The sequence below is a fragment of the Fundulus heteroclitus genome, chromosome 1, assembly GCF_011125445.2.
Source record: "Fundulus heteroclitus isolate FHET01 chromosome 1, MU-UCD_Fhet_4.1, whole genome shotgun sequence".
NCBI classification, from domain to species: Eukaryota; Metazoa; Chordata; class Actinopteri; order Cyprinodontiformes; family Fundulidae; genus Fundulus; species Fundulus heteroclitus.
The window spans coordinates 273,561-850,276 of NC_046361.1; the positions used below are offsets into that span (position 1 = coordinate 273,561).

The 576,716-nt window shown below is 40.8% G+C and overlaps 2 protein-coding genes and 9 long non-coding RNA genes across 32 annotated transcripts; 9 read left to right on the forward strand and 2 right to left on the reverse strand.

Annotated features, from left to right (window-relative positions):
- Positions 1–1,884: 1,884 nt before the first annotated feature.
- LOC118564105 lies at positions 1,885–2,552 on the forward strand. Its single transcript, XR_004931641.1, has 2 exons — positions 1,885–1,936; positions 2,431–2,552. It is a non-coding gene; the product is annotated as an uncharacterized LOC118564105 (long non-coding RNA).
- An 8,142-nt stretch (positions 2,553–10,694) lies between these two features.
- plch2a (phospholipase C, eta 2a) lies at positions 10,695–356,305 on the forward strand. Of its 18 annotated transcripts, XR_004931565.1 has the most exons (26): positions 234,739–235,054; positions 261,051–261,197; positions 267,635–267,878; positions 268,047–268,176; positions 279,194–279,364; positions 279,995–280,088; positions 282,381–282,584; positions 288,515–288,635; positions 291,078–291,249; positions 299,332–299,439; positions 299,674–299,679; positions 322,870–323,037; positions 323,779–323,877; positions 324,693–324,790; positions 325,168–325,265; positions 325,683–325,865; positions 326,036–326,143; positions 326,285–326,409; positions 327,313–327,397; positions 327,912–328,058; positions 329,362–329,441; positions 343,700–344,936; positions 345,271–345,282; positions 349,727–349,750; positions 351,022–351,084; positions 353,601–353,615. XR_004931565.1 is itself a non-coding variant. In XM_036140566.1 (25 exons), exons 1-24 carry the CDS (start codon positions 234,784–234,786, stop codon positions 349,738–349,740), a joined length of 4,122 nt encoding a protein of 1,373 aa, XP_035996459.1. In that variant the 5' UTR covers positions 234,739–234,783; the 3' UTR covers positions 349,741–349,750; positions 353,601–353,688. The 18 variants fall into 18 exon arrangements, 15 of the variants coding, with proteins under 15 accessions (XP_035996321.1, XP_035996408.1, XP_035996375.1 ...); XM_036140566.1 differs by lacking the exon at positions 351,022–351,084 and having other exon boundaries at positions 353,601–353,688; XM_036140660.1 differs by lacking the exon at positions 351,022–351,084 and having other exon boundaries at positions 349,722–349,750; positions 353,601–353,664.
- Positions 356,306–359,706: 3,401 nt separating this feature from the next.
- Positions 359,707–398,023, forward strand: si:ch211-251b21.1 (uncharacterized protein LOC571720 homolog). 3 transcript variants are annotated; one of them, XM_012856757.3, is made up of 10 exons: positions 359,707–359,808; positions 359,908–359,980; positions 369,213–369,244; positions 377,250–377,429; positions 378,171–378,394; positions 380,855–380,952; positions 382,162–382,379; positions 382,473–382,692; positions 397,247–397,497; positions 397,585–398,023. In XM_012856757.3, the coding sequence occupies exons 2-10, from the start codon at positions 359,920–359,922 to the stop codon at positions 397,681–397,683; spliced, it is 1,383 nt and encodes a 460-aa protein (XP_012712211.1). In that variant the 5' UTR covers positions 359,707–359,808; positions 359,908–359,919; the 3' UTR covers positions 397,684–398,023. The 3 variants fall into 3 exon arrangements, with proteins under 3 accessions (XP_012712211.1, XP_021168765.1, XP_021168766.1); XM_021313090.2 differs by having other exon boundaries at positions 359,713–359,808; positions 359,882–359,980; XM_021313091.2 differs by having other exon boundaries at positions 359,718–359,808; positions 359,895–359,980.
- A 6,457-nt stretch (positions 398,024–404,480) lies between these two features.
- LOC118564132 lies at positions 404,481–414,800 on the forward strand. Its single transcript, XR_004931662.1, has 3 exons — positions 404,481–405,778; positions 413,986–414,081; positions 414,218–414,800. It is a non-coding gene; the product is annotated as an uncharacterized LOC118564132 (long non-coding RNA).
- Positions 414,801–451,910: 37,110 nt separating this feature from the next.
- Positions 451,911–452,486, forward strand: LOC118564153. The gene is made up of 3 exons (XR_004931679.1): positions 451,911–452,134; positions 452,209–452,374; positions 452,467–452,486. It is a non-coding gene; the product is annotated as an uncharacterized LOC118564153 (long non-coding RNA).
- Positions 452,487–452,501: 15 nt separating this feature from the next.
- Positions 452,502–455,680, forward strand: LOC118564156. Its single transcript, XR_004931682.1, has 2 exons — positions 452,502–452,591; positions 452,921–455,680. It is a non-coding gene; the product is annotated as an uncharacterized LOC118564156 (long non-coding RNA).
- A 20,266-nt stretch (positions 455,681–475,946) lies between these two features.
- Positions 475,947–476,852, forward strand: LOC118562665. Of its 2 annotated transcripts, XR_004930746.1 has the most exons (3): positions 475,947–475,986; positions 476,482–476,575; positions 476,781–476,852. It is a non-coding gene; the product is annotated as an uncharacterized LOC118562665 (long non-coding RNA). The 2 variants fall into 2 exon arrangements; XR_004930737.1 differs by lacking the exon at positions 475,947–475,986 and having other exon boundaries at positions 476,396–476,575.
- Positions 476,853–477,873: 1,021 nt separating this feature from the next.
- LOC118562689 lies at positions 477,874–478,670 on the reverse strand. Its single transcript, XR_004930763.1, has 2 exons — positions 478,543–478,670; positions 477,874–477,995 (listed from the first exon to the last, which is right to left on the reverse strand). It is a non-coding gene; the product is annotated as an uncharacterized LOC118562689 (long non-coding RNA).
- A 27,007-nt stretch (positions 478,671–505,677) lies between these two features.
- On the forward strand, positions 505,678–506,065 carry LOC118562699. Its single transcript, XR_004930770.1, has 3 exons — positions 505,678–505,730; positions 505,882–505,964; positions 506,030–506,065. It is a non-coding gene; the product is annotated as an uncharacterized LOC118562699 (long non-coding RNA).
- Positions 506,066–506,505: 440 nt separating this feature from the next.
- Positions 506,506–515,212, forward strand: LOC110368385. Its single transcript, XR_004930785.1, has 5 exons — positions 506,506–506,592; positions 511,760–511,857; positions 512,115–512,259; positions 512,951–513,071; positions 514,589–515,212. It is a non-coding gene; the product is annotated as an uncharacterized LOC110368385 (long non-coding RNA).
- An 8,066-nt stretch (positions 515,213–523,278) lies between these two features.
- Positions 523,279–527,784, reverse strand: LOC118564163. 2 transcript variants are annotated; one of them, XR_004931692.1, is made up of 7 exons: positions 527,651–527,784; positions 526,487–527,545; positions 526,280–526,390; positions 525,138–525,414; positions 524,872–525,055; positions 523,547–523,599; positions 523,279–523,448 (listed from the first exon to the last, which is right to left on the reverse strand). It is a non-coding gene; the product is annotated as an uncharacterized LOC118564163 (long non-coding RNA). The 2 variants fall into 2 exon arrangements; XR_004931691.1 differs by having other exon boundaries at positions 525,138–526,390.
- Positions 527,785–576,716: the final 48,932 nt, after the last annotated feature.

The window sequence follows — 576,716 nt, forward strand, 5'->3', positions numbered from 1 at the left end:
CTGTAATTAACCCGTGCTGGACCTGGCATATCAGCACCTTGATGGGACTGAACGTTATAGCCGATCACAGGTAGTCCCCTTGCCGTGACCGGGGTGCATTTCCCGACGGTTTGGTCCTCTTCAGGCATCCCACAGCACGGTGTCCGTTTTCCCCACAAGCGAAGCAGTGGTTGCAGTCAGGACGGCTATTAGCGACACAACTGGGGCAGCCACGGGGTCTCTCTGTCCTCAGTGGTCTACTCTGCCTATTGGGGCAGCTACAGTTACACTGTGGCTGAAGCTCGGAGGTTGCTGGCTTCACTGCTGAGGCACTGGACTGAAGGGTGCTCACTACCTGGGTCAGGGCCTGTACTTGAGCACTCAACTCATGAATCTGCTCGTCCTTGTGGTCAGCGGTACACTTCCCTGCACTCTCGTCCCTGCTGCTGGCTTCAGTACTTTGAGCATGAGCGGTTCTTGGATGGGTGCTGCGCCCCAAGCGTCGCTTTCTCTCACTCTCCTCACTTGTTGTTTTAGTGACCTGCCTCAAGATTGTCTCATCAGTGACTACAGGGTCAGAGAGGAGGAGTTTTAACTCACGACGGACGTAGTCATGCTTTTCGCTTAAGCCCTGATAGATGGTGTGGAGGAACACATTCTGTGCTGTTAGTGCCTCGTACTTGATGTCTGCTCCCGCCCACTTGGATGTGAATATCACTCTCTGTTTCAGCCCCATCATCCTGTACAGGAACTGCTGCGGTGTTTCATGCTCGTGCTGCTTGGCCGTCATGAGTTCCTGGAAGAGCTCAGTGCTGCTTTTCTCTCCTAGGTGTGACTGAAGGAAGCTCTTAAGTTCACCTACCGTCAGGTCCTCTTTACTAGCAAGCATGTCTTTGAAGTTGCCAGGCTTTATGACACGTAGCACAGCGCGGGTGATCTCACCTTCAGTGTGATTTTCTCTGAGGCCTTCATCAATCTGCCTAGTGATGTTGTTGTAACTGATCTCTGAAGTGTTATCGCCAATTTGCCCACCATGTATCTTGAACTCTTTCCTTTGTAGGAGGGGAAGGTCTTTAAGGGCAATCATGCTTTCTGTGCTATAGGTGGTGTGTGAGGTGTTTGAGTGCAGTTGCAGTGTGTCATGTGGGGTGCGAAACTGGCTACTGTCACGAGCAGTGGGTGGATTGTCTACCATGTGCGTGGTGGGTGGAGCACTACTCTGTTTTAGCTTGAGTTCATTGTACACATCGAACAATTTACTAATCTGTGTTTCAAGATCTTTGGTCTGAGAAGCTAAATCTGTTGTCGCAGTGTGTATACTGGTACCCTGGGTGTTCATGCGTGCAACCTCAGATGTCACCGGTGATACTTTCACATCAGATACCACCTTCATATCAGACACATTAGAATCTCCACTACCCCCACGACCTACACTCTGACTATGGCTGTTAATCATTTTGTCAACCTGGTCTTTTAGCAGAAGTAACTGCGACATGCCCTCATCCTCCAATTCCAGTAAAGCTACACTGTCCATGTATGAGCACAAATACTCAATACCACTCTCGTCATCATGTTGGTGCAACTTAGCTGGGTCCTGGTCGGGTGTTGGCGTGATGTCAGTTGCAAGCTGGAACAGTTCATCAACAGACAGATGGAACAGTCCCTTCTTGATGGACCACACCAGCTTCTTTCTCTCGTGGCTCATGGTGGACGGTTGTCAGATGTCTGTGGTCCTCGAACTCCCTCGCTCTGGCAGCAGTCAGACGCCCTGGATTCGGACAGACCCTCTTCACTCTGATGACACGTCACCGTCTGGTCCACAGGTTCATGGATCACTGGACTGGCGTCCTCCAACAGCTGTCAGCGGTGGCGCCAATCCCGGACTCGAGCCCCCAAAATTTGTTACAGGTCCCAAATATGGGACTGTAATAACAAATTTAAATATCCTGAAAGACAGGTGAAATGAAAGGAGATTTAGACACAGCAGCTTTCCATGTTTTCTCCCAAATTGGATCTGAGTTATTTATTCAGAATAAACCACAAAACACCTGTGCATCAACTGTCTCGCTCAAGCTCCAGTGTGGTGCACAACACACAAAGCACACAATACACAAATATACAATAGTAAATAGCAATGCATACATAACAATTCATACAAAACCACTTCTAACAAGCAGAGTGTCGGAGCTCAACATGCTATGTTACCTGAAAATGAACCAAGAGACGGCAGTTAACCGACTGCAGTACCGTTATTCCAGTTAAACCGTTATTTCAGTTAAACCGTTATTCTACTGGCTAACGGTTTACAGTAGCCTACCTCAGCTAACTGCCTCGATCAACGGCAAACTTTCTATTTATACTCTTATTGTTAGATTATAAACAACACTACAATCAGTTATCAAACAGACATGTAAAGATGGACAGTTTACCCATTACTGACCTGAAAGACAGGTGAAATGAAAGGAGATTTAGACACAGCAGCTTTCCATGTTTTCTCCCAAATTGGATCTGAGAGCGAGCGGAGGTCCGTTCCCATAGCAACCGGAACGCAACTGCTTGTGCCATTCCTTAAAGCGACAGTGTAAATATATATATATATATATATATATATATATATATATATATATATATATATATATATATATATATATATATATTGTTAATTTAAATCTATGTACTATATATAGTTATATATTGATATATATATATATATATATATATACATAATATATGTATTATGTATGTATGTATGTATATGTATGTATGATAGATCTATTAGATATATAATATATATTAGTATAGATATATATAGTCTATATATGGTCGGATGTATGTATGTAGGTATATATATATTATATATTAGATAATATATATATATATTATATATATATATATATTATACTATATATATATATAGATATATATACTATATATATATGTGTATGTTAAATAGCGATCATATTCATTTACTAATAAACATATGACCAATGTGGTCACCTGTTTTGGGTGCGCCACACATGTCCAGGATGGACTCTGTGTCCCCACCTCTCGCTCAATGAGTGCAGGAGATGCTCAACAGCTCCTCCACGACCCTGTGTTACGTCAAGCCGTGTTTCCCCATCAGATACAGCATGACGTAACACCTGTACGGAAAAGCAGGTATAGAAAACCCATGGATTGGAGGATTACATTTTTAAAAAGTTTAGTAAAATTGCTTAAAGTTTATCAGAAAAAACTTAACTTGCTTTTAAAGATGAACATTTTTCATTAGAAAAATTTTATTAAACTTCTGCGTTAAGTTAAATATTGTTTAAGGTAATCTTGGCTGGTGTAGCTTGTCTGTCTGGCAGGTGTTTTTGGGTTGGAGTAAAAATACTCCATAGATAAGAAAACCTTTGACCACCACTACTTTCATTCATACCATCTGTGGTCAGTTTGAGATGTTCTTCCAAAAGTTAAAAATGATTGAACACCGATAAACCTCAGACTGGCAGATCTCCGCTTTGCAAAGACCTGCCCTACTCTCTTTTTGATTGGCTAATGTCCTGGCTCTGCCAGATTTTATTGGTTGAGGGCAGCTTCTGTTTAAAATCTTGAATAAAAAGTCTACACGGAACATTTTGCGCTCATTATCCAAATGACGGAAATCCGTCGCAGTGACAGAGCACTTTAACCCCTGATAATATTACTTATTCAGATCAGAGGGGGGAGGAATGTATCCCCCCAGGGATAAAACATGAATGACCAGAGGGGGGGACATCACAAACAGAGGGGGGGTAAATCGCACCCAGAGGACAGAAGATCCTAACAGCAGGATCTACTTTGATCCTAACAGCAGGATCTACTTTGCACTGTCCTAACAGTAAGTTAGGACAGTGCAAAGTACTTCCAATGACAATATCTAATGTTTACTGTGGTTATTTGACCTGTAAATGGCTTGATGAGCTCAGCAGATAGAAATTCCATTGTTTACAAACAAGAAGTCTCATCTTAAAGCAACAATATGGAACTTTTGACCATCAGAGGACCTAGAACTGAAAGTTTTAGGTTTAGAGCATTGATCTCTATTTATTCACTGGATTGCACATTGGCAATATATAATACATGTCGCTGTGAAGCCACCAGCCGCCATATTGGTACTCCCTATTTTCCCCCAGTAACTAGGGAATATGTGCGCTACAGCATTGAACAACGAGGATTTTCTCATGTTCAGTGAGGCTTAAGACTTTTATAATGTCAAATGCCATATACTTTTGTTATGTACTAAAACTATCAAGTACTGTGCTGAAATATTTTTATATTTTGCATGTTATTTATATATATATATATATATATATATATATATATATATATATATATATATATATATACAACATGCAAAATATTTCAGCACATAATTTCCTAGTAGTTGATAGTGTTAGTACATCCACTGACTGTAGAGTTACCTGTGAAACGTTTTCACACAGCCAGAAAACTCCTTGTTGTTGCAACCAAATCCTATGGGGTTCTGTGAGAGTAGGGAGTAGCAAGATGGCGGCCAGTGACTTCAGTTTTTCGGGCAAATCAGCAATTCAGTGAATAATAGAGATCAGTGGTTTAGAGCCCCTCCAGACCTCTAGCAAGTGGCAGCTCTCTTGTTTAAGGGTTCACATGACTTTCTGAGTGACGGTCCTTGCCTCTCAAGTTACATAGCCAGGTTTTTGAGAAGGGGAGCCAGCACAGACCGTCAATACATGCTGAGTGCTGTATATTGACATGGAAAATCAAATAATACATCTCAAATTAGGCTAATATGTGTGGTAAAAGTTAAGTTTTGGGGCTTTGATATAAACTTTAGATATGTGTCTCTCTGCTGCACTTTTGGTATAAACAAGTATGTTCTTTATTTAGTGAAGTTAGGATAGAGTAGCCTGAGATTTTACTCAAGAGTAGTGATACTTCTTTATAATATTTACTCAAGTAAAAGTCAGAAGCATAGTGCAGTAAAACTACTCCTAGGAATACATTTTGTTCAAAGAGTTACTCAAGTACATGTAACTGAGTAAATTTAACAAGTTACTAACTACTTCTGCCTGACCAGGGTCAGTTATATTTATTTTCACTGTGAGGCTGTGTTTTTCATTCAGTGCTGTGTTTTTCATTCAGTCGACTCGGCAGAGGAATTTAAGAGATAAGTAATTTGTGCAATGCAATACTAGCTAGTAACATTATCTGAGAAAATGTTAAACTGTGTATAGAAACAAATGAAACAACTTCCAGGGTGCTAACGATCCTAACAGATCTGCTAGCAGCTTTTTCATTGCATCCATAAGAACACTAAGCACCTATTGTCTTGAGCATGAGTGTGTGTCTGTACATGTCTCTTGTTCATTCCTCCACAGCTTACAAAAACACTGAGTGTTCAAACAGGTAGTCACAACAGTCAGCATACAAGCTGTAACACTCTGGAGAGCTCCAAAACTGGCTTAATCTCCTTCAAAACTACTAATTTATTATTCTAAGCTCTGATTGGGCTAATATGCCTATTATCGGCAGGCGGTGCAGTCCTGGCATTGCTATTTCCTTCTCAACTCAAATGAATGTAAAACTGTGCCTTCCCTTGTAGATTTAGTCAGAACTGGTGTTGTGAAACAGAGAAGCTAGACCATGCTTGATCTTGCCTGAAAACTGCTACACAAAAGGGTGTTGACTTCCAGTTTCAGAAGCTCTTTCTTCCATATGACAGCTATTACTCATTCATCACAGCCTTGTTTAACATGTGCCAATAGTGTTAGGCAACATTACAGCATCCTGGTAAACTTTCTGGAAATGCTGCACAGCATCCAAAAAAGGTTCAAAAAACGAAACAACTGGTTCTTGTGGTTGAAAACATTTCACGCTCTACATCTGAAGGGCTTTTTTTTAATTCAACCTCTTGAATAAATTATTATTATTATTCCATTCCTTTATTGGAGAAACTAAACAACCTATTCACAGACAGGAGAGGCAGGTCCTCAGGACAAGAGTCAGCAGAGCGCCTACTCCTAGATATAAGGGACACTATTTGAGGACCAAAATGTTCATACTTTGGAGAGAGAAAATAGGGGTGAAGGAATCCATTTACATCAAATTGACTGGCTTGAAGTTGAGAAAGTGAGCATAGCTCTACAGGCTCCTGGAGAGATTTAGTGGTTTCTGTTTTCAAATGATTTTCAAGTGATTTGAAAAGGAAAAAGAGATTCTGTTATAAAAATGTGTAAAACTGTTTAGGTTCCGTTATAAGTCATCTGAGTTATAAAAAATGTGTCTCTGATTTACCCTAAAAGTCCTTATTAACTTGCAGGTGTTCTACATTCTACAATCTGATTTCAAAGGTATAGGCTAATCTCTCAGACCAAAGTATGCAACCCTGTCTTCAGTTGTGTTTGAAATAAACAGTAATGGCTAGTATGAAAATTTTCATAATTTCTTTACCTACACATAATATGTGGCCAAAATGTAAAAAGGGACACAACTACATTTTATGTTTGAGAATTATAAATATGGAAGTCACAAAAGGCCTGCAGAAAAGACGGCTTCCACAGGTCCTTCCTCCCAGCTGCTTTTAGACTTTATAATCACTGCTGCGCAAAACAAACTGGTTGCACAGGTCCTGATCTGATCACAAATCCTTTAAACTGTCTCTCAGATGCTGATGTCCATTTGCAGACATTTTTGGCCACTTGTGTTGCTTGTACAATCATGCATGTTGCGTATGTTTATCACATCATTCTGTAAATCGGCAGCTGAATACCCTTTGTTTAACTTGAATATAAAATTTTTATCTGAAAATGCCAGTTTATCAACAATTGTGCAATACTTACTCTGGTTTTATTTTTATCTTTTGCTTTCTGAAAAGTACATTCTCTGATGCTATAGCACTAACTTTAGATTAGATTGGTTTGTTTTTATTAATGATTTAGTATATAATCGTGTTTTTGCCACCGTCACGCTGCATTTTCCACATTGTAGGACAATAAAAGTATTTCTTATTTTATTGTAACTAACAACATTAAACATCCCTTTGCATTTTGCATGTGGAAATGCTCTTACTTTCACAATTAAACATAGCCCAGAGTTCTTCTGTTTTTTTCTTCTATTTGATTTCAACAAACATTTAAGTGATCACAGATCACGGTTATTCAGGATTATTTTCCGGACACATTTTTTCCTCAAAGATGATGGGTCCCCACTATCCTTTCAATTTTTAACAATGCATCTGTCATGAACACAAGAAGCAGGACCCAGTAATCAGCCAGACAAGAGGATAAAATTAAAGAAGGTTTATTTAAACAAAAGGTCGGGAGCAGGAACCGGGATTTAACAGACAGAAATGACGGGCAGGGCAAGACAAAGCTCTTGGTTGATAAACAGTCCAGGGTCGTTACACAAGCAGGCAGGTAAAACAGGCAGGGAACAGGCAAGCTCAGAAAATCCAAAAACTGGCTAGGTCTGGTACACAGGTAAACAAGCAGGAACAGGTCAAAGAATGCTGGCAAGTGAACTGAATAAAGGCTAGTGATAGAAGTGATTGGAGCAGACCAGAAGAACTGATAACATAAAACAAAGTACAAAATTCAATTCAATAAAATTTATATAGCACCAATTCATTAAACATGTCATCTCAAGGCACCTTACAAGGTCAAATTCAATCAGATCATACAGATTGGGTCAGATTATACAGATTGGTCAAAAACTTCCTATATAAGGGAACCAGTTGATTGCATCAAAGTCTTGACAAGCAGCATTCACTCCTGGAGAATCGTAGAGCTACAGGGAGAGTCGTCTGCATTGTCCATGGCTTTGCAGCAATCCCTCATACTGAGCAAGCATAAAGCAACAGAGGAAAGAAAAACTCCCCAAAAACGGGAAGGAAAAACCTCCAGCAGAACCAGAACCAGGCTCAGTGTGAACGGTCATCTGCCTCGACTGACTGGGGGTTAGAGAAGACAGAGCAGAGACACAACAAGACCAGTGATCCAGTATTCTGTTCTACATTAGATGGTAATAGCGGATGATCTGTCTTCCCTGGATTATGTCACAGCTAACAGAACACCAGACCAGGTGTACCTACTATGAAGAAAAAGAGAGAGAACAAAAAAAGTTAAAAGCTGAAATGACAACAGTCATTTCAATGTAATGCAATGCAAAACTGGAGAACAGTAGACTGGAGAACAGTAGAACTGAGTAAAGTGAGAAATATAGGCCATGATGGCCTATAGCAGCATAACTATAGAGGTAGCTCAGGGTAAAATCAAACCACAATAGACCAGTTCATGCGTGACGTCATGCGCTACATCCGGGTCCCGCAGGTAGGCAAAAACAGTATTGTTCCCGTCTACTACCATGACAAAACAGGTGAATTAGAGCGTACTTTTAGTTCGTTTATTTTTGGAATCTAAACAATGCCTACGACTTGTTGTGCTCACGGTTGCACACACAGGCAATCCAAGTCTTTGGATGTACGTTTCTTTCGTTTACCGAAAGACGAAAGAAATGGATAATTTCAATGAAACGGATGCAGGCAGACAATCCCAATCGACTGTGGGAGCCATCATACCACGACAGAATTTGCAGTCTACACTTCATCTCCGGTAAAAACTTAATTTTGCACTGGTCATTGTTCTACTTAAATAATTATATAAATAGAAAATTAGGATATATACTTAAGTCAAGATGTAAACGTTTGTTTCGTAATAATATACGTACATGAACATTGTATGCAAACCCTATGGCATGAGTCTGTGAAAAGGACAAAAACACCAAAATAATCCTTAGTGAACAATGTTTTTTTTAACCTACCGGTGGCGGGTCTTCCTCTCTGCTGAGGCGCTGACTGTGTCCGACTCCGCTTTCGTATGTTACACAAACATGTCTGAACATCCATCCATCCATTTTCTGACCCGCTTAATCCCTCATGGGGTCGCGGGGGTTGCTGGTGCCTATGTCCCGATATAAATTGTAGCCGTCCAGTGATTTCATGGCTTTCATGCTCTCTCGTGTGTACTGGCCTGCCGTGTTGATAAAGTAGCTGTATATGTCGGCGTACGGAACACTCAGCCAGCATTTCACAGACTCGCCCCATCCCTTCAGGCTTTTGCTGTGTGGATCTGGCAGTTTGATACCATCAACCATCAACTTACTCTTAAAACGATCTTGTGATACGTTATCTAAAGAACAGAAATACGTTGAGAACTCTTCGTTTCCTTTTTTTGAGTCCGCCATTGTGATCGCCTTTTGCCTACCAGTCCGGCGCGCATGTGCGAAAAACCCAGATCAAAATAATAACAATGAACTGGTCTATAAAACCCAAACTATTCCATAAACCAAAATCCAAATCATGACAGCATCGGACAGTTCGTAACCCAATTTTGGTCGTTTCTGCTATCTTCTGCAAATGTTTTGTCTGCTTGATGCATGCCAATGATTTGACCAGTCTGTTTCAGAGACTGACATCTTTTCCACAACCACTGTATGTGTCGTTCGACATGGTTGTTTAAGAAATGAGAGGCAACTCATTGCACCAGTTAGGGTTAAATAACTTGTTGCCAGCTGAAACATAATCGTCCCTGCAGTAATTATTCAATGTGAGACTCATACCTATTTGCTTAGTTAAATCCAGGTGGTGACTTTCTAGTTTTTTGGAAAGACAGTGGATATGAGTACCCACCCACCATTCCACATTCTCTCCAAAAAATATTGCACCAGTGTTCGAGCTTGTGAAGAAAATTGGAAACTACCAAAGGTGTTCCAAAAAATCTTGTCTTCATCCTCCAATCAAACCCTCTCCATGCACATTGCTTCTCATTATTCTCCTAAATTGTAAAATTCAACTCCAGCACCCATTTATTTGTAATGTTAAGAGCATTGTCTGGTATAGCCATTAATAGGTTTCTGTATATTGATACTAGCATTATAACATTTAACAACAAATTAATAAAGTAAAGATAGTTAATGGTGGCTGTAAGGACCAAACCCTTTCCCTGAATGTTGAGACGATTGCTTTCATGAACATGCTGTATGGCAGAAAACCCAAACAGATCTTGGGTAGAAAACAGAGATACCAGAGATATCTACAGCTGTTATTTGGACACTAACTTGGTGCATTATTAAAAGTATGACATTAAAAATTCACCTCCCAGAGTGCAGTGTGAGGCGGGAATGCCGGCTCACACTTTTAAGTTCACAGTGGAAAATGCATTTTTTTTTAAAAATCACTCTTTGGTTATATGAATCCATCTTTATGAATTAATATAAGATCGATTCAAAAAAACAAAGTGAGGACCAGGAAAATGGCTTCACTTTGCTACAAACATTCCTCACTTTTCTGGTAAAATACAAATAACGGTCATCAGCAGCACGAATAGGACACACACACACACACACACACACACACACACACACACACACACACACACACACACACACACGCACACATGCACGCACGCACGCACGCATGCACGCACACACACACACACACACACACACACACACACACTCCAGAGTGTCCAAGTGGACTGTGCATGTGTGATGGTTTCTAAAGGAAACGTGCCCAGACCTGAATGCTGATGGACAATCTCTGTGAAACAATTCCTAACATGCTCTCCAGTCAACCTTCCGCATCTAGCCAAACCTAGCTGACACCCCCACCATACCTCATTCAGCCACTCCAGCACACACTTTAGTTAGTAGCAAGGTGATAGTGTAGCACCTAGCTGTTTTACAGGAAACTTTCATTGTGAGGGTCAGCTGTATTCTTGAGGATCCATTTTTTTCTTTGTTGGATTCTCCAGAAGGATTATCGCAGGAAGGTTGGTAAACAAAAGGACGTTTATGTGGGAATGTTGAAAGAAGTCGAAGATGTGTGCTCAGTCCAGCTGAATGGAATACCTTTAGATCTTTTCCAGAATACAATGTGCTGTTTCTGTATGTATTTTGTAAATTTTTATCAAATTTTTGTATTGATTATTTCTGGATTCTCAAGCTGGGCCAATTTAACATTCAATGTAATTAGTGCATAGGAGATCCTGGGCTTACTCACTAACTTCAGACTTTCTCTGTGTGTATAAAAAACAACTCATAACAAATTACATATTTTGGATTTGATTATTTAAAAAGTCTGAACAAGTCTAATGTGGTTGCTGCTGTATATGATTTTTGCTGTGTCCCGATTAAAACGATGCTCTTCATAGCACTAGCAAAAGTTGATCACTGGTAATTAAAAATGCCGCATTAGTGACAATGACAAACCTCATCACTCAATCTGCCTTAACCCTCTGTTAACGAGCTTGTAAACAGTTTTAGTTAAAATGCTATGGCAAATGATTTTCCTAAAAAGAAAAGACTACTTACAACTTAGAGCAGGCGTCATGGTGTGCCCTCCATATTTTAGCATTTTGCACAGGGCCAATAATCCAACACAACAACCACAAATTTCAGTGGCATTGGCATGTAACAGCGCATAAAAGCTCTGGCTGCAGTTAATTCCCAGCAGTGTGATTGTCCTAACTACAACCTTTAAGCCTGATGTTCTGGATCTGGCCTGGATAACCGAGAGTCTACACCAGCATCTCAGTACTATCCCAGTAGCTTTGCACAATACAGAAAATTTATTGAAAACGTATTCTTACAGTGAAAAATAATATTTTAAATGGTTGTTTAGCAGTTTTCAGTGTAGAGTGGCAGGAATGGTTGTCTGAGACACATTTATGCATTACAGACTTGATACTTTAGTTTAGGTGATGTCAATATTTAGGGAAAATCTGGAAGCTGCCACTGTGTCAACATGCTCCAGAAATTTGTTCAGTATTCAGGAGGCTTTACTCTTTGAGAAACAGAGACCACAAAACACCAGAGAAATGTCTCCTGTTCCCTGACATTTTTTTTGCAGAATTAGATTGTGTAACAAATGTGTAATATTAAATTCAAAATGTTGTTTGAACCGAAAGAAATGAGTACATCATGTGTCTTGTTTTGTATCTGTTTTTTCTTTAGGAGAAAATAGCTGTGTGACCTGCCTGTTGTGGACCAAGATTACTGACATTGTCTCAAATGATGGCATCTCACAGATGTCCATCAATACTGATCTGAGAGCATTACAATGATTTTTTTTAAAGACAACTCAACATTTTCTGGAAGACATTTGTTCCGAAGACCTTTGTAATTTTTTTTATTCTGCATTTTTTTATTCTGCATTTCCTATCTCAAAACATCTGGCTTGGAACGTATTTGGTAAAGCTCAACCTCGTCCGTCACACCTTCCTCTTTAGAACTTAGGAAACGCTTCCGGGCTTTTTTGCACCTGCATTACAGATTTAAGAGAATATTTATAAAGTAGAGCCACAGCATTTGACTTTTTGACTGGATCACATTCCTCACAGACACTGACAGTTTATTTTGGGTGTGAAGTCAGCTGCCCCACTTACAAAATCTGATAACTGTTATACCCCCGGCATCACAAACCTGTCAGTCATACAGTACATCAACCATTATGGAATCTGTGGTGGCTAGAATGGCCATGGTGACTGACTCTCCCAACCCATCGCTGAAATCCAGGACAACCCTGACAATAGATGATGACTCTTATGTGAGCACCGTCAGCCTTCCCTGCAGTCACTTCCTGTCTGCTAACATCATCACTGTCGGTAAGTGTTTGCCTATGTAACCTGCAGGTGCTTTGAGTGTGATGATAAGTTCCTGTGTCTCTAATTGAGCCAGACAATGTGCCAAAACACTTCCCGCGTGTGTGGACATGTGAAGTTGAGTGTTGTGGCAAGTATTTTGTGGTCTCTGCCGAACTGTTTCATGGGCAGTTGTTTAATGCAAAGTTGGTTTAAATGCGACAAAACACTGTTTAGATTTTTGTTGGATTCAAATGCTGGTTAAGTAACAAACTAACACAACACAGAGACATTTGGAGTTCTGGTGAATGATTTTTCAGATTATGGAGGAGATGTTGAAAACATTAGACTTGCTGATTTTATGGAAGGGAGACTTTCTGGATCAGCACCATCTTGTTTAGATTAAGCTAAAGTTACAGGATTTCTATATGTAAAACGAAAGCTGATGCTTTTTCATTTCAATAAATCATGACTTAATCATGTGGCTCCCAAGCTTTTGTCTGCCTTTGGTCCTTCTACAATTCCAAACAACATGACACATGCAGTAGAAAAAAGTGAGTCGAATATTTTAAACAAAAATGTTGTAAATGAAGGGTCCCACTGAAATAAATCAAGCCATACTCATATTGCACATAACGGTAAGGGGGTTATTTTAAAGACATTAACATTTCTGAATGAAATATTTTGTAATTAGAATACATTTATTTATCTGGAATTCTAAATCTTTATTTGCATAATACAGCTTGCACAACTGTCTGCTAAGATAGAAATAATACCTTTTTAGATTAGAGCCCACATTGCAAATTGTTTCCGAAAACCCACAAACGACCTCAAATGAAAGAAAAATCTATTTTGCAAAACCTCAATATGACTATAACAAAAATTTAGTCAACACTAACTCCAAATCATATTGAATTGGTAAATAAACACAAGTGATTACAAAAAGTAATATGAATGGCATCTTATTTATGGTGAAGTGGCATAAAAACACAGACTATCTGAATTCTGAGAACTTCTTCTGTTAACGCCACTTACAGGTAGATTTAAAGTTTTGAGTCAATGATATTTGGTTTGACCAATCCTGTAGTTTAGGATCACTCAGCAGGTGCAATTGGTTAGTGTGTGGTCCTTCCGTCTTTTAACAGACACCAGTCTGCTAGTATGAATTCAAAATCCTTTTAAAAGCTACTAAGTAGTGTGTTCCCCACTTTAATACAAAATCCAACATGGCTGCCCCATGCACAGACAGCCCTGATACTGATGCAGGTAACCATTTTAATTCTTAATTCTCCATAAAATCAGTATAAATGGTAAATTGGTTGTACTGGTACAGCACTTTTATCAAGTTCAACAACCTCAAACTCCAGTCAGTCATTCTCACACACACACACACACACACACACACACACACACACACACACACACACACACACACACACACACACACACACACACACACACACACACACACACACACAGACAGACAGACAGACAGACAGACAGACAGACAGACAGACACACACTCCCTGATGGTGGTGAGCTATGTTAGTAACCACAGCTGCCCTGAAGCAGACTGACAGAAGCAAGGCTGCCACACATTGGTGCCACCGATGTATGACGATGTATGTTCCCTCTGACCATCACCAGCAAGCAATGCGGCGGAAGTGTCTTGCTCAAGGACACAACAATTGAGATGGTCAGAGCAGGGGATTGAACCCTGACAGGACAAACTCCCTAGCTCTTGCGAGTTAGGGAGAGTCAGAAAACAGGACTCCGAGCAGTAAACAGCAGAATGCAAAAAGGGAGAACAATAGAGTGGTCAGCTCTGCAGGCCGGGACTCAGCTCCGGGGCCATTTCAAATAGATTCAATACGTCTAAGATTGGACTACTGGCGGACTTCAAGGACACAGTGACAGTTTAGGACCTTCCTAGTTCTAAAACATAGTTTATCCTGGCCAAGCACGGAAGAAAAATAACAAAATAAAACAAATGTCGTTCACTTGTTTTGCCAGCTGTTTCTGAGATAAAATTTGGAGACAGTGCATCCACTGGGTCTCAAGGCGATACAGTTTTACTTCAGTTCAGGAGGCAAAAATTATGAAAACCTCAGTTAGTCGACTAAGAATCGAGGGTACCTTTGTCTCATTGAAAATCTGTTTTAGATTGTCTTATTTTTTCTTTTTATTTATTAATTTTGTAACTATTTGAACTTATGACTATAAGGATTTTACGTCATAAATAGACTTAAAATTTAGCTCCTAAATAGAACTCCATTCTATTTAGGAGCTTACCCTTCCAGTAAGGAAAGTTTATCATATAATTATTTTTTTTGTAGGGTGTCAGGACTAGTCTAGATAGATGTACGCTTGCACAGGATAAGTGATGACTCTGTCACTTTAAGAAACTCACACCATGCTGTCAGAGAAGAGCTGGTGTTGATTTTTGCATGTATGTAGTATGCATGCCATTTTATGTTTGAGTTAATAAATGGCAATCTTGATATCATCATATCAGAAATCTTGATATCATCACATATTTTCTGTTCTGTGTCTAGCCAAAACATTGGAGCCTATTTGCAAATAATTGGTAAGGCAAGGCAAATTTATTGATATAGCCCAATTCAGTACAGGGACAATGCAAAGTGCTTTACATGATTAAAATATAGCAAATTAAAACAGAATAAAAGCAAGTAGGAATCAAATGTAGATAGAAAATAGAACAAAAAAGTGGTGATTCAGTTAACTAGAACAGTTGAAAGCAATCCTAAACAAATGTGTTTTTAATCTTGATTTAAAGGAACTCAAGCTTTCCGCACCTTTACAATTTACTGGAAGTTTGTTCCAGATAAGTGGAGCATAGGAACTAAATGCTGCTTCTCCTTGTTTAGTTCTGGTTCTAGGTAAGCAGAGCAGACTGGAGCCAGAAGACCTGAGTGGTCTGGAGGGTTGATACACTGATAACAAGTCTGTGATGTATTTAGGTGCTAAGCCATTCAGGGATTTATAGACTAACAGAAGTATTTTAAAGTCTATTCTCTGAGATACAGGGAGCCAGTGTAATGACTTTAGAACTGGGGTTGGAACTTGGTGGTGAAAATGAGGCAGATCTAGCCCTCCTTTATCTAGAAATTTAGAGATGGAGGAGTCCAGAGATTTAGCCCTGTCCAATGATGGTTTATCTAGGATAATTGAGAATAAGTAATTAATTCTAGGTAAAAGTATAATTTTAATTGAAGCAACCATTCCCATAAGTGAAATTGGTAGAGATTTCCATTTGGCAAGATCATCTTCTATTTTATTTAAAAGAGGTACATGATTACGTTTTGTTAAATCCGTCAGTTTAAAGAACACACTAATAACCATATATTCAATGTTCCTTGGCTGTAGTTGTAAATCTAGGGGGGTTCTGTAAAGAACAGTTATATGGCAGTACTGTAGATTTTGACCAATTTATAGAGTAATCTGAGTAAGATTCTAGTAATCCAGTTACTTGAGAGAGAGAGGTGTTTGAGTGCTAGAGATAAAGTAATACACAAAGACTGATTTTATGCTCTATTTTATGCATTTTATACTTTTAATATCATTAGTTTGTCTAATTGTTGCTGCTAGTGGTTAAATAAACATAGCAAACAGTGAGGGAGAAAACGGGCATTCTTGCCTGGTGCCTCTATGGAGACAAAAACTGGTTATTTCTCTTGACACATGCGGTTGGGAAACTGTATGGAATATTTAACCAATTTATAAACAAAAAGTTCCAAAACCAAATGTATGTAGAGTAGTTACCTCTATCAAATACTTGTTCTGCATCTAAAGATAATATATTGGATTGAATGTTTTTACTATAGGAATAATCTATTGTCACCTTGGCGTTCCGATCCTCGGCTGCAGAAGCTGGCTCTTGGGACGTGGAATGTCACCTCTCTGGTGGGGAAGGAGCCTGAGCTTGTGCGCGAGGTTGAGAGGTTCCGACTAGAGATAGTCGGACTCACCTCGACGCACCGCTCTGGCTCCGGAACCAGTCTCCTTGAGAGGGGCTGGACATTCTTCCACTCTGGAGTTGCCCATGGTGAGAGGCGCCGAGCTGGGGTTGGCATACTTGTTGCCCCCCATCTCGGTGCCTGCACGTTGGGGTTTTCCCCGGTGAACGAGAGGGTGGCCTCCCTCCGCATTCGTGTGGGGGGACGGGTTCTGACTGTTGTTTGCGCTTATGCGCCAAACAGCAGTTCAGATTACCCACCCTTTTTGGAGTCCTTGGAAGGGGTACTGGAGAGTGCCCCTCCTGGGGACTCCCTCGTTTTGCTGGGGGACTTCAATGCTCACGTGGGCAATGACAGTGGGACCTGGAGAGGCGTGGTTGGGAGGAATGGCCCACCTGATCTGAACTCGAGTGGTGTTTTGTTGTTGGACTTCTGTGCTCGTCATGGACTGTCCATCACAAACACCATGTTCAAGCATAAGGGTGTCCATATGTGCTCTTGGCACCAGGACACCCTAGGTCGCAGTTCAATGATCGACTTTGTTGTCGTTTCATCTGACCTGCGGCCGCATGTCTTGGACACTCGGGTGAAGAGAGGGGCGGAGCTCTCCACCGACCATTACCTGGTGGTGAGTTGGCTCCGATGGCGGGGGAGGAAGCCGGTCCGACCGGGCAGGCCCAAACGCACTGTGAGGGTTTGCTGGGAACGTCTGGCGGAGTCCCCTGTGAGGCGGAGCTTTAACTCCCACCTCCGGGAGAACTTTAAACACGTCCCGAGGGAGGCGGGGGACATTGAGTCTGAATGGACCATGTTCCACGCCTCTATTGCTGAGGCGGCTAGTCGGAGCTGTGGCCGCAAGGTTGTCGGTGCATGTCGTGGCGGCAAGCCCTCGAACCCGCTGGTGGACACCAGCGGTGAGGGAAGCCGTCAAGCTGAAGAAGGAGTCCTATCGGGCTTTTTTGGCCTGTGGGACTCCGGAAGCAGCTGATGTGTACCGGCAGTCGAAGCGGCAGGCGGCTCGGCTGGTCGCCGAGGCAAAAACTCGGGCGTGGGAAGAGTTCGGAGAGGCCATGGAGAAAGACTTCCGTACGGCTTCGAAGCGATTCTGGTCCACCATCCGGCGTCTCAGGAGGGGGAAGCAGTGCAGCACCAACACTGTTTACAGTGGGGGTGGTGTGCTGCTGACCTCGACTCGGGACGTCGTGCGTCGGTGGGCGGAATACTTCGAAGACCTCCTTAATCCCACCAACACGTCTTCCATTGAGGAAGCAGAGCCTGAGGACTCTGGGTCGGGTTCTCCCATCTCTGGTGCTGAGGTTGCCGAGGTTGTTAAAAAGCTCCTCGGTGGCAAGGCTCCGGGGGTGGATGAGATTCGCCCTGAGTACCTTAAGGCTCTGGATGTTGTGGGGCTGTGTTGGTTAACGCGGCTCTGCAACATTGCGTGGACATCGGGGGCAGTTCCCCTGGATTGGCAGACTGGGGTGGTGGTCCCCCTATTTAAAAAGGGGGACCGGAGGGTGTGTTCCAACTACAGAGGAATCACACTCTTAAGCCTCCCTGGTAAGGTCTATTCAGGGGTTCTGGAAAGGAGGGTCTGTCGGATAGTCGAATCTCGGATTCAGGAAGAGCAGTGTGGTTTTCGTCCTGGCCGTGGAACACTGGACCAGCTCTATACCCTCAGCAGGATTCTTGAGGGGGCATGGGAGTTTGCCCAACCAGTCTACATGTGTTTTGTGGATCTGGAGAAGGCATTCGACCGTGTCCCCCGGGGGATCCTGTGGGGGGTACTCCGGGAGTATGGAGTACCGGACCCTTTAATAAGGGCTGTCAGGTCTCTGTACGACCGGTGTCAGAGTCTGGTCCGCATTGCCGGCAGTAAGTCGGACTCGTTTCCGGTGAGGGTTGGACTCCGCCAAGGCTGCCCTTTGTCACCGATTCTGTTCATAACTTTTATGGACAGAATTTCTAGGCGCAGCCAAGGTGTTGAGGGGATCCGCTTTGGTTGCCTTAGGATTGCGTCTCTGCTATTCGCGGATGACGTGGTCCTATTGGCTTCATCAGGGCGTGATCTACAGCTCTCACTGGAGCGGTTCGCAGCCGAGTGCGAAGCGGCCGGGATGAAAATCAGTGCCTCCAAATCCGAGACCATGGTCTTGAACCGGAAAAGGGTAGAGTGCCTTCTCCGGGTTGGGGAGGATGTCCTGCCCCTAGTGGAGGAGTTCAAGTATCTTGGGGTCTTGTTCACGAATGAGGGGAAGATGGAGCGGGAGATCGACAGGCGGATTGGTGCAGCGTCTGCTGTGAAGCGGGCGCTGTACCGATCCGTTGTGGTGAAGAGAGAGCTGAGCCAAAAGGCGAAGCTCTCGATTTACCGGTCGATCTACGTTCCTACCCTCATCTATGGTCACGAGCTTTGGGTCGTGACCGAAAGAACGAGATCCCGGATACAAGCGGCTGAAATGAGTTTTCTCCGTAGTTTGTCTGGGCTCTCCCTTAGAGATAGGGTGAGGAGCTCAGTCATCCGGGGAGGACTCAGAGTAGAGCCGCTGCTCCTCCACGTCGAGAGGAGCCAGTTGAGGTGGCTCGGGCATCTGGTCAGGATGCCTCCGGGACGCCTCCCTGGAGAGGTGTTCCGGGCACGTCCCACCGGGAGGAGGCCCAGGGGAAGACCCAGGACACGCTGGAGGGACTATGTCTCCCGGCTGGCCTGGGAACGCCTTGGGGTTCCTCCTGAGGAGCTGGCCCAAGTGGCTGGGGAGAGGGACGTCTGGGCCTCCCTACTGAAGCTGCTAACCCCGCGACCCGACCCCGGATAAGCGGAAGACAACGGACGGACGGTTAATCTATTAAATTAAGTAATCTGCATGCATTTGTGGATGACTGCCTTCCTTTTATGAAACCAGTTTGTTCAGGGTGTATTATGAGAAGAGTGACTTTTTCTAATCATTCTGCAAGGGCTTTAGAGATTATTTTAATATCTACATTAATAAGGGATATGGGGCAATAAGTGGTAGGAAACATAGGATTTTTGCCTGGTTTAAGCAGGAGACTAATGGTAGAAGAATTCATATTAGTGTCATAGTTTGAGTTCCTGCCTCAGTTTTAATTTCTGTTTTTAGGTTCTTGTTTTCTATTTTAGCTTGTGTCCTGTTTCAGTCTTGGTTTGAGTTCCATCTTAGGTTGGGTCTTGTCATTTATTTTGTGTTTCAGATTGGTTCTTGAGCTGTTTTTTAGTTTAACCTGTTTTCACATGTCAGTAGTTCAGTTCCACTTCCCTGATCAGCTCCTCCTAGTCTAATTAGTTTGATTCCATTCACCTGCTCACTCCCCTACTTATGCCTGCCTCTGTTCCTTGCACTCTGCCCGATCATTGTGTGTGTTTTTTCCCTGCCTGGGGTAAGTCAGATCCTGCCAGTTTTTCTGTTTCGCCTGTTCTGCCTGAAACCCTACCTGATTCTGTTAGTTTTTGCCTTAATTATTTGACCTGTTCTGCTCACTTTGTTTTATTAGACCAGCCTGACTTCTGTCCAGCTTATTTTAGGTTGTTGGCTGTGGACTGTTTGAGTTTTTTTTGGTCACTGCCTCCTAGTTTTTTGGCTTGGTGCCCTTTTTGGTTTTCTGCCTGTTTTTGCTCTGTTAATAAATCACCTTCTTCATTACAACCTTTTGATTGTCTGGCTGAATTCAGGGTCCTCTGTTTCTGATTCATGACAATTAGCCATGGATCTGCCGTTTTCCATAGCTTCCTACAATATTCTGTGGAAAGTTGATGCCAGAATATTCCAGAATTCTTTATAAAATTCCACTGGAAATCCATCTGGACTCAAAGCATTTTTATTGGGCATGCTTTTAAGAGCTTCCTGAATTTCAACTGTTCCGGGATCATCATTTGACTATCTGATAATATAGGAAGTTTTATTTTATCCAGAAATTGATCGGCCATTATTTGATTATTTGGTTTAGCTGTGATGTGTATAAGGATTTGTAGTAATCTCAGTAGGTGTTGTTTATACTTCCAGGATCATATAATGTTTTACCAGTTTAATCTGTAATTGCAAATATAGTTGTTTTTTCTTCATTTATGTTAGTTGATTGGCCAAGGTATTTTGTTTTTCAATATATTCGTGGCAGGCTCAGAAAAGGAAGATCCAGTTTACAAGGCAGACAGACAGTTAGTTTTCTGTGAATGTTTATTGATAACAGAAACGGAGCGGGCGGCGTTGGCGTCTTCAGCAGGAACCTCTGGTCTTAATGTCCAGTTCTGATCTAGTGATGGAAGTAGGTTCCAGCTGGCTGGCTGCCAACACGGCACAGCGGTATGTCAAGCTCAGAGAGTCCGAGGCGCTGAGCTATCGGTGGTCGGTGGACAAGCAGAAGGTCAGAACCGTGTAGACGAGTGTGGGCAGGAAGATCCAGAGTGCAAAGCCAGAGCCGATGTCGGAGACGTAGTCAGTGGTCGAATCCAGGAGGTCAGAGAGCCGGTGAGGTGCCGAGGGACAATCCAGGACGAAGTCGGGTCACAGTTCCAGGTTTGGTACACAGTGCAGCTGACAGACTGGACGAGGGCAGGCAAGCTCGGTAGTAGGGAAACGGTTCTGGTCGGTACACGGTCAGACAGAGATCAGGTAGGTAGTCAGGTCGGATGGATGTCTGAAGACAGGTCAGGCAAACAGATCAGGCAGGAACAGGCAGACACTGAGGTCAAGAGGCAGAACGGGTCAAGATCAGGATCAGGAAGTCAGAATAAAGAACGCTGGAATAAGTCTCACAATAAGGGTCGAAATAATCTGTCACTGATGACTGGTCTGAAGCCTGGACTTATTACAGGTCATAAACAATTGGGCCATATATACCGACAATACATAATTTTTCGTTATGAATAGATATGTTTATTATTATAGCACTACCTTTAGGATCTATAATTGTGTCTAATATTGTAAAACTAACGTTTTTGTGGATTAAAATTCCTACTCCTCTTTGTCGAGAGTTATAGCAGACGGAAAACATGTTAAGGAACTCAGGTGAGTTAAGATCCTTTACAGTTGTAGCTGACTTAATTTTTTGCAATAACACAGCATCTGCCTTTAATCTTTAAAACTGGTTAAAATGTTCAACCTTTTCTCTCTGGTGCCAGGTCCATGCACATTCCATGTCACAAACCTTAGCTTTACCATAGGTGTGTGGAAAGCTGAAGTTGGAAAGCGCATGTCCCTACAGAAACAGACATACACAGACCCAGGTGACATCATATAAAGTGATTGTGGTTGTCTGATCCGCAGAAAAGAAGCAGAGGAATACGATGAAGAAAGACAGAGAATTAAGAGGGTACAGAGAATGAGAAGGGGATGAAAGAAAAAGGATTATGACCCATAACACAGAAACCCAGCTGTAACTTAACCCACATACACTGCAAAAATCCTGCTGAGCTGTGCATACATTTAATTTATCACCATGTTCAATTCTATTCTCTTTTAATCAGTGTTACATGCTCTAAATTCACCTGTTATGCTGCTAATAAAGCCATGGAGTTACCCCCCAATCTCTGAACAGCTGTCCATTAATATAAAGCTTATCTACAGCAAGCCCTGGTGCCCTCAGCCATGTATTTCTTCCTGATTGTGAATAATACTGGCCTGCGATCAAGGATTTATTTTTAAAACTGGTTATTGATGCTGAAATTCGTTACTCACAGCTCTCTGCCATAACTCTGCTCCTTTTGCTTTTAATGCTCGAATTTAGCTGCAGCTGGCCAAGGCCGGGTTTTATCTGGCTTCTTACCTCCAAGCCGGTGAACACATTGCAAGGTGATGTTTTTTTTAATTATCTAATCTCCTGGAAGCTTCAGATGCTGCCAAAGGAACCTGGCATCCTAATCGTGCTGCTTTGGGATACCAGCAAAGACAAGGGTATCTCTCATACTTCGGGCCTGAATTAACTCTTGCATCTTCCTATTTTCACCGGACAGCTGAATCATCCCATCGGTAAGCTTCCTGACTTCTTCTCTTAGTGATTAATTCTCGACGGTGACAGAAGGTAGTTGTTCCTGGCTGCATTCCAGCGACTCCCTCAGGGCTTGAAATTCCTTGTGTAGGACCTCTACCAAGGTGAAACGGACATCCAGACTAGTTAGCTTTTTTTAACTATTTAACTATTCCAGAACGTCGCTGTAGCTCCTATCTGTAGATATCAACCTGCCAAGGACAATGATGGTGCACTTCTACCCGTACATCATTGAGTCCATTCTCATCTCCTCCACCAGACTGCAGCATACTGCAGTGTGTCATCCGGTCTGCAAGGTGATTGGCTGCAATCTTCCATTTCTCCAGGACCTGTACGCCTCCAGGACTCTGAGGCGTGCAGGGAAGATTGTGGCTGATCCCTCGCACCACAGTCACAGACTATTTCAGACACTTCCCTCTGGCAGGAGGCTGTGGTCCATCAGGACCAAAACCTCACGTCACAAGAACAGCTTTTTTCCCCATCTGCTACTGGCCTTAATAACAAGGCCAAGAGCCACCTGTGACACTGGACACTGCATCTCTTCCCCATTCAAGACATAGAAGCTTCTGCGTTACATTAACGCACAGGCTACTGTGTGTATATAACTTCTGTATATATAAATCTATTCTATTTTATTTTGTCTGCACCATCAACAGCAAGTCAAATTCCTTGTAAGTGCAAACCTACTTGGCAATAAACTTGATTCTGATTCTGATTTCTGATATCGTGGAAGTGCCGTTGGTCAAGCTTGAACGAGAGCGTTTTGTTTATGGTGTGTTCATGGTTGTGGAACTTTTTGGCTTCCACCATTACAATGCTGCCAAATCACTCACCCAGGTAGCTCTCAAGGCTGGGGTGGATCGGATTTATATTATGTGTATACCACCATTTTTACTTAAGCACAGCTTTCATGAGATCTCAGCCAATCATCTCCTCTCCCAAGCCACAAAAAGTATTCTTTTTTTAGATTTTCTGGCTCACAATCTGCTTTAATTCCCTATCTTTAATCAGTAAAAAGGGGTTGGAAATCAGCTGGTTCCACACTGCTGGATTTCAAAGTTGCATTGAGTTTCATATTCTGGGTTTTGTTTTGTTTTATGTTATTTAATTAGTCAGTTCACTTCCCTGTCTTAGGTTCAATTTCTGTCTTGAGTTCTGTCTTGTTTGGTTTCTATTATAGCTTGTGTATTGTTTTAGTTTACCCCGGCATATTATTAGTTTTAGTCTTAGTGGTTATTTATGTTCCGTATCCTGTCGTAGTGGTAGTTCTGGTTTCCATTATGTGCTTGTGTTCTGTTCAGTCCAGCTTATCTTCTGTTTCCTGCCACTTGTCCTGTCAGCCCTTCAGCCATTTCCTTGATCTCTTCCACCTGTTCAGCTTAATTGGTTTTCACTCTGCTTACCTGTGCCTAAGCCTATTTAAGCCTGCCTCTGCCAACACTTTCCTGCCATCAGTAGGTGGTGGTATGCACCTATAAGTTGTTTGCGATCCGCCAATAAAAGGAAAGAAGAAGAAGAACACTTTCCTGCCAGAACGTCATTTCTCATTCACCTGTCCACTGGTAAGAGCACCCCAGAACTCTTGTTATCTGCCTGTCTAATTTCCTGTCCTGATCCCATTGCCTATTTTTGAGTCTACCCAGTTCCTGTCAGTTTTTGTTTTTTGCGTCGCCTGGATGTCTGCTCTGTACCCCGCTGTGGATTGTTTTTTGTCTGTCTGGCTGACCCATCATCACATCAATAAATCTCTTAAGCATTCAAGTGTCTGGCTGAATACCGGGTTCTCCTCCTGCTAAGATCATCACAGAACGTTCTAGCCATTATGAACCCGTCGCCAACACTTTTTTCCTGATCAGGAAGAGCTATGCTTTGTGAGCCCTGTTTTTCGCCTAGCGTGCCGGCTCACGCCGATCACTCACCCCAAGCCTCAAGTCTGTCTCCCCCAGAGTGTTTCCATTCGGACCCAGACTGGTTTGTCGAGGTTGACAAGGAGGTGGTGCAGGATATCTATCAATCCTTATGTAATTTTGTCTGTGTTGTGTGCACCTGCCTGTTGCTTTAATCCTATAAATTTCCCCATCATGAGATATATAAAGGATTAGCTAATGTTGTCTTAAATAACACTTTTTAATAGGATATATGTACTGGGTTCTTTCAAGGTCTTAATTACATTTTCTGTGTGGGCTCCAGTAACATATGATAGATAATATCTACTTTGAAAGTTAACATGAACTGCTGCTGAAGATGACTGCTCTTATCTACCTGGATGTTCTCTGGAGGATTGAAACGCCTCTGTCAGTGACGTCATTCTGTGGGTCTGGGTCTGTCGGGGCAATGAGAGAAGATTCGTCTCCTCTCCTTTTCTGTCGCCCGATGTTTTCTTGCTCATGGTTTTTCACGTGCTTATATAAAATTGTTGTGTTTCCACTGAATTTAACAGGCTTTTTACAAAACATACAGGTTGACTTCATTTACGGTATTAAAATAGAGCCAAACGGCGCTACTTTCCCTCTTCTTGTTTTTCCGCTGTTGTGGTCTCTCTCCCTCTCTCTCTCCGAGTCTGAGCAGCAGCGCGGTTGTTTGAGTGTTGAGTTTGTGCGAGAGCTGAGTGGGCGTGCCAGGCTGAGCCTGCGTGCTGATTAGCTGGTGCCTCTGAGCCATGTACGAGAGGGGAGGGGGAGCAGCAAAGTGCTGTGATACAGACTGGGAGACTGGTGAAGCTGCCGCAGTCGCGCGCGCCCTGACTGACACTCTGACCATTTTAATGGTCAGTCAGAGTGTCAGTTTTGGGCCCCCCCTCTGTCCTGGGCCCGGGACAACTGACCCTTCCCCCCCCCCCCCCCTTGTCGGCGGGCGTGCCTCTTAATATCATTTGACAAAAAAGAGCAAGACTGAGTCTTACTTAAACAATTCTCCTAGCTTCAGATTTCTCATGATAAAAGGCTGATTTGCTGAGAGATTCATCCCAACCATTTCTCTGCCTTCTCTATTGTTTTCTCTGGATGAAGAGCTTCAGGGTTAATGAGGTTCTTTCCTCAGTGCTTGACCTCCCTGGTGATACAGTATTTCGAGATCTCTTTTATTTATAGTAATGGTTGAAATGGAAACTGGAAATTTTGTTGAGTTGTGCAGAAGATTTAGGTTTGGTTGTGGCGCATAATCTCTATAGACTCAGTTTATGTTCCATAAGGTTTTTGAAAGGGATATTTTAATGAATGAAATTGTACTTTTTTTAAATTTACAATAATGATATGAATGAAATGTTACAAGCATGAGAAAATCCATGCTCCTGATTTTCAGTCAGCTACAGCTCTTAAAATGGGAAGTTACATTTTCATGCTAAACCATGCATTATTATGGAGGACCAAGTCTTCCATATCTAAAAATAAATACAGAAATAAATAAATGCTCAATAAATAAATAAGTATACAATTAATTGCCACCAAATTAATAAATGTAGGTAGAAATTAAATTATACAGTGAGACATAAATGTATATATCTCATTTAATTAGCTTATTTATTTATTTGCCTTTGTAATAATTACCTTATTTATTTATTGTGCGTTATAATCTTCAACTTTATTTATTAATTACTTATATTTTTAAGTATTTATTTATGTGCATGTTATAATATTTTTGTCTGTTTTATTCTTCCTTTGTATTTTTTTACCCTATATATTTCTGTGATGCTATTTATTTCTGCCTGTCCTTTTTACATTTCTGCCTGTCCTTTTCACATTTCTGTATGCATTTCTGCCTCATTATGCAAATGAGGAGGGGCTGTGTCTTAAGGGCTCAACTTCTTCCCATTGGTTGGTTAGCATTTTACTGCATCGGTCAAACCTACATGGCTTTTCCCCGCACTAAAGCATTGTTTAATAATGTCAAACTCAGCAGTCAGACGTTCAGTGTCCGACCTCTTAAGGGAAGCTGCTAATAGACTGGAAGAATTAGAACGCTGTACATTTGGGATCTGAATGTTTTTTTATGGTTTCAGATTCGGTTTTTCCAGATCAGTAACTCATCGGCGGATGATTTCTTCTACAAAACAGACACCTCTCTGCAACCACAGCAAGGCAGACAGTGAGCTACAACCGTAGTTTCCTCAAAACGAGTCTCCCACCGCGCTGGGTGAATTACATTGGACCCTATGCAGAGCTCGCTTGATAAGAAAATACTGTAGTTGATTATAAAAGGCACAATATGAATTATCAGATTCACATCCTGGCAATAAAAAGCACTACAGATTATCATTATTCTATCCATGTTGGTCTAATTTGTGAAGGAGGCGGAGTTTCATCAAGCCGAGCCAACATTTCCCCTCAGCTGCAACACTTGGGGTTCACGCTGCGTCTTTACGCATGATCCAGCACCGCAGTGAAGTTGGTTTGAATTTGGATATTGGACATTACAGCTCCACGGAGTCATCAGGATCTAGCTCATGGTTAATCCGATTGAGGGACTCCGATTTCGGCCAGCGTCTCTCAGCTGCTCCCTCCTCCCACACGCGGTGGTGCATTTAGGGACTGTCAAAAACCTTTTGAACCAAGCTCTCTTGAGAAATAAAAATCAATAAATGTATTATCTTGTGACCAGCTAAGATAAACTAATATAAACTGATGTCAATAGATAAAATCTGTAAGGCACATTTATTTTTATTCATTTTTAAGCTATTTCCAATTTTCAAGACAAAAATTGGGACTTTTCCTTACAGATGTTTTTTAGTGGCTTGATTTTATATTAGTTTTGTCATAGGTGGTCACAAGATACGGAATTTATTGACTTTTGTTTCTCAAGAGTGCTTGGTTCAAATGTTTTTTGACGGTCCCTAAATGCACCACCGCGTGTGGGAGGAGGGAGCAGCTGAGAGACGCTGGCCGAAATCGGAGTCCCTCAACCGGATCAACCATGAGCTAGATCCTGTTGACTCCGTGGAGTCAACGGGACTTTTATAATCAACTACAGTATTTTCTTATCAAGCGAGCTCTGCATAGGGTCCAATGTAATTCACCCAGCGCGATGGGAGACTCGTTTTGAGGAAACTATGGTTGTAGCTCAGTGTCTGCCTTGCTGTGGTTACAGAGAGGTGTCTGTTTTGTAGAATAAATCATCCGCCAATGAGTTATTGACCTGGAAAAGCAGAATCTGAAACCATAAAAAAACATTCAGATCCCAAATGTACAGTGTTCTAACTCTTCCAGTCTATTAGCAGCTTTCCTTAAGAGGTCGGCCACTGAACGTCTGACTGCTGAGTTTGACATTACTTAAGCTTTAGTGCGGGGAAAAGCCATGTAGATTTGACCGATGCAGTAAAATGCTAACCAACCAATGGGAAGAAGTTGAGCCCTTAAGACACAGCCCCTCCTCATTTGCATAATGAGGCAGAAATGCATACAGAAATGTAAAAAGGACAGGCAGAAATGTAAATACGACAGGCAGAAATAAATAGCATCACAGAAATATATAGGGTAAAAAAATACAAAGGAAGAATAAAACAGACAAAAATATTATAACATGCACATAAATAAATACTTAAAAAATATAAGTAATTAATAAATAAAGTTGAAGATTATAACGCACAATAAATAAATAAGGTAATTATTACAAAGGCAAATAAATAAATAAGCTAATTAAAAGAGATATATACATTTATGTCTCACTGTATAATTTAATTTCTACCTACATTTATTAATTTGGTGGCAATTAATTGTATTCTTATTTATTTATTGAGCATTTATTTATTTCTGTATTTATTTTTAGATATGGAAGACTTGGTCCTCCATACATTATAGTTGTAATTTTACTAAAATTGTGGTGGTAGAGAGAGGATGCTATTTTATTGAAAACATAGCACATGCTGAAAGTCAAATACCTTTGTCTGAATGATGTGAAAGAAGTAGTGAAGGCTAGGGGGTGCAAGTGATGTAATGAACATATCATTAAATATTGAATAGCTGTAATGAACTGAGACAGAGGACCCAGCGCAACAGTGTAATTGTAGAGAGATTTTTCTTGGTGGCTGTTATAAACAGACAAACACATCATTTAACAGTGGCTTTTAAAGAGGGAAAAGTTGTGTTAGAGCCATAAATAGAAACTATTTAAGTTATTTGTATGATGGTTTCCTTTGTATTTTTATCATATTCAGTAAGAAGATTTGTTCAGGCCATTTTATTGTAAAGTTTAGTTTTACTTTGAAAGGCTTGCTTCCTGTCGAGCCGTATATTGTATTAGAAAAAACTATGGACGGATTATTTAGACACGGAGCAATAGAGTTTTTGACCGTATAAATCGTGTATGACTTGGAAAAGGAAGAACTTAATTTTTTATAGATACATTTTTTTTTTTGTTAAAATTCCAAGTTTGCACGCGTCCTTTACTTCCAGTGTCTAAGGAATGACACCGAAATTTGGATCTCTTGACATACCAAGTGCCTTTTTAAAATAAAGTATAATAATTAAATTAATAATTATTCTACCATTTTGTAGAATATTCTTGTATTTCCCTTTTACTTGACCCCATGTTCTAGTGGGTCCCGTGGAGGCTCTGATATAAAGAACAAAGTAAATATGACATTATTGAAAAGCAAAAATACATACTGTAGAAAGTGATAGAAACATCTACCTTGGACAGTATTTACGCATTAATTTGTCAGCTACTTTTTGCCAGCCCTCTCTCCTGGCTTTAGCAGACTTTGAGGTGTTACCTGTCATTTTAATTAATGACTGAAATTGGCATAACCTTCCATTAAAAGCTCTTGTTCTGCTTGAGAGAAAAGCTGTGCACGTTCTTTGGCCATGCTGAACAGCCAATAGCAGCGTTGCTGATCATTGATTCTACTACCGAAACATTTCCCCTTTTAAACAAACGCATGAACTCACAGTTATCTCAGATAACTCAATCCAGCGATACTAATCATAAACAACAGGTGTGTTCGAAGAACCCAATTAGCTGGATCATGATTAGCCGGATGAAATCATCTTGGATGTGTCATTTGATCTTGGATGTTTTAAGCGACGTACGAAGAACAGGCCCCAGAAAACAAACCTAAAACAATAACTGCAAAATAAACCTCAAAACAGAGAAAACTAAACCATGGCAGATCGCAAGTAAAACGTATTACATAAACAGAATCAAAGTACAAAACCACACAAATCCCACACTATGGCACAAATCAAACTAAGACAGAACCTAAACTAAAACAGAACTCAAACTATGACAATAGTATGTCAATAAGGGAGGAGGTTATGAAACAGGATTCTAACCCACTAACTATATCAAAGACTGCAACTATTATTTTACCAAGAAAGTTATTGTAATTTGTAAATAAGTGAATGATATATTAATATTTATTCAGCCCATGACAAGTAACATTTAATAGTTCATTGTATGTTGTCATGACAAAATCTTGTGTCAAGATATTATATCACACATTCATAACATATTTGGTTGTGAGTTTGTATAGTCATTATATTTTAGAACAATTCAAAGCTATGTTGTGTAGGGTGTAGTGGAAAGCATCTAAATAGTAAATAACCTGATCCTCCACACCTAACCACAGACTTGTAGTTGCACTGAAAGTCAAATATAGGAAGTACGAGCTGTACAGCCCCTGCTTGGTGTTATTATTTCTGTTTTGTACACATTCAAAACCCAGAGTGGCAAGTTGCAATTTGACTAAAATCATTTAATAATGTTAGATGTCTTGGCTTATGTGAATGTGGTGGGATGGTGTTCTTCCCTCCCCACTCTGTGCACCGGGTGCAGCAAGCGGCACGCAGTTGATTGGTGGGCAGGGCGGATGGCTTTATAGCTGAGCAGGCCGCTGCGAGGTGCGTGTGTCGTTGTTTCCTCTACTACATGTCGGCTGCCTAAGTGGTTGGTGTGCCTGATCTGCTCATCTGAATCGTAAGAGCCATTTGTACCATCTGTGGCTGTGATTGTGGTCGAGTTTTGGTGCTATACCTGCCGTGCATTTCTGCAGCGTTGCTTCGCTGGCGGCCACGGCTGGAGGTTGTTGTGGCTTCCATCTAGTCCTCGCCTGCTGGTCCACTCCGTCCCTGGTGGGGTTGCGACTCCATTCCTGGGTAAGCTACATGTGAGGCTTTTAATATACTGTATCTAAAGCCACAGGTCTTTTAACAAGTTTCCTGATTTAGGATGGTCTTGGAGTTGCAGCGCTTCGGACGCTCTGCTGTCTTGTCTTGTCTTCTTGGTGTTTGTTTGGGCCGCTTGCATTGAGACCGGTTGCTGCTTGGACAGGTTGAGCGAGCGGGGCAAGAGTCCTCTGGCCAATTGAAAGGCATTTGGAATTAGACGCCTTTTGGATCCATCATTTGAAGTGCTTTTGTTTTCTTGTACAGTTTCTTTATTATTGAAACTAATGTGTGTGCTTTCTTTGTTTTTGTCTTACTAATTTGTTTTCTTTTGCAATACATGTTTTGTTCATTTTTTTTTTTGGAACAATTGGAATTGTCTTAATTTTTTTCTGATCCCTTTTAAAAGACCGAGTAGTAGGCCTGAAGTTATGTTTTTTAAAAGGAGAAATTTGTTTAATAAAAAGATTGTGGACTACTGTCTTCTGGTGCGTCTTGTTTAACCTACCCTCCGGTCACATTAAATAGGAAGATTTTTCAACTTCTCATTCTTGCGTGAATATTTTACCAGCAATGAATTAAATTTACATACAAGCTTTAAAATAATGGCAAAGCTAAGAGCTTGAATGTGTTTGCTAGCTTTGTAATCTTTGGCTTTGGAAAGTAAGAACCCAGCCAGAGGTGCATTTCACAAAGCAAGTTTAATGAAAACTCTAAGTTTGTTAATTATGAAATTAGAGTTTTCTATTTCACGAAGAGAGGTCATTCAACCGCTATGTCTTATACCCGAACATTCTCCCTAGAATTAACCCAGTCAGGAGCAGTTTTTCCTCAATGAACTCAGTGTCCTCTGTCTCCGCCCTCCTTAAAGCCACTCATGCCATTTAATTTCCTGTTTCAGTCAGGAGAGTTGTGTTGTAGTTGTGAGCGAACCGTAAAAAAATTCAGTCAGTAAGTGTCAGGATTTGTCTTCAGCGAACTCAGAACCACACACACGGAGCTAAAATTGAGAGTTTATTAAAAGGTAGATGGAGTGGTGGATGATGAAACCAGAGAGGCAGGACTGAACTGGAACAGGGGTGTAGTTGAGAGCAGGAGCTGACGGTCCGGAGAGAGAGTTCTGGCTGGAGCTGAGCGGAGACAGGGACTTGCAAGCGGGACCACCAGCACGGCAGAATGAGTTCTTGCAGGTCAGAGCCACAACGGGATTAGTGGCTTGGCTGGGTAAATACTTGGAGGTTAGAGTCACAACAGGATTAGTAGCTTGGCTGGGTGAATACTTGCAGGCCAGAACCACAGCAGGATTAGCAGCATGGCAGGGTGAATACTTGTAGGCCAGAACCACCTGAAGTTCAGAGGTGAGACAGTAGTGATGTTACGTTATGTGCCGAGGCTTCGAGGCGTGTGTCGAGTAATGGAGGGGGCGTTTCCGTGAAGCGCGTATCGAGGCTTGCTTCATTTAGGGGAGGAGCCGAAAACGATGACGTCCGAAGCCTCGCTGGCCGGCTGTACCACGTGACTGCTTCAGGAAGTGGTTCAGATGTTGGCGCGGCTTCGACAGCTTTTAGAAACCCCACAGGCTCCATTCAAAATGTGGGTTGTTGTAGGCGAGTTGCGGTCAGTTGACAGAGTGGATAGAGTTTTGATAGTTTGGATAGCAGAGTTTGGATAGTGGTTATTTAGTTTGAGACAGTTAGTTTGGTGTTTGGAGAGTTTAGGAGAGAGATAGATAGATAGGAGATCAGTGCTCTCAACTATCACGCATTGACCGTCACCGACTTCACACGGTCACACGCAAACATGGCATTTTTCACGCATAAAAATCCCAACGCCCATCTGGGCAGCGGACGATAAAAACTCCGCCTTCTGCTGAGCTGATCGGCTTCTTTCACAGCTTGTGGCCATCAGTAATTCCTGCTGCAGTTCATGTTAACAGAGCAGCAGGAAGAGCGATCAGAGTTATGAATAATTTTAGTCTTAACCAGCGGTTGAAAGTGTGCCGGTAAGGTCCTGTACCGCGTACGCAGGAGGGGAGGGGGCGGGGGGAGAGAGCTGCTGCCAGATATTGCCTTCATTCAGAACCAGTGATGGCTGCTCTCTGGATCATAAAACAGTTCTGCTCACCAGATGCAGTTTAAAACGCTACGTCTGGTTATAAGTTGTTTTTATTAATTCTGCATTTTTTAACTACATGCACCGTATTTTTGTGCCTCAGCGCTTCGATGCGCTTCTGCCGTGCGCTTTTTTCAGGTGCGCAAAATTACGTTACTTGTAATTTGGGTGCGCGCTTTCATTTTAAAGAACTTGTAACATCAGGAGGCTGATCTCAGACCGGTCAGCTCCTATGATCACTGTATAGGAGCCCTTTACAGTTTTTATTTATGCATTTCCACCCTGTTTATCCCTCGCACGCAGCGCACCATCGGGTAAAATCCTCCCACCTCACCGCCCAGAGCGCACTGAGGAGAGCAATAGAGAGTTGTCTGGTCGACTGAGATGAGAAACCTGTTGCTGTGAAAGGTGATATAGGTTATAAACTGTTACTGTCTAGAATTGCATTGAGCTGAAAAGAGAGGAGACATCAGCAGCTGGATCGTGCGTAAAGACGCAGCGGGAACCTCTGTGTGCTTCAGTGTTGCTGCTGAGGGGAAACTGTGGGACCGTATAGTACTGGGCTAATCATTGGTCACAGTACCCCAATCTGTACATACTTGCACTTATTTATTTATGCACCCCGGCATCATCTGTGCCATGTGAGCGTGTCTTTTCAAAGGTTGGAGAAGTAGTATCAAAAAAGAGAAATCATTTGAAACCAAAAACTGTGGAGAAATTGTTGTTTTTTAATAAAAATGCATGAAATCATCCAAGTTACACAAGCATTAGCCTATTCACTACCCCCTGCCTAGTTCCACAAGCACTTTCATTGTCCTCTGCCTGATTAAGCCCATGCCATTTTTCTAGAGTCACAGAAAAACATTATTACACAACATGCCATATCATGTCACTACTATTTTGGGAATAATTACACACAGAGAATACATTCAAACAATATTTTATTGTACACATGTGTTTGCAAAATTTATGTAGACAAATGATTTCGTCCTACACCTTCTGTGAAGTCATTCCCAAGAGCCATAATAGACAAAAATTATATGCATCACACGTGTTAAGATACAGCTGGCTGTGATTATACAACTTGCCAGTAGGCGGTGCTGTGTGCACATGAACCGTCAAGAAATGAACCTTTTCTCGAACCAGTTGGCTGAGTGGTTCAATGCCTCATGAGGCTTCATCTCGCCATCACTATGAGACAGGTTATATTCAGCAGCAGGCAGAGACTAACAAAGGTAAAGCGAGGCAGGAAACAAACAGTTAGCAGGAGCAAACCAGGTAGACAGGCGAGGAGTGAGTGTAGTCTGATGACGGACCGGCAGAGATATGAAGGCAGAGGGAGGCTTATGTAGGGAGGCTGGCAGGTGGAGTGAGTCTGGCTGATTAATGACGGACAGGTGTGACAAACTGCAGCGGGAGTGAAGGGAGGGCTGAGTGAGAGGGGGAAGAGGAACTGAAAACTAACAATAAATAAACCCAGATCATAACTAAACCCTGACAAGGAGGAAGAACTGAAAAATAGTGAACAAAAGCCAGATCAAAAATTAAACCCTCACAGTAAGTTTGTTAGAAACATTAGGAGTCAAAAACACAAACATGGCATGTCCTTTTCACGAGGATCCAATTGATGAAGAAGAGGCATTAATTTGCAGAGAATTAAATATTAATTGGGAGAAGGTTATCACACTGAGTGTAGATGTTCGTTCATATCCAGATAGTTATCTTTATGAGTGTTACCGTTGTACCTCACAATCCATCATATACATCCGCAACCTTATCCGTCCTTAAATTTGCAGGATTACACATCAGTCATGCTCTCACAACATGGAAGATGCTGAACACCTGAGTAAGGCAACTGTGTGCAGACCAGTAAGAAAGGTGTGTCTGCCCTCGAAACGGCTTTTACTCTGCCTTGTTAATAAACCCATCTGAGCCATCTGTTAGGCCAAAAGAAAAAAAGAGGGATCAAAGGAAAATAAACACTTCTATGCATATGCTAAAAACAAGTAGATACAGACATGGGAAAATGATTGGACCATCCTTGTTTTCTTCTGTGTCATGTCAATGTCTTTGTTTTTGGTTCAGTTAGTAACTCCTGTGTATCATGTGACTAAAACATGACAGAAAATGCTGCTGTTTGAGCAGTATTGTGTCACAGCTATTGATGATCAGTTTTGGTTCTTAACAAGGAAGCCATGGAAAATGGCTAGATATCAGCTCTTAGTTTAAATTTCTATGTAATATGGAGATATGTATGAGTATGAATATTCTTCTTGTGAACTGTTTTTATAACACACATATGCCGATCTTAAAAAAAATTATCACAAAAAACTCTTATGAGCTAATTTTTTGAATCAAATTTGTCCAAACAAATGTACCTTTAAAAATTAGGGATTAAAATGAACAAGAAACTGGGAAACAAAGTAGTCTGATATTTCTTTCCATGACTGTGTATAATCTGAGGCATCCAACATTACTCGTGTCTTAGAAGGTGGGCTCACAGGAATAGCTCCTTTCAGGGATTTCCTTAGCGGCGGGCCTTCCTACATTTTGGCTTAGGGCCAGCTCCTCTGCCTCCATTAGTGGTGGAGGTGGTGGACCACCACCCTTTTTACGGGCGTCTGCCTTCTTTCTGTTGGCTGAGAAAAAAATCTGTGTTAGTTTAATTAAGTTTCATTATTTAACAGAACTTGATATTAGTGAGAACACATTGATATGAGTGATAACAGCATTATAAAAATAACTGCAGTTAATTAGCTACTTAGTATTTAATGTGTAATGTAAAACAGATTCAAAACGAGGAGGTACCCTGTGAGATGATGCACAAGTCTTACCTGTTTGAAAAACGTTTTTATACTTCATCTTCACATGCTGCCATGTGTAGTTCTCTTCCATGAGATTGTACCTAAATAGAATACATTTATACACTACCATTCAAGCAGAAAAGTAGTTTTCCACCACAATGTTATCGTGTTTACAAAGGACTACATATCAACTAACACATTAATTCGAGCAGCAATTCTTCCATGCCATCTCCCTTTCCTTTGCAGCTGTAGCACTGTTGCTCTTTCTTTTAAAAACATGCTCCAACTCATTGTATGCCTGCATTAAAATCTCAAGTTCCCGTGGTGTGAAACAGGCAGACCTCCTCTTGCCTGTTGTCATGGTGAGTCGTCGAATTGGGGCTCCATTAATGATGGCTTTTTATAGTTGTTATGCACGTGCTTGTCTGTAAGTGAAACTACTGAGAGTTGATTAAACTAACTCACACCAGCCATTGTGAAACCGAAATCTCAGAGTTTCCAACCTCAGACTAGATCAATTCAGAGTCAAGAATTTGACTCTGAGTTTGTTGACACTGCTTCGTATAGCAGACCTCAGGACTCACAAGGCAAATTCATCTGAGGTTCTGGCATGAATAGCAGGGTTCAGCAGAGGCAAGGTATCGCCTAGGAGGAACTGGTTTACCATCGGACGTCGACATGTTGTATTATAGGACAATCAGGCCATATGCTGATTGTCCTGACGTAGGTGGGACATGAGCTGTTCGGCAGAGTTGTCGGCCACAAGGATGTCATCCAAATATACAAAGACGAATGGTAACCCATGCAGTACTGAATCCATCAACTGCCGAAAAGTTTAGGCAGTGCCTTTAAGGCCGAACAGCATGTGTAAAAACTCAAACAGGACAAATGGAGTAATTAAAGCAGTTTTATGAACATTCTCAGCTTGAACAGGAACTTCACCCCGCACCAAATCCACTTTAGAAAAAAAATAGAGGTCCCAGGGAGATGGACAGAGAAATCCAGTATGTGGGGGATTGGATAACAGTAATTCTGTGTGAAGTTATTAAGACGACAGAAATCCCCACAAGGGACCCCACACTGGCCGTCTGACTTTTGCACCATATGCATCGGGGAAGCCCAGGGACTATTAGAGCGCTGCACAATGCCTAAGCGCTCCATGTAGGCAAACCTCTCCTGTGCCATAACCAGCTTAGTGAACACCGGAGCCCCTGCTGTGGGGATATAATGTCCTATCCCGTGTTTCATTTCAGTGTTCGAAAAGTTGGGAACAGTCAGTGAAGGAAACCTGGACAATAAACGCTGGAAAACATCCCCAGAAGCTAAAAAATTTGCATGTACTAATGGCCCAGCTCCTCGTGTTATACAAGGCAGTGAAGAAAATGACAGAGTGTCTATCAACCGTTTGTTAGCAATATCAACCAGGAGCCCATGATTACATTACGCCTCTAAAATAAAACCTGTGAAGTTTTAACAGTTAGCTTTTTTTCCTCTTCTCCCATATGTGTGCACAATACTGGTGTTACCTCAACTTGGCACCAGAGGGAGCAGACGTCAGCAAGAATCCTTGAACTTGCGCAACGCACCTTTAAATCAAAAACTAAACTTCTTTCCCAAAGCTGTAAAGGCTATCACCTAGGGCTGGATGATATGGCCAAAACTTATATCACAATATATTTTTAATTCTGGTCAATATGATATAATTATATTATCAACATTGTAGTAACCGAGTGTAAATCCAATGAATCCACACGGAGGCAGGGAACTTGCTTGGTCGTTATTTTACTTAAGAAAAGCTGACCAACACGCAGAACAGTACAACCTGGGAGGTGTCACCATAAAACCTGTCCCCGGAGAGGCAACAACACTTAAACATAGTTCCTTCCCCAACATTTCCCAATATATAACACTTCTCCCCCTTTAACTGTAAACATATTATGGCACACGTTAAAAAAAACAACAACAAAAAAAACAGTTGTACCTCTGTCTAACTTTGGATTAAACTTAAAGTGCCTTGGCTGTTGTCTGACTTAAACACAAACCTTTTTTTATTTTTATTAACATAAGTCGTTACCAGTTCAGTCTGCCTGGAGGCCTATGTGGCCTTGTTGATCTCCTCGGTTCTGGTGCTCCCTCAAGCTGGGTTGGCCTGGGGGCCAACGGCGTGCCCGGGGCTACTGATTGGGCCAATGGTGTGCCCGGTGCATTCTGTTGGGCCAGCGGAGTGTCCGGAGCTGCTGGTTCTTCAGGTGTGACTTGGTCTTCTTCTGGTGCCTAGGGCACTTCAGCTGAGCCTGCGGGGCTGAATGCCCTATTCCTGTGTGCTGCTAGTTGACGCCCCTCCCCTCCTTCATCATAGCGATCACGTAGGTGATCCTGGTGCCTACGCACCTGCCTGCCGTCCAACAAATCCACAACAAAGGACACAGGTCCCGTCTGGTGTTGAATAACTCCTGGCAGCCAGGGCAGACCTGTAGCAAAGTTCTTAACATACACATGGTCACCTGGCTGAAAGAGCCTGTCTTTTGTGTGCTGATCCCGCCTTAGCCTTTGTGTGTCCTGCCCCTGGATCACTCTCTCTGCGATGTCAGGATGAAGGAGATCGAGGTGTTACTTTGGCCTCCTCCCCAAAAGCATCTCTGCTGGAGATACTCTTGTCGAGGTGTGTGGAGTGATCCGGTACTGGAAAAGTAAACGAGATAGCTTGGTTTCTAGAGAATTTCCTGTCATTTTTCTCAATCCATCTTTTAGCGTTTCCACAGCTCACTCAGCTAGTCCATTTGAAGCGGGGTGATAGGGAGCATAGCAGACATGTCTGATCCCATTTTTGTCCATAAACTCCTTGAAAACATCACTGGTGAAAGTGGGACCATTGTCTGTCACCACGGTGTCTGGTAAGCCGTGTATGGCAAAGATGCTTCTGAGCTTGTCAGCGGTGACGGCCGCAGTCATCTTTGACATGATGTGTACATCAAGCCATTTTGAATGTGCATCCACCAGCACCAGGAAGGTCTGGCCCATAAACGGACCTGCAAAATCCAGGTGGAGCCTGGACCAAGCACGGCCAGGCCACTGCCACGGGTGCAGTGGGGCCACCGCTGGCATCTTCTGGTTGCTTTGGCATTGTGAGCATTTCTTGACCCTCTCTTATAAAGCACTGTCCATCCCAGGCCACCACACAAATGACCTGGCCAGGCTTTTCATTCGAGAAACACCCGGGTGGGCATCGTGCAGGGCATCCATCACCTGTGCCTGGCCTGGTAGGGGAACGATCACTCTGGAGCCCAAGAGGATACAGCCATCCAGAACACTCAGTTCTAACTTGCGCTTGGCATATGGCTTGAATCTCTCCTCTCTGACTGCCACTGGCCAGCCCTGCATCACCCACCTCTTTACTTGTGATAACACTGGATCCCTCTCAGTCCATGTTTTGATCTGCTTTGCGGTCACTGGGGTGTTTGCCAGTCTGTCCATCAGAAAAACTGTCTCTGGTGGGAAAACGGTGTGGCCCGGTGTGTCGGGGAGTGGTAAGCGGCTGAAAGCATCTGCATTTTCATTTTCCCTACCTGCTCTATATACCAGGGGTTTTCAAATTCATTGAATGTGAGCCTCCCATTGGAATAGATAAAGATAACCACGCCCCTCCTCCCCCAACCACAAACCTACCACACACAGGTCCCTGCAGTAAATGCATCTTTATTTTGTGTTCCTGGAATGCTGTGTTTCAAAAACAACTGATTGCCCAACAATAAATGTTTTTTTTATATTGTATTCATAAAAAAGGCCTATTCATAAAATATACATCCAAATATTTCCATCTTACATGCTACTTTTACTGAAATATCAAGGACAGAGGGCTTCGTTTTAAAATTGAACTGTCATTAGAGCAAATTCATAAACGATTGTTTTCAACAGCAGACAAACTGAACTAAACAGACGCCAATGTCAAACTGAACTCACATCAACAGGAGACGTCAACTGAAATAATAATAAAAAAGATGAATTTAACAGACGTCAACATATTCCATATTCCAATTTACTTTTTAGGCTAATTATACACAATTTAGACCTATTGCTATTTTAACAAACAAGCATTTTATTAGTTGTTATCTCTTGTCTGATGTATTTCTGATGTTTGGCACTTTGTTTTATTTCGTGTTAAAGTGCTCTTTAAATAATGATGACATTCATGATGATTATGATCAGAATAAACTTTTGCATCACCTCCCAGAAGCTGGAAAGAAAAGAGACAAAAACATTTTTCACACCTCACTTAGTAACTTTAATATTTTAGCCTAAATACTTTATCCTAAATATTTTAGGCTAAAGTATTAAACTTTTTATTTGTTTTTCTTCAATCCCATGGTGATGTTTAGTAATTTCTGCCAAAGGCTGCAGCATTTTGATTTAATTCATCTGAATGCAGTATTTGCAAGCCCTACTCTGATTGGATGGAAGAAAAACTGTCTGTGATTGGCTGAAACAGCCGAGCGAGCGCACAGCTGGTGTTGAGCGTGGAATGAGCAGGTGTGTGCGCGCAAAGTAGCGCGTGAGCCGAGATCAAGCTCACCTTGAGGACAGTGGGTTGAGAAGAGTTTTTCAGAGTAGAGCGCGCGCCAGACCGGTTTTGAGCGTTGAGTGTTGTCTCACTGCACGCTTGGATTGGTTCCTGCACGTTCAAACAGAAGGCACGAATATCGCTACATAGTTTCACAGAGTTGAGCGGCAGCACTGTCTTCTTCTCTGTCTTCTCGCACCTCCCCTGTGACTCTTTGGCGTCCCCCAGGGGAGGCGCGCCTCACCTATTGAAAACCCCTGCTATACACTATGTGATACTGGTATGCTGACAGGGTCAGTGCCCACCGCTGGATTCTTGCAGATGCCATGGGGGGAATGCCTTTTAACTCACTGAGGGCCACAAGGGCTTGTGGTCTGTGAAAATTGCGACCATACAGGTATTGGTGAAACCGTCTCACAGCGAATACTACTGCCAGTCCCTCTTTCTCCAGTTGTGAGTACCCTTTTTCTGCTGTGGTCAGTGTGCGTGATACATAGCTAATAGGCTTTTCAGTTCCATCCTCCAGTTGGAGTGAAAGGACCGCCCCCATGCCATAAGGGGATGCGTCATAAGACAGGACGACCTCCTTAGCAGGGTCAAAGTGCACCAGCAGTCGGTCTGAATGCAACAGTCTCTTTACCTGCTGGAATGCCTCTTCTTGGGCCTGCTGCCATTTCCACGAACTGTCTTTGTGCAGCAGCTTGTAGAGCGGGGCCAGCACCGTGGAGAGATCAGGTAAGAATTTACCATAATAGTTCACTAACCCCAGGAAGGACCTGAGCTCTGCTACATTCTTCAGGCTCGGGGCCTCCTTTATCGCCCGCACCTTCTCTTCCACTGGGGACAGACCTTGAGCCAAAATCTGGTGGCCCAGGTATGTGACACTCTGAGCTTGGAAAACGCACTTACTACGCTTGAGGCGCAGTCCTGCCTCAGTCTCCTCAGTACCTGGTCAAGGTTCCGCACAGGTTCGTCCTCCGTACTTCCTGTGACCAAAATGTCATCCAGGTACACTGCTACATGCGGGAGGTTCTGAAACAGGTTGTCCATCGTGCGTTGGAAAATCCCTGGGCTGGATGCTACACCAAATGCCAGGCGGTTGTACTTGAACAGCCCTTTATGTGTGTTAATGGTCACATATTGCTTTGACTCCTCATCTAGCAGAAACTGTTGGTACGCATGACTCATATCCAGCTTGGTGAATGTTTGGCTGCCCGCTAACATTGCAAACAAATCCTCCACTCTAGGTAGAGGGTATGTGTCGAGTTGGGAGGCCTGGTTAATTGTCAGTTTGTAATCCCCACAGATTCGCACTCCACCATCTTCCTTCATCACCGGTACTATGGGCGCTGGCCCAGTTGGAGAATTCCACCGGCTCGATCACCCCCGCTTGCTGCAGCCGCTCTAACTCCGCCTCCACTTTAACCCTAATGGCGTATGGCACTGGATGTGGTTTGTAAAACCGAGGGAGAGCCTTGGGGTCCACGGACAATTTCACTGTGGTGCCACAAAGGGTGCCCAGCCAATTATGTCTTGCACTGCTGTCATGTGCTTCACTTCTCCCCAGATGTTCCCCCACTGTAAGCAAATTTTCTGTAGGATATCACAACCCAGCAGACTAGGCCCCTCCCCCTGGACCACTAACAGCTTCACTGCCGCTTTCTGTACTTCATAATCAATGTCAACCTCAATTGCTCCAATGATGGAAATGCACTCACCCGTGCATGTTCTCAGTTTTACGTCCGACTTTTTTAAAACAGGTGCTTTTGTTGCTTCCCGAAGTTGGTGATATGTGTTTTCACTCAGCACAGACACTGAAGCCCCAGTGTCCACTTCCATTTTCAGATCAGCACCATTCACCTTCAGTGTAGCGTAGATGGGCTCTCCCCTGGGCTGGCTGATTGCATGAAGATTGAACATGTTATAAGAAGACTCTTCCTCTTCTTGAGGCTCCTCCTCTTCTTGAAGGGGATGTGCAGACGTGTTTTGCTTTCCACCCCATTCGGTCTTTTTTTTGTTTTTGCCCCTGCACACTTTGGCTATGTGACCCCTCTTCTGACAGTTGTGACACACAGAGTCTTTGAAACCACAGTCAATTGCAAAGTGTGGGCCCCCACAACGGTAGCACTCAACGGACTTTTGCTGCTTACCCTTCTTTTCTTTGGTTACGTGATGCACAGCGTCAGATTGTGGTGCTTCACCTCTTGCCTGTTGAATACCTTTGGTGTTATTTGCTGCGGTTTCCATTGCCTGGGCAATCTCCAGCGCTTTTTTGTAAGTGAGCTTGGTTTCACTCAACAACCGACGTTGAATACTGTCGTCATAAATTCCACAGACTAATCTGTCGCGCAACATGTCATTCAGGACATCTCCAAACTCACAGTGCTCTGATAAAGCCCTGAGTTCCGCCACAAATGCAGGCACTGACACTCCCTGCTTGCGTGAATGCGTGTGGAATTTAAAACGCTGCACAATCACTGATGGCTTGGGGTTATGGTGGTCTTGCACTAGCTTAACTATGTCCTGGAAGCTTAACTCTCCCGGTTTCCGTGGTGACGCCAGGTTACGGATCAGTTTGTAGGTCTTGGCACCGCATATACTGGGAGGAACTGACCGTTGTTTTGACTGGTCATTTATGTCATTTGCCACGAAAAAGCAGTGTTGTATAGTAACAAAGTAAAAATACTTCACTACTGTACTTAAGTATATTTTGGGGTACTTTATACTTTTCTCGAGTATACATTTTTTTGCTAACTTTTACTTTTACTTCACAATATTTCCAAACTTAATTGCATACTTTTACTCCGATACATTTTCAATGTTTGGTTTAGTAACTCGTTACAAAAATAGCCAGGCATGGGCGGGCATTTCGGCGGGTGGGGGGTGGTCGTGCCTGCCCGCTGAGCCAGCAGTGCCCGCCCTGGACTGGATGCGGATTTTATTTTTATTTTTTTACCTCAGAATGGCTGTCGTTCTATCTTTGATGTGTCAATCATACAATTCAACCAATCAAATCAACGACTGAAGGCAACATGCTAGCCAATCACAGCTGGAGAGGGGCGGGTCGCTGGTTCAGACTTTCAGCCTTCAGAAAGACACCGTGGCTCGCTGTGGTCACTGTCGGTGTAGGTAGAGCGGGATGGATATTCGGTCTGATTACTAAACAATTACAAGAAATGACAACGAAGCAAAGGAGAGCGAGCTGGAAGCAGCACTATTAATTTCTGTTTGAAATGTCAGCATTGAAGTCAAGACTGGGGTAAACGTTCACGCCAGGAGGGTTAGCTAGACAGCTAGGAGCACAAGGAGCAGAACCAGGCAGTAAAACTGCCAAACTGAAGAAACTCAGGTTCCTTGTAGGCAGAAGGAAACTCTGCTTTGTTCTGATCCTTGTGCTCCTAGCTGCTGTAATTACAGAACCTCTGCTAGTATGAATTTTTACTTCAGTGTTCAGCCTAACACCAGCGCTCATGTCTATCAGCCTGTATGCTTATGCTGGACTTTTTGCAGACACAGCGCTACAGGTTGCTGTATCTCACTGATGGCTTCCAGCCCAAACCAGCATAAAACCTGCCCAACTTAAAAGAAAAAACAAGCCCAAATCTCACACTCTCTAATGTTAAAAGCACAGAATTATTAAACACATGAGAACATGCCATTAGCATGTTCTTACTGTGCTGAAGCAAAAAAAAGAAAAACTTCACGCATAAAGGCTCCGCACAAAATGTACAATCAGGCAACCAAATAACACACAAGATCACTTTAACAATCACGACATATCAACTGGAAAAAAAGAAAACTTTTATCAATAGCTTCCCAACATGAGTTGTAAATCTACCTTAATATAAACTTCTCTTTCACAGCCATGAAATATTTTTAAGTTGATCAGTAGAACTCAACCCCTCTTGGGCGTTTACATTGACCAAACACTTGATTAACCATTATTCTTTTCTTGTTTTATTATAACAATCAATATTATTCATTATAACTATTATTCAATTGATGATGTCAGATTCGACTTATTTAAAAAATAAATTGATCAGTAAAATGAACAGCCCCCACCCCAACATATTTTTTAAAGTGCATAGCACTGACCTTACTTGAAGAAGGAAAACTGAAAGCTTACAAAAAGGTTGTATTTTCTGTCTAAACTTGGTCTAAATTTCTCCTGCACTTGGTTGTTTATATTATTTTAAGTGAATTTGACTTTCAAAGTTTACCAAAATCTAAAAAAATGTAATTCAAACTGTTTTACTTTTACTTTACGCTTTGTTTTACTTTTTACTTATACTTTTCATTACATTACTTTAGTACATCTATTTTTACAGTAATTTTCATACTTAAGTACAAGACATTTCAGATACTTTAAGACTTTTACTCAAGTAACATTTCAGTCAGTGACTTGGACTTTTACCGAAGTCATATTTTGGAGAGGTAACTATACTTTTACTTGACTCCGAGATTTCAATACTTTATACAACACTGTGAAAAAGTTCTGCAGTCTCTCGACATATTCCACCCAATCCCCATCAGCCTCCACATACTCACTGAGCGTCCCGACAGTTGACATGGTTATGGCTTAAAAGTGCGTTGCTCCGTTTTAAAATGCCCGTCTGCTTCACAGCTTTAATCCTCGTCGCCAGTGTAGTAACCGAGTGTCTAGGTGTAAATCCAATAGGGGGTTTTCACTGACGTCACTGGCCAACTTCCGGCCCGCCATATTGGGTGGCACACTTCCTTATCTCTAGTTGTCGTACACGTATTATCGTATCGCGAATGGATAAGTACGCCAGCACGCTAGAGCGACCAGATAAGGACGTATATCATGGTATATACCGTGATCGACCATATGGACCCGTATGCCCTCCACGGTGCCTTGTTTAGCCGTAATCCAGATGATTGGCCAAATGTAGAGCACGGCGACATAGTGCATTACCTGGTGTTCAGTGAAAACCCTCTGCACAGTCTTGAGGAAATGAGAGCTTACAAGGGTCTAGAGGCTCACAACCAGTTCACATCTTGTTATGTACATCAAGGAAATCGCCATCATACGTGGACGGGTGAGTTTTAATAAGATGGTAAAAATGTAAACAATCCGACGCAAATGCGTCGCATGCTTCTGCGGTGGCTTAAATCAAGTTAAAGTGAAATTAATCAAATTAAAACACGGCTGAGAGAGGGAGTACAGTACGCGGTAGTCATAGGCAGTAGAGGCGGCGGAGGCAGTCAACATGGCAGCCGCGGAAAGTAATAAGTCATGACGCCCAAGCCCTATTATTAATATATTCTTCTTACATGTTTTAAATACTTAACAGTTAATTACCTGTGACAAAGTGAGCACCGCAGACTCTGGCGTATTCCAGCTTAACACTGTCCAAATCGGACCTGGATATCCGTGTCAGCCATAGGTGACGGCGTTGTTCAGAGAGCTGTTTTGTTTTTTCACACTGATTCACTATTACGGCTGGTAGGCGATAGAAAGAGCGTTGTTCTCCACCTCCACGGGCCGTGCAACCAACCATTAAACACGTTTTCCCCATTGTTCACTTCCAATACTGCCTAAGGCGTCATACAATGCAGGTCAACGGTGCGAAACGACTGACACCCAATATGGCGGACGCGCTGAATAGTCACGTGAGCCTGACGTCAGCTGAAAACCCCCTATTAATCCACACGGAGGCAGGGAACTTGCTTGGTCGTTATTTTACTTAAGAAAAGCCGACCAACACGCAGAACAGTACAACCTGGGAGGTGTCACCGTAAAACCTGTCCCCGGAGAGGCAACAACACTTAAACATAGTTCCGTCCCCAACATTTCCCAATATATAACAAACATAAATAAAATAAAAGCCTCAGAAACACTACTAGAAATGCCCACAAGAAATGCCTGTACAAACTTATGACAATTAATTTGCCATGTTTATAAAACTCCTCTAATACAACATTTTAGAAATATTTGCTTTGACAATAAAACACCTACAATTACATAAAACCCAGAACTTCAGTCAGTAGCTATGTTTACTTGCACAAAATTTCACGATGGGATCAGAATGTATTCAGATTAAATAATCTGATTGTACTGTTTATATGGGACCAAAATCAATCAAATCATAATGTGCGTGTATATGCGTCTGGCTTTATTCAGGATAGAACCACTCTGACATGCCATTTATGAAATTCCCCTAAAAAACACAGAAGTACTTCCATCTTTGCTAAACTGCTTTGCTGATGTGGTATAAGTGTGTTTTTGCGGTTACAACAAATTTTATTTCCAAAATGGTTTGATATATACCGATGGGATATTAATGTTTGTGTTGTCCGGTCTGCTCATTATGACAAAATAGAACTGAAAAGTCTTGTTAAATTAGTACCAAATGTCTGCTAGCATAGTGCTATTAGCTTCCCAGATAACAGCGCAATTATAATGTTTGTTTTCGTTTCACTCTATCATCATTCAATAGTGCTATGTTATGCCATCATGACGTGACAAACCACAACTCCCAGCAGGCAACACAGTAAGGGTGACCGCCCCGATGAAAACCTTATCTGGTCACCATGGAGATGAGTATAAAAGCGTGTTGCGCTATCATGTCTTCCTTCTTTCTCGGGCAACCGCCTTGTTGAGAAGACGCTCAGCTGATCTCCACGAGCAGATTCGCACATGGTCTGTGATTTGATTCTCGGCCGGCCCGAACTTCGCCACATCACTTTTCCCCTGCACCCAATCAGAGAGGTCTTGACTTAAAAATTAAAGTTAAATAATTTTTGATCCCACTGGAAGCTGTTATCTTCCAGAGATCGCCGGAATCCGCTCGTTTTGTTTTGGCCAAGCAGATCGTCAGAGAAGCGCCCAGAGTACGTGGTGTTTTCTGCTCCTCTCAGTGAGCTGTGCCAAGCCCACCCGAGCCTCCGCCTGGAGCCACGGACACAGGGTCGTGCCACCAATCTCCTCACTGGAGCAATGGCAAGTAAAGGATTTCTTTTTGTTCCTTTTTCCACCCATAAGGTGATATTTTGTGCCTGGGCAGAACCTATTAGGAAATAGTTTTAATGCTCAAATACTCCAAAGGGAGTTTGTTTAATATTTATGATGTGTGCATGCATTATAAGTGATTTTTGCTGTGTTTGGTTTTGTTGATGATAAACTGGCCGCGTCGAACAGCTGCTGGAATTAATCTCTTTTCCATATTTCTTCCTTTTTCTCTCCCTCTCTTTCCCTCCCCTCTTTCAGGCTTCCAGCATTTCTTTTTTGAAGTCCTTTGTCTGAACTGGCACCATCTTATGATCAATGCCTGCCTCCATGCTAGGCTAGCGTGTTAGATGTGATCTCGGAGCTGCTATTTCACGCACAACACGTAATCGGATGTCATACGTCACCAGGACCACCTCCTTACGCACTGCACGCAAGGTCGCAGGTCATGTTATCATAGTCACCATCTTGGGTAGGGGTCTGAGCAGCCTGAAGCAGTTAGCCGTAGGCCATTGTGAAGTAACACTAGTTTAGGTGCCGTTAGCTGAGTGCCACCGGCACTAGAGCGAATTAGAAGCTGACATGCATGAACATTGCAAGTGGCTAGTTGTGCAAGAAGCATTCTCCATATTGGCTTCAGGTCTGTTGCGGTACGCCAGTTTTTCTACCTCAGAGCTATTTAGCCCATGTTCTTTCAATGCTGTTATCTCAGAGTGCTGACATGTTGATTGTTATGGTTAATGTTGATGTCAATAAGATTCCTAACCAACTGTGAATTGCTACCTCCCAATTAATCCATTTTGATTGACGGTATTTTAATTTATTTATTTTTGCATGTTCTATTGAGTAGCGAGTAGTGTTCACTCTCGTCCTATCACTTTGAACGTTCCTCACCTTGCGTGTGTCCAGCTTCAGCTGCTGCTGGTCAGGTGGCAGTCCACACACATGCTCTGTGTTGCTGCCAAACGTACAAAAACAATTTTAGGTCCTCAGCAAGCCAGGCATCACCATTAGTGTGCGCTAGATGCATCTGAGGTCAATCTTATTGAATTTTCCTTCAATCTTTAGCCTATAGTGTTTTTTTTTTGTTTTTTTTTGCAGATTAACGGCATGAACTTTTTGAAAAATGTGTGATTAACCCACACGGTTCCATATTTGTTCGACCATATCTGCCCTGTAGTTTGAACATTATTTAGTTTTTTGTTTCTGTTATGCATTGACAAGGCAGATAACCTGATATCAGTGATGCTTTTGAAAAAGTTTATTAATAAAATAAACCACCTCTGTACATGCAAAATGCTAGTGGCTCAAGGCAGAGGCCCACAGGCAACACTGGGCAGATGTTTTGTGTCAGATCTGGGTAGATGCGCTGTTCCAACGCTGGGTAAGATCAGTGGCATAGTGGCTGACAGATATCTAGGGCTTGGCAATGTTCATTGTTGAAGTGAGTCCAGGTCAATGTTCAGAATAATCAAAAGCCAACTGAAGAAACCAATGAGAGCAAGGCAAGAACAGTGAAATTCAAAAATGAGAACCTGGTTGGATGAACGTTAGACATTTACTTGATAGTTTTCAATAATCTGGTAAAGACTGACTGTGGACGTCCAGTATAAAAAGTCAGGGAACCAGCTAAAATAAATCAGCTTAACTAGGCAGCTAAAGTAGGGGGATCACTGGTGCACCGGATCACAATGATTACTAGCTGCAGGAGGAGAGTGAAGCAGCAGACAGCCAGCCAGAAACATGACAGTTTAAGCTGTTTCTCCTGTTTTTCAAAAAGTCTGGGTGACAGTTCCACTCCATCCTGCCTCTTGTCCACCTCTCCATCTTGGTGTGTTCAGAGCAGCTGTGGGCAGCCCTCAGTAAAGCCTGAGAGGGAGAGAAACTTTCATGCATCTGAATGTTTTCCATTGGGCTGGCAGGCTGTTTTCCACTTCCTGCACTTTTAATTAGTGGAGCAGCTTCACCTGCAGTGAGCCTGACCGCCTATGTGCTTCACATTGGACTCTGCCTATTAAAACCCTCACAGCCAGCCAGTGCAAGATCAATTCAATTCAATTTTATTTATATAGCGCCAAATCATGAAACATGTCATCTCAAGGCACTTTACAAAGTCAAGTTCAATCATATTATACAGATTGGGTCAGATTATACAGATTGGTCAAAAATGTCCTATATAAGGAAACCAGTTGATTGCATCAAAGTCCCGACAAGCAGCATTCACTCCTGGGGAAGCGTAGAGCCACAGGAAGAGTCATCTGCATTGTACATGGCTTTTCTGCAATCCCTCATACTGAGCAAGCATGAAGCGACAGTGGGAAGAAAAACCACCCATTAACGGGAAGGAAAAACCTCCGGCAGAACCGGGCTCAGTATGAACGGTCATCTGCCTCGACCGACTGGGGTTACAGAAGACAGAACAGAGACACAACAAGAGAAACAAAAAAGCACAGAAGCACACATTGATCTAGTAATCTGTTCTACATTAGATGGAAGTAGCGGGTGAGCCGTCTTCTCTGGATGATGTCACAGTTAACAGAACGCCAGACCAGGTGTACCTACTATGAAGAAAAAGAGAGAAAGCAAAAAGTTAAAAGCTGAAATGACGACAGTCATTTCAATGTAATACAATGCAAAACTGGAGAACAGTAGACTGAAGAACAGTAGAAATCAGTAGAGTGAGAAAATTAGACCCTGATGTCCTCCAGCAGCCTAGGCCTATCACAGCACAACTATAGAGATAGCTCAGGGTATGAGCCACTCTAACTATAAGCTTTGTCAAAAAGGAAAGTTTTAACATTAGTCTTAAAAATAGATAGGGTGTCTGCCTCACGGACCAAAACTGGGAGTTGGTTCCACAGGAGAGGAGCCTGATAGCTAAAGGATCTGCCTCCCATTCTACTTTTAGAGACTCTAGGAACCACCAGAAGACCTGCAGTCTGAGAGCGAAGTGCTCTGTTAGGAACATACGGGGTAATCAGAGCTCTGATATATGATGGAGCTTGATTATTAAGGGCTTTATACGTTAGAAGGAGAATTTTAAATTCTATTCTTGATTTAACAGGAAGCCAATGAAGGGAAGCTAAAATTGGAGACATATGATCCCTCTTGTTGATTTTCATCAGAGCTCTTGCCGCAGCATTTTGAATCAGCTGAAGACTTCGAACTGCATTTTGTGGACTTCCTGATAGTAAAGAATTACAATAGTCCAGCCTTGAAGTAACAAATGCATGGACTAGTTTTTCAGCATCACTCCTGGACAGAATGTTTCTAATTTTGGCGATATTCCGGAGGTGAAAAAAAGGAAACTCTGGAAACCTGTTTAATATGGGATTTAAATGACATGTCTTGGTCGAAAACAACACCAAGATTTTTAACTTTATTACCAGAGGCCAAGTTAATGCCATCCAGATTAAGGGATTGATTAAGAACTTTATTTTTTGAAGACTCTGGCCCAAAGATTACAACTTCTGTCTTGTCAGAATTTAAATGCAGGAAATTTAAAGTCATCCAGCTTTTGATGTCATCAAGACATGACTGCAGTCGAAGTAACTGATTGGATTCATCAGGATTTATGGATAAATATAGCTGAGTGTCATCAGCATAACAGTGGAAATTAATCCCATGCTGTCTGATAATTTTGCCTATCGGAAGCATATATATAGTAAATAGAATTGGTCCAAGGACTGAACCCTGTGGTACTCCACAAGTGACCCTAGAGTTTGAGGAAGATTTATTATTAACATGAACAAACTGGAATCTGTCCAACAGATAAGATTTAAACCAGCCTAATGCTTTTCCCTTAATCCCTACAGTATGCTCAAGTCTTTGTAGGAGAATATTGTGATCAACTGTATCAAATGCAGCACTGAGATCTAACAGGACAAGTATAGACACAAGTCCATTATCTGAGGCCAAGCCTCGTCTTCAAGCCTGTGTGTGAGTTGATAAAGGGTTAGCGTTTACGTTGCCTGTTTTAACCCTGTTCTTGTTTCCTGATTCTCCACAGATACCTTTACGGCTTTCTGATTCTGGTCATGACCTGGACAGATTCTGTTCAGCCTGTTACTTGCCTGTTCAGACCATCATCAGTTCTGCCTGTTACCTGCTAACCCTCAGAGGTGACAGGTAACTGAGTACAAATACTTTGTTACCTTATTTTTGGTTATTTATATTTTAGTGGAGTAATCTTTTTAGCCTACTTTTTACTTCTACTACTTAAAATTTCATACAATTATCTGTACTTTCTACTTTTAGCTAATACGCCAGCAGGACGTGATAATCTTTCCTAAACACTTTGTATGCAACCAGAGTGAGCTACTGATGTATAAATAAAAAAAAGTCAACTAACGTGGCTGTGCGCCTTTAGTGCTACACTGCCAGACAGGACACGTACAAAGCAAAAATAAAAACAGCATTCTTCTAATTTTAAAACGCCAACAATAATAATAATAAATCACCTGGTCATTATAGTCACATGCCTGAATTTCAAAGTCTACCAATTCAGTTTAGCTTAATTATTTTAATATTTTATCATAAGAAAGGGAAATGTCAGGTTAACATCCTCCACAAATTCTACTATCTAATTTCAAACTGTTGTTAGATATATTTGCAGAAGATAGCAAATAGATCTGGGGCAAATCTCAATAGTTTCACCACTTCTTTCAAGTTGGTAAAATTTTGTTGGAACTTCTTTTTAAAACATAATCAAAATTTCTGGAAATCATCAGTCAAAGATAACCTGAGTAAACTGCTACCCAGCTTTTATGAAATCACTATGATTCACTTGCTATACACATGCCTAATTACTAGGGGTGTAACATTACACCGATTAACTGATTAACAATCAAATTACATCAATGCAGAATGAAAATATCGATCCTTATCAGAATTGTTTAAGGTACGTCTTTATTTTGAAATTCAGGCGTGAGACTATGGTGAACAAGTGATATATTATTATTATTATTATTTTAAATAAAAAAAAATGCTGTTTATTATTAAATGTCTAAAACCTGAATGAACTTAGAAATAAAATGGTCAAATCATATTATTTATATATATATATCTAACAACAGTTTTATATATCTCATCTAATAATGTTAGATGGGCAGATAATATTGCATCGTATCGACTGCATCAATCGGAAATCGTAACAGACTTTGTAATATTGGCAAATATCGTATTATCCAAAACAAACTGATATAACACCATATCATAAGAAATGTGTTGAATTACACCCCTACTAAAATCTGTAAGGCATGTTAACTAAATAAATGTTTTTGTACAATAATTCTTGACAACATAGCCTATAAAAATCACAATAAATTCTAAATACATTAAAATAGATGAGAAACTAAATCACTTGCCTGGAAAGGGCTACTGAGTTGTTAGTAAAACTTTGTGATGCCAGTGCTAAACATGAGAGCCATTATTTACAGAGAAAACATGGAACAGTGGTGAATCTTCCCAGGTTGGCTGACCAAAGTTAACCCAAGAGCTCATCGCCAAATCTTCCATAAGTAGAATACTGTGAAAAAAAAGGAAAAAAGAAACATAATGCCTTGCATTTAAAGTGTCCCTTTTACTTGTGATATAAATTTTGAACCTTAACAGCAGAAATAACTCTCAGCTGACATGTCGTACTGGGACCTGAGTTGGGTCAAATCTTCTGGCTAGTAATCAAGAGCTCCTTTGAATGTGAACCATTCAGAGCTAGTGATAGCATTTACGATCAATCTGATGATATGTGTTTAATAGGATTAAAACAAAACAATCCTATGTGCATCAGTTTATTTTGTGTTAAATAAGTTCATTAATGGATCAAATTCCCCATAAAATAAATACATGACAAATATTGGGATCGTATAATATAGTACTTTTTGGTTATTTTTTGTTTTGTTGCTTTATAGCTTAATAATTTTTAATCACTTGTACTTTTGATGATGAAAACATAGCTGTTTTGTTTCAAAAGGATTTTGTAATAATTCATCATTAGTAGGATGTTTTACAGACAGCTGGTGAGCATAGCAGGGGCAAACGGATACAAAGACGAGATATAGAGAGAGGCGAGATGAGCACGACTCATAACAGACATGGAAAAAAGATGCAGCGGAAAAATCGGTTAGGACTAACATGAGAGAGAGAGAGAGAGAGAGAGAGAGAGAGAGAGAGAGAGAGAGAGAGAGAGAGAGAGAGAGAGAGAGAGAGATAGTAATAGAGAGAGAGATAGAGATCTCAGAGATAGCATATATGATAGAAGTGATAGCTAGCTAGATCTCATCTCTCTCTCTCTTCTCTCTCTCTCTCATCTCTCTCTAATCTCTCTTCTCTTTCCTCTGCGCGAGTAGTCCTTGCTCTTCATCTCTTTGGTCTCAGTTGCTTTAGCTTCTCGGCAGAAAACGCCACGGAGATGGAGCCTCAGAGGTTCAGTACGTAAGATTTTCCTCTTCCCACCTGATGTTTTCTGCTGCTGATGCTTTTTGCTCTTTATTCATCATCAAAGATGATTTCAGACATTGGCTTGTTATGGAGTGCTTTGTAGATTGTTATTATCATTCCAAAGTTGGGCTTTCAGTGTGATTCATTCCTTAATCAGAGCAGATTTTCTGTTGAAGTTCTCAAATCTCAGCTGATTCAATGTTGGATTTTGCTTAACGTCTTTATTCATCACACCAGAGTTGTATTAACATTAATTCCTCAGGTGAAATATCCAATGTTTCAAGGTCTGTCTTCTTCTAATTGCTTCTATTTTAATTAGCTAGGACTCAGACAAACTTTGGGAAGAAATCTGTTTTGAATATCTGATGAGTAATAAGATCGTATCTCATCAGTCACCCTATGGTTTATTTGTTCATATGGTTGTGAGGCTGAGGTATGTTTTCTGTCTGGTTGGGTGTTTTTTTTTTTTTTTTGGTTTTTCTTTTTTTGTATCTGGTACATAAACTGTTTTAACAAGCACACCTTCTAGGTGCCTCCCCATTTGCTTTTTGCTGCGCTGCAGCCCTCTGCAGAGCTCCAGTGTTCACCTGTCTTTTTTCTGAGCAGGTGGCACTCCAGTAATCAGCATTTATCCTGTAAAGCAGCTTGTTTCTCCACAATTTCTCCAAACAGCTGCAGCCCACTACCAATCTTCAGTTTGGATGACAGTAGCGCTGTGCGGGGAAGGGGTGGGACCAGCGGTACACACTGCTAACAATCAATCAGAGCCAGACATCTATCCGGGCTCTGACTGGTTGTTTCTGACCAGTGGTGGCATATTTCTGCAATGGCAGAAGGACCACTGGGAGGAGCCAGAGGAGCTTGATTTTTTTCACAGGTTACCTGTTTCATCAACTCGCATATAAAAATGACATTTATGCAAAAGTTATTATAAAGAAGCCATACACATACTTTCAGCTGTTTGAAGCTGTTAGAGCGTTCACAACAACTGATAGTCAGTTGCAAACTGCATCTTTAAATTTGTAGTGTAAAGTCTTTTTAAATGTTTTCTTCGTTTTTTGCCAAGCCGTGTATATTGTTGCAAAGATCTATCAACCTTCGTTAGTATAAAAACAAATTACAAGTTCTCCCTGCAGTGCATGCAGTGTCTGCTGTTGGACTGCGCGCAAATGTTCCCACGTGCAAAGAATCTACCCGCATGTTTCCCCTGTCTGCGTTTTTGGTAAATCCCACATAGAGCTGTTGTACTTCAAACGACGATTTCAGAAAAACTCTGGTTCTCAGAAAACCAGAAAAAACAATGAAGGCTGCCTGTCTGGTTGGAGTGGCTCTCTGGTGAAAGTGGTTGTAGTATATCAGCAAAGTACAGTGCAAATACAGAAAAAAGCACAATATATGAGCAGGCATAGTATTGAGGTGGCTAACTTTAATATTATCTTTAAAATTATACCATACCAATACCATACCAGTGTTTTTATATAACACCTTTAAAAGCAACAAGGCCAACCAAAGTGCTGTACATTGAAATGACCAAACAGAGAATCCAGAATAAAATACATAAAACAGCACAGGTAAGAAAAGAAGAGGTCACAATAACTATAATAATAAAACTACAATTAGAATAAGAACAACTCAAACAGGGGCAAAAGCCATGAAATAAAATTGTGTTTTTAAACAAGACTTAAAAACAACGAGAGAGAAAGCCTACCTGACATGTAGGGGTAAGTCATTCCACAAATTTGGGAGAAGGCTCTGTCACCTTGGAGCCAGTACCGCGTGTTGAATCAATAAGAGCATCTTATCAGCTAACCTCAGAGAGCACAGCGGGACATATGACGGAAGCATATCAGAGAGATAATACTGGTCAAAAATATTAAGACATTTAAAAACTTTAAATGTATTCGGTAATAAACAGGAAGCCAGTTAAGGGATGCCAAAACTGGCAAATCAAGCCGCATCCTTTTGCACCAGTTGCAAGCAAAACGGTCTGATTGATTCCATAATAAAGCACACTGCAATAGTTAGATGTTAGAAAGTATGTATTACTTTCTTAAAGTTTCTTGTAGACAGAAGGGGCTTCAATTTAGACAGTTGTCTCATCTTGAAAAAGCAGCATATAACAAATTCATATGACTAAAATAAAATATTAATATTAGTAATACTAGTACGTTTATTTGTTTAGCCCTTTACAGTAACCACTAGGTTAACTAAAGAACTTTACAGTGAGTAAAGTTAAAAACACATAAAACACAAGAAATAAATCAGCGTTAAGTTAAAAAAAATCATTGTCCCTCTATTATGTATTGAAGGGGCCCAGTCATGTATCTTAACCATGAAAATAAAAGACAGAAAATTTATTCATCTTGAAAAAAAACAAAACAATATATGCCAAGAGTTCATCCTGATAGTATTTGCTCTGTCCTTTTTGAGCCAAAAAAAATATTTTTGCAATTGGAGCGATTAGCACACACAAACCAACAGTACTACAGAACTAGTCCTGCAATGCCTTGCAGTAAAGTGACAGCTCTGCATGGTCGAAGACCTACAGGGTTAGTCTTACTTACTCTTTCTTTTTGCACATTCACAGGTGTTGCTGACTTGTTCTCCTCCATTGCTTCACATTCCTGACTCTTTACGCACAAGCGCAATATCGTACTTCTGCTCATGTTGTCTGGTATGGAGGACCAGCTCTACCATATTTAAAAATAAATACATAAATAAATAAATGCTCAATAAATAAATAAGCATACAATTAATTGCCCCCAAAAATACAATAAACAAATGAATGTAGGTAGAAATTAAATTATACAGTGAGACAAATGTATATATCTCTTTTAATTAGCTTCTTTATTTATTCGCCTTTGTAATAATTACCTTATTTATTTTCCGTTATAATCTTCAACTTTATTTATTAATTACTTGTTTTTTAAGCATTTATTTATGTGCATGTTATAATATTTTTGTCTGATTTATTCTTCCTTTGTATTTTTTTTACCCTATTTATTTCTTCGATGCTATTAATTTCTGCCTGTCGTTTTTACATTTTTGTATGTTTATTTATTTATTGAGAATGTATTTATTTATGTATTTATTTTTATATATGGTAGAGTTGGTCCTCCATAGTCTTGTTATGGTAAAACAGAAATGTTTCCATTGAATCTAGATTAAAAATAAAACCTTTTTCTTTCAACAGAAAAAGTAGAAACTCTGTACTCTTGGAGATTTTGGAGATTAAAGAATCCTATTTTAACTGGCTTATCACTATGTATTAAGTATGTAAATCAGAGGGATTTTAAAATAGTTTCTATAGTTTGTTTTCCATAATAATTGTTGTATTGTCATAAACGGAAGATGGACAATAAAAAGAACATGTATAAACCATGTCCTATTCCTTTTCATGGTCAAACATGTTATTTCTGTTCTCTACAATTTTGGTTTTTCAACGGAAGAGAAGAAAATTGCTCTTTTGCAGTAAACATCACAGACATTTGAAATAGAATGAGCACTCACAGGATTTCTTATTATTGAATACCTTACTGTGGAATAAAGGGTGTGCTTAATGGGAAAATGAAAATGATCTTATTAATGTTGGTCTCAAACTGAAATGGAATCCTTTTGTTCTGAAACTGACAAGATCTTCTTGAGACGGTTCTGGTTTCTTTGTTCTGGTAATTTTACAGGAGCGCCTGTGAAAATAGCCTTGTATTTAAAATATAAGATTTTGTTTTAGAAAAATTCTTTTCAGATTCCCAGTTTGATTGTTATGTAAAGTATACTTACAGCAACAATCTCATATTCTAGTGCTTTTATAGATATGATGCCTCATAATCAGAACCCCAGTTTTCTGATATTTTTGTTTCTTATTGTTAGCTCTGGTATTACCTGCATTCCTCAGTTGTAATTCACTTTGGATTAAAGTGTCTGCCAAATACATAAACATAAGTATTAAGTTTGTGTTGGAATTCATTCAGCTTGGTGAGCCAAGTAAGTGTATTTCAATGAAAGATGACTCGCTTGTTTCTGTTGGCTTTTTTCAGAATCACTTTATTTGAAGGGTTGTGCATAAAACTGACATTACACTCTCATAAACATGACATAACTGTCATGAACATAAAGGTGTCTTTATGAATGTTTATGACTATTTTCATTAAGTGTAATCTGGGAACCTATTACTATTTTAATGCAAAGTTGACATTGTTTAAAAAGCATTAAATTTTTTTCTTTCTTAAAGGTGTCAAGGTTCAGTGAAACTGTTGTAATAAATTTACATTAGCTGGGCCCTTATATCCACTTTGAGGGATTGGACATATTGAGCGATATCTAGTAGGAAGGGATTGAACAGTAAATATGATAAAGGTACTCCCATCACAGCTCTCCAATTCCTCTGAGCAAAAGCCTTTTGAACAGTTTTTGAAGTTAATTCAGTATATTCCATGCTCAACCTGAGACCCTGCTTCCTCTGTCATCACTTAGGTCCAACACCACCACGTCTTATGACAGCAATTCTATTCATGCATGTTTAATAAAGATTTAAAAAACTTAATGGTACATTTACGCAGAATGTATTTTCTTTTAAAATGATTTACTTTTAGTAGAAACATAACAAAATTTGATAGATCACATTCTTAAATAATGGAATTATTTCTTTTAATCTTTCCAGTCATGCAATTAATAACATGAACACTATTCTATATGTGAATGAAGAAGGATCGGTTTAGTGGTGAAGGTAAATAGGCAAATGAGGTTATCATGCAGACCTAATAAAACTGCAGTGTCTTTCACAACAGTGCAGTAAAAGCTCTCTTGGATTCCAAACATTCTTAGACAGAAATATTATTTCTTCGTTAAAGGTCAAATCACAGAGCGGAAAATGCAATAATTTGATCTCTCTGGTGCTTTTAATGTCTATATTTTAAATGTTTTTCATAACATGTGCTCTCAAGAAAGAATCCCCTGCGGAGTTTCCTTTGGCATTTGACAGTGACTACTGGGAAATTCTCTATATCATATTGAAGGGACCCATTTTCAGAATGGACCATGAATGCACGGTTGTTCAAAATAAAAAGACTGCAGCATCTGAGAACTCATGGTAGTTGCAAACCGAAGATTTAAACTGTGTATGTACCCCTAATCCATGGCTCAATTACTCTACCCATGCTCTTGGGTGAAAGTATATGGAGGGCCAAATCTGACATGATTAAAAATAAACATAGAAATAAATGCAGAAATAAATACATGTTAAATAAATAAATATGTGTAAAAGAAATAAATAATCTCAATAATTAAATTATACAATGAGACATACATGTAAATATATCTTTTTATTCTTCATTTTAATAATCACCCAATTCATTTGTTTTCTTTAATAACTGTCACTTTTATTAATTTTTCAGTTTTTAAATGTATTTACTGTATTTTTGTGTATGTTTTAATATTTACCTCTTTTTCATTCGTCTATTCTATATTTTTAATTCATCTATTTCTTTAATCCTATTTATTTATGCCCTTTTTTCCATTTCTGTATGCATTACAGCCTCATTATGCAACTGAGGAGAAGGTGGTCCAAAGTAGACAACGGCTGCCTATTGTTTGGTTATGATCAGACTTCCACAGTGGAATCTAAACCCAACTGCCATCAATGGCTGCCGTTACTGGCTGCTGTCACAGTGGCTACCCAGGTTATCAGTGAGCTGAAGCATTTAGCTACTTGATTTGAACGCTGTAATTCCAGACTTTATTATCTGTCTTGTGGATGCTCTGACAGAACATGTTTCAGTAAGTAGACATGGAGGCAGATGTCGCCAAACTAGTTCTCCTGTCAGAAACTACAGCCCCACCAGCTCGGAGCACCCATTGGGCTAGAGCAGTGGATCCAGTCGGTTCCGTCTCAGTCATGAAAATAGAGATGTTGAACTTTTGTTAAAAAGTAACAGAGTTATTACCTCATTGTTCAGTTAGTGGGTCATGAAGTGTCATCTCATCTGTTTAAATTCAATTCAGGTCCATTTGCCACCCTCGTTCATTACACGGAAAGGTTTGAAACTTGTCAAATCTTGTGCTCTCTGTGGTGGGATAAGCTAGTTAGCAGTAAAATGGTAATGGTTGTACTTGTATAGCACTTCATCAGGTCCAATGACCCAACAGCCAATCAGTCACGCACACATTCACAACAAAGCTCACACTGACAGTGGTGAGCTATGTTAGTAGCCACAGCTGCGCTGGGGATGAAGCTAGTGGACGTTGGATTGACATATATAGAATAAAGGAGTGACAACTTCTCAAGTACAAGAATTTATTAACATAAATAAAAGAGTATCTAGAGAACACCTCTACTGAATGCTGTTTATCTGAATTAACACTATATTTCAATCAACAAATCCTCTTTACTAGGCTAGTGAAACTAACAAAAACTACTAAGCAAAATTAAGATAAAAAAGAAACCAAAGTTCATCTTAAAGAATATGGAATGAGGTTAAATTCAGTGTTGTGTAGTAACGAAGTAAAAATACTTCACTACTATGCTTAAGTATATTTTGGAGTACTTTATACTTTTCTCGAGTATACATTATTTTGATAACTTTTACTTTTACTTCACTACATTTCTGAACTTAATTGCATACTTTTACTCCAATACATTTTCAATGTTTGGTTTAGTTGCTCGTTACAAAAAGAGAGAGAGAGACTCACGCACGCAAGTGTTTTGACCCCATCTACTGATTTACTGTGACAAAGTCGGGACTGGGCTTGTTCATCACCAACAGGATAAGAAGCTGGTTCAGTAGTAAAGCAGGTTAAGTTAAACTTGTGGCATAGGTAAAGCATCTAATAGCAGAGAGTCCTAATTTTCTTAACTAAATGATAACCTGCAGGTGTATCTATTAGCAGGTTTACCACTTCCTGTAGGTTAACTAGACCTGGTTTATCACTTAACCATGTTCTTAGTATACACCCCCTTTGCCTACACTTGGCTGTGTATAATTTTAAAGTGCATAGCACTGACCTTACTTGAAGAAGGAAAACTGAAAGCTTACAAAAAGGTTGTATTTTCTGTCTAAACTTGGTCTAAATTTCTCCTGCACTTTGTTGTTTATATTATTTCAAGTGAATTTTACTTTCAAAGTTTGCCAAAATCTAAAAAAATGTCATTCATACTGCATTTGCTTTGTTTTACTTTTTACTTATACTTTTTATTACATTACTTGAGTACATCTATTTTTACAGTAATTTTCATACTTAAGTACAAGACATTTCAGATACTTTAAGACTTTTACTCAAGTAACATTTCAGTCAGTGACTTGGACTTTAACCAAAGTCATATTTTGGAGAGGTAACTATACTTTTACTTGACTCCGAGATTTCAGTACTTTATACAACACTGGTTAAATTAGCTTAAATAATTTAGAACAACCTTGGGTCTGTGTTCAACCCATTGCATAACCCACAATGCAAATGTGAGTTAGGCAAAACATTTTTTGAGGAAATAACATTTAAACATTTGCTAAGTAAAAATCAATCACCTTTGGGGCACTTGATTTCTATTAATGTAATTATTTCCCCAGGAAATAAGACTCAAATCGGTAACTTAGGAAGCTAGAGGGCACTGTAATTGGACGATCGAGCGGAGTGGCGTGCAAAACTGACTGTATTGTCTTCAGTCCCAAGCCACCTTACCATGCTCCTAGTCTTGGCTCCATATCTCCTCCATTCACTTCAGCCATGAGGAACCTAGGAGGAATATTTGACAGTGCCCTTAGGTTTGATAAAATTGTTAACTCAGTAGTCAGAGAAAACTTTTTCCAGTTAAGGATTCTATCAAAAGGAAAACCTTTACTGCCTTGGGCAGAACTTGAAAGAGATGTCAATGCCTCTGTCCCTGCCTTTGTAAGCTCAAGACTTGACTACTGTAATGCCCTGCATATATCAAGTCCCCAGGACAAGAATAAAATAACGGGGGGTGGGGGGGCTTATTCATTTGCTGTTTTTGCCCCCAAGCTCTGGAACTTCTTACCAACCAAGTTACGATCCCTCACTAAGCTGAAAATTTTTAAATCTCAGCTAAAAACACAGATGTTTAGACGAGGATTTGACTCATAGTTATTGTTTAAATGTGGTTGGTGTTTAATCTGCCACTCATCCGGATGTGTTCATTCAAACAATATCTTAATTTAACAATATATATATATATATATATATATATATATATATATATATATATATATATCCATCCATCCATCCATTTTCCAAACTGCTTAATCCCTCATGGGGTCGCGGGGGGTGCTGGTGCCTATCACCAGCGTTCATTGGGCGAGAGGCGGGGTAAACCCTGGACAGGTCGCCAGTCTGTCGCAGGGCAACACAGAGGGACAAACAGGACAAACAACCATTCACGCACACACTCACACCTAAGGACAATTTGGAGAAGCCAATTAACCTGACAGTCATGTTTTTGGACTGTGGGAGGAAGCCGGAGTACCTGGAGAGAACCCACGCATGCATATATATATATATATATATATATATATATATATATATATATATATATATATATATATATATATATATATATATATATATATATACACAGAGGTGTCAAGTAACGAAGTACAAATACTTCAATGTCTACGACTTGTTGTGCTCCCGGATGCACAGAGAGGCATTCCAAATCGTTGGATGTACGTTTCTGTTGTTTACCGAAGGAGGAAGGACGAAGAAAGAAATGGATATTTTCAATGAAAAGAGCGCAGGCAGACACTCCCAATGGACTGGGAGAGGCATCATACTACGACAGAATTTGCAGTCTACACTTCATCTCCGGTAAATACAACTTAATTCTGCTCTAGTCATTGTTCTGCTTAAATAGCGGCGGAGGGGAGGTGGCGATCGCTACATGGGCCGGAGAAGCGGCCCGTGTAGCGATCGCTACAGCAGCTGCCGCTGTCTGAAGCAGCAGACAGCAGCAGCGGCTACAGCAGCCATTACACCCCCGTTCACGGGCGCTAGTACTTCTGTGTTTACGCTGCAATGTCGCCGACACCTCCACCCATTCTAACAAGACAAAAACACCAAAATAATCCGTAGTAAACAATGTTTTTTTTAATCCTACCGGGCGGGTCTTCCTCTGCTGAGACGCGGTCTGTGTCCGACGCCGCTTTCTGCTGTTGCACAAACATGTGAACAACATCCATCCATCCATTTTCTGACCGCTTAATCCCTCATGGCGTCGCGGGCGTTGCTGGAGCCTTTTTCCCGATATAAAATAATTGTAGCCGTCCAGTGGTTGCATGGCTTTCGTGCTCTCTGTCTGTACTGGCCTGCCGTGTTTATAAGGCAGCTGCAATGTCGCGGTACGGAACACTTGGCCAGCATTTCACAGACTCGCTCCATCCCTTCAGGCTTTTGCTGTGTGGATCTGGCAATTTGATACCATCAACTTACTCTTAAAACGATCTTGTAGTACATTATCTAAAGAAGAAAAATACGTGGAGAACTCGTCAGTTTCGCTGTTTGCGTCCGCCATTGTGTTCGTCTTTTGCCAACCAGTCCGGCGCGCATGCGCGAAAAACCCGGATCAAAACAATAACAATGAACTGGTCTATTCTGTTTTTATCTCTCTCTCTCTCTCTCTCTCTCTCTCTCTCTCTCTCTCTCTCTCTCTCTCTCACTCACTCACTCACTCACTCACTCACTCACTCACTCACTCACTCATCTCTCTCACTACACACACACACACACACACACACACACACAACCTAGAATGTTTTTGCACCAAAGGGTATAGTTTACCTTAGGTATTTGATGGGACTCACACATTTATGTTCGGGCAGTTTTGCAGGCTTGAATACTACCGCTGTTTGGAATTGAATTCCAATACATTTTGAGAGAGAACATGCTCCTTGAGTGACTTTGTCTTTGACTAATGGGTTAATGATTATGTTGTGTCTTGGGCCACATGTACAACTAATCAGTGTTTAAATTAAGCTTTCAGTTCATATAGTGGCATTTTTTTAAACGTTACTTTATACTTTTATACTTTAAGTAGTTTTTGGAGCACATACTTTTTCAGTTTTACTTGAGTAAAGAGGTCAAGTTGATACTTCAACTTTTACCAGAGTGTTTTTAAACTGCAGTATCTATACTTCTACTTAAGTAACAAATGTGTGTACTTTTGACACCACTGTGTATATATATATATATATATATATATATATATATATATATATATATATATATATATATATATATATATATATATATATATATATATGGTCGATTATGATGTCCATAATATTGTTTCAGATTTTATCATTATATTGTGTTTAATAGCAGGGGAGAAAACCTTTAAAGTCAATCAAAAACGTTCTCCCCTTCAAAATATCAACCATGTTTGAAACTGAGTCTATAAGATTTCAGCTTGTAGCTTTAATGTAAAATTGGAGCTGGCCTTTCAGCAGCAACCTGACCATGTTTTGTAGTTGTAGTGAGTTTTCCCACAATGTTACTTTAGGTTTAATTAATAATAAATACCTTGTGTAGAGATTAAATATGTATGTGGTCTGTTCTGAGGCTGTTACACTCCTCACATTTTAAACATTTAAGCCCCCAGCAGGTGCCAAGGGAATCTTGATTGAAATAATCATTTGAAACCACCTCATGAACAATTTTTGTGCTCTAGTTTGCTTTCTTTCTTTATTCTCTTTCAAATGTCTGTCTCTTCTGTGATTAGCTTGCTTCTTATTTGCCAGTTAGTCGGTTTGTTTCTTGGTCTGCAGCCTAACAGATATTTTTTTAGTTTTAACAGTAACCAAAAGAAACAAAACCAATATGTTGAAAAATTTTCACCCGAGTGGATTGAAACGGCAGCACTTGTGATTATTGTCTGAAGCACTTTGGAGTGACTCATTTATTGTTTTCTAGAAATATTAGTATATGGAAGTTTAATGAAATCACTTCCACTGTATCATGTTTGAAAAGACTAATAATCAATTTGATACCAAATATTTTGGTTGTCTCTAATAATCAATTTGATACCAAACATTTTGGGTGTCTCTAAAACAATTAACATTTCTGCTTGGTACTTAACCCAGCAAAGAGACACATTACTTTTCAGCAATGTTCCCTAGAAGCTGTGCGCAATCGCACAGTGCATCTGGATTCAGCACACACAGCAAATCTATGCTGCACAGTAAATAAAATCCAAGCTGAACTGTAAAACAAATAAAAAAATAAGTTATTTTGTACCATTTTGTAATTCTGGTGAGATGGTGTTTCACGCTCCGACTCTGCGTGTGCCAGGTGCTGATCGGAGCACACCGCTGAGTGATGGGTGGGGCAGACGCCTTTATAGTTAGGCAGGTTGCAGTGTGCATCTTTGTTCTGGGCCCCGTTTCAATCGATCTACCCTGAGTAGAAAGTTATTTAAGTCAAGAAATGTGCCGTAGCCCTAACGGTGTTTGGGAAAAATATATGAATGGAAAATTAGAGCTGGAAGTCCCAAAATTTGATAATGAATAAATTATTGCTTTCATTCTGTGTAGTTCTTTTATTAATCTTGTTGGTCTCTGCCTATGTAACACCATCAAAGTCGTCTATAGCTGAGTGCAACAGCAACATTCCTGACAGAGTGACATACAGCTGCCTCTGAAAGATTTTCGACGTCTCCTTGAAAATATATTAATCCAAAAATTATTAGACATTTAATCGTGGTCTGATCAGCCTCTTCCGATAGAGATTTCTGTGGAGTATTTGCGCTCCAGCATACAGGCTTGCACCTCCAGAAAAGGACAGGCCTTTCCTGACACATGCTTGAGCAGATCTCAGCTAAAAAGAAGGAAAATCTCAGAGTTTGCCCAAACAACTCTGCTCAGTAGCAGGGTTTGTTTGACAGAGTAACTTGTTGTTATAATTTGACTCAGGGTCAAGGCTTCTGACCTTTCTGAAATGGATATATATATATATATATATATATATATATATATATATATATATATATATATATATATATCTGTATGATATAATATATATATAATATATTTAGTATAGTATAATATATCTTAATGTTGCTCTCTCTACGATATATATATATATATATATATCTCTATGTCCCTCTCTCTAGCCTATATCATACTCATTACTCTATAGTCTCGCTATATATGTATCTATCTTCTATATGTAGTATATGTCTATCTTGTATCTATCTCTATGTGTATCTATCTGTATCTCTCTTCTCTCTATCTCTCTATATTCTATATCGCTCTTGGTCTCTCCTATCTGATCTCTTCTAGTCTCTGTGTATTCTCTCTCCTCTCTCTTTTCTCTCTTATGTCTATATATCTCTTCTTCTGGGTCTCTATCTAGGCATATTCTCTATGATCTCTATTGTATGTGATTCTCTCTTCTCTCATCTCTCTAGTGTCTCTCTCTATCTCTCTCTCTATAGATCTCTCTCTATATCTCTCTCTAGTCTAGAATAGAGAGTGTCTCTTCTCTAAGAGAGATATAATATATATATAGAATAGGTATAGAGTCTCTCTGATAGAGATACCTCTATGATATCTCTCTAATCTAGATATATATATCTCTATATATATCTCTCTCTCTCTATCTCTCTATATGTGTATATGTGTATATCTCTATGTGTCTCTGTGTCTATCTATCTCTATATGTGTATCTATCTATATATGTGTCTGTATATATATATCTCTGTGTATCTATATATCTCTCTCTATCTCTATATGTGTGTATATCTATCTATCTATCTATATATATGTGTCTATCTATATCTGTGTATCTATCTCTATATGTGTATATATATCTATATATATGTGTATATATATATATATGTGTATATATATGTGTATCTGTGTGTCTATGTGTGTATATATGTATCTATATCTCTATCTATCTCTGTGTATCTGTGTCTCTCTCTATGTGTGTGTGTGTCTTTCTATAGCAGAGCATATTTATATGGGGTGTCGGGATTATATATGTATCAGAGTGTTGACAGGGCGTGTGGCATAGGAAGTGCTGGTGGCACGCGTCAGGCCAGGTTGCGAACAGTGCTCTTCCATATGAAAGAAAGGAAAATAGATGTTAAACGTGGAACGGTCAGATCTACTCAGCACAGCGCTTTCCAGTGAACAAGTATAAGTTTTGTTGACCAGAGCGATCCTGGAGGTTCTACTGCTGATACTCTGACAGATGAGCGGAATGCGATGCTAAGCCTGGAGGAGGAGAGACGCCGGTGAGAGCTATGCCTTGTTAATTTGACTGTCACAGCAGATTTTATAATAGGCCTTGTATAATTGGCCCAAACAATTTTGTTTTTTTAACTTTGTTTTGTGTTGGGAACGGACAGAATACGAGGAAGAGTTGTTTTTTGATGCCTTATTTTTGTGTATTTTCAGGGGGCACACAAATTTTGAGAGATTACTTTCATTCAGGGTTTGGACAATGCATAATTGAATTTACCAGGTTGTGCAGAGATTAAAAACATTTGGGCGTAAAGAGCAGACAACTGTCTGTTTTGTTTGCATTAAATATGCCCGGGGTGGCACAGGCGTCAGTTAGGGATGTGTCATTTTTCCCCCTTCTTCCTTTCATCCTCTTAAAGGCCAAACAGTTAATCATAGATAACTAACATAACCAAAATAAGACCCCCTTTGTGCTTTGGTAATATTGACCTTAAAGGTGCTGAATGTTACAAAGTATCACAGGTATAAAGAACCAACACCTTTGATAACATCACTGAAAAATATGCAGTATTGCTTAATACAAAATGTATTTAGTGAATAACATGTCACACCAGCACTTTTCCTAATGAATAACACTGGAACATAGTGTAAAAAGTCATTGTTTATTTTGACACTTAATGGAAGATCATTAATGTGGTCCATTTTTCTAATGGACCACATAGAAATCATCAGTCTTTTCTAACACAGAAATCTATTTTTAATATAAATTTTAACAACAAAACAAAAAACAACCACATTATATTATATATCGATACTGCTGTTGAGGTTTCAGCACAGCAGAATGAACAGCTCCCCAGTGGATGACATCACATCAATTTCAACTGAGCATTGTTACTTCTCAAAAACTGTTGCTTTAACCTCATCCCTCTTTTTGGGTGCATTTCATTCCTTTCACACAGGCATGTCCAAAGTGTGGCCCAGGGGCCATTTGTGGTCCCGCTACTGATGTTGTAACCTGACGCCGCCAGATAGATTTGCTCCGCATATCCATCTGGAAACCTTCCGTTGAAGTAATTTTGGGAAGGGGCGAAAATACTGGTTAGCTGATTGGCCTATGTTGGTGATAGACGGGCAAATGAACCAATCAGATCAACGAAGCATATGACGTACTCGTCAACATGCTTCGTCGTCGCTCGTAACCACAAGCCAAGCTACTCTTGCTGCTGCAGGTAAAGGCTCGTTAGCTCAGCAAAGAAATACTCTGTAATTCCGATAAAACCTGCTCGATAGCCACGCTAACGCTAGTTTCATCGGCTGAAGCCGCCATGTTCTTTAGACTGAACTGTCGCGCTTCTCGTTGCGTCACACCTCAACCCGCCTCAAAGCCAACGCTGATTGGACGTTTGTTTGGTGAACGACTCCAAATTTTCTTTAACGGAGGGTAGCCAGACTGATCTGCGAGTGAAACCTTGAACGCTCGCGAGATCAGGATGGTCTCACGAGGCTACTGATGTTGTGCCCCCTCTCCCCTCCTGGATTTCAAGAAAGATTTGGTCCTCCAGCAAAGGTGGCCGATGCAAATGGAAGATTTTAGTTTTTAATTAGGGCAAAATTATTACAGGAACGTTAAAATCCTACCATTGAAAATGTTAAGTACAACACAAAGTATTTATCTTTTAATAAACCCACTTCTGACATTGATAATAACATCTTTCGCAAATGCAGAGTTTGGTGCATTAAAATATGCTTTGAATTCAATTAATTCATTTGGCTAATTACAGCAAGTGTTTTCAAAGATCAACTGACCCAAACACTGTCCTTATATTGCTAGACCATAAAGAGTTCAGTTTATTATTGTTAAGAGTCAAATTATTCAAAATAATTTACAAACTGGATGAATACAACAAATGAGAAAACCCCTTTTTTCGATCTACAATAGAGCTGCCGAGCTCACAGCTAAACCAAAATAAACATGGCAGCACAGGAGGACACATGCGTAGCTGCTGCTATCACATCTGTTTTGCCAGAATCCATGGTTTCTTCTTTGAAAGAAGAACAGGAAGAAGTGCCCTGACTAATGTAACTTGTTTTGGTTTCTCATGGCGCCTGCAGCTTACATTTTCATTTGATACCGTGATTGATTGGCTAAAACCAACCTTTGGTAGGCAGGCACTAGGTGATGCTTCACTCAATAAGCTCGGAAAGTTCTGTTGAATGTCCCTCCTATCCCCAAACAACTTCGATGGGAGCAGACCTAGATTGATAAAGTGCAGAACGGAGAGTGCTACACATCAATCTGGCTGGTCAGATTAAAGGATCTCTTAGGATATCTAAAACTACATGTATAACTTTTAAAATAATATTGCATGCTACACTAATAGAAATTTAAATTGCTCTTATTTCAAAAACCCAATGATTTATATTTATTGTAAGACAAATTTGAGTTTTAATTTGTATAGCCACGTTATTTGACTTTTTTAATTTATGTCAGTAGTACACTCTGATTGCATACAAGTTTTTATCAAAGATTAACACGTCCTGCTGGTGTATTAGTTGTTATTTTGGTGATTTATGCTTTGTTTTTGCTCAATGTGTTAGTAAATAAAGCCTTTTGTGTTTATTTTTCATAACAACAGAAGTACGTCACTGCGCATGTGCTGCAGGGAATAAAACAAGGAAGCAGCTAATGTGTATTAGCAGCTCCAAGCTAAAGAATGAATAATGGTCCAAGATCCAGTGGAAAAAAAGTGCAAAATAAATATTGGGAAAAGATTAGAATGTTGCAGGGAATACAGTATGTCCATTGGTGTAAACTTCAGTAAATAAGTAAGTAAGTAAACTTTATTTCTAAAGCACCTTTCACCTTTGTGCTTGACAATAAAAACAACCCTAAAACAACACAACATAAAAATACAAAAAGTTTAAAAAAGATAAAATGGCATAAAAGCAACATCATAGCATGAAAGTAGTTAATTACCTGTTAAAAGACAGTTGAAACAAGTGGGTCTTCAACTGCTTCTCAAAAGAATGAACAGAGTCAAGACAGCATAAAGATAAAGGCAACATATTCCACAGTCTGGGAGCCACAGCTTTAAAAGGGTGATCTTCTCTGGTCCTGAAATTAGTTTGTGGAACCATTAACAGCCTTTGGCTGGAGGATCTAAAACTGTGAAAAGGGGAATATGGTTACAAAAGGCTGGTAATATAAGCTGGAGCTTCGCCACTCAGGGCTCTAAAAGTAAAGACGAAAAATTTAAAATGATTCTAAAATGTACCGGCAGCCAATGTAAAGAGATGTCTTGCAGAAGCATTCTGCACTAACTGCAGACAGCCAAGATCTTTCTTATTCAAACATATAAAAAGGCTGTTACAACAGTCAAGATGAGATGAAATAAAAGCATGAATAACTATCTCTAATTCAGCCTTTGACACCAAAGTTCAAAGCTTAGAAATATTTCTTGGCTGAAAGACGCTGTTTTTGATTAATATGTGAGAATGACACTCTAATGACATGGCAGAATCAAAAATTATGGTAAGATTTCTGAGGCTTGGTTTGGCAGAGGAGGCCAAGACACCCAGAAATTTCTTGATTTCCATTATTGGGTTCTCACGGGTAATAAGTGTTTGAGTCTTGTCAGAGTTGACCTGCAAGGAGCCACTGTTTAATATCATTAACACAGTTTATCAAGTAAGACAACTTTAAATATTCAGTAGGCTTAAAAGAACAATAGAGCTGAATGTCATCAGCATACAAATGACAATCATCAGGGAACTGCCTGATTATCTGGAAAAATATATAAAAGAAAAAGAACAGGTCCCAAAACAGAGCCCTGTGTTACCCCACATAGCCGGTATTTTGAGTCGGACATGAACTGGTTTCCAAAAACACTAAAATATAGATAGGATTTAAATCACTCCTTACCAGCCTTACTTGATAGACCAACTACATCGTGAAGCCTATTAATCAAAATACTGTGATCGGCAGTATCAAAGGCAGATGTAAGATCCAGGAGAACCATTACTGTTGATGCTCCAGAGTCTGCAGACATAAAAATGTCACTAGAAAATTCACATAAGGCAGTTTCTGTGGAATGGAGCTTGTGAAATCCAGACTGAAAATTCTCGAAGAGCTCATGTTTTTCTATAAAAGAAAGCTTTTCTGCCAGTACTTTTTCAAGAACATTAGACATAAAAGGAATCTTGGAGATGGGCCTGTAATTATTAAGTTAGGTACGATCCAACATTCACTTTTTCAATTATGGCTTTTTCACTTTAACAATAGCATGCTTGGAAGAACTTGGAACTACACCTGTTGAAAGTGAGGTATTGTAAATTTCTACAATGCAAGGGCGATGACAGGTAAAGCTTTTTTAAACAATATTGCAGGGAGGATGTTGTTTGGGCAGGTAGAAATTTTCAATTTGTCTTTGTCTTGATCTATATAACCTTATTTTGTTGTGATCAAAGGGTTTTTGGTCTTTTTTTTAAGCATATAACTTCATCTAAACTGATTAAAATTTCTATTTTGTTCATATTTTCTGCTGTCTAGCATTGTTAGCATTAGATAATAAAACATGATTAGGTTCAGCCTGTAGAGAGCCTCAAATGTTTCTCCTCTACAGTGCAGCCAGCCTAATTCCATAAACAACATCCACCTTTAGCTGAACCTTTAGGATCTTCTGTCAGTGTTGGAGTTACAAGCTGCATGCTCCACCATTTTTGTTCTCCTCCTTCAGTTTGATGCCTAGCAGCAGGATAGACCATTTTAAATGTTCACTTTTTAACAGTCTGGCAGAGCAGTGAGATAAAAATGTTTACCACCATTCAACATGATTTTCCCCTTTCTCTTTCCAAAACAAAAGAGATTAGGACTTCAAAATGCTTCTATAAAGATGCACATTCTCGGTGTTGTAAAAGAATGCCATTACTCATGTGAGGGAAAAAATGAGAGGTAAGCTTAAGCTGGACTCCTTGCTGTTCCTCCGCGACTGCTCCTGCTCTAATTTGCCTCAGTGTAATGCATTTCATTTTGACAGCAATACTATTCCTACAGAACTGCTCTTTCTGAGACACCTGAGAAAAGTTGGTAAATAAAGATGAAAGTTATGAAAGCCTGCTGTGAGATGGCAAGAAACTGTAAGCTTCTGCAAAAGTCTGTGGTGTCACTGCTGTCAGCAGCTTCTGAAATCTTTGACAGGTGGCATCAGGATCCATACATTCCATCAGATACCCAGACAGGCTGTTCACATGGCTTCTCAAGCATTCAAAAAATCTTTCAGTGAAAAACACATTTGAGAGAGGGAGATGACAACAGAGAGTTATTGTAATGAATAGAAAACAACCACCAAGAGCTTAAGTCCCTGCGTGAGGGAAGCGGCCATTCTTTGGAGGCTGCGTCTGAAGGGATGCCTGCAGGGGTGTTTGCAAAAGCACAGCTTCTGCATGTCTGGGGAATGGTGCAGAGGCACACTTAATGTTCATCAGGGATTCATTTCTACTGCAGAATGTGTGTCTGTGTGTGTGTGTGTTGGGGGGGGGGGGGGGTACAATGAAGAGAGATGACTCCACAGCAGACTATCTACATCAGTTTTGCTCCCTGCAGAAATTTTATGCAAGCAAATGTTGTGCTCCCAGATGTTGTGTGAAAGAGGGCTACTGCTTGGGCACAGGGGTGGTCATCTCCACCCTCATGTGGTCTTCTCTCCCCTCATCTCCCCCCCCCCCCAACCCAACCAAAGAAACTGCTCTACAATTCAATCAGCAGCAACCCAAGAACAACAACGTACACATCACCTCTAGAAATAGAAAACCACAGAGTGGATCAAATGGCCAAAAACAAGATAATTGGAGAGAATAAAGAATTCATAGAAAACAGTTGAATATCTATTCCTCATTCAAACCCTTTGGGTTTAATGTTGTTAAAGTGTGAATCCAAAATGCTTCTCTTTGTAACAACAGCGTGTTTCTGTCACTCCATTTGGGACCAGAAACCATTTCCACACTGTTATTGCTCTGTGAGGTAGCAAGTCTGAGTCCTTGATATGAGCTTACAATCTCAGATGTGTCAGGAAAGCCCTCCTGCATAAAAACTCTGCCAAGTCTGTATGCAAGTTGCATTGACTTTCTGTGCCAACACCTATATTAAGGGAGCACCCGAAAGGACTTACTCACAGCATTTCCAATCATATAATGGCCAATCATGTTAAAGTACATAGCAACAGGAGATCAAGACATGTTTAGGAGGGGTATAACATTCAGAAATCTTCCAATTTCCTAGCATACTTTTTGCAAAAATAAAGACATTACCTAGAGCCTATAGCTCTGTCGATCCATCCATTCCCTCAGCTCTCAGCAGTAATGACATTATGGGATTCTTCATAAATAAAATTTATTCCATTAACAATAAAATCATTGGCATCCTCCCAAATGATGGCCGTTCACACTAAGCCTGGTTTTGCTGGAGGTTTTTCTTCCCGTTAAAGGGGAGCTTTCCTTTCCACTGTCGCTTCATGCATGCTCAGTATGAAGGATTGCTGCAAAGCCATGGACAATGCAGACGACTGTCCACTGTGGCTCTATGCTCTTTCTGGAGGAGTGAATGTTGCTTGTCCAGACTTGATGCAATCTACCGGGTTTCCTTAGATAGGAATTTTCTTTGACCAATCTGTATAATCTGATCGAATTTCTATAATATGATTCAATCTGTATAATTTGAATGAATTTAATTTTGGAAAGTGCGTTGAGATGTATGATTCATGTATCATGAATTGGCGCTATATAAATAAAATTGAAATGAATTGAATTAAAATAGACAGTGATCTTAAACTATATTGCCAAGTTGGAGCAGTGGTCAAGTCCAGTTTTTATCACCTTAGGCAGTTGGCAAAGATAAAGCCGATTCTCTTAAAACAATTTTAGAAACAGTAATTCATGCCTGTAATGCTACCTACCTATTACTCAGCCAGTACCCCTTAAGCGTCTTGAGTTGGTCCAGAATGCTGCTGCTTGTCTTTTAACTGGAATTGGGAAGAGGGAGCACAACACCACTGTCCTGGCTTCCCTTCATTGGCTCCCTGTGCATGTTAGAGCTCATTTTAAGATTCTTTAATATGTTTTTAAAAGTTTACATGGTCTTGGCCCATCTTACCTCTCTAAGCTGCTTCACCCATACTTTCCTGCTCGTTGCCTCAGGTCAGCTGACCAGCTGCTCCTGGAGGTACCAAGAGCTAAACTTAAGCTCAGAGGAGACAGAGCTTTAAATGTTGCCGCTCCTAAGTTACGGAACGCTTTACTGTTCCATATTAGAAGTGCACCTTTAAAGTTGACTTTTAAAACTCGCCTTAAGACACATTTTTATTCCATGTTGAGACTTGTGTTGCTTGCTCTTATTCCTTTTTATATTTCTACTGTAATCTATTGTTTGTTTTTTTCCCATTTTAAATGTTGATTTGATTATTGTCTGTACAGCATTGTCGCAGCTGCTGTTGTTTTAAAGTGCTTTATAAATAAAGTAGTAGTATTAGTAGTAGTAAAAGTAGTGGGGAATGGTGGCTTTGCAAAATTGGTAAGACAGAAGTCCAAAATATTGCTTAGCAATTCCGCAGCACATACTGTGATGTTATTCATCACGGAAAACTGAATGGCTTGAAAAAATTACCCAAAAAATAATATAAAGATATCTTTCCAGTTTCTGGACATACTACATTGAACTTTTCTTCACTCCTAAAGACTCCAAGTACACAACAAAATGTATTTGTGGGCTAATAAAGATGGTTTTGCCTATGCTCCCTTTAAACTTGTATATTCATCACACTAGCCCCAAGTTTCTGTCTGCTATTTGGTAATCTACAATTCTCACATCATGACAGATCATTGTTTAAGAAACCTGGATTTAAATTGGATTTTTACCTGAAAAGCAGCTGACTTGTCTTCTACCAATAGATTTTGCACCTGTTCAGACAATACAATACATATTCATACTGCTGTTGATTATATTTTTCTGTTCTTTCTGCAGCATCAGAAAACATGGACTACCAAATATAGTTCTTGTTGTTGTTGGTATTAAGCTTAATATTTTAGCATTATGTCAAACCTTGGTGACAGATAGTATTCGAGTTTGTGAATATTTATATTTACACAGATTAGTAGAACTGAGTTTATCTATGTTACATTCTGTGGTTGGAAAAAAGATTTGGGCAGATCGTGAGAAAATCTGGACAATGGAAACGTTCTGACTTGTTCTGAATGAGGTGTAGCTGCCCATGGAAAGTTTGGAGTCAACTTTCTCACTCTGTCAATTTCCTCTGATTTTGCTCAATGTTTTGATTAAACTGCATAAGATAACACACTGTGTTTCACCATGTGGCAGCATTGTACACAGCTGTCAGTTTATTCCTAGGCTGCAGGGCTGGATGAGGAGCAAAGCTACTACATATATGAGGTTAATCCAGTGAGTGTTCATTCATCTGTTCCCTCATCCATAATTACTGCAACATTTTCTGCTTCAGGTTTGGTCATGTGTATGTAAGTTGTGTTCTCACAAGGTTCTCCAAGGCTGCCATGCTGTATAGTATTCCTGCTTGGTGTTGACAGAGTTTAGGTGGAAACAACAGCCAACAAACTAGTTGCTTCATGGAAACACAGCTGTCAGCTCTGAAGCAGGGGATTATTTGGAATTATCTTGAAGTTTAGGCCCTGTTTATTACACATTTTCTCATGAAAATGGAAAACGGTTTAGATTGTCCATTTACATGACAATGGTGAATGTTTTCTCCAACATGTTATGAATCTCAGTAGTCGGACCCGGTAATTCACACAACACCAAGAGTATGTTAAAATTAATTTATTAAAAGTAACGTAGTTGAAAAAAACAAGCCTCATGGAACAGGACTGGTTGCACTGAAAAGGAGAGAGACAGGTTAGTGGCTGTGAGCTTGCAGAGGGAAATTACAGCTGCACAAGAAAAGCCACTAACCCTGATTGGATCTGTAAAAGACGTTGAATCCAAAACAGAGTCCTTTCTCCTGAAGGGGGCAGGCGACAGGGGAAATCCAACAGGTCCAGTCCGAGTCCGTTTCCAAGGTCCAAAATCCAGTTTTCAACAGGCAGAGGTACAGAGAGGACTGAGCAGAGAGGCAGGGTCGAGAGGCAGGCAGAGGTCGTTGTTCAGAAACTGAGAACCGGTGAAGAGACCGACAAGGGCAAGGCAACAGGCAGGAATCCAGAGAACACTCAAAGGTCGAACACAGGTGGGCAGGTTTAAGAAATACTGGAAGGTCTACTAACACAAGGTTTTCGAGAATCTGGCACCAGCTTGCTGTGGAAGGCCATCTTAAATAATGCCAATCACAGGTGCCAGTAATCAGGGCAAACAACAGATGCTAGCAATCAGGAAATAGAGCAGCCCCTGTATGGAAGGCTGAGATGGCCAACATGAAAAATAATCAGAGCAAAAGCTGTGATCATTACACAACAATGACATACTTTGAAAATAGGTTGCAGAGTGTAATATTTTTACACCTCAGACGGTGTTATCGCTTAAACAGGAAAAGACGTAATTTTTCTTACAAGGAAACCCTGGCTTATGCACATTATGACAGAAATCAGTAGAAATTAGTGCACACCCATACAACATAATGGCTGCCTACAATTTAAGAAACCACAGAAGAAGAATACATCCCCAATGGCAGATAGCAGAGTACTGTTCGTGCTGCTGACTCTTCTGAATATAACCAAATTTGGTGGTTTTATAATTCGGTTACCTTAAACAACGGTGCCATATCGTCGTCTTTCCATAGGAAAAGTTTATCTGCCATCTCAAACTTCTAACTTCTTTTAATTCAATTCAATTCAATTCAATTTTATTTATATAGCGCCAAATCATGAAACATGTCATCTCAAGGCACTTTACAAAATCAAGTTCAGTCATATTATACAGATTGGGTCAGATTATACAGATTGGTCAAAAATGTCCTATATAAGGAAACCAGTTGATTGCATCAAAGTCCCGACAAGCAGCATTCCCTCCTGGGGAACCGTAGAGCCACAGGGAGAGTCGTCTGCATTGTTCATGGCTTTGCTGCAATCCCTCATACTGAGCAAGCATGAAGCGACAGTGGGAAGAAAAACTCCCCATTAACGGGAAGGAAAACCTCCGGCAGAACCGGGCTCAGTATGAACGGTCATCTGCCTCGACCGACTGGGGTTACAGAAGACAGAGCAGAGACACAACAAGAGAGACAAAAAAGCACAGAAGCACACATTGATATAGTAATCTGTTCTACATTAGATGGTAGTAGTGGGTGAGCCGTCTTCTCTGGATGATGTCACAGTTAACAGAACGCCAGACCAGGTGTACCTACTATGAAGAAAAAGAGAGAGAGCAAAAAGTTAAAAGCTGAAATGACGACAGTCATATGACTTTTTTAGGCAGAAAGTATTTTTATGCATGCACATGTTGAGTTTTTGAAGAACATAGCCCCAACTACTAGCACGACAACGTAATTATACCTCTGGTATGGTATGATAACTAAATGATTTTTTTAACTGACTGACCAGAAACACTGGATTCAAAGCAAAACAACTTACTGTACATTTCAGTTGGCTGATTCCTCTAAAAAATATGCAGTAGTGAGCTTAATAATTCCGGTACAAAACAAAAATCCCAAGGTTGGCCAGTCTTATGTTTTGACAGTACTCTTTCCTTTGCATTCCTAATTGCCAATTTGCAAACTACGACCTGCGGCATGTGCAATGATCCAAACATCAGTGCAAATTGACTGAATTCATGTTGGGCTTGATCTGCACTCTGTGTCACAGCCCTAATTACTAAAGCAAAGGCTGAGAGTGTGCTGCTGGAGATAGCGACCCTAAAAGCATCTCCAACTCCACCTACCCACCCATTTTAATGCCCTACTCTCCCTCCAACCTTCAACTGCCTGGAAAATGTTTCACTAAGGTCTGAAATTAATTCAGGTAGATGTCCGCAGCTCAGAGAGGTTTGTGTCTCTTAAGAGGAAGCCATAATCAGGGAATTGGCCTGCAAATTCAAGACATTTAATGCCGGATCAGTACCAGAAGAAACTCCAGCTGAAAAGTGACCTTCGAGATTTATAAATAGGTATCTGTGAATTAAAGTGGAGACATATGGTTGTATAAGAATATTTTCAAATTGTAATAATTGCATCAGGTTACTTACCAATAAATATGCTTTAGGTGCATCCTTGGTGGATTTCCAATATAATAATGTTATTCTACATGAAAGCAAGGCAGGAAAAGTAAAGATGTGACTTTTCCTAATTGTAAAGTAGTTCCCATCAGTGAGACAAACATAGCAGTTCTGGGTTTTACATCAATATTGAACCACTCTGGCAGTGTTTTAAAGATCAACAACCAATAGGATGTCAGGGATGCCTGAAACATATTAGTTAAGCTGGCCGGAATGTCATGACACCTGTTATAGCATGCATTTAGGTTAGGGTAAATTTTTGCCAGCCTTGTTCAAATTTTTATATATGCTGAGCTTTGCACAAGAAGCACTGTCGTTTCCATCCTCTATGAATTCCACTTTTTGATGTCAACACTTTAAGTGTAATAGATAAGGGATCTGTGGCCAAGGTGAACTGTAATGATGAGATGGAGCATCCCTGACAGGTTCCATTTGATAACTAGATATACTGTGACAGCTTACCATTTGTAATGATGGAGGCTGTGGGTGTGGTGTAAAAGCGTCTAATCCATAAGATAAAATGTGGGCTGTACCTAAATTTATCCAAACATGTAAATAAAAATCCCCATAACACCATATCAAAAACTTTCTCTGCACCCAGTGCTGTAGACCACCTTTAGTACTGCACCAGATATAGGAGACGGAAGAATATTCAGTAGGTGATGCATATTTGTGAAATAATGATGTCCCACAACAAAACCAGTTTGATCCACATCATGCATAGTGGTTTCTGGATGCAAGCTGAGAACTTTTCTAAGATTTTCACATCACTATTTAGATGGAAAATGGAAGAGCCACCTTCTGTGCTATCATTACCCGGTTTTAAAATTAGTGCTTCTGTCAATGGATGTGGAAGTGACCCAATGGGATAGAGAGTAACTTTTTTAAGATATAGAAACACTGAACATAATGCAAGATTTTGGAAACATTATTGGCAAACTTTTTAAAGAACTCTACTTGGTACCCGTTGAGATGTTTTGCTATTTTGCGTTGCCAAAATTGCCATTACAACATTTCACAATGTTGTAATGTTAGTTCAGTCGCAGTCCTATGCATTGTTTTATTAAAGGGGTCTGCAGACTATTAAAAGGGCTCAAAGTTGGTACTGTCACATATTGTTTGTGACTTAAATAAGATAAACATCGTATATATAGAGACCAATTTTGTTGCCATACAGTTTATGAAGAGAAATGCAAAATGAGGAACTTTAAATTGAAACAGAAAACATGGCTCTAAATGGAAAGCTAAAATGTTTAATTGCTGATTCACCTGTCAGACTATTGTGTTGTATTGGCAACACAATAATTTAATTAAATAATGCCCCAACTACACATGCAATACTGTATTAAACACAATTTATGTCTTTGTTTATTTTTATTCAAATGGCTCATCTTCTGTCATCACAGACCCCTTAAATATATATTATATTGAACTATCAAATGAGTAGATTAAACTGAGTTTTTAATAGTTATTCAAGTGATTCCGTTACTATTTTTAGACACATTCTGCTACTACAGAACACTTCAGGATTTCCTAAAGCCTTCTCATCTTCTTTAGCTTCTAATAGTAAGGGTCTGAGCTGTTTCTGCCCTACAGTTGAAGAAGAGGTCAGGATGGTGCCAGTGGTTGTTTCTAGAGAATAGAAACATGACACGAGTACCTCTGGACATTATAAATGTCACAGAGAGGCAGAACACGACAGAGATGCAGGCTAATTCAGCACCCAAACTAAGCAGATTTTGCTTCATACAGAGATGTATCGGATTTACCTGGATTGGATTCATGGTTTTTGCTGAAGTTGTGTCAGAACTGTGTGTTCTTAGTTTTGCTATTTCAGTTCCTTCATCAACAACGTTTATTCCTGCCGTCATTCACAGTCTGATTTGACTGAATGCATGTTTTGTTGAACTTGTTTGCTCTCTTGATAGATTTCACTATGCACATCTATAAATCAAATTTGAATCCTTTCTTACTGTATAAGTGTATAAAATATGTATTCTGATTAAATACTTCATTAAATAAACCTCAGATGTATATTTGGGAGTGTATATCCAGTTGAATAGTCAATAAAGTAAGAATGTTTGTGTTGCCTTCACCTTATGTTCCAGCCTACAGTATTGCAATCTTGCCTTCCCTTTATTACATGCTCATTATCGTTACCTAACCGAGTCCTCACTAAGACTAATTTCCAATGATCAGAGGCAGTCTTGTTTCCCCAAGCTATTAATCTGTCAACCTGCAGGTTTCAACTGTGGGAAGAGAGAAAGCCATGTACCGTGGGAGTGGGGAACGTGAGTTAATTCTTTACATTCCTCAAGGTACTCTATTTAAAAACATAATGAGATTACTATTACTGGATTACTGGATTGTTCTGACATTCTAGTGATGCTTCACGAAGACAACTCAAAAAAAGGCTGACAATACTGAAAGTGCCAGTATATGAAAAATAGCATGTTTCATTTGATTACAGTCATATCAGTTCCAGTGTGCTCCAGTTCAATCAGATTTGTATTCAAAATCCCTATTCTGTGGCTTAACTGATGCAGTCGATCTAATTTAATTAACCTACATAAATAAGTCAGTTTTAATAAATAAGTTGGGAACAAGCAAAATTCTAATTTCTTTATTTACTCAGTTTTTTAAATCATTGTTATATTCTTTCACCTTTTCTAAACTGTACTCAAACAATTTTCCCTTTTGCCAGGTTGTCAGTGTGAAAAAAAATATGACTATTCAGTTTAACTAAATTTGACTCAAATTATCCAAAATGTATTCCCATTCCAAACAAACCTCTATCAAGCCCTTAAGAGTTGACAAAAGAACAGTGTCTTCACTGAAGCTGTAATATACCTCTACTTGATGATGATCATTATATTTAAGACCCAGAAGTATTTCATAAGAACACTGTTACTCTTTATTGCTCTGTGAAAAGATGTTAGCAGTTCATAAGTATCAGAGAATCCTGCTATTTTAGAGTTGAAAAGTTTGCTGTTCCACTTATCCAATGTGATTTAATGGATGTAACATTAACAGTAGCTAAATGTGATTTTAGGACCTTAATGAAGGACAAAATGAGGAAATATATTACCACACCTTAACATGGGAAATTGGGGCATCATCCTGGAGCTGAGACCTGGGTTTCAGTGAAAGTGAAGAATTGTTTTAGTGGTTGAGCCTTGGCTACTCTTTGGAAGTGTAAAAAATTTAAAGCGCAGATTTTCTCAAACTCCAAAGTCAAGCTGCCATGCGAAAAATACAATAAATCATGTTTTAATAACTCATGTGTAAATGAAATTAAATTAAATGTAGTAATAGTGAGGCTAAACAGGGCTAAAAATTCAGCCATTTGAACTTGATAGTAAGAATCTGTAGGACATTAAAACCCCAAATTTGAATAACCTAACACCTAAAACCCTTTTTAGGCTTTAGATTTATTTGTAATTATAAAAAGAATCAATGTTCTTCAGTACAGAAAGATGTTTTATTAGTGGGAGTCAGAGTATTAAAGGAACCTTTACTTTCATTCTCTTGGCTTTAGAGCATATAAATGGATGTTTTTCTTTACTTTCATCCACCAGGGTGAGAAATAATTAGTCCCTTTGCTCTGTGGAGCAAATGGTAGCAGTTTTTTAAACAAACACACTGCAGGGTGCAAACAGACATTTAGCATTTACTTTATGACTACATTTTTGTACACATACAATAAATGCTAAAAGCCTAAATAAATCCTTGGACTATGTAAAACTGTGCTCAATCAGTCTAGGTTCCCCATGGACTTTCTTTCAGAAATACAGTGCTACCCATCTACATACTGGAGGTCTTTTCTACATGGTGGAGTTCATCTATCCTGGGAGTGACTGCAGATCCTTTGATGCCACTATTTTAATAACCAGAGCTAAAAAAATAACCCAGTTAAAGAATTCACATTTATACCAAACACAGGAAAATGCTCCAGATACCAAGGCTGTTTAATCGCTGTGTATCAAAGAGATAACATGTGTCTTTCTCTGTCAAATGACAGGGCACACAGTACCGCACTTGTTTTTTTGTTTGTTTGTTTATTTTTTCAGTGTTTTTGTTAAATATCTTATCAAATATATCATGCACTGTGCAATAAATCTTTCTTTAGTGAAGCCTGAACATTGCACCCAACGAACAATCCTTAACCATTGCAACAATACAAATGTATGTGTTGTGCTATTACACACTTTTTTAAGTTATTTAATGTTTGATAAATAACCCTCGGTCGGTTAGGTATTGTCCAGTGAATATCAGCCCAAGGGCTGATATTGCGATAATAGTTGAAAGGAATGATTCGAGCACTGGCGTTCTTTTAACAGCAAACTATGCACACATGTATAATAAGGGAGTAACAACTTCTCCTTAAGTTCAACAAATTATTAACAGAAATAAAATAAACATCCAGAAAACAGCAATATAGAATGCTGTTTATCTGAATTAACACTATATTTCAATCAACAAATCCTCTCTAATAGGCTAGTGAAAATTAGGATAAAAAAGAAGCTAAGGAACTATGTACACACAAAAGAAACAAAAAGGCAAAATAAAATGATGATGATGGTCTGATGCTGGTTGATCACCATCATCAGAATGATTCAGTGAATCCTGGTTCACTGCAGGTCTAAGTTAAAGAACTAAAGTTAATCTTAAAGAATGTGGAATGAGGTTAAATTAGTTTAACTAATTTAGAACAACCTTATTTCTGTGTTCAGCCCATTCACAATCCAAATCTGAGTTAGGCAAAACATTATTTGAGGAAATAACATTTTAGAGAAAGATTTGCTAAGCAAAAATCAACCCCCTTTAGGACACTTGATTTTCATTAAAGTAATTATTTCTCCAGGAAATAAGACAACATTTTGCATGTGTTTCAACCCATTCACAATGCAAATCCTGGGTAAAACAAAATATTATTTGATAAAATAACATTTTAAAGAATCATTTGCTCATTAAAATCAGTAAACTTTAGGACGCTGCATTTTATTCATGCGATTATTCCTCTTGGAGGCTAGGGGTCGCTGAAGTGATCAGTCGCTAAATGGGTTAATCCTAAAGTTATACAAAACACCATCAAATCGACATTAATGTTCCATATTAGTGCGGTAATAACTATCATAGCACTATCGTACAATGGCAGAGCGAAACAAAAACAAACCTTATGTTTGAAACAAACTGTTTGTTGCATATCTGGGAAGAACAAATGTTATCCGGAAGCTAATAGCGTAATGCTAGCAGGAGCTATGCCTGTTAGCTCAATCAAGATTTAAAAACACAGTGAAAACCCATTAAAGTAAACCATTTTAAAGTTTCCCTGTTTATTTGTCTGCCAAACCTCTCCCGTTGTCTCGATGGGCGTCCGGTTGGCAGTGAATTACTCCAAGGGAAAGCTGGTTATCTCAGCAGCGGCAGGCGGCTATGCAGCTAGCTGAAACGTGGCTGTTAGGAGGCAGCTCCGGGTCCTTCATGTGGTCTAGGCCTGTGAAGGGGGTCGCAGCATGGGGTCTCTGCACTCCTGCTGGATAGTGGCTCGGCTCCCAGGTCAGTTTAAGACTGCCACTGATTTGATTACGATGTTAGTTTCACAGAAAGCAGACTTTACTCAGCTTGGTGGACCCTGCAGATGCTTAAGAGTCTTTGAACCACATGAGGCCCACATTGGTGGCTGGTCTCCCCAGTGTGGGCTCTCTCCTTGAGGGTCCACAGGCAAAGAGGAAGATAAGTCTGGTGGGCAGTTCCTTGGTGCCTGTAAAAGTCTCAAATTTCTTTGCTTGCAATTCAGTCTGATTTTTTCTCATGGCTTGATTGTACAGCATATGGGAAGACAATCATTATATGTCTGTATTTAGAAAACCATGTTGCACGCATACACTACTCTAAAACTGAGATTCGTGAGGGATCCACCAAAAGCATAGCATGCCTAATTTTTTTTCCATTGTCAAACTGCCTAAAAGATCAATAAACCACATTTTAAAAGTTGGAGGAGACTTTGTTTTCCATTGAAGCAGTATCTTCCTATGGGCTAAAAGAGTAGAAAAGGCTATGAAGATTTTATTTTGATTAAAAAAGGAATGCTGTGACACATATCCAAATACAGAGAATATCGCATCATGTTCTAGAAAGCGCTCTAATGTATCATAAATAAATTTAAATATTGATTTCTAATTGTTCCTCAATTTTGGACAAAGCCAAAACATATAAGATGGGTTGGCTCAGTTTCACATCTATCACATTGGAAATCTATGTCTGGTGAAAAAAACATATTGGCCAGTTTAATCGTATACCAATGAAAGCTATGAACCACTTTAAATTTAATCTTAAACAAATTGAAAAAGCGTGAATATTTTTCAGTAACGAATGCCATAGGTTCCTCTTACCACAGTCTTTTCACATGAGCCAGAGGTTTTATGTTACAAGTATTATTACATTGTAGATTTTACCAATGGGTCATTTAGAGCATGGATTCACTTCTAGAACAGTATCAAGAAGCATCTCAAGTGGTAGTGAGACATAGTGAGCAAGCTGAAGGTACCTGAGAACCTGAGATTTGGAATTTGGTTTCCCTTGTTAGAAAAGTTGCATAATTGCCTTTAAAATACATGTCTTTCAATACCCTAAGGCTTTTTATAGACCAAGCAATAAAGGAGCTGTCTGTAAGAAATTATTGAGTGAAAAACTGTCTTATAAATTGTCCCCACATTTTAAACTTTTTAAACGATTGTTTAACTACTGGATTTAGAGAGAAATCACCAACTGAATGTGGTGGTGGGAATGTTGAAAAAAGCAATGTAAGTAGAGAATTAGGTTGGCATAACAAATTCTCAAGAGACAGTCACTTAGAACTGGAAATATGATTTGGACCGAAATAACATAAAACACGTATTGGCTGCCCAACAATAAGATTCAAAGTTAGTTAGTAATAATCCTCCAGGAGCTCAGTGTCGCTGCAGTATACGATTACACATTCCTGCATTTTCCCACTCCATAAAAATGTTGATATAAGCTTGTCTATTAGCAAGAAAAATTAGTTGGTCAAAATACTGAAATACACTACAAGAGATATAAAAGTCGACTCCTAGTAATAGCGATAATGTAATCCATCGTTTAAAAACTTGTTTTTTTAGAATCTATCAGTAGGATAAGATTAGCTTTGCATAGGTGCCTGTAATTATTATGACCCATATAAGGACATAAATTTCTTTGACTAAGTTATAATAGCATGAAGTTAAATGTGATGAGTCTATCTCCGGCATTGGTTGGCATAGGCTCACTTTTTGCATTTTTATTTTATATCCTAACATTTCTCCAAAATTGCCAAGTAATGACAAAATTTGAGGCAGGTTCTCAAGAATATCAGACACATACAATAGGGTCGTCTGGATAAAGGGACACCTTACAGGACTGTCTCAGAAAATTAGAATATTGTGATAAAGTTCTTTATTTTCTGTAATGCAATTAAAAAACATGAAATGTCATACATTCTGGATTCATTACAAAAACTGAACTATCGCAAGCCTTTTATTGTTTTAATATCGCTGATTATGGCTTACAGCTTAAGAAACCCAAATATCCTATCTCATATATCTCATATCTCGATATTAGAATATCGTGAAAAAGTATACTAGTAGGCTATTCAACTTATCACTTGAATCGTCTAATTAACTCGAAACACCTACAAGGGTTTCCTGAGCCTTGAAAAACACTCAGCTTGGTTCAGTAAACTAAATCACAAGTAAGGGGAAGACTGCTGATCTGACTGCTGTCCAGAAGACCATCATTGACACCCTCCATCAGGAGGGTAAGACTCAAAAAGAAATTTCTCAAAGAGCACGCTGTTCACAGTGTGCAGTTTCAAAGCACATTCACAAAAAGTGTGTTGGAAGAGGGAAAGTATGGGGTAAGATAGCTTCCTAAATAGACTTGTACATAAAATGATAGTTGTGTCCATATCAGTCACAAGTTGTGCATAACAAACATTTGTAAACTCATAATAATTTAAATCGTATTCAAAAGATACAACATACAATTTACGTAGTTACAACTTCAATAACTAATAAATACAAAATTCAAGTTTAAATTTGTGCTTTACTCTTTATGAACACAAACAGCAGCGGCTGCTTGAGAATACAGATTTTTTCTTTGAGAATACGAATTCACAACAGTGGTCTGACGTCACATTTTCCAAGGCTGGTATATGGAGCACAGAGTGCGAAGATAGGAGCCGCGCATGCGTTCCTCAGACTGACCGTCTCAGAATGCACCGCGGCCGCAGCTTGATTCCAGACAGCGCAGAGTGACTGATCCATACTCCATTCTGGAAGGTGGCGGTAATGCACCTATAAGTTGTTGTCCAACCGCCATTAAAAAAAAGAGAAGAAGAAGAAGAAGATAGCGCAGAGATCACAGTGGTAAGTTAAACACTCCCTTTTCTGCTGCTGTTGTTCTTCAAAAGTACGTTTTCAGATCGTTTGAGGCAAGAACATTATACTTTTAAGCTTCCCAATTTACAGAGTTGGTGCGTAATTTAAAAAAAAGAGTCTAATTTATTTGTTTTGTGTTTATCAGACTGACGCGTGTTGCTTTATTAACTCACTAATTGCTGGAATAAATTGTAAATGTCTCCCAAGGATGACAGCAGCATATAAAATAGGGCTGGACGATAATTTAATAACAATATATATCAGTCGAAAGACGTGTGGCACAATAAGGGAAAAAAGGGTCGATAAATGTTGGTAAGACAGTTTTCCTTTCTTCCTTTTAACCTAGTTGATGCTACAGTCACTGCTTCCTCTCATCCAATCGTAATCGCGGACCCAGGCACGCCGTCACAAAGCCCCGCCCTCTCAAACCACAACATAGAGCACGTGAATATGTCGCAGCAAGGAGCAGCGGAATTGTCCCAAAACGGGGTTTTACTAGTTCGCCAGCCTGACAGAAATAAACCACAGTGATTTGAAAAACTTGCAAGGAACCGGTAAAAACAAAGTCTGGTAACGTAACCAACTTGTTTCATCACGTAAGCCGCTCAGCCGCTCACTGCCGCTACAGCGCGAGCTGTGTCGGCTCCGCGTCATCTTCTTAGGAATCTTCTGGAAGTTCTTCCAAAACAAAGCAGGTATAGCAGCTAAACTGGGCTCCCTTCTTTGTGATAAAATGACAAAGTGTCCTGGTGGCATAAAGACATCACGCATGCAGTAACGTGCTTCGTAGTGATGGACATGCAAAACCTGGCTTCAAACAATTACTCGCCACTCTTGATCCACAATATAAAGTTCCGGGCTGCAAGTTTTTCTCTAACAGCGCCGGTCACTTTAGTTTATTCTTTGTCAGTAATTAATAACATCACCCAGGTCTCTTAAGTTAAGTTATTTTTCTTTAAAAAAAATCAGTTATGGTTAAAAATGTTGGGTAAATAAGAATTTATTTGGGATTGAGTGTTTGTGTGTGATATATTAAAATTAAGTCATTTAGCAATATTATAAGAGCCAGGTTTTAAATCTTTTTGATAATTATCTATCCATCAATATGCATTTTTTTATCAATATGCTTTTTTCTATATTGTCCGGCCCTAATATAAAATCTATAAATAAATAAATTCTATAAATGTTTTTCCTAAGTGAGTTTCCTCTGAGTGAGGACACGAAGAATTGAGAAGAGAAAGAGGGAAAGAAAACAATAGTAACAATATAGACCAGTTCATTGTTATTGTTTTGATGCGGGTTTTTCGCGCATGCGCGCCGGACTGGTTGGCAAAAGACGAACACAATGGCGAACGCAAACAGCGAAACTGACGAGTTCTCCACGTATTTTTCTTCTTTAGATAACGTATCACAAGATCGTTTTAAGAGTAAGTTGATGGTTGATGGTATCAGATTACCAGATCCACACAACAAAAGCCTGAAGGGACGGAGCGAGTCTGTGAAATGCTGACCAAGTGCTCCATACCACGACATATACAGCTGCCTTATAAACACGGCAGGCCAGTACAGACGAGAGAGCGTGAAAACCCCTGAAACCACTGGACGGCTACAATTATTTTATATCAGGAAAAAGGCTCCAGCAATGCCTGCGACGCCATGAGGGATTAAGCGGTCAGAAAATGGATGGATGGATGGATGTTGTTCACACGTTTGTGCAACAGCACAAAGCGCCGTCGGACACAGGCCGCGTCTCAGCAGAGGAAGACCCGCCCGGTAGGATAAAAAAAACATGGTTTACTATGGATTATTTTGGTGTTTTTGTCTTGTTAAAATGGGTGGGGGTGTCGGCGACATTGCAGCGTAAACACAGAAGTACTAGCGCCCGTGAACCGGGGCGTAATGGAGCAGCAGCAGCTGCTGTCTGAAGCTGCTGCGGCGGCTGCTGTAGCGATCGCTATACGGGCTGCTGCTCCGGCCCGTATAGCGATCGCCACCTCCCCTCCGCCGCTATTTAAGTAGAACAATGACTAGAGCAGAATTAAGTTGTATTTACCGGAGATGAAGTGTAGACTGCAAATTCTCTCGTAGTATGATGCGCCCAGTCCATTGGGAGTGTCTGCCTTCGCTCTTTTCATTGAAAATATCCATTTTTTTCTTTGTCCTTCCTCCTTCGGTAAACGACAGAAACGTACATCCAACGATTTGGAATGCCTCTCTGTGCAACCGGGAGCACAACAAGTCGTAGACATTGCTTAGATTCCAAAAATAAACGAAGTAAAAGTACGTTCTAAATCACCCGTTTTGTCATGTTGTAGACGAGAGCAGCTCTGTTTTTTGCCAACCACAGTGCCCGGATGTAGCGCTGACGTCACGCGTGACGTCACGCATGAACTACCCTATATGAAAAAAAACAGATATTTATTTTAGAAAAATGTTTTAACTTTGGAACAGAATGAAGGTGTAACATATTCAACAAATTAACAGTTACTAACGTGGTTTAAAACAAATAAATAACTTATATTAACATCTTATACAAATAGACAACACCTACAAACATACAATTAAAAATAGTTGGAATGGAAATTAATTCACTGATTATTTTATGTATTTTTACAGGTGGTGAAAAAAATGAAATGAAGCAGCATGTGGACATGACTAGAACTGATCTACGTTAGGTCAGATGTAGTCATGTTCACTTAAACATGCAGCCAGCTGGAGCAGCTCCCTGTCTTCAGCTGCCGGATGGCCATCCTCCTCTGGGTCGACCTTCTCATCTAGCTGGTCACCTGCTGCTATACTAATATTGTGGAGGATGCAGCAGGCGGCGATTACTTTTGGTGAAAACGTCAGGCGGACCTCCAGCGCCCTTAAGAAGATGAAACGCCACCGTGTCCTTAGATCACCAAAGACACGCTCAATGATGTTTCTCGCCTTGGCGTGGTGCCTGTTGTAGCGTGCCTCCACTTGATCTGTACCAAATATAAAATTAACTTGTAATTTAGGTAATATGCTGATATGTCTTAATCTTCTATCCAATTAATATAATCTATGTATCAATTGTGTGTCATTGTTGGCTCTATTTAAGGACAAGAAGGTAAGAGATCTTACTGGCAAGCTGTTTCCCTATAGGATGCACCGCAGGCCAGCCAGCAGAGGGTCACCAGCACCTCTATCTCCTGTGGCCATCCATGGACATTCTGGATGGGCAGCAGCTAAAGGAGGAGGACGATGCTGGCCCTTCTTAGCCTGAAGGCTGGTTTCAGGTCTCCTTCATTAAAAAATATTTGGAGGATTGGCACAGAAGTGTTTATCCTCACATATTTTGTTTCTGTTTCTTCCTGTAAATAAAAAAATGCCAAATGTTACCATAATTGTTTCTTTTCAATTCTCACCTTTTCACACCATAAAACTATATGTGGTTAACATGCAGATTATTATAGTTCTCAAGAAAGAAAGGGTCAAATGTATAGTAGTAAATGTAACAAATGGCTTCCCTTCTCTGGTATTTCTACCATTTCACTGAAAGAATGAACTGAACTAACTGCACATTTTATAGATTAATTTATAGATTAATCACTGTAAAGGTGGGCAGACAGAAATAATTTTTCCTTAATGAACAATGCTGTGAAGGTTAGTAGGTGCAACAAAGTAGCTTAACTCTACTCCCTTTACTGTTACTAATATATAAAAATTATGTTTTCATTGGAATTATTTACAGATAAATAGTCACAATTTCAACGTGATCACATGTTTAATACCATCCTCAATGTTGTTTTTTTTAAAGATAAAAGTAGGAAATAGGCTGTAAATCTTAAAAAACCTACCAGTTGGCACAGACGCTCAATGTCAGACTTTTTATTAAAATTACGCACTAACTCTGTAAACAGGCCACATATGGAAGCTTAAAAGTATAATGTTCTCGCCTCAAACTATCTGAAAACGTACTTTTGAAGAACGGCAGCAGAAAAGGGAATGTTTAACTTACCACTGTGAGCTCTGTTTGCACTGTCTGGAATCAAGCTGCGGCCGCGGTGCATTCTGAGACGGTCAGTCTGAAGAACGCATGCGCGGCTCCTATCTTCGCACTCTGTGCTCCATTAACCAACCAGCCTTGGAAACCGTGACGTCAGACCACTGTTGTGAATTCGTATTCTCAAAGAAAAAATCTGTATTCTCAAGCAGCCGCTGCTGTTTGTGTTCATAAAGAGTAAAGCACAAATTTAAACTTGAAATTTGTATTTATTAGTTATTGAAGTTGTAACTATTTAAACTGTATGTTGTATCTTTTGAATGTGATTTAAATTATTATGAGTTTACAAATGTTTGTTATGCACAACTTCTGACTGATATGGACACAACTATCATTTTATGTACAGGTCTATTTAGGAAGCTATCTTACCCCATAGTATTGTGGCAGGAAACGCTGCACAACCAAGAGAGGTGACCGCAGCCTTAACATCATTGTGAAGAAGAGCCGCTTCCAGAATTTGGGGGAGCTTCAAAGACAGTGGACTGAAGCTGGAGTCCAGGTATCAAAAGCCACTGTTAACAGACGTGTCCGGGAAATGGGCTACAATAGCCGTATTCCCATGGTCAAGCCACTTCTGAACTCAAGACAATGGAAGAAGCGTCTGACTTGGGCTATGGAAAAGAAGCACTGGACAGTTGCAGAGTGGTCCAAAGTCCTCTTTTCAGATGAAAGCAAGTTTTGTATGTCATTTGGTAGTCAAGGCTCCAGAGTCTGGAGAAAGGCTGGAGAGGCGCAAAATCCAAGTTGCTTGAAATCCAGTGTGAAGTTCCCACAGTCAACGATGGTTTGGGGAGCAGTGTCAGCTGCTGGTGTTGGTTTCATCAAGTCCACAGTAAATGCAGCTGTGTACCAAGAGATTTTAGAGCACTACATGCTTCCATCTGCTGAAAAGCTCTATGGAGATGATGATTTCATTTTCCATCATGATCTGGCACCTGCCCACAGTGCCAAAACCACCAGTAACTGGTGTACTGACCATGGCATTACTGTCCTTGATTGGCCTGCCAATTCCCCTGACCTGAACCCCATAGAGAATTTGTGGGGTATTGTGAAGAGAAAGCTGAAAGACACCAGACCCAACAATGCAAATGAGCTAAAGGCCGCTATTGAAGCATCCTGGGCATCCATAACACCTCAGCAACGCCACAGGCTGATTGCCTCCATGCCACGCCGCATTGATGCAGTAATCTGTGCAAAAGGATTCCCAACCAAGTACTAAGTGCATTAACGGACATTTTCAAATGTTTGATTTTGCTTTGCTGTTATAATTTTTTTTTTACTTGGTCTGAGGAAATATTCTAATATTTTGAGATAGGATTTTTGAGTTTTCTTTAGCTGTACGCCATAATCAGCGATATTAAAACAATAAAAGGCTTGTGATATTTCAGTTGATTTGTAATGAAGCCAGAATGTATGACATTTCATGTTTTTTAATTGCATTACAGAAAATAAAGAACTTTATCACAATATTCAAATTTTCTGAGACAGTCCTGTATGTTTGATTTCACCCCTCCATATGCCTTTTACTGTATCATCAGACCATATTGCAACTGATAGAGGCTTAATTATCAGTACAAATAACAAGGGTGATATTGAGCAGCCTTGTCTAGTACCACAACCTAGAGGGAAGAAAAATTATATATATATATATATATATATATATATATATATATATATATATATATATATATATATATAAATAATTTAGATTTATCATCTATATATAGAAATTAATAAAGCCCAGCTGATCATCAGACTTTACTGAAGGTATAATACTTTCCATTTGATGTACTAAAAGTTTGGGAAATATTTTACCATCAACCTTAAATACCAGCTCGGTAAAAGCTGCAGTCTAATTTATTCTTACCCTTTTTAAAAATGAAGGAGATAATTGCTTGTCTCATGGTTTCTGGTAATGATTCAGTGGTGGAGAATTTATAGACAACAAGCAGGATTGGGGAGAGTTCTGAGGAGAATCTTTTGTAAAATGCACTTATGCAACCCTGGCAATTTTCCACTTTGTATGGACGCAATTGTTGACCATCTTTAAACATGGTCTTTCCAAATCAAATGCTGGAGATAGGCACCAGCAACCCCTGCGACCCCATAAAGGACTAAGCGGGTTCGAAAATGGATGGATGGATGGATGGATGGATGGGTCTTTCCAAATCTGATTGCACTTATTTTAAGCATACATGTATAAAGGAAACATCCCTAGAAAGTAAGGGATATAAGAAAGTTCTGCCAGCTTATATGGAAAAGGAAAATAAATTCCGTCCGTCCGTCCGTTGTCTTCCGCTTATCCGGGGTCGGGTCGCGGGGGTAGCAGCTTCAGTAGGGAGGCCCAGACGTCCCTCTCCCCAGCCACTTGGGCCAGCTCCTCAGGAGGAATCCCAAGGCGTTCCCAGGCCAGCCGGGAGACATAGTCCCTCCAGCGTGTCCTGGGTCTTCCCCTGGGTCTCCTCCCGGTGGGACGTGCCCGGAACACCTCTCCAGGGAGGCGTCCAGGAGGCATCCTGACCAGATGCCCGAGCCACCTCAACTGGCTCCTCTCGACGTGGAGGAGCAGCAGCTCTACTCTGAGTCCTCCCCGGATGACTGAGCTCCTCACCCTATCTCTAAGGGAGAGCCCAGACACACTACGGAGAAAACTCATTTCAGCCGCTTGTATCCGGGATCTCGTTCTTTCGGTCACGACCCAAAGCTCGTGACCATAGATGAGGGTAGGAACGTAGATCGACCGGTAAATCGAGAGCTTCGCCTTTTGGCTCAGCTCTCTCTTCACCACAACGGATCTGTACAGCGCCCGCTTCACAGCAGACGCTGCACCAATCCGCCTGTCGATCTCCCGCTCCATCTTCCCCTCATTCGTGAACAAGACCCCAAGATACTTGAACTCCTCCACTAGGGGCAGGACATCCTCCCCAACCCGGAGAAGGCACTCTACCCTTTTCCGGTTCAAGACCATGGTCTCGGATTTGGAGGCACTGATTTTCATCCCGGCCGCTTCGCACTCGGCTGCGAACCGCTCCAGTGAGAGCTGTAGATCACGCCCTGATGAAGCCAATAGGACCACGTCATCCGCGAATAGCAGAGACGCAATCCTAAGGCCACCAAAGCGGATCCCCTCAACACCTTGGCTGCGCCTAGAAATTCTGTCCATAAAAGTTATGAACAGAATCGGTGACAAAGGGCAGCCTTGGCGGAGTCCAACTCTCACCGGAAACGAGTCCGACTTACTGCCGGCAATGCGGACCAGACTCTGACACCGGTCGTACAGAGACCTGACAGCCCTTATTAAAGGGTCCGGTACTCCATACTCCCGGAGTACCCCCCACAGGATCCCCCGGGGGACACGGTCGAATGCCTTCTCCAGATCCACAAAGCACATGTAGACTGGTTGGGCAAACTCCCATGCCCCCTCAAGAATCCTGCTGAGGGTGTAGAGCTGGTCCAGTGTTCCACGGCCAGGACGAAAACCACACTGCTCTTCCTGAATCCGAGATTCGACTATCCGACGGACCCTCCTTTCCAGAACCCCTGAATAGACCTTACCAGGGAGGCTTAAGAGTGTGATTCCTCTGTAGTTGGAACACACCCTCCGGTCCCCCTTTTTAAATAGGGGGACCACCACCCCAGTCTGCCAATCCAGGGGAACTGCCCCCGATGTCCACGCAATGTTGCAGAGCCGCGTTAACCAACACAGCCCCACAACATCCAGAGCCTTAAGGTACTCAGGGCGAATCTCATCCACCCCCGGAGCCTTGCCACCGAGGAGCTTTTTAACAACCTCGGCAACCTCAGCACCAGAGATGGGAGAACCCGACCCAGAGTCCTCAGGCTCTGCTTCCTCAATGGAAGACGTGTTGGTGGGATTAAGGAGGTCTTCGAAGTATTCCGCCCACCGACGCACGACGTCCCGAGTCGAGGTCAGCAGCACACCACCCCCACTGTAAACAGTGTTGGTACTGCACTGCTTCCCCCTCCTGAGACGCCGGATGGTGGACCAGAATCGCTTCGAAGCCGTACGGAAGTCTTTCTCCATGGCCTCTCCGAACTCTTCCCACGCCCGAGTTTTTGCCTCGGCGACCAGCCGAGCCGCCTGCCGCTTCGACTGCCGGTACACATCAGCTGCTTCCGGAGTCCCACAGGCCAAAAAAGCCCGGTAGGACTCCTTCTTCAGCTTGACGGCTTCCCTCACCGCTGGTGTCCACCAGCGGGTTCGAGGGTTGCCGCCACGACATGCACCGACAACCTTGCGGCCACAGCTCCGACTAGCCGCCTCAGCAATAGAGGCGTGGAACATGGTCCATTCAGACTCAATGTCCCCCGCCTCCCTCGGGACGTGTTTAAAGTTCTCCCGGAGGTGGGAGTTAAAGCTCCGCCTCACAGGGGACTCCGCCAGACGTTCCCAGCAAACCCTCACAGTACGTTTGGGCCTGCCCGGTCGGACCGGCTTCCTCCCCCGCCATCGGAGCCAACTCACCACCAGGTAGTGGTCGGTGGAGAGCTCCGCCCCTCTCTTCACCCGAGTGTCCAAGACATGCGGCCGCAGGTCAGATGAAACGACAACAAAGTCGATCATTGAACTGCGACCTAGGGTGTCCTGGTGCCAAGAGCACATATGGACACCCTTATGCTTGAACATGGTGTTTGTGATGGACAATCCATGACGAGCACAGAAGTCCAACAACAAAACACCACTCGGGTTCAGATCAGGTGGGCCATTCCTCCCAACCACGCCCCTCCAGGTCCCACTGTCATTGCCCACGTGAGCGTTGAAGTCCCCCAGCAAAACGAGGGAGTCCCCAGGAGGGGCACTCTCCAGTACCCCTTCCAAGGACTCCAAAAAGGGTGGGTAATCTGAACTGCTGTTTGGCGCATAAGCGCAAACAACAGTCAGAACCCGTCCCCCCACACGGATGCGGAGGGAGGCCACCCTCTCGTTCACCGGGGAAAACCCCAACGTGCAGGCACCGAGATGGGGGGCAACAAGTATGCCAACCCCAGCTCGGCGCCTCTCACCATGGGCAACTCCAGAGTGGAAGAATGTCCAGCCCCTCTCAAGGAGACTGGTTCCGGAGCCAGAGCGGCGCGTCGAGGTGAGTCCGACTATCTCTAGTCGGAACCTCTCAACCTCGCGCACAAGCTCAGGCTCCTTCCCCACCAGAGAGGTGACATTCCACGTCCCAAGAGCCAGCTTCTGCAGCCGAGGATCGGAACGCCAAGGTCCCCGCCCTCCACTGCTACCCGTTACACATTGCACCCGACCCCTTTGGCCCCTCCGACAGGTGGTGAGCCCATCGGAAGGGGGACCCATGTCGCCTCTTCGGGCTGAGCCCGGCCGGGCTCCATGGGCAAAAGCCCGGCCACCAGACGCTCGCCAACGTGCCCCACCTCCAGGCCTGGCTCCAGAGTGGGGCCCCGGTGACCCGCGTCCGGGCGAGGGAACACGAGGTCCAACAATCGTACTCATCATAAGGGGAGTTTTGGGCTGCGCTTTGTCTGGTCCCTCACCTAGGACCTGTCTGCCTTGGGTGACCCTGCTAGGGGCTTAAAGCCCCTGACAGCATAGCTCCTAGGATCACTGGGACACTCAAACCCCTCCACCACGGTAAGGTGGCAGCCCAGGGAGGGGGGAAAATAAATTATAGACCTTAATATGGTTTTCTTTCTGGATACATTGACTTTTATTAATGTACATCACACAACCCAAATTGTCCAGTTTTAACTGCTGTTGTTTATATGAGAACAGATCAAAGCTACTTCTCGCGATTGAGAATTGATATTGGTGTCAAGGTTCAGCTGTACAAGAACTCCACCTCTGTTCAACACTCTGCACATTCGAAGGTGAACACATTATCCCAGCGAAAGAGCAACAATTATTCAGTGTCAACATGTTTTATACAATGTGTAGGGTGAAATAAAATTCCAAAGATGCAATGAAACCTCACTCTGTCTCTTCCTCGGGTTAATTTTGATCCCTGTTGCTGCTCAGAATGTCTTGCAATCGTTATTTAGATTGTAAGGTTCAGAGCCTCTGTCAAAATAAGCGTTTAACAATCTGTCAGAATTCTACCTCAACAATGCAGCTGGCTGCTGTTTTGGCCTCTAAACAAGTATTCTCAAACCACTACAAGAAATCACTAACTCGTTGTTTTGCTTTGTTTCACAATCAGCCTTATTTTTGTCTTTGTTGAAAACCAATGATTGATTTAAATGTCTCCAGGCTTTTTGATAGGCCATGTCAACAGAAAACAGTCTTATGCAGCCAGTTCGTTCTGCAGAGGCGTACTAATTTATATCAGTGCATCTTAGTAGCATCCATAACACTTTGCTATTTCCATCCCTTATTCCATATTTTTTCCCCAATTCTTAAGAGAAAACTTTAACTCCTAGTTCTTAGACCTTTAAGAAGGGGATGTCATAAGACTAGGCATTGCTGTGTCAAAATTCCAATCCAAAAGTAGTTTTTTTTAAGTGTGCTTATTTACTAATGGAAAGAAGCACACTTCTTTCCATTAGTACTAAATGTTCTACATAAAACAATGACTTCACTTTATCTTCAACATGAGGTTAACTATGTAACAAAAAGCTATGCTAATGTTCTGACAACACATCAGAATGAGAATAAGCTTTTTTCGGCAAGTTTGCACACACAAGCAACACATTTGAATTTTCTTCCACTTTTTTTCACTTTTTTATAAATCATTTATTATTAAATGTTTTGGGAATGTGTCCAACTTGAAATCTGAATCCTGTTCTGGAAGAGTTTACCTACCTTGTTCTTCTAATTGAATGTCCTAAAATTTAAGGACTAGTGTTTTACCTACTCTAAGCATCTCTGTTTCTTTACATTTGAAAGCAAGAAGCTGCAAATTGACCAATTGGATATAAAGTTACATACTTCTGTATTGTTTTGTGGAATTGATGGAGACATGTATTTTTGCCATTATTTTGAATTAATTTTGACATCAAAAGTCTAAATTTCCACATGTTGAGTGCAAATCAGTAGGAAACCCTCAAATTAGAATGGAGAAAGTTAGAAAATTCTCCCCAGTATCAAGATCCCGACTTGCAGCCACAGTATAGAAGATAGTGATGCTTGTAGTGAGAAACAGTTGATTTGATTATAGTCTCGGCCAAGTGTCCCACCTGTTAGCCAACATTTTGCCACAGTGTTTCAGTGCATCAAATACAAGTAAATGTCTGCTTGTAATGCAAATAAAAATAATAAGCTTACTACAAAACATTGTAATTAGGAAATAGCTTTCCAACTTGCAAGGATAATTCAGATTGCTCAAAGTGAGAGTTTTATGGTATCATACCTGGGGTATTTATTGATGTCTTTTTGGATAAACAAATTGTTTAACAAGTGTACTTCACATGCTTGAGAGCTAAATGTATCTGGTTTTGAGCAATTCTTAATGATACCATTTAATAGAAACAATAAAAACAAAAAAGTAAAATCTTTAATTTATATTTTAGTTAATAAATATTGGTGATTTTAAATAATATTTCCCCAAGTTAAAAAACATTTGTGCACATCCTTCAAAACATTACGTATTTTTTAATAGAATGTTCACAGTGAAAATATTATATATACAAAAGAAATGTGTTTTTACAGACAGAATGAAGACAAATTATGGAAATACTTGCCATAGTAAATTTTCTGTTAGCTTGTTGTCTGATGCGGTGAATTAACAGTGTGAAATGGTTTGCATTGTGAAATATCACTCATGGCTCTGTGTGTAAACTGTTGCTTATTTAGTAAATTTCTGAATAACTGAATTAGATGAGAGGAGGACAGGAGAAAGCAGTCTCAGTTTAATATGAGATTCTCTATCCAACGGGTTGGCTAATTAAAATTTAATGAGGAACAATTGGGCGGAGCATCAAAGCCACAGTGTTTGTTGTCTGAGTATGGTGACACTATGAACTAGAAAAATTTGCATTTCCTGCGAAAATGCACTGTGAATGCAGATAGCTGAATGATTGAGCAAAAGATGCAGAAGATCTTTGAAGAAGAGAAAAAATAGCTGAAAAGCATTGAAGAAGTTGAAAAAGTTAAAGAATTTGAAAGAGTTGAAGAATTTGAACACGAAAGAACAATAGCTGAATGATTAGAAGAAGAAAAAACTGAGGGAATGGCACCAAACATTTCCTAACTCATTCTAAACACTGAATCGTTTAACAAAGCAGAAGTAGAATTTCAAACTTTAATATACTGTAGCCATATGTGGGCCTGCATTTCTAGGGAGTATAAGGGGTTTCGCCCCCATTGAAAAGCATTGGATGTTTGACACCTCCCAACTTGGAGATGCTTTACGTGATGAGGCCCAAACTTATTGTGGAGCATTCTGTATAAAGGAGGTACAGACTCTGTAAAGCAGAAGTTTGTCCGAGCTTCCTAGAGCTACTTCCAATTAGCAACATGCTAACCGTTAGCCGCTAACATGGTTGTGCTCAGGATCACCGGGTGATTGTACTCTGTCAGTTTGGTCCAAATCCTGTACTGGGAAATGCCTCAAATAGGGGTGCCAATACTTAATGTCACCAAACGTCACCAAAGTTCATGGGTCAGATTGGCCTCCTTTAGCAAGTCAGCCTCACCACATCTGGGCCCAGAACTCAACATTTGACCAAAATGGCGTGTAGCGCCATTTCCCACAGGTGGGTGGTGCTGTATTGGCCAATTGGGTCATGTCTGGGCATCATGCCAGGTCCTGTTGGAAGCAAAGGCCCAATAGGAAAGCATGTAAAATCCAAAATGGGACAGAAAAGTGACACATAGCTGAAAGTCACTTGAAAATTTTAAAATGTCAAGAGGAAGTGACTGTGCGAATTTCAGATTCCTACATTAATCACAGCAACTGCGGTGAGCGTCGAAAGTTGCCATTCTATCTCAATTGATCCTCTCCCTCTGGCCCTCAGAGTTCCATCGTCATGGAAACTCACTGACACACCTGCAGCTGCCAGTCTGCCAAAGTGCAGAGACTTTGCTCACAATAAGTCCCATTGGATTATAATGGAGAACTTTGCCCCGAACAACGCTTCATATCTCCTGATCCCTAAATGGTAGAGACATAATTTTTTCTGCGTTTAGTTCGTAACGGATAGGGGAAGAAGAAAAGCTATCGGTTTTTGCTGGAAAAAGTTTAATAAAGGCGTAAAAAATTATGATCTAAAGGGGTTTTTTAAGGAATTTGCAAAATCCTCTAAAAACAGTCCCGAACAAATCGCTCTAGCTGAAAAAGTATAAGAGATATCAAAACAATTATTTCACTGTGAGTATCAGCAGGCTTTTGAGGACTATGTTGCTCATTTTTATGTTTGTACAAAAATCGGTGTAGGCACAGCAACGATGTAAAAAAGTGGATCATTTGGGGTGATGGAGGTCCAAAGCGTCTTCAGGATTTTGCAAATTCGCTACTCCCGAACAAATTGTTCCTGCGGAAAAACCGTAACAGTTATCCACAAAATTCCTTTTTTGTGAGTGCCAGAAGGGTTGGGACATTCATATGTGAAAGTCTCATGCCTGTACATCAAACGGTTTAGGAGTAGCGACGATGCGAAAACGTGTGATGTTTTGGATTTTCAGATGTCATTTTTCAAAAGCGCTCCATAGGAAATGAATGGGGGAGGTTTCGGGTTTGTGTCGCTCTAAGGTGATTTGCAAAAAATCTATAAATGCCACACCAATGAGGGTTACATTTCCTGAATCCAGACAAAAATTCCTACGTTTTGATGTATAATTTATGTGGATAGGTTGAAAATTGAGCGAGTGAGAAGAAGTTGTTCGGAGATGAAGAATTTGTTGAATTTCTAGAGTGCGCACTCTATAACTGCCTCCTTGACGACCATAGCAACGCATGTTATTTGATGAATTTTTTGAAAAGCCAAAATTATTTTAAGGAGGTACTATATGAAAATGGTAAAAGATATGAAAAAGCTGAAATAGACCATAATAGCTGAAAGATATCACTACATTTTAAAAGTTGAATGGCGTTTCTAGCTGAAAGTAGGCTGAAGCAGTAAGCTGTCAAAAAGCAGCTGAAATGAGCGGAGTTTTTGTGAATTGCATTCATTTCCTATGGGAGAAAAAAAAGCTGAAAATTTGCAGAAAAAGCTGAATATTTTAAAAAGTTGAAAAGTTAAAAGTACAAAAAGATATAGCCATCGAAGAAGCTGAATAGTTTAAAAGTTGAATGGTTGAAATCGGAGAAAAATTGTAGGAGGAGAAGCGAATCAAACTTTAAACAGTAAAAACGCAAAAGAGGATCTCAATAACTGTGAATGCCTACTGCATTCACAGTAATAAAGAATAAAGAGAAACAGGATCTCAAGAACTGTGAATGCCTACTGCATTCACAGTAATAAAGAATAAAGAGAAACAGGATCTCAAGAACTGTGAATACCTACTGCATTCACAGTAATAAAGAGAAACAGGATCTCAAGAACTGTGAATGCCTACTGCATTCACAGTAATAAACTAATGTTTGATACAGAGGAATCTCTCAGTACATTAAGATGAATGCAGAAAGCTGTTTAGCTTGAGATGCTGGCAGAGGGAATGATGAAGAGAAGTGAGTGTGAGAATGAAAAAGTCCCAAAAACAAAACACTAATTTTTCTGACATTCTGAAATTTTTTTTATTCAAGGCATCCATTTGCTTGGTCTGTTTCTCTGCTCTCAAAGAAATGAAAAGGAAAAAGCTAAGTACAGGCAACATCATAAAAACTGAATATTTTATTGTATTTTTGTTTTGACTGTTTAAATTATTCCTGAATGTTTCAAAGACCTCAGTTCCAATCCAGCCTTGGACATAAAACCAAACATCCCTTTCCACTAGTGAATAAATTGGCTGGCACATTTTTTTGCTTTATTTCTTTAAGTAAAACATTAGATGATCTATAGACAGTGTAATGCAGTCTGGTTGGACTGAGTAGTGATCACTTTTGGTTTATATTTCACTGAGTATAGCTTGTTCAGCAGATGAATTAGAACTGAGTAGGGCAGGGTATTTTTTTACATAATATAATAAAAGTGGAAGCAAATGTCACTCACTTATATTTATCCATAAATCCTGATTAACCCATTCAATTACTTCGACTACAGGCATGTCTTGATGATATCAAAACCCGTATTAACTTAAATATTCTGCTTTTAAATTCTGAGAAGATAGAAGGTGTAATTTTTGGACCAGAGTCTTTAAGACATACATTTCTTAATCAATCACCTAATCTGGATGGCATTAAATTGGCCTCTGGTTAAAAAAAAAAAAAAAACACACACCTTTGTGCTATGTTTGACCAGGTCATGTCATTGAAATCCCTTATTAAACAGGTTTCTAGGGTTTCCTTTTGTCACCTCTGGAATATAGCCAAGATTAGAAATATTTTGTCCAGGAATGATGCTCACATGTAAAGCCCTTAATAATCAAGCTCCTTTATATATATTAGAGATCTGCTTAACCCTAATGTTCCTAACAGAGCACTTTGCTTTCAGATTGCAGGTCTACTGGTGGTTCCTAGAGCAGGGGTCATCAACATGGTGCCCGTAGGCACCAGGTAGATCTCAAGGACCATATGTGGTGCCCTCAAACCTGTCCTAAAAATAGCACAACCCTCCAGTGAGCTGCATCTAAAATATTATTTTATTTAGTTGCTCTTTTTTTTTTTTAATCATACTTGAACTTACATAGATTTAAAATGATAAATGTATTAAAAACTTGCTTATATTACAAAAAGTTAAGGTTAACACTGACTTTTCTTGTTCAAAGGTCAGTACAGGTAGCCCTTCGTGTCACACAGTGCCAATGAAGTAGCTTTCAACTTCTAAAAGGTTTGTGATCCCTGTGCTAGAGTCTCTAAGTAGAATAGGAGGCAGATCTGTAATGATTGGTTTAACAGAACCCGATATCCAGATCCAGAGGAACAGAAAAACCTGTGGTTTAAAATGACTGAAAAAATAGGCAGACAGAGCTCCAGCAGCTGACCAGTCCAGAACCGGGAGAATGCAGTCCAATAACAAGAAAGTTCCCCAGAGGCAGTCCAAAGTAACAGGGAGCACCAGGCAGACTCAAAAAACAGAAAGGCAGGGAATCAAAAAAATAAGCAGAGGCTGGAAAGCTCTTAACAAATAGCATGTGTGAAGAGATGAGTAGAGACGTTTTGGCACTGGAGGCTGATCAGAACGGAGTTTAAATGGAGGTGAGAACAGGTGAAACCATTGAGATTTAATTGCAGGTAGGGTGGAGACTGAACAGATGTGCTGAGTAGTAATTAGATGCACTCCAGTGCCAGGAACGTTACAAGATCTTTTAGTTTTCATGCTCCTCTCCTGTGGAACCAACTCCCAGTTTTGTCCATGAGGCAGACACCCTGTCTTCTTTTAAGACTAGGCTTAAAACTTTCCTTTTTGACAAAGCTTATAGGTCGATTGGTTTAGGTTACCCTGAGCTATCTCTATAGTTATGCTGCTATAGGCTTAGGCTGCTGGAGGACAGCAAGATCTATTTTTCTCACTCTGCTGAGTTCTCCTATTGCCCTCCTATTTTGCATTGGTTATTATTTACATTTTTATTTTTTTATTCTTTTTATCTTTTTTCTCTTCAGAGTAGTCTGCCGTTCTGCTAGCTGTGATACCATCCAAGGAGACAGATCAACTACCATTACAACTACACGGATTCCTGGATTACTAGCTGCATTTACATGCACAAAATTTCACGACCGGATTAAAATGTATTCAGATTAAATAGTTGGATTGTACCGTTTATGTGGGCACACAATCAATTAATCCGATCATAATGTGCAGGTATATGCACCTGGCTTTATTCAGACTATAACTACTCAGATATGCGCAGATTTCAAATTGCCCTAAAAAATAATTATTCTGATCGGCCCTTTATTCCAATTACATTTGTCCATGTAAATGTAGCTTCTGTGTGCTTCTGTGTTTTTTGTGTCTCTGCTCTGTCTTCTCTAACCCCCAGTCAGTCGAGGCAGATGACCGTTCACACTGAGTTTAGTTGTGCTGGAGGTTTTTCCTTCCCGTTTAAAGGGAGTTTTCCTCTCCACCGTCGCTTCATGCATGCTCAGTATGAGGGATTGCTGCAAAGCCATCAACAATGCAGACAACTGTCCACTGTGGCTCTACGCTCTTTCATGAGAATTATGCTTGTCAAGACTTGATGCAATCTGCTATTATCAAGTTATGAGTTACTTCGTTACTAGACATTTTCCTTCGGGAGGTGATGCTGTTTGCTGTGTATTCATCATTGCAAATATGTGCATATGAGGTGACAGGGGAGAACGGGAGGGGAAAGGGGGGGTGGGTGGGTGGAGAGTCGTGGCTTGTGTTGTGCAATTCTACACTGTTTAAAGTTATTTAATGTTTCATAAATAACTCTCTGTCTGTTAAGTATTGTCTGGTGATGATCAGCTCTTAATCTGATATCAAGACAATACTTGAAAGGGATGAATTCGAGCACTAGCGATCTTTTAACAGCAAAACCTGCACACACAGAATAAAGGAGTGACAGCTTCTTTTCAAGTTCAAGAATTTAATAACAGAAATAAAATGATCACCCAGAGAACATCACTATGTAATGCTGTTTACCTCAATTAACACAATATTTCGATTAATAAATCCTCTCTACTAGGCTAGTGAAACTTAACTAAACTACTAAGCAAAATGAAGATAAAAAGAAGCTAAGGAACTATTTACATGCAAAACAAACAAAAGTGGTTGATCATAATCAGAATACTTCAGTGAATCCTGGTTCACTGCAGATCTGATTAACAAAAACATGGAATGGAGTTAAAAAAAAAAAAAACATCTGCTATGTATTTCAATCCATTCACAATGCAAACCCCAAGTCAAACAAAACATTATTTGTTGAAATAATATTCTGAGGACCGTTTTTTCCTGTAAAAATCATTTAATTAAGAATTGCTTGCCTTTGTTTATACGATTTTACCTCCGGCTGCTACATCGATCGTCGCTAACCTGGTTAAAATCTATAGTTATCAAAATTATCTTGAAAACCGGCATTAATATACCATATTGATGCGGGAATAAGGCTCATAACACCATCGGAGGATGGCGGGGCAGAACGGTTACGCTTTATGCTTTAAAACAAACTCCTTTTTGAAATGTCCGAGACCGGATGTTAGCAAGGCTAATATCCTGTTAGCTAGCGGACGCTCGGCGTTAACAAATGAAAGCTTTTGCTTTAACTTTAGTCGTATTGAGTGGCTGGATAATATAAACATTAATGTCCCATCAATGTATGAAACCCTTGTGGAGGTAACCTTTCTGGTAAAACTTTAAAACGCACTCGACAGTGACATTGTACCAAATGCTAGCAATGCTATATTGCTAGCCTTTGTTCAAAACGCCAGGTATACACGGTTCACAAGACATTTCCCAATAAACCTTTTTAACTTCACCCTCAGACTGCTGCCCAAACCTCTGTCCTTTGTTTTGTGTCAGTCTTGTCCAGTTTTGGCCATTCACGGGAGGAGCGTTGAAGGAGGGAAGTTGTTGACTAGCGCGCTAGCGCTTGGCTCTTGGCTCTTGGCAGGCTAGCGTTAGCCTTGCAGTAGCATGTGGCTAACGGCGTGGTCTGGGTTGGAGGCCTGGTCCTCCAGGCAGACTCTGACCCCGGTTGCAGTCCAATTTGAGCAGATCTCTCCTCGGCATGGGGACGTTGCTTCTGTGCCGGCTTTTCAGCTCTGCGTTGCCTGGAACCAGCTCCGTCTGTGGTGCTCTGAGAAAGCAGAACAAAGCTGGCATAGACGGATTCCTTCACTTCGGCATCTGTTTTAAGCAGAAGTGAGAGACTTATCTTTGAATCGGCTGGCAGTTTCTCCCTATGCCAGGGAGGAACTGAGTTTCAGAAAGGCTCATTCTGATTTAGCTCGCGGCCTCTTCCAGGCCCCATCGATGGTTCCCGGAGGCCTTCAGTCACATGTCTCCCCCCTCTCCTTGAGTGCTGGTCCTCAGAGGGTTTGGAGGTGTGTGTCTCAGCAGCTTAGAGTCAGGAGAAGAGAGTGAGCAGAAGAGGGGCTGTGGCTTTTGTCTGTAGGGAGGTGGTCACAGCTGACCTCCTGCTGGGAAAAAGGGCCCTCAGGAGGGCCTCTTCCTTACTGTTCAGGATCCAATCTCAGATCACTATCATGGCATAACACTTGTCACACAACTTGTTTTGGCTTACAGACAGCCCACCTCGTGGTGAAATCTCACTTATTGCTCCTTTAAGTAGTGCAGAAAATAGGTGCAAAACACAGTGCTGGTTGCAGCACAGCAGGCAGAGGTAGCCGAATGCACTACGCAAACAGGCACAAATCATGACACATATATTTAGGCACGTTTGTTTAACTTGGCAATGAGCGAATGGGAAGAAATCCACAACAGATTTGCACTGTGTACATTGGTTTAGTAAGAGACCAATGATTAGCAATTATTTCTTCATTTTCAAATGAAGTTAAATGGACTGAATTTATGTAGCATTTTTCTCGCTATATTGACCATTCAAGACTATATACTCAAGCCACATTTACCCAGTTACACTCTCTAATTCATACATCAGTTTGAGCATCAGTAGGCAATTTGGGGTTAAGTGCCATTGACATGTGAAAGGAGAAAACTTAGATCAAACCTGTAATGATCAGAGGCAGGGGGCCCAGAATTCAGCCAGACCAGCAGAGGTTCAGATCAGGTTCTTTATTTACAAAATCAAAGACTGGGGCAAAAAACAAAAAAGACCCCACAACCAAAAGACGGCAAAAAAAAAAAAAAAAAAAGACAAGCAGGGCAGGTAAAAACAGGAACAGACAGGCAGAATGGCTCAGGTTTCTGGAGACCAGGGAGTCAGAAATCCAAAAGCAAACAAAAACAGAATATTGCAGGAGGAGAATCACCCATAAACTCAACAGGACGACCTAGCACTGATGTCTTGTCTCAACAGTTTATATGGAGGTGGAAGCGGGTGAAACCGGTGAGAGGTGATTGCAGCAGGGGTGGAGTTAGGCAGGTGTGCAGAGTAAGTAATTAGACCAGACATCAGTGCTGAGGCTCAAAACAAGAACAGATCAGATACCAAACCTAAAACAATAACTGCAAAAGAAACCTCAAAACCCACACTGACACAAACCAAACTAAGACAGAACCTAAACTAAAAAGCTGACAGGACAAGTAGACATAACAGGATAAACTAAACAGTAAACAAGAATCTAGACAAGACAAAACTCAAAGCAGGAGAGTAAAATAACTTAATCTAATAAACCAGAATATTACAAAACCATCAGTAAGACAACAGACACTGAACCCAAGTTGCCTCAAAGTTGTTGACTTGATTCATTTGTTTCTAGTTTTGTAAGGGAAGGGTTGTTTCTTCCCATGGCTTCAGGACAACTAAAATAAAAACTCAATAAATGAATTAAATGTCATGTTACTGAATTTAAATATAGAATCAAGTAACATGGAGCAGTTAGTCCAATATATATCTCAGATAGTTTACGTCCTGCAGTGAATAGTAACTGAGAGGCTTATCAACAGAGAGAAACATCTAAGAAGTTACCCTGGGCAGTCTGATTATGTTCTTTTTTTGGGAAAATAACAGAGCTTGTACAATAAATGTACAAGCCAGTTTTTCTGCTGGCTTGTACATTAATTCTAGTTCTATAATATAGTATGGTAAATGGCCTTTACTTGTAAAGTGCTAGCTTTATCAAGTCTGAAAACTTTAAACTGATTCACCCAAACATTCACACGCCGATGGTGGTGAGCTACACTGTGGCCACAGCTGCTCTGGTGCTGCCATTCAATCACCACCACCAGGCCATTGGACCACCGACAGCGCACAAGACGGGTTAAATGTCTTGCTCAAGGACACAATGACTGAAACGGTCGGAGCAGGAGTTTCAACCAGCAACCCGTCAGTTAAAGGGTTAGCTCCTGCACTACTGGCATACAGTGGAGGATCTGCTTATAGATCCTCCATATTTTGAAGGAATCCAAACATTTGGCTTGAGAAAAACAGCACTAGCTCTGCTCCAAATTTGAGAGGCAACTGCAACAGTCAATGTTAAATCCATGATGCGCTGAAGCAAGGGACAAAAAGAAAAAGGGGACTAAAAGTATGTAACTCTTTCTTGAAATACGTGTATTTGTCCTTGATTTGAGCAGACAAGTTTAAATGATCTGGCAATGGCATATTTAATCTTTAAATAAGATAATGGAGATGAGTTGTTCCTATTTTCAGTACAGTATATCTAATTATCTTATTTTAGGGGTCAAAATACTCTTATTTGCCTGCTCAAATCAAGGACAAATGCACTCATTTCAAGAAAATTTTATTTACTTTTAGTTCCCTTTTTGCAGTGTAGTGAAATAACTTGACAAAAAAGGAAATGTTTGTGGGAATTAAACTTTTTTTCATTTACAGCTGGGCAGTTTGTCAATCTGAAAACAACCACAGTTCTGATTCAGTTCAATTCAATTTTATTTATATTGCGCCAATTCATGATACATGTCATCTCAAAGCACTTTCCAAAGTCAAATTCAATCAGATTATACAGATGTTGCTTTGCAAAGTGCTGCCTCAGCTGGCAACAAGCCATGCCCCACATTTGAAAACCACACGAGATATAATTTTCCTTTTCATTTCACAAAATGTGTCCACAACTAGTCAGGCAGAACTTCCACATTCAGTAACAACACTTGGTTTTACTGTGTGGACAAAATTACGTAACTCCTATTACTGTGTCGATGAAACAAGTGAATAATATGTTACATACTTCCGCAACAATATTGAGTACTAGTATTTTATTCTACATGTAAATGAAAATGGGTGCAAATGTTAAATTTGTACTGCAGTGAGAGTGCTCAACACTCTCTTCTTGTGTTAAAAATATCCTGAAGCAAAGTGAGAAAGTATTTTTGTCAGTTTGACAACAGATCCTGCAACACAGTTGCACTGTACACAGATAAATAAATACCAACTACAACACACACATCGGGCACTGAAAACTCATCACATGTTGATGTTTGCTATTTTTTCAAAGCACATTTGAAACATTTTACAAAAATGTTCTGAACATGAAGCAACATGAAAAAAAACAACAGTAAAACAAAAGGGAAAAAAATGTACAAAAGATCACACATAAAATCTAAAAGCGATGAAGCAAAAGGGAGACTCTTTAAAATGTTAAAATAATTAAAAACAGTTTAAAGCACAAATAAATAAATTTTTCTTAAAGGTGCATATCAACATATAGCTCACTCTGGTTATATACAACGTTTTTATGAAATATTATCACATCCTGCTGGCATATTCATTGTTATTTTGGTGTTTTATGCTTTGTTTTTGCTCAGTTTGTTAGTAAATAAAGCCTTTCACCTTTATTTACATCATTATTATAATCCATCCATCCATCCATTTTCTGACCCGCTTAATCCCTCATGGGGTCATGGGGGTTGCTGGTGCCTATCTCTAGCTGTCAGTGGACAAGAGGCGGGGTACACCCTGGACAAGTCACCAGTCTATCGCAGGGCAACACAGAGACAGACAGGACAAACAACCATTCATTATTATTATTATTATTATTATTATTATTATTATTATTATTATTATTATTGTTATTATTAAAAAGAACGACCAAAATGCTATCAAGATAGAGGCTTGGTGTATATAACCTTATTTTATCATGATCAAATGTTGTTGTTTTTTATAAGCATATAACGTGGTTATATACCTTTAAAGTATCCATTAAGACTAAGTTCCAAAAAAGTATTTGGATTCTTACAAGGTTTTCAAAACTGTCCTATATCTGAACAGTTTTAATCTACATTAGATATCTGCTTTACAGAATGGAGTGGCTCACTGTAAAGATGTGAACCCCTATGTTTTTGCATTTTGTTCATTGAACATTTAGCGCCCGCTTGTTAACCTTTGCTCCTTTCAAAGACAAGTGAGTACCTCTTACTAATTCCTAAACAAAAAAATCCATCCTGACTGATCCAAGCACTGCAACTCACATTCTATGTAAGTAGCCAAACACAGTGGACAGTCACCAAATCATCATCTATAGATTTTAATACCAACCCCAAACAAGATCTAAGGTCATAATGCCTGACTGCTTCTATTAAAGTATTTAGGTATCAAAGTTCCTTCTCACAAAAAGGAGGAGCCTATTTTGAACCTTGTAAGCAAACAGTAACATCTTGAATCTTTTAAACGAAGAAAAAGAACCAACGCTGGTCTAAAGGGCTCCTGCTTTAACTCTCATCAGCAAGAAAGTGGTTATGACATCCAGAGCCACTGTTTCAGAAGAACAGTCAGTCATCCAATAAAGTTTTGTCAGGTTTAGTAATCTTTGTTATTCTCATACTCGGTTAAACAAAAAGATCACAGTTTTATTTCGTTAAGGAAAATTAAAGGAGCAATTAGTTAGATATTTTCTGCAGAATCAACCTAAATCATTCTAATTTTTCACCTGGGATGGAAGTAACATTCCCTATAATCGGGAATCCCTATAATCAGTCCTCTCCATCAACAATGTCTTGGTCAAGTTTTTCTCCTTTCAAACCTACAGGTACGGTCCAGAGCTACATCGGTTCAGAGTGTAGCCCATGTTTACTTCCTGGTTCCTCGCCAAATCATATGAGCTGTTCATTGTGAGAACAAAGCACCTCCACAAGCCCCACATAACATTGTGAAGTCACAACTTTCTTTGTCTTCTTTTCATTTGAATCGTTAAGCCTGTCTTGGTTTTTCCTCAAGAAAAATCCATCCTCACCGCTGCAGAACAAGTCGCTAAATTTAATTTAATTATTATCCACTGCTTATTCTGAAAACTTTACTTATTCTGTGCTGTATATTCCAGTAGTCTGAAGTAGAGTTCTTGCATCTGACCTTTTCGGTATTAAAGGGCTTTGAGAGTTTCAAATGGACTCTAATATGAACTGATAACTGTCATGATATTTTTCTAGGATGAACCCGGACACAGCAGGCACACACAGAGCTAGTTCTTAGGAATGAGTTTATTGAATAGTGTGGAAGATGGATGATGATGAACCCAGAGTCTTTCAACAGATGGAGGTGTAGGGTGCAGAAGCTGGCCGGCAGGAGGCGTGTGAAGAGACTGACCGGGAGGAACTCTAGCGACCAGGACGGAACATCTGAGCTGAGGACTTGGAGACCAGAACATCAGAGTCGAGGACTTGAGACCAGAACATCTGACCCGCGGACTTGAGACCAGAACGTCTGAGCCGTGGACTTGAGACCAGAACGTCTGAGCCGTGGACTTGAGACCAGAACATCTGAGCCGTGGACTTGAGACCAGAACATCTGAGCCATGGACTTGAGACCAGAACAGCTCACCAGGAGAAAAGAACAGGAGTGGGAACAGAGCTGAGCTGGAGAGTCAAACAAAAAACAGAACACAGGGGAACCAAAAGCCTAGGAGAAACACTGGGGAACCAACGAAACTAGAGAAAACGGGAAACCAAAAGGTCAAGAACACGGAGGACCAAAGGCTAGAGAACACAGGGAACCAAAGGGGCTAGATAACACTAGGGAACCAAAGGGGCTAGAGAACACTAGGGAACCAAAGGGGCTAGAGAACACTAGGGAACCAAAGGGGCTAGAGAACACAGGAAACCAAAGGGGCTAGAAAACACAGGGAACCAAAGGGGCTAGAAAACACAGGGAACCAAAGGGGCTAGAAAACACAGGGAAACCAGGGGTCAAAAGCACGAAGGATCCAAAGAGGCTAGAAAACTCTGGGGAACCGAAAGTCCAGAGAACTCTGGGGAACAGGCGAAAGGAAACACCAGGGAGACAAGACAGGCGTGCACCAACGCCAGGGGGGAAGAACGGGCGTACGGAAACGGCAGAGGGAAGGATGGGCGTACTTAACGCCAAAGGGAAGAAACGGGCGTACTTAACGCCAAAGGGAAGGAACGGGCGTACTTAACGCCAAAGGGAAGGAACAGGCGTACTTAACCCCAAAGGGAAGAACAGGCGTACGACAACGCCGGATGAAAGAACAGGCGTACGACAACGCCGGATGAAAGAACAGGCGTACGACAACGCCAGAGGGAAGAACAGGCGTACGACAACGCCAGAGGGAAGAACAGGCGTACGGAAAACACCAGGGCTCAACAACACACGCTGGAGCACGACTGGCGTACAGAAACGCCAGGGGAAACCCGCGGGGCGTGAGGGAAACGCCGGGGCTTGGGGAAGAGAATGCCGGGGCGTGGGGGAAACGCTGGGGTGCAAGGAAAGAGAACACCGGGGCGCGAGGGAAACGCCGGGGCACGAGGAAGGAGATCGCTGGGGCACAAAGGAAGCAGGAACTTCTAAAACGCCAGGGAACACTAAATCTAAACGGCAGGAATCTAAACACTAGGGAACCAAGAAACCTAAACACCAGGGAACTGGGGACGTTCTAACATGCCGGGGAACCGAGAACAGAGGGCGTCTAAACACGCCGGGGAACCGAGAACAATGTAAACACCAGGAACTAGAGGGGGAGCTAGGCAGCAACAGGCCAGGCGCGCCAGAGGGTACAGACAGCGACTTATAAGCACTGGAGGGCTCTGGCGGCGACCTGCATGCACTGGGCAGCGACAGGCTGGCGCACCAGAGGGCTCAGCCGGTGACTTTGGAACGCCGGAGGGCTCTGGCGGCGCCTAAACACGAAAACAACAAGAACAAAGAGGGCTAGGTGAACAGAACAGAGACACTAGGGGAAGTCAGAACAAAATAAAACTACTGAAGGCTAGAGGGAACTAGACCAACCCAAACAGGGAAAAAAAAACCAAAGAAAACAGGAGAAGTAAAGCGTAGGGACCCCGAAAGCGCAGGGACCTTAAAAAGTGCAGGGACCTTTAAGAGCGCAGGGACCTTTAAGAGCGCTGGAACCCATACAGCGCAGGAACCCATACAACGCAGGAACCCATACAGCGCAGGAACCCAGACGGCGCAGGAACCCAGACACATAGATACTAGGGAATAAACAAACAAAACTAAATAAAAACAAATACGGAACTAAGACTAGAACTACAAAACTTGACAAACTAAAATGTTAATACCGGAACTACAGGGCTAGACAAGATCTACAGGGCTAGACAAGAACTACAGGGCTAGACAAGAACTACAGGGCCAGACAGGGACTACAGTGCTGACGGAACTACAGGGCTGACGGAACTACAGGTCTAAAACTGAAAAATCAAAACAAGACTGGTAAACTAGGAAAGGAACCAAACGCTAAAGTAAAACTATGAAACAAAGCAGAACAGGGAGTCTAAGGTAAAAAACTGGAACTCAAAAACAAAACTCAGAAGACTAAGCTAACCTAAAAAATAGAACCGAGCTGGAAAAACAAAAGCTAAATAAAACTCAAATACTCAAAAGAAAGAAAACCCCAAAATAACCCTAAAACACCCAAAAATCCTAAGTAAACCAAAAACTAAGGTTGAGCCTAAACAAATGAACAGAAGGCAGAAATAATTCTTCTAAAACAAAAAAAATCTACAAAAGCAAGACTAGAAACTAAAGCAGAACTAGAACACATCAAACCAAACCAAAAAAACTCTAAGAAATCAAAGAAACACCGAAATACTCTAAAACTAAGGAATGTTAAGTAACTCAAAACACAAGACCAAAAATTACTTAAAACAAAAACTGAAACTAGAAGGCGCTGGGCAGCAAAGTCTTTCTATGCTGGGTAGCGTCAATAGTTAACGCTGGGCAGCGACGATGAGGATCCTACCAACTTCTGCACCAGGCTCTGTGCGTGCTCGGGTTCATCCCTTGGCCGGTCCATAATGTCATGATATTTTTCTAGGATGAACCCGGACACAGCACGCACACACAGAGCTAGTTCTTAGGAATGAGTTTATTGAATAGTGTGGAAGATGGATGATGATGAACCCAGAGTCTTTGAACAGACGGAGGTGTAGGGTGCAGAAGCTGGCTGGCAGGAGGCGTGTGAAGAGACTGACCGGGAGGAACTCTGGAGCCAAAGACTAGCGACCAGGACGGAACATCTGAGCTGAGGACTTGGAGACCAGAACATCAGAGTCGAGGACTTGAGACCAGAACATCTGAGCCGCGGACTTGAGACCAGAACGTCTGAGCCGCGGACTTGAGACCAGAACGTCTGAGCCGCGGACTTGAGACCAGAACGTCTGAGCCGCGGACTTGAGACCAGAACGTCTGAGCCGCGGACTTGAGACCAGAACGTCTGAGCCGGGGACTTGAGACCAGAACATCCGAGCCGTGGACTTGAGACCAGAACATCCGAGCCGTGGACTTGAGACCAGAACATCTGAGCCATGGACTTGAGACCGGAACAGCTCCCCAGGAGAAGAGAACAGGAGTGGGAACAGAGCTGAGCTGGATCTAGGCTGAGACTGGAACAAAAACAAAGGTGACAGAAAGTCTATTGGCTGACTGTAACAAAAACTGAGCTGACAAGGATTCTGGTAGAGACGGAGCGGGAGTGAACACTATGGACCGGCGAAGAGAACAGAATGAGGTGAGTCTTATAAAGAGGTGAACACAGGTGGCAACAGATCAGGGGTAATTGGAGCCTGACAGGTGACGGGAATGAAAACTAATTAGTGTCCAGAGGTGTGACTAAAGCTGAGCGAGGAAGAGCTAAGTGAACTACAAAATAACAAAGAAGCCAGACAAAACTTAAACCATGACAATAACCAGTAAAGAGATTATACAAAAATTCAGGTTTAGAATTCAGCCATCTTACATTTTACAAGTTTCACATGTTCTCAAGTTTGAGAGCATGTGTGTGTGTAATGAGCATGTGAAAACAATAACAGCAGCAATTCCTATGACTCCAGAGCTGACTCTAAATCAGCAGGTCAACAAGTATGATTAAAGTATGACCAGTTTTGTGTTCTGTTCCTCTGTGTTGTAAAGCCCTAAACAGCAATTTCTTTGGCATGCAGCATTAATTTGCACCTAATAAGCTGCAATCCTGTTATGATCTCAAAAAGTTGTTGAACATAATGTTTTATTGGACATGCACTAAATTGAAACATTTTGTTTCCCTAAGAGAGACATAAAAAATATGTCTGAGAAAATAATTAACAATAATCATAGTTTCTTTCTTAATCACATTTGGTGAATATGACATTTTGTGTTGATGATCATTACATGTCATATCCATCATCAGCAAAGTTTGGGTCAGTAGTATGGCTTGGTGCAGACACAACCAATTAAGTCAAGCCAAGTTTCTTTTGTAAATCATTTAAAATACATTTTTATGAGCCTGACAGGCAGAAGACCCACAATTCAGATCAGATCAGAATCAGAATAAGAAATACTTTAATAATCCCAGAGGGAAATTATTTTATAATAATTTTATAATTCATAATGGAATCTCCATTTTTAGAAGTTTCCAAAAAGATAAAGCGAGCTGGTGACAGTCAGAGATCCTCTGTAAGCAATTCATTCTCACTCCCTACTCGTCATTTAGTAACGCAAAAGGAGCGTCAGGTAGTTCCTGAAAACGAAATAGTCCACTAGGTTCCTCCACATAATGGATATAGGCCATCAGGAGGACATTGCTGTCGGCCCTGGTGGTCTCATCCAGCTGGACACTGAAAGGACAGCCGCGCAACTTTGCACAACTGTTCCCCTGTATCAGTTGACATCTCCCGCATGCGCCGGGTCACACTGTCATTACTGAGCAGGGTGGCCTTGGTGACTGACACGGATGACTCTTGTTATTCCCCTTTATTGTGACAATAACAAAAGACTCCCCTACAGCAATCAGTAGTGATATGGTATAAAATGCCACCAACCCACTCACTGGCTGGTTGACGCTCAGACCGAACATGTGCTCAGTTGTAGGGCGCCTTGAACGATGATCCCTCAGTGACTGGCTGTCTTTTGATGCCTTGTCAGGATGTTTTTGACAAATGTTCCTGTAACTGTAAAGGCTTCATTAACTTGTTAAAGAAAACCTGCTTATATAGCGGGCACATCGGTAGATGTACGTTAGTTGGTGATGGAATGAACCCAGAATTTAATATATATATATATATATATATATATATATATATATATATATATATATATATATATATTAGGGCTGGGCAAGTTAACGCGTTAATTTCGCGTTAACTCATTAGACTGTTAACGCCGATATTTTCTTTAACGCGCATTAACGTATGTTGCTCACATGCTTTTATTTTGTGAAGGTCTGTTGCTGCGGTGTAGGGGTTTGAATCAGAACAGTAGGTGGCGATAATGCGGCAATAACCTCGCTGTCAGCCAAACCTCGGATTCAAAGAGGAAGAAAGGTGCTGGCCGTAAAAAAACAAAGCCGACATGCGGAAGGCGGTGTTTCCCGCAGGAATTTGCTTAGACGAGGCGGTGAGTTGGCGAACGGAACAAGTTTTGTGCGGAGCGGAGCGGGGTCTGCATCGACGCCGTCGTTGAAGTCGCTTCTCGTTTCAAAGTATCCATGTGTTTTTGCCTGTTTTTGCCTGCCATTCACTATATGCACGCGAGAAAGCAACAACAAAAAAACGCATGTTAACGTCAAATAAACGCAAGCAATGCAAGCATATCGAGTTAGCAAGCATTTCAGTTTAAAGTTCTTCCAGCATCAAATATGACAGAAACAAGTTAGTTGTAACCACTGCCAAGTTAAACTTTGGTATTGAACATAAAATGGTAATGCTGCTCCCTGCTGTTACCTCAGAAATTGCCTGTTTTTGGTAGATTTTTTCCTCATAAAGAGAATTCCCTGTCAGTGGCAATAAGCTTTAATTTATTATTATTGCTATTTTTTGTTTTACATGTTTAAGTTGAGCTTTACACTAAATATGTGTTACTGATAAGTGCTACAAATGTTACAACACTTTTGTTCATATGGCAGCAGAACATTAAAATAAAAGTGCTCTTTACACTACTTTTGAATTCATTCTTGGAGTTTGTAAATACAATGCGATTAATCAGGCAAATTATGCGATTAATCGCGATTAAATATTTTAATCGTTGCCCAGCCCTAATATATATATATGTATATAATTTGCATTGTACTCCCTGCATTTCTTCCTGTTATCCGCCATTTTGATTGTAAAGTTGTGTGTATTGTGCTTTTCAATGTTTTCACTGGTTATTTAAATTTTATCCCGCGAACATGAGGTGACTGCTGTCAAAAGTAGCGTTAGTGTTTCCTGGGTTTTACTGCTACTCTGGTGGATTTGTTTGGGCGTAACTATGGAGAAAGAGCAGAGGGGAGTTTACTCTCTTTTACCCAGCAGCTGACTTGGGTTCTTGGTCTCAGACAGCAGCTTTATTTTTAGTTAGGAAACCATGAAAGTTTAAAATGGAGACAACCTTTCCTTTATCAGTTTCGCAGAAGATATTTCAGTACATTCTCAGAAAGACATGAGACAGCTATGGTCGTTGCCATTGCTGACGACGCAGCAAATATACAACACCGAGGCACACCGACTTCCGTGTTCATAAAAAAAACAATATTTAAGGAAAACATCACAGTTCTATGCATTTTGATAATAATAATAATAATAATAATAATAATAATAATAATAATAATAATAATAATAATAATAATAATAATTGAACTTTATTGATCTCACAATGGAGAAATTCACTTCTGCATCTTAACCCATCCCCTTGGGGAGCAGTGGGCTGCTACTGTGCGGCGCCTGGGGAGCAATTGGGGGCGAAGCTCTGCACTCTAACCACCAGGCCACCATCCCCCTTTTGCTAGAGATGATGACATCTCTAGCAAAAAATATAAATAATATATTTACAATCTTCATTCAGGGAAGGTAAACAATATTTCCTTTATTAGTTCTGCCCAAGGTTTCAGTGTCCTTTATCCAGCTTGCTGTAGGAGCAAGCTGGAAACCTAGCAGTGATGAGCACTAGCTTGCTCTCTGTGGAGGTGTCGGGCAGGATAGCTGATGCTTAATCCTGATCCAGGGACAGGCTTGGGTCATGCTGGGATGAACAATGATATAGTCAGACAGATCCTTGGGCTAGGTAAGGCTTTTTTGTCATAGTACATATCCAGGTAGAATTTGTACTATGAATCAACTTAAATCAAGGAATGTGAATGAGGTAATAATCTGGCACTGTCTTGCTGTCTGCGGTAGGCTTATAAAGAACTGGAAACAAGTGTATGCAAGGAGGTTGATTGCAGAGGAGCTGAGCGTAGTGATGCACCAATCCACAGTTTTTCACTTCCGATCCAATTAAGATACCAGAATTTGGGTATCTGCCGATACCGTACTTTTCCGGTACCAGAACTCTTTTTGCTTTAATGTTATTCTCATCATATTGTTAAATTTTTTAACAGGCTGTGATGAACTCCCTTTTGCCAGCAAGTATATGTTTGAATGTAAGCGTGTATGTCCCAAAATACAACTTGTAATAAGTTTAAGCTCACAAAAGAAGTCAGAAAAACTGTAAATCATGTTTACAGGGAAATACCCCTGCTGAAAACAAAATGTTCAATTCAATTCAATTCAATTTTATTTATATAGCGCCAAATCATGAAACATGTCATCTCAAGGCACTTTACAAAGTCAAGTTCAATCATATTATACAGATTGGGTCAGATTATACAGATTGGTCAAAAATGTCCTATATAAGGAAACCAGTTGATTGCATCAAAGTCCCGACAAGCAGCATTCACTCCTGGAGAAGCGTAGAGCCACAGGAAGAGTCATCTGCATTGTACATGGCTTTGCTGCAATCCCTCATACTGAGCAAGCATGAAGCGACAGTGGGAAGAAAAACCACCAATTAACGGGAAGGAAAAACCTCCGGCAGAACCGGGCTCAGTATGAACGGTCATCTGCCTCGACCGACTGGGGTTACAGAAGACAGAACAGAGACACAACAAGAGAAACAAAAAAGCACAGAAGCACACATTGATCTAGTAATCTGTTCTACATTAGATGGTAGTAGCGGGTGAGCCGTCTTCTCTGGATGATGTCACAGTTAACAGAATGCCAGACCAGGTGTACCTACTATGAAGAAAAAGAGAGAGAGCAAAAAGTTAAAAGCTGAAATGACGACAGTCATTTCAATGTAATACAATGCAAAACTGGAGAACAGTAGACTGAAGAACAGTAGAAATCAGTAGAGTGAGAAAATTAGACCCTGATGTCCTCCAGCAGCCTAGGCCTATCACAGCACAGCTATAGAGATAGCTCAGGGTATGAGCCACTCTAACTATAAGCTTTGTCAAAAAGGAAAGTTTTAACATTAGTCTTAAAAATAGATAGGGTGTCTGCCTCACGGACCAAAATGGTGCGGATTTCAAATTGACTTTATTGTATTTATGAATTTCCAGAGAGATATCCATAAAGGGTAAACTCCCCTGCTGTTCAAGGCATTTAAAATAACTTAATTTTAATCTCTTCTGATTACATTATTTTATTCTACTTTAGTTTTTTTTCTTTTTTCCCCTCTTAATTGTAGAAATTCAAGTTGTGCAAATCACATTAGTGATTAGTATTAGTATACTATATTAGTATTATCATCATCCACATCTTGAATATAAGTGTAGCAAATCTGGACTGAATCAACTGAAGCATATTTGTTCCACAAAGGTTTTATTTGGCAGTGAGCCAGGTGGATCTTTGATTCTGGCACAGTTTAACCAAAGGTCACTAAACTGTGCCAAATGTGCATTTCACCTCATAAAAGGTTATCTGGTCAGAAATGTGCTGATTTCCATTGCCGGAATCCTTCTGCAAATGCTTTTGGTCACAAGATTTACACTGTGTATCATCAACATGTGCCATTGTTCTCAGCATAATAGCAATAAAATTAATAGAAAATTAGCTCCTTCTGTCACGGGAAAAAAATTCTCTGCAAAATTAAAACTACCCAATGGAGGAGAATACTCAGTTTTACTAAACATACATAAGGGGAAAAGTCACAGAAGAGAGTCTGCAGCAGCTCTATCAGTCAAGGCTCAAACACTCATATTTATATCATAGTAATGTGTCTTTTCTTGTTACGAAAGGACTTTTGTTAATCATGAGATTACTAGAGCTCGACCTAACAGCTGTGTTTCACACTGTGGACTACTGAATTATATTGAATAGACTTGAAAACATTATTGACATTACAGGAAATATACTCTCATGGCTGAGATTATATCTGTCTGAGAGATCCCAGAAAATTAGTTTTAATATTCATCTCTCTGAGACCTATTCTGTGAGGCATGGGGTCCCTCAAGGGTCTGTGCTGGGTCCATTGCTATGCTCTCTTTATCTGTTGCCCCTTGGTCTTCTTTTACGTTCTTTTGCATTGCATTGCATTGAAATGACTGTTGTCATTTCAGCTTTTAACTTTTTTCTCTTTTTCTTCATAGTAGGTACACCTGGTCTGACATTGTGTTAACTGTGACATCATCCAGGGAAGACAGATCACCCTAACCTGACTCCGCCAGATGGATTTGCTCCGCATATCCATCTGGAAACCTTCTGTTGAAGTAATTTTGGGAAGGGGCGAAAATACTGGTTAGCTGATTGGCCTATGTTGGTGATAGACGGGCCAAATAAACCAATCAGATCAACAAAGCATATGACCTACTAACAGCGACGACGAAAACACAACCACAAGCTCTTTCCGAAACCAGTCGGGAAAAGAGCAAAAACATCTTTTCCTCCAGAGCAGTGTTTTGCTCTTCTTTCAGTGAAGAAATACTCTGTAATTCCGATAAAACTTGCTCGATAGCCATGCTAACGCTAGTTTCATCGGCTGAAGCCACCATGTTCTTTAGACTGAACTGTCACGCTTCTCGTTGCGTCACACCTCAACCTGCCTCAAAGCCAATGCTGATTGGACGTTCGTTTGGTGAACTGCTCCAAATTTTCTTTAACGGAAAGTAGCCAGACTGATCTGCGAGTGAAACCTTGAAAGCTCGCGAGATCAGGATGGTCTCACGAGGCTAAGATCACCCGCTATTACCATATAATGTAGAACAGATTACTGAATCAATGTGTGCTTCTGTGCTTTTTGTCTGTCTTGTTGTGTCTCTGCTCTGTCTTCTGTAACCCCCAGTCGGTCGAGGCAGATGACCGTTAACACTGAGCCCGGTTCTGCTGGACGTTTTCCTTCCCGTTAATGGGGAGTTTTTCTTTCCGCTGTCGCTCCATGCTTGCTCAGTATGAGGGATTGCTGCAAAGCCATGGATAATGCAGACGATACTCCCTGTAGCTCTACACGCTCCAGATATACAAACAATTTTATATATTTTAATTAATTTTAATAATTTTATATATATATATATATACAGATCTAAAATTTAGTGTTTATGACGATGTGCAAAACAGTGCAAAAGAATGAATAAATGCCAAAGATTTTGAGTCAGAATACAGGGGGGGGGGGTCTGAATCTGTGAGGGAGGTGTTGTAGAGGTTGATGACCACAGGCAAGAATGATTTCCTGTGGCGCTCTGTGGTGCATCTGGGTAGGAGGAGTCTTCTGCTGATGGAGCTACTCTGCCGGGCCAGTGTGTCGTAGAGAGGGTGTGAGACATTGTCCAAGATGGACTGGAGCCTGGACAGCAATCCCACAATCCTTGGCGGGACTTGATGTTTAACCACAGCCCCTCATGGAAATCAACAAAAAAGTCTGGAGAGGAGAGAGTACACACTTTGTAGCTCATTTTTGGAAGGCTGTAGGCCTGAATTTGACTCACCTCATCCATATGTGTTTACATCCTGTAATGACATTGTTGTAGTTAAAGGCTGTCCGCAGCAACTTTCTTCCCCACGATAGAGTTCTTACTGTTGACCCATTGAAAGGATACGGAACAGGAGCTAGGAGCAGAAATTAAGAGCCATTATTAAGGGTATTCAGATGGAACCAGACAGATCCAGTGGGCTAGACAAGGTTTGTGATCATGATGCAATCAAGGTCATGGTCCAGAAGACAGAAATTCAGGCAGATATCAGACAAGTATTGATGGGACATCTGAAGCCGGGTTTCGAGACATGTACCAAGTAAAAAAGGGCCGTGTGAAACAAGGCCCCACTACGATCCGTGTGGCGTCTTGCTGAAAACCATGTCACCAATGATAAGGCCTAACATTACATTGAACATGTAACTGCTTCATTTTGCGTGTCGGTTACCAAAATGAAAGCGTGATTAAATGTGTTGCTTTGTGGGTTGTGGTTTGGTCAGGGCATCAGTAGGGATAGAGATTGTATCACCTCAGAACAGTATTTTTCAGCAAGAGTGGCTGAGATACAACCTGTACAAAATAAAAGAAAATTTCCCCCTCTGGGAATTCTTTGATAAGCACTGAAAACATATTTTTTTAAATAGAGAAATGAAAAACAAGTATTAACCCAGAAATACCCAGCCTCCAAACGAGACATCAGAATTATCCTTAAAAGGATGGTTTTAAATTAAAACCTGAGAAGAAAAAAATTAACATATTTTAAAATGTTGTCAATATCTATGTTTACGTTTTATCAATTACAGAGGTCATGTTAAGTTTGGAAAGAAAATTGACACACACAATACCATGTCTGTCTCCACAAACATGCACTCCCAAAACACAACAACACCAAATATATTTATTAACAATTGTGTACATGCCATGAAATAACTCAACCAATGAGAGCCAAGATAAAATCAGGATTACTTTGGGTGCAAATCATCACAGGAACTGAAAAGAGATGGTGGAGTTATATAAAACTTAACAGATGTATGCTTAATGGACATCGGTTTGACAACAACTTTGTGACAGCATTGTACACACTGCTACGTTCTATTGTTTTTTGTTTTTTCAAGTGTTTGCTTGCGTTTTAAGTGACTTGGCTTTCGTAGCATAAATACAGCAGTAGATGTCATGAGAGAGCACTGAATGAAGCAGTGAGTAATGAACCTCTGGGTGAAGTAATGGGCTGGAAGACTTCATTGCTTCATAAAGCTTTATTTGGCCATCACTACCGACAAGCTCTAGGCAAGACGAGAAAATCTGTGGCATGCAGTCATGGTCAAGATGTGGTATCGGGCACGAAAAAATGCTTGACATCTTCCCGCTTGGCTTTCAATAGTCTGGCATTGCCTTGCTGTATGAGGAGAGCTTATAAAAAGCTTGAAACAGGTGAAGAAGATGATCTTAATTGTGGTATGTTGGAGAGACAGTCCCGCAGCTGCAGTGAATAATCCTTAATGACTGCATGGAGCTGCAATGGACTGCCGACCTGTCCAGGGTGTACCCGCCTCCCACCCATTGACAGCTGGAGATAGGCACCAGCACCCCTCATGACCCCAATAGGGATGAGTGTGTTGGAAGTTAGATGGATGGACTGCATGGAGGGGAGGAATGACCCAGGCCAAATCATGACACGGTGACCGCTTTGTCCAAAGGTCTACCAGCCAACAAGTGTTGTCAAAGTACAATACAGAGAGGTCAGCCAGTCTGAGTGCCAGGAGGTGGGGCTGGTTGCAGTCAACGACTGAAGAAAAGCCTAAATAAAACTCCGATGTGTGTGTGTTTTCATGCCCTCTTCATGCCCAACGACAAGATTCAGCAATGTAGCAGTGGCATCCTACACCCCCTTTGTTGCCTTTTAAGCAAAATGAAAGGGGTCAATTTTACTCTGCACTAGTTCCCTCTTCACTAACTGTTCAAGTGATTTCATCTCTTAAGTGCCACTGGATGATAATCATTCAGGGCTTTGGAGATTTAACCTTGGCTACTGGTATACCAATAGATTCCTTCCATATTGCTGGGACTTTTCTGGTGAAAGAGAACACTGAAAGATGATGTAGAGATGCCACACAAGAAATAAACACAATGCTTAATTAAGTGGGCATTAACATTGCTGGATGTAGATGGGTTAAATACCAAGAAAAATATCCTCTCTGTGGGACTATAAAGGAAAATATTTATTTATTTATTTATTTATATGATCAGACTGTGATGATTTGTGTGGAGATGAACCAAGTGTTCAGCCAGACACGGTAGTAAATCCTTTACGGCGTTTATTGAAGGGAAGGTGAGGGAATTAAACAGGCGAACAGACAGGGTCCAGGCTGACAATGGTACGGACAATGAAACTGGACAGGCTAAAAAAAAACAAGAACAGGCTCTTACCAGCAAACGAATGTGAAGTCCCGGCAACAAACAGAAAACTAAGAGAGGTTTAAATAGGCGGTCAGACAAGGTAGCAGGGGGGGACCAATTAACTAAAACCAGGTGGAAATGATCAAGGGAGCACACAGAACAAGTCTAAAGATACAAATAAGCCTAAACAGAACACACAAAACAGGAAAGAGCTAAATTTAACCAAATATTAAACATAAACCAGAACAGAACATTACAGAGCCCCTCCCTCAAGGACGGATTCCAGACGTCCTCTGAAAACAAAACCAAACAGACCAGACCGGGTGGTTGGAGGGGGTTTCAGGACGGAGGGACAGACCTAATACAAAACAAAACAACCCAGACAGGGTGAGCAGAAGAAAATAGTTCCATCAAAAACCAAAACCTAAACAAAAAACAACCCAGACAGGGCGGACTAAAACCATCAAACATGTTCCAAAGAAAAAGGTCTCTAGACTCAAAAGTCTGGTAGACGTCCCGAAAGACGACCCCGGCGCGACAGACGTTCCGGTGGGCGTCCAGGAGGACGGCCCCAGCGAGTCGGGATGTCCGGCGGTCCTCCCGGCGGGCGGCCCAGGCGAGACGGGATCTCCAGCGGACAGCCCCGGTGTGACAGGATCTCCGGCGGAGGGCCCCAGCGTGACAGGTTCTCCGGCGGACGGGCCCGGCGAGTCAGGATGTCCGGCGGGCGACCAGGAGGCCATCGGCGGATCAGGGTGACAGGAGGCCGTCGGCTGGCCAGGAACCTCGGGGGCCGTCGGCGGGCCAGAAACCTCGAAAGCCGGCGGCGCAGCAGGACCCTCAGAGACCGTTGGCGGGGCCTGGAGAGGGAGAAAACAGAACCTGGCGCCGGACTACAGGCTAAGGGAGGCGCTGGACTACAGGCTAAGGGAGGCACCGGACTACAAGCTAAGGGAGGCGCCGGACTACAGGCTAAGGGAGGCGGCGCCTGGTTACTGGCTACAGGCGACTGGTACGGGAGCCTGGCTACAGGCGACTGGTGCGGGAGCCTGGCTTCAGGCGGCTAAAGAAGGAGCCAGGCTACAGTCGACTAAAGAAGGAGCCTGACTACAGGCAACTAAAGAGAGAGCCTGGCTACAGGCGACTAAAGAGGGAGCCTGGCTACAGGCGACTGGAGGGGGAGCCTGGCAAAAGGCTGCTAAAGAGGGAGCCTAGCTACAGGCTGCTAAGGAGGGAGCCTAGCTACAGGCTGCTAAGGAGGGAGCCTGGCTACAGGCTGCTAAGGAGGGAGCCTGGCTACAGGCTGCTGAAGAGGGAGCCTGGCTACAGGCGACTGAAGGGGGAGCCTGGCTACAGGCGACTGAAGGGGGAGCCTGGCTACAGGCGACTGAAGGGGGAGCCTGGCTAAAGGCGACTGGTGCAGGAGCCTGGCTACATGCGACTGGTGCGGAAGCCTGGCTACAGGCGACTGGTGCGGGAGCCTGGCTATAGGCGGCTAAAGAAGGAGCCAGGCGACAGGCGACTGAAGGGGGAGCCTGGCTAAAGGCGACTGGTGCAGGAGCCTGGCTACATGCGACTGGTGCGGGAGCCTGGCTACAGGCGACTGGTGCGGGAGCCTGGCTACAGGCGACTGGTGCGGGAGCCTGGCTATAGGCGGCTAAAGAAGGAGCCAGGCGACAGGCAACTAAAGAAGGAGCCTGGCTACAGGCGACTAAAGAAGGAGCCTGGCTACAGGCGACTAAGAGAGAGCCTGACTATAGGCGACTAAAGAGAGAGCCTGGCTACAGGCGACTAAAGAGGGAGCCTGGCTACAGGCGACTGAAGGGGGAGCCTGGCTAAAGGCTGCTAAAGAGGGAGCCTGGCTAAAGGCTGCTAAAGAGGGAGCCTGGCTACAGGCTGCAAAGGAGGGAGCCTGGCTACAGGCTGCTAAGGAGGGAGCCTGGCTATAGGCTGCTGAAGAGGGAGCCTGGCTACAGGCGACTGAAGGGGGAGCCTGGCTACAGGCTGCTAAGGAGGGAGCCTGGCTACAGGCGACTGAAGGGGGAGCCTGGCTAAAGGCTGCTAAAGAGGGAGCCTGGCTAAAGGGTGCTAAAGAGGGAGCCTGGCTACAGGCTGCTAAGGAGGGAGCCTGGCTACAGGCTGCTAAGGATGGAGCCTGGCTACAGGCTGCTAAGGAGGGAGCCTGGCTACAGGCTGCTAAGGATGGAGCCTGGCTACAGGCTGCTAAGGAGGGAGCCTGGCTACAGGCGGCTAAAGAAGGAGCCAGGCTACAGGCGACTAAAGAAGGAGCCTGACTACAGGCGACTAAGAGAGAGCCTGACTACAGGCGACTAAAGAGAGAGCCTGGCTACAGGTGACTAAAGAGGGAGCCTGGCTACAGGCGACTGGAGGGGGAGCCTGGCTACAGGCGACTGAAGGGGGAGCCTGGCTAAAGGCTGCTAAAGAGGGAGCCTGGCTAAAGGCTGCTAAAGAGGGAGCCTGGCTACAGGCTGCTAAGGAGGGAGCCTGGCTACAGGCTGCTAAGGAGGGAGCCTGGCTACAGGCGACTGAAGGGGGAGCCTGGCTACAGGTGACTGAAGGGGGAGCCTGGCTACAGGTGACTAAAGAGGGAGCCTGGCTACAGGCGACTGAAGAGGGAGCCTGGCTAAAGGCTGCTAAAGAGGGAGCCTGGCTAAAGGCTGCTAAAGAGGGAGCCTGGCTACAGGCTGCTAAGGAGGGAGCCTGGCTACAGGCGACTGAAGGGGGAGCCTGGCTACAGGTGACTAAAGAGGGAGCCTGGCTACAGGCGACTGAAGGGGGAGCCTGGCTACAGGCGACTGAAGATGGAGCCTGACTACAGGCTTCAGGAGGCCCCGGGCTACAGGCTTCAGGAGGCCCCGGGCTACAGGCTTCAGGAGGCCCCGGGCTACAGGCTTCAGGAGGCCCCGGGCTACAGGCTTCAGGAGGCCCCGGGCTACAGGCTTCAAGAGGCCCCGGGCTACAGGCTTCAGGAGGCCCCGGGCTACAGGCTTCAGGAGGCCCCGGGCTACAGGCTTCAGGAGACCCCGGGCTACAGGCTTCAGGAGGCCCCGGGCTACAGGCTTCAGGAGGCCCCGGGCTACAGGCTGCAGAAGGCCTGTCACCTGGTGACATGGTGATGTAGAGCTGTGTGTCATCTGCATAGTTATGGTAGCTAATGTTGTTGTTTTTTATGATCTGAGCAAGGGGGAGCATGTAGATGTTGAATAGGAGGGGACCCAGGATGGACCCTTGGGGAACCCCACATGTGATTTTTGTCATCTCTGATGTAAAGTTACCTACTGACACAAAAAATTCCCTGTCATTTAAGTAGGATTTGAACCAGTTAAAAGCTGTACCAGAGAGGCCGGCCCATTTTTCCAGGCGTTCTAACAGAATGGAGTGATCGACAGTATAAAATGCTGTACTGAGATCCAATAGTACCAGTACGGTGGTTCTTCCACTGTCTGTATTTATATGGACGTCGTTAAACACTTTGATAAGGGTGGTCTCTGTACTGTGGTGAGCACGGAAGCCAGACTGGAAAACATCAAAGTGGCTGGTCGTTGTTAAGAAGGTGTTTAATTGTTGAAACACAGCTTTTTTTCAATAATCTTACTGATAAGGGGGAGGTTTGAGATGGGCCTGTAGTTCTGGAGTAGTAGTTTGTCTAAATGTTCTTTTTAAGCAGTGGTTTGACAATTGCTGTTTTTAGGGACTGGGGGAAAACACCTGACAAAAGGGATGTGTTTATTATCTGAGTCAAATCAGGCGCTATGGCAGGCAAAACTTTCTTAAAGAAAGCTGTGGGGAGAACATCAAGTCAGCATGAGGAGAAACATAGCTGCTGAATGATCTGCTCTAAGCTTTTGTGGTTTATTTGGCTGAATTGGGACATTTGGTCAAGATCAATTCTAGTTGGAGACAACTTTGGTAATGAACTTGGTATGGATGTACAAACTGATCCTCTAATCTTTTGGATTTTCTCAGTAAAGAAGTTAGCAAATTCATTGCAGGCCCTGGTGGAGTGGAGTTCAGAAGCCACGGATACAGGAGGATTTGTTAACCTGTTGACTGTGGCAAATAAGACACGAGCATTATTAATGTTCTTGTTTATGATCTCAGAGAAGAAAGATTCTCTTGCATTTTTCCGTTGTAAGTTATAGTTAGTTATAATAAATTATTTTCCAGGTCAATATACAGCACTTGGCACATATGGATGCTCAGTGCATGCTGCTCTTTTCAAAAACTTGCCTATGTATCTTGAGAGGTGCAGATCTGGCTCTGCAGGTTCATAGTGAACCTGCAGTCTGTTCTTTCTCCACCTGCGTTCAGCTTTCCGACACTCCCTTTTTTCACATCTAACTGCTGGAGCATTTCTCCAAGGAGATTTTTTCTTCCCGGAAAAAAACTTCACTTTAACTGGAGCAATGTAGTCAATGATGTCTGACACTTTAGAATGAAAGTTATCTACTAGTTCATCAGCTGAGATGCAGCCCAAGGTTGATGTAGCAGAGTAAGCCTGAATAAAAGTTTCTGTGGCATTGTCCTTAAAGGTGCGTTTTGTTACAATGTCCCTTTGGCTAAATGAGTCACTGGAAATTATGCTTTCAAAGGTAACAGAAAAGTGATCAGATAGGGCAACATCAGTTACATTGACCTTAGAAATCTTTAGACCTTTAGTGATGATCAAGTATAAAATATGTCTCTGTTTGTGAGTTGGTTGTTTAACATGTTGAGTTAAACCAAAGTTTCTAAGGGTGTCACTAAGTTCTTTTGCACTTTTGTCTTCAGGGTTGACAACGTGAAAGTTGAAGTCTCCCACAATCATCAAACAGTCATAATCAACACATATCACAGACAGCAGGTCACTAAAATCATTAAAAAAGATTGATGTGGACTTAGGAGGCCTGTAAACATTCAAAAACATAGTTCGTACCGGGCTCTTTACCTGGAGAGCCAAATGTTCAAAAGAGTAAAATTTTCCCAAGAACACCTTTTTACACTTTAGTGAATCATTAAACAATGTTGCCACTCCTCCACCTTTCCGTTGCTGTCTGCTCTAACAAAGGAAATTGGACTTGGGAGGAGTCGACTCGATCAGAATGGCTGCTTCATTAAATTCATGTAACCATGTTTCTGTTAAAAACATAACATCAAGATTATGGTCAATAATTAAGTCATTAATTAAAAGGGATTTTCCTGACAGAGATCTAATGTTTAATAAACCCAGTTTATATGACAGGTTGCATCTGACAGTTTATGACTTTTAAGTGTTTGGTCCTGTTTATTACATTCTTGTTTTTCTTATTTCTGCCACGTATCATCACAGATATTCCATATTCTCCGACTAGAGGCCCAGGCTGATCCTGGAAACTGTCATGTCTGATAAACGTGCGGCCAGGGCCCAATCTGTATCACAGTGAAGTAATCTGAAGGTCTTAGGGACAGGCATGTTCCGTGTTACGTGGAGGAGGAGGATCTGGGGCTCTGCAGCCTTTGGAAGATGCTGGTTTAGTCACAGAGCTGTGGCTATGTGGAGAGGATGTCAGCTGTAGACCAATCTTAAAGACTTTGTTCATGTTGTGAGAAAAATCCAGAAAAGGAACATCTGGACTTTGTGGAGAGGAGGGGGAGGTTGTTGCAGTCTGGACCGGTGTTTGTGGGGATGGAGGTTCTTGGTCCTCTCTTTGTCCTGATGAGATCTGGGATGAATGCTTCTGTAGTTCAGACGTCAGCTTTCTGGCCATCTTTATCTTGGCTTGTTCGGGCTGTACTGGGCTTATTTGTTTTGGCACTGGATGAACTTTGTTTTGGGACAAAGCTGATGGCGCATGTTTCACAGAATAGAAGATGTTTGAAATCAGCCATTTTGCACCTGACCTATTTAGATGTAAACCATTGCTGCTGAACAGATGTCTCCTCTCCCAAAAGATGTTAAAGTTGTCTATGAAGGTTACAGTTGTTTGTTCGCATGTTTTTTTCAGCCATTTGTTTAGCATCAGAACTCTGGAAAAAATCTCATCTCCACAATTAACGGGCGCGTGAGGGCCGCTGAGAAACACCTTGACATTAAGGCCATCAACTAAGTTCAACAGACGAATGTAATCCTCTTTCAATACTTCTGATTTTCTTTTCCGGGTGACGTCGCCCAGGGCAGCTTGTATTATGAGTTTTTCCAAGGTCGGGCGTTCTTTTAAGATCCTTGGAAGGATTTCTGATACATCAGACACCAGGGTATTGTTAAAAGGGCTATAAATCAACACCTCTGTGTTTTTCTTGTTACAGAAATGTTTAATCCCATTTACAGAACTATTGCATTGTATCAGGGTCCTTGGCCCTGTGGGGTGTTTTTTTCTCTGATGTCTTAGAACGAAAATCGTTGACATACCTCTGATTGATGTCAAGATCCTCCTGGGTCACATTTTGGAGCGGAGCGAATCTGTTTAGTAATGGAATTCCAGCATTTCCAGCAGGTTTACTCCTATCATTGAGAACAGCCCGTTGTTGTTTCACTTGTCTTGGGACATCTCTCTGTAGTCTCAGCCAGTTTTCTTTGTCCAGGTGCGGGGTTCGTTGATCCTTTGGTCTTGCACCCAGAGTGGTCCAGGGATTCTCGTTTTCCTTGAACTGTTTGTGTGCTAAGTCGCTGGGCTGGTAGTCACCGTTCGGAATCACAGGCAGGGTTGTTTCATTTCCATATTTCCATATTTACGTTTACATCATAATTCACTTCCAGTCGACAGATTTTCATTTCCATAACAGCTATCTTCTGTAGAAGCTTGTCAAAGTCCTCTGTGGTGAAGGTAGGCATGTTTTCAAAATCAAAATCAAAAATAAATAAAAGAAAATATATAAAATAACCAAGTCCAACTTTTTGAAGTTTTGGCTAGGAGATAAAAGGGAGATAAAAAGTAAAAGGCAGGAAAATGCAAGCAAGCAGGGAACAGAGAAAAAGCGTCCGAGCAGGCAGAGAGGCGGAGTATTCTCTCTGGTCCCTTACCTAGGACCTGTCTGCCTTGGGTGACCCTACTAGGGGCATAAAGCCCCTGGCAGCATAGCTCCTAGGATCATTGGGACACTCAAACCCCTCCACCACGGTAAGGTGGCAGCCCAGGGAGGGGACTGGTCTCTGTAACATGTCCAAACATGGAATCTCTAACTAATCAATTTTCAATTGTTGATCTAGATTGTCCATTAGATTTAAACCCAGTATACTGTTTAATTTTATAGTTTAGGTTTATTCCAAATACCAACAAGTTTATGGGTATTCATAAAGTCACCCATTATGGGATTTAAATTCACCAGTGAGCATTTTGATGGATATTTGTTCATGCATTCATCTGGGGTTAAACTGAAATCTCTCACTTCTAGTCGAAGGAAATGATGCAATATTTATAGAAACGGATTCTGACATAATACAAAGAATGTTTTTGAAATGAGACTGGGTAAAGCCATAGCTGCTTCTGTCATGACCCGGTGGAATTTGAGTTTGGTTTTGTGTGATTTTTTTTGATGTTCTTGAGTTTTGTTCCACTGTGCATTTTTTCCAGTCTCCCTGTATCCTCTTGGATTGTTCTCAGACAGTACCTCTGTGCCATCAGTAATTTCCCTCCGCTCCATAATTTTGCCTACTACTCACTACTGCAATGCATTTTTCTCATTAGAATGACCTGATCCCAGCTCAACTAGTCCAGTCTACAGCATTTATCATCTTTTTGTTTCTTTTATTTAGTTGCTCATTTCTCACCAGATTAGTTTATGTTCCAGCTTGTTCTATGGACATTATGCTGCTAAGCCTGTTTCTTGTTGCTCTAGCAGTCTTCTCTTGTATCCCCTCTGCTGTTGCAAGTTTTCTAGACCTTTTTGTAATAAACATGTAATTAATCAGTTTCAGGGTTATGTGCTGTAGTTTAGTCAGTAATGCAGAATTGTTGAAAATACGTTGGTGATTGGTCTGATCCATTCTGCCCAGATTCTCTGACCAAGCAGCCAGCCCCTCCATCTGCACTGTGACTGTTATCTGTGGTGGGAAAAAGGCGTCACTTTGGGTCTATATTGGGGTTATGCTCTCACATAGGACTCAGCAGATTGAGAAGTCATAGAGTTACTTGTAAAAACAAGGCTGCATTCACCCCTCTAGATTATACTCAGCTGCTCATTGAAACGGAGAGGGAGAGGACGAGTCGGAGCTAGGGGGAGAGGGAGGGGGAACTTGAGGAGCTGTGGAAGAGAAGGATGGGGTTAACAACATGCTCAAGCATCTGATTATGAAATGCTTCAGGAACTTCAACAGAGGAGAAGAGCTGACATGCATGTTTGTGAACTATATTTACTTTATTTTGCAATAATAACCATGGCCATGACAAACTGACTTTAGGATGAATAAAGTAGAAGCATGCAAGGTTAGTTCTTGTGTTTAAGGGGAGCTCAGACTCTGGTAAAGTGGTGCTCTAGGTCCCATGACCCATTCAGAGCCAGATCTGCACCTCTCAAGATACATAGGCAAGTTTTTGAAAAGAGCAGCATGCACTGAGCATCCATATGTGCCAAGTGCTGTATATTGACCTGGAAAATAATTTATTATAACTAATAAATTAAACTAGACCAGTTGCCAAATCCAAGGCAGGCGCAGCTTCTTTTTCTCCACCCTATTCAATACCATTCCAAATGACATTTGATGCTGACAACAGCTCTCCATGCTACAAACAAATAGCAGAAGCAAGAGGCTGCACTGGATGTTCAATTGAAAGTGACACATTGACAGTTTAATTTTAGCTTTTTATGATTTGCTATCATACTAACTGAATGCATAATCATTTAATCAGCTTTAAACACTATTGTCATCGGTAAAACCTTTTTTTTCAGTCAGTAGGTGATTAATTAAGCTATGTGGTAATGTTTGCAGATGTCCACACTGTTTCTCTTGTGTGTAGTTTAATTTCTACAAGGTACATTCACTGTCAATAAATTCAAAAGGATTCACACAGCTTTAGAGTTTCCATCAGAAAGCCTTCAAGGTAGAATTCTCATGTGATAAAAGAAAAAAAACACCTCCAGAATGAGTTGCACCGTTTATGACATAAAACCCTCATTTTCTATTGGAACCACATCGATTAAAGCTGTTTAAAAGATTTCTATAGACAATACCAGTGAGCTTTACATGCTGTGCTTTGTGTTTTTTCTGACTTATACACTGATGCCATAGTTGGCAAAATTCCTTATATAAACCACTTTCATATTTCTCTCCTGTGTTTACAAAGGACACCTTGATTGTGTGAAAGAGAATAAAAGACCTCAGGTAAGATTTTCAGAGCACTGAACGTATTCAACCTACGTAAAAGTCAAAAAGGAGACAGGTCTGAATACAACTAAAGATTCTGATTTCTTGAGTCCTTGGTGTGTACCCACATTAATCTCAAACAAATGATCTCTGCCATAAAGACATCAAGACAACATAATAGTGTTCAGTACTTTTTAGCAAGTAAAAGTCTTCAAGGTTTTATTAGATCTTCCTCAGCATTAGTGTTCATCTGAAAATACTGACAAGTTTAGTCTTTCACTCAAGTTTTCAACAAAACAGACCAGTTTATCTTCTACAGTTTTAACAGAAGTGCAACACTACTACAGTTGTGCATTACTATAGACTTGCTCATGATCTGGACTAAAAGGGAAGTTACTCAGGATCCAGGACACATCTAATTTTTAGGGCATACTTAGAACCTTTATTGCTGTATATCCTTAACTATGATCAGTTTAGAAATTTGTTGAAAATCATGTCAGCATTATAAAAGCCACCTAAACCTCAGTTCTTACAGAATCATTAAAAGGAATAATTAACAGGTGCAGGTTACTTTTCTACTCAATTGTTAAAGTTTTAAATGTTAACCCTACAGACAGTGGCACTTTATTGTTGAGTATCTAAAAGTTTTAACTCCGTTGTTTAGATATTACTATGTCTTACTGGAGTCAGAGACACCAGAAAAGTTCTGGAGAATCAGTTTGATTGGGCAGGAAAATAACTTCCCTCCTTCATGGGGTTTTGGTCACTTTCACATCGTGCTCTTCAAACTGGACCAAACAGTGTGGATAAAGTCAAGCAAACAGCTGCACATTTAGGCTTCTCTCACAAGAAGCCTGCCAGTTTAAGCAGCAGGCAAGGCCAAACCTGTCAGCATGTAGCTCTGTAAACGTCAGATGAATTCAGAAGTCCAAAAAAAAGACGAGAGAAGAAGAAACCATGATACTGCTGTTGTTATACAGACGCGGGGCAAAATATTGCCGGATAATATTGCCGGAAAATATTGCTGGATAGTCCATCTGAATTGGTTTATTTGTAAGCAAACCTTGATCTGTGTTCTCAGGTGGACCCGAGCTTGCTTCTTGGTCCACAGTAGACATGCATGAGATTTCTTTCTTACAGTTTATAAATAAAAGAGAACTTCTGAGGAAATAGACTATGCTGTGTTTAAAGCAACCAAAAGGTTCCGGTGTAAAGGTGCTTGATGTTCAGTTTAGTTTGTTTATTGCTGTGTGTAAACAAAGGCCTTTTATGTGTTGAGGAATAAAAAGTAACTAGAACAATTTCTGAAGAAATTTAGCAAGGCGCCTGCCACTTGGTGCGTACCGTACCGTCAGACAAAGCAACAGGAATAACACTGCGAATTTCAGGTTCCTATGGCCTTCACAGCCCTCGCAGCGGCCGTTGAAAGGTGCCATGTTAAGTCAATGGACCTCCTAGGAGCCTCTTGCTAGCAGCGTTGTCATGGAGACTCACTGACAGCTACAGCCCTCTCTGTCTGTAAAGGCAGAAGAACCCTGGCTAAGCAGCAGTTGGTAGGACCTTCCTAAAGCTATTTCCGGTTAGCAACATGCTAACGGTTAGCCGCTAGCATGGCTGTGTTCAGTATCACCGGGTGATGTTACTCTGTTAGTTTGGTTGAAATCCTGTACTGAGAAGTGCCTACAAAGGGAGAAAATCCTAAATTTCACCAAATCTGTCAAGCAGAAGTTTGTACAAGCTTCTTATAGCTACTTCCGGTTAGCAACATGCTAACCGTTAGCCGCTAACATGGTTGTATTTGGTATCACTGGGTGAGTGTACTCTGTTAGTTTGGTCCAAATCCTGTACTGGGATGAGCCTCAAATAGGGAGAAAAAATGTTGTTTGTAACGTTGCCATGGTAACTCAAAATGGCGGGTGGTACAAAAAAATACTTAATGGGATCAGCACACATGTTTTAATATACACAATGTGGGGATTATAACACAAAAATCTAAGTCTCCCACACCGGGAATCGATCCCACGACCTCTTGTATGCTAAGCCTGAGCTTTATGCTATGCCTGCACTCTCCCTCTGAGCTATACTGCAGCGCCATATATGGGCATGCATTATTGGGACCATAAGGGGTTTGGTCTCCCATTGAAAAGCATTGGATGTTTGACACCTCATAGCTTGGAGATGCTTTATGCAACGTAGCCCAAATTCCTTGTGGAGCTTTCTCTCTAAAGGAAGAACAGACTCTGTGAAGCACAAGTTGGTGAGACCTTCCTAGAGCTACTTCCGGTTAGCAACATGCTAACCGTTAGCCGCTAACAACGTTGTGTTCAGTACCACTGGGTGATTGTACCCTGCTAGTTTGGTCCAAATCCTGTACTGGGAAGTGCCTCAAATAGGGGTGCCAATACTTAATGTCACCAAACGTGACCAAAGTTCATGGGTCACATTGGCCTCCTTTAGCAACTCAGCCTCACCACATCTGGGCCCAGAACTCAACATTTGACCAAAATGGTCAGTAGCACCATTTCCCACAGGTGGGTGGTGCTGTATTGGCCAATTGGGTCGTGTCTGGGCATAATGCCAGCTCTTGTTGGAAGCAAAGGCCCAATAGGAAAGCATGTTAAATCCAAAATGGCACAGAAAACTGACACATGGCTGAAAGTCACTTGAAAATTTTAAAATGTGATGAGGAAGTGACTGTGCGAATTTCAGATTTCTACATTAATCACAGCCGCTGCAGTGGGCGTCAAAAGTTGCCATTCTATCTCAATGGAGTGTCTCCCTCTGGCCCTCAGAGTTCCGTCGTCATGACACAGCTGCAGTGGGCCAGTCTACTGAAGTGCAGACACTTTGTGTCAGAGGCTGCTATTGGATTATAATGGAGAACTTTGCCTCGAACAACGCTTCATATCTCCTGATCCATAAATGGTAGAGACGTAATTTTTTCTGTGTTTAGTTCGTAACGGATAGGGGAAGAAGAAAAGCTATCGTTTTTTGCTGGAAAAAGTTTAATAAAGGCGTAAAAAATTATGATATAAAGGCGATTTTTATGGATTTTAAGAAATCCTCTAAAAACGGTCCCGAACAAATCGCTGTAGCTCAAAAAGTAAAAGAGATATCAAAATAATTCTTTCACTGTGAGTATCAGCAGGCTTTTGAGGACTATGGTGCACATTTTTATGTTTGTACAAGAATCGGTGTAGGCACAGCGACGATGTAAAAAAGTGGATGATGTGGGAAAATGCAGCTCCAAAGCGTTTTTAGGAATTTGCACATTCGCTACTCCTGAACAAATTGTTCCTGCGGAAAAACCGACAGTAACAGTTATCCACAAAATTCCTTTTTTGTGAGTGCCAGTAGGGTTGGGACATTCATGTGTGAAAGTCTCATGTCTGTACATAAAACGGTTTAGGAGTAGCCACGATGCGAAAACATGTGATGTTTTTGATTTTTAGACGTCATTTTTCAAAACCGCTCCATAGGAAATGAATGGAGGAGGTTTCGGGTTTGTGTCGGTCTGAGGTGATTTGCGAAAAATCTATAAATGCCACATCAATGAGGGTTACATTTCCCGAATCCTGACAAAAATACCTACGTTTTGATGTATAATTTGTCTACATAGAGGGAAAATTGAGTGAGTAAGGTCAAGTTGTTCGGAGTTTTGAAATTTTTAAAAAAGCTAGAGTGGCCCACTCTAGCGGTTGGAGAATTCCGTCATTGACTTTCATTGTAAACGATGATTTCACTGATTTTCGGACATAAGGCCTCCGCCATGCATTTTCAATGCATAGGCGGGCGCCTAATAAAGAGACGCCTTTAAAGGTGAATAGTAATAGGCCCTGCCCATGCATGTGCATTGGGAGGCAGTGCTGTGCGAAGCACAGCACTGCCTCCTCATTGCACATGCAGGGCAGGCGCCTAATAATATTAATAAAGAGACGCGTTTAGAGGTGAATAGTAATAGGCCCTGCCCATGCATTTGCATTGGGAGGCAGTGCTGTGCTTTGCACAGCACTGCCTCCTCATTGCACATGCAAGGCAGGCGCCTAATTAAGTGATCCAGTAAGCCAAGAGGGTTTTAGACGCTTTCGCAGCCTGAAATTACACACCTTGTAGAAATCAAGCCAAGCTCTACAGCTATAAAGTCTAACATTAGGCTCACACTGAATTATGGTGTAGATATGCTTCTGGCACAGCAAGGAACCCAAATAATTAAAAATCATTGTCTGCACTCACATCAGCCACATCCGTTTGCATGTCTGGTAGTGTGGCACTGCAGAAAATTCCACAAGACTGTTTGACTGTACGCCACAGCGGTTAGTTCTGGTGAATTTCAAAATAAAATCACCCTATCAACCTACACTAACTTGAGTAGTGTAAGAAAAACAGCAACACAGAAACACAAGGAAACAGAATGCCATTTGGGGGATAAAGTAGGATATTTCTGCACATGGATAAAGAGATTTTCCCTACAAAATAAAAACTTTTGTTCTCATGAGTGCCTTTTCTGGAGCAAGAGTTGCAGCTGGCCGCTGTTTTCCCAGGAGCAGTGTGAGTGGGGGTTGGCACATTTGGCTAATTGTGCCAGATGTGTTTTTCATCTATTAAAATGGAATCTGGTCAAGTAAAAGTTTTTATATCAAATGTAGGACCTTCTGCATATGGTATAGCTCAATGGTCTTCAATTCTGGTCCTTGAGGTCCAGTTTCCTGGAACTTTTAGATGTGTCCCTGATCCAATACACCGGAATCAAATGTTTGAATTACCTCCGCAGTATGCAGTCAGGTTCTCTGGATTCCTGATAATGACATGATTACTTGACTCAGGTGTGTTAAAGCAGAGTAACAAATAAAAGTTGACTGACACTGGCCCTCAAAGACCAGATTTGAGTGCCTTTGTTCAATACATTTACCTTGCCATTCATCAAAATGCACCATTGTGCACTGCATAAAATCAATAAAAAGAAGAGGAAATGAGCTGAATAGTGTTTTTTGTCTCCAACAACAGGAATTTTATTGAAAAAGGCTTCAATAAAAACTGAAAGTAACCAAATGTACAAAATAAAATGATCAATGAAACAATGTGCCTTTTGCTTCATGTGTCTTGAGGCAGTCCATAGCCAACAGGCAGGTGGCTGATGCTCTTCTTCTTCTGCTGTACCATTGTCACTGGGGAAACAAAGACACATGTTGAAGTTTAAGTTGAAGTTGAACCTTATTGCGAAGTGTGAAACATGTCACCATTTATTTATTATCAATAAATATTTGTTACAGTAGGGCCGAGCCTTACTATATAAAGTATATAGCACACACTGTTATTTATCATTTCTAAAATCCTAATCAAGCCTTGGGAAGGGAGGGGATTCCTTTACAAAGTTTTTGGACCAAACGACACAAATAAGCATAACCCATGATCACTTTTTTAAATAGTCAATGAGTAATGCAAAGATGCTGGAAATAAAACGTAACTACTCATGAATGGGATCCATATTAAGCAGTTTTTATGTCCCTCCTCTTCGAAATCCACTCCTCTATCTCAGTGTCACCCATCCTTATAACTTCTTCTAGTGTGTCATGGTACAGTTTTGGCCTGGCTGTTTCTCCTTGATATTTTCAGCACTCTCCTCCCAGCAATCAGTCACACCTGTCAGGCTCCGATCAAGTCAGAACTCTCTCCACCCACTCACCCCTCTACAAAAGCCCTCCTCAGTCTTCTCTTCCCCGCTGGATTGTCATCATTCTCCACTCAAACCTCGTCTGCTGTCAGAGATTTTCCCACATCTGCAGCCCCTGCGTTCAAAGAACTCTCTCTGCTTCCCTACGTCTGTCTCTCTGTGTTTTCTACGACAGCCTGCCCATCTGCTGGAACCTCTACTGCTGAGCTGCCAGCAGAACCACTTCCCTGCGCTCCAACTATTCTCTCACCTGAGCTACTGGCTTACCACCCGTTCTAGGTTCTCACTCAGCTGTGCTGCTGGTTCTCCAGATACTACAGCGCTAAAAGTAAGCACGCAGCTGTGCTACCGGCAAACCTGCATCCCCAAGCGCTCCAAGAACTCACATTGTTGTGCTGCTGGCTTACCTGCAATCCCAAGCACTTCAAGTGCTCCATCTGCTGAGCTGCTGGTGCTGCTGCAGCTACAGCACCTCAAGAACTCCACCTGCTGTGCTGTTGATCCTGCTGCTACTTCAGCACTTCAAGAACTCTCTCACTCTCCAGTCCTCCAGCTCCTGCAGTCCTTCACCTTCAGCCATCTACATCCTCTTGCGCCTGCACAGTCAAGAGTCTGGTTCATTCTCTGTCCACAACTCATCTTTACTTCAATAAAACTCTTAGAGACTAAGCTCAGTGTGTGGTTGTGTCCGGGTTCATCAGAACAAATTCTGACAGTGCGGTCAACTTCCTCTTCTGCACCAATATAATGATAGACATTCAAAAAAAACAAACGCTGAAGAGATTTGCAGAAACATCACACTGCAGCTGTGCATAAAACGACACAACAAAGTAGCTGCTTACCTCTGCATATTTCTGGCAGAGTCCACCGTATTGGGTGGATCCTTAAATCTTATCTTGTGTGTAAACAACTGTAAAACATGAAGTATTTGAGAAAATTTTAATTTGACATTATTTGAGCCACTATTAAATATGGTTAGAAATGCGCACATTTCTGCTCAGCCCAATAACAGGCTAGGGGGTTAAGGAAACATTTCTTAGAAGTAGAACTTGCTTTCAGCTTTACACTGAACTGGAGCTGCTCAGACTTAGGCATTAGTTACCATATGTTTTACTCGTAAAGTTTAAACAAATTTTATACTGATGATTTTTTTCATTACTAGTTGTTGTGGACTTTTGACCAAGGAATCAGAATAAGAACTGAAAATATGAGGTTTGAGAACCCCTTCTACATACTATCTGTACCCTTGCTGGTGAATTGGGAATGCCAGTTAACATTATGCTTCAGGATTTCGATGGGTACAGTATGTACAGTGGGTACAGTATGTAACAGAAGGTTTTACATTATAACCATGTTAGTCAACAACTCATGCTAATTCTGGAGGAGAGACTGATGCAAATTCAATCACTCAATGTAATCATTTGTGTTTCTTCAGTTGAAAACCTTTTTGCCAATTGACATTATAAATAGAACTTGACCAGAACATATAATTCAATTCAATTCAATACAATTTTATTTATATAGCGCCAAATCATGAAACATGTCATCTCAAGGCACTTTACAAAGTCAAGTTCAATCAAATTATACAGATTGGGTCAGATTATACAGATTGGTCAAAAATGTCCTATATAAGGAAACCAGTTGATTGCATCAAAGTCCCGACAAGCAGCATTCACTCCTGGGGAAGCGTAGAGCCACAGGAAGAGTCATCTGCATTGTACATGGCTTTGCTGCAATCCCTCATACTGAGCAAGCATGAAGCGACAGTGGGAAGAAAAACCACCCATTAACGGGAAGAAAAAACCTCCGGCAGAACCGGGCTCAGTATGAACGGTCATCTGCCTCGACCGACTGGGGTTACAGAAGACAGAACAGAGACACAACAAGAGAAACAAAAAAGCACAGAAGCACACATTGATCTAGTAATCTGTTCTACATTAGATGGTAGTAGCGGGTGAGCCGTCTTCTCTGGATGATGTCACAGTTAACAGAACGCCAGACCAGGTGTACCTACTATGAAGAAAAAGAGAGAGAGCAAAAAGTTAAAAGCTGAAATGACGACAGTCATTTCAATGTAATACAATGCAAAACTGGAGAACAGTAGACTGAAGAACAGTAGAAATCAGTAGAGTGAGAAAATTAGACCCTGATGTCCTCCAGCAGCCTAGGCCTATCACAGCACAACTATAGAGATAGCTCAGGGTATGAGCCACTCTAACTATAAGCTTTGTCAAAAAGGAAAGTTTTAACATTAGTCTTAAAAATAGATAGGGTGTCTGCCTCACGGACCAAAACTGGGAGTTGGTTCCACAGGAGAGGAGCCTGATAGCTAAAGGATCTGCCTCCCATTCTACTTTTAGAGACTCTAGGAACCACCAGCAGACCTGCAGTCTGAGAGCGAAGTGCTCTGTTAGGAACATACGGGGTAATCAGAGCTCTGATATATGATGGAGCTTGATTATTAAGGGCTTTATACGTTAGAAGGAGAATTTTAAATTCTATTCTTGATTTAACAGGAAGCCAATGAAGGGAAGCTAAAATTGGAGACATATGATTCCTCTTGTTGATTTTCATCAGAACTCTTGCCGCAGCATTTTGAATCAGCTGAAGACTTCGAACTGCATTTTGTGGACTTCCTGATAGTAAAGAATTACAATAGTCCAGCCTTGAAGTAACAAATGCATGGACTAGTTTTTCAGCATCACTCCTGGACAGAATGTTTCTAATTTTCTAATTTTCTAATGTTTCTAATTAACTTGGCCTCTTTACCAGAGGCCAAGTTAATGCCATCCAGATTAAGGGATTGATTAAGAACTTTATTTTTTGAAGACTCTGGCCCAAAGATTACAACTTCTGTCTTGTCAGAATTTAAATGCAGGAAATTTAAAGTCATCCAGCTTTTGATGTCATCAAGACATGACTGCAGTCGAAGTAACTGATTGGATTCATCAGGATTTATGGATAAATATAGCTGAGTGTCATCAGCATAACAGTGGAAATTAATCCCATGCTGTCTGATAATTTTGCCAATGGGAAGCATATATATAGTAAATAGAATTGGTCCAAGGACTGAACCCTGTGGTACTCCACAAGTGACCCTAGAGTTTGAGGAAGATTTATTATTAACATGAACAAACTGGAATCTGTCCGACAGATAAGATTTAAACCAGCCTAATGCTTTTCCCTTAATTCCTACAGTATGCTCAAGTCTTTGTAGGAGAATATTGTGATCAACTGTATCAAATGCAGCACTGAGATCTAACAGGACAAGTATAGACACAAGTCCATTATCTGAGGCCATGAGAATATCATTGGTGACCTTCACCAGAGCTGTTTCAGTGCTATGATGATCTCTGAAGCCTGACTGAATCTCCTCAAGTAGGTCATTACTTTGTAAATGTTCACATAGTTGATTAGCAACTACTTTCTCAAGAATTTTAGATAAGAGAAGAAGATTAGATATAAGTCTGTAATTTACTAACTCATCTTGATCAAGAGATGGTTTCTTAAGTAAAGGTTTAATAGCAGCTACTTTAAAAGCCTGTGGTACATATCCATTTACCAAGGATAGATTAATCATGTCTAAAATAGGACCACTGATCAGAGGGAATACCTCCTTAAACAACTTGGTTGGGATTGGGTCTAACATACAGGTAGAAGGTTTAGATGAAGCTAAAATTTTAGATAGCTCAGAAAGCTCTACTGCTTTTAAACAGTTCAGACACTGCGTAGGTTCTAAGGATTCCTCCAATGCTGCCTCACTTACTGAGGATGAGGTAATGAGGTAAATGTTTGGGAGGATGCCAATTATTTTATTTTTAATGGAATCAATTTTATTTATGAAGAATCCCATAAAATCATTACTGCTAAGAGCTAAGGGAATGGATGGATCAACAGAGCTGTGGCTCTGGGTAAGTTTGGCAACTGTACTGAAGAGAAATCTAGGATTATTCTTATTCTCCTCAATTAATGATGAAAAATATGCTGCTCTAACTCTGCGAAGGGTCTTGTTATACAACAATAGACTGTTCTTCCAGATTAAGTAGGATTCCTCTTGGTGTGTAGAGCGCCATTTTCTCTCCAATTTCCTAACATTGTGCTTCAAGGAACGCAGCTCTGAATTAAACCAAGGAGCCAGCTTCCTGTGAATAATCACCTTCTTTTTCAAGGGAGCTACATTGTCTAATGCAGAACGCAATGACGAAGTCATACCGTTTACAAAGACATCTATTTGTGAATTGGAAGAAACAACATTGCTGCCATCTACAGGGCATTTCTGCAATACGGAGGATATTAAAAAGGGGACAGACTCTTTAAGTTTTGATACAGCATTATTCGATAAAGATCTACTATAATGGAACCCTCTTTTGGGGGTGGAGAACTCAGTTAGATTAAACTCAAATGTTATTAAAAAATGATCAGATAGGACAGGGTTGTGAGGAAATACTGTTAATTCTTCACAATCAATGCCATATGTCAGCACAAGGTCTAAAGTATGGAGCCAAGAGTGCGTCGGTTTATGCACATTTTGAGCAAAACCAATTGAATCTAGGATAGTTTTAAAGGCTACACTAAGGTTATCACATTCTGTGTCAACATGGATGTTAAAATCACCCACTATAATAGCCTTATCAGTATTTAACACCAAATCAGATAAGAAATCTGACAACTCATCCAAAAACTGAGTGTAAGGGCCTGGTGGACGATACAAAACAACAAACAGAAGAGGTTTTATTGCTTTGCAGTTTGGATGAGGGAAACTGAGGGTTAAATGTTCAAAAGAACTGTAGTTATTAATTGACCTGGGACTAATTAATAAATCAGACTGAAAGATGGTTGCCACTCCTCCTCCTCTTCCCACAGATCTGGGAATGTGGAAATTTGAATAATTGGAGGGAGTTGACTCATTTATACTAACGTAGTCCTCTTGTAGCCAGGTTTCTGTGAGACAAAACAAATCAATCTGTTTATCAGAAATCAATTCGTTAACTAACAAAGTCTTTGGAGGGAGAGACCTTATATTTAATAGACCACATTTAATTGTTTTATTTTTAGGTTCAAGGTGAACCGTATTGATTTTTATTAGGTTTTTATGATTTGTTCCTTTTAGATAAGTTTTTGATCTGTTAAGTTTTGGCCGTGGGAAAGACACCGTCTCAATAGGATAATGGATGGGTAACAGTACAGAAGCTGCAGAGAGGTGTGTTAAACTACGGCTCTGCTTCCTGGTCTGGACCCTGGGTTGTCAGCATTTAGGAGGACTAATAAATCCGGTCAGATTTCTAGAAAGAAGAGCTGCACCATCCAAAGTAGGATGGATGCCGTCTCTCCGGATCAGACCAGGTTTTCCCCAGAAAGTTCTCCAGTTATCAATGTAGCCCACGTCGTTTTCAGGACACCACCTAGACAACCAGCGGTTGAATGATGAAATGCGGCTAAACATGTCATCACTGGTCAAATCAGGCAGGGGACCAGAGAAAATTACGGAGTCCGACATTGCTTTAGCAAACTCACACACCGAAGCAACACCAACTTTAGTGACCTCCGATCGGCGTGATCGGGTGTCATTACCGCCAGCGTGAATAACAATCTTACTGTATTTACGCTTATCCTTAGCCAGCAGTTTTAGGTAAGATTCTATGTCGCCCGTTCTGGCCCCTGGCAGGCATTTAACTTTGGTCCCTGGTGTCTCTAGTGCCATGTTTCTGACTATTGAGCTCCCAATAACCAGGATCGGCTTCTCAGCGGGTGTGTCGCTGAGTGGGGAAAATTTGTTTGAAACGCAGACGGGTTGGTGGTGAACTGGGGGCTGAAATCTAGAGCTATGCTTCCTACGAACTGTCACCCAGCCGGCCTGCTTACCCGGCTGCTCGGGTGCTTCTGGAGGACCACTAAGTGAACTAACGCTATGTCTATGTGGCTCCGCGCTAGCAGAGTGGCGGCTATCAGCTGGTCTTTCCATAGCACGGAGCCGGGACTCTAATTCTGACACCCTCGCCTCCAAAGCTACAAAAACACTACATTTATTACAAGTACCATTATCACTAAAGGAGGCAGAGGAATAGCTAAACATCTGACACAGAGAGCAGGAGATAAGGGAAGACTTAGTCAGAGACGGAGAAGCTGAAGTAATAGTAGGAGAGGAAGCCATTGTGGAGCTAAAGCTAGGCTAGGCTAAAGCTAGGCTAGCGCCCTTCTACCACGCCAAGAGAGCAAACCGTGAAACACGAGGAGTTCCCAAGCGTGATGTGCAGCAACAGAAAATGTTTTAAAAGTGCTTATGTGTTAGAAACAGATGTTACAGCAAAGAGATTAAAGATAAAAGCGAGAGAATCTGGAGCAACAAACCGTTGCTCACGCAGTGAAAACAGGAAGTGATACAATACGCCTTACCGCAAACAGGAAGTGACGTCGGCCAAACCAGTTCAGTTCAGTTCAGTTAAGTATGATAAAACTATATAAATCTCTATGACTTGATTAATCTGATTATATATCTCTGTATATGAATCGTTCAGTTTGTCTTAGATGATATTGTGAATTGTTACTTTATAAATAAAGCCTAACTAAATTGATTTGGTAATGTGATCAACTTTTGGTCACTTTAATTAGTTACTTCATAAAGTTAATTTTGAACTTTGATTTAAAATGTGGGCTGCACAGTGTTGCAGTGGGTAGCACTGTTGCCTTGCAGCAAGAAGGTTCTAAGTTGAAATCCAACCCTGGGTATTTCTGCATGGAGTTTGGATGTTCTCCCTCTGCATGTGTTGATTCTCTCCGGGTACTCCGGCTTCCTCCCACAGTCAAAAAACAGACTGTTAGGTTAATTGGCTTCTCTAAATTCTCCTTAGTTGTGAGTGTGTGCGAGAATGGTTGTTTGTCTCTGTGTTGCCCTGTGACAGACTGGCGACCTATCCAGGGTGTACCCTGCCTCTCGCCCAGTGAACGCTGGAGATAGGCACCCGCAACCCCCGCGACCCCATGAGGGATTAAGCAGGTCAGAAAATGGATGGATGGATTTAAAATGTCATCTTCAAAACACAGTTTATCCTCCGGCTCTAAATCGTCTTTTGTTTTTTCTTGAAATCTATGTGACTTGTCGTGTTCTAAAGCATGAACTGAGCCTAGTTTTAGATTGTGATGGCTCTTGCCTATTAAATATACAACATTGCATTTGGTCACATTTTCTACAGCTCATTTTTTCGCTGAGTAACACGGTCCATCTCTGAGCTTTTTGAGTTTATGCAGCAGAGAGCCAATTAATGGAGCCCCTGTGTGGCACCTCCAGTTGGGGGATTACAGTGAAAAAAATTAAAGGTGGTTGGGTTTTTGAAGAAAAAAGGACCATCAATATAAAGAATCCTTTACTGTCCCTTTAGCTGTCACACATGAATCATATTGTTGTTTAGGTACTTGGCCCAGCTGGTATTTTTGAGCATCTTTTAACATAGTGGAGCGCAGGAGAAGGTGGCAAACGTGATTTGTCTGTTCATTAAGATTGGAAACCCTGGGTGAGAGGAAGCAGGTTCACATGATCCCGTTAAAGGCAAATTAAAGTTTAACATGATTCATTCAGATCGCTTCTCTGTGGTACAGGACTCCAACTGTGAATGGCATAAACACAGATTGAAGCAAACTAATTTTAAACCTTAGGAGATTTGCCTTTTTACTCTGAAGCTTAGGACAAATAAAGTATCAATAGGTTTGGATTCTTCAGCCACAGAGGAGCAGAAGCTACAACAAAGAACAACAGCTAGAATGTCAGCTTATGGTTACTAAAATTCACTTTAACCATATGACTGCAGCCTGAAGTTTGGTCCAGTATGTAGGGCTCTGCTCATAAACCAAGGAATAAGTAAAGTGCCTTGAGATGACGTGTTGTGAATTGGCACTACAAAAACAAAATGTTATTTAATTTATTAGACACCTGAGCTGAGACCGGACACCCACCTGAGGCAAGAATTGGGAATGATTTAAACATCTGAAAAAATTAATACAATAATGTATGATGGTGATTATTTTAATTTTGTGAGTACAATCAAGCAAACTGCCCAGAATGAATGAAATGAAAGAGACAGTTGTCTGTTCGAGTAAAGAGTTACTGCGTCTCAGGAGCTGAAGTTCAGAACTTGAACAATTTTGGATCCCTGGAACGCAGCATTACAGTATGTATGCAGTTAAGGCAAACAACTTTTGACATTTTGGAAATTGAATGATTAACATGTCTATTGTCCGTTAGTTTTTTATTTCAGTTGTCTGCAGGCACCTTTGGGACTTATTTTGCCCATGTTTGCTCCATACCATCTGTAGGGCCTCAAGCTGAAAGATAACTGTGATTATTGGTGACTGCGTTTTTATGTCAGTTTACTCTAAAACAAAGTTCATTTCACAAAGGGTTCAAGTTAAATAGGGCATTGCTCAAATGACATCAAATGACTAAATTTAGAACAGCGCAGCCCGATGCTTCGCAACTAGGGCTGGACGATATAGAAAAAAAGCTTATCGATAAAAAAAATTGCATATTGATCGATATCGATAATTATTGAAAATATTTATTTTATAAAGGCCTGACTGGGGACTGGGGTTGCAAATTAGCCTATAGGCTAGAAACCTTTCATGCAACACATCTACACATTTTGTAATGGCTCTGCCTATTACAATTATGAATGTAATAATGTGCGCTGCATTGTCCCTGACAAATAAAACTAATAAAAAAAATTAAAAAAAGACTGCGTGGAGGAGTCTCGTCTCCTGCAGCCAGGCTAGGCAAAGAGGAAAGCTGATCTGAAGTCGCTTCCACAGGTCCTCAAAAGAATCAACTATGCCAGCAAGGCTCTGCGGAGGTCCCCGACAATGTAAAGGCCATGCAAAGAGCCCATGCTGCGACCCCCTGCTCCCACAGCCCGAACGCACTCTCACCCCAGAGCTGTGTAGAGCTTGTCCAGGCCTGGCTTCCCAAATGACGGCTGTTTTCCCCTTTCGAGCTAGGATAACCAGCTTTACCTTGGATTAATTCACTGCAACCAGACGCCCCGTTATCATGAACAGGGACAATGGCAGAGGTTTGGCCTGGACAGTTCCCTGTGGTGCTCCTGTACTGCAGGTCAGCTTATCAGAACCACAGCCCCATGTCCTCACATAGTGAAGTATTCAAGTATTCACCAGGACAGGTGGCCGCTCCAACTTGTTCTTCAGGAGTCCTAGATGGATCATGTTGAGCACACAAGAAATCAAAGAAGATGATCCTCACTTGGCTTCCAGCATTCTCCAGGTGTGCTAGAACTCGGTGGAGCAGGTACATGATGGTATTATCCATCCAGAAGCCAGGCTGGTAGACAAACTGCAGTAGATCCAGTGAAGACCTCACCAGGGGCTCCTTACATGAAACTGAATAATTTCTTGAGTTTATTTAATGTAAGCATTTCTGGACAGTGGGACATAACATAGACACTGGCATGTGCCTCATGGTATAAAAAAATCCATAAGGTCTCAAATAAAGGCAGGTTAGTCAAATCAATTAGTCAGATCAATTATGTATGTATGGTGTAATGACCAGAAACAGAGGACCCAGAATTCAACCAGACAAGATCAGATCGTGTAAAAGACATGAACTGCTGCAGGTCGTTGGTGAATCACCAGTGTCTGGGACAGGAGCCATTGGAAGCAAAGACAACAGTGACTAGAAAGAGGCTTTTAGGGATGTAACAGTCACTGAAACGTCAGTCACTAACCTCCTCACTGTCCAGGAGCAAGCTGGGATGGTGAGTGCAGGCTCCTGTTGGTGGGGTATGAAGCCCTAATGTGATCCGAAGTTCGATCAGGGAAACTTTCAGGGTTTTACACATGGGACTGACAGGAGCCCGGTAGTCGAAAAACAGGCACAGGGCCAGAACCATGCTGGCAGAGTCGGGCAGGATGATCAAGGGGAATAACCAGAGTCCGAAATCTGAGAGCTGATCCAGGGTCAGAGCCGGGTGATCAGAAATCCAGAGATAATCAGAAACAGAATCCGGGGGCAGAATCAGGGCAAAGAAACAGGTCAGGAATCCAGAAAGCACAAACTGTCAGGTCCGACAGCGGTTAGGCAGGCTCAGAGAATCAGGAGGCAGAAACAAGTCAGGTAACAGGGAGGATACAGAAATGCTGGAATAAACTCACTGGTGGCTCGTAATAATCTGGCACTGGATGGATGAATGGATGTATGGATGGATGTATTGATGGATGGATGGAAGGATGACACTAAGACACCCTTTACTCAAACATACATTGTCTTTTAGTTGTGGTCAATAAAAAAGAGAGACATGGAGGTTATTCTGGTTTATTATTTCTTCAAAATATCCAATGTTGACAAATATCTCATTGTGTGGCCTCTGTTTTACCTACCTTTGTCAGATTTTTAGAACTCTTCCACAGTCCATCATATAACCTATGAATCTGGGTGTCTTACAGAACAGTTTGAGACCTGTACCTGAAACAAATCTGACCGTTAGATGGACTGAAGCAAAAACCGTTTCACCCATTCCTGATTTTCCCATGATAAAAATAAATACTTAAATAGGTAAAGCTTGCAGGTAATACATGAATATTTAACAGCATTGTGTAATTTACATAATGTGGCAAAAGATGTCAACAGCAAGGAGAGGGGTATAAAACAAAACAAGAAACTGTGGATGCATTACAAACACCCAGAAAGCACACAAATACCATTCTCTCTGATATTCATGTTATAGCAGCAGAGAGGGTTGGTGTATGATCAGGTTGAAAAAATCTAAGTGCCAACCTATGTGTGTTTTGTTCCCTCTGTAAGATGTTCATGCTTTAACGGCGTCCTTTGTTCTTGGCATTTGAAAAGGCGAGACATGTCGTCAGTGAAGCATCCGGTCGTAATGCTGTGATCCTCATTCTGTCACTTATGATCGTGCTTCAGCCAGCAGCTGATTCAGATAAAGGTTCAAATATTGGTTCACATCAGGTCAGCCTATAAGCAGCAAGGGTGTTATCACATCTAATCATGTTAACATCTCAACGTTTGTATGAAATCCTCTACCCTACTTATAGGGAATCTAACATAAAACATGTTAGGGATGGACAGCTGGAACTGGAAAGGTTTTCTCAGGATATGTCAACTCAACAGCAGCATGCTGCTTTGGTGGAGTTTTGAGCCACTGCATTGGGTGCAGTGGCGTTAAGGTACTCTTTTAACTGCATTGACACCCAATTTTTTGCCACCTTTGAGACAATGGGCAGGATGCTGATTGGCCAATAGTTATCAGGTTTTGTTTTGTCACAAGCCTTAAAAGTATATAGCCACATTATATGCTTATTAAAAAATGGCAAAAACTACCTTTTGATCATGATAAAATAAAGTTATATACACTAAGTATCCACCTTGATTGTGTTTGATAATCCTTTTTGAGGCTAAATAGAATCCAGCACCGGGCGCGATGAGCAGATATAAACAGACGTGGCACCATCAACCAGCAGTATTGCAGAACTATCATAATGCTGGTTTGCTTAATTAATAAATCACTTGTAAATAATGCTGGACCAAGCCTGATCCTCTGCATTGCCTCGTGTGAAGCGGCAGCTTGGCATGATCGAAGACCAACCGTTATTAATTACATACACCGATCTACAGCAACTTTATGAGCCTCATATTTATTCACATCAATCAACACTGTGGTCACATCTGAGCCTCGGCGACAGCTTTAGCTTACACTTCATTGAACACGATCATATTGTATTCCGAGCGCTATTTCAGTATTTTCCCTCTTAGAATCATATATTTGTTGCTTTTTTTCCCCCACTGGACCATGGCAATTCTTCATTGTTTCTTTGGGAGATGCTAATAGCCATTACCCACTTCCTTGTTTTATCCCCTGCTGCGCATCCATAGTGTCGTATTTACATTGTTAAAAATTAGTGTTGCACCGATACCGATACCAGTATCGGACAGGGCCCTGATTCAGCACTAAAATGGTGGTATTGGTATCGGAGAGTACCAACAAATAGGGCACCGATACCATTTTGATGTTTGTATGTTACTTGAACGCAGCCTTCTCTCTCCCAACTAGTATTATAAATGTTATATAAGTTAAAAGTTGCACTATTTTGGCATTTGAGAGCCAAAACTCAGGGTTTAAAAGAGATTATTCAATTATTAATTTAATTTTACTGTCTTACTGTTGCACTACTATTATACATGTTATAATTTCACAGATGTGGCACTATTTTGGCCTTTGAGAGCCAAATGTTTATTCAACTATTGTCACCCATTTCAGGTAGGCAATAAAATGTTCTACTACCCTAAGTAGTATGCAGATCTTCATATATACACACACACATCAATTTCAAACAGATGGTATCGGTATGGGCCAATACTGCACAGCTAGGTATCGGTATCAGGGCCAAAAAATGGCATCGGCGCAACACTATTAAAAATATGTCTGATCAGGTAAGTGTCATTTCTCTTTTGTTTTATTGTTGCGACTTAAAATTCTTAAAATGCTTTCAGCGACGGATCCAACCCTTTCAAGTTACATAGGCGAGTTTTTGAGAAGGGCAGCCCGGACGGAGCATTGATATGCGCCAAGTGCTGTATTTTGACCTGAAGAATCATTTAATAAATCTCAAATTAAGCTAATACTTATACAATGTTGCTTTAATAAAGAAACCTGCTTTGGTCTTACACATTTGGTTAACCGCTTTGTTCCTCATTGAGTGGAATAGCTCATGGTCACTGATATGCCCGATTTTAATAAAATATTTTTTAGAGCCCTGTCTTTCTCTTTTTTTCCATCTCGCTTTCATTCATTTCCAGACATGCTTGCTCAGCCATGATCATGTTTTTTACTCTTTTTTATTTGTACTGTTTCTATAAAAAGGTCAAGTACTTTCCTAGGTTTTAATTCGAACATGCCGCTATGCTCAATTGTAATAGTTGTCAGTACATTGGACCAGTTACAGTAAGTTGTTGAAGAGAATTTTTTACATTTTGTTATGCACGTCTAGGAAATATAAATTAATTAATTAATATTTCCCTTTATAGTCCCACAGAGAGGACTATAAATTTATCTCTGCGTTTACCCATCCCTTCGGGAGCAGTGGGCTGTCTGTGGCAGCCCACTGCTGTGATGTTATAAGGTAAATATGGCCCTATAAAATCACAATCACAGCCTTGGGCTATTTTGTGAAAAAATTACTTTCAAGTAGGTAGGCTTTAACTTGAGAAGTTACAGCATTATTTCCTTTTGGAGGCTCTAAATTACATTTGTGAAAACTCAAACGTTAAATAAATAGACAAAATACTTTATGAATATTTATGAATGAAAAGAGTATTGGAAAAACACTAGTATTAACAAAATTGTTAAAAATGGTAAAAATATCCCACATACTGAGTAATTTTCCTCTGAGAAAGCATCCATTTGTCCTAAATTCTATCAAATCTGATCGGGTGGTGTCAGATTTTAAGATCCTTCCCTAAGACTATATAAGGATTTCAAGAAAAGCAGTAAAAAATACAAAGTTAGCCAAGCTTAGGAGAAAAGTGTATAGGCGCAGTTCCACCAACCCTACTCGGTTTGGCCTGCCCACCTCCACTCTTCTCTGCTCGGTTGATCTTACTGCAGTTTGTGTTTCGACCGGCCTAGAAATCCCTGGAAGAGGGAAATGCCTCCTGTTACTGGCTTTAGTCCCCAGTGTTTCCTTACAAAGCTGGAGTCAGCAGAATGGTCTCTCTGACACTTTAAGGGCAGATTAGATTTAATTAGAGAATCATGGACAAAAACCCTGTTTCACTAAGCTTTATGTCCCTGTTGCTTCTATTTGCCCAATTAGCATTCAGCAGAGAAAAAGGCTTGTGGAAAAGCTACACTTAAAAATCATATGAAATGTTGAAATAAGTACAAAAAAAGGTAGAAGGTAGGTACTTAGCGGTCAAACATACTACACATTTTCTGCCGTATAAAAGACTGAGAAAGACATCTTTTCATGCAGTGCATGTTGTAGAGTTTATGGTTATCTTCCCATGTTTCTGCCCAGTTGTAAAAAGGGTTTTCATGATAAAACAGTAATGATGCAGCCTAAAAGTCAAAAAAGGTAGATAAAGGTAGATAAAAAAAACCAACATGTTCTGCTGGGATTTTTTAAATTTTATAATATCTAATTTTACATACCGAGGCCACTCAGCTCTAAAATGTAAATGTCATCTTCTGTGAGCTGATAGAAGCTCTGAGGGTATTAACCTCGCATGACCCACAAACTCATCTCTAAAGGCTCATGTATAATTATGCCATTAGCTGGGATACTCAGTGTTGGCTGCAGTCAGCAGACACAGTTGCCAAATATATCCAATTGTCTAAAAATACACACAAACAAAAAATCTTAATAATTTGCTGGTCAGATTTGTTCACATTAATCATCACTGATAGTTCAGGACATCAAATGTTTTTCCACTTATGTGCAGCTAGTCTGTAGTAAGTCTTCTTTTTTCTTCGTTAGAATGTGTTACAGACCGCCTTTCTGCAGCAGCTTCTGCTGAAGCTGGAGCAAATAATCAAGTTTCTAAACACAAACTTGTAGACTTATAAGGCAGACATCAGCAAAAATAAACAATGTATTTCCAACTTTAATTTCACTAAAAAACACACATCCTCCATACAACAGCCATACCAAGAACAATACATTTCATGCTTGTATCATAATAGATAAAATACACAAATAAACGTGGATACATATAAAGCAACAAGAATTCAAATTTCGAGTTAATAAATATCAAAAATATATAAAGTCCAATACATAATCATGTCCACATCACAAACTCTCCATCTAATACCTACCCTTAGTTAAGAGCCTTCACTGCTTTGGGTACAAAGAAGTTCTTCAAGATATTTTTGTTTGCTGATATGACCCTATATCTCCTCCCTGACTGTAACAGATCAAACTCATCATGTAAAGGATGAGAGTAGTCATTGATAATGGCTACAGCTTTCTTTCCAAAATGTTCTTCATAAATGCTGTTCAAGTGCCTTTGCAGTTTTCTAATAATCTTTGATGCTGTGCTGACAGTTGTCTACAATTTGTTCTTTGTCTGCATATTCAGATTTCCGTACCATGTTAACATTTTAAAAGTTAAGTCTAATGTTTTTGATTTACTTTATAACCATTTTTTTCATCTTTGTTTTATATTTTTACAATAGTCAATATATGTTCTTTTTGACTATGTGATAGGTAGTTACATCTTCCATTGTGATGTCATGGACCTTTTTATTTCTTGGACAATGGCTAACTTACATGTCGTTTTTTGTCTTTGTTATTTTTTTTTACTCAACCTAACCAGGGGTCCGTTCTTCGTACGTCGCTGACTCAGTTAGCAGGATTTCATTGTTGACGATTTGGCATGATCTTGGATCGTTTGGTTCTTCGAAAGACATCCTGCACTTGTTGTCATAGCAACATGTGCGCCGGCTTAAGCCTGCTCGAGAGCAGGTTTATTTCATGTAAACAGGATTAGATCACGGCTGTATAAGTGGAGGAGATGGGGAAGTCTGCCGTAGCCATGTCCATTTTTACGACAGCAACCTGTTGCGGAAGGTGCAAGAATAATTTGCAGAGTTTTTCGAATTAATCGCGTATTGCGCATTAGACAGGATCCTTTAGCGCAGCGCGACAGTGTAATTGTAGAGAGATTTTTCTTGGTGGCTGTTATAAACAGACAAACACATCATTTAACATTGGCTTTTAAAGAGGAAAAAGTGATGTTGGAGCCATAAATCTAAAATATTTAAGTTATTTGTATGATAGTTTGCTTTTTATTTTTATCATATTCTGTAAGAAGATTTGTTTGGGCCATTTTATTGTGAAGTTTAGTTTACTTTAAAAGGCTTGCTTCCTGTCGAGCCGTATATTGTGTTAGAAAAAACTATGGATGGATTATCTAGCCACGGAGCAATACAGTTTTACCGTGTAAACTGTGGATGACTTGGAAAAGGAAAATTTTAATTTTTTATGGATAAAGATTTTTTTTGTTAAAATTCCCAATTTGCACGTGTCCTTTACTTCCAGGACATGTGCAAATTGGGAATTTGCACGTGTGTAATTTCTAAACACACGTGCAAATTCCCTTTATATGCATTATATAATTTTAATGCATTCTATCATTTTTTTCTTTTTTAGCTAGTGGAGCCGTAACATCGTTTCATTTCCTGTTTAATTGTTCACTGTGGCTTCCATAGGGTGTCGGATCGAGTTGTTAGATCGAAAGTCAACGTTGAAGGCATTCAACTTGTGTCCACTATGACACCGAAATTTGGATCTGTTGACATAACAAGTGCCTTTTTTAAAATATAGTATAATAATTAAAGGCTACCATTTTGTAGAATATTCTTGTATTTCACTTTTACTTGTCCCCATGTTCTAGTGGGTCCCGTGGAGGCTCTGATATAAAAGAACAAAGTAAATATGAGATTATTAAAATGCAAAAATTCATACTGCAGAAAGTGATAGAAACATCTACCATGGACAGTATTTACGCATTAATTTGTCTGCTGCTGTTTGCCAGACATCTCTCCTGGCTTTAGCAGACTTTGAGGTGTTTTAATTAATGATTTGGCATAACCTTCCTTTAAAAGCTCGTGTTCTGCTTGGGAGAAAAACTGTGGGCGTTCTTTGGCCATGCTGAACAGCCAATAGCAGCGCTGCTGATCATTGTTTCTACTATCGATACATTTCCCCTTTTAAACAAACGCATGAACGCGCAGTTGTCTCAGATAACTCAATCCAGCCATACTAATCGTAAACAACAGGTGTGTTCGAAGAACCCAATTAGCCGGATCAGGATTAGCCGGATGAAATCATCTTGGATATGTCATTTGATCTCGGATGTTTTAAGCAACGTACGAAGAACGGACCCCAGGTAAATCAGTTTGTTATTCCTTATATTCAATCTATGAATAATGGAAAAACATTAAACCTTCTGCTCAGACAACATTTTCTGTCATGATTTGGGTTTTTGTTATGATTTATGTTGGTCTTTTTAATTAGTTCACTCTCCTGTCTTAGTATTAGCTCTGGTTTTTATTATTTGCTTATGTTCTGTTTGGTCTTTATGTTGATTTTGGTTCTGGATTAGTCTAGTTTAATTTCTGTTTTGGTTTAGTAATTCTCTTCATGTAATCAATTCTGTCTTAGGTTTAGGTTCTGTATTAGTTTTGGTTAATGGAATAGTTTGAGTTTTAATGTGGTTTGATTTTGTACTTTGTTTTATATTATCAGTTTGTTCTGGCCGTCTCTGATCAATTCTGTCACCAGCCTTTATTCAGTTCACCTGCCAGCATTATTTTGTCCTTCTGTCACTCCCCTTCACAAGTCACCATCCAATCGGCTTCAGTTTACTTCCAGCCATTTTGCCCCCCCTGATCAGCTCCACCCATTCTGGTAATTAGTTTCACTCTGTTCACCTGCTCACTCCCCTACTTATATCTGCCTCTGTCTCCTGCACTCTGCCAGATCATTGTCTTTTGGTGAGTCTAGTCCAGCATTCCCTGTTCTGTTTGTTTGCCTGTTGACCTGACCCAATTTGTGTTTTTGACCTCTGTGCCAGCCTGAGCCTGATCCTGATCCTGTTGTCCTTGCCTGTTTTTTCCTGCCCGCCTGTGTACCGACTTGGAACTGTTATTTGACCACCGAGCCTGCATATTCCCTGACTGAACGTTTTGAGCTTTATTAAAGCCTTCTTATTGTAACCCTCATGTCTGGCTGAATACTGGGTCCTGAATCAGTCTCTCGTTTCATGACATTTTCATTAAAAGCTAAGTAAACATGGAAAAGTTGTACCAAAATAGCTATTTGAAAAAAATAAAACAATGAAAAAAAAGTTTTACTTTTTACTCCTCCATGGTTTCTAAGAAGTAGACATTTAATTTGACCTGGATTGCCTTACAGAATCTTTTCCTACTAAAACCAAACAAAGTGGGCTGCACAGTGGGTAGCGCTTATTGCCGTGCAGCAAGAAGGTCCTGGGTTTGAGTCCTACCCTTGCTCTGGGCCTTTCTGCAGAGAGTTTGCATGTTCTCGCTGTGCATGCATGGGTTCTTACCAGGTACTCTGGGTTCCACCCACAGTTCTCTCCACTGTCACTTCATGCATGCTCAGTATGAGGGATTGCTGCAAAGCCATCAACAATGCAGACGACTGTCCCTGTGGCTCTACGATCTTTCAGGAGGAGTGAACGCTGCTTGTCAATATTTGATGAAACCTGCTGTGCTGTCTTAGATAGAAAACGTTTTTGACCAACCTGTATGATTGATTGAATTTCACTTTGTAAAGTGTCTTGAGATGACATGTATCATGCATTGGCGCTATATAAATAAAATTCAATTGAACTACACTCCACAACTGGGTAAAGGAAAAATCTGTGGAATTACACAGAACAAATTTAAGACCATCTATCTTAGAGAATACATTATGAGAAGTAAAATTCCAAAGTGAGGTAGGAATTTTAAGCATTTTTTTTATCCAGTTTCCTTTGAATATGTTGTTAATTGTAGTAAAGACCTCATTTAACATAGCTATTCATCAAAATAGATTTTTTTATTTAAGAGTTTTGTTTTTCCAAATTAAATTTCATATCTTTACACATCCTTTGGTCAAAATCTAGAGAGATAGCTGCGAAAGTCAGCCTTCATATTCCCTTTGCTTTAATTACTTCAAGTGGAAGAGATACTTCAAAGGAATCCGTTAAGAAAATTGTTATTTCATCAACCAATTGACTGATGATGATCATTTTGTCCAGAATTGACATTCCTTCCTCCTCACTATTCCTAATATGATTAGCTAATAGTTTTGTTGATAACAAAAATAAGTAAGGGGAAATGTGACAACCCTGTTGTATACCACGTTTTAAATCAAATCTTGGGGATGTTCAATTTTTTTTATTTTACTGAGCTATTCTCTTTATTATATAAAGTTTTAATTACACTGCAAAAAAGGTTACCAAAGTAAATAGTTTAAGAGTTTTAAAAATAAATTTGTGTTCAATTGAATCGAATGCTTTGTAAAAGTCCAGGAAAAGAACAAAAGTTTCATTATTAAAATTTAATTGAATTGAATAGTTTAGTCATCAAAATGTAACTAATTGCAGATGCTCTGTTTAAATGTTACCTTTCCCTCTATAAATACGGCGGATGGGTTGAGAATAATTGGAATGCGGCCTGCTTTTAGCAGCCTACATGCAGTAGAATACGTGACATTGAACCCTTCAGCGAAACTAATCAAGGAAATATTGTCTCCCTTCCCTGAACGAAGATTCTAACTATATTATGCATACTTTTCGCTAGAGAAAATACATAGAACTGCAATGTTTTCCTTAAATGTAGTTTTTTATGAACGCAGTAGTCGGCGTCGTTCGCAATGCCAACGAGCATAACAATATAGTCATTTCACGTCTTTCTGAGAATGTACTGAAAAATCCTTGGCAAAACTAGCAAAGGAAAGATTGTCTCCCTTCCCTGAACAAAGATTATAAACATTTCATGCAAATGTTTCGCTCTAGATGTCATCAAAATGCACATATCTGCAGATGTTTTACTTAAAAGTTGTTTGTTGTGGACAAGAATCTCGGAGCAACTTTGTGACAGTGAGGTAGGTAGGAAACGTCATTTCTTTCCATCATTCTGAGACACAACACATCAAAAATATTTGTCTAAACTAATGAATGAAAGATTGTCTACCTTCCCTAACCAAAGATTATTAAAATAATATACATACTTCTCTCTAGAAATGTCTAAAATTTATGTAAACACAGTTGTTTTACTTAAATGTTTTAACATAGGCTGCGTCGCTATAATATTCTATGAGGCCATACAGAATATTTGCACATCAAATAACGATGGGAGAGGGGTACCCGGTGCGTCGACTTGTGATGCTGAAGGAACCTGACCAAGCGGCAATATGTGACGAGTAGGGAGTGTGAATGTGTTGGACTGTTAAGTGAATTTGGGAGAAAGGTGTGAGTTTTATGTAGCCTTGGTATTGTTGAAAATGAACAGAAAATAATCTTTAGCCATTCTATGTGCACACAAGAGTATGGTTAGTCAATTTGATGCTTGGTTGGTCAAGTGCTCCACTGAATAAATTCCGCAGACTGTGGTAGTGCAAATTGCATCAACCTTCCCAAATCATTGAAGTCTGTCAGTTTAGTGTGTGTGTGTGTGTGTGTGTGTGTGTGTGTGTGTGTGTGTGTGTGTGTGTGTGTGTGTGTGTGTGTGTGTGTGTGTGTGTGAGTCCCTTCATTATAACAGTTAATGCGTGACTGCATTAAATATTATTTTTCAATACTTGCAGTTTTTTTTATTAAATAGTTTCACATTTGCTAATAAAACTCAAGTTTATCTGTGGAATTGTAATGGTTATAAATAGAGTGCATGCACCAGCAGCATTGAGTCTTCTCCCAGAAGCTCATTATATGGGAGAAGAGATCCTTTCAAGTGTGAAGAGAAATCTTTCTGCTCTGAACTGTGCTTATTTTCTCTCAAACATTTCAGCTCTATTTTTGTCTAAAACTGATCTGCTATCAGAATTTGCGGTTGACAAATGTGCACAGAATCAACATGCAGGAAGTAATACAAACACTAAGAATATTAAACAGCCTGAGTAACTAACCCCAAATTACAATAAGACATACCAGGAAAATGTAAACTTTCTGAGGTTTGGACAAGTCATTTGTCAAAGTTAACACACAATTTTAGTCCCAATACAAAGCCCAGCAGAACAACTTTTTGATAAATTAAAGCTTACTCTTTTTGAGAGTGTGGTTTTTCTTTCAGGTAAAAAGTTTGGTGAAACTAGCATAAATGACGAATAGAAAATAATGAGAACAGTAACATTACAACACAAAATTCATATTGACCTCTTGATTTCTAGATCTAGCTCTTTTGTTCATGATACATAACTCATGTCCATAAGAGAGAGTCAGAATGTAAACAGTCTGGAACAATGGCTGCAGTGCCGCAGATGAAACCTTAGAATCTGTCTATCCATTACCATCTTCATCCTACCATCATTTGTGAATAAGACACCAAAGTACTTAACCAGAAAAAAGGTGGCCTATTTCCAGGAGGAGGGGTTTGACAACCATGTGATCAGACTTAGAGGAACTGACTGTCATCTCAGCTCCTTCACACTCAGCTCCAAACCATTTCAGTGCGTGCTGAAGCTCATTGCCTGTAGAGGCCAACAGAAAACATCACGTGCAAAGAACAAAGCTGTAACTCAGATTCCCAATCCCGTCACACTCTTCTCCATGACTATACATTGAGATCCTCTTCATGAATACCACAACCATTTCAAGGACAAAGTGCTCTCCTGGTGGAGTGCAATTCACACTGGGAAGGCATTCAACTTGTGCCAAGAATAAAGCGGGCCAAAACCACCTTAAAGGCATCCCTGGCCATTGTACTCCTCCAGCACCTGTCAGAAAGTCCTTCAGGGGAGTCGTAAACTTCCCCCAGATCCAATAAACAATCAAACTCCCTTGACTCCCTTAGCAGTTTTGAGAGATTAAAGATCTGGTCCACTATGTCCTATGCCTAACTGCTCCACTTCTTGAACAGCTAAATTATCAATTGAAATATATAGGTAATTTAGAAGGGTACAGGAGATGGAACCAGACCCCCAACCACACACAGCCAAGTGGTAGATAACGGATGACTGGATAGAAGGGTGCCCTGGTATTCATCTCTTATTTCACACTGTATTTAGTTATTTCATGGTGTTGCGCATTAGACTCATCATGAAATCATTTAAACTGTCATCTGCAAACTCAGTGGGTGGGAGTAGGAACAGCCTGACGCCTGATTGGCTGCTTCACACTGGGCAAGACAAGGCAACTTCTTCCTGGTTGAATATTGACTCGGGTCAATATTTTTGCTGTAAGGTGCAGAAATAACTTTATTAGCGTGTTGCAATTTGTTCACCGCACACTTGTTGAACAACTCCACCCTCTATATCCCAAGTTTGGTCTGAAATATCTCTAACAAGTTTGTAAGAGAACGTTAGCCGGTGATAGTCAGTGGATGGGGCTAATGTTGATCCCGTCTGTCACAGCTTCCCCCATGCTGCACTTTACAGCAAAAATATTGGCCCAGCCAAAACGGCGTTGCTGAGGTGTTGTTCTCAATTTTCACTCCTCCATATCTAAATAAGATATCTTTTATGATCCAAGAATGGCTGTGACTTCTTTTTAAGCAATTCTAGATAACATCGACTGTGCTAGATTGTTTTGCTAAAGCTGCAATCAAGCACAATAAAAGGCTAAAGGTAACTGCTATCATCAAGCTAACTAAACAAGTTTCTTACAGAAATTTGAGGTTACTATCATGATACGATCAGAGCAAGGCGCTAAGAGAATGGAGAAAGTAAAAAACAAGATTATCTACGTGAAGACACGATGACAACTGGTACAGTGAACAACTCTTGGATTTGTTCTCTGGCTGCTCCTGCTACCCCCGCGGTCGCGGGGGTAGCAGCTTCAGTAGGGAGGCCCAGACGTCCCTCTCTCCAGCCACTTGGGCCAGCTCCTCCGGAAGAATCCCAAGGCGTTCCCAGGCCAGCCGGGAGACATAGTCCCTCCCTCGTGTCCTGGGTCTTCCCCTGGGCCTCCTCCCGGTGGGACGTGCCTGGAACACCTCACCAGGGAGCCGTCCAGGAGGCATCCTGACCAGATGCCCGAGCCACCTCAACTGGCTCCTCTCGACGTTGAGGAGCAGCGGCTCTACTCTGAGTCCTCCCCGGATGACTGAGCTCCTCACCCTATCTCTAAGGGAGAGCCCAGACACACTACGGAGAAAACTCATTTCAGCCGCTTGTATCCGGGATCTTGTTCTTTCGGTCACGACCCAAAGCTCGTGACCATAGATGAGGGTAGGAACATAGATCGACCGGTAAATCGAGAGCTTCGCCTTTTGGCTCAGCTCTCTCTTTACCACAACGGACCGGTACAGCGCCCGCTTCACAGCAGACGCTGCACCAATCCGCCTGTCGATCTCCCGCTCCATCTTCCCCTCATTTGTGAACAAGACCCCAAGATACTTGAACTCCTCCACTAGGGGCAGCACATGCTCTCCAACCCAGAGAAGGCACTCTACCCTTTTCCAGTTCAAGACCATGGTCTCGGATTTGGAGGAACTGATTTTCATCCCGGCCGCTTCGCACTCGGCTGTGAACCGCTCCAGTGAGAGCTGTAGATCACGCCCTGATGATGCCAATAGGACCACGTCATCCGGGAATAGCAGAGACACAATCCTAAGGCCACCAAAACTGATCCCCTCAACACCTTGGCTGCGCCTAGAAATTCTGTCCAAAAAAGTTATGAACAGAATCGGTGACAAAGGGCAACCTTGGCGGAGTCCAACTCTCACTGAAAACGAGTCTGACTTACTGCCGGCAATGCGGACCAGACTCGTACAGAGACCTGACAGCCCTTATTAAAGGGTCCGGTACGCCATACTCCCGGAGTACCCCCCACAGGATCCTTCGGGGGACGCGGTCGAATGCCTTCTCCAGATCCACAAAGCACATGTAGACTGGTTGGGCAAACTCCCATGCCCATATATATATATATATATATATATATATATATGTAGAGAGAGAGAGAGAGAGAGTACTTGTTCAGACAACAGAGCACCTCCGCATGCAGTGTTGCATTGGATCCAAATGTTGTTTGCATACCGTCTGATTTCCTGACGTTAGTGGTGGTAGAGCTTGCTCCAGCTGCTGCTGTGCTGTTTGCGGTAGCTAATGCGAACGTGACTGCGTTGGTTACAGAAAAGTAACTTGACATTGTTAGCTGTCGTCTCCCCTTTGCAGCTGATCTGTGGCTGTTCGCAGTGGTGTAGTGGTCCCTGGAGAAGTGGGTATACTCTCAATGTTTGCCCTTTTAGACACAGCTCAGAAAAAATGCTGTTTTAGAAACAATGACATGTAACACTGCTCTATTTAGTTTAGCCAAAAATCTATCACTAGGGTTTACTCATTTTAGCCTAAAATATTTAGATTAAAATATTTCCTTGAGCTACTACGTGAGGTTTGAAAATACTGTTGTCTCTGTTTTTAAAGATTTCATCCAGCTTCTGGCAGGTAATGTAAAATTTTCTTTCGTTTATATTGAAGGAATTCCTACACTACATCCAGAATCAACATTTCATTACTTTACTGTAGGTTTTTCAATATAGACCTAGATGATAAGGCATATGGAAAGTCCTAAATTGTATGAGAAAGAGAATCTATAGAAAGAGATAAAGGTAATGACGAGAACATCAAAACTCAAATCACTTTGTCTTTGCAAATCATGAATTGTCAAATATACCAGTTGAAAAACCCAAAGAACTGTTGATCCTGTTGATTTAGACACCCTGACAATGAATGTTTAGCCCCTCGATTTTAAAATGGACGGTGATTTTAAACTTGACAGTAAAAGAGGTACCTCAGTTAAGTAATTTTTATCATGTAAGGAACAAAGCAAAGGCTAAATATGGAAACACTAATCTAAGCCTTTATTTCTTCATGGCTGGATTAGTGTAATTCTCTTTATCTCTGAATCGGTCAGTCCTCACTCAGATGTCTGCAGCTGGTTCAAATGCTGCTGTACACCTTTTAATGTAAAAACATAAAATAAAGCACATTACCCCATCCTGGCCTCCCTTCACTGGTTGCCTGTTTATCTTAGAGTTCAGTTTAAAGAACATCTGTTTGTTTTTAAGGATTTAAACAGCTTATTATTATTGTTGTTTTTTTTTAAATTGTTGAGTCTTTACCCAAGTCATTTTATTAGATGTTATTTTGTTTTACCACCTGTTAAAGTGCTCTTTAAATAATGATGACAATGATGATGATTATGATCACAAGAAACGTTTGCATCACCTCCCAGAAGCTGAAAAGAAAAGAGACAAAAACATTTTTCACACCTCACTTAATAAATCAATTAATTATTTTAAACTAAATATTTTATTGGTTGTTGTTTTTTCTTCAATCCCTCCGTTATGTTTAGTAATTTCTGCCAAAAGCTGCAGCATTTTCATTCAATCCATCTGAATGCAGTATTTGCAAGCCCTACTCTGATTGGATGGAAAGAAACCTGTCTGTGATTGCAGTGTTCTATCTTGGCACTATCTTGGCGAGAAACTCAAGATAGTGCCAAGATAGCGCCAAACTCACGCTACCGCCTCGCCAGCATTCCAAAAGAAAAACAAAACAAAAACTAACTCGATATGCTTGCATGTTTATTTGACGTTAACACGCATTTTTTTGTTGTTGCTTTCTCGCGTGCATATAGTGAATGGCAGGGAAAAAACAGGCAAAAATACATGGATACTTTGAAGCGAGAAGCAGGTCTACTTCGCCCACCGGCCCCCTCCGCCAGTCATCCGCGCAAAACTTGTTCAGGCCGACAACACCGCCTCGCCTAAGCAAATTCCGGCGGGAAACACTGGATTGGCTGGTCAGGAGGACAGTTTTTATAGTCAGGAGTGCACAGACAGAATCCAGCGAGTGCACAGCTGGTATTGAGCGTGGAAGTAGCAGGTCACGGGCAGACACGGAACCGAGCGTGAGTGAGCGTAGTGTAGGGTGACCATATTTTCATTTGGGAAAATCAGGACACCTTGGAGCGGGGGGGGGGGAGGATTCTCTGTTCTCATGCATAGAGATGTCTGTGGCATGCACTCACTTAACATAGGCCTACGTAATCCTACAATAACATGATATTTACAGTTGGTTTATTAAAAATGCTTTTCAGTAAAAGTCAACAGCAATAACTCCAATAACAAATGATAATTTTATTCAAAATGTATTTATTAAAAAATGCTTAACAATTCCTGTAATGAATGAATAGCACAATAAAGGCCTCCCATTTGTCTCGACCCGGTCTGAAAGCGGGGAAACTCTTTTATAAATCGTCGGTAAACATACATTTGCGCTTCGGCATGTTGTTGGCGTACTGACAGCCACGCTATCTATCTTCTGATTAAGAACAGGGCTGCCCGCACTGACGCGGCTCAGGGATTACGTCACACGCAGCGCTGTGCGCTGTGCGCAGTGCCCTAGTGCCTGTCAATTTAATGGTCCAATGAAGGTAATTTAAAAAACAGGACATTTCCTCACTTTCTAAAAAAAACCCGGGAAGCCCGGGACAGGACGTGAAATACGGACATGTCCCGGGAAATACGGACGTTTGGTCACCCTAGCGTAGTGGATTAAGAAGAGTTTATCAGTTTTGAGCGCGTGGCAAACAGATTTTCAGTGCGCACGTGTGATGTTTAAACGCTGAATACCTGTCTCACTGCGTGCTCAAACAAAAGACACAAATATCGCTCCAGAAGTGGGTATGCGTAATGCTGAATGAAAAATAAGTTGGTATACGCCGTATACCCACGTACACCCTGGACTACACCACTGCCTGTCCGACTTCATGTAAGACCATAAAGCATTGACACCCTTTGTGCGGCTTAATTTTTTTTACAAACACGGCAAAATCCTTCGTCATCCTTACCGTTGACAGGCTGCAGCCATGTCCCGAATTCCTCGTTTTCCATCCACTTTCGTTGAAATTTGAATTTTCCCATTCTCTAAATCTTTCTCCCCCTCGAGCTCCTTTCCCGAACATTGTAAAAACATACGGCTTTACGATCAACTGGAAGCAGTTCAGCGCAAACACGCGGAATCAGTTATATCTGATAATATATCTGACGAAACTGTTTTTATGATCGTATTTTTTTAGAAAGAAATAATGTCACCAATAATCACATTGAATGACGCTAATTAAGGCCTTAATTTTAATAATTTTCATTTAATGACTTTTAATGCCCCGCGGAAACCCTGTTCAATTAGTAGATATATGGATGATAAAAAAACTATTATTAAACATTACACATGGTCTGTCATGATTTTACCAATTTATTTGGCCCACATGCAGAACACACTCATGAGATCTACACACTTTTTAAAACTTTATTTAAGAAGAGATGCCAGTTGCAGGAATCAGGGAATTGGTGCTTGGGCCAGGGCAGCAGAGACTTGGGGAAAGGTGAAGATCTGCCAGGGAGGAATGAGCAGGGTGGTTCCAGGAAGCAGGTGTGTTACAATGGGATGTTGATCTTGAGATGGTGAGCATGGTGGAGGATGAGCAGGGCATGACCTCAGGAGGACTGAAAAGCCTGGAGGCTGCCAGCTAGGACTGAAGAACCAGGGCGTCTTCTGAGAGGTTTGCAGGTGGGTTTGGGTGCTGGGAAATTGAGCCGGGACTGGATCAGGAGTGAGCAAGCGAGGATCCGGAGAGCAAAGCACAAGGATGTCAGAGTCAAAGCTTAGGTATTCACAGCAGGAATTTCAGAGGCTAGAGTTACCACTGTGAGGCAACACTCTGACAAAGAAGTGCTGGCAGCCGGCTCCTCTTATCCTCCTGCTGATGATGTCTGATGGAGAACAGCTGTGCTTCACCCAGCTACCGTGCTCACAGGATGCCATCTAGTAGAGGAAGGGAGAGACTACAATACAGAGGGGAGAAGATCTCCCAAACCCTGACACAGTCTTGCACTTGTTAAAAGCTATCGCAGCCTGTCGGCGGGGAAGCACCCTAAGTGGACCCAGCTCTTTTTACCCTTCAGGCGACCCCCACTTACATATTACTTTGGTCGCAGAACGCATCAAACAGACAAGTATACTTTTAGTTATATTTTATCTACTTTAGACAGAGAAACAGTTACAGACACATCAGCGCTGATGGGCTCTTGATTGGCAAGAAGCCCCGATCGCTCATCATTCAAACATTATAAAGGAGTTTAGGTTAACACCCATAAAAGACTGTACACATCCAAACTGCGTCACCAGTAGAGAAACTGCGGGACGCTATCAACCAGATGAGTCATTTCCTTGTGTCCGGTGTTATCCAAGTGTGGCAGGCAGGTCTGGGATAAACAGTTCGTACCACTTGACCCCGTTGATATCGTAACACACTTTAATGTATCATATAAATCAGGGATTCCCAAAATGTGGCGCGCGCAAGCTGCCACTAGGGGGTGCGCGAGATGAAAAATGTAATGGAGGCCTGACGGTGTTTTTTCCCCACACAATAAAGACGTGTAAATAAACATTTAAAAATTTAAATCAAAACCTGTAAATTCAATCAATAAATAAAAATGTATTGCAATGATCCGTATTAGACTTTATTGCTAAGTGCTGTTGCACACTTACTGTTGGGTGGTTTTGGGGTTATACCGGAAGAAATGTGGCTTCTGAGGGGAGGAGTGGTGGTTCGGGGGACTGGCAGATTAGTCTGTGAAAGCTGTCCTGTTCTGTTCGTCCTAAAATAAAGTGTTAGCAGCAACACCTCGGTCTCGTGCTTGGATGTCATAATGGAACGTTACAGTATTCATACGAAAATGTATTTATTTAGAGGAAGTCTTCTACGCTTCATTTAAGATGAAATATACACGTTGTGCTGTATATGTGCACCTGGCTTGTGGTCTCTGCTTCAATCATTCTCGCAAATATGCTCATGTGGCTGAAACCAGGGAAACTGTCTGGCAGGTGAAACATCTAAGGTCAAAGTTAGTGATGGAGGACAGGAACTAAGAGAGAGAGAGAGAATTGGAGGCAACAGAGGAGAGAATTGCAACAGATCCGGGAGAAGAAAACAAGCGAGAATAAGAAAATGTCTCTTTCTCTCTCCTGACCTTACGTCATTTACGTCAGCAGAGGAAACATTTTATTTGGGCCGAAAGTTTTATTTACGAGACTAAATTGAGTGACTTGGTCTCTCTATTAATCGTGCAACACTTACAAACAGCACTACTGGTCCTGTGAGACGACTGCGCATGACACGCCCACACCACTGCAGCCACCGCTGCTGCTGTGGGGAAATTGGTGGTAGACGCTGTTTCTTGACTCTCACGCACAGAGCTGTAATGCTTTTTATTGTGATTCAGACAGGTGCAGTTTGTTTTAAAGAGGCAGTTTTAGCGCCTATTCAGACAGAAACCGGCGGCGGGGCTGCGGGGAGCTGAGGTGTGCTGCCCTGTGCGTGTTTACCTGCTGAAGGTAACCGCGGTGAAACAATCAGAAAATTTCTCTGATTATTAACATCTTTATGGAGCGTTCTGTTATTGTTACTCTGTGCCGCTTTACCAGTTCTGTCTCTGGCTCGCGCGCTGACTCACTCGTCATCGGACACAAATCAAATTAAACTTCTTCGTGTTTGTATTCTGTGCCGTAAATTGTGCATCAGAGTCAGATTTAGAAGCTGGTACATGAAACAAACAAAGTGAGAACACACACAGGTAGATCATCAGAGTTTAGTCCGTGAAGTCCTGGTGTCTGCTTTATAGACGTTTCAGTTTGTGGAGGTGTGACCGATCTTTCTTTGGGTTCTACTGTGGATGTTGTGTGTAACTGTATTGCAATTTAATCCAAATTATGTTCTAATTTTATTTACATAACCTTTGTTATGACGTTTGAGTTGTAACTGCAACTGCAAAATGTATATTTATTTATTTTTATTATTTTTTGAAGATTGTGGGTGCGTTAACCTGGTTGGGACACGGAAGGGGGTGCGCGGCTAAAAAAGTTTGGGACCCCTGATATAGATTACTGGTTAATATCCGGTTCTTTAGAAGAAAACAACATTACTGCTAATATACTACCAGCACCACTAACAGGTCATAAAACTATATCTCTGACAGTCTTTTTAAGTTCCAATAACACTCGTTCATATAGAAGTTCATATTGGAAACTCAATAACCCCATCCTTGAAAGTGAACTAGGAATCAATAAAGTGAAATGTTTAATAAACCACTTCTGGATCAAGGCCTTAAATGATAGCTGTTTTTCTAAGAACTGGGATATCTTTTGTGAGATCAAGAGGGAAATGGCTGGAGGAAGGAGACAACACACTGCATGCTTCTTCCAATTAGAAAGGACTCGTGCTGAATTAAATTCAGTTCAAAACTTAAAATCAACAATGTTATGATCCCAAAAAGATACCACACCATTGCTTTATGTTTTATAGTGACTTATATGATCTGCCATCAAACATCTTAAACTTAATAAATGTCTAGGGGTTGAAGGCCTGACATCTGAGTTTTATATCTCCTTTGCTGGTAAACTTCTCCCTTTCCTTCATTAGGTGTTCACAGAATGCATTAATAATCAAACTCTTCCTTGTCAAGGCCTGCTGATGTTAATTCCAAAACCTACAAAAGATTGATAATTGACAACTGGCGTCCAATCTGCCTTCTTAACAATGACTATAGAATATTAGCTAAACTTTTTGCAGTGAGAATTAAGAATATTCTTAACCTCATTGAAATAATTAAACGTTTATTCAAATGATTCTATTTAACAAAAATTACAATTTCATTATTTTATGTCATATATATTTAAATATTTAAGTCTACATTTTATAATTTAATGGTACATTTAACTGTTTAATGATGTATTAAATAAATAAATTGTACATTTACTTATTCAATGGAACATTTAACGGTACTTTTTTTTTAATTTTACACTTCATTATCTTTTTTTACATTCCATTATTTCATGGCACATCTATTTATTTAATGGTACATTTATTGATACATTTAATGATTTAATTGGACATTTAATAGTGTATTTATTTATTTCATTCAACATTTCATTATTTCATTTTCCATTTCATTATTTCATGATATATTTATCTATTTAGTATTGTCCTCTTTAATCCCTTGATAACTTCATAATTGGTGTGCATTGTTTTATAGAAAATAATATAAGTCCATCTTTGGATGTACCACCCTTTATTGTTTTAATGAAAAGTCATATTTTTGAGATTCAGATTTTAAATCTGGCCTGTCAACTTTTTTCTGACTGGGAACTGAGCCAAAAAAGACCCTTGCAGGAAGCCTGCTGGTCTGATACTGATATTTGTTACTTATTATTCACCATAATCCATCTATTTTATTGGTTACTGTCTGAATCATACCCCTGAATCAATAGAAAACTCGCCCACTTGCAGAACACATAGTACTGAATGATTGAGCAATCATTCAGAAGAGCTGTCAATAATTACGATGAAGCAAAAGTGTTTTTCATATCAGCTTGAGTCACTGGTTTGAATGTTGAGGATCCAAAACAAGACAATATAGGGAAATGAAATATAGCTTTGGAAGTTAAATGTATTGCCTACGTGAAGCGCTGGATGTTAATGGGCTTGTAAGACTGCGCCAGCTGGGTCTTTGGCCACTTTGCGAACCTGTTTATTAGGCTTTAAAAGGGTCAAACTGGCAACAATAGAGGCCTTGATATAATGGTAGCACAATATCAAGGCTTATTGGCATCTGTTGTTTAGTGATTGATAGATGGGTTGTGTGTAATTTTTAATGGTGGGTCATGTTTCCAAACAAAGACAGCTGCTAAAGTATTTTAACCTGAATGATGTCTAACTGCCTGTACGGGGTAATTCCTGTTGTTTCCTGTTGTCTAATGACTTGTGGCAGAAATTTTTAATAACTTTGGTTTTACATCCCATCTGAAATGTGTACTTTGCAATATGGTTTATTTTTTAGCAAATCCTTCATAAATCCAAAGATAGGATGTGTTATAACTGACTGGGTTTCTGTACTACATGGACTCTGCGGTTGTTACGCCTCTTCACAGCTTCTAAAAGCTGTTTAATGTATTGTCAGAGGGAGCCCTGCAGAACAATGTGTGGTTATGCACCCTCCACTGTCAGTCTTTAAGGTGAAACTTGTGTTTTCCACCCATGCTGTGCTGCATCTGCCACAGTTTACCTACCCTTCTTTCCCACTTTTCAGCAGTGTGCTTTCTCAGCAGCATCCTTAAAATACTTAGGCAGACTTTGTAATATAGATGAGCGTAGAGGCAGCTGACAGCAGCATGTTGGGAGCTTTCATGGTGGAGAGTGGGAGCATGATTGGGTGTGTGGGCAACATGGAAACTGCTCCTGTCCCTTAGAGATTGATTGTAGTCATTTTAATGATGCCATGGTGCTCATTAGCTGCTTTATTTGCTTTCTCAGCTCAGTCAAGGGGAAGAGATTAGCTGATGATGCCATCATGGCCATCAACTTATTATTAGCCACTATAGACATTGTTTCCTGTTTGTGCATCACAGTTATCTCTGGAATTCTTGATAAGTGTGTCAAGAGACAATTAGCGTTTAATGTGTTAATTTATTCACAGAGAGAAAAGAAGATGGCATATATGGTCTTTCCAGCATGCTCTGTGCCTGCTCTGGGGTCTTCTTCCAGTTCCTTTGTTCCTTTCAGTGGAACGTGCCTAGAAAACCACCAGAGGGAAGAATCTAGGAGGCATCTTGTTCAGATTCCCAAACCACCTCAACTGACTCCTGATATGGAGGAGAAGCAGCTTGCCTACAATCTCCCCCCAGTTGATAGAGTTCCAACCTTACTTGTATCCATCATCTTGTTGTTTCAGTCATGAAACAAGATGATCGTCAGTGTCTCAGGGGAAAAGAAAAACAGTTTTTGTCAAACTTCAATTTATGAAGCTGTGGGGGGGGGGGGGGGCATTGTAAATGGGCAATATTAAAACCCATTTGGATTTTCTGTTTGTGCGGCTGGAGTTCGGGCATTATTTGAAAGCAAAATGTCACTTTGACTTTTCTTCTTACTTTTTTGTGTTATACCATTTTTAGAATTTTATGTTCTTACCCAGTGAGCAGTAGATTGTGTGAATGAAAGTGCATTGTTGAGATCAGAGGTCAGGAGACAATGTGCAGACTGGTTTATGATTATAAAAAGACAAGGGTAGGAGGTAGGTATACTAAGTACAGTCTCTGCATGGACAATACATTAAACTATGAAGCAGATGGCAGCAGACGACCACATACAGTGCCAATCCTATCAGCTGAGAACAAAATGATGAGATGTGATTTCAGGTGCAGAACCTAGACGGCAGGATCAGACAACATAAAACAACATAAAAGCATGGATCCATCATAATTTGTGTGGTGTTCTTCTTTCTGAAGAAAAGAGGACAGTGACAACATGCAACTCTAGTTATTAACTGCATCAGCTTGAAATTTATTTTATTTTATGCCCTACAGCCTGAGCAAACACAATTTTTTTTTGCAGATCTTCATTTGAGAGTTACCACATTCCTCACTGCTCTACTTCCATTGCATGACCATTGCACACGTCTGTTTCCCTGGCAACACTCCCTTCTTGTATGTATGTTTTCTTACCCAGAGAGACCAGCTCCTAGGAGCCCCCTCTCTGGCCTCATTCTCTGTAGCAGTAACATTACAGTGCAACTAACTCCTATGTAAAAGCAAAACCCCACTCCCAGGAACATTTTGAAAAATTCCACCAAAGTGGGCGGTGCCAAGAGACACTGAGGGGCATGGCCAGGTGTGGGGATGAGCAGAGAGGTTAATCAGGGTGCGGTCAGGACGAGAGAAAGCGGCAGCTTCATTTGACATATTGAAGCATGGGGAGTGTCCGGAGTGACACTGGTGGTTTCGGCCCGGATCGGTCTATGAGGTGGAGGATTTTTCACTCCCCTTTTCTCACTGGAGGTTGAGGGAGGCTTTGTGGAGGCCTGAGCTTTATCAGTTCATACTGCTGGCTCAAGGTGATGACTCAGCGATGCCCAAAGTGGGAGCGGCAATAGGGATTAGTGAATTTCTCCAATGTGAGATCAATAAAGCCTATCTTATCTTATCTTATCTTATCCTATCTTAATACTTGCAGTTCCAACTCCTGACTAACCACAGGGGCATGTGTCTGAGTTAGATGGTTTTCTACCCAAACGCAGGTCTCAGATGTTCCTTTGCTGTTTTTGCTCCTAAGTGGTGGAACACTTTACCACTACGATGCATTACTGAGCTAGGAGTCTTTAAATCTGTGCAGACAGGCCTTTCACTGCTAGCTGTTCAACAGTGGATAATATTTTATGGTTTTATTTTTCTATATAGCTCCTAAAACTGTTTTGAATTGTGCTGTCATGCAGTTTTTATCTCTTTTTATCCTGATTTTTTCTTATACATTTTTATATTTTATTTATATTTTGTCTCAGCATCTTTTTGTTTGTATTTTAGCTTGTAAAGCACTTTGTGCACCATACGGATTGTGGTAGTAGTTGCTCTGTACATAAACTTTGACTTTGATTGACATTGACCAAGCTGTACTGCTTGTAACCAACAGGAAAAACAACTGCAGGACCCCCACTCCAACCCAAATAGTTCAGCACAAAGACAATTACAGGCTAAATATTGCAGAATAAAGTTTACACAAAAATGTCCAAATTTGCACAGTAACATAAAGATAGCACTCTTGAAGTTGCAGTAGGGGATTTTGAGAAAAGCGTGAACTTAAGTAAACCTTACAGGTCCCTCCCCAGCTCTCTGCTGCGCAACAGCCCTCCATCCACAGCTCCGCCCTCACAGTGATGCCTGCAGTGCTGCTCAAATATCTACCCTCATTTTATTTTGAGCTCATTCTTTCTTTTTAGATCGTTTTTCACCATCGGTCTTCTTCTGTTTCTCTGTCTTTGTGTTCTAAGCAGGTGCCACTCAAGAAATTGTCAGTTACCCTGTGATGTTAGGTAGTTTCTCCACCATTTCTCCTTCTTTTTTTAGCCAGAGGAGCTTTATTTTATTCACAGATTATCTGTCTCATGGTTTACTGTCAGGACATAGTGACTGTTTTAACAAATATGATTTTTTTATTTTATTATTTTACAAAAGTTACCTACTGCAGCTTTAAGGCCCAATTATACAGTGCAAAAACATTTGATTTGAGGTTTAGCTACTTTTTAGTGTCACTTCTTTAACTCCTGAAGAGTTATTTTTCTAAACTTAAGCTATACTTTCAATTATCCCACAGTGTATTTTACATTACCCTGTATATGTGTTTGAGGCTCATGGTGGAAGTATAGTAGTGTTGGGGTATTTTTTGGACACATTTTGGATCCCTTAGTACCATCTGACAATAAATTAAACACCATAGACTACCTGATGATTGTTGCTCACCATCTCCATATTCTGGTGACCACCTTCAACAGCATAAAGCAGCATGTCACAAAGCTTAGATCATCTCACTCTGATTTGTTGAACATGACAATGAGTTCACTGCAGTCCAGCAGCCCCCACAGTCACCAGTTCTCAGTCCAACAGAGAAGCTTTTGTTTGTGGGAACAGGAGAATCACATAATGGATGCATAACCAACATATCGGCTAACACTGTGTGATACTATCATTATAATCAATAAGTATTGAGTCATTTAGAGTTATATATCATGTCATATGTAAGGAAAATGGTTACCACAGGGTTTCACCTAAAGCTATTGGTTGGTATTTGATCGTTTTTATGTAAAATAGTAAAGAAAATAATTCCTGTTTGCTCTGCTGATCATTCATTTTACTGAGACATCTGACAGTTGGCTCAGGACAGGTTTATGGACACTAGAGGGCACTGTGCGATGTTGATGAGGCTCTTCCGTTTGGAAGACTGTCATTCATTTACATCCTTACCCCGTCAGCACCTAAGTGTTAAAAACAATCTAAATCCATAACTGCAAATAATAACATCAATAAACCACTATATTTACAGAACCTTTCTGACTATAAAAGCTTTAAAAGGGTTACTCCCAACTTTTTATGGAATGTGTTAGAGCCTAAAATGCAGACATGATGACACACCATATTAAAAAAGAGTTTCCATGTTAAAACATTACTAAGGGGAAGCTGGAGTTGCACCATTCTCCTCATGTGGATAAATAATGAGCGTTGGACTCAAGACTTCTTTTTAGACAGCTGGTTCTGTTTTATGACTGAACTCAACCCTAACTCCACTCACCTTTGTTTGGGCGACAGTGGCGCAAGAGTTAGGGAGGTCATCCTGCAATTGGTGGATTGTTGGTTTGATCCCCATCTCAGTCGTTGTGTCCTTGGGCAAGACACTTCATCCGAATGGCCTGCTGGCGGTAGTCATAGGGTCCGATGGCACCGATGTATGGCAGCCCCAGGGCAGCTGTGGCGACTAACATAGCTCCTCACCATCAGGGCGTGCATGAATGGGTGAATGACTGACTGCAGAAAAGTGCTTTGATGTCGTCGCATTAGTTAAAGTACTATACAAGTACAAGCCTTTACCATTTGTCTCACAATGTTAACATCTTACATTCAATCTAATCATCTTGGAAACAGAAATACATCTCTGCTACCATTATAAGAGAATATGATCACTATCAAATAATAATATATAGGTTTAATGCTTCTGCTTCAAAACACAGGACCCTCGTAAATGAGACCTGAAAAACGGAATGATTTCTCGGAGTAGAAAGAACTGGATATACAGCACTTTTTCTGTATTTCATAAAGTATAAAAAATATTTAGATGTATCTACATTAAGATAGATTATGTAGCCATCTGAAGGTATTTCTTGTGACATCATAATTTAAGAGTTTCTTAAGTAAAATATGTTAAAAGAAAAGGAAGTTGTGTTCATTGTTATCAGGACCTGGAGACCTTTGTGAGAAATACTTTTCTCTGTTTGATTAGTTTTGCACCTGTTGTGTTTGTGGCTGAAGAGCAAACAACTGCAATCTGATGTACAAGAGATGAAAATTGCTTGCATCTGCTTGAACTTAGGGCCACCTCCATCACATGCTGCAGAAATACTCCCACCAACATTCAGCTCATTATTGCAGCACTGCATCCTGCTGGATATGAGGTCTCTGTCATTGCTTATGTGGCTTCTTATTTCTCACAATCCAATTTAGAATCCATGCCAATATTTCTCCAACAAAAACGTTTGTGTTTGAACTCAGAGACCCTCTGGGAAGATTGAAAAATGGCTTTTCTATTTGCATCTTTAGACGTGCACATCACAAGAACACACACACCAGACATACGTGTAAAATGACAGCCAACGAGGGTGCAGCTGCGCCATCCAGCTAAGGTTATTAACTAACAATCCCTCCTCCATCCACCTCAATAACACACACCAAATAGTTTGTTTAACAAGTGTTCAAGTCTATTTCCTGCATGGATCTCATTTCACAGAGCTAGGTCACCTTCTATCTCTGGATTTTGTCCTGAAAAAATGTGTAGGCCCTGAATCTCTACACCATCTTCAGCATATCACATTTCCTTTGGCAAAGGAAAGGCAAAAGTTTACCTGCCTGAAAAAAGCAGGAGACACATTTCCAGGATTTTCTGGAAAAAAAATACATTTACATTTTTTATAAACATCTGCTTGAATTAAAGTGGATATTTTGTTCTTGAGACAAAAGCAAGATTTGTCACACCAGAACACGGAGAGAACCAGCCAGACAAGATGTTGCGTAATTAAAATATTAATTGAAGATAAGGAACAGAACCTTGGTGCAGGCAAAACTTGCTGGATTTTAGGCCGACGCTCTGGAGCACTGGACAGATGTACTCTACGCAGGTACTCTGGTGTTGTTGGAGACAGATCCCGAGGTTTTGACAAGGTTCCTGGTCGAGGAAAAAGTCCTGCTCGATATCCAACAATCAGAGGCAAAAGGAGAAATCCAACAAGGGCAAGGCGAGGCAAGGGAATCCAAAAATAAGAATGTGGTTGAAAACTTGTCAGGCAAAGAAGCTGGGCATTTATTTACAGAATGTTTTTTAAAAATCTGGTGATAGATGTTTGTGAAGCTCCTGAAAATAAAGGAGTAGCAACAGGTGAATGGAAGAAGGGCAACAGTGCTCACACATATAAGGAGAGGCAGCGTGAGACACAATCAGCGGGCCAGATTCAAAACATGACTTTCTCATGCGAGTAATTAAGTTAATATTTTGTACACTTGTAGTGACTGAAAAAGTGGATGGCAAGAAAAACAGACAACAGTAAACTGGCTTAAAGAGGAGGCAACTTTAAATGAAGTGTGTTTGGCTTAAATCGAAGACTTTCACTTAGTTGTTCTGAAAACATTTCGACATCTCTCCAGGAGTCAATTCTGGTGGCTCGCACTTGAGCAACAAGTTCACTAAAATAGACAAACTTTGTTGCAGCAGAGTCTTTATGATTTCTGAGGCAGTCTTGAGTTTTCTTATCAGTCTTCAAATAGTCAGTCGTGGTGGATATCTGCCATCGCTTGAACATAAGCGGCCTTCCGGCAGACTTATTGATTCCCGATGTTCTTGCCGTCATTTCTCCACAGCTTTTATTTTTATCAATCTTCTGCTTTCACAAGAGCTCAGCAGATAAGCAGCTGCACTGCTCTGAGGAGGCAAAGATCACCTGAAAGAGCCAAAGTGTGCTACTGTGCAGCTTACAGCAAGGGATTGATCAGTTCTTACCTTTCTGTTCCTGCTTTTTTTTTAAGTCAAAGAATAAACATAACTTTTCTGCAGCTCAGAGTGATGCCTATCCCTACATATGCACATATGTTATTCACATTAATACCAATTCAATGTGTTTCATTTTCTTATTGATTTATTTTGTCTTCGCTACAACATAGGGAGTATATGTAGATAACTGGTACAATAATTGTTACAAATATGGAATTCAGGTTGTTCAAAACAGCTTGTTAGTAACATCATTTCTACAGTTAAAAGGAAAACGATAAGTTATATGCCCTGACACCTGCCAGCACCAGTGACTCTCTTCTGCTCAGGCTTCAGGACCCACCAGCAAGAGACAACCTTTTTTTCCCCCCATCAGTCTTTATACAAACATTAATCATAAGACCATGATGTTTTCATGCTAAATAATTTAAATAAAAGCTGTAACTACTTGGGACTATTTTAAAACTGTAGCTTAAGCTGAGCAATGCTCTCACTGTAATATTGTAAATCAACAATCCACAACAGGAAAACCTGTCTGACAAAAATAAATAAGAAAAAGTGCAGTTCCAATTATGACTCTTTTTTTCCCTCTATCTTTCTTTCCATTACTGATCGGTAGATACTGAAAAATATTGTGCTTCAAGAAAACCTCGTAGCAATCAGTTCACCCTTAGGTTTAACATCAGCATCATTGTTTTTTTGTAACTAAGACCCTCAGCTTTAGTGGGATTCAGAGGTCATGCTCAGAGCCCGGTCTGTTTCTGTGGTTTGTCTGCAGCTGAAGAAGAGCTGAGAAGCCACCCTCACACAGATAGGCATTGAAGAATGTTAGGAGGATCTTTAATACTTTTGTGGCAAAGGACGGATAACTGCTCATCCCATAGCTGCACATGAGCTGAGACAAGGTTATGTTTTGTCAGTGAATGCTCCTATTAGCTGAATATCTTAGTTCTGTCTGGCAACTTGACAATTTTTATGTTGATTACAAAGAGGTTGCGTAACCACTCATCCCTTTTCTTTCTCAGTAACTGGTGTCTAATCTAATCATCTGGATTGTGCTTGCATTTAACCATACTAAAATAGCACACAAGTAAGCTTACCTGAGGCATCTTTTTCTTCTCTGTGAAACAGTAGTTGTCAACTTGCATCATAGGGCATTGTTGCCATCTACTGTGAAATGCATGAGTAGAACAGTTTAGAACAGAATAAATGTCACAATTTGGGTTTTTGGTTGTTGGTTTAGTTTTGTACTTCTTTCTAGCTTACCGATTCTGTTTTAGGTTTTGGTTCTGTATTTATTTTGGTTTATGGGATAGATTGAGTTTTTGTTGTGGTTTGAACTTGTTCTTTGTTTTATGTTATCAGTCAGGGTTCTGCAAGCTTTTAGTTCAGTTCGGTTTTCCTGCCAGCCTGCTTACCTGTCTTAGTTTGGTTTGTGCCATAGTGTGGACTCTGGGTTGAGTTTGTATCTGGATTCTGTGTATGTTATCAGTTTTATTTGCTATCTGCCATGGTTTAGTTTTCTCTGTTTTGAGTTCCGTAATAGATTGTGTTTCTTCTACTTTAGTCTTTGTGTTTTGAGTTTCCTTCCAGGTTTTTCTATTATTGTTTAGATTTCTGGCTTTCGGCACTGGTGGCTGGTTTGATTCCTCTCTTTACACACCTGCTCCACTCCACCCCGCCTGCAATAATCTCTTACTGGTTTCACCTGGACCCACCTCCATATAATCCCTGTTTAGTCCAGCCATCAGTGCCAGATCGTCTGTTCCAGTTTATCGGTAAGTCTGATCCAGCATTCAAGTTTGCCTATAGATCCGTATCTGATTGGTTTCCAGCATTCTTAGCCATGCTGTTACCTGTATACTCGACCTGATTCTGTTCCCGGACTAGTTGAGCTCACCTGTTCCTAGTTCATCTGTAAGTCTATTTGTAGCTGATCTCGAATCTGTTCTTTGACGCCGTTTTTTGGATTTTGCTCTGGACATTCTAGTTTATCTGGTTTTCCATTTTTTGACCCTGGACTGTTTTGGATTATGGATTCTTGTTTTCTCCTTTTTGGTTATCTGCCTGCCTCAGTTGTACTGGTTCCTGTCCTGCTGTCTGTCAGAAAATAATCTTTTATCGGCACACTGTTCGTCTGGCTGAATATTGGGTCCACACTCTGAATCGTTACAAAAAAAGCCTGCAATCCACTACAAATGGCTCTAGGACTCACTTTTGGGTTGCAATACATCAGTTAATAATAGCTACTCAATAGTACATTTTAATATTACAGACGTTCTGCTGAATGCTTTCAAAAATGTTATTTAAAAAAGAGCAATAAGAAATGTTATACATACCCCAAAAATGTTACACATACCCCCAAAATCAGTACAACAATTTAATTCCTAAAAATCCTGGTTAGGCAATGCTAAACATTCTGATTAGCAGAAAACCTATTATACAGTGTGTGGAGCTGTCACAAACCAGAGACAGAGGGACCAAGTATTCAACCAGACAAGCAGAGGTTAGGTTAAAGATAATTTATTAACAAAATGCAAAAGCCAAAACGGGGATCAAGACAAAAATGGGAAGACTGCATCCAATAACCAAAAATAACAAAAAGGCAGTCACAGACAAAACTATATGCAAAAACAGGGGACAGGCTAACTCAAATATCCAGAGGCAAACAGGGTCAGAAGAACAGGTAAACAGAGAGCATTGAAAGCAGAACTTGACTCACCAACTGGGCACAGAAAAAACAAACAATGATGTGGCAGATTGCAGGGGGCAGAGGCAGGTATAAGTAAGGGAGTGATCAGGTGAATGGAGTGAAACTAATTAATACTGACATGGGTGGAGCTAATCGGGAACAGGGAAGTGCTTGGGAGTAAACTGAAGCCGATTGAATGGTGACTGGTGAAGGGGAGTGACAGGAAGACAAAAGAATGCTGGCAGGTGAACTGAACTTAGACTGGTGACAGAAATGGTCTGAGCAGGCCGGATAAACTTATAACCTAAAACAAAATCAAACAATAAGACAGAACCTAAAATAGAAACTGAACTTAAGGCAGGAGAGTGAAGTAATTGATCAAATAACAAACAAAAACCATAACCAAACCCAAATCATGACAGGAGCAAGATGCTGCAGATCTTCTATAGACCACTACAGGAGATCCTTCCTTCCTGCAACCATCAGCAACCTCTATGGATTACACTAGCATCTAATTTCCCTTTTGGATTAATAAAGTATCTCTGAATTTGAATTGAATGCAAATGTTTTGTTCTAAATGTTTTGGCTGATTCTTTTGGAGTTAACTGTAACAAGGAAAAGAAAACTGACATCCAGACAGGCTTCAGAACAAGACATGGCATTGCTCGGCATGGCAGGGACCGAAACAGTACTCACCTATGAGGAGTGAACTAAATGGACCAGTAGAAATGTGGCTTGGTGCAGGTGAAAACAAGGAGACTAATTGGCAAACACAGGTGGACTGAATAAATCTGATTAAGGCTAAGGTTTAGACTGAAAAAAAAAACACGAGTGAAGCTGGACCGAGATGCAAAGACTAAATCTAACCAAGAATCTCATGAAATGAACACAAAAATAAACTACAAAACTAAAATGTATTTAATACATTAACATAGAAAAACATCCAATAAAACAAACACAGAGAAGCGAACAAACCCTAATTGCAAAAAACAACAACCCAGACCCATAGAACATAATAAATGACAAGAAATACCTGAATCTAAACCATAACCAAACACCTCAAACTCGTGACACCCACAGTGGGGTAAATAGTTATTTTATCCCCTACTAAGTTTGAAAATGTGTCCACTTCCAAATACCATTTTTATGGTTGATTACTGATTATGGTGATTGACATATCAGTCTAAAATGCATGATAAACACTCAGTATAAAAATAAAAAAAATGTATTCATGGTAGTGAGTGAAATAAGTATTTGATCCCCAACGACTCACCCAGAATCTGGGTTCCAAAGATCTGCTTTTGGCCATGTGACGTATAGCTGTGCACAATCAACTAATAACCAACACTCCAGATCTTAACTCCTCTGTATGAAGCACACTTACTCTATGAATCCGTTTCCTGCATACTAATCCTTTTTTGCACCATGGACAGGCTGTCAAAAGATGTCAGGGACAGGCTTGGGGAGAAGGTGACAACAGGCCCGTCGCTAGAAGGCAAGCAAACCAAGCAATTGCTTGGGGCCCTGAGCTGGCCAGGGGCCCCAAGACAACGACTGGTTAAGAATAAAATGCAACGACAAACTGTGAGCGCCGCTTTGATTCAATTCAATTCAATTCAATTTTATTTATATAGCGCCAAATCATGAAACATGTCATCTCAAGGCACTTTACAAAGTCAAGTTCAATCATATTATACAGATTGGGTCAGATTATACAGATTGGTCAAAAATGTCCTATATAAGGAAACCAGTTGATTGCATCAAAGTCCCGACAAGCAGCAGTCACTCCTGGGGAACCGTAGAGCCACAGGGAGAGTCGTCTGCATTGTACATGGCTTTGCTGCAATCCCTCATACTGAGCAAGCATGAAGCGACAGTGGGAAGAAAAACCACCCATTAACGGGAAGGAAAAACCTCCGGCAGAACCGGGCTCAGTATGAACGGTCATCTGCCTCGACCGACTGGGGTTACAGAAGACAGAACAGAGACACAACAAGACAGACAAACAAGCACAGAAGCACACATTGATCTAGTAATCTGTTCTACATTAGATGGTAGTAGCGGGTGAGCCGTCTTCTCTGGATGATGTCACAGTTAACAGAACGCCAGACCAGGTGTACCTACTATGAAGAAAAAGAGAGAGAGCAAAAAGTTAAAAGCTGAAATGACGACAGTCATTTCAATGTAATACAATGCAAAACTGGAGAACAGTAGACTGAAGAACAGTAGAAATCAGTAGAGTGAGAAAATTAGACCCTGATGTCCTCCAGCAGCCTAGGCCTATCACAGCACAACTATAGAGATAGCTCAGGGTATGAGCCACTCTAACTATAAGCTTTGTCAAAAAGGAAAGTTTTAACATTAGTCTTAAAAATAGATAGCGTGTCTGCCTCACGGACCAAAACTGGGAGTTGGTTCCACAGGAGAGGAGCCTGATAGCTAAAGGATCTGCCTCCCATTCTACTTTTAGAGACTCTAGGAACCAGCAGCAGACCTGCAGTCTGAGAGCGAAGTGCTCTGTTAGGAACATACGGGGTAATCAGAGCTCTGATATATGGTGGAGCTTGATTATTAAGGGCTTTATACGTTAGAAGGAGAATTTTAAATTCTATTCTTGATTTAACAGGAAGCCAATGAAGGGAAGCTAAAATTGGAGAAATATGATCCCTCTTGTTGATTTTCATCAGAACTCTTGCCGCAGCATTTTGAATCAGCTGAAGACTTCGAACTGCATTTTGTGGACTTCCTGATAGTAAAGAATTACAATAGTCCAGCCTTGAAGTAACAAATGCATGGACTAGTTTTTCAGCATCACTCCTGGACAGAATGTTTCTAATTTTGGCGATATTCCGGAGGTGAAAAAAGGAAACTCTGGAAACCTGTTTAATATGGGATTTAAATGACATGTCTTGGTCGAAAACAACACCAAGATTTTTAACTTTATTACCAGAGGCCAAGTTAATGCCATCCAGATTAAGGGATTGATTAAGAACTTTATTTTTTGAAGACTCTGGCCCAAAGATTACAACTTCTGTCTTGTCAGAATTTAAATGCAGGAAATTTAAAGTCATCCAGCTTTTGATGTCATCAAGACATGACTGCAGTCGAAGTAACTGATTGGATTCATCAGGATTTATGGATAAATATAGCTGAGTGTCATCAGCATAACAGTGGAAATTAATCCCATGCTGTCTGATAATTTTGCCAATCGGAAGCATATATATAGTAAATAGAATTGGTCCAAGGACTGAACCCTGTGGTACTCCACAAGTGACCCTAGAGTTTGAGGAAGATTTATTATTAACATGAACAAAGTGGAATCTGTCCGACAGATAAGATTTAAACCAGCCTAATGCTTTTCCCTTAATCCCTACAGTATGCTCAAGTCTTTGTAGGAGAATATTGTGATCAACTGTATCAAATGCAGCACTGAGATCTAACAGGACAAGTATAGACACAAGTCCATTATCTGAGGCCATGAGAATATCATTAGTGACCTTCACCAGAGCTGTTTCAGTGCTATGATGAGCTCTGAAGCCTGACTGAAACTCCTCAAGTAGGTCATTACTTTGTAAATGTTCACATAGTTGATTAGCAACTACTTTCTCAAGAATTTTAGATAAGAAAAGAAGATTAGATATAGGTCTGTAATTTACTAACTCATCTTGATCAAGAGATGGTTTCTTAAGTAAAGGTTTAATAACAGCTACTTTAAAAGCCTGTGGTACATATCCATTTACCAAGGATACATTAATCATGTCTAAAATAGGACCACTGATCAGAGGGAATACCTCCTTAAACAACTTGGTTGGGATTGGGTCTAACATACAGGTAGAAGGTTTAGATGAAGCTAAAATTTTAGATAGCTCAGAAAGCTCTACTGCTTTTAAACAGTTCAGACACTGCGCAGGTTCTAAGGATTCCTCCAATGCTGCCTCACTTACTGAGGATGAGGTAATCATGTTTGGGAGGATGCCAATTATTTTATTTTTAATGGAATCAATTTTATTTATGAAGAATCCCATAAAATCATTACTGCTAAGAGCTAAGGGAATGGAAGGATCAACAGAGCTGTGGCTCTGAGTAAGTTTGGCAACTGTACTGAAGAGAAATCTAGGATTATTCTTATTCTCCTCAATTAATGATGAAAAATATGCTGCTCTAGCTCTGCGAAGGGTCTTGTTATACAACAATAGACTGTTCTTCCAGATTAGGTAGGATTCCTCTTGGTGTGTAGAGCGCCATTTTCTCTCCAATTTCCTAACATTGTGCTTCAAGGAACGCAGCTCTGAATTAAACCAAGGAGCCAGCTTCCTGTGAATAATCACCTTCTTTTTCAAGGGAGCTACATTGTCTAATGCAGAACGCAATGACGAAGTCATACCGTTTACAAAGACATCTATTTGTGAATTGGAAGAAACAACATTGCTGCTATCTGCAGGGCATTTCTGCAATACGGAGGATATTAAAAAGGGGACAGACTCTTTAAGTTTTGATACAGCATTATCCGATAAAGATCTACTATAATGGAACCCTCTTTTGGGGGTGGAGAACTCAGTTAGATTAAACTCAAATGTTATTAAAAAATGATCAGATAGGACAGGGTTGTGAGGAAATACTGTTAATTCTTCACAATCAATGCCATATGTCAGAACAAGGTCTAAAGTATGGAGCCGAGAGTGCGTCGGTTCATGCACATTTTGAGCAAAACCAATTGAATCTAGGATAGTTTTAAAGGCTACACTAAGGTTATCACATTCTGTGTCAACATGGATGTTAAAATCACCCACTATAATAGCCTTATCAGTATTTAACACCAAATCAGATAAGAAATCTGACAACTCATCCAAAAACTGAGTGTAAGGGCCTGGTGGACGATACAAAACAACAAACAGAAGAGGTTTTATTGCTTTGCAGCTTGGATGAGGGAAACTGAGGGTTAAATGTTCAAAAGAACTGTAGTTATTAATTGGCCTGGGACTAATTAATAAATCAGACTGAAAGATAGTTGCCACTCCTCCTCCTCTTCCCACAGATCTGGGAATGTGGAAATTTGAATAATTGGAGGGAGTTGACTCATTTATACTAACGTAGTCCTCTTGTAGCCAGGTTTCTGTGAGACAAAACAAATCAATCTGTTTATCAGAAATCAATTCATTAACTAACAAAGTCTTTGGAGGGAGAGACCTTATATTTAATAGACCACATTTAATTGTTTTATTTTTAGGTTCAATGTGAACCGTATTGATTTTTATTAGGTTTTTATGATTTGTTCCTTTTAGATAAGTTTTTGATCTGTTAAGTTTTGGCCGTGGGAAAGACACCGTCTCAATAGGATAATGGATGGGTAACAGTACAGAAGCTGCAGAGAGGTGTGTTAAACTACGGCTCTGCTTTACTGATAGTCAATGCAGTAAAGTGCAACGACACTGTTACCGGCAATACAGGAATCCCCCTCAAGGGGGCCCCTCTCAGTAGTCGCTGACAGCAGCCAGCCAGCCAGGTTTGTGATCTCTGCTGCGGGAAAATATGAACGCTCTCCAGTCATAATGAAGCGGAGTTATGCGTCCGGAAGTCATAAAAAAGAAAGAAGAGAAAGGAAGAGGATGACAAGAAGAAACAAGATAGTACGTGATAAATTACACTCGATAAAATAGCTCTACTTGTCTTGTACAAATGGTGTAATGTCGCAGCAGGAAGGCTAGCTTAGCAAAAAATGTTTATTATGTTAACTACCTGCCTGACGGCCCATGCTGCTTGTAACAAACTAGCTTGTAACAAGTTAGCGCAACTTTTTTCCAAACGGACGGAATATGGTTACATACTGTAATATGTTTATTATTATCAGAAGCCTCAATGACAGGTTTTCAAGATTGAAAGGTGTTTATGACCTTTATTACTTTATGTTCTCAAAGGAGAACATGAAGCAGACAATAAAGAATGGAAAGCTTCATGAACTATGCAAAAAATTGGAACAAACCCTCCATGACATTGATGCTGATGACTTGGCACTTGAGATGAATTCATCTCTCCACACCTTTCCAGACCATGTAGCTACTTCCCCATTTGACATGCTTAATTACATATACAGTGAGAAGCTACTGGATTTGTACAGTAATTTAAGCATTGCTTTGCGTCTACTCCTGACTCTGCCTGTGTCAGTGGCCTCTGGCGAGAGGAGCTTTTCAGCTTTGAAGCTGATAAAAAATGACATGAGGTCCACTATGGACCAAGAAAGGCTCACAGGACTGGCACTTATCTCAATTGAGCGTGATGGTCGCCTGTCTTTGGACATGGAGGACATTGTGGTTGCCTTTGCTGAAGCCAAGGCTCGCAAACAGCAGTTTTAGATAATTTGCACATGATGGCCTGAAGGTTAATCTCTTGTGTGTGTGTGTGTGTGTGTGTGTGTGTGTGTGTGTGTGTGTGTGTGTGTGTGTGTGTGTGTGTGTGTGTGTGTGTGTGTGTGTGTGTGTACTTGTATTTATGTTGGATTTTTAAATTACTATTACAACCTGCACTTTTTATAGTTTGAGCAATGCATCCTTTTTCTGCATAAGATGGCAGTGTTTTATTTTCTCACTTTGTGAGAACTGAAAAATGTTAATGTGAGTGTGTGTATGTGTTTGTGTGTGTGTGTGTTTAAGTATGTTGTGTTTAGTTATTGTGCACTTTTTAAAATTTATATTGGATTTTATGGTGTTCAAATGTTCAAAATGTTCAATAATGCACAGTATATATATGTAACAGCCCTATTTGCACTGTCAGCATTTTTTATTTATAGAAAGTGTGGGTGAACCTAAACTGTATAGCAATGCTGTGGTTCCTGTAGGCTTTGCATGCCAGGGGTGGGGGGGGCCTCCATGTCCATTTTGCTTGGGGCCTCCAAATTCCTTGAAACGGCCCTGGGTGACAACTATTACTCTCATTATTACAAAGTGGAGGTCACACAAGATTTACATTAACTATTCTTGGTCTGGAGCTCTACGTGAGATCTGTGCTCATGGCGTGAGGATGATGGTGAGAAAGGTGAGGGAGCAGCTTAAAACTACACGGCAGGAGCGTGTTAATGACTTGAAGGCAGATGGGGCCTCAGTCACCAAGAAAACAGCTGGTAACACACTGCGACATACGGGACTGCAGTGTGTGCCTGCAAGGTCCCTCTGCTGAAGAGCAGAGCCCGCCTAAAGTTTGCCAGTGAACATGTAAATGGCTCAGAAAAGGCTTAGGAGAATGTGCTGTGGTCAGATGAAACCAAAGCTGAGTTATTTGGCATAAAGTCGAACCGCCGTGTTTAGAGAAAAATCAAATATGATCAGAAGCACACCATCCCCACAGTGAAGCACAGATTATGTTTTGGGACTGCTTTTCTGCAAAGGGTACAGCTCCACCACACTGAGGGAACTATGAAACTGTAACATCTTAGGTTCCATCTCGCTGAAGATGGACCGTGGGCGGGTCTTCCAGCATGACAATTACCCAAAACATGCTGACATGGCAACAAAGGAGTTGCTCAGCAAGAAGCATATTAAGGTCATGGGGTAGCTTGGTCAGTCTCCTGACCTTAACCCAACAAAAAACCTGTGGAGGGAGCTGAAGGTTCGAGTTTCAAAACGGATGCCAAGAAACATGAAGGATTCAGAGACATTCTGCAAAGAGGAACAGGTGACAATCCCTTCTGAGCCATGTAAAAACCTGGTTATCAACTACAAGAAACCTCTCATCGCTGTGCTTGCCATCAAGGGTTACTCTACCAAGTATTAACCTCTAAACAGTTATTTCACTTAATAAAATACAAAACATTCTATAACTTTTATACTGTGTGTTTTTCATGCTCTTTCAACAAATATTTTGTCTGTGGCTATAATCAGTAATCAACCATAAAAATGGGAGCCCATCAATTTTACGATGAATAGACAAAACTACAAATTCAACAGGGGATCAATAAACGATTTCCCCCACTGAATCTATCTGAAACAAAATAAATTCAAAATATTATATTTTTGTCTTAAAGACATGCATTTAGTTTCTTTTAGATATTATTCCATTTTAGATTTTTTTCCATTTCTTTAAAGACCCTGGGTATGGTTGATTTGAGAGCAGTCACGATTAATGGAACCAAAAGGAGATCATATTTAAAAAAAAAAAAAAAAAAAAGTGTGTTTTATCATTAAATATTCTGCCAGGTTACATAAACCTGAGAGCAAAACTGTATGTTACACAGTTATAGATCCCTGATAAATGTTCTTTAAAAATACAATTAAATTATATTATATTATATTATATATATATATATATATATATATATATATATATATATATATATATATATATATATATATATATATATATATATATATAATTATATATATATAATTATAATTATATATATATTGATATATATTATATCAATTGATTTGAAAAAGAAGTTAAAAAAAACAAGTGCTTTACCAGCAGACAGGATAGAAAAGCACCCTAAATAAAAAGTTCTTTGACTTTAGAACACATAGCATGAATAGCAGCTGGAGTGTTTCAAATCTTTCCCACAAATACATATTAACATTATTGTGTTGCAAACTGTTCACATTCTACACTGAACCAGAACAGCTTGTGAAACCAGCCTTTTCATAAATATTATAAATAAATAAAGTAGCATATTCAACAAAGGCCCACAGAGGCACTGTTATAGATAGTGGGATGCAGACCTCTGTCTGAGATGAGCTGTTAGCTAATTAACATCTCTGCACATGCAGCAGGCCATCAGCATACTCCTCGTGGGCTGCTTCCTGCTGTGTCAGAGAAGGTCTGACCCTGACTCTGTCAAACAGATGCCACACTACATGGAAACGTAGCAAATTCAACACGATTTACTCTTTCATCGGCAACATGTGTTGCGTGCTGATGTACGATGGAGACCTGATTGAACAGATGAAGTTTGACTTTTAGTTAAGACTCAACTTTACAGTCACCTCCTGGTCCCTGAGTTTGGGACTTGAAAAAGGGATGTACAAAAGAGCGAATGCTCGTTGTTCCTGCTTCATAAAACATGTATGAGGTGAGACAGCTCACAGTGTATAATATTCATGCAAGAGTTGCTGAAAATATTTTAAACTGTGCTCTCTGTTTGATGATGATGTATAGTTGATTCAGCTCTTCTCCAGCCAAATTATGAGGTAAATTTAGAGAAGAAGCTTGGCGGTGATAAAAAAGATCATTACAGCTCCTCTTCAGAAAGCATCCAGTCACATTGTAACTAAAACTTATTTGTGTTTAATGACATAAAAGAAGCATTATCTTGGGTCTAAAAAAATAATTTATACCTTCTTTTGAAGAATATTTATATCAAGTTAAGACGTTAAGAGAGCAAATCTGCATAGAAATGCACATAGGAAGATGACGCAGAAAAACATCCAACTCATAATTTTCAGATTTTGTGGCTTGACACATTTTGCTTTAGCTTGACTGGAAGGAAGGCAGAGAAAGAAGGGGAAGACTGCATCAAATGTCTCAGGTCAGGAATCAATCCAAGGACAGTAGCCACCATAGTGATGCACCTGCTCCACCCCTGAGCCACATGGCGCCCCATCGTCAGCCAGTTTTAGTAGCTCAGTGTGCCAATTCACAAGAGACATCATGGCACTTCACAACACAAACAGTCCAGGTCAGATTCAGAATTAAAAGTCCAATACAATCTGATAAGTTTGATACATTCAAATTTGGTTACATACACTTCAATTGGATCCAAATTGTAACACAGTACAGTGAAATTCAGCTCATCGTGCTACTTCATGAAAATTAATTCTAGGAAACTCAGTTGACTCCACTGAGTCATTTTCACCTTTCAGATCAACCTTAAAAAAGCCCCTGCAAAGATTTTGTTATGTACCCCCAGGCACTTTGTGTTATGATTGTGTGTTGATTAATGGTCTTGATGACTCTTGAACAGACTTTTGGTTTGTATGTCTTATAATTTACAACAAAATTTGAAGACAAAAAAGATAGCAGCCTCCATTGAAACAGTCTTAACAAATGGGTTAGGGATAGGGTTGGGGTTCGGAAATCTACTAAACAAATTATTATCTACATTTCCTGAATTAATATTATTGAAATATTATGCATACATTTGCTAGAATTGTAGATCCTGTCATTAAATGTTGCATTTCCCTGTAAAAGTACAGCAGATGGATATAGATTAAATGGAATGCACCCCACTTTTGGTCTAAGAGAACAAGTGAGACTAAACCCTTTGGTGAAACTAATAAATGAAAGATTGTCTACCTCACCTGAACGAAGATTATACTGCTGCTTCCTTGGCAACCGCCTAGCAACGTGACATGACTGCTTTACATCTTTCTGAGACGCAATAAAATCTTCTGCGAAATTAATAAAAGAAATGTTGTCTACCTTCCCTAAATGAAGCTTATGATATATTATTCATACATTTTGCTAGAGATGTCATTAAAATGCATACAACTGCAGATGTATTGCTCAAATATTGTTTTCATATATACTGGAATCTCGGTGACACCCAGTGACGTAGGTAGGAAACGTCCCTTCCTCACGTCTTTCTGAGAAAATCTTTGGCAAAACTAAGAAAGGAAAGGTTATCTACCTTCCCTGAATGAAGATTATGAAAATAATAACTTATCTCTCGCTAGAAATTTAATCAAAATGCATATAAAGGCAGTTGTTTTACTTAAATGTTTACTTTTCAATGGGCAACAGCAGCCATGTTCTTTTTTTCAGTGGGGAAATTTGATAGTCACGTGACCTGGTTGCAAACGAATGTAAATGAACAGGTTAAATAAAAGGTAAGCCTGACAGATATTGAATAGTCAAATTGTGGCTGTAATAGTGGGTTACAGCCAGAGATTGAGCACTAGATAGGATGTTATAACCTGTAATGAAGACAGAAGAAGAGTAAAAGTTGTCTTGTAGTATCCTGATCATTGTATCCTTGAATATACAGAGTATAGAGGAAGAATGCATGGTGTCAGAAGTTAAGAATCCACAACAGACAGAGTCTAGTGGCACAGACAATTAGTTGGAACAGCATACCGGTGAGGAGAGTGACCTATGGAGAAGAGGAAGGAGCGAGTCAACGAACGCTAGTGGCAAGCTAAACACATTCAACATTGACCACATATTCACCATCACACCACCAGGACCGCTCGACTTCGAGCCAATTTCATGGCCCGCAGGGATAAAGAGGTTTGAAGGCTTCCGACTGGATTAAAAGACAAAGACATGTAAGGTGACCTGTACCAGGAGAAATGTCTCGTCTACACGATGGGTGATAGAGAAGATGACATCCTCTCGTCACTGTGGTTGGCAGAAGATCAACAAAATAATTATGATGAAGTGAAACATGCTTTTGTAAGAGTGTACAACGTATTTTTTGAACAACTCAAGTTCAATAAAATATGTCAGGACGTCTGCAGAGAATTTCATCACATCCGTAAACAAGTTAGCTGAACATTGCAACCATGGTGTCCTATGTGAAGAGATAATCCGAGATAGGATTGTGGCTGGCACTGGTGATGCAAAACTCTCTGAAAGACTACATCTCAATCCAAATCTGGATTTAACTACAGCCATACTTCAAATGAGGCAGCATGAGGAGGTGAAAAAGCAACAAGCGGTCCTGCGGTCAGCCAGTTCACTGGGGAACTTGGATGTTATGTTCCATAACAGTAAGAGATCAGTTTATAGGAAGAAGTCTGCTCAACATGTAAGTCATTTTCAGTCTCACTCTACAAAAACCAAGTTAAAACAGTGTGGGAAATGCGGCACAACCCCAAAACATTCATGGGCTGAATGCCCAGTAAAAAATGCTGAATTTAGAAATTGTCAAAAGAAGGAACACTTTTCAGCTGTATGCAGATCAGCTCAAAAATTAGAATCCATTGAAGAAGATAAGGTGACAACTTACCTGGGAACTGTTGACAATCCACAGTCGTCTACATGGACTGAAATACTTACCATAAATGGTGGTCAGATGTGTTTTAAAGTGAACATCAGTGCATCTGTAACTGCTATTCCAGAATAAGTGTACACAATGGATAGGTATGGCAGCCACTCGCAGGGCCCTGCAAGGCCCAGCTAACCAATCATTGGTTGTTAAAGGGCCAGTGCATGGTGTCATTCAGAGAGGGGATAGGAAGATAGAGAAGGTGAGCATTGTGAAGGACCCGGCCACACCTTTATTGGGCCTCCCTGTCATTCGTAGACTGCATATGATCCCCAAGCTCCACAGCATAGACGATGCAGAGTCACTATTCCGTTCAACCCACCCAAATGTTTTTAAAGGGCTAGGTAAACTAACAGTCAAGGAGGAATTAGACCGCATGGAGAAGATGGGGGTCACAGCCCGTATTAAGGAACCAACAGAAAGGTGCGCAGGCATTGTCCCTATAGCAAAACCGTCAGCGAGAATATGGATCTGTTTAGACTTGACCCATCTGGATGAGAGTGTTATCTGTTATCTTCTGGCAGGTACCCCTCCATAAAGCCTCGATGTCTGTTGACCACGTTGATCACACCAGAGGGCCAATACTACTTCAAACAATTGCCCTTTGGTATATCATCAGCTCCCGAACATTTCCAAAAGAGGATTTCTCAGCTGATTGATGGCACAGATGGAGTCCTGCTTCACGCAGATGAGGTTCTGGTTACAGGGAGAGACAGAGTAGAGCACGACAACCTGCAGAAATTCAGTGAGGCTGGGCTCACCCTGAATGAAAAATGCCAGTTTGCTCTGACAGAGATCCACTTTCTGGGCCATGTCATAAACTGTCAAGGCATCAGAGCAAACCCAGATAAAATAAAGCAATCCTCGACATGCCTGAGCCGCAGTACGCGGCCGATGTTTGATGCTTCATGAGCATAGTAAATTTTGTGGGGAAATTCTCGACACACCTGCCTGACCTAACAAAGCCCAACTTCAACAGAAAACATTTCTGGAGACAATAAAAGAAGTGTTGGCCCAGTACAGTCCTAAACTTGAAACTATGCCATATGGGCTGGGAGGTATGTTGACACAAATACAACAGGATGGTGAGTGGAAACCTGTCGTCTTCATTTTCGGAAGCCTGACTGAAGCCTAATCAAGATATGCACCAAAAGAGAAAGAGTCTTTAGCTGTAACCTGACATCACCCAGACACTGGTAAAACCTGTGCCAAGCAGGCTGTGGTAGAGGGTCGCAGCAGACCTTTTCCAGTGGCAGAACAGACACTACTTGGAATATTACTCACGTTACATTGAGTGTGCAGCCTACGGAGAAAGACCTCCACAAAACAGACTATTACAAGGTTTAAAGCTGTATTTGCTAGGTTTGGATGCCCAGAGGTGCTTGTCAGAGATAATGGCCCACAATTCTCCTGTCACAAATTTGCTCAGTTTTCCCGAGAGTACGACTTTGCACACCTGACAAGTAGCCCTCATTAATAAAAGAAGTAGACTTTCACAAAGCCTTGTTGCCCTACAGGGCCACCCCACTGGCACATGGGAGTTCCTCAGCTCAACTTATAATGGGAAGGAGAATTAGAACACCAATCCCAGTGTCTCCCAAGCAACTACGACCATAGTGGTCAGATCTGGGGAGATTCAAGGAAGGAGACACAACATTAAAAACGCAACACAACAACAGACGTTCAACCAGAGACACCGCACTCGAACCCTGACACCTCTTCTGCCTGGTCACAGATGTCTATCAGACCCGCATGCAGTGTGGGGACAGTTGTGGGTCCCGTGACAACACAATGCTCCTATGAGGAGGAGACTGAAGATGGAGGATGGCTGCCATGCAACTGGTCCCACCTCAAGGAAGGGCCATTTCCCTCAATACCACAGGACACGCTGGCTCAAGAGGGAACAATAACTAGATCAAGGAGACTGTCCAAGGCACCTGATAGACAGGACTTATGAACATTTGACAAACACACAGTTCACACCATGGAGCATAAGTAAAATGTTTTGAGAGTTAAGAAAAGGACAATTGAAAAATGATCATTGTCTGTTTAACAGTAAAATGTTATAGTGAAGAGTAAGTTCTTACTTAGTCAGCTGAGTTTAAAAGCTATAAAAGGGCTAGTTAGCTGTAAAATGTTTATTGTTAGTTCTGTGAATATACTCCCTTTGAAGAAGATTCCAAGAAATTCATTAAGTTATGTTATAAATAAAGTAATGAAATTCAGAAGATGCTATATTGTTTAATGCCCTTCATTTTCATAAAAGGTTCCGCTAAACAGATTAACTTTTATCTAAAAGGGGGAGATGTAATTGTGGGTTATAGCTAGAGGTGGCACACTAAATAGGAGGTGATACCCTGTGAAGAAGACAGAAGAAGAATAAAAGTTGTCTGGTAGCATCCTAATCATTGTGTCCTTGGATACAGAGTATAGAACAACAATACGTTTCCCCCTGTTGGCCAACGTAGATATTACATGTTTTTCAGTGAGACTGGGTTCTATTAGAACATGCTGAGAATGGTTTGTAGGAAGTGCCCTTGTATTGAAAGCACTGAATACATTTAGACAGGGTGCATGAGAATGGAGATACAAAGTTCACTCCTGGGAATAATCCCCAGGTGAAGGCTGCAAGTTGTAAGCCACGCCCCTTTCATTCCACAATCGCAGTAATGTGAGCTGAAATCTCACACGGCCGGTGATCTCAGCGGATCTCGTTATCATGAAGGGTTTGTGGTTGGGTGCTTATGCCATGAAACGGGCTAATGACATGACAGCAGCTAATCCTGCTGAGTGAGCATGTTGCGACAGACCCGTCCTGGGTCTATTCTGCCTTTCATTCATTAAGGGCTGCTGGAGCTACAATTAAGCCCAAAATGATTTGGGCAGATTTATAAATGAAATCATTTTAATTCAACCAAGACCCTTGTAACTACTACGAAATTAAACATGTATCTCTGAAAAATATGAATTATGAAAAAATAATATATCATTTTTTTACATTAAAAATATAATATTTTTTTTGCATTTTTTATATTGTGTTTGGAAAGCCTCTGCCTTCTCCCCAATCTGTGGCTCCCTTCACAGATTATCCAGGTCAGGACTGTGTCACTCCCAAATGTTAATATTATATGCAGGCAGATCAACTATGTCCGTAAAATTTAAAACAAAATGTTTCTGCAGTCAGCCAGGAATTACCCAAACAAAAATCCAGATGATGGAATAATGATAAAAAATAATAAATGCTAATGCTACTGATATAAATGAATTGCTGTGGTTATTTTACAGATTTACAGATTCAAATTACACTTACAAGTTTAAAATGCATGTTATCTCACAATTTGTAATGCGGAATTCTTTTTTTTTTTAAATCCAAGAAAATTCTATTGAATAGCATGTCTTTTCACAGTGTGAACAGGGAAAGTGGAGTTAAAATCAATTTAAAGGACTGATTCAGTGCAGATTAACTGAGGTTGTTGTAACTCCATGAAGAATCTGACACACTAATTGTATTGGTGTCAAGAAAGATTGATACAGTCTTTGTCTCTGTTTCTTGATGCCCTGCTGGGACAAACCCATCCCTACCTGCTCGCTCATCTCTGCCAGCAGCTCGCCATTGAATAAAACATGTGAGCCACACGCTGCTGCTCTCTGCTTCTTGCAAATCTCAGCCACCTAGCCTTCCCCTATATCGCTTTCCTTCTCCATGCGATCCTCTCCATTATCTCAGTGGATGCATTTCCTCTCAGCTATCTCCTTCTGCTCCTCCTTCATCCTCAGTTTCCCACCCCTCTTATTTCTTTCTTTGTCTTCCTGTTCCCCCTTCCATTCTCCATCTAATAGTTCTCCCAGGTGATCGGCACAGAGCAGAGTGCCTCCCCCCTCCCACCCCCCTCTTTGGTACTGAATCTGAGTGGTCGACTGCACTCCCAAAGCTCTTCAGGCGACAACTCCTCCCTCTCCTCCCTCCAGTTTGTACAGTAGAGGCAGAAGAAATGTGTAAGATCACACTATTGTCTTTTGATTCCCACCACATTGGCACTTAAGGATGAGCTTACACAAAGACAATAACCAAGTAGAGAAGAAAGGCTGTGTTGAAGAGTAGGAAGAGAAGATAGGAGGCTTCTTCTGGAAGCATTTTCTGTCCCACCTGGAATAATGGCACCCATGGACATGCTTCTGACTGTAGCAGCTCTCCATATGGTAGTCAGGGTGAAGCCAAGCCCTCCGTTTTTGTTATAGCAACACATGGAGTGCTATTCCTTTTGGGAATACATCAATGGACGATTCTGGGAATATTCGCAGCCTGAGCCGGGAGCAAGGTAAGATGAGCAAGGAGCCGGCGTTCTCACTTAACTCGCATGCTGCTTTGAAAAAGTGGGCCAGCTCAGAATGGGGACCTTCTCATCCTCATCACGATTGAAAGAATATGAGGGAGAGTCCAGCTCAGCTTCAATACCATTTCTTAACTTCCCTATGTTTCAGTTTTTATCAGACAAATGTCCATACATTTTTAATCTACATATTTTTGCTCTATACAGGTACTGTATATGTTAAAATCTTCTGCTAGAAGTTCTGGACTCTGAGATTAAATGTCCATTATAAGTCTTCAATATGATAATTATCACCTGCTTCCAAAGACATCCAAAACGTTTTCTTGAAGGTTATCAGCTGCCATGCAGAGAACTACTCGCCTCCTGCTGTTCAGTCTGAGCCAGAACTAACAAAAATAGAACCACAGAGGGAAAGGGAGAACCAGATTAGGAGAAACAACGGGGTTAAATGAAGTTATTTCTCTTCAAGCCTCCCTATCAGGGCTAAGCAACTCATCCTCCCCCTCTCTCCTGTCTTTCCTCTGATTCTTTAAAGCATTCCCTCAAGCCCTGTAACTATAGAGCGAGGTGTTACTGTCGGATCACCTTGGCTCACGGGAGCAGAGCTACTGGTAAAAAGGCTGCAGTGTGCAATAATCAGACATAAAGCCATACATTGGAGCTATAATGCCCCCACTTGAGTCTCCACACTGGGCTGTGCAGGCTTGCAGCATGCTCACTAACTTTTACACATTTACTCAAAATAGCATCACTCACTAGTTTGACACCTTATTGTTTTCACAGGATGTGATTATGGACATTTTATCTAGTGGAAATGTTGACCAAACATTTTTCCATAATTATTACAAGAGCTGAAAAGAAAACTTTTCTAAACCGAAAACCTTTTGTTGTGATGTTCAAAATTACAGGTTTGATTTATTCACTGTTGAGTAAAGTAGATATGTGTCTTGTGGAATAGTAAAAGTTGAGCATATTTTCAGTTTCATACATAAGGAGTTTTCTGTTGTAAGTTTAAGCCATTTTGTGCGTGTTGGCTTGTCTTTGTACATGTGTCTTTGTAGAATGAGTTCTTCCTGGGAGTAAACCTTCCTTCCACTATTAACATCTGTCTATCAGACTAAAGAAGAAGAAACTGTATAGAATAATGATGTGCAATTGGTATTAACTTCCTGTTATTATATATATATATATATATATATATATATATATATATATATATATATATATATATTCAGAATATGATAATGTACGAATACAAGTAAAAGCCCTTTAAAAATGATAAACTGGCATGTAATAGACGACAACAACAAAGAGCATATGTGCTTTGACTTAATATGAGATCAAACTGTTAGTTTTGCTGAGTATATTTTTTACACTGTGTAAAAGTCTTAAAGCAGCCAAACTGAGTGTATTTATGTTTTCTGAATGTCTTTCAAATGATTTCTTTGAAGTCTAGCAGTTTATTTTTAATTCACTCCTGTACTCAACCCATTTCAGGGGAATTATCCATATTTTGCATATAAATCTAGATTGTAAGAGTTCTATCAGAATGAGGCACAAAGATAGAGGCACAGAAAGCAGGGTTGTTTACATTTTCTGAATTTTCATTTTCAATACAGAGCATGAGATAAGTGCACCAGTCAGGGCTACACGTTGTTATGGTAGCGACTCCTTCAGTAGTTGGCGCCCTGGGCAACTGCATCTGTAACCTATGCCAAGAGCTGACCCTTGTGTTGCATAAAATAATAGCAAAAAAATAATAACTCGCCGAGCTCCGATGGCACAGGGATAGAGAGCACAACCCATGTAGGGAAGCCTTAGTCCTCGATGCTGCTGACCCAGGTTCAATTCCTGCCAGTGGTTCTTTACCACATGTCTTCCCTCCTCTCTCAAACCCCCTTTCCTGTCCGCCTTCAATTTATTTTATAAAATAAGAGAAATTACATATTGGCTTAACTAAAATGTGACCTGTTTTTGTGTGTAATCATGCAAATGTTTGTAAGTGCGCGTGTGTGTGTGTGTGTTTACTGCAAATTGCCATTGTAGAAATGTCACATTAGATCTTGGGTCAGAGGGCAGACGTGCCAGAGGGTCATCTCCAAATAGAAACACTGCAGATGTGTATTGACTATTTTTTCCTTTTTATGCCATTTTGCACAGTTTTCATTTAGAAGACTTGATTACACTTCACATAAGGTATGTGAAACATAAGCATCTCTTCATACGCTTCACAACCTAGTTCCTGGAAAATAAAGACTTTAAGTCCTTAATTTTGCTTTGACTCTTAAAATTAGTTCTACTACTAAAGAATGGCTGTCAGGGTGTAAAATTCAAGATCACCTATGGATCTTCAGAAGTGAATTGAAACACTGCATCATGATGGAAGGTATTAAGGTGATCACTACATAAAGGCCAAAGTGCTTCTTATTTTTGTTTTTTTCTATTATTCCTTTAATGATGGTAATGTTTTCTGGAAATGTGTTATTATAATTCAAAGTGCTGTACACGAACAGAACACGGAAAGTACATTCCAGTGGAATAGTATCAGGAGGACAAGATACATTGGCCTACAGATTTAATCTAATTAAGTTTCAGTTAACTACAACAGTTTAAGTTGAACATTAACATTTAAAGGCAACTCTAAACAAATAGGTTTTTAACCTTGATTTAAAGGAACTCAGGGTTTCAGCACTATTACAGTCTTCTGTTAGTTTGTTCCGGATAAGTAGAGCAAAGGAACTAAATGCTGCTTCTCAGTGCCTGGTTCTGGTTCTGGTTCTGGTTCTGGTTCTGTGTATGCAGAGTAGATTTGAGCTAGAAGACCTGAGTGGTTTGGATGGTTGATGCACTGATAACAAGTCTGTAATGTTTTTGTATATTTTTAGAATTCAAACTTTGGGAAGATTTGGTTGGCTAAATAACTTTTCAAACTTTCAGTAACGTGCTGATTTTGGCTGACATGATTTGCTGTGGTTATTGTCATGATCCCCCGGTATTTGTGTTATTATTGACTGACTCTTTTTAATTCCTTGATCATGCCTTTTTTAAGTTACCATCCTTTAGTGTTTGTGTTCTTTGGATGAAGTTAAATGTTTTTTTGTCTCTCAATTCTGAATGTGAAACTCATGTATTATATAGCTCCATAACACAAGCCTTTGTTTCTTTTAATTTTAATCTTAATAGTTTACAGACAATGAAAACCAAAACTTCAGTATACAGAAAATTAAAATGTTATATTTTAAAAAAAACGGTGATCCCACCAAATTGTTTGGAAGACTGGCAATTTGACAGATGTCCAGAAGAAGGCCATTGACACCCACCACAAGGAGGGTAAGATGCTCATTGGTAAGAAACGTCTTTGTTCAAAGTCCTGTATGCAACCATACTCATGGAAAGTTAAGCAGAAGAAAAGGTGTTCCAGCAACAGATGTGGCCCCAGCCTTGAGATGATTGTCAATCAAAATCCATTTAAAAATTTGGGAGTGCTTCACAGGAAATAGACTGAGGCTGGAGTCATTGCATAAAGATCCACTATTCAAAGACAAATCCTCCTTTCAAGCCACACCTGAACCAAAGTTGTCAGAAGTGTCTTACCTGGGCTAAGGAGAAGGAAAACTCCACTGTTGCTCATTGGTCCTGTTTTCAGATGAAAGTAAATTCTGCATTTCATTTGGAAATCCAAGTCCCAGAGTGTGAAGGTAGAGTGGATAAGCACAGAATCCACGTTGCTTGAAGTCCAGTGTGAAGTTTCCACAGTCAATGATGATCTGAGGTGCCATGGCATCTACTGGTTCTGGTCCACTGGGTTTTTGAAGTCCACAGTCAATGCAGCCATCTAGGACACTTTTGGGGAACTTCATGCTTCTCTTTGCTGATGAGCTCTATGGAGATGCAGTTTAAATTTTCCAGCACGACTTGGTTCTGGCTCACACTGCTAAAGGTACCAAGAGCTGGTTCAGTGACGATTATGTTATCATGCTTGAATAGCAGGCATACTGGCCTGACCAGAACCCCATAGATCAGCGTTTCCCAAACCTTTCTAGCCGCGCCACCCTTTTGTGTCTCAACCGGGTTGACGCACTCCCAATCCCCCACACCTTCAAATAAACCAAATGCAACAAGCATTTTATAGCCCTATTAAAGGCGACACGTTTAATCATGCTCAAATGACCAGAACACACATGAGAGAGAGAGAGAGAGAGAGAGAGAGAGAGAGAGAGAGAGAGAGAGAGAGAGAGAGAGAGAGAGAGAGAGAGAGAGAGAGAGAGAGAGAGAGGCAGGCATAGAGTAACAATAACATTGCGGTGGTAAATAAAACTTCCGGGCCAAATTCAGTTTTCCCTCTTCTGACGTAAACAATGTGAAGTGAGGAGAGCTAGAGACATTTCTGATCCTTGTTTTATTTGCATGAATACATTTTTATTTATTTAATACATTTACAGTTTTTGATTTTAATTATTTCAAAGGAAATGTTTATTTACATGTCTTTATCGTGTGGGGAATAAACACTGTAATTGTGTAACTATCAGACCGCCATTACCTAGCGCACCCCCAAGCAGCAGCTCGTGAACCCCTGGGGGTGCGCACACCACACTTTGGGAATCCCTGCCATAGGGAATCTATGGAGTATTGTCAAGAGGAAGATGAGAGATACTATAACCAAGCAGTTAACCTATAAAAGTGACCTAAGCTTGCTGAACACCACAGTAGAACCACAGGTTAATCCTCTCCATGCCACGTCACATTGATTTAGTAATTAAAGCGAAAGATGCTGTCAGGATTTGGGTTTTGTTTTGGCTGTTTGTTAATTTTGATTTATTAGTTAACTCTCCGGCCTTTAAAATCAGTTTTGGTTTTGGGTTCTTTCTTGTTTGGTTTCTATTATAGCTTGTGTTTTGTTTAGTCTTAGGTTTAGGTTCTGTTTTGGTTTATGGAGTAGTTTGTTATTAAGTCACTTGGCCTGCTCAGTTCACTTCTATGTATCCAGCCTTTAATCAGTCACTCAGTTCACCTGCCAGCTCACCTCTTAGTCAACACCCTGTCATTCCTCTTCTCCATTCACCATCCAATCAGTTTCAGTTACTTCCAGTCACTTCCCTGTTCCTGATAGGCTCCACCCATGCCAGTAATTAGTTTTCACTCCATTCACCTGCTCACTCCCCTACTTATACCTGCCTCTTCCTCCTGCAATCGGCCAGATCAATTCAAACCACTTGGTGAGTCTTATCCAGCGTTGTATTACTGATAGCCCTGTTGATACCGACCCGATTGCCTTTTTGACTCTGAGCCAGCCTGATCCCTAAACCTGATTTTCTGAGTTTGCCTTATCCTTGTCGGTACTTCTGCCTATTTTGGACTGCCTTTAGTGTACCGGATTTTGGACTGCCCTTCTGATCATTGAGTCTGCCTGTCCCTGTTTTATTATTAAATCCCGTTTTTTGCTTAAAACCTCTCTTGTCTGGCTGAATACTGGGTCCATCTGTCTCTGGTTTGTGACAGATGCCATAAGTATTGAGTGCAGAAGCTTGCATTTCTGTTAAAAACTTTTTATGGATCTTATTTAATTTCATGTAGACCAATTAGATTAATTAAAATCTAAAAATATAAACCACGATCTAACAGCTTGATTCTAACAGCAATTTTTACTATAACTACTGTTAGAATATCACTTGTTGGTTTAATTTTGGTTACTATTATTGAAGTTATATAATTTTATTTTTTGTTTTTGGGGGTTTTACAATCTCACACACACACACACACACACACACACACACACAGTATACGATACTATAGTATAAAATACTTTCCTCAATTGGTGGCTTGCACTTGAGCAAAGTATTGAGATGAAATGTGAAGTCAGAGACTCTCTTTAATGATGCTGGGATTCTACTGTAAAAGTGAACAAAACACTACCCAAGTCTAGTTACCCCTTTAAAGTGAGAAATACCCATTATGTAGAATATTAGACTTTTTTTACCCCTGAGTTATTATCTGACAGTGGATGTGAGCTAGTTAATTGGCCAGTTTAGCTGTCTTGTGGCTACCCTACAGTGGCTGTTTCTTTTACTGAGACAATATTACTCTTCCGACAGCTTGTTATTTTTTTGAGCAACATTTCTTGCACAACATCATTACCTTTAAAAATGGTCAAACTGGTTGCCAAACTGTGACTGCTTTTCTCATGCTGTTGAACCTTTTTTTTCCAAACAGCTGATTTCTTTTTTTCAATTAGGGAAAAACTTTTGAACCTTTCTTCTCATTTGGCCATGGAGAGAAAGTAATCCCACACTTATCTGGAATTGTGTGTAGTATAAATGTGTTATGAAACAAACATAGTACAAGTGGTGCATTTTTATCACACGATATGTTTGCCACACAATTCCAGTGCATGTAAAGTATCAACATACAATTTCATCAGAAATGCCTTCTTTCTCAAATGTTTCAGGAGATTGCTGTTTATGTCCGTGTCCTTGTGGACATGTCCTGTCAGCTGCTGAATTTGCTGTCATTTTCTAATTGGGGACAATTTTTCAGTATGACTGAAGAATGTAGCTTCTGCACAGAGAGCTCTGGGCCTCATTCACCTATTTTGCAGTTATGGAAGAAAAAGCATCGTACAAGACTTCCTTACACCTGTTCTACTTAATTCCCCCAGATAACATAAAAATGGACACTTACACTTCACACACTTAGGCTCTTTATCTGTTAGTGATTAACACTTCACATGAGGTCAGAGGCTAGTGGATTCCCTCTTCACTCCAACATTAAGGTTTGTCTTACAACAAAAGGTATAGTCTGATGACTGCAATTCATAAAATGATTTTCATTCAGCCAATAAGTTTGTTTCTGCTAGCTGAGCATCTCTTGAAAGATGATAAAATACTGCTAAAGCTGTATAGTTTTAAAACATTAGAATACAATTCATCTGTTTGATAAATACTGCATTAAAGATTTCAGGTATAATTTCCGTCTATCCACCTATTATCTATACCTGGTAAAGTATAGATATACCCGTGGAGATCCCTTCTTAACACTGAAAGGAATGATCTTCAATGATATTACAGCAGTCAAACCCATTTTATAATTGCAGACCAGTGTCTTGCATGGTTCTGCTGGTATTTTGACAGTTTATCTTTGGTGATTTTGGATAGACTGGTGACCTGTCCAGGGTGTACCCCACCTCTCGCCAATTGCCATTGATAGCTGGAGATAGGCACCAGTACCCCTCATGACCCCACAAGGTCAATATCTTACAACAACACATAACTAAGTAGTTGTATTTTGAAATTTCCTGCAAACCTTTAACATTTTTAACAAAAAGATGGTGGGCAGCCTTAGCAGGACCTACCTCTGGGCTTCAAGAAATGTGATTTATTCTGTTTGCCTGTGACTATGACTATGTTGACTTACTTAATTTTCCTTAAAAAAAGTTCAAAAAGATTACTAAATGTATTAAAGTTATGACTTCTGTTTCCAGAATATGAAACAGAATTTAAAAAGATAAACCAACCAAGCATGACACGAATAAAATACAAGTAAATATTTTTAGGAATTTCGGTCTGACAGACACAGACCTTCAGTGATGAATGTTGTTCACATGCACAACCAAACAGAGACTGTTAATTTCCTCTGCGCCACACTCACCATCTGGCATCTTCAGATGGTTCTATAACTCCATACATGGGTCCTGCCCTCACAGAGGGTGTTTGTCTGTCCCAAACCCAAACGTTTAGGATGGGATACTTTTTTCTGTTACACTTATTAAATTTGTGTTTAAAGATACAGCCATTTTCATTTCAAAAGTTAAAACTTAAAAATTGTACATTAAGGTTTTGGAAGATATGCTGATATTTAGGGTCTGGGAATATATCTCAGTCATGAAACGATCTAAACAGCTATCCGGAAATTACTCAGAGGGGATTATCTGCTTTCAGTTTAAATGCTTCAATTTTGGTCATTAATATTGTAAATAAAACAATAGAAGACTGGGTCAGGTTGGTGGCGAAGAGATTACTCTGATGTCTTCGTGTTTTTAATGTTTTTCTTATCTAAAACTACAGGCTTTCTCTGTTCAACTTTGAATTCAATCATACTAATAATAAATTTCAGTGCTATGATTACTTTTGTTAATGGCTAATAAAGATACGAGTAGAAATTATTATTTTGCTTCATTATGTTTAGTATGATCACTGTTGATACGTGTGGGTGTAATGAGGAAGACTCCATTTTGCTCTCACCTTTCATCTAAAACCCATCGACACAAAGGTGAAGGAAAATAAGCTGTCAAAGAATGTTAGCATTACATGGTTGTCAGAAGATGGACAGACCTGAGGTTTCAACAAAAGAACATTTGATCAAAGCACCTAAAACTGGAAAAAGCGACTTATATACTATCCAGGGATTTTGATAATCCCTTTTTATAAAGGCACTTAGAAAAACAAGATTGGTTTCACAGCTTCATTTAAAGCATCTCCCCTTCTGCTTTAACAAGATCAGGTTGAGGGAAACAGATTCAGGGAAACTCCAACATACTTTTTCTAAATGAAGGACTCAATAGATGGGAGGTAAAACTATGACTATACACTAACTAATTGCATGACATTCAAGTCTTGTAGGTGCTGTGTCCTCAGATTGACTGATGTGTTTGACATGTGATTGGTAGGTTTCTGTCCCATTTATTTTCTGCTGTTTACTAATAGTTATCAATAAATTGATTGAAACTCATACCAAACCTTAAATTTACAGGGTTGCTACTTTGTGTTCCTGGAAAAGCATTAAATTCAATCTGATATTTTTTCATATTTTTTTTTCATCTTCACACAATTTGTATGGGGGTTGACTCAGTGTCAACCCCCACGAAGCCTTCTCTCTCTGAATTTGAATTTTGCCTTGTTCCATTCGAAGCCTGCAGCATTACTCACTCTGAACATGTTCTCTAGCTGCTGGATCTCCTCAGTTTCCCCATGTCTATACACTTAAGTTCCATTAAGGCATTTCAAGTGTCTGTGTTGTGACGCACTGTTTTCAGTTATTTAATGTTTAATAGATAATGCTTGGTCTGTCTGGTGAATATCAGCCCAAATAGTGGTTCTCCGAACTCCAGTCGTATCCTCCGCAGAGGAAGACGAGTGTTCTTCCCAATGCTGTAAAGGCAGCAGGCGAAAAGAGAGCAATTGTGGCATGGCCAGGGGCTTTATACAGTGCCACCCCTCCCCCACCCCCTGCTGTGAGAACAGTTACAGGGAGGGGTTAAGCCGGGCGTACACTGTACGAGTTTTTCCCCTTTTCGGGCCGATTCTTCAGTCGTGCGAGCATTTTTTGAATCGGGCCGAATTGCAGCTTGATCGTAGAGGGGGGGAGGAGGGGGGACTGGCTTCTCACGACTACCTCCCGACCAGGAATCGGACGATCGTGAAAATCAAACATGTTTGAAATTCAGTCGGCTGTCGTGAGGTTTTCGTGAGCGCATCCTGCTGTTCAAGCAGAGCTACGAGGGGGCGCCCTCCCCTCCTCTCCGTCCCCGCCAGCGGAGGGAGGGAAGCGGGCGTCCCTGAAGCAACCTCCGGCCGGTGTTGGGGAGGGCGAGCCGTCCGGTCCGCGCAACGCGCTGGCCGCCTGTTTCAGCACTCCTCCGCGGTCCGCAACGCGCTGGCCGCCTGTTTCGGCACTCCTCCGCGGTCCGCAACGCGCTTGCCGCCTGTTTCGGCACTCCTCCGCTTGCTGGGGGGGGGCAGGCGACCTGCCGTGCCGCGCGGCCGCCGATGCGTCCCGTCTCTCCTCTCTCTCCCCTCCGTTCCCCCGACGCCCGGTGCCTCCTGCGGGCCTCGCCAGAGCTGGGCTCGAACCCCTGCTCTGGGTCCCTGTCACCTACCGTCGCTCGCCTGCCTCTGCCACCACAGTGAGCGGTCCCAGAGGGGACACGACGTACAGTGTGAGCAGTCCGGTCTCGTCCGAGCGTCGCGCCGCACAGATCGTGAGCGGTGAACTTTTTAAACCCCGCGGTTCCGTCGCACAGTTTGAGATGTATATAAGTATCACGACTGAAAAACTCGTACAGTGTATGCCCGGCTTTACTGCAACAGTCCCTTACATTCATTGTGGCATTAGATCAGCCTTGGAGTCTGATCTTATGTTATTTTCATCTCATTTTTGAACATTTCTGGTGTAATTGTAATCCTAAATGGGAGTCTACCGAAAGCATATCTTCCAAAAGGCATAATGAGGACAGTTAGTCTGCAGCTAATGAGAAGCAAGAGCAGTAGGAAGCAGTAGAAGTCCTCCTGCTGCATGAATTGTGTGTGGCAATGCATTTTGTTGTAGTACAGTAAAATACTGATGTTTTCCACTAATTTCATTCATTTAAATCCTTGTTTACAACCCCAGGTTTACTGAGTGTAGTGCTGCTTTGTCCTTTGATCACATAAACTGAAAATGAATACTTTTGTCCCTTGTAGACAGTAATGGCCTTAAACAGCTCCGTGCATTCAAGTATTCAAGTCTCTTGAATTTGTATTTCCTGACAGTCAGATGATCATCATCAGTGTTCATGGTAACAGTCCATTTAGCCTGGCTAGCATCTATGCTAACTTCCTCTACAAATTGGAACGGGCAACTTCCCCGTTTTGGTATAACATTTTGATCAAGTGTTATAACATGAAAGGCCCAACGTCCTTTCGTGTTGAACTGTCTGCATGTGCACTTAAATCCTGGACCACATGGTTGGGACCACACCTTCCATATGTCTTCTTCCCTACCAACCCTGGGTTACTTCAACACATTTCTACTCAAGTAAAAGTAAAAAGTAGTAAACCAAGAAATTACTCCAGAGTAAAAAGGTGTTTGATAGGAGGTTTGTAATGAATCAGAGGCAGGGGACCCAGAATTCAGCCAGACCAGCAGAGGTTCAGATCAGGTTCTTTATTAACAAAAATCAAAGACAGGGGCAAAAACCAAAAAGACCTCACAACCAAAAGACGGCACAAAAATAAACAGACTAGCTGGACAGGCAGGGCAGGAACAGACAGAAACAGAATGGCTCAGATCACTGGAGATAAGGGGTCAAAAATCCAAAAGCAAACCAATAAACAGAAACTTGCAGGAGGAGACTCACCCATACTCAAACAGACGACCTGGCACCAGACAAACAACTAAGGTAAACTTAAATAAGAGGACGGAACAGGTGAGCAGGGCGGGACCAATTAACCAAAACAGATGAAAGCAATTAAGGGAACATACAGACTAATAAAGAATAAACCTAGGATAGAAAGCAAGACAAAGACTAACGAACACGAGCTGACATAAAATAATAACAAAGACCAGATAACTTAAAACAGACTGAGCATAAATCCAAAACAATACAAAAACAGAAATAAATCCTTAGACAGAAAAGTTGGCTAACTGAAAAAATAACCTAAACCACAACAGAACGTTACAAGGTTATACTGAGTAACTGATCTCAACATCTGATTTCATATTTAAAAGTTATGCAATCTAACAAATAAGCAGCGGAGAGCTCACTACTTACGTTTTCTATCATGTATGTAGATATTGCTGGTATGCCTCAGTACTTCTGGAAATATTGAGTATAGTAGAACAGTGCAAAGTACTTCCATGGACAATATCCACTGTTTGCTGTTTGCTCACTTGAGCTCCAAATGGCTCAATGAGCTCAGCAGCTAGAAAATAACATTAAAACAACAAAGAAGAAGCCTCACTTTAACAGAAACTGTAGGCGTGTCTCTCTGATGCAGTTTTGCTTAAAACAAGTCTGCTCTTTATTCAATTAAGTTACTCACGATAGGCAGATTAGCCTGAAACTTTACTCAAGTAAGAGTACCGATACTTCTTGTTAATATTACTCAAGTAAAATGTATATTTTATATTACAATAAATCTACTCTTAAAAGTACATTTTGTTGAAAAGGTTACTCAAGTAAATGTAACTAAGTAAATGTAACTAGTTACTACCCAACTCTGCCTACCATGGGCGCTAGAGTCTTTGGTGTTCCTTTCATTTGTTGTTGTTGCTAATGTTAGCAACGAATGACAAACCTGCTGGATAATCTGAGTTATTCCTTTTCCTTTAATGTCTACATCTATTGTATCACAGATGTGATCATTTCTGGTTGCTAGATCAAACAGAGCAATTATATCTGCCTCCACTCCATTATCGGCCAGCTGACTATGCTTATAAAAGCGTGTTCACTTGTTTTTCTCGGCATGAAGTAGTCTCCAAACCTCATAAATATAATCTTTTTATTTTTTTATTTATTTTTGCACCTCCTCTTCAAACCTCTGCTTCCACTTCAGCCAATCAGTTGAGTTGCTGAACTTAAATTCCTCCCATGGATTTAGGTTTGATATGATTGTCTCTTCTTCTCATTGGGGCCACATCTGACCCCATGTAATATTTTCCAACATCTCAGAAAACAATGACCGACCCAGAGCTCTTGCAGAACATTTCTTTTATTTGTTACATCGCAGGCACAACTGAGGAAATTGTACTCGGTTTGTGAGTTCACGTGATTTGAGACTGAATCAACAGCACAGACAACTGACATGCATATGTTTTTTTTTACAGTGATCAAAACTAACAGAATTAAACCTTGAATTTGAGCAGTGTAAATATGAAAAAATATATTTTTTCCATGCATATACACAGGTATAGTCTTAAAACCACTCAAACCCCTTTTTCATCTGGCCTTTAAATTTAAATTTAAATTTAGTTTGTAAAAGAAGAGGGAATTGTTGGACATTTTGCGAGTGTTTTATCTGAGTGTGGAGTAGCATCCAAAAGGAATTACTCCAACTTCCCATTTAAGAACTGACATCAGAAACTGGGGGAGAGTAGAGAACAGAATAAGTGGCGAAGGAGCAATCAAGACCTGTTGTATGTGGTGTTGTTATTGTATGTTTTAAACATACAATAATCACCTTAATATTTGTTAAAAGTCTTTTCATCTGGATTTGTTTTCAAATGTGATGCACATAATCCAGTCTTAATAAGATAAGATAAGCTTTAATACTATTTTACCACATTCCCTCTTGCTATATATAGATCAGAAATAGGCTGTTCTGTTGTTTATCCACTGGCACTGAGGATGAGAAAGAGAAACAGAACCAAGCTTCTCTTACTTCGCTAGTTCTAGTGTGGGCAGCAGAATTGTCCACTTCTGTTTTAGCTTGCTGGCTTATGGTTGTCCTTATCCATGCTGAGGAATTGTGGGTGGGGTGTTCGCACAACAAACAATGCAAGCACATACAAACACTGGTTCCCCGGCCTGATATCTTCAACTTGTTTTGCTCTGGTGTTTTAAAACCCTAACTGGTATTAGGTAGGTGAAAAATACATAATCTACTTACCAGTGGGTAAGGTTTCTTCACTATTCTGAAACTCAGTTAATGTCCTGAATGAAGGCTTCAGGCAGTTAATGAAATGTATTCACATTTCATGTTACTGGATCCTAACCAGGTGGTAAGTTCAAGTCAAGTTAATTTAGTTCAATGTTATTTACAAAGCACCAATTCTTAGCCCATGTCATCTCAAGGCACTTTACAAAGTCAAATTCAATCAAATCATACAGACTGGTCAAAATGTTTCCTATGCAGCGAGTCTTGACAAGCAGCATTCTTCATGAATGAGCGTAGAGCCACAGTGGACAGTCGTCTGCATTGTCGATGGCTTTGCAGCAATCCCTCATACTGAACATGCAACAAGCGGCGGTGGAAAGGAAAATTCCCCTTTAACAGGAAGAAACCTCCAGCAGAACCAGGCATAGTGTGAATGGCCATCGCCCACTGGGGGTTGCATCTTGGAACTCTACTTACAGCCTGTGTGAAATGTGAACACTTGTATCATCTTTTCCGATTTTAAAATGTTGATCAAGAGTGTATACTATTCAAGGTTTCCTGACTGACTTTTGATATCCAATAGTATCTTAGGGGAGATGCATGAGCTCCATACCTTACGTTGTGATGATGAAATTAAAGAGCAATTATGGACAGTACGGGTTTATCACAGCTGATATTGGCATCCTGATATTCAACAATATTGCCACAATTTGATATTTTACTAATACTGTACATTGTGCAGGTTTCAGTAATTGTACAAGGCCCTTTCATCCATCTGTTCCTCTGTCCATCAATCCCAAGGTGTTGCTGGGGCACAATGGACATTCTGTATATTTCCTCCATTAAGTTCTGGATTTTCCCAGGGTCTTGTACCTGATTAACATGAAATCCAAATATCCATTAGGCTTCCCAGACAGATCCCCAAACCACCTCAGATCTCTTTTTTGTATGCAGTGGAGTGGCAGATTTTCAAGCTTTCAAAGTCAGAGCATACAGAAGAAGCTCTATTCAGTTTTGGTTGTCCAAGCATATTTGTTTGTTTATTTTTTGCCTATGATCCATATCTTGTGATGACCATATTTTAGGGTTAGAATGTGAAAGGACCTTTGGCCTTGAGCTCAGCTCTCTCGTCCCTACTCTGAAATGAAATAACTCCTTCATCACTGCAGAAAAAGTCCCAGTCATCTATCCCTCTCATTGAACCTCACACTTTCCCATGAACAGATCACAATTCCCGACTCAGTGTCATAGCTCAACCCCATATGAGATGTTCCCCCTATTTCTGGTTCAGAACCATGATGTCAGAATAGGAGGAGCTGACTCTCAGCCAGACTGCTGGAGACAGCAGGTAACTATGCTAAAAACTGAGGGTTTAGTCCTGCTGGCTGTTAAGCAGCATTTTGGACTCTAGTTTTATTTATTTTTTTACAATTGCTTTTCCGTTGCATTTACAAAGAATGCAAATGAGAAATTTCGAGTGAGTGGATTACATGTTACCTGGATAACATTTGATGTGAACGTACCTTAAAATATGGGTTCCCCAAGAGTGTTAAAATCACACACACCCTCAGCAGCAGGGCCTTTTCTCTTAACTTTAAATAGTTTACAATCTAGGAGGGTTGCTTGTTCTTAGTTGTTTCTCTGTTTAGGGATGGGAAACTGAACTTTTCAGCGGTGTCCTTTCTCGCCTTCTCTCATTTCAAAGCGGGAGACCAGCATCCAATTCAAAATGTGTCACTTCTGCAAGAAATATATATCAGTTATAAGGTGTTATCGCTGTCAGATAAATGCTGTTTATGGTTTTATTGGTACAAATAGCAGGTTTTATTATTGAGGTGAATGTTTCGCTCAGCAACATGCTGGTCAGCTCATTTGGACTCATTTGGACATTTGGACTTTGACCTCCACAATGGAAGCCTCCCCTCCAAAAAAGAGGGGGCCAAGTTTAACTGTTGGAGCATAAAAGCAATCACTGACGATTGGTTATTATTTGCTGAGGTGTAATTTTGAACAAACAGAGGTCAAACTTTGCATTGCTTGTCGTCATTTCAGCTTTTAACTTTTTGCTCTCTCTCTTTTTTCTTCATAGTAGGTACACCTGGTCTGGCGTTCTGTTATCTGAGACATCATCCAGGGAACACAGATCACCCGCTATTACCATCTAATGTTAAACAAATTACTGGATCAATGTGTGCTTCTGTGCTTGTTTGTCTGTCTTGTTGTGTCTCTGCTCTGTCTTCTGTAACCCCCAGTCGATCGAGGCAGATGACCGTTCATACTGAGCCTGGTTCTGGTTCTGCTGGAGGTTTTTCCTTCCCGTTAAAGGGGAGTTTTCCTTTCCACTGTCACTTCATGCTTGCTCAGTTTGAGGGATTGCTGCAAAGCCATGGACAATGCAGACAACTCTCCCTGTAGCTCTACGCTTCTCCAGGAGTGAATGCTGCTTGTCAAGACTTTGATGCAATCAACTGGTTCCTTTATACGGGAATTTTTGACCAATCTGTATAATCTCATTGATTTTGATTTTGTAAAGTGCCTTGAGATGACATGTTTCATGAATTGGTGCTATATAAATGAAATTGAATTGAATTGAATTGAAAACATAAAGAACAGATTAAACTTGTAACTTTCTGAACAACAAACAAAAATATTTTTTTTACAAAGTAAACCTTTAAATGTTGAATTAACATTTTTTAACAATTTTAAATATTTTCATTTAAAGACGTTCAAATACTTAAATCTAATGTAATAGTATTTTAATTCAATCCATAAATAGATAGTAATATTTTCAGTCTGTGGTCTGAGTCAAGCATTTATGGGAGGCCCCAGATAGTCTTGCTGTTGCTCCAGTAAATACCATCTGTCAGCAGGAGGTCACCCAGAGCTCTTTACCTTTGATCCAAGGTCAACTGACCCAAACTATAATGAGAGTTTAAAAAATGGAAATAACCTGTCTGCAGGGCTGACCAGTAGTACAGTTGGTAGCACTGTTGACCATCAGCAAAAAGGTCCTGGGTTTGAATCTTGGCCAGGGCCTTTCTGCATGTAGTTGTCAAGTTCTCCATGTGCACACATGGGTTTTCTCCTGTTACTCCGGCTTCCTCACACAGTCTGAAAATATGCATATGCCTATTGCTCAATATGTTAAAGTAACTGGTCTGCCTAGATAGCCTTTAGAAGAGAGCATGGTTCTCCATCCTGTGTGTCTCTGTGCTACCCTGTAAAGGACTGGTAACCTGTCCAGGTTGTTAACCGCTCCCCAAATCGCTTTTGGAGAAAGACAACTGCTCATGATGATGCAAAAGCAGATCAAATGTGAACTACAGTCACGAAATCTGCTGTGCAGAGAAACCAAGGATTAATGTACCTCATGGAAAGCTTTCAGAAGCATCTGGTCTGAGGAGTATTGCAAAACTCCTCCCCGGACGGTTGTTACTTCTTCCTCCTGTTCCTTCCCTCTGAGGCACATAAAATAAAATTAACCCCCTCATATAAACAAACAGATTAGTATTTTAGCTTGATATGCCAATAATTGGGTCAGCCAGGGCTCTGCTTTTGATGGAAGAACATTTATTTGTTGCATCAATGTGGCCAGCTGCCTAATTTCTGTGTTAGCAATGAAGTCACATATCACACAGCGGAGCTGTTTAGCTGCCAAATCAGAGAGTTTGATACAAACCTCTAACAATGTGCAGCATTTTTTGCTAAAGATTAGAACTGAAATGTGCTGTCTTTTATTGCCCAATCCAATCAACATCATGATTTCACAATGTGGAGGCAGGGAAGTGCCAAATCATCATCTTCATTAAATAATAGCCAATGTAATTTTTTCAGGTTTTCCAGAAAATTTGCAAACTAATACAGCAATAAGTTATTAAGTTGATTTAGGCAAAAATATAATTTTTGGCAATAAAGGACATAGGCCATTATTTTTGGAAGGTGACGTAATGTTGCCTGTCGTATTGACATATTATGAAGTGCTTCCTGCATGTTCATCTAATCTCTGTCTGCTGTTGTCTTCTATTCAATAAGCAGCAATCACGCTAAGTGCACAGGGGCATCATAAACTCCACAGATTGAGCTTGTTCTGGCCTTAATATGTCTGCGCCCATGCAGAGGTAAATGTAATATCCTTTTCTTGTTATTTATAGCTGCAAATAGGGACTTGATTGTTTTCTCTCTCTTGTACCCAGACACACACACACACACACACACACACACACACACACACACACACACACACACACACACATTTATGCTACAAACAAACCTACGGGCAGCTAATTTTCCCCTTCCATATTTCCTTCTGGGCTGTGGGAAGTTATAAGAATGTTTTGGAGGTAAATCTCATCTTGCTGTGCAGCTTTCACCCTGAATCTTAGCACGAAGGTATGAGGTTCTTATAGATCTCCACTCTCATTACATCTAGGACAGTGCTTCCAGGAGTATTTTCATCACAGCCGCTGTCTAATCTGAGTCCCTGCCTCCCTCGTAATGCTGGCAAATCCAAAATTAGATCATGCACCTCCTTATATTCCCTTATTTCTGCAACCTGCCGGTTTTACATCCAACTGTTCTGTTGAGATTTCATTAGTATACATGCTGGAGTCTAAAATCAGACTGTTTTAATTGGGCCATTAAAACAGTTGTGAAAAGAATCTGTATTGAATTACTATTCTTTCATTCACAGTTTATCTGACACCTGAGGCTACATCATGAAACAAATCATACTTTTGTCATCATCTGAAGAAATGATTCTCCTATTGCTCATTTATTTTGCCATTTTAAACTCTGGTTGGGATTTAAAGAATAAAAATAGCATTTTTACAAATAGCAAGTAAATATATCACCTCTGCGTGTTGAACTAAACACATCTCAGCCATTAAGACAAGATGTTCTTCCAAACAGGCTCAGGTAATCAAATCAAACTAGAAAAATTAGCATTTCCTGCGAAAATGCACTGTGAATGCAGATAGCTGAATGATTAAGCAAAAGATGCAGAAGATCTTTGAAGAAGAGAAAAAATAGCTGAAAAGCATTGAAGAAGTTGAAAAAGTTAAAGAATTTGAAAGAGTTGAAGAATTTGAACATGAAAGAACAATAGTTGAATGATTAGAAGAAGAAAAACTGAGGGAAAGGCACCAAACACTGAATCATTTAACAAAGCAGAAGTAGAATTTCAAACTTGAATATACTGTGGCCATATGTGGGCCTGCATTTCTAGGGAGTATAAGGGGTTTCGCCCCCATTGAAAAGCATTGGATGTTTGACACCTCCTAACTTGGAGATGCTTTACGTGACGAGGCCCAAACTTATTGTGGAGCATTCTGTATAAAGGAGGTACAGACTCTGTAAAGCAGAAGTTTGTCCAAGCTTCCTAGAGCTACTTCCAATTAGCAACATGCTAACCATTAGCCGCTAACATGGTTGTGCTCAGGATCACCGGGTGATTGTACTCTGTCAGTTTGGTCCAAATCCTGTACTGGGAAGTGCCTCAAATAGGGGTGCCAATACTTAATGTCGCCAAACGTCACCAAAGTTCATGGGTCAGATTGGCCTCCTTTAGCAACTCAGCCTCACCACATCTGGGCCCAGAACTCAACATTTGACCAAAATGGTGTGAAGCGCCATTTCCCACAGGTGGGTGGTGCTGTATTGGCCAATTGGGTCGTGTCTGGGCATCATGCCAGGTCCTGTTGGAAGCAAAGGCCCAATAGGAAAGCATGTGAAATCCAAAATGGGTCAGAAAAGTGACACATAGCTGAAAGTCACAGGAAAATTTTTAAATGTCAAGAGGAAGTGACTGTGCGAATTTTAGATTCCTACATTAATCACAGCAACTGCGGTGAGCGTCGAAAGTTGCCATACTATCTCAATTGAGCTTCTCCCTCTGGCCCTCAGAGTTCCGTCGTCATGGAAACTCACTGACACACCTGCAGCTGCCCGTCTACAGAAGTGCAGACACTTTGCTCAAAATATGTCCCATTGGGTTATAATAGAGAACTTTGCCTCGCACAACGCTCCATATCTCCTGATCCGTAAATGGTAGAGACATAATCTTTTCTGCGTTTCTTTCTTAACGGATAGGGGAAGAAGACTTGGTATCGGTTTTTGCTGGAAATATTTTAATAAAGGCATAAAAAATTATGATCTAAAGGGGATTTTTAAGGAATTTCCAAAATCCTCTAAAAACGGTCCCGAACAAATCGCTCTAGCTGAAAAAGTCTAAGAGATATCAAATTAATTCTTTCACTGTGGGTATCAGCAGGCTTTTGAGGACTTTGTTGCTCATTTTTATGTTTGTACAAAAATCGGTGCAGGCACAGCGACGATGTAAAAAAGTGGATCATGTGGAAAAATGCAGCTCTAAAGCATTTTCATGATTTTGCACATTCGCTACTCCCGAACAAATTGTTCCTGCGGAAAAACCGTAACAGTTATCCACAAAATTCCTTTTTTGTGAGTGCCAGAAGGGTTGGGACATTCATATGTGAAAGTCTCATGCCTGTACATCAAACGGTTTAGGAGTAGTGACGATGCGAAAACGTTTGATGTTTTGGATTTTCAGACGTCATTTTTCAAAACCGCTCCATAGGAAATGAATGGGGAAGGTTTCGGGTTTGTGTCGCTCTGAGGTGATTTGCGAAAAATCTATAAATGCCACACCAATGAGGGTTACATTTCCTGAATCCAGACAAAAATTCCTACGTTTTGGTGTGTAATTTATGTGGATAGGTTGAAAATTGAGCGAGTGAGAAGAAGTTGTTCGGAGAAGAAGAATTTGTTGAATTTCTAGAGTGTGCACTCTATGACTGCCTCCTTGACGACCATAGCAACGCATGTTATTTGCTGAATTTCTTGAAAAGCCAAAATTATTTTAAGGAGGTACTATATGAAAATGGTAAAAGATATAAAAAAAGCTGAAATATACCATAATAGCTGAAAGATATCACTGCATTTTAAAAGTTGAATGGCATTTCTAGCTGAAAGTAGGCTGAAGCAGTAAGCTGTCAAAAAGCAGCTGAAATGAGCAGAATTTTAGTGAATTGCATTCATTTCCTATGGGAGAAAAAAAAGCTGAAAATTTGCAGAAAAAGCTGAATATTTTAAAAAGTTGAAAAGGTATAAGTACAAAAACATATAGCCATCGATTCCAGAAGAAGCTGAATAGTTTAAAAGTTGAATGGTTGAAATCGGAGTAAAATTGTAGGAGGAGAAGCGAATCAAACTTTAAACAGTAAAAACGCAAAAGAGGATCTCAATAACTGTGAATGCCTACTGCATTCACAGTAATAAAGAATAAAGAGAAACAGGATCTCAAGAACTGTGAATGCCTACTGCATTCACAGTAATTAAATCTGCTTTTGTACTTCTCTGTTATATAATACAAAAAAGCTTACCTCAGGATAAAATATCATTATTTTGATAAATCCACCTTTTCTTTACTTCTATATCAAAAGATAGACCACAAATAATTTATTACTGGAAAACATCAGATCTAAACTTGATAAAGGGTTGTAGTGGGGGCTGTTTTCCTCAATTTTAAAAAAAGTGTTTGATACTGTCAAACATGACATTCTAATCAATAAATTTGATAAGTATAATTTTTCACTAATTGTAATCCTTTGGTTAAAATCATACCTGGAAAATAGGAGGCAGCGTGTTAGGGTCAATAACACTACATCTGACATAATAAATAACTGTATGGGTGTGCTCCAAGGTTCAACCCCCCCCCCCTTCCCCCTTTTATTTACTTGATATATCAACGATTTGCCAGACATCTGCTCATCTGCATCAAATGTATGCAGATGGCACTATTATCTATCTACACTCGAAAACTAAAACTATCATCTGCAATGGCTTCTGTACAAAATTGGTTAAACCATTTCAGCTTGCATTTAAATCTTGATAAAACATTTTTATGTACTTTACCAAGTCCCTAAATAAGGAACCAGACCTGCCTGTTATAGTAGCAGGTTTATTACTAACAATGGTACTGGAATACAAATATTTAGGGATTGTATTTGACTCCAAACTTACATTCAAGTGAAAATGGTAATACATAAAATCAAATTTAATCTAGTTACTTTCAGACACATTTGTAATAATTTAACAATTGAAGCTTCAAAGACAGATCTTAGTATTATGATTCTTTCACACATCCACTACTGTTTTACCAGTTGGACACAAACCTGTAAAACGACATTACAACCAGCTGAGAGACTATACAAAAAAACTCTCTTTCAAAAAAAAAAAAAAAACTACCATTGTTGTCATATTCTTTCAAAAAAAAATTTTTAGTTGGGAGAATATGATTAAGTTTCATGATTTTATACTGGTGTTTAAAATTCTCCATGGACTGGCTCCATCTCCTCTGCAACAATAACACATCTATCCCTTGTGGGGTCATGAGGGGGGCTGGTGCCTATCTGCAGCAGTCAATGGGGGAGAGGAGAGGTACAGCCTGGACAGGTTGGCAGTTAATCGCAGGGCAACACAGAGACAAATGACCATTCTCACACACTCTCACCTAAGGAGAATTTAGAGATGCCAATTAACCTAACAATCGTGTTTTTTGGATTGTGGGAGGAAGCCAGAGCACCTGGAAAGAACCCACGCATGCACAGGGAGAACGTGCAAACTTCATGCAGAAAGACGCAGGGCAAGGGTAGGACTTGAACCCAGGACCTTCTTGCTGCATGGCAACAACACTACCCACTGTTCTACTGTGTAGCCCTCTGCAACATTATAGCCATCCAGAAAACCCCACAGCAGAGGAGACTGTGATGTTCCCTTTAGAAAAAGCAGCTTTGGGCAGTTGGACTTCTATGTGAGAGCGTCACACATCTAGAACAGTGTTCCCACAGAACAAAGGAACAAAGGTAAAAAAAGTGACTCCTGGATAATCAAATATGTACGCGTAATTCATATTAATCTTCTTTACTAACACACTTTATGTATTGTCTTTCCATGCTTCTACAGCAACCTGCCATGGGATTGCAGATGACAATTAGCCTGCATGGCTAATTCTGGCATATTTACATACAGATCCTTGTTGTTAGAAATGTGAATGAATATGCATTGTCACAATTTAAAAAAATAAACTCTAAACATTATCGCGGAATGCACATTTATCAGGGACCTATAAGGGGGGCATTAGAGAGAGAGAGACAAAGCCATTAAATAAACTTTTAATGCAGAAGCTTTACGTCACATTGAAAAATTCAGCCATCTAAAAGCATTTGTCTATTGTCTGTCTACAAATAACTAATTATTTTTAACAAAATCCACAGCCCAACAGAACTAACAATTCCAATAACATATAACATACATGTCACTAAAGCTGCTTTTGAAATATTGGCATACATTTTTAAAATGTTTAGAAACATTTAATTAGTAACTGGATTTCTTTTACCATCCTGCGGAGTGAGCTGGAGACTGAGGTGAAAAGAGTACCAAACTAATGTACTCAAATAAAAGTACGTTGATCAAATTTACAAAATATATTTAAAGTTACAAGTGTACAATGTTACTCAAGTAAAAGTAAAAAGTGCATCATTAAAATTTTACTTCAAGCAAAAATTGCTCAGTTACATTTTTATGAGCAGAAGAAAGTCCTTCCTGTGCATTTCACAAAGGAGATATTGGTCTCAAACAGTTTTTAAGTAAATGAGCCATCTCAGCATCCCTCTCTGTCACACCAAACACTCTGAATTCTTCACTTCATCTCTGAAGCTTCTCTGTGATTTTCATCTTCTTCACAACCAGGCAGTTCTGATCTTCATCCCATTCTTTGTCAAATATTTCTACTACCCCATATCTAATGGTTTTAAATAACTGACACCAAACTAAGCACCTGATCTTCAATTTTTAGCTTTAGCCAATATGAATTATAATTACAAGTATCAAATAAAATTGACCAAATTTACTATAATTGTAAAAATATTATTTAACATGTTTACTTGGTCATAGTCTTAAACTTAAAGTAGATACTGTCCACTTATTGATTTCTGCATGCGATAGTTAGATGCCACCTGGTTAGCTCCAATGATGGTATTTTTAGCTTTAGGTTACGTCTGATGTTCTGTTTGTGTGGCATAACCTGTCAGAAAAGCATACCAGTAGTTGATTTTTATATCTTCGTCCATCTGTTTAGGCTATTTTATGGAAACAGAATATCAATGTTTGAGTAGGAGTATGACGTTTTGATAGTTCTTCAGCTCTCCGTCCTGAGTGCCGTCTGCTTCTGGAGCTCCAGCATGCAGGTTTGTCCCTGTTTGGGAATGCTATCTGTACAACACAATGCAGAGGAATCTGAATCCCTAATGAATGGTCCCCACTGTCTATCAGTTGTAATCACACTCCTATTTCCCCCTTGATTTCACTTTACTGGGCAGCACAACGACTCCACAGACTGCTCTAATTTTCACACTAACAGATAACACATTAAGAAGCAACACTTGTTCCAGGGAAATTGGCCACCTGGGTTTTGGCCCATTTTCCACTGACCTACTTCTACACTTTGGGCATGTAGTCTAATTTGTTGTATCTGGATATGAACCTGTTTCTGCCCTGAGAAAGAAATTTGTAAAACGCAATACACTGTGCTGTAGTTGTTGTTGGGGTCTATTGAAACTTTTTGTAGTCTGAAAATGTTAAACTGAACAAAGGTGGAACTCTTGTCAGCCAATAGCCTTTAGTGGTCTTTATTAGAACAGTAACACTGCATGAAAAGTGTGATTTTCGTCACTATGCGGCACTGTAGATTGTCGTGGAAGTTCAGGTTAACGGCTGTTCACGGTAATTTGCAGGCAACACCGAAAACTGCCGTGAATTGTCAGAAATTGACGTGGGCCTTGCTTGGCGTGGTCCCCCCATGACCCCCCCTCCTCCTAATTCTAGGGGAGGCTTTAACATGTAAATGAAAATGCTGTGAGCTAAACAAATGCAAATCAGGGTTGCAGGGGGAGTTTACCCATGTCTCACATTCAACTCCCCTTCAACTCCTCTTGGACGCGATCTACAACTTTCAGCCAGTCCGCAGACTAACGAGAAGAAACTGCTGATTGCTATCAGTGGACTGTCTCATATGAGTCAGTCGGTACTGAAGCAATGCCAAGAGCGTGGAAATGTTCAAGTCAGAAGTTTTGGTTGGGTCATTCAGGTTAAAGTAAATGAAATGGGGTTTAATGAACTAAAAATAAGTCCCACTTTAATGGAGAGGTATAGTGAGGATTTAACTATATATACAGATGCATCTAAACTAACTGAAAAAAGAATGGGTGTTGCTTATGTCATTCCAAAATTAAACATTAAAGTTGGAAAAAGAATGAGTGATGATTTAGCAGTTTACACAGCGGAATTGATTGCTGTGTGGCTAGCTTTGCTTTGGGTGGAGGTCAATAGGCCAAGGAAGGCAGTAATTGCTTCATATTCCAGCTCAGCTTTAATCAGCATTAAATCATTTCAGTCAAAATCAAGGCAAGACATTGTGTATGATATACTGCAAGCTGCAAATAATCTAATAAAGTCAGGAATTAATATAACTCTGGTATTGTACCAGCTCATATAGGAGTAATAGGAAACGAGTTAGCAGATAAAAGTGCTAAGCAAGCAGCTAGACATTCTAATATAGATGTTGAAGTGCACTACAGCAAAGCAGAAATTAAAAGTATGGTCAAAAACATAGTCAAGGGTAAATGGCAAACATTATGGGACAGTGGGCAGACTGGAAGACAGTTATATAATATTCAGAATAAAGTGGGAAAGAGCAGAAATACAAACAGAAGCAAGGAGGAGGAGGATGTATTTTCTAGAATGAGGTATGGACACACACGTCTAAATAAAACTTTGTTAATAATGAAGAAGCATGCTGATGGCAACTGAATTCTGTGGTAGTCCAGAAACTATAGAGCATGTTATTGTACACTGTAATAAATATCAGGAAGAAAGACAAAGACTAGTCTTACAATTACAAGGAGAACAGATGAGGCTAAACTTAGAAGAAATTCTGCAAAAAAACACAGGGGAAATGAGTGTAAACTATGTAATTGGCTTCCTGAGGAATACAGGACTAATTAAAATAATTTAGTATGATCTTTTTGTTTGTTTTGTTTTGATTGGTTTGTTTCGTTATGTTTGTTTGTGTGTTTGTTTTATTTGTTTGCAACCTATTAGGGAAGGTTAGACTCCAGTACCACACTCCAGTCCAGTTGGTGGCGGTAATGCACCATTAAAGTTAGTTGCCAACCGCCATAAAAACCGAAAGAAGAAGAAGAAGAAGAAGAAGAAGAAGTGGACCGTCTCGTCAGCTAATAGTGCCGATATGAATGAGCGGTTCACTTAACTGCAGAATTCGGTAAACTCCAGGTTGCTGTCCATAGAGGACAAGTTGGCGGCTCTGCAGTCGAACAACTGTGCGGGAGAGACTAACTCCAAGAAGAGAAGACGGGTGCAGAATCCCAAGCTTAGGTAAGAATATGTTCGGTGACTGCTAGCTAAGCTAAAAGTAGCCTAGCCTACAACCAAATCTAAGATTAGCCTAGTAGCCTTGCAAAAGAACAAGCTTTATTAAAGTGTATTTTCATTTACAGGAAGCAGTATGCCGTCTTCACAACTCGGAGACAAATTGCAGGCGCTATGAACCGGAGCGAGGCGGTGACCTCCTATTTGCTCGGAGCAATGTCTGCAATTCCAGATTTACACGATGTTGATAAAGACGACATTGTCTGTAAGTGACTTGTTTTTACTGCTTCTCCTTCCTTGTTTAATGTTATTGTGACTTGCGTTTGATTTTTATTCATACCACTCTCATTTAATTGTTTTCCAGCCTGGCGAAGAAGATGGCGTTGTTGGCGTGGTCTCTGGATGGATTGTACGGCCGCCGCCATTTCGTAGGCCGGTGTTGTGCGCAATTCTGTTTCCCCCGTGTCGGGAGCGCACTTTGCAGCTGTTTTCCCGGCGCTTCTAGTTGATTTCTCGGTAAAACAAATCCTATAATCATGTCTAGGTTGTAACATTCAGTTTAATCGGCAGCTGTTTACAAAATTGTAAAATAAAAATAAATAAACGGTCTTTCAGACATCTCCCGAAAACTTTGGGAAATAGAGAGCAAATGTTTCTAAATTCTCAAAAATGATGTGTGATAGCATGTAGTATACTAGAAATTTCCTTAATCCAGTAAACTGTCATATTTTATATTACAAAGGGATGTACTGGGAAGTCTACACTCTTGTATTATCAGGAAGTCTTAGGCTGTTTCTCAATTCACGAGAACGCGCTCGCATTCTCGTGAATTGAGAAACAGCCATAATGTTTGTGTCCTGCTATCAGCCATCCCATCCTCCTCTTTCAGCAATGTAAAATCATAAATACACAGTAGGTGCTGGAATAGTGTTTTATGGCTTACTTTTATTTGTCAGGTTAAAGTGACAAAAGTTGGAAAAAGACCGTTTATCTTGCCATTTATAATAACACAAAACAGCGTAAGAAGACCTAGTTTATTTATTTTTATTCTACAATTTTGTAAACAACTGCCGATTAAACTGACTGTTACAACCTTGACATGATTATATGAGTTGTTTTACCGAGAAATCAATTAGAAGCGCCGGGAAAACGGCTGCAAAGCGCATTCCCGACACAGGGGAAACAGATTTTCACGGGGGAACAGAATTGCGCACAACACCGGATCTCTCTGAACTCTGTGTGAAGCTGCAGTCCCGGTTAGAGGCGACGCCGAAGTACAGAGCCACGCACAGTAGGCGTCTGCACATCGGACCTGCCTCAGAAAGAACGCTGCCAGCAGTTACCTACAACCCCGAGGAGGAAAACGGACAGTTCACGGGGTTGTAATTTTTGGATCCTCGCGTTGTATATAGGTGTTTGTTTTAATAAAGCTCTTTCTTTGCATAAACATCTTCCTGGCAAATGTTCATTTCCTGTATAAATTCATTCATGTCCTTGATGGTAGCCTAATTATAGTGTAGTAGCCTACATAGGATAACATGAATATACAGCATAATATGAATGAATAAATAAAAAAAAATAAAAATAAATAAATATATATATATATATATATATATATATATATATATATATATATATATATATATATTAAATAAATATATATATATAGATATATATATATATATATATATATATATATATATATTAAATAAATATATATAAATAAATATATATATATGTAAATAAGTTATTGGGGATCTGCCAACCAATCAGGAGTGATTTTACTTGTTTGAAAGAAGTGGTTCCATCCAATACTCAGTAAGAACGTTCAAGCCTGGCCTGGCCACGTGTGGTTTTGCTGCCAATCACGAGTGACTTTACTTCAATTCAATTCAATTCAATTTTATTTATATAGCGCCAAATCATGAAACATGTCATCTCAAGGCACTTTACAAAATCAAGTTCAATCATATTATACAGATTGGTCAAAAATGTCCTATATAAGGAAACCAGTTGATTGCATCAAAGTCCCGACAAGCAGCATTCACTCCTGGGGAACCGTAGAGCCACAGGGAGAGTCGTCTGCATTGTACATGGCTTTGCTGCAATCCCTCATACTGAGCAAGCATGAAGCGACAGTGAGAAGAAAAACTCCCCATTAACGGGAAGGAAAACCTCCGGCCGAACCGGGCTCAGTATGAACGGTCATCTGCCTCGACCGACTGGGGTTACGGAAGACAGAGCAGAGACACAACAAGAGAGACAAAAAAGCACAGAAGCACACATTGATCTAGTAATCTGTTCTACATTAGATGGTAGTAGCGGGTGAGCCGTCTTCTCTGGATGATGTCACAGTTAACAGAACGCCAGACCAGGTGTACCTACTATGAAGAAAAAGAGAGAGAGCAAAAAATTAAAACCTGAAATGACGACAGTCATTTCAGTGTAATACAATGCAAAACTGGAGAACAGTAGACTGAAGAACAGTAGAAATCAGTAGAGTGAGAAAATTAGACCCTGATGTCCTCCAGCAGCCTAGGCCTATCACAGCACAACTATAGAGATAGCTCAGGGTATGAGCCACTCTAACTATAAGCTTTGTCAAAAAGGAAAGTTTTAACATTAGTCTTAAAAATAGATAGGGTGTCTGCCTCACGGACCAAAACTGGGAGTTGGTTCCACAGGAGAGGAGCCTGATAGCTAAAGGATCTGCCTCCCATTCTACTTTTAGAGACTCTAGGAACCACCAGCAGACCTGCAGTCTGAGAGCGAAGTGCTCTGTTAGGAACATACGGGGTAATCAGAGCTCTGATATATGATGGAGCTTGATTATTAGGGGTTTATACGTTAGAAGGAGAATTTTAAATTCTATTCTTGATTTAACAGGAAGCCAATGAAGGGAAGCTAAAATTGGAGAAATATGATCCCCCTTGTTGATTTTCATCAGAACTCTTGCCGCAGCATTTTGAATCAGCTGAAGACTTCGAACTGCATTTTGTGGACTTCCTGATAGTAAAGAATTACAATAGTCCAGCCTTGAAGTAACAAATGCATGGACTAGTTTTTCAGCATCACTCCTGGACAGAATGTTTCTAATTTTGGCGATATTCCGGAGGTGAAAAAAGGAAACTCTGGAAACCTGTTTAATATGGGATTTAAATGACATGTCTTGGTCGAAAACAACACCAAGATTTTTAACTTTATTACCAGAGGCCAAGTTAATGCCATCCAGATTAAGTGATTGATTAAGAACTTTATTTTTTGAAGACTCTGGCCCAAAGATTACAACTTCTGTCTTGTCAGAATTTAAATGCAGGAAATTTAAAGTCATCCAGCTTTTGATGTCATCAAGACATGACTGCAGTCGAAGTAACTGATTGGATTCATCAGGATTTATGGATAAATATAGCTGAGTGTCATCAGCATAACAGTGGAAATTAATCCCGTGCTGTCTGATAATTTTGCCAATCGGAAGCATATATATAGTAAATAGAATTGGTCCAAGGACTGAACTCTGTGGTACTCCACAAGTGACCCTAGAGTTTGAGGAAGATTTATTATTAACATGAACAAACTGGAATCTGTCCGACAGATAAGATTTAAACCAGCCTAATGCTTTTCCCTTAATCCCTACAGTATGCTCAAGGTTTTGTAGGAGAATATTGTGATCAACTGTATCAAATGCAGCACTGAGATCTAACAGGACAAGTATAGACACAAGTCCATTATCTGAGGCCATGGTAATATCATTGGTGACCTTCACCAGAGCTGTTTCAGTGCTATGATGAGCTTTGAAGCCTGACTGAAACTCCTCAAGTAGGTCATTACTTTGTAAATGTTCACATAGTCGATTAGCAACTACTTTCTCAAGAATTTTAGATAAGAAAAGAAGATTAGATATAGGTCTGTAATTTACTAACTCATCTTGATCAAGAAATGGTTTCTTAAGTAAAGGTTTAATAATAGCTACTTTAAAAGCCTGTGGTACATATCCATTTACCAAGGATAGATTAATCATGTCTAAAATAGGACCACTGATCAGAGGGAATACCTCCTTAAACAACTTGGTTGGGATTGGGTCTAACATACAGTAAGAAGGTTTAGATGAAGCTAAAATTTTAGATAGCTCAGAAAGCTTTACTGCTTTTAAACAGTTCAGACACTGCGCAGGTTCTAAGGATTCCTCCAATGCTGCCTCACTTACTGAGGACGAGGTAATCATGTTTGGGAGGATGCCAATTATTTTATTTTTAATGGAATCAATTTTATTTATGAAGAATCCCATAAAATCATTACTGCTAAGAGCTAAGGGAATGGATGGATCAACAGAGCTGTGGCTCTGGGTAAGTTTGGCAACTGTACTGAAGAGAAATCTAGGATTATTCTTATTCTCCTCAATTAATGATGAAAAATATGCTGCTCTAACTCTGCGAAGGGTCTTGTTATACAACAATAGACTGTTCTTCCAGATTAGGTAGGATTCCTCTTGGTGTGTAGAGCGCCATTTTCTCTCCAATTTCCTAACATTGTGCTTCAAGGAACGCAGCTCTGAATTAAACCAAGGAGCCAGCTTCCTGTGAATAATCACCTTCTTTTTCAAGGGAGCTACATTGTCTAATGCAGAACGCAATGACGAAGTCATACCGTTTACAAAGACATCTATTTGTGAATTGGAAGAAACAACATTGCTGCCATCTACAGGGCATTTCTGCAATACGGAGGATATTAAAAAGGAGACAGACTCTTTAAGTTTTGATACAGCATTATCCGATAAAGATCTACTATAATGGAACCCTCTTTTGGGGGTGGAGAACTCAGTTAGATTAAACTCAAATGTTATTAAAAAATGATCAAATAGGACAGGGTTGTGAGGAAATACTGTTAATTCTTCACAATCAATGCCATATGTCAGCACAAGGTCTAAAGTATGGAGCCAAGAGTGCGTCGGTTTATGCACATTTTGAGCAAAACCAATTGAATCTAGGATAGTTTTAAAGGCTACACTAAGGTTATCACATTCTGTGTCAACATGGATGTTAAAATCACCCACTATAATAGCCTTATCAGTATTTAACACCAAATCAGATAAGAAATCTGACAACTCATCCAAAAACTGAGTGTAAGGGCCTGGTGGACGATACAAAACAACAAACAGAAGAGGTTTTATTGCTTTGCAGTTTGGATGAGGGAAACTGAGGGTTAAATGTTCAAAAGAACTGTAGTTATTAATTGGCCTGGGACTAATTAATAAATCAGACTGAAAGCTGGTTGCCACTCCTCCTCCTCTTCCCACAGATCTGGGAATGTGGAAATTTGAATAATTGGAGGGAGTTGACTCATTTATACTAACGTAGTCCTCTTGTAGCCAGGTTTCTGTGAGACAAAACAAATCAATCTGTTTATCAAAAATCAATTTGTTAACTAACAAAGTCTTTGGAGGGAGAGACCTTATATTTAATAGACCACATTTAATTGTTTTATTTTTAGGTTCAAGGTGAACCGTATTGATTTTTATTAGGTTTTTATGATTTGTTCCTTTTAGATAAGTTTTTGATCTGTTAAGTTTTGGCCGTGGGAAAGACACCGTCTCAATAGGATAAGGGATGGGTAACAGTACAGAAGCTGCAGAGAGGTGTGTTAAACTACAGCTCTGCTTCCTGGTCTGGACCCTGGGTTGTCAGCATTTAGGAGGACTAATAAATCCGGCCAGATTTCTAGAAAGAAGAGCTGTACCATCCAAAGTAGGATGGATGCCGTCTCTCCGAATCAGACCAGGTTTTCCCCAGAAAGTTCTCCAGTTATCAATGTAGCCCACGTCGTTTTCAGGACACCACCTAGACAACCAGCGGTTGAATGATGACATGCGGCTAAACATGTCAACACTGGTCAAATCAGGCAGGGGACCAGAGAAAATTACAGAGTCCGACATTGCTTTAGCAAACTCACACACCGAAGCAACACCAACTTTAGTGACCTCCGATCGGCGTGATCGGGTGTCATTACCGCCAGCGTGAATAACAATCTTACTGTATTTACGCTTATCCTTAGCCAGCAGTTTTAGGTAAGATTCTATGTCGCCCGTTCTGGCCCCTGGCAGGCATTTAACTATGGTCCCTGGTGTCTCTAGTGCCACGTTTCTGACTATTGAGCTCCCAATAATCAGGGTCGGCTTCTCAGCGGGTGTGGCCCTGAGTGGGGAAAATTTGTTTGAAACGCAGACGGGTTGGTGGTGAACTGGGGGCTGAAATCTAGAGCTATGCTTCTGTTGAGAATTAAAAATATATCTTAGTTGAGGTTACTGAGGAAAGCAGAGTGGGGTTTGTCCTTTCCTGCTTCAGCGTAAGATAAACATGGAGTTTTATTGTCCTGAGGGGGTGGTCAGCAGGAGAGGGGGTCAGTCATCCTCCCACTGAGCCATGTAGGAGGAGTTTAAAGTTGATAAAAGGAATGTCTTGGTAAAACTTACTTCAGACAGACAGACAGATTTATCCACCGCGGTGAGAACAACATCTTGTAAATGGTATGTACTCTGTCTCCATATTTAATTTCTATGAATTAAATATGTATTTAAATCGTTCTACCTCTGATCAATGATTCCTTATTTTATTGTCAAATCTTAAACCGGGGTAAAAATGGGCCTTTAGTAGCGAAGCAGGATTAGGCCAATAATAAATAAATCACACTTCCTACGAACTGTCACCCAGCCAGCCTGCTTACCCGGCTGCTCGGGTGCTTCTGGAGGACCACTAAGTGAACTAACGCTAGGTCTATGTGGCTCCGCGCTAGCAGAGGGGCGGCTATCAGCTGGTCTTTCCATAGCACGGAGCCGGGACTCTAATTCTGACACCCTCGCCTCCAAAGCTACAAAAACACTACATTTATTACAAGTACCATTATCACTAAAGGAGGCAGAGGAATAGCTAAACATCTGACACAGAGAGCAGGAGATAAGGGGAGACTTAGTCAGAGACGGAGAAGCTGAAGTAATAGTAGGAGAGGAAGCCATTGTGGAGCTAAAGCTAGGCTAGGCTAAAGCTAGGCTAGCGCCCTTCTACCACGCCAAGAGAGCAAACCGTGAAACACGAGGAGTTCCCAAGCGTGATGTGCAGCAACAGAAAATGTTTTAAAAGTGCTTATGTGCTAGAAACAGATGTTACAGCAAAGAGATTAAAGATAAAAGCAAGAGAATTTGGAGCAACAAACCGTTGCTCAAGTTGTTTGAAAGAAGTGATTTCAGCCAATACTGAGTAGGTTATTCAAGCCAGACCTAGCCAGCCGCGCGGGTTCGCTGCATTCATATGCTAATTAGGGCCATTGGTTCAGCTGATCGCTCTCCACATACGTCATAGTCCGGTTCCGACAATTTGTGGTACTGACAAACGGCGACAAGCGCGGGTTGCAAATTGTCGTTAACTGCCGAAAATGAGGGAGATCTGCGGTAGTTTACGGGGATGAAAATCTCACTTTTCATGCAGTGTAATGTGTGGAATCTATATAATGAAATCTATGTTTTATATTTATTTATATATTGCATGATTCATTTTCAATGTGGAAACAGAGTGTGATTGGTCTCCTCTCTGCTCCCTTTGTTTGGACTGCAGATGGGTTTCAGGATGAGGCAGAAGCTGTCTGCCTGTGAGACAGTGCTAAGGGAAGTGGGAAGGGATCACGGCATCATCGTTGCTCCCTCTATACAGTAACTGCAGAACAATTGGTGCTTTTACGTAAATGTGCCAATAATACATAAAAAGTTGCTAAATGTATTGCTAGCTAGTCACTTTTTTGAAGAAAAAAGTCACTGGAGGGGTCTAAACAACAGCACAACAGTGCTCGCTACAGAGGCACAAGATGGAGCTGCTTTTATACCCCACAGTGGCATAGCTACAGACCTCAGTTTCTTCAAATAATGCTGCAAAAACTTTTGTATCACTTGCAATATGGATTCAAAATTCAATGCAAGAACACGGTTTAATCCTTGGAGGGTGCCACAATTGCAATTTGCAAGGATGTTCAAACAAACATTCCCTGAGAAACTGAAGTGAGCAAATGGGTATTGGCATACCTCTCAACTTTTGACGACAGTTGAGAGTGAGATTGTGGTCGTGGGGGGGAGGGGGGTGGGGGGGGGGTGCTGTTGGTCGATTGAAGACAGTCCAACGGGGGGGGGGGGGGGGGGGGGGGGGTGGGGGGGGGTGCTGTTGGTCGATTCAAGACGGTCACTATTTTATACGGACTTTGCTTTCATGTTACAGTTTGTAATAAAACATGACGACTTACCATTTAACTCGCACGCAACACGGACCGTTGAAGTGTTTCACTTTGGATGAGGGAAACTTGTTTGCGCGGCGGCGGTCCTTGCAGCTGTGTTACCTCTACTACTGGACGTGCGGAAACCGTTGTACCGCAAATAGGGGGTTTTCAGCTGACGTCACGCTCACGTGACTACTCAGCGCGTCCGCCATATTGGGTGGCAGTTGTTTCGCACCGTTGACCTGCATTGTATAAGATAAGATAAGATAGTCTTTATTGATCTCACAATGGAGAAATTCACTCGTCACATCGGCTCATACAAGAAGGTGCAGAGTAGGGAAGGTGCATTCAGTTATATACAGTGAATCTTCATATATACAATGGATCAGAAAGAATACCAAAAAATACAAAAAAGGAAATAGGAATGGGCATATGATGTCTCATTTACATTCTTAGTGGTCTATATATATATATATATATATATATATATATATATATATATATATATATATATATATATATAAACATATCTATATACTTAAATATATACATATATCTATGCGCCTACTTACATACGCACCTACGCGTATGTATGTGCATATACATTGTATACATTTGTACATACATACATACATACATACATACATGTGGGCTGACTTATGTTCAGGTGGTGATAGCAGCAGAAGTCACTACATCAGGATTATTGCACGGGTTGTAGGACAGTGTATTAAATAGATTATTGCACCTTGGTTATTGCACATTAATTGTTACAGTTATGGTCACAGTTGCAGTTACAGTGCAGCATTGTAAAATCTTATAGCAGCAGGAATAAATGACCTGCGGTAGCGCTCCTTTTTACAGACAGGATGTCTAAGTCTTGCACTGAAGGAGCTGCTCAGCTCGTCTACAGTCTGGTGCAGGGGGTGGAAGGTGTTGTCCATGATGGATGTGAACTTGGACAACACCCTCCTCTCAGCCACTTCCTCCACAGAGTCCAGAGGGCAGCCCAGGACAGAAGTGGCCTTCCTCACCAGCTTGTTCAGTCTCTTTCTGTCCCGCTCTGTGCTGCCAGGAGCCCAGCAGACGACAGCGTAGAGGAGGGCTGAGGCCACCACAGAGTCATAGAAAGTTTTTAGCAGAGGCCGGCTCACTCCAAAGGACCTCAGCCTCCTCAGGAGGTGGAGCCGGCTCTGGCCCTTCTTATACAGGGCGTCGGTGTTATGTGTCCAGTCCAGCTTATTGTTGACGTGAACACCCAGGTATTTGAAACTCTCCACAGTTTCTATGTCCTGCCCCTGGATGTTCACAGGTGAGTGAGGTGGGGGTCTTCTCCTGAAGTCAATCACCATCTCCTTGGTCTTACTGGTGTTTAAGCACAGATGGTTCAACAGATGGTATGACGCCTTAGGCAGTATTGGAAGTGAACAATGGGGAAAACGTGTTTAATGGTTGGTTGCACGGCCCGTGGAGGTGGAGATCAACGCTCTTTCTATCGCCTACCAGCCATAATAGTGAATCAGTGTGAAAAAACAAAACAGCTCTCTAAACAACGCAGTCACCTATGGCTGACACGGATATCCAGGTCCGATTTGGACGGTGTTAAGCTGGAATACGCCAGAGTCTGCGGTGCTCACTTTGTCACAGGTAATTAACTGTTAAGTATTTAAAACATGTAAGAAGAATATATTAATAATAGGGCTTGGGCGTTATGACTTATTACTTTCCGCGGCTGCCATGTTGACTGCCTCCGCCCCCTCTACTGCCTGTTTCTACCGCGTGCTGTACTCCCTCTCTCAGCCGTGTTTTAATTTGATTAATTTCACCTTAACTTGATTTCAACCATGGTAAACCGTTGCTGTATTGTGGGCTGTAACAGCGCAACACATGATCGCCATGGGAAAAACATAGAAAATGGGTTAACTTTCCACCGCTTTCCTGCCTGGAGGCGCAACCACGGAGAACAACTGTTAGAGATAACAAAGAGTCGTCGGCTCGCTTGGATCGCGGCTGTAAGTCGACCGAACATAACTTTCCACAGTATCCCGATGTCAATGAGAGTGTGTTCTAAACATTTGAAACACATAGCAGCTAGTTAAAAGTACATTACATGCGTGAGTGGTTGTTAGCACTGACGGTTAGCATGCGCCAGAGCCCGTCTGAGCACAGCTTACCTTTGAACGAGTTACTGTGTTCCCACTGTTTGCTGGCTTTATGATCTGCAGCTCCTACCGGCGCCAATACGGTAAATACAACTTAATTTTGCACTGGTCATTGTTCTGCTTAAATAATTAAAGCCGCGAGCGGCGTCGATCGGCCCTGCAGCCAAGCGCCTTCGCGCACCGCCGGCCGTCAGCCACCGCAGAAGCATGCGACACATTTGCGTCGGATTGTTTACATTTTTACCATCTTATTAAAACTCACCCGTCCACGTATGATGGCGATTTCCTTGATGTACATAACCAGATGTGAACTGGTTGTGAGCCTCTAGATCCTTGTAAGCTCTCATTTCCTCAAGAGTGTGCAGAGGGTTTTCACCGAACACCAGGTAATGTACTATGTCGCCGTGCTCTACATTTGGCCAATCATCTGGATTACGGCTAAACAAGGCACCGTGGAGGGCATAGGGGTCCATATGGTCGATCACGGAACATTTCCTCAGATATACGTCCTTATCTGGTCGCTCTAGCGTGCTGGCGTACTTATCCATTCGCGATACGATAATACGTGTACGACAACTAGAGATAAGGAAGTGTACCACCCAATATGGCGGACCGGAAGTTGGCCAGTGACGTCAGTGAAAACCCCCTATTGGTTCCGCCATGACGCGAAGCATCCGGACGCGTGCGTTTCAAGAGTGAGATTTTCATTGTAAGATTGAGATTTTCAAAGTAATGCGTGTGAGCGTGTGCAATTGATGAAATGCGTGTGTCACACGGTCAATGCGTGAGAGTTGAGAGCTATGGGTATTGGAATGTAAGACACAGTGTAAATGATTGTCATTGGATCAAGAACACTGCCTACTAATAGTGTAATCTGTGTGTTCTTATAGTTGCAGCTGAATGAGATTTTTTTTTTTCATTTTACTTGTAAAGTGTTGTCTGTACTAGTACTTTACAAGTAAAATACCAGCAAGCCTCAACATTGCCCCCTCACCCACCAGGCAGGCGTAGGTATGGTCCAGTGAGAAGTGAATCCAATGTTTCTGTCATGTCTTGTTTTGTGGCAAAGAATTAATAAAGACTTCCTGTTGTGTTTTGAAAATAAGTGATGTCATCAGCTGACCAGTTCAACATCTCAAATTGTCATCCATGATCAAACACTAAATTTGGTGAGGATCCGATGATGTATCCGGGAGGAACAGCCTTTTAAATGCCCTAGGGGGCGCCATTGATCCAAATGGAAATACAATCAAATGGACCTATTGGTAGGCTGACAAAGGTCATCCATGTCCAGTTCAGTGATGTCTCTGGCATAATAAATTAGTTGGGGCACAAAAACTCAACACCTATTAGCAGTAGCTATTTTTTTTTTTTTTTTTTTTTTGTGATGCATACAACCTGACTTTGATTAATTTTAAATTAAACAGGTAAATTAGCATAAACCAACAGACTAGAAATGCCATTTTATATAGGCTAAATGTAATATTTTTTATATAAAATTACAAATAAAGGCTCAATAATAATGATATAATGTATTTAACAGAAAAGATTCACATCAACCCTTCAGTTAGCCGTCAAAGCCAACCAACTTTAGATTGTCGCACACTTCCCGGCAGAACATGAACGTAACGTGTGCATTTCCAGTATTTAGATTGGACGATCGGAGCTTGGGGCCATTGGATTTGTGCCCCATGGCTGTCTGAGAGCATGTAGGGCAAGCGCACTGTGCATTATTTAAACTATGCTGGTGGTGTGGTGGAAATATACAAGATGGAAGAAAGGACAGCCTATGTTAACCAAAAAAATGGAACTCTTCTTGGAGCGATGGTTGAAATGGGATCTCTTTGCTCCAGCCAAGTGGCCTAACAGCCCGACCTTATTAATATGACTTTATAATGTAAATGTATCCTATTGTATGAATATGTATGTGACAAACTCCCTGTATGTATATAGTTCTGTTCTAAATGTGTGTTGCTCCCCACTTCCCCTTTCCCTGGAAAAACAATAAAATATAAATAAAAAATTAAAAAAATAAATAAATAAATAAACTATGCTGGTGGGCTGGCCCAATATCAAGGCGCCTCAATAGGATTTAGCCAACTGAGCTTGTCAGTTTTCTGGTAGACTTAGCTATACAGACACAAATGTTTCTAACAGAATTTTATTGGTAAGGGAATGTTTTTTTTTGTTTGTTTTACAATATATAGTCCTCTCTCACTGATTATTGTGAACATTAAGCTCCACAGTGACATCTGGTGGGGCCTGACCCCACTGGCCCAGTCTGAAGCAAATCGATGTTTTTCACAAAAAAGAACAAGAAGAATAATTTAACCTGGACAAGATGCACTACACCATCTGTACTACTGATCTCAGAATATAGATATTCAAAACCAGAGCTATATTGAACATTTCAATTGAACAATAAAAAGAGACAATTGCTCCTTGCTTAGAACAAGTGAAAGAGTAAATAAATTATTTGGCACACAAAGAGCCCGATAAAGACTGGTTAGACATAATCTGTCATTACAATAAATATTTTTATAGCATGACACATCTAACATTAAAAGTTTAGGCCAATTTCAAAGACTGTAATTCCCCACGTTCCATCGTGTTCTTGAAAGCCACACCGGAATGTGCACGTGCGTGTGATTTGTCCTGCAGCGAATGTTTGGTGAAGATTTATCTGGCGAACAGCGAGTTGAGCAGAACTTTCTAAATGAACAATATAGCAGCAAAACCAGGAGCTCCCTCATTTTTAAGGCTGAATTTATTTAATGAGAATAAGATGGGTGTGCCTGAACTGGCGGCTTTCCGTGATTCGGCCCATGTGTGGCACATGAAGGACAGCTCGTCCAAGGTCCACATCTACGCCACAGTCTGCTCCAAGGTGTGTAAACGGGTTCGCGGCAGAGCCATCTTGCTGTTTGAAACCTGCGGCCTGAGATGTGTTCCAGCGCGGAGCGGCGGGAGGCAGCCCAGAGGCCACGGTGAGTCCGACATTGTCAACACCGGCCCCCGTTCCCAATACTCTCACTACAATACTACGCCCCTCTTTGAAGTGTGTACCTGGTGGAAACAGGCCCGTATTAAGACAATACGGGAAACAGCCCCCCCCCCCCCCCCTCCCTTACCCGTGCTGTCCTTTCGGTCAAAAACATCAGACATAATCAAGGGGATTTCTGTAATGTAATTTACTATTTACTAACTTACACAACTACATGTAGGCGTATGAGCAGTGAGCAATATTCAAACATCTCATTTTAAAATGTTGAAATAAAAAAATCTGGATTTATATCATTTATTATTATTGTGACATCAGTGTTCACAAAACAAATAATGCATGGGCTTTCAACAATTTCAAGTAAATAATATAACAATTTATGAAAAATATATTTTTAAAGCATGTGTTATGTGGTGCCCCCCCCCCCCATGGTTGGTGCCCCTGGGCACTGGCCCACAGGCCCTTATGGATAATCCGGCCCTGGGTGGAAATACTCGTGTGGTTTGAGTGCGCAGGTTACAGACGTGCAAAATTAGAGAATTGGGACAATATGGGTAATGGCATCGACTTGCGCCTCCATGTCGTAACTGCAACGTCAAAAATCACAGGACGGGTGCTAAATATGATTAAAGTGCAACAAGCTATCGTTTTGAGGAGAGTAAAGTGCAGAAACCGAAATTTGGGAGGATTGGGAATAGCAGAGCGGGTGTCGCCACAAATGAGAAATAAATTAAAAATTATATTGTTAAAACATATAGGCTACCTAGAATAGACCTAAAATGACTAAGAAAATGTGTGCCTTTAAATAATAGCATTAATAATTGATACCGAAAATAAGTTAAGAAAATAGACTACATTTTTTTTATATTATTTATTGTTTTTCTTACTACTACATAAATAGCTGCTGTGGGGTAAAAGAAAAATCAACAGAGCAGACAGGAAGCTTAACTGGTTGATTCATTTTCAGATAAAACTAACTCAACAAATAAACATGCCAAACATCACTGGCTGCTTTCAGACGTTTTAACTTTGCAAGACATTTTAAAGTGCACATAGCCTTAAAAAAAAAAAAAAATTAAACTGGCTCTTTAATATTTAAGGAACACTTGTTCCTTGGTAAGGTGGGCGATAAGTTTCCTAAACAGATCTAATATTTTATCCCACTGTCCCTGAGAATTGTAACCTGGCCAGCCAGATAGTCTGGTAGGGAGCTGATAGAGCCTCATTTCAAAGGTGGGACTAATCACATCAGCGTCATCAGGTTAGCACTATTCAGATAACTATGGATGTGATGCAAAAAAACTCCGAGCGACCTGCTCTGTTTTTTTCAATTTGTAGTCTGTGAAACATGTCAAGCCATCAAGCAAACTCTCCAGTGAACAATTGTTTTTCCATCTAAAAAAATCACATCAGAAATACTTTAATCCCAGAGAGAAATAATTTTCGTTACACGCTATATATATATATATATGTATGTGTGTATATGTGTGTGTGTATGTGTGTGTGTGTATATATATATATATATATATATATATATATATATATATATATATATATATACACAGATCTAAAAAAAGAACGAAAATATATCAATAATTCTGCGTCAGAATTACAGAGGGGGGGGTGGGGTCTGACTCTCAGAGGGAAGCGTTGTAGAGGTTGATGACCTCAGGCAGGAATGATTTTCTGTGGTGCATCTGGGTAAGAGGAGTCTTCTGCTGAAGGAGCTCCTCTGCTGGGTCAGTGTGTCGTAGAGAGGATGTGAGACATTGTCTAAGATGTACTGGAGCCTGGACAGCATCCTCCTCTCTGCCACGGTCATCTCTCTCATCACCCTTTTTAAATGCAGCCAACTATTGCTGAGTTATCAGAAAAGGAAGGGGGAGAGGACAGTCCCCTGAGGGGCCCCAGTGTTGCTGACCACCCTGTCAGACACACAGTTCTGTAGGCATACATACTGTGGTCTGCCCATCAGGTAATCACAATCCAGGACACCATGGGAGCCTCCACCTGCATCGCAGTCATCTTCTTACCCAGTAGAGCTGGACGGATGGTATTGAAGGCACTGGAGAAATCAAGGGAATGGAACCTTACCAGAGTGATTTACGCTCCCTGTAAGTCAGTCTGGCTGGCCAGGCTAATAATGTGTAGCAGTCTCCGTTCTGCATGTTAGTCATCTGGCTCTGCTCCATTTCAATTAGTTCAGGAAAAGGAGGGACATTCAGCAGAACCTTACAAGTTTGGGCTCTTGATCGAACACGACGCAAAGAACGTGGGAAGAGCGTCCACTGATCATTTCTTAAGCATTATAAAGAAGTCTAGGTACACGCCCATGCAAGGGCAGTACGCTTCCTAACATGTCGTCAGTAAAATGATGTCAGTGTCACCATCGGGGTGCTATCTGATGGCCTTATGTCCCAGCCTGTCTAGGTGAGCATGCCCCTCCCAGGATAACTGACATTCCACTCATTCGTCCCATTTTTACGTTCCACTCATACGTCTCATTTCCAACAATATAACAAGTTACGCTGGTCAAGGCATTTCTTGCTATTCTTCTTTCAAAGGAGAAATTGTGGATTCTTACAAACCAACAGTGATAGCAGCAGCTACACTTGCGTCCTGCTGCGCTGTCATGTGCAGGGTTTGCACACTCATATTCTGCCATTGGTTCAGCTGTGGAATCAGCAGCTCTTGCTTTCGTCACAGCTATATGTTCCGCCTTAAACCATAATGCGGCAACGTGATTGGCCCAAACCGTTTTTTTTGGCACAGGCCCGAACAATTAAGGTGGGAGCAGGACAAGATTCAATTCAATTCAATTCAATTTTATTTATATAGCGCCAAATCATGAAACATGTCATCTCAAGGCACTTTACAAAGTCAAGTTCAATCATATTATACAGATTGGGTCAGATTATACAGATTGGTCAAAAATGTCCTATATAAGGAAACCAGTTGATTGCATCAAAGTCCCGACAAGCAGCATTCACTCCTGGGGAACCGTAGAGCCACAGGAAGAGTCATCTGCATTGTACATGGCTTTGCTGCAATCCCTCATACTGAGCAAGCATGAAGCGACAGTGGGAAGAAAAACCACCCATTAACGGGAAAAAAAACCTCCGGCAGAACCGGGCTCAGTATGAACGGTCATCTGCCTCGACCGACTGGGGTTACAGAAGACAGAACAGACACAACAAGAGAGACAAAAAAGCACAGAAGCACACATTGATCTAGTAATCTGTTCTACATTAGATGGTAGTAGCGGGTGAGCCGTCTTCTCTGGATGATGTCACAGTTAACAGAACGCCAGACCAGGTGTACCTACTATGAAGAGAAAAGAGAGAGAACAGAAAGTTAAAGCAGAAATGACAACACATAATGCATAATTGAAGAACAGTAGAACTCAATATAGTGAGAAAATTAGATCCTGATATACTCCAGTAACCTAAGCCTATAGCAGTAAAACTATAAAGGTGGCTGAGAGTAACATGAGTCACTAGTTATAATTTTTGTCAAAAAGAAAAGTTTTAAGCCTAGTCTTAAAAGTAGACAGGGTGTCTGCCTCACGGACCAAAACTGGGAGTTGGTTCCACAGGAGAGGAGCCTGATAGCTAAAGGATCTGCCTCCCATTCTACTTTTAGAGACTCTAGGAACCACCAGCAGACCTGCGGTCTGAGAGCGAAGTGCTCTGTTAGGAACATACGGGGTAATCAGAGCTCTGATATATGATGGAGTTTGATTATGAAGGGCTTTATACGTTAGAAGAAGAATTTTAAATTCTATTCTTGATTTAACAGGAAGCCAATGAAGGGAAGCTAAAATTGGAGAAATATGATCCCTCTTGTTGATTTTCATCAGAACTCTTGCTGCAGCATTTTGGATCAGCTGAAGGCTTTGAACTGCATTTTGTGGACTTCCTGATAGTAAAGAATTACAATAGTCCAGCCTTGAAGTAACAAATGCATGGACCAGTTTTTCAGCATCACTCCTGGACAGAATGTTTCTAATTTTGGCGATATTCCGGAGGTGAAAAAAGGAAACTCTGGAAACCTGTTTAATATGGGATTTAAATGACATGTCTTGGTCAAAAATAACACCAAGATTTTTTACTTTATTACCAGAGGCCAGTTTAATGCCACCCAGATTAAGTGATTGGTTAAGAAGTTTATTTTTTGAGGACTCTGGCCCAAAGATTAAAACTTCGGTCTTGTCAGAATTTAGATGCAGGAAATTTAAAGTCATCCAGCTTTTGATGTCATCAAGACATGACTGCAGTCGAAGTAATTGATTGGATTCATCAGGATTTATGGATAAATATAGCTGAGTATCATCAGCATAACAGTGGAAATTAATCCCATGCTGTCTGATAATTTTGCCTATCGGAAGCATATATATAGTAAATAGAATTGGTCCAAGGACTGAACCCTGTGGTACTCCACAAGTGACCCTAGAGTTTGAGGAAGATTTATTATTAACATGAACAAATTGGAATCTGTCTGACAGATAAGATTTAAACCAGCCTAATGCTTTCCCCTTAATCCCTACAGTATGTTCAAGTCTTTGTAGGAGAATATTGTGATCAACTGTATCAAACGCAGCACTGAGATCTAACAGGACAAGTATAGACACAAGTCCATTATCTGAGGCCATGAGAATATCATTAGTGACCTTCACCAGAGCTGTTTCAGTGCTATGATGAGCTCTGAAGCCTGACTGAAACTCCTCAAGTAGGTCATTACTTTGTAAATGTTCACAAAGTTGATTAGCAACTACTTTCTCAAGAATTTTAGATAAGAAAAGAAGATTAGATATAGGTCTGTAATTTACTAAGTCATCTTGATCAAGAGAAGGTTTCTTAAGTAAAGGTTTAATAACAGCTACTTTCAAAACCTGTGGTACATATCCATTTACTAAGGATAGATTAATCATGTCTAAAATAGTGCCACTGATCAAAGGGAATATGTCCTTAAACAACTTGGTTGGGATTGGGTCTAACATACAGGTAGAAGGTTTAGATGAAGCTAAAATTTTAGATAGCTCAGAAAGCTCTACTGCTTTTAAACAGTTCAAACACTGCGCAGGTTCTAAGGATTCCTCCAATGCTGCCTCACTTACTGAGGACGAGGTAATCATGTTTGGGAGGATGCCAATTATTTTATTTTTAATGGCATCAATTTTATTTATGAAGAATCCCATAAAATCATTACTACTGAGAGCTAAGGGAATGGATGGATCAACAGAGCTGTGGCTCTGGGTAAGTTTGGCAACTGTACTAAAGAGAAATCTAGGATTATTTTTATTCTCTTCAATTAATGATGAAAAATATGCTGCTCTAACTCTGCAGAGGGTCTTGTTATACAACAATAGTCTGTCCCTCCAGATTAAGTAGGATTCCTCTTGGTGTGTAGAGCGCCATTTTCTCTCCAATTTCCTAACATTGCGCTTCAAGGAACGCAGCTCTGAATTAAACCAAGGAGCCAGCTTCCTGTGAATAATCACCTTCTTTTTCAAGGGAGCTACATTGTCTAATGCAGAACGCAATGAGGAAGTCACATTGTTAGCAAAGGTATCGATTTGTGAATGGGAAGAAACAGCAATGCTGCCATCTACAGGGCATTTCTGCAATACTGAGGATATTAAGAAGGGGACAGACTCTTTAAGTTTTGATACAGCATTATCCGATAAAAATCTACTATAATGGAACCCTCTTTTGGGGGTGGAGAATTCAGTTAGATTAAACTCAAATGTTATTAAAAAATGATCAGACAGGACAGGGTTGTGAGGAAATACTGTTAATTCTTCACAATCAATGCCATATGTCAGCACAAGGTCTAAAGTATGGAGCCGAGAGTGCGTCGGTTCATGCACATTTTGAGCAAAACCAATTGAATCTAGGATAGTTTTAAAGGCTACACTAAGGTTATCGCATTCAGTGTCAACATGGATGTTAAAATCACCCACTATAATAACCTTATCAGTATTTAACACCAAATCAGATAAGAAATCTGACAACTCATCCAAAAACTGAGTGTAAGGGCCTGGTGGACGATACAAAACAACAAACAGAAGAGGTTTTATTGCTTTGCAGTTTGGATGAGGGAAACTGAGGGTTAAATGTTCAAAAGAACTGTAATTATTAGTTGGCCTGGGACTAATTAATAAATCAGACTGAAAGATAGTTGCCACTCCTCCTCCTCTTCCCACAGATCTGGGAATGTGGAAATTTGAATAACTGGAGGGGGTTGACTCATTTATACTAACGTAGTCCTCTTGTAGCCAGGTTTCTGTGAGACAAAACAAATCAATCTGATTATCAGAAATTAATTCATTAACTAACAAAGTCTTTGGAGGGAGAGACCTTATATTTAATAGACCACATTTTATTATTTTATTTTTAGGTTCAAGGTGAACCATATTGATTTTTATTAGGTTTTTATGATTTGTTCCTTTTAGATCAGTTTTTGATCTGTTAAGTTTTGGCCGTGGGAAAGACACCGTCTCAATAGGATAATGGGTGGGTAACAGTACAGAAGCTGCAGAGAGGTGTGTTAAACTACGGCTCTGCTTCCTGGTCTGGACCCTGGGTTGTCAGCGTTTAGGAGAACTAATAAATCCGGCCAGATTCCTAGAAAGAAGAGCTGCACCATCCAAAGTAGGATGGATGCCGTCTCTCCGGATCAGACCAGGTTTTCCCCAGAAAGTTCTCCAGTTATCAATGTAGCCCACGTCGTTTTCTGGACACCACCTAGACAACCAGCGGTTGAATGATGACATGCGGCTAAACATGTCATCACTGGTCAGATCAGGCAGGGGACCAGAGAAAATTACGGAGTCCGACATAGTTTTAGCAAACTCACAAACCGAAGCAACACCAACTTTGGTGACCTCTGATCGGCGTGACCGGGTGTCATTACCGCCAGCGTGAATAACAATTTTGCGGTATTTACGCTTATCCTTAGCCAGTAGTTTTAAGTAGGATTCTATGTCGCCTGTTCTGGCCCCTGGTAGGCATTTAACTATGGTCCCTGGTTTCTTTAGTGCCACATTTCTTATTATGGAGCTGCCAATAATTAAGGTCGGCTCCTCGGCGAGATTGTCGCTCAGAGGGGAAAATTTATTAGAAACGCAGACGGGTTGGTGGTGATCTGGGGTCTGTAATCTAGAGCTATGCTTCCTACGAACTGTCACCCAGCCAGCCTGGTTACCAGGCTGCTCGGGTGCTACTGCTTTAGGTTCGCTACGTGAAGTTACTCTATGCGGCTCCGCGCTAGCAAAAGAGCGGCTATCAGCTGGTTTTTCAACAGCACGGAGCCGGGTCTCCAATTCTGACACCCTCGCCTCCAAAGCTACAAAAACACTACATTTATTACATGTACCATCATCACTAAAGGAGGCAGAGGAATAACTGAACATCTGACACAGAGAGCAGCAGATAGGAGACTTAGTCAGACACGGAGAAGCCATTATGAGGCTAAGGCTTGGCTAGCGCTAGGCTAAAGCTAGGCTAACGCCCTATTATCACGCCAAAGAACAAACTGTGTGAAACACGAGGAGTTCCCAAACGTGATGAGCAGCCACAGACAATGTTTTAAAAGTGCTTATGTTTGGAAACAGATGTTACAGCAAAGAGGTTTAAAGATAAAAAGCGAGAGAGCCTAGAGCAAAGCTCCGTCGTTCACACAGCAACAACAGGAAGTGACAGAATACGCCTTACCGCAAACAGGAAGTCCGTTCTCATTTCCTCCGCTGTGTAGGTGCTGGGTTGTTGTGTTGTGAACGCACAAATATGGTGAGAATTCAGCTTGCAGACAAGGTTATAAATGTCCAGCCAGGCTCTGCGCCTGTCATCGTTCTCATTTTGCCCCCTCTCCATGTTCTCACATCATTCCCTAAGGCCTCTCTTCCTTTTCCCTCCAGTTGCATCCTTTTTATTATTTCGGCGTAAGAGAAATGCATATATATTAAATATTTAAAACGCATTGCTTTATGCTTACTTAGAAGATGTTTAAATTGTTTACAGCTGTTTGGTCAGTTGGCTGAGGCCTACTGTGCGCATTGAACAGATTTTTTTTCAGCAGGTAATTTTCAATTCTAAATTGGCGAAGGTTGTCATTTCATCTGTCCCAGTAAAGGAAAAAAAAGTAAAATTGTTATAAATAAAAATAACTACCATATTTGTTTTAAGAAATGGCAATGTGTGATCAGTCATTTATTAAAGGTGGCGGCTTGATTTCAAATGTAGAGTATAGGTCTCTTTTTACCCTTAAAATTAAAATCTGTTTTTATGACTTGTATACTAGGCATATTTTCATCTTTTTACTCAAACCGTCACAGCAGCAATGAATTGTGGATAATATATTGAGGGATTTGCCAAAGTGTGGATCTAGGGTGGAAAGGAGGCAGGGCAAAAGGCCACTTTGGAGAATCAGGGCACACTACGCTCTCAAACCCTCAGCGGGAACGCACAGCTGTGGCTCACAAGGGTGGAAGTGTGAGTCCTGTGATCGGGCCAAAGACTCCAATCAGCGGAAACTCACCAGACGTGATTTAAAAAGTCCTGCAAATATTTCAGCCGCAGATAAGTTGTAGGAGAGAGAAATATCTACACTGACAAGACAAAAACTATTAAACACTCAAATATATATAAATTATATAACAAAAAAATATTAAATTATTTCCAGTATTAAATATTTTTACCTGAATTGAAACTAAATCTATAATTTATTTTTTGATATTATCAATTTTCACAAAAAGATGTGTTAGCAATCCACAGTGCATGAGCTAAATAAATGAGAGGCTGCGTGTGAATCAGTTAAGGGAAGGGGTCCATTTAAGCGCAGTTTAAAAAATACCATTAGCCATCAGAGATTTATAATCTATTTCCATCCCACGTTGTGATCTAGTGTAAGCTTTGCACATGATTGACTAATTTTCAATGGGAGACAGACTTCCAGCTGAGTTTGCAGCAGCAGCACAGCGACACTGACTGACTGACTGACCGCCTGTCAGTGCTTACAAAGCTGGACGGGCTCACAGCTGATGGTTGGCTGGAGAGACGGTAAACTCAGAGCGATCAGTGCTTTTTCTTGTTGCCAAGGCCTCAAACAACACGGAAAAAATGCTAGATCCACCGCTTTTCACTTTTGAATAAAACAGTCATTAGAGTGATCTGGAAAGTTGCTAAATTGGCAACTGTCAGCATTGATAAAAGTCAGCTATAGCTGTATTAAGTCAAAGTACCAATAGAACTACTACTACCGGTTTTTCTTGGCAATGTGAACCAGATTAACTCCTCCCATTCATTCCTGGCTACTTAACATTTGTTCTGAGGATGAGAGCTACTTGTTTGCAGTGGTGCCACCAGTGGGTGGCCATAACCCCCCCCCCCCCCCCCCCCCCCATGCCATATCCTAGCCACCCCCACTGGCCAGTGTAAATTGTAGGCAGCTCTCTTCCTGAGCCTCTATTGTGCTTTTATTTGTTTCTGCCAGTATCTACTTTCCCCTAGTAACGGTTTTGTTTTCCAATACATGAATGAATGTACACCTTATTCTAAATGTAATTACACAATAAAAAGGAATTGTTCAGCTCAAAATGTTAACTATTGTTATTGGTCTATGCACATTAGATCATTAAAAATCCCCCCAAAAAAAACAAAGATATTGGTAAGTTTACTTAAGTGTGATAGTTTTCTACAGGCAGCTTTACTACAACAGTAGAATAAAATCCTGAAATGATGGAAAGTCTGTGAAATTGTGAAATTATACGACAAAATTATACAACGGAAGATTCACTCAAATGTACATTGTGAGTGTGCAATTGAATGACGTAAAGGTCTGTCTATACACAGTATAAACTTCAAACCAGAAGAGGAAAAACTAATGAACAAAACAAATGACTATTTCCAAAGGTGTTCCATTCCGCCTTGATTTATACATTTTCACTAAGGCCCCATTTACGTGACGTTTTCTTAAAAACAGAACAGCTTGGTTGCGTCTGTACTATTCATTTGCACAACAATGGCCAATGTTTTTTCTCAAAACGGGTTCTAGAAAGTAATGGTTCGAACGCCTTGTTTTCTGTTATCGTGTAATCAGGGAAATACTTCCAAGGAATACCCGGTTCACTTTTAGTATGCCCCCTTCCCATTCCGCCCTGCGGGATTCTTAATCATCCCACAACTCGGCGCATGTTGAGTTTCAAAGAACATAGCAGCACTAATGGCGCGCCGTGGGAATTACAGCGTTTTCAAGTTTCTGCTTCCGCCGTGTAAATGGAGATTGGAATTGCAACGTTGTCACATCAAAATGTCAAGTCTCGTTTTCAGTGAACTGTTTATTAGTTTATTAGAATTAAGTAGGATCTTCAGCTGTTCTCCCATCACCAACCTTTAGGTGAAACTTCAGTGGCCAACTTGTTAGTTGGCCTTAGACTACAAAAGCTGCTCCATCTTATCAGGGCTCTGTCACTTCCTCCTGTACCTTCTGTCTCATTTTCTGTTAATGCGTTTCACTCAACACATTTAGTAAATCTCCCAGATCAGATCAGGATTACTGCTTCAGAGGGATTTAGGATTTCTGGCTGCCCAACACATGTTGATCAGTTACCTTTGTGCATTGTGCTCTCATGCTCCTCCTGCAGAACTGTCTCTTTAACAGGAAGCCAGTAGTTCTCAGATCTACTCATGCCTCGTCCCAAACTGTATATGTTATGAAGACAAGTGGTTGTTTTTAAATGTCAGCGGCTGCATCCTTTTTCTTTTTGAGATGAAAGGAAACTGAGATTGAGGTGCAGTAAGGTTTGCAGGAGCAAGTTCATTGACCAACTGTCGATGCCATTTGGAGTCAAAAGGGATTTTATCTCTGTAGATACTTTTGCTTTTTTTTTTTTTTTTTTATTTTTTTTTTTATAACTAAAGTCTACTTTTAAATCCAGGGGAGAAAAAAACTAGACCGCAAGTCAAACGACAGGAAATTGCCTAAGGAGACATTTTTGTTTTGATCGATCCTGATAAAGTTTCTTTGAACAGAAATCGACTGCCTTGCTGCCGATTTTGGCAGCAATATTCTTAACCCTTTGTTGTACTGCCATGAGCACAGCAAAGAAAATGAGCTTTAGTCCTTTGGGATCAGTATCTTCAGCCCTGATGCGTTCTACAGGAGCAGCTACCGGAGACAAGCCCGGACCTCCTGCTAAAGGGGCTTTCTCCCTCAAAGATGAAGAGCAGAAAGATGGGACTCTTTTTGAGAAGCAGGAAAGGGCCTCTGTTGGCCATGTGTTGGAGGAGTTCTTCTGGATCGGAACCAGCATTGTGGCTTTTTCCAAATGGCGTCTTGGCTACATGGGTAAGCTTAGCCAGAGTCAGAGAAGGGGCCCGTTTTAACTGAATATTAGTATTGAATCCTTTCTCACTTCTATGAAAGCCAACGAAATGTACTTTTTTTTCCACATTTCTACAGTTTAATCTTTTTACTTTGTTTAAAATTCCCTGTTCCCCAGTCAGTCCAGTGTATCGGTCAGGTGTGAGTGCAGAGCAAACAAGTGACGCATGAGAAGGTCTGACACAAACAGAAATATTAAGATATGCATGGCCTCGGTTTTTAAATGTGAATTTTGTGATATTCTTTTATTTTTGCACTTGTTCTTAAAGAAATTACAGGTAAATGCCTCATAAACATACGTGATGTTCTGCTGAACCACTGTTTTGAAACGGATTTGCTCAAATATTTTTCATTCACTCGATAATTATCTACTTTTGGGTTATTAAAAGTGGTTAGAATGGATAAGTGGAATTTTGTAAAAAAATAAATAAAAATTAAAACAACACTAAATTTTAGTTCTTGGACTAGAAGGACAGCAAAAGTCTCTTTGTGGTACAATATATAACCGTAGTTTTCAGACTGTAAGGTGCCCTTAAAATCCTTAAATTTTCTCAATAATCGATGTTGTGCCTTATAATCCGGTGTGCCTTGTATATGATTACCGCTGTGCTTACTAAACGATTTTATGTGGTACAACACGCTCAAGAAAATGTTTAAGTACAACTTTGGTAAGCAACGAAGTCGCTCCGCTCAATGGATATTCGGAGCATTACGGTACACTGACTGATCGGACCCCTGAGCAGTCTAGAAGACTGCCCGACTGTAATGTTGAAGCTAGAAGTGCATTAAGGTAACCCCCCCCCCCCCACACACACACACATACCCGGGTGTACTTCACTCCGCACAGGTCCGCACGTACTTGAGGTGTACTCAAGGCAAACTCTACGCATACATATACGTGGAGAGCTCAATTTTTATGACCGCATACATGGTGTCACACTATAAACTTCTCGGCAGCAAGCAGTCTTTACATCAAACTGTTTAATGTTACCCCAAGCGTGATACCCAGAGCTGCTCCAAGCAGGCGATGACAAGGGCATACAGCATCACAGTTCCTCTCTGTTCTCACTGACAGGTGTACGGTGGGAACCTGCTGGAAAAGAAACGGCTCTAGGTGCTCAGCTAGCTAATCACACATTTCACCATCCGTTCCACCACTTCGTCCCACTGGCAGAAAATGTGGGAATTTTAGGGATTTGCCATAGAAATGTAGGCATTGGTACGCTCAACTATGAAGGGTAAAACGTTCGTGGAGAGTCAGCGTGGAGTCCGCCAAGCTCACAGTATGCACACAGTACGTTTAAATATGTGGGAGCCTTTAGGCAGCCAAGCGGCCGGAGTACGCCCTAGCAACAATAAACCTAGTAATTTAATTCAATATAAAAGTTAGGTTTATTTTGGCCTTATGTTAGAAACGGGGGCGTGTAGAGCAACTAATCTGTCCTCCTGACAGAGACGGATAGCTCTCTCTCAGGAGAAGGCTGTGTACGTGAAGGGGCGCAGTGATATTACACACTTGGGAAGAACATTTAGTGCGCCTTATAATCCGGTGCGTTTATGTTCCGAAAAATACGGTATTAGAAATAGTTTTAATGCATGGTATCTAACATTGTATAGCCCTCTATATTTACGTCCAACACATCTTTTGTAGTTCTGTTACTGCCCTAATATTGTAATTAGGGCTGGACGATATAGAAAAAAAGCTTATCGATTAAAAAAAAATGCATATTGATTGATATCGATATTTTTTGAAAATATTTAAAACCATATTTTATGTGCAGCTCTGCCTGGATATTTTATGACATTGCTAAATGATTTATTTTTAATAAAGAACACAAACACAGAATTCCAATTAAATCTTTATTTAACCAACTTTTTTAACCATAACAGAATTTTTTTTTAAAGAAAAATAACTTGAGACCTGCGTTGTAATTAAATAATGACAAAGAATAAACTAAAGTGACCAGTAAAATGACCAAAATAAATATACCAAATAAATAAAATGGTCTATTTAGGTGGGAATAGTACACTACTTAGTGTACTACTGCACTAATACAAATTGCACTAATTCCCGGCAGTAGTCGCACAATTTAGGGAGCGCTGTAAGAGAAAATCTTGCGTCCCGGAACGTTATATCGCGGATCAAGAGTGGCGAGTAGTTCTTTGAAGCCAGGTTTTTCAGCTGCAGACAACAGCAGCATATCCATCACTATGAAGCATTTTACTGCATGCGTGATGTCCTTACGCCGCTTGGCCGCTTTTTCATTTTATCACAAAAAAGGGAACCCAGTTTAGCTGCTATACCTGCTTTGTTTTGGAAGAACTTTCAGAAGATGACGCGGAGTCGCGCAGGGCTGACACAGCTTGCGCTACTGCGGCTGAGCGGCTTACGTGATGAAACAAGTTGGTTTCGTTACCAGACTGTTTTTTACCGGTTCCCTGCAAGTCTTAAAAATCACTGTGGTTTATTTCTGTCAGACTGGCTAACTAGTAAAACCCCGTGGTTTTAATGGGACCGTTTCCTTCGCCGCTCCTTGCTGCAACATTTTCACATGCTCTGTGTTGTGGTTTGAGAGGGCGGCGCTTTGTGACGCCGTGCCTGGGTCCGCGATTACGATTGGTCGAGAGGAAGTAGTGACTGTAGCATCAACTAATATGATGGGCTGAAAGGAAGGAAGGAAAACTGTCTGTCGAAGTTTTATCGACCCTATTTATTCCTATCGCGTCACACGTCTATCGATCAATATATATTATTGAATTATCGTCCAGCCCTAATTGTGATAACCATGCCACATTATTGGAGTTGCTGGATATTTGAGCTGTTGTCCAGAGCTCCAATAATCACAATTATCACCACTTTCCAGTCTCCTGCTGTTGCAAAGCTTTGACCTGCTCATTCTGAGTTTACCTGATTGAGTTTTCCTTAAGAACTATCACTACCAGTATTTAAAATCAAATTTTTTTAGCCTCCCTGTTTTAGTGATCATTTGATCAACATGCTAGATTTTTCTAAATCTAGCATGTTCCGCAATAGATGTTGAAAGCTCAAGAGAATAAAATTTAGGAACTTTGTTCAAATTTAGCCTTCCCGTTGTCTGCTGAAATATGTCTACTCAATCCATTGTCACTTACTTGTTCCCAAGGTTGATATAATTGATGTTGTTTGGCAGGAGGTTACTTTTTTTGCAGTAGAGTGAAAGTTAAAGTGAGATCAGCGGCAGCTTTGCGCATCATGATTAATTTGTAATGGACACAAAGCATGGTTGATCTCCCCTTTGCTGTGACTGCATGAAGCAGGCAGGTTTCCATACGAGGGAAGGCAGAGAGGGAAGGTCACAGCAACAGCCTCAAAGTTAGTTCTAGATTGGACAGTGGATGTTCTCACTCCACGGCTTCAGCAGTATCTGCTTCTTGTTTGAGCTTATACAGAGAGGCTGATCTGCTGTCTGGCTGTTGTAGCCACGGAGCACGAATATCCAATATACAACTTAAAACTAACTTTACCACGGTCTCGCACCAGTCCCTTTCTGGCTGCCTCAAGACACTTTCACGTAAATCCGCCAATAACACATAAAAAGTTTGTAGATTTCTTTCTAGTTGCTTTTTTAAGACAGAGCGGCAGAGCTACCTACATCAGAATTACATCAGGTCAACCGACAGCAATTTTAATTTGAAATTCAGTGCAAGACCACCGTTTGACCCCAGGAGGGTGCCGCACGGCGATTTTAGGCACAAAAGCAGGATATCAAGAAATGGGCACAAATTTTCAAAATAATGACCAGGATATGTAGACAATTGTGGCGTCTCTGCAAGTGGGGCCAAGCCCCACCAGATATCGCTTTAGAGCGCTGTGTTAGCAATAAACCGTGGGACTTGATCGTTCTTTAGAGTACTATCGTAAAAAAGACAGATTTTCTTTTCCAATAAAATTCTGTTAAACATTTGTGTCTATACACAAGTATGGCAGAAAACTGACAAGCTCAGTAGAATAAATCTTCTTGAGGTGCATTGATACTGAGGCAGGCCAGCCGGCCAACCAACCAACGTTTCTTTAAATAATGAACATCTGAAATCGCAGTACACATGCTCTCAGCACACAGCGGTGGGGCACAAACCCTCTGGCCCCAAGCTCAGATTGTCCAAACTAAATACTTGAATTGCACATGTTATATGTTTACGTTCTGCCGGATAGTGTGCAACCATCTAGGCAAGGTAAATTTATTTGTATAGCACATTTCAGTACAAGGACAATGCAAAGTGCTTTACATGATTAAAATATTGCAAAATAAAAACACAAAAGCAAGTAAACTGTTGGAATCAAATGTATGAAAATTTGAACTAAATAAAACAGATGTAAACTAAAAGCAAGCAGTGTTGGTTGTCCTTGCTAGCTCATTGAAGGATTGATGTGAATCTTTTCTATTCAATAAATTAACATTATGACTATTTTCTAGTGTTGGTTTATGCTAATCTATCTGTTTAGTTTGCATAAGGTTAGCTTAAATTAGCAGCAACTAATTTTTTTTGACGCATACAACCTGACTTTGATCAATGATAAATTAAAAGTGTTGAGCAGGGCAGTCAAAATTTTTTAAAGTAGCAGGCCGCACACTATCAAGTAGGAGGGTGCACTTATGCCGGTGCCCGAGCCCCGGAGGGGAGAATTTTGAAAAATAGATTCTCCCTGATGGATTTTGGAAGCTTTCAAGACAGGTGATTATTTAAACAATAGAGTCAGAGTGCATGTTTCAAATTCAATAAAAGGCAAAAAATGTGAATGATCAATTCTTCAAAAACATTTCTTTTTTATCATTATTCTTAAAACATTATTTTTTCACATGATGTTATCATCATGTTTTAACAAGGTAAGGTAATCTCCATTTGTATAAAAGTTGTTTAATTTGAATTACTAGCACCACATAAAACAGATCAGATTAGGTGAGGTCCATTCATCTTATTATTATTATTCACAGTTCTGTTCTAAAAACGATCGTAACATTTCTTCACGAACAAAGTCGAATTTTTATGATAAAAATACAGGGTTGGAATTTGAAATTGAATTTACATGTTGAATTTATTTCAGTCATATCGCTCTTTTCTAAATCTCTTATCTCAGTTTAATATTACTTGCACTCATCACACACACATGATATCATATCATCGGGGAGGATTCTAGAGACGAACACAAAATGCATCCCCTGAAAAACTTGATAATTTGCTGCTGTAATATTATATTTTATTATATGTAATATTATAGATTTTTCAGAATAAAAAGCTAACAGATGTGCATAATCAAAAAATATCAGAAATACAATTATAGAGCATTCAGTATTGTAAGAAAGCCCACGCTGTTTCTGGATAAATACATTACTGTATGAGTTAAGTTCTATTCCGTTTTATGCCTCTTTCCTTGTAAGTTTGAAATGTCCCATGCTCCTGAATGCACCATAGCTTTCTGACGCTCGTGAATGCATCACACTGGTCTATGAACGCGGTGCTGTGCACGTTTTATCTTCCGCTTAAAAAGCTTTGCAGTTTCAAAACTCACGTCGGCTCTCACGGTTTTATTGCACTTTTCGGCATAACACCGGTCTGTGTTTTGATTGGAAAAGTAGCATCTCGGTTGGAACAAGGAACCCAATCACTCGTTAATGTTGCTCTCAGTGGAGACAGATGCTAAGCTGATTTTTTGGGATGTATAATCGGGGAAAAGTAGGCAGCGGCAGGAGCTGCTATAGACGGCAATTTGCCGCCGTTGACCGGCTACTTTTGACTGCCCTGGTTGAGTTTTTGTGCCCAACTTATCATACCGGAGACGCCACTGGTCGACGGTATAATAAGAAAACCATGTTAACAGTGTATTAGCAAAAAAGTTGATTTGGGGGTTACCCGTTAACTAGTCAGGTAAATTGAACTTTGCCACAAATTTTACCAAAAGGTCAGCTGACATAATAAATTAATAGCAGTTGACTTTCTCAGATGTGTCATGACCAGCACTGGAAAGGGCGTGTACCAGTGGAGCTTTGGAGACTGTGATATTTGCCCTTCTTGTGGAATGTCATGGTTCTGCTTTCAGTACCTCCACCCTCCAATCCTACCACACGTTTCTGATTCAGCATCAGAAAAGTGACCCTGTGCCTAAAAGACTGCAAAAATAATCAACTGGAATGCCTAGGATGTTGTTAACACATTGAAAACCTCTCAACGCATTGTGATTTTAAAAAGAAGTTAAAGCAGTCTGTTCCACAGTTTTAATTGGCACACTGCAGCCGTGTAGGTGTTGAAATCGCAGGATATCCCATGATATTAACCACACTACAGATATTACATCACAGCAGCTCTGTCCTAATCTTATCCATATACTTGTGTGATTGAGATCTTCACAAGGAGTATATTGACAATGGGATCCTCAGACTTAACGTGCATGACAAATAATTTTGCCTGTGTGCCTCTTTTTGTTTGTCACTAAATGGTACCGAGCCTCCAGAATCACTTGTTTGTTTTACATTTGAGGGCAACATATGGCCTGAGACGACAGCCCCCACCCTCCCCCCCCTCGAGCTTAACCTGGTGCCCTGACAGAGGAGGCGAGCTGCTAAATCCACCTACTTGGCACACATTTTTCCAGTGGCAGTAGGTCAGCAAACTTGTGTGCTAGTGAAGAGTTATCTCCCTGACCTCTGCTGTGTTTCTGTGTCACCACCTGCTGTCTGCCTGATTTAACTTCTTTAACAAGTAGGTTGCGGTGGAGTAAACATTGACTTAAACTTTGTTGTGCCATCTGTCCACAATATCACAGAACTAGCAGAAAGCAACATGGGGACAATTGTCACAGCTACTGTAAGAGCCAGTAAACGGTCCTGCACCACCTTGCAGTATAGTGACAGGTGTGGTCGAAATCCATCCCGATCTACAGCGTTAAGGTTACTTAACAGCTTTCTTTTTGCAACCCAACTGGCCGTGGCTGACTCAATTAAATTTTATTTATATAGCGCAAATTCATGATACATGTCATCTCAAGGCACTTTACACAGTCAAATTCAATCAAATCAGATAGGTTGGTCAAAGATTTCCTATCTAAAACCCAGCAGTCTTGACAAGCAGCATTCACTCCTTATGAAAGAACATAGAGCCACAGTGGGCAGTTGTCTGCATTGTCCATGGCTGTCCCTGGCGGGCCAGGCCCCGCAAAGCAGCCACCAGGGGCACCCATCCCCGACACCGAGCACCAATGCATTCACCAATGCAAAAAAAATTAAATGAAGTATACACACTCGCACTTACCACACACATTCTATATTCCCAGGCACTGGCACCCCAAAGGGGTACCCATCCCCTGGACCCGGTTGGTGAACCCTAAAATCAAGATGGGTAGGGGTACCATCACAACCCGACCGACCGGTTCATGCTTCAGTCCTGACCCTCATCCCGTACCCAAACCAGAGGCCCCCCCACAAACCCTGAAGTCCTACCTCCCCCTCCATACCCCCCCCCCCCCCCCCCCCCCCCCCCCCCCCCACTGGGGAGAAGTGTCAGTCCCGGCTAATCACCCGGACCCAACGACTACCGCCAGGCAAGATCCCGGACCAGGTGACCCGCTCCTCCTCCAGGCCCCAGACTGGGGGCCTGGAGGTAATCAGGGCGGTAATCAGGGAACAGAGGTGTTGAGAATAGAGAATACTAACCATAATCTGAATTTGAAATGAATTTGAATATGCAAAGTTGAAATGTGCTTTAAAAAAACAACACCGCCTGCTTCTTCCAGTCTGGCTAGCAGCAGTGGGCCAGCGGCTGACACAGCGAGATGTGCTGTTCTCAGGAGCGAAAGACAACTAGAGAGGACAGTTGCTACTTTTCAGACACCTAGCAATTTTCTTTCAAACAGGACTATCAACAATGAGTTTTAGCAACTTTTTTTGTTGGTGACTTTACCTCAAGAACTAGTCGTTCAGTAAACTTTGCATTTTAATCTACCACATCCGTTTGGATCCATTCCGCCCCCCCTCCTTTACATCTCAAAAAGAAATAAAAGCAGATTTTATTTCAAGCATCTCATCTGGGAGTTGAGTTGAATTTAAAGTTCAACAAGCTGTGAAACATACTTGCAAAACAAGATGGTGGCCCTGTCATTGTGAAAAAATAAAAATATAACATTGTTTGCTGCTAGTGGTATTGCAGAATGGGCTAAGGACAGGTTTCACTTTACTTGCGAACTTCAAACTAACTTTAAAAATAAAAGTTAATTAATAATTTGGTGTCTCGTCTTTTGGTTAAACTTTCCTCTTTACAATATTTTGACAATATTGACAGTATTTTTCGGACTATAAGGTGCACCTTCTTTAAATAGTTTGGTCGATCCTGCGACTTGTATTCAGGTGCGACTTGTATATCATATTTAAATGGTATTTCATATTAACCAGTATGAACGAAGGTCTAAACATTACCGTCTGTAGCCACAAGAAGGCTCGCTAGGCTTGTGAAAACTATCCTGCTCCTTACCACTTAAAAATGAATTTTAACATTAACTTATAGACAACAATGACTGAACACATGTTTGTATGTTTCACTGTTTCAGTCTACATTCATGCAGCAGAGCGTTGCGTGGTGCAACTCAAAGGGCCCAGGACCATGACGAATCAATGATACTGGGTTGTCTTATAGGTCTGTTGTCCGGGCAGATTACAACTTCACTGACTCACGTGAGCTTTGTTGCTCTGAAACATCCGTGTCCTACTATTAGCTTGGCACGTAGTACCGTTACACTCACGGCCTAATTTAGGTGTCGTTTTGACAACTTTCGTGTAACGGGCCATTATGCTGAAATGCTCTAGATAAACCTTGCTGTTGGAGTTGCTAATTTACCCCATCCATCCTCCCAGGTATGATCCATGTCTGGTTGTTGGTGTTGCTGTGTACTTTAATTAGTTGGCTTACCAGATTAAATGTTTGAAATAATGTTTAAAATTATTGCGTGAAATGTTTAAGTGAATGCGTATAGTCTTGTGTGATGTATAGTCCGGTGCGACCTTTTTTTTTTTTCCCTCTTTATAACATTTTTTTTTTTTAATGATCCGACTTATATTCTGGAGCGACTTATAGTCTGAAAAATATGGAATTTACCTTAACATATATTCAGCATTGCATGCTGTTCTCTTTATGGCAGCCCAATGAGTGCATTGGCAAAATAAAATCCTTTTGTTTAAAAATGCTAACTTTTGCATTAATGATACATTATTTCAGTTTATGCATTGTTGCTTGGCTTTTGATGCATAGATGCACAGAGTGAGAACCTAGATGAGACTGGACATTGAATCCATTGGTATGTAATAATGATGAAAAAATATATATATTTGTATAGCGGTTTTCAAAAAACTCAACACAATTTACAGTAAATAAAGATACAGGTAAATATTGGATATTGGCCCAATGGTTTTTACATTGATGCATCACTAATATGTGGAAAAATTTATTTATGGCTTCTTGTTTATATTTACAACTATACAAAAATGAAGTTCATGCTTCCATTGTAGAAACATAAAACTATTAACATCAATATGGAAAAGTTCCCTAAAACTGTAATTACCGTTAATTTCTCTCTAAGCTAAATATGCAAGAAAATGCTTTTACTATCTGACCGTGTCCATTTGACACTGGTGTGAAATTGTGAGGCATGCAGGTGGAGAATCTTCCACCTGCATTCATGAAAATGAGAAGGATGAGGCTCGTACATCCATGTCAGGTGATTCTATGAAACTCTGACCTGAAGACCTGCAGAGTCTGCATGGTCTCTCTGGAGCTAAACTTTCAGCAGCTTACTTTATGGATTGCTGCCCCCTCTCAGGCTGAACAAGTGCAAATCTTTGGCTCTGTTCCACTGTCTGGGTGCATTCAGCAGGCGTTCACTGTGTTACATTTATCCTGCAAGAGCACACTGCAGAACATTAAGGTTTACTTGCTTTTATTTGCTTTTTTTTTTTGTTTTTGCTTTTTTGCCTCTGCTTTTATTTTTGCTTTTTGCCTCACTAAAAGCAAATTACTAAACTGGTGTATTCAAGATTGGATGTTTTGATTTAGTGGAACAGTGTAATTTGGTAGACCTATTTATAATCAGGGCTGAATGCATAAATATCTAAAAATGACCAGCACATGTAATCGGGTTGGACCTTGCAAAATGTGACAGTTGTTGAATATGTTTAATATTGTATAGTGATGTGACTACACATCATTGTTGTTTAATGAGGGCCAGAAACATTCATGATCAATATTGAGAAGTGGGGTGAGTAGATGTGTTTTGTATAGAAATGCTTGTAGCAGTGGGCTTTGATTTTGGATAATGTAACAGCAGTCATCTGCATCTCAACAATGGAGCCAGTGGAACAGCTACCAACCCCCACCATAAAGGTCAGGGAGATGGGGGGGAGGTAATCAAATGTATTTGCTGGCAAAAATTGACTGAAAATACACCTCCAACCTTTAAAGTCAGACAAACCTTCTAGATCATTATATATTCCCAGTTTATATCTATCTGTCCATCTGTATCTATCTGTCTATGGCAGGGGTGTCACACTCATTTTGGTTTAGGGGCCGCATACAGCTTAATCTGATCTCAAGAGGGCCACACGAGTTAACTCATTGCAAGATTAAATAGAACTAATAAATGTGGACTTGTTGTTGATTTTTATATTAAATTAATTTCACTTTTACACAATATATTATGAATAACCTCAGCGTTTTTAAGAAAAGTATGTGCAATTTCAACAATGCTTTTACTCAGTTAAACATTTACTTGTGCATTATGCATAAGAACTGATCACAGTGATTGTACAATGTTGAAAAACATTTATTCAAATTTTTTGGAACTTAAAAACACTGTACTACATGACAAAATACATCAAACAGATAAAAATTAAGAAATTATTTAAATTTTTTCACACCTGAAGCTTAATCTGCTAATTAAAACACAGCGCCCCTCGTGGACAATATAGGAACTGCATATTTTCAATTAAACGAAGTACAGTACATGTTTTTTTCAATAATTGTTTTATCATTCTCTTCTTTTTATCTCCTCTTTCTTTCACCTTTTGTTTTTTTCTTCTTGTTCTTCCTTTCGTCTCCTACTTTCCCATTGTAGTGTCCATATCATATGAGATATTCCCCACATGAATCATAATAAAACTATTCACATTCATAAATCAAGCGGAGCACTATGGCAAAAGCAGTACTGCTCCACTTGTGAAAATCAGATCTGTTGAGCTCTTTTTGGCATTAAGACAACAATTGTTATTGCCACATTACCAGACAAGACACTGGGGGGGGGGATTTTTTTATTTTTTTTTTATAATGATAATGCATTTAGCCACAAATTGTTCGGCGGGCCGGATCCGGCCCGCGGGCCGTATGTTTGACACCCCTGGTCTATGGAGATCAGTGGTTGTCCTCATGTTGCCTTGTGTGAGAGAAATGTCAAACGATGTCTTAATCCATGTGTGAGCATGCTACAGTGTGCACCGATGCTAGAGTAAAATTGCTCACATGAACTAGTTGATGCAAGTAGGATTCTACATAGAACACATATAAATGACCCAGTCCCTGTTGTTTGGATAACACTTCCGTTAATATGGGCCTGTGCAGGAATCCAATGGCAGAGGTCAGGAGTACAGAGCTGGACTACATTAACAATACCCTGGGGGGGAACCATGTGTAGTAAGACCATAGCATGGCCAAATCAATGCTCAGTCAGAACCATGCAGAGCTTTCTATCCATTATGCATTCAGGAGAAATGAGACAGAATAGTGCATCAGTTGATTCTCAAATTTGAGGTTTTTTTCTTTTCTTTTTTTTTTTACTTACTATCATGGCCTTATTGGAATTGTTTAGGTGGGGTTTGATCTAGTTGTGAGTAGCCAGTATCTTCTGTAGATGACAGAGTAATCTCAATTTGGAGAATCTGGGATGAACTATCATGGGGGAGTCGACCTATTAACTGCGCTGGACAGTAACCACCTATAAACAGCTTACAGTTGAAACCTTATTGGCAGTTAAGGTCATTATATTAAATCTTCTTTCACCCTGCAACTTGTGCTTGAGACAATTGTTTAATATGCCACTATTTTCTTAACCTGTATTTGTATTGCCCTGCAAACTAGGGGTGTAATTTATCAACTTTATCATGATACAATGTTATATCGATTTGTTAGGATAATGATACGATGTTTGACAGTCTGTCAGTTAAATTCATTTCACAAGTTTGTGATTGATATGGTGCAATGTCATCTGCCCATCGAACAGTGATTTACATTGATATTAGCTTAAAAAATCCCAAATATGATTTGACCATTTATTTCTAATCTTAGTCATGAGGCATTTAAATAAAAAAAGCATTCTTCTAAATATAAAAAAATAAATGGTAATATAAATTCACAATATCTTGTGAATTTCAAAATGAAGGCGTATCTTAAAAATGGTGATGTAGATCATTGTTTTCATTTTGCATCGATGTAATTGGATGGCTAATTACTGAATTGATATATTGATATAGATCAATGTATTGCACCCCTACTGCTAACTGTCTGCACTGAGTCTTAGATGGATGAGCTGCTGGCAGATAAGTACATACTAACACAGTGGTTCCTAACATGATGACCTCCTCTGTGCACCGCCAATAACATTTGATTCTTCCACCCACCTGTCATCAAGTCTGTGAGCCCATGTAAATGCTTCTCACTGTTCAGATGTCATCAATCGACTGTCTTCTGAGGGTTGACTATCACGGCTCTAACCCACAGATGAACCACAGATATATTTGTCTCATCTGGAAATGGAACCTTGCAGTAATTTTGGTTTAAGCTTATTTATTCTGTGTGTACCTTTCTTCAGGGGGATTGGGCCAGAAAAATGAGACGCATCAGGTTCACAGAATACTTTCAGCTGGCTCCATTCACTGTTACACAACGTACTACCAACTTACCTGTTACCATGCTGTTAAGATATTTTAAACTGTCTGTAGAAGAGGTCTAAAAATGCTAAAAGCACTTGCTGCATCTCCTGGTAGAGTATTGGGTTCAGATTGATTAAATACAGACTCAGATTCTGTACATGTTCCGTGGAACCTGTTCTGAACGGCTTGAAGCTTAAAGGTGCATAGCCACGTTATATGCTTGTAAAAAATGCCAAAAACCGTTTGATCATGATAAAATAAAATTATACACACACCAATCCTCCATCCAGATTATGTTTTGAATGTTACTTTTTTTGGATTATGAAGCCCAGCACCGGGCACGATTTGCAGATATAAACAGACATGCCACCATCTACCAGCAGTATCACAGAACTGTCATAATGTCGGTTTTCTTAATTAATAAAATGGTATTAAATGATGCCAGACTGGGCCTGACCCTCTGAAATGCTTCGCAGTCTTCAGCATGATTGAAGACCAACCGTTATTAAGTAAATAAACCGATCTAACAGCAACTTTAAGAGCCTCACATCAGAACATTCCGTCAGTCAGCTCTGCGGTCACATCTGAGCCTCGGCAGGTTTAGCGTCTGCTTCAGTGAACACCAACATTCAAACTGTATGCCCAGCAGCATTCCAGTCTTTTCCTCTCTTATAATCATATAGTTTTGCCGTGTTTTTTTTTTCTCTCACTGGATCTAGGTTCATTCTGCATTGTTTTGCTGGTTTTGTTTTCCTTGTTTTATCCCCTGCTGCGCATGTGCAGTAAATAAAGCCTGTTGTGTTCATTTTTAATAACTAACAAATTGAGCAAAAACAAAGCGTAAAACGCTAAGATAACTGGTTACATACGAAGTTTTTATGAAAGATTATCACATCCTGCTTTTTATCAGAGTGAGCTACTGGCGTATAAAAGTCAAATAACGTGGCTATGCACCTTTAACACCCTAATGAAAAGATGCCAACTGCTTATGATGACCTCATACAATCTAATTTAAAAACATTAACCATTCCTTTTAATCCATTTTTAGTTGGATTTCTTGTATGTTGGCAGTCTCAGCCTTATTTCTGCATGCTAAGGTGGCCTACTTTCATGCACTTTGCAGGGGAACTCTCTGATGAGAAGTGACAGACACTTGAAAATGGACAATTTGGACACAGTGTGGATAACTGCAGCCCAGGGGCATATGGAGACCTGCAGGAGCTAAATGATCATGCAAACTACTTCCTTCAGACCTCCTGACAGACATTTAGTCCAATCTGTACTTTACACGTTATAATTTTATTGCAGCAAATGATCAGTTTCCTGGATGTCCGCACTGCCGAATTGGCCTAACATCTAAAGAGACTTTATTTCTTTTTTTTGATTAGTCCCGTTTTCTGTCTTTGTCGTGTGGAGGTTTTCTTTCCTATTCCCAAACAGAGTGTTAACAAGCAGATCCAGGGCTTTAGCTCAACAATGTTTTGTCTTCATAGTATTGTAAAATAGCACTTTAGACTGTTTCTATTAGAAGGCAGATGGGATTTAATAGAAATAAAAATACACAAACATAATGCATGCATATTTCTGTCACACCATCAGGTTCCTCCTTAACAAGTTTTCAGCCTTGTTTTAATTTCATCTGCCATGTCCTTTTTCCTGCAGTGGAGAAATGCATGAGCTCAATGCAGCTTGGGACCCAGATGGTAAAGCTCCGTGGCGGCTCCAAGGGACTGGTGCGGTTCTTTTACCTGGACGAACACAAGTCCTGCATCCGTTGGAGACCATCACGCAAGAATGAAAAGGCAAAGAGTGAGTGTTACACATGTATAATAAGTCTTGATCTGAGTTCAATGCATACCCACAGAATTTATATACTGCTCAAAAAAATAAAGGGAACACTAAAATAACACATCCTAGATCTAAATGAATGAAATATTCTTATTAAATACTTAGTTTTTTGCATAGTTGAATGTGCTGACAACAAAATCACACAAATTATCAATGGAAATCAAATTTATTAACCCATGGAGGTCTGGATTTGGAAGTGGAAAAACAGTACAGGCAGATCCAACTTTGTAATGTCCTTAAAACAAGTCAAAATGAGGCTCAGTAGTGTGTGTGGCCTCCATGTGCCTTGCATTGCATAGCATTGCCTTGCATTAGGAGGAACCCAGGGCCAGCCACACCAGCATATGGTCTCACAATGGGTCTGAGGATCTCATCTCTGTACTAGAGGGTGACACGGGAGTGGATTTTCACTCCTGTTCCATCCCACTCCCACAGAAAAAAATTGTGTCCCGTCCCAATCCCGGGCCAGAGTTAAAAAAAAAAAAAAAAAAAAAAAAAGTCCTGTCCTGTTCCACTCCCATCCCGTTCCCATTCCGAATGGCTCCTGCTCCACTCCCATTCTTGTTGTCTTAAGTTTTCTGGCAATACATTAAACCTGAATGTCTATGAAGGGTCAGTTAAGTTCCTGTTTTAGCTGTAGTAAAGGCCAGTTAAAGTAAAAGGCATAATAATAAATGAATAATAAAAGTAACAAACAAGGAAACAGACCATGCCTATCTTAGTTGAACAAACAAAATGTACTATGTTGCTTTCTACTAATTCATTGTTTCACTTGAACAATAAAGTTACTTTTATGTTTCAAATTGCTGAAACTAAAGAATAATGCACCGAGCAAGAGATCTATACTCAATTAAGAAAAAAGTGCATGACGGCATTTTTCACAATTTAGATAATTTACCTCAGTGGTTCAAAAACTCAGTTTTGTAAAAGAAAAAGTTGAATATCATTCAAGCATATTAGTATTTTTCCATTTGCAATAAAATATCCATAAACTAATTAGGGTTTACTATCAGAACCAATACATTCATCAAACATTAAACACATTCTTAGACACCCCTCTCAACTTTTATCAAAAATTGAGAGATAAGATTATGTTAATTTTCGGGGGTGATGCGGAGCTGGAGGCGGAGCTAACTGGACCCAGCAAAGCCGGTCCAGTTAGCTCCATCTCATTTTTATCCGACCAGACATGGAAGTAGACATGTTTTACTTTTGTTAAAAAGTGAAAGAGAAGTGTTAACACGTTGTTCAGTTAGTGGGTTAAAACAGAAAAAAACAAAACTGTTCAAATAATACTAAATAAAATAATAAAGTAGTTTTAAGTTATTGGCTGTATTATTACACTGTTGTACATTGGAAAATGAGTCCAGGAAACACGTTTTACAAGCAGGGTACTGAGTGTTAACACCATGACATTCAACTCTCGTCAAGTTTATTATTTGCAACTTTACAGTCGCTCTGTGAGTTTAATAGATGAGTCCTTACTTCTGACTTTGCTTTGCAAATCCAACTTTTCCAGGTTGAGTTCGCCACTAGCGGTTGATTATGGAGCGCTCCATAATTGATCCCCCCCCCCCCCCCATTTTGTTTTTGAGCGCTGCCGGAAAAAATAGACCGGAAGCACTATTGGCTTCTGGGTCGTGTAGTTCTTTTGACTTGCATTATAGTTTAGGTTTCTTGGGGGTAAAAACTACATAATGGCGGCGGCGAACCTACAGTTTTGATTTTCCACTTTATTTAATTTTTTGGCATCAATCCTAGTTTATTGTATTGTACCTAGTTTACTCCCACTCCCGTCTGCTCCTGTTGATATTTAATCCTGTACCGTCCCAATCACGTGATATTTACTAATGTTGACTCCCATCCCCCGGGATTCCCATGGGAATCACATGACCCGCGGGATTCCCGATAAAATGTCAGCCTCTACTCTGTGCCTAATGGCAGCCAGACTACCTCTGGCGAGCACATGGAGCACTGTGCGCTCCCCAAAGAAATGCCACCCCACACGCCACCATTACTGACCTACTGCCAAACCAGTCATTCTGGAGGATGTTGCAGGCAGCAGAACGTTCTCCACGGCGTCTCGAGACTCTGTCACATCTGTCACATGTGCTCAGTGTGAACCTGCTTTCATCTGTGAAGAGCACAGGTCGCCAGTGGTGAATTTGCAAATCTTGGTGTTCTCTGGCAAATGCCAAACGTCCTGCACGGTGTTGGGCTGTAAGCATAACCCCTGCCTGTGGACGTCGGACCCTCATACCACCATCATGGAGTCTCTTTCTGATCGTTTGAGCAGACACATGCACATCTGTGGCCCGCTGGAGGTCATTCTGCAGGGCTCTGGCAGTGTTCCTCTTGTTCCTCCTTGCACAAAGGCAGAGGTAGCGGTCCTGCTGCAGGGTTATTGCTCTCCTATGGCCTCTCCTCCTCGTCTCCTGATGTACTGGCCCGTCTCTTGGTAGCGCCTCCATGCTTTGGACACTACGCTGACAGACACAGCAAACCTTCTTGCCACAGCTCACATTAATGTGCCATCCTGGATGAGCTGCACTACCTGAAACACTTGCGTGGGTTGTAGACTGCGTCTAATGCTACCATTGGAATGAAAGCACCACCAGCATTCAAAAGTGACCAAAACATTAGCCAGAAAGCAGAGGAACTGAGAAGTAGTCTGTGGTCACCACCTGCAGAACCACTCCTTTATTGGGGGGTGGCGGGCTTGCTAATACACTCAGCTGCTTCAAGCAGACGGTCACAAGGAAAGAAACATTGTTGGAACAAAATGTGTTTGTTTTTTAGTGTTTTTTTTTTAGTTTAGAATCCCATCTGAGTCATGACCCTTTCATTCAGTTGGTTTTCACTGTCAAAATGCTACTTTTGGAACCGCTAGCAATGTTTTAAGTTAAGCTCTTCTGAAAGGTTTTGACTTTATCAGGCCACTGAAGTGAAGATCACTTAAATTGAATCTTCCACTTTTTAAAACATTCAACAGAAAAATAATTTTTGTTAAATAACATGCAACTACTGTGTTTTACTTTAAAGCTGTGTGGAACACAAAATTCTCCCATTTTATGGATTAGAAGTTATATTCTTTAAATAAGAGGTATTCATCAAGTTCAGTTTGATCATCAGGCAAGAGTTTCCCGGAACATTTTTTTTTCAGAGGAAAGGTAAAGTTGGCAGGTGAATGTCAGATCAAAGAAAACATGAGTTTGAGTTTTGATGGGCTGGTAGCTATTCTTTCTGCACAAGACCTGCAAGATCCGAACCGAGACACTTTCCAAGTCCAGTTTTAGAATGAAAGGCTTTGAGAGGTCTCAGTATGGCTGCCAGTCCCATAAGAGCTTAGCAGATCAGTTTCCTGTGGTTCCCCCTACTCTGTAGTCCTGGAAATAAGCTTCTTAAGTCAATTTAATTATTCATTAGCTTTAATCTTCCAAATAGTGTTTTACACACAAGCCACAACATAAAAATAACACACACAAACTTCACTGGTACACCAGGAGAAATGCACATTTCTTTTTAATAGAGGTGCTGAGTGATGGTGGTAGGCCTGTTTCTAACTCATTAAGACTCTTGATGTCCTCTAAATGTGACAGCAAGCAGGCTAGATTGTTGAATCAGAGGATGGTGAATTGAAAAGGCTAAAAAGCAAAGCTAGCTGCTTTATAACTGAGCAAACCAGAATGTTTACTGATTCATTAGAGCCTAGAGAGGATTTGAAAAATGCAGTGTTAACGTTCTGACCTCATTAAGCACTTTAAAACAAAATGCCTGTGTTTCCAGCTCTGAAGGTTTTTTTTTCTGCCCTTCTGCTTTTGAAGGAAGACAAAATAACAAAGAATAAATTAAACAAAATCAGTGTGCTCCTAAACAAGGCCTTGTTTACACGTCTTCTGATGAAAGTGAAAGTTTGGTTGCGTTTGTACTGTTCATTTACACGACAAGGGTACAATGTGAAAACGGGTTCTAGATTTTACCGTTTCAAAAATATCCCTGTCTCCGGTGTAATGTAAACAGGAAAAGCAATTTTTTTCTACATTTAATCCCTGGCTCATGCACAGTAACTTCTACTGATTTCTACAGAAATCTGTAAACGCAAACATACAGACGCTGCCTACAACTTAAAAAAAACACAGAAGAAAATAAAGATGGCAGCTAGCGAAGTACTTTTTTGGCTGCTGATTCTTATAAATACACGCATACTCCTCCATCTCAAACATTTTAGTTGTTGCAGCTTTTGTACAAAGAAACTGACATGACAACCTTCCAATTACATTCTCAATGTGTTAACAAACTGGAAAAAAATCGTGTTTGAATGGATTGTGTACACAGGGCCTAAGAATTCTGAAATTATTCATTCCTGCATTAAAAATGGAACCTGTACAAAGTTTTATCTTATCCAAGGAGACCCCAAAATCAGTCACAGAAAGATTATAATGTATTTTTGGAATTATATATATATATATATATATATATATATATATATTTTTTTTTTAATGATAGTCATATTTAATTTGACTTTATCAAGAAATCAGCAATGAATGTTTTACATTTTTCTGGCAAAAAATTTCACATCACTATCACTTCTAGCATTTCAAAATGGCCAGCAAAGAGCTTCCCAAAAATTCGGTTTGATTTTGGTCAATCAATTCAATTATTTTAGGGTGAAATAACTTGAAAACTTTCAATGTTATCGTAAGAAATATTTCAGTGGAACTTTCCTGATATTTCCTGGTAATTAAAATGGTTTAAATCACTTTGGAACTGTTTTGACCTAGACTGTGGTGTAACATATGTACCATAGCGACAGAAGTGGTCCATGGCAGTAAGGCTGCATACATACTGGAGGGAAATGCGACCCGATCTTTTTGGCCATATATTACCCATATCCATCTTTTTCACGGCAGTGTGAATGGCCCAATTCCGATCTTTTCACTCCCCAAAAAATCCAATTTGTGTCACTTCCATATGTGCTACTAATATGTAAAAGGCCGCACTCTGGTCATGTTGCATTTATCCAGCTTTCATGGCATTCTCTTGTCTCTCACTGCAGGAGAATACTTCTCACGCAAAGTAGCATTTAGCGCTCAATAAAAGACCATTAATAGCTCTGCTGCTTTTTTTTCTTGCCTTATTTAGTCTCACTATAATGTGTTTTTAATATCGCCGGCTCCCATTGCTCAGCAGCTTTCTAATAATAGCAAAGAAATATGGCGGCTGGGACCTTTTTTTTTTTTTTTTTTTTTTTTTTTTAACAAAAATTTATTTAACAGTTCCGCACATGTCGCTTTGCGGTCTTGAATCTGAGGTCTTGACAACTGTCAGTCACAATTAATAGTAGTATGGACGGCCACAAAAAAACTGATTTCAGGAAAAAAATCGGAATTGACCATCAAGACCTGCAGTGTGAAGCCTTAGAGACTCTCCTCAGCATAGGGTTGGTGTGTGGTTGCATTCTGCTCTTAAATCTTACAGGTGTACAGGTTTAAAACAGCTGTATTCGCTTAGTGCATGGGATTGCTGTACTGAAAGGTGTGCACTGGAAATTTCCAGTTACCACCCTTATACCCAGATAAAGATGATGCAGGCATACTTGGAGATGTAAACCATTTGTCTTGGTGTCTTTAGGATGACTGTTTTAAATGGGACAAGAAATGGTGCATTTATTTTTGTGCTTTGAGCTGCACCTGACTAATGGCCATGCTATGTCTCACAGAAATGAAAAATGATGGCAAAACCTACCAATATGGGTTTTCCTGGTTTGAATTAGGTGCTCAGCAGAAAGGTCCCCTTCCTATTGTTGTGGCTCAAATTTTAAAAGTTGCACTCAGTTTATCTTCTTTCTTTAAAAAAAACAAACAAAACCAGTGCAACATTGGTGTACTGAAGTTGTATAGTGTAATCATATTCTACAGCCACAAATGCTGAATTAAAGAGGGATGCATAGTGTTGAGATCAGGGATGTTCAGATGTTTTTAAATCAGGGGTGACTAACATGGTGCCCACCCTGCAGTGAAATGCATCTAAAATGTTATTCAGTTGCTCTTCCTTTTTAATCAGTGTTGTATGTACATAGATTTAAAATGACAAACACATTAAACATGGTTATTTTCCATAAAGTTAAGATGAGATCTAATTCTTCTGGTTCAAAGGTCAGTACTGGTACCCCTTCGTATCACGCAGTACTAATGAAGTGGCTCCCAGTGTCAGAAAGGTTTGTGATCCCTGGTTTAAAGTATTGAGTTTTGTGAAGATTTAACAAGTTGATTGCAACAGATTGAACAAAGAAGTTTGAATTTAGATAGTTGTCAAAGTCGCAGCAATATTTAAACCTTCAAGTCAGTTTTTGTTTTAAAGTTACCTTTTTTAATTAAACTAACTTCTTGTTTTCTCAGTCTCTGTTGACTCCATCCGTGAGGTCTGTGAGGGCAAGCAATCTGAGATATTCCAGCGGTACGCTGATGGCAGCTTTGACCCAAACTGCTGCTTCAGTCTGTATTACGGAGAACACATGGAGTCCTTGGACCTGGTATCTGGCACAGGAGAGGAGGCACGAACCTGGATCACCGGTCTCAAGTACCTGATGGCTGGTATCAGTGATGAGGACAGCTTGGCTAAGAGGCAACGCACCCGTGACCAATATCCTTCACCAAGTCATAAATTAGGGTTGTTGCATCACTGATGAGCCTCTTTCCCACATTATAAACATTGCTGAAACCTACAGTAAATTTGAATTTTGCACTGCTTTTTCTTCAAAGCAACACCTTTCTGTTTTAGCCCGCTTTTCCTTAACCTGAGTTTGCTCACATGGCTGAAGCAGACGTTCACAGAGGCTGATAAGAACGGCGACGGGAGTTTAAGTATCAGTGAGGTTCTTCAGCTTCTGCATAAACTGAACGTCAACCTACCACGACAGAAGGTCAAACAGATGTTCAAGGTACAGATACAATACTATCAAAGCCAGGAAAACCTCATCAGAAACTGATGGAGAAAAATTGTTTCTTTTGGAACAAATGAAAACATTTTTACTTGAACTGTGCTTTTTGTAAATGTTTGTTTTGCTGTGGTTTGTCATTTATGGTACAGGGAGAAATGGCTAGCACTCGATGGTAAATGTTGTTCTTGGTAAGATGAGAGGACGTCATTAGACGTCTTTCTTAATTTTAGGCTTGTATCCTGAAAAGCTGAACCCATTTTTTATATATATATATAATCTCTCTATTATGAGAGAGAGAGAGAGAGAGAGAAAAAAAAAAACAGTCATACACACAGCAATCCAAAGGGCTTTACCCAAAAGCAAATTTAAGCTAAAATCTATCCTTTTACAAATGGGAAGCTGGTGCAGTGATTTAAGAACTTGTGTTAACAGATGTGTTTAGGTTGACAAATCTCATTTTTCAGAGCACTTCTTTTCCATCATCAAGCAGACCAATCCTCAGGTAAACCCCAAGCAGCTGCACCACAGGTTGCTCCCTGAGAAAGCTTTTCATGAAGCCAAGTCCTGGAATATAAAACCAAAGAGGGATTTCACCATTTCCCACAACATGAATGACATTTACAATATCTTGAATGATCATGGAATGAATTTAAAATAATTGGCAATTCTTTTCGCCAACTCATTGCATATCAATGTCTGAAGAAACTGATGTATAACTAATTTATATGACTATATATTTTCTTCAGGTATGAAATAATCAGTCATAGTAACTTGATCATTAATTTTATTTTGTTGTACTGCAAGATATATTCTACAATAATTCATGCAGTTGAGACAGGAAAATGGGAGTTTAATGGACAGAAGCACATCTAGTTTCATTTCTTAAAGGGCGTTGACACAGATGACTAGTACTACTACTACTGAAACGTAGCTGTTAGCCATCTGGGTTTTTGGCGTGAAAATCTTTTTTTGCCAGAAAACATTTTAAAACCCAAACTACCATTTCACCCATAAACCTGGGCCATTTGGGCCAAAAAGCTCCCAAAAACTCCCAAATTAGCATTAGCTCAGTTCTATATGCTATTAATGTTATCACGCTAACATGCGCATTTAGGATTACCAACATAGTAAACTGAATAAATTGCTAGGTTAGCGCTTAATAACAAAAGATTTTGACACTTACCAGGAGTCTGTCAATTGTGGCGGTCTGTACTTGAGCAACCTGTAGTTGGAGCACTGCTGTTTTTAAGCACATGGAGGCCCATTCAATGTAAGGTGCATTTCAAGTCACAAGACCCACCTATCACTTTCCTGGGTTGTTAAAAACCATTGCTTGGTGTGAGTGGAGTGCTTGGTCACCTGAATCCTGATGAGACAAGATTGTGCTGGAGGACTGAGCTGCATGCTTGTTCTGCGGCAAGTTACAAAGTCTCGGAGGTGCACGACCTGACGACGCCAGGGGGCCTGACAATGCCAGAGTGTGTGGGGCTCACGCAAGAGGGTGGGAACGGTATGATTGCATCACTTTTGGCATGCGCGCTCTGTTCACTGTGTCAAGTATTAAGCTAGCTTGAACAGGTTTTGCTGCATTGGACTGCATACGCAACGCTCCTCAGCTGTGTGTTTGTGTGTTCTGTCTTTGGTATGAACCAGTTTTTGTCTGGGTAATGACCCTTTAGCCAAAACAGAAGTGCGTCAGCATTTGCCATGATAAAAGCTGTCTGAATAGTGCTGACAGTAAATAAGATAGGAACAAAGGAGCCTGTATGCTTCCTATTACAGCTTGTTTAGCATGGAGAGCTTTCGGTGTCCCTTTCAGGCACCGAGGAGCTATAAGGAATCCCACAAATATTTGCGTGACATGATTAACGAAAATGTCCGGAGAGAATGGAGTGTGCACTTATAAGTAGCACCATTTACTCTCACATATTGCATAACTTGTTGGTCATCCCTCTGGATAAGAGGCCTTTGGCCATCTCTACCTTTGTCTACAGCAAATAAGACTCGATAGTCTAACAGTGTACATTTTAAATCTAAGGAAGCAATGAAATCGGCTGCTGTGATGTGGTAACATATGTATATATACATATGTTAACCATGAAAATTCAACTCTGATTATTTGCTTATGTTGTGCACATTGTTTATTAAAATAATTTAAAAAATCCTCGCCATTATGTTAACTCTGTTTAAGAAGACGATAACAAGCATTTGGACCAGTTACTTTTAGAACTAGAAAATCTGTATAATGGGCTCGACAGACGGGGAGCGACAGACAACAGCGACTAATGGCTTTCACCGGCCCAACACAAGGGACACAATGACGGCAGTGTTTTAAATCGTACTGTTGAATCGCTTGTTTCCTAGAAACTTATTGGTTGGGAAATAGGACGAGTTTTGATATTTTCAAAGCAGTCTGTGACCGACAATGATAGTCAGAAGATTTTGCCTGAATTGACTATAATCTTTTATGTCTACTCTACAAAAGAAAAATAAACTGGGGTCATCCTATATTACAGACAAGGACACAGCATAGAGAATATAATTTTGAGGGCTCACTTCACGCCTGATTCAGATAAAGGGCTGTAGTGCCAAGCGACGGCAACAAAAGTTGGTACAAGCATGCATGTCCACGTTCACGAAAGTTTGAAATTTCACCAGCACAAATTTTGCCACCCACTTGGCTGGAGGAGGGCAAGCAATTGTCACCTCATCGTATAAGTTTCATAGAAAATGAATGGAGAGGGAGCAACGTCGCTCCCTATGTGTAGAGCCCATAAGGCCCTGTTCACATAGACAAGATTTGGTTTATCCGCTAAGGTATTTTGTCATTTAGGCTGTTCGTTCACATGGATGTGGCATTTTGGGATACTGTAAAATGTCTCCCGAAAATCCAGGTCCCAGAGTGGATAAATTTCAAAACGCTGGTTTAATTTTTTTTCATGTATACATGCCACATTTTCTTTTTTTAAACAATGGAATCACAACTTCGCCTCTGTCCATAACTCACATGTGCCTCGCTCTCACAAATAACAAAGATGGCACCGTCCAGCATGGCGTGTTTTCTTATGGCTGTTTGTGCCATCCTTAGAGTCTTCTAATGAGCTCACTCTACACGTGTGCCCCCGGCAAAGTGCTGTGTACTTTACATGAGCAAAGTTTCTTTGGCAATGTTACAGCCCCACCAATGGGACCAGCATACCTACTACAGCTTTTTAAGTTATGCTCCTTTTGTGTGAACTCACATTTTTTCTTTATTGTTTATTAAATTTTACTGTTCATCTCCGTATAGAAAGTACATTGAAAGTACATTGAAAGTACCCCTCAAAATCCTCGCTCGTGAAATGTGATTGCATAAAACACTTTTGTCACTGCCGGCAATCCAGTCCTTTCGCATTTCTTTTACGAATTTATCCCATTTCTTTCGGACCTTTTGATCCTTCGGCCAAGTATGTAGCGCTACTTTCTGGCTTGCACTAGACCGCAGTGAAGTTGGTTTGACATCGGACATTCAAGCTCTGCGGAGTTTATCATGTGTTTTTTAAATATATACAAACAACAAATCAATTTGTTTCCTCGCCGTGCGGATTAGTTGCTAAAAGACCCACAGCATCTAAACTCATTTAAACCAAAATTGCAATTTTGACTTTTCTCCGCATTAACCACAAGCAACAAAAATGGCCTCTAAATAAAGATGTTTGTAAACAAGGACTATTTATATAAACAAGAACTTTTAATGTTTTCATTGTCAGAATATTATTCAAGAAAACAGTTTTTAATTTAATTGGACATCAATCCTTGTTGAACATAAAGTGCAACCAAAAAGCAAGTCTATGTATTAAACTGATTGACCTGTACTTAATGCCATGTATGATTATACAAACTCTAAAACAAGTAATAAAATGAGATTATCTCACTGCTGCAACTGTCTTCCCTTCCATGTGGAGGCAAACTCACTTCAAACATTTTACACCTAATGGACGTTTCTAATTCCCTAATTGTTACATAGCCAAAAATTGCAGACTTCTGCGATTTGGAAATTGCGGGGTTTTTTTAAATCGCTATTATATTGAAAATGCGATTAATTGTTCAGCCCTAGTTTTCAGGATTTTTTTTTCAGTCCAACAGTTAGACTTTAAGGGTTTGTCTAACTTGCATATTTTGTAGTACGTTTTTGGAAGGCTGTAGGCCCGGATTTGGCACACATCATCCATGTGCGTTTCCAACGCATAATGCACATGCGATTTCGAACCACTTTCCTACCCACGAAAGTTCTTACTGCTGTCCTTATGAAAGGTCAAAGAACAGGAGCTAGGAGCTGTAATTGGAACATTTTGGATGCACTCACTGACTCAGTGCCTGTAGAGGGCTGTGGTTATGCAGTGACATAAATATGAAGTTGTCATCAAATGGTAAGACATGTTGTTGAACCCTACAATTTGAGCTACAATGATTAAGTGAACCAAGAATTGATGCTTGAGTAACCACACAATAGATTTGTTTACCTGGGTTTATACCAAATTGACACAAAGTAGCCCCTGTGTCCCAAATACAATCTGAACAAGTTTAGCACTGTACCGTGTGTTTGTGTATGTATGTATGTATGTATGTATGTATGTATGTATATGTGTTGACCAAGCTTATTAAAGTCTGCTTTCTGTGAAACTGACATCATAATCAAATCAGTGGTGGTCTGTCTAAGCTGTGCAGGAGAGAACTGACCTGGGAGCAACTGGATGCCCCAGAGTGAACCAAACTGACACAGAGCCACCGACAGGTTTGGCAGAGTTGAACAGGGAAAGTTGAATGGTTTACTTAATGCATTTTCACTGTTTTTTTTTTTTTTTAAACGCGTAGAGCTAACAGACATGGCTCCGTTAGCATTTTGAAACCAAACACTGCTGATGTGGATACCTCTCTAGATCAGGGATTCCCAAAGGGGTGAACGAGCTACCACTAGGGGGTACGCAAGATGAAAAATGTAATGGCGGTCTGACGGTGTGTGTCCCCCTGCCCCACCCTAAAGACGTGTAAATGAACGTTTCTTTTCTAAAGATTAAGATCAAAAACTGTAAATTTAATAAATAAAAATATATCATAATGATCCGTATTAGACGTTATTGCTAAGTGCTGTTGCACACTTACTGTTTCTGTCCTGTCAGGTCAGGTCATGGGTTCTGTCCGTAACCCCATGCCGGTGGGTTGTTTTGGGGTCATACCGGAAGAAATGTGGCTTCTGAGGGGAGGAGTGGTGGTTCGGGGGACTGTTCGTCCTAAAATAAAGTGTTTGCAGCTAAACCTCTGTCTGGTGTTTGGGTGTTATAACGGAACGTTACAGTATTCACAGAAAAAAATTGTATTTAGAAGAAATCTTCTACGCTTCATTTTAAGATGAAATATACGCATTGTGCTGTATATGTGCACCTAGTTTGTGGCCTTTACATTAATTCTGGCAAATCTGCTCAATTATCTGGAAACCAGGGAAACTGTCTGGCAGGTGAGACATCTAAGGTCTAAGTTAGTGATGGAGTAGAGGAATGGATCTGGGTGAAGAAAATGAGCGAGAATCTGAAAATGTCTGTCTCTCCCGACCTTACATCATTTACGTCAGCAGAGGATTTTTTTTTTTTATTCGGGCCGAAAGTTTTATTTACAAGATTAAATTGAGTGATTGTCTCTCTATTGATCGCGCAGCACCTACAAACAGCGCTGCTCGTGGTGCTGTGACTCTGAACCATAACAAGCACTGATGCGCACGACACGCCCACAGCGCTGCAGCCACCGCTTCTGTTGGGGGGAAGATTGGTGGTAGACGCTGTTTCTTGACTATGTTCATGCACAGATCTGTAATACTTTTCATTTGCCACATTTACATTACCCTTGTTAAACTGAGCCGAGACCTGTCCGAGCTTGGATCAGTTAACCAAGCCGAGACGACCGTTTACACACCATGCTATCCCTGTTCCTTGGTTGCTCCTCGCCTCCTAGTGACGATCTGCGGTACTGCTGCTCTCTGGGATTGAAGGTGGGACCGAGCAAATCAAAATGGCGGCACCCGTAACATTCAGAATGTTATGGTTAGACAGTCGGCTTTTGGGACGTGGATAAGACCAACGAACGTCTAATAAGGATTTACAGACGCAGAAATAAGGATTTACAGACGCAGAAAACGACTGAAGCTGAGGTTCATCACACTGCTAAGCAGAATCATCTCTGGAAATCGTGTGGCACAGTAAGGAAGCTAGTATCATTATGAATGTCTGAAATTTGTCTGAATGGAGTGTGAATCGGGGAGTGCAGCCAGACACGCCGGAAAAACAGCGGACAGTCAGCTGAGTGTAAGGGCATGACGCGGTCTGCTCATGCGCTCTTCGTTATCAGATAACCGGGATAAAAAAACCAGTCCGAGACCTACTCAGGAATTGGTCTGCAGTTAGCGCGGTCCGGTTATGTCTAGCGCGGTTCAGTTCAGTCTGCTAACCATTTACACTCGAGAGTTATCTTGGTTAGCAAGCTCGGACTGGTCTCAGCTCGGTTAAAGGGTAGTGTAAATGGGCCTATTGTGATTCAGATAGATGCAATTCATTTTAAAGAGGCAGTTTTGCGCATATTCAGACCGGAACAGTGAAACCGGCGGTGGGTCTGTGGGGAGCTAAGGTGTGTTGCTATGGGCGTGTTTACCTGCTGAATGTAACCGCAGTGAAACAATCAGAAAATAACTTATTTCTCTGATTAATAACAGCTTTATGGACTGATCTGATGTTACTCTGTGCTGCTCTACCAAAGGGTCTCTCTCTCTCCCGCTTATCATCGGACACGGAACAAATTAAACTTCATGTTTTTATTTTGTGGCATAAATTGTGAGTCAGATTTAGAAGCTGGTAGATCATCAGAGTTTTGTCCGTGAATCCACTTGGATGATTTCTGCTTCAGAGACGTTTCAGGTTGTCTATGGAGGTGTGACCGATCTGAGTTTTTCTGTCTCTCGCTCCACGCTGAACCACCTATGTACCTGAAAACCCAAAGGATCCTGTTGTGGATGTGTTGACACAATGATTTAAAACAGTATAACTTGTTTAAAACTGAAAAGCAAATACTACCCTTACTGCTGCTAAAATATAATTGATCACAGTAACAGTAATATTCTTCATAACATCTATTCTTATTTTATATGTATGCACCCATCCATCCATTCTGTTATGCTTAACAGGGGTCAGGTCGCGAGGGTAGCAGCTTTCAGTAGGGAGGCCCATACGTCCCTCTCCCCAGTATATGTATGCATATACACAGATATGTGCATACATATACGTAGATGCACATATGTTTGAAAATGTATATGCATGTTTTATATACATGTTAGGACTGTCAGTTTTAACACGTTAACGTTGTTAGACCATAACGCTGACAATTTTTTTTGTCCGCTTATTTTATGCGACTTTGGTCTTTTTTTTTTCTAAAGTTGCTTGTAAATTTCATGAGGTGGGTTGCGGTTTTTTGGGCTTGTTTCTGAGTGTGAAATTGCTTATTTGGGCTCTAAAATAAGTGACTATACAGGAGTTATAGAGACCTGTTTGCACTACAGAGTATAACCAGCTGAAATATCCCTCCGCCTCATTACGCGCTGGAGCTCATCCTGACATAGGACCCGAGGGAGTAAAGGCAGAAGTAGCAACTCTGCCCGTATTTTCTGCAGTTTACAGCTGCAATAACTGTGATAACTGTTGAAAGTATCACTATTTTGAGCAGAGATTGGTTCTGATGAGTTTTTACGCGCTGATAACATTGCAGAAGCCCAACTGATAAACTATACTTTAATGCTTATTAATTTGTTGTCTCTGTATGTGACAAACTATCTGGCAATGTGATTCAGCCTTAAAGTACCCTGGAGTTACACTGTCAGCATGTGCAAGCTGTGCTAAACAGTTATCTTTCAAGGGTATTAAGCTCCTGCCCCAGTTGCAAGTGTAAGAGTCTGGCATGACCTGGAAATTTAAAACCTTTTTCCAGGCTTTAAGAAAAAAACTGTATGAACGTGGATATTAACAGCATGCAAAAATATACAAAGAAATTATTGTTGTTGGTGTGAAAGCTCAGGATTAGATGTGTGTGAGTGAAAAAATGAACAGTAAAACTTGCGACCTTTTTATTAAAATATAAAATGTGTGTATATGAATATGCATAATACGTGTCTCTTTAAGAGGTGAAAAAAATATTTCGGCATGAAAACAGGTATTTTACACATTTGTTTATACATTGTGTAAACATCAGTGTGTTATGATTCACCATTTGGCCATTATTGGCCAGAGTTTAACATTTTATGGCACCAGGATGTTTTCATACAAATTCTGAAAAGTGCTTGAAAAATAAAAAATACTAATAAAAAACATGCTTGTACAAAAATAATTTGTCATATTGTCAAAGTTATTGCAACATTGCATATTAAACTGCCCAAATAAGCTTTTACACTTTCAGAAATAAAATGATAAAATATGTGATTAATTTGCAATTAATCTTGAGTTAACTATTGACATTATGCGATTAATCACAATAAAAAAAATTTAATCGTTAGACAGCCCTAATATACGCACTAATATAATTGCCCACTTTTAGCTTGGTTGCACTAGGGGAGGTTAAACTTTGTAGGTAGGTTGCTGCTGCAGCAGCTCTACTGGATGGTGAGTTGTTGCATCTGCTAATGCTCTAAAACAAGCCCTCTTAGTACTTAAGTTTATGCATAATAAATGAGACCAAAAAGGCGCAGAGGCTTTTTGGGACCCGGTTGTACTTTCACTGCTTCCTCATCTTGATAGTTCTAAGATTTCCTGAGTGACATTAATGGTTTGGAAAGAATAAATATACATGGAAATTTACATGTTTTATTGTTTTATTTCTTTCAGTGCATCTCCCTCATTTTTGCAAATATATCAGAATAGATCAAAATGAGAGTGCAAAATCTTTAGTTAACTCTCGGAAAAATAACTACTAGGACTGTGCCTGTCACTTTGTTATTGCACTGTGACAACGCAGCATCTATGTGCTATGTGCTCCAAGCTGTGCAAAGATCTCAGCTTTACTGTTACTCAGTCTCTCCATTTTAATAAAGAAAATGGGTCTTTTGTTGGAAGCTTTTTATGCATGGGGAAAACCATAAAGGATATTTTGCGTGCAAGTTTCTGTGTTTCTGGAAAAAATAATTACTATTTTATCTATAGTTATTCAAATATAGATTATTTTAGAGGAATGCATAACTAATACTAAGTTATTTAATGTTTAATAAATAACTCTCGGTATGTTAGGTATTAACCAGTGAATATTACACCAAACAGCTGATATTAGGACAATAACTGAAAGGGTGCTTCGATCACTGGCATTCTTATAACAGCAAACTCTGCACACATAAAGGAGTGACAGCTTCTCTTCAAGTTCAAGAATTAACAGAAATAAATTAACATTCAGAGAACGCCACATGTCAGTTTGCCTTCATTGTGTGTAATGTGAACCGGAGTAGCCAAAGAAATTTCGCTGTGGTGACAAAAGGTTCATGACTATAGAATGCTGTTTATCTGAATTAACACCTGATTTTATTAATGTAATTTTTCCAGGAAATGATTGAAACTTGAATTGGTAATTTAGGAAGCTAGACCTAGATGCTGTAGCGGATGACGATTGGAAATGACATGTGGGGGCACTTTCTGTGGTCATTGTTTACATTGGCTTTAGTTTACCCTAAAGTTACACGAAACACCATTAAATCAACATTAATGCTCTCTATTAATGCTGTAATAACACTCATAGCACTCTCGAACGATAGTAGAGGTAAACAAACAAACATGTTTAAAGCAAGCCGTAGTTATGTTTAACTAGGGTATTAGCAGTAAGTGATCCGGGAGGCTAATAGCACTCTGCTAGCAGACATTCGGCTCTAATTAAAAATACTTTTAAACTCTATTTGCTCGTAATGAGAAGACCGGAAAACACCTGGACAACATTAATATCCCATTGGTGTATAAATGCTTCATGGAAATAAAGTTTCCAAGGCCTCAGTCAATCGTTCCCCCGAAATGTTTGTGATGTATGTGATGGGTGGTTGTACTGGAACTGTAATCTCTGGGACTAAAAAAGTATTTCTAATTCTGAAAAACACACCATCAGCAAAGCTTTGCTTCAAGAATGCTAGCGGGCGTCTTAGCACGCTAAGCAGCCTGCTGCACCTGGTCTTTTACTCTGTCAGTCCTTAAATAAAACAGGAAAAAAAACACATTAAAAGTAAACCATTCTAAATTTTCCCATTTTATTTATCTGCCAAACCTCTGCTTTTGTCTGGTTTTGGCGATGGTGCATCCAGTTGGAGTGAATTACTCAAAGGTAGTCTGAGCAGCGAGCAAGCGGCTGGCTCAAAAAATGGAAACTTCTCGTAAATACCGGCCTTGTATGTACTTTACACGGGCTCCAATGGACTGCGCTCAGGCTGTGGACACGGGGACCTCCGCATGGCCTGTGGATGGCGGGGCATTATTTGCCGCGTGGGATCTCTGCATGACCTTTCCAGCGTGGCCGTGTTCATTCTCTGGAGACTGCAGAATACTCGGCTTGATCTGTTCAGCCACCTCAGCTTTCCTGCAATAGCTGAGTAAAAAAATCACAAGACTGGTATTGATATAGGGGCGGATTCCTTACTCTGGCGTCTGATTGCGCAGAATACAGACTGCAGACTTGGCTTTTATCCAGCCTGCATATGTAGCTGGGTCTCTCCAGTGGGGTCTCCTCTCCTCTAAGGTCCACTGGCAAAGAGGAAGATAAATCCTAGGGTGCTTGGTTCATAGCAGTGTTGGCACCCCCCGCTTTGATTGGCAGTCCTCTAGGGGCCTGTAAAAGTCTCACATTTCAGTGGCTTTAAATTTAGTGTGATTTTATCCTTCATGGTTGATTGCAATCTGAGTGTAGAAACCCAGTGGTTGATAGAAACCATAGAAATAATGCTTTAACAGACTAAAACTAGTTTCCTGTATGTTCGCTGTAGGAGGCTGACACAGATGACAACCAAGGAACTTTGGGGTTTGAGGAATTCTGCTCCTTCTACAAGATGATGTCGACCCGTAGAGATCTGTACCTCCTCATGCTCACCTACAGCAATCACAAAGACCACTTGGATACAGATGACTTAGCTCGCTTCCTGGAGACTGAGCAAAAGGTAAACATCCCGACTGCTGGTCTGACCCTGAACAATTGTATAAATTATATGAATATTGATGGATTGATACATATGAGTGCACCAAGCTTTTGCACATAAAGTCTGTGCATGTAATTATGTACAGTGGCTTGCACACAGGTCGACCTCATTTCATTAACTATGAGATGAATTTAAAAATGCCAGTTTACAGTTAATTTTTCAAATTACAGGTTGGATTGTAACAAGGGGGGATATCAAGGGTGTGAATACTTTTCCTAGGCAATTTTCAGGTCAGCTATATTGTTCTGGTGTCTAGGTAAGTGTGTCTGTAAAGTAATTTTCAGGTCAGCTATATTGTTCTGGTGTCTCTCAACTTTCTCTTAACAATGCTCCATAGATTCTCTACGGGGTTCAGCACAGGCCAGTTTGCTAGCAGGCCAATCCTTTTTAATGATTGTCAGAGCCCATTCAGAGCTTTTAACAGCATCTGGCAGGCACCAGGCTCAGTAATGCAGCCGGGATGGATGGAGCAATGACATGTATACGCCTCACCCTCAACTTCATTTAGTCTTTAAAAGTAAATTTGTAGAGTATATTTTTGTTTCTAGTTTGTAAAGGGAGTTTTAGAATTGGCATTTCTTCATTTTGCAGATGTCGAAGGTGAGTAAGGACCACTGCCTGGAGATAATCAACAAGTTTGAGCCGTGTTCTGAAAACCAAAAGCAGGGAGTTTTGGGAATAGATGGTAAGACTACCTTAATTACGCAGTAATTTTTATTATGTCTGAATGTAATAGGAGTTTTTGTAAAAATTATTTTGATCACATCACAATTAAAGTTGACGTTTTATAAACTTGATTAGTGTCAGTTCTTATTGTCTCTGTAGCACAGAGTCTAAAGCTGGTTTTATCTGTTTGTCAACCTTGTCTGGAGCTATGAGATAAACATCCAATGCAAAAAAAAAATGTGAGCACTATGTTTAAAATGTCCAAGGTAGTTTTGCTTTTGTCTGTTTAATTCATACATAGGTTTCATCACTATTAAAAACTTATGAGTATATCCAGAGGCAACCTGTCGTTTATTCTCACTGGTGTTACCCATTAAGTAGCGCCTTACTGTGCTGCGTTTGTGACCTGTTGGAGGGGCTATGTAACATTGTGACCATAACTCATAAACCCTGTTTTTTAAAGCATTATTTAAATACTAGGCTGATGCTGTCAACACATTAAATTCTAATGACCTACAGAAGTTGTACAAACCCAGATGTTTTAGGTGAGATAATGGCTCTCTAGCTGTGGAAACTCAACCTGGCTCTTTACTGTATAGGCAACAGGTGTTGGAAAAGCTTTGTGAGATAAAGTGATTTTGTTTTAAAATTTGTATTTCTTTCTGAATTACACAACTGTCAGGGTTTCCATTACATCCGATTGTGGTGCACAGCTACTACAAAATAAAAGCTGCCACACCTTCAGAATAAAGTTGTTTATTTTTTACTATATGTTAAAACAATGTAAACATACAAGACAAATATATCCCATATTATGTATAGCCTATATGTGTGCATTTAAACTAACTATAATCACAGTTCGGAAGGAATTTAAATATGAAATATTAAAATCGACCTTATTTTGAAAAACCAACAATGCCTGCTCCTTCCTGTCTGGATTTGAAGCCGCTAGCCACTACTGTGTGCTGCTGCTCTTTAGCCTCGTGAGACCATCCTGATCTCGCGAGGTTTCAAGGTTTCACTCGCAGATCAGTCTGGATACTCTCCGTTGAAGAAAATTTGGAGCCGTTCACCAAACGAACGTCCAATCAGCGTTGGCTTTGAGGCGGGTTGAGGTGTGACGCAACGGGAAGCGCGTCAGTTCAGTCTAAACAACATGGCGGCTTCAGCCGATGAAACTAGCGTTAGCGTGGCTATCGAGCAAGTTTTATCGGAATTACAGAGTATTTCTTTGCTGAGCTAACGAGCCTTTACCTGCAGCAGCAAGAGTAGCTTGGCTTGTGGTTGTGTTTTCGTCGTCGCTCTGTTACCAGCGACGACGAATCTGATTGGTTCATTTGGCCCGTCTATCACCAACATAGGCCAATCAGCTAACCAGTATTTTCGCCCCTTCCCAAAATTACTTCAACGGAAGGTTTCCAGATGGATATGCGGAGCAAATCTATCTGGCGGAGTCAGGTAAGCTGCTCTTAGGAGGGAAGGAAAACTAGAGACAATGGTCCAGTGTTGCCCATTTAGCATATTTTTATCTATATTTAGCGTGTTTTTAGACCCCTCTGGTAATTTTCTTTAAAAAAGTGATGAGCATAGTCTAGCAGCTTTTGTTTTAATGGTAATATTACCCAAAGCACCAGTCGTTTTGGAGTCGCTGAGGCAGGAGTGATAGCTGCTACTGCTACTAGAGTTCCCACTTCACTTAGCACTGTCTCACAAACGCACCACAGCTGCTGCTGCTGCCTCGTCACATAAATATAGTTTCTAAAGTAGTCTATTTTGTCTCTGAAACTGTTGCGCTAAAATAATTCCTTGAATCTGATTCACACACTGCTTTAATCACTTATTCACTTTGTGTGGATCAGATCTGTCTTTGGTACAGGTAGTTTTATGTAGTGTGGATTCAGGCAATGTATTAAAATTTATAAATCATTAAAAACAGTGATTCAGTGTGTTTGGAACTAAAAATGTACTTTATAAAAAATGACCTATTTTGTCATGGCAAAAGCGCTCCTACAGGCTGTGTCACAAATGTGTAAACAAATATGCAAAATATATAGTGATGTTACAGTTCCCCCCTCCCCCCCAAAGAAAAAGTATGGTTATTAAAAAAGGTCTTAGAAGAAGCTCTCACTGTGGAATATCTGCAACAGCTTTCTTTTCTGTAAAGTGTTCCTATATTGAAAAGTTCACCTTTCCAAAAAGGTTGCAAAGTGGCTTTAAAATCCATCCTTATAATTTGTCGATTAGCCTGGAGGACTTTACAGCATCTGCATATCACAATGTTTTGCTAAAACTGTTTTTGATTTTGGTGTAGGTTTTACAAATTACATGCGCAGTCCAGCTGGGGATATCTTTAACCCAGAGCACTACAACGTGAACCAGGACATGACCCAGCCGCTGTGCAACTACTTCATCGCCTCATCGCACAACACCTACTTGATGGGAGACCAGCTCATGTCCCAGTCCAGGGTGGACATGTACGCTTGGGTGCTGCAGGCTGGCTGTCGCTGTGTGGAAGGTACTTCATTCTCACAGTATAGGCAGTTTAAAATCATGCTTTTACATTCGACTCATAACTAATTCCATATTTCTGTAGCAAGCAGGAGTACAAATATTATTTTGCTTATTTGTCTGTTTGGCTGCATGATATAGCAGCATTTAGCACTGATGTCTCACAACAACAAGGTCTTTGTTTCAAATATTGTGCAACAATAATCATATTCTCCCTGTGTTTGCATGTGCTAGTTCTTGGAGTTGGGAAATATGCATCCAAGGTTATTACGGTATTCCAGGTTGTCCATGAGCATATGCCTATAGCAGGGCTCTGTTATAGGCATATGCATTTCTTGCCCATTTTCCACTGCAGACAGACATCAGCCTGTCTTGACGCACAGTAGGAAGAAGTAAAGAAAATGGATGGAGGTTTGTAGGGTTGCCCAACGTCTGGAAAATATAATATTGGTTAATTATTTTGAGTATTGCATTGACATTTCTGATTCCAATTAACCAATAATTTCCTTACTCCATCGTCTTTTCTATCAACACAATGTCTCCACACTCTTTCTGATCTTCAGAAGCTGTATGATATTGTACTTATTATTCTAAAATATTTATTGCACTCGTAATTTGATATATTGTGCAGCTCTAGACATTTCTTTGTTTCACATACTAGCATTTTCTGAGCTAAATGTGAAGCTTAAACTGAATTCTACTTGCAGACAAATTATTAACCTGGTATATTTGGTTGCATTATTCTAAATTAACCTATCCAGTAAAATTTCTTAACATTGTATTAAGTTTTAGAAGCTTGTTGTGGAATAAAGATGTGATCCTGTAGCATCAACAAAAGGTAGTCTGTTGTGACTAAAGACTTTTGACTAGGACTAGTGGGGTAGCAAAGTAGATAATCAGTCTGCAAATGTTGTTACTACGATGCTTTTGGTGGTTAGTCAGACAAGAAAACCGCATTCTAAATTCATACCATTTTAGTATTTTTATTCCAGAGATTTTTCCTTTACCCAGTTGTGGAGGGTAACTCAATTGAGTGTTATTTATATGGCGCCAATTCACAACACATGTCATCTCAAGGCATTTTACAAAGTCAAATTAAATCAAATCATACAGATTGGTCAAAGGGTTTCCTAAGAAAACCCAGTAGATTTCATCAAGTCTTGACAAGCAGCATTCACTCCTCCTGAAAGAGCGTAGAGCCACAGTGCATTGTTGATGGCTTTGCTGCAATCCCTCATACTGAGCAAACATGAAGCGACAGTGGAGAGGAAAACTCCCCTTTAACAGGGAGGAAAACCTCCAGCAGAACCAGACTCGGTGTGAACGGTCATCTGCCTTGGTCGACTGGGGGTTAGAGAAGACGGAAAAGATTCCTGGATCTGTGTGTGCTTCTATGCTTTTGTCTCTCTGCTCTGTTATATGGTAATAGCGGATGATCTACTTCCCCTGGGTGTATGTTGCAGCTAACAGAACATTTGCAGCCATGCAAAAATAAATAAGGAAATTTCTTCTTCTTGTCATAAGGTTAAACTTATATGGAAAGCAACAAAACTAGAGGTGCAGAGACTACATTTAAAATAATCGATTGCATCTCTTAGTGACATGATAAAACAGGCTAGGTCCACCTATTTTGCAAATCTGGTTAAGACGAATAAAGTTTGTTTTTGATACTGCTAACATTTTCTTTGTTTCCTTCAGCGTCATATGTACCAGTTTTTACTTCTGATGATCGTAATAGGGTTTTGATTTTCTTGGCAAACAAGTTGGGGGAGATTAGGGCAACAATAAAGCCAAATGATGTGATCAATGTCACTCATGTTTCTAATACTTCTTGTTCCTTGTCTGTGTTTGCAAATGTGACATTGGATAATGTTATGATCCTCCTGAAAAAATTAAACTCTTCTTGCCCGTTTGATGTCTTGCCAACATCTTTACTGTACAAGGTACTTGACCTGGTTGCACCCCACATTGTCAAACTTAGAAATCCCTTTCCTCTCGGTCCATTCCTAACTGTTTTAAAACAGGCAGCAATAGGTCCCATCTTAAAAAAACCCAACTTGAGGGCTGTTGACTGTAGCCAGTACTCAGTTTTAATACTGTTGGATTTGTCTGTGGCCTTTGATACAGTAGATCATAAACTATCGCTGCAGAGATTGAAGGCTGACTTGAGTATGAAGACAGCCACTTCAGGACTATCCCAGAAATACCAGACAAATAGAACAATAACTATGTGTATAAACATGTCTGATTATGTCACTTACAACACGGTGTTCCTCAGGGATCAGTTTTAGGTCCAATCTTGTTCTTGTACATCAGCCCCCTTGGCAAAATCATTAGCCATCTTTAAAATGGGTCTTATCACCTTTATGTTGATGATATCAAGTTATACATTTCTTACAAGGAGTGTGAGCTGCACAAACAGAGTTAACGGAATCTCTTTTTAAAGCCTTGGCTCTCTGAAAATTGCCTTCAATTAAACTCCAAAGAGACCGACTCTGATCATTGCCCCAGAGCTGAAACTGCCCTTAATTGAGTCACCTCAGTTCTTTGAGCCGATTCTGTCAAACTGTGATCTTGAGCTCATGATTTATGCTTTTATTTCTTCTCACATGGACTACTGTAATTTTTTTACTTGTTTTAACAAAGCTGCTCTAAATCACCAAAATGCTGCTGCAAGGCTTTTAAGTATGGATGAATTTCTAAATTTTTGTTTTCACTTTTATAGCCTTGCATGGTCAGGCTGCTAAATATGTCACCGATCTGTTGCATCCCTACACCTCTAGCTGCACCTTTTGGTCCTCAGGTTATAACCTTCTCGTGGTCCCAAGGACCTGCTTTAAAACCTGAGGTGACCTGTCTTTTTAAGCTGTTGCTCCAAGATTGTGGATTGATCTTCCTCTGTCCTTTTCTGTTGCTGACTCTTTCAAAAAGCAGTTGAAGACTTTACTATCAAGGCAAGCTTTTTGTTGATCTTTGGGTTTATGACATAACAATTATTAAACATATTTACCATAGAAGATGAATGTCTAGTCAGGTGTAAGACTGAAGGCAAGGCAAATGTACGTATTTGTGTAGCACATTTGAGTACAAAGACAATGCAAATTTCTTTACATGATTAAAATATAGCAAAATACAACAGAATAATAGCAAGTTGGAATAAAATGTAGAAACAAAATAAAACATGGAAAAATAGAAACTAAAAGCAAATATTAAAACAGTTGGACTACAAAGTTGAACTAATGTTTCAGTAAAACGCTTTAACTAGAACAGTCGAAGGCAATCCTAAACAAATGGTTTTTAATCTTGATTTAAAATAACTCAGGCTTTCAGCTCTATTACAGTGTTCTTGAAGTTTTGTTGTGCAGTTATACACTGTTTAAAGTTATTTAATGTTTCATAAATAACTAAGTATTGTCTGGTGAAAATCAGCTCTTGAGCTGATATCAGGACAATGGTTGAAAGGGATGAATTCGAGCACTAGCGGGTTTTTTTTTGTTTTGTTTTTTTAACAGCAAACTCTGCACACACATAGAATAAAGGAGTGACAACTTCTTTTCAAGTTCAAGAATTTTAATAACAAATAAAATGAACATCCAGAGAGCATCACTATATAATGCTGTTTATGTGAATTAACATTATATTTCAATTAACAAATCCTTTCTACTAGGCTAGTGAAACTAAACTACTAAGCAAAATGAAGATAAAAGAAGCCAAGCTAAGGAACTATTTACAGGCAAAAACAGAGCAAAAGACAAAAAAATGGTTGATCATAATCAGAATAATTTAGTGAATCCTGTTCACTGCAGATCTGATTCGGAGAGCAGGAAATTTAGTTAAATTAGCTTAACTAATTTAGAAAAACATTTGGCATGCTTTCAATCCATTCACAAAGCAAATCCTTGGCAAAATCATTAGCCATCTTTAAAATGGGTCTTATCACCTTTATGTTGATGATATCAAGTTATACATTTCTTTTAAGGAGTGTGAGCTGCACAAACAGAGTTAACGGAATCTCTTTTTAAAGCCTTGGCTCTCTGAAAAATGGTTGATCATAATCAGAATAATTTAGTGAATCCTGTTCACTGCAGATCTGATTCAGAGAGCAGGAAATTGAGTTAAATTAGCTTAACTAATTTAGAAAAACATTTGGCATGCTTTCAATCCATTCACAAAGCGAATCCTTGGCAAAATCATTAGCCATCTTTAAAATGGGTCTTATCACCTTTATGTTGAGTAAACAAAACATTATTTGATGAAATAACATTTTGTTTCAGTTAAAGAACCAAAGTTCATCTTAAAGAATGTGAATTGAGGTTAAATTAGCTTCACTAATTCAGAATGACATTTGCCATGTGTTTCAACCCATTCACAATGCAAATCCTAAGTTACACAAAACATTATTTGAGGAAATAACATTTTAGACTGATTTTCTCGGTAAAATTATTTACTTTAGGGACAGACAATTTTATTAATGCGATTCTACCTCGGGAGCTAGGAGTCGCTGCAGCAATCTGTCGCTAAAATTGGTTACTCCTAAAGTTAACTAAAACGTCTTTAAATCGACATTAATATTTCATATTTATGTGGGAATAAGGCTCATAGCACTATCAAAGGATGACGGAGCGAAACAAAGCAAGCTTGATGCTTGAAACAGGCTTTTGTAGAAGAACGGGAAATTACCAGACGGTAATAGCATTTTTGGCTAGCAGATTATCAGTGCTGACTTTAAAAGTTTCAGCTTTTATTTTAGTCATAATAAAAGGGCCGGATAACATAAACATTAATGTCCCATCAATGTATGAATTTCCGCCACTCCCTACGTGGGTTAAGGAGAGCAAACAACTCTGTCGGTATCAGCGGAAAGGCTAAGATCTCACTTTTCGGATGCAAGACAAAGTTGGTAGCTCTGATGGATCAAAAGATGCATGCGAAAATGTACAACATACTCATTGAGATTGCATTTGACCTCATTGACCTCTAACGGTTAGCATCTAGATCTGCCAGAATTTAGTGTCTATTACATTTCAGATCTGTTTCTGATCCATTCATTTTCCGAGAACCACTCCACCATCTTATTTCATAGATGAACTCAGGAAGGTGGATTTTTGTTTCCAACAGACTTTTGTTGATTTGCGACAATCAAAGCAAATATGTTCGTAGGACATCTCAAAATGACCATAGAGTTGTTTACTTGAGAACTTGCCGTATTGAACATTAATAATCGATCGTGCTCATCCTCATATTTGTATTAGCCAAAAATTCTCAGTATATTAAAGTAATCAGAGGGAAATGTGAGAAACACATTTATCCCGTTCTATCCCGCACTCCTGACACAACCAATATAAATTCTGTGGGATAACTAGCTGGTCCACCAATGTCTTCATGGCCAGCAGGCGCTGAGTGCTACAAAATCCGTGGAAGTTTTTAGTGCAGCCATCCATTTACAACCGCAGATATATTTATTTAAGCAGGTAAGAATATCGCCACTCTGAAAGCTCCCTCTTCCCTGGCGGAAATGTGAGTTTACCTGCGTGTAAACCTAGATGACTGAGCTGAAAGTAAGATGTGAAAACTCGGCTTAGGAGAAACATTAAAGGCAGCTGCACCCCTGGTTATACTGGGAACCTTGCAGACTCTCTGTGGACATTTTACCTTTTGATAGTTGAGGTCAGTTATTGGCTACATTTACTGTATTTTTCAGACTATAAGGCGCACTTAAAATCCTTAAATTTTCTCAAAAATTGATGGTGCACCTTATATATGATTACCATTGTGCTTATACTTTGTTCCTTTTCCTCTGTCTCCATTTACAGACTGTCACATTCAGCAAAGTCTTTTTGCACTCTAGTATTTAGATGTAAATCAAATTAGTAAAAACCCATTTTTTCTGTCATAAGTTTTTCCCACTCAGTATCTCTGTGCTGTTATTTTCCAAAGTTGATTGCTGGGACGGTCAAGATGGAGAGCCCATCGTACACCATGGCTACACCCTCACCTCAAAGATCCTCTTCAAAGACGTCATTGAGACCATCAACAAGTACGCCTTCATCAAGAACGAGTATGTTTATACACACTCGAGTCAGAACTCATTTTTACTAACCCACAAATCAGTCAAGACAGTTGGAACCCTTCAGCACCGCAGCATGCCATTTCAAAATGTTCTATAACTAACACGACATGAAGCATGACTGTTTGGCAGTGATTATCATGTAATGAGGAGTCAGTGCTGTTGGTATGCATCTCAGTGTTTACCATGAAAATATAGAGAAAACTAAGGGAGTGTGATGATTCCAGGTTGGTCTTATCTATCCAAACCTTTTAACAGCTGATGCCCTCTAATCAATATATGATATGAACATATAAAATGACAGCATAGCCAACCAGGGAAATATATTTAAGTCAGCAGTCCTTAACTTTGGTCCTGGAAATTTCAGATGTTTCCTGCTTTAGTGCATCTCTTTCAAATGATTTTGTCCTTTGAAAAGGAAACATGTTTAGGTGCTTTAAACTCCTTCTAGAAGGAAAATCTGTGACCAATTATGACTGACTGTTATTATTTGACCTTGCACAGGAACACAATGGGTATGGGGCCATTTACAGAACTGCTTTACAACCTAGTAAACCGACTTTAAGCCAATACAAAGTGAAAATACTGCCATCTTAAAACAACTCCATTCACAAAAGTTGTGTATCTGCTTGGCCTGCTCCAAGATTCTCTGGAAATTTATTCAGGAAGTTAACAACTCTCTCCACTCAGTTGCCCACAAAACTTTACAGGGCCACAATTGAAAGCATCCTGTGCCACAGTGTGTTATGGGAGCTGCACGAGAGAAGAAAGACTAGCACGGGTAGTAAGGGACAGCACAGGGATTGTGAGATGCCATCTGCCAGATCTGGACTTTGTTTAAGCAGTACAAGTCCAGAAAAGGGCCAGACACATTGCCACAGATCCCACCCAACCTGGCAATGCATGGTTTGTCACAGTTTCATCAGGAATATGATACAGGAACATTAATCCAAAACAAATGGGAAACAGTTTTTAAGTCTAAAGCTGTGAGGGCAATTGTCCTCCTGTATTCAGACAATTGCATCCTATCTCACTTTCACACTCTCACACCCCTCCTCAGACACATACAAACAAGATCACATGCCCATGCAAACAATCAAATAGACCACCACCCCATTTCATAGACTGTTTCAGCACAAGCTGCTCTTTATGTAAATACTACATGCCACACTTTCATGTATACATTTTCTTCCAATGATATTTATATCTTCTACAAATGTTTAAAGTTTTCTTCAAAGACTAAAGTGTTTTATATTTTGTATTTTTCTGAGTGTCCTCTCAGATGCCCATTTTCCTTTTAAGTGTTTAAGTGTTTGTAAATTCTGTTTGTGTTCTATATGTGCATTCTGAGCTTAGACGTCTTAAAAAAAATCTAAATATGGTCTCATAATGCCAATGCAGATTCTTGATCAAGGGTCTACTCAAAACCTTGGCTCAAATAATCTGGGATCAAACTGACACTTCTGCGTCAGCTCTGGAGATCCCACGAGGATCCGCCTCCCCTAGGGCCATGGGAACCTGGCCCCACTGTGGTTCCAAATACCCAGGCCTCCCCTCCAGGTTAACTCCAAACCCCCCCCCCCCCCCCCCCCCCCCCCAAAAGCTCCTCTGCCACATGCCTTCAGAACTGCATGGTATGACCTGATCTCTACAACCACCAGTCTTCCCTGGAGCTGTCTTGCTAAAAAGTCAAAGGATAAATCTCTCTCTTCACAACTGGGGAGACAATTTAAAGGAAGAACCCTGCCTAGATTAAACAGTCTGGCTGGCTGGAGAGAAATGCCTCTTCAGCCCCAGCGCCAATGAGAAAACAGCAGTGGACTGTGGACACAACAAACAATGGTAGCTGACCAACTGAAAACACAGGAACTCCAGTAGAAAACAGACTTGCTCCACTCCTACAAGACTCTGACTCTCTGAAGAAAAGCTCATCTTGAAAAAACAGTAAGAGGTGTGAGACTAGATTGCCCTCTAACAGGTTTCTCCTGAACAGCTTCATAAAAAGTCTGCTGATGTCTGATAGCTCAGAGAAAATATTGATTTAAATGTTGAAACCCATTTGTTTGGAGCTGCATTTGACTGCTCTATTTAAACTTGAAAATCATTAATTTCAGTCTATAATCCAAACTTTGTTTTCATTATGTAAAACACTTCTGTCTGTTGCTGAAATGATCTTCAAATAAACTTCACTTTGCTGAATCAAAACTATTTTTGCTGTTTCGTCATTGTGCTTTAACAATATTCATAACATGAAACATAATACTTGATGCCAAAATCCTCTGCCATTTATGACCAGATGCTTTTTAGGTGGAATTTATCTGCTAAAATCCTTTAGATTTAGCTCTGTCAAAAAGAGTATTTTTTATAGTGGTCTAAATAAGTCAAAATGAATCGTACAAGTTACTGATCCAACCTGTTGTTGTTGTTCCTCAGCTACCCGGTCATCCTTTCCATAGAGAATCACTGCAGTGTTCCTCAGCAAAAGAAGATGGCCCAGTATTTGGTTGAAATCCTTGGAGACAAACTAGATGTGTCCAGTGTCAAGGCAGAAGAATCCAGCAGATTGCCATCGCCAGAATCTCTCAGGGGCAAGATCCTTGTGAAGGTACAGTCTGAACATTGCCGTTTTATTGGGGGAGGTGTTGGCCTAGTGGTTAGAGCACTTCTTAGAGTGCGCTTGCACTCTGAGAGGGTTGCAAGTACCCAGTTCGATCCCCACTGCCTGCACTCTGGGTCCCTGAGCAAGACCCTTGACCCCCGACTGCTCCCCAGGCGCCGCACAGTGGCAGCCCACTGCTCCCCAAGGGAATGGGTTAAGATGCAGAAGTGAATTTCTCCATTGTGAGATCAATAAAGTTAAATTATTATTATTATTGAGCATGCTAATTTGTAGATGTTAGAAAGTTTAGATGTGACTGTGATTCTTCAGTAAGAGGACTCTGTACCCTGACATTTATGACACTGTTTTATCTGCATGTTGATATTCACATTATAACTTCAATGGCAGAATAACACACTGATGGGATGTGTGGGTGTGAGTTACACCAAACTGTAGCGCAGCTCATCTATCAATTGCGTAGAGAAATAGACTAAATATTAATAACTTATTTATCTGATTCATTTATATAAAAAAGACGGTGGTATTCAAGTGTGTGTGTATATGTGTGTATATATACGGCCAAAAATTTTTAGAATACTGCTGACTTGACAGTTGTGCAGTAAACACAGTCACTGACACCATCCATATTAGGGTAAGCTACACAAAGTCTTTGTTAAAGATGCTGTTATTTCACAGTGTTGTATAAAAGTATATAAATGGAAAGTTAAGTGGAAATAAAACATGCACAAGCAACAGGAATAACCAAAACTCTGAATCAGAGATTGTAAAGAGTTGAAGATTCAAAAGGTGTCAACTGCAGCTGGTGTAGGTGCTTTAAAAGCCGGCACACCCAATTGTATCTAAAACATAATCTGCAATCATCACACAATAGTACCTTACATTTCTCAGTCAGAGATGTCATCAGAGGGGCTAAAGACAAAATAGACAGGACTGTTACTCTGTGATCCAAACTGCTGATTTAAAATATGTCTTGGTCAAAAATAACTCCAAGATTTTTTTTATTTTATTACCAGAGGCCAATTTAATGCTATCCAGATTAAGTGATTAAGAAGTTTGTTTTTTGAGGACTCTGGTCCAAAGATTACAACTTTTGTCTTGTCAGAATTCAAAAGCAGGAAATTTAAAGTTATCCAGGTTTTCATGTCATCAAGACATGACTGTAGTCAAAGTAATTAATTGGATTCATCATGATTTATGGATAAATATAGCGAGTGTCTTCACCATAACACTGGAAATTAATCCCATGCTGTTTTAGGGCTGGACGATAATTCAATAACAATATATATTGATCAATAGACGTGTGGCGCGATAGGAAAAAACAGGGTCGATAAAACTTGGATAGACAGTTTTCCTTCCTTCCTTTCAGCCTATCATATTAGTTGATGCTACAGTCAGTACTTCCTTTCGACTAATCGTAATCGCGGACCCAGGCATGCCGTCACAGAGCGCCGCCCTCTAAAACCACAACACGGAGCACGTGAATATGTCGCAGCAAGTAGTAGTGGAGGAAACGATCCCAAAACGGGGTTTTACTAGTTCACCAGTCTGACAGAAATAAACCAGTGATTTGTAAAATTTTCAAGGAACCGGTAAAAACAAAGTCTGGTAACGTAACCAACTTCTTTCATCACATAAGCCACTCACACCCGCAGCAGCGCGAGCCGTCTTAGCAGCGCGAGCCGTTTTTTTTTTTTGTTTTTTTTCCCCAGTGTCCTGTCTAGCAATGTGGCAATAGGAATTGATGTCTCAATGCCAGGTAGAGCTCGACAGATTTTGCTTTTACAAGTGGAGCGAACAGCTTTCGCCATAGTGCTCCACTTGATTTATGCTTGTAAATAGCTTTATTGTGATTCCTGCAAGGAGAATTTCAAATTATATGGACATTACAGTGGGAGAGTAAAGGAAGAACAAGAAGTGAAAGAGAAAAAAAAAAAAGAGTAGAGGTGAAAGAAAGAGGAGATAAAAAGGAGAGAATGATAAAACCTTCTCCGTCTGCTCCGTCACCTGGAAAGAGAGATGCAAAAAGAACAGCACAACCAACAGACATAAAGCAACAGATACAATCGAATAACACCTAGATGCCATTGCTAAATCATATATATTATGTATGCTGACATGTGTAATGTGATACTTGAAAAAAGAAAGTGAAAGAACATAAATAAGTAAATAAATTATAAGATTACTGTATATAAGTGAAGACTTAATACCAGGGACCCAGCACCTGTGGGAGATGTGAGAGTGCACTAGTTTAGGTGAAAATTATCCAGAAGGAAATAGCTTGATAGTGGTTGTGGAGAACCAAAGGCCCGCCTTCCCCGAGCACAGAGGCAGGAGCCAGGGGACCCATAACCCCGGACTTCCAAAGGGGTCCCTAAAGCAGGTCGCCCAGGAGGGGCCGACACAGGATATCTGCAACCCCCCCCCCCCCCAAGGAAGGAGCAGAGACGACCCCGAGGAAATCCCCCAGCCACCGCAATGCCGACGCCCTCAAGAGCCGCGGGGACGAGCCCGGGATGATTGCCTATGCAGTGTGGGCAGATATTAGATTGTGCCAACCCCATCTTGAATAATCTTTGTCCTGTGTAGTGTACTCTGTGAAGGATTTTGTATTGTATTAGTTGTAAGTTGGTGTTTCTAGTCAATTTGAAAGTTCTTAGACATATCTGAGCCCAGAAATTTTGCTCAAAGGTGCCTGATAAATCCTTTTCCCACTTCATTATAGGAAGAGATATCGAATCATCTATTTTAGTCAGTGTCCTGTATGATTTAGACAGTAGTTTGGGGGGGGGGGGGGGTTAAATCTAGGAACTCTAATATATTAGTTGGGATTTGTAAACCACCATTAATATGCTTATATTTATTTTTAATTATAGATTGAAGTTGTTCATATTCCAACAATTTATTTTTACTAATGCCATATTGCATATTTAGTTTAGCAAAATTGATGAACTCTGTTCCGTCAAGTAGATGTTCCAGATATTTAATACCTTTATTCTTCCAGTATGTAAAGTTTATCATTTTATTATTTTGTAGGATATCAGGGTTATTCCAGATAGGTGTACGACTGCATGGGATAAGGGATGACTTTGTCATTTTAAGGAACTCCCACCATGCTGTCAGAGTAGAACTAATGTTGATATTTTTGAAGCATGTATGCCGTTTTATATTTGAGCTAATAAACGGCAGATCTGAAATCATGATATTATTGCACATTTCCTGCTCTATATCTAACCAAGGCTCATCTAAAAGACTATTTTTTTATCCATTTAGAGATGTATTGTAGCCTATTTGCTAAGTAATAGTTATAGAAATAGATGGCAATAATAGAAATGGCAGAGTCTAGAGATTTAAACCACTCAGATGATGGTTTATTAGGGACCATTGAAAATAAATAATTAATTCTAGGTAGGACCATCATTTTTATTGAAGCTACCCTACCCATAAGTGTGATTGGAAGCGATTTCCATCTTTCAAGGTCCTCTTCTATCCTGTTTAAAAGTGGGGCATGATTAAGTTTAAGTAAATCCGTTAATTTATTCGACACAGTAATACCTAAATATTTAATATTTCCTGATTGCATTTGTAAATCTAGTGAGTTTTCGAGAGAGCAATTAATTGACAGTACCGTAGATTTAGACCAGTTTAACGAGTAATCTGATACTTTAGAGAAAGATTGTAGTATTCTAATTACTTGTAAAAGAGAATTATTTGAATGCTGGAGATAAAGTAATACATCATCCGCGTACAGACTAATCTTATGCTCTATTTTCATGCATTTTATACCTTTTACAGCTTTTGTTTGTCTGATTGTTGCTGCTAGAGGTTCTATAAAGATGGCAAAAAGTGATGGAGAAAGAGGGCATCCTTGCCTGGTGCCCCTCTGTAGACAAAAACTGGAAGATATTTGATTATTTGTCCTGACACAGGCTGTTGGAGAATTGTATAGAATTTTTAACCAATTTATGAATAAATCGCCAAAACCGAATTTATGAAGAGTAGCGAATAAAAATTTCCAATTAACTCTATCAAATGCTTTTTCTGCGTCTAAAGACAATATATTGGTTTTAATGTTTTTATTGTAGGAATAATCAATTAAATTAAGTAATCGGCGTGTATTTGTGGATGACTGCCTTCCTCTGATGAAACCAGTTTGATCTGGATGTATTATGAGAGGAGTTACTTTGTCTAATCTTTTTGCAAAAGCTTTACAGATTATCTTAATATCCACATTAATTAAGGATATGGGACGATAACTAGTGGGCAACACAGGATCTTTGTCTGGCTTGAGCAGAAGGCTGATGGTGGCAGAATTCATATTAGCTGGAAATCTCCCCTTTTCCTGTATTTCCTGCAACATTCTGTGGAACGTTGGGGCTAGAATAGTCCAGAACTCTTTATAAAACTCAGTGGGGAATCCATCTGGACCTGGAGCCTTTTTATTAGGCATGCTTTTAAGAGCTTCCTGGGTTTCAGCTGTTGTCAGCGGGGAATCCAGTGTCATTCTTTGGTTATCTGATCATTTAGGAAGTGTAATTTTATCCAGAAATTGCTTAATATCCTTCTCTGATGGATTTATCTGTGGTGTGTATAAAGATTTGTAGAAATCGCGGAAGGTATTATTTATACACTCCAGTTCACTTACTGTATTACCAGTTGAATCTGTAACTGCAAATATAGTAGTTTTCTCCTTATTTATTTTAAGCTGATTAGCTAGAAAGCTTCCTGACTTATTGCCATGTTCAAAATTTTCTATTCGGAGTCTTTGTATTAGAAATCTATTTTGCTTTTCAATATAGTGGTTTAGTTCTAATTTTACTTCACGGACTTTACCTAACTTTTCTTCTTCTTGAGAGGATTCTAGTAACTTAAGTTTTTCTTCTAATTCCTGAATCTTTTTGTTTTCTTTTTTCTTTTTATGAGATGAGAAAGAAATTATTTTACCTCTCATCACTGCTTTTCCAGCTTCCCACAATATCGATGCCGATGTACCTGGTTGATCATTGTATTCTAAGTTTGAAGCCCACTGTTCTTTGATGAATTTTATAAATTCTTCATCTTTAAGCAGTGATGTATTAAATCTCCAGCTTTTGTTTTGTGGGGTTATTTTTTTTATTAATTAAGGTGAGAGTAACAGGAGCGTGATCACTGATAGCAATAGGATGAATTACCGTCTCTGAAACAACCGACAGCAGTGAGCTACTTATTAGAAAGTAGTCCAGACGAGAGTACGAATGGTGAACGTTTGAGAAAAAAGTGTATTCTTTATTATTAGGATGAAGAGAACGCCATGCATCGCAAAGACCAAAATCACTCATGTATTGTTTGACTACACTTACTGACTGCCAACTACGCTGAGCCCCTGTTTTATTCAACCTGTCTATATCGTTATTTAAACCAAAGTTGAAGTCACCTCCCGGTCCTAGCGTGAGCCGTTTTAGCAGCGCAAGCCGTTTTAGCCCCGCGCCGCTCCGCATCATCTTTGGAGGAATCTTGCGGAGCTTCTTCCAAAACAAAGCAGGTATAGCAGCTAAACTGGGCTCCCTTCTTTGTGATAAAATGGTATTGGTATATTTATTTTGGTCATTTTACTGATCACTTTAGTTTATTCTTTGTCAGTATGTCATAACATAACTCAGGTCTCTAAAGTTATTTTACTTTAAAAAAAATTCTGTTATTGTTTAAAAAGTTGGTTATCTTGTGGCGCAGCGGGTAGTGCGACCCATATACAGAGGCCTTAGTCCTCAACGCGGTCAACCCGGGTTCGAATCCGACCCGCGGTCCTTTGCTGCATGTCTCTCCCCCTCTTCCATCCCCCTTGCTGTCAGCCTACTGTAATAAAAGGCGAGCCACTAGAGCCAAAAAAAAAGTTTGTTAAATAAAGATTTAATTGGAATTCTGTTTGTATTCTTTATTAAAATTAAATCATTTAGCAATATCATAAAATGTCCAGGCAGAGCTGCACATAAAATATGGTTTTAAATATTTTCAATAATTATCGATCAATATGCATTCTTTTTTTATCGATAAGCTTTTTTTTATATCATCCAGCCCTATGCTGTCTGATCATTTTGCCAATTGGCAGCATATATATAGTAAAGAGAATTGGTCCAAGGACTGAACCCTGTGGTACTCCACAAGTGACCCTAGAGTTTGAAGATTTATTATCAACATGAATAAACTGTGTTTGTCAGACACATAAGATTTAAATCAGCGCAATTCTTTCCCCTTAATCTTTACAGTATGTTGAAGTCTTTCTGGGAGAATATTATGATCAACTGTATCAAATGTAGCACTGAGATCTAACAGGACAAGTACAGACACAAGTCCATTATCTGAGGCCATGAGAATATCAATAGTGACCTTCACCAGGGATGTTTCAGTGCTATGAGCTCTGAAGCCTGACTGAAACTCTTCAATTAGGTCAATATTATGTAAATGTTCACATAGTTGATTAGTAACTACTTTCTCAAGAATTTTAGATAGGAAAAGATTAGATATGGGTCTGTAATTAAGTTATCTTGATCAAGAGATGGTTTAAGTAAAGGTTTACTTAAGGTTACTTAAGGTTTACTTTAAAAGCCTGTGGAACATATCCATTTACTAAGGATAAATTAGTCATGTCTAAAATAGGGGCATTGATCAAAGGGAATACCTCCTTAAATAACTTTGTTGGGATTGGGTCTAACATACAAGTAGGTTTAGATGAAGCTAAAATTTTAGATGGCTCAGAAAGCTCTACTGCTGCTAAACAGTTCAAACACCGATCAGGTTCTAAAGATTCCTCTGACACTGCCTCACTTACTGAAGACGAGGTAATGTTTTTGAGGATGCCGATTATTTTATTTTTAATGGAATCAAGAATTTTATTTATCAAGAATCCCATAAAAGTCCTTAATGCTGAAAGCTAAGGGAATGGATGGGTCAACAGAGCTATGACTCTGGGTAAGTATAGCAACTGTACTAAAAATAAATCTAGAATTATTTGTATTCTCTATTAATGTGCTGTAACTCTGCGAAGGGTCTTTTTATACAACAGTAAATCAGGTTGGATTCCTCATGGTGCTCCATTTTCTCTCCAATTTCCTAACATTGTGCTTCAAAGAACACAACTCTAAATTAAACCAGGGAGCCAGCTTCCTGTGAATAATTACCTTCTTTTTCAAGGGAGCTACATTGTCTAATGCAGAATGCAATGAGGAGGTGACACCGTCAACAAAAGCGTCTATTTGTGAATGGGAAGAAACAACATTGCTGCCATCTGCAGGGCATTTCTGTGATACTGGAAATTAAAACGGTGACAGACTCTTTATCTGTTAAATTTCTATTATGAAACCTCCTTTATGTGGTGAAGAACACAGTTAAATTCAATATAAAGGTTACTAAAAAATGGTCAGATAGGATAGGGTTCTGAGGAAAAACTGTTAATTCTTCAAAATCAATGCCATATGTCAGCACAAGGTCCAAAGTATGAAGGCAAGGGTGCGTCGGTTTATGCGCATTTTGAGCAAAACCAATCAAATCTAGGATAGTTTTAAAGGCTACATTAAGTTTCACATTCAGTGTCAACATGAATGTTAAAATCCCCTGCTATAATAACCTTTTCAGTGTTTAACACCAAATCAGATAAAAAGTCTGAGTACTGATCCAAAAACTAAGAGTAAGTGCTTGGTGGATGATACAAAACAAAGAGAAGAGGTTTATTGCTTTGCAGTTTGGATGAGGGAAACTGAGGATCAATGACGATCAATTTTGCTCAAAGCTGAGATGAAGTGGCTCTTTTAGCACATAATCTGCACAGTGACAATCACCTTTTATTTTTTATACAATGCTGTAGTGGTTCTCAGGTGACCCCATATGGGGAAAGACATGGTCGCAGTTAAGCCAAGGGTCTTTCTTCCAGGTTGGAAAAATATCATCAGAAACAAACTATTTCATAACAAATGAATACTCTGTAGTGTCACCTGCAATATTTCATCATTTATATGCCTATAGTTGACTTTGGAAGGCCTAAAAATACATGACATACAACAAATAAAATATCTTTTGGTTATATCGGTTCTCTTGCAGGGAAAGAAGTTGCCTCCTAATATCGATGAGAACGCAGAGGAGGGAGACGTGTCTGATGAGGACAGTGCTGATGAGATGGAGGACGACTGCAAACTGATGAACGGAGATGTATGTAACCCAGTCGATGTGCTCTGGTCAGTTTCTACCAGATGCTGTGTTCCTGTGCTTAAACATTCATTTTGGCATGTGTTTGTAGTAGTACTGAGCTTTGCTTACTGAGTGTTCTCATAGTTTGCTTTGTTCCTTCTTTGTGTGCTGGCCTGTTTAGTCTTATTTCCTGCTCTCCTCTCTTGTTCTTTGTCCTTTCTTCTTTTCATGAACATGTGCTAACTTCTTTCAAAGTGGAAGGTATTGTATCAAAGACTTCATCTTTAATCATCTCCGTCATGTCCCATCCCTGCTCATCCTGCCTGTTAAACGAGGTTGACCCTAAACACTGCATCACATTTAGGCCTGTTAAGATAGCTGACAGTTTATTGAACACATCAGAAAAGGTAAATATCTAAAGAGCTACTGATGTAGCATTTTCACTTTTTGATGAGGGATTATTTTAGGTTTAGTATCTTCATGTAGTTTGCTCTGCTAAAGAAATACACCAAGTGTTTGTTATAGGTCTAATGTAATAATGCCAAAGTACAAGAAATAATATAAAATAAATTAAGCATACGGCTAACAATCCTTTCAATAATTTACCTATTAAATTAAGTTTTCCTGTAATTAATGCATTGGAATATTTCTTAATTCTAAAAAATAAAAATGCTTAAATTTCAATTGGATGTGATTATGAATGAGCTGGACACTCTTGGTGTCAGTGTTCTTTTGATCATGTGACTTGTTGATCAGCGCTGCCATCATGTGGCTGAACTGTGCATGTCCCTACTACTCAAACTAAATCACTGTGTACAGTGCCTCAATAAAGACAGCCTTGCATTCAAACTTTTGGTTCTTAAGAATCTGCCTGACCTCAATAGGTTTAGAATAAATTAAAAGTAAATGGATGAAATACTCGAAGATCCATGATCAGAAATATATGTACAGCAGGATGTTCCAATCATTACACAAATGCCATCTTGGCTAGCAGTTAACATGTCCAAAACCATTCTGTTTTGCAGTACCATTAAACGCATTTCACTTGTTTGTTTTGTCCTTTGTTGATGTCCATCGTCATGTTCACTAGAGTCTTCATTCTATAGTCCAATGTCTCAATCATCAGCATAGATTTACCAACTCCAAACCACGGGAAAAGTGAAAATCCTATTTTATTTGCTGTGCTCCAGTGCTTATGTTCAGAGGGAACATTGGAACCCCATATGGTTCATGGGGTTGGAACACTGAGCTGGAGCTGAGTTCTCTTTTCATCCTATCAGAGGAATGATGGTCCTTCACAGCTTGAGCTGAGATGATAACAGTGTGGTCAGAAACAAACACAGGTGCACATGTACCTGACCAGCTGAGGGGCAGTGATGGGTAAAAGCTGTCTCCCCCACACAGGAACCAGCCACCCTCTGTAGGAAAGTTACCTTGTGGTTTCCAAGTAGAACAGCTGGTGTACGTTCCATTAGGGAGGATGCCGCAGACAGAGTCAGAGTAAAGGTCAGTGATGGTACTCAGGCATCCTGCTGCATGTCCTACCTTCACCGTATCGTTCTCTCTAGGTGAGTGAATACACACTGGATGTTTCATTCCTTTAGACATAACAGCCTTCATCTTGGTGGGATAGCCTGTGACATTACTGTAAGAACAGTGACGACTTTACTCCTTTGCACACTTGTTCCATCATAATCTCCCCAGTCGTGGCATTCATTAACTGAGCAGGCATAAACTGGAATGCATATGATGCAAAACAAATAGCCTGTGAGGTGTTCATGGGAGTTATGTACAAGGTAGGCTGCTTGGTAGATTTAGGCATAACAGAACACATGTAGCAATCAGTCTTGTTATGCTGCTGGATTACAGTTCTTGCATACGTTTCCCATAAATTGTCAACATGGTTGTTTGGGATATCACCCAGCCAAATCTTCATGGCAGTGGAGTGGATGAACCTCTTTTTTCCTCTCACTCCTTAGATCTGGACTGAAACAAATAATGCACGCAACAGCCACAACGCAAAAGAAGAAACCCCTTCTGCATGGGAACTCCATTTTTGCTAGGTTAGCAGAGATGTTAATTTTACCCAGGACTCTAAAGAACAGGGATCAGTTGGTTTCTTCACCGACGTTGAGACGAGTGGCCCTAAAAAACCAAACCCCTTTGAAGTCGGACTTCCCCACTGTTCCAACCTTTAGGCACTTAACACTCTCAGTGGCTGAGGTGAATCCAGGAAGGGCTTTCAGTGATCTTCACAGCTGTTAGCATGGTCAGGAGCACTTGGAATGGTCATTCCCACCTTGGGCTCGCCCAGTTTTTCCTCCTGATGACTTTGACGAACACCAAGTCTCCTGGTCTCACTGTTTGTGGATCCTGTGGAGACAAAGGTTCTCCTGGCAGTAAATTTGCATTGGACACTTCTTTAAACTGCAACATTTCTCTCATATAGTCTGCTAGAGTTTTTCCTTCCTCCTTAGGTGGCGTCTGTATTATGAACAGCGGTAATTTATATGGTCTGCCATATATTATGTCAAACTGAGTCAAACTACTGCTCGTTGGAGTTATTCTCGTGTACAGTTTTACTAGGTCCAGACATTCTGGCCATGGCCTCTTTGTTTCTTCCATGCACTTTTTAAGCCTGGATTTAACTGTCCCATTTGTCCTTTCTATAAGTCCAGCACTTTGTGGGTGATAAGCACAGTGATTCTTTAAGGTCATTTGTAACCTGCTTGCCATTTGCTGAATCACCTGGTTCACAAAATGAGGACCATTGTCGCTGTAGATATTCTGTGGGATGCCAAAATTTGGAACAACAACTTTGCATATAGCTTTAGCTACTGTCAGTGCATCTGTGTGCTTTGCTGGGACTATTTCAACCCATTTTCAAAATGCATCAATCATTACCAGACAGTATTTGTAAGGGCCACTTTGTCAGTTCATTAAAATCCATATGCATCACTTCAAAAGGTTAATTTAGTTCTGGAAACCTTCACTGTTCTGATTTAAAATTAACCTGAGGGTAATTTTTAACACAAATCGTACATGCTTTACCTATATTTTTTACCCACATTTGTTTTTCTACAGTTGCCGCTGTTTGTCTAATTAACAACACTTCTAGAACAATGATTTGCTCTGTTTTTTGCTCTAGGCAAATATCAGAAAGAACAAATTGTAATACATCCACTACATGGGGGTCTAGTGGTTGTAGGAAGTTCAGCTGAAGTGGTCTGGTTTGATTCAGCCATGGTAGTTGCTCAAACTGCTAGCAGACATGGGGGTAGTGCTGCTGCTTAAGGTTTGAGCTTATCACCACGGGGCTGTAAACAACACAGAAGTCGTAAAACTAGAGCTAAGACAGTTGCTGAGATAAGTTTTACTTTTAGCTCTGTGAATTGCTGCTCTGCTTTTAAGGTCCACTGGATTGTCTCTGACATGGCCATCGCCATGTCATGAATAAGATTTAAGAGAAGCTAAGTTCTCTCTACATAATGTTGAATCCAAACTCTTCAAACTCTTCCTGTATCTTTTTACCTTCTTCTGAGATAACATGGCCTAAGTAACGGACTTGTTTCTGCACCCACTGCATTTAATCTTTGCTAACTTTGTTTCCCATTTTAGCCAAAATTATGTAGCAGCTGTTTTAAATGCAATTAGAAGGCCATCTATGTACATTAATACTTTACTTCCATGCTTTGGATTAAAGCTCTTTAAGCATGTTAAAATAGCCTGGATGAAAATTGTAGAACGGTCTACAAATCCCTGTGGCAGGCGTGTCTACATATATTTTTTTCTCTTCCTTGAAAGTAAAATCAAACCAAAACTGGAAATCTAGACATGGTCTAATTATTCCTGCATCCAATAAAATGTTTAACTGCCATTATACCCTCCTGTTCTTCATATTTTAGCCCGTACTGTTTTATCTGCAGCCTGTACTTTAATTTAGGAACTATTTTAACTGGTTCTACAGTTGTCAATAATCCTACATCAGTTGGCCCTGTAGACCACAAAGCATTTGGAACACCTTTTAAATAATTTTCCTTGGATTCTGATAGCAAAGAATGTTGGATTATTTTGTCTCATGCCAAATCTTGGACACGGGGTTCTGCATCAAACAGAACTTTGTAAGGCTGCTTCCATAGTTCTGTACTAGGGCTATAAAGCCAGCCTGTTTTGTGTGGACATGGCTGAAAATCAGACGCTCTTTCTGCAGCTTTTTAAACGCGGGCCAGTGTCTCTCCACTACTCTTTACTGGTCTTAAACAATGACAAAAAATGTTCCCATGGTAAGCCATACAATTTTTTCATCTGTGTAGAAAGCATAACAGTAACTGCTGCAAATTAACTCCCATCTGTATACATATTTTGTATAGCCACAATTGTAGTTTCCTGTTTTTCAAACTTTTCATCTGAGGTTAAGCACACATTCATAGTGGTTTGTAGATCAGCTAACAGAGTTTCATCCTCTGGTTTGACAATGTGCTTCTAGCATTTTGCATAAGTTTGCTTTTTTTCTTTTATTTAGAGCAGAGACGGTAAGCATAGTGCATAAAACACAGGAGGATTTTATTGCCTGCTGTAACGACATTACATGTTCCACACGGACAGCTTTTATTCCATCCTGCGTTGGGAAAACTGCAATGCCTAATTTTCCCATTAAATCCCGTCCTAGCAGATTAATGGTGCAAGTTGGTGACATTACTACAGGAGCATACTACCTTTCTTCCTGTTTTAGGGTCCTTAATTTCTATTACTTTTAACATCCATTCTTGGGATGTTTGACCGTTTGCTGACTTTACAAAAATGGACATTTTAGATGCTTTTAGTCCAAGATTATCTTTTATACAAGTTTTGCAGGATCCTGAATCACATAAAAAGGTAACTGGCTGTCCATTAATTGTAAGTACTATGTTTTTTTCCTTTTAATGCTTTTAAAAGCTCCCATGCTCCATATACATCTACTGTTTTTAATGGCTCTGGGTCCCCATTTGCTCTCGCCCCTAGTCACATTTTATATGAAGAACCGCCCCTGCGGCCTCTTCCTTGTCCCCGCAGATGAGGTGCTTATATCTGATTGGGACATTCCCTGGACCAATGGTCGGGTGACCCGCAATTCCAGCACCCCCCATCTGTTTTTACTGATTTGGGCTGAAAGCCCCCTCGGTCGCTAGGACCACCCCTGCCTCCTCGGAAACCTCCTCGACGCAGTCCAGTGGCTTGGAAAGAAAATATTTCGTCTGGGTCACATGAAGGATCTACCCAGAAAATGTGCCCCCCCCCCCCCCCCCCCCCCCCCCCCCCCCCCCAGACGCACCACCTCCCTTTTTAGCGTTTTTCTCGGCGTGACGCACATAGGCCTATTCGATAACTGTGGTTACGTTAGACGTTATCAGTGTAACTAAATGTTTTTTTTTATCCACACAGATATATGTGGCTGGAAACCTTCCATTAACAAATATAAGTATTTTTATTGTTTTATGGATCCCAAATTTCCAATTTTCCGCCCTCCTGTGAAAACTGCTCCCTACAGTTGTCCACTTCTGTCTCTGTTCGTTCACTTACGCTTGATGTTCAAATACTCTGCCTTGAGGGGTTCTGCCTGTATAATTCGCCCTTATTTTTTTCCAATGTTTTCCCACTGACAACTGTAAGGATTGTCCGAACTCATGTCTATTTAAACCATGTGAGTTATAAATTCCCTCCATGTTTTGGATCCATAATTCTGGATCTTCCTGTGGAGAAATTATACCTTCTACAGTCTTTCTGGCTTCTTCTAACGACCACGGACAGAAAACTGGGATTGTTTAAGGCTGCTGTGTTCCTACATTAGGATTTGCAACCTGCACCATAGGATACAATCCTTTGGACTGGTCTGTAGATAACGGATGATCTGATTTACTCAGTCCATCCAGGTCTGGGTACAGATCTGAAACATCCCTGGGGGGGTTTAAGGGATTATACGGTGGTGGTCTGTCTTCTACAGTTGCTACCATAGTTTGCGTAACTGAAATATTGTTCTGGCGAGTTCTTTTTTATTTAGAGACTAATTTTGTGAAAGATCAACAGGTGTTGGGGGAAGGTTGTCAGCCGGACGCGGTGGCGCTGCAGTCGATGCCGTTCCATCAGCCAACCCAACCCCTCCTGCTGCACGGGGCTGTCTCTCATCCTGCCTATTTTGTGCTTGAGTTAACTTACAGCGTGCAACGTCAAGCCCTTTATATAGCTATAAATATTTCTATATACATACATACACACATACATACACACACACATTTTTTATTTCCCCCTTTTTTTTTTTTTTTTTTCTTAGCGCTTATTTTTAGCCGTTGTAGGTACCAGATCGTCTCGGGCTGCCAGATTAGCTCGGGCGCTACCCGATGACATCTATATATGGCAACTGAACTCAAACAAACTACATTATGCCCGCGGTCTCCATTTGTTACAAATCAATTTTATTTTGTTAATTTACAGTTATTTTCCTGTAAATTAGTCGAGGCATGAGAACTTTTAACATTTTGGAATACTTGTGTGGTAGTCTGACAATTTAATCGGTAATTTTGCAGGATCAAAGTTACTACCTTAGAGAAATTTAATTCCTCCAATTTTTTTTTAAGTTGTGAAGGGAAACTAAACCATAAACTAATTTCATTTTTAATAAGTCAGCAGCCAAATTTAATTTTATCACGGCATTCGTCACTTTAAAATCAATAACGTTCATTCCTCCTTTTTGTACTGATGTTGTTCTTTCTGACCACATGTTTTTTTATTATTCCAGATGAAATTGTGATGAATTTGATTATTTTTTTTTATTGTGGTATTTGGTACATTTAAGATATATGCTGGATAAATTAGTCTGGCTAGCCCTTCCATTTTTGTTAACAATATTCTTCCAAACATATTTGTTGATTTTTTTGTAAATGGCTTGAATATTTGTTCAAGCTTTTGAGAAAAAAGAAACCGCTAAATTAACTTAATAAAATTGATTCGTTGCAAATGCAGACCGCGGGCTCTATGTAGTTTGTTTAAGTGGCGTTGCCATAAGGTGACGTCATCGGGAGGCGCAAGGCCCACGGAGAATCTGGTGATGTCATCAGGAGGCGCAGGGACCATGGCGATTTGCTTCGTAAAATTGTCTGTTTACAAACCACAATCCCCCTCTCGAATAAAACCTACACCCCGCTATAATTACTTTAGTAAGTTGTCCAGACTAATTACAATATTTTGCGCAATTGAGCAAAAGTTAAACCAACCATGTATAGTGACGTCATCAGAAGGCGCAGGACCCAAGTCGATCTGGCAGCCCGAGTCAATCTGGTACCTACACCGGCACACAACGTTTTTTCATTGATTCACCTTCAACACACCATCTATTTTATACTTTTTCTTCCACTTCTCCAAGTATTTTTTAATAAGAAATATATATGATATTTATTGCATTAACATTTTAAATTTACTTGGATACACAAACTTTTCATCCCCTCTGGGATTTCCCTTTCTACTTTGTCCTGAACCCATCCTAATTACTTTTGTGTTTATCTACCTTCCAGGACCTTAATCCTTTTTTTTTCTTTTAAGGTACCGTTCAGGACTTTAACCTGAGTTTTTTTTTTAGCTACCTTTAATTCTACGACGGACTGAAAACCGGTCGTATGGCTTCGAGGGATTCAAACCTCTCGATTTAACTTTTCGGGAATTTTTTATTTATTTTTTTAATCACCCGTTACAAGGGACTAAAACCGCTTGCACACATGTTCGGGGAACTTTTAATCACCCGAAACCCTGAACGACGGACTTTAACCGGTCGTTTAAAACTTACTTGCTATGGTGTGTTTTTCTCCCGGTCGGATCCCGTCAATCCCTCGTTGGCGAAAGGAGTTAACCTATGACACTGGCCCAGCGAGGAAGTTACCTCCCGGGACTTTAGACAGGTCCTTGACTCATACCACCGGTGGGTTTCAGTGTGTCCGCTCCTCTCGTCAGCGAGCTGATATGTTGGGATCCGCGTCACGGCACCAGGCTGATGGGGTTATTAAAGATAACCCCTTTTATCCTAGAATGAAAGCCACACAACACAAGTTTTAGACATTTCTGTAGAAAAGGACAGAGGATACCCAAACGGAGAACTACACTCCCTGAAAGTTTAGGAACGTCTGCGCCGGGTCATCTCTGTCCTTCTGTCTTTATTATCACACATCAAAGAGGGGGTCAGGAGGATTGGGTTTTTTAACCCCCATTTACAGCATGGAGGTTAAAAAAGGTCAGGAGGTTAAAAGCAAAGAAGGAAACAATTGGAATTGCAGATGGTGATTTCTCACCAGGTTCATGCACAGCCGGATAAGGGAGACATTCCTTATCTGAGAGAACCATTTGTTATTCCTGCCTAGGGGTAAATACAACAAAACCTTCCTGAAAGCAAACTCTTAAAACAAACCAAATACCTGTAACTTGATAGAAGTAAAATGATTACATTCACATTTTTCCAACAGGGGTTTTGTCGGAAAAAAGGCTAGCCCAAAAACGTATTCATGTTCAAAAACACACCCAAAAAAACAGACCCCACGAAAGTGACAGGTGACTCTAAAGAAGGCCAAAGTTGCTTATTATTAGCGGACTTTGCAACCCTGAAGTTCACAAACACCTCATGAACAACTAAAGGGAACCCCAGGCCAAAGGTGCCCGAGAGGGACCAACACAGGGATAGCTGCCTCCCAACCCCAGGGAAGAGCAGAGAGGAGCCCCAGGAAACCCCCTCCGAATAGCCATAGTGCTGAAGGCCTCGGGAGCTGTGGTGATGATCACATGGGCTCCACCGCCAGCCAGCTACGCCAGAGTGGATCTAGCCATGGGCCCAGGGGCGTCCCGAGGCCCAGGGGCGTCCCGAGGCCCAGGGGCGTCCCGAGGCCCAGGGGCGTCCCGAGGCCCAGGGGCGTCCCGAGGCCCAGGGGCGTCCCGAGGCCCAGGGGCGTCCCGAGGCCCAGGGGCGTCCCGAGGCCCAGGGGCGCCCCGCCCCCCGTCAGAGCAATGGTGCCCAGGCTCTGCAAAGCAGCAGCCAGGAGTGAGCAGGCACACACCAGAGCACCCAGGACCATCAACACAGCAGCAGGCCAAGGTACCAGCCAATGGTGGGGTGCGGGACGGGGCGATGGGCTCCACACTTAGTGCCAACCTGAGATGTCCCAGGGAAGGGGGCAGTACAAACCCAACTTGACAAAAAGACAAACAGAAAACCAGGTACACAGTCACATTCACACGTTTACACCCTACTACCCCCACATGCATACACACACACTTTCACCACACACATCCTATACTATGTTATGCTAGAAACCTGTTTGGTTATGAATATGATCTATAATTTAATAATAGATAATTTAAACTCAAATGGTAGCTATAACAAATATAATTGTTGTGATCCAGGGGCTGTGAGCCTGTAATGATTAACGCTAACAATGCATTTTTTTAATTAGCTGTTGTGAACTTTATTTATGCTGGAAAAGTGTGATCTGACCGGTTGTTGACCGATTAGACTTATCCAGCAAACGTTGATAACTCAAATTATAATTGCAATTGGAATTTTAACCCTTCTTTATCACAGACCAATGGAAATGTCTGTTCAGTTGTTAACTCAAAAAAATTTACTTCTTTTGCTCTTAGAGACCATTCAACTTCTGGACCAAAATAACCACAATTACTATTTCTCACGTTATTTATTAAACTAATAATTCCCTGTTACAACAATTATTCTACTTAATAAAACACTAGGAAACACTACTCGCTAGTCAAAGAACATGCAAAAGAAATTAAATGAAAATCAAAGTCAAAATTGAATTAAATGGAAGGTGGTACTGCTTAGATGAATTCAGTTGTTTAAGTCTGACATTACATTTAAGAAATCGGCACTTTGACATAGCAGCATTGAAAGACAAAATGACTTTGAGATAGCACAATTGAAGTACCGAAAACAGACCTAAAGCCAGATGAGCAAAGCCTCTGCGCTCCACAACAAGCTAAGCTAACCGTTTATAGCTACACCATCCCGCCCCAAGATGGTGGCTATGACGATACACGACCTATGGCCTCGCGTGGGATGTAATGGGGCGGCCCTAATGACGTATCTAACGTGCCTGCCTTGTTTGGGCGGACTTTTAATCAGGAGGCAGTCTCGCTTCAGAACAAAGGATTTCGAAGGAAAAATGCGGGAAACCGAACAAGGACAAAACATGGGAAGAGAAGAGAAAGGTCAGCTCTCGGCGGAGCCAGTTTATCTACCCAAAAACAACACAGCCAAAATCACTTATGAAATGCATGCACACACTAGAAATATCCAGCACGGTTAAACAAACTCCCTCTGTTGTAATTAAGCATTGAAACTATTTCCTAATAGGTTCTGCCCAGGCACAAAGTATATCACCTTATGGGTGGAAAAGAGAAATAAAGGAAAATCCTTTTGTTACTTGGTGTCACATCAGTGAGGATGTCCCAACTCCTCTCTAGGTCCATTTGTCCAACAGCTCATAAGGGCAGCTTGGATCCGGGAGGAGGCAGCCAGGAACAAAGGGGGGGAACCACACAGTCTTTGGGGCTCCTCGACGCTTTGTTTGGCCAAATCTAGCTCGTGAAGTCTGACGATCGCTGAAAGATAGCGGCTTCCTTGTAGGATCGAAATTGAATTCAATTAGTTTAAAAGTCGGCAACCTCCTGCATAGAAATACAGGGAAAAGTTTGATTCAGAAACCCTCCGAATCACCCGTTCGGAGGGTGATTCATCCGAAATCGAATCACGCAGGAGGTGAATCCCATGGGAGAAAACAGCTGTATGTGCCTTCCCAGTTGGTGTGCCAGTGAAGAAGGCTGAGTTGAGAGCGTTGGTCTGTTTTATGCCCTTTCATAGCAACGAGATAAGGTTGTCATGGGCTGGACCGCAGGGTGACCGTGTTGCATGCTGGGAGCTGGAGTGTGTCACATCATAAAGATGGCATAACAATTCCCAAGTCCAGGTACTGGCACCCCAGAAGTCTATTTCTGCAAATCAGTTTCCATTCAGCACCTGAGAATGTTTGAAGAGACTAAATTCCCTGTTAGCACATTCCAATTGTACTGACCAGGTTGCTTTGCAAATAAATGAGCAGGAAGCAGGATGGAAGTGTTAATTATGGTCTGTAGAAAAGAAAACCAATAGAAAAAGTATAAAGCCACCACCCTTTTCCACTGGAAGATCTCATTTTGCCTTGTGTTGGTTAAGCTTAATTCAGTCATACCTGCTTCTCCCTTCATGTCCAATATTGATTATGGGAATGACCTCTTACCGTACGTCTGGAAAAGCTCACTTATCAGAATATTCTGCTGGAAGAAAGGTTATGATGGATTTGTAACACATTCTAAAAATATAGCACATTACGCACATTTCATTACAAAAACAAAACACGAATAAATATCGCTGTCTTACCTCTACTTATAAATGAAGTCCATACCAGTGTTGTATAAAGTACTGAAATCTCAAGTAAAAGTATAGTTACCTCTCCAAAATATGACTTTGGTAAAAGTCCAAGTCACTGACTGAAATGTTACTTGAGTAAAAGTCTTAAAGTATCTGAAATGTCTTGTACTCAGTGTCCGAAATTAACTTTGTTATTCACCGGCCAAGTTGGCCGGTAGATGTAAAAATCAACCGGCCAGGCATATTTTTTACCGGCCAAAATATTAATTTTGACCGGACCTCAACTTTTATAAAAATTAAGAGTGACATTATGTTAATTATGGGGGGCGTGGTTGGGGGCGTGGCTGACTGGAACCTGGAAGAGAAATCTTTGTTTCCTGAATTAAAAAAATATAGATATTGTAGTTGATTATAAAAGACACAATATGAATTATCAGATTCACATCCAGCCGATAAAAAACACTACAGATTATCATTATTCTATCCATGTTGGCCTTATTTGTGAATGAGGCAGAGTTTCATCAAGCCTGTACGGTCAGTGGGGGTTCTAGACCAAATGTAGCAGGGGGGGTCAGGGTGGGGCCAGTGTTTTTTCACACAGAACAAAAGATTTGGGGGGGGGAGGACTTAACAGGTCAACATTTCATCGTTTAAAATATTAAGTAAGCCAAAGAGCCAATTGTGGCTCTGGAACTGCAGGTTGCAGACCCCTGATCTTTTCTCAATACAGCGGGAGCTTAACGTGAAACAGCTTGATTTTAATTATTGTTATTTTTTTTATATTTATTTTTTTTATTATTTTGTTATTTTATTATTGGGTAAAACCATAAACGAAAAAAATGCAACTGATCCAAATGACCAGTCAGTCACGTCATCTTTGTCAGCATTTATCATCCTAACAAATTTAACATCATGTTTTTAGTACAGGGGCCATAACAGGGGCCAGGAACAGTTCTACATGGGCATAGGCTCCTGTTGGCCCCTGTTCAGAACCGCCCCTGTGTATGGTTCAAACTTTTCCCCTCAGCTGCAACACTTAAAGCACTCAGGGTTCACGCTGCGTGTTTACGCTGATCTCGCTGCTGGATTTTATGTGCGCTGCGCTGCCGATGTTACAGGTTACATGTAACGTAATTTTGCGCACCTTCAGCGCAACGCACCACGCCCACTGAAGCACCGCTGGTCCTGTGTCGTTAAAAACAAAAGAGCATGAAAAACAGTTACCGACTCTCCTACTGACTTTAATTGGGACATTTTGGTACGAGTGGAAGGACATTAAACATAGCGATTCACGTTTTGAAGGCTGGCCGCTGATAAAAGCACCTTGCTCTGAGAGGGGGCTGGGGAGGCGCAGTAAGAGCGGTGAAGCACAGAGCCGCAGCGCAGGTAGTTAAAAAAAATCAGAATAAATAAGAACGAAACTTATAAACAGACTAATTGGCGTTTTAGACTGTATCTGGTTAGCAGATCTGTTTTCTGATCCAGCGTTCAGCCATGACTGGTTCTGAATGTGAAAGAAGCTGAACCAGCACCGCAGAAGGCGGGTCTAGACTGAGCTCTGGATGGACAGAGCTGTGAACGGATCGTATGGGTTTTGTTATTTTTATGTTACTTTTATTTGGTACAAACATTTACTCGCCATGTGGCAGCTAGCCCTCTGAAATTCACTCGCCAAACGGGAAATTTACTCGCATTTGGCGACTGGCGAGTGTTAATTTCGGACCCTGCTTGTACTTAAGTATGAAAATTACTGTAAAAATAGATGTACTCAAGTAATGTAATAAAAAGTATAAGTAAAAAGTAAAACAAAGCAAATGCAGTATGAATGACATTTTTTTAGATTTTGGCAAACTTTGAAAGTAAAATTCACTTGAAATAATATAAACAACAAAGTGCAGGAGAAATTTAGACCAAGTTTAGACAGAAAATACAACCTTTTTGTAAGCTTTCAGTTTTCCTTCTTCAAGTAAGGTCAGTGCTATGCACTTTAAAATTATACACAACCAAGTGTAGGCAAAGGGGGTGTATACTAAGAACATGGTTAAGTGATAAACCAGGTCTAGTTAACCTACAGGAAGTGGTAAACCTGCTAATAGATACACCTGCAGGTTATCATTTAGTTAAGAAAATTAGGACTCTCTGCTATTAGATGCTTTACCTATGCCACAAGTTTAACTTAACCTGCTTTACTACTGAACCAGCTTCTTATCCTGTTGGTGATGAACAAGCCCAGGCAAGTCCCGACTTTGTCACAGTAAATCAGTAGGTGGGGTCAAAACACTTGTGTGCGTGAGTCTCTCTCTCTCTCTTTTTGTAACGAGTAACTAAACCAAACATTGAAAATGTATTGGAGTAAAAGTATGCAATTAAGTTCAGAAATGTAGTAAAGTAAAAGTTATCAAAATAATGTATACTCGAGAAAAGTATAAAGTACTCCAAAATATACTTAAGTACAGTAGTGAAGTATTTTTACTTCGTTACTATACAACACTGGTCCATACAGCGCTCTTTCTGCACAAAAATAACGGTCACTTTCCGGTAAAAGTTCTCTTTATCTTCAGTTTTAAAACTCTCTCAGTGCAGATCACTGCCATGGAGGAAAGCCTTTTTTGATCAGTCCTGTTCCGGCTGTATGTTTAGAGCAGGGGTTAAAGTTCTCCGTCGATGCAACGGATTTCCGTCATTTGGAAAATGAGTACAAATTGTTCCGTCTACACTTTTTATTCAAGGTTTTAAACTGAAGCTGCTCTAAACCAATGAAACCTGGCAGAACCGGAACATTAGCCAATCAGAAAGAGAGTAGGGCGGGTATTTGCAAAGCGGACATCTGCCAATCTGAGTTTTATCGGTGCTCAATCATTCTAACTTTTGGAAGAGCGTCTCAAACTGGCCACAGATGCATGAATGAAAGGAGTGGTGGTCAAAGAATTTCTTTGGGTTTATGCAAACCAGCAAGTCAGGAAGTGGAGCAGATTGACTATCTGACAACAACTTCCATTGGTAAGCAGTCTGTCGCTGCTCCTGCAGTTAGTTAATTATTTCCACCTGTGGCCATGTCGCCTGTCAGCGTTTATTCACTGGCTTCCAGCAACTCAGCTGATAAACGCAGCGACCTACCAGGGACCTCCTCATGGTTCGTTGTTACGTTTTATTTAAAACTGGAAGAGTAAAGCGTTGGCTCAGGCTAATTTAGCATAACACGCTTTTTTTTTTTTTTTTTTTTTAGGAGGAAGGGTCTGAATGTGAAACAATGTCCCGCATTTGACTAGGTCCGCATTGAAAAAGGTAATAAAATAGAATAAATAATTTCTCCTGCGCTTTTCTGAACCAAAGAAGGCAGAGCTGCAGTCAGAGTGGCTATCAGTCAATAAACAGCGTTCATCTCATGAGCCGCTGCGCACCGGAACACTCTTAATAAAATGACAAGAATCTTGATTTTGATTATTAAGGAAAGTACATAAAAAAAATAAACTGCAGCTACAACATGGACTCAAGAGCGGGTTCTAACTGGGTGAGGCCAGAGAAAGACGATTCTCAAAGAGCTTTTATGACTCATTTTACTCCGACCCAAAAACACCAGACAGACAAGATTACCTTCAACAATATTTAACTTTACGAAATACATTAACATTTTGCTAATTAAAAATATTCACATTTAAAAGCAAGTTCTGTTTTTTTTCTGATAAACCTTGAGCAATTTTTATTAAACTTCTTAAAAATTTAACATCCCACCCTTCATGGATTTTCTATACAGGCTTTTCCCTACAGGTGTGACGTCAAGCCGTATCTGATGGGGAAACGTAGCTTGGCGTCACACAGGGTCGTGGGGGTTGTGGGCTACAGTCTCCAGTCACTGGGCTAAGATTTAACAGTTTTATTAAACTTCAAAAAAGCTAATTCCTTTTTATAAACTCATGAGTTGTGACAATTGTTAAGAAATAACAGGCAAAGCAGAGACTGATTATTGTAATGTGCGATCTGTGTTAATACTATGATGTCATACATTTTAGTTTATGTCCTGCATTGTCCAGGTTGCGGTTGACCTTGTATGTTTATAGGATTAATGTATACTGAATGTGACAGTGGTGGTAATGTTTAGGTGTGAAGATGATGATGTAATGATGCAAGCTGCTGTCTATTGTACAAGTTGTAGTTTATGGAGGTTTATGGAGGGAAGGGAGCTGAAACTGTGAAGTGGACTTTTGACCATTTTAGCAAATGTGTGAAGGAAGAACTTGATGCTGCAAATGTGAAAGTTAACCAGGTGATGTTATGGATGTGGAAAGTGAAGATTATGGAGAGGGCTGTCGAGGATGGCGCCAAGGCTCTGAAGCTGGAAGGTGGGACAGAGACAGGAATGGTCATTGCATATTGTAAAACTACCAGATTTGGTTAAAGTTGACTTTGCACAATAAGCAAGTGAGCAAACTAATGTGGCATTATTTCCACGGTCCCGGGAATATATGGGCTAACTCGAAAAAATTTTCAAACTGATTATTTTTGCTTTAACCCATGGTTTAGAGTCTTTTTAGTGCTTGTTTAGCATAACTCGCTAATAATACATCCATAACTTGCTGTGACTCTACAGTTTTTGGATCACAAGTGGTGCCCCTTCAGCGCCCCCTGCCTAGAGGGCAAGGAACTGCAGGCCTCACCTACAACCAGTTCTTTGCTGTATGATCGCCCAGGAGCACACGAAAACATGTTACCTGCACATGGTTTGATGACCAAAACACAATTCGTAATCCACATATATTAAATTGTGGAAAATCAGTTCATAACTGTTTGAACAATTGAATTTATGATCTAGAGACAGGAAGATGCATTCACAGAATGGAAGCCAGCGCAGTCAATATGGGATTGCGCAATCCCAGAGGAGGCCAAGCTCGCTACGGCCTCACCGGCTTCATTATCAAACGGCATCAAGGATTTACATGAAAAATGGCGAAAAGTCTGCGATTTTAAAGAGAATATGATCAAAATGAGAAAATTAGATTAAAAAAAGGACCTTTATTACAAATGACTGAGTGAATGACGATTTATATTTTATTATTATTATTATTATTATTATTATTATTATTATTATTATACATTTTCTTTTTTTCCATGACAAATGAGGGCTAGCTTCACTTGTCTCTCCTCACTGTTCAAATTCTCTGACACTATTCTTGCTCTGCTGCTTGAAAACATAGACCCCTTGTAATAAGGTCCAGTCTTTTGTTCAGTGGTGTGATGACTAGCACCTCCATTAACATTAATAAAACTTAAGAAATGTTGATGAACCCCAAGTCAGTAGGTAACAGGGTTAGGGTTAGTTATTCCTCCCTGCATTCGAATTACGAGGAGTCCATTCTCAGGCTCACACAGAGTACAGTCTGATCCCACTCATATCTATTCACAATGTGAATTGCTACCTTCTGGCAAACAGTATAGAGTGACCATTTGCAAACTTAATAGATATAAATATTCATCCATTACTACCTCTATAATGTCTAATATTGTGAAACATCTTTATGGATTAAAATTGCTGCTCCTCTTTTCCTAGAGTTATAGCAGGTGGAAAAAGCATAAGGAAACTCAGTTAAGATTGTTTATAGTTGTAGCTGATTTATGAATTTCTTGTAATAAGAGAACATCTACCTTTAATCTTTTAAGCTGGTTAAAAATGTTCAATCTTTTCCTCTCTGGGGCGGGCTCCATGCACATTCCATGTCACAAACCTTAGATTCACCATAGACGTGAGTGGGAAGCTGAAGTGGGAAAGTGTCATCTGCGTAGCAGTGAAAATGAATTTAAAATTTTCATACAGTATTGCAGAGAGGGAGGTACATAATGAAAAGTATGGGTCCCAGGATAGAGCCTTGGAAAATGTTATTGAAAAATTTAAATAAAGTCCTGAAGTTACCATCATTAGAACGATCCAAATCAGAAAATTACCTGGATTTTGTTTGAACAATTAGTTCTGGAGTCCAGGATAACCCTGGGGCAGTGACGTGCAGTCAGGGGAGGCAAGTGAGGCCAGGCCTCACTTGTCATCATGGAAAGAAAGAAAATATATAATAATGATAACATAATATAAATTGTGATTCACTCATTCAGTCATTTGTAATAAAAGTTCTTTTTTTGTCCAATTTCCTCATTCTTTATCATATTCTCTTTAAAATCGCAGACTTTTTGCTATTTTATATGTAAATCCTTGGTGGCGCTTGATAGCGAAGCTGGTGAGGCCGCAACGAGCTTGGTCTCCCCTGAGATTGCGCGGTCCCATGTTAACTGCACTGGCTTCCATTCTGTGAATGCATCTTCCTGTCTCTAGATCATAAATTCAATTGTTCAAATAATTATGAACTGATTTTACGCAATTTAATGTATGTGGATAGCTTATTGTGTTTTGGTCATCATACTGTGTGCAGGTAACATGTTTTTGTGCTGCTGGCCGATCATAAACGGCAAAGAACTGGTTGTAGGTGAGGCCGGCAGTTCCTTGGCCTCTAGGCAGGGGGCGCTCAAGGGGCACCGCTCATAATCCCAAAACTGTAGAGTGATTAATAAAGATAATGTTGGAAAAAAGAAATGTTACCTATAACAAAGCATGAAAATTTTGTTTTATTTTGTGTAAAGTTAAGGTGAACTGTGACTCTTCTAGTTCAAAGGCCAGTACTGGTAGCCCTTCGTATAACACAACGGCAATGAAGTAACTGTTTCAAAAACGTCGGTGACCCCTGATCTAGGTGATCCTGTGGAGGCACTTCACATTCATTGTCACATTCAGTTGTTCTTGCATCATTGGGGCTTGATAATGTTGAAGCCGTCATGCTTCCCCGGGTTCGTTAATTCGTGTGCAGGACTTTAAAATAATAACTCAGCCATGGACGCAGAATTCCATTTCACCTTTGCAAAAGGGGAGAGATGATACACCTGCCGACTGCGAGCAACAACTCTCGCTCTCTCTCCCGCTCAGGCTAGTTTTATTAAAGTTAAAACACAGATTACACAAGGTCACACAATGAATGACGCACACATCTTATTGCTATCTTACTCCCTAATAACTATCTTCTCGTTGTTTCCTCCAGCTGCATGTGAACCGGAGATTCTGTTCTTTCCCACTGCCTAGGACTGGCCTTGAAACTCTATCCTGATACTTTTGCTCGTACACAGCTCATTTAACCTTAATCTATTCACATTCTATTCTTCTAATAAACAGACAGGCCTCAAAGCAAATATATTGCACATTAAAAGCATGTTATACCTTCATAAATGTGTACTAAAAAATGAATCAAAGTTAATACATTCCACAATACCCAATCTCTGGGGGGGTTTATGTTAACGCCCCATATCTAGTTGTGAAAGCAGCTGCCTTTTGTGGATGTAGCAACACTGAGTTACCAGCTGTTTTGCTGTTAGTCTACACTCTGGGTATCGAAGCATCCATCTTTCCCACAGTCTTTTCATGAGCCCCGTTGACTAGGGTTACTGGAGTAGTAGCATTGCAGTTGTGCCTTATTGTCTTGTTGATTCCATTGCCTTTGTGTTCCAGTAGCCCATTTGTCATCAGTGTCCTGTTTCCTCAACACTTGATTCAGACCTTGTTGACCTTTAGGCTGACCACTCCGCTCCGTTTTTATATACAAAATGTATAAGGCATGAGCAAAGCTGCTGGTGATTCCACCCTGGATTACAAAGCGGGATGTAAGGCAATGTATAAAAATTCATGAATTATTTTATGAAGTGCATTGTAGTTTTAAACATGTTTAGTATCACAAGAACACAAACAAATATGCAAATTCTGTGATGTCATCTAGTGGCTTTCCCAAACCAGTACTGACCCACCACCAAACTGATCATGTTAAACAATTTTGCAGGTAGCATACATTTCACTGCAGGTTATTTTTCATGTCTCTCACATGAGCTCAGAGTGAAAAGAACAGGGTGCCAGGGCCCAACCTACCAATTCTAGTGTTCGCTGGCAAATGACAATTGATCTCCACGGTACTTGCCCATTAGCACAGGATCAGCTAGAGGATGTCTGGCCGTCAGGCAAACTTTATAAAGTCTATTTCTAATGGTTTGGTAAGATATATTTGACTTTCTAGGCTCTGGCAGTACTCATCCTGTTCTTCCTTGCACAAAGGAGCAGATTGTGGTCGTGCTGATGGACTAAAACCCTCCCACAACCCTGTCCAACTCTCCCTTGAGTAACTGTCTGTCTTTTGGAATCTTCCCTATGGTCTTGAAGCTTCACTAGGAGACACAGTGAACTATCTGGCAATGGCACATATTCGTGTGCCATCCTTGCCGAGTTGGATTACCTCTGCAATCTATGTAGGGTCCATTTGTCGCCTCATGCTACCTTGTTGTAACATGGACGTTTGTCAAATGTAAAATCACTTAAAAGCAGTCAAATGTGGAGAAAACATTTTTTTTTGGTCTCCTCTGGCAATCTCATTCCTGTTTTTGGTTTGGCCATATTGTTGCTCCTTTAGTGGAACTGTTGTTAATGTTAACACCAAAATAGCCATCACTGATTAGCAACTACTAGCTACTTAAGAGACCAGATCAATTTACCCGAAAATTAACTGATTTGATATTATACTTTGATAAAAAAGTTCCATTAATTTATTTGAGTGATGCAATTTGCTTTTATCTGTTCAGCCCTTTGGCATCTGTGTTTTATTGCTTTATAAAACAAGTTGTTTCATTGGATAAAAGTAAGATTGATTAGGAGCACACTTTTTTGCCTAAAGTAGTGTGGATTTTGTATAGATGCCAAATGTTTTTCATCAGTTGTTCAAAGCAAGTGTAGAAATCACTGTACAGATTGTGAAATGTAATGAGTCAAAGTTTCTTCCAGGATTAAAGTGCTTTATCTATGAATAAAGGCCAAATTTGATGGTTTGACAATGGGCCATCCAGGGATGTTTGAAATGAATTGGAAGACCAATTTTACTGGTTCCAGACATTATTGAATTCAAAACTGGAGTTAAGCTTGAAGGTTAATATGGGCTGACAATAAGGAAGTTTAGAGTAATAGATAACTGCAAGAGAGGTTAGGTTGACTTGCTGAATTTTCTCACTGTCCAACTGGTATCCACTGCCTTTTTCCCTCAGCCAGTTCAACTATGCTGTAATGTGAGCTGCCCATTGATACATAGTTATGTAGGGAAAAGCCCCCCGTAGAATGTGGTAGTTGTTTTATATTTTTACAGCCGTACCATTAATTCCAAATAAAGGTCAGAATGAGAATCCAGATTTAGGAAAATACACTGTCATGGAAATGGAAAAGCATTAAAATGAGTGTACTCACCAAATGTATTAATTTATTTGAATTACATTAATTGGTCCACCTAGGGAAGAGGTCTCCCATCTCTTGAGATCTTGAGTTGAATCCAGCAGGTCAAGCTGCAGCCAAACTGAAATGCTTTTAAACTCCTGTGGAGACTCTGCCTAGCAGACAGGGAGCTGACTTCTGACCCTATTAAATCACTATTAATTATAATGCTGAGCTGAGCCTGACCATCTGAAATGCCTCATGGTAAAACGACCACTCGGCATGATCAAAGACCAGCCATTATTAATTAAATAAACTGATCTAACAGCAACTCTAAGAGCCTCACATCAGAAAATCACGGAGAATAAATGTCACGTTCTTAAACGCAAACGGGCACACAGCATCAAGGTAAGAACCAACTAATCAGTCAATCAATCTATTTATAATGGTTTTACTTCAGACTATAGAGGCTAAGAAGAGCATTGCTATTACTATTATCACAGTAATATCACAGCATTTACTCACGTCAATCAGCTCTGCAGGCACATCCTGGCAGCTTAGCTTCAGCAGCCGCTTCAGTGAACACCAATGTGCATACTGACAATAAGGCACCGTATTTTCCCTCTTGGAATCAACTTATTTTTATTTTTTTTACTGGATCTTGCACCATTGATTCCATTATTTTGCTGGGGGATGCTAATAGCCATTAGCTTCTTCCTGATTCATCCCCTGCCACGCACACGCAGTATCATACTTCCTTTATTGTAATTAAACATAAACAGCTTTATTTGCTAACAAATTGAGCAAAAACAAACCGTAAAACAGCAAAATAACTAATACGCAAGCAGGATGTGATATTTATAAAAACTTTGTATGCAACCAGGGTGAGCTACTGACGTATAAATAAAAAATGTCCTAACGTGGCTTTAAACCTTTAGTTGTCTGAGACAGAAAAACTGATTAAATAAAATCATAGCAAGCCAGAAGTGAGGGCCACTCAGGAGTGCGCATCACCAGACAAAACTAATTCTGTTTATTTAGCTCAATAAATTGTTTCATGTTTTTATTAAAATGTTCACCATGCAATGTACAATTATATAGAAAAGGCAATTAGAAATTGGGCATAATTATTGACTATGACATCTCTTTGCACATGATTGCATACTTTTCATCCAGAGAAGCAGAGGTGCTATTTGGAGTGCCTATTCCATCACGGATGTGTTGTAAAACCACAGTTTATAAATGGGAACATCAGATGTTCAGACGACGTCTGATAAACATCAGAAGTGCACAAGACAAAAATAGAAATTTGGTGAAAAATAATTAACAGCCTTAAAGGTTTAAGACAAAATCTGTTTAAAATTCCATCAAAAGCCTTATAAAAGAAATAGAGCTGGTCCTCTGGAGTGATATTGTTGAAACATTCCATCTCTTCTCCAGAAGACATCTTCAGTCTGAAGAGTACAGGTACACTCAGCCTTAAGAGCAGTACCTTCACCTAGTGGAGCAACAAGTTTAACGGTGACAAACAAAAGGTTTCTCACATGCAAAAGAGGACCATCAGGCTTCCAACTGATCGTTAGTGCTTTGATGGCCGCTTATTCTTCCCAGAAGGCTGAGTCATGGTTTTAATAACAGCATTATAAGAGGGGGATAATTGGATCTGGAAGCTTCCGCCCCTGTTTATCGGGATGTTTCTCTTCACAAAAATGTCTCCTTTACTCAACTTTCAAACCAACGTTCCTCTCTATCCAGGAAGAGAACATCTTCATCCCTGAAAGAGTGACCGCTGGCCTGCAAATGAGTGTAAACCGCAGAATCCTAGCTTGATGTCACTCTTCTGTGCTGGGCCATCCTTTTGGTAGAAGTTTCTTGGGAAAGACATTTTAACACAGAAGAACACGTCCTTAGGACTTTCAGTTTTTTAGATTATTCTACCTGGATTATTGAAATCAATCTGGAAACTCCTAGCAAAAGCATGTTTCTCATTGGTGAGGGAACGTTCAGTCAACGCTGTGTGAACGTCATTCCTGACCGTTCAACATATGACTTTTGCTTGCTTGCTGGGTAGCTGCCATAAAGATATAAGAAATCTAAGGGGTTTGATTGGAAGGGTAAAATACAATTTTTCAGGCTACCTTTTCTGAACTCTTCCTTTTATAAAGGGTCCCAGTGTTAGAGGAACTGTTGTCTTATGGGGATCATACCCATATTTTCAAGGTCTGTCCAGCAATGTTGAAATATTGGGTGAGATATAAGAGTAAAGATCAAAAATATAAGCACAATGATCCTTTTGGTGTCCGCACTGGCAGCCTTTCAGGAATCAGAGCTATATACTTCATATTCCTAAATTGATTAAAAAATATATATAACTATGAACTACATCAAACAAAAAAGTTTATTTAAAAAGCTCCCACCTTTACACATTTAAATATCTGCAATAAAAAATTAACTGTTTTACCAGAATCCTAGTTCTGCCTTTTTTTCTAAGCTCCACCCACAGGTCTCACCAACTTATTAGAACAAAATTAACTTTGAAATGAGTGTAATGAAATGAGTTGTCTAAATTTTTACCATCTTGTATGTTGAATTTTTATTCCAAATAAATATAACCTTATATATAAAAATGTAATTAAGTCGAAATAGAAAATCAAGTTCTAATCTGTGGCTCCCATGTAGAACATGGCACACCTTCAAAGTGTCCGTAGAGTTTAGTTCTCTTCATTTCAGCTTCTGCTCTGTCCTACAGACATCAGCTAACAGGAAGCAGGTGGAAAGCATGGCCAAGAAAAAGCTGGACAACCTGATGAAAGAGTCTAAGATCCGAGACAGGGAGGACCCAGACAACTTTACCATCGCAGGCCTCCCACCGAGTGGAAAACCCCTTGATAAGAGTAACAACAAGGTAAACACCAAGGTCAGAACATGGGGAGCTACCTATTTTGTTCTAATTAGATTTTCCGTTATACTTTTATACATGATTTTTTTGGAGATGAATAAGTACTTTCTGGTTCTGTTATTAAGCTAACAAGTTTTGTTAGCAGAATGAGACTTGTGAAAACTAGACATCTGAGCCAAGATTTTTGAAAAGCATGTAAATACCATTGAATATTTTCAAATCCCAACCTGTAGCTCAGAGCAATAACAGCCCTTCTGCTCTTTAATTTTGTCATTTTTGTTCACTTTGAATATATCCAATAAATATCCCTGTATTCAATATTCATATTCTACATTTCACAAACAGGTCTTAATGAAAGCATGAATGCTTAATTTTAGCATCAGGAGACAAGTCTCTAAATGTTTTAGATTTGATATTAAATAACTGTTTGTTTCTGAATGTTTTTGCCAAAGAGATTGAAACCACTTTAAAAGATCAATGAAGTGAAAATAGTCACTTTTGACCTCAGACTATCACAACGATGTGGCAAATGGAAAATCAGATGCTTCTTTCAGGTTTGACTACAAGACACATCAATGAGTGACTTTTACAAAAAAAAACTATGTAAATATTACTGTTGTATGACATTTCTGGATTTCTGTCTGGGATGCTATGATCTGAACTGAGCCATGGGTTGTGTGAACAGTTTAAACCATTATATCTGTAGTGCTATCATCCTATTTGAAATACTTTATAGAAAATAAGTTTCTCTGTTTGAAGGGTAAAAGTGATGAAGGGACAGACACAGCAGATGAGGCCAATGTCAGCAGCACTAAGCGCACCAGCCGCTCCTTCATTGGGAGCTTCTCTAAACGCAAGGTTGGCCCTGTTGTTTTACCTTCCAAACTTTGCTTTCTACAAAATATTTATTCAGTCTATAAATGAAAGCTAAAGGTCTGTCATTGGTGTCGATGTTCTAACACATAATTTCCCTGCAAACGCTTAACGCCGAAATACACCAAACCCTACGATCCATCCGATACCGCTGAAAACTGTGTCATAGCAGTTGGATCTGGTCGAAGTGAATGAGGTTGGTCAGACCGGCTTGCAGTTCTCTGCAGCTGTACTGCGTAGCTCCGACCAATGTATACCTCCTGCTCTATTTTGGTCAGACCCATCCAGCATTATGACAGGAAATCCATGAGCCAGACAGGAAGAGAGACACTTTGGCAAAGAAAAACACATCCACTTGGGGAAAATACAAAATAAAATCTCCAAACCGCAAGATATATAGTATGCAATTTCCCGCCAGGTTCGTCCCCATAGAGGTCCGTCCCGGATAATTAAACAGCAGTCTTCTTCGAGCTTGTTTGAGCAGCAACTACAGATTTACGTTTGCCTCCCGGCTTGTTTATGCTGGCAGAATTTCTGGTCTGTACTCCCACGGGAATACTTGATCTCTTGAGTGGTCCGTACAGGGAGCCTCTACGCAGCAAGTGAGTGAGAGGAAAAAAAATCTGAGTGTCTGATTAGACGGATTGGATGGTTTGGTGTGTTTCAGCCTTTAGGCTTCAGTTTCATATGGAAATCAAACTTTTTTTTTTTTTGGACTGAATTCAATTTGTTTGCGCTAATTAGGTGTCCTCAGAAAAATAACACTTGCCTGTCGCGTAACCTGCTAAATCATTTTACAGAAAAAGTTGTCAAAGTTAAAGAAGACATCAAGCTGTGAAGATACAGACACGGACCAGGAGAGCACAAGTAGCGCTTCCCGAGCCCCAGTCCAAAATAAGTATGTGTCACAGAAACGAACACCTTTACTACAGTAAAGTAACCCTTGGGGATAGTCTAACAGTAAACATTCTTACATCAGATTTGTAGCTAATGAGTTTTTCCCGGCTCTGGTTGCCTGGTGTTATTCTGAAGAGTCAACAACTCACTGCTGTTTGTAATGAAACAGCTTTGCACACAAGAATTACCCATAATTGGCCAGATTCTATTGATGCCAACCCTGATACTTTGACATTTGGAGATGTGGTTGCTTAGAATTTTTGAAAACTGTGTCCTGCTTACCTCTTCTTGTCATTGTGTAAATTACATTATTGATTGATCGCTTTTCTTTTTAATGTAATTTTTCTATAGATTCAACTTGTTTTAATCCTTTTATTGGCCCCACAGAAAGAAGAAGACGATGAAGCTTTCTAGAGCTCTGTCTGATCTGGTGAAGTACACTCGCTCTGTGGGTCTATATGATATTGAGGCCCAAGGTGAGTGTTTTTTGTCAAATCATCCAACTGATACAGTCTGTTTAAAAGCAACTAGCACAGATGATTTGAAAGTGGATCTGTTTGGCTTTTAAATTATCTTTTGTTTTTTTTAACCAGGGTTATACAAAGTAGTCCAAAGTATTAAGTATCACAACTTCTAAAACTAAAAATAGTTTGAAGAATTGAGGAAAATTTGAGTCAAACTGACAGCTTTTCAATTTTTCATGGATTCACTAGACTGAAATCTTCAACCGCTGTCTGTTGTAGGCAAGATACTGACTACTCAAAATTACTCCACTCTGCTATATTGAAATTAATTACAGCCCATGCCTTTTAAACTAAGAAACCCATGTGATTTGGACTGTACTCTGTAAATATGCTCTGTAAACACACAGCAGTGTTTGTTTTGTGTGGCAGCTAACTGCGGCTGGCAGGTGTCATCTCTCAGTGAGACTAAAGCCCATCAGCTGATGCAGCAGAAAGTGACATCCTTCATCCAGTTCAACCAGCGGCAGCTTTCCCGTATCTATCCTTCGTCTTACCGTGTGGACTCTTCTAATTTCAACCCTCAGCCTTTCTGGAACACTGGCTGCCAGCTCGGTAGGAGTCTAGCCTATCTAATTTGGATCCAAATTAACTTTCTATTTACAGTTTCAGACTTTCAGGTTTGCTTTATGCTGCTTTCAAAGCCACTAAAACATAATATTGTTATTCTTCCACTGAAACTGCCTGATGTCCTATTTTACCATCCATTATTTTTTTTATTTCAGTTGCACTCAACTACCAGTCAGAGGGCAGGGTCCTTCAGCTCAACAGGGCTAAATTCTACAGCAATGGCAATTGTGGCTACATCCTCAAACCCACCTGCATGTGTGAAGGTTTGTTCAGGAAATTTTCCTGTAAGCAGTTTACTCTTAACATGCATGTGAGCTTTTCTGTAATGTTTTCACTTCTTAACATTCAGTGTATCAGTGCTCTTATGTGGGAGCATTAGAGCAAATATTTTCTATGCACCTTAGGTACTTTGAACCCAAACCTGGAAGATCCCCTGCCAGGTCGAATGAAGAAGCAGCTGGTATTAAAGATAATCAGTGGACAACAGCTGCCCAAACCCAAAGATTCTATGCTGGGAGACAGAGGAGAGGTGGGAAAAATCAATTTATTTAAAACATACACTTGGTTTACTGCTCTGTAGCGGTGCACACCAAATACCTTTTGAGCTGCTCCAAGAGCATCAAGAGGTCCTGTGACGCATTTCAACGATCGGGAGCTGTGCGTCTTGAGTTTTCAAGTGTCACACTAGAGGTGGACAATCTGAACTTTTGGAGCTGAACGCAGAGCGTCAACCGATTAGAAAGACCCCTCTGTATGATGACGTGCCGGATTTCCCAGCAGCATAGAAAGACCATGATAAAGCGGTGAAGTCGACAAAGAAGAACAAACTCATTTCTGTTTGCGCCCCTCCTATTACCTATGATCAGTCGAGCTATCACTACAGAGACAGTTAAGGACTTGATCTGCAGGAGGAATAGTGAGGATCTAGGACAAGTTATCAAAACTTAGCGTTGTAAATATTTCCATGCATTTGAAGAAAAGAACAGCAAAGCTACTCCCAATGTACGTCAAACCAGTCTGTCCACACTTTGCTCAGAGCATCCAAGTAGAGGCGTTGGGTGCCTTTTTGGTGTGAACGTTCCATAAGTGTACAGTATTTGCTGTGTTCTGTGTATATAGACACAAATTACCATCATTACCCTTGAAAACTAAAAAAAAAAAAAACATACTCATCATTGTAATATTGAGCACCTGCAGTGTTGTTAGCTCAATTTAACTCTTGTGCAGCAAATGGATTCAGTCCTGCTCAACAGTAAATGTCACTGTCGGGGCAGAATGCTGACATGTTAAAGCAAACAGGAGAAATGAGGGTCTATAAAAAGAAGCATTTCCTGTTATAATAATTAACCTGTTATTTAGTTTTGATCATACTGTTTGCATATATAAAACTTTTTTCTTTTCTCCTTAATGCTATGTGACATCATTCTGTCAGATTATTGATCCCTTTGTGGAGGTGGAGATCATTGGCCTCCCCGTGGATTGCTGCAAAGAGCAGACCAGAGTGGTGGATGATAATGGTGAGTTGGAAACCATAAGGCCTTGCTGTTTGCTAATTGACTAGTAGTTGGCCAACTGATCATTATAGCATGCTGTCACTCAGTATGTTCCAATTGTAATGTTAGCAATGTTTCCTAAATCTCCTGTTAGTTGGTGTGTCTGGATACAGATTAGCTGTGATTTATTTGTGAATTTACCAGTTAACCTGTTCTTCTGCTGAATGTGACTCTCCTTGTGTTGGAACTGGATGTTTGGCTCCTGATGTAAAACTCTCTCTGCTTGAAGAAATGTGCAAATGCAGTGCCTCAGGCTCTCTCTCTCACACCCAGACCATGAATCAATGATGAGCTCACTTTGTCTCACAGATCCGTTTTCCCTTCTTTCCATGTGTCTGCACAACCTCCATTTATTTGTCAAACTTTTGAAAAACTACTCATCCTGCCTCCCATCTCTTCCTTTGGTCACCCACCACACACTCACTCCTACCCTCCCTCCTTCACCCGGTCTGTGCCCTCACTTGGCTCGCAATTCTAGGCTTCAATCCGATGTGGGAGGAGACTCTGGTCTTCACGGTTCACATGCCAGAGCTGGCCCTTGTGCGCTTCCTTGTGTGGGATCATGACCCCATAGGCCAAGACTTCATCGGGCAGCGCACGATTGCCTTCCACAGCATGATGCCAGGTAAGAATCTGTGATGCTCCTCATTTTAGATGGAACTGAAACCGGCTTGTGTGTATACTCTGAAAGTCATGTTTCTAATGCTTTCCTCTGACATCATCTAACTCAGACACTTTTCAGTGAAAATGAAAACGGAAAAGAATATTTGTTTGTCTGCAATAAAGCATTTTCCTGTTGACATTATTTTGTACTCTGAAGTTTAGATTATTCTGTCTCTAAAGACATGAATAAAAAGTATTTGAGTTCTTGGAAGAATGTTAAAACTGTTTTGTCAACTTATTTTTAAAAGGGAATGTTGGGCGCGCATGTGGCGCAGCCCAACCCATATACAGAGGCCTTAGTCCTCGACGCGGTCGACCCGGGTTCGAATCCGACCCGCGGTCCTTTGCCGAATGTCTCTCCCCCTCTTCTACCCCCCTTCCTGTCAGCCTACTTTCGGAAAAAGCGAGCCACTGGAGCTGCAAAAAATCCCCCCCCCCCCCCCCCCCCCCCCCCCCCCAAAAAAAGGGAATGTTAAACACAAACAGCAAATCCAAAAGAATTTTCCTTCCAAAATGCTTCTGAAAAATGTGTCCTGCATAATTGTTTTCCCTGAGTAGCTCATACAGACTTTCAATCTGGCTCACAGAGCAGCTACATCATGACATAAATGTAAAACTGATATGTGGGGTCATTGTTGGAAAATGTAGCTGAAGTAAACCTGCACTGCCCAGCCTCCCTATTCTTCCTCTGGCCATTCATAAAGCACAAGTCAACCCAGCGATAATCTTCATGTACAAGCTTTCAAATATCAAGCCAGCATTGCAGAACTTAATTACACATGCAGAATTAAGCAGAGTTTATATTGAAGTATCCAAAACCTCCTAAAATGTTAGACACAAATACTGGTGTGTGACACCTTTTAGTTTCTAGCATAACTTATACTGAAGAAAGAGCACTTAGCTGTAGTCCAGTGATCTGTCTTGGAGCATTTCAGCCATCTCATCCATCGTGTGTAAAGGGCCAGAAATGTTAGGCATCAAGAACACACCAAACAGAGGAGGTCTCTTTGTTTGGCCATGAATCCTCATCCAGCCTGCTTCATAAAACGCTCCTAATCACTGCATCACACACTCAAGTCCTAAAGCTACTTTGCCCTTATGCAACTCAGCTGACTCAAGGCTGAGACTCCCTCGCAGGCCAAACAAAGGCAGAGAAAAGGCATTAGAGTCTTAGCAAATGTTTTGTGAAAGGGACTTGTGATACATAACATAAGTTCTGGTCCATCTGTAATGATGATGCTTTTTCTGGGATTTTTTGTGTACAGGTTATCGGCATGTTTACCTGGAAGGTATGGAAGAGGCTTCCATTTTTGTTCACATTGCTGTGAATGACATCACTGGTAAGGTGGGTATTTCCTGAGGAAACTGACTAAAATTTGCTTTTTAAATATGTTTGATCTCTTCAAAGTTTTTGAAGTGATTCTTTAGGAGCTGTTATCATTGATTGATGCCTAAGGAAATTTTATGTGGAACTCTGGGTAGCATTCTGTAAGCAATCCGGTCTATCATTCTGTGTCTATTGCAGATTGATTAGAATTAAGGGAAATCCTGTGCCAAATGTTGTTGCCTAATAGTTTGTTACAAAAATGTTTTCTATTAATGTGGCAGATTCAGTTTTAAGACCAATCTGCAGAATAAACAGCTGCATTTTTGATTAATGGCAAAGAACTTTGCATCTACTGTCCCATTAGCCTTTTAAGTTCAAGAAACCTTTCAGATGGGTGGTGAGATGCTCCAGAAGACAAAAGTATCCTTTTGCCTTTTATTCAAGACCGTAGGATTACATTTATTAAAATGAATGACTTTAAAGCAGAACTTAGTAAACTGGAGAAAAGTAACAGTTTGTTAAAATGCTTTGGGAAACATTGCTTGTTTCAACTAACGGTAGAACATTTGAGATTTGCAAGTTCCCAAATTTACAAGAGAGAGAGAGAGGGAAGGAGAGATAGATTTTATTAGTAGTTAAACTGTTTCATTGTCATGTTTGTCTCGATGCTCTCAGCTGTCTCCAACCATGCTTTGAATTACTTGTCAACGTTTGTTCTTCATAATGTCTTCACTTTGAACTTCCTTTTCTCTGCTATTTTTGTCTGCTTCCTGTTGTGACTTCTGTCTAGGTCCACACATCTTTTTTCCATTTTTATCCTCTCTCAGATTTCACTCTTTTCCTGTCTGTTTGTGATTTCAGTGAAACCGTCTCTTACCAAAAACTAATGGCAGGAAGGTTTTAGGAGCCTTGAAGCTGCAGTTAAAACTCAGGTGTAGTGAGCTCCAGTTGGCATCTTGCATGAACCACAATCTCCACCACCCAACACACTTGTCAACCAACTCCTAACATAAGAAACTCAGTAAATCTATGTGGCTGTCTTGACTTTTAGGCCTCACCTACACTACTCATATTTGTTTGTTTTTTTGTTTTAGAAAAATCATCAAGGTAAAAATTTGAAGTTTATGACTAACTATGATCTCGGCCAGACCAATAGATTGTAAAGATGGCATGTCAAAATTACCCTTTTGAGTGTTCAACCTTCTTAGCATGTACTCTAAATGTCTATGCTCAATAAAAGTCTCTTTACTTTGTAGAGATTTGTCCCCATATTGCCACCAATAAATTTAAAGTTTAATCTGTTTAGTAATTATTCAGATAATGTGTAAATGCCTTCAAAGCCCTCACCACTGCCTCACAAACACACCTGCGAGTTGCAGTATAACAAACTGTTCACTAAAATGAAATTACCATTCTATGAAATGCACACTTTTAATGCAGGCTTATCTGAGTGGGCAGAATATTGATATAACCAATAACTTACATGTTCATCCTGAATAGGGCTAATCTTATTCCAGCAGATTATTTGATTAAAAAGATATGATTATGGTCGACATTAAATTTTTTTTGAACTTTGAAAACCTTTGCATTCTCTATTTTGTCCTGGAAATCAGATGCAACAGTTGCTCACTTCTTATGTCAGGTTATATGAAAATGGCTGTTAATCTTTGAACCAAACCTAAACTCAGAGCTTTAACTGCCAAATGACAAGTGGTGACAAAACGGCACAAAATATAGCTTCACACACCAACGCATATACTGTATCTTTCTCCTTTTGTTTTGCCAGTTGTAAAAAGGAATGTTCTGACCAGTGACGCCAGTTGAGATTACCCGGCCTTGTTGGAGTCTCTGGATGATGGAAATTCATTGCTGCTCCTGGAGGACTTAAATGCCCTTGTAGGCAGTGATGCATTACCTGGAGGGGTGTGATTGGGAGGAATGGACTCCCTGATCATCTGAACCCAAGTGGTGATTTGTTGTTGGACATTTGTGCAAGGCATGGAATATCCATGTCCTTGGTACCAGGCCACCTTGGATTAGGGTTAGGTTGATTGATTTTTTTGCAATTGTATCATAATGCACGTGACATTGTCTTGTACGCTCCGGTCAAGAGTGGGGCAGAGATATCAGCCGATCACCTGGTAGTGAGTTAGATCATGTGGCAAGGAAGGCTGTCGGACAGATTTGCTAAACCCAAAAACGTGGTGAGGGTGAACTGGGATGTCTAGCCGAGGAACCTGAGTAATTTTCAATTTACACCCACAGGAGAATTTCTTTCATGTCTCAAGGGAGGTTGTGTACATGGAATTGGAAGGAACCATGTTCAGGACCTGCAATTCATTGCTACCAACTATGAGCGGCATTTCTAGCAGTGTTTGACAACCACTTTCACTAAACAATGGGAACTGTGATACTCACAAAATCAAAGTTGTGTACTGACAGCATATGTTTTCTAACATGGTTGCTCTCTTACATTTAGGCTACTGCGCTTTATTTAAAATTTTGAAACACAATATCATATATCCTTTGATATGCCTTGTGTCTCCACATAACTAATCATGGTGGGCCGCCACCAATCCAGTCCTAAACATGGGGATGGGAGAGATTCAGAGAGACTTTCGGTAATTGTCAAGGAAGTTGCATTGCATTGTCATGCAAGCTGTACAGTTTAGTTTAGTTAGTACAGTTTATTTAGGGTTTTCTGGGGGACAGGGAGAGAAGGGAGTTTAAATTGTAAAGTCGAGAGGTGAGTGGACTGGGAACCAGTTTGGCAAAAGTGTGAAGGAGGAACTTGCTTAATGTTGCAAAGATGAAGTAAGTTAACCAGGTGATGTTATGGATATGGAAAGTGAAGGAGAGGAGGGAAAGGGCTGTCCAGGATGACGCCAAGGCTCTGAAGCTGAAAGGTGGGAGAGATACAGGAATTATCAATGCACATTTTAAAACTGCCAGTTTTAAAATCTGCACAATAAGCAAGTGTGGTACTTAATGTGGCATGACGTCCACAGTCCCATGAAAATTTATCATTTTTGCTTTAACCCTTGGTCTAAGTCCATGGCCTCGACCGCAAAAAGATGAATTGGCCCCTCTGGGTCAGGGGTCAATCTCCACCTCAAGCAGTGGAGTTTCAGTATCTTCAGTATCCGAGATCCGGAAAAAAGACCCCAGGGAAAACCCAGAACTAGCTGGAGGTACTATATACAGTATCTTGTCTGGCCTGAGAACACCTTGGAGTTCCCCAGAATGAGCTTTAGGCCATTGCCAAGGAGAGGGACGTCTGGGTTTCTATCCTGGACCTCTTGCCCCATGAACTGGTCTTGGCTAAGTAGAAGATGATGGATGAATATAGAAATTCATATTTTATGGAAATTCATATCCTGAACTAAACATTAAAAAAAAATCCTGAACATCTATTATAGATGAAGTTGTATTTGTGCTTGTAAATAAGTTATCCTGATTTTAGTTCATTCCTTTAGGTCTCACTAAAGACTTGACTGGAAGCCTACACCACTTTAACATACTGATCATAACAAGACTCAACATTCGTGAAGCTACCTCAGTAAGGGAATATTTAGTGTTTGACAGTGTAATGTAGAGCCTTCTTCTAGCAAAATAAGAAAAATAAACATTTTCATAGACAAAATTAAATGAAATAAAAACATTACATTTTAATCAACTATCCACTTAATCTCTTGTTTTGATTTTATACCCCAATGCTAGTCTTCGATTAAACATGATTCATCACAATAGCCAAATGTTCGGATCTACTTTTACCATCTTCTTGGACATCTCTTAATTCTATTAAACGCAAGTTATGTATAGTGGTGTGAAAAAGCATTCTCCTTCGCACAGATTTCTTCTAGTTTTGCTTTTTTGTTGCAAATACTTCAAATCATTTAGACTGTACAGACCTGAGTCAATACAAAATGCAGGTTTTAAATGAACTTAAATTTTACTTGGCACGTCTGTAGAATTAAGAAATTTCCTAAACCTGTCTTGCAACGCAAAGTTGGCTAAAAGATCTGGGGGAAAGAAAAAAATCAATGCCTCATTATAAATAGGTTAAACTGTCATTGACAAAAGGGTTTTCAAGGCTAAGGCTCTGTAACTCCAGTGAACCACTGATAGCCATTATCCATAAATGAAGAAAACATGGAACAATGGTGGCCATTCTCAGGAGTGGCCAACAAAGAGCACCCTGTAAAAGAGCCCAGAACACCTAAAGCACTGCAGCAAATCACTTTCCTTAGCTATAATTAGTTAACCTGACAACAGCCAGATGCATGTCTCGCTCCGCCTAGCTCCACTCACATACATCTGGGACATCGCCCATTGAAAGTGATTTCCCAACCAAATTCATGGTCTGGCCAATCAGGACGCAGGGCGGGTGTTTCCTGGATGTGACGTAGCGGAGAAGCGACCGTGAGATTCCAACAACAATGGCGGCTCGCATTGAGGAAGCAAGCGTTAGCATTGATGCTGCTATTTCTTCTGTGTTGTCCAATCTACCTAATATTGTTTCATTAAAAGAACATCAGAGAACGGCTCTGAAGGCTTTTGTTGGTGGAAACGATGTTTTCGCCCTTCTCCCGACCGGATTTGGCGAGCGGTTAGCCGCTAACCGTTAGCGGTTAGCACGAACCATATTAGGAGGCCTTTAGTCCTTAACGCGGTCCGCCCGGGATCGACGCCGACCCGCGGCGCTTTGCCGCCTGTCTCCCCCCCTCTTCCTGTCAGCTCACTGTCAATAAAACGCGTGCCACTAGAGCCGCGTCGCTCTCATCAGCGTCACGGGTTAGCTTCGGTGTGAGTGGTTGAAATAGCACGTCGATAAAGATGACCTGGCGCGGATTCAGGCGGGGGCGCAGGAGACCAAAAGTATTTTTTTAAAGAGCCCGAAATTTTAAACATCCTTCATAGAATTAAGATTAATAGCCAGTACCTGTAATTTAGAACGCACTGTGACGCCGGCGCTGCATAAATTGTCGTCGTAATCACGATACTGGGGGCGGCATTTAGTGCCCAAATATGGGCAGTAATGACGGCCTGATGTGATATCCTGTGTTGTTTCTTAGCAGAGAGGCACTGCTCTCACACAGCTGCGATAAACAACAATTATTTCGGATTTCCAGAGGACTTCACCATTGAAATTTTCTAGAGCTATTGTTGAAGCAACAATGCCCACGTGCATGGCAGTTTGATTTGCAATACATCGGGTAAAAGTGGAAAAACATCACAAAAATAAGGAGACGGCTGCCGCAGCAGACAGATTCAACTCACATCGTTCCTTTTTGGTCTCCTTGCCTCAAACTGGTATGGCTGGATTTTGTCAAATCAGGTTGCTGTCAAGAAAGTCTTCTATATATTCCAAATCGCTCTCAGATGATGATGATAAATCCATGGAAATCCATCACTATCCCTAATTAATCCATCACTCTCTGCCGCACCGGTCGTGGCCATCTTGGATAACAGCGCTCAGTGACGAGCCTTTTCTTCTTCTACTACTATTTCTTCTTCTTCTCTTTTTTTAATAGTGGTTGGCAAACAACTTTTAGGTGCATTACCGCCACCTTCCAAATTGGAGTATGGATCAACCTTAATCTTATATTCTCCCCACAGAAAAAAAGTATGATGATCGTTAGAAAATGTTGATAATAAGAAAACATTGAGTTCTCACAAGTTGTGTAAAATTGTAAAGTAATCCTATTTCAGGAAAACTTTTTCAAATAACGGGAAAGTTATGAAAATTAAATTTTTGTTGCAGTTTTTGAAAAGTATTGAAAAAGAGTGTAAAGTAAAAAAAAATAGTGGACATTGACACGCATACAATAGTTATTGTGTAGTGTATTGTCTGATCTAAACCTTTTAGTGCCACATGAGTTTTATTGTTAAAACTAAGAATGGTCTCCTTTATGAAAACATACTAGGCTTAAAACTATTGCCAAGCAACTTGCATATGATGAACGATGAGTGAGAAAGATCTTTACATCATATAAAGATGATCTACCATCAGGATCAACATTCAGGCAGGAAGTGAAGTTGTGGCACACAAAGTGGTCATCAGTGGAAAAACCCAGCTCTCTCCCTGAAATTCTAAGGATAACAAATATGAAGTGCTACCCAAACATTTCTATGATTCGTCACCTTCTGTCAGTTATACCTGTCACGAGTGCTTCTGTGGAACGTGCTAACTCAGGCCTTTAAGCAGTGAAAACTTTGCTGAGGTCAACAATGGGACAGGAAAGGTTTGCGGCTTTGCTACTTATGTATGTCCACAAGGACATTCATTTAGACATCAACAAAATCATAGACATATTTGCCTAGAAGCATCCTAGAGGGTTGACATTCATAAACCCATTGTCATTGTCATCATAAAGTTGAAGGTGTTGTAGAAGAGAACATTATTCTTTGTCAAGTCTTACAGTTCTATTATAGGCTTATGGTTTAACTTCACCATACATGTTCATTGGTTTAACTTACTTTAAAAAAAAAAAATTCACAACATGGTTTATCTTGTTAAAATATGTTTAAAAATCCTTTATCACTTGAACTATACCAAACTATTCTTAAGTCCTTGGGTCTTTCTAAGTATTTTTTTTTCTTAATATAGTTTATATGGTTAAAATATATTGTTAAAATACATGTATATTTTGAAAACTCTGTCACTTGAACCATACCAAACTGTTCTTTAGTCCTTGGGTCTTTTTATTTTATTTTCTGTATAAATATCATTTCTGGAAATAAAGAAAATCTTTGTTTGATTAATTGTTAAGGATAATTTTTTCTTCAAACTACTTTTTAACCTTGTGCTTGCTGTAAAAAGCATGAGATTTTGACTTAAAAACCCATTTTCAATTACAATAAGGTAATCATGCTAATTCCACTTATGTTCATCCATTAAAATTATTATCAATTAAAAAGCCCTTAGATGAATAATTAGGGTAGTGTGAAAGAGTAAAGATGACATTCTTTGGTCATTTAGCCTCACATTGTCTTGACCCCATGACCCTTAGGTGCGCACCCCCCTTTGAAAAATCCTGGATCCGCCCCTGATGACAGACAAGTGGCTTATCCAATCATATGCAAGAATTTTTGATAAGCCCCAGCCTTCAATAAAGGCAATTCCTATGGCGGTGTCCCAGATGTATGTGAGTGGAGCTAGGCGGAGCGAGACATGCATCTGGCTGTTGTTAGGTTAATAATCAGTTTCATCATCACTGAAAAATATTATGCAAAGATGCCATTCATGGGAGAGTTTCAAGGCCAAATCTCTGCTGACCAAAAGGAAAACAGATGCCTGTCTTTCATTTTCTAAAAACAGGAACATCCTGATGATCGCCAAGACTTTTAAAGACAAAGGGGTACTTTTGGAAGGGGAGCTTCCTGTTACATCATGAATAAAACAAACACTGCACTTTAGAAAAATGTCTGCAGTTGAACTGGATGGGTTGCAGTGTGATGGTCTTTTGCTCCTTCAAGACCTGGGTGACTTGCTGACATTAACAGAACATTGAATTCCACTATCTACCAAAGAATCCTGCAGAAGAATGTCTGGTCAGTAAGTTTGACTTAAAGTAGTGGTAGACTTGTGTTTGGTAGGACAAGGATCCAAAGCATAACAGCAAATACTCCCTTGATTGACTAAATAATTAAACAAATGCAAATGTATAAATAAATGCAATAAAAGGTCAAGAGGCCAAAAATGTATCCACAATGATATAAAATACTTAGTGATAGTTATCGTAAACTCTTGAAATAATTTGATAACTAGGTTTTATATTTCCTCAAGGTATGTTTGTGATATTGAAATTTGTTTATTGTCAAACATTTGTGTGTAGGGAAAACAGCAGAAATGGAAGAAATCTGTCAAACGTACTGTGGGTGCTTTTCCATGCCAACCTTCACTTAAAAAACAAACAAAAAAATAACTTTTTGAATAACACTGTTAGAGAGCTGGACCTATGCATTGAAAATAAAAGGCAAATATTATTCTCTATTAAAAATTTTTTTTTAGAGTAAAATTTTCCCCATCTATGTTGTGCTGAAAAACTATTAGCCTGTGCTTAGCTCCAACTCTTGCATATCTCCAGCAGCCCCCCCCCCCCCCCCCACACACACACACACACACCATTTTCATACCACCATCTTGAAATTTCATTCCTCAATTCATATTAGTTTGATAATCTTTGAACCTGTCTCTCTTCCCTGTGCTGGAAAGGCGCCTTCTGACTCCTGATCCTACAAAATTGTCTGTTTTGATGTGTGCACTCTGCTTAGTATTTACAATGAGTTTCACAAGTATTACTATCATTGTCTAATTATCGTAAAATCAGGGGGGTTTTCTATACAGCTTGTGACTTTTGCCCTTCAAAGTGTAACATCTAAAAGCATTTCCTAGATATCAAACAACCATTCTTGGACCAGGAAAATGCAAGCTCGAGAGTTAATTCAGATTTGACTTGAAAGTCATTGAGAGTTAATCTGGCCAGCCAGATTGCGAGTGTGTAACACTAAACATTCTGCACATTATCAATCTGGGACTGCTTTCATTGAAACCATTCGAGAAAAGGAGGACCATTCAGCAGAACCTTGAGCTGATTGGCCGAAGCAACACCTACTGCCAGCCTACCAAAGGTTGGTTTTAGCCAATCACGGTATCAAATAAATGTAATGTACGTTGTTCTTGCTGTTCTTTTTTAAAGATGAAATTGTGGATATTGACAAAACAGATGTGCTAGCAGCAGCTGCACGTGCATCCTCCTGCACTGCCAGGTTTATCTTCAGTTGTGGGCTTGGCAGCTCTTGCTTTTATTATAGCTGGTATGTGTTGCCTTAAACAATATTATTGTAATATTGTTTGTCCCGAACAGTTTTTGGTTCAGTTCTAAACAGTTAAGGCAGGGCAAGATGGATTCTCGTGTGTTTGTGAACAAACAAATACTGCATTAATTCCGCCTGCAGGCAAGGTTAAGAGTCACAATGTGCACAAATTGCACAAACGTAAATATCAACTTCTGCCATGGGATTTACTTGCAGAGCTAAACCTTTTCCACACAAATGTGTAGGTTTTCAGATGTTAAAGACATTGAATCCAGGAGGAATTCAACCCTAGTCTGCATGTTTTACCATCAAACACCAATGCTAAATAGTAATATACAGTACTGTGGGAATGTTTTTCTTTCTCTCATTTCTTTCCATTATAATCCAAGCAGTCTGATTATTTATTTTTTTCATGGAGTCACTATAATTGATCGTTTTTATTAGTTCTCCAGGCTTTCTGACAAGTTTTCAAGTTTTTTACTTATCTACTCCTTGCAATTTACTATGGCAGCTAATTGTGACCTGTGTGTTATACTAGAAAACTAAAAAAAAGTCCTGATCTGAGAGTAGGACTTTTGAACAAGCCTGAGGCTTTGTTCAATGGGGGGTGTTGTGTGCAGCAAGTAAAACTGTTAGCCACAAGGGGGAGTAAGGAGCAGAAGTAAGATGACCAGTTTACAAACCTATGAATTTTATACCGGTAAAGGAGCAATAAGCGAAATTTCATTATTGTAAATGGAACTAAAAAAATTTTTTTTGAACTAAAGGTATCTTTTTAGATGGACTATGGTTAAGTGTCAGACTGTGTTGTTCTCCAATATCTTGCTTACATTGCCCGGGTGGGCCCGGCCATCCGTGCGCATATGAGCATGCGTGTGCACGTGAACAGCTGCCCCCTACCAGCCATAAAATGCCACCACCGGCATAAATTGGCGGAGAGCATGCCCACTGGATCAAACTGTTCTTTTGCTAAGAGCATTATAAAGTTGTTGCTTATGTTTTTACTTGACATGTTCCTCTGAAAGGTGATACTGTTTTGCTGTGTAGTTATCCTTTGCAAATAGGGTAGTTCACGCGTGACGTCAGTGCTACATCCGGGTCCCGCGGGTAGGCAAAAAACAGTACTGTTCTCGTCTACTACATGACAAAACGGGTGATTTAGAGCGTACTTTTAGTTAGTTTATTTTTGGAATCTAAACAATGCCTACGACTTGTTGTGCTCCCGGTTGCACAGAGAGGCATTCCAAATCGTTGGATGTACGTTTCTGTCGTTTACCGAAGGAGGAAGAACGAAGAAAGAAATGGATATTTTCAATGAAAAGAGCGCAGGCAGACAACCCCAATGGACTGGGGGAGCCATCATACTACGACAGAATTTGCAGTCTACACTTCATCTCCGGTAAATACAACTTAATTCTGCTCTAGTCATTGTTCTACTTAAATGGCGGCGGAGGGGAGGTGGCGATCGCTACACGGGCTGCTCCAGACAGCAGCTGCTCCAGACAGCGGCTCCATTACGCCCCCGTTCACGGGCGCTAGTACTTCTGTGTTTACGCTGCAGTGTCGCCGACACCCCCACACATTTTAACAAGACAAAAACCCCAAAATAATCCCTAGTGAACAATGTTTTTTTTAACCTACCGGGCGGGTCTTCCTCTCTGCTCTGTGTCCGATGCCGCTTTGTGCTGTGGCACAAACGTGTGAACAACATCCATCCATTTATCCATCCATTTTCTGACCCGCTTAATCCCTCATGGCGCCGCGAGCGTTGCTGGAGCCTTTTTCCCGATATAAAATAATTGTAGCCGTCCGGTGGTTTCAGGGGCTTTCGTGCTCTCTCGTCTGTACTGGCCTGCGTGTTTATAAGGCAGCTGTATATGTCGCCGTACGGAACACTTGGCCAGCATTTCACAGACTCGTTCCGTCCCTTCAGGCTTTTGCTGTGTGGATCTGGCAATCTGATACCATCAACCCTCAACTTACTCTTAAAACGATCTTGTGATACGTTATCTAAAGAAGAAAAATACGTGGAGAACTCGTCAGTTTCTCTGTTTGCGTCCGCCATTGTGTTCGCCTTTTGCCTACCAGTCCGGCGCGCATGCACGAAAAACCCGGATGAAAACAATAGTAGTGAACTACCTTATAGGCTCTCATGGGTGAAAAGGGGAAATGGGTGCAGAGTGCTGGAGCAGAGATGGAGAGACGGTGCTCACGCTCCACCTAGTGGTGAAAAATCACCTTTTGCTCCTTTAATTTATCAGAAAAGGTAGTTTTAAGATGTTTAGGTGAGAAAGTACATAAACCTTATCTGTGCAGTCAGTTCATCGGGGTTATTAGCCAATTTTGAATTGGTTTTCGGACTTGTCGAGAGCGACAGAGACCCACTGACGGGCTGGAAGGTGATTATAAAGTGTTTACTAAGTTTGTGGGGAAATATGAGCAAGTACCAAATATCAAATGTGAAAATCGTTGGCGAATGTTTTTGGCATTTCGAATTGATTCTAAACTTTTTTGCCACTGTTCTGTAATTGGACTGATATCTTAGTGCTAATGATCGTGATGTTTTCCTTGTACACAAAAAATATACATTTCCCTAACACTGACTTTTCATGTAAACTTAAGTTGGTGTACTAGGAACTCCTTTACTATTTACAAATAATGAACCACGTTTGGAGGGGGGACACTGCAGCTTTCTATGCGCAGGTGGGCGTGCTTGTATTAAAATCAGATCCACGGATTTAGTGAGGCTTTCTCTCATTTTACAAAAACTGAAAGTTTTGTCTCTAGAGTCCACCGGCTGCTGATTGAACATGTGTACTTGTGCAGAACAAAGCAGACTCTTTGTTCTGCAGCAGTAGAGAAACCGCAGGAAAAGCTGAATCAGTGCAATGTGTATATCTTATAACCATAAAAATAATTTTTCTGTGATCAAAAGTCTGTGGCATTGTACTCAAATATCCTCGTCATTCTCGCCATGGCTGAGGCAGAAACATACTCATAAAGCTCTAAATTCTATCTCCATGACGCATACATTGGAGACCACAGATCAGTGTCGTCTCCTTGCTCTGTTTCTGTCCCCCACCACTACTGTGGCCCCTGCACAGGCAGAGAGAAGCTGTGCTTTTTGTAATTTTATACCAACATTAGTAGAATACAGTGGAGCCTGGTGGTGCGGAATAGGGTAGGACCGGTGTAAAACGGGAGAAGGAGATGTAAATCAGCAAATCCAGTTGTGCGTTCTTCAACCTGTTTCTCCTGTGTCCGGGTGAGATGCAGGATACAGCTACAACTTCTCAGTCTGCCTTTGTCTGTTTGACCTATGCTGTCACCTGTTGGACCAGCTTGGTACTGCAGTTTTCCTCACAACTTCTCCATGGGCTGTTTTACATAAACGGCCCCTAGCAAATTGAAACGTGTCAAACTTAAAAGCCCCAGACTTTGGTTTAGCCCGGAAAACCAAAGCCTGGGACTTTATATTCTAGGGCTTGCATTGGAAAATTTAACAAAAACAATACTGTTTCATCCCTTAGAATAGGGGGTTTTCAGCTGACGTCACGCTCACGTGACTACTCAGCGCGTCCGCCATATTGGGTGGCAGTCGTTTCGCACCGTTGGCCTGCATTGTATGACGCCTTAGGCAGTATTGGAAGTGAACAATGGGGAAAACGTGTTTAATGGTTGGTTGCACGGCCCGTGGAGGTGGAGATCAACGCTCTTTCTATCGCCTACCAGCCGTAATAGTGAATCAGTGTGAAAAAACAAAACAGCTCTCTGAACAACACCGTCACCTATGGCTGACACGGATATCCAGGTCCGATTTGGACGGTGTTAAGCTGGAATACGCCAGAGTCTGCGGTGCTCACTTTGTCACAGGTAATTAACTGTTAAGTATTTAAAACATGTAAGAAGAATATATTAATAATAGGGCTTGGGCGTTATGACTTATTACTTTCCGCGGCTGCTATGTTGACTGCCTCCGCCGCCTCTACTGCCTATGACTACCGCGTACTGTACTCCCTCTCTCAGCCGTGTTTTAATTTGATTAATTTCACCTTAACTTGATTTCAACCATGGTAAACCGTTGCTGTATTGTGGGCTGTAACAGCGCAACACATGATCGCCATGGGAAAAACATAGAAAATGGGTTAACTTTCCACCGCTTTCCTGCCTGGAGGCCCAACCACGGAGAACAACTGTTAGAGATAACAAAGAGTCGTCGGCTCGCTTGGATCGCGGCTGTAAGTCGACCGAACATAACTTTCCACAGTATCCCGATGTCAATGAGAGTGTGTTCTAAACCTTTGAAACACATAGCAGCTAGTTAAAAGTCCATTACATGCGTGAGTGGTTGTTAGCGCTAACGGTTAGCATGTGCCAGAGCCCGTCTGAGCACAGCTTACCTTTGAACGAGTTGCTGTGTTCCCACTGTTTGCTGGCTTTATGAGCTGCAGCTCCTACCGGCGCCAATACGGTAAATACAACTTAATTTTGCACTGGTCATTGTTCTGCTTAAATAATTAAAGCCGCGAGCGGCGTCGATCGGCCCTGCAGCCAAGCGCCTTCGCGCACCGCCGGCCGTCAGCCACCGCAGAAGCATGCGACACATTTGCGTCGGATTGTTTACATTTTTACCATCTTATTAAAACTCACCCGTCCACGTATGATGGCGATTTCCTTGATGTACATAACCAGATGTGAACTGGTTGTGAGCCTCTAGATCCTTGTAAGCTCTCATTTCCTCAAGAGTGTGCAGAGGGTTTTCACCGAACACCAGGTAATGCACTATGTCGCCGTGCTCTACATTTGGCCAATCATCTGGATTACGGCTAAACAAGGCACCGTGGAGGGCATAGGGGTCCATATGGTCGATCACGGAACATTTCCTCAGATATACGTCCTTATCTGGTCGCTCTAGCATGCTGGCGTACTTATCCATTCGCGATACGATAATACGTGTACGACAACTAGAGATAAGGAAGTGTACCACCCAATATGGCGGACCGGAAGTTGGCCAGTGACGTCGGTGAAAACCCCCTATTGGGAGCCTTTTTTGCCTAAATAATTCACATGAAATGATCCTAAAAATGACATCCCGTGCGCCTGATCTAGTACTAGATCGCAAAACGGTATAAGTAGACAAAATACAAAGAAAGCATTTTAAAGTGCTTTGGAACACCAGTGAAACTGTTGATGACCAGTTTAACAGACAAATGTTTTTCTGGAGGGAAAAATCCAGAAATGTGGGATGACTGTGGGAAAGACTCTGTCACAGTGCTGTATACTTGATCATTTATAAATGTTTCTTTTGTAATTGCAATGATGTAAATAATGTTGAAGCATGCTTGCTGTGTGAAAACTGCTTGTGTATATTAAAACAATTTCATATGTATGAACACATTTTTCCTGTATTTATTTTTTTTCATTTAACATTTTACACTATTGTCTGTCTTTCACAGGCCAGAGCCGTCAGCGGCATAAAGGGTCTGTTTCACAGAAACCCAAAACAGGCTTCTCTGGACAGCCATGCTGCTGTACACCCTTGCTGTAAGCATCCATTCGGTGCCCACCTCTTGCGCCGCACTGCCAGCGCACCCACCAGAGGCCAGCCCAAAGTTAAAAAGGGCTTTCCTGAGATGGCCGTCAATACCAAAGATTACAACTCAGAGGGGGCAAGTGAAGAGCGAGAGTCTGAGGACAGAGACAAGGCCTCAGCTACCACTTCTTACCAGTTCACTCCCCCACACCATCACAATGGAGAATCGCAAGCTTCCCTCCAAGCCAAGGGGCCCTGGGACCGTCCTGACACAAATGGAGCTTTCCACCCAGAGGAGGGTAAAGGTAAGGGCTCACCTTTTGCTCAGCAACGACCCACGAGTGAGCCTCTAAAACGGGCCAGCCGTCTCCGCTTTCATGAGTCGCTGGACATGAAGCCAGGTGTGTTTGCTCGAGTCGCACTCAGTAGTTCAGGCAGGGTGGGAATGTCCTCAAATTGCATCACGTGTGTGATTGGCACTAAGAGTCCTGAGGCTGAGAGAAAGGTTCAGGAAATCCAAGGCAAGTCTGGAAAGACAGATGAGGAAAGAAAGGAACCCGGTGTACACTCATCCTCCGACAAGAAACAAGTTCAACTAGATGCAGTTACCATGACTACAGCTGCCTCCCCTGACCTACAGCAGCCTCTGTCTAAAACCAAATCCTGCATGGAAGCCCAATTTCAGTGCTCCCCTCGGGCTCTCATTCGTCCTGTCCCGTTCTTCAAATCTAGAGCTAGACAGACTCTTGGTCCCCAACATTTACGACCTCATCCCGAATCGCATCACAGGAACATCCGATCCTGCAGCGTTCCACGTAGACGCTCCCCAAATTCTGTTACACCGGCACCATGCCCGACTCCAGACTGCAGGACCAACTTGTGTTGGCAGCAGACTACACCCCCTAACTATGGGTCTGTTTGTAGCTCATTGCTGACTCCAATACAAAACATGACTGTGAATGAAGCTCTTTTACTCGGCGACAGCAGCAGCTGTGACAGCTTTGACAGTTTGAGCAGCTTGGAGTCACCTCCCATGCTGCCTCCACGCTCTGTCCTCGATAGCCGCAAGAGGGCAGTGGGTACTCTGCAACGAGAGATGAATGCCCTGTTTGCCCAGAAAATGGAAGAATTGCACCATAAATCACCCATGTTCTTTGCTGGTAAGATGAGCCTGAGGCCACTGCAGTGGTTAGATGTGATGTAGTTGTAGATGGGCATCCATGTGCATTATGAACGTGGAGTTTTTGTCCATGTTTTGTTGTAGATGTAGGTAGAATTCTTCACTTGGTCTGCTTTAGTAAGAAACCTCTTCATCCTCGTTTCCCTGATAGTCTGGTGTTAAATATGAGTTAAGCAAAGTCATATTTGTAGAACTTGCATTTTCTTATCCTTATATTCTTGTTGTTCCAAATATTTTCATACAAGCATTCATATACTCAGTAACGCTGTTTCTTTTGCCTAAACATCCTCTAATACTGCCCAACTGCTTGATAGATGAGAAATGTGGTAAGTAAAAAAAGGAAACTGGGATTAGTTCAGTGCAAATACCAAAACTTCACTTGCACACACAACTGGGTCTATTTCACCTACCAGAAAATACTGTACATCTGCAGCACTTTTCAAATCTTTCTGCTTAGCTGTGAAGCCAATGCTAAGGCTTGAAGTTTGTTCAGAAGCATATTAGGTCTAAAGAGGCAGTATATTGATTTGCTAGACATGAAGTTTATTCTTGATTTATTCATCCTTTAGTGTATTCTTTTAAGTTTGACACAAAAGGACTTTAGTTTAACTGCTGTTTTTTGCAAATACATTTTGATGTTAGAAAACATTACTTTTGCTTAAATTGTTCCACTAGCCCATTTGTGGGTGGAGCAGCAAAGCTTGGTATGTGGATAGGATAATCTTGTCAAATTCTTTCTGCTGATTCCAAACAGCTTTTAGTGGATGCAGTGTGATGGTGTGGGCCGGCAAGGCCCTCACTGGAAAAAAACAAGACCTGCCATTACTGGAGGCACTCACAGTGCACAGAACAAGATCAAATTATGCAACTGTCAATCCCATGTTTCAACTTTTAGAAATCAAATGTTATCCTGCAAAATGTCAGAGTTTGTTGGTTAGGAATACCTCCAGAATCTGATGGTGGAGAGAGTGAAGTGGCCTGCCTGTTTGACGGTTCTTTCGTTTTACTTTGAGAGCATAGGAAATGTTCATTGCTGACTGGAAAAGCTGTGCAGATTCATCAGTATAGTGATTTTTCAAGTGAGAAAAAAACTGAGTGTTGACATGAACAGCTTAGATCAGTGATGCATGTTATTTTTCAACCAGTCAAATAGATTTTTCAACCAGTTAAATAGAATGTCTTTAAAATAGATATTTTAAAGACATTCCCATTCCCACATTTCCTGAATGTACCAGTTGGGAATGTTTTGTCCAACTAGTGTTGAACTGTCAGTCCACAGCCCTGTTACCTGAGGACCTGCCACTATGCCAAAACAGCCAAAGCTAAAGTTTGAAACTCATAAAAAAAAAAAAAAAAAAATCTGAATGCATAAATAACAAAAACTTGAATCTGAATATTTTTCTTCCATTTCAGTTTAAAATAGTTTCTTTTTTTAACAAAGAAAAAAACTTTGACGCAAGTTTAGATCCAGACTTCTCTGACACACTTTCATTTTATGTTTGTGGATCTTTTAGTTAGTGGTAGTTGGTAACAGTAGTATAGTGTGGTACAGTTCTGCTATGCATTGCTAAGGTCCCTGTTATTTAAAGCAGGGGTTCCCAAACTTGTTCAGCTGCGCACCCTCTTCCATGTCCCAACCGGCTTGACGCACCCCCCAATCTTCAAAAAAAAAAAAAAAAAAAAATTATATATATGAGCTGTAGCTGCAGCCTAAATCTCATAACAAAGGTTATATAAATATAATTAGACCATCATTTGAATTAAATTGCAATAAAGTTACACAGAACATCCACAGCAGAAGCCAGAGAAAGATCGGTCAAGCCTCCACAACCTAAAACGTCTCTGAATCAGAGACCAGGTGGAGTCTCTGACTAAACTCTAATGATCTACCTGTGTGTGTTCTCACTTTATATTTTGCGGCGTAAATTGTGAGTCAGACTGAGATTAGGAAGCTGGTACATGAAATAAATAAACACAAAGAAGTTTGGTTTGATTTGTGTCCCATAATAAGCGAGTCATCTAGCCATACTTTGATAGAGCAGCACAGAGTAACAATAATAGAGCGCTCCATAAAGATGTTATTAATCAGAGAAATAAAAAGTTATTTTCTGATTGATTCACAGCGGTTACATCCAGCTGGTAAACACGCCCATAGCAACACACCTTGGCTCTCCTGCAGCCCCATCTCCGGTTTGCCGGTTTCTGTCTGAATATGTGCTAAAACCGCATCTGTAAGATCAACTGCATCTATCTGAATCACAGTGAAAAGTATTACAGCTCTGTGCGTGAGTCAAGAAATCGCGTCTATCACCACTAATCCCCCCCAGCAGCTACGGTAACGGCAGCGGCGTGTGCATGACTGCGCATCAGTGTTTGTCACCAGTTTAATTGCGGCCCCATGAGCAGCAACGCTGTTTGTAGGTGCTGCGCGATCGATAGAGACAGTCATTCAAATTACTCTCGGAAATAAAACCTTGGACCAAATTAAATTTTTCTTCTGCTGACGTAAACGACGTAAAGTCAGAAGAGAGAAAGAGACATTTCTGATTCTCGCTTGTTTTCTTCTCCCAGGTCCGTTGCAATTCTCTCCCTTGTTGCCCCCGATTCCTCACTCCCTCTCCTCCTTAATGACTAACTTTCACCTTAGATGTCTCACCTGCCTGACGGTTTCCGTGGTTTTAGCCAACTGAGCATATTTGTCAGAATGATTGAAGAGACCACAAGCCATGTGCGCATATACAGCACAATGTGGATATTTCATCTTAAAATGAAGCGTAGAAGATTTATTTTAGATAAATACATTCTGTGTGATTACTGTAACGTAGCGTTATGACACCCAAGCACCATACAGATGTTTTGCTGCTAACACTTTTAGGACGAAAAGAACGGACAGCTTTCACCCCACCAGTCCCCGAACCACCACTCCTCTCCCTGAAAGCCACACATTTCTTCCGTATAAACCCTAACCTGACTTAAAGAAACGGTATACTGTTGTGTGCAACAGCATTTAGCAATAAAGTCTAATACGGATCATTACAATACATTTTGTTTGATTAAATTTACAGTTTTTGATTTCAATCTTTACAAAGATTTATGGTGTGGGGGGAAAACAGTCGGAACGCCATTATAGTTTTCAGCTCGCGCATCCCCTAGTGGCACACTTTGGAATCCCTGATTTAAAGGAATCAACAGTTAAAGTGCCAAGATGATTTCATCCCAGAAAGGACATCCAAGAGCAGTGAATAGCAGAACAAGCTGTTTGCCACATACTCAACTTGGATCAACCCAAAAAGAACTACTCTTCCTTACGATTTACTGTAAAATAAACAGGCTTTCCAACAGCATGAGTTTAATAGCAAGACACATGGTTACTTTTGTTTACATTTACAGTATAGGGTGTATAATATAAAATGGTCAAGTATTTAATTGACATGATGTACCTATATGTAGAACTGGGCAATATAGATAAAAGATAATCATGTTTGTCTGTTTTGAACTATTTTGAGATTTCCTACCATATGGTTTCAAACTACAGGTCTAGTTTCTTGCATGGTATCTGTTTCTTTCTCAACTAGCAATATATTAGCAGTACAAATTCTATTTTCACTAGTGTTTAAAAGTATACATTTGCTTTGAATACAAGTAGAAAATAATGCAAATCAACTTCACACTGCTGTTAAGCATCTGTGGTTCATGTTGTAATAATGGTGGCCACACTTACTGCCTATTAGGAAACATATACTTCTTGTTCCATTGAATGTTAGAGCCTGGGTTTATTTTTGCTGACATCTTCTGTTTCTCGATAAATTATTGTAATTGTTTTATTGCCCAGCTCTACCTAAATGTTCTGTTAATGTTTTGGACTGAACACCTAAAATCAAAAGACAAAACAAAAAAATAAAAACAAATTCTCTCTTCTTGGGGAAAGGATCTGTAATTTATGGCAGAGGATTAAAACTTTGCCCTGGACAATCTTGTTTATTTTGGATAAAAGCCTTTCAACTGTGGAATGTAAATTTCACTAGTATATTAATTCAAACCTGGTTAATGCATCTCTGATTGTATTCCCATGTGTACAGACCGCTAGTATTGCAGCGGTCTGTACACATTGCAATTTTTCTGATAAATTCTAATGCTGCTGAACATCATGTTCAGCTGCTGCCTACATGTGCTGTAGCATTTAACCTGTTAACCCTCATGGGCCCACCGGAGGGACCTTGAGGGTTAAGGAGCCAATAGGTTTTAGCCAAGGCTGACTGTTACGGGGTTTTAATAAGCCAGAATCTTGGAAAGTCCATGTGAGTCCAGTAATTGGCTGAGCATTGAGTCACGAGTTGCTGATGTTTCCTCTGCGTTCATGTGAAACCTTCTGCTCACATGATAGTTCATTGCTCTCCCGTTCTGGTTGGACCCAGCTGTCCCACCCTAATGCGCTGCCCTCCCTCCCCCTGTTTTATCTGATGGTCATATTTTACATACAGATGATCCTTTTGGGGAAAATAAAATGTGTGTAGAATTGAACTCTTAGATTCTTGCTGTGTTAGAGTAGATCATGTGCTGTTAGGTCAGTACAGTAATATGATGCTGGCAGATGCATACTTTCCTGACTCGGTTTCTTTGTAGAACACATATTGAAAAGCAACATGTCTTGGTAAAGGCTTTCTGTCCTACAAACTGCTTTCTTAGCTCTCTTCCTAGTCATTCCAGTTTGGATAATTTCCTTTTTTCCTCTTTGTTCCTTTTTGCACGCCTTCTCTGTTCCTAGTGCAGAATTGAGGGGATGACCAGAGCCAGGTAAACTCACTGAATGCATGCAAGTAGCACTGTAACACCTTCAGTTCATTGTCTGCCCCCACCCCCCCCTCCATCTCCCATCTTTTCTCATGTCCTTTGCAATTGTGGGGGTTTTGTAATCATTATTCCTCTTCATTTCTACTCTTTGTCCAAACTGCACCCACAGTGGATGTAATGAAAATACTAAACCGTCTCTCTGTTCACACCACTAATGCAGGCTTCAGTTTAACTGCATGAAAATAGCCTTTCACTCCTACTTTACAGAGGTTCGTTCAAAGAAAACCATAGTCACAATTATGGCAAAATCCAAATATTTAAACTGTTTCAATAGTTAAATGTAGCATTTTGGAATCCAAATAAACTTTACAGACTGCTGCAATATTGGGACAAATATGGTATATCCTGCATCTTGGAAATCTGTAGGAATGGAAATCAGTCTTCTGACTGGTGATTCAATAAAAGCAGTTAGTTGGCAAACAAGAAGCTCAAACTAAGTTGAACCAAACCACAGAACACCTGTTTACCAAAGTGGTAAATATAACATAATTCTGGACATTTCTTGGACCCTCATATTTTGTCTATCAGTATTAGTATTTCAGTTACTAATACTGTATATATAAAATAGTATCTGCTATTTAGAAACTATCTTTGTTCAATAAGTTTATATAATACATATTACACAAATTGTTCAAAAAATAAAGCAATTAGTCAGTGATAGTACTTTGCATTTGTGATCATTTGCTATGGATAATTTCTTTTCATTATTGCACCTTTAAACAACCTATTATATTTGGCACTAAAAATGTGGTGAGAAGAGGGAGGCTCACTTTTGAACTTGCTGTGTTAAATTTAGATCTCAATTTATTTGTCAGCAGAGAATTGGACCGGCTGCAGCAATGAAAAGCAATATTGTGATCTAAATTACCTTTTAATATTTTTAGCTACTTCAGGAATAGATGCTTTGAATTTCACCAAACCAACCAACATATCATTTCACATCTTGATGCAAATCCATCTAGAAGCTCTGAGATAGGGTTCCTGTTCTTTTCTATCATACCCAGAGCTTTTAGGTCTACTTGTATATCAGATGAAAGTCCTTCTACTCTGTTCCTCATTGTCATTGTGTAACCATAATTACATTTTTAATATTTTTATAATTGATTAGCCATAACTTAAAATACGTCCATCCAGGTTGTACTACTAACTTCATCCAGTTATGCCACCTCTTGCTGAGCGCACACACAAACCAGGCTCCCCTCTTGCCTCCACAGCTGCTCTGAAATGAGCTGTGTCCCTTTATTGCAGCCCAGTTTGAGTTATGAACGAGGCCAGAGGTGGGTAGCTACTAGTTACATTTACTCTTACATTTACATGAGTAGCTTTTTAAGCAAAATGCACTTTTAGAAGTAGTTTTAGTGCACTGTACTTTTTACCTTGAGTCATATTACTCTACCTACTGCAAGTAACTCCATGAATAAAGATCATACTCGTTTTAACCAAAAATGCACCAGAGAGACAAAAACCTAGAGTTTAAGTGAGACTTCTTATTTGTAACAAGGTGTGTTTTTTTTTTTTAATGTGACTTTCTATCTGCTGAGCTCATTGAGCCATTTGGATGTCAAATGTACATGCAGTAAATGGCAGATATTGTCATTAGAATTACTTTGCACTATTCCAACATACTGTATATACATTAACTGCTGTAAGTATTCCTTTCAAGTTTAATGATGAAAAAGATTTGCAAGGGTTTCTTTTGTCTTTAAAATACCAGAATTTGCACATAACCTTAGGTTGTTGTGTTATTAGTTACCCAGTACTTGAGTAGCCTTCTTACTGATTACTTTTTTTACTTAAGTATTTTCTTGGCTGACAGTTTTTTACTTTTACTTGAGTAAAAATATGTAGTGCTATTCTTACATGAGTACAATTTTTGGCTATTCTACCCACCTCTGAATGAGGCAGGCTGACGGCCCTGGACCGCCAGTCCATCCCAGCCTGTGTGTGACTGTGCATAATTGTGCAGCTGCGGTGCTGCATGTGTGCAAATAACCATTTTTTCCAGCCTTGTTTTTCTTTTGACTGTCAGGTTATGGTGGAACAGGTAAGTTTAATAAATCGGTCCATTTTGTTCACTCTTCCCCGTGGCTAGTAAGTATAGCCTGGCCGACGGCCTGAGTAACACAGTTTGTAGTCCGACTAATCAAATTGCACGAAAAAGGAGTCGCTGGTCCATGGGAATGCTTTTTCTTCTACCAAACGTGTGGTGCAGTTTGATAGACACGAGAGCACAGAGCAGACATGAAAACTGTGATTTGATCTGACTTTGGGTCAGATACACAACCAACCACAAAATATGAATCTATAATCATTAATACTGGGCTTGGGAGGGGTGGCATAAGGGGGCACAGCCGTTCTCGAGAGGGGCTTAAGAGCCCCATGCACCCATCGCCATTGCCCCTGGGCACCTTCCGTTGGAGTTTTTCTGGGCACGGCACACTAGAAGGAGACCCTGGGGAAGAGACGGAACTTGCTGAGGGGACTATATATATTCTTTTTGGTCAGGGAATAAATTGGGGTCTCCCAGAATGAGCTGGAGGGTTGCTGGTGAGAGAAATGTCTGGGTTTGCTTCCTGGACCTTGGACCCGCCAGCTACCAATTTCCAGTGAAAGCAACTCTTAATGCTGCACCATCAACACACCACTGCAGTCAAATTCTTGAGGCTTGTTTGTCAGACCAAATGTACCTTTCAAAAATAACTTTTAAGCAAGCCCACATATCTGTATTCAAAATATATTTTTTTATTGGTCCAAGCTAATCTTAAATGTCCTGCGGAAAATCATCACAACACAAGGGCTTAAAAATCATTCAGTCTGTATGAAGTGAATCTATATCATGGGTTTCATTTAATTTTTGGAGCTACTAAATGCATGAACATTTTAATATTCTAATTTATTGAATATGACTGTGGGAACGGTATGGGGCAGGCTCACTCCCTGCTCCAAGCACAAGTGCACACAAGATCCTTGGTGTGGAAGAATTGAACTGTTCTGCAGAGCCCTGACCTCAACCCAACATGAATTGGAGTGGAGACTTAGCATAACGCCTTCTTGACCAAATGGTCCAACATCATATTAAACCCTATATATTAAGAATCAAATTCTAGTGTGAAGGTGGATGATTAAAGTTTGGCAGTGTAGTGTATTAAAAGCTGACCAGCTCTTTATAAATGTACCCATTTGGCTCACTGACTGCAGCCTAGTATTGAATTGCGTACAAAAAAGTGCGATGTGGAAACTTTTCAGGTTTTTGGTTTATTATTTGTAGAAACCTCCATAACAATCATTGCAGACTGTAATAATATAACAGAGACAAAACTAGTGCAGCAAAGTTGTGTTGTGCATCAGAACCTTCTAGCATGCTGCTGCTGTGGATTGAGGTAATGGTGTCAGTTTGTTTAATGGTGGGTATCTTGGAAATGTTCCAAGGATGTGTGGAGGGAGAGGTGGACACAAGAAAGGTCTCTGGGCCATACAGAAAACTAAAAACCATTTGAGTCTTAAGAGCTTGGCAACATCTTCATTGGTTTCACTCTGTAGGAGATTTCCAAATTAACTGGAGTGTAATTCCACACAATTTCACTAATGTTCTCTTTCCTGCTCACATCAGAGCACAAGCAGGCATGTAAATAAAACACTTTTATTCTATGAAGGTTCCATTCTACTTATTAAACCTAGGTGTAAACATTACTTGAAATGGTTTAGAAGTGAACCAAACTTTACATCCAGCAAAATTGGATAGAATGGTGAATTTCATGTGGTCAATATTTTTTCTTTGTTACTCTCTTCACAGATGCTTCCATGGTGCAGAAATCGAGCTCCCCTCGTAACATTCCGTCAGTAAACGGAGAAAACCCAAGTAGCTGTTTCATCCACTTTGCCTCCACTCCACACCACTCCATATCTACAGAGCTGCATCCATCACCAGTTAGAAATTTAGCCTCTACAGTAAGCAATGAACAGTTTAACAATTTACCACTCAACAGTTCTGCAGAGGTAACAGAGCTGTTTCAGCATGCTCGAGACACCCAGGCAAACAAAGGCTCTCTAAAGGAAAAGATTCCACAACGGAACAAAAACCCCAAAACTCCAATCGAGAAAACAAGCGACGAAGGAGAAGAAAAGTCTCATCACAACACAGAGCCCTCTGGTGACACACGCCCGACAGGAACTTCAACAGTCCCAGCTACTCAGCAATCACAAGCCAGGAGAGTTCTTTTTAACTCTCCACCCCAGCACATCCCAGTAAGACGAGCAAAAAGTGAAGGACATGTTCTGGGGAATAAAGATGGCCAGGCCCAGTCTGCAATACCAGTGGTCTGTACAGATGCTACCATGAGCGACCGCCTTTGGAGCAAACTGGAGCCTGGCAGCCACAGAGACAGTGTGTCCTCCTCTTCTAGCATCTCCTCAAATGATACGGTCATTGACCTCTCTCTTCCTAACCTAGCCAGAAAGAGCCTCAGCATCCTGCCCAGTCCCAGTAACATCTGCGAGCCCCCCTGGGTCAACTATCGGCACAATGCTCAGGTTTCCTGTGATACAGGGAGGGTCAGCAAGAGCAAGTCCAACCCCAACCTTGAGCAACGGGTTTTTCCCAAAGACGAGCTTATGCCCCGCCCACTACAGCCACCCAAAGACTCTACAGAGAATTCACCTGGCAGACTAACCCAAAGAAGGCACACCTGGTGTCGGCTTTACATGGAAGGACTCAAGCAGGCATCAACCAAAAGGCCATTAAGTGCCGCTCCCGCCTCGGCAGCATCCATGTCCAAAAGCCTTGGAGACCTGACTTCTGATGATATTTCATGCAACTTTGAAAGCAAGTACCACAGCATCAGCCGCAGCTTTATTGTGAAACGTACAAGAGATCAGCTCCATAAAAGCGGCAAACAGAAGTGTCGGCCACTGAGCGAACTGACAGAGCAGCTACGGAAGCTGACTGATGTGGAACCCTTGAATCCCTGTGACTTCACCCCAGAGAAAGAACCCAGTGACACAGAAGCAGAGAATGTTGAGGAAACGCTAGTGCGACGGACCTCCTCGAGGAGTCAAAGTAGGGTGCGGTACATTGCAAACCGGGCTAAAAAGGCCCAGGAAAGAAAGAGGCTTCAGGGTCTGCTTCAGGGCAGAAGTGCCAGCTTCACCTTTACTGAAAGCGTAGGCACTGGAATAGCCGGCCCCATCGAGGAGAGGGGGAATCCAGAAGGAGCATGCTGTGCTGGCCAGAGTCCCTGCAGCAGCCTGGACCTGCTGAGTCAGCTAGAATCCCCCTCCCATGAGGAGTCTCCCCTGAACTCGGACAGCTCTGAACTGTTCTTCAGGCTCCAGCTCTGAGAACTGGCTGACTTCGAACTAACTATGAGAAACAGCTAGACTTGTTTTCAATACAATTCCTCCACAATGTTTTTAAATTTCAAATCGGACTGTTTCTCACTGACTGCTTCACCAAGTGCAGTATCAGAACAAGTCTGAACTGTCTCAGATTCTTCGTGAACGTTACTTGTAGAAACCATGAGGTGCTCTTCCACAGCAGTTACTGGAGGCAAGGGGGGAAGGGTCAACACCATCCCTTTCAGCCCTTATTTCAGTGGGACATCCTGAATCAAGCGCTTGAAACAAAGCAGCTCACTCATAATATGGAGGATACAAGGACTGTACTTACTATACTGTCTCCTAGCAAAAGCTTAATATTCCCGGAGAGTTGAGTTGCTGCTGTGGACCCCGCCCCCCACCCCCCGCCCCCACCCACCTACCTTCCCATGTTATTTGTGTTGAATTTAACCAGCTCAAATATTTCTGTATTTTTTTAGACATGACAATACAGTAGCAATAGATCATAGAGACCAGGATTTTAATGTTTTTTTATTTGCTTGAACTGTTAAGATATCAATTAGATTGTTTATGCCAAGGCATTATCAACCCGTCCTTCTATTAGCAATATTTTGAACATGCTAGCATGTCATGAAGAAAATGTAAATTTTGACGCTGAAAGATGCTTGTCCTGTGTCTTTACTTTTAAAATCAGCACTTTCAATCCTGCACTGAAAAAGTTAATTTTTTTTTTGGTAATACTAGTGGTTTTGTTTTAATCTGACTGAGGTCCTGTCCTATTGCTGACTGTAATCTGTGGCATGTCCAATCTCTGAGATCCTATTATTTAAAGGAGCAGGTTTAAATGTTGAACTTTGCCCTTTTACGTTGACTGCATGCCTTTTATGCACTACACTGATTTCATTTTATCAATATTTTTATATGAAAATTTAAGATTTTAACCTTTTTCTTTGAATTGCTTCATGTTGGTGAGCAGGCCAGCATGTTTGAATCCCTGTTTTCATTTCTCTGTCCTACTAAAGGAAGATGGGAATGATCTGTCTTGAAGCATGTTTGTACTGTTTGCCCTGCTGTCTAGGTTCTTTGAGCAAAACCTTTGTGGACAGTATTGAGTTCAAACAATGTGTAATTATGACCTGAATTAAACTTAGATATTGCTGAACATTTCACTTCTCATTTGCATTTATTTTTAATCTTTGGGATGCCATTGCCACAAACCAAAAGGGCTCATTAAAAGTTCAGTTAAACTGAGGCTTACGCAGAGTGGCATGAACAGGCCTCTGGCCTTCGTTCTGGCAGTACCAATTATGTGCTCTGTTTTGGTTTTCATTTACTAACCATCACTTCTCTGCTGCAGAAGGGGAAAAGTGTGGACCCCCTGCAGGAATAAGGAATGTTTCAGAACAAAGACCCAAGGCATGAAAGAAAAGGTTCAATGAATTGAGGGAAAAAAACATGTTATTTTTTCCCCCTCCAAGAAAGGATAATTCTGCCTCAATATGGTAAACGTTTTGGAACATGGTTTAATTTATTTTACTTTGAGGATTGTCTACCCAGAATAATCACAATATTGTGTTCATCTGAAAGTCGTGTCTCTAAACAGTCCCAGACTCAGTTACAAATTGTTGGAACAACCTTGGGGGAGCCAGTGAATGTGTGTTGGTAAAGTGCTGGCTAAGCATCAAGTAAGAATCTTTTCTAGAGCTACCAATAAATGCGTCATCTATTCTTTAGATTTAAAAACACTTACGAAAAGCACACAAAAAACCTTCTTGAAAAAAATGTGTAGGAGATGCTCCCACACTGGCAGTTAAGCCTCATTTGGTGTAAAGAGCATTTTCCTCCTGATATAAAGATGAAGAGTTTAGATAATGAAATATTAATTGTATTGCTGAATTGTTGCTTACCTTAGATCAAATATGTGAAACAATTGAAAGATTAACTAAAAACATTTAAAATATTTACAGTTCAAAATGTAAGTGTCAGGCTAATTATGCACATCCCAACATTAACAAAAGTAGAAGTGTTCTTCAGGAATTTGTTAGGACTGCTTTCTGTGATTTTAAGGGGTCAAGTTGGATACCTCAGGAGGTGGTCTGCCAGAAGATATTGAAGTAGACTGGAACTAGACTTGTTCAAAAACAAATGGATGATTGTAATGACTTGAATATCAGTGTCTCACGAGGACTAATATAAAACCTGATTAACTTACCTGTATTTTTAGTAACATTCCAGACGTATACTAAATGTTGAAATGACAGCGGACACAGCATAGTTCCTAAGAATCAGGAATTCTGGAGAGATGTTTAGTCTGTTTTAGAGGTGCCCAACATAAGCATTGGTCTAAATCAGGGGTGTCAAACTCCAATGCTGGAGGGCCAGAACAGCAGTCCGAAGCTCTTCTCCTCCCCATGATGTATTGACCCCATGAAAGGTTACAGAACAGGAGCCATGAGCAGGAGCTATGAGCTATTAAGGGAATTCGGATGGAGCCTAGTCATAGTTCCGACCCCCTGTTCCTTGATTATTCATGAGGTCAGCAGTAAAAACACCATCCTGGGGAGGAATGGAGCTTCGTACTGCCGCCTTTAACTGACATCATTACTTGAAAGATACACATGCAGCCTTTTAAAAAGTAACTTCAAAGTGCACACTCTTTTTCTTTAACTTTCATGAGGTGGGCTGTGCTTATAGGTCATGTCACGCAAAGTGGTGACCTATAAAGGTTTGTTTCCCTACCCCCTTCTGTACTCACTGCACTATTTAGACAGCACTTGTCATGGTGAATGCTGATGCACCTCTGCTTTGGCTAAAGAGTCCTTGCCCAAAGGACATTTTTAGATGCAGTGTAGTTCTCCAGAGTCCTGTTAATGACCTGATTATTCGACTTGAGTGTGTTTGAAGTTGAGACACATAAAAGTTGCATGACGCCGAACGTCGAGGACTGGGCTTTGACACCCCTGCTGTAAATGTTAAATTATGTGTGTGGATTTTATCAATTGGACTTTAGACAAAGAAACTGACCAAACTACTGGACTTTGGACTTCGGCGAGCCATGACAGCTGTTGACTTGTGTTGTAATACTATAGAGGTTCCCTGTATGAAACAGTGGGTAAAAGGACCTCAGACTGTCTTGGTTTGGAAAGATTCATGTACATTCATGTACATTGCCAAGGAATGCATAACAAGTTTGTGCAGCTGTGGGAACTATCCATAAGCATTAGAGGCTGGAAAGCAGGCATTTAAAAAAAAAATAAAAAATACAACTGTCTCGATTTTATTTACACAATAGTGCATTGTATTGGTAGGTATTTAGTACATGTTTTTACATGTCGATCTGCTTGTGTGTACCCACATTACTACTGGTTTGTCACCTATGGTTCAGTGGCCCTGTCATGCTCTATTATTTTTGTAAAGCAAAGAGTAACACAGCTAATCAAAAATAATGGGGAATAATGGCAAACAATTAGTATGGAAGCAAATGCTCACACTATAAAAATGGTAGGAACAGCTTTGAACTGAACCTGGAGTTCTGATAAACTTTCAAAACATCGCCTCCCTCCCCAGTCTTTGAATTGTAACAGATTCTGGAGCCCGTTTGGCCCCTCCATGCCTTTCTCAGAACACCAGTTTGTCACTCAGAGCTTCATCCATTGTTCAGTTGATGGTGTCCAAAGCTGACGGCCACCTCTAGTGCGCTGTCAGACACTGCCAGGCCTTCTTCAGATCTGTAAGACTTTGTGAAGCACGACATGCTCATTTCAGAGTCCCAGACTCTGCTCCTGCCAGCACAAAAGCACAAAAGATGGCTTCATTAGAATTCCAGGAAAACCACCAAGTCCCTCTTAAAGGCGTATTTATCTGGACAATTTGGCATGTCTCGGCCTCTCAACTTAAACCTCATGGCTCCATCTAGCACTTCAAGCTTGACAGAATGTTTTTGTTTCACTGAGGGAATGCACAGGCTGAAATCACTGCCTGTTCTCAGGGGCTCTGTGCAAATAAATCAGCTTGTAAGCGTATGCTGTAGGACAGATTTGGTAGACTTTCTTCCAAAAACAGGACTTAGATAATGAAACAAATTGTTAAACCTGGGGTTAGTAAAGTTGAAAAAAGTCAAAACTATCTGATTGTACATTAGCGCTTTGGAATGGCTAAAACAAGTTCTTCTCCTAGTTACACACATTCTGCTGAAATTTTTGTGGTGGGGGAAATGGAGCCTCTGGACCCACCTACAGGTTTGTTGCTCAACCCAGTCCCTCCTGAAATAGAAGGCTTTGGAATTGTGGCCCCCAGCTCCCTCCTCTTTTCAGAAAACATGTTATATAACTTGAAATTCTCAGTTGAGGTAGCTGCTAAAGAGTCAGAAATGTTTAAACTAATAATCCCAAAATATGGGCAGTACTGAACACACCAACACTCTGAGCAGATGTTACACTAGAGGGGAAAAAACAAACAATATAAAGGAAAAGTGTGGAATAGTAAAATGTCTGCAGTAATGTAATCTCATCGCTCTAAGACTTTGGGTTGGATCTCCTCCCTCTTTGTGCCCCCATATAAACCCCCCAACAGCATTCTGCAGCACTCAGTTCCTCCCACACCCCTCAGGACCTGTGATTGTCTTTCATACAGAAGTCCCAGTTTTAAGCCTCTTTAAAAGAGCTCAGGTAAGAGATCTCATTTAAACAGTGTTTAACCACCAAAATATATTTCTGATCATTATCTTTCTGATCACTGCAGAAAAAAAAAACAGTCATTCTTTCCAGCTCTGTGTGAAAATGAGAGTCATGTTGGCTTTGGTTTGTGTGACAACCCTGACTGCCTGGATCCATTCTGCAGGTGAGTAAAACTCACCCAGATATGAGGGGACTGGTCGTACCTAGACTAGTTGTTGATAGTTTTGCTCCAGAACAACAAATTAAGCAACATGTTATTCTGTTGGGAGGAATATACATTAATGAAAATACAGTAAGGGTAGGCATAAAAGCTTGACATGTTTGTCAGGACTTAACACAAAACCTTTCATTGCATTGTTTAGTATCAAAGGTTTACAGATGACATTAAGCAGGCCCAGAAAAATTATGTTTAATGTCCAAAGGCATTTTTAAGAAAATAATGTAGATTTACTACACATTTTTCATACTTTTTACTCTTGCGTGACTAATATTATTTTTTTAAGTAACAACACTCTTATTTGAATAACATTTTTGGATACTCTGCCCACCTCTAGTTATTTCACTGAATGAATTATGTTTTAACCAATGATGTAGAGCAGGGGTCACCAACATTTTTGAAACTGAGAGCTACTTCATCGGTACCGTGTCATTCGAAGGGCTACCTGTACCGACCTTTGAACTACAAGAGTCCATGTCTACCTTAATTTTAGGTAATAAAACATGTTTTAATGCTTTAGTCATTTTTAAATCTATATTAATACAAGTATGATTAAAAAGAAGAGCAGCTGAATAAAATAAAACTTTAGATGCAGCTCACTGGATGACTGTGCTACTTTTTTGAACAGGCTTGTGGGCACCACATATGATCCTGGGGGGCTACCTGGTGCCCGCGGGCACCATGTTGGTGACCCCTGATGTAGAGGATACACACGGTTTATGTTAAAGTGAGACCTTTTGTAATTACCCAGACTTTGTTTCTCCAATGTTTTTTTTCGTTTAGCTGAGGCTGCTGTGTACGGAGCCCCTAAAGGGACATGGAGGGAAAAAAAACTATTGCGAGATCTCGCAATAGTTTTTTTTCCCTCCATGTCCTTTTAGGGGCTCCATAGTTGTGCCTTTTGGAGGTCAAGTGAATATACTTTGAAAAGTGTGTCTTGGCACTGAATGTTGTTTGCACTGTTGTAAGATATATACAATACTGATTTAAATAGCTTTGTGTTGTGAAAGACTGATTTGGGAAAAATTTTTGTCTTTGCAAAATTCACCAGAATTTGCACATAATAGTGTATTTTTGTCTTTCTGACCACATCATTTTATACTAATGAATCAGATTGAAAAGTTACTCAGTACTTGAGTAGCCTTTTTTTTTTTTTACCAAATATTTTCTTTTGGATGGCAACCTTTTATTCTCCACTAAAATATATTGAAGTAGTGTCAGTCTTGCTTGAGTACAGGTTTTGGTTACTCTACTCACCTTTGTTCAAAGCCAGTCTAAATGATAGCTTTTTCCATGTAAACATCCCAAATAGGCAACCTGTTTATACAATAAAATAGAATGGAATAGAAATATCCTTAATTGTCCAGCAACAAAGTGAAAAAAATTACTCAGATTCACACTATGGAAAAGCTATTTTATTTAAATAGAATGAGAAATAAATGCATCTTGTCATTACAATTGTATATTCCAATGAAGTTTGTCTTCTGCATTTAACCCATCCCTTGGGGAGCAGTGGGCAGCTATCACAGCACCTGGATGGCAATCTGGGGCTAAGGGTCTTGTTTAGGGACCCCCAGTGGCAGTCAGCAGTGATCGAACCAGGTGCTTGCATCCTTCTCAGAGAGCAGGCGCGCTGCTCTAACCACCAGGCCACCACTACCCCCCCCCCCCACACACACACACACACACACACACCCCAAGTTTTAAGATGCTTTAAAACGTACAGATTAAGGGCTGCAGGGGGTAGCACTGTTGTCATGCAGCAAGAAGATCCTGGGTTCAAGTCCTACCTGGGTCTTTCTGCATGGAGTTTGCATGTGCTCCCTGTGCATGCGTCTCCGGGTACTCCGGCGTCCTCCCACAGTCCAAAAACATGACTGTTAGGTTAATTGGCCTCTGTAAATTCCCCTTAGGTGTGTGTGTGTGTGTGTGTGTGTGTGTGTGTGTGTGTGTGTGTGTGTGTGTGAATGGTTGGTTGTCCTGTCTGTCTCTGAGTTGCCCTGCGATGGACTGGCGACCTGTCCAGGGTGTACCCCGCCTCTCGGCCATTGACAGCTCGAGATAGGCACCAGCACCCCTCACAACCCCACAAGGGATAAGTGTGTTGGAAAATGGATGGATGGATGGATGGATACTCAGATTAAAAGAAATATGCAACTGAGTAGGTCAATTTAACAAAAATTACAATATGCAGTAATGCAATAATTAGAAAGAGCAGCTGGGCCTACAAAAGCACTCCTTTAAGCATATGGGATGCAGCAGTCTGTCACTGAAAGAGCTCTCCAGCTCTGCAACAGCTTCATGTATGGGGTGGGAGACATTGTCCATCAGTGATGTTATTTCTGCTAAAGTTATTCTGTCTCCCACCACCTGCACTGGGTCAAGAGGCATCCTTGGACAGAGCTTGGTCCCTGGTGAACTTATCCAACCGCTTCTTCTCAGCTGTAGGTAAGCTGCCGCTCCAACAAAATACAACGTAAAAGATGGCTGATGCCACCACAAATTCAACAAAGGTTTTTGCGCGACCTGCATTCCAAAACACCTCGGTCTCCGCAGCAGGTAGTCTGCTCTGACGCTTTCTGTAAAGAGCTTTGTGACAGCAGTCCAGTTTATTGCTAAGGTAAACACCCAGAGTCCATTATCACATTGTCAGTTTCCTGAATGTTTACTGGTGTCAGTTTGGTGGGTCTGCTCATGCATATTTCTAACTTGGTTTTCCAAGGTACCTCTGCTGGCACCAGTCTACAAAGCCCTCTTTGCACACCCACTGTTTATACTTGGAGTCATCCTCACCTGATGAGACCAATTATGCCAGAGCTATCAAAGAACTTTTCCAGAAGGCAGTCTGGGAAGTTGATGTAGAAGTCTGTAGTGTAGTGCATGGACAGGAACAGTGCCAGCAGTTTCCAGTAGGTCCCCGTAATAAAGATCAGTTTATTAGCGGAAAGGTGAAATAACTAAAGTTTTTTTCACTTTTACCCGATGTATTGGAACATCCAACTGCCATGCACGTTGGCATTATTGCTTTAATAATAGCTCTCACGAATTTCAATGGTGAAGTCCTCTCGAAATCGAAAATAATTGTTGTTGATCGCAGATGTGTATGATAGTTCCTATTGAATTTGCTTGTAAAGCGCAGAGAATTGCCCTCGGCTTACCGCACCGTGACGTCACTTCCAGAAGACGTCAGGAGTGAAGTGTTACCAGATTTGGTCATTAATGGCCACTCCCAGACTCAGTGATCGCGACAACAATTAATACTTTTATGTTTTTACTGATTAACGCTACATTCATTAAATCACCATGAAAGTATTAGTTTTAGGTATAGATAATGATCCATTGATTCTTCCTTGCTGACCGCACTTCTCCTTTAACACTCCGGCGTCGATCAGCTGACTGCCCTCTGCTTAAATGCTCCAGCACCGCCCCGTGAGATTCGAAAGAGCTGTGCGCCACGCTCCCCTGTCAACTGAGGCCACCTGAGAGAGAAAAGGGAGAGGGGGGAAAAAAAGCTTGCAGCGGTCAGCTAGGCACTGCCAGCTGGACCCTGACAGATATAAACAAAATTTATAAGGAATTTAAAAGAACTTGTGATAAAGAAATAAGTCTAAGAGAAGTTCAAGCTTCTATTTGCTTTCTTAAGGGTAACAAATCCACTAGCAACAATGGCATATCCTCCACCAAGGATTGATTAAATTAATACCAAAGTCCAAAAAAGATAAATTGAGTAGTGAAAATTGGACTTATTAGTCTTCTAACACAGGACTCTAAAATATTTAAGAAAAATATTTAGGTTAATGAAATTCCTGTTAAAGAGAAAATTACACAATTAGGAATGGTTATTGAGAAAATCTAAAATGTACGTTGCACAGTCAACTTTGATCCTATTGTAGAACAAACAGCTAAATTTAACTTGTGGCTGAGAGACTTGTCATTAAATGGAAGGACAAGTCCTTCAGCTTACTATCAAAAGCTGAAGGAATCTCCAGGGCTGTATACACTTCATCAGCGTATACAGCGTTTGGCGGCGTAAATGTCCTGAGTTTTGCTAAACAATTTTTTTTATGCTTTACCAAATACTATGTTACAGCTCTCTAAAGGAAGAAAACCCCATATTTCAATTGGTGACCAGCTAAGACGTACCATAAAGATAGGTGAAATGGACCTTCTGCATCATCACAGGCCAAAAGTATGTGCAGAAAATGGAACATATAGGGGGCTTTCTTTTTATTTAGACCAATATGTATGACCATAATATTTAATATAATAGTAATGGCTACATTCAGGCAGGTAGACTGCCAGTGGTGCTTAAGCTCCTGCCCCTTTGCCCTGAAGGAGAAAAATGCACTTTCATCAGGAAACCAATTTTTTCAATATCTAAAAAAAGGTCATACTCCTTGAATAAATTCCCTTCAAAAATCTAAATACTTTTGAGAGAAATTAATTGCAAGTTATTGTGATAATTCTGCACTGGCAGATCCAGAACGGGGTCTACCACCATGCACATTGCGTCTCCCTCCTCCTCCTCAGGCCAAACTGCAGCAGCTGCCACATTTCTACCTGATCAGTAGCATCAGACAGAGAAGTAAAGTCAAGGTTTTTAAATCTAAGACATTAAATATTGTTATGCCCACTTTAGGCTGGAAGTCAGGGGTAACATATTAAGAGTCTAATAGATGGAAATTAAATTAAAGGTTTATTTATAAGGTTTCTTTCAACAAAAAGAGAGAACATCCAACACGTCGCTTACCCAAACAACACAAACAGAATTTAAATAAAACAGTTTCTAAACAAAACAAACCGAACGGAAAAACACAAACAAGGAGTGGAACTCTGCTCAACTCCTTCAGGTATAAAACCCACAAAATACCTAAGTTTGGTCTTAACTAAGTTAACAAGGAGTCAATATTCAGAAGGCAAACAACCACTAAGGTCTCAACACAATTGTTTCACAAAGAGCTTGCAATCAGTGTCAACTGTTCCTAATGCAGCTCCCCCTTGAATGTGTCTCTGAGAGACTTTTAAAGGTGGTGGAAGGTCGGGATTGGTCCATGGCTTGAGGAGATGGTCCAGTCAGGAGCCCAGTATGCTGGAGGCGGGGCCAGCGCCCATTTGGCCAACCCCAGACATGTGCTGCCACAGCCAGTTTTGCATGAGCGTGGAGTCCTGACTTGCACCACTGGGAGCAAACACTTACAGCCATAACAAATATAATTAAAATTATTCCCCAGCTGAAAACGTTCTGTGGTTTGTGGCCATAAATTTCAAAAAATTCAAAAAAACTGGAGACGAGTGACAACTGATTTGTTAAAACAAATAAGAGTTGTAATAATCTAAACGATAGAAAATAAAAGCATGAATAATCATCTCCAGGTCTGATTTGGAAATTATTGCCCTCAATTTAGAGCTATTCCTCAGGCGATAAAAAATATTTTTAATTTAAAGTTTTGAATGGGAATCCACGGATATCGACTGGTCAAAAAGAACACCAATGTTTCTTGGCAAGGCAAGGCAAATTTATTTGTATAGTACATTTCAATACAAATACAATGCAAAGTGCTTTACAGGATTAAAATATAGGAAACTAAAACAGAATAAAAGCGTCTGCAGCCATCAATGTGACACCTTTGATGGAGGTATTATTTTGTTCCAGTAAAGTAGCCAGCTGCCCTGCCACTAGCCTCTCCAGAACTTAAAACAGAACATTAAACCCATTGTTTGGCCTTTAACCGAGTTTGAGATGTAAGCTTCTGAAGTATTTGTTTGTTGTTGTGGATCTGCATTTTATTTAACATTTTGCTGGCTTTAACTTTTTATTCTGTTAACTTTATAATTACTAGTTTTTAGATTGTAAAAATAATATTGAATTGAGAAAATTATTAGTTTTTAAAAATGGAGAAACATGGTTGTTGTGCAAACAGAAGTTCTTTAAAAACAGCTCAAGAACATAACACAATCTTTTTTTTCCTGACTTCAAAATATTGTAGTTGACTATAAAAGGCACAACCTGAATTATCAGATTCATATCCAGGCAATGAAAACACTACCAATTATCATTAATCTATGGGTTTGTTTATCAGTGTAGGTCTATAACCTCATTGGTGAATGAGGCTGAATTTCATCAAGCCTATAGGCCCGTTTACACTACGCTTTTTTTAACCGAGCCGAGACCAGTCCGAGCTCGGTAACCGTGATAACTCTTGTGTGTAAATGGTCAGCAGACTGAACCAGACCGCGCTAAACATAACCGGTCCGCGCTAACTGCAGACCAGTTCCTGAGTAGGTCTCAGCTTGGTTTTTTTTTCTGGCCCGGTTATCTGATAAAGAGCGCATGAGCAGACCGCGTCATCCCCTTACAGTCAGCTGACTGTCCGTGTTTTTTCCGCCATGTCTGGCTGCACGTCCCGATTCACACTCCATTCAGACAAATTTCAGACATTCATAATAATACTAGCTTCCTTACCATGCCACACGGTTTCCAGAGATGATTCTGCTTAACAGTGTGATGGACCTCAGCGTCTGTTGTTGTTGTTTTTATGCATCTGTAAATCGTTATTAGACGTTCGTTTGTCTTATCCACGTCCCAAAAGCCGACTATGTCTAACCATAACATCCTGCATGTTACGGGTGCTGCCGTTTTGTTTTGCTCGGTCCCGCCTTCAATCCCAGAGAGCGGTAGTACCGCAGATCGCCACTAGGAGGCGAGGAGTAACCAAGGAACCGGGATAGTGTGGTGTGTAAACGGTTGTCTTGGCTTGGTCAACTGATCCAAGCTCAGACTGGTCTCGGCTTGGTTAAAAAAGTGTAGTGTAAACGGGCCTTATATGTTCTGACATTTTCCCCTCAGCTGCAACACTTGAAGCACACAGAGATTCACGCTGCGTCTTTCTGCATGATCCAGCTGCTGCTGATTTCCTTCTTTTCAGCTCCATGCACGTCTAGCCTTTTACAGTTTATAACCATAGTCATCACCTTTCACAGTGACAGGTTTCTCATCTCATTCTCCGCCCTGGCCAGACAAATCTCCTCTATTGCTCAGGGCGCTCTAGTGTGTAATTATGCAAGCCGAAGGCTGAGTTTGAAGTTGTTTTGTGGTCCGAGTGGATGGAATTACTTTCTGCTTCGCTTTTAGCCCACTAATAGTCAGAATCTTATAGGAAATATAGCACGTTTTATGCATTGCAACCCCATATTTGATGAGTATTGAGTATTTTCAAAGTCTCACTTGTTCCTAAGAGGGAATAGGGGGAATGATGTCTTAGCTGAAGCCCATGATGTTACAAGTCCCTTAAAATTCCCCTTAAAAGTGCACACCTAAATTACATGTAACTTAATTATGCGCTCCTTGAATCACATGTTTCATAGAAATTTAATTGGTTATGAAATTGAAGGGGTTTTGATATTTTGACAAGGATTTTGAAGATTTTGCTGGAATTGACTGAAATTTTGCTTTTATGCCTGCGCTACAAAAGAAAACTACAACTGGGTTCATCCTATTTTACAGACAAGAAATAGCATAGAGAATATCATCTTCCATCGTACAAGAAAACCATTGAGAATGGCTAGATATGAGCTCTTAAATAAACTCTTATGAGTTATTTCTGTTATATTTGTCTAAACAAATGTACCTATAGTTGTACCGGACATTAAAATGATAATAAAAGAAATTGAAGGAAAAAAGGATGGTCTAATAATTTTTTTCATGACTGCATATTTTGGGATACAAATTCAATCTGTCTCATGAAGTGCATTGAGAGATGTTTTTGGAATTTGTGCCTCAATACAAGTACACCAAATCTATCTGAATTGGATGTTCAGGAGCTATTTCTCCCTTTACCTTCAGTTTATGTCCTCAAAACAGGCTGGAATTGTCTCACATCTGTTAATCTGTCCAATAAAATTCAACACATGGTTTTGCTTCTTTACCAGAATTAATTTAGACAGTTATATATAATATATAATACAATACAAATTTATGGAATGTCACTGTATTGAAATATTTTATAATAGGTAATGCATTGCTTTGGAAAAACAGCTGCAATTTAAACAAACAGCGTCAAATTTTACAGCCTTAAATGGTTTCAATGAAAAATAAATAAATGAATACATTTAAAAATATTTTATTTGTACTTAACCTTATAATTAAGACAATATAAATATAAATATAGGTAGACTCTGAAAAAATTGAATGACTGTGTTTTAGTTTGTATTTTGTCAGTGGTATTTTTCTCACTGAGGCAGTGGGATCATTTCCTTCTGATGTGTGGTTCTGCACACTTGATGCCCCCGTCTGTGCCAGCATGCTCTGGTTGACAAATGAGAAGGGGTCAGCTACCAAATCAATCTCAGCATTTTCCCCTCTGGCCATACTGGACTGCTGGAGTCCTATCAAAGCACAGAGGGGGCACCATCCACAATCCCATTTCTCACCAGTGGAGGGGCTGCTGCCATGCTGTGGTACAGAAAGCACTGTGATGAATCAATTAACTCTAGGTAGAGGGAGTCAGCTACAGGCAGGACCGGATGTGTCAGGCATCTCCGCACATTTCAAGTCCTGCCATCCTCTCTGGAGGAGACTGACTGTGTGTCATGGGCTTTATTTTATCCAGCCAGGCCAGCTTTTGTTATGGCGTGCAGCTCTGAAAGGCTTGCTCCTCTGGCACCTCCGCTCCCTTCTCTGACTGACCCTGGCAGGGCATGTTAGGTCCTGCTGGACATGTGGTAGTGCCATTGGTCAGTTATGGCAAAAGGAAAACAACTAAGAGTGTCATGAGCAACAAAAGAAGATGGCCGGGTGGGGGCTCCCATCCCTTGCTCTGATTACACAGAACACCATCTGGGCTCAAGAAGGACAGGTCCACATTTGGATCCCCTAACAGGGGCCCAGTTAACTATTGTAGCTCACAGTCCCCACTCAGCATGTATCCGGTTTCTGAAGTCTCCTGGACAACAACCAACAACAAAACCATGATGGTTCTGTAGGAGCTGTTAAGCTAATTTACCACTGTGGATTTTTGAGACACATGAATGGCAGCAAAAAACAACAATGAGCTTAATTAGCTTTATAGAAACTGCTACCCATTAGCCTAAAAAGTGGTATCATCTATATTCTCTGGTTACATCAACATGCGTAATTAACACAATTCTAACCTATTTATTTTTGTCAATTTCATTCCAGATGCCAGGGAATTATCCATTACCACAATAAAGGTATTCTCTCTTTGCACCTTTTCTTAAGTATGAATGCCAGCTGGATATAATGGTTGTTTATTTTTTAAGACTGGGCTGTATTATGTTAAGAAATAAAATGGTTGCCTGGAATAATGTAAATTTTGTAAACCTATATAAAGTATTTAAAGACTAACTGCACTATCTGCTGCTAAGTATGCTACTCTGCTGCCAGAACCACAACACTTATATGCAGTGTGCAATTTGCAAAAAAAAAACAGAGGGGGGGGGGATCATTTCAAGTGTTTTATAAATGAAGATACAACAAGATTATGTGGCCTGCATGCTGTCTGGCTCGAGACAGCATGCAACCTGTCCTGGGCGGGAGGGTAGAGAAATCGGCTGCTGCTGCTTCTTGTCTTGTGAAGCTGCCTGCAAATCTTGATCATCCACAAAAAGTTTGTCCTGTAACATTACCATGGCTGTTTGTCCCGTCATCTACTATTGACCTTTTTTTTTTTTCGGGCCGAAATATGACAAAATACTTGTCATATGTTGACGTTCATGCTGCCACACGTTGTCTTCATTACTTGGTAAGCTAGCAGCTGCTCTTTCAGGTAAATAACTAGATCCAGTAGGTTAGACTATTGTTTTTAAACTTGCGCCATCTACTGTACTGTCTGGACTCGGGAGTGGGTATTAGTTTACTTCAATCGCTTTAAGCAGAAAACGTATTAATACTCTTTAAAAACAGACAACAAAAAATTTAATTAACAAATGTGAAGGACACAAGACATGTATTTATATTAGGGCTCTCAAACGATTAAAAATTTTAATTTGAATCAATTAATCACATAATGTCGATAGTTAACTCGAGATTAATTGAAAATTAATCGCACGTTTTATCCTTTTATTTCTGAAAGTGTAATAGCCTGTTTGGGCATTTTAATATGCAATTTTGCAATAAATGACACTAATAAAATACACGCTTGTACAAATTTTTTTTATTTTGTTATTTTTCAAGCACTTTTAAGGTTTGGAATGAAAACGTCCTAGTGCCAAATATTAAACTCTGGACTATAATGGCTAAATGACTAATCATGACGCCCTGATGTTTACACAATGTGTAAAAAATTTGTAAATAAATACCTATTTTCATGCCGATATATTTTTTTGGCTCTTAAACAAAGATAGACATTGTTTTAGGCATATACATATAAATTAATAAAAATTTTACATTTCAATAAAGTCATAAGTTTTATTGTTTGTTTTTTCACTCTCTCTCTCACACATCTAATTCTGAGCTTTCACACCAACAACAATATTTTTGCTTTTTGTTTATATCCATATTCATACAGTTTAAGCCTGGAAAAAGATTTTAAATTTCCAGGTCACGAGCTTAGTACCCTGAATGAGACTGTTTAGCAACTGTTTAGTAAATCCAGGTCCTTCGTTTGGCAGCGTAATTCAGCCTTAGTTTGTCAAATACAGAGAAAATTAATTAATAAGCATTAAAGTACAGTTTATGGGTTGGGTTTCTGCAATGTTATCAGCATGTTAAAAACTCATCTTCAGAACCAATGTCTGCTCAAAATGGTGATCTGCACCAAGTAATCTACTTTCAGCAGTTATCACCGGTTATTGCACTGTTAACTGCAGAAAATACGTGCAGAGTTGCTCTCTCTGCCTTTACTACCGTCGGCTTCTATGGCGGAGGGATATTTCAGCTGGATACAAAGTGGCCGTTTCTTAATATGCGTTCTTGAGCGTTCTCGTGTGCTCGTGACACGTCATTGGCCTCAGCCCGAGCACTGTTCCAATACCCGAGAACGCCAAATCGAGAACGCGCTGAAATTCCCCGGATGTTGTTCTCGCCCGCCCTCTTTATCGAGCACGCATCAGGAGCAGACTTGTGCGTTCTTCAGATTGTCCGCTTGCCCAGAATGCACCGCGGCCGCAGCTTGATTTGAGACAGCGCAAACAGAGCTCACAGCGGTAAGTTAAAAATTCCCTTTTCTGCTGCTGTTGTTGTTCAAAAGTACGTTTTCAGATCGTTTGAGGCGAGAACATTATACTTTTAATCTTCCCTATGTGGCCTGTTTACAGAGTTAGTGCGTAATTAAAAAAAAGTAGTGTGCATAATACCGCTGGTTATGATTTATTTGTTTTGTGTTTATCTGACTGACGTGTGTTGCTTTATTAACTCAATACTTGCTGGAATAAATTGTAAATGTCTCCCTAGGACGACAGCAGCATATAAAATAAATAAATAAATACATTCTATAAATGTTTTTCCTATCTAAGTGAGTTTCTTCTGAGTCAGGACACGAATAATTGAGAGGAGAAAGAGGGAAAGAAAATAATAGTAATAATAGTATATGAAAAAACAGACATTTATTTTATACAAATGTTTTATCTTTGGAACAGAATGAAGGTGTAATATATTCAACAAATTATTAACAGTTACTAGCATGGTTTAAAACAAAGAAATAACTCATTAAGATCTTATACAAACAGACAATGCCTATAAACTTACAATTAAAAATAGTTGGAATGAAAATTAATTTACGCATTATTTTATGTATTTTTCCAGGTGGTGAAAAAAAATGCAATGAAGCAGCATGTTGACATGACTAGAACTGATCTACATTAGGTCAGGTGTAGTCATGTTCACTTAAACATGCAGCCAGCTGGAGCAGCTCCCTGTCTTCAGCCGCCGGATGGTCATCCTCCTCTGGGTCAACCTCCTCGTCCTCCACATCTAGCTGGTCACCTGCTGCTATACTAATATTGTGAAGGATGCAGGAGGCGGCGATTACCTTTGGGACAAACGTTGGGCGGACCTCCAGCACCCTTAAAGGAGAAGTCCGGTCAAAATCAGAATTCAAACTGCTGAAAGTACTTTAAATATAAAACTACTACATACTGTGCAAAAACTTATACGTTTTTTTAATTATGAATAATTTTCATTTAATCATGTTTATGTGGAGGAATCCATCTTGGTCAAGAATAGTACTTTCACCTCCCATTTTTTGACGTCACTCGGCGGACCCGCGGTTGAGCAAGTTTCAACGCTCTGTTTGTCACGGCGCACTATTTTCCAACATGGTGACGACTGGTGCTCTGTACGGAGCAGAGAGTGATGAAGTACTTAGTGACAGTGATGGGAGCTCCGTGGAGCTATCATCATCTGATAGCGATATGGATTTTTTTAGAAGAGTTTCTTGACAGAAACCGGACTTTTGACGGAATCCAGCGTACCCATTTCCAGTGCAAACTCAGTCGGGTCCTACAGTATATATGTATACACGCGTGTGTGTGTGTGTGTGTGTGTGTGTGTGTGCGCGCGCTCCGCCGCAGCACGGCTTTGCCGGCGCTGCAGCGGAGCGCGCACACACACACACACACACACAGCGGAGGAGAGATCGCTGAAGTGACTTAAGTTATATATTTGCCCTCTCATAAATAGGGCAGGTGGTCATTATTGTATAAATATTAAAATATAAGAGCGTTCCAGCACATGCTGGGGCGGAGGGACACCACATCACATGTGGTATCCCTCCGCCCCTCTGCTCGGTGACCATCCCCGCAAATTCTAAATAAAAAATTCTAAAATAAAAAATAACTTACCGAAAATCCTCGCTCTCATGTCATGTTCAAAACATTCTTCTTGAAAATGGTCACTGCATATGACGTGTTTTCTCTCTGGCCAGAAGTTAGATGGCAAATCCGCTCTCTTCAAGTTGGCAATCCAGCAACGAGCCCAGTGGCTCATGAATCGGGAAGTTGAAATAAGCAATGTTTTTTCCACTTTTACCAGTTGTGTTGGAACATCCGATGGCCATGCACGTGGGCATTGTTGCTTCAGCAAAAGCTCTTGGGAATGTCAGCGGTGAAGTCCTCTGGAAATCCGAAAAAATTATTGATGATCGCAGCTATGTAGAACGGCTCCTATTGACTTTGCATGGAAAGCAGAGAGAAATGCTGTCGCCGCTTCCACTTTTCCACGCCCCAGGATGTGATGTCAAACGCCCCTTACTGCCCAAATATGGGCAGTAATGTCAGCCCCCATACACAGTGATTCAGACGACAATTTATGTTTTTATTTTCTTATTGATTAAAGATAAGTTCATTAAATAACCACAAACGTATTAGTTTTAGTTATAGCTAATGATACCCTGATTTTTCCTTGTTGACCGGACTTCCCCTTTAAGAAGATGGAACGCCACCGTGTCTTCAGACCACCAAAGACACGCTCAATGATGTTTATCAGCCTTGGCGTGGTGTCTGTTGTAGCGTGCCTCCACTTGACCTGTACCGAATATAAAATTAACTTGTAATTTAGGTAATATGCTGATCTGTCTTAATTTTCTATCCAGTTAATATCATCTATCAATTGTGTGTCATTGCTGGCTCTATTTAAGGACAAGAAGGTAAGAGATCTTACTGGCAAGCTGTTTCCCTATAGGATGCACCACAGGCCAGCCAGTAGAGGGTCACCAGCACCTCTATCTCCTGTGGCCATCCATGGACTTCTGGATGGGCAGCAGCTGAAGGAGGAGGACGATGGTTGCCTTGTTTAGCCTGAAGGCTGGTTTCAGGTCCCCTTCATTAAAAAATATTTGGAGGATTGGCACAGAGGTGTTTATCTTCACATATTTTGTTTCTGTTTCTTCCTGTAAATAAAAAATGCCAAATGTTACCATAATTGTTTTTTGTCACCTTTTCTATGCATAACACTATACCTGTTTAACATGCAGATTATTATAGTTCTCAAGAAAGAAAAGGTAAAAAGTATAGTAAATGTAACAAATGGCTTCCCTTCTCTGGTATTTTTACCATTTCACTGAAAAAATGGGCTGAACTAACTGCACATAATTTATAGATTAATCACTGTAAAGGTGATTAATCAGCACGCACCACGTGTCTAGTGCAGGCAGGTCTCTTAATGGCCGTTTCTCAATTCACGAGAACGCGAGTCCGTACTCGCGTTCTCGTCAAGTCTGTTCTCGGTAAGAACACAGGAAGATCGGACTTGACGAGAACGCGAGCACGCAGCAGGTATGGTGCATTGGAACAGAGGTATACTCGTGACGTCATCACACCCACAGCGCTTGAGCATTCCTTTAATGTTCAAAACTATTTATACACTACACCATCATATCTTATTGAAAACGTTTTTTATTTAAATTAATTTCTAAAAAGTATAAAAAATATCTGAAATAATTACAGAACTGTGGGTATAAAACCAGCAATAGTGTGAATTTCTTTGTGGGGAGTTGTAATTGTAGTTGCAGAGGCGATTGAATCTTCTTTAAAAATCAGCACTTTGTAGAAGCAAAATGAGCAATACGAGCAATGTTGCTATTGCTTCGGTCGTTGGTCAGCTTTACCAGCAGGCTGAAGAGGAGGTGATGCAGTTGAGGAGGAAAATCCGAGCAAGGAGAAGATTGATGCAGCAGAGGAGGCTCAAAAGGCAGGCTTTGCTCACCCATCTATTGCCAACTGGTAGGCATTTTAAGATTGACAGCCTATTTCCTACTTTTTATCTTAAAAAAACCCATTGATGATGATATTAAAAACGTGATCAGGTTGAAATTGTGACTATTTTTCCTATATTAATAAAAATGAAGACCCAGTTTTAACATTAATAACAGTAGGGTTAAGCTACTTTATTGCACCTCCTGACCTTCACAGCATTGATCATTAAGAAAGGAAAAAAAAAACATTTTTATGTCTGTCCACCTTTACAGTGATTAATCTATAAATTATGTGCAGTTAGTTCAGCCCATTTTTTCAGTGAAATGGTAAAAATACCAGAGAAGGGAAGCCATTTGTTACATTTACTATACATTTTACCTTTTCTTTCTTGAGAACTATAATAATCTGCATGTTAAACAGGTATAGTTTTATGCATAGAAAAGGTGACAAAAACAATTATGGTAACATTTGGCATTTTTTATTTACAGGAAGCAACAGAAACAAAATATGTGAGGATAAACACCTCTGTGCCAATCCTCCAAATATTTTTTAATGAAGGGGACCTGAAACCAGCCTTCTAGCTAAACGATCTGAAAACGTACTTTTGAACAACAGCAGCAGAAAAGGGAATGTTTAACTTACCACTGTGAGCTCTGCGCTGTCTGGAGTGAATCTGCAGCCACGGTGCATTCAGAGACGGTCAGTCTGAAGAGCGCATGCGCGGCTCCTATCTTCGCACTCTGTGCTCCATTAACCAGCCTTGGAAACCGTGACGTCAGACCACTGCTGTGAATTCGTATTCTCAAAGAAAAAATCCGTATTCTCAAGCAGCCGCTGCTGTTTGTGTTCATAACGAGTAAAGCACAAATTTAAACTTGAAATTTGTATTTATTAGTTATTGAAGTTGTAACTATTTAAACTGTATGTTGTATCTTTTAAATGCGATTTAAATTATGAGTTTACAAATGTTTGTTATGCACAACTTCTGACTAATATGGACACAACTATCCTTTTATGTACAAGTTTATTATGGAAGCGCTCTTACCCCATAGTAGCAGGTAGCACTTCTCTACTAGGCTACTGAAACTTAACTGAACTACTAAGCAGAATTAAGATAAAAAGAAGCTAAGGAACGATGTACACACGCAAGAAACAAAAGGACAAATAAAATGGTTGAAAACCATCATCTGAATGATTATTTTCTCAAAATATTATTTGAGAAAATAACAAATTTAAAGAATGATTTGCTCAGTGAAAATCAATGCCTTTAGGACACATGATTTTATTAATGCAATTATTTCTCCAGGAAATAATTAGACTTGAGTCTGTAACTTGGAAGAGCTAGCCACTGTAGTGGACCACAACCGTAAATGATGTGTCAGAGTGCGTCCTGGTCGTGTTAACATTAGTTTGAGTTTACCTAAGTTACACAAACACCATTAAATCGTCATTGATCTTCCATAATAATGCTGTAATGACTGTCATGGCAATATCGAAATGATGGCGCAGGTAAACGAACAAACATTATGTTTGAAAATGAACCGTAGTTGTTTACTAGGGCTGTAGCTGTAATGTTATCCAGGAACCTAATAGCTCTATGCTAGTGGACATTTGCTGCTAATTTAAAAATACTTTAAATAATATTTGGTTGTAATGAGCAGACTGGACAACACAAAGATTAATATCCCATCGGTGTATAAAAACTATATGGAAATAAAGTTTGTTATAACTATAAAAACACACTCAAACACATAAACAAAGCTTGGTTTCCAGAATGTTAGTGGAAGGCTAGCCTATAAGCTCCAGGAAATTTACTTTGGTCAAAGCTCTAAACAAAACTGTAAAAAAACATTTTAAATAAACCATCTTACTTTCCCTACCTAACGCTCCCAAACCTGTCTGTGACTCTGTGTCAGTTCGATTGAATTTGGGCATCCAGTTGGAAGAAGTTGGGCCAGGGTGAAGGCTGGTTATCTGAGGAGTGAGCACAGCCGTCGTTTGAGAAACCAGGCCTGGGCAAGCTGTGCATGCAGGGGGTGCATTTGGGTTGTGGACCTCCGCTTGGCCTTCCTGGCGTAGCTGCTTCTTGTTAGGGCCCGCAACGGGCGACTTCAGATTAGCTGTCTTCTTAGCTCGGCCTGGCCACAGGAGAGACCGCGCAGTCTCGACTCAGCTTTCCTGCAACAGTTTACTTAGCCTGGCCTGCACTGCAAATATTTATGGGTGTCCAAACCCCTTCACACCCAGGTGGCTGTCGCCCCGGTGTGAACCACTCATCACGAGGGCTCACAGGCAAAGAGAAAAATAAGCCTGGGGGAGCTTGGCTTCATAGCAATGGCACTCTGCTGTTGGGGTAGTTCCTTATTGCCTGTAAACATCTCACATTTCTTTGTGGTTTACAATGTACAATCTGATTTTATATTCCACTTGGCTGAAAGTACAACATTCAAACCTACACGTGTAGCAGCATCCCACATCTGTGTTTTATTTTCCATATCTGAGCTCATTATCCTAGCACTATATTACCACAACGATCAATGACAGACTATGTGTTCTGTTTTTCCAGGATGAACCGTACGCCATGAGTAAGGGCTTTCAGTTAGAGGGCTACTGCATTGACCTGATTTCAGAGCTTTCCAAGATGCTGGGCTTTAAGTACAAAGTCCATCTGGTCAAGGACAACCGATATGGAGCCATGGATTCCAGTGGGAACTGGAACGGTATGATTGGGGAGATAATCAGAGGGGTAAGTTAATGATAAAGAACTTCATACTCTTTCTAGGACATCATCACTGTTAATAGTCAATATAAATTGGATGATAAAATGGGACGTTTTATTTCTTTTGCTCTACTTGCTTTTTTGCTTAAACTTATGGAGATTCAAGCATGTCCGATACGAATAAAAATCAAAATGATACCAAAGTGATAATCCTAGATAATGAGTATCAGCAATATGTACATTTCTTTTTGGATTAATAAACAATTTTTCACTTGAATTGAATTACATTTTGTAATATAACATTCACTTCAATAAATAATAGAGACAATAGACAAAACATTTGTTTCTTGCTCTTGCAGCTAACTGGAATTCAGGTTGTAAAAGCCGATAGCCAGTTGACTGGTCTGGCAAGGCTGATAATTTTATTAAAAATACACTTGTGAAGGTGAACATTTAATAAAAATACAGATATTTCTATTCTGGGGAAAAAAATCTCATTGTTTCATCTGAGACTAAAGCAAATTTTATTGTTTGACTTACATTTTGAAGCTTTTGGGTTTTCACATTTTGTAATGTTAAATATTTGTTTACCTGGACTCTTTATGGTTTGTTTTCCATTTTGGTGCTTTTTAAAATATTTTATGTCTTTGTAATTTAAGAAATATTATGAAAATAATATATATATAAAAACAGATGGACCCGATCGGCTAGAATGTTACACATATAACATGACAAAGTAAAATATTAACTGAGAGAACTTTCCACCAGGATGCCGACCTGGCTGTGGCTCCACTGACTGTAACCTCTGTCAGAGAACGCTTTGTGGACATGACCACCCCCTTCATCCAAACTGGACTTGGCTTCATAATGCGTAAAAACGCTGACTCTGAGGACAATTCCTTCAGCCTACTGTCACCGTTCTCCACAGAGATGTGGATTGGTGTTCTCAGTGCTTTCCTGCTAACTGGACTCTGTGTGTTCTTAGTTGGCAGGTAAGTGCAACTAAAAAAATCAATAACCTCCAAATGTCTCTAATTTCAGCATCAGAATACTTAATGTCCATCCATCTATCCATTGTCTACAAACGTTTATATTTTGATCATGAGGTACACTCTGGACAGGTTGCCAATCACAGGGCAGCATAAAGATACACAAAACTATCAACTGTACACACACACACACACACACACACACACACACACACACACACACACACACACACACACACACACACACCTACCTAAGGGCTGTTTGGAGAGACCAGTTAACCGAGCAATCGTGTTTTTGGGTGGTGGGAGGAAGCTGGAGTACCTGGAGACAACACATGCATACACAGGGAGAACATGCAAGACCGCAGGCCAGGATTTGAATCCAGCACATTCTTGCTACAAGAAAAAAAAAGGCCACCAACTGTAATACTGTGCAGATGGATAAATGGTCATTAATTAGAAGAAAGAAAAAAACTTTACTGTTACATAAATAAAAAATACTTTTGGTGAGGCTGAACATTTCAGAAACACATTCAGGGAAGATTTACAGTTGTTTTATAACTTCATCAATTGGAGAGAAAAAAACAAACAACAAAAAAAAAAACAATCCATATCAGTTATTACAATTGTCATAAAATCCAGAGAAATATCTGTACTGTCAGCAAGAATTTCAACTCTTCTAAAACAGTCTGAAACAAAAAGGGAAAAAAAATTAAATGTCATGTTTCCTTATGAGGCATTATGTGTGTTTGATTTATTCAAATAAAGTAGTCAGAAATATCCATCGTGTCTGTGTTCAGAGGTTGTTTTATTAGATCCTTCATGGTTTAGCCTCCAATGAAGCTACAATCTAGACAGTTACCCAGTCCCACTTTCACTTATCATGAAGTATCCTGAGAAACCAGTCATATAATCAGTAGCCTGTTAGCAGATCTGAACCCACACCAATTAATTTATAGAGCAAAGAAAACTAAGTATTACCCTCAGCAGTACTGCATGCAACTCTGAGTTAATTGGAGCAGCAGAAGAGATACGCCAAACATTTGTTTGTTGGCTATAGCCCAGCATTCAACACCATTCTCCCACAGTGGTTAGTCTGCTAGCTGACAAAGATGCATCTTTCACCATCCACCCACAGCTGGATCCTGGCCTTTTGACAGGTCATAAGAGACTCAAGACATTCAGCCTCAACACCGGTTCTCTACAAGGCTGTGTACTGAGCGCACTCTCCTGCATTTCTATTTTACTCCTGCTCACCCAGCCTCATAAAATTGGCAGATGGCACTGCTTTGGTTCGACTAATCAGAAAAAGGGAGGGATGGAGTGCAGAGGAGAGTTGAGTCAGCTTTCTGGGTGGTGCAATGTCAATGATTTGCCCCTTAACATCAGCAAAACGGAACCCTTTTTTCAGGTAGATAAAAACTGACATGCATTCTATTCTCATCAGTGGGACCTGTATAGAGAGGGTCTCAGCCTTGGAGTTTTTTGGGAGTGGAACTGGAGAAAAATCTGACCTGGAGCAAATACCAGCTGTGGAAGTTGGTAGAGCGTATATTTTATTAATGGAGGGTCCTCAGGGAAAAAACTACTCCCACAAACATTGCTATTACTCCATTCCCACTGCTCAATCGCGAGTGAATTCACCTACTATATGTATGTGTGGTTCACCAGCTGCACAGATACAGAGAGGAAGACCCTAAAAAGTCTATTCAGGTCTGCAGAGAAACTAATTGGCTGCCCCGCTCCTCTGTATGGAAGAACTCTACAGCTCTTATTGCTTCACAATAGCCCTGAACATTACACACGATGCAACTTACCTAGGGAATATTGTTCCAACTTCTCCTTCTGGTAGTAAAACAATCTAAACTGGAGATTTTTTATTTTAAAAAAAACTATGCAAACTACCTTTTGCCAGTAGGCTGACAGGAAAGGGGTGGAAGAGAGGGAGAGACATGCGGCAAAGGACCACGGGTTGGATTCGAACCCGGGTCAGCCGCGTCGAGGACCAAGGCCTCCGTATATGTGTCGCGCTACCAGCTGCACCACGAGCGCACCCAGAGTGAAAAAAGATACATATAAAATGAGAAGAATAGAAATGTCATCGTGCACTCAGCTTTGCTTTTTGCTGTTTTAATTTCTGGGATGAGAAGTAGAATTTAGAAAATATGAACTCCATCCATGCATCCATCCATCTAGCCATCCATGCATTCATCCATGCATGCATGCAAGCAAGCATGCAAGCAAGGTCTGTCGTGGGGGCAACAGGTGGAGAGAGAGGACCAAAATATAAACTCACACATGTTAATTCAACAATTAAGATGAAATATTTCCTTGTTTTATGGATTTAAAATGAGAACATGTTTTCTCTTGGTAACTCCTGAGACATAGAATATGAACTGTTTAAATTTCTATCTGGCTGCTTCATGTGCCTAACACCACTGCTCATCATGTTTCTTCTATCAGAATTAGCCCCATGGAATGGGCCGAGCCAGAAACCGATGAGCACAGCTTTACTCTGCTGCACAGTTTCTGGTACATCACAGGAGCTCTGACCCTGCAAGGTAACACAGCTATCATCAAACTATACACAGAAGCAGCCACATTCTCAGCTGGCTGTCTTTTCAATTACCTTTCTTTAGTCTTTTATGACTTGACACAAAAAAATGTGTATCCATCTTCAGATCGTCACATCTTATAATGATGGTTTTTTTTTTTTTGGTTAATATTTGTCAGCTGACTTGCTGAATTCACACGACAAAACCACACATTCTTTTTCCCTTACTTGATTTGTTTGAAAAAAAGTAAAAAGTTTGTTCAGTGAATGTAAGAAGAAAATACTCTGTAGTGTTGATCCGTTTGAAAACAATTTTATCAGTGTTATACATGGAGATTGCTTGAAAAATCTTGAAATCAGTCTCAACATTATGCCTTTTAAAGGCAAAAAACTCCAGATCAGCAAAACAAAGCAACCCCCCGGATGTCCCTGGCTTTCGTTAGAGAAATCTGATCACTGAGTTAAAGGCTGTCCAAAATCAGTACTGCAGTCCGAGGTTCCTTTCCTGCCCACGATAGCTTTCTTACTGTTGACCCCATGAAAGGTCAAGGAATAGGAGCTAGGAGGTATAATTAGAATATTTTTGATGTAGCCTAAAACAACAGCAATTTTTCCGCACGTGATCTGTGCCTCTTTCTTTGTTTTTGTGTATTTCAGTGACTACGTTACATTACCACCTACAGGCCTGGCATATTTACTACAATGTTTGTGGTCTTTTTTTATTTGGGTGAATACAAATACATGTCTAAAAAGCTCATCATAAAGATCATCAAAAATCTCACCTACTAAACATGAACACATACGATTTTCAGGCATTTCTCTATCATATCACCTATTATTTTCTGTTTATTTCTCCATGTTCACCGTGAGCTTATTCAGTCCCTCATTTACTCCCTTTATCTCTGTTCTCTGTTCTCACCGAAGCTGAAGAGGACACATTCTTTCACTGCTCGTCTCTCCTTCATAAAACAAACAATAAAAAACAGTTAACATGGTTGGCCTGCTTAAGGTCCTGCCCTGAAGGGCCTCAAATTATTTCCATTCAATACTTTTCACTGTTTCTTTAAGGATGCATTGAACTCTTCCTTCCTTCTGGCTTCTTATCTGTTTGACAAAAAAATGAATAACTGAATGATATAAACACTGTAAACTACTTGGTTGTCTTTGTGGGCTGATAAGCAGAACCTGAAAAGTGATGCCATCTTCTTCCTCTCAGGTGCTGGTCCTCACCCTAAAGCTCTGTCTGGACGTGTGGTGAGCGCCATCTGGTGGATATTTGCTGTGTTGCTGCTCGCCTGCTACTTTGCCAACTTTAACTCTATGCTCCACTCCAAGAGCAAACATATTTCTATCACAACCTTCGAGGACCTGGCCAACCAAGACGTGATTGATTATGGAACAGTTGAAAACGGATCCACCATGCTCTTCTTTAAGGCACAAACAATCCCAGCATCTACTAGTGGTCCAGACACATTTAGACGACTGAACATGGAAGTCATTTGAAATGATTCTGTTTTATTTGCCCAGAATTCTAACAACCCTGTGTACCGCCGCATCCACCAGCACATGGAGCGTAAAAGGAGCTATGTGGCCACAATGCAGGAGGGGGTTCGCCTCGCCCAGGAGGGGAACTTTGCCTTCATCGGTGAAGCCGTGTCCCTGGACCTGGCTGTGTCCCGTTACTGTAAACTGACACGTTCCCAGGAAGTAATCTCCATGAGGTCATACAGCATAGCTGCACCTCTGGGTAAGAAAAGTGACTCTGTCAGGATCATTTCAGAATTGTGTTGTAGAGGTGCATTCAGTGGAATACAGAATTCTCCTAATTATACTCCTGCTGTATTTTGGAATCAGATTGGAGCTTTACAGAAACTCAATGAAGCTATGATTAATATAAATATTCATGTGCATAACTTACAATTACATCTGCTCCGCAACATGGTCCAAATTTAGTTCAGGTTGGTACAGTAATTAGTAAGTTGCAATGCTTATTTTGGTTGTTTTTGTTTTATTATAAAAAGCAGTTTTTGCATTACAGATTTAGTGTGTAACTGTTTTTTTGCCGCTGTCCTATCCAAATTGACTCATTGTAGGACAATAAAGGAGTATCTAATCTTACCTTAATCTATCTAGTAACTGTAATAAGAATTACATGCTTTACTGTGAACTCAAATGCAATAAGAGAAATACAGCAAAAATAAAACTCTGCCATAAAAAGCCATTGAAAACACATTTACAAATAAATTTTAAAACATATAGTTTGTCAAAACCAAATGAAAAAAGCTCTACAATCCAACCATGTAGTCGTGGTGTAGCAGTCACAAACCTGCTACATGCTGACGAGACATTCAGTTTCAGTCGTGTTTCTGTGATCTAAAATGTTTTTTTAAGACTGCATAAACAGAACTTCTCTATTCTCACTTACCGCTTGTTGAAGCCGTCTTGCTTCCCCGGGTTCTGTAATTTGTGTGCAGGACTTAGAACAAAAAACTCAGCCATGGACATAGAATTCAGTTTCACCTTCGTGAAGGGAGAGCAGGTGCGCCAACCACATCTGCGGGCCGCGACTCTGACTCTGCCTCTCCCTGCCGTTCCAGCTTGTTTTATTAACTTCAAAAGAGTCACACAAACAAAATAATGCATACAGTTCAGTTGTACTCCCTAACATCTGGTATACCATAAATGGAGTTGTTGTTCTCATTTCTTGGTTCGCTCGGTGGTGGCCTTGAAAACATTTCCTCTGCTAATCGCTGACCTGGCCTTGGGACTTTCCTCCGGTACCTTGCTCGAGCAGCGCATTTTATCCTAATCTACTCCCATTCTATTTTGAAGCATATATAAGCATATGAAAGCATCTAAAAGCATATAAAAACATGTTAAACCTTCATATAAATGTATAAAAATGGATCAAAGTTAATACATTCCACACACTCAATGAGATATCTCAAACTCAGTGGTTCCCAACATTTTTCCACAACACCCCCCTTTCGTTAGTTCCAAATCAAGTCGTTCCCCCCAATCCTTTGCTACTCCCAGCCTGTGCCAAAGATGTGTTGAACCTTAATCTCATCATAAAAAATGTAAAGAATAAAGTGAATAGTTACAAACTTATGTTTGTGGAATTCAAACAATTGTAGTTATAGAACAAGGACGAGAACAATGTTGTGAGAATTACAGTTTTTCTTTTAAAACTAACAGAATATTCATAAACAGTCTTGCATGAAGAATAACAGCTTTTTTAAGAGGTCAAGCTCTGGTCATGTTCACACATCTGTTAAAATTTACTAAATATGATTACTTGAAATGCAGAATTATTGCATTTCAATAACCATGCATCATCTTCTGAAATGGCTGTATCTTACTGTATGTACGCCCTTACCTTCACTCACACACACACACACACACACACACACACACACACACACATATATATATATATATATATATGTGTGTGTGGCACAAATCACCCTGACAGATATGGCAGATATGTTTCAAGTTCATAATGGGAAACTGTTACTGTCTTTGGATAAACTATTCCATTTCCCCCAGAGTGTCTCTTTTCTCCTTTTGGAGATGTAGTTAAAAAGTCAATGTCTCCATTTTGTGGATCAAGTTTATAGTATTTATGAAGATCCCCAGGGTGGGGGGAACATTAGTAATTGCCTTTTTGCTTGCAATCAATTTTTTTGATTTTAGAGGTTACTTGCTTATCACCTTGCCAAAACATCTTCAGCATCGAACAGGACCAGAAGACATGAAAGTAATCTGACAAAACCACCCCATACCCCCTCCACTAAGGAAATTGTGCACCACTTAATCTCGATTTCTGCTTTAATATAATAAAAAAATCAAATTTAATTCTTCCAGCCAAAGTCTTGCCATTCTAAAGAGTTTGTAGTGGAAAAAGTGTTCCTCCAGAGATGTAACCAAACTTTCTCTTGAGAGTAAGGTAGGCCGCTTCTTCCCTCTGCTGTCTGATATGATCAGTTGACCACTTATTCATAGATATGACATTTCTTTAAAGCTAGCCAATGATGCCTTTCGTATTACTGGTGGCGTATGCATCCATAGAAACTTGCATTATCCCCAGATTTACCTCTAAGTCAGGGGTCATGAATTCCCTTCTAAAATTGGAACCTGCTGATAATGATAAAATTCTCCTCTTCTAATCTCATAGGTCAAACACAAATCCTCAATTTTTTACAAATGCCCATTTTCTTTTATTTTATGGAAAGAAGTGATTCGTTGTTTGGCCTAAAACCTGTATTTTTGGTCTAGCATCTCTTTTTGAAGATATTTTTAACCACCTCTGCCCACTTTTTAAGGAAAAGCTTACACACCGTTTTAATTTGCATACTTGTCCAAGCAACCAAGCACAGACTGTATAGGGAAGACCAATATAGAGAGCTCAATGTTCTTCCATTTTGCCTCGTAGTTTAGGTTACATCAGCACACTAGGCACAGTTCCACTGACCCGCCCGTTTTCGCCCACACTACTCGGCGCCTCCCTTCTTGGATTACCTTCAACCGTTTTAGTGATTCCACTGGCCTAGAAAGGCCTGGAAGAGGGACACCCCTCCAGGTTAATCTGCGAGAAATGGTAAATGATACAAATCCATCATTATAAATGAATCACAAATAAAAGAAAAATATAAATAATGTTTCTATACTTGTATTTGAGAGATTGCCTTGGTTATTTTAAGGTGTAATCTACTGGGATAAATATCTGGATCACACATCTAAAAAAATAAAATAAGCAGATCCTGTCTGAACTCTATCTGCTTACTGTGTGTTGGAGAGTGTTGCTGCTGGTTCCCGGGAACCAGCAGCACACCGCTCCTCCTTCAGGCTATTTTCAGTGACAGAGGTAATATTTACACCTATATATGTAATCTTTTGTCTCATCTATGTCAGAGGCAAGGAGAACACATTAATAAAAAATATTTCAAACACAGTGAAATAATTTTTATCAGCTTTATTTTGCAGGACTCACAAGCTGTGTACACCAGTGAGAGCAGCGGGTGTTGACCCAACTTGAGGGCCCTAGAGTCCCTACAGGTGCCAGGAGCAGAGCGTCATCAAACAGACATTATCTATTTTCCAGCATGTTTATTTGGGTCTTTGAGCTGACTAAGTGAATGTACAGAACATGTCACAACAATAAAACAGGTTTTCCAACTAAGACGGTTTCTCATCTCCTCTTGATGCTAGGGGGAAATTCCACAATGTGGGGCCCCTGCTGTGATCCAGGGGACCATTACCCTGCATCACTCATCACCACCCCTGTTTTGAAAGAGGTCTCAGTCCCCAGCCTCATCCTGTCCATAAAGATGTGCCTCACCTATGTTAATCAGCAGTTCCCAAGCTCTTAATGTGAGGTGATCATATGTTTCTTTGCAAGGAATAAATAGAAGATTATTCTTGTGACGTCCTCTCTGTCTGGCCGCTGGAGCACTTTCAGTTTCTCCTGTGCCATGTCTCTGACATAAGGTGCTTTTCCAATGCACTGCGCTCCCACTATATTCATTGGCAGTAGATTGTTGATCGTCTACAACAGGCGCTTTTTTGTGACCATTTCTTGCCGTGGCTTTCTTGCAATCCCTCGGGAAATCCAGGTCTCTGTAGATCCACTGCACCCTCCTCCGTGCTGTGGTATGTGACCATGCCTGAATCAAAGTGCACCTACACTTTTGTCAGTGGGGTTTGGAACCCGATTGTGTTCTCTTTTAGCACTTAACGAGACTCATACTCTTTCCTCCTCATTTGCATGTTTTCAGTAGTAGTTAAAAAAATAAGTGTTAGGTGTGTAGCACTCACAGGAGGCTACGCACCCAATACTCTGTAGTCTCTCTCCAGCCCCAGATTCTTGTCACTGTCCACACTGTCCCCAAGCACAGTTAAGTATATTCAGGTTTTCATTTCTTTTTTTCTTAACGTGTCCTGTCTGGCTGTGTAGCATTAAGAATTGCAGTATTAATGCCAAAGAGAGCCCAAAAGATTTTTCTTTCACAAGTGGAGCATTACTGCTTTTCTCATAGTGGTCCGCTTGATTTATATATGCAAAAAGCTTTATTAGATTTTATTCTGAGACAATTTCATGATGGACAATGGGCACAAAAACTGGAAGGTACAAGAGAAAAAGAGAAAGGAAAAAGATGAGACAAAATGCTAAAAGGGAGAAAAGGTGAAAAAATAGAGGAAAAGGAGAGAGTAAGATAACATCCTTGGAGTCTGCTTCTACACCTGCAAAGGGTGATATATATATAAAAAAAACAGCAAAACAAACCGATAAAGTATTACAAGTACAAACAACCAACACCTCGTTACCATCACTGAAAAATATACAGTATTGTTTAGACCCTTAACCCAAGATCGTTCCCTGGGCGCTACACAGTGGCAGCCCACTGCTCTCCAAGGGGATAGGTTAAAGGCAGAGAACAAATTTAATTGGAATGTACATTGCAATGGCAATAAATATTATTATTATTATTATTAGATTCCAGTTTGTTCATGTTAATAATAAATCATCTTCAAACTCTAGTGTCACTTGTGGAGTACGAGTCCTTGGACCAATTCTCTTTACTATGTATATGCTTCCGATTGGTAAAATTATCAGACAGCATGGGATTAATTTCCACTGTTATGCTGATGACACAGCTATATTTATTCATAAATCCCCATCTATCCAATCAATTACTTTGAGTACATGCTTGTCTTAATGACTTCAAAACCTGGATGACTTTAAATTTCCTGCTTTTAAATTCTGACAAGACAGAAGTTGTAATCTTTAGATCAGAGTCCTAAAAAAATAACTTCTGAATCAAGGATTCTTTGTCACCGTGTTACTGTGGTGAAATTTCTTTTTGGCCACTCCGGCCAAGAGTACACATAAGACAAACAAACAGACAATTAACTAGTTGCCCTTCATAAGTCACAGATAACAGATAACGAGGTAATAAGATGCAGTGATGATTTGAGGCTTCATTTACAAAAATGTGCATTTAGATAATCTGAGATGATAGTGTGCAAGTAGGCAGTAACATTAAGGTGATTGTAATGTATGACGGACTAGTAACAGTGGGGTGAATTTAAAGCGTTGGACTGCAGTCTCCCATCAAGGGCCGATTGCCATCACAGCTCTTGGGATGAAGCTGTTTCTAAGTTTATTTATTTTGGCTTTGAGGTTTCTGAAGCCTTTACCTTATGGGAGAGGGGCAAACAGTGCATTGCCTGGGTGGATGGGATCAGTGGAAATGCGTCTGGTCCTTCTTTGGACCCGTTCCTCAAAAGTTTTGTCCAGATCCTGCAGACGACATTCCACAATCCTCTGCACTTTTCTCATCACCCGTGCTAAGTCCTTCCTTTCCTGAACTGTGCAGCTCCCATACCATACAGTTATGCTGATACATAACACTCTCTATGGTAGCCCTATAGAAGTTATTTAGCAGTTTAGTGGAAAGTTCAGTCCTTTTCAGTTTTCTGAAGAAGAAGAGCCATTGTTGGGCCTTCTTCACCAGGTGGGAGGTTTTCACAGTCCAGGAGAGGTTGGAGGAGATTCTGTTAAAGTCTATAAAGTGTCTGAAACTACGCCTCCTGTAGCGAATCTTTTTTAAACTGTGTAGTAACACCATGCTGCCACTAGATGTCAGTTTTCCCACAACACATTAAAACAACCCAGAAATGATACAGAATCATGAGTTTAAAGTGCAACTTGTCTCAATATCAAATTTTATTGCAGATAAACTGTATGAACTAGGCCTAAGGGTGCTACGTTTATCTTACTGTACATTTTTATATTTCTATGTGAACTGAAATGAAATCATATCTGTTGAGTAGGACAAGATGTTGTTATCCCAATAGATATCTAAGGCACCGACGAGACACTGTGGCCATCAAGTAGGTGATGGCATCCCTTGGGTTCTCAAGTGGGCGCCCTCCTTCTTGGGTGTTTCGCTGATAGGCCCACGACACCTCCAGAGGGTTCAGCAGTGAATCCCAGCGTCCCAGGTTCACTCCCATCAACCATCACACACTTGAGCCTCAGGCCAGGTCCTTCCTCTTGGTCAACAGCCACTAACTCCCCTTTTTAGCGGCCTTGGAGAGGTCCTTGAATGCCTGCATGTGGGCCTTCCCTCGCACCCCCAGCTCCCTGAGTAGCCTAGATGTTGAGCTGGCTATGAATCCCCTGTAGCCTACTTCCACCGGGCATACCTTCACGTTCCATCCTTGTTGTTGGGCTTCTGCTGCAAGATTGGTGTATCTCAGCTTCTTCTGCTCAAAGGCTTCCTCTATGGCACCCTCCCAGGGTACCGTGAGCTTAATGATGTACACCAGCTTGAGTGAGGAAGACCACAGAACGAGGTCTGGACGCAGGTTGGTGGATGCAATTTCTGGTGGAAAGCACAGCTTTTTGTCCAGGTCTGCCAGCAATTTCCAGTCCTGTGCTCTGCCCACCTGTCAGCCCTACTGGTGATGGTGAAGCTGGCTTGACCCTCTCGAACAAAAAGTGTTGGCTGCCGGTGGGATGGAGGCGGGTGAAACGCATTTGCACTCATCCGCTGGCATTCCAGCACTGCTGCAAGACTTCTGAGCACCTGGTTGGGTCGCCAGGTGTAGCGACCTTGGGTAAGTCTGGTCTGGCATCCCACTAGGATGTGCTTTAGTGTTGCTGGGCTTGGGCACAAGGAGCATGTGGTGTCGTCACCATACCATTGGCTTAGGTTTGCAGGTGACGGTAAAACATCATAAGCAGCTCTGATGGTAAAGCTTGCCCTGAATGCCTCCATCTCCCATAGATCTTTCCAGGAGAGCTTTCTTTTCTCAACACCTTCCCATGCCATCCACTGCCCTTGCTTCGCCTGTGCCACAGCTTGTGTGCGCCTTGCTGCTTCCTCTTCCCGCCGTACCTCTTTGACCACCAGCTTGCGCTTCTGAGCTGGATTGGCCTTGCTCCAAGTTGGTCTGCGAGTGCCAAGGCCAAGACCACTCCTCCCCTCCTGAATATGTCCCACGATGTCCTGGTGTCGGAGTGCTGCCTTTGCCTGCTCTGTAGCAGCTAGCGGGTTCCACTTCCTCCCAGTGGCCAAGATGGGTGCTGCGTGGGACACAAGTGGGTCCCTGGAGTCTTGGAGCGTCATTTCCAGTCTAACCTTGGCACACTTGTCAAGAAATCAAAAGTATCGTCTACACACGTGCAACCGGCCCCTTTAATGACTTCATGATGCCAAAGTGGCCCAATATAAAAATAATTCAATTCAATTTATTTATATAGCGCCAAATCATGAAACATGTCATCTCAAGGCACTTTACAAAATCAAGTTCAATCATATTATACAGATTGGGTCAGATTATACAGATTGGTCAAAAATGTCCTATATAAGGAAACCATTTGATTGCATCAAAGTCCCGACAAGCAGCATTCACTCCTGGGGAACCGTAGAGCCACAGGGAGAGTCGTCTGCATTGTACATGGTGCTGCAATCCCTCATACTGAGCAAGCATGAAGCGACAGTGGGAAGAAAAACTCCCCATTAACGGGAAGGAAAACCTCCGGCAGAACTGGGCTCAGTATGAACGGTCATCTGCCTCGACCGACTGGGGTTACAGAAGACAGAGCAGAGACACAACAAGACAGACAAAAAGGCACAGAAGCACAAATTGATCTAGTAATCTGTTCTACATTAGATGGTAGTAGCGGGTGAGCCGTCTTCTCTGGATGATGTCACAGTTAACAGAACGCCAGACCAGGTGTACCTACTATGAAGAAAAAGAGAGAGAGCAAAAAGTTAAAAGCTGAAATGACGACAGTCATTTCAATGTAATACAATGCAAAACTGGAGAACAGTAGAAATCAGTAGAGTGAGAAAATTAGACCCTGATGTCCTCCAGCAGCCTAGGCCTATCACAGCACAACTATAGAGATAGCTCAGGGTATGAGCCACTCTAACTATAGGCTTTGTCAAAAAGGAAAGTTTTAACATTAGTCTGAAAAATAGACAGGGTGTCTGCCTCACGGACCAAAACTGGGAGTTGGTTCCACAGGAGAGAAGCCTGATAGCTAAAGGATCTGCCTCCCATTCTACTTTTAGAGACTCTAGGAACCACCAGCAGACCTGCAGTCTGAGAGCGAAGTGCTCTGTTAGGAACATACGGGGTAACTAGAGCTCTGATATATGATGGAGCTTGATTATTAAGGGCTTTATACATTAGAAGGAGAATTTTAAATTCTATTCTTGATTTAACAGGAAGCCAATGAAGGGAAGCTAAAATTGGAGAAATATGATCCCTCTTGTTGATTTTCATCAGAACTCTTGCCGCAGCATTTTGAATCAGCTGAAGACTTCGAACTGCATTTTGTGGACTTCCTGATAGTAAAGAATTACAATAGTCCAGCCTTGAAGTAACAAATGCATGGACTAGTTTTTCAGCATCACTCCTGGACAGAATGTTTCTAATTTTGGCGATATTCCGGAGGTGAAAAAAGGAAACTCTGGAAACCTGTTTAATATGGGATTTAAATGACATGTCTTGGTCGAAAACAACACCAAGATTTTTAACTTTATTACCAGAGGCCAAGTAATGCCATCCAGATTAAGTGATTGATTAAGAACTTTATTTTTTGAAGACTCTGGCCCAAAGATTACAACTTCTGTCTTGTCAGAATTTAAATGCAGGAAATTTAAAGTCATCCAGCTTTTGATGTCATCAAGACATGACTGCAGTCGAAGTAACTGATTGGATTCATCAGGATTTATGGATAAATATAGCTGAGTGTCATCAGCATAACAGTGGAAATTAATCCCATGCTGTCTGATAATTTTGCCAATCGGAAGCATATATATAGTAAATAGAATTGGTCCAAGGACTGAACCCTGTGGTACTCCACAAGTGACCCTAGAGTTTGAGGAAGATTTATTATTAACATGAATAAACTGGAATCTGTCCGACAGATAAGATTTAAACCAGCCTAGTGCTTTTCCCTTAATCCCTACAGTATGCTCAAGTCTTTGTAGGAGAATATTGTGATCAACTGTATCAAATGCAGCACTGAGATCTAACAGGACAAGTATAGACACAAGTCCATTATCTGAGGCCATGAGAATATCATTGGTGACCTTCACCAGAGCTGTTTCAGTGCTATGATGAGCTCTGAAGCCTGACTGAAACTCCTCAAGTAGGTCATTACTTTGTAAATGTTCACATAGTTGATTAGCAACTACTTTCTCAAGAATTTTAGATAAGAAAAGAAGATTAGATATAGGTCTGTAATTTACTAACTCATCTTGATCAAGAGATGGTTTCTTAAGTAAAGGTTTAATAACAGCTACTTTAAAAGCCTGTGGTACATATCCATTTACCAAGGATAGATTAATCATGTCTAAAATAGGACCACTGATCAGAGGGAATACCTCCTTAAACAACTTGGTTGGGATTGGGTCTAACATACAGGTAGAAGGTTTAGATGAAGCTAAAATTTTAGATAGCTCAGAAAGCTCTACTGCTTTTAAACAGTTCAGACACTGCACAGGTTCTAAGGATTCCTCCAATGCGCCATTTTCTCTTCAATTTCCTAACATTGTGCTTCAAGGAACGCAGCTCTGAATTAAACCAAGGAGCCAGCTTCCTGTGAATAATCACCTTCTTTTTCAAGGGAGCTACAGAACGCAATGACGGAGTCATACCGCAATGACGAAGTCATACCGTTTACAAAGACATCTATTTGTGAATTGGAAGAAACAACATTGCTGCCATCTACAGGGCATTTCTGCAATACGGAGGATATTAAAAAGGGGACAGACTCTTTTTAAGTTTTGATACAGCATTATCCGATAAAGATCTACTATAATGGAACCCTCTTTTGGGGTGGAGAACTCAGATTAAACTCAAATGCTATTAAAAAATGATCAGATAGGACAGGGTTGTGAGGAAATACTGTTAATTCTCCACAATCAATGCCATATGTCAGCACAAGGTCTAAAGTATGGAGTCAAGAGTGCGTCGGTTTATGCACATTTTGAGCAAAACCAATTGAATCTAGGATAGTTTTAAAGGCTACACTAAGGTTATCACATTCTGTGTCAACATGGATGTTAAAATCACCCACTATAATAGCCTTATCAGTATTTAACACCAAATCAGATAAGAAATCTGACAACTGATCAAAAACTGAGTGTAAGGGCCTGGTGGACGATACAAAACAACAAACAGAAGAGGTTTTATTGCTTTGCAGTTTGGATGAGGGAAACTGAGGGTTAAATGTTCAAAAGAACTGTAGTTATTAATTGGCCTGGGACTAATTAATAAATCAGACTGAAAGATGGTTGCCACTCCTCCTCCTCTTCCCACAGATCTGGGAACACCACCTAGACAACCAGTGGTTGAATGATGACATGCAGCTAAACATGTCATCACTGGTCAAATCAGGCAGGGGACCAGAGAAAATTACGGAGTCCGACATTGCTTTAGCAAACTCACACACCGAAGCAACACCAACTTTAGTGACCTCCGATCGGCGTGATCGGGTGTCATTACCGCCAGCGTGAATAACAATCTTACTGTATTTACGCTTATCCTTAGCCAGCAGTTTTAGGTAAGATTCTATGTCGCCCGTTCTGGCCCCTGGCAGGCATTTAACTATGGTCCCTGGTGTCTCTAGTGCCACGTTTCTGACTATTGAGCTCCCAATAATCAGGGTCGGCTTCTCAGCGGGTGTGTCGCTGAGTGGGGAAAATTTGTTTGAAACGCAGACGGGTTGGTGGGGAACTGGGGGCTGAAATCTAGAGCTATGCTTCCTACGAACTGTCACCCAGCCGGCCTGCTTACCCGGCTGCTCGGGTGCTTCTGGAGGACCACTAAGTGAACTAACGCTAGGTCTATGTGGCTTCGCGCTAGCAGAGGGGCGGCTATCAGCTGGTCTTTCCATAGCACGGAGCCGGGACTCTAATTCTGACACCCTCGCCTCCAAAGCTACAAAAACACTACATTTATTACAAGTACCATTATCACTAAAGGAAACAGAGGAATAGCTAAACATCTGACACAGAGAGCAGGAGATAAGGGGAGACTTAGTCAGAGACGGAGAAGCTGAAGTAATAGTAGGAGAGGAAGCCATTGTGGAGCTAAAGCTAAGCTAACGCCCTTCTACCACGCCAAGAGAGCAAACCGTGAAACACGAGGAGTTCCCAAGCGTGATGTGCAGCAACAGAAAATGTTTTAAAAGTGCTTATGTGTTAGAAACAGATGTTACAGCAAAGAGATTAAAGATAAAAGCGAGAGAATCTGGAGCAACAAACCGTTGCTCACGCAGTGAAAACAGGAAGTGATATAATACGCCTTACCGCTTACAGGAAGTGACGTCAGCCAAACGGAGGTAGCACGGTGTCAAATAAGTTTGACACCCCTGCCCTAAAAGGTTCTAGTGGAACAAACTACCTTCAAAAGTCACATAAATAATAAGGAATGTCCCCCTGTGTGCAATCTAATTGTCACATGGCCTGTCAGTATAAACACAGTTTTTCTGAAAGGTCTCAGAGGCTGCAACACCACTGGAGAGGTGGTAAATTTAGGTTTAGAAAGTAAAAAGCCAGTCCAGAGATTAGTTCCAATCATTTTCATTTCCAGCTCCACAACCTAGACAGGGACTAAAATCACCTGGAACAGGATGTAGGAAATTCAGGTGTTCCTGAAGCCGGATCTCCAACCTCTGCGCTTAGAGGCATCACACTATAAAAAATAACCATAATGCATCTTCAAAGTTGTAGCCATGTTATGCCATTGAAATGGTCTAAACCTTTAAACAATTAATTATTTTTCCACATTGTGAGGTAACAAAACATCCCAAGGGGTGAACACTTTAGCACGGCACTATATTGTAGAAATTGCTTGAAAGCTCAATTATCGCGGTATTTGTGCTTCCACAAACACACAAGAATCCATCTTGTACCACTCCATTTTCAATCGTTTGTGACTAAACCAAAAATGGTTTCGGCAAATTAAATCGCAGTATTGTTGTTTGAGGACATATCGCAGCAAAGAAAGCTAGAGTTGCCGAGCAGGCAGTCGAACCAACATAAACATGGCAGCGCAGGAGGATGCAACCATAGCTGCTGCTATCACATCTGTTTTGTAAGAATCCACAATTTTTTCTTTGATAAGAGAACAGCGAGACACAACTTGAATAGCTTTCCTTGTGTTGGTGTTTCATAGCGTCTCCTGCTTATGTCTTAATTTGATACCGTGAATGGCTAAAACCAATCTTTGTTAGGCGGGCACTAAGTGTTGCTTCGCCCAATCAGCCCATAGAGTTCAGCTGAATGTTCCTACTTTCCCCAATCAGGTTCAATGGGAGCAGAACCAGATTGATAATGTGCAGGAGAGTGCAACACATTATCAATCTGGCTGGTGTTAAAGATTGGGTTTACCGGCCTGCTGCTACATGTCTTATTGAAAACCGATCTTACCCCGGTTCCAGATTTGGCCGCAAGTGAGAAAACATTAATCAAGAGGTAGAACAGTTTAATATGCATATTTAATTCATAGAAATTAAATATGGAGACAGTTTACATTACCAATCAAGATGATTTTCACCGCACGGTTGCGAAGTCTGTCTGAAGTAAGTTTTACCAAGACTAAGTTAAGGAGGGAGGGGTGATCTATTCGAACAAAGAAACTCTTCTGGCCCACTCCCCCACCTGACATAAAACGGCATGTTTATCTTACGCTGGAGCAGGGAGAGACAGACACCACTATGCTTGACTAAGATATTTTCTTAACACTGGCCAGGTTAGGAAATTATACCCACTACAGAAACAGTGAGATGCCTACAAGGAAGGTTCTGATGGGTATGTAATTTAAGATAAACATAGACCAAGGTGTATATAACTTGCTGAAAATGAACTGGTATGTCTCAAATTGTCCTCAGGGAGCATGTAAATCACAATGCATCCAAAAAGCAGAGGTGGATCTGGCTTGAGAAAGTAAAAATCCTGCCTAATTTTCCTTCAGCCTGTTCACTTAGCCAAGTGATTTTAGTCCCTGGCTGCATCCCAAATAAAAAAAGAATCGGTAAGGACTCCTCATCCAATGTGGAAGTGTGCCAGTATTTGGCATAAGTACTGTCCGAATAGTGTAGTTAGTAAAGAAAGAGGTAGGAAAAAGAGCACGTATGCTTCCTATCATCATTCCTTTAGGAAAAGAACCTTGCGATCTCCCTTACCCCCAACAAGTACCTAAAAGGAATCCCTGAAATAACATACAAACACATCCCACCTCACAGAAATGAATTAAAATGTCTGAAGAGAGCCCACACTTTGTAGTTGTTTTTCAGAAGGCTCTAGGCCCGGTTTGGACTCACATCATTCGTGTTTGTTCTCATCATGTAATGACGTATGAGCTAAAGGCAGTCTGAAATCGGCACAGCAGCAAAGCTTCTTTCCTCCCCAGCATAGAGTTCTTGCTGTTGACCTCTTGAAAGGTTTAGAAACAGAAGCTATAATTAGAACATTCCGGATCTCTGCTGTGGAGCTGGAAATGCAAAAGGTTGGAAGTAAACTCTCGACCAGCTTTTTACTTCTGAACCAGGATTCCCCAGCCAAAAAGAAGCATTTCTTCTGGGTGCTTAAAGTTTTCTTTTTCTTTTTGTCTTCCTGAACAAAGAACAAAGCAAAGAACATTTTTCAAATAATTAACATTTTTCAAATAATTAACAAAAAAAACATTAGCTTACTAAATGTAGCTGTAGTCTTAAAATTATGCTAAATTTACTGATCTTGTTTTCAGCGTTCAAACAACCAAAATGTCTTAAAGATGTATAAACCTAAAATAGTCAACATTAGAATCTCACTATAAAAAAGCAAAAAAAAAAAAAAAGGACCAAAAGTTATGCAATTTCCATTAAAACTATTATCATGGCATAACGTTTTCTTTTGATCATCTTGTACTACTCATTTTACAGTAACAGCCTTTAGAATTTGGCAGACATGTATACAGAATTTTCTTACCAAAGCTTGGAAATCATCTGTCACACAGCTAATTTACTTGTTTTATAAACTCCTCCTTCAGAAAGGGGCCAGTTTTTTTCCCTCTCACTTGTCCTCAGTGCAAGGGAGGAACAACAGAGACAAAACATTCAGTGAAAGATGCATTTTGGCCAAAGTTCTTTTCGTTTGTTCTGCAAATGCTAACTGAACCAGATTAGTATTATTGTAACAAAAGTCAAGTGTTCAGACTAACTCTCCACAGCCTGAATCCAGCCCATGGATAGTGTTTTGCTTCCTCTCACACTTACTCTCTTACCCCATCAGGTTCTCCACTGATGAAGAACCTGAGCATCGCCATTCTCCAGCTTAGTGAATCAGGTGAGTTGACACACCTTCGGGAGAAGTGGTGGGCCAGCAGCTGTATCGGTTCTGATGAGGCACATGCGTCTGAGGCATTGAAGCCTCATGACCTGCAAGGCCTCTTCCTGCTCCTAGGACTGGGCCTGGGCATAGGGCTGCTGCTGGCCCTTCTCGAGCTCTTATCCAGGGCCCGTAACCGAGCTAAGGATGGAAAGGTAAGCAGAGTGGCTTAAAGTAACTTTACTGTCATGGGAAAGTCAAATGGTGTTCCTGGTTTTTACTGTACCTCTGCTGTTTCACAGAAATCCTGCTGTGCAGTGCTGACATCCGAGCTAAACCAGCGGTTTAGCAGTGGAGGAGAGGTAGTAGAGCAGGAGATCTCTGACAAAAACAAAGCATGAAGCAAATCTTCATGTTGACCACTAAAATGGAGGCATTACCTATATGGAGAAACTGGCTGTTCTGTTAACTTTCTGTTCCACTGTAGTCACACATGCATGTTTCCATTTAATACATTTTGTATTTTTGTAGAGCATCCTGAGGTGAGATAGTTTTGGGATTAATAATGTATCATTGAATTAAATTGAATTACTCTGAACACTAACCTTGCCAGATAGTTTTTGTTTTACTTTATAAATGTCCATGCTATGCTCCTAATATACCACAGTTATTTTTTTCATATCAAAACTGCTGGTTTCTGTTTCCCTGGACTGTTCAAATAAACGTTCCTCTCTTTTAAAATGTGCAGCCTTATTCCTTACTATAAGATGAGAATTTGTAAATGATAAAACTGTACGCATCATAATTTAGGGCAAAACTAAGAGTTTGTCAAAGCCAGATTATAAATTTGTTTCCAGAAGCAATACCTTTATTCAGGTACAAAACAAATGTATTCACATTATAGGATGGATCAGAATGTGATTTTATTGAAATGTTCTCTTTGTTTTGTTTCAGTGGCACACATACTTAAAGTGTTGATGGCAATCAGATTGCCAAAGACAAAATCAAACAATTAGAAAATATTATAATTAAATATCATCCATCCATTATCTACACCCACTGATCTATGCAGCGTCTTTCAGTTGCTGTTGCCTATCTTTACCAGTCATTTTCATGGCAGTGTGAATGGCCCAATTCCAAGCTTTTTATCCAGGCCCAAAAAATCTAAATTGCACCATTTCCATATGAGGTACTAACTCGTATACGTATCTAAAGTTTTTCAAGCGTCTGCAGTCTTAACGGTCATGTCGCATTTTATCCATCTTTTATGTCACTGTCCTAGATCTCACTATACATCCAAACTCAGTAGGAGCCATTAGTGCTCCACAAAAGACCACTGGTAATGGCTGTGCTGCTTTCTTCTTATCTTACTTCATCTTCCTCTTATGTGGTTTTAATATTGTTGGCTCCCATTGCTCAACAACTTTCTAATAATAACAAGGAGTGACATTGGCTGGTATCCGCAGGTTTTTTTCCCCGTGGTTGCATTTAATAGCAGTATGAATAGCCACCCCAAAAGAAATATGATTTCAGCAAAAAAATTGGAATTGAGCATCAAGGCCTGCAGTGTGAACGTAGCCAGACGAAAGAGATGACCAACCCTAAGAGGAATTTTGACAGACCAATTAACATGACATGCAATTTTATGGACAGTGGGAGGAAGCGGGAGAACTCAGAGAGAACCCTTCTATGCCCAAGGGGATTTATGTAAACTCCATGCAGAAACACTCCAGGCCAAGATTTGAACCAAGGACCTTCTTGTGGCAAGGCCAAAGTGCTAAAAACTGCAGTCCCATTCAGCCCTCAAATTACTATACACATAAAATTCCTTAACTGCCTGGTTTAACTCTGAATGTTGTTAAATACATAGTTGGAACAATCTTTGTGAAATCTCTGGATTAGGAAGTTGACTGTTACATCCCTAAATGCAGCAAACTTGTTCACTAAAAAAACAGGTAGCCTAAATCTAAACAAATTTTATACTGGTGTGCCACAAGGCTCCATTCTTGGACCAGTACTTTTTTCTCTCTATTTGTTGCCACTGGGACTTCATCTCCAAACGCAAGGTCTCTTTTGATTTTTATTTACCAATGAAACAGAATTAAAATTATACTGTTTATTGTAAAACTGTCTGTCTGACATCAAGCAGTGGTTGTCTCAAAATTTTTTGAGACAACCACTTTTTTTGAGACTTCTGTGAGGAAGTTTTTAGGACCCATTAGAATTTGTATGTCAGATTTCTTACTCTACATTTGAAATGTTAGGTGTTTGTCGAGTAATAACACTGGAAACTCAAGTCCCATGTTTGTTCATTTATCTATGCTGATGCTTGCAGTCCAACAATCACCATCACACAGGGAATAATCAGCTACTGCTGTTTACAGTCACATTTAATTAGAAAACTATTGAAAAGTTCATGTATTTTATTAACTAAATTCACAAAGTGAAACAGGTTATGTTGATTAATTACACACAAACTGATGTTTCCAAGCCTTTTTACTGTTTGTCATGACCGTTTTCCACTTACAGCTAATGCTAACAAGACATTTAAGAATAAAATTAACTGTCTTGTATTTAATCTGTTGTACTTTTGAAAAGCCAAAATTCATAAGTTATTCTCTCTGATGCTCCAACATTATCTTTAAACAGCCACCACCCCGAGCTGCCCCACTCCCACCCCCGTCTTCTACCCCTCACATGCACCCACAATCTCTGAAGAGGATGTGCACCTGCTCAGGAAGACTTCTAGCCTCAATAGTGTCACCATCCTACATGAAAATCTGCATAGACAAGCTGGCCCCTATTTTCTCACAGATCTTCTCTTCACTGGAGCTGTGTGAAGTTTCCTTCTGTTCAAATGTTCTGTAATCATCCCGGTTCCCAAGATACTCTCCATCTGACATGTGAATTTATCCACTGTGTGATCAATAAAGTCTTAATAAAGTCTTCTTATTCTTATCTAATCTCTTATTTCTGGACTAAATGATTACACACTTGTCCCCCTTACATCTGTAGTGATTAAATGCTTTGAAAGACTGGTGTTGGACCATCTGAAGGATATTACAAGACCACTGTGGGACTCCCTGCAGTTTGCCTACAAGGTTAACAGGTCAGTGGATGATGCAATGAACTTTGGACTGCACTAAGTCAACCAACACCTCACCATTCCAAGGTGAGATCTCAGATTTATCAGTCTGCTGTGAAGTTTTATCTAACAAGGTAAAGGGAGGAGGATAAATAACACAATTAAGAAACAACCACAGAGACGATGTTAATACAATGTGTAATGTCACCTAATAGAGTATGCGTTAAAACTTAAGTAATTTATCATCTTAAATTATCATGGGAGTGATTCATAAAAATAAGGCAGCTTATGACAAAATATTTAAAACCTAAATGTTGAAATTCCTAGGTATTTGGTTTGGCATTTTGCAGTTGAAGGGAGTAGATTTATGACCTGGGTCTTTAAACAGGACCCTTCAAAGGTTGGGGTGTTTTACAAACCAGATATAAAACATGGTAGAATTCTTCGAAGAGGTGTCTCCCCCAAAAAACTCAAAGGCCCGTTTCTGGTGGGAAGAGTTATAAACTAAGCCTTCTGTTGTTTTCACTGTTTGTGAAAAACAACAGAAGGCTTGATTATAGAGCAAATTGCTATTGGACAGATTCCAGTTTGTTCATGTTAATAATAAATCTTCAAACTCTAGGGTCATTTGGAGTACCACAGGGTTCAAGTCCTTGGACCAATTCTCTTTACTATATATATGCTTCCGATTGGCAAAATTATCAGACAGCATGGGATTAATTTCCACTGTTATGCTGATGACACACTCACAGCTATATTTATCCATAAATCCTGATGAATCCAATCAGTTACTTCGACTGCAGTCATGTCTTGATGACATCAAAAGCTGGATGACTTTAAACTTCCTGCATTTAAATTCTGACAACACAGAAGTTGTAATCTTTGGGCAAGAGTCTTCAAAAAAGTGTATATATGGCTCAAATGTTGATGACCCCTCATTCTTCCACAAACCTTTCCATGCACTTTCAAAACACATGGATTGCTCTCTACCTCAACTTTAGTCTAAATGAGAAAATAGGTTGAAAACAACAGGGGTTCAGCGCAGTTGGCAATCATTAAATGTAGTCAAACAATACATGAATGATTATGGTTTTTGCGATGCATGGCAAGCTCTTCATCCTAACATTAAAGAATAAACTTTCTTTTCAAATGTTCATCATTCTTACTCTCGTTTGGACTATTCCTTAATCAGCAGCTTGCTGCTGTCTGACATTTCAGATGCGGAAATATATCCTTTTGCTGTCAGTGATCATGCTCCTGTTTTTTTAATTTTATTCAATAAAAAAGTAAACCTACAAAACAAAAGCTTGAGACTTAATACAGCATTGCTTAAGGATGAATAATTTATAAAATATTTTAAAGAAGAGTGGGCTTCATTCTTGGAGTACAATGATTTACCAGGGACATCAGCATCATCCTCTGGGAGGTAGGGAAAGCAGTGATGAAACAGAAAGCAAATAGATTCAGGAATTAGAAAAAAAATTAAGTTACTAGAAGCCTCAGAGAAAGAGGGAAAGCTGGGTAAAATCTGTAAAGCAAAAATTTATTTTTATATATTGAAAAGCAAATTACATTTTTAACTCAAAGACTAGAATAGAAAATTCTGAAGATGGCAATAAGTCAGGAAGCTTCTTAACAAATCAGCTAAAAATAAATAAATAAAAAACAACTATTTGCAGTAACAGACTCAACTGGTAATACATTATATGATCCTGAAAGTATAAACACCTTCCGAGATTTCTACAGGATCTCGTAATTATGAGATAAGTTGTCTGATTTTTTTTTTCTTTGGTGAATGCAATACGCTTCCGTACAATTGCTAGGCTATGGTACATTTTAGCTTTTGTGTGTCTCTGTCATGCTGCATTCAATGTGTCCTTCCACACCACCTTCCAGTTGTACAATAAAGCGTCAACCAAATTATTTTCCTATTCAGCAGTTTTGCAGCGGACAGCCCTAGTTTCCTTTATAATTCTACCAGTTATTAATCTTTGAGGTTTCATCATTTTTGACATTACTCTGTTAACAAATGAAGAAATTTCTGTATAAGGTTTCCTCTTCAAATCTTTCTAATTTATTGCTACTTACCATACCATTCCATCTTTATTTATAAAGCACTTAAAAACAGCCAACAGCTGAAACACAGTGCTGTACATCACTACAAGCTAAAACACATCCATTAAAAACTACCATAAAAAGATAATGCATGAAAACACTTAAAAGAAACAATAAAACCAATTTAAAATAAAAACTAAGTCTTGCTAGCGGTAAAAGCCAAACAATAATAGTTGATTTTAAGGCAAGTTTTAAAAGTGGGAAATGAAGGAGCCTCTTATGTGCAGGGGCAGGTTATTCCACAATTGAGGACCAACAATAGAAGAGGCCCTGCTCCCTCTGAGCTTCCTCTTAAGCCGGGCGTACACTGTACGAGTTTTTCCCCTTTTCGGGCCGATTCTTCAGTCGTGCGAGCATTTTTTGAATCGGGCCGAATTTCAGCTTGATCGTAGAGGGGGGGAGGAGGGGGGACTGGCTTCTCACGACTACCTCCCGACCAGGAATCGGACGATCGTGAAAATCAAACATGTTTGAAATTCAGTCGGCTGTCGTGAGGTTTTCGTGAGCGCATCCTGCTGTTCAAGCAGAGCTACGAGGGGGCGCCCTCCCCTCCTCTCCGTCCCCGCCAGCGGAGGGAGAGAAGCGGGCGTCCCTGAAGCAACCTCCGGCCGGTGTTGGGGAGGGCGAGCCGTCCGGTCCGCGCAACGCGCTGGCCGCCTGTTTCAGCACTCCTCCGCGGTCCGCAACGCGCTGGCCGCCTGTTTCGGCACTCCTCCGCGGTCCGCAACGCGCTTGCCGCCTGTTTCGGCACTCCTCCGCTTGCTGGGGGGGGGGGGGCAGGCGACCTGCCGTGCCGCGCGGCCGCCGATGCGTCTCGTCTCTCCTCTCTCTCCCCTCCGTTCCCCCGACGCCCGGTGCCTCCTGCGGGCCTCGCCAGAGCTGGGCTCGAACCCCTGCTCTGGGTCCCTGTCACCTACCGTCGCTCGCCTGCCTCTGCCACCACAGTGAGCGGTCCCAGAGGGGACACGACGTACAGTGTGAGCAGTCCGGTCTCGTCCGAGCGTCGCGCCGCACAGATCGTGAGCGGTGAACTTTTTAAACCCCGCGGTTCCGTCGCACAGTTTGAGATGTATATAAGTATCACGACTGAAAAACTCGTACAGTGTACGCCCGGCTTTAGACCTTGGTAACTTTAGGAGATGTAGTTCAGCAGACTGGAGGGGCCGAGAGGGCAAGTAGGAATGAAGAAGCTCAGAGAGGTAAGTTCATTCAAACAAACACTTAAAAACAAAAATAAGAATTAAAATTAACTCTAAAATGTACTGGGAGCCAATGGAGTGAGTCCAGAATAGGGGTAATCTCTTTTTTGAGTACCTGTTAAAAGTACAAAAAGCAGCAGCATGTTGAACCAGCTGTATACGACAAAGCAAAGACTGAGGCTCTAACATAGTCCATCCATCCATCCATCCATCCATCCTCCAACACGTCAATTCCTATTGGGGTCGCAAGGGGTGCTGGTGTCTATTTCCAGCTGTCAATGGGCAAGCGGCGGGGTACAACCTGTAGTACACTGTAGTCAACAGTGTTGAAGGCAGCAGTTAGGTCAAGCAGAACCAAGACCATATAGGTACCAGCATCACAGGCCAACAAGATACCATTAACAACTCTTAGTAATGCTGATTCTGTACTATGCCAAGCTTTGAAACCAGCCTGAAAGGTTTCAAGAATATCATTTCCATCCAATAAAGATTGCAATTGACCAAAAACAATCTTATCTAAAATTTTAGAAAGAAATGGGTCTATAATTAGCAGTGTTGTACTACTCGAGTCCGAGTCATTAGCTAAATTTAGAGACTCGTGACTTGACTTGGACTTGAGCACTGATGACTCGAACTTGGACTCGGACTCCTACATTCAGATTATTCTGACTCGGAAATTGAGAAAAAGACTAGACTTTTTTTTATATCATTAGGCTATAATTTTAATATTTCATTAGAATATTATTTGGTGTATGATTTTAATATCTAAATTATTAGTACAATGGAATGTTACTGCTTCATGTCATACATCACACGTCACGGCATGTTCCTACAACGAACGTTAATTTTCACTGCGCATGCCTGGAGGAGAGATGAGTGCCCCGAAGATTGTCCGTTTCGCGTTTAAGGATTTCACCTGCATTGGCAGAAAATGGAGTGCAAAATGCTCCATATGTAACAGAACAATTGAGGAGACATTGGGGAGTACTTCCTCAACTTCTGTTCACATTAAGGTGGGATAACGTTAGCATCTATTTTTTTCAACACAGTGTGCTTACAGCTTAGCAAGGAGTCCAGTAGGTTATTGTAACGCTAACAGTCCTTCATTAGATGGTTTCTGTTTTATATTTTCTTTGTTTCTGTATTTTGTAGATATAACACTTACAAATACATTAAATTAACAGAACAAAAAACGAGAAAATGCTTATTGTGACTGTATATCCTAACTTCATTAAAAGTGGCACGTTATGTTAAGTTAACGTTAGCAGATCTACTACTGTTACCAAAGATCTTGGAGCGTAGCGCTCTATCTTTGCTTTTACCGTCATACAAGTTAGTGGGAAAAGGAATTACATCACCCTATCACCGATTTTGATGTGCTAGTTAAGTAAAGGAATAATGGACGACGAGGTGGTAAAACGGTCAGCAGAGAAGTAGTTCTAATTCAAAAGAATAGACAAGGGTTGAGGCCAAAGCCGTTTGTTGAGGCGATGTAGAAGCTACATTACGTTGATGCCTGCTCAGAAGGAAATGACATTCGCTACCTTTCACAGTAGATCTAATCGCTACAAGTGTTCCTTTACCTATATCTGCCAGCGCGGTAGGAAAAACTGCAGCACATCATTTTACTGGGGACATCATTTTAATTTGTGGCTAACAGTTACTTGAAGAGGTTATTGTTGTTGTTGAAATATTAAATGAACTAGTACATGAACTAGTTTAAATTTGAAATTAGGAACTATGATTGTGAATTTATTCAATTTAATCTGTATGAACTGAACTTTAGGTTTGAATTTTGAGATTAAATGAACCAACTCTGGCTATGGTTATGCCTGCTGGTCAAAGCCTAAATCCTAAATTGGGCTCTTGTCACATTTTCCCCATTGTCCAGCTGAGCTACATATTACTAATGTGGGCAAATAAATACATTAATAATAGGCCTATAATATTCTTGTTGATATGAAATTTTAAAGCTGTTTGGCATCAGGAGCTAAATGTTTATCCTATCTCCCCATATAGGTTCCAAGAATACCAGACTTCACCCACTGTGTCACAACCTGCTACCTCAACCACCATTAAATCATTCTTTGGACAGAAGTAAGACCTACAACCTGAAACATCCACGTCAAAAGGCTATAACGGGGTGCTTGCTCTTTTTCCAAATTAAAATTCCAGACTTTTTTAAAACTATTTTTTTTCCCAAGACCTTAACTTTATGTACTTGTATACTTGTGTGCCTACTGCCTACTTCATTGGTTGAGATTGTACAAACTGTTTATTAGAAATGTTAATTTTTATAAGCTAGTATTCAATGAATAAATGCATTATTCACAGTAAATTATGCTTTTACTGATGAAAACGTTTCAAAACATGAAAATCACAAGTACATGAATTTCACATCAAACAAGTGTTTGATTCCATTAGGCTAATACAGTACGTGACCAGTTAGTAAAATTATAGTTTTATAGCCTACCTTCCTATTTCTCATTTCACAATGTCTTTGAGCATACTGTAAAATTCTACCACACATTTTTTTCCCATACTTTATTAAGACTTTCACACAAAATTCAAGACTTTTCAAGGTCTGGAAAACAGTGTTTCAAAATTCCATACTTATTAAGACTTTCAAGACTTGCGCAAGCACCCTGCTATAAGTGAGGCCCTTGTCAAAGACCTAATAATTAACTGTGGTGTGCCCCTCTCCATCGTTGACAATCAGGACTTCAGGCACTTTCTTCATGTCATTGACCCTCTGTATGTGCCAGTAGGAAGGTCCACTATTACCTCTGTGACCCTTCCAGGCATGGTGAAAGCCAAAAAGGCGCTAATTAAGAGCCGGCTGGCAGAAGTTTCCAGTGTCTCTGTAACTACAGACATATGGAGTGACAGGAAGATGAGGTCATTTCTTGGGGTGACCGCTCATATAGTGACAACAGATGAAACAACCCATGAAATTTGCCTTCAATCCTATCTTCTCGCCTGTGAGCGAGTGCACGGGAAACACTCAGGCGAAAACATTGCCATGCTGTTTGAATCCTGTGTTGAGGAGTACCCGATTAAAGGCAAGATAATGTTTGTAATAACAGATAATGCATCAACTTCGAGGAAAGCCTTCCAGACCAGCTTTCCCCGAGAGGATCCCTGTGATGCTGAAGTTGAAGATCCCATCACATGTGAGGAGGAGGATGACATCTGGGAAGACCTGACCCCAGAAGATCAGCAGCTTGTGAATGATACATTAGATGACAACTGTAAGATGCAAAGACTGTCTTGCTTCACTCATTCACTGCAGCTTGTGATAAAGGACTACCTGAAAGAGGCATGTGAGCTCTCAAGCACCCTGGGAAAGGTGTCCCGCACAGCCACTATTCTGTCCTGGCTGACAGATAGCGAACAAAATGAGAGACCCAGTAGATTTGATTGAGGCTGCTTTACTGAACCTTCTCAGTTAATTTTTGTAAAATGTTGGTTCCGCTCCAGGATTTAAGCAACTGACTCTCTGTGGTATAGCCTGCTGTGCTGTATGTATGTACACTGAAAAGCCTGGGTATATAACTGCAGTAACGAAAAACCACCACAAGGGGCAACTATTACAACTCACTGATTCAGAACACTCCCCGCTTGGTATAAATATGTTATACCACCATTGCTCTTATTTATGTGACATAACTAGAACAACATCACTAATGGGTCGAAGATACTTTTTAATTACCCCTTGGCTAAGAGTCTTTACTTCGACCTTACGAACTTTGCCATCTGAACTTGCAATAGCTTTAACTATCCGTCCAAGAGGCCACTCGTTACGTTTAGCTTGAATGTCCTTTATCAAAACAATGTCACCTTCTTGGAGGCCAGGCTTCTTCGAGGTCCACTTTCTTCGAGGTTGAAGTGTTGGGAGGTACTCTAATCTCCACCTTTTCCAGAAAGAGTCTGCCAAGTTCTGAACCTGGCGCCACTGTACCTTGCATAGATGGTCCAGTTCAAAGTTTCCTAGGGGTGCAGGAGTGACACTTGCTTTCTGGGTGAGCAGAGTTGCAGGCGAGAACATTTCAGGAACCTCCGCATCATATGAGATCGGAACCAGTGGTCGAGCATTTATGATGGCCATGACCTCAGCCATCAAGGTTGATAAGACTTCATGAGACAGTCTAGAAGGGCCATGCTTCACTAGCAGTCCATCCAAGATGCGTCTGGCCACTCCTATTAGCCGTTCCCAAGCTCCTCCCATGTGGGAGGAATGGGGAGCGTTAAAGGTCCATGTGCAGTCCTGTTCCTTCAAGAAGTTCTTGAGCTCTGGGTCATCTGTGTTAACTTGAAGTTCTCTGCATGCACCAATGAAATTTGTGCCCCTGTCCGACCTTAGGTGCTTGACGGGTCCACGTATGGATAGAAAGCGCCTGAAGGCGTTGATGAAACTTGAAGTAGACATAGTTTCAATAATTTCAAGGTGCACAGCTCTTGTACTTAGACAGACGAAGATGAGTGCCCATCTCTTGCTCTCAGCAGCTCCACCACGTGTGCGCCGAGTGGTGACACTCCATGGGCCAAAAACATCCAGGCCTACATATGTAAAGGGTGGGTCCACTGTCAATCGGTCAGGCGGCAGATCACACATCTTTTGAATTTCTGTCTTTCCTCTCAACTTTTTACAGATTACACATTTGAATATTATGCTGGAGATACACCTCCGCCCTCCCACTATCCAGACACCAGCAGTGCGTAATGCACCTTCTGTGAAGTGGCGACCTTGGTGGGCTACCTTAATGTGATAATGTCGGACGAGAAGAATGGTCACATGATGGCCAGCTGGTAGGATGAGTGGATGTTTCTCTTGGTCTTCCAAATCTGCCCAACGTATCCGGCCTCCAACTCTAATCAATCCACTGCCATCAATGAAGGGATCTAGCTTCATCAGGGGACTTTGGCGACACACTTTAGAGTTCTGAGTTAAACCTTCTAGCTCCTCTTTATACATATCCTCCTGCACAGCCTTGAAGATAACCATCTTCGCTTGAGAACGCTCTGTGTTGAGTAGCTGATTGCATTGATGCCATCCTTTACAACCATCAGTTTCAGTCTTTTTTGAGAATGTCTTGACTACATGAATGAGGGTTGTCAAGCCTCTTACTAGACTCTTCCAAGTAGAGAAATGTTCAAATCTAGATGATCCAAGAGACGGCTCCCTTATACTTGTCACAAGAGAGGTTACTTGAGGCCGTATGTTTTTGTCTTTGTCTGGACTTATAAGGTCAAAGGTTTCTGCTTCATCATCTTTTCTTGCATTCAACTGACTGAGAAAAGGGGGGCCAAGCAACCAACTGGATGATGACAGGGATGATGCGTGAATTGGCCTGGTTCCCTGGTCTGCAGGGTTTTTGTCAGTCGATACATACTGCCACTGTTTTGGATCAGTAGAGCCTCGAATGCGAGCTACTCTGTTAGCTACATAGGTATAGAACCTTCGTGATCTGTTGTGTATGTAGCCCAACACGACGCGACTATCAGTGAAGAACCTGACTGCTTGTAACTCTATATCTATCTCAGACTGGATTGTTTCTGCCAGCTCGACTGCCAGGACAGCTGCACACAACTCCAGGCGTGGTACAGTATGCATTGGATAAGGAGCTAGCTTTGATTTTCCCATTACAAACCCCACATGCCATGTTCCATCAAAGTCCAAGGCACGCAGGTAGGCTACAGCAGCTATGGCCGCAGTTGAGGCATCTGCAAAGACACATAGTTCTGTCCTTTCAATACATGACAAGGAGACTGGAATGTATGCTCTCTGGATGCAAATCTGTTCTAGTGCAATTAAGGAGTCAGTCCATGCTTTCCACTGTGTCTCTTTTTCTGCTGGCAGAGGTGTATCCCACTCATACTGCTCTGAGGAAATGTCTCTCACCAGTGCTTTGCCTTGGACTGTGATGGGGGAAGCAAATCCAAGGGGATCGTAAAGACTGTTTACAGTGGACAGCATGCCTCTACGAGTGAATGGTTTAACATCTCTTGAGACCCTAAATGTGAAACTGTCAGACTGGAGTGCCCAGCTTAAACCCAAACTCCGCTGGAGGGGCAAAGGGTCAGCTCCTAAATCTAGATCTTTAAAGTCACTTGCTCGCTCCTCCATGGAAAAGGCCTCCATGACCCTTGTGTCATTGGAAGCTATTTTGTGAAGTTTTAAGTTGGACTCAGCCAACAAGGCTCTAGTCCGCTGCAGGAGATCAATAGCCCTGTTGTGAGTAGCTAACGAGGTGAGCGCATCATCCACATAGAAATTTCTGAACACAAACTGTTTTGCATCTGTTCCATGTTCCAGTTCTCCATGTTCTGCAGCTTTCCTTAGACCATACGTTGCTACTGCTGGTGACGGACTATTTCCAAATACATGCACAGTCATCCAGTAGTCGATGACCTCTTCATCTGGATTATTATCTCGATACCACAGGAAACGTAGGTAGTTGCGATGGTCTTCTCTGACCTTGAACCCATAGAACATTTTTTCCACATCTGCTGTGACCGCTATTTGCTCCTTTCTGAATCTCAAGAGAACACCAATTAGTGTGTTGTTGAGGTTGGGGCCGCTGAGAAGCACATCATTCAGTGATATCCCCTTGTATTCAGCGCTGGAGTCAAAAACCACCCTTATTTTCCCAGGTTTCTGGGGGTGGTATACACCAAAGGTCGGTAAATACCAACACTCTTGGCCTGGTTTTAGTTGGGGTGCTTGCTCTGCCTGGTGATTGACAATCACCGTCTCCATGAAATCAAAGAAGTGCTGTTTCATCTCAGGTCTTTTTATGAATGAACGCTGGAGAGAGGAGAATCTCTGAAAGGCCTGTTCTCGGTTATTAGGAAGTGGATTGCGTGGTGAACGAAAGGGTAGTGGTGCCACCCAGTGGTTTTCATTGTCCATATATACTTCCTGTTCCATTATCTTGAGAAATTCATTGTCATCGACTGACATGGCCGGCTTGTCATCCTCAGATGTTCTCTGGAACACACTTTCCCCCAAGCCATCCTTAACTGTCTCCTGAAAGATCCCCACAGTCTGAAATGGTGTTTGAAGACTGTGCTGGACTGGACCTTTAACCTTCTCTTTTACATGGATATTGTTTGTACATGGCTTAAGGAAAGAGGGGCGTCCGTTTTGCAGGACATGTGTCTTATAGGCGTTGACTCCCTCTGTCTTATGAGCACCACCTAGGCATAATTCCCCAACTATGACCCAACCAAGGTCAAGACGCTGGGCGTATGGTGAGTTGTGAGGTCCATTACGCTGTTCACGTACCTTGTGCAGGCTCAAAATGTCTCTGCCTAACAGTATTAGGATGGGAGCATTGCTGTCAAGTGGAGGAATCTTATCAGCAATTGGTCTGAGGTGGGGAAAATATTTGGCGCACTCAGGAGTCGGGATCTCTGATCGGTCATCAGGCAGATGGCTGCACTCCAATAACGTGGGAAGTTTCACTTTGATTTTTCCGTCAAGTGACTCCACCATGATGTTACTCGCCTTCCTCCCTTCAGTCTCTATTGTGCCAGAGCATGTTTTAAGAGTGTAGGGCGATGAACTGCTGTTGATCTCTAGTAAACTGAAGAACTCTGACTTTACTAGAGACCGATTGCTCTGGTCGTCAAGTACAGCATACACTCGGTGGGACTTAGATGGATTGTCGGTATGGAAAACCTTGACTAAGCAGATTTTTGAACAGGATCTGGGCTTTGGGGGACCCCCGCATATCTCTGTGCACTTTGAAGTGATCATAGGGGGTGCAACATCTTCCGTCTCCCCGCTTTGCTTTACCTCAGATGAATGTTGAGCCAGACCACCAAACGACCATGGGGCTGGCCCAGGATGCATTGCTGAGGTATGTTTCTCGCTTTCACATTCTATGCATTTAATTGTGGTCTTACAGTCTTTAGCTATATGGTTAGTGCTAGCACAACATCGATAACAGATCGAATGCTCCTGTAGATATGCTTTCCTCTCATCAAGATGTTTTCCTCTGAACCCGCGACATTTTGACAGTGGGTGAGGTTTGTTGTGTATTGGACATTGTTTGTCTGGCTCCTCCCCAGGTTTGTGTGTTTTACCATTTGTAGGAGTAACATCAGTTTTCCTAACTGTCACAGCTGATTTTGCAAAGTATTTTGATGTTTTATCAGCACTGCATTGACTGGAATTAGGGAACACATTAAATGCAAAACTGGGATCATTGCGCGTTCTAGCCTGTGTACAAACAAAGTCCACAAAAAAACTGAATGGCGGGAAAGGAACACAATAATTTTGTTTATACATAGATCCTTGTGTGATCCAGCGTTCCCTCAGGGAGAAAGGGAGTTTTTCAACAATTGGATTCACGCCCCTTGCTGTATCTAAATACATGAGTCCAGGCAAGAATCCCTCATTCTTTGCAGCTTCTATCTCTCTTAACAAGTCAGACAACTCTCTGAGTTTTTGTGTGTCTTTGTTAGAAACGTTTGGAAAACAGTCTAATTTTCTCATTAGAGCATTTTCTATCACTTCTGGACTTCCATATATTTCCTCCAAGCGCTCCCACACCATAAACACACCTGCTCTGGGATTGTTAACATGTACTGACCTTATCCGCTTGGCTTGAGCTGAAGACTCTGGCCCGAGCCATTTAACCAGGAGGTTGAGCTCTTCCTGATGAGACAGGTTTAACTCCCTTGTAGCTGCTAGGAAAGATGCTTTCCATGCCCAGTAGTTTTCTGGGCTATCATCAAAGGCAAGGAGCCCAGAGCTCACCATCTCTCTTCTCATGAGATACTGAGCTAAGTCAGGTGTTTGAGGTGTAAAGGTTGAATATTTACTACACTGGGTAGGATGAGAGGCTGGAGGTATAGCTGTATTTTCCTTTTGGCACCCAGGAGCAACAGGTGAATGTTTTTGCTTTGGCGAAAATGCTTTTGGGCCAAGAAGAGGTTCACAGCAATCACTATTAAAGGTCCTGGGTTCATTTCCTCTACTAAGGGACCCATGGTGAGAACCTAGAGCCTTGGTCCTGAGGGTTCGGATTTCCTGAGTTTCTCCTGGTGAAATCGGTAGCAGGGGCACAGCATCCTTAAGATCCTGGGGAGCTTGTGGGTCAAATTGCTGAGTTTCTATGTAGTCTCTGGTGCGTTTTTTTGGATCTTCAACAGTCAGCTCTTTTAACTCACTGAGGGAACCTTTTCCGACATTTTCAAGTTCTGCTGCTGCTTCTTCAAATATTGCCGCCTCTTTAGATGCTGCAGTTGCTTCTTTTTCTTGTTTTAACACGTGAAGACTTGCCTCTATTGAAGCCTTTTCTTTCATCATGGCTGCTTCCTTTTCAGCAAATGACACTTTAATTTTAGCTGCTTCAGCCTTGGCTCTGGCCCTTGTTGCAGCAGCGCTGACTGATGTCCGGGTTGAACTGCGAGACGTGTGTGAAGATGTAACTCTTGACCTCGTCTCCAGCGGAGACTGGTCATCTATATTCTTGCTGCTCATCTTGCAACGGTTTTGCTGTTCACAGTTGTTCAATTGCTGTGTCCCGCTGAGTGGTCAACATTTTACTATTCTGTCCTGGCTGACAGATAGCGAACAAAATGAGAGACCCAGTAGATTTGATTGAGGCTGCTTTACTGAACCTTCTCAGTTAATTTTTGTAAAATGTTGGTTCCGCTCCAGGATTTAAGCAACTGACTCTCTGTGGTATAGCCTGCTGTGCTGTATGTATGTACACTGAAAAGCCTGGGTATATAACTGCAGTAACGAAAAACCACCACAAGGGGCAACTATTACAACTCACTGATTCAGAACAGCCACCCTCCTTCACACAAGCACCATGTTCAAAGACCGCTTCGAAGCGTGGTTTGGAGATGTCATCACCATCCCCTCAGCAAACGCAACATGTTGGAACTCTACTCTAAAACAGGTCAAGGGTTATGTGCAATTAGATGTGCAAATGCTGTCTGTGTTACATTCAGAGGGCCACCAAAACCTCCTCTTGTCGCCACGGGAGTATGGTCAGCTTAAAGAGTTGACAGAAATTCTTGATCCATTTTTAGAGGCCACCAACCTCACTCAGGGTGAGAAAATAGTGACTGTCAGTGTAATTGTGCCCTGCATTCTCAGTCTGTGCACTCACCTGCAAGAAAAAAAGGAAAAGTCAAGTTCTGTGGACCCCTAGTGAGAGCTCTAGAGAAGTCCTTGAAAACTAGATTTGTCGAGATATTCCAAGCAGTTGAGATGCCATGATGTGAGCCCTTCCAAGGAAGATGCCCTACAAAGTTTCCTTTCACAAATGCTTTCTTTGTAGCATCTGTGCCAGACCCTGCTTTCGGTTTCCAGTGGCTGGAACATGATGTGCAACTGGACTGTCTCAGCAAAGAACGTTTGAAGAATGAGATCAAAGGTGAGATTGTTTTTTTGTTAGCAGTTCACAACAGCCATTTCTTATTATAACTTAAGGTGTTACAATGAAGCCCATGATATTTTTAGGTCTATTCTGTAACATACTTGTAAAAAGTGTTCTGCCCTTTTCATTTCAGAGTACATAAAGGCAGAGGGGGACGACCAAGTGCCACCAACAGATGCAGACACTGGACCAGAGGAAAGTGATGCAACAGTGACAGAGTTTCCTCCTGAAAAACAGCCAAGACTGTTCTCCCACCACAGGAACACTCTCCCTTCTGCCGAGAAGCCTTCTTTGCAGGCTCAACTGATTGCATACCTCCACTTGATTGCAGAGGAGAACGTTACCTCAATCTCATGCCTCAAATTTTGGCAACAAAACAAATCCAAATTCCCTGCCCTTATTCAGATTGCAACAAAGGTGTTCTCCATTTCTGCCTCCAGTGCGCCCATTGAAAGAGTATTCAGTCAAGGCGGCATTTTAATGAGGCCTCATCGGGCAAGGTTGGGTAGTAGCATGGTGTCGGACCGAATGTACTTGAAATGCAACATGTCTGTGTAACATGATTATGCTTGCGAGTTAGAGAGTTATAGAGAATATTTTTGTATGTTATGTTTTTTGAAGTTAACAAAATAAGTAAAAGCTAATTGGAAGCAAATACTGGTGTGGCAGACTTCTTTGACATATATTGTTAGGCCTGTTCCTTGGCCCAGCACCAAGGTTTATATTATTATTATTATTATTATTATTATTATTATTATTATTATTATATAAACAACAGTCAACCAGAATTTGCAGTGTAGGCCCTATAGTTTTGCATTTCTGTGAGTGTTTAACATTGTTGAACGACATATATGCTTAACATTGGTGCTGCCAGTCTTTTGTACATAGGCTATTTATGACAGATGGTTACGTGCAGTTCAAATAAAGCACATTTAAGTTTTGCATTTCTGTGAGTTAAGAGGACAGGAGTGTAGTCATGATGAGCACCGCTAGAGTGAGTTCAGAAGGTAAATTATATATAAAAGTCCATAGCGGGCGCCATTAGGATGTGCCTATGAGCCGCGACACCACAGCTATGGGGATTGTTTTTGAGTTTAAAAACATGTAGGCTATGCTTACTTTAGTGCGGAACTTGGACTCAACTTGATCAATAAGGACTCGACTTGGATCAATAGTGACTCGACTTGGACTTGACTCGGATGAGTAGTGGACTTGACTCGGACTCGACTCAGATTTTTTTTTTAATGACTTGGACTTGACTCGGACTTGAACACTGGAGACTCGAACCTGGACTCGAGGCATAGTGACTTGACTACAACACTGATAATTAGCCATCATGGCGAGATCTAGCCCACATTTCTTAAGAAGCTGTGAAATTACTGTATGTTTAAGTTTAGCAGGAACCACACCAGTGCACAGACTGCAGTTAACAGTCTATGGACATATTGTGCAATACTGGGAAAGACTTTGAAAAATCGAGGAACGGACTTGATCCCATGGGGAGCCGGATGGCTTAAGATGCCTAACCAAGTCATTTAAAAAAGAGTCACAGGTTCAAACTACCTAAAGGCTGTGACACTTCTTCAGCTATAGTCAACCAAAAGATTTCAGTTTACAGCTGTAGCCCACCTAAAGGTAAGGGCCCCTGAGTTCTTATACAACTCAAATACTAGTAATTTGTAAAACCCTAATTAGTTGCTCTACTGAATAAAGTTACACTATTTTACCTCTTCAGTAATGATAACCTCAAACACACAGATACACAGCAACGGCAATAATCAAACTGATATGAATGAATAAACCTTGAATTTACTGAACAATATTACAGATTTAAACAATCAACAACAAATTCAAATGTCCTATACTGAAACCCCCCTCGTTGCAGGCCTGTTGGGTGAGTTGAGAGCGACGAGCATAGCTCTCAACTCTCACGCATTGACCGTGTGACACACGCATTTCATCAATTGCACACGCTCACACGCATTACTTTGAAAATCTCAATCTTACAATCAAAATCTCACTCTTGAAACGCACGCGTCCGGACGCTTCACGTCATGGCGGAACCAATTTGCGGTACAATGGTTTCCGCACGTCCAGTAGTAGAGGGAACACAGCTGCAAGGACCGCCGCCGCGCAAACAAGTTTCCCTCATCCAAAGTGAAACACTTCTACGGTCCGTGTTGCGTGCGAATTAAATGGTAAGTCGTCATGTTTTATTACAAACTGTCACATGAAAGCAAAGTCCGTTTTTTGCCGGTCTCAAACCCAGGTTTGAGACCGGCAAAATGAACCATAAAGAGAAACTATGGCGGAGTTACAAATTTTTTCCTTTCAACTTTTTTTCAACATTTTCTTTTTTCTCTTGTGGTCCACTAAGGAGCCTACAAATCACAGTAAAACATGAACTGTGTGAATCAAATGCCGTTATTTATTTAAGATAAAATATTTCAAATTCAGTTATTTATGATCAACCTGCGCCGTCAATCCCGGCGCATGTGCGCTTTATTTGCAGTCTGGACGCTGACGGTAAACATGCTGTGGCTCTGACTGCAGCGCTGAGAGGGACTCCTGCGGGAGGGGGAGAACGGGGGAGGTGCCCCACGGCAGTACCTGCCGCCGGAGGACAAGAGTATGAACGATACGTGCTTTCACGTCAGAGTCTCCAAAAGTCGCTAGATTTGTCAATAGTCGCTTTTTTGAAAAAGAGACGCTGGAGGGGTCTGAAAAGTCGCTAAATATAGCGACAAAGTCGCTGAGTTGGCAACACTCCCTCTCCGACTCCGGGAAACACAAATCCACTTAGGTCACTCTTCAAACCTATTGGCTCCCTTACCGAAAAAGTTCATGCCCCAAACCGGGAACATAAATAGTTTTCTTTCGTCGGGTTGACTTCACCAGTCACACACGCAGAGCATTCACCGGGCTAGCGAATGCTAAAAACGGAGCTCACTCGGCTATATTCCAGGGTTGTCCTCGGTCTGAGAACATCCACAAGTTCTTCAAAAATGTGGCGAAACAGGTCTCCATCAGCGACTATTGGATTAACAGTCCAGAAACTAACCACCACATAAATCCAACGTACTTCCCTTCGTCCTCTTCACTCGCACGCACCAAAACAAGAAAAACAACTGAGCCCTCCTTGACTTCCGGCCACACACCGTCAATGCGGTACCGCGCACGTGACGTCACCGTCTCAAGAGCAACGCCCCTTTTGCCGCTTAGGTAGGGCATACAGGAGAGAAAGCACGGATAACCCAGCTATTACAAGCACAACAGAAACAGCGATATGACCGACTTTACAGCCGTTAAACTTTCCCAAGACGATGTCCCAGGCACACGGATTACTGGTCGAACTGTCGAAGAACACACCAACCTTCAGCTCAAACGATGGCTTGAGGTTCGAGGGCTTAAAAAGACTGGAAAACTGGCCGAGTTGATGAACGGTAAGCTTTGTTTTTTTTTCCTGCGCGGCGATCATGGCAGCGTCGGCCGTTTTTTTTTTTTTGTTGTTGTTTGCAATCACCGTCCAGGAATGGGTATATGTTTAATGTTTGTCTCATTTGAAATGTTTTTGAGTAAGCTATCCTGGTAGCAGGCTATCATGTTAGCGCCTGCTACCATGATAGCCTATATGCTGTCATGGTAGCAGGCGCTACTTTATTAACATGTCGGCCACCAAAATACTCTTACCTTGACTTGATGTCGCTGGAATTGGGTCAGGATGTTCTTCGGTTGTGCCCTTTCCTCTGACAAAATGCTTGCTACATATGTACTTGAATTTGGTAACTTTTTCCGGGTTGAACTGTTGTGTAGGCCGACCGCCCCGGTCCCAGCGCACACATTTCTCCTTGGCAGTCTTGAAGAAAACATCCTTCATATGCGGCCGATCAGCGTAACTCGAGTCGCTGTTGCACGTTCCATAGCAACAACGTTTAAAAACCATGGTCTTAGATTTGGAAAAAGCAGTCGTTTACCGAGTAAAACCTAGGCTAACGCACGTCTCTTTTACAGCAAAACACGTCTCTTTTACAGCAAAACAACGGCGGCTTTCCGGAGTTTGCCCCACTGTGTACCACGTGATGTGACGTCATCGTGACGTTGTGTTTCTAAAAATAGCTCGCGCGCGGTACCCCATTCCAAACAGGAGTAAAACGAGTGACAGTAGTACACATGCACATCACTTCCCATAGACCTTCAAAATAAAATGCATTAACAATAATGCAAAAATACTTCTGACTTACTCTGATACTTTTAAACAATTTTAAACACATTAACACCTAAATGAAATGTATTTATATAACTTAAACTCATTTATTCATACTTTTTAACCATGAAACTGATCATGAGTATTTCACATTTTAACCTCGTTACACAGCCTTGCAACTGTAATTATTCCAGGACATGCAATATTCTTTTTATTTTTTTGACCCAGTTCATAAATTACGTTTTTAAAGGATTCTTCAATGGCAAATAAGCATTTCAACTGATCTGGGGTCCGTTCTTCGTACGTTGCTTAAAACATCCGAGATCAAATGACACATCCAAGATGATTTCATCCGGCTAATCCTGATCCGGCTAATTGAGTTCTTCGAACACACCTGTTGTTTACGATTAGTATGGCTGGATTGAGTTATCTGAGACAACTGCGCGTTCATGCGTTTGTTTAAAAGGGGAAATGTATCGATAGTAGAAACAATGATCGGCAGCGCTGCTATTGGCTGTTCAGCATGGCCAAAGAACGCCCACAGTTTTTCTCGCAAGCAGAACACAAGCTTTTAAAGGAAGGTTATGCCAAATCATTAATTAAAACACCTCAAAGTCTGCTAAAGCCAGGAGAGATGTCTGGCAAACAGCAGCAGACAAATTAATGCGTAAAACCTGTGCATGGTAGATGTTTCTATCACTTTCTACAGTATGAATTTTTGCATTTTAATAATCTCCTATTTACTTTGTTCTTTTATATCAGAGCCTCCACGGGACCCACTAGAACAGTGGTTCTCAACCGGTGGGGCGCGCCGCCCCGGGGGGCGCCGACACTCTCCCGGGGGGGCACGAGTAGGCTACAGGATGGGAGTGGAAAAAAACTGGAAAAAAAAAATTTGCACTTTTTTTTTATCACTAAACTACTTTCATAAAAAGTTAAAGTTTTGTATATACATAACTCCTGAATAAAAATTAAAATGTGTTTGGACTGATTTAAAAAAAAAAGTTTTGAACAAATTTGATTGTTTTGTCGATAGTGAGCGCAAATGCAGGTGATAAGCGGTTTTCATCCGGGTTTTTCGCGCATGCGCGCCGGACTGGAAGGAAGCTGACGAGTTCTCGGCGTATTTTTCTTCTTTAGATAACGTATCACAAGATCGTTTTAAGAGTAAGTTGATGGTTGATGGTATCATATTGCCAGATTTATACAGCAAAAGCCTGAAGGGACGGAGGGAGTCTGTGAAATGCTGGCCAAGGCTTGTACGGCGACATAGCTAGTAGCTTAGCTGCCTTATAAACACGGCAGGCAATACACATGAGAGAGCATGGAACCATGAACCCACTGGACGGCTAAGAATTATTTTAAATCGGGACATAGACACCAGCAACCCCCGCGACCCCATGAGGGATTAAGCGGGTCAGAAAATGGATGGATGGACGTTCAGACATGTTTGTTTAACATCAGAAAGCGGACACACAGCAGACACACAGCGCTTCAGCAAAGAGGACGAGCCGCCCGGTAGGTTTAAACAAACATTGTTCACTAAGGATTATTTCGGTGTTTTTGTCCTATTAATCCTTTTCACAGACTCATGCCAGAGGGTTTATGGAGGACCAATCCTGCCATAATTAAAAATACACACAGAAATAAATGAAGGACTTAATAATATAAAATGGCTTAAGAAAAGTGGCTAATAATATGAATTTGTGTGCCATTTAATGTGACAAAATAATAAAAATAAGATATTTCTTCAACAATTCATCAATTATTCATCAAAAAATATATATTTTAACTTACACTTTTATTTTTACTTTTCTTCTTGCTTTTATGCTGACTTATTTTTAACCCTTGTATTTCTGAAACAATCATTTATTTCTGCCTCTAACATTCCTAGCTGTTTTTTTACCCAAAGGATTTACACCTGCCCTTTTATTTCCTTTTCCCCTTTTTCCACTTTGTGTATTTCTAGTTCTTGTATTTAAAGCAACATTTTTAAAGCATGTTTTTACTCCACCATAAATATTTCTTTCTATTTTATTTTAATCTTATATTTCTGAAACATATATTTATTTCTGCCTCTAACTTTTCTAGCTGTTTTTTTACCCAAAGGATTTACGCCTGCCCTTTTATTTCCTTTTCCCCTTTTTCCACTTCGTGTATTTCTACTTCTTGTTTTTAAAGCAACATTTCTAAAGCATGTTTTTCCTCCACCATAAATATTTCTTTCTATTTTATTTTAAACTTATATTTCTGAAACAATCATTTATTTCTGCCTCTAACTTTTCTAACTGTTTTTTTACCAACCCAATTTTTGCCTGCCTTTTTTATTTCCTTCTCCCCTTTTTCCACTTCGTGTATTTCTACTTGGTGTTTTTTTACTTCCTCTTTTTCCACTTTGTGTATTTCTACTTCGTGTTTTTTTACTTCTTCTTTTTCCACTTCGTGTATTTCCACTTCATGTATTTCTACTTGGTGTTTTTTTACCTCCTCTTTTTCCACTTCGTGTATTTGTGCTTCGTGTTTTATTACTTCCTCTTTTTCCACTTGGTCTGACTGCAGCTGTTAATGTTAATACGATGGCAGGGAGGGAGGGGGGAGAGGGGGGCGGTGTCACCGGCAAAGCTTCACAACTATTGGCCAAGGCCTGCCTCCCCAGAAACGAGCCTGCATCAGCTGGCCGCTTTCCCAGAATGCACCGCGGCCACAGCTTGATTATGGACAGCGCTAACAGAGATCACAGTGGTAAGTTAAAAATGACCTTTTCTGCTGCTGTTGTTCTTTAAAAGTACGTTTGAGGCGACAACATTATACTTTAAGCTTCCCTATATGGCCTGTTTACAGAGTTAGTGTGTAATTAAAAAAGAAAAAGTCCGACATGAGTGGACCACAGTGATCTGCAGATTCATTCGGGAGCGTCAGAAAGCTATGGTGCATTCAGGAGCATGGGACATTTCATATTTACAAGGAAAGAGGCATAAAACGGAACAGAACTTCACTCATACAATATTGTGTCTATCCAGAAACAGTGTGGGCTTTCTTACAATACTGAATGCTCTATAATTGTATTTCTGTTATTTTTTGATTATGCACACCTGCTAGCTTTTTATTCTGAAAATTCTAATGTCCCATGCTCCTGAATGCACCATAGCTTTCTGAATGCGCTGTGCTGTGTAGATAGATGCACGTCTGATCTTCCGCTTAAGACAAAGCTTTGCAGTTTCAAAACTCATGTCGGCTCTCACGGTTTACTGTTGTGTGAATGACAAGAGACCACAACAAATAAATCAGCCATTCCTCTAGGGAACGCAAAAACCTTTGCGAGGGAACGCAAAAGTATTCTGAGGTAACGCAAAAAAATATATATTTTCCCCATGTCCCCTAAAGGGCTCTGTATACACTTACCTCGGCCTTGTCGTGTGTCAAGTGCTGCTGGTTCTGATGTCGTTTTTTGTTGTTTTAATTCGGCAAAACGTTCATTTTTGTGTTTATCTCACTGACTTGTGTTGCTTTGCTAGCCCAACTGTGCCAACTGGTAGCCATTTTAATATTAACATGCCTATTTCCTACTTTTATCTTAAAAAAAACATTGAGGATGGTATTGAACAAGTGATAAGGTTGTGACTGACCACAGCATTGATCATTAAGATAGGAAAAGTCATTTCTATGTCTGCCCACTTTTACAGTGATTAATCTATAAATTATGTGCAGTTAGTTCAGTTCATTCTCTTAGTGAAATGGCAAAATTAATCAATACATCTTACAATGAGAATCTTTACATTATAAAAACACCAGAGAAGAGAAGCCATTTGTTACATTTGCTATACTTGACTAGTTTTAAAGGACTATACATTTTACTTTTTCTTTCTTGAGAACTATATCAATTTACATGTTAACCAGGTATAGTTTTATGATGTGAAAAGGTGAGAAATTAAAAAACAATTATAGTAACATTTGGCATTTTTTATTTACAGGAAGAAACACCAACAAAACATGTGAGGATAAGGAGAGTGCTGGTGACCCTCTTCTGGCTGGCCGGCGGTGCATCCTATAGGGAAACAGCCGACATCTTTGTGATGCCCTTGTGTGCCAGGTGGTGCACAGAGTCATGAACTCCCTGATGGGGATCATTAAAAAAAAATTTTTTCTTCCCAAAAAGACAAGATTTGGAGGGAGTGGGTGCTGGTTTTGCCCGCCTTGCCGGGATCGAGGCGCTCAAAGGAGCAGTCGGTGCCATTGATGGGTGACGTGCGAATTGTTCCACCTGCAGAGCCACAAAATAAATGTTATTTAAACAGAAAACTCTTCCCTTCAATCATCCTGCAGGGTGTGTGTGATGCACGGGGAAAGATTTTGAATGTTTACATCGACAATGTAGGCTTTGTCCATCACTCACTGGTACTGTGGCGCTCTCCGTTGTATAAAAATGCTTTATACCCACCTAAGGGATTTTTTTTCTACACTGCAATGGTGCGTTCCCATGCCTCCTGGACCCAATCACCTCCCTGACGCCCTATCGCCCGCCAGTTGCCATTAAGATCTCTTACCTTCTTGTCCTTAAATAGAGCCAACAATGACACAAAATTGATACATAGATTATATTAATTGGATAGAACATTAAGACATATCTGCATATTACCTAAATTACAAGTTATTTTATATTTGGTAAAGTCCAAGTGGAGGCACGCCACTACAGGCACCACGCCAAGGCAAGAAACATCATTGAGCGTACCTTTGGTGCTATAAAGACACGGTGGCGTTCCATTTTCTTTAGGGCGCTGGAGGTCCGTCCGACATTTGCCCCAAAAGTAATCGCCGCCTGCTGCATCCTCCACAATATTAGTATAGAGGCAGGGGACCAGCTTGATGTGGAGGACGAGGAGGTTGACCCAGAAGAGGACGGCCATCCGGCGGCTGAAGACAGCAAGCTGTCTGGAAGCTGCCTCCAAGCCAGACTGGCAGCCCGGCAGAGCTGGCTGCATGTTTAAGTGAACAAGCCTACATGTGACCTAACCTAGATCAGTTGTAGTCATGTACACATGCTGCTTCATTTAATTTTTTTTCCACTACCTGTAAAACACATTAAATCAGTAAATTAATTCCCATTCCTGTTATTTATCAATTGTATGTTTGTGGGTGTTCTCTATTTGTCCAAGGTGTTTATAAAAGTTAATTATTTGTTTTAAATCATATGTTAATTGTTTTCAACATGTTCTTGACTCTGACATGATCTTGACTCTGTTCCAAAGTTAAATCATTTGTATAAAATGTCTTTTTTTACACTGTTACAATTGTTTTCTTTCCCCTCTCAATTCTTTGTGTCCTTGCTCAAAAGAAACTCACTTAGATAAGAAAAACATTTATAGATTTTATTTAAAACCTGTCAAGTTTTTCTAAAAGGGACAAATATTTATTGGCCCTTTCGGTAGCCAAACGGTTTGCCATTTTAGTTAATCTGCACAATATCCTTCAGCCCTGAGTTTTCTATGGTAATACCAGAAATGTGGTGTGAATAATACATAATGTGAGCTAATATTATGCAGGGAGTTTTGTTATTTTACCTTATATTTTTGCACCAAATTGTGCCACTTCTTTTTGGCCTGCTTCGGTGTGACCTGCAGGCCAGAGGGTCTCACAAAATCACTAGTTGAATAGAAAACAAGTTTAGTGTCACAAGAGCTGAGCATAAACATTTAGGCAGACATAAATAAAAGTTACTTGTTGCCATTCGGTTTTGGAGGAGTTCCTCCTGCCTGTAAATAGGCCCTCATTGGGAATACGCCAGTTGATGAGGGCCTGGGTTCCTTCTGTGGTCCCTGTTTAAAATATAAATGTCAATTATGTAATACTTCATAATAAAAGATGAACAGACAACAGAACCCATGTTAAACCTAAAAGCTAGGCAATATTACGACTGCTTCTGCTATGTGTAACTAACATGACACTCGCAGACCGAACATATTTTGTAACCTATATAATAGCTGATAACTAAGTGCTTCTGCGTTTTGTCCTGAATGCTGCTGTCGTCCTTGGGAGACATTTATAATTTATTCCAGCAAGTATTGAGTTAATAAAGCAACACAAGTCAGTGAGATAAACACAAAAATGAACGTTTTGCCGAATTAAAACAACAAAAAACGACATCAGAACCAGCAGCACTTGACACACGACAAGGCCGAGGTAAGTGTATACAGAGCCCTTTAGGGGACATGGGGAAAATATATATTTTTTTGCGTTACCTCAGAATACTTTTGCGTTCCCTCGCAAAGGTTTTTGCGTTCCCTAGAGGAATGGCTGATTTATTTGTTGTGGTCTCTTGTCATTCACACAACAGTAAACCGTGAGAGCCGACATGAGTTTTGAAACTGCAAAGCTTTGTCTTAAGCGGAAGATCAGACGTGCATCTATCTACACAGCACAGCGCATTCAGAAAGCTATGGTGCATTCAGGAGCATGGGACATTAGAATTTTCAGAATAAAAAGCTAGCAGGTGTGCATAATCAAAAAATAACAGAAATACAATTATAGAGCATTCAGTATTGTAAGAAAGCCCACACTGTTTCTGGATAGACACAATATTGTATGAGTGAAGTTCTGTTCCGTTTTATGCCTCTTTCCTTGTAAATATGAAATGTCCCATGCTCCTGAATGCACCATAGCTTTCTGACGCTCCCGAATGAATCTGCAGATCACTGTGGTCCACTCATGTCGGACTTTTTCTTTTTTAATTACACACTAACTCTGTAAACAGGCCATATAGGGAAGCTTAAAGTATAATGTTGTCGCCTCAAACGTACTTTTAAAGAACAACAGCAGCAGAAAAGGTCATTTTTAACTTACCACTGTGATCTCTGTTAGCGCTGTCCATAATCAAGCTGTGGCCGCGGTGCATTCTGGGAAAGCGGCCAGCTGATGCAGGCTCGTTTCCGGGGAGGCAGGCCTTGGCCAATAGTTGTGAAGCTTTGCCGGTGACACCGCCCCCCTCTCCCCCCTCCCTCCCTGCCATCGTATTAACATTAACAGCTGCAGTCAGACCAAGTGGAAAAAGAGGAAGTAATAAAACACGAAGTAGAAATACACAAAGTGGAAAAAGAGGAAGTAAAAAAACACCAAGTAGAAATACACGAAGTGGAAAAAGGGGAGAAGGAAATAAAAAGGGCAGGCAAAAATTGGGTTGGTAAAAAAACAGTTAGAAAAGTTAGAGGCAGAAATAAATGATTGTTTCATCAGGGCAGCAAAGAAGATCAGAAGATCAGATCAGGGCAGCAAAGAAGGATTATGGGAAGAAGATGGAGGAGCAGCTGGCACAGAACAACGTCAGGGATGTGTGGAGAGGTCTGAAGAACATCTCCGGCTTCGGGCAGAGGACCAGCAGGGCTGCAGACGGAGACACTAAGACTGCAGATGAGGTGAACTCATTCTTCACTCGGTTCGACTCCCCCCACACTGGCCCCCTCCTTGCCCTCAACTCTCCACATGTCTCCAACCACCAGCGCTCCAGAGATCTACCATCCCCCCCACCGCCACTCCTATCAACGACTGACCCATCCACACCTTCAGCCCTACCCCCCCCCCCCCCCCCCCCCTCACAGTCACACCAATGCAGGTGAGAGGACAGCTGACGAGGCTGAAACAAAGGAAAGCCTCAGGACCGGACGGCATCCCTCCCAGGCTGCTGAGGACCTGTGCAGATGAGCTCTGTGAGGTCCTCAGCTACATCTACAACCTGAGCCTCAGCCTGGGGGTGGTGCCCACCCTGTGGAAGACCTCCTGTGTGGTACCGGTTCCCAAAACGCCGCACGCCAGGGAACCGGCCGACTTCAGACCAGTCTCCCTGACCTCCCACCTGATGAAGACCATGGAGCGCCTCATCCTTGCTCACCTGCGCACTGTGGTGAGCCCCACCCTGGACCCGCTGCAGTTTGCCTACCAGCGCAACATCTGAGTAGAGGATGCCATCATCTACCTGCTGCAGCGGGCGCTCACCCACCTGGAGACCACCGGGAGCGCTGTGAGAGTCATGTTCTTCGACTTCTCCAGCGCTTTCAACACCATCAGACCGGTGCTACTGAGGGGGAAGCTGGAGGACGCTGGGGTGGACAAACATCTGGCTGACTGGACCATGGACTACCTCACTGACCGCCCTCAGTACGTGTGGCTGCACGGCTGTCAGTCAGAGGTGGCACTTTGCAGCACCGGGCCCCCCAGGGCACCGTTCTGTCTCTGTTTCTCTTCACCCTATACACCTCGGACTTCACCTACAACACGGACAGCTGCCACATTCAGAAGTTCTCTGACGACTCAGCCATTGTGGGCTGTGTGTCTGAGGGGAACGAGGTGGAGTACCGGTCGGTCATCATGGACTTTGTGGACTGGTGTGAGAAGAACCATCTGTGCTTAAACACCAGTAAGACCAAGGAGATGGTGATCGACTTCAGGAGAAGACCCCCACCTCACTCACCTGTGAACATCCATGGGCAGGACATAGAAACTGTGGAGAGTTTCAAATACCTGGGTGTTCACGTCAACAATAAGCTGGACTGGACACATAACACCGACGCCCTGTATAAGAAGGGCCAGAGCCGGCTCCACCTCCTGAGGAGGCTGAGGTCCTTTGGAGTGAGCCGGCCTCTGCTAAAAACTTTTTATGACTCTGTGGTGGCCTCAGCCCTCCTCTACGCTGTTGTCTGCTGGGCTCCTGGCAGTGCAGAGCGGGACAGAAAGAGACTGAACAAGCTGGTGAGGAAGGCCACTTCTGTCCTGGGCTGCCCTCTGGACTCTGTGGAGGAAGTGGCTGAGAGGAGGGTGTTGTCCAAGTTCACATCCATCATGGACAACACCTTCCACCCCCTGCACCAGACTGTAGAGGAGCTGAGCAGCTCCTTCAGTGCAAGACTTAGACATCCTGTCTGTAAAAAGGAGCGCTACCGCAGGTCATTTATTCCTGCTGCTATCAGATTTTACAATGCTGCACTGTAACTGCAACTGTGACCATAAATGTAATAATTAATGTGCAATAACCAAGGTGCAATAATCTATTTAATACACTGTCCTACAACCCGTGCAATAATCCTGATGTAGTGACTCCTGCTGCTATCACCACCTGAACATAAGTCAGCCCACATGTATGTATGTATGTATGTACGTACAAATGTATACAATGTATATGCACATACATACGCGTAGGTGCGTATGTAAGCAGGCGCATAGATATATGTATATATTTAAGTATATAGATATGTTTATTTATATATATATATATATATATATATATATATATATATATATATAGACCACTAAGAATGTAAATGAGACATCATATGCCCATTCCTATTTCCTTTTTTGTATTTTTTGGTATTCTTTCTGATCCATTGTATATATGAAGATTCACTGTATATAACTGAATGCACCTTCCCTACTCTGCACCTTCTTGTATGAGCCGATGTGACGAGTGAATTTCTCCATTGTGAGATCAATAAAGACTATCTTATCTTATCTTATCTTCAGAAATATAAGTTTAAAATAAAATAGAAAGAAATATTTATGGTGGAGGAAAAACACGCTTTAGAAATGTTGCTTTAAAAACAAGAAGTAGAAATACACGAAGTGGAAAAAGGGGAAAAGGAAATAAAAGGGCAGGCGTAAATCCTTTGGGTAAAAAAACAGCTAGAAAAGTTAGAGGCAGAAATAAATATATTTTTCAGAAATACAAGGGTTAAAAATAAGTCAGCATAAAAGCAAGAAGAAAAGTAAAAATAAAAGTGTACGTTAAAATATATATTTTTTGATGAATAATTGATGGATTGTTGAAGAAATATCTTATTTTTATTACTTTGTCACATTAAATGGCACACAAATTCATATTATTAGCCACTTTTCTTAAGCCATTTTATATTAAGTCCTTCATTTATTTCTGTGTGTATTTTTAATTATGGCAGGATTGGTCCTCCATAAGTATGGAGGACCAAGTCTTCCATATCTAAAAATAAATACAGAAATAAATAAATGCTCAATAAATAAATAAGCATACAATTAATTGCCACCAAATTAATAAATGTAGGTAGAAATTAAATTATACAGTGAGACATAAATGTATATATCTCTTTTAATCAGCTTATTCTTTTATTCGCCTTTGTAATAATTACCTTATTTATTTATTGTGCGTTATAATCTTCAACTTTATTTATTAATTACTTATATTTTTTAAGTATTTATTTTTGTGCATGTTATAATATTTTTGTCTGTTTTATTCTTCCTTTGTATTTTTTTACCCTATATATTTCTGTGATGCTATTTATTTCTGCCTGTCCTTTTTACATTTCTGCCTGTCCTTTTTACATTTCTGTATGCATTTCTGCCTCATTATGCAAATGAGGAGGGGCTGTGTCTTAAGGGCTCAACTTCTTCCCATTGGTTGGTTAGCATTTTACTGCGTCGGTCAAATCTACATGGCTTTTCCCCGCACTAAAGCTTAAGTAATGTCAAACTTAGCAGGCAGACGTTCAGTGTCCGACCTCTTAAAGGTATTTCCCCCACAGACCCCCAGGGCGGCCGAGAAAACCTTTGTTCGACCTGAAATGACTCATTTAATCATCCAAAATGGTATGGAACACATTCATTAACTGAAAAATGTTGCATAGTATGCCTTTAAGGAAAGCTGCTAATAGACTGGAAGAATTAGAAGTACATTTGGGATCTGAATGTTTTTCTGTGGTTTCAGATTCGGTTTTTCCAGATCAGTAACTCATCGGCGGATGATTTCTTCTACAAAACAGACACCTCTCTGCAACCACAGCAAGGCAGACAGTGAGCTACAACCATAGTTTCCTGAAAACGATTCTCCCATCGCGCTGGGTGAATTACATTGGACCCTATGCAGAACTCGCTTGATAAGAAAATACTGTAGTTGATTATAAAAGTCCCGTTGACTCCACGGAGTCAACAGGATCTAGCTCATGGTTGATCCGGTTGAGGGGCTCCGATTTCGGCCAGCGTCTCTGAGCTGCGCCCTCCTCCCACACGCGTGGTGCATTTAGGGACCGCCAATAAACCTTTGAATCAAGCACTCTTGAGAAACAAAAATCAATAAATTCCGTATTTTGTGACCACCTATGACAAAACTAATATAAAATCATGCCACTAAATAACATCTGTAAGGCACCCTTGTTTTTATTCCATTTTAAGCTATTTTCAATTTTTAAGATTTATTCAAAGACAATAGTTGGCTGAAGTAGTAGAACAATTTCACAAAGAATTTGAGTGAGTGGGTCACATGACCTGGAAGCTATTGAAGAAAAGTCCAAATTTTTGTCTTTAAAATTGAAAATAGCTTAAAAATTAATAAAAACAAGTGTGCCTTACAGATTTTTATCTATTGGCATCAATTTATATTACTTTATCTTAGCTGGTCACAAGATAATACATTTATTGATTTTTATTTCTCAAGAGAGCTTGGTTCAAAAGTTTTATGACGGTCTCTAACTGCACCACCGCGTGTGGGAGGAGGGAGCAGCTGAGAGACGCTGGCCGAAATCGGAGTCCCTCAACCGGATTAACCATGAGCTAGATCCCGCTGACTGCGCGGAGCTGTAATGTCCAATATCCAAATTCAAACCAACTTCACTGCGGTGCTGGATCATGCGTAAAGACGCAGCGTGAACCCCAAGTGTTGCAGCTGAGGGGGAAATGTTGGATCGGCTTGATGAAACTCCGCCTCCTTCACAAATTAGACCAACATGGATAGAATGATTATAATATGTAGTGCTTTTTATTTCCTGGATGTGAATCTGATAATTCATATTGTGCCTTTTATAATCAACTACAGTATTTTCTTATCAAGCGAGCTCTGCATAGGGTCCAATGTAATTCACCCAGCGCGATGGGAGACTCGTTTTGAGGAAACTATGGTTGTAGCTCACTGTCTGCCTTGCTGTGGTAGCAGAGAGGTGTCTGTTTTGTAGAAGAAATGATCCTCCGATGAGTTACTGATCTGGAAAAACCGAATCTGAAACCTCAGAAAAACATTCAAATCCCAAATGTACAGCGTTCTAATTCTTCCAGTCTATTAGCAGCTTTCCTTAAGAGGTCGGACACTGAACGTCTGCCTGATGAGATTGACATTACTTAAGCTTTAGTGCGGGGAAAAGCCATGTAGATTTGACCGATGCAGTAAAATGCTAACCAACCAATGGGAAGAAGTTGAGCCCTTAAGACACAGCCCCTCCTCATTTGCATAATGAGGCAGAAATGCATACAGAAATGTAATAAGGACAGGCAGAAATGTAAAAACGACAGGCAGAAATAAATAGCATCACAGAAATATATAGGGTAAAAAAATAAAAAGAATAAAACAGACAAAAATATTATAACATGCACAAAAATAAATACTTAAAAAAATAAGTAATTAATAAATAAAGTTGAAGATTATAACGCACAATAAATAAATAAGGTAATTATTACAAAGGCGAATAAAAGAATAAGCTAATTAAAAGAGATATATACATTTATGTCTCACTGTATAATTTAATTTCTACCTACATGTATTAATTTGGTGGCAATTAATTGTATGCTTATTTATTTATTGAGCATTTATTTATTTCTGTATTTATTTTTAGATCTGGAAGACTTGGTCCTCCATACATAAGGGTTTGCATACATTGTACATGTATGTATATTAAAAAAAATCGCCGTAGTTAGCAGCTGTAGTGCAGACCGCGGTGAAGTTAGCTTGACATTGGACATTCCACCTCCGCGGAGTCAGCGGGATCTAGCTCACGGTTGATCCGGTTGAAGGACTCCGATTTCGGCTAGCGTGTCTCAGCTGCTCCCTTCTCCCATACGCGGTGGGACCGTCAATAAATCTGATTTGATTTTTGTTTCTCAAGAGTGCTCCGCTGACGCCGCGGAGCTTGAATGTCCATGTCAAGCCAACTTCACCGCGGTCTAGTATAGGCCAGAAAGTAGCGCTACATACTTGGCCGAATGATTAAAAGGTCCGAAAGAAATGGGATACATTCGTAAAAGAAACGCAAAAGGACTGGATTGCCAGCAGTGACAAAAGTGTTTTATGCAATTCACACTTCACAAGCGAGGATTGTCAGGGGTACTTACAATGGAGCATGGGCTCTATGTGTTGGTCAGCGTTGGATATAGTCTCCTCAGGTTCACCTTGTTCAAACTCCGTTTCTTCGTATATATATTCCTTATCTGAGTCGCCGATGCTTGAGGGGGTATGGCAAGCCGTTTTAACATAAATTCGGTTTTACCGCCCTTACGTTCGAGATATCTCAAATTGTTTTATGACTAGACGTTTTAGCAATTTAAGATATCTCTAATTGTATTTTGACTAGTCAAAATACCTATTCGAGATATCTCTAATTACATTCTGACTAGTCGAAATGACATCAGATTTTCCATTGAGTTGTATGGAGACGTCAATTCAAGATATCTCGAATGAATTACTGACTATCTGAAATACCCATTTCAGATATCTACAATTAAATTACGACTAGTCAAAATTACAATTCAAGATATCTTAAATTGAGTTTTGACTAGTCATAATTCTAATTAAAGATATCTCAAATGCCACCATAATTCAAGATATCTTAAATGTATTTTTGGATAGGCGAAATGCAGTTTTGACTAGTAAAAAATAAATTTAAGATATCTTGAATTGTAATTTTGACTAGTCAAAATTCCTTTTAAGATATCTTGAATTGTAATTTTGACTAGTCAAAATTCCTTTTAAGATATCTCTAAATGAATTAGAGATATCTTGAATTATTCAGCTTTTCCATTTAAGATATCTTAAATTGACATTCTGACTAGTCAAAATGACGTTACTGATATCTTGAATTACGAAACGGCTTGCCATATGTCATCACACAGGAACCGGAGGCGTGCGCTTTTGTTTTCAGAGAAGCTAAAGGAGGGTGCTGTAATGCTTTGTGCCGTCTCGCATGTGAAAATCAAGAGCTAGCTGGCTTTACCATAATTCCCAAGAGGCAGATGCTTTACCACAGTATAAAAACTGCATCTGGTTATTAACAGAACTGGTCCGGGCTGAGGAATATTTATTTCCAGCTTGGACATGAGTCGACAGTAGCGCTTTCAGCTAGCCGTTTTTCAGTGCATTGTGTGCGTCGGCAGCAAGTAAATCCGAAATTCTTTGCAAATTTCTTAAGCATTCTTCAAGTATACTATTTTCGCCCTCTCTGCATATCCCATACTCAAAAAGCTCTTTCTATATTGTGGCATTTTCTTACAATTTTGTCGAAAACAGCCAGCGCCATTGAATGTTCAGGCAGCTTTGGGCAGCTTACAGCCAATAAGGGGCTTACACGCAATGTCTTATTTCAGATATCTTAAATTGTAATTCTGACTAGTCATAATTACGTTCGAGATATCTTAAATTACATCTACGGATGTGTGACGCTTTCAATGACGAATCCGGTGACGTAATTTGAGATATCTTGAAAGGAATTTTGACTAGTCAAAATGTAATTGAAGATATCTTGAATTATTATTCTTCCTAGTCAGAATGTAAATAAAGATATCTTAAATTACCATTCCGGATAGTCAAAATGTAGTTTTGTCTAGTCAAAATGCATTTTAAGATATCTGGAATGTAATTACGGATAGTCAGACGAAACCGAATTTATGTTAAAACGGCTTGCCATAGAGGGGGAGTTTGAAGATGTATCAGACATTTTTTAAATTTATTTTTTTGTACGTAGAGTAAGAGTTATTAATAAAATTTAACAAATCGGTAGCAAAAGACGTAGTATTTGCAGGCTGATGCACGGTACTAGTTCTGTTTGTGACGTCGCATTCCGGAATAACCCGAATGCAGAACGTTCGTGCTCTTTCGCTTATACAGCAAGTTTTATCAAAATTACTTCCAAACGGCGCACATAATTCACATATAATACACATTTCTTTACTCTGGTGACTATTTGAATGCATCTGGCAAAAAATACGTTCAGTCCAAGAGTTAGACTAGTAATGATAATAGGCCAACTGATGATGATAATAATGATAATAATAATAACAACAACAATAAAGCATGTAACCTCATAATTATATAGCAATAGCCTTGTAATAATGATAGGCATATACTACTCATAATAATAATAATAATAATAGTAGTAGTAATAATAATAATAATGCCTGCAAGCTCACATTAGAAGTCTGGTACTACTGCCAATTATAGCAATAGCCTAGTAATGATGATAGGCCAACTGATGATGATAATAATAATAATAATAATAATAATAATAACAAAAAAAAAAGCATGTAACCTCACAATTATATAGCAATAGCCTAGTAATGGTGATAGGCCTATACTACTCATAATAATAATAATAATAATAATAATAATAATAATAATAATGCCTGCAAGCTCACATTAGAAGTCTGGTGCTACTGCCAATTATATCAATAGCCTAGAAATGATAATAGGCCTACCTACCGCTACTGATGATGGTAATAATAATAATGTGGGCCTAAAAATAATAGATAGATAGATAGCCCTAGGCTATCTATCTATCTATCTATCTATGCAAGGTAGAGCGGGGCGGGGCAGGGGGATGGGGGATCTGGGCGGGGGGCACTGGGGCCCCAACTGCAACGAACCAGCTTTGGGGGGGCCCAGCTTGCAAAAGGTTGAGAACCCCTGCACTAGAACATGGGGACAAGTAAAAGTGAAATACAAGAATATTCTACAAAATGGTAGCCTTTAATTATTATACTTTATTTTAAAAAGGCACTTGTTATGTCAACAGATCCAAATTTCGGTGTCATTCCTTAGACACTGCAAGTAAAGGACACGTGCAAATTGGGAATTTTAACAAAAAAAACTTTATCCATAAAAAATTAAAATTTTCCTTTTCCAAGTCATCCACAGTTTACACGGTAAAACTGTATTGCTCCGTGGCTAGATAATCCATCCATAGTTTTTTCTAACACAATATACGGCTTGACAGGAAGCAAGCCTTTTAAAGTAAACTAAACTTCACAATAAAATGGCCCAAACATATCTTCTTACAGAATATGATAAAAATAAAAAGCAAACTATCATACAAATAACTTAAATATTTTAGATTTATGGCTCCAACATCACTTTTTCCTCTTTAAAAGCCACTGTTAAATAAGGTGACCAGATTTCTGAAATCAAATCTGGGGACATTTCTTGCTCGTGGATAAAAATCAATACATCTCATCAAGATGAAATTAGGAAACGGGGACAGTAATGGTTTCATTTATTTTTACATATTTATTAATATTTAAACAACAAAAATCAAGTGTAAAAGCCAGGAATGTGCCTCTCTACACTTTTAGTATATCATAAGATGAATAAAATTAATAAATAGTGTTAATAGAAAACTAGAACTGTGTCTTTGGGTTGGGGCAAAGTGATGGGGGTGGGAGTGGAGGGGTCTAAGGTGGTTAGTAGGGTTTTTCAATTTTGTGTAGCCCAAAGAGCTCTGCCTCCTCCTAAGGGGAGAGTGACATAAGGAAAAAAAATACAATAAATATAAACATTTAGACTGTGGCTCTCTGTGAAGACAGAGTTCCCCAACCTTTTAAAAAAGTGCAACAAATACTTATTCTGTTCATGTCTACATACCTATGAGCAATAGGTTTTTCTGCACCAAAAAGAAGTAGCGGTCAAGCCTGCAGGTAAAGGATGATACATGTTTCTTACTGTCAACTGACCACATCAGGAGCCTGTGCATCTCAAACAAGCAGATTAATTTCTTTCACTAATGGGCTATAAGCACAGCTCCACTACTGCCTGAACTTCAGCAGCTCCTTTGTTTCCTGTCTTTCATTACTGGACAAGCTGATTAATCCAGGTGTGTCTGGCTGGTTACTGAAGTCAGACACACCTGGATTAATCAGTCTGACCAGAAATGAAAGGCAGGAAACAAAGGAGCTGCTGAGGTTCAGGAAGAAGTGGAGCTGTGCATAAAGCCTGTTTGGGACAAGAAAATGGGTTTTGGTGATTTGAGGTGAAATAAAGGCACAGACTTGGAGATCTCCTTGACAAAAATGCAAGTGATTGAGTGTGTACTGCAGCAGGAGCATGAATAAACTTACATAAAGTGTGTATAACTACATTATGTGTATGGTAGGTGTTGATGTGAAAGTATACTGTTTGCTCCTATAAGGTGAGTTAACTCCGGTCAGTGAGTCAGCTGACATGAGATCATCTCTGGTTTCTTCAAGGCCTTCTGTGTCTGAGAAGCCATCAGCCATGGTATCCAGAGGTCTGGATAAAATAAGAGGAGAAAAGGGATTTTATGTGCAGAACTAACATTTTTAAAACACAAGAAAAAAATACAACTAATCTGACTCTTCTTTCTGCCACAGCTAGGGAGTGAAACTCATGTTCAGTGCAGAGACTCATAAAGAGGTTCTATCCTCAGACAATTAAGCTTCTCAACTCAAACCTGAGTCACTCTGTTTTACATAGTATACTTCACACACTACATTACTCAATACGTTAGTTTACCACTTAAATAATGTCAACGCTTTATCAATTGAACTTTATTAATACTCTAAATTTTTCTCTCTTCTCATCAATCGTTCTTTAAATCAGTGTTTCTATTTTCCTCCACTCTCATTTAATCTCCTGTCTTCCTATCCTCTTCCTCTCTCCTCTTGTATCAATCTTACATTATTCTAAAACAGACATTATATAATTAAAATCAGTTCCAAAAACATTAGAATGTACAACATGAAAACTTGCAATTATTGTTATTTTTATTATTATATCATCTGATTAAATACTACAAATCTAATTACCACAATATTTGGAGCTACAAGCAAAAACTACATAATAAATGAACATTAAACAGGCAATTATCTCTTCCTCCATCGTTCTCAGATCATGCAGATCTTTTCTCATTCAGTCCTCCTGTTACTGACTCCTATATTTTCATGAGGAACTTTTATATATCCAAACTGAGCAGTAGAAAAGCTAAACCTAAGCATGGAAGTCTGTGCTCATAAATCCCAACCATAGATCAGCAAAACAACTTGTAATACCTCCTCTACTTCTAACTATCTGAAAAATAAACTAAAGCTCACCAATCAGTTCTAAATCCTTTTTAGAAGTACCATTGTTGATCCCCGGAGAACGAGCTTACCAGATTAGCGCCTTACAAAGAGTTTTCAATCATTCTGTTACATTTTATCCGAGTGTGTTTTACTGATGTGAGCAGCAACTCGTGGTCTTGTCTTACTTTTTATTGATAATTTTTAACCTGAACACAAACCAAACATTTATCACAGGATCAGCCCGATCCAAATACTTACCATGACACAGGGCAGCTCCCCCTGTGACAACGAGTTTCCACTTCTTCTTCTTCTTCTGTTTTAAAATGGTGCGCTCTTCCTTCTTCTTTTTCTTCTTCTTCTTCCTCTTCGTGTTTTAATAGCATCTGACATCCAAAATGATCACTACCGCCATCTAGTGGTGCGCGCAGCGCAACCACCTACCGTAACACATTTTCCCCCGCGGTAAAATCGGGGACATTTCCGGGGACAGCTTTAACCGGGGACAGGTGGTCCAAAACGGGGACAGTCCCCGGAAATCGGGGACGTCTGGTCACCCTACTGTTAAATGATGTGTTTGTCTGTTTATAACAGCCACCAAGAAAAATCTCTCTACAATTACACTGTCGCGCTGCGCTAAAGGATCCTGTCTATTGCGCAATACGTGATTAATTCGAAAAACTCTGCAAATTATTCTTGCACCTTCCGCAACAGGTTGCTGTCGTAAAAATGGACATGGCTACGGCAGACTTCCCCATCTCCTCCGCTTATACAGCCGTGATCTAATCCTGTTTACATGAAATAAACCTGCTCTCGAGCAGGCTTAAGCCGGCGCACATGTTGCTATGACAACAAGTGCAGGATGTCTTTCGAAGAACCAAACGATCCAAGATCATGCCAAATCGTCAACAATGAAATCCTGCTAACTGAGTTAGCGACGTACGAAGAACGGACCCTTGGTGTCTACTACCAAATCAATTGAACAATCAAGCTGGATCTTAAAGTCATGATTTAGCAAGCAGATCCATCAAATACCTGACAGACGACCTGATACTAGGGTTGGACGATATAGGGAAAAAAACATATCGATATAATAGAAATCATGTTGATCGACATCTATAATTATCAACAAATGCAAAACCTATATTTTAAGTGAAGCCATGGCCATTTTATGCTGTTGCTTAGCAACCTATTTTAGATACAGAACACACAAACACTAAATTCAAACTCAACCCTTTATTCAACCAACTTTTTACTAAAACTGCAAGTTTTTAAAAAAGAAAAAAAGAACACATGCTCTCTGAACTCTTTAAAGGGGGCGGAGCTTGGTAATGGAGTGTGGGAGGATTGAATGACAGCAGTATTAACCTGTATGGCTAGAATACAAAAGAAAACTATTATTCAATTGAACTTTTTATTGACCTTTTTTTCTATCATTGATATCCGTCTATCGATTGAAAATATCATTGAATTATTGTCCAGCCTTACCTGATACATGCATAATCTTTTAGTTCATCATCTATTATATGCTTAGTTTTAAGCTAACAGCTATTTAGGTTCACCTTGTTGGTGCTACAGTCCTGTTTAGCTTCAGTCATGCTGTGTTGTCTGTGTTCTTTTACATCAGTTCAGATAAAGAAATTAGGGTCAACTGTGTCTGTTTGGTAGGCTGCTTGTAACATAACCTTTGTAGATGCCTTGCAGCTGATGTCACAGATGTGTTAACTGTTGCCAAACTCTAGCTGAATGCTCTGGGTATTGAGTACCTGCTGTTGTACCCATGGTCGACCTGGTGGTCGAAGATGCCGTCCATATCTTGTGCATTTGCGTGTGATAAGAAAGGTGAGCCAAATATTTCCTTTTATTACTTAGCAAAAGAATGTCATCAGAGATGGTTGTCAGTGATCAGGTGGGCCAACTGATGGTTGTTGTCTGTGCAGTGTACATTTCATATCAGGTGAGTTTCAAGGCAAGTCAGGAGAGCTAGCTTAACTGGCTTTGATGTCCATCCATCTATTTTCCAACACACTTATCCCTATTTGGGTCACTGGTGCCTATCTCCAGGTGTCAATGGACAAGAGGTGGGGTACACCCTGGACAGGTTGCCGGTCTATCGCAGGGCAACACAGAGACAGACAGGACAAACAACCAAACACATAGTCACACCTAAGGAGAATTTGGAGAGGCCAATTAAAACAGTTATTTTTTGTGGGAGGCAGCTGGAATACCCAGAGAGAACCCACGCATGCACAGGGAGAACATGCAAACTCCATGCAGAAAGACCCAGGGTTGGATTTGAACCCAGGACCTTCTTGCTGCAAGGCAACAGCACTACCCCTGTACCTATTTTCAGAAAAGTGATCAGAATGAATCTGATTAGACACATTGTGTAACAAATGCATTCGATTTGAACATCTGAAGTTTTGCTTCAGAGACTGCAGTTGTTGGCTTTGTGCGGGTTTCATAGCAGGGGTGTGGTTCTCCCGCCCTTCTGCAATTGCTATTGAGAATAAGCACTATTAATGAAGTATTGTTATGTAGATATAATAACAAATACAGGTTTTAGTAGTGACATTTATTTTCATGGACTAAAATAATTGACTATCGCATTTTTTTTCTCTGAGATTAATGCCATATTTTTCCATTAATTTAACTGAATTTCCGCAACATGACATTAAATTCGAATCCTGATCTCCAGCAACAGAAGCAGTAAACATACAGTATTACAACCTATGTTTCCAGTAGGCTTTCCCCTGTAGTCACTTGTCCTGTCCTCACAACACCTGATTATATGAAGCCAGCGAACATAATGAAAAAAGTTCTCCACAAAAGGCTTGCTTTTCTTGAGCTCCCTGAGGAACCTTTATTCATAAATTTGGGTTTATGTAACTGAAATATACAGAAGAAAAAGCAATTACTCACTAATGCCCATGTCTGAACCAGCCCCGGCGCCAATGGGCGCCCATTCAGCTACATGTGCCCCCTCCCCTCCCGGACAGATTGAAACTCCCGTGAAAATGAAGTTGCAACTACAATGTATTCACCCAAGACAACCAGCAGAGGGTGCTGTAGGCTATTAAATTGGACCTTTTTTTTTAGCATGGATTTACTTGCACTAATTTTAAACTATGAATTTATTTATTATCTTATTCTGATAGTTGGTGAAGCAGCATAATCTGTCTCCTAATTGTTGTATTTTCATGGCTACCGCTGTACACAAACAGCATTTATACTTTTCAGTTCCTATTATTTTGGGCGGTACAGTTTTGATGATATATTGTACTGATTAAAACAGCAAGATGTTTCACCTGGGTGCTTTGTTGTAACCGCTCTGGACACAGACCTGGTTTTATTAACTGAAAACTTTGTCTCTTGAAGTACAAAAAGCTAGAACCTACTGAGCCCAGACTATATGCCAACAATACTTTTTCATCTAAGTTCTCCAAACAAGCGAATAAGGATTTATCAAATGGCCAGGTTTGAACACACTCAGGCTCTAAAAAGAAAAAGAGCAGCGATCAGTGCTGAAAGACAGACGGGAAAAGCATGAGAAGACAGACAGGAGGTGAATGAAGATGACCGGCATGGAGAAGGGGATACATGTGGGAATAACAGAGAGGAGGTTGAATTGGAGATGGATGGTTCCTGTACCAATACTGGTCAAGTCACAATTAAAAGACTCAACGAAGAATGTATAAGATTAAGGACTGAGATCTGTAAACTCAGTAGTCAAGTAGATTCATTAACTTTCAGTAAAGAAAGCTTCCAAGACAAAGATGGAAAAGTCAATAAGTTAACTGACCTGCCTTCTTACTTTATATTGATTCTTGTATTCTCTTTTATATCCCCATTCCTTAATGTTAAGTCACATTTGTCACCTTTCCAGCAGAATTTACTGTACTTAATGAGCTTGACAATCAACTTGCCACTTATTTTCCTAGCTCATTGTTTTCATGCATCAGCATCAGCTGCTAGTAGGGTTTTCAACAACACACTGAAAGTTATGTATTTGCGGCTGTGTAAAATTATAAGGTGGCCAGGCAGAGATCAGATTTTAATTAGTCTTCCCATGTGTTACAGAAGAAAAAAAATTGCATGAGTATTATTGACTGGTTTGAAATATTTATTGAAAGACCTAAAGAGATGGGAGCGCATCCGAATCAGAATCAAGTTTATTGTCAAGTAGGTTTGCACTTACAAGGAATTTGAGTTGGTGTTGATGGTGCAGACAAAAAATAAATAAAATGGATATATACACAGAAGCTATATACACTTAGTAAACTGTGCGTTATTGTAACACAGAAGCTTGTACACAGCAAAAATGCCAGTGTTAAAATCTTAGGTGTAGTGTTAATAAAATAGTGTGAGTGTTGTATTAACACTACACAGCAGTAAAATAACATTCCCAGTGTAACTTGTGACATATTTACGTTGTTAGATCAGAGCGTTAACTGGTTGGTGTTTAATTTAAGCCACGCCCTCACGTAACGGCTGCAAACGGCATAACTTTTTTTGGAGACGCCATCTTCTTTTCCAGTGCGTAGCAAGTGTGAGGACACATTTTCCCCCAAAGGTAAGATAAATGTCCAGACACAAACAGTATTTTGATGAAAATATGTTTTTTTATTGATGGTCTTGACAAATTTAATAAAAGTAATCGAGTTTTTTTGCACTCATTTTTACAGTTCTGAAAACTAAATATCATCCATCTTCCAAAATTTAATGACGGATAAATTTAAATTTTAATGTTGTAGTTGGTGAGTACTGGCTGTTATTTTACCCCATAGTCGAAGTGTCTGTATGTATAGCCTAAAATGGTGTAATTAAAAAAACTGGCATGGCACACTACTAATGTTCGGCTAACCTACTAGCTAAGCTATTATGTAAAAAGCCACCTGCTAGCAAACCGGGAAACTTGCTCATAGCTAGGCCTACACATTAGCTTGGATTGAGTTCACGCAGCTGTCTTTTGAGGGAGCGTTTTCTTTAAGTAAAACTTCTTTTCACATTTTTGTAACATGCACATGTCTGTAACGTCCAAGCTTAACTTTCATCCTTTTTTGTGTCGAAAGAAATGCTGGTGCAAGTGGAATATAAGGGAGTCCAGAAATGGGTTCGACTTCCAGTGACAGATGACTGCTATGATTACTTGAAATTCATTCAAGAAGGTAAGTTTATTGCTAAATTTGTTGGTCTGGCAACCACCGTTAGATTATGTAGCAAACACTGCTACATCTGACGAGAATAGGATGCTGATTGAAGTGGCACCATGAATGGTAGATTCCGATTAGAGAATCAGGAGACTGGAGATCCGTAACGACAGCTTTAATATAACTTCAAATAATGAAAATGTTCCATTACAGGCTGAGTGGCATAATTACAGGTAGACCACGTGTACATGTTGGGGCTCATGGAGCATATGAGTGTGGTCTGTAAAAGAAACAAACATAACATAGTGCCTATGAGCCTAATGAGGATTTTCACTAACAAATTAGCAAAAGCAGTTGCAGAAATAAACAAACAAATAATAAGAACCCCAGCAAGCCCCATACAATCACTGCTGGATCAGTAGCAACGACAAGCCATACAATTTCAACAACAGCAACTGTAAGCAGCAGCAGCATTAACCGAATTAGCATTAGCATCGAATGCTAACAGGCGCTAACTATCATAATAGCTTACTAGACCAACAAGAAACACATAAACATGGTGCAAATCACGGATTCTTACTTCTATAATACCAATAACGAACGGTTAAAGAGTGAAGTGATCCGTAAAGGTACTTACTTTATTTATTACGCACACAAATAACCACCATGAAGCACCGACTTTCAGCATGTGTTACACTGTAAACGGTCCGGGCGGAAACAACAAACCCGACTTCCTCTCAGTCTTTCTAACACAGCCGCCCCCAATTCTCGAACAAGAGAATTGTATTGAACATAGAAAGACTACTACATTAACTAAGAGTCATTAGTAAATTGGGAGCTGGACCAGTCTAACGACCGGCCTTGTATAGATCTTGTCCTTCACCTTCACTGCAGCAACACGAACACGTCCATCTGCGCCCTTGAAGATCTCAGTCACTGTACCCACAGGCCACAGGGCCCGCGGGAGGCGTGGATCAACAACAAGAACAACCTGACCTGGAGTAGGTTCTAGGCCATCGCTCTTCCACTTCTGACGTTGCTGTAGTCCTGGGAGGTAGTGTCTGATAAAGGAAGCCCAAAAGTTGTCGGCCAACACCTGGCTGTGTCTCCACCGTCGCTTCCCAAGCAATTCCTCTCTGCCATATAAGGCCTGTGGAAGTGATGAATCCCTGCGTCCCATGAGTAGCATGTTGGGTGTTATAGGATCGGGATCTGAGACATCTGTTGGCACATAACCCAACGGCTTGGAATTAAGAATTCCTTCCACCTCAATCAGTAGAGTCCGCAGGACTGGCTCAGTCACTGACTGCTCTCGTAGAACTACTCTCAGAGCTGTTTTTACTGACTTGACTTCTCTTTCCCAGGTGCCTCCAAAATGTGGAGCAGAAGGCGGATTAAGTTGGAATCTGATCCTCTGCTCTGCCAATTGCTCCTGCAGGCAAGGAGCCATAGCTTCAAAGGCCTCGATTTCCTCCTGTAAAGTTCGTTCCATTATCACAGAGAACCTCGAACGGTTTACCCCTACGTGCTATGAAGTGGCGCAGGGAAAGCAAGAAGGAATCTGTGTCCAGGCTTTCGAGGAGATCTAAATGCACACATCTAGTAGTCATGCACTTATAAAGGATGCCCCATCTCTTCTCTTGACTCCGTCTGACCTTGACTGAGAATGGACCAAAGCAGTCTACTCCCGTGGAGTAAAAGGGAGGCTTATACACACGCAGCCGAGAAGGAGGAAGGTCAGCCATTTTTGGTGCTTGTGGCTTGGCTCGCCAGAGCTGGCACTCATGACACTTGTGTTGATGTTTACGGATAGCTTCGCGACCCCGAAGAATCCAGTAATGTCTGCGAAGTTCAGCCAGTACTCGCTCTGCACCAGGGTGATGAAGCCTCTCGTCGCACTCTCTTATCAATAGCTTGGTGATATGGTGCTCGGGATCAAGAACAATTGGATGAATTGTTCCTTCCTCCAAATCCACAGCTCGCCGAAGCCGCCCTCCTACTCTAAGGAGTCCTGTGGCCTCTTCATACTCAGGAGCCAGGGAACATAGGCGACTGTCAGATGGAAGGGAGTGCTTAGTTCTAAGAGCCTTTAGCTCTTGTGGGAATGAGTCGAGCTGAGCCTGGGCTAAGAGTGCTCTCTCAGCAGCCACATAGTCTGAAGCGTCAGACCCAGTGTTTGAATTAGGGGCAGCCGCCCCGTTAGGGGACTGTACAGCAGCCTTGATGAGCTCCTTCCATGTGTGGAATTGCTTTGGGTCTGGTAGCTGTGTGTTTGATACTACCGAAACTGAGCCAACAAATGCACCTTTTCTTAGCTCATCCTGTGGAGGCTCTGCTCCGGTCTTTGGCATGACTGGCCAATGGTCGGGAGCTTCAATCAAGAAATCTGGTCCTGACCTCCACTGGCTTGGGTGAGTTAATGCAGTGAGTGTCAGACCTCTAGTGATGTGATCAGCTGGGTTATGATGTGAGTCAAAATACCTCCAGGTCGCCCCTTCAGTGAGATTCTGGATTTCAGCCACACGTGTCCCAACAAAGACCTTGTAGCGGCAGGACTCTGAGTTCAGCCAATGCAGCACTGTGGTAGAATCTGACCAGCAGACAACTTGACTGATTGGGAGGCTCAGTTCATCCTGTATAAGTTTGACCAGCTGGGCTCCAGTCAATGCAGCACTGAGCTCTAGACGAGGCATTGAGAGGCATTTCTTCGGGGCTACACGGGACCTGGCTAGGATGAAAGCCACGTGGACCTCCCCATCATGAGTCATGGTCCGCAGATAGGCAACCGACCCATATGCCCTCTCTGATGCGTCACAGAAAACATGAAGCTCCCTGGTCACTGAAGGGGTGTCTGCACTGGCCGGCACAAAGGGTCTGGTAAACTGCACCTGCTGCAGGATGGGGAGCTCTGCCTCCCATGTATCCCACTGATCACGTATATGCTGAGGGCCGATAGGTTCATCCCATGCCATATGTTGTTTCCATAGATCCTGTATAAGGACTTTAGCTCTGGTAGTGAATGGCACAATGAACCCTAATGGGTCATACTGGCTGGCCAGGATCCGGTAAAGGTTCCTCAGCGTTGGAATCTGAGGGTCAGTAGTGCGGTGCTTGTAACCCAGCATGTCGGTAAGGCAGTTCCACTGCATGCCAAGAGTGGGTTCCTGGAGGTCAGTACTATTTCGTGACAGCCAGAGTTCACTGCTGGTGGACCTGGCACCCTTTGGGAGGTGCTCTATAACTGATGGCAAATTGCTCGCCCACTGTCTGATATCAAAACCTCCCTCAACAAGCAACTGCCTCAAGCCGTCAACCACATCCTTAGCTTTAGCCGAATCTGGTGTGCTATAGAGACAGTTATCTACATAAAAGGCCTGTGAGACAACTTCTGCTAAGCCGGGCTTATCCTCTGCATGCTCTTGGGCATGGTGCTGCAGAGCGTAGATAGCACAGCATGGACTGCACGTCGTTCCAAAGGGTAGAACTTGCCATTCATACACCGTTGGCTCTTGCTCTCTCTGCATGTTTCTCCAGATAAAACGAAGAACTGGCCGATCACTTGGAAGCAGGCGCACTTGGTGAAACATGCTTCGAATGTCACCACTAACTGCAACGGTGTGCTGGCGGAATCGCAGGAGAACACCTATCAACGATGGGCCAAGTGTTGGGCCAGGTAACAGCTGCTCATTGAGGGACAGACCATGATACTGGAAAGAGCAGTTGAAGACAATTCTGTCCTTTCCGTTATGGTGCACCATGTGGTGTGGGATATACCAGGCTTCTGTGGTCTGTTGAGCTTCTTCAGATGAGATCTTCGCCACATAACCTTCTGACTGTAGCTTGCGAATTTCAGAGCTGTATGTCTCCGCCAGTTTAGGGTTACGGGCCAATCTGCGCTCTATCCTGCGAAGACTGTGCAACACAGCTTCCTTTGGTGCCTGAAGGGTTATGGCTGAAGGACGGCGGAGGAGTGGGGTTGCATAGCGCTGGACTCCATCTATCTCGACCCTCCTTGTGGCTGTCTGCAGTAGGGTGATAGCAATCTGGTCTAGCTTTGATCTAGTTACTGCCTTTTGGCAGTATGGCAAAGTATCAACCTGCCATAGTCGTTGCACGTTCTGGAGGAGCTCGGCTTGGGATGCAGCTGCGGTGAGGTGCAGGCAATGCTGTCCTCCACGTGCGGTCTGCATAGGCGTAATTGGGCCCTGGAGTGACCATCCGAGTCTGGTACACACTGCCACCGGTCCTCCTGTTGGTCCCTGACGGACGGGCTGGATAGGAGTAATTAGGTGTGGCATATCAGATCCAATGAGGAGTAATGGTTGCACTCTTTCGACTAGCTGCAATGGTAAACCCTTCAGATGTTTATAAGTCTTCTGAAGAGCAGCTACTGGGTAGTTATGCTCAGCCAGACTCAGCCTACCGGCAGAGAAAGCATCAGATATTAGATATCTTTCAGATGGCTTGGAGAAGGGGGACACTTCAAAGGAGACAGTCAGTCCCTCCAGTTGTTGGACATCCTCATGAACCGTCTGCAACGGAAGGGTCTCATGCTTTCCTGAGATCTTAAGGTGTTGAATGACAGGTGACAGAACAATTGTTCGCTCGGATCCATCATCTAGGATGGCGTGAGCTTCCATAGATCGGCCCCCATTATGAATCAGAATCTTCACCACCTTTAGCATAACACGCTGTGAGCGGTTAGGGCGGTCGATGTAAACCTTTGTGGGCGCTGAGCTCACCATCAGGACAGTACTTGGTGAATCACTTACTGCATCATGAAGAACGGTGAGATGAAGCTCCCTGCAGGTTTTGCATGGACGCTTAAGATTACAACCTTCCACTCTGTGGTTCCGACCACATCTCTGGCATCGGTCTCCCTCCTTTATCCAAGAGATGATCTGACGGGTGCTTAGCCTTTTGAAGCTGTCACAAGAGTTTAGAAAATGTTCCTTGGTGTCACAATATGGGCAGTATGGTTTCGGTTTTGGGTTGTGCTTTGATGACCCAGACTCAGCCTTTGCCATTTCACTTCCTACTGTGTGGAGAACAGGTACTGGCCTTTCTTTAGAGTAATGAAGTTTGTGATCCTTCCAGGTCTGCCTTGGCGGCTCAGTCTGGAATAGGGCAGCTGCGCGACTGGAAATACGTTTTGCCTGTGACTTAACTTGTAACCAGATGGCTAAGTCAGGAAGGGTGTAGGTTCTGTCTGTGCCCGATTGTAGTATGCCCCGGCTGAGACAGTATTCTACAAAACTGTCTCTGTAAGAGACTGGCATTTTGCTAAGTAGCCGGTCAACATGGGACCCACACATAAGCTCGTAGCCATTTGTCCTTCAAGAGTCTGCAGCATGCCGACTAAGGACTGAACTGAGAGGGCAAATGAGTCAAAGGCCTGAGCATCACCCATCTTTAGTGGTGGGGTATTGAGAATTGCACCTAGCTCTGATTGGACTAGCTGTCTGGGCTGACCGTATTTCTCCTGCAGTGCCTGCAGAGCCGCAGTGTACGGATATGAGTGATGCATGTAAGCCTTTGCTAGCTGGAGGGCACTAGGAAGTTTTAATTGACCAATCAGCACCTGAAATTTGTATTGTTCACTTAAGTGGATGTGGTTACTCAGCAAATTATCTAGCGCCATTTTGAGTAGGGCAAAATCACTCTCACGACCACTATCGAACACTGGCAGTGTGGGCCTTGGGATCCCATAAGCAGATGCAATAAGCAGGTCAGTTCCGGATTGTGGTGTTGTACCAGGGAAGGGAACTGCTGCTGTCATTACCTGGCTGCTACTGGAGTTGGCGGTTGCTGCCCTAGGGTCTGACTGAGTGGCTTGTGAAGGCAGTGAAGCTGTAAGAGGAATGAGCTGTGGCAATGCCTGTAGCCCTTCGGTCACCAAGTTAGGGACTGGATGTGATGCCATTAAGTTTAACTGCTGCTCTTGTTTCACAGACTGAGTGACAGGAGTAGATGCTGAAGCATCAGCATGAGAGGGCTGGGACTGGTTAGGGTTCTGAGACACAGAGGGAATGGTGGCAGCCTGTGTGTTGGGGGTTCTGCCCCCATGTACTCCTGAAAGGGTTAGTGAAACAGACTCCCTTTGAAACGGTGGCTGGTCAGTGGAGTTGGTTGTTAACAGCTGAGCTGGTGGTTGAGGGAAACTCACTAGTGGAGGAGAAGGTTCAGGGGGAACTGCGTTCCTGTCAGATACAACCATTGATGTGACCAGTCTTGCCAGCTCTAGGTCAGACTCTGCTTGCTTCAGTCGTCGGTTCCTGTCTCGCCGTTTCATTAAAGCTTCCTTAGCTTGGAGGGCCTCCTCTTGAGCTTGCTGTGCTGCTCTCATTTTAGCCTGTAGCTCTTGATCCACTACATCCGCCTGTAAGTCATCTTCAATTTCCTGACGGAGGCAGTCGAGCTGACGCCGCTTAATGTTTTCCTCCAGAATTGCAGTTTGAGCAGGTGAGAGATCGTGCTGAGGGTAGAAACCAGTGGAGTAGATGGTGTGTCTTCCAGACCGAGAGGTAGAGCTGGTTATAGTGCTAATTGTTCTTCTTGAGCTGCTCCTGGGCTTGCTCCTTACAGTGTAAGAAGGTGTTGCAGGATGAGCTTGGGGGGCACGGTAACCAACTACATAGTCTTCTAGGTAAGATGGAGGATGGCTCTCTCTGTGAGGTCTGCCTTTGGGATCTCCTGCTTCTAAAGCTGCATCATCCATGGTGTTATATTGTTACTTCAATCCGGCTCGAAGGACCAAATTTAATGTAGCAAACACTGCTACATCTGACGAGAATAGGATGCTGATTGAAGTGGCACCATGAATGGTAGATTCCGATTAGAGAATCAGGAGACTGGAGATCCGTAACGACAGCTTTAATATAACTTCAAATAATGAAAATGGTCCATTACAGGCTGAGTGGCATAATTACAGGTAGACCACGTGTACATGTTGGGGCTCATGGAGCATATGAGTGTGGTCTGTAAAAGAAACAAACATAACATAGTGCCTATGAGCCTAATGAGGATTTTCACTAACAAATTAGCAAAAGCAGTTGCAGAAATAAACAAACAAATAATAAGAACCCCAGCAAGCCCCATACAATCACTGCTGGATCAGTAGCAACGACAAGCCATACAATTTCAACAACAGCAACTGTAAGCAGCAGCAGCATTAACCGAATTAGCATTAGCATCGAATGCTAACAGGCGCTAACTATCATAATAGCTTACTAGACCAACAAGAAACACATAAACATGGTGCAAATCACGGATTCTTACTTCTATAATACCAATAACGAACGGTTAAAGAGTGAAGTGATCCGTAAAGGTACTTACTTTATTTATTACGCACACAAATAACCACCATGAAGCACCGACTTTCAGCATGTGTTACACTGTAAACGGTCCGGGCGGAAACAACAAACCCGACTTCCTCTCAGTCTTTCTAACAGATTATGTAAGATTTTTTTTAATCTGAAATGTATTTTTGTGACGTGGTGGCTGGCGGCGGGGTGGCGGTAGCTTGTTAACTGGTGCAGGTTGATTAGCTTTGCTGGTCTTTTTATGCTGTGCGTGTTGTTACGGCACGTAGCACCGCTCGGCACCGTTTAGTTTTTCTTGTCTGTCTGGGGAAGTTGAACGACAAGTTTTGCGCGGACCGACTCGCGGAGCGGGGGCCGTCAAGTTTTGCGCGGGGTGGGGGGGGGGCTATCCATGTGTTTTTTCCCTGCCATTCACTATATGCACGCGAGAAAGCAACAACAAAAAAACGCGTGTTAACGTCACATAAACATGCACACATATCGAGTTATTTTTTTATTTTATTTTTTTTTTTGAATGTTGGCGGCCGCCTCGCCAAGACAGCGCTGCGGGAAACCCTGGAAGTGCAGGACTTTGGCCATATGTGAGTTGGTCGGGGGGGGGGGGGATCCACTTAATACAGTGATGTTCCAAAAAGTAATGGGATACGATCGGGCGCGTCCCCGTGGAGCTGCGAGCAGCAGCAGGAGGAGGACCACGGGAGCGAGCACAGTCTGCTGTTTCAAGCGTCTTTCTCTGGGTTTTAGTTCTTGAAATCAAACAGTATTAACACCAGTAAAATAGTTATATTTGGATTACAGTACAGGTATGTGTCGTTTACCCTATTCTTCCTGTTCTCCGCTCAGTTTCAGGTGTTTGTCCTCATAAATTACTGCAATTTAAACGGGGCTATAGCAGTAAAAATCAACTTTAGCTTGTTTAGATTTAGAACCATTCTGTTGCTTAACTTCCCACACTGAAAAATATCCCTGAATAGCCAAAATAATTTAACTTGCAAAAAAATGATTATGGCTTATGTTACAACAATTGAAATGTGATTTCGGCATAAACCTAAGCAAGCTTAGTGCAGACAAATCATCAAGTGTGATCGCATACTGGCTTAAAGCATAAAATTCTCAGCATAGAAATAGTTATTGGTTTGGGTTGTTTGGAGGCAATGGTATTTCAAATAATGCCCTGTCATGACTTGAATTGGGATTAAATCTGCTCAAATTGAAAACATGATTATTGATTATTAGCTATAAATTGCCTGTTTAAGATGAGTTTTCTTTTTTTTTCAGTTCATGCTAAATTCAACTTGACAAGTGAAGTCTGTGTAGAGCTGAAAGACTCCTCTGGAGTCGATGTTGATCCTGATATTTTTGATGAACTGCTGAGGTCTTCTACAGTATCTTTCGAAGTGATCACTGAGCACACTGGTAAGGAAAAAAAAAAATATTTTAAACATTTATGAATGGCCCTTCCAGGGCATTTTCTGTAAAATATAAATTAGAGCTGGGTGGTATGGTAATTTTTTATATCACGTTTTTTCTACTACCAATGTCGGTTTTATCTTTTTTTCTCCAATATAGACAAGTTTCACAGCCAGAAATTCCAGCGCCCACCCTTGCTCTGCAAGCTGGATTCTCGTGAGATTTGGAGTTTTCTAAACTCACAAAAATCCATCTTGTCAGGCTGGGATATTAAAAATAAGATTGCCAAAGTGCATAAATGAGTAAAATGATATAGTTGTGCTGAAAACTGAAAAGAAATCTTCTATATTTTGTACAGAGGCTCCTGTTGACGAGAGTGAGGTAACTGATGCTTCCTTCAGTTCTGAAGATGGGTCGTCTTTGAGCTCAGCAAGCTCATCCGCTACAGTGATAACAGAGAACACCAAAGCACAGAGAAGACGACTGATTGAAGGACCACCTGACAGTAAGATGGCCAAAGATGTGAGTGGAGTCAGTGTAGCAATTGGAATATTTATACATTTTCAAAATTCATAGCAGGATGACATTTAGCATCTGTTTCAGATTGTCTACGTAGCTCTGCACCAAAAACAGGGGGGAGAAGATGTATTAAAAGAGTATAACAAGACCAAAAGTCTCTCTGATCCAACTAGAAAGAAACTTGTCAACATTTTAGTGGCTGACATGATTGAAAGTCATGGGTATGTAACCACTATTTTTAAGTTCACTTATTAAATATATGAAATATATAGTTTCTATTACCTCGAGTTTGACACTTGTGTGAAATAGCATTTTTATGTCACTGTTTTGTAGGAGGGTCCCTCCTGTCGGTGTCCGCATTACCTATGCCCTGGGAATTGTCACCCTCTTCCCTAATTTGAAAGATAATGCCTCGCCAACTGGCTATGTGAGTATATACATTTGTTTTTTATTGCAGGAACCTTGATTCTCCTATTTGGGTGTGGCACATTTGTATGTTTTGGTCTGTAGAGCTGTGAAGTCGACTGGTCGATTTATTGGGCGAACCCCGCCTCTCGCCCGTTGACAGCTGGAGATAAGACACCAGCACCCCTCGCGACCCCAGCAGGGATAAGCGTGTCAGAAAATGGATAGATAGATGAATTGTTTACCATTTTTCTCATTATTCATCAAGTACAATACTTTGTTTTTGTTATGTATGCAGATTTTAATTATTTCCTTTTATATTTCTAACCCCTATAAGTGAGGAAAAAAATGATTTCAAAAATTAAATGGTTAAAATAACAGCCATCAGTTTTAATCACTAGAGTTTAAGGTTTCAACTGACTAGACTGCTTTATCAGCTACCACCATTTTGTTTACACACAACTGAATGAACCACAGTAAATTAGATGACTCACTGTATTAAACATGTCTAAGTGATAATTTTAGAAAACGCATTAATAAGCAACTCTTTTTTTTGTCCTCTTCTTTTGACAATGACTTGTAGCCCTATTGTGAAGATCCTGTTGAATGGAATGCAGTAGACAATTTGTCTTGTCTATTCTGTTTTGTGATAGGAGCATTACTATGATCCTCAAAGTGGACAGGGGTACCTGGCCTACCGATTGAAAACCGTACAGCGGAACACTGCAAGCAACTTCAGGAGAAGCTCTGAGTCTGCTCATCAGTGTGGCCCCAAAACTCTGAGGCAGACAGAAACATCTGACCAGCTGTTTGGGGATGATTGCACAGAAGCGATTTCCATAATGAAGCATTCGTCAAACCCAGAAGTCATCAAGGAGAAAATGAAGGCAACATTTCAACATAGACAGAAACTGCTGCATGATCTGGAGCAGTCATCATTCATCTTGGATCACTTCCCAAGATTCTTGGATACACCAGGCTTAGTAAGAAACACAGACTTGATTAACTAATTATTTGTGTTGAATTGCATTTTGATGCATTTTTTTTTCTGTGCAAGATCGAGCAGGACTTCATTAGGCTCTTTGGGGAAGACATCTCTGGAAAGTTCATTGCAAGATGGCCTACATTCTACAAACCGAGGGTCATCACTGTCAGCAAAAGCCTTCGACAGAGTTCTCATCTGGATGAGCTTCTGTCCGCTCAGGAGGAATCAGGTGAATATGGTGAGTGTTAATATATAAACGTTTTGCACACTTCTCTCTACACTTGCATTTTGCATGCTCTGATTGTAAAGTTGGTATGTGTTATTTTTTAGAATGGGACAGAGACTTGGCAGCTATTCTCCTGCTGGTTCATCTCTTGCCTCCAACTGCAAAGGGGAAGAGACAGGGTAAAATCAGTGCACCTGAGGCAGCTGACCGTGTAGTCAAGTTCATGAAGGTATGGTTTTGATATGACAATGTTTTGCTTCACTTACTGTAAATCAGACTGTTTTTCCAAACTTTTTTATTTTGGGGTGTCCGGTGAAATTTTCTGACAAAATAGAGCTCGACTAGTTTTGGGAAAATAGCAACGGTATAAATTGTTTGGAGTTGTGCGATCACAACAAAATGGATGGCATAAATAACTTTTTTAGCCCACATGGTTAATGTTGTATATCACAGCCAAATTTTTGATATGTTAAACACTCAATGAACATGCGCTTCATGTGTTACTTGTAAAGGATTAAATTAATCAAGTTTTTATTATGCTCATTATCTTATTCTTAGGCGGGGACAAGCTTTACAACATTCCTTGCCAGAGTTGGATCTACACAGCCCTTTCTCCTTTGTGTGGGAGAAAATAAGAGCACTGTGCAGAGGTTTTATATCATCCTGGATCAGAAGCCTATTACCTGTGTGGCACAGACTGCAGTGGCTGCTTTCGACGAACTGTTTAAGGCACACTTTGTGTTTGCTGTGTCTTACGATGCAACCCTCCTCAACTTCGACACATTCATCCAAACAACGGTTTATGGCATTGACGTGGCCACAGCAAAGGAGAGCCCCAGAGTCAAAGAAATCAGAGTGAGGATTAACAACATTTGATGTTAACCTGTTATGTCTGTAAAGTTCAGCTCAGAAATTGTTCAGGCCTCTTCCAGCATTTAAAGTTTAGTCATGCTTTGTATCCAGGGAGAAAACTACGTTTGAGATGTGGGGAACATTGTTGTTCATCTGTTTTTTACACATATTCTGGGTTCAAGAAACACTTGGTAAAAGCACATGGAGACACACTTGCCACTGAAGTTCTTAATGTGGACAATGTTATTGATGGGGTTGAGACAGCTGATGTTTGTGCTAATGATCCATTGAATAACTCTCCTGTTGGTCAACAAAATCTTCCCAAAAAAAGACAGTTAATGGACATATGCAGCTCTGTTATTGCTCAAGTTCAAGCAGCAGGAGTTTCAGAAAGTATTGTCCAGTCTTTAACTTGTTCAATGGAGGAAGTTATTAATGATGTCCCTGTTCAAGCACAGGATGCTGTTCTTCAATGTCTGTCATCAGAGGGTAATGAACAGACCTTAAACAAAGTCAAAAAGTGTTTGAGAACTTAGAAAATCTGTTTGTGCACCTTAATACAGAAACAAAGAGACAAAGATATTTTGAAAAAAAATGGAAAATTGTTGAACCAATAGAGTATGTTCTTGGTGTACGTTATGATACACGCGTTGATAAAACCACAGGTACATACAGTCAGGTTCCTGTCAATGACAAATTTATGTATGTACCTATTTTAGGAACTCTTGAGTCATTGTTCACCAACCAAGAACTCAGTAGCTGCTTTCAGCAAGGGAAGAGTCATGAAGATGGGATATATAGAGACATCAATGATGGTTCTTATCTCAGAAGTCATTCTTTATTTTCAGAGCAAGAACATGCACTCCAAATACAGCTTATGATGATTTCGAGACAGCAAATCCTTTGGGACCCAAAAGGGGTTCACACAAACTTGGCTGCATTTACTTTATTTTAAGAAATTTGCCAACTAAGCTAAATTCAGTTTTGATGAACATTCATCTGGTGTCTCTATTCCATGTCGAGGACTTAAAGAAGTATGGTTTTGGCCCAGTCTTGCAGCCGCTTCTTAATGATTTAAAATTTCTTGAGACAGAAGGTATTAAGGTGCCATTTTCTGACACACCATTAAAGGGTTCAATTGTTCAAGTTACTGGTGATAATTTGGCATTACATGGACTTTTTGGCATGGTGGAATCATTTAGTGCAACCTATTGTTGTCGATTTTGTTTAACTGATAAAACAAAGTTACAGTCAGTATTCAGTGAGGATGACCCAAACATTATTTTGCGCACAAAAGAGCTCTATTCCGAACATTGCAACAACATGACACAAAATCCCACGCTAATCCACTCTTTTGGTGTAAAAAGAGAATGTCCTCTTAATGCACTGCAGTATTTTCATTGTTCAAACAACTATGCAGTTGATATTATGCACAACCTTTTAGAAGGTGTTGTGCAATATGAACTTCAGCTTCTTTTTCAGTACATGGTTAGGACTAATATAGATTTAAACACCCTTTCAGAAAGGATACAGAGCTTTAACTATGGCTACCTTGAGAGAAACAACAGACCTAGTGCAATCAGAATTGATGGTGGCAATGACCTTGGCCTCAATGCTATTCAGTCGTGGTGCCTCTTACGCAACACACCTTTGATGTAATTCTTATCTAAAATAATTCTTCTTTTGATTCAAATTGTCAATATCGTGTGCTCACCAGTAATTACAGATGGTATGACTTATTTTTTAAAGCATCTGATTTCTGACCATCATAAACTCTTTAAATCTGTATTTACAGATAAGAAGCTGATTCCAAAACATCACCTAATGATACATTATCCAAGATGTATCAGAAAAATAGGACCACTCATCCATGTGTGGTGTATGAGATTTGAAGGGAAACACAATTGTTTTAAGAAATCTGTGAAGAACTTTAAGAACGTTACTAAAACCTTAGTGAAAAAGCACCAAAGGCAGCTGGCTTTTCATTGGGAAAAGTTTTACTTTCAAAGGTTTCAGTTTGGCCCTCTTAAAGATTATCCAACAAATGAACTAAATTGCACGGAGGTTTTAAGATCTTGTCCCAGATTGAATGTGCAGTGTGTGTCCACAACTTCATGGGTGAAAAACTTTGGAATGTTTGTTTGCACAAGTACTGAAAATGAAATGCCTGTTTTTCAAAAAATTGTCAACATCATTGTCAACAACGATGAAGCATTTCTTTTGACTACTAAAGTCACTACAGAGTTTTTTGATGAGCACCTGAGTGCTTTCAAAATAGACATTGTGGAGGATGTGTTTGCTGTTATTTGTGTGTCTGACCTGATATATTATCAGCCTTATGACAGACAGTTTTCAGCTGATAATGATGAAAAAACGTACATTGTGCCCCGCTGCTGTTTTATATGAGCTGCGCATTGTTTGAGGTCTTTGAAAAAGAACTGTTTAATAAAAGGGTTAAACTTTGAATTTCTGTTGTTTTTTAATATTTAGGGGGTTTTCCCATTATACTTTGTATTGAGATGCTTAGTAGTCCATTCTTTACTAATTAAAAAACAAAAAAACATTTGGTTTTGGTATTGACACCACAATAGTGTTAATTTTTAACATTATATTTCAACACAAACACTATTGTAATGTTAATAACACACCCAGTAGTGTTGGATAATCAACAATGGCTGGTGTAAATTTAACAAAAATTGGGTGTTAGTCTATTAACACTTTCATAAATGTTATTTTAACACTAGCTAGTGTGGACACATATAGACACTTTTTTGGTGTTAAATTTAACACTGTGGGTGTTGAATTAACACTGGCATTTTTGCTGTGCAAGTCCTGAACGGGGGAGAGTGACAGTGTTCAGTTTCACGGGCGGCTCTTGGCATTGTTGATAAGGCCGGTAGCAGATGGGAAAAAAAACTGTTCTTGTGGCATGAGGTTTTGGTCCTGATGGACCGCAGCATCCTGCCAGAGGGAAGTGACTGAAATAGTCTGTGACTGGGATGCGGGGGATCAGCCACAATCTTCCCTACACGCCTCAGAATCCTGGAGACGTACAGGTCCTGGAGAGATGGAAGATTGCAGCCAATCACCTTCTCTGCAGACCGGATGACACGCTGCAGTCTGCCCTTGTCCTTAGCGGTGGAACCAGCGTACCAGATGGTGATGGAGGAGGTGAGGATGGACTCAATGATTGAGGAGTAGAACTGCACCATTATTGTTCTTGGCAGGTCGAATTTCTTCAGCTGGCACAGGAAGTACATCCTCTACTGGGCTTTCTTGGTGAGAGAGTTGATGTTCAGCTCCCACTTTAGGTCCTGGATAGTCCTGATAGTTCCCAGGAAGCGGAAAGACTCCACAGTGTCAATTGTGGAGTCACAGAGGGTGATGGGGGTAGCTGGGGCTGAGTTCTTCCTGAAGTCCACAACCATCTCCACTGTTTTTACAGTGTTGAGCTTCAGGTTGTTCTCCCTGCACCAGGTCGCCAGCTGGTCAGCCTCCCACCTGTAAGCAGACTCGTCACCATCAGAGATAATTCCGATGAGGGTGTCAAGCTCTTGAAGTTCGTGGATGACACCAGACTGATGACTGGAGGTGCAGCTGTTGGTGTACAGGGAGAAGAGCGGAGGAGAAAGACCACAGCCCTGGGGTGAACCGGTGCTGATGAGCTGTGAGTCAGTCACGTTTTCCCAGCTTCACGTGCTGCTTCCTGTCAGACAGGAAGTGTGTGATCCACCTGCAGGTGGAGTCTGGCACATTCAGCTGGGAGAGCTTCTCCTGAAGCAGAGCTGGGATGATTGTGTTGAAGGCAGAGCTGAAATCCACAAACAGGATCCTGGCGTAGGTTCACGCAGTGTCCAGGTGCTGGAGGATGTGGTGAAGGGCCAGGTTGACAGCGTCGTCTGCAGACCTGTTGGCTCTGTAGGCAAACTGTAGGGGGTCCAGGAGGGGATTGGTGATTTCTTTAAGGTGTGAAAGCACAAGGCGCTCAAAGGACTTAATAACCACAGAGGTCAGAGCGACGGGTCTAAAGTCATTAAGTCCTGTGGTCCTTGGCTTCTTGGGAACAGGGGTAATGGTGGAGGATTTGATGCAGGCTGGCACGTGACATGTCGCCAGTGAGGTGTTAAAAATGTCTGTAAACACTGGAGATAGCTGATCAGCACAGTGCTTTAAGGTGGATGGAAAGACAGAGTCTGGTCCAGCAGCTTTCTGGGGGTTCTGTCTTTTGAAGAGTTTAACATGTCTCTCGTGTATGGAAAGAGTTGTCACTGAAGTGGAGGTGGAGGTGATCTGTTGGGTGGTGTCTTGGGGGGTGGTTGCAGGACTGTCCCTTTATCTGTTGAAACAACAGCAGAAGTTGTTCAGGTCGTTTTCTAACTATCGATCGTTCATGGAGTGGGGGGGCTTTAGGCTTGTAATTTGTTATCTGGCTAAGCCCTTTCCAGACAGAAGCAGTGTCTTTGGCTGACAACTGGTTTTGCAGCTTCTCAGAGTACAGTCGTTTAGCCTCTTTCACCATCTCTGATTCTGCATTTATCCCCACTTTTGAAAGCATTTTCTTTCTCCAGCCTTCTGAGTTTTGCTGTGAACCAGGGTTTGTCATTATTGGAACTCACCCTGGTTCGTGATGAAACACAGCAGTCCTCACAGAAGCTGATATATGATGTCACGGCCTCTGTAAACTCATCCAGACTGTTGGTAGCAGCCCTGAAGACATCCCAGTCAGTAGAATCCAAGCATGCCTGAAGATCCTCCACAGCCTCACTGGTCCACTTCTTTGATGTCCTCACTACATGTTTGCAAAGTTTTAGTTTCTGCCTGTAAGCAGGAATCAGGTGAACCATGACGTGGTCAGACTGGCCCAGTGCAGCACGGGGGACGGCGTGATAAGCATCTCTAACTGTGGTGTAACAGTGATCCAGAATGCTCTCCTCTCTGGTCGGGCCTTTAATAAACTGTTTATATTTAGGAAGTTCATGAGTGAGGTTTCCTTTGTTAAAGTCACCAAGGACAATAACTAAGGAGTCCGGATTTCTCTGCTCCATATTCAGTATCTGGTCTGCGAGCGTGCGCTGTGCGACCTGCATGTTTGCGTTCGGCGCGATGTAAACACCGACCAGAATGAATGAAGCAAACTTGCGGGGTGAATAATAAGGCTTACAGTTTATGATGGATTCCTGGTCAGGAGGACAGTGCTACTGGATCACTGACACATCGTTGCTCCAGCCGTTGTTGGTGTAAAAACAGATCCCTCCACCTTTCGCTTTGCTGGAAAGATGTGTGTCGCGGTCAGTTCTGTGAAGTTGGAAACCGTCCAGCTGCAGCGCTGAATCCGAGATTAATTCACACAGCCATGTCTGTGTGAAGCAAAACACAGCAGATGAAGAGAAGTCCCTGTTTTTCCCCAGCATAAGTTTCAGTTTGTGCAGTTTGTTTGGCAGGGAACGCACATTGGACAGGATTATGCCCGGTAGCGGTGAGCGTAGTCCGCGCTGGCGATGACGCACCAGCGCACTTCCCTGTCCTCCGGCGTTTCGTTGCGTGAGCAAAGGTGAGCGCACCTTTCAATGCACAAACATATTCATAATATAAACATCATAATACAGGTAAGTATCTCCTTTCTATAAAACCATAAGGGTCATGTGGTTAGGATGCCGCCTGGACACCTCCCTGGTGAGGTGTTCCGGGCATGTCCCACTGGGAGGAGGCCCAGAGGGAACCCAGGGCACACTGGAGTGACTATGTTTCTCAGCTGTCTTGGGAATGTCTTGAGATTCCCCCAGAAGAGCTGGCCCAGTTGACTGGAGAAAGGGAAGTCTGGGCCTTCCTACTGAAGCTGCTACCCCCGCGACCCGACCCTGGATAAGTAGAAGAAAATGGATGGATGGATGGATGGATGGCATAAGGGTCATTAGCTTTATTTCAAAAGGTTGGGGAGGTTGGACAAGTGATAAGTATGTGACAGAGAATAGTAGATATCTTGACCTGTTAATGTAGAAAATTCTTTAGACCTTGTTAACGCACCGCTCAAGATATATGCCTTTACCAAAGGAAAACCACAGCTTCACCCAGAAGAAGTCAAGTCATCATGGGGACTGGCAGCTTGTGTGCATCCATGTGGAGAGCATTATAGGACTTGTAAGGAATATGTACTACATTTTGCACGGAACCATACCCATATCACTGTGTTATTCAGCCTCAGATGGACTAACCCCACTAGACAAAATAGTGAAAGTGTGTTTTGCCCTCTGTAATCTTTGCCCTCCTGTTGTTCCACCAGAGTGATGACATGCCATCCCAACCCACAAAGTATTTCATCTTTAGATAAATCTCACTTGTATTGAAGGAATTCATTCAGTTCAATTCAATTTTATTTATATAGCGCCAATTCATGAAACATGTCATCTCGAGGCACTTTACAAAGTCAGAATCAGTCAGATTATACAGATTGGTCAAAAATTTCCTTTATAAGGGAACCAGTTGATTGCTTCAAAGGCCCTACAAGCAGCATTCACTCCTGAAGAAGCGTAGAGCTACAGGGAGAGTCGTCTGCATTGTCCATGGCTTTGCAGCAATCCCTCATACTGAGCAAGCATGAAGCGGCAGTGGAAAGAAAAACCACTCATTAGCGGGAAGGAAAAACCTCCAGCAGAACCGGGCTCAGTATGAACGGTCATCTGCCTCGACCGACTGGGGGTTACAGAAGACAGAGCAGAGACACAACAAGACAGACAAAAAAGCACAGAAGCACACATTGATCCAGTAATCTGTTCTACATTAGATGATAATAGTGGGTGATCTGTTTTCCTTGGATGTTGTCAAAGTTAACAGAACGTCAGACCAGGTGTGCCTACTATGAAGAAAAAAGAGAGAGAGCAAAAAGTTAAAAGCTGAAATGACGACAGTCATTTCAATGTAATGCAATGCAAAACTGGAGAACAGTAGAAATCAGTAGAGTGAGAAAAATAGGCCCTGATGTCCTCCAGTAGTCTAAGCCTAAAGCAGTGCAACTATAGAGGTAGCTCAGGGTAACATGAGCCACTCTAACTATAAGCTTTGTCAAAAAGGAAAGTTTTAAGATTAGTCTTAAAAGTAAACAGGGTGTCTGCCTCACGGACCAAAACTGGGAGTTGGTTCCACAGGAGAGGCGCCTGATAGCTAAAGGATCTGCCTCCCATTCTACTTTTAGAGACTCTAGGAACCACCAGCAGACCTGCAGTCTGAGAGCGAAGTGCTCTGTTGGGAACATACGGGGTAATCAGAGCTCTGATATATGATGGCTTGATTATTAAGGGCTTTATACGTTAGAAGAAGAATTTTAAATTCTTTTCTTGATTTAACAGGAAGCCAATGAAGGGAAGCTAAAATTTGAGAAATATGATCCCTCTTGTTGATTTTCATCAGAACTCTTGCCGCAGCATTTTGGATCAGCTGAAGACTTCGAACTGCATTTTGTGGACTTCCTGATAGTAAAGATTTACAATAGTCCAGCCTTGAAGTAACAAATACATGGACTAGTTTTTCAGCATCACCACTGGACAGAATGTTTGTAATTTTGGCAATATTCCTGATGTGAAAAAAGAAAACTCTGGAAACCTGTTTAATATGGGATTTAAATGACATGTCTTGGTCGAAAACAACACCAAGATTTTTTACTTTATTACCAGAGGCCAATTTAATGCCATCCAGATTAAGTGATTGCTTAAGAAGTTTATTTTTTTAGGACTCTGGTCCAAAGATTACAACTTCTGTCTCGTAAGAATTTAAATGCAGGAAATTTAAAGTCATCCAGCTTTTGATGTCATCAAGACATGACTGCAGTCAAAGTAACTGATTGGATTCATCAGGATTTATGGATAAATATAGCTGAGTGTCATCAGCATAACAGTGAAAATTAATCCCATGCTGTCTGATAATTTTGCCAATCGGAAGCATATATATAGTAAAGAGAATTGGTCCAAGGACTAAACCCTGTGGTACTCCACAGGTGACCCTAGAGTTTGATATATTATTAACATGAACAAACTGGAATCTGTCCGACAGATAAGATTTAAACCAGCCTAATGCTTTCCCCTTAATCCCTACAGTATGCTCAAGTCTTTGTAGGAGAATATTGTGATCAACTGTGTCACAATATTGGACACAAGTCCATTATCTGAGGCCATAAGAATGTCATTAGGGACCTTCACCAGAGCTGTTTCAGTGCTATGATGAGCTCTAATGCCTGATTGAAACTCCTCAAGTAGGTCATTACTTTGTAAATGTTCACATAGTTGATTAGCAACTACTTTCTCAAGAATTTTAGATAAGAAAAGATTAGATATAGGTCTGTATATATATATATATATATATATATATATATATATATATATATATATATATATATACACGTCTAATTTACTAACTCATCTTGATCAAGAGGTGGTTTCTTAAGTAAAGGTTTAATAGCAGCTGCTTTAAAAGCCTGTGGTACATATCCATTTACCAAGGTTAGATTAATCATGTCTAAAATAAGACCACTGATCAGAGGGAATACCTCCTTAAACAACTTGGTTGGGATTGGGTCTAACATACAGGTAGAAGGTTTAGATGAAGCTAAAATTTTAGATGGCTCAGAAAGCTCTACTGCTTCTAAACAGTTCAGACACTGTGCAAGTTCTAAAGATTCCTCCAACGCTGCCTCACCTACTGATGATGAGGTAATAATGTTTGGTAGGATGCCAATTATTTTATTTCTAATGGAATCAATTTTGTTTATGAAGAATCCCATAAAATCATTACTGCTAAGAGCTAAGGGAATGGATGGATCAACGGAGCTATGACTGTGTAAGTTTGGCAACTGTACTGAAGAGAAATCTAGGAATATTCTTATTCTCTTCAATTAATGATGAAAAATATGCTGCTCTAACTCTGCAAAGGGTCTTGTTATACAACAATAGACTGTCCCTCCAGATTAGGTAGGATTCCTCTTGGTGTGTAGAGCGCCATTTTCTCTCCAATTTCCTAACATTGTGCTTCAAGGAATGCAGCTCTGAATTAAACCAAGGAGCCAGCTTCCTGTGAATAATCAACTTCTTTTTCAAGGAAGCTACATTGTCTAATGCAGAACACAATGACGAAGTCATACCGTTAACAAAGACATCTATTTGTGAATGGGAAGAAACAGCATTGCTGCTATCTGCAGGGTAATTCTGCAATACTGACGATATTAAGAGGGGGACAGCCTTTTTAAAGTTTGATGCAGCATTGTCCGATAAAGATCTACTATAATGGAACCCTCTTTTGGGGGAAGAGAACTCAGTTAAATTAAACTCAAATGCTATTAAAAAATGATCAGACAGGACAGGGTTTTGAGAGAATACTGTTAAATCTTCACAATCAATGCCATATGTCAGCACAAGGTCTAAAGTATGGAGCCAAGAGTGCGTCAGTTTATGCACATTTTGAGCAAAACCAATTTATTCTAGGATAGTTTTAAAGGCTACGCTAAGGTTATCACATTCTGTGTGATAACCTTATTTATCACACAGCTCCTAACCTCATTGAGGTTAGGAGCTGCTTTTTTTTTTTATACTTTATTTTTAATTGTTTTTCTTTTATACCATATATACAAAGAACAGAACATTACAGCCCAAAAACAAAACAGTCCGAGCATCTAGTGTAAACAAAGGACACCACATCAGAAAGAAAACTACAGAGAGTACAGGCCAGTAAACAACTGAGTAAATGAGAGCGACAAACACATGGTTAGTGTTAAATTACAATATATTCCGTTTTAGATAAAGATCCCATTTTGCCCAGTATTTCTTACACTTCTCTACAGCCAGTCTTAATGAGAAAGTCAGTCTTTCCATAATGCATATTTCCTTGATAATATCCCTCCAGTCCAGGATCGAAGGGGGGTCCGCACATAACCATTTGCGGGTTATGGCTTTTTTCGCACCTGCCAATAATATTAATAGGAGGTATTTGTCTGATTTCCTCAGTCCTTGAGGTAGATTACATAGGTAAGATACAGTGAAATCGTACGTCAAGTTCAGGTCCATGACATTGTTAATTTCTCTTGTGACTTCTGTCCAGTAGGGTGTGATCCTAGTGCAGTCCCAAAAAATATGGAAATGTCCCGCTGACATATTCCCACAGTTCCTCCAGCAATGAGCCCTGTCAGGGTCCTTACATTGTTTGCTCTTAATACTAGGTGTAATGAAAAATCGTACCAAGTTCTTCCATGAAAATTCTCGCCATAAATTTGAGCTGGAAGTAACTGTGACAGCATTGCATATATTTAACCAGTCTTCGTCAGTTATTAATATTTTCGCTTCTTTTTCCCATCTATCCTTAATATATGTTGTGTGAAGATTTCTTCCCATTTGTAAACATAAGTATAGTCTGGATATCTGTTTCTTTGGAGCATTTCCTTTACATGAATCCAAAAGGATATTAACTAGGCCCATGTCTTCCTCTCCTACAAATTTTATATTTCTGTCATAGTGGTGTCTTAACTGGAGATACCTGAAAAAGTCCTGTTTTTCCAAATTATAAATTCCCACAAGTTGCTGGTAATCTTTCAGTACATTACTGTCTGAGATCTTCCAGTAACCCGTTAGGCCCTTATGTGTCCATTGTGTGAATCTCTTATCTATATTTGCCGGTAGGAAATTTGTGTCATATGCTGGCCACCTCAAAATGCGGGCGCTTTTTTCGATTTTATCGTCTTTAAGTATTTTATACCATGTGTCTAATGGTACTTTTTGCCACGTAGGGATTTGGTCTGCATGTAAAAGTTTTTTAATTTGAGATAGGTCTCCAAGCAGTGATTGAAGGGGTATCTCGCAGTAGGACTGATCTATCTCTTTCCATTTAGCCTCACAAGCAGGATCACACCACCCAATCAGAACCCGCATCTGAGCTGCTCGATAATAATCTTCCAAGCATGGTAAACCCAGTCCACCCCTGTCCTTTGTCAATTGTAATGTCTGAAATTTTACTCTCAGTTTTTGTTTACCCCATATAAACTTCGAAATTATCCTGTTCCAATCATTAAATTGCTTGGGGGGTACATAAACAGGGAGTGCCTGAAATACGTAAAGAAGCCTAGGTAAAATATTCATTTTTATTATATCTATCCGATTGTACATATTCATAGGCAGCAATGACCAGCGTTGCAAATCAGCCTTAATTTCTGATGTTAATGAAACATAATTGTATTCGTATAGGGTAGATAAATCTTTGGGTATTTGAACGCCTAAATATTTTATACAAATATTGTCCCAGTTGAAATTGTATATTTTTTGAATATCTTGTGATGGCTGATAATTAAATGAAATAATTTGGGTCTTCTGTATGCCAAATGTATTAAGTAAGGACAGAAGGTGGTGTAGACTGACTTCAGGGTTAGATAACGTTAGGAAAACATCATCTGCATACAAACATATTTTGTGTGCCGTATCGCCAATAGTTATACCTGAAATGTCTTTGTGCTCTCTAATAGCCTGCGCTAGTGGCTCAATAAAAAGCGCGAAGAGACCGGGACTGAGAGGGCACCCTTGTCGACAACCTCTGTTCAATAATACTGTGTCTGATATGTCACCATTTATTTTAATTCTGGCTGAAGGCGAATCATACAGAGATCGTAAGCACTTGATAATTTGATCATTAAAGCCAAATCTCTCCAAAACCAAGTAAAGATAATTCCAACAAACCAAATCAAACGCCTTTTCGGCATCAAGACTAACAGCTATTGATTCTATGTTTTTCATTTGGTCTACGAGATGAAGGGCTCGCCTCACATTGTCATGAGTTTGCCTATTTCTAACAAATCCTGTTTGATCTGTGTCTGTTAACTCTGGAATTATGAAGTCCAACCTCTTAGCCATTATTGTTGCAAATATCCTGTAATCGATATTTAAAACTGATATTGGTCTGTAAGAACTGCATTCTGTTTTATCTTTACCTGGTTTGGGAATCATTGAGATGACGGCTCGTTTCCAAGAAGGTGGTTTCTCCCCCCCTTTGAGTACGTGATTAAAGCAACCCTTAAGAAGCGGTATCACTAGGTTTCTAAAATGTTTATACCACTCTGCTGGGTAGCCATCCTCACCTGCCATCTTATTCCCTTTCAGTTTTGAAATAGCTTTATTAATCTCCTCCTCAGTTATTGTTTGTGTTAATTTCATATTTTGTTCTGTTCCTATCGATGGTAAATCTAGTGAAGAGAGGAATGTTTTTACAGATTTCAAGTTTGTTGCGTGGGGCTGTGTATACAGTTGGGTATAGTATGCTACAAAAGATTTCTTAATATCTGTCAGATTATGATACGTCTTATCATCCACTGGATTTCTAACTTTGTGTATAAATCTGTCAGCCTGCTGTTTAGGTATCCTCCAAGCAAGGTATTTCTTAGACTTAGGACCATTTTCATAATAGTTCTGTTTAATAAGTTTAGCTTTCCTCTCTATCTGGTCTTCGTACAGTTTATTCAGAGCCTCTCTCGTTTCTTTGATTTCCAACAAGGTATCTTCGTTACTATCTTCCATATGCTTTATTTCTAAAGATTTTAGTTTTATAGTGAGGTTTTTTATACAACTCTCCTTTTCTTTTTTCTTATAAGAAGACCACATAATTAACTTCCCTCTAACAACAGCTTTTGCTGTGTCCCATAAAATACTTGGAGAAATATCATTTTTGTTATTGTGATCCATGTATTCTTTGAATTCCTTTTCTACAAAGTTATCAAATTTAATATCATTCATTAAACTACTATTGAGCCTCCACAGGGTTTCTTTACGGGTATTATCCAAATGCAGCGTCAAGTACACCCCTGCATGGTCGGAAATATCTGTAACTCCTATATCACAGTTTAGTATCTTGTACCTATCAAAGTTTGACATAAAAAAATAATCTAATCTGGAGTGCATACGATGAGAATGAGAAAAAAAAGTTAATTTTCTATCCAGTGGGTGCAGTTCCCTCCATACATCTACCAGCCCTGATTCTTTTAACAATTTTTTTACATATTTTGCCTCTGATTGTGGCTTTTTCACTTTACTAGATGTATCCAAAAAAAGGTTTAAATGAATGTTCCAGTCTCCTCCACATATTAGCACTCCTGAAGTTTCTGTTGCGATTAAGTCAAACAACTTTTTAATAAAATTTTTGTCATTTCCAGGTGGTCTATATATATTAAACAGGGTAACTTCCTTATGGTCTATGTGTCCTTTAACCAGTATATAACGTCCTTCTTTGTCACTTATTTGTTTAGAGAATTGGAAATTTACATTGTTTGACAGTAATATAGCTACTCCTCTAGATTTACCTTTAATATCTGAGGAATAATACAAGTTTTTAAACCCCATTTTATGTAATTTTTCATGCTCAGTTGAGGAAAGGTGAGTTTCTTGCCAAAAAATTATATCTTGTTTTTCTCTTTTCATTTTAGCAAGAGCTTTCGTTCTTTTAATGGGGTTATGTAAACCGTTAACATTGAGGGTAACCACCTTATATTTCTGTTTAGCCTCCATTAGAAAGAGAAAATACCGTGTACTTATAAACCTCTAGACGCTCTGAAAGATTAACATGGGACTGTAAAAGAAAAGAACAATAACATATCTGAACATGTAACAAATGTGACTTCCATACATGAAGTATCAGTACACCTTCTAAATAGAGAGGAGAGTCCCTAGAAACCCAGGGGGCCTCTCGCGGTGCTGCCCAATGGCCTCCACTCCTCTTGGCAACGCGCATGAAGAAAGCAAAGTGTTTCCCATGTTACGGTCATAAGATGTCACTGCAAACTGATTAGAGGAAAGTTCTCTCACCAGAACGGAAAGTGATTAGTTGATGCCTTCGCTGCGTTTAAATCCCTTCAGTTTTTCCTGTATGTATTTCACTCGTGTTTCCCGTGACCATCGTGATGATCCGCTCGCTCTTTCCCAAGCTGGCGTCCTAGGTCCGGGCGTCTGGGTGTGCGACGCTGGGTCCTCCGGTCCCGTTTCCATCATGTTCCTCTTCTTCAGATCATCAGATGCGTCTTGTGCATTATTGTAAATCACGGGGCCATTATCACAGAACACGCGGAGCTTGGAAGGATACAGTGTCTGAAAGCGATAGCCCTTCTCTTTTAAGATCTTTCTAATAGGGTTGTATGCCTTACGTTTGACGAGGATATCTGACGGGTAATCTTGGTCGAAATACACACGTCTTCCTTTCAGTTGAATCTCTTTTTTTTCCCACGCGGAACGTAGCACCAAGTCCTTTGTTTTAAACTCCAAAAAATGTACTACGATAGACCTCGGGTTGGAGCTCGGTGGTGGCTTAGGGCCGAGTGAGCGGTGGGAGCGCTGTATACCCAGTGTGGTGTCTGTGAGGGACAGCGCGGTCTTTATAAAGTTTTCAATAAATACTTGCATGCTGTCCCCTTCTTCTCCCTCTGGTATCCCGTGGATTCGTATGTTATTTCTCCGAGAGCGGGCTTCCAGGTCGGATAAACGTGCTTGAAGATCTTCTTGTAACAGCAGAGTATGGCCGAGCACGTCCTTAATATCCGCGTTGAACTCCTCCACTTCGGCCACTCTCTGTTCCGCCTCCTCGACTCTGCTCGTTACGTCTTTCAGGTCCGCAACGATATCATCAAGCCGTTTCCCCATGTCTTCTCTGAACGCTGACATTTCTTTATTTACAAGGCCAGTCTTGTCCGTGATTTCTTTTTTCAAATCGGCTTGAACTTCTTTTAGCTTAGCAAGGATGTTAGCTTCGATAGCCTCCATGGCTCTCTGTGTTTTTAGCTTGCTAGCGCCGTCAGCTTCTTTCGGTGTAAAAACGTCTTCTTTCGCTTTTTCTTGACGAATTCCTCTAGTCTTTCTTTTAGTATCCCTTGACATACTATTTTAAATACTATTAACTGTTATATGACATGTCAGATATCAAGGGATAATCTGGACCGTCTGGGAGCTCAAAATTATGCTGTTGCTCGCTTCCTCGCCATCCGGAAGTCCCAGGTTAGGAGCTGCTTTAATGCCTAAATAATTTTACATCAAAATTAGGAGCCTTTAGCAAATAAACTGAAAGAGATTCTCCTGAGAATAGTATCATTCAAACTCAAATCCTTTAGGCTCAGTGTCCTTCAACTTTTAGACCTCTCCCTTGCCCTACACACCTGAATCAGATGGCTAAACTGCTTCCCTAGGATACAATCAAGCACTACAGAGGTATTCCAATGAGCTAATATTGGAGTTAGGTGTGTTATAGCAGAGACATGTCTAAAAGTTACATGACACTGACTCTTGAGGACTGGCGTTTGAGACCAGCATCAGACAGAACATGAACATGATACAGCAGTAAAGGTCCCCTCTAAAAATCTCTAAAGAACTATCAACAACACTTTAGAGGCTAAAAAGGTCTTTATACTTGTATACGCCAGCCTATATCTCCAGCTTTCTAGGGCTGTACTCCTTTTCTCACAGTTTGAGATCCTGTTACTGGTTCCACAATCTCATTTTAGGACCAGGGGGATAGGTCCGTTAGAGCTGTGGCCCTTGTGGAATGTGTTGGCTCCATTTTTGTGCAGTCTTGATCCGGATGATTCTTTAAAGAAGCAGCCTGTTTATTCCGATTGGCTTTTAACCAGTTTTATGCTATATGATGTTGCATGTGTACTGTTTTTATCTTTTTTTATGTTTTATGCTTGTTTACTGTGAAGACCTACATAATCTTTGTCCTGCGAAAGGTACTATATAAATAAAGTTTACTTACTTTCCCACTTACTCTGCTATACTGGGGAGCCGTGGTAGCTGTGGAATACAACAAGTAAGGGAGAAAGGACAAGAAATTATCCTCCTTAATGAATATGAAATACTCGCTATTACTGTTCTACAGTCATTAAACATTAAGTTGTAAATAAGTCTTGAAATGAGAACAGACAAAATCTCTCATTTTGCTTTGCACTCCTTAACTACAAGACCCTAGAAAGAACACTTGGGGGAGCTGTGGGATTCATTTAACTTGTATTCAGTGCTGGTTCTGTTGGAGCTTAGCACCCCTAGCTTCAGTATCAGATCCTGATAGTGTTTTTTGTTGAAAGTTTAGGCCAATATATAATAAGGATGATGTATGTCAGCAAGTGTGCTGATATAAGTTAGTAGTCATAACAATTGAAACCAATCAAATAATAGTATAGATAAAGTGCTAAAGTGATAAAGTTTTTCCGGCGGCGCCCCTGGCGGCAGCAGCCGAACACAGCTCTGTACCAACTCGCAGACTTTTTGCATAAAAATGCATAAAAATGCCGCCAAACTCGCTGGAAACCACTCATCTACCCAGCCGATCAGTACTTGACCGCGAGCGCCTGTTGGAGTTGCGATCAAGTTGTGTTTTTGGACTTTTAAATACCACGCTCGACTGCTTACGTGACTGTGGCGTCCTACGGAGACCAGCCCCGGAGGCCTGTGAAGCGGCGGCCTCGACGAGCAGCTCACGCCGGAGGAGAGCGACGCGGAAGCGGTGTAGCCGGCTGAAGAAGCGCGGGTGCCGAGGAGGTTTAGCAGCGAGGCTAAAGGCTAACCCGTTCAGACCGCCGCTACCATCCATCTGGCTTTCCAACGTTCGCTCACTGGACAACAAAATGGACCATTTACAACTCGAGCTCTCTACAAAGAGGGAGTTCAGGGACTGCTGCGCTCTCATTCTGACCGAGACATGGCTTTCATCATCAATCCCAGACAACGCCGTTAGCCTGGAGGGGCTAGCTACTTTCCGCGCCGACAGACAGACAGAACTCTGCGGTAAGACCCGAGGAGGCGGACTCTGCGTTTACATCAATAACACCTGGTGTAAAAATGCTAGATTAGTCACAAGTTTCTGCTCTCCGGACATTGAGCTTATGATTATTAGCTGCAGACCTTTTTATCTGCCTAGAGAGTTCACTGTTGTTATCATCGCAGCGGTTTACGTCCCTCCCAGCGCAAACACAACAGAGGCTATGACTGTTCTCTATCGGACTATCTCTGAGCTGCAATCTGCACACACAGAGGGTGTTTTCATCATTGCTGGGGATTTTAACCAGGCAAATATGAAAACTGTTCTCCCTCATTTTTACCAACACGTGGATTTTGCAACTCGGGGAGAGAACACTCTAGACCTAGTTTACACAAACATAAAAGGAGCATTCAGAGCAGCCCCCCGCCCCCACCTGGGCTCTTCAGACCACCTTTCTGTGATGCTAATTCCTGCATACAGGCCCCTGCTGATCAGAGCTAAACCTACAGCGAGGCAGGTGAGGGTGTGGACTGAGGGAGCAATGGAGGCGCTCCAGGACTGTTTTGAGTGCTCTGACTGGAACATGTTCAAAGCTGCAGCAACTTATGAGGACAAGATCAACATTGATGAGTACGCCATGACCGTGTCAGCCTACATCAACAAATGCATTGAGGACGTCAGCACCACCAAGACCATCATCACCCGAGCCAACCAACGACCCTGGATTACTGCGGAGGTCCGTCAAGCGCTAAAAGCACGGAACTCAGCCTTCAAGTCTGGTGACAAGGAGGCTCTGAGGACAGCGAGAGCCAACCTGAACCGTGCCATCAGGCTTGCAAAGCGGAACCACAGCCAGAAATCCAGGAGCTTTTCCACGATGCCAGCAGCACCAGGAGCATGTGGAAAGGCATCCGGGCGATCACTGAATACAACACGCCCTCCCCCCCGGTGGGTGAAGTTGATGCTGACTTCCTCAATGGACTAAATAACTTCTTTGGGAGGTTTGAGGCACTAAACAGCACTCCAGCAGTGAAAGCTGTTCCCCATCAGGAAGAGGAGGTCCTCTGCCTTGACACTGCCGACGTGTTGAAGACTCTGAGGAGAGTCAACCCGCGAAAGGCCCCAGGCCCCAACAACATACCTGGGCGGGTGCTCAAGGAGTGTGCAGGTCAGCTGGCTGGTGTCCTCACAGACATTTTTAACACCTCGCTGGACCAAGCCACAGTGCCAGCATGCTTCAAGTCTGCCTCCATCATTCCGGTGCCGAAGAAACCTCAAGTCACCTGTTTCAACGACTACCGGCCTGTTGCACTGACTCCCATCATGATGAAGTGCTTTGAAAGGCTGGTAAAGGAACACATCGTCTCCAGTCTCCCCCCAACACTCGACCCGTTCCAGTTTGCCTACCGACGGAACCGCTCCACTGAGGACGCCATCTCCTCTGCTCTTCACCTGAGCCTGGCACACCTGGAGGAGAAGAACACGCACGTGCGGATGCTGTTCCTGGACTTCAGTTCAGCGTTCAACACCATCATCCCACAGCATCTGGTGGGAAAACTGGAGCATCTGGGCTTCAGCACACCCCTTCGCAACTGGCTGCTGGACTTCCTAACCAACAGACCTCAATCAGTCCGGGTCGGACAGAACACCTCCAATGTCATCACCCTCAGCACGGGCTCCCCTCAGGGCTGCGTCCTGAGCCCCCTGCTGTTCACCCTGATGACACACGACTGTGCCCCCAGGTTCACCACCAATCACATCGTGAAGTTTGCAGACGACACAACGGTGGTGGGCCTGATCAGAGACGACAACGACCGGGACTACAGAGAGGAGGTGGAGCAGCTGGTGGGCTGGTGCAGAGACAACAGCCTGATCCTGAACGTGGAGAAGACGAAGGAGCTCATCATCGACTTCAGGAAAAACCGGCCTCACCATGCTCCACTGCTCATCAACAGCTCAGCTGTGGAGGTGGTCAGCAGCACCAAGTTCCTGGGGGTGCACATCACGGACAACCTCAGCTGGACTATGAACACCATGTCACTGGTGAAGAGGGCACAGAAGCGACTGTACTTTCTGCGGAGGATGAAGAGAGCCCGCCTGCCCCCGCCCATTCTCACGACCTTTTACAGAAGCACCATAGAGAGTATTCTGACCAGCTGTCTCTCTGTGTGGTGTGGAGGCTGCAGTGCCTCCGACTGGAAGAACGTGAGGAGAGTGGTGAGGACAGCAGAAGGGATCATCGGGGCTCCTCTTCCCTCCATTAAAGACATTTCATCGCAGCGCTGTGTGTCTCGAGCCCGTAACATCATCAGGGACCCCTCACACCCCCACCATAGACTATTCTCCCTGCTGCCCTCTGGAAAGAGGTTCCGCAGCATCCGTTGCAGGTCCACCAGGTTCTGCAAAAGCTTTTTCCCTGCTGCCATCAGACTGTTGAACTGCTGAAGTATAAAAACGGACTGTGTACCACACTCGACCCGCTGATTTGCACATTTGTATGTATCCTTCAATATCGGTGCTGCACTTTTTCCGGAAACGTACTGCAAAACTGTTTACAATGCAACTGTCTATTGTTAAATCACTGCTGCACCTTACTGCATATTTGTTTACATTGCTTACATTGTCTTTACATTTCAATCTGCCTACTGCTCACTGCTGCACTTTATCCGAAAGTTAATTGAAAGTTATCCTGTATTTGACTGTGATTTACCACTGCATTTTTCTTATCCTGTACTGTAAATTCACTGCAAGGTATCCTGTAGAGTTACTGCAATCTTTCTGAGCTGTATGAAAAAACGAAATTTCGTTCTGTATGCACTCTGTGCTACAAAATGACAATAAAGAAAGTCTAAGTCTAAGTCTAAGTCTCTAAACCTGAGGAAGAACCAAACGGTAAAATTAGTGTCAGAATCTTGTTTAATTTAAAAACTTTCTGGAAATCTAATTTATAGAGAAACTCCATGCAAACTCCATGCTGCAAAAATCCTAGGCTTAATTTTAACCATCTTGTTGCAAGGCAACAGTACTAACAATTGTACCACTTTGCTAGCCTGGCCAGCCAGACCAACTTGCACTATGTGTATTCAATACACAGCTTGTCGGTCTGGACAGGCTTAGTCTCTCTAAGACCTGGAAGTTTGGGACTTCCAGGTCTAATTTTCTATTCATATATTTTGCTTCCATTCATATATTTTTTGTCCCAAAAATCGTTGAGGCTACGGCAGATTTCTTCACTTAAATAACACCACTTTACTTCAGCTGAAAATATACATATAGCCTATATGATTAATATAAAGTGTGGTTGGCACAAATCAAACACCTACAAGACAATCTGTGTCAAATCATCTTTAGAAGGATGGGTGAACAATCTGGCAAAAAGATGAACATATCAGTTATTTCAATAACTAAACCATCCAAATAATTAATTGCATATGTTGAATATAGACAATTAATGCTTTAGTTCAGTGTGGTTAAACATAAGAAAAACTTATAACTTAATTTGTGCCAAAATTTTGTTCATGGGTCTTCTGATGTGTTCATGTGTCTATGTAAGGTGTGTATGTATCGTGCTTATGTAATGGAAGCTGTATATGTAGCGGGTTAAAGTGTGTATGTCAGATGCATATGTTGTGACCATTTGCTGTGAGCGTATGTATTGTGTCTACATGAGGGATCATGTGCATGGCATTACTTCTTCACTTTATGTTGTTTGACCATGATGTTGAACCTGTCATCACGTGATCTCGTTTTGCTGTCCTTTTCCCCGTCATCTCCCTGTGCTGTTACAACCTGTCGTTTTCCACATCACCCTGTGCTGTTATAACCTGTCATTTTCCCCTGTCTTCTCCTCAGTTGTTACAACCTGTCGTTTCCCCATCATCACCCTGAGCTGTTACAACGTGTCATTTTTCCCTGTCTTCTCCTCTGTTGTTACAACCTGTCGTTCTCCCCGTTATCGGGCCGTGTTGTCACGTGATGTTGTCATGCACTGCTTTTACACTGTTGGGTGAGTTCCTGCTGCCGTCAACCTGTGTGGTTACCTTTATTTTATTCATCTTTATTTTTTATCTTTAATGTCACAACAGTAATAACGCCCTCATTGTTCCCAATTAGCTCCAACAAACACCTTGGTTCTTCACTTACTGATCGACGCGGTCATGATAAAACTACGTACACGCTACTTCCGGTTCAACTGAGATTTCAAAATAAGTGTCCTTGACATAAAACGTCTCCTTTTGCAGCAAAGTTGAGCTTCAATGCTATTAAAATGAGCTCCACCAAATTTGTAATTTCTAAATTACTCAAAATTACTTAAAAGGGGAACACCGGTCAACAAGGAAAAATCAGGGGATCATTAGCTATAACTAAAACTAATACATTTGTGGTTATTTAATGAATTTAGCGTTAATCAATAAGAAAATAAAAGCATAAATTGTCATCTGGATCACTGTGTACGGGGGCGGCCATTATTGACCATATTTGGGCAATAATGGCCGCCTGACATCACATCCTGTGACGTAGAATCGCGGAGATCCGACGACAGTTCTCTGCGCTTTACAAGCAAACTCAATAGGAGCTATTGTACACAGCTGCGAACAGAAACAATTATTTTGGATTTCGAGAGGACATCACCATTGAAATTTGCGAGAGCTATTGTTGAAGCAACAATGCTCACGTGCATGGCAGTTTGATGTTCCAATACATCGGGTGAAAGTGGAAAAAACATTAGTTTTTTCACCTTTCCGATTCATGACCACCAAGGGCTGTTTTGTTGGATTACCTACTTAAAGAGAGGATTTGCCATCCTGCTTCTGGCCATAGACAAAACACGTCATCTGTAGCCAACATTTCGAAGAAGAATGTCTTCAAGATGACATGAGAGCGAGACTTTTTGGTAGGTTTTTCTTTTTTATGATGTAGAATTTGCTGAACATTTGTTTACCGACCAGAGTGGCGGAGGGATACAACACACTTAGAAACATTGCTCACTGTTGCATAGCTCACTTATTCTATACAACTTTGGTCTTATTTTTTCTAAAGTTGCTTGTAAATTTCATGAGTTGCGGGTTGCAGTTTTTTTGGGGTTATTTGTGAAAGTGAAGTCGATTGTTTGGGCTCTTAACTAAGTGACGCCGAAATATCCCTTCGCCTCATAACGCACTGCAGCTCATCCTGACAGGAGCAGAGAGTAAACTCAGAAAGAGCCGCTTTGCCCGTATTATCTGCAGTTTACGGCTGCAATAACTGATAACTGCTGAAAGTAGATTAGGCGGTGCAGATCACCATTTTGAGCAGAGATTGGTTCTAAAGATGAGTTTTATACTCATAACATTGCAGAATCCCAACCCATAAACCGTACTTTAATGCTTATTGACTGGAGGCTGACTTGCTGTTTGCGGTAAAGCGTATTGTGTCACTTCCTGTTGTTGCTGTGTGAACGACGGTTTTTTGCTCCAGGCTCTCTCGCTTTTTATCTTTAAACCTCTTTGCTGTAACATCTGTTTCCAAACATAAGCACTTTTAAAACATTTTCTGTGGCTGCTCAACACGTTTGGGAACTCCTCGTATTTCACACGGTTTGTTCTTTGGCGTGATAACAGGGCGCTAGCCTAGCTTTAGCCTAGCGTTAGCCAAGCCCTAGCCAAGCCTTAGCCAAGCCTTAGCCTCATAATGGCTTCTCCATCTCTGACTAAAGCTGTGTCTCAATTCGGCGGCTGCGTCCTTCGAAGGACGCATTTTAAGGCCGGTGACGTCACAGCGATGCGCGGAGGCTGTCCTATTTGGCCAAAATTTTGAGGATGCTTAAAATGCAGCCTTCAAATGCGTCCTCCTTTTCCCCGAATTCTGAGGATGCACCGCTACCATCCTTAGTGGCCTCGCCTGCCATAAGATTTCCCGAGGTGCTTTGCTCGCTTTTTTTTTTTAGTAGTTGAAGAAAAAAAAAAAAAAAGAAGGCGGATTTTCATCAAGACTGGAAAGCAGCAGCAGCGCTGGCAGTAGTGCGTAGTACAGCTTTAAATGTAAGTAGTTTGTTTTTATTTTATTTTTTAACTGAACATTATTAAAATACATGACGGTAACGGAGCCACCGGAATTTGTAGGACCAGCTAAAGCTAAAGCTTAGAGCTAATCTGTTGATACGAGACGTTCAACAACATTAAAAGCCTTCATAAAAATGTCACAATTTTTGATTTTAACCTACATCTTATTGTAACTGCAGTGATAACTGTGTCCCTCACAAATTCGATCAATTTATTCTCATGCAGTTTATTACAAATGATTAGAACTGCCAAAACTTAATGTAGCTGAAGAAATAACATCAGTCCAGCTGTACTGGGCTGTTAATACTGCAAACGTTTTGTTTGAATACTCAATAACGTATAGTTATTTACAGTACAGTATAATAAGGTTTAAAGTATAATTCACTTGAAGAACAATACTGGCGTAATTATACAGAACAGTCATTTTGCCTGTTGACATAACAGAAATATGCTTTACATGTCATTTTGTTCTAGGGAGCAGGGAGCATACAGAGGAGTTGATAAAACTCCGTGGGCAAAATAACCACCTCTTTACTGGGGCCAAGAACACTGCCGCAGTCGGATGGAGGTAAGAGTTGAGACATAATTCCATATACATGTTGCATTTGTATGTAAAATTCACACAAGTTCAAAGAAGTCCTGTTCAAACACCAACGTACAAATATAATCTTTTGATCACATCAAATGATGCCCAGATGTCACTTTTTTTTAATCTTATAGTTGTGATAGTAGTGACCCTTGTGTGTTTATCTCTTCTCATTTCTCTTGTTTAGAACAATCCTGCAAAAAACGGGCCTGGAGGGTGAAGTTGAGTCACAACAGGCCAAAAAAAAGTGGGACAACTTGAAAAAAAAAAATACAAAGGACGTTCAGGTTTGGCTAATGTTAATACACACACATATTTTATATATATATATATATATATATATATATATATATATATATATATATATATATATATATATACGAAACACTCCTTTTTTCTAGCTTTAAAGAAACACTACAGAAAATTGCATCTGTTGACACAAATTGTTTTCCTCTACTTTAGGAATGCAAAGATCCAGGGACAGGGCAGGGGGTCAGTGGGAAGCTTACTGCTGCCACCTGGCCATGGTTTGTCCTCATGTTCTGTGTTGCTGTTATTGTTAAATTAAATTAATAAATTGTTTATAAAAGTTATTGTTGTTTGTGTGTTCTTAAAGTCTTTTAACCTTTTACATTATCTGTTTCATCACTTCTTTACAATTTAAGTAAACTTAGAACACCTTCTCAGTGACAACATCAATTTATTTTTAGAGAAACAAGTATTTACAATAAACTATCAAAAACATTTTAACTATTTACAGAAGATATAAAATTAACTACTACAGCTATTTACAGAAGATATAAAATTAACTCATACATACATATATATACATACATATATATATATATATATATATATATATATATATATATATATATATATATATATATATATATATATATACAATTTTGACTGAGCAGGAGTCCCTGGTGTTGCTGCTGGACTGGATGGGATGCCACACAGATGACCTTGGAGTCTTCTGACTGCGAGTGGGACATCATCTGGGGGTTGGGGGATGCCTCTCTCCACTGTTCACCACATCGTCCATCAGGGTTTGCAGGGCTGACCCAACTGACCGCTGCCATGTTCCCAAAAAATGTTTAAGAAGACGCAGAAAATGACTTTACTACAACATTTTTCATAACCCTTACATGAGAAAAGCTAAAAAGTGATTATACTTGCCATCTAAATGTAATCGTGGTCGGGTAGACCCTCCTCCAGGGCAGACACCTCGGCAGACAGCTGGTCCCGCCAGGGAGCACCGCTGACTGCCTCCAACACGTTCTCCCCCTCCTCATCCTCTGGCATGTCGTCCTGCACTTCATCGTCTGGGGCCATGATGTCACCGGCTCCCAGGCAGATGTTGTGCATTTAAGTTGATGCAGCGGTACGTCAGCCTTGTCTGGATAGAGACATGAAGATTAAGAACAACAGGATTAGATGATAGCAATTTCATTTTAGCTGATATAATTCTAGTGAATGTTAACCCCTTAACGCCTGGTGTTGCTAATTTGTGACCAAACAATTCTGGCCTTTACTTATTTTACTTCATCTAGATCCACTATATAACTTTTTTTTTTACGTTATATATTTAGATTTATTTTTCCTGTATTATTTTTTCGTTATATAATTACAAATAAAATCAGGCAGTAAGGGGATAACAATTTAGACAAATAATGATTTATTTCTCAATATTAGTTTGGCTTCTCACCACATTAGTGATACTGAAAGTAGTGATTTAATTCAGTTATTTACAGGGTTTGTACACATTTAACTATTCAATTCAAATTACTAAAGTTACAAACATAAGCTTATATCAAATCTACAAATAAATATAGCATTTTATATTTAAACATATTCGTCAATCTGCTGACAAGCGTTTGTTTAATAACTGGTATATGATCATTAGCAGGCCCCTGTGGGTGAAAATAATAGCAGGTAAATGTTACCTCTCCACTGCGCTCTCCCAGCCTGAGAAAAATTCGTCGCCGGTTTTGCTGTCGCCGAAGCCGTGTAAACCGACTCTCCTCCTCCAATAACAAGTAAATAAAAAAAATAATTCAATATCCATTTTTTTGCGTCGTTTATCAGCGCTGGTGCTGGTTTTCCCCGGGCTTGGGGTAGACGTGATGACGTCGTGTCGCAACCAGGAAGTGCTTCAAAGGCTAGACCGTCCCATTTACCAACGGCTGAGGATCCTCCGGAGCATCCTCCGATGGCTGGGTCCTCCTAAGGCTGTGTAGGCTGGGTCCTTCGAAGGACGCAGCCGCCGAATTGAGACACAGCATAAGTCTCCTATCTGCTGCTCTTTGTGTCAGATGTTCAGTTATTCCTCTGCCTCCTTTAGTGATAATGGTACATGTAATTAATGTAGTGTTTTTGTAGCTTTGGAGGCGAGGGTGTCAGAATTGGAGACCTGGCTCCGTGCTGTTGAAAAACCAGCTCATAGCCGCTCCTTTGCTAGCACGGAGCCGCAAAGAGTAACTTCACGTAGCGAACCAAAAGCAGTAGCACCCGAACAGCCTGGTAACCAGGCTGGCTGGGTGACGGTTCGTAGGAAGCATAGCTCTCGATCCCAGCCCCCAGATCACCACCAGTCCGTCTGCGTTTCTAATAGATTTTCACCACTCAGCGACGCACATGCTGAGGAGCCAACCTTAATTATTGGCAGCTCGATAGTGAGAAATGTGGCACTAAAGAAACCAGGGACCATAGTTGAATGCCTACCAGGGGCCAGAACGGGCGACATAGAATCCTACCTAAAACTACTGGCTAAGGATAAGCGTAAATACCGCAAAATTGTTATTCACGCTGGCGGTAATGACCGGTCACGCCGATCAGAGGTCACCAAAGTTGGTGTTGCTTCGGTGTGTGAGTTTGCTAAAACAATGTCGGACTCTGTAATTTTCTCTGGTCCCCTACCTGATCTGACCAGTGATGACATGTTTTGCCGCATGTCGTCATTCAACCGCTGGTTGTCTAGGTGGTGTCCAGAAAACGACGTAGGCTACATTGATAAATGGCGAACTTTCTGGGGAAAACCTGGTCTGATCAGGAGAAACGCCATTCATCCCACTTTGGATGGTGCAGCTCTTCTTTCTAGGAATCTGGCCGGATTTATTAGTTCTTCTAAATGCTGACAACCCAGGGTCCAGACCAGGAAGCAGAGCCGTAGTTTAACACACCTCTCTGCAGCTTCTGTACTGTTACCCACGGCCAAAACTTAACAGATCAAAAACTGATCTAAAAGGAACAAATCATAAAAATCTAATAAAAATCCGTATGGATCACCTTGAACCAAAAAATAAAAGAATTAAATGTGGTCTATTAAATATAAGGTATCTCCCTCCAAAGACTTTGTTAGTTAATGAATTGATTTCTGATAATCAGATTGATTTGTTTTGTCTCACAGAAACCTGGCTACAAGAGGACTACATTAGTATAAATGAGTCAACTCCCTCCAGTTATTCAAATTTCCACATTCCCAGATCTGTGGGAAGAGAAGGAGAAGTGGCAACTATCTTTCAGTCTGATTTATTAATTAGTCCCAGGCCAATTAATAAATACAGTTCTTTTGAACATTTAACCCTCAGTTTCCCTCATCCAAACTGCAAAGCAATAAAACCTCTTCTGTTTGTTGTTTTGTATCGTCCACCAGGCCCTTACACTCAGTTTTTGGATCAGTTGTCAGATTTCTTATCTGATTTGGTGTTAAATACTGACAAGGTTATTATAGTGGGTGATTTTAACATCCATGTTGACACTGAATGTGATAACCTTAGTGTAGCCTTTAAAACTATCCTAGATTCAATTGGTTTTGCTCAAAATGTGCATAAACCGACGCACTCTCGGCTCCATACTTTAGACCTTGTGCTGACATATGGCATTGATTGTGAAGAATTAACAGTATTCTCTCACAACCCTGTCCTTTCTGTTCATGTTTTAATAACATTTAATCTAACTGCGTTCTCCACCCCAAAAGAGGGTTCCATTATAGTAGATCTTTATCGGATAATGCTGTATCAAAACTTAAAGAGTCTGTCCCCTTTTTAATATCCTCAGTATTGCAGAAATGCCCTGTAGATGGCAGCAATGCTGTTTTTTTCCCCATTCACAAATCGATACCTTTGCTAACAGTGTGACTTCCTCATTGCGTTCTGCATTAGACAATGTAGCTCCTTTGAAAAAGAAGGTGATTATTCACAGGAAGCTGGATTCCTGGTTTAATTCAGAGCTGTGTTCCTTGAAGCACAATGTTAAAAAAAATTGGAGAGAAAATGGCGCTCTACACACCAAGAGGAATCCTACTTAATCTGGAGGGACAGTCTATTGTTGTATAAGACCCTTCGCAGAGTTAGAGCAGCATATTTTTCATCATTAATTGAAGAGAATAAAAATAATCCTAGATTTCTCTTTAGTACAGTTCACTGCATGAAAAGTGTGATTTTCGTCACTATGCGGCACTGTAGATTGTCGTGGAAGTTCAGGTTAACGGCTGTTCACGGTAATTTGCAGGCAACACCAAAAACTGACGTGAATTGTCAGAAATTGACGTGGGCCTTGCTTGGCGTGGTCCCCCCATGACCCCCCCTCCTCCTAATTCTAGGGGAGGCTTTAACATGTAAATGAAAATGCTGTGAGCTAAACAAATGCAAATCAGGGTTGCAGGGGGAGTTTACCCATGTCTCGCATTCAACTCCCCTTCAACGCGATCTACAACTTTTAGCCAGTTCGCAGACTGACGAGAAGAAACTGCTGATTGCTATCAGTGGACTGTCTCATATGAGTCAGTCGGTACTGAAGCAATGCCAAGAGCTTGGAAATGTTCAAGTCAGAAGTTTTGGTTGGGTCATTCAGGTTAAAGTAAATGAAATGGGGTTTAATGAACTAAAAATAAGTCCCACTTTAATGGAGAGGTATAGTGAGGATTTAACTATATATACAGATGCATCTAAACTAACTGATAAAAGAATGGGTGTTGCTTATGTCATTCCAAAATTAAACATTAAAGTTGGAAAAAGAATGAGTGATGATTTAGCAGTTTACACAGCGGAATTGATTGCTGTGTGGCTAGCTTTACTTTGGGTGGAGGACAATAGGCCAAGGAAGGCAGTAATTGATTCAGATTCCAGCTCAGCTTTAATCAGTATTAAAACATTTCAGTCAAAATCAAGGCAAGACATTGTGTATGATATACTGCAAGCTGCAAATAATCTAATAAAGTCAGGAATTAATATAACTCTGGTATTGTACCAGCTCATATAGGAGTAATATGAAATGAGTTAGCAGATAAAAGTGCTAAGCAAGCAGCTAGACATTCTAATATAGATGTTGAAGTGCACTACAGCAAAGCAGAAATTAAAAGTATGGTCAAAAACATAGTTAAGGGTAAATGGCAAACATTATGGGACGGTGGGCAGACTGGAAGACAGTTCTATAACATTCAGAATAAAGTGGGAAAGAGCAGAAATACAAACAGAAGCAAGGAGGAGGAGGATGTATTTTCTAGAATGAGGTATGGACACACACGTCTAAATAAAACTTTGTTAATAATGAAGAAGCATGCTGATGGCAACTGAATTCTGTGGTAGTCCAGAGACTATAGAGCATGTTATTGTACACTGTAATAAATATCAGGAAGAAAGACAAAGACTAGTCTTACAATTACAAGGAGAACAGATGAGGCTAAACTTAGAAGAAATTCTGCAAAAAACCACAGGGGAAATGAGTGTAAACTACGTAATTGGCTTCCTGAGGAATACAGGACTAATAAAAATAATTTAGTATGATCTTTTTGTTTGTTTTGTTTTGATTGGTTTGTTTCGTTATGTTTGTTTGTGTGTTTGTTTTATTTGTTTGCAACCTATTAGGGAAGGTTAGACTCCAGTACCACACTCCAGTCCAGTTGGTGGCGGTAATGCACCATTAAAGTTAGTTGCCAACCGCCATAAAAACCGAAAGAAGAAGAAGAAGAAGAAGAAGAAGAAGAAGATTTTTTAGATTTTAACAAAACGTTTATTGATACAATAACTTAAAACACTTTTAACAACATGATCAAAACCTTAGAAAGAAATAGTTACATCAGGTGCTTGCTGTATTTAAGTTCATTTTGACTACAAACTGTGCATAAAATTCCCTTAAAACCCCACAGTTGTACAAAATCATTCAAGTTGCCAGTGGCTCTGTGGAAGTGAAACTCCAGTCTTATCCTGGCCTTTACGTTGCACTTCCACAGAGCCACAGCATCAAGATGGGGTCCAGCCTGCAACTTGTCTCTTCGAGATATGTAGATTGCCATCTTGGCTTCTGCAATTAAAAAGTTTAGAATTTGAGATTTTGTCTTAGTGGCTCTGCTGTAATGCACACTGTTAATAAAAACAATATTGGTAAAAACCATGCCAAAAAGGCTAAAAATTCTCATCAAAAGACTAAAAAAACCTGTCAATCTCACACATTCCATAAAAACATGAAAAACACTCTCAGGCGAGTTGCAGAAGGGACAGGTGTTTAAAACTCCTGGACTGATAACCGACAAAAAAGAGTTCGTTGCAATAGCACCGTGGAGGATTCTCCACTGAAGGTCACCAGTCCGCTTCCTCACTGGGGGCTTATAAAGAGTCCTCCACTGGGGCCTCTGTCCTCCGAGTTTGTCTCCCCAAATGGTAACAGGTCTGTCTCTCAAGGTCCGTTTATTTATTACCTTCACGTTCATTTTGTACAGCACCTTCGAGCTTGTGCTGCACAACATCATCTTGGGGGCTGTGCTACATAGTAGAGGACCACTGTCCTCTGCGAAGACAGGTTCCATGTAGACATCTGGGAACGGGTCGGTCGGGTCGGGCTCACGTTGTCCTATAGAATGCAGCTGCAGGAGTTGTCTTTCCCCAGCTGTCAATCTCTCCTTCACCCGATCGAGGAAGCGCCGTGTCAGCCTGGCGGACCGGACCCCCAGTAGCGAACCCACTGCCATGATGTTGTTGAAGTCTGGTTCGGCTGCTTCCACCAGCTTTCTCACGGTCACCGTGCCGGACCTGCACAATGCCTCCGACAGACCTGGCAAAGTACCGTCACAGACGTCCATTCTCGCTCCGCACACCAGAGGTTCCTCTAAAAGCCAATGCAGAGAATTATGCGTTTTGGATCTATGTAACTTAAAAAGAGCACATGACTTAAAAACGCTCTGATAAAAACGAGGCAACCCTTTTAACTTTAAAAAGCTAAAATTGGTTAAGAACAGAGCAGCATCTAGCCCCAACCCGCTCACGCGTCTTAAAATGCAGCTGGCTACGTCCCTCCACACAATGTCAGAAGGGCTTGCCAGATACTTCTGGAGGAACTGCATGCGGAAAACAGCTGTTCTGCTGGCCAGGTGGACAAGGCCCTGTCCCCCCTCCTCTCTTGATAAAAACAAGACAGATTGTGGCACCCAATGTAGACCCTTCCAAAAAAACTCCACCATCTCAGACTGTATTTTCATGAGCAAGTCCGGCGGTGGGTCTAAAACATGAAGTTTGTGCCACAACTGCGATGCAACAAGATTGTTTAAAATCAACACCCTGCCTCTGTAAGATAGCTGGGAGTGAATCCATCTCCACTTAGCCAGTTTGTTCTTAATTTGCTGCTCGACATTTTCCCAGTTCTTTTGTACCATAGATTGATTCCCTAAAAAGACACCAAGATATTTAAAACCATCCCTCCTCCATGGAAGATTTTGAGGTAGAACTGGGGGCTGTCCAAGCCATTCACCTGTGGCGAAGGCTTCGCTCTTTCTCCAGTTTACCCTCGCGGCAGACAGGACACAAAACTTTTCGGTGACATTATGCAGCAAGTCAGCATCTTTTTGGTCTTTTATTAAAACAACGACATCGTCGGCATAGGCGGATAAAACCAAATTACTGCTAAAACCAGGTAAAACCAGGCCACAAACACTCAAGCGTATTTTCTGGAGGAGGGGTTCCAGGGAGAGTGCGTAGAGCATCCCTGAGAGCGCACAGCCCTGCCGAACGCCTCTACACACCTTAAAAGGAGCACACAGGCTACCGTTGATCTTCAGCACACTCTCAATGTTACTGTACAGCACCTGGATCTTGGCTATAAAACCAGCGCCGAACCCAAACTCTCTCATGGTTTTCCATAGAAAGCTGTGTTCGACGCGGTCAAAAGCCTTTTCTTGGTCAAGTGAGACCAAGGCTGTTTTCAAACCCAATGAACTGGAGACTTCCAAAACATCCCGAATTAGGTAGATGTTATCTACCATGGACCTGCCGGGGACGCAGTAAGTCTGGTCCCGGTGGATGACCTGTTCCATTGCTCCTCTCATCCTGTTTGCCAGGGCCTTGGATAGGATTTTATAATCCGTACACAGAAGAGACACGGGGCGCCAGTTCTTTATGTCCTGCAAATTGCCTTTTTTTGGCAGGAGGGTGATAACCGCCCTGCGGCACGACAGCGGGAGCAAACCAGTAGTCAGGCTTTCGTTGAGAACATCTAGCAGGTCCCCTGCTAAGATGTCCCAGTATGCCTTGTAAAACTCGACGGTGAGCCCGTCGATGCCTGGAGCCTTCTGGCCCTGCATGCTCTGGAGGGCCGCGTGGAGCTCTTGCACCCCCAAGGGGCGCTCTAGCTGGGCGATGGTCCCCTCAGCAACTTGGGGCAGTCCACTACAGAACTCCCCGAACAGTTCACCATTCTCTTTATACTCGCTACGGAATAGCGAAGAGTAGAACTCCACTGCCCTCCTCCTGATCTGCCCCGGTTCACTTAACTGCTGCCCCGTGTCTGACAGTAGAGAGTGGATCAGCTTCCTCTGACCACACTTTCTCTCCAAGTTAAAGAAAAAGCTGGAAGGTGCATCCATGTCCGTGATGTTCTGCATCCGGGACCTGACCAATGCGCCTTGAACTTTAGTCTCCAGCAGGTTTGCTAAAACTAGCTTTTTAGATTTGAGAGCTTCAATGTACTCTCGATTTCCTGTGGATACACTCAAGTGTTCTAACTCCACTATATTTATCTCCAGATCCTTAATAGATCTGGTGATGTCACGAGTAACATTGAGAGTGTGCTGCTGACACAGCAGTTTGATTTGAACTTTACCGTGGTCCCACCACTGTTGCAAACAGGTAAAATCGCTCTTTCTTTGTCTAAAACCAGTCCAAAAATAACTCAGAGTTTCCTTAAAACTACGATCATAAGTTAAAACTGAGTTAAAATGCCAGTAAGCACTTTTAGGTAAAATGTTTCTAATAAAACCACTACCTAAAACCAGGGAATGATCCGTAAAACCTACTGGTAAAATCTGACAAGTTTTAAACACGTTAAAATGGTGTTTAAAACAATAAAACCGGTCAAGACGAGCAAGTGAAATGTGGTTTTCTTTCATATGGGACCACGTGTACTGCCTGGAGCCTGTGTGCATCCTCCTCCATACGTCCACCAGGCCATGTGATGAGACCAGCTGCCGCAGGGCGCGCTGAGCTGCTACATGCGGCTCTGCATGGTTACGATCTACGGAATCGTCCTCCGTACAATTAAAATCCCCTCCTATAAAAACGTAATCCTCCGTCCCACAATCCCCCAACTTCTCCCCAATTTCTTTTAAAAAACGTGTTTTCTCTGCATTGGCACATGGAGCATAAATATTAATAAAAACAACATTAAAATGTTCAAAACCAGCTCGGACTAAAAGACATCGACCCTTAACAATGTGCTGTACTTCAATTGAATTAGGAGTAAAAGCCCTTGAAAAGAGGAAGCCTACTCCAGCGCTCTGGGAGGTACCATGGCTTAAAATGACTTCACCCTTCCATTCCTTTTTCCATTCTGCCTCATTTGAAATATCGCTGTGTGTTTCCTGTAAATAAAGAACATTGATTTTTTTATTGTTCAGTACCTGGTAAACCATTTCTCGTTTAGCAGCCTCTCTAGCCCCATTGAGGTTTAGGGATGCTATTTTAAAAGTATCCATTATGGGTAAAAAATTAAAAGCAGCACACCCAAAAACTATAAATAATAATAATAATAATAATACAATGTTGGTGTGTATCATTAGTTCAAAGTTGCTTTCTCACTTTACCCATTATCTTTTTCAGTCTAAAAATCTCTTGATCAGTGAGGCCTGATTCCTCCTGTTTCCTGACATAATATCTTGCTGAGGCATAGAACAGTTTTAAGTTTGGAAAGTAGCTTTCCACTTTGAGTCCCCTCAGCCCTTTGGTCTGTTGAATAAAGGACAAGAAAGATTCAACAGAATATCTGGATTCGTTTCCACCAACTTGCGAAAGTGATACTTCACTAGAGTCGGAAAACTCTTCTTCACTATCACTACTATCCAGCTGTTCTTTTCTATCAGCAACCATCTTGCTGGACTGTTTGCTAGCCTGCTCAACAGCTACAACATTTTTTCTTTTGCTTCGCCTCTTTACCATGGCTGAAGCTTCCTGCTCCATCAGCTCCTCCGCCTCCCCCCTCCTTTCTTCTAAGTCTACTCTCAACAAAGTCCCTCCACTCTCAGCTTCCGCACCTCCATCTTCTTCCTGCACATCCTGCTTCCTGGCCCGGTCTCCACTCGCTAAATGTTCCTCATCATCTGCCTCACCTCTCTGCTCTGCACTCTGCTCACCCCCCTCCTCCACCCCACCGCCAACCGTGATCTGATCCCCTCCACCACTGCACACTGCAGTGCACCCATCTATCCCCAAACACCCCGCAATCAGCGTCTTTTCTCCATTAACACCTGGTTCCTCCACAACATCTCGAAGACAGCCCTCCGTGACACCGACAACGTCAGCTGTCAGGGGCTGTCCCTCGGCAGCGGTAGACACCCCTGCCACCTCAGGAGGTTCCTCCGCATCAGCGGCAGGCACCTCTGCAACCACGCTCTCCACCTGAGCAGCAGCAGAAGTGCACCGCTCCTCTGTCTGAGGTGGGGCTGGTCCAGCCCTGTTTGGGCACATTCTAATAATATGCCCCTCTTGGCCACACCCGAAACACTTCAAATTAGAAGAGGTGGCAAACAAAACATATTCAAAATCATCCAGTTTTACATGGAACCTAACATTTAACTCCTCATCCTTCCTATTTAGGATCATGTAAAGCTGTCTCCTATGGGAGACAACATGTTTTAACAATGGTGACTTGCATCCAGACAGCACCTTTTTAATTGGGGACACCACCTTCCCATGTCTGGACAACTCCCTAACTAAAAAATCATCACTAATGAAAGGTGGCACATTGGACAACATGATTTTTGTTGCTGGCAATGTGAGTGGCGACACCTGCAAAAACAAGCCATTAACTGAAATCCCGGCCTCAACCAACTGTTGAGCCTGCTCTACCTTCTCAACAAACAAAACTACAGCCCCATTCATGCGGGCTGCGGACTTGATTGACCTATGTCCAATCACCTCCCCCACCGCTAAACAAACTTCCTCCACGCTGCACGGAGAGCCAGCACCCACCTTGATGCCATTTCTCCGTGTCAGCGTGGAGAAACCTCCCACACCCACCACCATGGTGCTAGCAGCTGCTAGCCACCCAGGCAGGCCTGACGGCCACGCCCCAAACAAAACCTGTGAACACTCAAACCAAGTAATCCCAAAAGTCAAATAAACCAATAATATAAAAAGCACACCCAGTGAAACAGTGAAGAAAGCCAAAAGATATGAAAAAAAGGTACTTTCACTCTCACGCTCTCTCCCCTCTCCTTCATTCACACTCCTCTCACACAGAAGAAGAAGAAGAAGAAGAAGAAGAAGAAGAAGAAGAAGAAGAAGAAGAAGAAGAAGAAGAAGAAGAAGACTTTTGACTTTTAACAAAACTTTAATTACAAAACGCCAGACAATTAAACAATTGAGTTAAAACCAAGTGTCATTTACATAAAATTCTTAAATAAGAAGCTTGTTAAATTGAAGTTCTTTTCTTTCAGACACTTCACATAAAATCTTTTTAAAACCCCACAACTGCATAAAATCCTCCATGTTCTGCGTGGCTCTGTGGAAGTGAAACTCCAGCCTAATTCTGGCTTTAACGTTGCACTTCCACAGAGCCACAGCATCAAGGTGAGGTCCTCCCTGCAGTCTGTCTCTACGGGACAAATAAATAGCCATCTTCGCCTCGCTGATTAAAAAGTTTAAAAGTCTGGCCTTTGCCTTATTACTTTTATTTTGGCACACTCCTCCAATAAATAAAGAGGTAGTAAAAACAGTGCCAAAGAGACTAAAAACATTTGTTAAAAGGCTAAAAATGGTCTTTAGTCTGTTACAGTCCATAAAAACATGAAAAACGTTCTCAGACAGACTGCAGAAAGGACACTCATTTAAAACAGCCCGATTAATAACGGATAAAAAAGAGTTTGTGGCGATGGCACCGTGTAAAATCCTCCATTGGAGATCACCAGTTCTCTTTTTAATTGGAGGCTTATATAAAGTCCTCCACTGGGGTGCTCTACCAGCAAGTCTATCAGTCCATACACAGACTGCGCGGTTCTCGAAATGTCTTCGATTTATCACTTTGGAGCAAACTCTATAAACAGTTTTTTGGTCCATAGTGGTTAAAACCATCTTCTGTGGATCCAGGCTGGAGAGCAGAGGTCCACTTCTCTCCGGGAACCCAGGATCCAGGATCAGGCCAGGAAAGGAGTCCTTCGGGTCTGGCTGGCTCTGTCCCTCACAGTAGTCACGGAGGAGGCTCCTCTCCTTGGCCGACATCTTTCCCCTCAGGAGGTCCAGGAAGCGCCGCACCAGCCTGGCAGACCGTACCCCCATCACGGAACCCATGGCCTCGACGTTGGAGAGGGACGGTCCTGCAGTCACCACCAGCTGTCTCACGGTTGTTATCTTTGACCGGCGCAGCGCCTCCGACAGCCCTGGTCCAGCGCCGTCACACACGTCCAGCCTGGACCCACAGATTAAAGGCTCCTGTAAAAGCCAGTGCAGAGAGTTAGTCGTTTGGGATGGCTTTAAATTGAACAGGGTACATGATTTAAAAACACCCTGATAAAACCTCGGTAATCCCCTTAACTTTAAAAGATTTAAATCAGTTAAAAACAGAGCCGCATCCAGCCCCAGGTTATTTACACGTCTTAAAATACAGCTGGCCACGTCCCTCCACACTAAGTCAGAGGGCCCTGCCAGGTATTTCTGAACAAAACGTAATCTAAAAGCCACTGTTCTCCCGGCTAAGTGGACAAGGCCCTGGCCCCCCTCTTCTCTGGGTAAAAACAACACAGACTGTGGCACCCAATGAAAACCGTTCCAAAAAAAGTTAACCATTTTTGCTTGTATGTTGGCCAACAAACCAGACGGTGGGTCTAAACAGGAAAGTTTGTGCCACAGCTGAGATGCTACGAGGTTATTTAAAACCAAAACCCTTCCCCTGTACGACATGTGGGAGTGTAGCCATCTCCACTTTTCTAGTTTACATTCTATTTTCTGTTCCAAGTTTTCCCAGTTCTTTTTCTCAGTGTTTTCATTGCCTAAAAACAGACCGAGATATTTAAAACCATCTTTTTTCCATAAAAGTCCCTGAGGGAGAACCGGGAGCCCATCACGCCATTCGCCCACTGCCAGGGCTTCACTTTTTCCCCAGTTCACCCTCGCAGAAGATAAAACAGAGAACTTAGTTGTTATCTTGTTCAGTATGTCGACATCTTGCTGGTTTTTAGTAAAAACAACGACGTCATCAGCATAGGCAGATAAAACCACTCTACTATTAAAACCAGGTAAAACCAAACCATGAACAGTAGAACGTATCTTTTGAAGCAGGGGTTCCAGGGAGAGCGCGTAGAGCATCCCGGACATGGCGCAGCCTTGGCGAACACCTCTACGCACCCTAAAAGGAGCACACAGACCACCGTTAATCTTTAGCATACTCTCAATGCCACTGTACATCACCTGGATCTTGGCGATCAGACCAGCGGCGAACCCAAACTTCTCCATAGTTTTCCACAGGAAGCCGTGTTCGACGCGATCAAACGCCTTTTCTTGATCTAATGCGATCAAGCCCGTTCTTAAACCCAATGAACCGGAGACCTCCAAAACATCCCGAATTAGGTAGACGTTATCTACCATGGACCTGCCGGGGACGCAGTAGGTCTGGTCCCGGTGGATGACCTGCTCCATAGCTTCTCTCAGCCGCGTTGCCAAGGCTTTGGAGAGGATCTTGTAGTCGGTGCAGAGGAGAGACACAGGGCGCCAGTTCTTAATGTCCTGCAGGTTCCCTTTCTTGGGCAGGAGGGTGATGACTGCCCTGCGGCACGAAAGCGGGAGTGAACCAGCGGCCAAACTCTCATTATAGACCTCCAGTAGGTCTTCCGCCAGGATGTCCCAGTAGGCTTTGAAAAACTCTACTGTAAGACCATCGATGCCTGGGGCCTTCTGGCCCTGCATATTCAGGAGGGCTGTATGGAGCTCTTGTACCCCCAGGGGGCGCTCCAGCTGTACATTGGTCTCCTCAGAGACCTGGGGCAGCCCACCACAGAACTCCCCAAACAACTCCTCATTCTCCTTATACTCACTCTCAAACAGAGAGGAGTAAAACTCAACAGCCCTCCTCCTGATCTGGCCCGGTTCACTCACCTGCTGCCCTGTGTCAGATAGTAGGGAATGGATCACCTTCCTCTGCCCGCGCTTCCTCTCCAAGCTGAAAAAGAAGCTAGAGGGAGCATCCATCTCTGTGATGTTCTGAACCCGAGACCTGACCAACACGCCTTGGACTTTAGACTCCAGCAGGTTGGCTAAAACTAGCCTTTTGGATTTGAGAGCTTCAATATGCTCTCGATTTCCTGTGGACTCACTTAAATGTTCTAGTTCCACTATATTCATCTCCAGATCTCTGATAGATCTGGTGACGTCACGAGTGACATTAAGAGTATGCTGTTGACAAAGTTGTTTTATTTGAACTTTTCCATGGTCCCACCACTGCCTTAGACAAGTAAAATCACCCTTTCTTTGTCTAAAAACAGCCCAAAAATAACTTAAAGCTTCTCTAAAACTACGATCATGAGTTAAAGCCAGATTAAAATGCCAGTAGGCGCTTTTAGGTAAAATGTTTGTTATAAAAACATTCCCTAAAAGCAAAGAGTGGTCTGTAAAAGCTACTGGTAAAATCTGACATGCTTTAAACACATTAAAATGATATTTAAAACAATAAAAACGGTCAATACGTGCTAAAGAGAGGCGGTTTTCTTTACTGTGGGACCAAGTGTACTGTCTGGAGCCTGTGTGCATCCTCCTCCACACGTCCACCAGGCCGTGAGACGAGACAAGCTTCTGCATGGCTTGCTGGGAAGCTTGGTGAGGCTCTTTATGATTCCGGTCTAACAATTCGTTTTCTGTACAATTAAAATCCCCACCTAAAAAAACATAAACATCAGACCCGCAATCTCCCAACCTCTCCCCAATTTTCTCTAAAAAACGCTTCCTCTCTGCACCGACGTTAGGAGCATAAATATTGATAAAAACTACGGTAAAATGGTCAAACTGAGCTTTTACTAAAAGACACCTTCCCTGGACGATACTTTCTACATTAAAAGAGTTCGGGGTGAAAGCTGAGGAAAAGAGGAGGCCCACCCCAGAACTCTGGGAAGTGCCGTGGCTAAAAAAAACTTCTCCCTTCCATTCCTTGCGCCAGTCTGCTTCATTGTTAAGATCACTGTGCGTCTCTTGTAAAAATAAAACACTAATTCTTTTCTGTTTTGCTGTTTCATAAATCATGGTGCGTTTAACAGCCTCCCTAGCCCCGTTAACGTTTAAAGAAGCTATTTTAAAATTATCCATGTTGGGTAAAAAGCTAAAAACAACACCACAATATAATACGCACAATAAAAATAATAAGAAGTTAGTGCTCATCATTATATTCAAAATTGTTTTCTCACTTTTCCCATAATTTTCTTTAGTCTAAAAACCTCCTGATCAGAAAACCCAGACTCTTCTTTTCTTCTAATATAATGTCTCGCAGAGAAATAAAATATTTTTAAATTGGGAAAATATTTTTCTACTTTTATCCCTCTTAATCCTTTTGTTTCTTGGAGAAAATGATTAAAAGATTCAACAGGATAACGTGCCTCTGCACTGCTACCCTGTGACAGAGACACCTCACTGCTGTCAGACAGTTCACCCTCACTGTCGCTGCTGTCTGACACACCTTTTCTCTCTGTGGTCAGCTTGCTGACCTGCTTACTGCTCTGAACAGCAGTCATCACATTTTTCCTTTTACTGCGCCTTTTTAAATTCATAGGCGCCTCCTGCTCCATCACCTGCTCTCCCTCGCCTTTCTCCTCCACAGGAGCCACCACAGGCTCCCCCACAGACTCCTCCACAGGAGCCACCACATGCTCCTCCACATGCTCCTCCACACTCACCTCCCCTCCACCTACCACCACCTCACCTTTCCCTCCCTGCTCTCCACACACACCAGTCACACCCTCCTGCTCTTCACACACACCATCCTGCTCCATCTCACCCTGAGTCTCCACTTCCTCACCAGTCACACAAGTTTCCCCACCACCACACACCACCGTGCTGCCCTCACTCACCACACAATCGCTCCTTTGTGGATCAGATGTTTCATCCACATTTTTCTCCTCCACTAAACTCTCCTGCTGGTCTCCAGCGACCGGAGCCGACGCCACGGCTTCCTCCGCGGCTACGCTGGAGTTCCCCGCAGCGCCAGACTCCTCCACCGCGGCAGGAGCTCCAGCCTCGCCGGACACACCCACCTGCTCCCCGGCTGCCACAGGCTGCTGCTCCGCGGAGCTCGACGGAGCCGCCCCGGCTCTGTTTGGGCACGATTTTATCAAATGTCCCTCCTGTCCACAGCCGAAGCACTTCATGCCGGATGAGGTGGCGAACAAGACATAGTCAAATTCGTCCACTCTCACCCGGAAACGCAGGTTTAGCTCCTCGTCACGTTTGTTGAGGATCATGAAGAGTTGTCTCCGGTGGGAGACAACATGCTTCAGCAAAGGTGATTTACACCCCGACAGAATCTTTTTAACGGGGGAAACCACCTTTCCGTGACGAGAGAGCTCTTTAACGAGAAACTCGTCACTAATGAACGGAGGGACATTCGACAAAATCACCCTGGTAGCGGGCTGCGTGAGCGGCGACACCTGAAGGAACGAGCCGTTCACAGAAATGCCCGACTCGACCAACAGGTTCGCCTGCTCAACCCGCTCAACAAACAATACAGCAGCTCCGTTCATTCGAGCCGCGGACTTGATGGATCCATGTCCAATAACCTCACCCACTGCCAAACAAACGTCCTCCACGCTGCACGGAGACCCGGCACCCACCTTGATGCCGTTCCTCCGTGTCAGCGCGGAGAAGACGCCAGAACCACCACCCGCCACCATGGCGTTCAAGACGCCGACCTGCCGCCGGGCAAAACCCGACGGCCACCAAACCCTACAAACCCCACCAAAAAACCCTAACAACCAAAATAAAACAACTATATACACAATATATACACTCACCCAGTGAAAAAAGGACAGAAAAAAGTAAGAAAAACCACTCAAACAGAGTTTTTCACTCGCTCTCTCTTCCGCTCCTTCACTCACACTCCTCCCACACGAAGAAGAAGAAGAAGAAGAAGAAGAAGTGGACCGTCTCGTCAGCTAATAGTGCCGATATGAATTAGCGGTTCACTTAACTGCAGAATTCGGTAAACTCCAGGTTGCTGTCCATAGAGGACAAGTTGGCGGCTCTGCAGTCGAACAACTGTGCGGGAGAGACTAACTCCAAGAAGAGAAGACGGGTGCAGAATCCCAACCTTAGGAAAGAATATGTTCGGTGACTGCTAGCTAAGCTAAAAGTAGCCTAGCCTACAACCAAATCTAAGATTAGCCTAGTAGCCTTGCAAAAGAACAAGCTTTATTAAAGTGTATTTTCATTTACAGGAAGCAGTATGCCGTCTTCACAACTCGGAGACAAATTGCAGGCGCTATGAACCGGAGCGAGGCGGTGACCTCCTATTTGCTCGGAGCCATGTCTGCAATTCCAGATTGACACGATGTTGATAAAGACGACATTATCTGTAAGTGACTTGTTTTTACTGCTTCTCCTTCCTTGTTTAATGTTATTGTGACTTGCGTTTGATTTTTATTCATACCACTCTCATTTAATTATTTTCCAGCCTGGCGAAGAAGATGGCGTTGTTGGCGTGGTCTCTGGATGGATTGGACGGCCGCCGCCATTTCGTAGGCCGGTGTTGTGCGCAATTCTGTTTCCCCCGTGTCGGGAGCGCACTTTGCAGCCGTTTTCCCGGCGCTTCTAGTTGATTTCTCGGTAAAACAAATCCTATAATCATGTCAAGGTTGTAACATTCAGTTTAATCGGCAGCTGTTTACAAAATTGTAAAATAAAAATAAACGGTCTTTCAGACATCTCCCGAAAACTTTGGGAAATAAAGAGCAAATGTTTATAAATTCTCAAAAATTATGTGTGATGGGATGTAGTATACTAGAAATTTCCTTAATCCAGTAAACTGTCATATTTTATATTACAAAGGGATGTACTGGGAAGTCTACACTCTTGTGTTTTCAGGAAGTCTTAGGGTGTTTCTCAATTCACGAGAACGCGCTCGCATTCTCGTGAATTGAGAAACAGCCATAATGTTTGTGTCCTGCTATCAGCCATCCCATCCTCCTCTTTCAGCAATGTAAAATCATAAATACACAGTAGGTGCTGGAATAGTGTTTAATGGCTTACTTTTATTTGTCAGGTTAAAGTGACAAAAGTTGGAAAAAGACCGTTTATCTTGCCATTTATAACACAATACAGCGTAAGAAGACATAGTTTGTTTATTTTTATTCTACAATTTTGTAAACAACTGCCGATTAAACTGACTGTTACAACCATGACATGATTATATGAGTTGTTTTACCGAGAAATCAATTAGAAGCGCCGGGAAAACGGCTGCAAAGCGCATTCCCGACACAGGGGAAACAGATTTTCATGGGGGAACAGAATTGCGCACAACACCGGATCTCTCTGAACTCTGTGTGAAGCTGCAGTCCCGGTTAGAGGCGACGCCGAAGTACAGAGCCACGCACAGCAGGCGTCTGCACATCGGACCTGCCTCAGAAAGAACGCTGCCAGCAGTTACCTACAACCCCGAGGAGGCAAACGGACAGTTCACGGAGTTGTAGTTTTTGGATCCTCGCGTTGTATATAGTTGTTTGTTTTAATAAAGCTCTTTCTTTGCATAAACATCTTCCTGGCAAATGTTCATTTCCTGTATAAATTCATTCATGTCCTTGATGGTAGCCTAATAATAGTGTAGTAGCCTACATAGGATAACATGAATATACAGCATAATATGAATGAATAAATAAATATATATATAATAAATATATATAAATAAATATATGTAAATAAGTTATTGGGGATCTGCCAACCAATCAGGAGTGATTTTACTTGTTTGAAAGAAGTGGTTCCATCCAATACTCAGTAAGAACGTTCAAGCCTGGCCTGGCCACGTGTGGTTTTGCTGCCAATCAGGAGTGATTTTACTTATTTAAAAATAGTGGTTTCAGCCAATACTGAGTAGGTTATTCAAGCCAGACCTGGCCAGCCGCGCGGGTTCGCTGCATTCATATGCTAATTAGGGCCATTAGTACAGCTGATCGCTGTCCACATACGTCAGAGTCCGGTTCCGACAATTTGTGGCACTGAAAACGGCGACAAGCGCGGGTTGCAAATTGTCGTTAACTGCCGAAAATGAGGGAGATCTGCGGTAGTTTACGGGGATGAAAATCTCACTTTTCATGCAGTGGTTGCCAAACTTACCCAGAGCCACAGCTCCATTGATCCATCCCATTCCCTTAGCTCTTAGTAGTAACGATTTTATGGGATTCTTCATAAATAAAATTGATGGCATTAAAAATAAAATAATTGGCATCCTCCCAAACATGATTACCTCATCCTCAGAAAGTGAGGCAGCATTGGAGGAATCTTTAGAACCTGCACAGTGTTTGGACTGTTTAGAAGCAGTAGAGCTTTCTGAGCTATCTAAACTTTTAGCTTAATCTAAACCTTCTACCTGTATGTTAGACCCAATCCCAACCAAGTTGTTTAAGGACATATTCCCTTTGATCAGTGGCCCAATTTGGACATGATTATTCTATCCTTAGTAAATGGATATGTACCACAGGTTTTTAAAGTAGCTGTTATTTAACCTTTACTTAAAAAACCTTCTCTTGATCAAGATAAGTTAGTAAACTACAGACCTATATCTAATCTTCTTTTCTTATCTAAAATTCTTGAGAAAGTAGTTGCTAATCAACTTTGTGAACATTTACAAAGCAATGACCTAGTTGAGGAGTTTCAGTCAGGCATCAGAGCTCATCATAGCACTGAAACAGCTCTGGTGAAGGTCACTAATGATATTCTCATGGCCTCAGATAATGGACTTGTGTCTGTACTTGTCCTGTTAGATCTCAGTGCTACATTTGATACAGTTGATCACAATATTCTCCTACAAAGACTTGAACATACTGTAGGGATTAAGGGGAAAGCATTAGGCTGGTTTAAATCTTATCTGTCGGACAGATTCCAGTTTGTTCATGTTAATAATAAATCTTCTTCAAACTCTAGGGTCACTTGTGGAATACCACAGGGTTCAGGGTTCAATTCTCAATTTTACTATAATATATATATATATATATATATATATATATATATATATATATATATATATATATATATATATATATATATATATATACACACACACACACTCCCGATTGGTAGAATTTTCAAACAGCATGGGATTAATTTCCACTGTTATGCTGATGACACTCAGCTATATTTATCCATAAATCCTGATGAATCCAATCAGTTACTTCGACTGCAGTCATGTCTTGATGACATCAAAAGCTGGATGTTTTTAAATTTCATGCTTTTAAATTCTGACAAAACAGAAGTTGTAATCTTTGGACCAGAGTCCTCAAAAAATAAACTTCTTGATCAATCACTTAATCTGGATGGCATTAAATTGGCCTCTGGTAATAAAGTAAAAAATCTTGGTGTTATTTTTGACCAAGGCATTTAAATCCCATATTCAACAGGTTTCCAGAGTTTCCTTTTTTCACGTCAGGAATATCGCCAAAATTAGAAACATTCTGTCCAGGGGTGATGCTGAAAAACTATGAAGGCAGATTTGTGTCTTTATTATTCAATCAAAAAAAGGTTGCTTCAATCAAAAAATATATTTTCAATTAAAAAAAACATCACTTCAATGAAAAAAAAAAACTTTTCAATCAAAGAAAAAAAGTATTTGAATCCAAAAATATATTTGACACTCAAAGAAATACATTTGAACACTGATTTTCTGTGATTGAAAATGTTTTCTTTGATAGAAGTCCGTTTTTTGTTTTTTGTTTGAAGCAACGTTTTTAATTGAAGTAGCATTGCTTTTTGATTGGACCATATAATGGGTAGGACATTTGTGTCTTTTTCATTCAATCAAAAAATAAGTTGCTTCAAACAAACAAACAAGAGAATCAATAAAAAAGTCACTTCAATGAAAAGATAAACGTTTTCAATCATAGAAAATAGTTTTTGAATGCAAATAAAATATTTGAGACTCCAAAAATTGCATTCAAACACTTTCTTTAATTGAAAATGTTTTCTTTGATTGAAGTAATTTTTTTGTGTATGGGGTATATATGGGTAGGACATTTGTGTCTTAATCATTCAATTCCAAAAAAGTTGTTTCAATTAAAAAAAAAATATTTTCAAAAAAAAAAAAAAATTAAATGCAAAAAAAATTACCGATCAATAAAAAAAGTATTGAAGATAATGTGTTTTTTCGTTGTTTTTTTTGTTTTGTTTTTAAGAGAAAAAAAATTTGAAGTTCAAATTTTTTTGATTAAATAACTTTTTTTTGAAGAGAAAAAAGTTTTAAAGTTCAAATTTTTTTGATTGAATCATTATTTTTTTTGAAGTGAAAAAAGTTTTGAAGTTCAGATTTTTTCGTTTGAATTACTTTTTTTTTGAAGCTCAAAAAGTTTTGAAGTTCAAATTTTTTCGATTGAATCACTTTGGAACAAACGTACCGTGGTGGGCGGGTGCTTCTCTATTGGTCAGACATATTTGATTGACAAGTGTCTACACCAACGACGTCTTTCTGACAAAGAAGTCATGTTCGCCACTCCCCAGAAAGCTTTTTACCAGCAAGCCACGGAGCAGCGGTGAAGTTCTCGGTAAGTAGATAAAACAGGTTGAAAATAATTGGTGTCATGTTATTAGCTTATTCTGTTGATATTTACAATAAATTGTACGCTTACTAACTTAGTTCACGGTGACGAATGTTTGTGATGGTGTGAGGTTAGATATCTTCAGACAGGCAAGCAAAGTGGGCGAACGGCTAGTTGATAACGTTCGCCGATGCCCCCACACACACAGCAGCAGCTTGCTATGTTCTACTAAGTAACGTTGTTAGTGCTCAAAGAACAGACAAATGCCCACAGCGCTGTCTGTTTAGTAGATGCTTTTAATTTGAGAGCGGGACATAGGCTGCTATGCTGTTGTTACGTCAAGCTGCATGCTCTCACTACTGACCCGCAACCATAGACATTATAAACGTAGACGCGTCGTTGGGCGGGTTCTGCCTATGCTGCGATGCCTCAGAGCGTCCGCCATGTTAAATGTGACAAATCTGCAGTCAGACTCGTCTGTCTCATTCCGCCTACTTCTACACTTCGAACACTTAGTTTTAAGTATATAGTGTAGATAACACAAAAAGTCAGTGCACTGAAAGTACCCGGATGACCACCTAAAAACGGTCACAAAATGCAGTGTCTAACGATGGACCTCACTCGCACTAAACGGACGCCATCTTGACTACAAAGCGGAAAGGGAGGGGCTAAAGACGTTGGGAAGATGTTCCCATTTTGAAAATAATGGCGGACAATTCAGCCGAGACAGCCGGAGCTGCGAAACCGCAATCATATAAATGTAAGTAATGGTGTCATGATTTGGGGTTTTGTTATGGTTTATGTTGGTCTTTTTAATTAGTTCACTCTCCTGTCTTAGTATTAGCTCTGGTTTTTATTATTTGCTTATGTTCTGTTTAGTCTCAGGTTTGGTCTTTATGTTGATTTTGGTTCTGGATTAGTCTAGTTTAACTTCTGTTTTGGTTTAGTAATTCTCTTCATGTAATCAATTCTGTCTTAGGTTTAGGTTATGTATTAATTTTGGTTAATTGAATAGTTTGGGTTTTTATGTGGTTTGATTTTGTACTTTGTTTTATATTAACAGTTTCTTCTGGCCTGCTCTGATCAGTTCTGTCACCAGCCTTTATTCAGTTCACCTGCCAGCATTCTTTTGTCTTCCTGTCACTCCCCTTCACCAGTCACCATCCAATCAGCTTCAGTTTACTTCCAGCCATTTTGTCCCCCCTGATCAGCTCCACCCATTCTGGTAATTAGTTTCACTCTGTTCACCTGTTCACTCCCCTACTTATATCTGCCTCTGTCTCCTGCACTTGGCCAGATCAATCTGTCACGAACCAGAGACAGAGGACCCAGTATTCAGCCAGACAAGAGAGGTTTTAAGCAAAAAACAGGATTTAATAATAAAACAGGGACAGGCATACTCAATGATCAAAAGGGCAGTCCAAAATCCGGTACACTAAAGGCAGTCCAAAATAGGCAGAAGTACAGACAAGGATAAGGCAAACTCAGAATATCACAAGGCAGGTCCAGGTCAGAAAAACAGGTAAGCAATCATTCAGGGCAAGAAAATCAGGTTTAGGGATCAGGCTGGCTCAGAGTCAAAAAGGCAATCGGGTCGGTATCAACAGGGCTATCAGAAATAAAACGCTGGATAAGACTTACCATGTGGTTTGAATTGATCTGGCAGATTGCAGAGGTTTGTGACAGGACTATATAGGGGAGTGAGCAGGTGAACAGGAGTGAAGACTAATTACTGACATGGGTGGAGTTTGTCAGGAACAGGGAAGTGACTGGAAGAAAACTGACACTGATTGGATGGAGACTGGAGAAGAGGAGTGACAGGGTGTTGACTAAGAGGTGAGCTGGCAGATAGCTGGCAGGTGAACTGAGTGACTGATTAAAGGCTGGATACAAAGAAGTGAACTGAGCAGGCCAAGTGACTTAATAACAAACTACTCCATAAACCAAAACAGAACCTAAACCTAAGACTAAACAAAACACAAGCTATAATAGAAACCAAACAAGAAAGAACCCTAAACCGATTTAAAAGGCCGGAGAGTTAACTAATAAATCAAAATTAACAAACAGCCAAAACAAAACCCAAATCCTGACAAATGGTGGTAATACGATTGGTTAAAGAACGTGTGTGTCTGTAAACAAACGCCGGCATATATTTTTGGCGGGCTGAAAATTTGCGTTCACGTGTGTTGCGTTTGTCACGTCATCCCGTCATTTCCGGTAAGCGTTTTAACATATTTTGTTCCTTTTGGAACAATACTAACGATCGAAAGTGGGCACTACGGCAGTAAGTGGTCAGTGCACATTAGCAGTGCACTGACGGAACTATTCGGAATGAGACAGACAGATTTTATCTCAGAATATACTTTGTAATATTTTTATTTTTGTAATATTACAAGTTTATTTTCGTATCCCTTTATCTTCATTCTCCTGACTTCATTCTTGTAAAGAATAAAAATGTTTAAAATAATCTAACCTGGCCCTATTACTCCAGGAGTGAAATAATTCTGCAAACTGACTATTCTGGAAACGTTCCCTCTTAATTCCCATAATATGACGTTTTTCTCATAACATTACCACTTTTTTTCTTACTTTATTGTCCTAGGTCTTTTTTTCCCCTCATATTAGTTACTTTACCTCTTTAATACTCCCCCAAAAAGTCTGTTCCTAATGTTTCACTTTTGACATGGTTTAATGATTTAATGAAGACCACAATGTTTAGATTTAACAAATTGATCCTTATATTCACAACACATACACATATACACACACAAATGTGTATATATATATATATATATATATATATATATATATATATATATATATATATATATATATAGATATATATATAGATATAGATATAAAATCACACAGATATTTATTTGGCTTATTTATAATACTTGAAAATCTATATATGCACATCTATGTCTAAATACAATAGTCTGTACTGCATGCAAGCTAAAACCCTTGAAGAAGAATGGTCTTGCACAGCTTTTTCCTAGTGTTGCCACTCTGCAGCTTTAGTGTGTCCAGTTTTGCAACACGGTGAGGCCTTAGTTTATAGGAGGCAGATACAAGTAGTGAAATCAGCCAGAATACATTTCCATGCAGCACAGGAATGAGGCATCTTCTCTGATCCACATTCACTACAACAGAACTTAACTTTTTTCTGCCACATACAATATGGCGGTGACGTTGACGTGCGAACCTTAGCCCAACGACGCGCCTGCGTATATGATGTCTATGCTCGCAACAGCTGCGCTCTCAGTACAGGGGAACTACGGCAACCGTGGAAGCTTAAACAAGTCAATCTACTCTTTTTGAGCTAGTGTGTGCAGTGTGCACTCATTAGATAAACTATCAGTTTATGGAAATGGTCGGAAGTTGTATTTCTCTATTTTATTGTAGTGCAGATTGATAATGTACTCTACGGTTCTATAATTTCCTGACAGGTTCTAAGTTTTTGTCTGATGTTGCTGTTTTCCTCCCTCCCATTTAGAAATACTGTTAAACATCATCTCTTGTGCTTGTCTTCATGGCCAGGCGATTATCACATACTCAGGTTACACTCCCCTTGCTATTGACTGGATTCACACTCTTTAATCTTTTGTTTTTTAAATAAATAAATAATTATTATTCTTTGTATTCTCTACCTGATTCATCTAAGGTGATTGATGGTGTTATATTTGGTAACAGTGATTAACTTAGGATCTAATCTCTCATTCCAGTATGACCAGCAGGCAGCCACTGCTGCTGCGCAGACTTTTCTGTCGGTGCTCAATCGCACAATAGAAAAACCCGGGCAGGAGAGTCAGGGCGTGTCTCCTCCTCTAACTGTCCAAAATGAGATGTCCAGGTAGTGTAGCTAGCCAGCAGTATTGCATTTATTTTTGATGTCAGCCATGTGGGTCGTAGGGGATTTGTGAGATATTATTCCACATAGATAGCCATCCAATGCATATTTCATTTTTTTAATGTGACCCCATTTAGTAAAATATTTCAAACGTATTTTACAAACAAGGCTTTCACATTTTTTTACTTTTTGTAGATCATTCCCTGGATTTTTCAAAAGAAAAGCTGTTGAAAAACATGGAAACAAGAAATAAAAAGCATGGAAAGGATTTGACATGGCCTTTTTCTTACTGAGTGATAAAGCAGAAACAACACCGACCACACAAGATGAACTGGAGCTACTACAGGCAGGGCTGGGAAAGAGGACTCTCACGATCAGTAAAGACTTTAGCCACGAAGAGGTGAGGAGAAGCAACTTTCTTTATTTCTTGCTACCTCCTTAATCATTGCCTTCTCCAAGATCTATTTTTACAGATATACATTCCTTAAATGTTGTCAATGGTAAATGGACTGAACTTATATAGCGCTTTGTCTCTATTGGTGTAGTTGTCCACTTTACTGGAGAGCACCTAACCGAAAATGACAAGTCTTGAAGGAGGATGGCTTCTATATAAAGCAGCTGGTATGTTAAACAATACATTAGATTAAAGGTAGAATCTGTAGTTTGTAAACAGTTTAGTGCTACATGGTGGATTGGTGGTTAGCACTGTGGCCTCACAGTATGAAGGTCGCTGGTTTGAGCCTTGGCTGGGAAGGGGGTTTGAACAGTGGCCTATCGGTGTGGAGTTTGCATTTTCTCTCTGTGAATGCCCGGGTTCTCTCCAGGTACTCCAGCTTCCTCCTACCATCAAAAGCGTTAAACAGGTTTCCTTGAAAAAGACACTGTGTGTCTCAATGGGACTTACTTGTATACATAAAGGTTAAATAAATACTATTGAAACTGAGTGCCCCTCCCCTTTGGCTAATGTGACCCTGGTTTTCAAGCAAGCACTATCCACACCTCTTTTTGCTGCCTAGTTTTTTTCTTTATCGACGCAAAGTAAGGTAAGCCTACCTCCTTTTATTTGCTGCGTCAGCCTTTTTTTGGGGGGGGGGTTATAGTGAATCTGGTGTCTTCTCCAATCAAAGAATTTATGCCCAAAGAGTGCTACACCTTTTGCTCTGTCATTGGCAAATACACAGATCTCAACGCAAAAACGTCCCAAACACACCAAAACAAAAAGAGACGAATTACAGTCAGGGAGTTGCAAACAAAGTTACTACCACATGAGAGCAGAAGCCCAAAGGTACGGATTGATACAGTTTTTACTTGCACAAGTCAAGCGCTTATTTTCAGGGTGAAAACTCCGGATTCTACGTTTAACATAATGCTATTTGGATAGATTTTTTTATTAAAATTTTTTTTTGTCCTCAATTTCATAATCATAAGGCCCGTTTACACTACACTTTTTTTAACCGAGCCGAGACCAGTCCGAGCTCGGTAACCGAGATAACTCTTGTGTGTATATGGTCAGCAGACTGAACCGCACGGTGCTAAACATAACCGGACCGCGCTAACTGCAGACCAGTTCCTGGGGAGGTCTCGGACTGTTTTTTATTTTTTTTATCCCAGTTATCTGATAAAGAGCGCATGAGCAGAACGTGTCATCCCCTTACAGTCAGCTGACTGTCCGTGGTTTTCCGGCGTGTCTGGCTGCACATCCCGATTCACACTCCATTCAGACAAATTTCAGACATTCATAATAATACTAGCTTCCTTACCGTGCCACACGGTTTCCAGTGATGATTCTGCTTAACAGCGTGATGAACCTCAGTGTCTGTCGTTTCCTGCGTCTGTAAATCCTTATTAGAAGTTTGTTTGTCTCATCCACGTCCCAAAAGCCGACTCTGTCTAACCATAACATCCTGAATGTTACGGGCGCTGCCGTTTTGTTTTGCTGCTTCCGCCTTCAATCCCAGAGAGCGGTAGTATCGCAGATCGTCACTAGGAGGCGAGGAGCAACCAAGGAACCGGGATAGTGTGGTGTGTAAACAGTTGTCTTGGCTTGGTTAACTGATCCAAGCTCAGACTGGTCTCGGCTCGGCTCGGCAAAAAAAGTGTAGTGTAAACGGGCCTATTAAGGTGATAATACTTTGCCTCATGTCAACATTTTTCACATACAAGTATGCCATGAATTGGTCAATTTACTCTGGCTGGCTCAGCACACTGATGTTGATATACCTTGTATGCAGGCACTACTTTTAATTCCCATAAAATTTGAATTTGCAGGTGGGCATGGAAGGAGGATAATGACCGCTGTCGCCTTAGAGTCAGAGGGATACACTGGCTCTGTTCTCAGAAGTGCTTCTTCAGGGGGGAAATTTATGTTATATATTGCTCCTCTCCAAGAGAAGATTGATATGACACCACTGCCAATGGATGCACCTGAGTTCAGTCTCATGCCAAAGGCGACATGCACACAGTGCAAAATGGTCATGCCTTTGCAAATGCTAGCCCTGCATGTGCAAGGTGATTGTGAAGGGACGTCTCGGACGACTCTTTGTGATTCAGAGGTGAGATGCCTGTCTTGTCACATTTTTCTACTTAATGCAAGTTAAAGATGGATGTTGCCACCATACCTCCAAACTGACTTTTTTCAAAACTTTCCCTAAATAGTCCTGAAATATGGTGTCAATCCAGAAGTGAATCAAAACTATCCCAAAATCCATATGGTGTTTATTTTTTCTCCAATTGTTATCATCTGTATCTCTTTTCGGCATACAATAAATCATGATGAGAAAATTAATTTAGTCATAATAAATTTTAAACATTTATTTTAAAGATGAATTTAAATATTAGAAATACATATATCAAAGCTGATTGCCTGATAAGCATCCACAAACATATGAGTAAAAATACCCATATATATAAGAAAAACTGGCTTAAAAAAGTTTATGTTGCAAATTGGCAACTCTTGCTTTGTATTGAATAATAAATGACTGACAACTGCCAATCAGGTTATCTGACACATTGTATGGCTGCATTTTCAGCAAGAAGATGAGGAGCTTGATTCCATTCCTGTGACTTCAGATATAGTGCCATCTTCAAACAAGGTGTGGTTCTATGTAGGTAAAATAATACATTGTTTTATATTTTTATTACTCCTGATTTTGAGTGAAACCATAAATGAGCATTTACCATTTATGATAAGGGGGTTTGCTATCAAAACGTGAACTTACTCTGTCTGTACATTTTCCTATTTAGCAAAATAAGATAATATGCCCGATATGTAACAAATACTACCCAATCCATAACATTGAGTTCCACGCTAGTATCTGTGGAGAAAGGTAAGTCAAGTCACATAATAACATCAAACATTTTGGTTGGCTGTGATCATTGGAACTTTCATTAGTTATAGTCCTGTAAGGATCCCAGATGATGGACCTGAAATGATCTGCAAGAGCCAACACAACATCCAATAGATGACATCTCATGGTACAAAAAAACAGATCTTGAATGTTTGAGTTATCTGTCAAAATATATTTAAATTTTTAAGATGCAATAATTTATTTTAACAGTGAAGAAGATGTTCTGCATTGGGTTGATTCAAAAGTTGAGAGGGGGAAGACCTTCGACATTTGTGTCTCGAGGGACAACATGCTAGAGAGAGGTCTAAAGCTTTGGCAGCGGCAGAAGACTGGAGGCCCAGCAAACAAATTAAAAATTACCTTTATAGGGGAAGCTGGCATCGACACCGGGGCATTAAGAAAGGAGTTCCTGTCTGGTAAGTAGTAAGCCGCAAGTCACAGGGGTGTAATACTTGGAAATCAACAATGAAAACCCAGTGACTGAGGCTGTTCTCTGGTTTATGTCCACAGAGATGGTTGCTGGGATAGAGGTGCGACTCTTTGAAGGAGGGGAGAAGGGGCAGATCCCAAAATACTCAATCACTGACCTGGACAAAAACTATTTCATGTTTGTCACTTTTATTTATATTCTCATATTAACGTTATTACTTATTTACATGTGTTTACACAATGGTGTATAGTATAATGGTGTGTCCAACTACTCACTGGTAACAGAATAGACTACATTAAAAACATACTGCTACATATCTTACATCAACACACTTTGACACTGTGACTTTGGGTACATTGTAATTACCTATTACAGCTAGAAGCCTATCTTCTGATTCTGTAACATGAGGCACCTTGGTGTAAAAGTGCACCTTCTGTACATGATGCTGGTATGCCAAAGGAACTTGAGTACATGCAAATTAATTTAGATTTTGACCTTGTACATCCTACATACATGCTTCCATGGCTGGATGGCGTCATCATTTGTTTTAATCTAGCTTAATAATATAATGTTGCTATGTCATTTAGCAGATGCTTTCATCTAAAGTGATATAAAATGAAAGTTTCTACAACACAAGCAAAAACTTTTGTAGTACATCCTATTCTTGGTAACTTGATTTCTCAGGACAAACAGCTTGACAGAATTTCATTAAATGTGGCCAGATGGTCCTGTTGGACTCTGAACTAAAATTTTTGAATTTAAAGGTCATGGTCCATGTAATCTCATAAGGCGGTTTTAGTCTGAGCCAGGGCAGTCAAACTTTTTTACAGTAGCAGGCCACACACTATCAGGTAGGAGGGTGCACTTATGCCGGTGCATATGATGTTATCATCATCATGTTTTAAAAAGGTAAGGTAATCTCCATTTGCATAAAATTAGTTTAATTTGAATTACTAACACCACATAAAACAGATCAGATTAGGTGAGGTCTATTCATCTTATTATCATTATTATTCACAGTTCTGTTCTAAAAACGATCGTAACATTTCTTCACGAACCAAGTCAAATTTTTATGATAAAAATACAGGGTTGGAATTTGAAATTGAATTTACATGTTGAATTTATTTCAGTCATATTACTCTTTCGAAATCTCTTATCTCAGTTTAATTTCACTTGCACTCATCACATACACAATATCATATCATCGGCGAGGATTCTAGAGACGAACACAAAATGCATCCCCTGAAAAACTTTGACAATTTGCTGCTATTATATTATATGTAATATTGTAGATTTTTCGGAATAAAAAGCTAACAGATGTGCATAATCAAAAAATATCAGAAATACAATTATAGAGCATTCAGTATTGTAAGAAAGCCCACGCTGTTTCTGGATAAATACATTATTGTATGAGTTAAGTTCTATTCCGTTTTATGCCTCTTTCCTTGTAAGTTTGAAATGTCCCATGCTCCTGAATGCACCATAGCCTTCTAACGCTGGCGAAGGCATCACACTGGTCTATGAACGCGGTGCTGTGCACGTTTTATCTTCCGCTTAAGACAAAGCTTTGCAGTTTCAAAACTCACGTCAGCTCTCACGGTTTTATTGCGCTTTTCGGCATAACACCGGTCTGTGTTTTGATCGGAAAAGTAGCATCTTGGTTGGAACAAGGAACCCAATCACTCCTTAATGTTGCTCTCAGTGGAGACAGATGCTAAGGTGATTTTTGGGATGTATAATCGGGGAAAAGTAGGCGGCAGGAGCTGCTATAGACGGCGATTTGCCGCCGTTGACCGGCTACTTTTGACTGCCCTGAGTCTGAGCAATGTGATCTTTGGGATGGCTTGATCATTTAATCACAATTAGCCAAAATATCCGCTTTCATATTTAAAATATATTCCCTCAGTCTTCACTACATGGGGTAAACAGAGGATGTTGGCCTAGATGGCAAACTGTTGCTTTAGGAATATTATTCTCACATGGCAGCATTTTCAACCAAAAACCTTTCTCTTGGAAACATCTTGATGGGAATGGCCCGAATGAGAAAGTAGGTCAATTCATAATTTGGGAATAACATTACATTTTTATTTCCCCCTCTTATATACAGAGTTGCTGGGGAAATATTTGCAGTGAGTCTAGGCCAAGGTGGGCCGCCTCCACGCTTTCTTCAAGAGTGGTGTTACCAGTTTTTGTAGCAGTCTAGCCAGACTTTATTCAGACGATGCACTCATTGATGAGGACTGATGGACTATGGTGGGGTATTCCAACCCATTTATTAACAGACAGAAACAGACACCACAGACACACCGTAAGAGCTGTAGATAAATAAAACAAAATTACTCCAATTAACATATGACCATGTTTCATATTTACATTACAAACCATAAAGGATAAGTGCCATTAGCTAGCATTAGCTTATTCAAACTTCTTTTAGATATATAAACTCTAATAAACTTAGTCATTATAAACATAAAACTACACAACAAAGCAAATTATACCTGTTCGCCTTCCAGCTAGATGCCATAAAAAATGTGGATGGGAACCCGTAATGTCCTTTAAGAAGCAGTTAGGTACAGCCGTTAGGTACGGCCGTTAGGTACAGCCGTTAGGTACGGCCGTTAGGTACGGCCGTTGGAACGTAGCGCTTCTTTCCGTTTTACCGGAACCGGAAATAGAAAAACATGCCTTCATGGGCTTAGGTGTTGATCCTGGTGGGTGGTTAGCTGGCGGGCCCTGCGGCCTCTCCCTGGCCCCCGGGCTACGGTGGTGCCGCTGGCGAGGCCCCCTTCTCTAGGTGGGGCTTTCGGGGAGCGGGGGTGCCTATTGGAGTCAGTAGGGGAGCTGGCTCCCTGGGTTGGCTTCCCAGTCATTTGCTCCCCATCCCCGGACTCCTCCCTCTGCCTGCTCCATCACGCCGCCACACATGCAGGTCATGAGGGAGGGGGCGTTACTGGAGGTTGCCACTTTCTGGTGACGCCCCTCTCCCCAATTTTATTTTGCATCTTAGACACTTTCACTTCAAACATTTTTCACATCACACACTCATATAGGCCATGGTAGGGGGGGGGGGGGGGGAAGACGTCTGGGAGGGGGCTTATGTTGTGTGGGCCTCACCTCGGACGGCTCCCTTCACCTCCTCTCCCACTTAGACATTGAGGGTTCTGGGCAGTCACACGGAAGGGGTGCGCTGGCAACAGCTACCTTCCGAAAGGGGGGTGGGCTGTGCCGTGCATCCCCTTCGGCGCTCCCAGTTTTTAAACGCACTTGAGAACAACATGCAACAACACAACATTTGAGCAGGCGTAGGGAGGGTCGGGGTCTTCTGCACACCCCCGTTCTCCGATGGAGGCAAGGAGTCTGGGGCCTGGAGGAGGTGCGGGCCACTGTGTCCGGGGTCTTGGCGGGGGGCTGCGGTGTGCAGTCAGCGGCCTACCAGGTCTGGGGCTGATGCCTCCGCTCCCCCCAGGGGGCGGGGGGCAGGGATGGCAAGGGTAAGGTGGGGTGAGGGAGTGGGTTTATTAGGTATTTAGGGGGAGGGGGGGGCTCTGGCCGGGTGGCTCGTGCGGGTCGTGTTGGCCCGCCCTCTTGGGGGGGCCCAGTCCGGGGGGCGTCTGGTCGGGGGCCGGGGCCGGGGGTCGGGCACAAGCAGTCGTATAGTCGATTTGGGGTGACCCCCCCCCCCCCTTTGGTCAGTGTTGGATGTGAGTGTTATGTGGGAATGTGTGTACAGCGTCTTTTTTTTTTTTTTTTGTGTGTGGCGAGTGGGGCACAAGGGAGGGATGGGGTGAATGAGTTTTTTTTTTTTTTTTTTTTTTTTTTTTTTTTCAGGTATGGGTGTGGTCCGCTCCCTCTCCCAAGAACATCTCAAGTCTCCGATAGGTGCGGAGCCCATCCCCCCACGTCCTGCCCTCCCATCCCCCCACGTTGGCGGGCGCCTTGGCCCCCTGGCGCATTAGTTGGCTTCGGGTTTGGGGCGGGTTCCCGGGCGTGCGCCTGCCCGCTCCTGGCGGCCTCTTCGCGGGGCCTGGCCCCCCGGGGGGCGGCCGGGGCCCTCGTCGCGGGGGCGGGGCGCCCCTGGGGCCTCTGGCCCTCAGGGCCCATGGCCGGGACCACTTCAGCGGGGCTGGCTGCCGGCGGAGCCCACGGGCTCGTCTCCGCGGCTCTTGAGGGCGTCGGCATTGCGGTGGCTGGGGGATTTCCTCGGGGTCGTCTCTGCTCCTTCCTTGGGGGGGGGGTTGCAGATATCCTGTGTCGGCCCCTCCTGGGCGACCTGCTTTAGGGACCCCTTTGGGAGTCCGGGGCTACGGGTCCCCTGACGCCTGCCTCTGTGCTCGGGGAAGGTGGGTCTTTGGTTCTCCACAATCACTATCAAGCTATTTCTGGATAATCTTCACCTAAACTAGTGCACTTTCACATCTCCCACTGGTGCTGGGTCCCAGGTATTAAGTGTTCACTTATATACAGTAATCTTATAATTTATTTATTTATTTATTTATTTATGTTGTGTCACTTTCTTTTTTCAAATATCACATTACACATGTCAGCTTACATAATAATATATATGATTTAGCAATGGCATCTAGGTGTTATTCGAGTGTATCTGTTGCTTTATGTCTGTTGGTTGTGCTGTTCTTTTTGTGTCTCTTTCCAGGCGATGGAGCAGACAGAGGACGTTTTATCATTCTCTTCCTTTTATCTCCTCTTTCTTTCACCTCTACTCTTTTTTTTTCTTTTCTTTCACTTTTTGTTCTTCCTTTACTCTCCCATTGTCATGTCCATATAATTTGAAATTCTCCTTGCAGGAATCATAATAAAGCTATTTACAAGCATAAATCAAGTGGAGCACTATGGCGAAAGCTGTTTGCTCCACTTGTAAAAGCAAAATCTGTCGAGCTCCATCTGGCATTGAGATATCAATTCCTATTGCCATAGTGCTAGACAGGACACTGGGAAGAAAAAAAAAAAAAAAAAAAAAAAGAAAAAAAAAGAAAAACATGCCTTCAAAATAAAAGCCCCGTGAACCTTTTTGCCGTAATTCACTATTAATGTAGAATGTATTACTTAAAAACGGAAGAATCAGGAACATTAGGCATAAAAACAAAAGACAATATATGAATGAAAGTATATCTAACAAATATCAGTTAGAACAAATAGTCTGGGTCATTTACAGTTTTTGGTGACTGGGACACTGAAGGACATCACGAAAGAAAACGTGTATGATGCAGAGTTGTCCACATTAATCGAAAATGTTTGTTTGAGTCTCAAGCACATATCCTTCTATTATGAAAGTGTTGTGTGAAAAAAATATTTTTTTTGAAATTATGTTTTTAAAAAATGCTTTTAGATTGAAAATGCAACTGATGTGACGCAGTACACAGAGGAAATCCTCAACTGTGGATACACAGGCCCCATCACATTGGAGCATCAAGACAGTATTGTAAGGTATATGCATTGTTTTTTCCATAGCTCACCAAATGTATCATGGATTTTGGATCATGGATTTTTACCAATGTGTAGCGAACAAACCTGGGTCTACAGATGAAGAGTTAAGGTCACTGGGCCTCATTCACAAATCTGTGCTTAAACATTGTGTACAAACGTTTGATGCCAAACACTGGGAGTCAGCAATGTTTTCCAAAAAATTCTGCTGTAAAATAGGCACTAAAGTCAATGTCCAATGTCTATCTTGTTTTTGTTAGAGCTGTTTTGCTACATGCCACCACGAAGCGTATACCAATGCTTCAACAACTGCGAGAAGGCCTTGAACTCTACCAACTGCTGTCAGTTATGCAAAAGAAACCCAAGGAATGTCGTAATCTTTTGGTGATTGGGGATGATGACAAGGTAAAATACACAGATAGGTGCTCATAAAGCAAAGACGTTTGCCACATGAATGCTTTTCAAAGTATGTCTTGCTCACGAGCCTAAGGCAAGGGAACTTTATTTAAATAGCAAAGTTTAAGCACAAAGTGATTTGAATTGCTTTATGCAGTAAAATAAAAATCTGCATATAGCATCCATATTTATAGAATAGAAACATCCATCCATTTTCTGATCCGCTTAAACCCTCAAGGAGTCACGGGGTTTGCTGGTGCCTATCTCCAGCGTTCACTGGGCGAGAGGCGGGGTACACCCTGGACAAGTCTGTCGCAGGGCAGAATAGAAACATGAAAGTCACACCCCTTACTTTGAGCTGGCTTTCTGTGTTGCCTTGTGTTTAAATAAAGTAATTTCAGTCCCCCTTCTTTGGCAATTAATGGAGTGGGATTTTGTTTACATTTTTATTGGTTCCGACCTATAATAACGCTACTGTGGAGTTTAAAGTGGTTCATTATTTCATCACCCCACTATTTTACTTGATATTTAACGACAAGTGACAGCTAACGACGTGTGACATTTTAGAATTAGATTCAAATTTAAATATCACATCTCATACTGGTTTCTGTGCTAAATATATTTTGTTTTGGATATGATTTTGTCTGTCTTATAAGATGCAATCCAAACGAACCAGCCCAATGTACTTTATTGTTTCAAGGTTGATTCACATTACATCATCTCCAGCCTGGCTCCAGTGATGAGTGATACTGGATCGCTAAAACACAAGACAGAGGGACAGATACTGGACTTCTTTCAAGATTTCCTTCTCGACCTGGAGGGTATGTATTGGCATTATATTTTTACATGTAAATAGCAGAGGTACTGTGTCTGCAGCCACTGGTTTGAAAGGATAGTTTGAATTTTTTGACATAAAGCTGTATGACTCACCAGCAGCATTAGTGCATCAACAGTGACCTGGCCCCAACTTTGTCCTGTTAGCTGAGATTTGTCTAATTTTCATTGTTAAAAAATAGCTCCCAGCTAGTGTCCAGCATGGATGGAGGTCTCCAGGCAGTTTTTTTCCCGGCCTCTCCCTCGGAATGTGATGTCTCTGTCTTGGGCTCGGTCTCGTACTGGTGGGGTCTCAAAAACGTTTTGGTTAAGGCCGGTCGAGATTCTGCTTATTTTTTGAAATACTAACTACCTTTGATCTGTGCCACAAATGTTCGTAAAAAACAAAAGCGCGAACAAACTGGATGAACGCGATCCCTCACATTCATAGCGACTCTGATCTATTCACCACTATGGCTGCACAATTAATCGTATTTTAATTGTGGTCATAATATTGGTGGTCACAATTAAATTAACTTGATCCTTAACAATATTTACAATGCGATTGTGAGCTCTGCAGTGCCTGCATCACACGCTCTCAACCAGTAGTTTTCCAACCATAATGGGGCAAACGCAGCATGGCATCTGCTGAGCCGAATTAACAAAAGTGCACACTCTCCAGTCTACCCTACAGTAGTAACAAGTTTAGAGAGAGCAAATCATGTTTTAATACAGTGCAGTCGTTCTGTCCCATGTGCAGAAAAACACCCAAAGCATGATGCTTCCACCCCCATGCTTTACAGGAGGGTCGGTGTTTTTGAGATGGTACTCAGCTTTCTTCTTCCTCCAAACACGACGAGAGAAATAAAGACCAAAAAGTTCTATTTTGGTCTCGTTTGACCACACAACTTTTCCCATGACTCCTTTGCAATATTCAAATGGTCATGGTCAAACATAAAATGGTCCTGGACATGTGCTGATTTAAGCAGGGATAACCTTCCGTGCCATGCATGATTTTAAACTATGACGTTTTAGTTTATTACCCACAGTAACCCAGTGATGCTGGCTCTCTTCAGGTCATTGACCAGCTACTCCCCTGTAGTTCTGGGCAGACTAACAAGACAGAATTTTTGCCAATTGGCAGGTGTTCAAATACTTATTTAATATAAATAATTACAAAAAATCACACATTATGATTTCTAAATCTTCTCTTTTGAAGATGACTGTCACAGTGGACATGCACCTAAGATGAAAATGTCTGTCTGTCTGTATGTATGTATGTACCCATAAAGAAATGAAATCATACAACTTCATGTCAAAAAACCTGAGCTAACCCTTTAAGGTCAGATGCAAAAAGACACAGCAACCTACAGGGAGTGTCACTATCATATAGGTATGTGCTTCTTCTATCAGTGGAGCTCTCCTCGCTTTTGGTAATTTCTCTGATGGATAACATTGATGCAACAAAAGTGAATTTTGTGAAGTTTTTCACAATTTTCTTGCATTTGACTATGTATATCTAAAGATGGTGATGCCAGTCAGACTGAGGAAGAAGACAATGGATCACCTCTCTCTGTTCCTCGAGTGATGCAGTGGCTGACGGGGCAGGCTCACCGACACCTCCTGGTTTCAGAAAGGGAGACTTTTAAAATCAAAGTTCTTTTTGATCACACTTGTCTTGAACGCATGCCAAAGCACACAGTGTGCTACCCTGTTGTGAGTGCATGCAGCACCACAATAACATTTCCCACAGTCCATCTGAAAGACAGCGAAGCGTTTAACTCCAACCTTGAATTTGCAATTCGACATGGTTCCAGGTTTGATAGGGTTTAACTTTTGTTTTACTAAAGCTGATGTGTTTAGTCAGTTAATTTTAGTTCGACCCTGATCTTCTTAAACTATTAGTAATCAACACTTTTGCAAAATGTGTCATGTTGTCTGCTGGGTGTTCTGTTATTTTATTGCAACCATGTATTTTTTTCATAATATTTGCTAACATGGTCTTGCATATAGAAAGGTTCTGAGATATACTGTACAATTAATGGTATACCACCATTGACGACACTCCTTCTCTGTGAAACAAACAGAACAATTTAACATGACATTATCATTTCAATTGGCAACATGCTCAAAAGCTGTTTTGTCTCATGAGTGTGTTATGCCATGATAGTGATCTCAGATTGAATGCTGAACAGTGGATGATTCAATAAAGAAAGTCCACTCTTGCTGCAAAGGATAAGGGGGGGGGGCAGGAGAAGCCTTCCTCTCCCCCTCTCTCTCGCTCGTCCCTTCTTCTCGGCAGGAGGTCAGCTGTGACCACCTCCTCACAGATAAAAGACACAGCACACCTCTGCCCGCTCTCTTCTCTTCGTCTCTTCTTCTGACTCCAAGCTGCTGAGACACACTGAGGACCAGCACTCCTCTGGGGGGCCACTCCTCCCTCAGGAGCCATGCATGGGGCCTGGAGCAGGCCCCGAGCTGGGTGAGAATGAACCCTTCTGAAACTCAGTTCCTCCCCGCCATAGGGAGAAACTGCCAGCCGATTCAAAGATAAGTCTCTCACTTCTGCTTAAAATAGACGCCGAAGTGAAGGAATCCGTCTATGCCAGCTTTGTTCTGCTTTCTCAGCGCACCACAGACGGAGCTGGTTCCAGGCAACTCAGAGCTGAAAAGCCGGCACAGAAGCAACGTCCCCATGCCGAGGAGAGATCTGCTTAAATTGTGACTGCAACCGGGGTCAGAGTCTGCCTGGAGGACCAGGCCTCCGACCCGAACACGCCGTTAGCCACATGCTGCTGTAAGGCTAACGCTAGCCTTACAAGAGCCAAGCGCTAGCCCGCTAGCGCTAACCAACAACTTCCTCCTTCAACGCACCTTCCGTGAATGGCCAAACTGAACAGAACTGAAAAGGACAGGTTTGGGCAGCGGGCTGAGGGTGAAGTAAAAGGTTTATTGGGAAAATGTTTGTAAACCGTGGTGTTTAGAACGAAGGGCTAACCGGTAGGTCGCGCTAGCTAACAGGATATTAGCCTTGCTAACATCCGGTTTCGGACCCCTAAAAAGGACTGGTCGCACTGTGGAAGAGCACACCAACCTTCAGCTCAAACGATGGCTTGAGGTTCGAGGGCTTAAAAAGACTGGAAAACTGGCCGAGTTGATGAACGGTAAGCTTTGTTTTTTTTTTCCTGCGCGGCGATCATGGCAGCGTCGGCCGTTTTTTTTTTTTTTGTTGTTGTTTGCAATCACCGTCCAGGAATGGGTATATGTTTAATGTTTGTCTCATTTGAAATGTTTTTGAGTAAGCTATCCTGGTAGCAGGCTATCATGTTAGCGCCTGCTACCATGATAGCCTATATGCTGTCATGGTAGCAGGCGCTACTTTATTAACATGTCGGCCACCAAAATACTCTTACCTTGACTTGATGTCGCTGGAATTGGGTCAGGATGTTCTTCGGTTGTGCCCTTTCCTCCAACAAAATGCTTGCTACATATGTACTTGAATTTGGTAACTTTTTCCGGGTTGAACTGTTGTGTAGGCCGACTGCCCCGGTGTTCCCAGCGCACACATTTCTCCTTGGCAGTCTTGAAGAAAACATCCTTCATATGCGGCCGATCAGCGTAACTCGAGTCGCTGTTGCACGTTCCATAGCAACAATGTTTAAAAACCATGGTCTTAGATTTGGAAAAAGCAGTCGTTTACCGAGTAAAACCTAGGCTAACGCACGTCTCTTTTACAGCAAAACAACGGCGGCTTTCCGGAGTTTGCCCCACTGCGTACCACGTGATGTGACGTCATCGTGACGTTGTGTTTCTAAAAATAGCTCGCGCGCGGTACCCCATTAAATGATTTTACAGGACAAATGGTCCTCAGAATATTATTTCAACAAATAATGTTTTGTTTGACTTGGGCTTTGCATTGCGAATGGATTGAAATACATGGCAAATGTTTTAACTCCATTCCATGTTTTTGTTAATCAGATCTGTAGTGAACCAGGATTCACTGAAGTATTCTGATTATGATCAACCACTTTTGTTTGTCTTTTGTAAATAGTTCCTTAGCTTAGCTTCTTTTTATCTTCATTTTGCTTAGTAGTTTAGTTAAGTTTCACTAGCCTAGTAGAGAGGATTTATTAATCGAAATATTGTGTTAATTCAGGTAAACAGCATTACATAGTGATGTTCTCTGGATGTTCATTTTATTTCTGTTATTAAATTCTTGAACTTGAAAAGAAGTGTCACTCCTTTATTCTATGTGTGTGCAGGTTTTGCTGTTAAAAGATCGCTAGTGCTCGAATTCATCCCTTTCAACCGTTGTCTTGATATCAGCTTAAGAGCTGATCATCACCAGACAATACTTAACAGACAGAGAGTTATTTATGAAACATTGAATAACTTTTAACAGTGTATAATTGCACAACAAGTGTTATACACTGTTCTCAAAATTATACAAAGCAAAATTGAAAAACATTTCCTTTTTGGCATTTCTGCTTGTTTCCCAGAGAAGAATGGGTATGGCATTTTCCATTAAGTGTTGACCGCTACAGAAAGTGACATAGGTCACCTGTGACATTTTTAGACTTTTAGGAAAATAAAAGTTAACTAAAAAACTTCTCAGCTAGTGATAATAAACTGTACTACAAAAAGCTTAAAATCAGATGCTTGAGTCAATCAAGGTATCTGTTATAACCAACAGTCCCAGAGTGGATTTAATTGTAAAGTTAAGCTAACTGACTGAACCAAAATTTGTTGCACATCTGTCTCCAGATGCTGTGACCTATCCTCATGTTTGCTTAAACCACAAGTCTTAAATGAAAAGTCCAAACTTATGCGCTTTCAAAATTAACTGCCAGTCCAGGAAAGTTAGATGCTCAAATATCTAACCTAAGATGCTTTGCATACTTGTCTAACAAGACATTTTGAAAGCTTACTTGTGTTGTGTAGAACGTATTCGTCTCCAGATTTAACTCCTAGTTAATCTGAGGTGTCACCCTATTTGTGAAAAGGGGGGTGATGCTCTTACATCTAAAAGTGCTAAGTTCCCTTAAAAAAAAAAAAAGGTGAAAAGCATAAGCTAAAAAGCTAGTAATTCCTTAAAAGGTGAAGCCTTGCGCAAAAGCTAGTAAACCCTAAAGAAAGGTAAGCAGTCGCTACAGAGCTCGTAAGTCCTAAAGGTTTAGCGTTCTTAACACTGAAAAATTGTGTCGTCATAAGTCGCACGTTGAACAGTCAACCTGTGCACCTGTTTCTACACACACAGATAAGTATTTGCAAAATGTATGTTTAGACATAAAAGCATAGCTAAGCGTGCACCGACTGGATCTTATGTTATTTTGAAAGTTTTGTCATAACTTGTGTTTGTTTTGTGTTAGCAAGATGGAGCCAAAACGTCTCACATCTGAAGCTGCACCTTTGGTGGACCAAGCAGACATAGAGAGGCTGAAGGTTGTCATTGGCGACCTCATCAAGTTATCTGCAGGTGAGTTAAATAATTTAAACAATCTTAACCTTGCTGAATGCGATAAAATGATTAAGGAACTAATGGATTTTATTGCAAACCCAACTAAAGATGCTCTGATTACAGATGTTCTTTGCAAGATCACCCTGCTGCATCAGCAAAGATCCCAACTGAAAGCTAAACAGTTTCTTCAGTTACAGGTTGAGCATCAGATGGTTTTAGACAGTGTGAGTGCTGCCAAACTGGAGCTCTCAGAGACCGAGGTGAGGATGGAGGAAGCTGAGACCAAGGACCTCAAAGCTCCTGATGTCAGCGAGGCTGCATCTCACCAGAGAAGTGAGTTCTCCACCCCTCAGGTGATATCTTCACACGATCAACCTCAGCAGGTTGAATCATTGCAGGAGCTGGAATCACAGAACAGCTCTACAGATTCTAACACGGCACCTAGAGCAGAACCAGTCTTGCCAAAATTTAGAACAGAACCTCTAAATTTTGAGTTCACAGGAAGTACTTCCACAGCCTCCATGGGAGATGCTGAAAGTCAGACTGTCCACGATGAAGCCGTGCTTCATCCTGCTGCAGTGGACAGCCACAAAGAGTACCAGGTAAACAACTCTGCAGACACAGGTGGTTCAGATTGGAGGGATGAGCAGACATCACACCTGACTCATACCACCACCTGTCCTGACTCTGTGCCGCCCCCTAAGGGCCAGAAGAGTCACACAGGTGGCCCACACCAACCTAAACCCCCACCACATGTCAGAGTTCACACCTTGGAAAACTCTCAATTAGATCAGGAACATTCTTCCTTACATCAAAAGTTAGTTCACAGACCTCTATCAGGTCATGAACATAAACAATTTGACTTCCCAGGTGGTCCAGGGCCACCTCATAATTACGGTCTCCGTTTTTGCCAACTTGAGTACCTTGCTCAGGACATAGAACAGTTCGACCCAGATAATCATGATTCCAACATTCATAATTATCTGCAGGAAGTCGAACGCTGTCTCTTTGACCTGCCATTTCCCTCATCTCGTGAGAAACTAAAGCTTATTTGGAAAACAACAGCTAGAAGCGTTCATGTTTTCATTAAAGCTCTACCTCCAGGGATTCGTGACAGTTATTCAGCTCTTTGCAAAGCTTTAAGAGAAGAATATTCTGTGTACATGGATCAGGCTTCAATAACTCTTGACGCTTTCAGCATCATTCAACAGAAAAATGAAACACCCAGAGATTATTACTATCGTTTAAGGAACGTTTATTCTCAGGGATGTAATTCTCCAGGTCCCGAATAGGACCCACTTTTCAAGTCTTTGTTCCTTCATAATTTACATGACAGTGTACGTTATGTAGTGACCATGCATTGCAGGGAAAGTAACTTTTCCATGCACGAGATCCGCAGATATGCCCAGCTGGTTTGGAGAACTCATTTACAATCTGACAGGAAACAAAGCAAACGTAGAGTCTTAAACCTTCAGACAGGAAACAGGCCTAAGAAAAGACACAAAGCCAGTTCTCCAGTGATACAGCAGACCAAAAGGTCTGTGGACAGGCTGCCACAAAAGCCTAAGCAGCCAGATGAATGTCAACTCTTTTACAATGCAAGATCCCAAGGTCATATTGGTAAAAGGTGGAACCATTCCAAAGAAATGATCGCAAAGAAACACTTTGAAAGTATCTGCCGAGATTTTCTCACCGAGTTTGTCGCATGTTTAACAAGATTAAACGGCGAGCTGATCGAATCCAAAGCAACCACGCAACTTATCATGCCTCAGCTTGATAAGGTCAAAAATAAATTCTAGCACGGTTTATTCTGTTTTAACCCTTTCTTATTGTTCTAAGACTTAAGAAGTGGAGGTTAACCATCAGTTTACCACAGTGTTTAGAATTTGTTTTGTTTTGTTTTTTGAGAGGATTTATTAATCGAAATATTGTGTTAATTCAGGTAAACAGCATTACATAGTGATGTTCTATGGATGTTCATTTTATTTCTGTTATTAAATTCTTGAACTTGAAAAGAAGTGTCACTCCTTTATTCTATGTGTGTGCAGGTTTTGCTGTTAAAAGATCGCTAGTGCTCGAATTCATCCCTTTCAACCGTTGTCTTGATATCAGCTTAAGAGCTGATCATCACCAGACAATACTTAACAGACAGAGAGTTATTTATGAAACATTGAATAACTTTTAACAGTCTATAATTGCACAACAAGTGTTATACACTGTTCTCAAAATTATACAAAGCAAAATTGAAAAACATTTCCTTTTTGGCATTTCTGCTTGTTTCCCAGAGAAGAATGGGTATGGCATTTTCCATTAAGCGTTGACCGCTACAGAAAGTGACATAGGTTTTACAAATTGTGTTGTAGTTACAGTGGTTTGTTACTATAATGATTATTGTTAATTCTCATTATTAGAATTTGATCCTATGATAATGTATTTTATTGTCATATGAAAATCCGTTCTAAACATTGGTATACATACAGTATTATTCACTCAATGTTTTAACACTCAAGCAGGTCCCAAACTTAATTGATTAGAATATTAAAATTTTCCTATATGGCAGCCGGGCGATTCAGGTTCTACTGTTAAGTCATTATTATGTATTTTGCCTCAACAGTGAAATAATTTTGAATTAAAGAGTAAATTCTCTTCAGTATATGAGGGTCTGATGCTTCTGATTCTGATTTTTTTTATTTTATGTTTAGAGATGTGTGAATATATAAAATACAATGAACATGTTGATCTCACAGTGGAGAAATTCACTTCGCATCTTAACCCATCCCGTTGGGGAGCAGTGGGCTGCCACTGTGCGACACCTGGGGAACAATCTGGGTTTAAGGGTCTTGTTTAGGGAGCCACAGTGCAGGCAGTGGGGATTGAACTGGGTACTTGCATTCTTCTCAGAGCTCAAGCACGCTGCTCTAACCACTAGATCAACACTCCCCCTATATGATATTCAAAGTTTTACTCAGCAAACACTTTGTTAATCAAATTTTCCATTCGTGCATGCGACCACTTAGAAAAAGTGTCCGTTTTGCCCTCAGATCATTCATTTTAAATGAAGATGTACTTGAAAACACATTCAGAGCAGATTTCCAGCGAATCAACAACACACAGACAAGTGAACTCTCTTCTATTATTAGTCTTTGGTAAATTTTGTCATAACATGCCGCGCTACAATTGGATATTGGTGTTTCATTCATAATATATTAATTATGCTTGTTTGTTGTACAACTATACAAAACATCTTTACTTTGAAGCTTACCATACCTAATGTATTCAAAAAACTGATCATGTCTTCACTTTTCTTATCCGCAAACTCAGCAGTAAGACTTTGTAATCCAGTTTGGACGCAATTCCATGTATAACTGACAGCAGGTCTGTTCTGCGACATTGTTCTGCCACTTATTTTTATTCTGAACTTTGAAAAGCTTTGTGGAGACGGACAGTAATGTTAATGTATTGACCTGCAAAATGCTATTACTACTTACAGAAAAAAAATCTTTAAAGGTATACTATGCAACCGGGGTTGATTTTCCAGCGAGGCTCCCCCCAGAGGGCGAAAGTAAAAGTGCACTGTCGTAAAGATGCTCAGCTGTTCTGGTTTCTCCGTCAAGCCAGGCGCGGTTGTTTTGAGCTTAGCAGACAGGCGAACGCAACGAAAAGTGGAAAAAACGGCTGTACAAACAATGACTAACACAGTGAAGGTATGAACATCAAGCTTCCCGCAGTGCTATCTTGGCGAGGCGGCCGCCGCCACCGCCGGCCGCCACCGCCGGCCGCCACCGCCGGCCGCCGCCGCCTCGCCAGTTTTATTATTATTATTTTTTATGTTGGCGAGACGCTACCGCCACCGCCTCGCCAAGCCGCGGCCGCCGCGGCGGTAGCGTCTCGCCTACATAAAAAAAATAAAAAAATAATATTAATAATAATAATAATAAAACTCGATATGCTTGCATGTTTATTTGACGTTAACACGCGGTTCTTTGTTGTTGCTTTCGCGCGTGCATACAGTGAATGGCAGGGCAAAAACACATGGAGTTCTCGCCGTAAAGCGAGACTTCTGTGTGTGCGGGCTGAGAGCTCTTGCAATTGCAAGTGCGGTATTTCCCCCACAGACCCCCAGGGCGGCCGAGAAAACCTTTGTTCGACCTGAAATGACTCATTTAATCATCCAAAACGGTATGGAACACATTAATTAACTGAAAAATGTTGCATAGTATGCCTTTAAATGTTCAGTGTAACATAATGTTTGTGCTGTCACCTTTTATTCACCCCCCTCCCACTTGCTATATTATTACATATTTAAATGGTAATTAATTTTAAAATACTTTGTCATTGCAGGTTTTTCTGAAAAACAACCCGGTCCCAGAGATTTTCTAAATGCTCTAATTAGCATTTAATCATAATTTTTTTTGTTACATGGACAGCTAGCAGCAACGGCAGCTTGGAGAGCTCCACAACACACATTCCACACAGTTCCTCTATTATCTTTCATATTTATAACAAATGCATCTTGGCTTAGAGGAACATCACAATATGGAAATGAAAGATCAACACTAGTTATCATTTTAGGATTTAAAGATCCTTGCACTTATTCATTGTAGATCAAAAATTACCATTTAAAAATTAATGAGCAACCAATATCTTCACATTTCAAAAGTTCACTTATAAAAAAGCAATGCACACAAGCGACAAAATTTCATATATAATTGTATTTTCAAATTTACTATACAGGGTATGCCATGTTACAACATTGTATTTTACTGCCATTATATTAAGACCTCACTCGGTGAGTAAAGGAAGTGTAGAAATCCATTAACAGGAAGGCAGGGACCAGACAATGGTGGAGTTATGGACAGAGCAAGCCCCAGGGGATGATCAGTAAAGTGACGTAGTTATCCATCAGGAAGCCTCAGGCATGTTATCGCTGTCAAGCAGAAAAAATTGTAAAATTTGGACAGAAAATACTTAACTGCCTGTAGTTTAACGTTTTAAGGTGTATATGAGTAACCATGTGTTAGTTACCTTCATTCAAAGCTGAGTGGTGTCTGAGTAGTGTCTGTCCATTTACACATGGGCTGTGGGCATCAACATACAAAGGTTGTTTTTTTTTTTTTTAGAATGCTTTGAGAAAAATGTTTCAAATGTATTTCAAGGACTTTGTAAAAAGTAAGAGTGGGGCAGATAAGCTCACATATAAGGCACTTTGCATTTTATGACTGAAGCATGAAACTATCTACAGCATGTCTGTACACCATAACGTTTCCTACTAGATGTGAAACCACTTCTGACTTGGCTTGAAACTTTTTAGAAGCTGTGCACATTTCAGGTAGTCATTTTTTCACTTTTTTGCAGGCATCTAGCCAATTAACCAAGGAGAATTGTTGCAGAACCCACTATATATTATATCATTGCTTTAATATGTGAAAATACTTGTAAAAGACATGGCATTTCAGTTAATTTGGGAATGCATCCATAGAACGGATCGACACACTAGCGCACGCACCATCCTCCCGATGCACTAACACTCGCATCCCCGCCAGCTGTCCACAGTTACACGGGAAACAAATCCTGGTGAGAACCCTGCTAGTGGCTAGTTTGTTGCCCAAATAAGAGACTTTAGGGTATAAAACAAGCACTTATATTTATAAGTGACTTAATAAAAAACAAGCCAGCCATCGCTTATAAATAGCAAACTTCATAACACTGTTATTAATGCCAATGGACTTACATTGGGCTACCATAAAGCTGTTTGTTTTACTACGAGAACAAGAACAGAGCCGTGACATTGCCACCGGGTCAGGGACATGGAAAGTTGCAAGGTTTTCTGGCCAGAAACACTAAGGTTTCTGCAATTGGGATAGCGCAAGACGTTACAGCAAGCCGTTCAGTAAATTATTTAAAAAAAAATTACTTTTAATTATTTTAATAGTTCAGATGGATTACAAAATAAAACCCTATTATGACGTTAAAATTTTTAAGACCTTTGAAAGACAGAGTTAAGACATTTTAATATCAATCAAGGCCTTAGATTTATATTGAACAATTCAATGCCTTTTAAGAGTTTCTATGGATCTGCAGGAACCCTGTGAGACCAATGCACAGAGTGAACCCTCTTGTCATCCAGCATCTTTGGAGGTGAGAGACGAGTAAAACAAATACACGCAAGCACACAGAAATATATTGAGGCCAGAAAAATTGTTACGTTAATTTTAACTTATGCAATAAATCGATTTATCGGTTTTTATTCCAGGCCTAAGCATAACATTGAAATAATTTGGAATGTATTTTTTTTTTTAAACATGTTTGCTATAATCATGAAGCACCTAATAGTGTGGAGTGTGACTCACTCATTGCAAAATGAAGAGCACGCAGGTATATGTCCCGACCAAAGGATAAGGAGTCAGAGTTAGGATTCACTTCATGTTGCAGCAGAGCAAGATTCTCTGCAGAGAGGGGGGATGGAGTATCAGGAACAACAACCCCATGGTCAGTGTCTTCAGATACCTCCTCCTGATGTTCAATGTGCTGAAGCTGCACAAGCCAACAAACACATTAATGATGACAAAGTTCTTGAGGAAAAAACTGTCATGCCAATCAATTATTTCATGCCTACCTCTGCATAGTTTGGCTCAGGCACAGGTGCTTGAAGCATTCCAATGTTCCACATCTGTTGAGGTGTAAGGTTTGCCTCTGTGCAGATTGGATGATTGTTCCAACTGTCTATGAAATGCTGTAGATCTGACCGCAGACGAGGTATGAACACATATTGCACACAGAAAAGGTGGATCTCATTAGACAGGTCAATGAAGCCCTCTTCCTCTAAGCTGTGTAGTGCATTGTAGTAGTTTGACGTTACACAACTCCAAACATCTCTCCATAAGCGTTCCACACTGAAAAGAGGCCAACAGCCAATGGTTAGAAAAAGAGACAATGGTGTTGTATTTTCATTAACAAATGGAATTCATGGTTTTTAAGTGATGCATCTACTTTTAAGCCGGTGTGTTTTTCTGTTAGTTCACACTAGGTCTACCTTGATTAGCAAATTAATTGTGATTATGTTGACTATCAGTAGTTAGCAATTATTTTAATAATTGACTGCTTGTTTATTGTTTTAAAGCCTTGTTTTTTCCATCACAAGATTGCCTCTGTACATTCTGCTGCCTTTCTGTCTGGTCAGCTTTATTGAATTGTATGCTGACATTTATATAAAAGCACACACGTATGAGAATAAGCATTTTTCATCCGATTCAAGGAGTAAGTGTCTAAACTTTTGAGTGGTGCTGTGAATATGCTTCAATTTACATCTGATCTCATTAATCAACTACTCACCAGAATAACTGATGACTAGTCGATTATCAAAATAATCAGAAGTGGCAGCCCTAGTTCATAACCGGGAAATTTCAATCAGGAGTGGAGAGTATAGGAGAGAGCAAAGGTGCCAGGTGTGTACACTGTCCAATATAAGCTATGACTGCCAACTATAACCAGCATGCCATGGAGCATGTTGGAAAGCAGCCATCTTGACAGAGGATAAACCAACATCCGGTCAGACTGATATAATTGACCAACAAAACACAAACATAATATAATTAATGCTTCTTGTCAGTCTTATTAAAATAATAGTTTACCTTCAGCTCTGTCAAAGCGGCTACTATAAAAAATGGTCTTTTGTTGCACAAAAGCAGAGTACTGCTTACTCCACCAGTATGAGTAGGATTATCAAAAAAGCCGATGTTGACAAGTTCATTTTGTTACCTCTGGTTATGGACACTTTTGCCTGCTATAAAGCTTCCACGGCCTGTTCCTCGGACAGTAAACATACACCTGGCAATGTCGACATTTTCCACCCCTTGATCAGCCCTCACTCTGCAAGAAAAGCAAATGCTTTTCCCCCCATATATGACATAACTTCATAATCAGCAGCACCTCATTCTTTTATTTCTCCTGCAATTAAATATATACCTGGAGGGCCATCCATTTCTCTGAACACTCTCCATGAAGAATCCAAAAGCAGTTGATGCTTTGTTGTTAGCTGCTGTGTCCAGATACAAAATCTATGAAAGAGGTAGATGCGTACCATGTATGTTGTGAACTTATTAATGAGGGTAAATAGCTTGTGAATGAATAGAAAACATTTAACTTCCGGGAAAATCCATCTACTCCTCCAAAGATGACAATGTTATACCTTTAAAAAAATGGATTTAAAAAAATATATTATTCATTGTTTATTACAGGCTTATATAGAACTCCCACATCATACAACACAGTGCATTGATCAACAAGCAACATCATATAAATGTAAAATAAGTTCTGCCAGACAAGACATTAATTTACCTTATCAATTTATGATTTGTATCAATGTGGACAAGAGACAGGGGAGCAGGAACAGAGTACCGTCGTCGAGCAATGCAATGAAGCTGAATCATCCTGGAAATGATATCTGCACCATCTACACGTTGCAAAGACAGCCTCACTCTTTTCCATTGAAGACGAAGACCCATTGCTCGGAGATTTCCTTTGACCATTCTGTAGCCCGCATGCGGCATCCTTCCCTTAATGGCTCTGACTTTCTGCTCTAATTCTTCATCAGAAATTAAAGAATAGCATGCCCTCACTGATATGTTGTGGTCCTTCATTCTTCTGTAAAGAGTTGACCTTGAAATGCCATGCATTTCTGCTAAATGAACTAGGGGTAAAGAGGTATCCAGCAATGTCTGTAGTGTGTCACGACTCATTTGAAGTTCTGGCCGTCCTATATTCCCACTCCAACAAACTGTGGCTACATCACTAAATAGAGGAGGAACTGTATTCTGTGACAGATGTGAACTGAGCACTGAAATCAACTCTTGCAGACCATCCACCAACTCTGCAGGAATATCCAAGTATTGTGTGCCAGCTTGAATAAACTGCAACTCTTGGGTGGAGACAAATAGGAGGTACTCAAAATCAATAGGTACTCTATTGATGACAGAAATCAATCTATCTTTTAACCTCAGTAGCAGCTGTTGTGCCATTGGATGCCTGCAAATTAAAATTAGCAGAAAAAGAGAAGAACTATTTTAACACAGCTTTTTAAAATTCATTCTATCAAAAGAATCCTGATAGAATGAAAATCAGTTAACTTACATGACGTGTGTGTCAGCCAAGGTAATCGTGAAAACAAAATGAAGACTATGCTCTAGAGGAAAGAAGAGAACACAGAATAAGGCAAGACTTGTGATTGGTTGACAGGACAATACTATATTATATTAGAAATCTAAATAAACAAAATACAAACAGCAGGGTTAGTTGTTGTCAGAAGGACTTTCAACTAAAGGAGCACGTTCCTGAAGCTACAGATCTATCTCTGTGAGCCTTGCAGCGGCCAAGTACAGGGGTAGTGAACTGGTGATCAAATGAGAGTTCCAATTACTTGTAATTTTGGTTTATAGTCATTCTTGCACCTAGCACCCTAAAACCAAGTGATGTACGCAGTTGTGGTCGTGATTATTTTCAGGAATTGAATAATCTGTTCCATATTTAGTATTTAGCTGTCTATTGCTGAAAATGAAAACAAATACACAATCATACACCATGTTAAACAGTCTGTTATTTCTTTCTTTGTGTGTGCATTAATTCTATCAATCTATCTATCTATCCATCCATAAATACGTATCCATAAACTGATATCAGTTTATCTAATGAGTGCACACTGCACACACTAGCTTAAAAAGAGTAGATCGACTTGTTTAAGCTTCCACGGTTGCCGTAGTTCCCCTGTAGTGAGAGCGCAGCTGTGGCGGGTCAGTAGTGAGAGCATGCAGCTTGATGTAACAACAGCATAGCAGCCTATGTCCCGCTCTCAAATTAAAAGCATCTACTAAACAGACAGCGCTGTGGGCATTTGTCTGTTCTTTGAGCACTAACGACGTCACTTAGTAGAACATAACACAGCATTAGCACATAGCAAGCTGCTGCTGCTGCTGAGTGTGTGGGGGGCATCGGCGAACGTTATCAACTAGCCGTTCGCCCACTTTGCTTGCCTGTCTGAAGATATCTAACCTCACACCATCACAAACATTCGTCACCGTGAACTAAGTTAGTAAGCGTACAATTTATGGTAAATACCAACAGAATAAGCTAATAACATGACACCAATTATTTTCAACCTGTTTTAGCTACTTACAGAGAACTTCACCGCTGCTCCCTGGCTTGCTGGTAAAAAGCTTTCTGGGGAGTGGCGAACATGACTTCTTTGTCAGAAAGACGTCGTTGGTGTAGACACTTGTCAATCAAACATGTCTGACCAATAGAGAAGCACCCGCCCACCACGGTACGTTTGTTCCAAAATGATTCAATCGAAAAAATTTGAACTTCAAAACTTTTTGAGCTTCAAAAAAAAAAAAAGTAATTCAAACGAAAAAATCTGAAATTCAAAACTTTTTTCACTTAAAAAAAAAATTATTTTTTTAATTGAAAATATTTTTTTTGATTGAAACAACTTTTTGGAATTGAATGATTAAGACACAAATGTCCTACCCATATATACCCCATACACAAAAAAATTACTTCAATCAAAGAAAACATTTTCAATTAAAAAAAAGTGTTTGAATGCAATTTTTGGAGTCTCAAATATTTTATTTGCATTTAAAAACTATTTTCTATGATTGAAAACGTTTATCTTTTCATTGAAGTGACTTTTTTTATTGATTCTCTTGTTTGTTTGTTTGAAGCAACTTATTTTTTGATTGAATGATAAAGACACAAATGTCCTACCCATTATATGGTCCAATCAAAAAACAATGCTACTTCAATTAAAAACGTTGCTTCAAACAAAAAAACAAAAAACGGACTTCTATCAAAGAAAACATTTTCAATCAAAGAAAATCAGTGTTCAAATGTATTTCTTTGAGTGTCAAATATATTTTTGGATTCAAATACTTTTTTTCTTTGATTGAAAAGTTTTTTTTTCATTGAAGTGACGTTTTTTTAATTGAAAATATATTTTTTGATTGAAGCAACCTTTTTTTTGATTGAATAATAAAGACACAAATCTGCCTTCATAAAAAACTAGTCCATGCATTTGTAACTTCAAGGCTGGACAAGTACAATTCTTTACAATCAGGAAGTCCACAAAATGCAGTTTGAAGTCTTCAGCTGATCCAAAATGCTGCAACGAGAGTTGTGATGAAAATCAACAAGAGGGATCATATTTCTCCAATTTTAGCTTCCCTTCATTGGCTTCCTTTTAAATCAAGAAAAGAATTTAAAATGCTTCTTCTAACGTATAAAGCCCTTAATAGTCAAGCTCCATCATATATCAGAGCTCTGATTACCCCGTATGTTCCCAACAGAGCACTTTGCTCTCAGGCTGGAGGTCTGCTGGTGGTTCCTAGAGTCTCTAAAAGTAGAATGGGAGGCAGATCCCTTAGCTACAAGGCTCCTCTCCTGTGGAACCAACTCCTAGTTTTGGTCTGTGAGGCAGACACCCTGTCTACTTTTAAGACTAATCTTAAAACTTTCCTTTTTGACAAAGCTTATAGTTAGAGTGGTTTATATTACCCTGAGCTACCTCTATAGTTATGCTGCTATAGGCTTAGGCTGCTGGAATACATCTGGATCTATTTTTCTCACTCTGCTGAGTTCTCCTACTGTTCTGAAATTTGCATTGTTGGTTGTTATTTGAACTTTTTCCTTTTTTTCTGTAATTTTGTTTTCTTCATACTCTGTACACCTGGTCTGACGTTCTATTAGCTGTGACATCATCCAGGTGAGACAGATCACCCGCTATTACCATATAATGTAGAACAGATTCCTTGATCAATGTGTGCTTCTGTGCTCTGTCTTCTCTAACCCCCAGTCAATCGAGGCAGATGAGCGTTCACACTAAGCCTGGTTCTGGTCCACTCAGACTCAATGTCCCCCACCTCCCTTGGGACGTGTTCAAAGCTCTCCCGGAGGTGGGAGTTAAAGCTCTGTCTCACAGGGGACTCTGCCAGAGGTTCCCAGCAAACCCTCACAATACGTTTGGGCCTACCAGTTCTGACCGGCTTCCTCCCCCACCATCAGAGCCAGCTTACCACCAGGTAGTAGTTGGTTGGAGATCTCCACCCCTCTCTTCACCCGAGTGTCCAAGACATGCGGCCGCAGGTCAGATGAAACAACAACAACAAAGTCGATCATAGAACTATGGCCTAGGGTATCCTGGTGCCAAGAGCACATATGCACACCCTTAACGTGATGTTCGTTATGGACAATCCATGACGAGCACAGAGTCCAACAACAGAACACCACTCGCGTTCAGATCAGGTGGGTCATTCCTCCTAACCACGCCCCTCCAGTTCTCACTGTCATTGCCCACGTTAGTGTTGAAGTCCCCCAGGAGAACAAGGGAGTCCCCAGGAGGGGCACTCTCCAGGAGGGGCACTCTCCAGTACCCCCTCCAAGGACTCCAAAAAGGGTAGGTAATCTGAACTGCTGTTGAGTGCACAAGCACAAACAGTCAGAACCCGTGCCCCCACACGTATGCGGAGGGAGGTCACCCTCTCGTTCACAGGGGTAAACCCCAATGTAGAAGCACCAAAATGAGGGGCAACAAGTATGCCCACTCCTACTTGGCACCTCTCACCAGGGGCAACTCCAGAGTGGAAGAATGTCCAGCCCCTCTCAAGGAGACTGGTTCCAGAGCCAGAGCAATGCGTCGAGGGTATATCCGACTATTTCTAGCCGTAACCTCTCAACCTTGCGCACTAGCTCAGGCTCCTTCCCCACCAGAGAGGTAACGTACCACATCCCAAGAGCCAGCTTCTTCTGCCAAGGATCAGAACACCAAGGTCTGAACCCTCGACTGGAGCACTTCTGTTATGCGGAGCTAGTTTGCAGCTTTTCTTAACTTGCAGTTAATTTTGTTACTTGAAACTTTTGTGTAACACTGTAAACCCCTGTAAACCAGTGTAAAACCGTTCTATTAAGCGAAACACAAAGAAACCACATTTGTGTGTAAACTAAAATAGAAATTAAACCATTACAAATATGGTTCCTTCCATTTTTACTATTTGAAAAAAACATTTACTAAGAAGATTTATTGAAAGCTTGACACCAAGTTTTCTCTGCTTCTTGTGTTTCATTACAGTAAATATGATCAGTTTAATTATTTGAAATGAGGTACTGTGTAACTACGTGAAATGACCTACACTTGAACCTGCTAATCATTTTCAGGACTCATTGATTTAATGTCAGCAGGAGAAGCTGCTGCCTGAGAGACAGAGGTGAAGAGGAAAAACAGTTGTATTGATTTTATAGCAGGCAGCTCCTGTCAGCTTGAGTAGGATAGCATATCCACAGCCCTCAGCCACATAGCACAACAGACAGGAAAGTTGCTAAGCAGATTTAGCTGTATGCCCCAACCCCCCTGCTCCCCATCCCACTCACTCCGCAGCACAACCTATTCTACAAATAGAAGAGTGATTGTGGATAAAATAAATTTTAACAATCAAGAATCTTTTAATGTTACCATGCTTTACCATGATGAAATTACCTTTGAGGCAGGCACCGGTTTAGCATACGCACAAATAACATGACACACAGACTTAGTATTTACACATTAGAGCATGCAAGTTTATATCAGAATCTGATATCAGTGCCTTTGCGAATGATATGAGCCATGTTACATGGATTAGTCCCTCCTTCATGAATCTCAAGTAATGAGGTAATTTTTGTGCAGGGATCTTGAGGCTTCATTTACAGAAATGTGCAATTTCATATTCCTGAGAATAAGAGTGTGCAAATAGACAATAACAGCAATGTGATTGTAAAATAATGGACCACAAACTTCTCAGCAGGGGGTGATAGCCCTCACGGCTCTTGGAAAGAAGTCAAGACAGATGACCGTTTTTCTTACCTCTGTCGCTTCATGCTTGCTCAGTATGAGAGATTGCTGCAAAGCCATAGACAATGCAGGAAGTCCACAAAATGTCATTCGAAGACTTGATGCAATCCACTGGGTTTCCTTAGATAAGTCTTTTTGGCCAATCTGTATAATTTGATTGAATTTGACTTTGTAAAGTGCCTTCAGATGACATGTATCATGAAATGGCTCTATATAAATAAAATTTAATTTAATTTAATTGAAATGTACTTCAGCAAAGTTTTAATGTCCTTATGATTCTCCTGAACCTTTTTTCTGTATGCTTCACTAATGGCATCACGAACGGAGGTGTTAGAGAGAACTGCCTTTTTATGCTCCCCCCATGCAAACATGGAGTTGATATGACCTTCAGAAATTTCATGTAATATAAAACCTGCGTCTTTGTACATTGCCTTTTTCCAATGGCAGAATCCCGAGATTAAAAACAGATGCTGGAGTATTTGGAGGAGAGAAATGTCTACATGCAAAAACAATAAGTGGTGTCTTGGCTTTGCAAATATTCAAGCCATGTTGAACCAGTCTGTGAAGCACCTTTTCCAATCACCTTGCATTGTTAAAGGAAAAACCTTTAACATAGGCTGAGAAATTCTGAAATATCTGAAAACTACACAAAAAAGATTCCATTTAGGATTGGCAAAGTAGCAATAGTGATATTTTAACATTTACATTTTATACAAAAACCTGTTCCTAACAGTCAGTAAGCAGTACAATTGAAACTGGATTTAAAAAAAATATATATATTTTGAATCATGTGTTGTGTATACAAAGAAATATAATATGTATATATACCTTGAGGTATATATACAGGCAGGATCAGAAAAGGAAGGTGCATCTTCTTTCTGCCTTTCCCCAACGATCAGGGACCTCTGGTGCTGCAGTGTTCTAATTGGGTAAAACACCTTTAAATCTAGTGGCTGAGCACATAAAAGACAACCTCCTGATAATATAATATGCAAAAAACGCCACTAAACGTTATTAACGCCACCGCACGTACTAGGCCAATAACCTTTTTGTTTTATTTCTAGCAGTAATTACTTCAGTTTGTATTTTATTATGCTGCTCATAAAGCAATGTCTACACTGTGTTAGGTCATTGGCTGATCTTTAATAAATGTTTTAACCAGTGTATCAGACTCGTTTTGAATTGATCTGACATTAGGTTGGTACAACGTTAAGCAGCTTCTGATGTAGTTAAGCTACTTTTAACACATTTGTGTAACTTAGCTTGCTATATTTCTATAGGTGGTAGCTTTTGTGTAGTGAAGCTTAATTTATTGTTGAGTAACTGGTAGCTTAGCTCACAACACTGATCTTGGTAAACATTTCGATCTTGAAATCATATCTTTCTCCTTCTCTAATATTTCATTCATTTAAATTGTATTCCTATCAAATCATGACTTAGAAAAGATGTGTGACTGAGAACTCAAAAACTTTTATGTAAAATCTGTTTCATCTTGGATACACAAACGGTGATCATAACCTACCATGCTGGGTAGAGGAAGCTGACTACTGTTTATCACTAGTCCTGTCCGTAGAAAGCTGATTGGACGAGGCTTTTACACTGATCCTGATCACCAAAGATTCACAATCAGTAGCAGTGGCTGACTCTGATACTTTTCTTTTCTTGAAGAAGCGTTCAGTGTCCCTGTGACTTTTTATATCTATTACTACTTGTCCCTGGAGAATGACAATAACCAATCAAAAAAAATATTAGCAATAACATCAGTTACTAAAATATTTTTTTATAAATCTTAGAATAATTACTTATGTAATTTATAGTAGGGGAAGAATTTAATATCAGTATTAATCTAGTTCTAATGTAAAGAAATTAAATATGTTTTTATTGTCGTATTTTATCGTTACATTTAAAAGCATTCATTCCGAACATTAAATATTTTTTTATTGCAACAAATGTGTAGCATCTGTAGCAATTAAACCCACTTGGCAAATATATGTTATGTTTTTAATACATTGTTCAACATTTGAACAACAAGAAAACATGTTTTACCTTAAGCATAACTTGTTGAATAAAGCTTAACCCAGCAAAACACCTACTGTTCTGACTCAAACATCACACCTACACCAACATGTCTTTTCAACTTTTGTAGCACCCCTGAAATTCCACACTGAAGAAGAATGTGCTTTAAGCATTATTGAAATGCAAAGTCAGAAAGGCTAAATGCTACCATGTTTGCTACAGGCTAGCGTACTAGCAGCCAGTGTCCGAAATTAACTTCCTGATTCACCGGCCAAGTTAGCCGGTAGATGTAAAAATCAACCAGCCAGGCATATTTTTTACCAGCCAAAATATTAATCCGTACCAGACCTCTCAATTTTTTACCAAAAATTAAGAGTGAGATTATGTTAATTTTTTTTTTTTTTGGGGGGGGGGGGAGGGCGTGGCTGACTAGACTCTGAAAGAGAAATCTTTGTTTCCTACCTTTGATAAGAAAATATTAAGTTTATTATAAAAGGCAAAATATGAATTAAAGCCGCAAGCGGCATTGAGCGGCCCTCGCTGCCAAGCGCCGCTCTGGCCTATTGGCCACCGCTGGGATTCGCGCACCACAGATGCTGTCATGCATTTTCCCCGCCCGTCCACTGGGCGATTCACACAAACGTGTTCGGCAGTGCTCCCCCACTACTCACAAAAAAATCTGGTGCAGATCGCTCGATGCAGTGAGGAGATACAGCCGTTGAATAATGATAATGCATTTGGCCACCGGACCGGACTAAATCGTTCGGCGGGCTGGATTTGGCCCGCCGGCCGTAGGTTTGACACCCCTGGTTTAAACATTAGTATACCAATTTAATCAAAGGTATCTTACTAGCTGTTAATCCAGCTTCATGTGAAAAGTTAACAAAACCATTTTAGGTATTTAAAGTTACTTGCTATTTCATGTGTTTAAGTTTTTTTTTTTCTTGCATTAAGACAGCTTTTATGAAAGTTTGACATCTAAATTGGTGGATACACACCCAAAAGTAATAACGTAAAAGTAACACTTTAGCAGTTGGACTATTGCTAAAGGAACACTTTAGCAATATTCCACATGCGTATGTTGTGTACCAACTTTCGTAATTCCTAACAGAGCACTTCACTCTCAGACTGCAGGTCTTCTGGTGGTTCCTAAAGTCTCTAAAAGCAGAATAGGGGGGCAGATCTTTTAGCTATCAGGCTCTTATCCTGTGGAACCAACTCCCAGTTTTGTTCCGTGAGGCAGACACCGTGTCTACTTTTAAGACTAATCTTAAAACTTTCCTTTTTCAATCCATCTATCCATCGTCTTCTGCTTATCCTGGGTCGGGTCGCGGGGGTAGCAGCTTCAGTAGGGAGGCCCAGACGTCCCTCTCCCCAGCCACTTGGGCCAGCTCCTCCGGGGGAATCCCAAGGCGTTCCCAGGCCAGCCGAGAAACATAGTCTCTCCAGCGTGTCCTGGGTCTTCCCCTGGGCCTTCTTCCGGTGGGACGTGGCCGGAACACCTCACCAGGGAGGCGTCCAGGAGGCATCCTGACCAGATGCCCGAGCCACCTCAACTGGCTCCTCTCGACTTGGAGGAGCAGCGGCACTACTCTGAGTCCTCCCCGGATGACTGAGCTCCTCACCCTATCTCTAAGGGAGAGCCCAGACACACTACAGAGAAAACTCATTTTGGCCGCTTGTATCCGGGATCTTGTTCTTTCGGTCACGACCCAAAGCTCATGACCATAGATGAGGGTAGGAACGTAGATCGACTGGTAAATCGAGAGCTTGGCCTTTTGGCTCAGCTCTCTCTTCACCACAACGGACCGGTGCAGCGCCCGCTTCACAGCAGACACTGCACCAATCTGCCTGTCGATCTCCCGCTCCATCTTCCCCTCATTCCTGAACAAGACCCCAAGATACTTGAACTCCTCCACTAGAAGCTGGCTCTTGGGACTTTCCTTTTTGACAAAGCTTATAGTTAGAGTGGCACATGTTACCCTAAGCTACCTCTACAGTTATACTGCTATAGGCTTAGGCGACTGCAGTTCTGAGTTCTACAGGGAGAGTCGTCTGCATTGTACATGGCTTTGCTGCAATCCCTCATACTGAGCAAGCATGAAGCGACAGTGGGAAGAAAAACTCCCCATTAACGGGAAGGAAAACCTCCAGCAGAACCGGGCTCAGTATGAACGGTCATCTGCCTCAACCGACTGGGGGTTACAGAAGACAGAGCAGAGACACAACAAGAGAGACAAAAAAGCACAGAAGCACACATTGATCCAGTAATCTGTTCTACATTAGATGGTAATAGCGGGTGAGCCGTCTTCTTTGGATGATGTCCCAGTTAACAGAACGCCAGACCAGGTGTACCTACTATGAAGATAAAAGAGAGAGAACAGAAAGTTAAAGCAGAAATGACAACACGTAATGCATAATTGAAGAACAGTAGAACTCTATAGAGTGAGAAAATTAGATCCTGACGTCCTCCAGTAGCCTAAGCCTATAGCAGTAAAACTATAAAGGTAGCTCAGAGTAACATGAGCCACTCTAGTTATAAGCTTTGTCAAAAAGGAAGGTTTTAAGATTAGTCTTAAAAGTAGACAGGGTGTCTGCTTCACGGACCAAAACTGGGAGTTGGTTCCACAGGAGAGGAGCCTGATAGCTAAAGGATCTGCCTCCCATTCTACTTTTAGAGACTCTAGGAACCACCAGCAGACCTGCAGTCTGAGAGCGAAGTGCTCTGTTAGGAACATACGGGGTAATCAGAGCTCTGATATATGATGGAGCTTGATTATTAAGGGCTTTATACGTTAGAAGAATTTTAAATTATATTCTTGATTTTACAGGAAGCCAATGAAGGGAAGCTAAAATTGGAGAAATATGATCCCGCTTGTTGATTTTCATCAGAACTCTTGCTGCAGCATTTTGGATCAGCTGAAGGCTTTGAACTGCATTTTGTGGACTTCCTGATAGTAAAGAATTACAATAGTCCAGCCTTGAAGTAACAAATGCATGGACTAGTTTTTCAGCATCACTCCTGGACAGAATGTTTCTAATTTTGGCGATATTCCGGAGATGAAAAAAGGAAACTCTGGAAACCTGTTTAATATGGGATTTAAATGACATGTCTTGGTCAAAAATAACACCAAGGTTTTTTACTTTATTACCAGAGGCCAAGTTAATGCCATCCAGATTAGGTGATTGGTTAAGAAGTTTATTTTTTGAGGACTCTGGCCCAAAGATTACAACTTCGGTCTTGTCAGAATTTAGATGCAGGAAATTTAAAGTCATCCAGCTTTTGATGTCATCAAGACATGACTGCAGTCGAAGTAATTGATTGGATTCATCAGGATTTATGGATAAATATAGCTGAGTGTCATCAGCATAACAGTGGAAATTAATCCTATGCTGTCTGATAATTTTGCCGATCGGAAGCATATATTTAGTAAAGAGAATTGGTCCAAGGACTGAACCCTGTGGTATTCCACAGGTGACCCTAGAGTTTAAGGAAGATTTATTTTTAACATGAACAAACTGGAATCTGTCCGACAGATAAGATTTAAACCAGCCTAATGCTTTTCCCTTAATCCCTACAGTATGCTCAAGTCTTTGTAGGAGAATATTTTGATCAACTGTATCAAATGCAGCACTGAGATCTAACAGGACAAGTACAGACACAAGTCCATTATCTGAGGCCATGAGAAAATCATTAGTGACCTTCACCAGAGCTGTTTCAGTGCTATGATGAGCTCTGAAGCCTGACTGAAACTCCTCAAGTAGGTCATTGCTTTGTAAATGTTCACAAAGTTGATTAGCAACTACTTTCTCAAGAATTTTAGATAAGAAAAGAAGATTAGATATAGGTCTGTAGTTTACTAGCTCATCTTGATCAAGAGAAGGTTTCTTAAGTAAAGGTTTAATAACAGCTACTTTAAAAACCTGTGGTACATATCCATTTACTAAGGATAGATTAATCATGTCTAAAATAGGACCACTGATCAAAGGGAATACCTCCTTAAACAACTTAGTTGGGATTGGGTCTAACATACAGGTAGAAGGTTTAGATGAAGCTAAGATTTTAGATAGCTCAGAAAATGAAGCATGAAGTGCTCTAAAACTTGCTGGTAGACGGCTGCGTTGACCCTGGATCTCAGGAAACAGAGTGGATCAACACCAGCAGATGACATGGCACCCCAAACCATCACTGATGGTGGAAACTTTACACTAGACTTCAGGCAACGTGGATCCTGTGCCTCTCCTGTCTTCCTCCAGACTCTGGGACCTCGATTTCCAAAGGAAATGCAAAATTTGCTTTCGTCAGAAAACATGACTTTGGACTACTCAGCAGCACTCCAGCTCTTTTTTTCCTTAGCCCAGGTGAGACGCTTTTCGCGCTGTTTCTTGGTCAACAGTGGCTTGACACGAGGTATGCGGCAGTTGAAACCCATGTCTTTCAAGCGTCTCTTGGTGGTGAATCTTGAAGCACTGACTCCAGCAGCTGTCCACTCCTTGTGAATCTCCCCCACATTTTTGAATGGGTTTTTTTCCCCCAATCTTGACTAGGGCGCGGTGATCCCTAGCCTCGTGAGACCATCCTGATCTCGCGAGCTTTCAAGGTTTCACTCGCAGATCAGTCTGGCTACTCTCCGTTAAAGAAAATTTGGAGCCGTTCACCAAACGAACGTCCAATCAGCGTTGGCTTTGAGGCGGGTTGAGGTGTGACGCAACCGGAAGCGCGTCAGTTCAGTCTAAACAACATGGCGGCTTCAGCCGATGAAACTAGCGTTAGCGCGGCTATCGAGCAAGTTTTATCGGAATTACAGAGTATTTCTTTGCTGAGCTAACGAGCCTTTACCTGCAGCAGCAAGAGTAGCTTGGCTTGTGGTTGTGTTTTCGTCGTCGCTCGTAACAGAGTGACGACGAATCTGATTGGTTCATTTGGCCCGTCTATCACCAACATAGGCCAATCAGCTAACCAGTATTTTCGCCCCTTCCCAAAATTACTTCAACGGAAGGTTTCCAGATGGATATGCGGAGCAAATCTATCTGGCGGAGTCAGGTTAGGTGATCCCTATCGCTTGTACACTTTTTCTGACCACAGTTTTTCCTTCCCTTTGCCTCTCTATTAATGTGTTTGGACACAGAGCTCTGAGAACAGCCAGCCTCTTCAGCAATAACCTTTTGTGTCTTTCCCTCCTTGTGCAATGTGTCGATGGTCGCCTTTTGGACAGCTGTCAAATCTGAAGTCTTCCCCATGTTTGTGTAGGCTTCAGAACTGGACTGAGAGACCATTTAAAGCCCTTTGCAGGTGTTTTGAGTTAATCAGCTGAGTAGTTTGTGGCACCAGGTGTCTTCAAAATTTAACCCTTACACAATATTCTAATTTTGTGACACACGGAATTTTGGATTTTCATTTGTTGCCACTTCAAATCATCAAAATTAAATGAAATAAACATTTGAATGCATCAGTCTGTGTGCAATGAATAAATATAATGTACAAGTTACACCTTTTGAATGCAATTACTGAAATAAATCAAGTTTTTCAAATATTCTAATTTACTGGCTTTTACCTGTATGCCTACATGCACATGTACTGACATATATTCACTTGGTGAAAGCAGAAGAAGTTCTTCTGGATCCTTGCACAGGTTATAGCACAGTGTATTAAATAGATTATTGCACATTAGTTATTGCCCAAAGTTATAACAGTTGTGGTTATATAGAACAGATTACTGGATCACTGTGTGCTTCTGTGCTTTTTTTGTCTGTCTTGTTGTGTCTCTGCTCTGTCTTCTGTAACCCCCAGTCGGTCGAGGCAGATGACCGTTCATACTGAGCCCGGTTCTGCTGGAGGTTTGTCCTTCATGTTAATGAGGAGGTTTTTTTCCCCTGTTGCTTCATGCTTGCTCAGTATGAGGGATTGTTGCAAAGCCATGGACAATGCAGACAACTCTCCCTGTGACTCTACGCTTCTTCAGGAGGAAATGCTGCTTGTCAAGACTTTTATGCAATCAACTGGTTCCCTTATATAGGATTAAAGATTCAAAGCTTCTTTCTTTTAAAGGGCAGCTAAAGATATTTTAAAGCTGCTTACAATTATGTTTGACTGTGTAGGAATGGTTTGGAAAAATGTTGCCATCTAGTGTTGAAAATTATAACTGTTTTTCCTTCAAAACACAATTTACATTAAATTTTTTTTCAAAATAATATGGTTGGATGTAGCAAAAATGTTTTTGATAACTTTTGATCCTTTATGTGTGAGGAATTTTTTGGAGTAACTTTGAATGCCATAAGTGTAACGGTTTAGAAGTAGTTTAATCAAATGTAACACCCATAAATATGGAAAAATGACATCTTTGATGAGAAATGAATGATTTCCTGTAGGAGGTAGCCCATTGCTTCAAGAGGCTTTTTTGTAGGGCCTGTGAAGTTACATGCACTTAAGGAGTTTCATAATTCTCAGACAAAGCATGGCTTGGGGCTTACTGTTTGTATGTGTTTTTAATGGTTTTCCACAAACTTGATTTTTGCAATGCGACAGCAAAGTCAAAAATGCATATTTCATCAAACCCTTGATAACTTTTAACCCTCAAAGTGTCATCTCCACGCTGAAAAAATTTGAAAGTGATAGATTAAAATGCCTAGGACTAGTTCGTTAAAGTTCGAGGCAAAAACGGCCAATATTTTACCCTTTGACCCAAAATGGCAGACTTCCTGTGGGTTTTAGAGCAGACACCCAAGAGACTTTTTTTCATAATTTTAAAAAAGCTACCTAGGTAAAAAATTTCAGCTTTCTACGTGTTACGGTTTGGCCCAACTCACTCTAGTCGGTGCTGTTGAGCGGGTTTGCCACGCCCGCTTTCAATTACACTAAAACCATGCGATTTCTCACGGGGGACAATTTTGGGCAAAGTTTGGTGAGTTTTCATGCATGTGTAGGCCTCCAAAAAGCCGTTTCAAAAGTCCAAAGAATAAATAATAATAATAATTAAAGCCGCAAGCGGCGATGAGCGGCACTCGCAGCCAAGCACCGCTGGGGTACGTGCACCGCCTGCCGCCAGCCACCGCAGAAAATGTCACGCATTTTACGCGCACGTCCACCGGGCAATTCACACGAACCCGTTCGGCAGTGAAATCAGGTGCAGATCGGTTGATGCAGCAAGGAGATACAGCCGTTGAATAATGATATTGCATTTGGCCACCGGGCCAGACCAAATCGTTTGGCGGGCCGTACGTTTGACACCCCTGGTTTAAACATTACTTTACTGGTTGAAATGCAGTTCAAAGTCTTCAGCTGATCCAAAATGCTGCAGCAAGAGTTATGGAGATAGTTTCCTGCCAAAAGGTTGTAAACAGAAAAGGTGTTGCACACAAATAAAACTTGTTTTGCTCACAAAAGATGTGTTTCACACAAAAGAAATTGTTTTGCAAACTGTCCGCCAACCTTGCACTCAAAATATCATTTATAAGTTTTCCTCCAGTACAAAATGGTCTCTGCACACACAAAACAGCCTCTGCTCGACTAAGAAACAATCCCACCCACGCTGCGGTAAATTTGTGCCAAAAGTCACGTGATGCATTAAGAGTTGTTGTTCAGACTTCCCGACATTGAGAAGAATTCAGTTATCTCTAAACTATTGGGCTAATTTACTAAATGATTGCATTATTAGGTGCTGTAGAATGGATTGAGGAAGGTGAGACCATTAAGAGCTGTCATATGTTCAGATTCAAGTTCATCATTGATCAGTTTAAAAAGAAATCATTCAGAAAGCCGTCCAGATATCTTATTAGTAATTCAACAAATATTATATCATATTCAGATGATGGGGTTATCAGCTGTGTTTCTTTGGGTTCCTGCACATATAGGAGTGAAAGGTAATTAAATGGCTGATAAGAAAGCTAAAGAGTCGATAAATAAAAGTAAGAGTGATTAAGAATAGACATGGGTAAATCAGAGGTTCAAAGTATTATGCTGCCATCTTGTGGTCAAAAATAATACCCGTTTTTATGACAAAATGACATCTTTGATGAAAATTAATTGACTTTTACATTCCTGCAGTGAAAAAGAAGGTTCACTAATAAGTCATTTGGTTGGACAATTATTCAGAAAGCAAGAGAATTAGGATTAAATCATTGAAATATTAGTCCAACAGTACCATTATCAATAACACCACCATGGATCTTACCTGAATCAATAGTAGATTTAACAATATTGGAAAAGAAAAATAGAGATAAAATGTATATATGTAATTCTTTAATAGTGGAGGAATATATAGAACAGTTTTATAATTATGTAAAAATGTATACGGATGAATCAAAAAAATCAATTATGACAAACTGGAGTAGGTGTAATAATTCCAGAGTTTAAACTGCATATAGGGAAGAAATTAAATGAAGGAATATCTGTTTATACGGCAGAAATGATTGCATTATTAGGTGCTGTAGAATGGATTGAGGAAGTGAGACCATTAAGAGCTGTCATATGTTCAGATTCAAGTTCATCATTGATCAGTTTAAAAAGAAATCATTCAGAAAGCCGTCCAGATATCTTATTAGTAATTCAACAAATATTATATCATATTCAGATGATGGGGTTATCAGCTGTGTTTCTTTGGGTTCCTGCACATATAGGAAGTGAAAGGTAATTAAATGGCTGATAAGAAAGCTAAAGAGTCGATAAATAAAAGTAAGAGTGATTAAGAATAGACATGGGTAAATCAGAGGTTCAAAGTATTATGCTGCCATCTTGTGGTCAAAAATAATACCCGTTTTTATGACAAAATGACATCTTTGATGAAAATTAATTGACTTTCTTTAGGGTTTACACAATTGGTCCAAGAGACTTTTTTGTAGGGACTGAGAAGTTACATCTGCTTACCAAGTTTCATAATTCTCAGACAAAGCATGGCTTGGGGCTTACTGATTTAATGCGTTTTTAATGGTTTTCCACAAACCTGATTTTTGCAATGTGACAGCTCAGGCAAATATGCATATTTCATAAAACCTTTGATAACTTTTAACCCTCAAGGTCTCATCTCCACGCTGAAAAAATTTGAAAGTGATAGCTTAAAATGCCTAGGACTAGTTTGTTAAAGTTTGAGGCAAAAACCGTCAATATTTTACCCTTTGACCCAAAATGGCAGGCTTCCTGTGGGTTTTAGAGCATACCCACAATAGACTTTTTTTCATAACTTTAAGAAAGCTACCTAGGTAAAAAATTTCAGCTTTCTACGTGTTACGGTTTGGCCCAACTCACTCTAGTTGGCGCTGTTGAGCGGGTTTGCCACGCCCGCTTTCAATTACACTAAAATCATGCGATTTCTCACGGGGGACAATTTTGGGCAAAGTTTGGTGAGTTTTCATGCATGTTTAGGCCTCCAAAAAGCCGTTTCAAAAGTCCCAAGAATAAATAATAATAATAATAATAATTAAAGCCGCAAGCGGCGATGAGCGGCCCTCGCAGCCAAGCACCGCTGGGGTACGTGCACCGCCTCCCTCCAGCCACCGCAGAAGCTGTCACGCATTTTCCGCGCCCGTCCACCGGGCAATTCACACGAACCCGTTCGGCAGTGAAACCAGGTGCAGATCGGTTGATGCAGCGAGGAGATACAGCCGTTGAATAATGATATTGCATTTGGCCATCGGGCCGGACCAAATCGTTCGGCGGGCCGTACGTTTGACACCCCTGGTTTAAACATTAGTTTACTGGTTGAAATGCAGTTCAAAGTCTTCAGCCGATCCAAAATGCTGCAGCAAGAGTTATGGAGATAGTTTCCTGCCAAAAGGTTGTAAACAGAAAAGGTGTTGCACACAAATAAAACTTGTTTTGCACACAAAAAGATGTGTTTCACACAAAAAAAATTGTTTTGCAAACTGTCCGCCAAGCTTGCACTCAAAATATCATTTATAAGTTTTCCTCCAGTACAAAATGGTCTCTGCACGCACAAAATAGTCCTCTGCTCGACTAGGAAACAATCCCACCCACGCTGCGGTAAATTTGTGCCAAAGGTCACGTGATGCATTAAGAGTTGTTGTTGTTTAGACTTCCCGACATTGAGAAGAATTCAGTTATCTCTAAACTATTGGGCTAATTTACAGGGTAATAGTGAAGATCATCCAGCACAGAGCACTTTAACATCTTGTTGGGAAGTGGAGAAGAGGGAGAGAAAAAGCTTTGGGTAGACAGTTAGACAAAAAGCAATGGAATTAGAATTAACTGATTTAATGTTCAGTTCAACAGTACCACTGCCAGCAGTACAGCCTTGGATACTACCTGAAGCTAAAGTAGATCTAACACTATTACGAAAGGGAAATAAGGTCAGGGGTTTTGTTTTAAATTCAAATACAATACAGGAATATATTAATAGTTACTACAGTTTCATTCAGATCTACACAGATGCATCAAAAAAGTTTAGATAACAAGATAGGAGTATCTTTTATTGTTCCAGAGTTTCATATTACAGTAGGAAAGAGGACAAGTGATAATATATCAGTATACACAGGAGAAATGCTAGCAATTCTGTTTGCAGTGCAATGGGTAGAAGAAATAAGACCTCTGAGAGTGATTATTTGTTCAGATTCATCTTCATCACTAATCAGTTTACTAATAAAACACTCAAACAGTAGACCAGATATTTTAATAGAAATCCAGCAAACATTATACAGATTCAAATGATGGACATTACAGTCATATTTTTGCGGGTACCAGCACATATGGGAGTTAAAGGAAATGAAATGGCAGATAAGGCTGCAAAGGAGGCTACAACAAGAAAAGACATTGATGTGTCAGTTAAATTAGTAAGATGGAAATGATAATGATAATGCATTTAGCCACCGGGCCAGACTAAATCGTTCGGCGGGCCGTACGTTTGACACCCCTGGTTTAAACATTAGTTTACTGGTTAAAATGCAGTTCAAAGTCTTCAGCTGATCCAAAATGCTGCAGCAAGAGTTATGGAGATAGTTTCCTGCCAAAAGGTTGTACACAAGAAAGGTGTTGCACACAAATATAAATTGTTTTGCAAACTGTCCGCCAACCTTGCACTCAAAATATCATTTATAAGTTCTCCCCCAGTAGTTTTTCTTGCAGGTGTTGCAGATACTTCTCTTTTCTTGGATTGATGTCCATAGCAGAGACATCTAAAACACAGTCCCTTTAATTTTACAAACTTCACTCTTTCAGTGATTGTCTTTTCCATGAACTTTTGACATGTCTGAATGTTGTGATTTAATCTCCCACAGAATACACATTTGTTTGTTTCTGTTTTCTCTTCTGTGCTGCTTGCAAATGCGTTTGCCCCAACACTGCTAGCCTTTATGAGCTTTGTTTTCTCTGAAGCATTTGCTTTAAGCACATGTAGCGACGTCACTGGGTTACATGCTATTTTTGCCTCTCTTGTGACAAAGTCAACAAAGTTACTAAATGTTGGAAATGAACCACACTCCTCTTCAATCTGAATAACTTTCCTATTCCATCTTGCTGTAAGCCAATCAGGAAGCCTGCTTCCATGGCAGCCAGTTCAATTCAATTCAATTTTATTTATATAGCGCCAATTCATGAAACATGTCATCTCGAGGCACTTTACAAAGTCAAGTTCAATCATATTATACAGATTGGGTCAGATTATACAGATTGGTCAAAAATGTTCCTATATAAGAAAACCAGTTGATTGCATCAAAGTCCCGATAAGCAGCATTCACTCCTGGGGAAGCGTAGAGCTACAGGGAGAGTCGTCTGCATTGTCCATGGCTTTGCAGCAATCCCTCATACTGAGCAAGCATGAAGCGACAGTGGGAAGAAAAACTCCCCATTAACGGGAAGGAAAACCTCCGGCAGGACCGGGCTCAGTATGAACGGTCATCTGCCTCGACCGACTGGGGGTAACAGAAGACAGAGCAGAGACACAACAAGAGAGACAAACAAGCACAAAAGCACACATTGATCCAGTAATCTGTTCTACATTAGATGGTAATAGCGGGTGAGCCGTCTTCACTGGATGATGTCACAGTTAACAGAATGCCAGACCAGGTGTACCTACTACAAAGAGAAAAAAAAAAGAGAGAGAACAGAAAGTTAAAGCAGAAATGACAACACGTAATGCATTATTGAAGAACAGTAGAACTCTATAGAGTGAGAAAATTAGATCCTGATGTCCTCCAGTAGCCTAAGCCTATAGCAGTAAAACTATAAAGGTAGCTCAGAGTAACATGAGCCACTCTAGTTATAATCTTTGTCAAAAAGGAAAGTTTTAAGATTAGTCTTAAAAGTAGACAGGGTGTCTGCCTCACGGACCTAAACTGGGAGTTGGTTCCACAGGAGAGGAGCCTGATAACCAAAGGATCTGCCTCCCATTCTACTTTTAGAGACTCTAGGAACCACCAGCAGACCTGCAGTTTGAGAGCGAAGTGCTCTGTTAGGAACATACGGGGTAATCAGAGCTCTGATATATGATGGAGCTTGATTATTAAGGGCTTTATACGTTAGAAGAAGAATTTTAAATTCTATTCTTGATTTTACAGGAAGCCAATGAAGGGAAGCTAAAATAGGAGAAATATTATCCCTCTTGTTGATTTTCATCAGAACTCTTGCTGCAGCATTTTGGATCAGCTGAAGACTTTGAACTGCATTTTGTGGACCTCCTGATGGTAAAGAATTACAATAGTCCAGCCTTGAAGTAACAAATGCATGGACTAGTTTTTCAGCATCACTCCTGGGCAGAATGTTTCTAATTTTGGCGATATTCTGGAGGTAAAAAAAGGAAACTCTGGAAACCTGTTTAATATGGGATTTAAATGACATGTCTCGGTCAAAAATAACACCAAGGTTTTTTACTTTATTACCAGAGGCCAAGTTAATGCCACCCAAATTAAGTGATTGGTTAAGAAGTTTATTTTTTGAGGACTCTGGCCCAAAGATTACAACTTCGGTCTTGTCAGAATTTAGATGCAGGAAATTTAAAGTCATCCAGCTTTTGATGTCATCAAGACATGACTGCAGTCGAAGTAATTGATTGGATTCATCAGGATTTATGGATAAATATAGCTGAGTGTCATCAGCATAACAGTGGAAATTAATCCCATGCTGTCTGATAATTTTACCGATCGGAAGCATATATATAGTAAAGAGTTATAGCAGCTTCTTGCTTCTTGCCTTTTGACAGGCAGCTTACTTGAGTGGCTTGAACACCCACTACTTGACTGTTTGGACCTTTGGGAAGTTGTTGAAGTGCACAAAGAACCAGCTTCTGTGCAAACTTGTTTTTATAGATGCATCAAGAGCTCTTTTGGCTTGTTTAGCAGCAGTTTTCCATTTGTCATAACTGAGCTTGAAACGAGAATGAAGTCTGTTCATCTTTTCTTCACGCAGCACTTGACCCTTTTCATGGAGTTTTTTCTGTCTTGCACTTTTCCTAAAGCCTTCTACTGAAAAAGCTTCACTTGTGGTCACAGTCTTCCTGCATGGCCATGTCATTGTCCATTTTGTTTAGATCCTTTGGGGTTTATTGTTTAACTTTAGCTTAATTATCTTTACATTAGAAGTATGTAGATTTAGCCTAACTTAAACACACACCCTTTAAATGTGTTCATAAACTTAAATTATTTCTCTAGTTAAAGATCAACTTAGTTGTGCAGTTACAAACACCTTAATCTGAATAATAAATCTTTCAACTATTACAAGACAGAGAAACTATTTCCATGTAAAACCAAATCACAAAACTTTCCTTTTCCGTACCTTGGTTACCCTTAATAAAACCAACAAACAAAAAACACTCGTATCTGTTTTAAGTTAGCTGGAATCAACTTCCTTAAATGAGATAAAACAAACAAAATGTATATATTTTTCTTAACTTGAGTTTAACTTTTAACTTGTGTACACCTGACTTGTATGTATAGTGCAGCAGGTTACCCTTCAAGCACTTATTGAGTCCCTTAAAGCTTAGCAAGGTTAATTCACCTCTTCACATTTAACATTTAACTTAAACGTGTTACTTGGTGGTAAATTAGGCCCGCTGCACTCCCGGACAACAGCTGCTTCTGGTTTGGCTAATCCCTCCGAGCATGTCAGCCTCTCCCTGATGCTAGAGAGCGACGTCACCCCTTAACCAGCTGCTCGTTGTCGGCTCCACACCAGCTGCACTTCTCCAGCCCGAAGCAGGCGTGAGTTCTGGCTGTTACTCCTCCCGAGTTAATCAAGGCTCAACGTCGTTCTTTTGGGTTCAACAGACCATTATTGCGGACAACATGTCTGTACATGTCTTAGAAAATGCCCTTAAAATGCCGTCAGAACTAAGAGGAAACAGAAATCCGAATTAGAATATAATGGTTTACATGAATAAAGACAAGCAAAACAATAAAACCGTACCTCATTGGCCACATAAACTCCAGAGGAATAAAGATTCTTTATACATCTTGTTACCAAAAAAAACCCTTATGTTTTCAGGTAAAACTTTTGCTACAACAGTCCAGTGATGCTCTTTAGTTGCGTCAATCAAACAAATCAAACGTCCTCTCCCGCTTCATCTCCCCACTGGCGTCCACCCTTCTAAATCCATACGTTCCTCAATTTCTACCTCCATTTCCACCAGAACCATTCACATACCAGTTTATGCCAAAATCCGCCTTTTCCAAATCCGATATAGTTTATGTTTTGTTTTCCGCGCCGCTCCAAATCCAACCTATTCACCAACTCTGCACACACGCTTTTCTATTGTTTGCGTCTTTACTTCCTACTTCCGGTTTGGAAGATTTTCAACATAAAAGCACCGCAAATACATATAAAATAGAGAACGGTATATTAACATTTCAAAGTAGTTTTTAAATGTCTTTTAAACATATTAAACATATTCGGGGCAGAACAAAGATCTAGAGAGAGTAAAGCAATTAAAATTCTTAGGAGTATGGTTTGATGAAAAACTATCCTGGGAAGTGCACATAGATAAGGTTTTTGAAAAATGTAAAAAGATACTTAATATATTGAGATGTTTAATTGGGTATGAATGATCAGATAGGAAAGCTATAAGATTAGTTTATATAAATCTAATTAGATCTACAATTGATTATGGAAGTATAGTGTATGGATAAGCATCGGAGACAGTACTTAAAAAATTGGATATCATACAATATCAAGCATTGCGCTTAATAACAGGAGCAATAAGGACAACTTCAACATCAGCTTTACAGGTGGAAGTGGGTGAAATGCCGTTAGGACTGAGAAGAATACAACTGTCATTAAATTACTTGGTTAATTTGCAAGGACACGATCAAGTCCATCCTACAAAGGTAACTTTACATTCCTGCAGTGAAAAAGAAGGTTCATAATAAGTCATTTGGTTGGACAATTATTCAGAAAGCAACAGAATTAGGATTAAATCATTGAAATATTAGTCCAACAGTACCATTATCAATAACACCACCATGGATTTTACCTGAAACAATAGTAGATTTAACAATATTGGAAAAGAAAAATAGAGATAAAATGTATATATGTAATTCTTTAATAGTGGAGGAATATATAGAACAGTTTTATAATTATGTAAAAATGTATACGGATGAATCAAAAAAATCAATTAGGAAAAACTGGAGTAGGTGTAATAATTCCAGAGTTTAAACTGCACATAGGGAAGAAATTAAATGAAGGAATATCTGTTTATACGGCAGAAATGATTGCATTATTAGTTGCTGTAGAATGGATTGAGGAAGTGAGACCATTAAGAGCTGTCATATGTTCAGATTCAAGTTCATCATTGATCAGTTTAAAAAGAAATCATTCAGAAAGCCGTCCAGATATCTTATTAGTAATTCAACAAATATTATATCATATTCAGATGATGGGGTTATCAGCTGTGTTTCTTTGGGTTCCTGCACATATAGGAGTGAAAGGTAATTAAATGGCTGATAAGACAGCTAAAGAGTCGATAAATAAAAGTAAGAGTGATTAAGAATAGACATGGGTAAATCAGAGGTTCAAAGTATTATGCTGCCATCTTGTGGTCAAAAATAATACCCGTTTTTATGACAAAATGACATCTTTGATGAAAATTAATTGACTTTCTTTAGGGTTTACACAATTGGTCCAAGAGACTTTTTTGTAGGGACTGAGAAGTTACATCTGCTTACCAAGTTTCATAATTCTCAGACAAAGCATGGCTTGGGGCTTACTGATTTAATGCGTTTTTAATGGTTTTCCACAAACCTGATTTTTGCAATGTGACAGCTCAGGCAAATATGCATATTTCATAAAACCTTTGATAACTTTTAACCCTCAAGGTCTCATCTCCACGCTGAAAAAATTTGAAAGTGATAGCTTAAAATGCCTAGGACTAGTTCGTTAAAGTTTGAGGCAAAAACCGTCAATATTTTACCCTTTGACCCAAAATGGCAGGCTTACTGTGGGTTTTAGAGCATACCCACAATAGACTTTTTTTCATAACTTTAAAAAAGCTACCTAGGTAAAAAATTTCAGCTTTCTACGTGTTACGGTTTGGCCCAACTCACTCTAGTTGGCGCTGTTGAGCGGGTTTGCCACGCCCGCTTTCAATTACACTAAAATCATGCGATTTCTCACGGGGGACAATTTTGGGCAAAGTTTGGTGAGTTTTCATGCATGTTTAGGCCTCCAAAAAGCCGTTTCAAAAGTCCAAAGAATAAATAATAATAATAATAATAATAATAATAATAATAAAATCTGCAGTTACAATAGGCCTTCGCAGCGCTTAGCTGCTCGGGCCTAATAATAATAATAATAAAATCTGCAGTTACAATAGGCCTTCGCAGCGCTTAGCTGCTCGGGCCTAATAATAATAAAATCTGCAGTTACAATAGGCCTTCGCAGCGCTTAGCTGCTCGGGCCTAATTAAAACCACAAGCGGTGATGATCGGCCCTCGCAGCCAAGCGCCGCTCTGGCCTATTGGCCACCGCGGGGGTTCGCGCACCGCCGGTTGCCAGCCACCGCAGAAGTTGTCACGCAGGCCGGATTCGGCCCGCGGGCCGTACGTTTGACACCCCTGGTTTAAACTTTAGTATACCAATTTTATCAAAGGTATCTTACTAGCTGTTAATCCAGCTTTATGTCAAAAGTTAACAAAACCTTTTAGTACTTTAAAGTTAATTGTTATTTCATGTGTTTAAGGGTTTCATTTCTTGCATTAAGACAGGTTTTATGAACGTTTGACAGTTAAATTGGTGGATAAACACCCAAAAGAAATACTGTAGCAGTAACACTTTATCAATTGGAAATATTGCTAAAGTATTTGTAGCCCGTTTCAGGGTATGTACACATCTAACGCTCTAGGTTCATAGGAGCTGAGAAGATAGCAATAAGTGATGGACACAAGTATTTGTAGTTAAATGTACCTTTAGTAGCAGATATTTAAAAGTGTACAATACAAAAACAACAATACCTATGGGCCCAAAATAAAACTAAGAAAATAAAATGTCCTTCTGGAGAATGTTCTTCTGGAATTTGTAGCTTCAAACTTCAATAATTGTTCAAGTTCATTAGTCACAGTTGGTATTGCACAGTTGGTTTATTTGTGGTCTCTTGCTGCCACCTGCTGGACAAGTTTGATCAAATCCAAATGCTTTACATGTCAACATGGTGTCAAAATTCAGATTTCAATCTGAAATGGCTTACTTCCTGTGATACTTGCACTATGACATTAATTGTAAATTCTGAGCGTCTCGCTGAGATCTACAACTGTACAAAATTTCATTACTCTACGATGAAGTAAAAGAATACCAAAGGGTCCTTTGAAAATTGCTTGGTGGCGCTAAAGAGAAACTAAGTCCTGCTCACTAAAGTTTGTTATGGATTCCTGTTGGGGGGTGGATAAGGATGCATCCAAATGAGTTTTAAGCAGCTCGACCCAAAACTGTGGAATTCAGAGCCAAACGTATGACAGCAGCGTTTGAGGTGAATATGCCACGCCGCCACGCCCCCCTGCTCTATCGAATCCACTTGGGGCTGGAATGCACAACACACCTACATGTCTTCTGTCTATGGACACAGTTTCATTTTGATTAGCTCAGAGGGGTAACATAGCGACCGTTTACAGCAAAACATGACACTTTCTGTTGTCAGGGGGCGTGGCCTAAATTATGTCATCATTTGATCATTGGAAATTGTAGAAGACCTGATGATGATCAATCATGGAAAGTTTGGTGACTCTGTGTTTTTCTGTGTGGGAGATATAACACTTTTATTTTTTGTGGCGAATAGGTGAACTTTGACCCCTGCCAACGCGCCTTCAGCATGCTCAAAAACTCACCGTTTTGATAACTTTTAATTGGCCATGCCTTATGATCAGACTGACCGAGTTTCAAGCAGCTCACTCAAAATCTCTAGGAGGAGTTCGATCAAATACCAATGCTGTAAACGTCAAAATCGGGTCAAAATCAGACCTTCAATCTAAAATGGCTGACTTCCTGTGATTTTTGCACAATGACATTAATTGTAAATTCTGAGCGTCTTGGTGACCTCTACCACTGTACCAAATTTCATGTCTCTACGATGAAGTAAGTGAATAGCAAAGGGTCCTTTGAAAATTGCTAGGTGGCGCCGTTGAGGCATTTTTCTTTTGATTTTTGTGACGACCTTAAAATACAAAATTTTTAAACAGTCTTCATGCATCCGCCAAGTTTGGTGAGTTTTTGAGTATGATAAAGCCCCCAAAAAGGCCCCTCTTTAGGGGGGCAGAATAAAAATAATAATAATTAAAACCGCAAGCGGTGATGAGCGGCCCTCGCAGCAAAGCGCCGCTCTGGCCTATTGGCCACCGCTGGGATTTGCGCACCGCCGGCCGCCCGCCACCGCAGATGCTGTCACACATTTTGCCCGCCCGTCCACTGGGCGATTCACACGAACGTGTTCGGCAGCGCTCCCCCACGACTCACAAAAAATCTGGTGCAGATCGCTCGATGCAGCGAGGAGATACAGCCATTGAATAATGATAATGCATTTGGCCATCGGACCGGACTAAATCGTTCAGCGGGCCGAATTCGGCCCGCGGGCCGTAGCTTTGACACCCCTGGTTTAAACATTAGTATACCAATTTAATCAAAGGTATCTTACTAGCTGTTAATCCAGTTTAATGTGAAAAGTTAACAAAACCATTTTAGTTTTTAAAGTTACTTGCTATTTCATGTGTCTAAGGGTTTTGTTTCTTGCATTAAGACAGCTTTTATGAAAGTTTAACATCTAAATTGGTGGATACACACCTAAAAGTAATGTAAAAGTAACACTTTAGCAATTGGACTATTGCCAAAGGAACACTTTAGCAATATCGCGGGGGTAGCAGCTTTATAAAGGAGGCCCAGACATTCCTCTCCCCAGCCACTTGGGCCAGCTCCTCCGGGGGAATCCCAAGGCGTTCCCAGCAGGGAGACATAGTCCCTCCAGCGTGTCCTGGGTCTACCCCTGGGCCTCCTCCCGGTGGGACGTGCCCAGAACACCTCACCAGGGAGGCATCCAGGAGGCATCCTAACCAGATGCACAAGCCACCTCAACTGGCTCCTCTCGACGTGAAGAAGCAGTGGCTCTACTCTAAGTCCTCCCCAGATGACTGAGCTCCTCACCTTATCTCTAAGGGAGAGCTCACACACACTATGGAGAAAACTCATTTCGGGATCTTGTATCCGGGATCTCGTTCTTTCGGTCACGACCCAAAGCTCGTGACCATAGATGAGGGTAGGAACGTAGATCGACTGGTAAATCGAGAGCTTCGCCTTTTGGCTCAGCTCTCTCTTCACCACAACGGACCGGTACAGCGCCCGCTTCACAGCAGACGCTGCACCAATCCACCTGTCGATCTCCCACTCCATCTTCCCCTCATTCGTGAACAAGACCCCAAGATACTTGAACTTCTCCACTAGAAGCTGGCTCTTTGGACTTTCCTTTTTTAAAAAGCTTATAGTTAGAGTGGCTCATGTTACCCTGAGCTACCTCTATAGTTATGCTGCTAGACGTTTAGGCTACTGCAGGACATCAGAATCTATTGTTCTTCAATTTTGAATGACTGTTGTCATTTCAGCTTTTAACTTTTTGATTTTTCTTTTTTCTTCATAGTAGGTACACCTGGTCCGGCGTTCTGTTAGCTGTGGCATCATCCAGGGAAGACAGATCACCCGCTACTACCATCTAATGTAGAACTTCTGTGCTTTTTTGTCTGTCTTGTTGTGTCTCTGCTCTGTCTTCTGTAACCCCCAGTCTGTCGAGGCAGATGACCGTTCATACTGAGCCCGGTTCTGCTGGAGGTTTTCCTTCCCGTTAATGGGGAGTTTTTTCCCCGCTGTTGCTTCATGCTTGCTTAGTAGGTAGGATTGCTGCAAAGCCATGGACAATGTAGACGACTCTCCCTGTGGCTCTACGCTTCTTCAAGAGAGAATGCTACTTGTCAAGACTTTGATGCAATGAACTGGTTCCCTCATATAGGAATTTTTTTGACCAATGTGTATAATCTGACCCAATCTGTATAATCTGATTGATTTTGACTTTGTAAAGTGCCTTGAGATGATATATTTCATGAATTGGCGCTATATAAATAACATTTAATTGAATCATCTCTTTAGACCAAGTAAACTATCACATTTTATGAGACAGTTATCTCATTTTAAAGATATAATCATCTAACGTTATTACTCTTAGCAAGTTAAAGCTCCATAAAAATTTTAGACCAGCTTTTAGTTCCACTCTTTTATTATACACATCTAGGTTACCTATAAATATAAAGTATGGCATGCCAAAAAACATTTTCAAGAAACGGCAATTTTAGTAATTGCCTTGCAATTTTATATCTAAGCATTAAAAATGATAATATTTCACCAATTTTCACAGCAAGATGGAAATAACAACTATCCAACATTTTAAGATTTTGTAAAAACTTTTTTCCTCTTTTACCTACCTTTTGAAATTAATACTTGTTTCTACTTCTCCAAAATTATACTTCAAGAAAACTATTGTGCTGTCCTGGGGCCATATGCAGCTAGACAGCTGGGACAAAAGTTCCCCACACAAAGCTTCCTTTTCTTGCGTTGTCTGAATAACCTTTATCCACAAATCTGGCTTTAAACATTCTTTTTGTAAAAAGACGAATATTTTCCAAGGCAGAAGCGTGTAGAACAAATTCAACTTCAACATTAGCAGTTTCCCTAGCTTCATCGCTGAAAAGCAGCTTTTACCAGAGCAAAATAAGTCAAAGATCTTTTATTTAAGGTGAGAGCACTCACTATCTCACGTAATTCACATAGAGATCTAACAAAGTTGTGATGTCTCACTCTGATTAAATATGAACCCAAAACGTTTCTAACTGTTTTTAGCATGGATTTCCTCTGAGTAATAATTAATTTATATCTTATTTATGTAATGTATTCACGACATGAATTCCTTGCTGTCTTAACAAAAGGCAGAACAACTATAACGTTACTTTCTATAATTATTACAGGTCCTGCTGAGATGTCAAATTCTGGAGAGTGCTTAGACACCCTGACACACAAATATGGATTAACTTAATTTCATGTGCACTCGTGAACTTGTTTTAGTTGATTTAGTTTTCTTGATGTACTGTAGAGCGTGATGAGGTCTGTTGTGGTATTGTGTCCACTGGATTGAGGGGACAGTTGGTGTTGTCTGTCAAATCCAATCTTCTTAAGCTGCAAATTCAGTAAAGTTACAAGTTTTCTTGCAACCTCTCATATGGAACTAGTCTAAAAAAATAAATAAACTGATAATTAATAGATCAGTTTGTACATCCACACCAACTCTAGAACCAAAGCTGTATTCAGCTGGAACTTATCCTGACAAAATGTCCCAATTCAGCCAAATAAACTCCAAAAGCTTAGAGGAGATCATTCAGCAGCTAAGTTCCTCCTCATGCTGTCTTGATGCTCTACCTACAGTTTTCCTTAAGAAAGTTTTGCCTGACATCCATAGAAATACAGACTGTGGAAGAACCACAGTGCTGGTTCTGTTGGACATCAGTGCAGCATTTGATACTGTTGATCACTCCATTCTGTTAGAGCGCCTGGAGAACTGGGTCGGCCTCTGTGGTACAGCTCTCCACTGGTTTAAATCCTACTTAAAGGACAGGGACTTTTTTGTATCAGTAGGTAACTTTACATCGAAGATTACAAAAACCACATGTGGGGTTCCCCAAGGGTCCATCTTGGGTCCCCTCCTATTCAATATCTACATGCTCCTCTAGCTCAGATCATAAGAAACAACAACATCAGCTACAATAACTATGCAGACGACACACAGCTCTACATCACCATGTCACCAGGTGACTATGAACCAGTTCAAGCACTGAGTAAATGCCTAGAAGAAATCAATACGTGGATGTGCCAAAATTTTCTTCAGTTCCATAAAAACGAAACAGAAGTAATAATATTTGGACCAATAGAGGAGAGATCAAAAGTTAACACACAGCTTCAGTCGCTTCAGCTAGAAACCACTGATCAGGCCCGAAATCTTGGAGTAGTAATGGTCTCAGACCTGAACCTCCAAAAGCATCTAAAGAAAGTTACAAGGTCAGCTTTCTATCACCTGAAAAACATTTCCAGGATTAAAGGACTAATTTCTCAGCAGGATCTGGAAAAACTAATCCATGCGTTTATATTTAGTAGAATTGATTACTGCAACGGCGTTTTCACAGGCCTGCATAAAAAGTGGATCAGACAGCTGCAGCTGATCCAGAACGCTGCTGCCCTCACTAAGACTAAGAAAGTAGAGCACATCACCCCAGTTCTAAAGTCCTTCCATGGCTCCCTGTATATCAGAGAATAGACTTTAAAAACTTCTGTTCGTCTATAAATCCCTGAATGGCTTAGCACCTAAATACATCAGACTTGTTATCAGTGTATTAACCATCCAGACCATTAAGGTCTTCTGGCTCTAGCTACTCTGCATACCTAGAACCAGAACTAAACAAGGAGAAGCAGCATTTAGTTCCTATGCTCCACTGATCTGGAACAAACTTCCAGAAAATTGTAAAGGTGCGGAAAGCCTGAGTTCCTTTAAATCAAGATTAAAAACACATTTGTTTAGGATTGCCTTCAACTGTTCTAGTTAACTGAATCACCACTTTTTTGTTCTTTTTTTCTATCTACATTTTATTCCTACCTACTTGCTTTTATTCTGTTTTATTTTGCTATATTTTAATCATGTAAAGCACTTTGCATTGTCTTTGTACTGAATTGTGCTATATAAATAAATTTGCCTTGCCTTGCCTTACTGAACAAGACAACTTGGTTTGTGGTTTATTTGTGGTCTCTTGCTGCCACCTGGTGGACAGGTTTGAGCAAATAATGCTGTCAAAAGATTAAAAATATATGGTTTGATGTGACTTCCCCACGCCACCACGCCGCCCTGCTCCATGGAATCCACTTGGGGCTGGAATCCACAACACACCAATATGTCTTCTGTCTCTTGACACAGTTTCATGTTGATTAGCTCAGAGGGGTAACATAGCGACTGCTTACAACAAAACATGACACTTCCTGTTGTCAGGGGGCGTGGCCTAAGCAATGTCATCATTTGACCATTGGATATTGTAGGAGACCCGATGATGATCAATCACAGAAAGTTTGGTGCCTCTGTGTGTGTCTGTGTAGGAGATATAACAGTTTTATTTTTTGTGGCGAGTAGGTGAACTTTGACCCCTGCTAACGCCCCTTCAAAATGCTCAAAAACTCACCGTTTTGATAACTTTGAATTGGGCATGCCTTATGATCAGACTGACCGAGTTTCAAGCCGCTCGCTCGAAATCCCTAGGAGGAGTTAGATCAAATACCAATGCTGTAAACTTCAAAAATGGGGTCAAAATACGACCTTCAATCTAAAATGGCCAACTTCCTGTGATACTTGCACTATGACATTAATTGTAAATTCTGAGCGTCGTGGTGAGTTCTACAACTATACCAAATTTCATGTCTTTACGATGAAGTAAGTGAATAGCAAAGGGTCCTTTGAAAATTGCTAGGTGGCGCCGTTGAGGCATTAGGTCACGCCCACCAAAGTTTGTTATGGATTCTTGTTAAGGGGTGGATAAGGATGCATCCAAGTGAGTTTTAAGCAGCTCGGCCCAAAAATGTGGAATTCAGAGCTAAACGTATGGCAGCGGCGTTTGAGGTGACTTCACCACGCCGCAACGCTCTCCTGCTCCATCGAATCCACTTGGGGCTGGAATGCACAATACACCTACATGTCTTCTGTCTATGGACACAGTTTCATGTTGATTAGCTCAGAGGGGTAACATAGCGACCGTTTACAGCAAAACATGACACTTTCTGTTGTCAGGGGGCGTGGCCTAAGTTATGTCATCATTTGATCATTGGAAATTTTAGAAGACCTGATGATGATCAATCATGGAAAGTTTGGTGACTCTGTGTGTTTCTGTGTGGGAGATATAACACTTTTATTTTTTGTGGCGAATAGGTGAACTTTGACCCCTGCCAACGCCCCTTCAGCATGCTCAAAAACTCACCGTTTTGATAACTTTTAATTGGCCATGCCTTATGATCAGACTGACCGAGTTTCAAGCCGCTCACTCAAAATCTCTAGGAGGAGTTCGATCAAATACCAATGCTGTAACTGTCAAAATTGAAGTCAAAATCAGACCTTCAATCTAAAATGGCCGACTTCCTGTGATTTTTGCACTATGACATTAATTGTAAATTCTGAGCGTCTTGGTGAGCTCTACCACTGTACCAAATTTCATGTCTCTACGATGAAGTAAGTGAATAGCAAAGGGTCCTTTGAAAATTGCTAGGTGGCGCCGTTGAGGCATTTTTCTTTTGATTTTTGTGACGACCTTAAAATACAAAATTTTTAAACAGTCACCATGCATCTGCAAAGTTTGGTGAGTTTTTGAAAATGAGAAAGCCCCCAAAAAGGCCCCTCTTTAGGGGGGCAGAATAATAAGAATTAACACTACAGATACAATAGGCCTTCGCAGCGCTTCGCTGCTCGGGCCTAATAAGAAACAACACAGAAACAATAGGCCTTCGCAGCGCTTCGCTGCTCGGGCCTAATAATAATAATAATAAAATCTGCAGTTACAATAGGCCTTCGCAGCGCTTAGCTGCTCGGGCCTAATAATAATAATAATAAAATCTGCAGTTACAATAGGCCTTCGCAGCGCTTAGCTGCTCGGGCCTAATAATAATAATAAAATCTGCAGTTACAATAGGCCTTCGCAGCGCTTAGCTGCTCGGGCCTAATAATAATAATAATAAAATCTGCAGTTACAATAGGCCTTCGCAGCGCTTAGCTGCTCGGGCCTAATAATAAAATCTGCAGTTACAATAGGCCTTCGCAGCGCTTAGCTGCTCGGGCCTAATAATAATAAAATCTGCAGTTACAATAGGCCTTCGCAGCGCTTAGCTGCTCGGGCCTAAAGCCGCAATCGGCGATGAGCGGCCCTCGCAGCCAAGCACCGCTGGGGTACGCGCACCGCCTGCCGCCAGCCACCGCAGAAGCTGTCACGCATTTTCCCCGCCCGGGCGATTCACACGAACCCTTTCGGCAGCGCTCCCCCACGACTCACAAAAAATCTGGTGCAGATTGGTCGATGCAGCGAGGAGATACAGCCGTTGAATAATGATAATGCATTTGGCCACCGGGCCGGACCGCTGGGGTTGTAAAGAGATGACATGTTGGAACTATATAAATAAAATTGGATTGAATTAATTTGTCTTTATATAAAACACATGAGTTGCCTCTTGGCATGACATGCACTATATATATATATATATATATATATATATATATATATATATATATATATATATATATATATATATATTTGACCTAATAAAATACATTATTCATGTTTTTATTAGGTCAAATGCAATAATTCAATTCAATTCAATTTTATTTATATAGCGCCAATTCATGAAACATGTCATCTCAAGGCACTTTACAAAGTTACGTTCAATCATATTATACAGATTGGTCAAAAATGTTCCTATATAAGAAAACCTGTTGATACATATTGGGTCAGATTATACAGATTGGTCAAAAATGTTCCTATATAAGGAAACCGGTTGATTGCATCAAAGTCTCGACAAGCAGCATTCACTCCTGGAGAAGCGTAGAGCCACAGGGAGAGTCGTCTGCATTGTACATGGCTTTGCTGCAATCCCTCATACTGAGCAAGCATGAAGCGACAGTGGGAAGAAAAACTCCCCATTAACGGGAAGGAAAACCTCCAGCAGAACCGGCTCAGTATGAACGGTCATCTGCCTCAACCGACTGGGGGTTACAGAAGACAGAGCAGAGACACAACAAGAGAGACAAAAAAAGCACAGAAGCACACATTGATCCAGTAATCTGTTCTACATTAGATGGTAATAGCGGGTGAGCCGTCTTCTTTGGATGATGTCCCAGTTAACAGAACGCCAGACCAGGTGTACCTACTATGAAGATAAAAGAGAGAGAACAGAAAGTTAAAGCAGAAATGACAACACGTAATGCATAATTGAAGAACAGTAGAACTCTATAGAGTGAGAAAATTAGATCCTGACGTCCTCCAGTAGCCTAAGCCTATAGCAGTAAAACTATAAAGGTAGCTCAGAGTAACATGAGCCACTCTAGTAATAAGCTTTGTCAAAAAGGAAGGTTTTAAGATTAGTCTTAAAAGTAGACAGGGTGTCTGCTTCACGGACCAAAACTGGGAGTTGGTTCCACAGGAGAGGAGCCTGATAGCTAAAGGATCTGCCTCCCATTCTACTTTTAGAGACTCTAGGAACCACCAGCAGACCTGCAATCTGAGAGCGAAGTGCTCTGTTAGGAACATACGGGGTAATCAGAGCTCTGATATATGATGGAGCTTGATTATTAAGGGCTTTATACGTTAGAAGGAGAATTTTAAATTCTATTCTTGATTTAACAGGAAGCCAATGAAGGGAAGCTAAAATTGGAGAAATATGATCCCTCTTGTTGATTTTCATCAGAACTCTTGCTGCAGCATTTTGGATCAGCTGAAGACTTCAAACTGCATTTTGTGGACTTCCTGATAGTAAAGAATTACAATAGTCCAGCCTTGAAGTAACAAATGCATGGAATAGTTTTTCAGCATCACCCCTGGACAGAATGTTTCTAATTTTGGCCATATTCCTGAGGTGAAAAAAGGAAACTCTGGAAACCTGTTTAATATGGGATTTAAATGACATGTCTTGGTCGAAGACAACACCAAGATTTTTAACTTTATTTCCAGAGGCCAGAATGGATAATACAGGTAAGAGTTGGTAAGAGTCTTTCAGGGAGAAATTAAAAAGAACCACACAAGGCAGTATTATCAGTCCTTTATTATTTTTAGTTATGATAAATGATGCACTTAAAGAAATAGAAAATGAATTGGGTTGTTCATTGTTTGCCGATGACGGAGCTATTTGGAAACGTAGAAGGAATGTTAAATTTATAGTAGGGAAAGTCCAAAAAGCAATTCATAAGATTGAACAATGGTCTTACAAATGGAGTTTTAAATTTTCGGTAGATAAAACAAAAGTATTGCTTTTTACTCAGAAAAGAAATCAAGAAGTACAACTGAAGTTATATAATCAAGATTGTACTGTTCTCTCTATGTGTTTTGCTCTTGCATGAACACAGATAAACAGCCAGCCAAACTCCTTATTCAAGAGCCAGGAAGTGAGCGGCTTGCTCCTTTATTATCTTCTTACACATTTAGTCAGCATTTCTGACTGCTTTGAATCCGGTGTAAAACTAGAAAAGAAAGATACAAAAAAATGGCTTAATAAACAGCCATGTAAATATCAGTATTAACGTATCAAAGTATCAGCTGCTTAATATTAACTCAACAGGTATTTTCACAGCTGGCTAGAAAAGCGGCAAATTAGCAAGTAAACACACAGACCACGACATTTTACCGTTGCTTTTATACACAAAATAACCATAAAAGATATTAACATATCTTATCGAATCTGTAAACAATGAGCAACACTTACAACCATTGCTTTCGGAGAGATTAACTGCATTGTTGCTGCCCTGAGACGATGCACACACGCTCTCTTCCTCTTGTTTGCGTCTTTACTTCCTACTTCCGGTTTGGAAGATTTTCAACATAAAAGCACCGCAAATACATATAAAATAGAGAACGGTATATTAACATTTCAAAGTAGTTTTTAAATGTCTTTTAAACATATTAAACATATTCGGGGCAGAACAAAGATCTAGAGAGAGTAAAGCAATTAAAATTCTTAGGAGTATGGTTTGATGAAAAACTATCCTGGGAAGTGCACATAGATAAGGTTTTTGAAAAATGTAAAAAGATACTTAATATATTTGAGATGTTTAATTGGGTATGAATGATCAGATAGGAAAGCTATAAGATTAGTTTATATAAATCTAATTAGATCTACAATTGATTATGGAAGTATAGTGTATGGATCAGCATCGGAGACAGTAGTTAAAAAATTGGATATCATACAATATCAAGCATTGCGCTTAATAACAGGAGCAATAAGGACAACTTCAACATCAGCTTTACAGGTGGAAGTGGGTGAAATGCCATTAGGACTGAGAAGAATACAACTGTCATTAAATTACTGGGTTAATTTGCAAGGACACGATCAAGTCCATCCTACAAAGGTAACTTTACATTCTTGCAGTGAAAAAGAAGGTTCATAATAAGTCATTTGGTTGGACAATTATTCAGAAAGCAACAGAATTAGGATTAAATCATTGAAATATTAGTCCAACAGTACCATTATCAATAACACCACCATGGATTTTACCTGAAACAATAGTAGATTTAACAATATTGGAAAAGAAAAATAGAGATAAAATGTATATATGTAATTCTTTAATAGTGGAGGAATATATAGAACAGTTTTATAATTATGTAAAAATGTATACGGATGAATCAAAAAAATCAATTAGGAAAAACTGGAGTAGGTGTAATAATTCCAGAGTTTAAACTGCACATAGGGAAGAAATTAAATGAAGGAATATCTGTTTATACGGCAGAAATGATTGCATTATTAGTTGCTGTAGAATGGATTGAGGAAGTGAGACCATTAAGAGCTGTCATATGTTCAGATTCAAGTTCATCATTGATCAGTTTAAAAAGAAATCATTCAGAAAGCCGTCCAGATATCTTATTAGTAATTCAACAAATATTATATCATATTCAGATGATGAGGTTATCAGCTGTGTTTCTTTGGGTTCCTGCACATATAGGAGTGAAAGGTAATTAAATGGCTGATAAGAAAGCTAAAGAGTCGATAAATAAAAGTAAGAGTGATTAAGAATAGACATGGGTAATTCAGAGGTTCAAAGTATTATGCTGCCATCTTGTGGTCAAAAATATTACCCGTTTTTATGACAAAATGACATCTTTGATGAAAATTAATTGACTTTCTTTAGGGTTTACACAATTGGTCCAAGAGACTTTTTTGTAGGGACTGAGAAGTTACATCTGCTTACCAAGTTTCATAATTCTCAGACAAAGCATGGCTTGGGGCTTACTGATTTAATGCGTTTTTAATGGTTTTCCACAAACCTGATTTTTGCAATGTGACAGCTCAGGCAAATATGCATATTTCATAAAACCTTTGATAACTTTTAACCCTCAAGGTCTCATCTCCACGCTGAAAAAATTTGAAAGTGATAGCTTAAAATGCCTAGGACTAGTTTGTTAAAGTTCGAGGCAAAAAACCGTCAATATTTTACCCTTTGACCCAAAATGGCAGGCTTCCTGTGGGTTTTAGAGCATACCCACAATAGACTTTTTTTCATAACTTTAAAAAAGCTACCTAGGTAAAAAATTTCAGCTTTCTACGTGTTACGGTTTGGCCCAACTCACTCTAGTTGGCGCTGTTGAGCGGGTTTGCCACGCCCGCTTTCAATTACACTAAAATCATGCGATTTCTCACGGGGGACAATTTTGGGAAAAGTTTGGTGAGTTTTCATGCATGTTTAGGCCTCCAAAAAGCCGTTTCAAAAGTCCAAAGAATAAATAATAATAATAATTAAAGCCGCAAGCGGCGATGAGCGGCCCTCGCAGCCAAGCACCGCTGGGGTACGCGCACCGCCTGCCGCCAGGCACCGCAGAAAATGTCACGCATTTTACGCGCACGTCCACCGGGCAATTCACACGAACCCGTTCGGCAGTGAAATCAGGTGCAGATCGGTTGATGCAGCAAGGAGATACAGCCGTTGAATAATGATATTGCATTTGGCCACCGGGCCGGACCAAATCGTTTGGCGGGCCGTACGTTTGACACCCCTGGTTTAAACATTACTTTACTGGTTGAAATGCAGTTCAAAGTCTTCAGCTGATCCAAAATGCTGCAGCAAGAGTTATGGAGATAGTTTCCTGCCAAAAGGTTGTAAACAGAAAAGGTGTTGCACACAAATAAAACTTGTTTTGCACACAAAAAGATGTGTTTCACACAAAAGAAATTGTTTTGCAAACTGTCCGCCAACCTTGAACTCAAAATATCATTTATAAGTTTTCCTCCAGTACAAAATGGTCTCTGCACACACAAAACAGCCTCTGCTCGACTAAGAAAACAATCCCACCCACGCTGCGGTAAATTTGTGCCAAAAGTCGCGTGATGCATTAAGAGTTGTTGTTCAGACTTCCCGACATTGAGAAGAATTCAGTTATCTCTAAACTATTGGGCTAATTTACTAAATGATTGCATTATTAGGTGCTGTAGAATGGATTGAGGAGGTGAGACCATTAAGAGCTGTCATATGTTCAGATTCAAGTTCATCATTGATCAGTTTAAAAAGAAATCATTCAGAAAGCCGTCCAGATATCTTATTAGTAATTCAACAAATATTATATCATATTCAGATGATGGGGTTATCAGCTGTGTTTCTTTGGGTTCCTGCACATATAGGAATGAAAGGTAATTAAATGGCTGATAAGAAAGCTAAAGAGTCGATAAATAAAAGTAAGAGTGATTAAGAATAGACATGGGTAAATCAGAGGTTCAAAGTATTATGCTGCCATCTTGTGGTCAAAAATAATACCCGTTTTTATGACAAAATGACATCTTTGATGAAAATTAATTGACTTTTACATTCCTGCAGTGAAAAAGAAGGTTCATAATAAGTCATTTGGTTGGACAATTATTCAGAAAGCAAGAGAATTAGGATTAAATCATTGAAATATTAGTCCAACAGTGCCATTATCAATAACACCACCATGGATCTTACCTGAATCAATTGTAGATTTAACAATATTGGAAAAGAAAAATAGAGATAAAATGTATATATGTAATTCTTTAATAGTGGAGGAATATATAGAACAGTTTTATAATTATGTAAAAATGTATACGGATGAATCAAAAAAATCAATTAGGACAAACTGGAGTAGGTGTAATAATTCCAGAGTTTAAACTGCATATAGGGAAGAAATTAAATGAAGGAATATCTGTTTATACGGCAGAAATGATTGCATTATTAGGTGCTGTAGAATGGATTGAGGAAGTGAGACCATTAAGAGCTGTCATATGTTCAGATTCAAGTTCATCATTGATCAGTTTAAAAAGAAATCATTCAGAAAGCCGTCCAGATATCTTATTAGTAATTCAACAAATATTATATCATATTCAGATGATGGGGTTATCAGCTGTGTTTCTTTGGGTTCCTGCACATATAGGAATGAAAGGTAATTAAATGGCTGATAAGAAAGCTAAAGAGTCGATAAATAAAAGTAAGAGTGATTAAGAATAGACATGGGTAAATCAGAGGTTCAAAGTATTATGCTGCCATCTTGTGGTCAAAAATAATACCCGTTTTTATGACAACATGACATCTTTGATGAAAATTAATTGACTTTCTTTAGGGTTTACACAACTGGTCCAAGAGACTTTTTTGTAGGGACTGAGAAGTTACATCTGCTTACCAAGTTTCATAATTCTCAGACAAAGCATGGCTTGGGGCTTACTGATTTAATGCGTTTTTAATGGTTTTCCACAAACCTGATTTTTGCAATGTGACAGCTCAGGCAAATATGCATATTTCATAAAACCTTTGATAATTTTTAACCCTCAAGGTCTCATCTCCACGCAGAAAAAATTTGAAAGTGATAGCTTAAAATGCCTAGGACTAGTTTGTTAAAGTTTGAGGCAAAAACCGTCAATATTTTACCCTTTGACCCAAAATGGCAGGCTTCCTGTGGGTTTTAGAGCATACCCACAATAGACTTTTTTTCATAACTTTAAGAAACCTACCTAGGTAAAAAATTTCAGCTTTCTACGTGTTACGGTTTGGCCCAACTCACTCTAGTTGGCGCTGTTAAGCGGGTTTGCCACGCCCGCTTTCAATTACACTAAAATCATGCGATTTCTCACGGGGGACAATTTTGGGCAAAGTTTGGTGAGTTTTCATGCATGTTTAGGCCTCCAAAAAGCCGTTTCAAAAGTCCCAAGAATAAATAATAATAATAATAATGATAATAATAATAATAATAAAATCTGCAGTTACAATAGGCCTTCGCAGCGCTTAGCTGCTCGGGCCTAATAATAATAATAAAATCTGCAGTTACAATAGGCCTTCGCAGCGCTTAGCTGCTCGGGCCTAATAATAATAATAAAATCTGCAATTACAATAGGCCTTCGCAGCGCTTAGCTGCTCGGGCCTAATAATAATAATAATAATAAAATCTGCAGTTACAATAGGCCTTCGCAGCGCTTAGCTGCTCGGGCCTAATAATAATAATAATAATAAAATCTGCAGTTACAATAGGCCTTCGCAGCGCTTAGCTGCTCGGGCCTAATAATAATAATAATAATAAAATCTGCAGTTACAATAGGCCTTCGCAGCGCTTAGCTGCTCGGGCCTAATAATAATAATAATAAAATCTGCAGTTACAATAGGCCTTCGCAGCGCTTAGCTGCTCGGGCCTAATAATAATAATAATAAAATCTGCAGTTACAATAGGCCTTCGCAGCGCTTAGCTGCTCGGGCCTAATAATAATAATAATAATAATTAAATCTGCAGTTACAATAGGCCTTCGCAGCGCTTAGCTGCTCGGGCCTAATAATAATAATAATAATAAAATCTGCAGTTACAATAGGCCTTCGCAGCGCTTAGCTGCTCGGGCCTAATAATAAAATCTGCAGTTACAATAGGCCTTCGCAGCGCTTAGCTGCTCGGGCCTAATAATAATAAAATCTGCAGTTACAATAGGCCTTCGCAGCGCTTAGCTGCTCGGGCCTATGCATGGAGTTTGCATGTTCTCCCTGTGCATGCGTGGGTTCTCTCCGGGTACTCCGGCTTCCTCCCACAGACCAAAAACATGACTGTTAGGTTAATTGGCTTCTCCAAATTGTCCCTAGGTGTAAGTGTGTGTGTGAATGGTTGTTTGTCCTGTTTGTCTCTCTGTGTTGCCCTGCGACAGACTGGCGACCTGTCCAGGGTGTACCCCGCCTCTCGCCCAGTGAACGCTGGAGATAGGCACCAGCACCCCCCGCGACCCCATGAGGGAGAAGCGGTTTGGAAAATGGATGGATGGATGGGTTACATTAGGCCTTCGCAGCGCTTAGCTGCTCGGGCCTAATAATAATAATAATAAAATCTGCAGTTACAATAGGCCTTCGCAGCGCTTAGCTGCTCGGGCCTAATAATAATAATAATAATAATAATAATAATAATAATAATAAAATCTGCAGTTACAATAGGCCTTCGCAGCGCTTAGCTGCTCAGGCCTAATAATAATAATAATAATAATAAAATCTGCAGTTACAATAGGCCTTCGCAGCGCTTAGCTGCTCGGGCCTAATAATAATAATAATAATAAAATCTGCAGTTACAATAGGCCTTCGCAGCGCTTAGCTGCTCGGGCCTAATAATAAAATCTGCAGTTACAATAGGCCTTCGCAGCGCTTAGCTGCTCGGGCCTAATAATAATAAAATCTGCAGTTACAATAGGCCTTCGCAGCGCTTAGCTGCTCGGGCCTAATAATAATAATAATAATCTGCAGTTACAATAGGCCTTCGCAGCGCTTAGCTGCTCGGGCCTAATAATAATAATAATAATAAAATCTGCAGTTACAATAGGCCTTCGCAGCGCTTAGCTGCTCGGGCCTAATTAAAACCGCAAGGGGTGATGATCGGCCCTCGCAGCAAAGCGCCACTCTGGCCTATTGGCCACCGCTGGGATTTGCGCACCGCCGGCCGCCCGCCACCGCAGATGCTGTCGCGCATTTTGGCCGCCCGTCCACTGGGCGATTCACACGTCCGAACGTGTTCGGCAGCGCTCCCCCACGACTCACAAAATATCTGGTGCAGATCGCTCGATGCAGCGAGGAGATACAGCCGTTGAATAATGATAATGCATTTGGCCACCGGACCGGACTAAATCGTTCGGCGGGCCGTAGCTTTGACACCCCTGGTTTAAACATTAGTATACCAATTTAATCAAAGGTATCTTACTAGCTGTTAATCCAGCTTAATGTGAAAAGTTAACAAAACCATTTTAGTTTTTTAAAGTTACTTGCTATTTCATGTGTTTAAGGGTTTTGTTTCTTGCATTAAGACAGCTTTTTTGAAAGTTTAACATCTAAATTGGTGGATACACACCCAAAAGTAATGTAAAAGTAACACTTTAGCAATTGGACTATTGCTAAAGGAACACCTCACCAGGGAGGCGTCCAGGAGGTATCCTAACCAGATGCACAAGCCACCTCAACTGGCTCCTCTCGACGTGAAGAAGCAGTGGCTCTACTCTGAGTCCTCCCCGGATGACTGAGCTCCTCACCTTATCTCTAAGGGAGAGCTCACACACACTATGGAGAAAACTCATTTCGGCCGCTTGTATCCGGGATCTGGTTCTTTCGGTCACGACCCAAAGCTCGTGACCATAGATGAGGGTAGGAACGTAGACCGGTAAATCGACCGGTAAATCGAGAGCTTCGCCTTTTGGCTCAGCTCTCTCTTCACCACAACGGATCGGTACAGCACCGGCTCCACAGCAGACGCCGCACCAATCCGCCTGTCGATCTCCCGCTCCATCTTCCCCTCATTCGTGAACAAGACCCCAAGATACTTGAACTTCTCCACTAGAAGCTGGCTCTTTGGACTTTCCTTTTTTAAAAAGCTTATAGTTAGAGTGGCTCATGTTACCCTGAGCTACCTCTATAGTTATGCTGCTATACGTTTAGGCTACTGCAGGACATCAGGGTCTATTGTTCTTCAATTTTGAATGACTGTTGTCATTTCAGCTTTTAACTTTTTGATTTTTCTTTTTTCTTCATAGTAGGTACAACCTGGTCTGGCGTTCTGTTAGCTGTGGCATCATCCAGGGAAGACAGATCACCCGCTACTACCATCTAATGTAGAACTTCTGTGCTTTTTTGTCTGTCTTGTTGTGTCTCTGCTCTGTCTTCTGTAACCCCCAGTCTGTCGAGGCAGATGATTGTTCATACTGAGCCCGGTTCTACGAGAGGTTTTTCCTTCCCGTTAATGGGAAGTTTTTTTCCCCGCTGTTGTTTCATGCTTGCTCCACTGCCGGTTTGGCTGAGGAAGAAAGACGTGCTATCACAGCTAACAGCATCAGCTCCCCACAGGTAACTTGCAAAACTTTTCTGGTGAAAAAGTAACAGCTCATTATGCAGATAGATCATGTACGATTTCAGTTAAAGGCACTGCTGTGTTGCAGTAAGGGACCATGTTACTTTTTAGAGCAAATAACATAAAAGCTTTTCCTTAGGTTGAACGCCATGCTAAAACAACTTTTGCTTTGTAATGCAGCCACTTTGGTTGGCTTCTCCCTTTTCTGTGCTATATCAAATAAATAGTACCTGAGTGGATGCTCAGTTAAATGCATTGTTAACAGATTATAATGTGGTTTTTGTGTTGTTTTCAAAAGACTTTCTATTGTTCTTATTGGTGTAAACCTAAATTGGTGTTTGGATTTGGTAATTTATCCTAAAACTGTCAAACCAATGCATGTATGCATATGTGCAAAACGGCTTCTTAAAGAATTTAAAATAATTGCAACGAGTGGATACTGATTATATGAAAATTGGTAAGGAAATTAATTAAAAATTGCGTTTTCTAACATAAATATGAATGTTACAAGTAACGCATATAGCAGCAGATCTAGATTATATCTCACTACCTTTCTAACACCCTAATTTCTTCAAAGTAAAAATGAAGTCATCTGTGCCCAATTTGGGCGTGGCAAAAACCACAGCTGGAATCGGCCACATGGGCAGATATTTTCTTGAAAAGTTTTTTTTAATAATAATAATTGAACTTTATTGATCTCACAATGGAGAAATTCACTTCTGCATCTTAACCCATCCCCTTGGGGAGCAGTGGGCTGCCACTGTGCGGCGCCTGGGGAGCAATTGGGGGTTAAGGGTCTTGCTCAGGGACCCAGAATGGAAGCTTGTGGGAGTTGAATTCAGAACCTCTGGGACCGAAGCTCTGTGCTCTAACTACTAGGCCACCACTCCCCCTGTGTTTTCATCTTAGTGGTGATTTACTTTTTTTCTTTAAGAAGAGTGTTATCCTTTACATAACCATAACACATATCTGTTTTGCAGCATCCACTGATAAGGTAAAGGCCATCAAAGTTCTGGGTTGGATGGAAGGCTCCTACATGAACTCTCACCATGTGAAACCTATATTCTTTTTCATAATGTATTTTGAACTCGTCTACGTCTTCCCCTATTTTTTGTTTTATGGACCCCAAATGTCCATAATCTGCTCTCCTATGGAAAACTGCTCGCTCAGGCGTCTGCGACAACTGTCCATTGTTGCCTTTGTTCGATCCCCATTTGCTCCTGATGTTCAAATATTCTGCCTTGTGGGGTTCTGCCTGTATAATTCGCCCTTATTTTTCCCCAATGTTTTCCCACTGACGACTGTAAGGCTTGTCCGAACTCATGTCCATTTAAACCATATGAGTTATAAATTCCCTCCATGTCTTGGATCCATAATTCTGGATCTTCCTGCGGGGAAATTACTCCTTCCACAGCCTTTCTGTCTTTCTCTAATGACCACGGACGGAAAATTGGGATTGTTTGAGGCTGTTGAGCTCCTACATTAGGATTTGCGACTTGTACCATAGGATACAATCCTTTGGACTGGTCTGTTGGTAACGAATGATCTGATTTACTCAGTTCATCCAGGTCTGGGTACAGATTTGAAACATCCTTGGGAGCATTTAAAGGATTATACGGTGGTGGTTTGTCTTCTTCAGTTGCAACCATAGTTTGCGTTACTGAAGCAGTGTTCTGGCGGGTTCTTTTTTGTTTAGAGCCTAAACTTGTAGGGGACCAAATAGGTGATGAAGTGGGGCTTTGACACGCCGCTCCATCGATCATCCCACTCCCTCCTGCTGGTCGGGGCTGTCTCTGCCTACGGCCGCGCGGTTTCGTTTCATCATCTTCGGGGCGCACGAACATTACAGTTGTCTGACAGTCTGCTTTATTTTTAGGTCACGCATCCTGTCTTTTTTGTGCTTGATTTAACCAACAGCGCGCAATTTCAAGCTCTTTTATTTTTTTCTGTTTTTGTTTTCCTGTTTTTGCACTAGCGCTTGTTTGAAGTCGACATACAACGTTTTCCCATTGATTCACTTTCAACACACCATCTACATTATACTTTTTCTTCCACTTCCCCAAGTATTTTAAATTAATTGGATCAATCTGATTCATAAACCTTTCATCCCCTTTGGGATTTCCCTTTGTACTTTGTCTTGAACTCATCCTATTTTACTTTTGCGTTGTGTTTATATAATTATTAGGACCTTAATCCTGTTTTTTTTTTCTACCTTTTAAGGACTTTAACCTGGATTTCCCCTTTTTTTCTACCTTTCAGGACTTTAACCTGGATTTCCTTAACTTCTGCGACGGACTTAAACCGTATTGCTTCGAGAGACTCAAACTCTCAATTTAACTTTTCTCGGGGAAATTTTAAACACCTGTAAAAAAGGGACTTAAACCCTGAATGACAGACTTTAACGGTCGTTTAAAACACACTCTTCGAGAGACTCAAACTCTCGATTAACTTTTCGGGGAACTTTTAATCACCCGTAACCCTGAATCGACGGACTTTAACCGATCGCTTTAAAACTTACTTGATTTGTTTGGCTTTCTCCCCGGTCGGAATCCCGTCAATCTCTCGTTGGCGAAAGGAGTTAACCTATGACGCTGGCCCAGCGAGGAAATTACCTCCCGCTACTTTCACCAGGTCCTTGCCTCAGACCTGCAGTGGTTTTCAGTGCGTTGCTCCTCCCGTCAGCGAGTCGATATGTTGGGATCCGGGTCACGGCACCAGCTGATAGAGTTAAGTTTAATAACCCTTTTATTCTGGAAAGAAAACCAACACAAACAAGTTTTAGACTCTTCTCAAAGAAAAGAGGGCAGAAAGGGCCAGAAACGTGAGGCCGTCTTCATCACAGTCTCAGCTCCATCTGCGCTGGCTACCTTCTGTCTCTTTGCCTTTATTATCAGACATCAAATAAAGGGTAGGAGGAGTCAGGAATTCAGAACATGGGTGTAAAGAAACAAAAGAAAAGAAAAGGGGGGTTTTACAACATGGGGTTGGTACACAAAGAGGTATAAGATTAACATATATAGCAAGAGTTTGTTCAGTCCATATGGTGATCTGTTTAAGATAGATGTCCAACTTGATAAACACAGGTTTGCATGAACTGTCCATGATGAGCAAGCTTGAAGTGACTGTGGAGAGGAAAAACTCCCCTTTGGTAAGAAACCTCTGGCAGAACCGGGCCCAACATGGTGGTCTTCTGCCGGACCAATAACGAGGTGATAGGGAGTGCTGAAGACTGAAGGGAGAAAACACTCTGATGGGTTGAGGATGGAGGAACGTCTTGGAAGCTAGATGAACTCAGCTATGATGGTGGAGAAGGGGTTGGGGGTGGGTTGAATCGGACATCTGATTCGAAATCCGACATGCAATCCGTTTGCGCTTGCTGGTTAGCAGGCTGAGACGTGGATTTGAAGTTGCTTTTAAGATGAGCGCGGGATGCTGATTGGCTTCATTTAGGTGCGGTTCGTAGCTGATTGCTCACATCAGAGGCGGATCAGACTCTGATTGAATGGAGGCAGGCGATGAGTTTCTTCGATTGAACTTGCGCTTCAGCTTCATTTCTTTGGAAAGATAAACCCCCACGTATTAGCTTAAAGACAATACAGAAGACTAAAGACAGAGGAGGATTAGATTTGCTTAACTTCCATAACTATTACTTAGCAAATAGGCTACAATACATTTCTAAATAAAAAAAAATAGTCATCTAGATGAGCCTTGGTTAGATATAGAACAGGAAATGTACAATAATATCATGATTTCAGATGTGCAGTTTATTAGCTCAAATATAAAACGGCATACATGCCGTTTTATCAACATTAGTTTTACTCTGACAGCATGGTGGGAGTTCCTTAAAATGACAAAGTCATCCCTTATCCCATGCAGTCGTACACCTATCTGGAATAACCCTGATATCCTACAAAATAATAAAATGATAAACTTTACATACTGGAAGAATAAAGGCATTAAATATCTGGAACATCTACTTGACGGAACCGAGTTCATCAATTTTGCTAAACTAAATATGCAATATGGCATTAGTAAAAATAAATTCTTGGAATATGAACAACTTAAATCTATAATTAGAAATAAATATAAGCATATTAATGGTAGTTTACAAATCCCAACTAATATATTAGAGTTCCTAGATTTAACCCCCCCCCCCCCAACTACTGTCTAAATCATACAGGACACTGACTAAAATAGATGATTCAATATTTCTTCCTATTATGAAATGGGAAAAGGATTTATCAGTCACCTTTGAACAAAACTTCTGGGCTCAGATATGTCTAAGAACTTTCAAATTGACTAGAAACACCAACTTACAACTAATACAATACAAAATCATTCACAGAGTACACTACACAGGACAAAGATTTTTCAAAATGGGTTTGGCACAATCTAATATCTGTCCACACTGCATAGGCAATCATCCTGATAATTATTTTCATCTGTTATGGTTATGCACACCAGTTCAGAGGTTCTGGACACAGATATGTAAGGACTTATCAAAGTGCCTGAGCTGTAAAATTACACCTTCCCCATCAGTTTGCTTGCTCTGTAATTTTGAGGAAAGTCCTCTGGAAAAAGAAATAGTTTACATGGTTTTCACTGCATTATGTATCGCAAAGAAAACTATCCTCATGAATTGGAAAAGTAAAGAAAATCTCAGTATCAATCAGTATAGAGATCTTTTGTTGGATCATATTAATCTTGAGACAGCATCTGCATCCACATCTGATTGGTCTCTTTGGGCTCCTCTGATCAACACCATCACTTAGTGGAATAGGGGGCGGTGGGTTGCTTCCTGCAGGGTGCAGTGGCTGGATGGAGGGGTTCCTGGGGCTCTGGGGGCACTCGGAGTGGGGCGCCTGGTGGGTCTGACTCCAGGGTCTATTGCCCCCATCTGGGAAGGGCTTGGGAGGCCTACAGCAACCGCTTGCGGCGCTCTTGGTAGCTGTGCTGCCGCTGGGTGGGGCCGGGGTGGGTCTGGGGGCCTGGGGTCCCTGGGGTGCGCCGCCCTCGGGCGGGGGCCCCGGCGGGGCCTCGGGGTTCCGGTTCCGGGGGGTGTGCTGCTTTTGGTGTGGGCCGGCGTGCGCCCGGGTGTCCGCCTCTGCACGGGGCCTCTGTTGCGCTGGGGGGCCTTGGAGCCTGTTGAGCTGGTAGGGGGGCATGGTCATTAACATCTCAGGGCAGATGCTCTCCTCCTTCATTGGATAGGCACTCTGCTAGTGGGGGGAGGGGAAGGAGGGGGAGTAGGGACTTACCCAGCCTGGATGTCTACTGTCGAATGTATGGTGAGTTGTTTGAATGTTAGTGTTGGGGAGGGATTAAATCTATGAGGGGGGGGGATGGACGTTCTGGTGGGATTGTGTCCGGCCCACTGTCCCGGTCCTGGTCCGTGTCGTCTCCCGGTGCGGGTTTCGCTTGGGGGGTGGGGTTTGGGATGGCTCGTGCGGGCTGGCTGGCCAGGGTCCCCACTCTTATTTATTTATTTTTAATTTTATTTTTTTTGGGGGGGGGTAAAGCCAGTAGGCTTGGTGGGTGGGTTGGGGGTGTTGAGGTGTTTGTCCTGGTGGGTGGTTGGCTGGCAGGCCCTGCGGCCTCTCCCTGGCCCCCGGGCTACGGTGGTGCCGCTGGTGAGGCCCCCTTCTCTGGGTGGGGCTTTCGGGGAGCAGGGGTGCCTATTGAAGTCAGTAGGGGAGCTGGCTCCCTGGGATGGCTTCCCAGTCCTTTGCTCCCCATCCCCGGACTCCTCCCTCTGCCTGCTCCATCACGCCGGCACACATGTAGGTCCTTGGGGAGGGGCGTTACTGGAGGTTGCCACTTTCTGGTGACGTCCCTCTCCCCAATTTTATCATACATCTTAGACACTTTCACTCCAAACAATTTCACAACGCACACTCATGTAGGCCATGGTATGGGGGGTGGGGGTAAGTTGTCTGGGGGGGGCTTATGTTGTGTGAGCCTCACCTCGGACAGCTCCCTTCACCTCCTTTTGCACTTAGACATTGAGGGTTCTGGGCAGTTGCTTGGAGGGGGTGCGCTGGCACCAGCTTCCTTCCGGAGAGGGGGTGGGCTGTGCTCTGCACCCTCTTCGGCGCTCCCAGTTTTTAAACACACTTGAGAACAACATGCAACAACACAACATCTGAGCGGGCGTAGGGAGGATCGGGGTCTTTTGCACACCCCTGTTCTCCGATGGCGGCAAGGAGTCTGGGGCCTGGAGGAGGTGCGGGCCACTATGTCCGGGGTCTTGGCGGGGGACTGCTATGGGTAGTCAGCGGCTTGCCAGGTCTGGGGCTGACGCTTCCGCTCCCCCCAGGAGGGGTGGGGGGCAGGGGTGGCTAGGGTAAGGTGGGGGAGGGAAGGGGGTTTATTAGGTATTTAGGGGGTGAGGGGGGTTCTGGCTGGGTGGCCCGTACGGGTCGTGTTGGCCCCCCCTCTTTGGGGGGCCTGGTCCGGGGGCGGGGCCGGGGCCGGGGGTTGGGCACAAGCAGTCGTATAGTTGATTGAGTGTTGGATGCGAGTGTTATGTGGGAATGTGTGTACAGCGTCCTTCTTCTTTTTTTTTTTTTTTTTTTTTAAATCTGTGTGTGGTGAGTGGGGCACAAGGGTGGGATGGTGTGAATGAGTTTTCCTTTTTTTTTTTTTCCCCAGGTATGGGTACAGTCCGCTCCCTCTCCCAAGAACATCTCAAGTCTCCGCTAGGTGCGGCGCCCATCCCCCCACGTCCTGTCCTCCTCCGCTGCGCTGGCAGACGCCTTGGCCCTCTGGCGCATTGGTGGGTCT

Excerpts from the sequence above, each read along its gene's own strand:
- plch2a (XM_036140072.1), top strand. The coding sequence starts at position 234,784 with ATGAACAATATAGCAGCAAAACCAGGAGCTCCCTCATTTTTAAGGCTG. Across the intron at positions 280,089-282,380 it reads GGGAGTTTTGGGAATAGATG|GTTTTACAAATTACATGCGC; the intron begins GTAAGACTACCT and ends ATTTTGGTGTAG. Across the intron at positions 324,791-325,167 it reads CGAGCCCCAGTCCAAAATAA|GCCCCACAGAAAGAAGAAGA; the intron begins GTATGTGTCACA and ends ATCCTTTTATTG.
- si:ch211-251b21.1 (XM_012856757.3), top strand. The coding sequence starts at position 359,920 with ATGAGAGTCATGTTGGCTTTGGTTTGTGTGACAACCCTGACTGCCTGG. Across the intron at positions 377,430-378,170 it reads TTGGGGAGATAATCAGAGGG|GATGCCGACCTGGCTGTGGC; the intron begins GTAAGTTAATGA and ends ACTTTCCACCAG. Across the intron at positions 378,395-380,854 it reads TGTGTGTTCTTAGTTGGCAG|AATTAGCCCCATGGAATGGG; the intron begins GTAAGTGCAACT and ends TTCTTCTATCAG.